Source organism: Lutra lutra, chromosome 1 (assembly GCF_902655055.1).
Source record: "Lutra lutra chromosome 1, mLutLut1.2, whole genome shotgun sequence".
Classification (NCBI taxonomy): Eukaryota; Metazoa; Chordata; class Mammalia; order Carnivora; family Mustelidae; genus Lutra; species Lutra lutra.
In genome coordinates, this window is record NC_062278.1 from 145,572,787 (window position 1) to 146,149,502 (window position 576,716).

The window sequence follows — 576,716 nt, forward strand, 5'->3', positions numbered from 1 at the left end:
AAATTCATTGTTTTAAAAACCAGCAACTAAATAAAGTTACCTTTCCTATGGCAACTGTACCACTGAGTGACCAAAACTTAGATGAAGGGAAATACTTCTTAATAAAATGATTCTAGCTCATAAGTGCAAATAAAATGCTAGACTTAGAGCATCACCATTTTGCAACCCCCAAATAGCTAACAGATGGAAGCATCAACTCTGCGAAGATAGGTAACTACGTACCTGCTGATAAAAGAACACATTACCTAGACTCTAGCCAAAAAGAGTGAAGCTGAATCTGACAAAACTTCATTTCATTGTAAATGTGCATAGATACAGAAGGACAGAGTTGACTCCACCATCATTATACCATAAAACCCAGAATGTGCAAAACTACGGGTCAAATGGCCTAGGTCAGTTAACAGATTAAAATATAAGGAAAGGAAAGGATAAAAGGGGAATATATAGATTTAAACAAACATTTTACAAAGTTTTAAGTTATTAAACTTGGGCAAGTTTAAACTATTATATTAAAGAATAAACCTTTGTGAGATGAAACCATCAAGAAATGAAAGAAAATTATTATCCAAGAGGTAAGGTGGTGTTTACTTTTGAGGGCCTTCTGTGGGGAGAAGCACCTGGAAGCTTCCTGGGGCACCAGCAACACTGTATTTTTGACTTGGGCGGTGATTTCAGGGGTGTTCACTTTATCTTGTTTCTCCAACTTGTACATTTGTGTTCTGAGGTTTCTATAATCTGTATTTTCTTTTAAAATACGAAGCACAAGTTACAAAACAATAAAGGGCAAAAAAAATACAAATGGAAAATAATATAGTAAGGTTACCTTAAATTCAAGGCCATCTTTTCATTGGAACACCAAAGCCAATCACCTTGGGGCAGAAAAAAGGAGAAGAGACTGTCAGTCACTGCCAGAGATGAGACCCTTGAGACAGCAAAGTGTCAGAGAAGAACCTGCTTCAGGAATCGACAACTTCCACCAGGTAGAACACACTGACATTCCAATCTCCCAGACAAACAGAGAAAGTAATCATAAAGATACTTTCAAAAAGAAATGATCAATGAATGTAATCAAGGCAAGGGGTTGAGAGGATTTTACTCTCACTATAGAGATTATATTCGTAAAATGGGAAATAGAATCCATTAAAGGCAAATGCACTTTGTCACCAACTTTCCTGGAACAGCTCTGTTATGGGAGGTGTGGGCCTCATTTCGTCAGTCATCTTACAGAAGCTATCAAACTTTATCATATACTTCTGAGCACTAGTGACTCCTTAGTGAGCCAATGTAAACTGAGTAACCTATATGGGCACCTCAACTTGTCTATCCCGAGACCCTCCAGGATAGAAGAGATTCATACATTACCTTTCCTTTTCTTTTCTTTCTTTTTAATGTCTTTTTTTTTTAAGATTTTATTTATTTGACAGAGAGAGATCACAAGTGGGCAGAGAGGCAAGCAGAGAGAGAGAGGAAGAAGCAGGCTCCCTGCGGAGCAGAGAACCCGATGTGGAACTCGATCCCAGGATCCTGAGATCATGACCTGAGCTGAAGGCAGAGGCTTAACCCATTGAGCCACCCAGGTGCCCCACCTTTCCTTTTCTTAATTGAAATATATCTTTCATACAATATTGTGTCAATTTAAGATGTACAACATGTTGATTTGATACATTTACTTATTGTAATAGGATTGTCATGCAGTGATAACATCTCTATCATGTGACATAATTTTAATTCCTTTTTTGTGTTGGGTTGCCCTTTTTTGAAGTAATTTATTCTTCATGCTAAGTCTGTCAAAAGGAATGTAACTGGAGTTCTTGTCCCAGTGGGACAAGCAGCTCTGTCCAGTCTTCCTTCCTTAACACTTCCCAAAGCAGAAGACGAAAAGCTTTGACCAGGCCTAACTGAGACAGATTGAGTTAGTGGCACCATTTTTTTACCCGTCTTTGGATCCACAACCTTTGCTAAGCAAATGAGTAGCTCTTCCTCCCAGAGGCATTCTTCTTCCTTTCTCTCCCTCTCTTCATGTTGGTCTTGGCCAAGAAAATAGCCAAGAATGAATGTGGATAAGAGTGGCAATGTGCCAGTTCCAAAGGGAGGCCTTAAAAGGCATCACCTGGGGGCGCCTGGGTGGCTCAGCGGGTTAAAGCCTCTGCCTTTGGCTCAGGTCATGATCCCAGGGTCCTGGGATCGAGCCCCACATTGGGCTTTCCGCTCGGCGGGGAGCCTGCTTCCCTCCTGCCCCCGCCTGTCTCTCTTCCTACTTGTGATCTCTGTCTGTCAAATAAATAAATAAAATCTTTTAAAAAATAATAAATAAATAAATAAATAAATAAATAAATAAATAAATAAAAAGGCATCACCTGTTTCCTTTGTCCTTCTTGCACTTCTGCCATTAACACGAGAAGAGTTTCCCCCAGGTCACATCTGCCTTCTTATCTCAGACTCCAGCGTGGCTCTCCATGAAAGAGACCTGAGCCCAGTATGCAATGAGAAGCTAAGCCCAGTGACCCCCACAACTTGCAGAACTACCACCAAGCTGGCTTGACCAGTTGACCAACAAACACATGAATTAGAATAAATGCTTGCTGTTTTAAGCCCCAGAATCTGGGGTGGTTTGGTACATCACCACAAATAGCCGACACACCAACTAGGCTAGTGTCGTGTGTGATCACTCACTCCTTCCTTAGAATACCAGCCTTCACTTGACTCGTTCCATAGCTAAAATGCAAAAGTGTGCCATTTTCCATATCATGCTGTCCTCATTTTTTGTCTTCTCCTCCAATCCCTGATGGCACACTAAAAGAGAAGATAATGCAATCCAGGCTTCCACAATACAACCCATGTATAAAATTAGTACTACGTACATATATATATTCTTTGCAGCCTTCATCTTTGGCCTCACTCTTGCTTTCTTCTCTCTCCTCTCAGTTGTGTGATTTTATGATTTGATCCCTTGCATGGTCTGCATGAGTAGAGTACATGTACTCCCTGCATTGTCTTTAGCCTCTTTCCTAGATAAGGGTTGGAAAGTGGGGAGGAGGAAAGAAAGCAAAGGGAAAGGAAAGCTTTGCTCCTGTTCATGTTCCATTTTTAAACTGCATCCCACCTTCAGCCCAATTTGTCATTTCTGAACCATCACTCTTACCTGTGATTCATTTTTGCGTGTTTTGTCATTCCCAATTTTGCAATTTCAAGACACTACAAAAGAAATGTGCCAGGTGATAAAGAAGATTCTCAGGAGAAAACCAATGCTATCTTCTCCCACTAGACACTTTATGAGGATGGAGTGAGATTGCCAACGATCCTCTTGGAGGCAAACAAAGTGCCACAAAAAGACCACCTCATAGGTCTCCCTTTCATCCCGTGAATCGGGATAAAGTACCAGATGCCTCATATCCCTCCTGCAAGCATGGGGCTCTTCTCCAGAGAGCAGTCTCTAGCCAGACTGGACTGAATGACCAGCATCATCACTGAGAAAGAGAGTGACCATGACAATTGGTGCCTCCTTCCCCTGGAAGTTTCTCTCTTTCTGGCTGGGTTACAGCCTGATAACCACCATGGCTGGAGTTCACATTCCTAATGCTCCAGACCACTGAAATCTCATCTGTGAAACAGCCTTCTATCTTTGATGCAAGGAATTTTTTGGATGATCATCTTTTCACAAAACCTGAACAAAAAGTTTCGTGACGACGTCAGCAAAACTAGGAACTGCCGAAGAACCCTTGGACACCAATGTCCTTAAATTTTGCAATTTGGTTACCCCAGAAATACCTACTGAGGGAACACTGCTGAACACTGAATGGGCACTATTTGCCAAGTACCTTAATATACCTAACATTTTACTCAATTCTCAGAACATCCTTATAAAATATGTTTTTTCATTTCCATTCTACTGACGAGAACGATTAAGGGCCAAGGGAGTCAGTTACCTTATTTAAGGTTATACAGTTGACAAAAGGGGAAACCGCTCATGGGAAAAACAGGACATCTCACCAATTTGGCAGAGGTGTTGTAAAGAGAAGATGCATTTCTATATGACGTCACATGGTATTTAGGTGCACAGGAAAGGCTCACGTTATCCTCATTATCCCCCAACGCCCACTCAACATACAGGACTCTCCTCACTCACCCATTCACTCATTCTTTCAACAAATTCAGACTGAGTACATTCTCTCTCAGAGACTGTGCCAAGTACTGGGATGTCCAGCCCTCAAAGACAGTTACAGAAATTAAAAAAAGAAAAAAGTGTTTATTGTCGGATTATACACGGTATGCTCAGTCTACTTTATAAGAAGGCTTTAGATTAATAAGAGTTTCCCTCTTACGAAAGCAACCAGATTGGGCCCAAGAACAGTCACTCGCGCTAAGTTCCACATCAAACTTAAATTTAACAAATGTCTGGGGTCCGATCTCCCAGAAATGGAGAGCCTGCTTCGTCTGATCGGCCCCAGCCAGCCGGCACGAGGTACCTCACCCAGCTGCGAGAGATTTCCCTTTGTTCCATGCAAAGAGAGCAGCTCTGCCGGCACCAGTCAGCAAACACTCAGTCTAACCGTCTTGTCCGTGCCCTCGGTGGTCTTCTCCTTGGTGAGCCCTTCGGAGGCCCTCTCTTATCTGCTCGGATGGATGCTGCCTGACTACTCATGGATGGCTGAATAAAAACATAGTAGATTGGTAAATTGTCTGTGGAGGAGTTTCCTTCACACTAACTATGGCAGCATCGTCTGTCGCCCGGTCTTGCAGGCAGGCTTCCTGATCACTGCCATTGTGGGGACCAAGCCCTGCTCTGTGTCCTGAGGCCTCCAGAAGCTCTGTTTTCTCCTGGGGAGAAGGTTAATGTGTGTTTGGAAGAAGGATACATGGGCTCCAATCAAATCTCCGCAGTGATCAGTTCATTATGTCATATTGACTTGGAAACTTTCATTGAAATTCGCCTCTTACCCATAATAATGATGATGGGATGCAATCAAGCCAGGTATTAGTTCAAATCAGGGGCTTGTTAACTTCCTAATTAGCTCATTGTGGCTGCTGTGTATATAAAAGGGAGACCCTAATGACAACCACTGAAACTTCACTTTGTCTTTCTTACTCTTGAGTATTTGAGTCCTTCTGTTTTCACTTCCATAACAAATGCCACTGAAGCCCAGCGTGGGCTCCCAATCAGAAAGCTGATTTCAGCTACTCAGGTTACACTGCAGGCACCCAGCGCGGGGCTGCAACCGTGCTCTTGTCTCTCTCAAAGCTCTGAGAGGCAGCTCCCCGCCTCCGGAGGCCACTCTGCCACAACCTCAGCCCCAAATCGCCTCTCCTTCATTCGTCAGGGGATGAATGAGTCTCTCAGTGCACCCACTTGGCATGAGCTCTGTGCTGGACTATGAGTAGGAAGGATGCACCCCTGTTCTCAAGGAATGGGCAATGTCGTTAGGGAGGCAGACGTCACCAGGCACTTGCCATTCAATGTGACAGGAACCAAGGTAGGGAGGGTAAGGTGCTGTAAGGACCTGTGGGAGGAGCACCTAGCCCAGCACAGGGAGAGCAGAGTAGGCTTTCTTGAGGAAGTGACATTCTACTCCTGAAGGAATTTCGGACTAAGCAGACTAAAGGACTGTTCTGAGGGAAGAGGGACCTGAGTGAAAATGGAGAATGGGGCGAATATTTTGGGCAAAATAAGATGTGTGTGCAAAAGGTTCAAAGGTGAAAAAGAGAATGGTTCTTCATAGAATTTTTTTTAAGACTTTCAATGTTTTTTAATAGAAGTTCTATCACAGGAGGAGAGTGGACAAGATAACTTTAGAAGATAAGGAGACTTCCTCAGATCTCCTTGCTCCATGTGAAAGAATATGGACATAATTATGATCCAGGATCCCCATAGAGCATGCTAGAATAACAATGATTATCTGTATTCTACTTTTGGAAGTCTGGGTCACCGCTCTCTTTCCATATGTCCAAAGCCAGTTCAGATAGTGGAGACTATTTCTAAAGATTCCAATTGAGGTCTTCATTAACCCCTTCTGGTAATATCATGTTGTCCCCATCTTCACCCCCTCTATATTCTTTTCCAGTGATGCCTCCACCTTCCAAGAGCTGTCCAATCTGGCGGACTAGATTAAATGCATGTTCTGTGTAACCCTTATGAGCCCAGATACTCACGTGGTCCAGTCTCAGGGTTATGCCATGATTAAAAAAACAGAGTGAAGCAAGTAAAATAAGTTTCATCACAAGTCAAAGTGTTTCTTGACTTAAATGTTATGACGAAAATTTTTTAAATACTGAAAACAGCATCCAAAGACAAAGTATATGAAAAAACATATTAAAATCCTTCCTTTCTTGACCATCCACGGGATTTCATGTGCTATAGCTGATTCTCTCGTTCAACCCCACCCTCATGCTCCCCTTCCACCCATAGTTTCCAGTTCTCTTCTCCAAGAAAAATACTTCTTCCAGATCTAGCCTCCCTGTCTCTTGTCCTCTGTAATCTTTCCTCTTCTCTCGCCTTGTTTTAGCTCTGTATCTGTTTGGATGCTTGGGTGTGAGTAGCAGAAAATCCAGTTAAAAGTGGTTTGAACAATGGGATACATATTATCCATAACAGAGACCAGCAGTTTATACTAAAATGTTTCGCCTATTTTTGGCTTACAGCTAGACTATGGAGACTATGTCTCCAGCCTCCCTGCAGTTAGATGGGGCTGTCGGTCAATATTTAAGTTCTCTCCAACTGAACATGAGTGCTAGTAAGAGGTCACTTTCTGACATGGCTCATAAAACCCCCTTGATGTATGTACATTTTCCCATGCTCTTTCTCTTTTCAGTGGCTTAATACAAAGAAGAAGACAGAGCAACAAGATGGAGGAAGCCTGAGTCCCTGAATGACTATAAGGAAAATAATTGTTCCCACTGTCTTGAATATCATTATATGAGCAAGAAATAAATTGCCTTAAGCTGTTGATTTTAGGGGGTTTGATTTTTTTTATAGAAACTTAGATTACCCTAATATATTATTTTTCTTCCTTTTTTAAAAGATTTTATTTATTATTGACAGAGAGAGACACAGTGAGAGAGGGAACACAAGGAGGGGGAGTGGGAAATGGAGAAGTAGGCTTCCCACTGAGCAGGGATCCTGCTGCAGGACTCAATCCCAGGACCCCAGGATTATGACTGGAGCTGAAGGAAGATGCTTAAGGACTGAGTCACCCAGGTGCCCCAGTAAATTATTTTTCTATATGAAAGAGATAGAAAAAAAAAAGAAATAGGTTTCAGTTGGCATCTCAATGAGAGCATCAAGGACTCGGGCTCTTCCTACATTCTCTGTTCTTCTCTGCTCTGCCCAGTGTGTTGGCAAAATCTCCCAGCACAGCTACAAGACGTCTGCTGCTACAAGCATCACGCTCTCACCCAAATGGTCCAGGATCAAAAAATGAAAGGATTTCTCACATATGTCTCTTTTATCAGGAAGTAAAACTTTCTCTAGAAGCCCTCAGCAAACTTCTTATTTCTCTCTGGCCAGAACTGAGTCACACCCCTCAGTCATTAGCAAAGGAGTTGAGAACACCATGACTAAATAAAGCTAACTCTGATTCATCCCCTAAGACTGGAAAAGGGTCCCTGTCCTCTTAACTTAAATTGTTTAACTACCTGCCTGATACCTGACCAAAACTGGGCTCTGCTAGCAAAGAAGAATGAACTGGTGTTGGATAGGAAACCAACAGGGTGGCCATTTGTCCTTTCCAAGCCCCCAAGTTGTACATTGCAAAGGCCCAATATATAGTCCATCCGTGACAGGATCCTACCCACCAATGACAGAATTGGGAAATGCAGACAGATACAAAGTCTCTTTAGCAGAATCGGACAAGGGGTTGGGAGCTTTTAAGAGTTTACAGGGTCTGTTGATAAGCAGGGCAGACCATGCTGAATGGTGTGCAAGAAACATGAACACAGAACTACAGGAAATTAGAAGCAGGAGAGAGGAACCACAGTTGAAGAAGATGAATGGTCGTTTGGAATAGGCCTTCAGAGTTAATGATACTGGAGAAAAATATGAGGATTAATTTAAAATGAAAGGAAAAGCATAACCAAGTGCACAGAGGAGAAAATACTGAGAAGACAGGAGAACAAAGCCGCAGAGAGCTCTAATTTCACGTGTACCAGGAAGGCTGGGCGAGTGAGCATACAGATAGCCCTAAGAGGGAGTTGTCTACTTTGCAGCATATACTCAAAGCTCCTTGGCCAGAGTATTATGTATCTGTGACACCTCACTTTGCCCAAATCTTATCATGGACCTCAACTCTTGAGACTTCACTAGACAGATGTTCCCTGATGACACCAACCAAACCTGCTTTTTAGCCCTCTTTCAGATCTAAAGAGGTTTGTTTCCCCTCCCTTCCTACCAGGTGTATGCTATGATTCCTCTGCCAGAAAGACATCCTGATCTGTCACTTTGATTCTCTAATAAAAATGATGTGTGTTGATCATAGATCTACTTTGCACTGGGCCCCAACTCTAGGTAGTATTGCGCCATGGTCTCTAGCTACCTTATTTCATTGTATGTCATCCCAGTCTTAGGAGAGAGATAATAATATCTCTATTTTATAGGTAAGGAAATTTGGACTCCAAAAAGTTACATAATTAGTCCATAATCACAGACTTAGCATGTGGTAGAGAGACAGGACTCAAAGACAGATGTGGCTCACTTTGAAGTTAATGATCCTTCCAGAACTCCACACTGCTTTGTTGAGACAATGACCATGCTACATTTTCTCAAAGAGATTTTCTTTTCCTCCAACTATATTCTAAGTCTTCCTGAAGATCATATTAATGTCAGGTGTCCCAGCAAGCAGCAAGTGACAGAGCCTTTTAAAGCAGAGAAGCAAGAAAAAAAGGAGTTTGACAGTGTCTTAGGGAGGAATTGTAAACATACAAGGAACAGAAACCCATTTGAAGAAATTCATGAAAATGGAATTTCTATAAGGCTTCATAAGAATCTCATGGAACCCAATTGCAAAAAAAAAAAAAAAAATGCAGCTGGACTCTTGGGAACTGGACTGTCCCCAGGTTGTTAGTGTCACTTTACCACTTCTCTTGGGTCCTGTCTTTAGCTCCAGGCTCGCATTGTCTATAAGCTTCATTCTTCTCTTCTCTTCTCTTCTGCAGAAAAACATCTATGCTCACTCGTGAACATCCCAGTGACAGTCTCAGTCTTTGTGTCAGCCTGACATTCAAAATCAATTTCTTAGAAATAACTGACTTTGTTCATCCTTTTTCTAAAGTTTCCATAAAGAAAACCGTCGTGGCCCATCTTGATCAAATATTCTCCCCTAATCTGTTCACTGTGGCAATGTGAGTTGCAGGGCTGCTCTTCTGGGACACCAGGCAATGTAGATTCTCTAAGTGACAGGCATGGAGGTGGGTGCGTTGGGATAGGAGGGACAAGTCATAGTGTGGGGAAATTATTTTGACACATCAGACTCTCCATAAGGCTGCCACAACCACAGACGAAGATGACGGGCTCATAAATCACATGAAAAAGACGCAAACTACTTCAAGTCATAACTATAATACGGTTAGCCACTATTTTTAAGTGAAAAAATACATTTTATCATTTGTGAACTACGTTTAAAATGTGTTTTAAAGGACTGGGTAATATACAGGATGCCGGAGTGGCTCAGTCGGTTAAGCATTTGACTCTTGATTTCGGTTCAAGTCATGATCGCAGGTTTGTGAGATCGAGCCCCACATGGGGCTCCACACTCTATGCAGAGTCTGCTTGAGATTCTCTCCCTCCTTTTGCCCCTCCCCCCACTTGCACACTCTCTCTCAAATAAGTAAATCTATAAAAAGGATTGGGTAATATAGGGGGATCAGTTAACTAAAGTCCATGGCAGTCCCGTTTTTGTAAATCAACCCTTATTGAAACACAACCACGTCCATTTGTTTAAGCATGGGCTGTGGCTGCTTTCCTTCTACAATAGTAGAACTGAGTAGTTGTCAAAGAGCCCCTATGGCCCACAAAGCCTAAAACATTTACTATCTCACTCTTTAAGAGAAAGTGTGCCAAGTGGGTTAAGCCTCTGCCTTCGGCTCAGGTCATGATCTCAGGGTCCTGGGATCGAGCCCCGCATTGGGCTCTCTGCTCAGCAGGGAGCCTGCTTCCCCCTCTCTCCGCCTGCCTCTCTGCCTACTTGTGATCTCTCTCTGTCAAATACATAAATAAAATCTTTAAAAAAAATTATGCAGCTCTGTACAGGATCACTATTTTCAGTAGGTAATTTACAAAGTTATTTTTAATTTTTGGAAGGACAACATAAAAGAGGCTGGCATTCTGGAACACCAGGGTGAGTCTGCTAGAGTACCATAGGCCTTTTATAGAAAATGGAAAATGGTCCTATCAGGGTTAGCATTGGAGACCTAAGTTAGGTCTGGTCTCACGAAAGACAGAATTCACTAACACATGCCAGCACCTCTTCTATTTTTCACAATCCCTGAGGAGACATTTTGTGGGTTGGAGATAGATGATAAAAGCCTTCAACTGAAAAATAATCTATTTCTCAGTGTGTGTGTGTGTGTGTGTGTGTGTATGTGTGTGTGTATTACAGGCTTACAAGGTGTCACTTAACAAATTGTCATTTTAATTCCTGAGGTAGCCATAAATACCTATATCCTGGGCTGGAAACCACAGTATTCAATGTCAGAGCCCTGGCTTATCCTCTTATAAAACTAATGTGTGTCAGGGTTTCCTGACTCCAAGAGGCAGCACCGTTACTGGCATTAAGTTTGACAAAAAATGTGAAAGGGGTTCTTTTTAAACATCTAGGTGCAGTATAAAACAAGATGTTCTTGGGGTTATTTATTTAACATTCCAGCCAATCTTTAAGAGAGCCCTGGATAGTGACAAAACCCATTCTTACCACACCATGAAGGGAGAGCACAATGTTTATTGGGCAGCCCATCTATGCTATTTCTTTTTTATTTTTTTTTATTATTTTTTTATTTTTTTTTTCCTCTTACAAAGCTATTTTTATTTTTCCTTTCTTTTTTTTTTTTTTTTTTTTTTTTTTTTACACAGCTTTATAAACATATATTTTTATCCCCAGGGGTACAGGTCTGCGAATCGCCAGGTTTACACACTTCACAACATTCACCATAGCACATACCCTCCCCAATATCCATAACCCCACCCCCTCTCCCAACCCCCTCCCCCCATCAACCCTCAGTTTGTTTTGTGAGATTAAGAGTCACTTATGGTTTGTCTCCCTCCCAATCCCATCTTGTTTCATTTACTCTTCTCCTACCCCCTCAACCCCCCATGTTGCATCTCCTCTCCCTCATATCAGGGAGATCATATGATAGTTGTCTTTCTCCGATTGACTTATTTTGCTAAGCATGATACCCTCTAGTTCCATCCACGTCGTCGCAAATGGCAAGATTTCATTTCTTTTGATGGCTGCATAGTATTCCATTGTGTATATATACCACATCTTCTTCTTTATCCATTCATCTGTAGATGGACATCGAGGTTCTTTCCATAGTTTGGCTATTGTAGACATTGCTGCTATAAACATTCGGGTGCACGTGCCCCTTCGGATCACTACGTTTGTATCTTTAGGGTAAATACCCAGCAGTGCAATTGCTGGGTCATAGGGTAGTTCTATTTTCAACCTTTTGAGAAACCTCGATGCTGTTTTCCAGAGTGGTTGCACCAGCTTGCATTTCCACCAACAGTGTAGGAGGGTTCCCCTTTCTCCGCATCCTCGCCAGCATCTGTCATTTCCTGACTTGTTAATTTTAGCCATTCTGACTGGTGTGAGGTGATATCTCATGGTGGTTTTGATTTGTATTTCCCCGATGCAGAGTGATATGGAGCACTTTTTCATGTGTCTGTTGGCCATCTGGATGTCTTCTTTGCAGAAATGTCTGTTCATGTCCTCTGCCCATTTCTTGATTGGATTATTTGTTCTTTGGGTGTTGAGTTTGCTAAGTTCTTTATAGATTTTGGACACTAGCCCTTTATCTGATATGTCATTTGCAAATATCTTCTCCCATTCTGTCAGTTGTCTTTTGGTTTTGTTAATTGTTTCCTTTGCTGTGCAAAAGCTTTCGATCTTGATAAAATCCCAAAAGTTCATTTTTGCCCTTGCTTCCCTTGCCTTTGGTGATGTTCCTAGGAAGATGTTGCTGCGGCTGAGGTCGAAGAGGTTGCTGCCTGTGTTCTCCTCGAGGATTTTGATGGATTCCTTTCTCACATTGAGATCCTTCATCCATTTTGAGTCTATTTTCGTGTGTGGTGTAAGGAAATGATCCAATTTCATTTTTCTGCATGTGGCTGTCCAATTGTCCCAATACCATTTATTGAAGACGCTGTCTTTTTTCCATTGGACATTCTTCCCTGCTTTGTTGAAGATGAGTTGACCATAGAGTTGAGGGTCTATTTCTGGGCTCTCTATTCTGTTCCATTGATCTATGTGTCTGTTTTTGTGCCAGTACCATGCTGTCTTGATGATGACAGCTTTGTAATAGAGCTTGAAGTCCGGAATTGTGATGCCACCAACTTTGGCTTTCTTTTTCAATATTCCGCTGGCTATTCGAGGTCTTTTCTGGTTCCATATAAATTTTAGGATTATTTGTTCCATTTCTTTGAAAAAAATGGATGGTACTTTGATAGGAATTGCATTAAATGTGTAGATTGCTTTAGGTAGCATAGACATTTTCACAATATTTATTCTTCCAATCCAGGAGCATGGAACATTTTTCCATTTCTTTGTGTCTTCCTCAATTTCTTTCATGAGTACTTTATAGTTTTCTGAGTATAGATTCTTAGTCTCTTTGGTTAGGTTTATTCCTAGGTATCTTATAGTTTTGGGTGCAATTGTAAATGGGATGGACTCCTTAATTTCTCTTTCTTCTGTCTTGTTGTTGGTGTAGAGAAATGCAACTGATTTCTGTGCATTGATTTTATATCCTGACACTTGACTGAATTCCTGTACAAGTTCTAGCAGTTTTGGAGTGGAGTCTTTTGGGTTTTCCACATAGAGTATCATATCATCTGCGAAGAGTGATAGTTTGACTTCTTCTTTGCCGATTTGGATGCCTTTAATTTCCTTTTGTTGTCTGATTGCTGAGGCTAGGACTTCTGGTACTATGTTGAATAGCAGTGGTGATAACGGACATCCCTGCCGTGTTCCTGACCTTAGCGGAAAAGCTTTCAGTTTTTCTCCATTGAGAATGATATTTGCAGTGGGTTTTTCATAGACGGCTTTGATAATATTGAGGTATGTGCCGTCTATCCCTACACTTTGAAGAGTTTTGATCAGGAAGGGATGCTGTACTTTGTCAAATGCTTTTTCAGCATCTATGGAGAGTATCATATGGTTCTTGTTCTTTCTTTTATTAATGTGTTGTATCACATTGATTGATTTGCGGATGTTGAACCAGCCTTGCAGCCCTGGAATAAATCCCACTTGGTCGTGGTGAATAATCCTTTTAATGTACTGTTGAATCCTATTGGCTAGTATTTTGGCGAGAATTTTTGCATCTGTGTTCATCAAGGATATTGGTCTGTAGTTCTCTTTTTTGATGGGATCCTTGTCTGGTTTTGGGATCAAGGTGATGCTGGCCTCATAAAATGAGTTTGGAAGTTTTCCTTCTATTTCTATTTTTTGGAACAGTTTCAGGAGAATAGGAATTAGTTCTTCTTTAAATGTTTGGTAGAATTCCCCCTGGAAGCCATCTGGCCCTGGGCTTTTGTTTGTTTGGAGATTTTTGATGACTGTTTCAATCTCCTTACTGGTTATGGGTCTGTTCAGGCTTTCTATTTCTTCCTGGTTCAGTTGTGGTAGTTTATATGTCTCTAGGAATGCATCCATTTCTTCCAGATTGTCAAATTTGTTGGCGTAGAGTTGCTCATAGTATGTTCTTATAATTGTCTGTATTTCTTTGGTGTTCGTTGTGATCTCTCCTCTTTCATTCATGATTTTATTTATTTGGGTCCTCTCTCTTTTCTTTTTGATAAGTATGGCCAGGGGTTTATCAATCTTATTAATTCTTTCAAAGAACCAGCTCCTAGTTTCGTTGATTTGTTCTATTGTTTTTTTGGTTTCTATTTCATTGATTTCTGCTCTGATCTTTATGATTTCTCTTCTCCTGCTGGGTTTAGGGTTTCTTTCTTGTTCTTTCTCCAGCTACTTTAGGTGTAGGGTTAGGTTGTGTACCTGAGACCTTTCTTGTTTCTTGAGAAAGGCTTGTACCGCTATATATTTTCCTCTCAGGACTGCCTTTGTTGTGTCCCACAGATTCTGAACCGTTGTGTTTTCATTATCATTTGTTTCCATAAATTTTTTCAATTCTTCTTTAATTTCCTGGTTGACCCATTCATTCTTTAGAAGGATGCTGTTTAGTCTCCATGTATTTGGGTTCTTTCCAAATTTCCTCTTGTGATTGAGTTCTAGCTTTAGAGCATTGTGGTCTGAAACTATGCAGGGAATGATCCCAATCTTTTGATACCGGTTGAGACTTGATTTAGGACCAAGAATGTGATCTATTCTGGAGAATGTTCCATGTGCACTAGAGAAGAATGTGTATTCTGTTGCTTTGGGATGAAATGTTCTGAATATATCTGTGATGTCCATCTGGTCCAGTGTGTCATTTAAGGCCTTGATTTCCTTGTTGATCTTTTGCTTGGATGATCTGTCCATTTCAGTGAGGGGAGTGTTAAAATCCCCTACTATTATTGTATTCTTGTCGATGTGTTTCTTTGATTTTGTTACTAATTGGTTTATATAGTTGGCTGCTCCCACGTTAGGGGCATAGATATTTAAAATTGTTAGATCTTCTTGTTGGACAGTTCCTTTGAGTATGATATAGTGTCCTTCCTCATCTCTTATTATAGTCTTTGGCTTAAAATCTAATTGATCTGATCTAAGGATTGCCACTCCTGCTTTCTTCTGATGTCCATTAGCATGGTCAATTCTTTTCCACCCCCTCACTTTAAACCTGGAGGTGTCTTCAGGTTTAAGATGAGTTTCTTGTAGGCAACATATAGATGGGTTTTGTTTTTTTATCCATTCTGATACCCTGTGTCTTTTGATTGGGGCATTTAGCCCGTTAACATTCAGGGTAAGTATTGAGAGATATGAATTTAGTGCCATTGTATTGCCTGTAAGGTGACTGTTATTGTATATTGTCTCTGTTTCTTTCTGATCTACTACTTTTAGGGTCTCTCTTTGCTTAGAGGACCCCTTTCAATATTTCCTGTAGAGCTGGTTTGGTATTTGCAAATTCTTTCAGTTTTTGTTTGTCCTGGAAGCTTTTAATCTCTCCTTCTATTTTCAATGATAGCCTAGCTGGATATAGTATTCTTGGCTGCATGTTTTTCTCATTTAGTACTCTGAATATATCATGCCAGCTCTTTCTGGCCTGCCAGGTCTCTGTGGATAAGTCTGCTGCCAATCTAATATTTTTACCATTGTATGTTACAGACTTCTTTTCCTGGGCTGCCTTCAGGATCTTTTCTTTGTCACTAAGACTTGTAAATTTTACTATTAGGTGACGGGGTGTGGACCTATTCTTATTGATTTTGAGGGGGGTTCTCTGAACCTCCTGGATTTTGATGCTTGTTCCCTTTGCCATATTGGGAAATTCTCTCCAATAATTCTCTCCAATATACTTCTGCTCCCCTCTCTGTTTCCTCTTCTTCTGGAATCCCAATTATTCTAATGTTGTTTCGTCTTATGGTGTCACTTATCTCTCGAATTCTCCCCTCGTGGTCCAGTAGCTGTTTGTCCCTCTTTTGCTCAGCTTCTTTATTCTCTGTCATTTGGTCTTCTATATCGCTAATTCTTTCTTCTGCCTCATTTATCCTAGCAGCGAGAGCCTCCATTTTTGATTGCACCTCATTAATAGCTTTTTTGATTTCAACTTGGTTAGATTTTAGTTCTTTTATTTCTCCAGAAAGGGCTTTTATATCTCCCGAGAGGGTTGCTTTAATATCTTCCATGCCTTTTTCAAGCCCGGCTAGAACCTTGAGAATCGTCATTCTGAACTCTATATCTGACATATTACCAATGTCTGTATTGATTAGGTCCCTAGCCTTTGGTACTGCCTCTTGTTCTTTTTTTTGTTGTGAATTTTTCCGCCTTGTCATTTTGTCCAGATAAGAATTTACGAAGGATCAAGTAAAATACTAAAAGGGTGGCAACAACCCCAGGAAAATATGCTTTAGCCAAATCAGAAGAGATCCCGAATTGTGAGGGGGGAGAAAGGGGATAAAAAGGCGTTCAGAAAGAAAGAAAGAAAAAAAGAAACTATTAAAAAAAAGAAAGCCGATAAAGAAAAAATATAAAAAGAGGAAAAAAATATATATATTAGATAAACTATTTAAAAAACGTTAAAAAAAGAAAACGGTAAAAGTTAAAAAAAATTAGCAGAAGAAGAGAAAAAGAAAAAAAATTGAAAAAGAAAAAAAATTAAATTAACTGCAAGGCTAAAAAATCATGGGGAGAAAGCCATGAGTTCCGTGCTTTGCTTTCTTCTCCTCTGGAATTTCGCCGCTCTCCTTGGTAGGTGAATTTGGTCCTGGCTGGGTTTCCCATTGATCTTCTGGGGGAGGGGCCTGTTGTAGTGATTCTCAAGCGTCTTTGCCCCAGGCGGAGTTGCACCGCCCTTACCCGGGGCCGTGCTGAGTAATCCGCTCGCGTTTGCTGGGTTTGCTTTCGGGAGCTTTTGTTCCCTGAGCGCTTTCTGTAGAGTTCCGGAGGGCGGGAATAAAGATGGCGGCCTCCCGGTCTCCGGCCCGGAGGAGCCAAGAGCCCAGGGCCCCACTCCTCAGTGCGCCCTCAGAGAACAGCGCCCAATGACTCCCGCCACCCTGGCCTCCGGCCGCGCTCCGAGCTGACCGCGCCTGCGACCGGTTCAAGGCAACCCCGAGCTGAGAGTCACTCCTCGGCTCTGTCTCTGCAGCCGGCTTCCCCGTTCTAATACCGGTAAGCTCTGCGACACTCAGACACCCCCGATCCTTCTGTGACCCTGCGGGACCTGAGGCCGCGCTGACCCCGCCTGGGCTTCACCCCAGTTAAGCCTCTGGAGCGATGTCCCTCAGCGGAACAGACTTTTGAAAGTCCTGATTTTGCTCCGTTGCTCCGCTGCTCGCCGGGAGCCGGCCCCTCCCCCCGCGGTCTATCTTCCCGTCGCTTTGGATTCACTTCTCCGCCAGTCCTACCTTGCAGAAAGTGGTTGATTTTCTGTTTCTGGAATTGCTGTTCTTCTTCTCTTCAATCTCCCGTTGGATTTGTAGGTGTTTGCAATCTTTATATAAGCTATTTAGCTGATCTCCCGCTACCCGAAGTAGTCTCAGCCTGCTACTTCTCCGCCATCTTGACTCCTCTCTATGCTATATCTTTTGAACACACTACCTCATGGAATCCTCATAACCACCTAATGAATAATCCACCCTGAGAAATAGGTACCATTATTTCCATTTCACATATGAGGAGGCAAAAGTGAAATATGTTTCTCAGCGTCAACAAGGCTGACCAACTTATTCTGGTTTGTTTGAGGCTCTCCTGGTCTTAGCCCTGAATGTCCCACATCATAAGAACCCACTCAGTCCTAGAAGAGCCACAACACTGGGTCACCATAAGCACAAAGAGAAGCCCCATCTTAGCCCTAGCTTAAAACTCAGTTGCTGGGTGTCGATACTTAATGATCTGAATAGCTTATCTATCTACATACTCACTTGTCTTCACTGAGTTCATCTTATCATAATGTTCACATGGGAGATATGAGGCAGTTGCCAAGAACGTGTTTACTCACATGATAGATTTCTCATCACTTCATTAAAAAGGCCCTTTTTCCACAAATGCTAAACCCCAACAGAGGAAGGACCCAGCCAGCGCAACCCCCCTTACATGGTTGCCTTCATTATCACTGGTTCAAGTGGCAATAGGATGAGCCCTCCTACCACTTCTGTTATTCCTTGGCAAAGGCCTAGAGTGATCAGAAGGCAGCTAGAACACTGGCTGGAAGTGGCCAGGAGACAGAAGCCTGGACAGCAGTGAGCTTGAAATCTTGAAATAAGTCTGGTTTTCCTCTGGCCATTCCCCTCCAGTTGCTTCACTTGCCTTCTTCCAAGCAACATCACGCTTTCACTTTACCCTCAGGGAAACATGCTCCTGAATAAGAAGCTAAAAGCAATCACTCTGAGGTAGAAAGAGAACTTGAAATTCTAAATATCCTCTCTAGAAGGAGTCCTAGCTGCTATGATCTAGCGCAAACCAATCCTATGAAAAATGAGAACACTGCGGACTACAGAGAACAATAAATCTTGCACAACCACTCATCTCTCACGCTTACATCTTCAGGCCAATTCTTTCCCCTGAACTCCAGGCCCATCCATTTTATTTTTTTTTAAGATTTTATTTATTTATTTGAGATTGAGACAATGAGAGAGAGCATGAGAGGGGAGAAGATCAGAGGGAGAAGCAGACTCCCCATGGAGCTGGGAGCCCAATGTGGGACTTGATCCCGGGACTCCGGGATCATGACCTGAGCCAAAGGCAGTTGCTTAACCAACTGAGGCACCCAGGTGCCCCAGGCTCATATATCCAACAATTTAGCAGACATCTCTATTTGGATCTATAAAAAGTACCTCAGACTTCATATGTCCCAAACCAAATTCTGTTTTCCTTTGTGTACCGTGTGATATGGGTCCCCAAGACCACCCTTGAGCTTAAGGATTCACTAGAAGGATTCACAGGAATAGGAAGGGCTGTTATACTCACAGCAGTAGTTTATTGCAGTGAAAGGATACAGATTAAAATTGGCAAATGGAGAAAGGTACATGTTCAGAAGAAACCATATGCAAGCTTTCAGGAATCCCTCCCAGTGGAGTCAGGTGGGGGCACACTTAGTTCACCCAGGATGGGGGAATTGGTATATGATAACACATACACAGTATTGCCAACCAAGGAAGCTCACCCAAGTTCTGGTATTCGATGATTTGGGGGGATGGAGGGGGTTGATCATGTAAACATTCAGTGACCACACAACTGATCTCAGTCACTCAGTTTCTAACCCCTGAGAGTAAACAGTCATTCACTGTAATAATAGTATAGTACATAGTATAATAGTATATAATATAATTATAATATAATATTATAATAGATAATAGATAATCTCATCTCTATTTTGGGCCTATTTCACTCACGTTGGTATCTTGTGGTCCAACCAACTCCTCAGATACACAAAAGGGCTCTATCAGGCAGAATATCCCAGAGGCTCAGAGGTTATCTCGCAGGAGCTGGCCAAAGACCAGTCCTGAAGACTAGCTTCTGTGCAGTCTGCAGGGTTTGAGCAATGCACACCTGCTGGGTTAACCCTTTCCTGCACACCTTACTTCTCCCTGCCTTCTCTGTGCCAATAGAACCTCATTTTTCCAGATATCCAAGCTGAACCTGGATTAATTCTTGACTCCTCCTGTTCTCCTTATTCCACATCAAATCCATGTGTAAGTCTTGTTAGCTCTACCTACATAAGCTATTCAGAATTTCAACCACTCCACCCAACCATGGGCCAAGCTACCATTATGTAGTACTCAGGTTATTGCAGTAGACTCCAGGCTAGTCTCCAGGCCTCTATCCTTACTGGACTGCAATCCGTCCTCACTCAGCACAGCAGCTGGAGTAGATCTTTTATGATGAAAGTCAGGTCAGGTTCCCCTTTGAGCGAACTCTCCACTGGCTTCCCATTTTAATGTCCTAGAGACCTCATCCCTCCCGCTCTCTTCTATGGTTACTCCTCATCAAGCCATAGTGGTTGCTTCATGGTTTGTTAAACTTATATCCCACACTCCCACCTCAGGACCTTTTGGACTTGCTGTTTTGCTTTCCTAAGACACTCTCCCCAGATATCAACAAAGAGGAGTCCTTCTTTCAGACCAGTCCTCAAATGTCAGGATATTAGTAAATTCTACCTTGACCATTCTATGTAGAATGATAGTCCCACCATAACCTCATCACAGCAGCCCTAATCCTGTTCTAATTTTTAAATGTTACTTGTAGGGGTCAAGGGTGAGCTCCTTTGAAATGTGCCACTTCGGCATACTGATTATTTTGTATAAAAGTAACTTAAGAAACAACTGATGCAAAAAAAAAAAAAAAAATACTCTAACAACCCTGCCACCTTTGTCTCCAGAAGCAAGAAATAAATCTGTCATGCAAAAGGCACTCTTCCAATACCAGGAGGCAAAGAGATCCTTATGGTCAGAGATAAGAAAGTGAAAGCTGAGAAGGCTGTATAAACAATCCTTGTAACTTTTTTTTACCACTGCAGCCCAACTTCTGCTTAGATGTCTTACTAATTGAAACTCCCAAAGTTAACTTTTCTTTTGTCCTGCCAATTCCTCACAGATACTGTCTCTTTGTTTAAAATAAGTATACAAACTGCCTGCCTCTGTCATTTCTTGAGGTCTCAATTTCATTATTGGGTCTCCCTGTGTACTTAATAAAACTGTGGGGTTTTCTCCTGGAAAAACTTTAGAACAAAGGAAAAATGATAGTCATGATAGACAGAGGGAAATTTCTTCCTCCCCCACATACTTCTCATGTTACATCTTTATGGTACTGTATATTTACCTGCTTATTTGTTTATTGACATCTCTTACAACTAGATACAAACCTTATGGGGACAAGAATTTTATTTTGCTTACTACTACGACCCATGTCTAGATAAATGCTGGATACATGGTTTACTAGAAATCCACAAAATAAATGAATGTGATCCCCAGACCAGCAGCAGCACTAGGGAACTAATAAGAAATGCAAATAATCAAACTCCAGCCCAGACCTACTCAATCAAACTCCAGCCCAGACCTACTCAATCAAACTCTGAGGGTAAAGGCTAGCAATCTATATTCCACCAGTCTTCCAGGCGATTCTAACGCAAATAAAGTTTGAAAACCATTGCTCTTGTTAATACCTTACACCTGTTACTTACAGATAATGAAGTGTGGAAAGACAAAATTACTCCCTGGGTGACACCCCTGGATTTTAACTACAAGGGTGTCTGATTCCTGCGGCCGTCCACTTCATCACCATACTGTGATGGCTGCATATGAGATTACTCTCCTCTCCAAGTTCTTACATTCCCCTCATTGGATAGAGGCGACCAGCACTATTTCCTACTCTGAAAGCACAGTAGGCTTTTCCAAACAGTTGCCAGAATGAGGCACAGACTAAGACCATGCCAGAAGATACCTTCTTGGAGGCGCCATGATTTCTTGGAACTCCTGTCTGATTGCAAGACACGCGTTGCATCCTCAAACAGCCAGCACAAAGTCCCCACCTCCCGGCTCCGCCAACACACCTATCTGGGCTGCTCTCATCGTCAACCAAGCACAACCACGGTGGCCTTCTGGAAATTGGTTGTTAAGAGAAATGAATAAAAGGAGCTCTGTGAACCTGAAAAGCTTTGGTGATAAAGCAGATCCACAGCTTCGAAGATCTCTTCCCATCTCAGCTGTCAGGTGGAATGCTAACTGCTGATCCAGGGAGAAGCGGCTGCTGAGATCACCTGCAAAAGAGTTCTAGGACAGCAAGAAGCCTCTCGAGCAGTTGGCGGCCTCCCACCTGCCGGGGGTCAGCATGGCTCAGCCTGGTCCAGCTGCTTTCTGACAATTTAATCCCCCTTGGCGCCCCACTGTCCTCCATCTCTCTGCCACCCTTCCACCTTCATCTCCAGCCATAGACTCTATTCCTGGGGAATTTTAGTAAGAAGAGGCAACCTAATGGGCATAGCCTCCCCCTGGTGACTCAAGAACCAGAAGGACAAATAAACTTCCCTTCCCCCCTGTTGCTCTCACACAAGCCCCTTGCTTCATTTCCTCCTTAAAATTCAGTCTCACTTGGAGTGTTTTCTGTCACATCGGGCAATCTTTGAAGGTTTAAAATGGCCAAGAGGAAATTGGCTGTGCAGACCCAGGAACCTAACTGCTTTTATTTATCTAAATGTTAAGGACGGCAGCGCAGCAGATCAGGAGAGGAGAAGGCAGGTGGGATGGGGGAGGGGGTGGAGATGCTGCTTGTCTCGACTATCATCAGGCCCCAGCTAGAAGTAGTACAGTTGCCTGCTTTTCAGCCTGAGCATCAGGGCGGTCAACTCAGCATCTGTTTCCACAAGGAAAGCCTGTGACAAGAGCCAGGAAAACTAAATGCGGATTTTGGGGTCCTGGGGGAATATAGGAAATATCCTTTGACCCAGGAACATGCATCCTATTATCACTGGGTCTCAACCAAACCTTTTGCCATGGACCGTTTCTAGAAAATCAGCCACATGAGAAAGAATGATATGAAATGAAATAAACTAAAATTAGTTAACAGAAATAGTGGGCCAAACGCTTTAAATATATTAGCCCTTATGCCATGCTCTTCGATTTCTTGAGAGGCAGAGACATGGAAGCAAATGAGCATGACCTTAGATGTGAACACATTTGCTTTCCAGTGTTACCTACAATACGTATTCCCCGGGGGCATCTGGGTGGGTCAGTGGGTTGAGCCTCTGCCTTCGGCTCAGGTCATGATCTCAGGGTCCTGGGATGGAGCCCCTCATCGGACTTTCTGCTCAGCAGGGACCCTCCTTCCCCCTCTCTCTCTGCCTGCCTCTCTGCCTACTTGTGTTCTCTGTCAAATAAATAAAATCTTTAAAAAAAAAAAAAAGTATTCCCGAGTCAGTCCCTTATGGTTACTGGACCTCTCCTTGCAGGTAGCCAAAGGGGCTTCTGTGAGCCCTGGTTGTCATCCTGCCGCAAAATGGAATTCCCTGGGGGGCTCAGAAAATACCAAGGTCTTGCTCTGGGATGTAGCCTGGTCACTGGGACTTGTTGTCAACTTTCCCAAGGGATTCTCACACACTAGAGTTGAAGTACCGCGGTTGATAAGACGTAAATGAGATTCTGGATGTCAGCCCCTGCTAGCTGCTTACTTAATGCCTCCACAACCGTCTTCACTGCTCATCATCCCTTGCAGCAGAGAAAGAGCCCAGGAGAGCAGAAACACTCTAATTGTCTGACCGTCTGACGTGCAGCTTATTCACATCCAGACAGAAATGTTGGTGTTAAGAATGCGGGCTGTGTGGGCTCGGAGGATTATCTATCGATTTACATTTTTTCTAGGTCATCCACCGTAGCCTGGGACAGGCAACTGGCAGTGACTATCTTTAGCAAGAGATCATATTACTGGACCTGAAGGTGATGTCAGTGAGATAACCGTAAAGTATGATAGACATGTAAGGAATTATTATTAGATCCTGTAAGGAATTGGGGACGTGGATTTCCCTCTTGTGGGAACGTTGCAGATACACGCCTCTAAAATTAGACATTGAATCACCTTAAGAAATAAGAAATTTAAATCCAGCCATGATAACTCCTTACTTACCTCCCAACTGATATCATCCAATTATAATATTCTTCAGGTTGTGATAACTGCTCCCTAATTATAGAATCCTAATAGGGTCTGAAATATTACTCCTGCTCTGACAGCTGACACCTGAAATTCATCATTTTCTGTTTCATCCTACACCAATTCTTGATTCCTAGCTTCTCAGGTCTCCATCAAATTTTATATTCATTTTGAAAAGCAAAACAAACCAAAAAAAAAAAAAAAAAAAGAAAGAAAGAAAGAAAGAAAGAAAGAAAGAAAAAAGAAAAGAAAAGGTAACCTGAACATCACACCATTGGGGTCACCTGAAGTCTTCCTAACTTCATGGCTTTCAAACAGAGAGACAAAGACATTGGTAACGATGACCAGGAATAAGAAATAAACTTCGTTTTCAAAGTCCAGCTGTGACTAGGCTGAGCATAAGAAAGCATTAGTCAAACATTAATTTGAAAATGCATCATTTACACTGCACTTTGGTAATATTCAATGTGTTTGTGAATTTTAATCGGATGAACTAATTTATGTTTGGTAATTGTAAGGAGAATTCGAGTTCTTTATGCCAGCATATCTGTGTGGACGAGGCCCCCAGCTTTGTTGGCTTCAAGGATCACCCTCAGGGCTCTGTGTGTCTATGTGATAACGGGCAGCGGAGGGAAGACACAAAGCAAATACAGATAGAAGATGAACCCTGCAGATGGATGGGTGAAAAGTTAAGGGCCCTTGTGGTGTCTCTGCAAATAGGGTTATACAACTATGTCCATCTGAAAGCAGACCAGGAGAGCAAGCCCAGGAGGAGCTGATGGTAAATGAGAATTCAGCCAGGTCCATGGAGGTACAAATGAGTTGAAATGGACAATCACATAGAGAAATCCTAAAGGAATACCAGCAATAAGGACACACACACACACACACACGGGCCCAAAATGAATTCCATCCGGTGCCTGCAGAATTCAGGAATGAGTCATGTCTTTCCAATGGGCACATACTGCTCTTCCTCCCTATTCTGGTAATCATAGCTCAGGAAGGATCAGAAATGGAACACGCTGGGATTTGAGCAGCAAGGGATTCATGAACAAACACGCCAGGACTAAATAGGAAAGGTCGGAGCTGGTATGGCCCAGCCCCCAAAGTCAGGCCCACGAGAGTCAGTGGAGTTATAATAAAAATTATATTCACAATAATAGGTGATGGGCATCAACTATATGCTTAGTACTTTAAATGCTTTATTCTCACTTAGTACTGTCAATAACTCTACTTATAAGTTAAGATTCTTTGGGCCAGGGGTGCCTGTGTGGCTCAGATGGTTAAGCACCCAACCCTTGATTTCAGCTCAGGTTAGATTTCTGGGTTGTGAGATCAAACCCAGTATGAAGCCTGCTTAAGATTCTCTCTCTCCCTCTGCCCCACACCTTATACTCTCTATAAATTACTTACTTACTTTCTTAATTAATTAATTAGTATGTTCTCTTAGCCAAAAGAAATAAAACCTCTTACTCAAACTGACTTAACTAGGAAGTAAATCTATACTCTCTATAAAGCTGTAGACAGTGGAAGGGCCGACTTCAGGACTGGGTTGATCCAGCAAGTACTAAGTATCTGCCTGTGTCCATGCTCTTCCATCCTCCACTTTGGTTGCAAGCGTAACAAGACATAGCAAGATGGCTACAGTACCTCTGGGTTGTCACATCTAATATCTAGCTGGAAAACTCACTCTCCTTCTGGCTCTCTATTAGGAGTCAGGGAACTGGCGATTAGCAGATTTCCCCTCAATTCTCCGTGAACATTACTAGGACATATGCCCATTCATGAAGCAAGTGATGCAAAGCTCACTCTTCCTGAGGGTCTGCGGAGGAAGGATGGAGACCCGGATGGAGCTGGAGTTCAGTTAGAAAAAAACAACAAAACTGTTTCTACCACACAGAAACTGTTGTTATCCTCGGAAAGAGAAAATGAAGCCCAAGGAAATTTGAATAAATTTCCCAAGGTCACAAAGCTTTCCAGGGGAAGAACCAGGAAGTCTTCCAGGGTAGTCTGACTTCAAAGCCCCTACTTCAGACTTTTAACCACACTGCTGTGCAGATCAGACAGAAGAGGAAAGTTGAAACCAAGAGAAACAACCCACGGATATCTAGCAGTAATATAGGAAAGCCAATTCTTTTTTTTTTTTTTTAAAGGTTTATTGATTTATTTAACACAGAGAGAAAGATCACAAGTAGGCAGAGAGGCAGGCTGGGGGTTGGGGGGGAGAGCAGGCTCCCTGTTGAGCAGAGAGCCCGATGTGGGACTCGATCCCAGGACACTGAGATCATGACTTGGGCAGAAAGCAGAGGCTTAACCCACTGAGCCACTCAGGCACCCCAGGAGAGCCAATTCTTAATGCCATAGAGTTTCTCAGCATTTGGTCTCCTGTCATCCAGGATTCAAGCCAGTAGCTGGGTCAGAGGGAGCAAATCCTGCTCAAAGAACTGGGCAAGAAGTGAGGCAGAGTTTGAAGATTCCAGACACGTGCACAGGCTAAGACCCTGCAGGAGGGCAGGGGAGCGTCCAGGGAGAGACCCCAACACCAAGGGCCCCGTGACTGGCTCCAGTCCCTACCGAAGGAAGCCCAAGGCGAGGTGAGACCTGACGCACAAACCTGGGGAACCAGAAGCTGGCTGGGGGAGGTAGGGACTGATCGAATGTATCAGTTAACACTAGCCGCGTGGGGGGATCCACAGTCCTAAATGGACCTTGTGATTCCTTAACACTCGTTCAGTGGATGACAAGCAACAGCCACCATCTTTCACCCATGCCGGCCTCTAGTCGGAGCCAGCCTATTAAGCGGGTAAAACATCTGCAGCTGGAATAATGGAAACAGAAGTGAAGAAATAATAATGAGTTTAATGCAGGATTTTCTTTTCTTAGTAGAAAGGCTCATAATTGCTCAAACTCTATCCTATATCTCAGTTAAAGGCACAAAGTTTTCCTTCAAGAATATACTGGAGACTAATAAGCATCATCGGTGAAAACCACAGACAATATATTTATTCTGTCTCTGGCCCCTGTTGGCTTCTGAATATGTTCTTTTTCTCACTCTTCTCTTAGCCGTGAGGGCCCTCCGCAAATTCTCTCTGTTCTCAGGTAGATGTCTCAGTGACCCACCTTAAAACAACTTCTGAAGAGACAAAGACCCAGGGCTGTTTTCCAAGAATGCTATTCCTATAGAAAATTTCTACACATTGCTCTTCCTGGGTAAAACAATTTTTTAAAAAAAATTTTATTTATTTATTTGACAGAGAGACAACCAGAGAGGGAACACAAGCAGGGGGAGTAGGAGAGGGAGAAGCAGGCTTCCCACCAAGCAGGAAGCCTGATGCGGGGTTCGATCCCAGGACTCTGGGATCATGACCTGAGCCAAAGGCAGATGCTAAATGACTGAGCCACCCAGGTGCCCCTTGGGTAAAATAATTTATATTCAAATCACAATAAAGCAACTCATGAAATGGGAAGCTGGGCAAGAATCTGTCTAACTTAAGGTAACGAGCCCCCAATTTCTCTTTAATTATGTGGACCATTGGCAAACATCAGGGGTGGGTGGGAGGTGATCTAAATTCTCCATGTAGCAAGATAAAAAGTTTTCAGTTAACATGTGCATGATTCTCCTGGGGTTCTGATCACAGCTGTCCTGTCCCCAGTGTGCACACAGCAACTAAGGACTTCCTGTTCTATATGCTGCCCTCAAGGGAGAGTTGCCACAGAAAAAATTCAGAGAAATAAAAGGGTGGTGGCACAACCTTGAATTTCAAAATGCACATCTGAGGTCCATGGCGAAGACAGCTGCTTTTAAAAGGAAAGGCTTTCTTGCAAGAACCTGGCTATTTTGAGTAGCAAAAGAGAAAACGCTTTGTGATCAATAACAGATTTCAGGATGAAAAACTGGCTACCCCCATTCCATTTTAGAGCACTGGAGGGAAGGGAAGAATAGACCAGGAAGAGATGGGGGGGTGGGGCAGAGGGCGCATGGAGGATTGTGTGCGAGGCTGGAAGAGACCACAGAACCAGTAAGAGAGTTAGTGTCACAAGATTTCTCGGAATCTGCCTGCACGAGGTCAGGTGACAGCACTAGGGAGCTCTCGGGAGTTGAATCAATGTTTGGACACCTCTGGTTGCCAGTGAAGACTGTACCATACTCTTGCCTCTAGCATGTACCAGCTGTCCTTCTGAGGTCATCAATAAACAGTGTTCACCCACAGTAGCCAGAGATGAGCCTGTGAATCCTCCAGTAACAGTGATAACATCAGACCCTCCCCAATTGTGCTCAGTCTACGTGAACGACTCCATGAGTCAATTGACCCTTGTCAATGATCCAGAGCAATCAGGAGCCCCATGAGTCTGAGGAGAGGGGACTAGAAGCCTAGAAATCTGCTGACCACAAAGATGGAAAAGGCTATCCTAGGATGGAAGATAAGACTTTTTGGAGATGTCCTTTCAAGAACCCCCAACGGTGCAAGTCCCCGACTTCTCTCTCCAGCAGAGTTGGCTTACAGCATTGACCCATCTAGGTCAAGTTCACAGTATCCATTATAAACTCAAAGTGTATTAACAGTCCCTCAATAATGTCATAATAACTGCCTTCAGCTCACACAAGTGTTCACAGGATTTGGCCCGAAAGACCTAGAATCTTTCTGTCCCAACAAAAGTAGCAAGAGGGAGACCTAGCTTGCCAACTTAAGTCTTGAAGCAGCTCAGTACTCTACAGCCTTGGAAACTCCTTGTGAATTCTCCAGGGCTCACCCGAGTGAGAGAATAACATCACCCCATAGCCTCAGTTTCTTCTCTGTAAAACAAAAGGGATGGGCAAGATGGTCTCTATAGTCACAGATTCTATGATTTCCAGAGACTTTGTCTGGATACCAACAGAAATCTTTCATTTTTTAAAAAAGACCTTATTTGGGTGCCTGGGTGGCTCAGTGGGTTAAGCCTCTGCCTTCAGCTCAGGTCATGAGCTCAGGGTCCTGGGACTGAGTCCCACAACGGGCTCTCTGCTCAGCGGGGAGCCTGCTTCCCTCTCTCTCTCTCTGCCTGCCTCTCTGCCTACTTGTGATCTCTGTCTGTCAAATAAATAAATAAAATCTTAAAAAAAAAAAAAGATCTTATTTATTTATTTATTTGACACAGAGAAAGAGAGAGAGAGAGAGAGAGAGAGATCACAAGCAGGCAGAGAGGCAGGCAGAGAGAGAGAGGAGGACGCAGGCTCCCCACTGAGCAGAGAGCCCGATGCAGGGCTCGATCCCAGGACCCTGAGACCATGACCCAATCTGAAGGCAGAGACTTAACCCTCTGAGCCACCCACGCGCCCTGTAATCTTTCATTTTTATTTATTCCTGTCTCCAAGACTAAAAGCTGTAAAGCTAACAGGCAATCAACAACAACAAAAATCGAGAAATGCGGAGGAAAAGAAAACCACATCCATTCAAACAGCCTGATTCCTCAGCTGTCACTTAAAGATGCTGCCAACAGCTGGAGTTCCACTGACATCGGCTTTCCCTCGCCTTGAGACCCTGCCATCCTCTGCCTAATGGATGGGCCCTAGGAGAAACAGAACAGGGATATAAACTAGAGAGGAACGTCCTTTGCCAAGCTGTCACTGTAGGGTTGACGGATGAGTTTTCTTCTTAAATGTAGACTATGCCTCAAATGTGAGCTGAGCTCTTACTTCTGACCCTCCTTGGTTTGGGGGCTCATCTATCATTAGTCTTAGTGACTCTGGCAAATGATGTGACATCCTAAGGGTTTCTAAATCCAGAGGTCATAAACAGACTACCTATGGACATGCTTTACATGCTAAAAAGCCCACCTGGAGCCTTTAAATATATATAAAATTTTAATTAATTGCCAAATTTGCAAAAGAGAGTAGGACCTGGCAATTTTACTGGAGCCCAGCAGCCGCTGCTCCCTTTCGGGGTACGTGGCCGCACGCTCCTCGCTCCCCGCCCTGCTCAGTTGCTGCCTATCCCTGTAGGCATTTGAGTTTATACACCCTGGGGTGACATCACAGCTACAGAACAAAACCCACCTCCACCAGCATCCTAGAGGATTCTAGACACTCGCAAAATACGGCAAATCAAATTCCTGGAAAGTTCAGCAGCTTCTCTGTGACACAGACAAAATTCCATTTAACCGGGACTTGAAGGTCTTTGCACGGGAACAGTTGCCAACTCATGCTTAGATGCCTCAGAATATTTGGTAAAGAAATGATCTCAGTGGAGAGGGAAGCAAAGATTCCAAAGTGAGACTTGCCTGCAAAGACTTTACAGAGTCTCTGACCTCCTGTGACCTCTCCTCCCACTTTCTCCACAACCTTTCCCTCCAACATGCTTTATACATCCATGTTGTAGCTCTGATTACATTGTTTTCTAATGATTTGATTAAAAATCAGTCAGCTTTGGCTGATCAACTTTGCCTGGATGGCTCAGTCAGTTAAGCATCCACCTGTGGCTCAGGTCCTAATCCTGTGGGTCCTGGGATCGAGCCCTGCAGAGGACTCTCTTCTCCACGGGGAGCCTGCTTCTCACTCCCCACCCTCACACCAGTAGTCCTCTCTCTCTCTGTCTCTTAAATTAAAAAAACAATAATAATAAACAAAATCTTTTAAAAAATCAGTCAACTTTGCTAACCTGGGGACTTCAGAGGAAGAAAACAGCGCATCCTAAATCTTAGCCTCGTGGGTGGCACATAATAAGTGTTCAGAATTTGGGTCCTCGAATCATCCAGGAGCTGTTTAGGCAGCACCATGCTCAGTGCCAAACCCTGAGGCATGTCCAAGGATGGAGCCCTGATCCACACTGTGGCATATACATGTGTGCCTGTGTTCGTGGTCACAGCCAGCCGTGTTCCTTGTGTCTGAGGTTGTAGATCGTCAGAAATGAAAATGAGCACAGTCCGATTAGACGCTGGTGCCTCCTGAGCATCTCCCCATCCACTTGGCACCTTCCGAAGTTGGAATGTCAATGGTAGCCCCAACTCAACGTCCCAGTTCCCAAGCACCACTCAGCCTGGTCACTCGCAGACTTAGTAGCCTCTGTGGTCAACACATCACTCAATGCGGTAGGGCTCAAATGGCTTGGCAAACAAGAACCCTTAGGATCTCACTCCAGCTGTCCAAGCTCCTGCCTCCCATCCAACTCATCTCTCCTCTATCCTCTGCTCTTAGGTAGCCTTGACACTCCAACAGCCCCAAGGGGCATGGCGCACTGCCCAGAAGGGCCATGTTTCCACACTACCAAGTCTTTGGTCCTGCTGTCTCCTCTGCCAGGAATGCCATCTCCCTGCTTCACCATCTGGCTGCAGCAGCATACCAACCTCCGGCCAGGCCCTCCAGCACGGCGGCTGGGTCGTGGGAGCAGGGGTCAGACAGGTGGGCTCGTGAGTGCTGAGAACCGTGTGTCACCACTTCTGCAGGCAATGACGGAATAATCAAGGCCATTATGACAGCGGTGGACGGGGTCTGCTCCAAGGCACAGGGTCGTACGGCATCCACAGGACCAAAGACGGCCAGATGACAGGTCTGCTCATTCCTGAACAGACTCTCCAATTTCCTCTGCCTGGTGTTTGAAATCAACAGTACCCACCTTGGACACAAATAACCCCCAAAGTTTTAGGAAAATCTGCAAGGGGAGTGGAAAGGGCTTACATAAGGATATACTCTTTCTTTCTCCAGTGGGTCAGGAAGAGCTCAAGTGAGCAGTGTGGGGAATGCACTATTCAGAGCTAGATCTGTGGCCCAGTGACGAGGCAGGAAGACCCCCTCACCTGGATGTTCTCTCAGCATGAGGCATACCTGCTCGGCCCCTCTTCCTGAAAAGAATGACACAGGACTCAGCAAATACTCAAGCCAGACGGAAGATGCCCTATCGAGTGCAGAAGGGGAAGTTCCATGAAATAATGAAGTTTGCATTTTAGAGCGTTTGTTATATGCCTGGCGGTTTGCTCAGAACATCATGGGCACGAGCCCCCTTTAAAAAACTCACAACAGGGCATAAAGCGCGCCCGTTCTGAAAGAGGCTGGGGAGACTTCTGGGTATCGGTGATCTGCGGAACCTTGTTTGAGTCGGGCAAAGCCATAGCCAGCGCTGAGTCCTCTCTGATACAGCTCTATAAAAGGACTGTTTTCTCTTTTTTCTTCTTCTTCTTTTTTTTTTTGCCAGTCCAAGCCTCTCCCAGAGGGAGAAAGAAGAGAAAGTCTTGACAGTGCGTTCATCTTGCTTCCCATTCAGAATCTGAAATGGAAGGCTCCAGGTGAGGCCACTGTGTCTGGGCTTGGGGCAGTATTTTTGTTGAAGGGAAGAGTTAGAAGGAGAATGTGGAGTCGTAAGGCCTTCCTAAAATGACTCAGGGCCCATTCAGGACATTCGCGCTTTGATGTGGGCCTGCTCTGCCCTGAAGCATGTGGCCTTGGGTCTCCGTATCTGCTCAGGTTAGCTCAGAAGGTTTGCAATCTCTAAAATGGAAGAAGGGCGTGGGGCACCTGGGTAGCTCAGTCAGTTAAGGATCTGCCTTCTGCTCAGGTCATGATCCTAGGGTCCTGGGGTCAAGTACCACAAAGGGCTCCCTGCTTCTCTCTCTCCCTCTATCCCCTCCCCCAGCTTGTATGCTCTCCCTTTCTGACAAATAAATAAATTTAAAAAAATTTTTTTTAGGGGTGCCTGGGTAGCTCAGTGGGTTAAAGCCTCTGCCTTCAGCTCAGGTCATGATCTCAGGATCCTGGGATCTAGCCCCGCATTGGGCTCTCTGCTCAGCAAGGAGCCTGCTTCCCCGCCCCTCTCTCTGCCTACCTCTCTGTCTACTTGTGATCTCTGTCTGTCAAATAAATAAATAATATCTTTAAAAAAAAATGAAGCTATATAAAAAAAATTTTTTTTAATGGAGGAATAAATCAGGGAGGAAGAAAATCCATGTTTATTACACGTACTGTGTGCCAGGTGTTAGAGTCCCCCAATAATGGGTCCGTGATCAAAGGAGCAAGACTGATGCAAAGCAAAGGTCAAGCAAAGCTTTATTTCGCGCCAAGCATCGAGAATCAAACTGATCGGTCAGGGCAGTCTCTTACAAAGACGCGAAGACCCTTCCCAGCCTCACAGACTAACTTTTATAGAGGTGGTTGAGCCTGGCTTATACACAGGTGGCCAATGAGATTGCAATACACAGGGAAAACTGCACAGTCATGCTAGGTTGGCAATACGGGTGACCAATTGAATTTCAATTTACCATAGTAAATATATGCGCGCCCTACTGATTGGATGTCTCCACCCGGCCTGGCCCGCCCTTGTATCTGGGCTTTGCAAGTAGGTTCCTCTGGGAGGGGTGGGGGTCAATCTAAGTTCACAACCAAATGGCTCCCTCTGGCTAACCAGGCCCTTACACCAGGCACACCAGGAAGCATTGCAATGTGGGTTGTTGTGTTTGATGTCACAACTCTGTTCGGAGTTAGCTGGACACTCAGGTAGTCAGGGCCACGGTCCCCAACAACAAAGCAAAACAGCCAGGCCAATGAAGACAAAACCACACCAGAATCGTGTTTTACAGCTACGACAGGACCCCAACAGCAACCTGTCTGGCAGCCTCTGAGGAGTGACTTTTGCAAAACATCCTGAAACAGAACAGTTAACCATAAAACATTGGTCACTAACACAAGTCGAGGCAGTTAGTCTCCCAATGGCAGCCCCAAAGACCATCAACACGTGAACAATATCCTGATGGGTAGACGGGTGTGTGATCAAAGCCCTGACTGGCACACCTTTGCAGCCAATCCATAGAGGTCCCACAGTCAAGATGTTCAAGATAGTTCTGGGAAAGATCTTACAAAAATCCCTAGGTTTAAACACACAAACGACAACCCTGTGGGGTCCCCTCTGTCTCCACAAGCTCTGTGCTCTTGCTCAACAAACCTTGCTTTGCTGCCCACCACTCCTCGTCTGGTCTCCCTCTTCATGCTTCCAAGCAGTATGACCAAGAACTGGGGGCACTAAGGGGACACAAATCCTATAACACCTCTACTAGGGACAGTTCTGTGACCATTTTACAGATGAGCAGGCTGTAATTCAAAGACAGCTTCTACCCTTCCCCTGATTTAAGACTTTCAGAAGCTTGGCTCAAGGGGAGAGGGTACCTCCTTCTGTTTCTCACTCTGTTCCCAAAACAGGTCAACTAAAAAGAGGGGGTTAGGAAAAGGGCAGCCCTGTGTGGTCCTGGTGTGACCTGGCTTCTGGACCAGATGATTTCTTCTCATATGAATGATCTTGAATGATGACTGTGATACAACGGAAGTTTTTACACATTCTTTTTGGCACTCGAAGACCTCAGTGAACAAAATAGACATAACCCCCTCTCCCAATAGAGCTTTTATTCTAGAAGTCTCTACATCTGGGGACATCACTATGGATTCTCCGAGGCTCTTGCTCCCAAGGCCATCCCTGTAAGCAGGCAGGTCATCTCCTCCAGCCACCTGCATCCACGCCACATCAGTGCCTGAAGGGCTCTCTCCAGTATTTGGGAGGAGGAGTTTGGGCAGCGTTCTTTCAACACTCCAGCCAGGCCCTCCAGTGTGTTTAATTGCCCCCATTGCCCATGGTCTTCCCCTTAGTCCTGTGGTTTGTGCTTCCTCCATGAGAAGTGTTCTGGCCATTTCTCTTCACTTCAATTCCTTCCCAGGAGGATTTTATATTCCAGACCTTACGTTGTACGAATTCCGAGAGGGTATACACCAAGCTCTTGGAGACAGTCCCTTGAAATTCTTTCACTTGGCTTAACGTGAGAGAACGTGCCCTCCTCCTAACTCCTGAAGGGAGTAGAGAGAAGACAAAACCACAGCCCTCCACTGTCTTCAAGAAATGCTCCTCTCTGGGCCTTTGCAGCCTTCACCTTTCCCAGACTACGAATCTGTGCTGGTACTAACCACCTATGGTTTACTGAGCCCCAGAAATATGACTAGTTCAAAGTGAGATGAGTTATAAATGAAATTCACATTCACACCGGATGTGGAAGACTTTGTGTTCTCGGTGACAAACAAAACAAAGCAAGCAAACAGAAACACAGTAGAAAAAAAACTTCTTAATAATGTTTATATTAAAGACATGTTGAAGTGATCATATTTGGGAAACATTGGATCCAATAAAAGATAGTATTAAAATTCATTTTTTAAAACTTTTTCATAGGACCACTGGAACTTAAAATTACATCTATCACTCCCATACTCTTTCTATTGGGTAGCACTGTATTAGATGAATGATCTGGTGACACGGGAGGACTGGTTTCACAGTCTCAGCCTGTCCCGCACAGTCTTGCAATTCCACTGAGAGGGTGCAGGATATGACTTCTATTATATTGTGCTAGGCTTTTGGGGGCCTAGAAATGCATTTTACGTATGCATTTCTCTGGAGAGCACTGTAGCAGCTCTCACCAAATTCTCCAGGGGGTCTGTCCTGCTGTCTCTCAAAAAAAAAAAAAAAAAAAAAGTTTAGAATTCTTATTTAGTATATTACTAATGTAATGCGCCATCCAGGGTTGAAACCAGGAAAGGGAAACACACTGGTCTACAAGGCCAGTGTAATTCCCAAGAGCTTTAAAAAATGCAACTAAACCGTTGCCTGAGGTCCATGTATGGTGTTCCAGGACTGGAACTCTATTTTTAACTCTCATTTGGTGTATTTCAGTCTATTATCTTCAGGTTCTAGGTTTCATTTCTTTTTTTATTATACTTTGTTGCATTTTCCCCCACTAAAATGGTAACAGAGCTACAAATCCAAAAGAGAGACAAACAAAGGAGCAGAAAAGAAAGGGGGAAAAAATAGCATTATCTATGGCCCTTGGAGTTAAAAAACTTGGGTTCATTTTGGGGATCTTCCTCTTGGTTTCTATGTAAACTTGAGTGGAAATTTGATCTCTCTGAGCTCTTTGTTCCTGTCTGTGAAATGTAGAAAACTGTGCTACATCAGAAAATGTTTTTGAGAATTAAGAAAAATCATTAATTGGAAGGACTTCCAAGATGTTATTTTCCTCATTTTGATCTCATCAACCAAACACACACACTGAGATATTTTTGTATGTTTCCTTCCAAATAATTTTCCAATAAGCAAAAATGGAGTGGTAATGAACAGAATATAGATATGACTTTTTGGCATGCTTTCTAAATTTCTAGTTTGAAATAATTTTAGACCAACAAGAAACTGCAAAACTGTAGAATCCCTGTATAACATGCATCTAGCTTTCTCTATTATCAACATCTTACATAACCGTAGCAAAATCATAAGAAATAAGAAATTAACATTTGCGCAAGACTTGGAGTGAAACTATTTTATTTGGCTTTTGTTGTTGCTTATTTCAGGATCAAACTCAGAATCCCACACTGCAATTTGTTGTCATGTTTCCTTAGTGTCCTTCAAATTGGTAACAGTTTCCAGTCCTTCCTTGACTGTCATGGATTTGACACTTTTGAAGAACACCAAAATATCCTTTAATTGGGGTTCGTGGGGTGCTTTCTCATTAGTAGACTGATGTTATGCATTCGAGGTAAGAATACCACATAGGTGACTGCCCTTTTCATTGCATCCATTTGTCTCTTTACTGATAAAGTTACTGCTATTTACTACACAACTAATACATTCCTCCGGGCAGATACTTGGAGACTATGCAAATATTCCATCTCTCCTCAATCTTCTTTCCTTTATTTTAACAACTATCAATGGATCTATTCTTGCCTGCAACAATCATTACTAAAATGTTCTAACAATGATTATCGATTTTCTTCCTTATTTCTACATCTCTTCATTGGAATTATTCTGTAAAGGGGAGAGCTGCCTTTCCCCCCATATTTATTCATTCCATGTTATTATGTCACTATGGGCTCATGAATCTTCAGTTAATTATCTACCCTTGTTAATTATTTTATAGTTCAAATTGTTTCAGCCTTGGATATTGGGAGTTCAGTTCAGTTTGACTCTTGTGACCTTTTAGCATATCCTCATCCTTTTTTGAACATTTTGTTACAACAGGCTCCTGGCTCATGTTGTAGCCCTCCCCTTACAACCCCCCCACCCCCCTGCCAGAGCCTAAGGTATTTTATTTTGGTTTGTTTTCTGTTCCCTTGCCCCAGCTACAAGGGCTTTTGCCAGGCACACCACAGGGATTTCTGTTCCTCTCCTCCAGACTGAGGATTTTATTCCATAGGAGAAATAAGAAGGGTGCAGGGTCTTAACACGAGTCCTATGCCTGTCCTACAGCAACTGCTTTCAGTCTCCCCTGGGTCTGCACCAGATGGGGGTTTTCTTGGGAACCTTCCTGGTCTTCCCTGTGAGCAACTAATAGGTTTAGAGAAAGCCTGCAAGAGCTCCCTGTTGTTTCAGGATTTTTGTCCCCTTAGTAACCGAGGTTCTTGGTCACGCAACTTAGAAGAATGAAGAGGTAGACCAGACAAAGAGTGGTGGGCAGCAAAGCAAAGTTTATTGAGCAAGAGCACAAAGCTCCTGGAGAGAGAGAGGGGCCCGAGAGGGTTGCCCCTGGAGTTTCTAAGTTGAGGTAGTTTCATGAGCTCTTTTGCAGAACTATCTTAAGCAATCAGGGTGAGTCATGCCAATCAAGGCTTTGGTCACATATGTGTCCATGAGGTTAATGTCCACGTGCAAATGGTCTTTTTTTTTTTTTTTCCTGACTGCTGGGGGCTTAGGTCTTAACTGCCTTTTGCCCGTGATACTGGCAAACGCTTTGTGGATAATTGTCTTATTTTAGGACTTGTTGCAGAAGTCATTTCTGCAAAGGCTGCAAAGCAGAATGTCAGTGTGGTCCTGTCTAAGCTGCAAAGCAGGATAGCCATGCTGTGTGGATTTTAGCTGTCCTGACTCCATATTGTCTTGTTGGGGACCCTCAATACCTAACCATCCAACTGACTCCTAACGCTGGGTCTGTAGCCCCCAAGGGCTTTATACTATTCTACCAGCCCAGATTTGCCGCCCACTATTTTGTCAGCTGTTCCAGATGAATTCTTGCAGGTGCCTTTCTCACCTCAGATTTTAGGTAAATTGGTTGCCCTGTGGCAGGTTCCAGAAAAGCCAGCACCTTGCATTCTGTGTGCCTGCATTTGTGTGGTAGGGGTGGGGGTGATGCTCTTCCTGATTCCATGCCTAGGGGAACCTAGAGACCCAGCCTGACTAGGAGCTTACACCTGTTCCTGTTAGCAAGTTTCCTTCCTCCTTGGGTCAGGGACCCACCCTCATGAGCCTAACCTTCCTGATTAGTAAGCATCACACAATCATGCACAGCTCCCAAGTGCTATCAGGCTGAACTTTTTGTAATTACAAATTTGCTTAACCCTTGGACCTCCCTGTGATTCTTCAGTAACTGCTTCTTATTATGCAGTTGAAGTCCAGGGAATCTTAACATAACACTGCCAGCTCTCAGAGAAAGTGCTGGTGCAGATGGGGGTGGGAAGGAAAGTGCTGGTGCATCCACAATGCCAGGACAGAGCTAGAAGCTGAGATGTGCAAGTCAATCCAAAATAGTTGAGTTCAATAAATATTGGGGGTCTGCTATGTGGCAGGTGCACACTGAGCAAGGGGGTTGCATGGATTAGAATGACGTGGGTCTTGCTGCTTCTTCCTAAGCAACCTAACACATAAACAAATAATTGCACTAAATTGTGATAAATGTTGCACCGAAGGTATGTACAAATATGACAGGAAAATAGGTAGGCAAGCATTGTTCTTTTCCTGGGGAGTTCTCAGAAAGCCAGAAGGGCAGGGAAGGCAAAACCTCAGATGAGGATGTGAAGGTAAGTAATTTTGGAAGTGATCCCAGGAACCACTGGTGGAGAAGTGGGATGAGATTGAGGAGAGAGGAAGCCACAAGGGGCATTTTGCAGCAAGATCAATGCTGCAGGAGAATCTGGGAGCCCCCAGGCAATCTGCACCTGGAGTTCTTCTGCCCTGCCAGCAATCCTGCTGGTTACAGGGGAGAGCTGCTGAGTCCAGGGACGGGGGCAGGAGTGCTGAGTTAGTTCCCCTGCGTTGGTGGCTGGTCTGGCCACAGGCTGGTTGTGGCCAGAGAGCTCTCAGGCAGTCACTGCAGCGGGATGTTGGAAGTCAGGTTGGCATGCACACACACAAAAATAAATAAATAAGTGCTGAGGGGCCAGAGGTGGGCTGCTGGCAGCATTGGTGGCGAGACATGTCATTTGAGTTGAAACCTGAAGGGCTGAGTGCCTCCAGAGGGAGGAGATCACAAGAGATCACAAGCCTGCTTCCCCCTCTCTCTCTGCCTGCCTCTCTGCCTACTCATGATCTCTGTCTGCCAAATAAATAAATAAAATCTTAAAAAAAATAAAAAAAGAAACTATATTTGTAGAAGTAACTGTAGGCTCAACATAGGGACAGTGCTGTACTTCATCCCAAATTCCTCATAGATCAACATTCCTAACAGACAGTCTGTCTGCAAGGATTCAAGGAGAAGCATTTATGTCCTTTGGGCAAGCAAAGCCCTTTTTTATAAAAGCAAAAAAAAAATGATTTCTCAAGCAATTCCTAATGAAATAGGTAGGATTTGTCTCTGTCTGTATTTGCTTTAAAAAAAAAAAAAAAGAAAAGAAAGAAAGAAAGAAAGAAAAGAAAAGAAAATAGAAAAAAAAAGTTTCTCTCCAGTCTAAATAAACCTTGACAGCTTTCCAGAAGCAACCACAGCCTGCTGAATAAACAGAGAACATTTGAATTAACATTTCTTAGCTCCCTTAGCAGACAAGAGTTGTTTTTTTTTAAACTAAGAACGAAAAACAATTTTAATCTGATGATGTAATCCTTGGCTTCAGCAGGCCATGTTTCTTTATTCTCTCAACTGGGTTGTGGAAGGAAATTCAAGGAAGTAAGGAGTAGGGCTAAGGTTGATCTGAAACTACAGTTTTCAAACTTTAATGTGGATAAGAATTACCTGGAGATCTTATTAAAATACAGATTACGATTCCATAGGTCTGGGTTATAGCGTGAAACTCTGCATTTCTAATAACATTCAGATGACAGCATTGCTGCCGGTCCACGGACCATAGTTTGAGTAACAGTGGGCTAACATATACTCTCAAGGATTCAGCATGGCCTCGGGATAAGCCCTCGGTCTTGTCTTTTCTCTCTCACTTCATTGTCATTGAATAAGTTCGTGCATGTACGGTGTCTACTCCCATCAATGCACTGAGAATTCCAAAGTCTCAATGTCCAGCCCAAAACGTGGACTCCCTCCATGGATGTGTCTCCATTAGGTGTGCTCATTCTCCCTACCACTTCTTATGCTTGTTCCTCTCCCTTGCTATCTCCTCATGGTCAATGGCACCACCACTCACCTATTCAAACCAGACACTCCTGAGTCCAGATTCTTTCTTTCCCACTTCTTTCTTTATCACTTACAGATCTATTTTTTTTATAATCAACTTTACTGAAATATTACTTACACATAATAAAATGTATCTACTTAAAGAACACAGTCCAGGGGCGCCTGGGTGGCTCAGTAGGTTAAAGCCTCTGCCTTCGGCTCAGGTCATGATCCCAGGGTCCTGGGATCGAGCCCCACATCGGGCTCTCTGCTCAGCGGGGAGCCTGCTTCCTTCTCTCTCTCTCTCTCTCTCTGCCTGCCTCTCTGCTTACTTATAATCTCTGTCTGTCAAATAAATAAATAAAATCTTAAAAAAAAAAAAAAGAACACAGTCCAATAGGTTTTGGCAAACTGTACAATTATGTTACCACCATCACAATCAAAACGCAGATGTTCATCACTTCAGAGAGTTACCCTGTGTCTCTTTGCAGTTAATGAAAACTCATCCCAAACCCCCTGGTAACCACTGATATATTTTCCATCACTATAGTATTGCCTTTTCTAGAGTTTCATGTAAATGGAGTCATTATAGTATGTACTCTTACCTGTCTGGCTTCTTTCACTCAGCATAATGCTGTTGGGATCTATCCATGTTGTGTGTCTCAGTAGATGGGTCATTATCAGAGCTGCATAGAATTTCATTGTATGACTAGCTGTACTGGTAGCCACTGGATGGCTGAGAGTTAGCTGTTTATTTCTGTTGGCTCAGAAAAGAAAAAGCAAAGGAGCTGCTTGTCCCAGGAATAACTGCCATGCAAGGTTGTCCCACACAGAGCAAAAAATCACATAAAAAAATCACACAGAGCACATACAAAATCAAGTCAGTTTTTTGAGTGGACTCTTCCACATTAATATCAGATGTGTGTGTGTGTGTGTGTGTGTGTGTGTGTGTGTGCAGCTGTGTGTACGTGTATGTGAACATACATGCTTTTAGAGCCATAGGAAGAGACAAGGGAAATGCCCCCCCATCATTTTCTGCTCTCTACCTTAACCCTCTCCTTGCATCTTGGGGAAAGATGGCAGACACTATCCATGAGATGCCCAGCATTCATCCAGTTACAAGTGGGACTTCTGAGGAACTCAGGGCTTAGACCCAATCTAGGCAGAAGCATAGATACCACTTCAAGCCCTGGCTAAAGTGGACCTAAAATAGAGACAGGCTGACAGACCAGACGCCAACCATGACAGCCCTATCACCCCAGGAGAGGCATCTCTCGATGTTCGCCCTTCAAGAGATGACACAAACCACCTAAGCAAACTGTATTGTTGTCTCTGGTCTGCCTCCACACGCTGGTTATTTATATGATGACTGCTGTCTCAGTCAGGCTGGAGGACAAAACCAATGGCACAGAAAAGGGAGGGATTATTCCTCACTCCCAATTCCTAGGGTTGTGACTTTAGAGTTCAGTAATGGAGTCTGTCCCACTACCAAGCCCCATGAGGTGATCTATGTGGTTTTCTGATTCTCTTGGTTTCTGAGAATAGCTTTGTACATAGTAAGCAAGAGAAACTGTGGAGAGCAACATCTCCGTTTCAGCCGTTACCATATTAAGAAAAACTCCCCTATCTAGAAATGGAAAAAATAGGATAATGGTTACCAAAATCCCTTAAAAGGAAAAGATTACAAAATCCTTTAACTTAGTAAATTCTAGTCCTCAGCAAGTTTCCTAATGAAATTTAAAAAAAAAAAAAAAAGGCAAATATGAGCATATTCAGCCTAGTGTTAAGTATAATGGGAACCCATCTAAATGTTTAAAGTAGGAAACAATGCTGGAGCGGGGCAGGGCTGAGGTGGCTGGGTGATGGACATTGGGGAGGATATGTGTTATGGTGAGCACTGTGAATTGTGTAAACCTGATGATTCACAGACCTGTGCCCCTGGGGCAAATAATACATTATGTGTTAATAAAAATAGAACAGGTAACAATTTACATGTGCCTCAATTGAAACTAGTTAAATAATGATATGATGATGCAATGAAATAGTGCTCAAATATTAAAAAGTGATAGTGTAGATCAAGAGTCAGGCAAGTCTTCCTGTAAAGGACCAGTAGTAAATATTTTAGGCTCCGTGGGCCAGCTTGTTCTTGCTGCAAATACTCAACTCTGTCACTGTAGCTCACCAGCAGCCAGAGACAATGCATAAATGAATGAGCATGGCTGTGTTCCCATTAAATTTTACTTACAAACTCAGGCAGTGGGCAGGATCTGGCTGTCAGGCGACAGCCTGCTGAAGCCCGGTGTAGAGGAGGATTTTCTTGACATGAAAATGTGCCCAGTTATATTGATAAGCGAAAAAAAATGGAATTAGAAAATGTACAGTATCTTTAAAGAATAATAACAAAACACATAAGCCTTTAAAAAAAGATCTGAATGGCAGGGTTATAAGTGTTTTACTTTTTTCTTTGTGAATAATTTTTGTATTTCTTTTTTTCTGAGGGCAGGGACATGTGAATCAGAAAACAGTGTTCTAACCTAAGAAAAAAAATACCTTAGAGAGACACTGTCCTAATATGTAAATAACTGTGGTATTCTTAAAATCCTCCAGTTTTGGGCCACTGTCATCCAAATCAGAAGCGTCACACTGTCACCAGACACAGCACCGAGCTAGCAAGCATTAACGGAACAAGCCCAGCCCGAGCCATTTGTAATTCTAGTGTGGCTTTTTCAATACATACTTCCAAATTCAGCCTGAGGGCTTTCCCCAGACTGTCTTCTTCCATGAGTTTGAAATGATGTGACATTGAACAAGTTTTATAACCTGCAAAGCGGAGCCCTTGGACGCTTCTCTCTAGGCTCATCCTGTAATAAAAGTCCACAATTCAGTGGCTATGCTGAGGGACCATTAGCTGTTCAAAGGGTGTAGTTCCAAGTCCTCGGATGCCAGTTAAATCTACAATGGTTATAACAGCTAAGACATTGAAACTTTGAGGTCAGACATTGAAACTTTGAGTTGATGAAAGTCTTTGGTTGTCTTCTAAAGCCTGCTGAATGGTGGTCATGGGATGTGGACACTTTCCATTCACGACCTCAGGTGAGCTCACGTTTATGGCAGGTTAATCTGAAATAGTGAACGCGAGCCCGAATTTAATCCACTTGCTATTTAAGGTGGAAAGAGGGCCCATTTTATCTATTCTTCTTCCCTCCCTTCCATCCTTCTTCCCTCTCTTCCTCCCTTCCTTCCTTTCCTCCTTTTAGAGAGAAAGCAGGAGTAGGGGGAGAGCAGAGGAGAGGGAGAAACAGACTCCCTGCTGAGCAGGGAGCCCAACATGGGACTCAATCCCAGGACCCCAGGACTATGACTTGAGCTGAAGGCAGATGTATAACTGACTGAGCCACCCAGGTGCCCCAGGAAAGTCCATTCTAGAAAGAAGAGATGAAATTTAATTTGTTATGTGGATGGATTTAGGAGGATAGGTAAAGTTGTTTAAGGTGATGCTTATAGGAAAATTACCATTAAATTTTACTTAAAAAAATATGTCCCCAGCTCAATATATCCGAGGAACCAGAGCTCTGCATAATTCCTGTCTGAGGTAATAATGTCTGTGGTCTATAGGAATACAGCAAAGGGGGGCAATGGGCTGGCAAGCAGAGAGGTAACTACTACGTGAGCATTCCTTATTTCCAACAAGTTTCAGCTAAGGGCAAAGTGTTCTTTTTGTGGAAAGCTGAAGTTCAGAGGTAGGAATGACAACCCTAACGCTTCCACCAGCCACCATTATCCCCTCTCCAACACCAGCTTCTTCTCTAGACTTCTTGGGAACTTCTAATGAGCTCTTCACAAGGCAAGATTATCTAAGATCCACAGAGAATGGGCTCCCAACTGACCTCTGTGAAATGGCTTGTCTTTTACCAATTGTGTTCCTCCTTCACGAGCATATCTCTCCACAAACTATGCTGTGAGCTGAAAAATGAACTTTGAGGGTAGAAAAGAGGGTTTGCTTCATCCAGCTAATCCACATTGGCAAAGAAATCAAGCCAAAGGTCAGGAAAAGAGGAAGAAAATAGTAGGGATGAAGTGGGGTAAGAGGCCTTGTTTCTTGTGGGTTATCTTGGGCACTCTCCATTCTCTACCTGGCTCGAACTTTTGTAACATTGTTGGTAATCTAGACATGCCAGGCCATGAATCGTCTTGGTGTCCAGTAGAGTTGGGGGATGTAGGTTACTGGTTACAAATAAATCATCAATAATTAGACATCATGTGTGAGTGTGTGTGTGTGTGTGTGTGTGTGTGTGTGAGAGAGAGAGAGAGAGAGAGAGAGAATATAAAGCCACACTTATACAGAACATATTGGAAAACTGTGAGTATGGTTCAAAAAGAACAGACAACAGGCTTTTATTTTTTTTAAAGATTTTATTTATTGGGCGCCTGGGTGGCTCAGTGGGTTAAGCCACTGCCTTCAGCTCAGGTCATGGTCTCAGGGTCCTGGGATTGAGTCCCACATCGGGCTCTCTGCTCAGCAGGGAGCCTGCTTCCCTCTCTCTCTCTGCCTGCCTCTCTGTCTACTTGTGATCTCTGTCTGTCAAATAAATAAAATCTTTAAAAAAAAAAAAAGAATCCTTTAAAAAAAAAAAGATTTTATTTATTTATTTGATAGACAGAGATTACAAGTAGTCAGAGAGGCTGGCAGGGAAAGAGTAGGAAGGAGGCTCCCCGCTGAACAGAGAGCCCAATGTGGGACTCGATCCCAGAAACCTGAGATCATGACCTGAGCTGAAGGCAGAGGCTTTAACCCACTGAGCCACCCAGGCGTCCCAGACAACAGGCTTAACATGAAATAACTGAAATGTTACTCTGAAGTTGGCTCTGCCACCTTTAGCAGGAGACGGGAAATCCATCAAAGGCCATAAGGATGGAAGGGGCAACGCACCAGAAAAACCTCAGCTGACAAAGGCTTTAGCCTTTGACCCCATAACTGTCACTTGCAAATAACTTGCCAACATCATGCCTCTCTTGTCTCCCTAAACTAAAACTTTTGTTCAATACTTTGTTTTGGGTTTCCACTCAGGTTATATCCAACAAATGTTTACTGAGTTTCTGTAGTCCTTGTTTCTGAAACTGCCATTCATGAAATGTCAGCAGGTGTAGGATCTAGAAGCTTCTTTAAAATACAGAAGCCCAGGCCCCACCACAGCCTGACTGAATCAGAACCCACGTTTTAGTAAGTTCCACAGGTAATTCGTATGCTTGTTAGTTTTAGAAGCACTGGATTATGTGATGAATTGTTGTTGTGTGAATAAATAAAGGGGTGAATGAGCACTTGGCTCATGAGAGGCTCTCAGTCAGGATGACCCAGCTCTGCCATGTTTACACAGGGGGAACTCCCCGCCGGGGCCTAAGTCCCATGAACAGGCTTGGCACCAAAGCACAACGGAAACTTCAGTGCCCGGTATGGAACTGGAATGTGTCAAAAAGGACAAGTTGGCCCCCTGTAAGCTGAGTAAAGGATCTACCTAAATATCATTATCCAGTGGACACTGACAACTTGGGCTTGAGGCAGATGTCATTATCCACAGGGCCACTCTGTATCTGGTGAGTAGCAGGCTCTGTTTTGGGTTTTAGGTGCTAAGTTTGTTTGGGATTCAGCCAGATGGGTTGGGGTGAAGGGCCAGTCCGGAGCCTGGGTTACAGTCAGGCAGATAACTCCTAAAAGAGGGTCCGATGACAAGGGTGACAGACGGTGCTAAGGGCCCTATCTGACACAACAGGCAGGCCAGCAGGAACAAGGCGAGATCCCAGCAGTTGTGGGTAGGGGAAGAGGTTTCGTGTGACTTTGAGCTCGTTAGTCACACTGGCTGCCCAGGCCTTGGAAAGCCTGACCCTACAGGTTCACATCTGCCCTGCAGGCTGAGGAGTAGAGTTTGGGGAAAGGCTCAGGCATACTCCCACCCAAAGGAGGAGAGTGGTGGGGAGAAACAAGGGCAGCATCACTGCCCAGAATCCAAAACACGCCCTCAGGGAGCAGAAAAGTTGGCTACTATAGAAGGGAAATCACAGGTGTTACAGTAACAGAGCTGGAAACTGACCACAGGGAAGGATGTCTGTTCCTTCAGCTTGCTCGCGGTTACTCCTTTGTCTGCCATTACCCAGTGGGCTTTCTGACAAATGAAACAAAACAGCTAGGCTGACAGTTGTTCCCCAGGCTTCCTGATTCACTTTGATTATACTTCTTCCCTGCTAACATCTTTTACTTAAGAGGCGGTTGATCTAAGTACCTGGAAACAAACTGAGATGGCGGAGTAGTGAGGCAGGAAAAGTTTGACCAGAAATCTCTGTCTATGGTCAGACGCAAATGCTTCCCGGCAAGACAATGCCAAGTTCATAAACATCTACTTTTTGTCTGCCTAAAACCCACCTCCTCGTCATCCTGAGAGTCCTCCTTCCCACCCTTGATTCATGGTGTTCCCTGGGCTCCTCTCCCTGGGTCTCCAGGGATGGGCACCTCATTTCCCTGGACACAGTGATCAGCTCAAGGGGACCCAGGGGACCCAGGGGACCCAGGCCAAAGCCAATCAGCATATCCCATTATCCTCTCTTCTCTCAGCTTAAGTGGAGAACCTGTTGTCCAGCTTGGTCCATTGAGACTTAATTCTACAATTTGTCAAAGTTAGTAAGGGAATCTTTCCGACGGACCAGGGACTGGAAAGACGTAATTCTAGTGTCCCCAGGAACCACTGTGGGAAGAAGACCTGCGTGGAAGTAAATCCATGATGGAGGAGGGCAAAATTCAGAAACGAGCATCCAAGAAAGAGAGACAGAGGGTCTTCCTGATACCTCCTGAGCCCTTGAATTTAGCAATGCCTCAATCTTTCCCATCCTGAAGATTTCAACTAAATGAGCCAATTGATTCCCTTTTACTCTTTGAACCAGTTGGTGTTCGAACTCTTGTACTCCAGAGTTGAACAGGATGCTGGAGTATCAACAGACCCTTCTGGCACCGGCTCACTGGAACCCGTGTCTTCAGGGTTAGACATCATCAAGGAGACAGTGCTGGCTGGGTCATTTTTTAAAAATGAGAAGACTTTCAAGTGCCTGCATGGTTCAGTGGTTAGGCATCTGCCTTCGGTTCAGGTCACGATCCCAGGGTCCTGGCATCAAGTCCCACATTGGGCTCCCTGCTCAGCAGGGAGTGCTTTTCCCTCTCTGTTCCCCCTGCTTGTGCTCTCTCTCTCTCTCTCTCTCTTTCTCTCTCTGTCAAATAAATAAAATCTTAAAAAATAAAAATAAAATAATAAAAATGAGAAAACTTTTAAATGAGTCAGCAAGGTTGTCATTTAACCTCTGGGAAACGGCAACTTCATAAAACTGGTATTTATTTAGTATTTCCTTGACCACACATTGAACCATGTCTCATGTTAGCACCTTTAATTCTTACAGCGGTACAGTAAGAAAAGCACTATATCTCTGAAAACGGAGGTTCGCAGCGGTTAAGTCATTCACCTTGGGTCTCACAGCCAGAATATCTCACTTTATCTTTGAAAGGCAAACCTCCGGTCTGTTGTGTGTGGGTTTTTGTTGTTGTTGTTGTCATTTTTGTTGTTGTTGTTGTTGTTTTGTCCATTGACTTTTATAGACTAAATGCCGGATTTATTTTTGAGCCATTTAATTAGTAAGTATTACCTGCAAACTTACAACGTATCAAGAGGTTACATGAGCAGGGTCATCAAAGCACTTTATAGAAAGTTGGGTCCTACTGAGAACATTAAAATGTGGGTTGGATTGTGAGTATTCCGGCGTGGCTCATGCTCCATCAGTGAACAATTAGGAAACGCTGGAGTGGTCTGCATTTGTGCCTTTGGAAAGAGTGAATAGCATTGTTGTTCTGTAACTACTATAAAGCATTCCTCGGTGAAACATACACAGCAGATGCTAGGACCTAAGAGGCAAAATGATTAATTAAATAATTAAGTAAGGCATAAAGAGAATTTTTTTAAGTCCCATAAATTGAATAATCTTATCTTGATATAAACTAAGGGTTTTACTTGGGGAGACTGAAAACAGCTGGTTATTAGAGCCATGCAAAATCTTGGTTTTCCTGCAGGGTTCCAGGTTTTCTTGTTTTGTTTTGTTTTTTACCACTAGCTATTGGCTTCTTAATGTTTCTGAACCTGGTTTTGTTTGTTTCATTTCTACAATATTATTAGTTATGACCTCTTGCACAGTGCCTGTTATGATGACTAGACATCTAGAAAGTGCTTTGCACACGGTCTGCATGCAGTAACCACTCAACACACCTTTCCCTCCCCAGGACAAAGCGGAGACTGAATTTTGAGGTGAGAACTTTAGAAATTAGTCTCATAAACTTACTGTTCGAGGTAAATCTAGTACTTCTTTAAATTAATCTGATTACTGTGAAGTGGACCAAAGACTTTCTGATTCAAATAGTATTGGTCAACTTCTTATTTGTGTGTGTGGTTTTTTTAATCCATGTAACTCAGTGAAACTTTTGAAAATAGAGAAATGCTAGTTAAAGATGAGATCAGAATTTCAAAGTTAGCAATTCGCCTCTATTATTTCTGAGGGAAAAACAAAAACAAAAATCTGTGGGTTTATAAACGCCCCCCAAGGCTGTTACGGAGTCTACGGGATAAAGTAGGAAAGTATCGTTTCCGTGATATCTCATATCCCTTAATGTGTAAGATGTACATTAAAACTATTTCTAAATTTAGGAGAAAGTGAAAAAGGAGACAAACTTTGAGATTAAATAATATAAATAGTATTGCCTCTTGATGTCGTGGTGTTATGTAGAACAAGATATTTTCCTATTAGACACAGAGTTAAACAGGGTGAGCATATAAACCAACACACTCCAAATCTAGAATAAGAAAAAAGGGAAAAGTAATGAAAGAGTTGAGGAGACGACTGGAAACGTGGCAAACATAAAGCTTCATGCCATCTCACCTGACCAAGGAAAATGCTAATCAATAGGAAAAGAATTGGAAGATTCCGTCCACCGTCTTGAAAGAGAGGAGGGGATGAATGCGCTTGCGCACCTGCACGCATGAGCAAAGTTAGGACGGGGAAGGACTGGTGTAGGAGGAGAAGGGGCCAGGAAAGTGTTTCTGGTGGCACTTCTCCTACTGAATCCTTCAGGAGCAAAGACTATGGCCAGAAGTGAGTGCTTTTCTTCCCCATATCTGGCATTGTCTAGGCAAGCAGACTGTGAAGGACCAAGTACTTCACTACCACTTTCTGCCTTTCTGCACTGCTGACTTTGGAATACCCTTTCCAAACTGGAGCACCCGTTACCAAAAAGCAAAGGACACTGCTGGTAGGACCTGACTAGGCAAAAGACAAGAGAAACAAAACAGGACATGAGACCTTTGGAGACTGTCTTAACAATTTTTTTCCCAATGAAAATAGTGTGACTGAACAGAGATGCTGATAAGCATTTCAATGGAACAGTCACTTGTTATGTAATTCAGGCTGAAAGTTTCATGTTTGTCCTAAGAATTCATTTTTTGAAAAGGCAAAAGATATGATCATCTAAAGGGTTCACAATGGGATTAATAAACAGAACTCAAATGCATTTAAAAAATAAATTAGCAGACACCAAGATGCTCTTTACTTGGGTTAAGGTTATTTGGAAAAAAAAAAAAAATCTCAAAGGAAAACTGGTGAAAGACAAGTGAGAAAACCATTCCATCTCTCTTAGAGACCAAAATGAGAGCCAGCTAGCCTTTCCTTCTAGATGGCAGGGAATTTTCCCTTTAGCTGAGTTAAGTCTGTGTGTGGTGAATAGCTGCGGAGGAATACCACTCCCCCTCCCCCCAATGGTTCTCTAGACTTCCTGGGACTTCTTTTCTTGAAATTCTGACTTAATTTGATCTAAAGTATAACAATAGAAGCACGGGGTGCGGGGGGGGGCAAGGGCAGAGGGAGCCGCTGACTCCCTAGGGATGGAAAAGAAGGCCTCCAAGCCGTTTTAGGAGGCCAGGGGAGGGACGTCACTATGCCTAGTTTCATTCCTGCTTAAAGGGGACTCTATACTAGGACCACGGTGACATATGTTCGGCACATGTACCATTAAGGGATTATCAATCCACATTCTTTATCCCAGAAATTTTAAGTGAATTTTAATTTGGCCATTTATATTTTTGCCAGTGCCTTGCGTGGTCTTCCCTAGAAGCATACCCTGAGGTAAGGGATGGATTCGTCCGTAAGTGCGGTCAGGAAAACTGGCGAGTGGGGAAGAAGGGCAGGGATCTGAAGGAGCCAGGTGAGGATGCGTGGCGGCTGGAACCCTCGGTTCCACGGAGGGTGACTGACTCAGGTCTCTGAGGGAGCTGTGAAACAGTGATGGGCGTATCTCAGAGCTGTCTTGGTCAGGGGCGAGGGTGCTGGAGGGTTCCTTCCCCTGAACATCTCTGTAAGGGGTTAAGGGCTGCTCTGGAGAGTGAAGTTTCCAGTTGTACCCAGTGCCAGCCGACAAAACCGGTTTCTGCAACCCGAGGACAATTCTCACCCGAGGACACCCAGATGCAGGCTGTGGGGATAGAAAATGCACAGGAGGCCACGGCCACAGAAACAGCACAGGAGCTGCGGAGCTGGGTGCATACAGGCTGATTCTGCCCGAGTGCCTCACCTCTAACCAGATATGGAATTCTTACACCGAGCCTGGGTTAAATAAGCTTAGAAAGTGGAATCCACTAATGTCTACCTTCTACAGATGAGGAAACTAACCCCTAGAGAGGTTGGGTCCTTGCTCTGCAGTCATCCAAACAGAAAATTCAGGAGCTAGCATTCAGACCCAAGTCTGCGTGAGCTGAAGGCCCAGATCCTTAATTGTATTTACCTCTTGCTTCCTGTGCAAATAAATTTAGGGAATTTTAGACTTTAAGTGATTTGTTTCTTGATCCTTGAACAATTCACAATATGTGTACCTAGATCCTTATTATGAAAATTACAACTGCTTTCCTGGGTTATAGAAAGAATCTTTTTCCGTGTACCAAAGATGGTTAAAACATCTGTGGGAACATTGCATGGCTCAAGAGATAAAACCAGTACATGAGCAAAATTAATTCATGCCATTTTAGTCTTCATATAGTATGGCAGCAAACTGAATCTGCATGATAGGGACAACTTTACATAAACCTCGTATAAAGAGCAAAATGAATATGAAATTATGGCTCAATCTTGAGAAGAGGGACAGAATCTTTATATTTGGATGCCATTTTCCTTTACTCATGGCTTATGATACATTTTTTTCTTTTGATGTATTTTTTAAAATTATAGTTTGTAGCTATATCGAGCTATACTCTACAACTCCCTATTTAATTCCTGTTCTCTGGCATACAGACAGAACACTGAGAATAATCAATTTGTTCCCAATTGTTAAATAACTAAAACAAAAAAGCAGATTACCCTGCACAGAGTTTGAAGGATGTGGTTCTCCCAAAAGCTTCTCTGGCTTCTAGAAAAACAATTTCCATTCCTGCTTCTCATGCCAGTGACCGAGGTCTGTGGGTCTGTTGGTTGGGTTAGACTTGGTTTTCAAACAGCCTGCTGAGACATCTGAGTCCTGGGATGGGGACTGGAAATGTTCTAGAATTCAGGTCCTGTGGTCTGAGGTCATTTTCCTAAGATTACACAATTCTTCCTTCTCCAGGTATGTTGATACTGTGATATTTCATATTTTGTGTCCCTGTTTCTAAGATCTCCTGATTCTTATGCTCTTTAATATTACATTTGTGGAATCGGGAGGAGTCAAGATGGCGGAGAAGTAGCAGGCTGAGACTACTTCAGGTAGCGGGAGATCAGCTAAATAGCTTATCTAAAGATTGCAAACACCTATAAATCCAACGGGAGATTGAAGAGAAGAAGAACAGCAATTCCAGAAACAGAAAATCAACCACTTTCTGCAAGGTAGGACTGGCGGAGAAGTGAATCCAAAGCGATGGGAAGATAGACCGCGGGGGGAGGGGCCGGCTCCTGGCGAGCGGCAGAGCAACGGAGCACAAAATCAGGACTTTTAAAAGTCTGTTCCACTGAGGGACATCGCTCCAGAAGCTTAACTGGGGTGAAGCCCAGGTGGGGTCAGTGCGGCCTCAGGTCCCACAGGGCCACAGAAGGATCGGGGGTGTCTGAGTGTTGCAGAGCTTACCGGTATTAGAACAGGGAAGCCGGCTACAGAGACAGAGCCGAGGAGTGAGCTCTCAGCTCGGGGTTACCTTGAACAGGTCGCAGGCTCGGTCAGCTCAGAGCGCGGCCAGAGGCCAGGGTGACGGGAGTCATTGGGTGCTGTTCTCTGAGGGCGCACTGAGGAGTGGGGCCCCGGGCTCTCGGCTCCTCCGGGCCGGAGACCGGGAGGCCGCCATCTTCACTCCCGTCCTCCGGAACTCTACGGAAAGCGCTCAGGGAACAAAAGATCCCGAAAGCAAACCAAGCAAACCCTAGCGGATTACTCAGCCCAGCCCCGGGTAAGGGCGGTGCAACTCCGCCTGGGGCAAAGACGCTTGAGAATCACTACAAGAGGCCCCTCCCCCAGAAGATCAACGAGAAACCCAGCCAGGACCAAGTTCACCTACCAAGGAGTGCAGTTTCAATACCAAGGAGAGCGGCAGAATTCCAGAGGAGAAGAAAGAAAAGCATGGAACTCATGGCTTTCTCCCCATGATTCTTTAGCCTTGCAGTTAATTTAATTGTTTTTTCTCTTTTTTCAATTTTTTTTCTCTTCTTCTGCTAAATTTTTTAAACTTTTACCGTTTTCTTTTTTTAACGTTTTTTAAATAGTTTATCTAATATATATATATATATATATATATTTTCCTTTTTATATTTTTTATCGGCTTTCTTTTTTTAATAGTTTCTTTTTTCTTCTTCTTCTTCTTCTGAACCCCTTTTTATCCCCTTTCTCCCCCTCACGATTTGGAATCTCTTCTGATTTGGCTAAAGCATATTTTCCTGGGGTTGTTGCCACCCTTTTAGTATTTTACTTGCTCCTTCATATACTCTTATCTGGACAAAATGACAAGGCGTAAAAATTCACAACAAAAAAAAAGAACAAGAAGCAGAACCAAAGGCTAGGGACCTAATCAATACAGACATTGGTAATATGTCAGATATAGAGTTCAGAATGACGATTCTCAAGGTTCTAGCCAGGCTTGAAAAAGGCATGGAAGATATTAAAGCAACCCTCTCGGGAGATATAAAAGCACTTTCTGGAGAAATAAAAGAACTAAAATCTAACCAAGTTGAAATCAAAAAAGCTATTAATGAGGAGCAATCAAAAATGGAGGCTCTCACTGCTAGGATAAATGAGGCAGAAGAAAGAATTAGCGATATAGAAGACCAAATGACAGAGAATAAAGAAGCTGAGCAAAAGAGGGACAAACAGCTACTGGACCACGAGGGGAGAATTCAAGAGATAAATGACACCATAAGACGAAACAACATTAGAATAATTGGGATTCCAGAAGAAGAGGAAACAGAGAGGGGAGCAGAAGGTATATTGGAGAAAATTATTGGAGAGAATTTCCCCAATATGGCAAAGGGAACAAGCATCAAAATCCAGGAGGTTCAGAGACCCCCCTCAAAATCAATAAGAATAGGTCCACACCCCATCACCTAATAGTAAAATTTACAAGTCTTAGTGACAAAGAAAAGATCCTGAAAGCAGCCCGGGAAAAGAGGTCTGTAACTTACAATGGTAAAAATATTAGATTGGCAGCAGACTTATCCACAGAGACCTGGCAGGCCAGAAAGAGCTGGCATGATATATTCAGAGTACTAAATGAGAAAAACATACAGCCAATAATACTATATCCAGCTAGGCTATCATTGAAAATAGATTAAAAGCTTCCAGGACAAACAAAAACTGAAAGAATTTGCAAACACCAAACCAGCTCTACAGGAAATATTGAAAGGGGTCCTCTAAGCAAAGAGAGACCCTCAAAGTAGTAGATCAGAAAGAAACAGAGACAATATACAATAACAGTCACCTTACAGGCAATACAATGGCACTAAATTCATATCTCTCAATACTTACCCTGAATGTTAACGGGCTAAATGCCCCAATCAAAAGACACAGGGTATCAGAATGGATAAAAAAACAAAACCCATCTATATGTTGCCTACAAGAAACTCATCTTAAACCTGAAGACACCTCCAGGTTTAAAGTGAGGGGGTGGAAAAGAATTTACCATGCTAATGGACATCAGAAGAAAGCAGGAGTGGCAAGCCTTATATCAGATCAATTAGATTTTAAGCCAAAGACTATAATAAGAGATGAGGAAGGACACTATATCATACTCAAAGGAACTGTCCAACAAGAAGATCTAACAATTTTAAATATCTATGCCCCTAACGTGGGAGCAGCCAACTATATAAACCAATTAGTAACAAAATCAAAGAAACACATCGACAAGAATACAATAATAGTAGGGGATTTTAACACTCCCCTCACTGAAATGGACAGATCATCCAAGCAAAAGATCAACAAGGAAATCAAGGCCTTAAATGACACACTGGACCAGATGGACATCACAGATATATTCAGAACATTTCATCCCAAAGCAACAGAATACACTTTCTTCTCTAGTGCACATGGAACATTCTCCAGAATAGATCACATTCTTGGTCCTAAATCAAGTCTCAACCGGTATCAAAAGATTGGGATCATTCCCTGCATATTTTCAGACCACAATGCTCTAAAGCTAGAACTCAATAACAAGAGGAAATTTGGAAAGAACCCAAATACATGGAGACTAAACAGCATCCTTCTAAAGAATGAATGGGTCAACCAGGAAATCAAAGAAGAATTGAAAACATTTATGGAAACAAATGATAATGAAAACACAACAGTTCAGAATCTGTGGGACACAACAAAGGCAGTCCTGAGAGGAAAATATATAGCGGTGCAAGCCTTTCTCAAGAAACAAGAAAGGTCTCAGGTACACAACCTAACCCTACACCTAAAGGAGCTGGAGAAAGAACAAGAAAGAAACCCTAAACCCAGCAGGAGAAGAGAAATCATAAAGATCAGAGCAGAAATCAATGAAATAGAAACCAAAAAAACAATAGAACAAATCAACGAAACTAAGAGCTGGTTCTTTGAAAGAATTAATAAGATCGATAAACCCCTGGCCAGACTTATCAAAAAGAAAAGAGAAAGGACCCAAATAAATAAAATCATGAATGAAAGAGGAGAGATCACAACGAACACCAAAGAAATACAGACAATTATAAGAACATACTATGAAGGCGCCTGGGTGGCTCAGTGGGTTAAGCCGCTGCCTTCGGCTCAGGTCATGATCTCAGGGTCCTGGGATCGAGTCCCGCATCGGGCTCTCTGCTCAGCAGGGAGCCTGCTTCCCTCTCTCTCTCTGCCTGCCTCTCTGTCTACTCGTGATCTCTCTCTGTCAAATAAATAAATAAAATCTTTAAAAAAAAAAAAGAACATACTATGAGCAACTCTATGCCAACAAATTTGACAATCTGGAAGAAATGGATGCATTCCTAGAGACATATAAACTACCACAACTGAACCAGGAAGAAATAGAAAGCCTGAACAGACCCATAACCAGTAAGGAGATTGAAACAGTCATCAAAAATCTCCAAACAAACAAAAGCCCAGGGCCAGATGGCTTCCCGGGGATATTCTACCAAACATTTAAAGAAGAACTAATTCCTATTCTCCTGAAACTGTTCCAAAAAATAGCAATAGAAGGAAAACTTCCAAACTCATTTTATGAGGCCAGCATCACCTTGATCCCAAAACCAGACAAGGATACCATCAAAAAAGAGAACTACAGACCAATATTCTTGATGAACACAGATGCAAAAATTCTCACCAAAATACTAGCCAATAGGATTCAACAGTACATTAAAAGGATTATTCACCACGACCAAGTGGGATTTATTCCAGGGCTGCAAGGTTGGTTCAACATCTGCAAATCAATCAATGTGATACAACACATTAATAAAAGAAAGAACAAGAACCATATGATACTCTCCATAGATGCTGAAAAAGCATTTGACAAAATACAGCATCCCTTCCTGATCAAAACTCTTCAAAGTGTAGGGATAGAGGGCACATACCTCAATATTATCAAAGCCATCTATGAAAAACCCACCGCAAATATCATTCTCAATGGAGAAAAACTGAAAGCTTTTCCGCTAAGGTCAGGAACACGGCAGGGATGTCCGTTATCACCACTGCTATTCAACATAGTACTAGAAGTCCTAGCCTCAGCAATCAGACAACAAAAGGAAATTAAAGGCATCCAAATCGGCAAAGAAGAAGTCAAACTATCACTCTTCGCAGATGATATGATACTATATGTGGAAAACCCAAAAGACTCCACTCCAAAACTGCTAGAACTTGTACAGGAATTCAGTAAAGTGTCAGGATATAAAATCAATGCACAGAAATCAGTTGCATTTCTCTACACCAACAACAAGACAGAAGAAAGAGAAATTAAGGAGTCCATCCCATTTACAATTGCACCCAAAACTATAAGATACCTAGGAATAAACCTAACCAAAGAGACTAAGAATCTATATGCAGAAAACTATAAAGTACTCATGAAAGAAATTGAGGAAGACACAAAGAAATGGAAAAATGTTCCATGCTCCTGGATTGGAAGAATAAATATTGTGAAAATGTCTATGCTACCTAAAGCAATCTACACATTTAATGCAATTCCTATCAAAGTACCATCCATTTTTTTCAAAGAAATGGAACAAATCATCCTAAAATTTATATGGAACCAGAAAAGACCTCGAATAGCCAAAGGAATATTGAAAAAGAAAGCCAAAGTAGGTGGCATCACAATTCCGGACTTCAAGCTCTATTACAAAGCTGTCATCATCAAGACAGCATGGTACTGGCACAAAAACAGACACATAGATCAATGGAACAGAATAGAGAGCCCAGAAATGGACCCTCAACTCTATGGTCAACTCATCTTCGACAAAGCAGGAAAGAATGTTCAATGGAAAAAAGACAGCCTCTTCAATAAATGGTGTTGGGAAAATTGGACAGCCACATGCAGAAAAATGAAATTGGGTCATTTCCTTACACCACACACGAAAATAGACTCAAAATGGATGAAGGATCTCAATGTGAGAAAGGAATCCATCAAAATCCTCGAGGAGAACACAGGCAGCAACCTCTTCGACCTCAGCCGCAGCAACATCTTCCTAGGAACATCCCCAAAGGCAAGGGAAGCAAGGGCAAAAAGGAACTATTGGGATTTTATCAAGATCAAAAGCTTTTGCACAGCAAAGGAAACAATTAAGAAAACCAAAAGACAACTGACAGAATGGGAGAAGATATTTGCAAATGACATATCAGATAAAGGGCTAGTGTCCAAAATCTATAAAGAACTTAGCAAACTCAACACCCAAAGAACAAATAATCCAATCAAGAAATGGGCAGAGGACATGAACAGACATTTCTGCAAAGAAGACATCCAGATGGCCAACAGACACATGAAAAAGTGCTCCATATCACTCGGCATCAGGGAAATACAAATCAAAACCACCATGAGATATCACCTCACACCAGTCAGAATGGCTAAAATTAACAAGTCAGGAAATGACAGATGCTGGCGAGGATGCGTAGTAAGGGGAACCCTCCTACACTGTTGGTGGGAATGCAAGCTGGTGCAACCACTCTGGAAAACAGCATGGAGGTTCCTCAAAATGTTGAAAATAGAACTACCCTATGACCCTGCAATTGCACTGCTGGGTATTTACCCTAAAGATACAAACGTAGTGATCCGAAGGGGCACGTGCACCCGAATGTTTATAGCAGCAATGTCTACAATAGCCAAACTATGGAAAGAACCTAGATGTCCATCTACAGACGAATGGATAAAGAAGATGTGGTATATATACACAATGGAATACTATGCAGCCATCAAAAGAAATGAAATCTTGCCATTTACGACGACGTGGATGGAACTAGAGGGTATCATGCTCAGCGAAATAAGTCAATTGGAGAAAGACAACTATCATATGATCTCCCTGATATGAGGGAGAGGAGATGCAACATGGGGGGTTGAGGTGGTAGGAGAAGAGTAAATGAAACAAGATGGGATTGGGAGGGAGACAAACCATAAGTGACTCAATCTCACAAAACAAACTGAGGGTTGATGGGGGGAGGGGGGTTGTGGGGGTGGGGTTATGGATATTGGGGAGGGTATGTGCTATAGTGAGTGCTGTGAAGCGTGTAAACCTGGTGATTCGCAGACCTGTACCCCTGGGGATAAAAATATATGTTTATTAAAAATAAAATTTAAAAAAAATATTACATTTGTGGCAGACGTACCCTAAGGCGACCCCCAGTGACTCGTTTCCTTGTATAAGGCCCTCTCTTTGAGTACAGGCTGCACCTGTGACTTGTTTATAACAACTAGAATGTAATGAAGGTGACAGGATTTGGTTGTGTTATAAAACTCTCTTCCTCGGGCGCCTGGTGGCTCAGTGGGTCAAAGCAACTGCCTTCAGCTCAGGTCATGATCCCAGGGTCCTGGGATCAAGGCCCGCATGGGGCTCTCTGCTCAGCAAGGAGCCTGCTTCCCTTCCTCTCTCTCTGCCTGCCTCTCTGCCTACTTGTGATCTCGGTCTGTCAAATAAATAAATAAAATCATAAAAAAAAAAATAAAACTCTCTTCCTTGACAAGGAGGGAAAGAGATCAACTCTCCTGTGGGTCTTGAAGAAGCAAGCTGCCTTGATGTGAACTGTCTATGCGTGGGGCCATATGGCAAGGGATTACAGGTGGCATCTAGTTGCTGAGGACTGCAGCCCTACAAACACAGAACTGAAGATCACATGACCTTGGAAGAGGATCCCAAGCCTCGGATGAGACCTCAGCCTCCCTCCCATCCTTTGATTCCAGCCTATGAGAGGACCTTGTTAAAACATGCTCAAACTTCTGACCTACAGAAATTTCAAGATAAAAGAATTTGCGTCGTTTCTAACTGCTAACTTTATAGCAATTTGTTACACAGGGATAAAGAACCTGATCTACCTTATCACGTTCATGCACAATTTAACTATGGCATCTGTTTTGTTTGGCCAATGGGAATTGGGAAAACCTGATGCAAGTAGAAGCTTGACAGGGGAGTCCTGGATTTCTGCACTGGCCCTTGCTGCCACCACAAAAGACACCTGGGCGAGGTTGCCAGAAGGGTGTAAGACACACGTGGGGGAGAACTGACCTGTCCCATCTGGGGCCATCTAGACCATCCAGAACCAGACAACTGTCAACTGACCAGAGGCACATGAAGGAGCCCAGCTCAGATCAACAGAACACACAGCTGACCTACAGACTCATGAGAAATAATAAATTGCTTGTCCTTTTAAGTCACTAAGTTTGGAAATACATGTTATGTGACATTGGTGGCAGTAGAGAGTTGCCACCAATTAAAGCTGTGGGACATATTTGAGCTTAAACATATATGATCACCTTTTGGGAGATTTTTTTTTTTTAATCAAAAGACTCATAAGCATAAAGGAGAGATTGAGAATGCTGGTCAGAGAAAAGCGACGACCATTTGCTATAAACCCTTGACAAAAGAGAGATTCTTTTCCAATAAGGTTGAAAATACATGTTTAATTTTCTTTAGCAATTTACAGAGCATATTTAAGCAATAGCAAAAATAAAGGCCACTTGGATCTTTTATATAAATCTTTCATAGAGGCATTATCTTTTTCTTCTCTTCCGGGGCCTCAGAATTTGTCACCTTGGAGCCTTAGTGTGCTCCCAGCAGCAGTGTTTTGGAGGTCTGGGAGGACAGAATCACGTGCAGAGGAAGAAGCCCATCATCCCTCTGCCTTTCATACTGTGCACCGTCCCCAAACTCCACACATTCCCTCCAATGACACAGGGTCCCCAACAGGAAATCTTGTAGCTGTGCACTTCCTCCTCTTGGAGGAACCGGCAGCTGGGGCGTGTGACAGACAGGAAAGAGGCCTGCAGATGGGACTAGAACAGAAAAGGGTATGCTCCTGCAAGTTAAGGGAGAAAAAGCAAATTGAAGATACTTTCCCATTCTGTGGGTGCAGTGGGGCTGTGGCTGTCCAGAACATGGAAGCTCTGGGCCACATAAGATGGGGGACTGTACTCCCTCCTCCCCCCCCCCCCCCACAGAGGATATTTCTCTGTTCTTTTTGATCTTCCCAAACTCACCACTGGGAACAACAGAATACAGGAAACATCCTAATTCAGTTTTGATCCACTAAATGTCAGTACACAAAATGCACTCGAAAGATTTTCCTATGAAGTGATTTTTGTTTCCTGTTTTGGAAGAGCAAAATGATGGCATCTTTCCATAGCTTGATTATCAATTGGTTTACTCACAAACAACTGAAATACGTGCAGATTCTGCTTTTCGAATCTAGCCAAGTGTAAATGTATTCAGATCTGCCCGCATTTATCTATTTAAAGCCCACATATATCTCTTGCAAAATTTGTTAGAAAAATAGGCCCAAGGCCATGGATAAAAGATGGGGAAGCAAACATATTGTCAGCAGTAGAAACACGTTCACTGAATGGCAGACACAACCGCGTCCTTGAGAGGAGTCTAAAGTCTTTGGAATGCTTCACAGGGACCCGGTCCTAACAATTGGACCAACACATTACTAGGGCGCCTTAGGGGCCCATCTGCTACTCTTCTGGGTGTTCAACTCCTCGGCGACAGTGCCAAGAGACCAGTGCTGACGTGCAGACCAACTGCACGTCGGGGAGAGACCCAACCCGCTGCTTCCAGGAGAACCCAGGTGCAGAAATCATTCAAGCACCAGGAACTGCCAAGCCCCTTGCCAATCACCGGCCACCCTGGGACTGGCCTGCTGGGAGGTGCCAGGCTCTGGGACACCACTCGCCTCCTGCTTGCCCTCTGACTTCTCAGTTTTTGTTTGCAGACTGTCCTACCTCCTTGAAAGAGTCATCTTTTATCTCTAACATTCGCCTCCCTCAATGTCACGCAGGGTTCATACAAATACGTCATGCATTCCTTCTTGGTCCCTAAGCCAGCTCCATTTCCTTCCAAACTCAACTGAAGTATGAGGTAAACATATTGTATGAAGGGCAAGGAAAACTAAAATTTAATAGCCATTCATAAGCATTATATTCCTTTCCAGAATTTTGACTCAAATGGTACTTGAAATGTAAAACTAAATCATGGGTTAAGGATATTAGTTTATAAGTGGCCTCTGCAGTCTGACTTGTGGGTGCTGAGGCCTTCAGCTGCTGTTCCTCTGGGCTTGTTAGGTTAGTTCAAAACCTCTCTCTGCTGGTTTTATGGGACCGGTTCATCACATGTTTGCAAAACCTTCAGCTAATTTTTCACTTGTGAGCTCATCACATAATTCCAAGCATCTACTCACACTTGCTGATTACCTGTCAAAGTGACACTGGTTTTCTATAAACAACAGAATTTCTTTGTTCAGAGGAAACAAAGGTAAGCTACTTCCAAATGACAGCCTTTACACAGTCCCGTATTTCCTATAATGAATGCACTTCTGTTACCTCTAAGTACAGGTCCTGGGTACAGCGCAAAGCTTCATGGCACAAAATGGGAAAAAAAAAAAAAAAAGGCAGTTTGCTACAGTTTGAGGAATAATATTCAGTCTTCTGTTGAGAATAGAGTTCACTTTTATGATCAAATCAATAAACTTTTAAAGATGTTAAAAACTGGTACATTATTGCATGTATGTATTTAAAAAAAATCTAACCTAGCTCACAGACCAAGAATGCCGCTATGCTTCTAGGGTGCATGATGTTCATTTTTAAAATAACTGTTGTTTATGGACCCAGAAGACATGTAAATTTGCAATATCCATCAGTCACTCCATCAGAATCATAAAATCCTTCCTATCCCTCTTGCAAATCTCAAAGTAACATCACAGCAGGAATGTAATCAACCATAACAGTTCTATTTACAATATGCAATTTAACTGCAATGACACACATAAGAATTTCTTTCTTTATCACAAGTTGTTTCCCTGAGACATTCATGTCTTCCTATCAACGTGAAAAATGGCATCCGAAGGTAAGCATACTGTTAGCAGCACATTGCAATGGAAAAGATAATCTATCCGAAATTCTGTCCATTTCCATCAAAGGACACAATCTGGAATATCTAAAGTTACATAAAATATACTTATTATCACATTCAGTTGTTGAACATGAAGAATTTCACGTTTAGATGGAATTTCACCCCAAGAGTCAAGGTCACCATAGAGAAGCACTGAGCTTCCCTTGCTCACAAGCCCTTCATAGCTGTACCTCCTGCTCGCTGAGGAGCTGAGGCCTGGTTGGTCTCCATCGCCTCTCCAGCAGATTTCTGTGTTCATGAATACACACCGTAGGAAAGGTAAAAGGCAAGCAATAAAAGTAGCTTACAAAGGAGTTTTTCCTGCCTTCAAATAGAAGCTGAAGCCATGTCTACAGGAATCCAGCGTATTTGCTGTACGTGGCTCCTCACCAGTTCAACGAAAGAAAGAGACAATGATAAAAATAGTCTGCAATTCAGCCAATCAAATAGAGGGATGCGGATATGATGCCTATTAATACTGATACAACTGACTAAGCAACGTTCTTGCCTTCCCACATCTTAAATATGAGTGGAGAGTAACTGATGATATTGTTGGAGTTGCATGCAATCAACCAGTCTCGTATCTGTTGCCGATCATCAAAATTCGTAGTATTTACTAGTCATAGATGGTACCTCTAAGAAGACCCTACCTCCTGATCACTTCCATCATTTGGGTAGACTGCATGACAGTGTTTCTTAATTAGGTTCTGCTTTCGAATGCCCAGCGTGTGCACACCACCCAGCGCCATACAAGTGTCCACATTAAACTCAAGCAGCGTTTCTCCAGCAAGGTCCTAAAATTCACCCAGGAGCACTGGGTCTGGTATCCATGTTACTATTCCCTGGAGACCTCCAGTGAAATATCACACATCTGGAAGAATACAAGGTTAACAACCGGCAAGCACACATGCCTGCAGCAGTCACTTCCCTGCAAATGGAACATTTTGCTTTTAAAAAGCAAATTAAGGGGGGCGCCTGGGTGGCTCAGTGGGTTAAGCCGCTGCCTTCGGCTCAGGTCATGATCCCAGGTCCTGGGTTCAAGCCCCACATCGGGCTTTCTGCTCAGCAGGGAGTCTGCTTCCTCTTCTCTCTCTGCCTGCCTCTCTGCCTACTTGTGATTTCTCTCTGTCAAATAAATAAATAAAATCTTAAAAAAAAAAAAAAGCAAATTAAGGTTTCAAGTACACATATTCAGACAGAGTTGGTAGATCAAAACATCATTAACTGAAGCATTTGTGTATCCAAAGTGATCTGAAGAGTCTGATTCATATTCTGTCCCATACCAATATCCAGTGACTGAGAACGAGACGAAGTCACAGGGATATCATTGCACAACAAATAATTAACAATTATTTGTTAATTATAACAAATTAAGAGAAAGAGAAAAAATTTAAAGGCAATCAAGCAAAGATTATGGGACCTATTACACTCAAGTAACAACTTCTTTGCACTAGAGGGCAGTTTGGAGAGTGAAAACAAGATGATCATTCTTGTTCTCCTGTGAGGGCAGAAGGCTTCTTTTCAGGAAATCAGAAAGTGAGGGCTTTTGAAAGGGCAACATCGCTATTGGGATGAGACTCTGTGCACAAGACGGATCCCTTACCAGTGCCCAACTTTCTCTTAGAGGCCTGCTCTTGAGCTGGGAGAATGTGAATCCAGCATCTGATAGTCTATGAAGGGAATCAAACAGAACACATTCTTGACTTTGGCAAAAGAATGCATCTGTCAGCATAGAGTTGACAGACTTAAAGCTGCTGACATCCATTTGTTTATCTTTGTTAATTCATACTGGCTTCTAGCATAATAAATGCCACGTCTATGGTCTTAAAGAAATAGTTTGATGGAAACATTTTGTTCCCTTTCTGGTCAACGGTATGCATTCAAAAACACCTTCAAATAAATCATCTCTCTCTCTCTCTCTCTTTTTAACCAAGATGCAACCTCTGAATAGTATTCTTTCCTAAACATTGTTGACAATTTATTATCATTTGAGAAAGAACTTTATTGTTCAAACTTTCATCCCAACAGCTTGGTTTATTTCTAGGTATTGGCTTCTATCACAATTAAAATTTACGCCCTTGTAGGCCTCTGCTTCTTAAACAACAAGGAAATGTGCCCATTCCATACATGAAAAGATATAAAAAATAATAGTGCAAGTTCAAATTCAGTTGGGGTAGGAATAAAATTTTACCTGGGTAAATCAACAAAATCATAGCATTTGGATTTTACATATACATTTCACATATGAATGGAATTGGTTTGAAAGCTGAAAATGACATTTTTCATTACTCTAATTGCATCTGTTATTTCAAATTACAGTATATTTGTAATCATTAATTTGGCTTAAAGACAAAGATTCATTGGCAATTTTCAAAAGCATTAGTTAAAGGAAATTTGGATAGCCTTTAAGTGTTGAACAAACAAATTGTAAAAGTAGTATGGCTTCACATTAAGAGATTTTCTATACTATACAAGAGGCTATTATGTTTCAGACACTGTAAATATATGAACTAAATCCTGTTCAATCATACTAAAAATATATCAATGTAAATAAAGATACGAGAGCTAAGTGAGAAGTAAATAAAAAGCATAATTTCAGCTTTCAGATTACTAATTATATATAATTAAAATGTTCTTTAAGCAGTTAGAAGTGCAGTCTGACTCGGCAATAAGGGCATTTCTGGATATTACACCAGTTATAAACCAGTTGAAGAGATGTTAACCCAATAAGAATCTAGAAAATTTCCATCACAAAGTCTCTAGGAATGGAACACTATCTGGCATTCTGATTTCTAGTTTTTTTTAGGAATGTCTCAATGAATAAAGATGGGACATACATTTAATTATATAACTTGTTTTCATTTTAAATCTCCAAACAATAAAACATAGGTAATTTTAGTGAGGAGGGACTTAGAATAAGGAATATTGCATTGCTTTCATAGATTCTATGAACTCGTCAAAGTGCTCTAAAAACACTATAAGTTTGATTAGCAGCAAAGCATTTGCCTAATCAAAACCTCTCCTCCCTCTCCCCATATATATGTATATATACACACACACTGTACAGCAATATATCCTATTAGTCCAACTTACATCCGACAATTTGACAGTTATTCCCAGAGGCTGTGCAAAGGTTACAAATACTGTCTACTGTCTTCAGACCACTAGCACCCACTGGTGAAGAGAGAACCAATCCTTTCCTTAAAACAACAACAACAACAAAATTTTAAATTTCTATTTTAAATTTCTTTTAAAATAAAGGAAAAAAATTGGGGAATACAATGAATTGCCCAATATATTATTACTCTGGGGCCTGTAAATTTCTCTTTCTAAAACTATTTTTATATACACAGAAGGCTAGATGCCTTTAAACATAGTTTCTGCAATCCTAAATAGAAAACATTCTGCTGAAAAATATGACTTTGTTTTTGTTATTGTTGTTGTTGTTTCTTTTTTAACTTGGAGGAAAGTTCTGTGAGGTGCAAGTTTTCTCCCCACAGATGAATTCTGCAGCATTTTCTCCCAGGAGCACACTGACAGCCCTGTCATTCTGTGTCTACCACATCTGGGGAGCAGAGCCTTCCCATGCTGCCACGGCCACAGAACCTAGCACAGGACCTTCAGAGAGAGGACTTGGAGGGGCCAAGGCATCCTGGTCTTGTCTTTTCCACGCCCTTCCAGCAGCTCCCAATCCTTGGGCGTCTGGTAGAGCTGAAGTCCAGAACTTGAACTTCACTAGGAAAACGAAGTCCATTCAAAATCAGGGTTTTCATCTTTTGGTTGGGTGAGTCTTGGTCCCCCACGGATAGGAGTGATATCTAGAAGATTCACAAGTGGCAAGCGTTCATTATAGTCATATATATTTGACCTCACACATGCAACTTCAAAAGCAGTAGCTCAGGGATGTATGTAAATAAATCCCAGGGAAGAAAAGATGATTCTAAACATAATAGGATGGGACATTTTTAGAAAGCCACATTATGCTGAACTTTGGGGCTGACGAGGTCTTTCTCAAATTATAAACTCTGTTGGAAATGATAACCCTTTAGAGAAGAAAAATAAACACCCATTCAAAGTAGTTTATAGTTTTAAACATCTAATTTACATGTTATCAGTTAATTGGGGGGAAAAGCATGCAAACTATAGATTTTTCTCTTGCAAATTTTACTTCTCAACGCAGATTTCATTGTTAAAAATGTTAATGTGTACCCCTAAGTATATAAGGAGGATATGTCTGACGTCTGTTCACCCACAGAATTCAAACATTTTACTCTCACAAACAACAAGGATAAAATTAAGGCATGCTAGGCTGTCTCCTTCTGGTAAGGAAGCTAAATGTTTATAAATGTAAACTATAATTTAATCATACATCCCTGCAAAGATCGAGAATAGAGCGTGCTTTGGGCTGGCCAAGTTTGTTTTGAGCTTATTTTATTGTCTTCATACTGCTTTCTTCCTTTCAACTCATTCTGCCTCCCCTTCCCGGAAGCCTGGAAAGGAGGGATCCCCCACTTTGCTTAGGGCTCCTTGATGCTATTTTTGTTTCTGTTACTCTTTTCCTTTTCCTAATGCAGCATTTTCTGCCCAAGACAAGCTTCCTAAACAACAGTCCAAGTAGTCTCCCCATTATTTAAACAGTTGCAGTAACTGTCCCTGAAGAGAGCTAATGGAAAATGGCTTTATCCTGAGGCTTTCGGTTTGATGATGGCGTCTCTCTATCCCTAACTAAATATTCACTCTGGGAGCTAAGCTAAAAATGTCCATGCCAACAGACACATGAAAAAGTGCTCCACAGGGGCGCCTGGGTGGCTCAGTGGGTTAAGCCGCTGCCTTCGGCTCAGGTCATGATCCCAGGTCCTGGGTTCGAGCCCCACATAGGGCTTTCTGCTCAGCAGGGAGCCTGCTTTCTCCTCTCTCTCTGCCTGCCTCTCTGCTTACTTGTGATTTCTCTCTGTCAAATAAATAAATAAAATCTTTAAAAAAAAAAAAAAGAAAGAAAGAAAAAGTGCTCCACATCACTTGGCATCAGGGAAATACAAATCAAAACCACAATGAGATACCACCTCACACCAGTCAGAATGGCTAAAATTAACAAGTCAGGAAATGACAGATGCTGGCAAGGATGCAGAGAAAGGGGAACCCTCCTACACTGTTGGTGGGAATGCAAGCTGGTGCAACCATTCTGGAAAACAGCATGGAGGTTCCTCAGAAAGTTGAAAATAGAGCTACCCTACGACCCAGCAATTGCACTACTGGGTATTCACCCTAAAGATACAAACGTAGTGGTCCAAAGGGGCACGTGCACCCGAATGTTTATAGCAGCAATGTCCACAATAGCCAAACTGTGGAAAGAACCTAGATGTCTTAAATGGATAAAGAAAATGTGGTATATATATACACAATGGAATACTATGCAGCTGTCAAAAAAAATGAGATCCTGCCATTTGCAATGACGTGGATGGAACTAGAGGGTATTATGCTTAGCGAAATAAGTCAATCAGAGAAAGACAACTATCATATGATCTCCCTGATATGAGAAGTGGAGACGCAATGTGGGGGGCTTGGGAGGTAGGAAAAGAATAAATGAAACACGATGGGATTGGGAGGGAGACAAACCATAAGAGACTCTTAATCTCACAAAACAAACTGAGGGTTGCCGGGGGGAAGGGGGTAGGGAAAAGGGGGTGGGGTTACGGACATTGGGGAGGGTATGTGCTATGGTGAGTGCTGTGAAGTGTGCAAACCTGGCGATTCACAGACCTGTACCCCTGGGCCTAATAATACATTATATATTTATAAAAAAATATGTTTAAAAAATTATGAAAAAAAAAATGTGCCATGTCTTGGGTTCATGCTTTAGCTCCTGTCTGGGTGTTTGGGAGATGCGTGTAAGTTTGAACTGATTGTCTGAAGTGGTAAACTTCAGTAATACAGAAATTATGTATGCAATTCTCTGCGTGACCAACATCACCAATAATATTTTGCAATGATGATGACAATGACAATGACAATTAAGATGATGACAGAGAATGAGAACAGCAACAGATCTGGGTAGATGCTGGTGACAGACCACATGTCCCATTTCTAACCACAGCACTAGGGCTGATTTCTGAACTTGTGTTGCATGTGAAAGATTGCACAAATACTGAGGTAAACAAGGTTAACAGATTTCTTACAGAGCATCTCAGACTCTGTGATATGGTAACATGTGTCAACATCCTCTAAATTTGGACAAGTGTACTTTCAGAGTTTCCAAATCTATTTGATCACAAAATTTTATTTTTCGGGGAGCATCTATTAGCATCTTTGATAATATTGGCTATTCTACGGAACCTTTTAGGGAAAATACATTCTTCTGATTCCAAATTCTTGTTCATGTCCAGTGATATTTAGCACCCCCTATCTTTTGACCATGGAAAAATCATCACTGACTACCTAATTTGGTTCATATTTGGAAATATGTGTATTTCTAGCTTGTGAACTCTTAGGTGCTTCTAAGTGGAGGCTGACTTATCTTTTGGTAATTAATCTGGAACACCAGTAAACAAGTACTTTAAGCATAACAAAGGGTTATTCTTACTAGTATACTGTGAAGAGTCTTCTCTCAAGATATAGTTTCTCATTGTTATAAGAGGATGAAAAGAGAATATCATGGATATAATAATGTTTTTTGAGTGATTCACTTTAATTTGGAGCATTTTAAGAAAATCTTATGTATGTCATATCCAATGTATTTTTATTGAACTTGATCATTTAAACCATGTCTCCATAATCTATGCACAATTCTGAATATAACTGTAAATAACTTTTTGTCTTCATTATTAGGCATCTGATTATCTATTCCTTCAAATAAGAAAATTTGCAATGTCTTTTAATATAGGAGTACAGCTTTGGAAGTAGAAATAATGTTTGAATTTTTTAAAACTTAGGGATAGAACTGAAAAGGGATAAAAGTAAATTTAAAAATAAGACTAAAATTATGTTTTAAGGAAAAATAAGAGCTCTTGTAAGAGCTTCCCTAACTTCCTTACACACCTAGTTTTTCACTGATACTTAGTGTAGTTTCTGCAAAAATAAGAAGCCATTCAATGCTCAAGATCCTGAGTCTCTGAGAATATGCAGACAAATTATGACAAAAGTGACCTTTGCCCCCACCCCAAGCCAAAGGCACTTAAAATAATAAGGAGCTAAGTCTCGAGAACAAAGACAATCATTCTCTCTGAGGAAAGCTGGATGTATGCAGCCCAAGCATAGAAAATGAAGATTCCAAGTTTCTCCAGGGAACGTGAGAGGAGAGTAATTAGGAAGATGGTGATTTCTATTAATAACATGCCTTTGGAAAATGAGAATTATTCATCATTTGGTAGTATTTTGAAATATATTATCAAGCCCAAAGAGCAAGCAGCTGAATAATCTTATGTGTGATTTATATAAACAACTTGTTAAAATAAGAGAAGTAAAAAAAAAAAAAAAAAGTTGGAGACTGAACTAACCTCAAAAAAGAATCTAATTTCCATATAATAACCTAACAGGATGCTCTTGAGGCCTCTTTCTCTTACCATGGCGAATACCTTTAGAGACAACTTCTGGAATGATTTAAATAGTGGTCACAAGATAGCTTCAGCAGTGGGAAGAAGGTAGCTCCTTCAGGCATTAAAGGCCACTCTGAGAGAACAAACTAAAGGAACATGGAACCACAGAGAGTGGGGCTGCTTATGATCAGTTTGAGGACTCGGTTGTGAGGGGCTCCTTGGAAAAATCAAGAGACAACTCATGTGTAGACACTGTCAGTGCCCTCATCCCCTCATCCACAGCAAGCTGGTTTGCTTTCCAGCTGCCAGCGCCTGCATTTCTCTTCCTGAGGATTTCTCTGGCCTCTGGAATTTGTTCTGTTCACCCTTACAGAAGGCCAGAAATGCCAGGGAACTAACATTCTCTGGGGAAAGGCTGCAAACAATGATCAATGGAAACGCAAGAATAAATACCCCCAGGAGAGAGGACAAACATCCCTCTGCCCTTGAGTGGGGTGGATACCTGAGGTACATGTTCTAGTACTGGCTCTCAGATTTCCCCAGTGAGACCTAGGCCCAGTCAGCCACAAGGGTTACTTGCTTGAAAATGAAACCTTCACTGAATTATTTCTTCACTCCCCTACCAGTGTTTCCAGAATTGCCTCCCAAGTAAACTAACTGCACTCAAATCTTTGTGGCCAACACTGTGCCCAACAGTAAAATGCAGGAATCAGAACTGGCCAGAAGTGATAAAACACTATATTTTTAGAGCACAAATAGTTCTTATGTTAGAAGATAATACACAGTAAACTGAGGCTTTGTACTTAGGGTAAGCAAATGGCAACACATAACAAGTCCCTCTTCCACAAGCATATCTTAAATTCACCAGAAGTGATTCTTTGTTTAGTTGCATTCCCCCTGCATTCTATACAAATAATGGGTAGATTTCAGAGATGGAACTCCGAGTTTACAGCTCTACTAGAATGGAACAAATGCTTAATTTAAAAAAACAAAAACAAAAACAAAAAACCTAGAAATGCTTTTCCATTTCATTATGTTTCTTATTTTTTTCTGGGAGTAAATTACCACTAAGCTATCACCCTTTCTTTTCAACAGAAAAATAGCAGCTGCATCCATACAAAAGATGGGCAACATATATTCTACCCATGGTTGTATCGGTCTAAGCCAAGATTTACAAAAGTATTTAAAATAAAAGTTGGAAAAAGAAATCTCTGGATTTCTAACATCCAATGATCTCAACTGAACTTTCACATTTAAAAGAAAACTCTAGATCTCACCTGTTAGATGTAAAGTTGTAATAACCACTTTCCTCTAGGACTTCTTCAATCACAGTCTGAGGTTGAAAAAAAAAATTCAGGTTAGTACTGAACTAAAAGCAACAAAATAAAATTGTTCAAAGGTACTGCAAAAACCTCACCTGCATCTGTTCATATGTTATTCCCTCCTCCAAGTCAGAGCTGGTACATAGACCTGAAATAGATAGGTTATGGGAAGTCTGACCTTCGGTTCACATTTTCTTAGTTGGACTTTGTTGACAATTACAACTCAACTGTAGTGAAAACAGGGTCAACTTAGTCATGATGAAGAGGAGCACATTCCAAATTACCTTGCTTGGAATATTCAAACGCTTTGTTTCTCTTCCTTTATTTTTAAATTTTTTGTTGTTGTTGTTTCTCTTCCTTTAATAATGGCTCCTTTCGGGTGGCCATCACAAAATAATACACAAAGACTTTGGGGCATTTCTCGGGCTATAAATTGGGCAATTAAGTTAGAGAGTCGTGTGTGAGCCTACCCATTTATGTGAACACAAAGGTGAGGTGAAAGATATTCCCAACACAAATGACCCAAAGGGCAAGTTTTCTGATTAAAAAACTCTCCTTAAGCTACAAGCAAAACCAGTTAATATGTGCTAGAAAGAAAATGAATTCTTAGAGGGAGGCAGAAGTAGACAGGGAAAGACATGAAGACCTGGCCCTTTCCATGACTGCCTAGAGGGATATACAGCACACTTAGTGCTAGGAGGCAATACTTTCTTTGCCAGTGTTTTTGTTTTTGTTTTTCTCTTTTTTAAGCAGACTCCCTGCTGAGCGGGGAGGCGAGGGGTGGGGTGGGGGGGCTTGATCCCAAGGACCCTGAGATCCTGACCAGAGCCGAAGTCAGACCCCTAACAGGTGACCCTGCTGGGTGTTCTAAGGATGATAGACTAGCACCTCACCCAACTGAGTGCCCCCCAAAGCAATGTTGGCTAGCTTCTACTGTGATCAATTAACACCGGTGTGTGTAGGGAGGCCCAGGAACCCCCTCCACTTAGGAGAGACAAGAGGGAATGGGTTGAAGTGTAGGGGAGGCAGGAGGCTGATGAGCCCTGGCAGCTCCTCTTCAAAGCTGTGAGCCAAGGTGTTCCCCAAAGTGCCTGCAGGCTCTGCTGGGCGAGCCTGTAGCCAGCCTGCTAGGACGGGACTTGCCTGCTCCACCCCAGGTTGGCCCCTCCAGCTGCCCTGGACATCTGCCGACTGTCTCTCAGGCCACTCCGAGATTTCTACCAGAGCTCCTGGTTTCATCAGAATCGCTCCTGTAAGAAGTCTGGCCTACAAACTGACTGACCTGCCCTGGGGGTGTTTTTCAAAGCAAAAGACTTTAGCCAAGAGTTCATCTTGCTTTTGCAGGTTTCTCAGGGACTATTTTAAACAAAATTCGGCCTACAGGTTGCCTTTATCCCAGGAGTCCAAGACGTAGGGAAAGTTTGAGATTAATACATGAAATGATTTGCCTAAATTGAGGAGTGAGGGGATGGAGAGTCTCCCTTTAAACCGTCATTTCTATCTATGCGACTGAGTGATGTAACTATAGTTTGTAGGCATTTGAAAACTATTAAGGAAACTTGAAATCTCAGAGTAGTTTGAAAACCTCTTCTGAGAGTTCAGTTATCATGAGAAGAGCTACATTATGCTGAGCCCCTGCTAATGGTCAAGTACCTTTTATATGTTTACACTGATTCTCATTATAGCCCTATAGTGCAAGTACCACATTTACCTCCATGTTATAGGCAAGGAAACTGGGGTTCAAGAGTTCAGATAATTTGCCCAAGGTCAACTGCTAAATGTTGGAGCTGAGATTCAAGTTTAGGCATCCAGGTTTTGAGAATCTGTACCTTTAATCCCCATGCTACAGAGTCTCTCTATGTGAGATTAATGCAAAAAAGAAAATCAAATTAAATATGTAGATCCTCCACATAAGTTTTGAATGTTCTTCATTTTGAATATTCAAAGTCTTCATTTCTGTTTTTTAACTCCCTGGGTGCTTTTGGGCATTTGATTCCCCATCATCAGATAAGAAGAAATAAAAGGAAATACAATTCACTCAAACCGATTCTGCTGTTTGTTTATGGCATTAATAAATGATCAAGGAAGCTGCCACAACAGGGCATGATAAACCTCGCAGGGAACTTCTATACTTGTACTATATGTCTCTTCCAACTATTGCCATCGATAATCAAAATAAGCTCTATTTTTCTTTTAAATTGAAGATAATCTTTTAAGGATAGCTGTTGATCCAAACAATATATTTACTTATGAACGTCAGATTTCCTGTGGTGAAGACCATTACCTGTCGGGTCATCTGGGGACAAGCTGTTTCCACCCGACGGGCGATGTAATAAATGGTAATCTGCTGTGAAAAAGTTGGGCTCAATGGGTTCTGGAGATCCCTGAGATAACTGGAACAGAAAAGGCAAAGCCACATGTTATTCTACCGTCAGAAGCGAATGACAGGAGACCTCTTTCCCTATGTCTCGGCGTGGAGAATTTAGTGCTTGTGGTTTTCAATCTCTTGTAAACAGAGAAAGGCACATTTTCCTTTCAAAAGAACTTCTAAATCAGAGGCAGGCAAATTACAGTGAAAGCAAGGTAGACAATTCCCTGGTCACATGAAAAAAATAAAAACAACTCTGCACTTCATGGGTTTATGAGAGCAAGATAAAAATGGATAGAAAAATAATGGCATAGGCTTGGGACATCAAAATATTCTTTGTATCAGGTGTATGAGAAATAAACTCAATTTTTCAGCAGAATGATATGCTTATTAGCCCACATCATCATTGTTTTTTGTGTATCTCCTCTAAACAAAGCCTTCTTGATTGACTGAGGCAAACAAGTTTCTTAACACATTTTTCTAAATTACCATTGCCTAATTTTAATCTCCAAACATTAATCCCCAACACTCTAAAGGAGAGAGTAATTCACTAAATGACAGACTTTATTAAAGTTCCAATTGTTTGATGCTCTCCCACAAAGCTGAATTTTTAAAGTGGAATTTTAGGCTATAAACATTTTACAAACTTCTTTTACCTTTAATTCCAACCAGCACTTGGGCTGGTCAAGTTTTCATGCCTATGTTAATATAACATACTTTTAAAATGCCAATTCTGTGCTCGCTTCGGCAGCACATATACTAAAATGCCAATTCTTACTAATAAACCAGAAATAAATGGCACAATTTAGACTATGCAACAGCAGTTACCTTTGATTCCCATATTCTGCTAATGAATTCGAATACACCATGGTTCAATCACTTGAGAAAACTGGCAGTATTCATTAAGATACAATGTTTACCATATGACTCTGTAATTCCACTCTTAGGTATACACACAAGAGACATGAGGACCTCTGACACCAAACTGGAGAAAACCCAAATATCTACAGATGGAAAAATAGATAGACTGTGGAGTGTTTATACACTGGGATTCTGCAAAGCACAAAAAACAGCAACATGAATGAATGTTGAGCAAAAGAAGCCAAAAACACCAAAGAAGAGACCATGTATAACTTCACGTACAGGCATTTTCACAAGCAGACAAAACTAAAGAGTGGCGATGAAGATTAAGATAATGATTATGTTATGGCAGAAGATGGGATCTGACCAGAAAAAGAGAAGAAGGAGCCTTCTTCAGTACCGGAAGTGTTCTACCTAGTGAAGTGAGCAGTGGTCACCCAGATGAGTATGTACGTGGAAGTCCACAGAGCCGTACAGGTTCCTCACTGGATGCATTCTGCATTTTATACCTTAATAAGAACATTTCCAATGAGTAATTGATCATTATTCCATCTGTGTACTTTGGACACTACAAATACAAAGTATTTCTGTGTTTACCAGTCTCCATGTTGCCAAAGACGACTACACTCCAAGAAAAAACTATGGTTCCATCCTTTGTTATTCTTGAAAATTTATTTTCCTTGCTTCACTGACAACTGATAAAACGAATAGCCCATCTGTAAAATGACAAGATCGTAAGATTGCAATGCATTTGCAGTGCAGGAGGATCCGATGGTCACATGACTTAGTAACATTCTCATCAGTGTTATTAGGATGCCACAGAGGTAGGCCTAAGCACTCTATTTCTCATAGCCACGCAAGTAGGTTGCTCCAACTAAGTTTCTTGGTATGTCTTGCAATGCTGAGAATGATTTCCTGGTATTGCCTTCCAAATGACTTCAGATGAGATTGTTTTTCATGTGGTTGAACATAGGAGTAATTTGGCTGCCTGAAACGCTCGTTCTAATTATAGAAAGCTTAGTTAAGTCAACTTAATTATTAAATAAACACCTTGGAATCCCAGCTCGTTCACAGACAGGAAGGTGTTTAAAGCTGCACAGAGAAATGTGTGAATTGTGAGCTGGGCAGGTCAAGATAGCCATTTTATGAAGATAAGGACCAGTCCTTTTCATTGATTCAGACCTTGAAAAGAGGAGCGTTTGAGGATGCTGGTGCCTCCTACATTAACAGTCTCCTTCAGCTTAAGAACTGCAAATCCTCAGAGGGATGGGCCCCATGGATGAAGCCAAGGACTAAAATTCATTGGTCTTGTGTTTAAATCCCAGGTACATTTATTTTTCTTCCAGAAACTTCCCAGAACTTCTTGCAGTTCTATTTTCTGACATACATATTCTTTCAGCACATCTTTTTTTGCCCCTTAACTCTGTGTCATGCTCTGAGCGGGTCTTGCAAAACAGAGATGGAGACCACTGGATCTCATATACCAGTGATCTATCCAGCTTTTTAGCACCATGCCGGGCACCAGGGAGGACACAGCAAGGATGTGGCTTGCCATGTGGCTGGGAAAATGGGCTCATGTACACGAACAAGAAGGAGAATAAACTATGAAGTGTAGAATGAGGTGGGGAATTCTGAGCTTCCAAAAAGACCAACATGATTTTCAGAGCTCTGTAGCAGAAGCACTGGAGCCGAGCCTTGAAGGATGGATTTGGTGGATGCAGGGAAGCGAGGCAGACATTTCAGGTGAGTGGAACTTGGGGGCAAAGGCTGGGCCCTGCCTAGCGGTAGCAAGGTGATGAAAGGGTGATGACATGAGTCCATGTTATAGAGGTGAGGGGATCTATGTTGAAGAGAGGAAGGCAAATGCTGTTCATTAATTCAGTGGGGATTTTTATCAACTCTTATGTGTCACATATCCAAACAATGAAAACAACGAATGGTGGCCAAAAATTGTATTCTCAGGGGGCACCTGGGTGGCTCAGTTGGTTAAGCGACCGCCTTTGGCTCACATCATAATCCTGGAGTCCTGGGATCGAGTCCCGCATCGGGCTCCCGGCTTGGTGGGGAGTCTGCTTCTCCCTCTGACCTATTCCCTCTCATGCTCTCTTTCTCTCTCATTTTCTCTCTCTCAAATAAATAAATAAAATCTTTTTAAAAAAATTGTACTCTCACTTACTTCCTAGTTAGGGAGGACTATAGCTGTCACGTGTCCATCTGAATCTACGTGAAATTACAACTGCACGGAATGCATTGAAGGACGGGCCGGTGGTTCTGAGAGGTAATGGGCAGATTCAACTTAGACAGGAATGGCTTTCCTGAAAAAATGACGCACTGAGAACTGAAAGAATGGGAAAGAATGAGTGAAGGATGCAGCGGGAAGATCTGGAAAGGCAGGAACACGAGCATTTGCAAAGACTCAGGAGTAGGCTGCATGGTGGACAGATGGGATCTGCGGCTGGTATGAGACCGTGAAGAACGAGAGAGGGATAAGATGAGGACCGAGAGGTGGGCAGGGCTTGGACCAAATGGGACCGGGAATACTGTGGGGACGATTTGGCAGTTTCTACTTAGAGCCCCTGAAAAGCTTTCTGTGTGTCTGTGTGGGTGGGTGCGTGTATGACACGGTTGGATTTCTGTATTGAAACAGTCATTGTGGTGCGCTGTGTACCAGCAGTCTGCATGGGCTGGGGAGATCCGGGTGGAAGCTCCTGCACATAATGGGGGCCTAGAACGGTGAGGCAGGAAACTGGAGGCTTACAAGGTTTTTTGGTATGCTTAAAAAAAAGAAGAAGAAGAGCCGGTATGTTTAGAAACTCGGTCTGGAAAGATGGATTGGAGAACAGGGAAGTCAGCCAAGAAGCTGCCCAGAGAAGCGTTAAGACGTTGAACCAGGTGGTAGCCAAGAGGAAGATTGAATATTCTCCTCTAATAACACCAGTAGCTCCTACAGCCACTTACTGAGTCCTTAAACATTCCAGACACATTGGATGTTCTGTTTGGTTCCTACAACTACCTCTAAGGTAAGCATTATCTCAGGTTTACAGATGGGGACATTGAAATGGAATTTGCTCAAGGGTCATAGCTGGTAAGTGGCAGAACCAGGGCTATAACCCAGGGCTTTAACATCAAAGGGTGAGCAAAACTGCCTACAGGAAGACGATGCAGGTGTTAACGACCTATGGGACAAAAGAAATAACATGGAGTGGGTGAATGTGACTGCAAGGTTTAAAGACTGAGCAGAAGGAAAACATTTCTCCAGTGATAGCGATGCAGATGTAGGAAGGAAAAAGAAGGTGGTGAGCCCAATTCTGGACACACCAGATAGGCAAGAAAAGGCTCACCCCGTAGGGGGACTATGGATGCTACCACAGAATGGTTCAGAGCAGCCCCTATGGCGGGCAGAGGCCCCGAGGTGGTCCAGCAGTCCTGGGCCAGTGCCGTGTGGGCCCTTTCTTGTCTCTCAAACATTCAGCTTAGAGGGGTACTCCCATCTTTGGCATATATGTTCTCTTCGGAAGAATGGTTAAGACCCTCTTTCTGAACTGACATGAAAGGGTTCTCCTGCTCTGAATAAACATCTACAGTTCAAAAGAGCCAATGACTATACACACTTTTGAAACAAAGCCAAGCAAATATTAAAGAGAACAGACTGTATCACTGTTACTACCCCCTCTCCCCCAAAACTCACTCAACTGATTTTGAGCAAGTATTAAGCAATTTTAGCACTTCATTGTTCGATTGAGATTCTAGTACTTTTTAGGCCAAACCTAAAAGAGAAACACAAACTGTAATTTTCATTAAATTCCCCAAACTATATCTTCTCTTCCATATCATAAAATAAGGTTATCTTTGCTGCAGAACAACTACACCAATTATTTGGCATCTAATCAGCTGACGTAGAAAAGAAATGAAACAGCATAAATGAAATTAGGGGCTAGAAGGGATAAAGTTTTTAACGTGTCACATCACACGGCCCTCACCAGTCCTCTGACCTTTTTTTCCTTTAGGTTTTGCTGTCCTCTTCAACTTAGTTATAATATGTTAAGACATAATATAGTCTTATTTTTCATCTTTTCTAACCTACAGCTCCTTTTTGTTCTTTTTTATGAGGTTTCTGTAGGCCACTTTGTTAACAGACATGTCCAGTATTTATATTCCCTTTTCTCTGATATGGAAGCACCCACGCACACATATGCATGGTGCCTTCACAGGATGGTCCATCATCATGTCCATGGGATGCACATTGCATCCCTGCCCTCAACCCTACTTCCCCCAGAGGCAGCCTTGCTGCCCTGCTGTTTACATTTCCACCAAAGATCGTGTTTAGCAAAGAATTCCATAACTTAGCAAAGGCTGGCAAACCACTGTCCTGTGCTATTTCCAACCATGAGCTCCTCTTCCCAGGACCTCCATTCAGACACTGAAGGTGGTATCCAGGGAGAAAATGAACAATGGCCTGAGCCTGCTGGGCGGGAGAGCCCTGCTCTAGCTGCTTCTCCACTCGGTCCAAACAGGTTCGCGCTGGGCACTGCTGATTTATGATGCCTCCATGGGGCCCTGACAAGGGCTAGGCAAATATAAGGCATAATTATTATGTGCATCAAGAAACATTAATTAAAGCATGAAGAGAGGAGCAATCTGCTAACTGGAAAAGAGCCGGAAACCTGGAGTTGGGAATTAGAGACTGCCAGCTCCTGAATCAGGTAAGCTTGACCTTGCTGATCTGAGTTGAAGTACAGATTAGGAACCAAAGAGAAGTGCTCGTCTTTCCTTGCAGTTTCTTTATATAAGAACAAGTGTCATTTTTCCTGTACGATTCCCTAGTCTGGATTTCCTGCTTATCTCCATGGTGTCATTTCACATGTTCTCTCGTCCCATGTCTCTGCTACACGTGCGTAGCTTGAGGTAGAGCAGGGGCTGGTAAATTTCTTTGGTAAAGGGTGAGATAGGCAATACTGACAGATTTACAGGCCATGTAGTCTGTGTCACGGCCACTCAACTGTGCCCACGTGGTGGTGAATGTGACCACAGACAATACGTGAGGGAGGGCGTGTGGTCATGTTCCAGTGACTTTATTTCCAAAAATCATATTTGGAGGCTTCCTCGGATGCAGATCCAAGCCTTTAGCAAATATACTTCATGGATGGTACTGCACATCCATCAGCAGCCATATAACGTCTGGCTGCCCCTTTTTGGGGACATTAGCAAGCCACCGGGATGGTGTCTAGATCCATCATTCCATTAGAGGCTGCAGAACGGCAACGTTTTTTTATTCCTCTAGTTCTTATTAGCTGAAGGACTACTTTAATAAGAAATTTCCCCTTCATCAATTTAGTTACCCTGGGATAGAATTCATAAGGCAACGGCACAATAAATGCTTGATTCGTTCCTTTTGTAAATAATTTTCAAAGTAAAGAGTTGGTTACTTAGCATCCTCCAAAGGAAACCAATGAAGGATTTTTCTTTTTCTGTCATGAACTCTTAGATTTAAACTTCAGTTAATTCTTTCAATCCATTGCAGTCATTATTCTTACTGATGCTCTAATTATCCAATAGCTAGCCAGTGGGAGCCTCTTTAAGTTGGTGCCTGATTCCTTTTGACACATCCTCAGTAATCCTTGATGGCATCCTCACTACACGATCTATTATGTCAAGACATTCCACCTAATTTAGTCCCTGCTCTAGCTCTATCAGCAGTCAGCTGTACCTCCGAGGAGGCACGAGTGCTAAGGGAGCTAGCTCACTGCTGCTTGCTTAGTTTCGAGACGACTTAGAGAAAATATTAGGATATACGTGCATTTTAAAAAAAGATTTATCATGAATTCATACTCATTTATACTGGGATCTCCAGTTCTAATTTGAATTAATATATTCCATCTTGTTTCTGTTTCTCCTCTCTCCCATGCCGAAAATCCTAGTTTCCCAAAACACTATACAATTTTATTCCCCTCACAATTTTTAGCCAAGGTTGAGCAGATTGGACAGAAGATCAGCTTAGGTAAGTCATAAATAAAGAGTTTAGTTTCTTAGGAAACGGCTTTTCTACTCTTTCACTCTTCTATATATCCTGCTGGGTCTCGGGCCATTTATCAGAAGGCACAATCACCCTATAATGATTCCTCAAACCGGAGACATGGGCTCCCTGGATCTCAGGACAAGTTTCAGAGGGGAAGGTGGAAATCAAGTGCATTTTATGAACTATCACTGCTTGCTTCTTCCACGGCCCTGGGGTGGGTGACTATTAGTCAAAAAGGCTAACTGGCCACTCCACCAAGATTATACAGGGGATAAAAATCCATTTCTAAACAAAAATTGTCACAAACAAAAGATTAGACCAGAAAGGGAGAAAAACAGAGGCCACAGACTCTTCTCATTTGTGTTTAAATGAGGGCAGGAGGGCTTCTTTTTATATCCATATAAAAATATATAAATATGGTATATGTCAATGTATGTCATATAATATGTTATATACATGAGTAAAGAAGAGACCCAATATAGACTATATTACACAGAATTTATTTGTCAACATAGAATATATTCTGTATTCGACGATCATACACTGAGCTCTATCATGTGTCAAGCACTGTGCAAGACTGCAGGTAATCAAAGATGAATATAACACCCCCACTGATTTTGGGGGCAACAAAAATGTAAGCTAGATAAAAAGCTATTTAAAACACAACAGTGTGAGGGACACCTGGGTGGCTCAGTCATTGGGCATCTGCCTTCAGCTCAGGTCATGGTCCCAGGGTCCTGGGATCAAGCCCTGCTTTGGGCTCCCTGCTCAGCGGGAAGCCTTCTTCTCCCTCTCCCACTCCCCCTGCTTGTGTTTCCTCTCTCACTGTCTCTGTCAAATAAATAAATAAAATCTTTAAAAAACATTAAAAATTTTAAAAAACCCCCCAACAATACGGTGAAAAAGTGCCTGAAGCACAGAGAAAGGGGAGATTAATTCTGACCAGGGAAAATCAAGGGAGATTTTTATGGAGGAGCTGGCCTCTCGGTTCAGTGGTGGAGAATAGGAAGCATGTTAATATTCCAGGCAGAAGATCTGTTTCCGCATAGAAGAGGAGGCCTGCCTCCACGATCAGGAGGGTAAACACCATGATGGTATGAACCACCACAGCTTGTAATTATCAGAGAAGGGGACCATAGCATTCCTCACAGGAGAATTTAAACTGCCTCTAAATGATGCTGAAAAGAAGGCTAAATCTATGCCCCCTTCGGTTCCCTCACCCAGGCTCCCTGAACACCCTCTACCACCTCATTAATCCATTTTCATTCCCCAAACCAAGGACAGAAGGTAAGTGCTCTAAGAGAGGCTGCCACTGTACAGGGGAAGGCCACCAAGGCAGGCAGAGCCATTTTAACGAAAGAGAATCTTTTTTCTATCAGGAGAGACAAGAAACACAGCAAGGGAAGGATGCAAACCAGTACACCTCAGTAACAAAAGAGCAAGTGATCTGTTTTAAGGACGTGCATGGGCGGAAAATCACAGCATTGGGGTAGAGTTGGAGGCACCTCTGTGCATCAGATAGCCTGCTGTGGGCACTTCCATCTCTTAAAGCTGGGATTTCTATTAAAATAAATTTGTGTACAAACTGGATTATTCTGCATATCATTTTAATAAGAATATTAAAACCTAGCAACATGTAATATTTTCATGGGAGATTTGAGCCTCTGTCTTCCTAAAATATATTTATTGGTATTCATGGTACAATATGTAAATATCATAAAACAAATATCCGCAGTCTCATGCACTTGTTTCGAGCTCCTTGAGCTTTGTTTCTGGGCCTGATTTGCCGACACAACCCGTGAAAGGAATTGTGCTCTTTCATCTCTGATGAGATAGGTTTCTGTTTTGTTTACCTGCCACTGTTATCTCTTTTCCCATCTCCAGTTTGTGTAGCTGCAGACACCACAGAGGGAAGGCAACAGAGCAAACACAGTTTGCATTTCTTACCAAAGAGTCCATCGTACTGCCTGAATAAGGAGTATATTTATGCTTAAGACTGGATCCAGGAAGGAGAAACTTTAATAAAAGAAAAAAGTTCATTGGCCATGTGACTGTTTCAAAGTTTAAGAAGATGATAAAACAGATGATAGACAGACAGACAAACAGATAGATAGATAGATAAAGACAGATAAATTAAAATGGGAGCAGGCCCAAACTGCTTGGGCCTCAAGTCTTTCCGGGACAGGAGAAGGGAAGGTTGTGACCACCTCCAAGGGATGTATGGAAATGGCTGCCCGCCAGGACAAAGGGGTTTCCTGTCATCAAGTTGTGCTAAATGGAGATAAATAATTTTCCTTCTGTCTGGTTGATTTAACTTCTCTGTGATTTCGATTTTGTATATGTGAACAGAAATATTTACTAACACCCGAGGTCTAGGAGATTATAGAATATCGAAGATGGAAAGAAGCTTAAAAATACAGTTGGCTCTTAAACAACATAGGTTTGAACTGCATGGGTCCACTTATATGTGGACTTTTTTTTTTTTTTTTTTTTTTTTTTTTTTTGGACAGAGATCACAAGTATGCAGAGAGGCAGGCAGAGAGAGAGAGGAGGAAGCAGGCTCCCCACTGAGCAGAGAGCCCGATGCGGGGCTCGATCCCAGGACCCTGAGATCATGACCCAAGCTGAAGGCAGAGGCTTTAACCCACTGAGCCACCCAGGTGCCCCTTATATGTGGACTTCTTATAGTACTGTAAATGTATTTCCTCCTTCTTATGATTTTCTTAATATTTCTTATTTCTAGCTCACTTTATTGTAAGAATACAGTATATACTATATAACATACAAAATGTGTGTCAATCCTCTGGTTATGCTATTGGCAAAACTTCTGGTGAATAGCGAGCACTTAGTTAAGGTTTTAGGGAGTCAAAAGTTATACACGGATTTTCAGGGAACCTGGCTGGCTCAGTCGGTTAAGCATCTGACTTTTGGTTGTGGCCTAGGTTATGATCTTATGGGTCATGAGATCTAACCCCAAGGCTGTCTCCACACTCAGGGGGATCTGCTTGAGAATCTCTCCCTCTGCTCCTCCCTCACTTACACATGCTAATGGTCTCTTTCTCTCTAAAATGAATATATATATATATATATATATATATATATATATATATATATATAAAGACTTTCAGCTGTGCAGGAGCAGGGGATCAGTGCCTAGTCCCCATGTTGTTCAATGGTCAATAGTGGTTCATTCCACCCTCGTAGGTGATCAAAATCACAGCTTCAGATGGTTAAACGACTTGTCCAGAGTAGCACAGCTCAATTTAGAGGCTTGTTGGAGAACGTTCTAATAAAATAGTGGGATAGAATTCTCTTTAAAAAGGCTAAATTATATTTTTTGATTAAAGATATTTAAAGACATTCATTCTTAGGAAAACAAGTAATCATACCGAAAGAACTTCCTATTAAGCTTCTGAGATGACGGCCACAGAAATAAAGGTGAGAAAATCAGAAGCAAAGACATCCTCAATTTCATACCATAAGCAGTGCTTATGTTCGCATCCCCTTAAATTCCTATGCTGAAACCTAACCCCCCAGGTGATTGTATTGGGAGACAGGGTCATTGCAAGATAATTAGGCCATAGGACAGAGCCCTGGAGTGCTCTTACAAAAAGTGCTCTTTGAAGAGGCCCCAGACAGTTTCCTTGCCTCCTTTGCCAAGCGGGGACAGAAGTCACAAGTCTGTAACTGGGAAGAGGGCTTGTACCAAACCTGACTATGCTGGCACCTTGATATTGAACTTCCAGCTTCCAGAACTGTGAGCAACCTCTGTGGTTTATAAACTCCCCAGTTTATGGTGACTTTTTTATAGCAGCTTGAAAGGACTAAAACAATGATAACATCCTTTAATAGAAGATAGAGTTTAAAGTACAAAGCAGAGAAGATATAAAAGTTAGCTCTTCTGACGTGTTTTTGTTAGCCAGAGAAGAACTCCTAGGTGTTGAATACTGTACCTTTTTAATTTCAGATTTCAAATTGCAAGGGTTACTCTGCTGACTGAAGAGGGATTTCTTGAATCTCTCTATAACCCTTCTTTTCAAATTGTGGTGCAAAGCTGGAGGAAGCTGCATAAAGTGAGAAAACAATTATTATAAGCAAATTGTTAACACTGCACAGATGACGCCCAGGAAGCATTCACTGAGGGTCAGTGTAACAACATCAATTCAACAGGACTAAAAAAGAATAAAAATTCTACTTCAAATAGCATGATGAGGTGTGATATTGTTTCATTCCATAATCCAGAAGGAATACATTACTCTTCTCTCTTTCAAAAGGCTGCTTCTATTTATCCTATTGTTCTTTCATTTTATTGGTATTATTTTCACATAACAACAACATTGCACCTATAAATTGAATTTGGTAAAAGAGACTTCACAAGGAGAGATGCATTCTAGCAGATGTTTAGTGCTTATGTCATGCCCAGAATTTTGCTAAACACAGGAAGCAAGGCATTCGTCCTGATGGATCTGATACTTTAGAACAGGAAGTACATATCTGCATTACTACATAGTATTGTGTCTGTCAGTCGGTGCTCCTGAATATTCACATAGAGGGAAATTGGATTATAGGGATCAGTTTTGTCAAGAAGAAGAAAATGAATGAGCATACATTGGGGCTGGGCCAGGATGAGCTGGATTTAATAACTTAGTAGGAAGTCCCTCTTAAAATCTTAGAAAATATGGTGATTGGATGAAACTGGGGATTTCAAAAATTGATTTTGTAGTGCTTTGCAGTTGAATTTAGACAAGGAAACCAAAGATCCTGGAAAGCACAGAGGGATGAAGTAAAGTTTGGGAGAAGGGTAAGAGAGCAGAGAAATAGGGTCAGAATGATAAGGGGTTTCAGAGTGCAAATAATGTCTGGTTTGTTTAAAATATGGAGAGGACCTAGAAGAGACGAAAAAGAATCACTAAGAACAAAGATGGCTAAGTGGGAAGGAAAACGTGGTAGTAGGAGCTCTTAAGAGTAAAAGCAAAACCAAACAAATCAAATGAACAAATTAAAAAAAAAAAAACCAAGAATATAATTCAAAGTTTACATCAAAAGAAAGAGCAACATGTTAGTGACATTTACCCACCCCCACTCCATTTTTCTAATACTCTTTTATAGCTTAGGTTTGGTGCCCTGTGACTACTTTGGGCCAATGAGAATTATATGTGTCATTCTAAGGATGAGGAAATGCAAAGCCAGTATGTTTCCTCCATCCCTGTCCACCCTGGGCAAGGAGCTTGGATTCCACCCATTCCTGATGGCATAGCCACAAGGAGGAGGGCCACCTGACCTGTCTAACTTTAGCTAAGTGAGACATAAACCTCTATTGTATCAAGCAAAGAGATTTCGGGGCTTGTTAGTATAATATAACTTTCCATATCCTGGTTAATACAAGAAATGTCTATTCATTGAAGTTTCATGAAGCAGGGGAATGTATAAAAGGTACTAGAGAAATGAATAGGGTCAATGGGGGCTCACAACACCTGATTTTATAGCCAAAGAAAAACTGTTCATCAGTCTAAATACAACAGAATATGGGACCCATTAATAAGCACTGTAATGCTATAAGCAGAGAAACAACATAATTGAAATGTGCTTTTACAATGCATCTATAATCCTAGTCAGTCCTTTGACTCTGAGTCAAAGCAGGTTTAAGAACAGAGGAACCAAGACTCTACTGGAGGGTCTGAAGCCCTTTATTATACTGAAAGGTTCTGTAAACTGACAGCAATGAATCTCTGCTGAGCTCTTTTTATGTCAATACTATAGCGTTCTTGTACCTTGCTTCAGATGTAATCACCCTCCCTATCCCCAGCAAATAGTCATAATTATTGCTGTCATTTTACATTAAATGAAAAGGGAAATAAAGAAATGTGGAGAGAGGGAGAGAGACAGAGAGAGATTTCTTGGCATTAATGAGCAAATTGTCAGAAGACAGACAAGAAAGAAAATGAGTATGCATGATATATGTGTGCATGAGAGATTAGCAAAAGTGAAATGAGGTTAACCTAAGAGGAGGACCAGACAATGAAGAGAAGGGTTATTTGCACACTTTCCTAGCAAAGGAATTGGTTAGAGTGGAGAAGGGATGGGAGAAGAGCCTGGAGATAACCTTTTGGGATTTGGTAATTCCCTAGTGTTTGACACTGGAAGTTGCCACTTCCCAAAATCAAACACCAGAGGGCAGTGTTGGCCCAGGACCGTCTAGTTGTTGCCTTGCATGATTCTAATTGCCAAGGAGAGAGGCAGAAGCGAGCTTCTGATACCCCTAATTGTCTGCACAGCAAATTTGAAGGCGTGAAGACCAGTGGGTCCTCAGTTTCCTTCCAAAGTGACTTACCCCAACACTGGCAGCTATCAGTATGAGATTACTAATTCAAATATTCTAAAAATCCTTGCTATTTATTTAACTTGATAAACCTCTCGTTAACTTAAAGTCGTTTTTATTGCTCCTGATTGCTTGAATTAATTCTCATAAAAGCTTTCTTGAATAAGTTAACAGTGAACTAAAGATTCATACACAGGGCAGTATTAGAAAGCTATTTTATCTTACTGGAAAAATTGTCACTATACACAGCATCCCTCTTTAAAAGTTTCATGGAAGAATTTAAAATTTTACACAGAATGATGACTCATGCATAGTTCAACTGCAGAAAATGTAACTATGTTACTATATTATATTTAAGGACAATTACACTAAGAACAGAATATTAATACCTGTGATTTTTATGTGCCAGTTACTATGATCACTCCTTTATGTGTATTATGTCACTTTTCTCCCCACAATAAACTTATAAAGCAGGTACTAGTCTATAGGTAAGGAAATCAGAGTTTAAAAACATTTTGCAACCTGCAAAGATATTTTCTGATGTAGTGTGTCTTTTAACACAACTATTATCCTAGAGCAAACATACCACTATAGCATTACTACCATTTAATACTTTATAAATACTTCACATACTTTATCTCCTTTAACACAATAGCCCCATAAACTACCCGAATATTACCGATCAAGAAACTGATTCTAGAAAAGGTGAGTCTCTCACCATCCAAGAGCTTATTTTTTGTTTTTACCACACCAAACAAAGTCACAACAAGAAAAAAATGAATTCTGATCTCTGTGTTCTATACTAGAGTTTCTTGAACTTGCATTACATTCAGATACTTTCTAAAAACACACTCTCTAGTATCTCCAAGAATATGTTAGCAGACCATCAATAGGTGAGAGGATGCCATTTGAAGTGACTTAAATAATATCTTATTACAAAAACAAACTATTTTGATATGTTGCTTCTTAAGAGGAGATTTCTGTAAATGCTAATAAAAATACTCAAAGATTATTATCAAAATAAATAGACAAAATGTAAGCTTTCTTTTAGAATTTGCAAACTCCAAAAACACGACTGCACTTAGATACATGGGTTTACCCTCAATTCTGTTTAACCTGTCCCCCCTGCCATTAGTAGCCAGGAGACCCAGATAAGAGAAAGTAAGGATGGTTCTAGTTTCATCTATCACTACTGCTGAAAAAACCAGTCTGTTTCACTGATGACAGGAGCTAGCATAACTGCATCGGGGGAAGTACATTGCTGTTCCAGACCACATTTTTTTGTTTTGTTGGCAACAGCTGAGAGTGTTAAGATGGCAGTCCAAAGCAGATCCATGTAAACTCTCTATCTGTCCTCTAGGAGACAGCTGTTTAATTTTTAAAAGTTGCCATATGTTGATTTTCAAAGCATTTCTTTAACAAAGCAATCAAACTGTAAGTACAGAATTAAATCCAGAACTTCAGCTGGCTGCATGGGTTCTACCTAAGCAATCATACACAAAGACTCGGACCAAAAGGTGACATACGTATACGTTGGTCACCTTATGTGCCCAAAGATCGATTTTTGGTTTCCAGCAATGGAAACGAACCACTGATTTCATTCTCAGCTGGCTGTCCTAAGATTACAATCTCAGTTTTGATAAAAACAGATGTCAAATCTGTTTTGACAGCGTAAGGATTTTAACATCCTGCCTTTTAAAATAGTTGCTTTTAGATGATTTCCAAGATCTGTCTCCATGGAAACTGGATGGGAAAGGCCACCACCAGCCAAAAGGAAGCAGTTTCCTCTGTAAGGTTTTCTGCGGTTGTCAGGAGGGACCTGGCCCTGCAACTCAGGGCAGTTATCACAGCAGAAGTCTGCAAGGGAGTCTGACTTGGAAATAAACATGCAGACCAGAAAAGTTGTTTGTTTGCCTGTTTATTTATTGATCCAGGTTTACGTTCAGCAGATTTCCTTTGTAATTAGCAGACACAGAAAACTGATCTTGGTCTTTAACCTATAGTAAATTCAATAGTATAATGTTTTGACTTGTTTTTATCTCCTTTATTTGAAAGGCACATTGACTTGGGTTAGTATTGTAATTTAAAGTTCCCCAAAGGGGAAACATTCCTTACTATTTGCAATGTCATAAACCTTCAAGTATTCTGGAAATACATTTTAAAAAAACCACAATGGTTACGTCTGAGCTTGTAGCAAGGAATGCCATCTTGCCAAAAAATATGAAATCATTTGTTATGCTGGTAGTGTGAGAGCATAATAATAAGATATTTATAATCATTTCATTCTTGCTTTAACATATTTTGAAATCCAATAAAGAAATGGAATACATCCATTAAAAAGTTTTTTATTATATAAAAATTAGCAAGACAGGCATATGGAAACTATATTTAAATTTCAAAGCCTATTTTCTCTCAATTTAGTACTTAAGCATTGAGTAACCAATAAGCTATTTAAAGCTATTTCCATAACACTAAAGTTAAGAATGCTTCCCCATATTTCTACATCAGCATTTAAATGGAAATGCATTTTTGAATATAATATCTTTACTCAACAGAGGTATAGCAGGTTATGTTTTGATTTATTAAACAATTTCCCACATCCCCTCACGTTGCCGTGGACCCCTACACCCTCTTTCATTTAATCAGGTAGAAAATTCAGTGGGATTGCCTAAGGGAAAGGCTGACAGCAGAAAATGGAGGAAAAAGTAATCAATTTCAGACTCTGGAGTCTCAAAAGGCTAGTCTTCATGGTGATTGAAAAGAATGCCCAATTTGGGGGGAAATGTGATAAATAAGTGCCAGACTAGGGAAAAAGGGAAAAGGGCAAAGGAAAGCAGTGAGAACTCAAAGGTGAGTAGGTCCCAAAGAAGGGAGCCCCTTGCCTAGCCCCCTAGGCTAAGTGTGCCAGCTGCCTATGGGGTTGTTTCTCAGCTCCAAATCCACCCTTTAGTGCCCTGCACGTGATACTGGAATTTCTCCCTCAATAAGATGTTCAGCTCCCTTGGGAGAGAGCACTGGAGGGATGCTGGAGGAGTAAGAGGCTTGTGCCTCAGTCCTGCAGCCCTGAGTGGTTAGCTGGAATGGGAACACCCAAGCAGTGCTCACTCCCAAGCAACTTCAGTGGCACCAATCTTGCAGGCAGCTCCCCAGAATGTTCCATGGAGCAGCACCTACCATTGGACAGCCTCCTCTGGTCCCATAGAGGGCGTTTCCCAGTCCAAGCCTCATGTGCTGATTTCCGCAAGTTCCACAGCAAGACAACTCACCATGGATGACTTGCCCCAGTCCCCCAGAGGAAGACTTCCTTGCAAGTTTCTCTAGCACAGCACCTCACTGGATTTCTCAGATCTTTCCAATAAGGTCTGGACCTCAGCCTGGGATGGGGTTCTCCTTTTTTATTTTGTTCCTTTCTTGGATGCTCTCTGCGTTAGCCTTATAAGTAGTGACTTCCTTGTCTGCTCTTCCTACATTCTTTAGATTTTTCCTTTTCCCCTCCTTTTTAAATAATACCCTGATGTTATTAATAATCTTAAGCAATTTTTTATATTAAATCTTCCCTGTTGAAATTACCATGTAGTTTCTGTCTCTAAACTGGACCCTCACTGATAGAGAGTGGTTCCAGGAAGGTCCCAGGAGAAGGACCAATACAGATGGGATTTGGGAATTGGTTTGATGGTTCCCCGGAAGTGAGTCCAGTACTGAGTTTTGCCATAGGACGGAGGATGGGGGTAACCCATGGCACGCAGTGGCATCACAATCAATCAGGGTGTCACCATGATAAAGAGCCAACTGAACCAAGTGCCCTGCAAGTTCACATGGCTGCCACACTTGACTGCTAGGCAGTATGAAGACTACAAGGACTGAGTTAGGGAGGCATTCTTCAAAGTGCATCCAAGCACTTAAAAAAATGACAAGCCTGGGTCCTTTAACTCTTGGTTCAAATCAGAGGCTAAGACCCAAAGAGATTCCATGATAGCTCTAAAAGGACCTATTATTTCTTGCTACCCCAGCACTGATATGGCTGATAATCAAATACGAATTTAATTGGGCAGGTTGCTAAATTACAATGTCAGTTAAATGCACACTATGCCAAGTTTCTCATGTGAAAGTTAGGAAAAGAATGGGATCCTGAAACTTGAAATAGGGACATTTTGCTGGATCCAGATAAAAGTAACAATCCTGAAATTCAAGTCACTCAGAGCTATCATTGCCAGCAGAAGTAGCTTGTCACTTTGTGTCTGAGATATCAAAACTTTTTTGCTTGAAAACTTTACACCAAACACATCTGGGACAGATGAGGAGTGATACCTTAAAAAGGAATGCTTATTCCTCATAAGGTCCCCAACAATGAGGCTCAAGTCCATTACTAGGGTCATGACTCAATATGATTCCAGGGAACTGGTACACAGTATGACCCAAGAGGAAATTGCTTATCCATCAAAAGAAATGCAAGACTTTGTTCTTATATATCAGCAGCAACCCAGAGAACATGTGTAGTAGGCTCTCAGGGTTTTAGGCCAAGGGGAATGAAATATAGCACTAGATCAGGCTGAATTCATTCATATGAGTGCTCTTACTACAGAGTTCAGATGTCATGTATTAGTCCTGCAGCTGAAGGTAACTGCTTAACTGGTTGGTGTCCTACAACTTGAACTCAGTGGTGGCCTACATTTAATAGGGATAAAATGCAGAGCTTCCCTGGTATGTAGAGGGGGAATTCAAAGGCCTGGAGATAGGAATGTTGGGGTAGATTTGCCATATGTGACCTACACACTCACTTCCCAATTATGTTTAACAAGAACCCTGAGAAGCTACTCCTGTCATTAGGCAGTGAGAAATACATTAGAGAGGGGAGCCCCGCATCCTTAAAAACTACTGTGGTTGCTTTCCTTTGTAGGCCAGGGACAACACGGAAACTACAGGATTCTGATGAGGATCATGTGACCCCAGAGGAGCAAAAGCCAAATGACAGCACTTAACCACCAGCGACAAACTTGGCATTTACCATAAAGGGTGAAAGAGATGTACTGTTAATTAGAATGCCTTGGCCCATAGATTTCTTTGGTTATGGTTAACTGACGAGGGTGTTCCTGGGAAGGAAACAGGTGGTCGGTTTACTAGATTATTCCTTAATCTAAACAACAGAAAAGAAACACTAGTCCTGGTAGACAAAACGAAAACAAAAACAAAAACAAACCACCAAAAAACAAAACAAATAAGAAAAACACCCCAAAACCAAAAAACAAACAAAAAAACAAACTGCTTTGTTGCTGTTGCCACAGTGGAGAGTCACAGACTCTCATATAGTTTCTAGACTTCAGCCAATTCAAAGACCTAAAGCCCTTGATTAGTGGGAAAGCTGGGACCCCTTTAGGAAGGGCCCCAAAACACTGCTGTTAAGTATACGCTGTAAATTTTCCTTCAAGCCTTGCCCAGAGAGACCTGCAGCCATTTATCAGAGTGACTATTCACTGGGGAGAAGGAAATACACAGGCTTTCAGAGAACTGGACACTGGTTGTAAACTAGCACCAATTGCTAGAATCTGATAATGCCATTGTGGCACACCAAATGGCATCTATCTTTTGTTCGTTTGCTTGCTTTTGGGGGGAGGTTAAGTGTAATAGCCCAGTATGACTTACAGTGGACCCAGCTGGTCCACAGACCTGGTGGAATTTCCCTCTAGTACTTGAATATATAATTGGAATTGCCATAACTGGCAACTGATAGAATCGCCAGATTGGCTCTCTGGATCTTAGACTGAGGAAATGTTTATATGTTTCACTCTTTGATATGTTTCAAGTGCATGGAACAGTAGCACCTAATCATAGGCACCTAATAATTATATGTCAAAGGAATGAATGAATGAATGAATGAATGAACTGCATAAGATGTGCAATCTTAAGCTTCAAAATACTTGCTACTTTCTTGTCCAAATGCTTACACTTCATCTACAAAAATTTCTTTTCTTATTAACAATAGGACTTTGGTCAACTTTGATAAATGAACATTCAGTTTGCTTATCAGATAGCTTTCTGTAAATTATTAGATAAATACTAGATAGATTTCTGTAAATTATTAATAGCCATTTCCTAACTGATTGCATCCTCAGTGCCTAAGAGTCAATAATCTCAGACCTTGTGTTTTCATTTCTCTGAGATATTCTAGTGTTAACCCAGCATCCTCAAGATTAGTGAGTGGGCATTCCTTTTCTTTCTTTCCTGTAGCGAAGCTGTTCAGAACCCAGCTCTGCCCCCTTTCATCCCCACACTGAAGGGCCATTTGTATTGTAGTTTATTTTTAATGGGACACTGACAATGAAAGAGTAGGTTAGGAACCATAGGGGAAAACCTGCCATATTTGCTTTTTTTTTTTTTTTAACCCAATGACCTTTTCAGCCCTGCTGCTAAGCCAGAATGTTCCCAAATATATGTAGTTGGAGAGGATAAAAATCAGCATTCATTCCAAGTAGAAGTCCCACAAAGTAGTTTTCAACAATATTAGCATCAAACTCATTCTTAAGATGAAAAGGAAATAAAAAGCTAGTACACTGACCTGTGTGATGTAGATGATTTTGTGCAGCTGAATTAAGATCTGCTGAATAGGATCGCTGATCTGTCGTACTTTCCTCTGGGACACAGCAATCCCTGCAGACGCTGTGGATGATAAATTCTGCAGTTAGTCAAGATCCTGGTTTTCTCTTTCAAAAGTGATATTAGTGAAAATGGTGTAAAATTCTGAAAAAAAATTAAGCTAAGATCCTTATCCTACCAATGAAATAATATGCAGAGACCCTGTAACACTTCAATATTTTACAATATGGGATGCAAGCCTTCTTTCCTTTATTTATAAGACTGCTAAGTAAAATAACAATGTCACCTTTTATAACATCTAAAAGACTCTTGGAAATTTTGCCTGCAATCAAGTCAGGCTGTCACCAGGAGTCAGTGGTGCTTTGGATACTGTGACCTTTGAAAAGCTGGGCTTCAGATAGGTGCAGTTCACAGCCTATCAGCCTTTTAAATTTTACAGTCATTATGTCCTTAATACCATATTTTAAAACTAATTTTATTAAAACTACTAATACAAATGCTGAATAGGCAATCTTACAGAGGAAAAAACAAAAAGAACAGAAACAAACAAAAACCAAAAATCAAAAAAAGTATAATTTGTAATAATCAAGGGACTGAAAGTGATTGTAACCTTTGATTAGACAAATTTTCACCTGGATTTTTCTCCAGGTCTAAATGAGACACATTTCATCACTTATCCTGAGTCCTTATCATCCAGCCACACCACTTTTCACAGTTTAAGGCTAACTTGGTATCAAATTGCATATGAGCTGCTTTCTCAGCTTCAGATGTCATAGCCACAAGTTATCCATTCTTAAATTTGAGGAATATAAAACTCTAGATTAGCTGCAAGGCCACCTCTGACTCTTCCCACCCTCAGATCCACACTGAAGAAAATGGAAGAGAGACTTCAGATATGTCGATGTATAGAATCCTCCCCCTGCCCCCTCTTGCTCCTGCCCTTCCTTGCTGTGACCTATAGCATGCATAGAAAAGCTCCGAAGGCCCTCTCTACTTCCCTCCATACCACCTTGAGTCTGTAGAAAGTTCAGTGTGAACATAATCATTGCTTTAGCAACAGCTAAAATTTTGAAAAATAATTCTTATATAAATGCTTTCTGAGAAAGTTTGCCTATTTTACCATAAAAAAATGTTTCCAGAACATTCAGTGAAAAAATTTCATGTGGTCATTTAAAGATTCAACCTGTTCTATTATAAGCATGTGACAATTTATATTTAGGACACAGACACAAAAAGAAAACAAACATAATGTTTAAAGAAATACCATTTTCTTTATGGGCATCTTTACTGAGTTGAGAAATTCATATAAAGAATTATCCAGTTCCAGCTTATCTGCGTTTAATACATTGTTTAAATGTTTGAAATGCGAAGGACTTACCTACCCTAGGCACTGTGTCTAAGTCCTTTTAAGCATCAATTACTTGACATTAGGATGATGTTTGATAAATTACCCTTAGGGTAAAAATGTGAAGGTAAGTCAGAAAGAATTAAAGTAGGTCTAAAATAGAAAACAGAATGCTGGAGGTATCTGCTCCAACCTGCAGAGATGGCCACGTTGTACATATGTCAAATTTTCTATAGTGGTGTTTCCTGTAGAAATGATTCTTAAAACGTTAAGTATTTGTTTTTCTAGATCCATACCGAGAACTACAGACCGTGTAATGTGGCCAAGACGCTGTTGCTACAGGAACATTAACTTCACATTTTCTGAATCTGGAGGGTCTGATTTTTTGGATCACCTGTATGTTGACTACTCTATGTTTTTGATACGTGGACTTAACATTCATAGGTGACGAGTTAAAATCTCACAGCGTGGCAGAGAGTTCTGAGATTGTGATGACATTTTGAGTGGGATATCACACGGGTTTAACTCTACCTTGCCACAAGAATGTGCTCATCTGTGGCCCTAAACACAAAAACAGAGATGGTTAGCTAGAACGCCTATCTTCTGAACTACTCAATTATGCAAAGCAACTTAAAATTTTCTTAAGACCTTTTGACCACTCCTCTCAGTCCCAGTAAATCTTTGTCTTTCGAAATAATTTTGATTGTTCATTCTCTAAAAAAAATCAATTTAAAAATGTTTAATTACACGTGTCCATCGTAAAACAACCCAGGTATTACAGAAAGGGCTGGAGGCTCCCTGGAATGACCCTTACCCTCACCCCAGCGCCTCCCCCAGAAGTGACCTCTGACATCAGCTTGGAGTGTTGCCTTCTGGTCCCTTTTCTATCCATTTACTGTGTACTTTCAGAACAGTATTTTTCAAATGCTAGTTGAATCCTGAAAGCAGTTTAATGGGTCATGACCAGCATTTTGATAAATGGAATGGAATGACATGGAACAGGATAGAAGAATTTCAGAGTGCACTGCATACAGTAAGGGTCTGCTCAGTTGCGATATAAAATATGTTTCTTGTTGAAGGTCATTTCCAAAAGGGTTTGAAAGCTACTATTGTAGAAAGTCTATCGTATTACCTCATGCTTTCTTTCTTTATTTCTCTCTTTTTAAATAAATGGGGACACATCATAAGGTTGTGTTTCAATTTTTTTTTTCTTCTTGACTCAGTCTGTCATGGAGATTCTTTTTTATCAACACACACCGTTCTAGGCCATTCTTTATAACCATCATTAAAGAGTGCTACATGTTCTGCACGTAGCAGTTACTTTAGCCACTTCTGTCTTAGAGGGAATTTAATTTGCTTTCAATCTCTCATGATTATATATGATGCTGCTATGAGCACACAGGCACATGCCTCGTTGTGTCTAAGGACAAAAGGTCTCTGCAGGGAGATAGGAGAAATCAAATAGTTGGGCCCTCAGATACACATATTTCTTATTTTAACAAACACATATTAAGTAGCTGAAACAATTTGCACTCTGACTAGAAGAGAATCCATTTTTCTACACCTTAATCAACGCTATGCATTATCTAACTTTTCAATTTTGCCAATCCGAATTTGTTTTATTTTGTGTTTACCTAACAGAAGGCTATTGTATTTCTTTGGTGAATTTCCTGTTTCTGTCCCATGCTTCTTATTCGTAGTGATTTGTAAATGCTCTTTGTGTAGTCTACATACTAATGATTTTATTGTATTTTGTATGTTAAGAGTATTTTTACCTAATTTGTTACTTCTTTTCAATTTAAAGGGTATTTCCCATCCCTATCCCCTAGACTAAAGATAATTTTTAGTCTTAGAGGCCACCAGAAGAGTCTCTCAGATACCTGCTGCTGCTGTAAAATGGCAAGACCGGATCCCAGGACTCCAGGGGTGCTCTGGCAGGATTACTGAGATGTGAGTAATCTCATGAGTTAGGATTGGAGGAAAACAGGAACTCTGAGACTACGAATGATAGTTCTGTATACTGGCTATACCATTTACAAACCCTCTTGATTTCCTGAACTACTTCAGCTAATCCTGGGTATGAGAGCCATTAATCCTCCCCTTCTACCTGATCAAATGCTCACAAATTTTTATATTTCTTTACATCAGAATGTATATTTATTTAGCCCTTAATAATTTTAGGAAAACCATAGTGATAAAAATTCACATAGGTACTGTTTTTTAAATTTTTATTTTTTATTTAAATATTGATAACTACCAAATTTGTGGCAAATGTTAGCCATACCATTCTGAGTTTTAAAGCGTTCTCTCTCAATAAATCTGTCAGATCGGCAAACTAAAAATACTACGTTTCCTAACTTTTCACAAAAAACGTGCAACACATAATTATGGTGATAATTTTGTCCTGAATATTTTTATTAAAATAATATTCTCTTAGAATTTTGAAGAGGTGGGGGTGGGAGGTTGGGGGCACCAAGTGGTGGGTATTGTAGAGGGCACGGATTGCATGGAGCACTGGGTGTGGTGCAAAAATAATGAATACTGTTATGCTGAAAAAAAATAAAGAATTAATGAGGATGTGGAAAAAAAAATAATATTCTCTTAAAAAATATCACAGAAGCTTATTATATTCCAATGTCAGTCATATATAGTATTCTTATGATTCATATAAAAACATGTAGTTCCTACTACAAAAGATAGACAATATTTGGTCCTATTAAAATTTAAATCAAACCTAAGTTTAAAATTGACTCAATTTTAATTTCCTTTTCTAGTTTTATTAAAATAGCGACTTTAATTAGTGGATTTAATTTTAAAACTTAAGGAAACTTCAAAATTCCTTATAAAAGTTAATTTATTTAAAGGTATCAGAAATTTTTAAAAGTAATTATATTTGTTATCTTACTCTGGTGAGCATGACCCTAAATGGCAATTTTTTTTTTCCGCCTCTCTAGGGTAAAAAGTAGGAGAACCTAGAGGAAGACCAGTGCTTTTTCAGCATGAACTTGGGGCAGATACTGGGATGGGTTTTACATATTCAGCTTCATCTAATCCTTGAAAACTTCTGAAGGGTAGCTGTTCTTGTCTCATCTTACAGATAAAGAGAGTAAGATTAGATGGGGCACCTGGGTGGCACAATCAGTTGGGCTTCTAACTCTTGGTTTAGGTTCAGGTCATGATCTCAGGGTCATGAGATCAAGCCCCACATGGGGCTCCATGCCCAGAGCAGAGGCTGATTAGAATTCTCTCCCTCTGTCCCTCCCCTCACTCATGTGCTCTCTCTCTAAAATAATAAATAAATCTCTTAAAAAAAATTTTTTTTTAAGGAAGGTTAAGGTTAAGGAAACTGTCCAATGACATCACAGAGCAGGTGATGGCTGGACCATGAAATGAAGCAGGTCCTAAAACACCCACTGTCTCAGTCTAGACAGGAGCTGAGGGGCTCCCACTTCTCTTCCTGACTCATCACTAACACAATTCCTCTGGTTACCTCCAATATAAAATAATATTTATGCTCCTTCCCAGGCCTCAAATACTATTTCTCTTAAAAGGGTCACTATTTTTAACATGATGTTCTATCTAGGCCTTTGTACATTTAATGGATTAAATATTTTTGGAAAGCATCTACATGTAGTAAACCGGAAGCATTAGGTCTTTGTAGTCTGTGCAGTATACTCTCTCTGCTTTTTTACTCATGGCACATTACAATAAACAAGTTAGGGGTTCTTTCCTGGTGCTTTGAGACTTGATTTTTGCTATATATCCAGTCTACTGAAACTACAATTCACAACACAAGCCCTGAAGCTATTAATTACCACGATTTGAACAAAATATGGATTACACTTCAAGTTTGTAACCAAGTTGACCAAGATATAGTATAGACTCTTATTTTTCTGAATTCTCTCTGCTAAGAGTCAGGAAATTCTGAACAACTGCAGAAGAGAACATTTTGGGTTCTGAAGAAGCAAGGAATAATTTTACTCTATGGATGGGGCCAAAACATATATTGGCTTCTCTGTATTTGACCAAATGCCCTGTTGAAAGACAATGCAACCCATTAAATTTTAGTATAGTAAATCAGATTTACTCTCACCTTTTTCCTTAGCTTCTGTAAAATGAAATAAAGTAACTGAATAATAGTTCAAAACTACAAATGTTCAACAATCTACGTCTACGGCCAACAGCGTAGAAGGCACCAGAAGTACAACAAAGGATACTGCACCTAAAAAGGTTCGTGAAAAGTTCACCCAGATAACCAGAAGATGGGGGATAGAGAGTTACATGTGAGAAGACCATGGAGAATTGGTAAGCCTTCAATAAGCAGAAGCATAGGACATGGATTTGGTGTGAGGGAAGGTATACATGAGTGGCAGGTTCTTTGCAGAAGGAACGGTTTTCAGCAAAAGCAGGAGTCAACTAAGTGAAGGTGTCAGCAAGTTGTCTAATTTATCTAGTGTGCCCTATAATAAAAAAGTACAGTACTGAGTATAGCTAAAGAGATAGCCAGGCACCATATACGATGGTGAAGAGCTGTGTTTAGGGAGACTGTGTTTTAGGAAAGGTGGTCTCATAAGAAGAAGCCCCAGAGCCAAAGTCAGAAGACCTGGTTTGGAATAGCATGTGGTGGCTATCAGCCGATGGGGAACAGAAGCCGAGAACACTGCTGAAGACTGGATTCCAGTCACTGGGAAAAGGACATCCCATGGAAAGTGAGAGGGAAGTGACAGAGAGGGTGAGGACGAGTGGGCTTGGGCATGGAATCCTTCTCAAGACTGACCAGCACTTCCACAAGCAGGTAGGAATTATTAGGAAGAGGCTTGACAGTCCGCACCTCGTCACCCCCCTTCGCCTCCAGCCCGCCCCACTTCCTCCCACTTCCCCTGGTGTTATTTCCCACAGGATGGCAGGAAGCTCCAGCAAGGTCTCAGCTTCTTTTACTCACTGGGTGATCAGACTCTTTCACCCCCTTTCACTGGAATCTTTAGAAACAAGCTGTTTAAAGGCCAAAAAAGCAAGGCTGCATTGAAGACCTTCCTTCTTGAATTCTGGCTTAATCACCTTTACAATATGCACCTCACATCCTGTTCATGTTTAATTTGTGCATGTGTGAGGATTAGGGTTTTCCTCACTTCTAAACGTGCGACCTCTTTAGTTACTTTTTCAAACTATAAAATACAATCTCGGGATGTCTAAGGTCGAAGTTCCTAGAAGTGATTATATAATACCCAAGGAGGATGCTGTGTAGAGAATTTACTGCTACATCATTTCCTACACTTACTTTTGAATTCAAAAGCCTCCTATTGTCAAGCAGTGGAGTGTGAAGCTAGCATTGCCCAAGATGGGGTAGCAGAGAGGAACCAAAGAACAGAGAGAGTACATTTCTGGGCTTTAAAAAGCAATAGTCCAAGTAGAAGGCAAGAGAGATTCAAAAGAATTGTTGCCAAGCAACTTTTCCCTCCCATCCCCCCACCCCCCTGGCATAAGAAAAGCTTCTCTGAGGAGGAAGGACAGAAAGACCAGAAGAAAAAGACGTCTCAGAAGAGACTCAAATCCTAGCTTACTTTAGGCAGTCTGGGTGGTGGCAAGAGGAAGGAAGAGTTGGATGATGGAGCTCTCTTTAAGTTGGGGATTCAAGAGTGGTAGGGCTGTGGGCTCAGGTCCTGTAGGGAACGCTGAGAACCCTAGTCATGAGATGTTCCCTGCACCACAGCAGGGGGTAGGGTGGGATAGGAGAGATAGCTTTCTAGGGGGTCAGAAACAGAGGGCCTGCTGAGTTCTGAAGTCTCCAGGCCCAGAGAAGTGGAGAAGAACCAGTCAACCCTCCCAGGCCCCTGAGATGGTGAACTGACAGAATGAGAGAGTGTGCCCTACAGAGGTCTTGCTTTCATTCATGGCCACGGATGAAACCATGTGGACTGGGAACTGACAATCAGGCAGGGCTGTGCCACTACATTCTTTGGATGCCAATGTGGAAGGATAACCATACTCAGTAGTCAGATCAAATACCAGCACAGGCTGTCTCAAAACCCCAGTACCACGAGGCCAAAAATGCCACTCAGAGAAGAACAGAGAGAAGAGCAAGCCTCAGCTTGTCTAATTTTAAGCTGACAAAGAAATCACTAACACACTGAAATTTACCTATTAGGTAATTGACCCTGTGTTCTAATATGTTGAATGGGGACTCCATATAAAAATTAAGTTTAGTGTTGGGAAAATATAAAAAGTTAGATTTTTGGTGTTGAATCTGTGGCCTAAAAACAGCGTATGCATTTGGTGTAGTCAGGTTCAGCCTGACTTTTCTCCACTGACTTAGTTATTTCTTTTACTATGCTACAATGACTATGCAAGTCATGCTTGCTCCCTTTAGTCTTCCTAGAGGGAACATTTTTTCAAAAAGTCAACTCTAGGGAGGAGTCAAGATGGCGGAGAAGTAGCAGCTGAGACTACTTCGGGTAGCGGGAGATCAGCTAAATAGCTTATCTAAAGATTGCAAACACCTACAAATCCAACGGGAGATTGAAGAGAAGAAGAACAGCAATTCCAGAAACAGAAAATCAACCACTTTCTGCAAGGTAGGACTGGCGGAGAAGTGAATCCAAAGCGACGGGAAGATAGACCGCGGGGGGAGGGGCCGGCTCCCGGCGAGCGGCGTAGCAACGGAGCAAAATCAGGACTTTTAAAAGTCTGTTCCGCTGAGGGACATCGCTCCAGAGGCTTAACTGGGGTGAAGCCCAGGCGGGGTCAGCGCGGCCTCAGGTCCCGCAGGGTCGCAGAAGGATCGGGGGTGTCTGAGTGTCGCAGAGCTTACCGGCATTAGAACGGGGAAGCCGGCTGCAGAGACAGAGCCGAGGAGTGACTCTCAGCTCGGGGTTGCCTTAAACCGGTCGCAGGCTCGGTCAGCTCGGAGCGCGGCCGGAGGCCAGGGTGGCGGGAGTCATTGGGCGCTGTTCTCTGAGGGCGCACTGAGGAGTGGGGCCCCGGGCTCTTGGCTCCTCCGGGCCGGAGACCGAGAGGCCGCCATCTTCATTCCCGCCCTCCGGAACTCTACGGAAAGCGCTCAGGGAACAAAAGCTCCCGAAAGCAAACCCGAGCGGATTACTCAGCGCGGCCCCAGGTAAGGGCAGTGCAACTCCGCCTGGGGCAAAGACGCTTGAGAATCACTACAACGGGCCCCTCCCCCAGAAGATCAACGGGAAACCCAGCCAGGACCAAGTTCACCTACCAAGAAGAGCGGCGAAATTCCAGAGGAGAAGAAAGCAAAGCACGGAACTCATGGCTTTCTCCCCATGATTTTTTAGCCTTGCAGTTAATTTAATTTTTTTTTCTTTTTCAATTTTTTTTTCTTTTTCTCTTCTTCTGCTAAATTTTTTTTAACTTTTACCGTTTTCTTTTTTTAACGTTTTTTAAATAGTTTATCTAATATATATATTTTTTCCCTCTTTTTATATTTTTTCTTTATCGGCTTTCTTTTTTTTAATAGTTTCTTTTTTTTTCTTTCTTTCTTTCTGAACCCCTTTTTATCCCCTTTCTCCTCCCTCACAATTCGGGATCTCTTCTGATTTGGCTAAAGCATATTTTCCTGGGGTTGTTGCCACCCTTTTAGTATTTTACTTGATCCTTCATAAACTCTTATCTGGACAAAAATGACAAGGCGGAAAAATTCACAACAAAAAAAGAACAAGAGGCAGTACCAAAGGCTAGGGACCTAATCAATACAGACATTGGTAATATGTCAGATATAGAGTTCAGAATGATGATTCTCAAGGTTCTAGCCGGGCTTGAAAAAGGCATGGAAGATATTAAAGCAACCCTCTCGGGAGATATAAAAGCCCTTTCTGGAGAAATAAAAGAACTAAAATCTAACCAAGTTGAAATCAAAAAAGCTATTAATGAGGTGCAATCAAAAATGGAGGCTCTCACTGCTAGGATAAATGAGGCAGAAGAAAGAATTAGCGATATAGAAGACCAAATGACAGAGAATAAAGAAGCTGAGCAAAAGAGGGACAAACAGCTACTGGACCACGAGGGGAGAATTCGAGAGATAAGTGACACCATAAGACGAAACAACATTAGAATAATTGGGATTCCAGAAGAAGAGGAAACAGAGAGGGGAGCAGAAGTATATTGGAGAGAATTATTGGAGAGAATTTCCCCAATATGGCAAAGGGAACAAGCATCAAAATCCAGGAGGTTCAGAGAACCCCCCTCAAAATCAATAAGAATAGGTCCACACCCCGTCACCTAATAGTAAAATTTACAAGTCTTAGTGACAAAGAAAAGATCCTGAAAGCAGCCCGGGAAAAGAAGTCTGTAGCGTACAATGGTAAAAATATTAGATTGGGAGCAGACTTACCACAGAGACCTGGCAGGCCAGAAAGAGCTGGCATGATATATTCAGAGTACTAAATGAACATGCAGCCAAGAATACTATATCCAGCTAGGCTATCATTGAAAATAGAAGGAGAGATTAAAAGCTTCCAGGACAAACAAAAACTGAAAGAATTTGCAAATACCAAACCAGCTCTACAGGAAATATTGAAAGGGGTCCTCTAAGCAAAGAGAGACCCTCAAAGTAGTAGATCAGAAAGAAACAGAGACAATATACAATAACAGTCACCTTACAGGCAATACAATGGCACTAAATTCATATCTCTCAATACTTACCCTGAATGTTAATGGGCTCAATGCCCCAATCAAAAGACACAGGGTATCAGAATGGATAAAAAAACAAAGCCCATCTATATGTTGCCTACAAGAAACTCATCTTAAACCCGAAGACACCTCCAGGTTTAAAGTGAGGGGGTGGAAAAGAATTTACCATGCTAATGGACATCAGAAGAAAGCAGGAGTGGCAATCCTTATATCAGATCAATTAGATTTTAAGCCAAAGACTATAATAAGAGATGAGGAAGGACACTATATCATACTCAAAGGAACTGTCCAACAAGAAGATCTAACAATTTTAAATATCTATGCCCCTAACGTGGGAGCAGCCAACTATATAAACCAATTAGTAACAAAATCAAAGAAACACATCGACAAGAATACAATAATAGTAGGGGATTTTAACACTCCCCTCACTGAAATGGACAGATCATCCAAGCAAAAGATCAACAAGGAAATCAAGGCCTTAAATGACACACTGGACCAGATGGACATCACAGATATATTCAGAACATTTCATCCCAAAGCAACAGAATACACATTCTTCTCTAGTGCACATGGAACATTCTCCAGAATAGATCACATTCTTGGTCCTAAATCAAGTCTCAACCGGTATCAAAAGATTGGGATCATTCCCTGCATAGTTCCAGACCACAATGCTCTAAAGCTAGAACTCAATAACAAGAGGAAATTTGGAAAGAACCCAAATACATGGACCTAAACAGCATCCTTCTAAAGAATGAATGGGTCAACCAGGAAATTAAAGAAGAATTGAAAAAATTTTTGGAAACAAATGATAATGAAAACACAACGGTTCAGAATCTGTGGGACACAACAAAGGCAGTCCTGAGAGGAAAATATATAGCGGTTCAAGCCTTTCTCAAGAAACAAGAAAGGTCTCAGGTACACAACCTAACCCTACACCTAAAGGAGCTGGAGAAAGAACAAGAAAGAAACCCTAAACCCAGCAGGAGAAGAGAAATCATAAAGATCAGAGCAGAAATCAATGAAATAGAAACCAAAAAAACAATAGAACAAATCAAGGAAACTAGGAGCTGGTTCTTTGAAAGAATTAATAAGATCGATAAACCCCTGGCCAGACTTATCAAAAAGAAAAGAGAAAGGACCCAAATAAATAAAATCATGAATGAAAGAGGAGAGATCACAACGAACACCAAAGAAATACAGACAATTATAAGAACATACTATGAGCAACTCTACGCCAACAAATTTGACACTCTGGAAGAAATGGATGCATTCCTAGAGACATATAAACTACCACAACTGAACCAGGAAGACATAGAAAGCCTGAACAGACCCATAAGCAGTAAGGAGATTGAAACAGTCATCAAAAATCTCCAAACAAACAAAAGCCCAGGGCCAGACGGCTTCCCGGGGGAATTCTACCAACATTTAAAGAAGAACTAATTCCTATTCTCCTGAAACTGTTCCAAAAAATAGAAATAGAAGGAAAACTTCCAAACTCATTTTATGAGGCCAGCATCACCTTGATCCCAAAACCAGACAAGGATCCCAACAAAAAAGAGAACTACAGACCAATATCCTTGATGAACACAGATGCAAAAATTCTCGCCAAAATACTAGCCAATAGGATTCAACAGTACGTTAAAAGGATTATTCACCACGACCAAGTGGGATTTATTCCAGGGCTGCAAGGCTGGTTCAACATCCGCAAATCAATCAATGTGATACAACACATTAATAAAAGAAAGAACAAGAACCATATGATACTCTCCATAGATGCTGAAAAAGCATTTGACAAAGTACAGCATCCCTTCCTGATCAAAACTCTTCAAAGTGTAGGGATAGACGGCACATACCTCAATATTATCAAAGCCATCTATGAAAAACCCACCGCAAATATCATTCTCAATGGAGAAAAACTGAAAACTTTTCCACTAAGGTCAGGAACACAGCAGGGGTGTCCGTTATCACCACTGCTATTCAACATAGTACTAGAAGTCCTAGCCTCAGCAATCAGACAACAAAAGGAAATTAAAGGCATCCAAATCGGCAAAGAAGAAGTCAAACTATCACTCTTTGCAGATGATATGATACAATATGTGGAAAAACCAAAAGACTCCACTCCAAAACTGCTAGAACTTGTGCAGGAATTCAGTAAAGTGTCAGGATATAAAATCAATGCACAGAAATCAGTTGCATTTCTCTACACCAACAACAAGACAGAAGAAAGAGAAATTAAGGAGTCCATCCCATTTACAATTGCACCCAAAACTATAAGATACCTAGGAATAAACCTAACCAAAGAGACTAAGAATCTATACTCAGAAAACTATAAAGTACTCATGAAAGAAATTGAGGAAGACACAAAGAAATGGAAAAATGTTCCATGCTCCTGGATTGGAAGAATAAATATTGTGAAAATGTCTATGCTACCTAAAGCAATCTACACATTTAATGCAATTCCTATCAAAGTACCATCCATTTTTTTCAAAGAAATGGAACAAATAATCCTAAAATTTATATGGAACCAGAAAAGACCTCGAATAGCCAAAGGAATATTGAAAAAGAAAGCCAAAGTTGGTGGCATCACAATTCCGGACTTCAAGCTCTATTACAAAGCTGTCATCAAGACAGCATGGTACTGGCACAAAAACAGACACATAGATCAATGGAACAGAATAGAGAGCCCAGAAATGGACCCTCAACTCTATGGTCAACTCATCTTCGACAAAGCAGGAAAGAATGTCCAATGGAAAAAAGACAGCGTCTTCAATAAATGGTGTTGGGAAAATTGGACAGCCACATGCAGAAAAATGAAATTGGATCATTTCCTTACACCACACACGAAAATAGACTCAAAATGGATGAAGGATCTCAATGTGAGAAAGGAATCCATCAAAATCCTCGAGGAGAACACAGGCAGCAACCTCTTCGACCTCAGCCGCAGCAACATCTTCCTAGGAACAACACCAAAGGCAAGGGAAGCAAGGGCAAAAATGAACTTTTGGGATTTTATCAAGATCAAAAGCTTTTGCACAGCAAAGGAAACAGTTAACAAAACCAAAAGACAACTGACAGAATGGGAGAAGATATTTGCAAATGACATATCAGATAAAGGGCTAGTGTCCAAAATCTATAAAGAACTTAGCAAACTCAACACCCAAAGAACAAATAATCCAATCAAGAAATGGGTAGAGGACATGAACAGACATTTCTGCAAAGAAGACATCCAGATGGCCAACAGACACATGAAAAAGTGCTCCATATCACTCGGCATTAGGGAAATACAAATCAAAACCACCATGAGATATCACCTCACACCAGTCAGAATGGCTAAAATTAACAAGTCAGGAAATGACAGATGCTGGCGAGGATGCGGAGCAAGGGGAACCCTCCTACACTGTTGGTGGGAATGCAAGCGGGTGCAACCACTCTGGAAAACAGCATGGAGGTTCCTCAAAATGTTGAAAATAGAACTACCCTATGACCCAGCAATTGCACTGCTGGGTATTTATCCTAAAGATACAAACGTAGCGATCCGAAGGGGCACGTGCACCCGAATGTTTATAGCAGCAATGTCTACAATAGCCAAACTATGGAAAGAAACTAGATGTCCAGCAACAGATGAATGGGTAAAGAAGATGTGGTATATATACACAATGGAATACTATGCAGCCATCAAAAGAAATGAAATCTTGCCATTTGCGACGACGTGGATGGAACTAGAGGGTATCATGCTCAGCGAAATAAGTCAATCGGAGAAAGACAACTATCATATGATCTCCCTGATATGAGGGAGAGGAGATGCAACATGGGGGGTTGAGGGGGTAGGAGAAGAGTAAATGAAACAAGATGGGATTGGGAGGGAGACAAACCATAAGTGACTCTTAATCTCACAAAACAAACTGAGGGTTGATGGGGGGAGGGGGTTGGGAGAGGGGGTGGGGTTATGGATATTGGGGAGGGTATGTGCTATGGTGAGTGCTGTGAAGTGTGTAGACCTGGCGATTCGCAGACCTGTACCCCTGGGGATAAAAATATATGTTTATAAAGCTGTTAAAAAAAAAAAAGAAAGAAAGAAAAAAGAAAGGATGAATACCCAAGTTTTGTAGCAACATGGACGGGACTGGAAGAGATTATGCTGAGTGAAATAAGTCAAGCAGAGAGAGTCAATTATCATATGGTTTCACTTATTTGTGGAGCATAACAAATAGCATGGAGGACAAGGGGAGATGGAGAGAAGGGAGTTGAGGGAAATTGGAAGGGGAGGTGAACCATGAGAGACTATGGACTCTGAAAAACGATCTGAGAATTTTGAAGGGGTGGGGGGTGGGAGGTTGGGGGCACTAGGTGGTGGGTATTGTAGAGGGCGCGGATTGCATGGAGCACTGGGTGTGGTGCAAAAATAATGAATACTGTTATGCTGAAAAAAAAAATGAAAGTAGAAAAATGTGAGGGAATAAGCAAATATGACAAAAAAGTATTAATAAAGTCCAATAGTAAATCTAAATGAATATAAACCAAAATGAATTCAGACAATAAAGTATACAAATCTGGAGAAAAAAAAAAAAAGTCAACTCTATTGATGTAACCCAGAATTCTCAAGAAGAAAATATTGTGGTGCAAAAACACACCATGTTCAGCACTATGGATACAAAACTAATCAATCAAACTAAAGAACAAAACAAAACAACAGAGAAAGAAAAGATGGCACGCCAAGCCCCATTCAATTACCTGAACAAGAAGAATTTATCCCAGTCATGGAGAATAGGCAAAATTATTATTGTATGAATCTCGGACAACATTGTAAAGCATTTTCTAATAATTCCATTTGATCCCAGTCTAATGCTACTGGGTAATGTCCCAGTATACCTAACCAATAATTCACACCAATAAAGGTACAAGCAGTTTACATCCTATAGTGTTCACGATTACCCTGCAGAAACTGATGTATTGGTATGACTTTACAGACTGATCAATAAGTTAATTACAAAAATATATAGTTTTATTTCACCAGTCTTATGCTCAATTTAACAATGTTATTTCAGCTTTTCTTTATTGACTATACAAATCCTTGTTCTTCAAATGCTCTTGGAACTAGCTCTTTTATTCTCCATCTAGTTCTATCAATAATGGGTTAAATAAAACTAGGACACTTGCTAAAGAATAACTTAAAGAATTGTGCTTTTGCATTCCGATACAGTAGAAAACAAGAAATAGTTGTACAATTTTTTTTTAATTAATTAACACACTCTCTAAAATATCCCAAATAATCTATAGAATCCACAGTGAGGAATGTCAGTTAAGAATGGGTGAGGTCTGGGGCACCTGGGTGGCTCAGTCAGTTAAGAGTCTGCCTTCAGGATTCCAGGACAGGGAGATCGAGCCCCACATAGGGCTCCGTGCTCAGCGGAGAGTCTTCTTTTCACTCTCCCTTTCCTTCTGCCCCTCCCCTTGCATGTGCTTTCTCTTTCTCTAATAAATAAATAAAATATATTTTTAAAAGGTGGAGGGCACCTGGGTGGCTCAGTTGGTTAAGCGGCTGCCTTCAGCTCAGCTCATGATCTCAGAGTCCTGAGCTCAAGTCCCGCTTCAGGCTCTGTGCCCAGTGGGGTGTCTACTTCTCACTTTCCCTCTGCCCTGCTTGTGCTTTCTCTCTCTCAGTCTATCTCTCTCTCTCAAATAAATAAATAAATAAAATCTTTAAAAAAAAATGGGTGGGTTCTATGGGACACCTAGGTGGCTCCGTTGGTCAAGCAGCCAACTCTTGATTTTAGCTCAGGTCATGATCTCAGGGTCCTAAGACTGAGCCCCGCATCAGGCTCTGCGCTCAGGGAGGAGTCTGCTTCAGGATTGTCTGTCTCCCTCTGCCCCCACACCTGTGTGCACACTCATTCTCTCTCTCTCTCTCAAATTAATTAATTCATTAATTAAGAAGAATGGTGAGGTCTCAGCTATATGAGAGGGCAGGTGGTTGGTTAGCTAGAAGAAAGAGGTCTCTTGCCTCTTTCTTATTAATATTGACTCACCTGTCACTGTACTCATTATTCAAACTACCATATGAAAATAATTCAGAGGGCATTGTAAATACTCTGAAACTGTTTTTAAGTTCTATTAAAAAGCATTAGTAATAATAGTCTGGAATTTGAGAGCCTTGTCTTTCTCCATTGACTCAATTATTTTGTACATTGCTACAATCTGTCCAAGCCATACTGACCTCCTTTATTCCTACTGAATGTGTTGTAGCTTTCTTCCCCTCCTTCCACTTAGCCTTGCCCCCAGGGCAAAAACCCCCAAGGCAGGGTTGTGGGCTACCATTTAATAGCTGATCTGCAATTTGCAAATTTTGGTCTTGGATTGGAATCCTCAATAACATCCATGAGACTGAGTATCTCTTTGGAGAGAAGAACTTGAAAAAAATCTACATCTCCAGGCAGCATTCACCTGGGACCTATCTCCTTTGACAGGAAGAATTAGGAAGGAAATCCCCACTGGTAAAGGAAATTTATTGCCTCCCACCGCTTCCCCAATCTTAAATCTAACATTAAAGTATCATTTTTCCCCATTCTTGAAGTCATCATAAGATGACTTACGCAAGTTGCTCTCAGTAGCAAGGATGAACAAGAGTTTATATTGTGGTAATATGCATCGGTTACTCAATAAGTAGTTTTCAGGGGCCTGACCTCAGAGAAAGTACCCAAGATATATTTAAACTTATAATTTGGTTGGGAAATCTAACCAATATATCAAAATCCCAACAACAATATAAAAAAGTATATAATTATATGCCAAATTGCATGGTATAGACAAGTATTATAAGAAATTCTATTAAAATCTGGGGAGCACTTTTTTATATGCTAAAAGAATGGCCATGAAATAAAACAAGAGAAGGCATGTACTCCAAACCACTTTGGCAATTGCAAAATTTAGCATTAATTACTGTATGTCAATAACTAACGTGAAAGTGAGCTACTGAAGGTTGCTAATGACAAGGGCTGGAATATTAAGCTGTGCTCTCTGGAATACTTGGATGAAACACTGACTACTTTATTTAGATCTGACCTTTATGAACAAAAGACAAGTATAAAAATAGCTTCTCAGTCATCTAGTAAGAAAGCATAATTAAGAGCCCAGAAATCATGAAGTGACAATTCCTATTCAAAATGCAGAGCATAAGAATTCCCATATATCAGCTCAGTGCCTGGCTGTTCACTGCTGTGAAATGGAAAAGTCAGCAAGGGAGAGGAAATGTCAGTGTTAATCTAGTCAAATTAGGCCATATTCTTAGTTGACATTACATTTGCACTTGAAACTTGGGCTTGATTGGCGCTTCCCAAAATTTACATTTGACCCATGCTAATGGCATCCACATTATTAAAATGTACTCTATGTACTTGACAAAGGATAAAATTCTCATAAAATGTTTTGGTATGATTTAGTTTTCACAAATATATGACACCATGTCCCCTACCTCAAGAGGAAAGACCTGTTTCTTTTTTAGACACAACACACCACATGCTTCCCCCCATTCAAAATATCCAGTTGTTAGACTGACACACAACAGAACCAACCAATTATTTTTTAAAGAACTGAGTCTCCTAAAGCAGGGGGCTCTTAATACAGCATAATCTTGCATGTTAATTAGAATAGATATAAAACTTTTCCAATTTTCTTTTCTATTGATTATATTAAGGAGTAGGTTAGTATAAAACAAGTATATCATCACCATTTCTCAAACAGTAACTAATATTCCTTCATAACAAAAAAAAAAAACAGACCTCAGGATAAGCAGATAACAATATCTAGTTAGAATTTAATAAATTTTTTTGCTTATACTTCATTTATTTTTATAATTGCCATCTATTCTTGGTAAGTCATTCTATACTGGTTTCCCATTTGTAGCAAGAATATAAACTCTCCTTTAACTAAATTTAAGTTGAGAAAGTGAGTCAAATTAAGAAACCTATATTAGGAAAAGAATAGTACAGATGATACTCTGATATGGTCAAATTTGTGTACTTAGGTAATCCATCAGTGACTAAAGTTAGGGAAATGCAACTAAAATACTTAACATGTTAAAAATGTTTGTTCGTTCATTTAATCCATGTTAATTAGTGTCAATATTTTCATCCATGCAAGATAGAAATTCTTAAGTGTCCATTTCTGTTGGCAAAGAACTGCATGTATCTGTATATGTATATATCATATGTATAAAATAAATTCTTTACCCAATTTAGTTAGTATTAAAAGACAGAACAGGAAGACTTTAATAGTGCTAACTCGAAATGGTTCCATAGTTATTCGTTCTACAGGAGCTTGTATCACCACAATATGAAGCTAGAAGTTCACTTTAGGACTACCAGATAGACAAAATTATATTATAATAGAGCCACTTGGTACTCTAAAATCACAGCTCTCACCATTTGTTCGGCCGGAGCATATGGAAAATGATGTTTACATTCTAGATATCGTCCTGGGAGCACACCCAGGTTTTGACAAAATTCTTCCCTCCCTCACAATTTTTTCTCGAACATTTAGACAATACAAGGCTGGGGCTGTTGGTTATACACAATGTTCCTTTCATCCAAGCATGTTCTTATCTACCCAAAAAGGCTAAATCAAATGTTAAATAAATGAAAATACATTAATATAGACTGCTTGTAAAAAAAAAAAAAAAAAGCTAATCATCCATACATTTCAGTGCTTTATCTATTTTGAGTAACTAATATTCAAGATATAACTTACAACTGCCCAAACCAATAGTGTCTCATGACACCTTGGTCCAAACTTGCTTCCCTATTGTTGGAGGGTTCTATTAATGTCACCTTTTCATTTTCTTAGGCTAGAGACAATGGAGGTAACAACTGGAATGGAGCATCATTTGCAGACGTGGTAAGTTAATTGGATAGGGCAGGTACCAGTTGTTGATGATTTGGTAAAACAACAATAATTAAAACTTAGCTACAACACTTTAAAAAGTATGACTTCTATATTAAGCAGAAAAGTAATTTTGCATTAAGATGGAGAAAAATCAAGAGTTCTTTTACTTAAAATTAGAATAACCCATAGATACCAACCCAAATGGTTTCATATGCACTAATGTGTCTATAATATTAGTAGAAACAGAGTTCTGTGTGGGTGAACTTTAGCATTCACTGACAACACTATAGTATATGCTACAATATCTGTCAGTATACTTTACAATGGTCTAACACACTCTAAGAAATACAATATATTACATGTAAACTGTGCTATAATGCAGTTTGTTTAAGGTCAAGAGATCTGACCAATTTCATGGATATAAAATAAGTCTTAAACTGGGCCAATTCAACATGCCCTTTCAGAAAAGGAATTCCTATTATGAGTCACAGCAGAACTGTGAATTGCTTACATAAATACATTTTTCTGCTTTGTTATTATAAAATCAATCAACCATTTTAGCTTCATGATTATGTTATGTATAAACTTACCTTATGCCAAACAGCATGGTCAGCATGATAGCTATGGACATCTTAATAACAAAACCATCTTTTTTTGCATCTATGCTGATGGTGTAAATGGCCCCAGACTGTCAATAACTCTTCCAAAGCAAATTTAATAAATGTGAAGACATGGATTAATGTTACAGTAAATCAATTCACATCGCTTATGTTCACCATAGGTGTTAACTCTACAAAAGAATGTGAATTAAAGAAGCCAAAATGAAAACAGCAATGAGCAATATTCCAAATTAACCAAAACAGTAAAGTAGAACCTTATACTAAAGAGGCATATATTCATACGTATGTTAAAAGTAAAATCGCCATACGTTTTCCCTGAATTGTCCAGGTTTAGCTAACAGTTTAACTATTACTATTGAACTTTGGTCCTCTTTAATAGAAATTTGAAACATCAACTAACACACTCTGTTTTCCCCCAAACCATTACTTTTATGTTTTAAGAATCTGTAATTTCTAAATTATTAGAAAAACAACGTTATATAATATTGTTTTAATCAACTATGAATAGAAGTAACCAAAAAAGACTATCTATGTCAGAATAAAGGAGATAAACTTCACTCCCTCATATCATATAGGTGTAGAGTTTATAGAAATGTGAATCTAGGGTGCCTGGGTGGCTCAGTTGGTTAAGCATCCAACTCTTGATTTTGGCTCACGTCATGATTTCAGGGTCATGAGACTGAACCCCGCATCGGGCCCTATGCCAGGTGTGGAGCCTGCTTAAGATTCCATCTCCCCCTCTGCTCCTCCCCACCCCCTTTTCTCTCTTTCTCTATCTAAAAAAGAAAAGAAAAGAAAAGAAATATGAATGTAAAACAACTATTATTTTTGTTCAAAGGTATACAGTTTAAGCACAAATAATTGAACTGGTTAACATCCCCACCAAAACAAAAATGTAAACTTTAGAAAAATAGCCTATACTATTTCAATCAAATAAGTGAACACAGAAAGCATTTTGATACTGTTAAATTGCCAAACTAATAATCGTGGACGAACAAAATGAAATTCTCCTGCCATTTGTATTAAAATTACCTCCCAAGAATCATTCAGACATTTCAGGCCCAACTATAATTCTGTATTCACACATTGTGGGCTTGACATCAACTTGATCTAATAAGTACTACCATGATCTTTGAGATTTCGAAGAATCACAGCGGGAAGGCTATGGGACTGCCACCCCGTCACTAACTCGGCCTCTATCTCCTTAACGTGGGCCCTGAGCATGAGGGATGGTACTTTCAGAAGCAGGTCAAGAGGCAGCACAGCTGAAGAAATAAAAGGGGGAAAGATATGAAACTGTAACATAAATCACACTGAATATCAGGGAGGCATGCACAAATTTGTTACTGCTAACACGAAATTACCTGGTCTTGGTCTGGATCCTAATCCACCAGTGAAGTCCCTGAAAACAGAATTAGGGGCTGTTAGAAGGATTTACTCGACTTAGACTTGACTAACATTGACTGAAAGTCTATACCTTACTATGGTTTATAATACAAAAATAAAAAAAGATTATTTTCCTTCAAGATGCTCTCAGAAGCTTAATAAAGAGGAAAACAAGCCCATTCAAACCCATAGCAGACCTCACATTCTACTGACACATCGAAGAACCCTGTCTCATCACAGTGATTTATAAGCTCTAAGAATAACTAAGAACCTACATCTTAGTGTCTTGGATAATCTTCTTATACTTAAAATCAAAATGATAAGGTTACATTAAAATAAGTGTTTAGGGGCACTTGGATAGTTCAGTCAGTTAAGCATCTGACTCTTGATTTTAGCTCAGTTCATGACTCTGGGTTATGAGATGAGCCCCAAGTCAGGCTTCGTGCTCAGCAGGGAGTCTGCCGGAAATTCTTTCTCTCCCTCTGCCCTTCTGCCTCACTTCTAGGCATGCTCTCTCTCTTTTTAAAATAAATTAAATCTGTAAAAAATACAAGTGTTTAAAATTTCACATGTGGTATTTTTTTATGCTTTGTTCCTGTCGTCTTAAAAAAGAAATTTTAACTATTCCTATGAAATAAGATGACTTTTACATTTAAGAGAATTACATTTTTCCTTGTTTTCAGTGTTATTAACATCACTCGTTTGCCTTGCCCTGAAATTCTAGACTTCCTGATCATTTTGCACTTTTGGTCTAGTGCCTTCCACCCCCTGGAGGTGGCCTTAGAGACCACCAGGGACAGCCATAAATAACCTTCGACCTTGTTTTTTCTGCTGATATCTAGAGCTAATTTCTTAATAGTTATTTTTGGAATGAAATAAGAAACATCTGTGCTCTGACTATACTAAATTTAATGTAACAAAATGTAATGCAAAATTTAAGCCCAACAAAAACATATTGAACATCTACTACATTCAAGGCACGTGATAGGTATCTGCTGAGTAGGAATGGAGGAATTTAAATACAAATAAACATGGCTAGTAAATCTCTTACCCCAACATTTTCGTTTTAAGCACAGAAATCTTGATATGTAAATGCAACACATACCTAAATTATGAAGCAAAACAAAATTGGCTCTCATTTACCCTCCGCCCAACTAGAGTACAGGAATAATACCAAAGCCGGTTGTAAGTTCCTTCCTTTTTCCTTTTTCCTTTTTCACTCCTCCTAACTCCCCACCCACCAAGCCAGCCCTCTCCTGATCCCACTATTTTCTCTGTCCCTTTCTCAGCGCAAGTTCTCAAGTCAGTGAAAAGTCAATAGAAACTTGCCAGCTTTATACAGTTAATAACTCTCCCTAGTTCTGGGATAAGGGTATGTTTAAAGAAAGAAAATGGATAAGCCCTGCCCTCAGAAAGGTCAAAGAGGGGCATAATCTCAGTAGTATCCAAATATGGGCAGGGTGCTTCCGGGCTGAGCTAAGGAGCAGAATATCTTTGGACACATGGTATATCACAGCATGCATGAGTAACCCTGTGCCGTAGCCTTCTAGACACGTCTACCACTGTCCAACAGAAATGCCATGCGAATCACAAATAAAAGTTTAAATTTTCTGGCAGCCACATTTTCAAAAAGTAGAAATAAAAGGGTGATGTTAATTTTAAGAATATATCCTATTTAACCAAATTTATCTAAAATACTATTTTAGCAGGCACTAACTATAAAAAACTAATGAGATATCAGACGTTGTTTTATATTTAAGTGAATATTAAAATGAGATTAAAAATTTCGTTCCTCAGTCACACTACCTACATTTCAACTGCTCAAGATCCACATGTGGCACAGGCCTCCATATTCAACAGTGCATGCCAGACTCTTCTTTGGAAGGTCTTGTCATTGTCTTCATAAACATTATGCCTGAGGCTAATACTCATGGCCTGTAGCTGCTAAGCCAGCAATACCTCTTAAACAATCTTAAATGGTAAATAAAATGTAACTTGTGGAGATCTTTTATTCCTAAGGTTATGGGTACTTTTGATAGCTGATAACCACTCACATGCCAAGCTAAGTAGATGACTATTCCAGTTTTCCTGAAGAATCCAAAGCTCCAAACATTTGTACGTATTAAAAAATGGGCCAGTGATATATGTGAAACAGACTATCCTGACATTGGCAAGTTGCTGTTACTCCTTAATATAACGCTAAACTTTGTTACTCCTTAATATAATGCTAAACTCCTCCTTAATGAACTTTAGGGGATCTTTAAAATAACCACCACACATTCATTAAAACAATATTTATTAAGGGCCCACTATGTGTAGAAACTGTGCCAGGCAATACAGAAGGGATGGTGAAAAGAAATAGTCCCTCATCTTGAAACTCACAAGCTTGCAGGAGTATGGTAGGAAAACTGTTAATTTCTCTGGAAATTATATCATGGATCACAAGAAAGATTAGTCATCTGAAATTTCCAAATAGAACAGACTCATCGTAGCCAGAAGTGACAACATTTAACTATACGATTGTTAGGTCCACAGATGGGAGAAAGATTGAAATTATGCAGAGCCTGAGGGAAGTTTGCCTCTAGACTGAACAGGATTGAATGTTTATGTCCAACAGAACATTATGGCTGCAGAGGATGGTTTCCCTTGATAGTGTAAGTTGGAAAACAGACAAAAGTGATTTAACACAAAGAGAACATTCCAAAAATGTTCTTTTCTGGTGAAAAGGCTTAATATAATGAAGCTTGTGTCCTCTGAAACTTTTGAAATGGGAATTGACTAATAGGACTTCAGGTTGATGAAACAGAATTTCAGAGAAACGGAAGGTTTCAAAGGATTCAGAAAGGTCATCCCTTCCAACTCTCTTCAGATCTGGGGTAACTTCATCCAGAATTTATAAGCCAAAGCAGAAACTGAAGAACTGGATCAGAATATTAGCCCACAACTTCCACCCCAAAGCAATAACGGGTAAAGCGGAGATTGAAGATATTAGCTCTGAAATTTCTTAAATCCACTTTTCACTGAATGACTTCGAGTACAGGGTAAATTACTTGCATAATTACTGTGTCAGAGGAGTCTTAGCCATGAAGGAGATAGAGTTCTAGAATTTTCATTTTGTAAAATCCTTCTAAATATACTTCTGAACCAAGGGAGGTGCATTACATTACTTAATTCAATTGTGAAAAGTAGTTAGTACTAGCTAGTGTTGATAAAAGGAGAAATATTTAACATTTTGAAATGAGAAGGGTGACTTACAGTATTTAAGATAATGCCTTCTGAGGCTACTGTAATCACACCATCTGAGCTAACTAGCACTTTACTGCTTAGAAGTCTCTTTCAGATAGCAACACTCATAATGTGTGGAAAAAAACCAGCATTATGCGGGGTTCTCTTGTCCCCTATCTGTGAAGTTAACAGCAGTGATGTCACTACTGGAAAGGAGAACGGTGCCCCTGGAGCTCTCCTCTCCTACTCCAAGAATAGCTAGAAACAAACAAGCAATTAGCCACAAAAGTTTAGAACTAGCACATAAAAGGAATAAAGTGGTCTTATTAATAATACATTGTTTCTGTAAGACAGCTTGATAGGCTAGGTTGATTCTGGCAAGTAGTGATCAAACAGTATTTTTTTGATTTAAGTAAAACTGGATATGGATTATGAAAAGGGGGAGTAGAGAATACCCACAAGTCAAAATAAGCAAGACTTCAGCTAAAAGGAGACCCTGAGGTTACACTAAGGTCTTTCTAGTCACATATATAATGCTGGATGGTCTCAAATGTCCACAGTTGTCTTTGATGAGACTCAAAGACTAGAGTCAATTCACATGCTTGAATATGATTATGCATACTCTGATTTATCAAAGAAATTGTGAGCCACAGGCATCTCCCAAACCGCAAACATTCGATGTCTCAGACCAACCTGCCAACGATACCCTGTTGCCTTGGCAACAGAATGCAAGCAGGCATGGAGAAATCTTGTTGCCTAAGCAACAGAATCTTAAAAAAAAAGGGGTGGGGGGGGCGCTTAAGCTGTGGTTATGGCAAAGGCTCATAGGTTCTAGTCTGTAGGTGGGATTTTAGTCCTCTTCTAATGAAAGGTATAGAATATATGGTAAGATAACAGTCATTCACCTGTTAGTTAAAAAGTATTTATGGCCCGGCCCCCGTGTGCAATACATTGCATCCTGAGAAATACAAAGACGGTCCAGGCATCGTCTGGTATGTGACAGTATGCAAAAATAAATATTAATTGAATGAATGAATGAATATTCTTAAGAAAGGCATAATACAATGGCCAAAGCTTACTAGGAGTGAGTGCACGTAATAGTTCAAGAGGTTGAAGCCCATGTGTGCATTATCAAGTTCCACTATACAGGATAATTTATTTGTAAATTGAAATAAAATGTTATAGTTCATCGGGTGAGAACTATCTACCTATGTACTGACACTTTAAAATCCAGATAAGAAACTGATGAAAGTCAAACCCATTCTTAATTCTTTCCTAACAAGTAGTAATGGAGGCAAAATTTAGATGATTTAAGTTAGAAATTTCAAATGATTAAAGTCAGAAATTTCAAAGGCAGTCTTAATTATTGATTTGGGGGGTTTTTTTCCTTGACACAAACATTAATTAAACAAGCTCTTAACTAACTCTGTCACTGTTCACAAAATATCAAATAAACAGTAATAATAAAGATATTTATTTAATTTGATTACTTCAAAAGAGATATTTTGTGACAGATGGCTATGAAAAGTAAATTCTACTTTCTTACTCCTTATGATTTCAGAGATGTACACATCAAAATAAAAGATGATTTCCACAAACACTATCATGCACTTCAACCTTTCTCAATGTATGAGTAGGGTTCAAATCTCTAAAACTGGGAATGTAAAAAATGGTACAACCACTTTGGAAAACTGTTTGGCAGTTTTTTAAATAGTTAAGCATACACCTACCATATGTTCCAGTCATTTCACTTCTAGGTATTTACCCAAGAATTTTACTTTTTTATTGACTTTTTTTTTTTAATTTATTCATTTGAGAGAGAGAGAACCTGAGCAGGAGGGGAAGAAGGAGAGGGAGAGAGAGAATCTCAAGCAGACTCCACACTGAATGTGGAGCCAGACACAGGGCTCTACCTCAGGACCCTGAGATCATGACCTGAGCCAAAATCAAGAATCAGATGCTTAACCCACTGAGCCACAAACAGGCTCCCCAATGCAAGATTTTTAAAAGTATGTATCCATACAAAACCACAAATGTTCATCATAGCTTTATCTGTAATAACCTAGTACTGGAACTCTAATGTCCATTAACAGATGAATAGAAAACAAACCATGATAAATCCATACAATGGACTACTACTTCACAATAAAAAGGAACGAACTATTGATACACTATGAAAACTGCAGGGACAGATCTCCAAATAATCATGCTGCCTAAAAGAAGCCAGACAAATAAGAGTATGTACTATATAATTCCATTTAGATGAAATTCTAAAATGCTGACTAATCTAGAGTGCAACGAGCAGATTAATGAATGCCTGGGGTAGGGGAGTGAGGAGCATAATGGAAGGTAAAAATGAACACAAGAACACTTGTAGGTGGATATGTTCACCATCTTAATTGTTATTTCACAGAGATATACATATTCAAAGCTTATCAAATTACACATTTTAAATATGTGCAGTTTATTTTGTGTGAATTATACCTCTTTGAAACTGTTAAAACAAACTTCTCACATTCTCATTTAAGAAAAGTTGTTCAACTAGACCATCACATGACCTGTGTGCATTCGTTAAAAGCAATATATAAAAAATACACCATTAAGTTCATTTTTGTCTGCCTTTCATTATTTACTAGCTGGAACTTCTTGTTCTAGTTATCTCATGGTTCCACATCTTCAGGAGAACTAACTATTAGACCTTAGTAGAATGAGTCTATTGCAACTAAAGCAGTTACTTCGTGACATTCAGATTGAAAAACATCTGTAACAGTATCCCAGGTGATGTTTCTGCTAATGATTCTCCAATAACATGCAAAGATGTAAAAAATGAAGATGTAAAATCAACTGTCTAGTCCAGTAAGTCAAAAGCCTAAAAGCAAATTATACTACATGAATACACATACAGTATGAATGACCTGTTTATTATTAGGAAATGTAGGTCAACAAGAAGCTCCCCAAGGTCCACTGCGGTAGTATAAAAACTGCTCCATTGACATCTCCAGATTTTCTGGGGAGCCAGGAGAGCACTGGGAATGGCTGCTATATGGATGGCATCCTGATGGGGGAGATTTTATCTGGAGTCTTGGGAATGGGAATTTGGAGATTCATCTCTGCTTTGTGAATGGCTCCAGTTCCAGACCTGAGGAATGGGGTTCTCTCTACTGATCTGGTTGTTTTCAGTTTGGCTTCTAGGACTTTTGTGATTTGAGGATGGAGGCTTGAGATCTGGGGAGGAGTTTGACAAGGAAAGGAGCCCAGAAGAATTATTTGTTGACTTCATGTCATTTCTGCTAAGTAATTCATAGATGGAACATATAACTTCCAAGAGTTGAGAACTAGCTCTCTCTTGGTCTTGTGATTAATTATAGTCCTGAAAAGCATTTCATCATCAGGTGATGACCTGGATCACCAGGGTGCCTTCCAGTTCTAATGTGATGTTTCCTCTCATCAGCCTTGATACCAGTTATCTCTCTAAGGAGGGCAGAAGCTGCCCTTCCTAGTTCCATTTGCAAGTCTATGGTGAGTTATTAGGAAGGTACCTTGGTTCTTAAGCAGATAATTGGCTTAAATCTGGGCCCTGATATCTGTGTTGACGTAAGTTCAAAATTTATTCTTAAGCTTTCCTTTTGAACTAGTTAGCCAGGACAAAGTTTGAATTCTAAGCTCTAGTAGACATGCTCAGGTCAAACCTTACCTGTGGCTTTTTCTAAATGAGACCAATTCTCTTTTTTAAAGAGCCAGTAAGGCTCCCCAAGAAGGAGAGCTGCTCCGGGTCTCATTGTAACTGGTCTACCATTTCATATGTGGCATAGAAGAGCCAAAAAATCTCTACGGCTTGATTTTCTATGTATCTTTATTCTATTTTGCAGCTTTGCTACCTTGTTTTAGATTCTAACTTCTTATTTAACATCTAAATATTTTCTGTCACTTTGTTATTTTCTTTTATATCCTAACATCTACTTTAGCTTCTAAATATTTTCTAGTATGCAGTGTGGCTATCTTCTTTTATTTTTTTTTTTTATTTTTTTTTAAAGATTTTATTTATTTAACAGAGATCACAAGTAGGCAGAGAGGCAGGCAGAGAGAGAGAGGGGAGGGGTAAGCAGGCTCCCTGCTGAGCAGAGAGCCCAATTCGGGACTCAATCCCAGGACTCTGGGATCATGACCTGAGCTGAAGGCAGAGGCTTTAACCCACTGAGCCACCCAGGCACCCGGCTATCTTCTTTTAGATTCTAACTTCTCATTTAGCTTCTAAATATTCTGCAGGATGGCTTCACATTTCTTATTGGTATAAACCAAGGAACCCAGAAAAATCCTAAACAAGTTAGATTGCAAATAACTCAAGCTTTATTTAATGTCTTTTTTTTTTTTTAAGATTTTATTTATTTATTTGACAGAGAGAGATCACAAGTAGATGGAGAGGCAGGCAGAGAGAGAGAGAGGGAAGCAGGATCTCTGCCGAGCAGAGAACCTGATGCGGGACTCGATCCCAGGACGCTGAGATCATGACCTGAGCCGAAGGCAGCGGCTTAACCCACTGAGCCACCCAGGCGCCCTATTTAATGTCTTTTAATTCAAAGAATCATAAGTACATTTTACAGTTGTCTCTTTTCAATTTAGAGAAGCTCTGGGGATTGCTTGGAAGGAAATCAAAAGTCATTAATCTTAAAAAAAAAGTCATTAATCTTCTTTCTTCTCATTTGGCATGAATCATAAGCTGTCTTTTGTCATTTCTTCTCTTCTGAAGTCTGCCCTTGTCTCTCTGTTACACTCGGAGTTCCTTGAGGGAAGAGAGCTTGTCTTAAAACAAACTGTGTTCCCTGATGGCATGTCACACTCTACCACACACAGTACAGTTTTCAAATATAATTTTAGCTTCGGTCCTATTCACTTATGTGACTTCTGATCCATCAACCTCAACATTTGGGTCATTTCCCATTTTCCACCTGTTGACGTGGTCATTAGCCACAATTCAAAGGGGTTAATGTAATTACACTCTGTAATATCCCCTTTTTCAATGAGCTTCAGTTTGAACTTCTCCTTTCTGTTGATTCTGGTTCACCCAACTAGCTATAAAATGGTTAGATGATGATTAGCTTTTAAAAACCATCTCAAGGAGGGACGCCTGGGTGGCTCAGTTGGTTAAGCAGCTGCCTTCGGCTCGGGTCATGATCCCAGCGTCCTGGGATCAAGTCCCACATCGGGCTCCTTGCTCATCAGGGAGCCTGCTTTTCCCTCTGCCTCTGCCTGCCATTCTGTCTGCCTGTGCTCGCTCTCTCTCCCTCTCTCTCTCTGACAAATAAATAAAATCTTTAAAAAAAAAAAAAAGAGGTGTGACATTTAAAAAAAAAAAAAAAAACCATCTCAAGGGACGCCTGGATGGCTCAGTGGGTTAAGCCTCTGCCTTCGGCTCAGGTCATGATATCAGGGTCATGGGATCAAGCCCCACCTCAGGCTCTCTGCTCAGCGGGGAGCCTGCTTCCTCCTCTTTCTCTGCCTGTCTCTCTGCCTACTTGTGATCTCTGTCTGTCAAATAAATAAATAAAATCTTAAAAAAAAAAAACATCTCAAACTCTAGAATATGTAATACATATGTTTCTTTTGTTTTTGAAGGGCTGGACTTCAACTGAATTCTTGCAAATAACACAATTCCATGAGTCCTTTGAGGAAAAAAAAAGACTAGAATTATTTAACAATTTCAAGATGCCTAAATTTATCTGATTGGAAATTCCCATTTTAACATAAAATTCTTTTAACTGGGGAGTAAAACCCATATGTCATAATGTATTTTTGCACTAAAATACTTGTTTTGCACTTCTATACATTTAAGCAATTTCATATCAATGAATAAATTATCCAAGAATGGAAAAAAAAAAAGCCTTCTGATCATGTTCTTAGAAATAGAAATAATCACAAAATTGGGAATTGCTACATTCCCGAGGGCGCTTGCTAAGTATTTTGCAGGAAAACATGTGGAACATTTTCCTATGCAAACACTGTTCCCAAGCAGTTGGAAAGATTTCCAGATCAGCTCACAAAAATCTATCCATCTTGCAATGTGGTTAAGACAGAAGTTCTGATGCCAGAGTTGAAGAGAACAAACTGACTCCATGGTAGCAGGCGTTCAGATCCCCAGCTCCATAGCCATGTCTCCCAACCCTGTCTCCCTCCTTGCTGGGCCAAATGAGCAAGAGCTCCCATGGCTCCAGGCTCCTGTGTGGGGCTTCCATGTCTGTGGAAAGTAGGGGTAGAGGTGGTGACTTAAGGACAAGATGACAGAAGGTAGGCTCTGGGAGGGAACTGCAAGCCTGGGAAATTCCTTAGGTGATCTTATCATTCAAGTCCCAAGTCCTCCAGATCCCCCATTCTCGTTCTCCATTCTCCTTGGGGTTTGGGACGGTTTCTCTTTTCCCTGCTCTCTCCGTTACTTCTAACCACCATCCTCTGCACACTGGCCCACTAAAAAATGTGTAGGCTTTCCTCAACGATGCTTCTCATATTTTATGCACTCGGATCAGTTTTCCTTGGGCTTTTGTTACTAGCAACACTGGAAACGAGTTAGGAAATGAAAAAGTTTCACGCTAACCGTTCCTGAACCTTATGTGAAAAAAAAATCAGTAATCAATGGTATTGTATCTTTGACTAAACAAAAATGATTTTCTATAGGAACTCTCCTTTGCCACCCAACTGAATGCCTCAGGATTTAGCTAGGCAGGTTCTTCATTTTGAATTCATCTTCCCAGCAGCACCCTTGAGCCCAGAAGCAGACAAGAGTTCCATTCTGGCTGCCTAGCACCTAGAACCTGCTCCCTCCAACAAAGACCCCTCATGGACGTAGATCCAGGAGCTCAGCCCTCCCTGCAGCAGTGAATAGAGTGTTAATTCAAACCAGGCCCCCCTGACTCTCTCACGCAGGACACCGGATCCTGAGAAAGGTGACACATGGATGGAACAAACAGACTGGGAGCTCCTTTGTCCCAACACCAGGGCCTTTCTGAGCCTGTGTCTCCTCTACAGATTGCAGCGGCTCACTTGACTTTCATTCCTTCCTAAGTTTGATCCCCTGGATCCTCATTATGTGGCCCCCAAAGCCTTTGAATGAACCTCCCTGTTGTACAAGTCAATCAGAATCATGTTCCTTTGCCTTGTCCAGAAAGCCCAACTGCTAAAGCACAGCATGGCCTTAGCCTTTTGTCCCATGGCATGTAGCCACGCCCCCGACCACGGTCACCCGCAGCTTCAATGCATTCCAGCCTCAACCAGCATCTTCACCTCTGAGCTGTCTCCGCTCAGGTGTCTGCCCATTTTTATATCGGTTCTTCCTCACTGACCACCCTCCTCAAATCTAAACCATCCTCACAGCAGTGAACATCATCTAATGACCAGAAACCACCAAGTATTATCTTTTCAAACCCTCTCCTCTGCTTTTCTAGCTTAATTTTATCTTTGCCTCCCTTTCTTCAGACACAGAGAAAGGGCTGTCACTTCCTCTTTCCCAGACCTGCTCTCTGGGCTCCACTACTCTGTGCCAGTGTTCCAGCAATTTCTTCTTTCCCTCTTTATCTCTCCTCTCCACTGGCAGCCTCTCCTGAGTCCCAGCCACCCTGCAGTCATCCTGAGTCTAAGAAGGTCCTTTTCCATCAAACATCGCTCGCCAGCTAACTGGCCAGCTCACTGGTAGCTTCCTTCCCATCTCTGCTTCTGCAACTTCTGAAAGCACCACGATCAGGCTTCCACTCCTGTCCACCTCACCCAGTGTCACGGAAATCACCCTCATGAAGGTCATCAGGGACTTGCAAAAGACCAGACTTAATAGTTTCATTTTAGTCTTTTGTCCAAGAGATAACTGTTAGAGAAATTGCTGGTGGTCCTAAAAGAGTTCTTTTTCCTTTTAAAATAGAATCCTCCAAACATATTTATCCTCCCTTTCAGCTAGATGTGTTCATATGATTAAGTTCTGGCCAATGGTATGTGAGCAGAAGGGATGAGCACAATGCATGAGTCATGTCCTTGAAAGGAAGGGGCACGTCTCCATGTGCTCCTTCCACTTCCTGCTGGCTGGGATGTGGAGGTGATGGGGTCCACGTTTGCCACATTTGCCATGAGGATGAGCCCTATAGTCTGGGATTGTGGAAAAACAAGATATAAGGAGCCAGGGCTCCAGATGGCCTCATAATGCATAACTAACTACTTCTCTGGTCCAGCCCTGAGCTCCATTAGGCTAATGGCTTAGCTAAAGTTCATAAAGCTAGATTAAACCCAGATCCAAGCTTAGTACACTTTCCAGTATGCTCCCAGTAAAATGCAATCTGTGCTGGGAGGGTGGGTCTATCAGCCTCTACCATCCATGTCCATGGTGACTTCTGGCTACGAGGTTTTAGTTTAGCCACCAATAATGGCTCTGCAGACTTCTGGGAGCTCAATGTGTACACACCTTGTTTGGGATTGTCTTTCTCCTCCTGAGGCACTAAAACTTCTCTTTAAAATGCCTGAAACAAGAACATAAAAATAGCTTTACATTTCCCCTGTGTAAATCTTTTATTTATTTATTCTATTCTTTTCTATCTAATATCTATTCTATTCTTCTATTTATTCATTAAAAAAAGCTGCATTCTATTATGTGAGCAGTATTTAGCATACTCTAAAGACGGTCTTCATTTATAAAAGTATCGGTTAAAATAGAAAGCTTCAAATTACTGTTTACTTGACAGGATTGTTTAAGGTCCTTTTTCCAAAGGAAACTCTGTTATTAATAGCTAATAAAATACAATCAAATATCTATCTCATAATTATCCTAAAGGCCTTAACAAGTATAAGTTACCACATGCAAGTTTAAGGGTTCAACTTGTCCTTCCTCCCTTCCCCACTGACCTTCCTCACCACTGTTACCCCGAACATACAAAGATGAATTCATCTCAAAACAGCCAGTAATTAACTGCTTGTAGAATTTGCTACATATGTATGAATATCTTTCCTGTATAGCTTTCATGTTTTCCTAATCACCAATCAGGACATTTTTATCTAGCAAGCCGGAATTTGTGGGAAAATAGATCAATGACGGAAACAGATTATCCCAGAAAATCTGGAACATCTAGTCACTATTTTATGGACAGTTAAGTTTGGAAAGGAACCAAAAATGAAGCAAATGAAGCAACTCCTTAGGGTTTTACTTAGGTCCTTGGGGAGACTATTTTAAACTTTCTTTTATGAGATTTTCATATATAGTCATTAATGAGAGGAAATCGTTTACACTAACTTTATTTCAGAGTATTTCTACCTCTCTAATTAATGTGCCTTCAACCTACTCTTTTAAATGAATTAATTATTCTTTCCTCTCCATATTCTATTTTAACCTTTCTTTTCTTTCAGTTGCAGATTTGTTGAACAAATTGAATCCTATCTTTCCTTATGATCTTTACATTTTTCCAAATATATCTTTTCTTTTCTTTTCTCTTCTTTTCTTTTCTTTTCCATACCTCATACCACAGACTATTTACTTTCCTGTTTTAAATCAAGAGTCAGAATTCACGTATGGACTGAATTTATATATTCCATTTTTTCGTAGTAATAAACAATTAAAATATTTATTTTACTTTAGTGTTTGAAATATATTTCTTCATAATGGAAATAAAATTGTACAAAATGTAGTCTACCCCAGGACTAATTTCTTCTCCAGGTCTCTAATTCCTATAGACCAGATTCATAAGAAATCACTTCCATTATTCTTGTGGTTATTTAGTGTGTCTCCAAATTAGTTATCTCCACTCGCCAGTTGGAATCTGGGTTTGCTGGTAGAAATAATGAAACTATTCATTTGACAGCTGAGGCAACAGAAGACCGCAGTGCTGGCTGGCCTCTGGGCCCCTCACAGGGCTAGACCGACCTGTCCTAATTAGCACCGCACCTGGAGAACAAACTTCTGCCTATGTACATGATGGCATTTACTCAACTCCCAAGTGTGATTCCCAAACCATGACCTACCGGAACCCCGCAGGCCAGCAAAAACTTACTGAATGTAGATTCTTTTAAAGGGCTTGAACTGGAGCTGCTGGAGTTGTCCGAAATGTCCAGTTCATCATCTAGCTCTGAGTACATATCTGCATGTGAATCAAAGAGTAACAGAATAAAATAAAAAGCAAATGAGCCTTGAAAGAGACCGAAGTCAAGAGCGCATGCCTGCTGTCTCCGTTTCACTAGAAATACCTTTCTCAATATTTTCCAAGTTGAAGTTCTCCTCCGACAGGATTTCATCGCAGGCTCTGTCTTCCTCCTTACTGCCGGGGGCCTGGAAGCCCTCGGGGGGCAGGTCTGCGCTCTCTGAGAGTTCACTTTTCAGGCTGGCGGCCCCACTGCTGCTGCTGCTCAGGCTCGCCTTCTCGAAGGTCTCCTGCAAGACAGATCCAGCTTAGGGTCGCCTTTCCTTCCTTCCTTCTGCAGGACCCAAAGCTTGTCAGCACGGATAGGAAAATGCTGGCTGCCTTCTTAAAAATGTTCGTGCTCAAGTGCCAGTAACATGGTAGCCACACGCCGGCGGTAGAGCTCCTTTGGTCTGGGACTAAGAAGAAAGTGTAGCTGCACCGATGGACAAACAAGAATGGATATGCCAAGATGCTCAGTGACAGGTCTGTACAGTCTGGCAGAAGAAAGTGCGGCACTAAGGAAAAGATATGTACCAATGAAGCCGAAATTACTTTCCTTTAAGTTATCTTCATAATATTTGCTCTGTCTCGGGCGCCTGGGTGGCTCAGTTGGTTGAGTGTCTGACACTTGATTTCTGCTCAGGTCATGATCTCAGGGTCGTGGGATGGAGCCCCACACTGGACCCTAATGCTGGGCATGGAACCTGCTTAAGATTCTCTCTCTCCGTCTCCCCCTTCCCCCCACTCCACTCTGTCTCTCTAAAAACAAAACAAAATAAAATAAAATAATAGTAATAATAATAATAATACTATTTTCTCTCTAAGTCATGGGGATAACAGGTACAGCATAAGGAGTATAGTCAGTGGTATTGTGACAGCACTGTATCATGACAGACAGTAGGTACACTTGTAGTGAGCAAAGCATAAGGTATAGAATTATGGAATCACTATGTTGCACACCTGAAACTAATGGAACATTGTATGTTAATTATACTTCAATATTAAGAAAAAAACCCCGCTATCAAATCTCAGAACCACAATGGGTAAGTAGGGCTTAGTTTCTTTAAATCTGAGGGAACTTAATGGCAGACACAGCCAGGCCATGGAGGCAGAGAGGTGCGGTCCCCTGAAACATGAAAAGCTGGGCAGAGGCTCCAATGATGACCAATGCTCGCTAGAGACACAGGTCCGTGGTTTTTTGTTTTGTTTTGTTTTGTTTTCAGATGCTTTTTTCCAAAATGAAAGTGACACCCACAGCTACCAGGGGAGGTTCCTAAAAACTCCATAGTGAAGGAATAGAAGATGAAGAAAACCTAAGACGTTATGAGTGACTGGACTTAGAAGTCAGCCTCTGAAAGCTTTCACGTGTTTCTGTTCACTAAACAAGACAAAAAATGAAAAGAATATCAAAGACATGTTGTGCCATGCAAACTGTGCAACCAATTTCTGCTTGTTATCTCTGTTTCCTGAGAATTTTTTCATTTTTCTTTCCTCAAGCTTCCACCAAGAGGCTTGGAGATAGTTCTCATTCTGTTAAAGCCAACATGCAGTTCAAGGAGCATTTTAATTTTGTTTGTCTAGTCCTCCATCCCATGCCTTCCTACTTTCGTGACTCAGCATTGTTCATGCCTGCCTTTTGGATCTACTCAGGTCTGAGAATGTAGAACCCAAAATGGAAAATGCTTCAAACACTCTTTGGCATTGCTGAATGTATGCTTCTCTGACATTTTTCCCATGCTTAAGGCTCATAAGGGACTTCCAAAGTCAGCCTCGGCTCTTCCCAAGTTCAGCCCCTGACACCAAATCCAGGAGGCTCCTTCTGAGGCTCAAAACTTTCCTGCTAAACTCCCTCAACTCCTTCCATGCTTTCCTCCTTTTTCTGTCCCAATCCACAAATCCTTCTTCTTCCAACATCCTCAACTAAAGTCAGAAATGTACATAGAAATAAATGTAGGGTTTTTTTCCTCCTATGGCTTTTTTTTTTTTTTTTAAGATTTTACTTATTTATTTGGGAGAGAGACAGAGAGTAAGAGAGAGAGCAAGAGAAGGGGGAGGATCAGAGGGAGAAGCAGACTCCCTGCTGATTAGGGAGCCCGATGCGGGACTTGATCTCGGGACTCCAGGATCATGACCTGAGTTGAAGACAGTTGCTTAACCAAATGAGCCACCCAGGTGCCCCTCCTCCTATGACTTTTTTATCCAAAATTAATCATCCACTGCCCTATTCTAAAGGCTATAACTAGATTTACAACCTTGTAGGGACTATACACTCAAGATGTGTCAATGCTATCAATGTTTTAAAAAAGAGAGAGAGAGAGAGATCATTTTGCGGTTGACAAAACTGTTTATTGCACTGAAGTAACTGGATGCCAGAATCCATATATCTCTAAAACTTGCAAAACTGTAGCAAACGCTTTCTTTTTAGGACAGACATGGATAAGACATTTTTCTTTGGACAAATGAAGAGTGAGGAGAAACTGTGAGTCCTGATGCAGGCATTCCAGACTTGAGGACCTTTAACTTGCAACCAATAATCCAGACCCAGTTGGGCTGCAGGTGAAGTCATTTGCAATCACCGAAATTGTATCCTTAAATAATTGGGTGCTTGCTTAGCATCTAATAAAGGGGTATTCACATTCTGAGAGAGATGCTTTTTCAAACTCTGTAAGCATGGAAGATATGATATAGCAATGTAGAATGTATAGTTGTTTTAGTTTTCTTAAAAAACCCTCTGTTTCTATAGGCTCTTACAGCAGTTTTTGCCTCAAAAAAAATCGATAGAGTTCTTGACCTTGACATTAAAAATATGCCACTGTAGACACATTTTCCTGAATGTCATTTCCAGAGTTTTTCCTTGTGGATATTTGAGTACCCAACTTATTACCAACTCTTTCCTTTAACAACTGGGGCTATTTTAGTCCCTTTTGGATCCCCCCATGCTTTGGATAATGTTTTGTACATAGCAACTGCTTAATAACTAGTTGCTGTATTGAGATCAAAAGGAGAAAAGGGCCAGGAAAGCAGGTGAATTCCCATATATGGTGAGTAGGTTTTGTAGCTTCTTGGTTTTTTGTTTGTTTTGTTTTTATCTTGCCTGTTTATCCAGAATCCTACATTGTGATTTTTCTCTAAGAGCTGAAGAGACTCTCTGGTAACACACCAATAAGTAGGAGTGAATGTCTCCCTTCCTTTTTCCCCTTTGCTCTTACAAGAAGTTATAAAACTCCACTCATCTGTATTAGAGATGGCTGGCCCAGAAACAACAAAATGACCCTGTAACCCAGTAGGCATTGGCCAAAGGCAGAGATGGTTAAATGCTTTTAGCCTAAGGGTTGAGGCCATTAAGGTATTTTCAAAAGTTGCCTCCAGCAAGTACATAAACCTATTAAAGGGAGTTGGGTGTATGTGTGTGTGGGGGGGGGGGGTGTGTGCAGCATTGGGGGATGCAATTTGGCTACTGTCATCTTTTTTACTTTCTAATTACTTAAGATTTTTCTAGGAATAGGAGATGGAGTTAACTCTCTCTATATATACATATATATATATATATATATTTTTTTTGGCATCTATATATCTCCTAGGAACGGATGGACACATTCTGTGCATCAATATGGCAGCAAGAAGAAGACAATGCAAATCGGATAATAAAATTATCACTGATATGGAAATCATCACCGTTACAGGAGACACTTCCTGTCACAGTGCTGTTATAGGCACAATTATGTTTAGCTCGGTTTTGCTCATTATAATGTAATTTTTTATGTGTGCAGCAGATTATAATACATTTTCAGTTGAATAGCAATTCTAACAGTAACAGACTGACATTGCCTAAATTAACTGCAACAGTAGGGAAAGAATTAAGAGAGTCTATTTTATTAAAACTAGTGCAAATTTTTTAAATTGCCCAGAATGTTTTATCAGGAAAGACAGAGAGAGCGAGAGAGAGGGAAAAAAAAGTGAGAAATAAACATAAAGCGTGACACTAACTATATCCGGTAGATGCCTTACTTTAGAACCATAAAGAATGCACCATTTCTTTTGTTCTAAAATAGTCATTCTATTTGAGCTATGTCTTTGCCTACTTTCTTCTATTTGTTTAGGTAATAACTGTGACCTTAGTTACATAAAGTTAGGGCTACCCAGTGCTTAACAGCAATTCACCTGGCTGAGGTGATCTTTTTTATTGGCAAACCACATTCCATGCTTTTCATGGATGACAGCACAAAGAAAACCCAAAATATGAGACAGATCATTGACTACACATTATTGTGCAAAAATGTAGTCCCTAAATTTCAAAATATTAAAAAAAAAAAAATTCAGCCAGGGGCAACCTCACTTGTTTGGGCTTGACTTTTGATTTCGGCTCAGGTCATGGTCTCAGGGTCCTGGGATCCAGTCCCGCATCAGGCTCCCCACTCAGCAGGGAGCCTGCTTCTCTCTCTCTCTCTCTCCCTCCTTCTCCTCTGTCCCTCCCCCAACTCGCATGCTCTCTCTCATTCTCTCTAAAATAAGTTAATAAATCTTAAAAAAGAAAATCAGCCAGTGTGACCAAGAGGGCTGAAGGGGGTCACATTGACCCTGGCCACAGCTGAGTGGTCTGACCAGTTCAGCAAGTCTAGGACCTCACTCTGGGCCACTTGGTTTTGCCACTGTAAAGAGGTGGGCCACAGCAGCAAGCTCGGAGCCTGGTCCCTTACTATGGGAGCTGGGGATCTTTTAGCTTCAGAGCTGTTTGGTTGATACCTCTGTCTATTTTGTTTATGAAACCCTAAAGTATTTCCCTGCCCCTGTGCTCTGTACATCAAGTAGAAGAGCAAAATGTTCAAATGAAACCAGAAAAATTGGTGTGAGAGGTGCTGAAAATAACTAAGATTTACAAATATCGTATAATGAAGGAAATGTTTTCTTCAAGTTTGGATATTAGTTATTTTTCTTATTTTGAACTTCCTAACAATATTCATACAAAGCTAAATACTTTGCTTTAATATAATTAAATGCATATAATTATGACCCCGCTATTATCATGACACTCTCTTAATTAGAACTTCTTAAAAGCACAAGAACATACTAACGAACTGTCACTAAAATAAGTAAATTAGAGGATGAATTAATTATTACAATTCAGTCTAAAATTCCACTATCAAATTTACCATGCTTGATAATGTTTCACTGCCTCCCCATAAATATCTAGCATCTGCAACAGGTTCTCTATTATTCCTAATTCAAAGATAGGTTTTCTAGAAGAAATAACACTAATAAGGATGAGGAGAAGAACAGCGCCATAATCTGAAGGTATACATTATTAAAAATACAGAAGATATGGTCTACATCAACTGACAGACCACCATTTTGTTTCAAAACTACATACTACCACAGGAAAAGAACTGAATGTGTGGGAATATTTCTTAAAGCCTTTCAAAGGAAGCCAGAATCAGGTAACATATAGAAGAACCATTTAAGATACAGAAGAAACCATACACAGAGAATCATTAAGTAGTCAAGTTTAAAGGCATTCTAATTTGGATTGCTCAAAACAAGACATGCAGTTGCAGAGCCGCACTGCTTAAGGTATGAAACAGTATGTTCTTAGACATGGGTGGCATCAGTATAAGAAAGCCCTCAGATTAGAACCTCGCTTACTATTTCCTTTTTAATACAGAATTACATAAGGGAAGTTCTAGTTCTTGTCAAACCACACACTTGGTACATCAAAATACCAAACCGATTAAGTGCCAATAAACAAAGAATTAAAAACCAAGGCAAAGAATCACCATCATCTTTTATCCCTCTTCCCACTTCCATCCTTGACTCTCAGCAGTCGATTCACACATAGCAGCCAGCTGTGTAACTTTAAAACATCATTATGTCACCCCTTTGCTCAAAACATATGTCACTCAAGTCTGTATCATGGACCACAGCATCCTCATCTCTCTTCCCCTGCTTCCCTGTACTCCAGCCACACAGGCTTCCTTGCCGGCCTCTTAAATCTGGCAGGCATGCTCCACCTCCAAATATTTGGACTTGCTGTTCCCCTCTGCCATCAATGCTGTGCCCCCATATAATTGCACAGCTCACCCTTTTAACATATTCAGGTTTCTACTCAAATGTCTTGCAGGTATAGTGGCTTTCCATGACATTCCTATTTAAAACAGCCTATCTTTCCACATCTACTAATCACTATTACTTTGCCTTTCTATTTTTGTCCATGGTACTTAAGTGTATATTAATTCACTTATAATTTGTCTTCCTCCACTGTGAAGATGGAGTTCTTCTCTTTACTGTTAAAACACAGACTAGAATAGTCCCCAGAAGAGAACAGATCAATCTTGTTGAATAAGCGAAATAAAAGACTGATTTTTCAAAGTATTGCAAAGCTCTTCACCATATTAAAAAAAGGGTAGAAATCAAAATAGCAGCATTATTTTTCAAAGAAACTGACAAACTCATTGTAAAATTAATAAGTAAATATAACAGATCTAGAATGGCCAAATCAAATTTGAAAAAGAAGAATGAAATTGGAGCACTTATACAACCTAATTTCAAGACTTACTAAAAAGCTACAACAATCAAGATAGCATGGTATTGGCCTTAGATACACAGATCAATGAACAGAATAGAGTTCAGAAATAAATCCACATATACAGGGTCAAAAGATTTCCAACAAAGACCTGTAGTAAAATCAGTGAGCAAACATTAGACATTTTAAGAAATGACGCTGGAAAAACTGGGTACTCATATGGAAAAAAAAAATCCCAAATTTCAATATTTTCATTATTCTATGCATGAAATTAAGTCAAAATGGATCATAGACCTAAACATAAAATCTATCACAAGAAGGAATTTACAAAAATAAAAAAGAGCCAATTTTTGCAGCCTTGGGATAGACCAAGATTTCTTCAGCAGGATACAAAAAGCACTAACAATAACAAAAAACTAAATAAGTAAATTGGACTGCAACAAAGTAAAATTTAACAAAACTTCTGCTCATCAAAAAAAAAAAAAAAAAAACAAAAAACAGTCAAGTCATAGACCAGGAAAAAAAAATTTGCAATACTTATATTTGCCAACAGAGTTCTATGTGGAATATATACAGAACCCCTAAAATCAACAAAAACAGACAAATAATTCAATAAAATAATAGCCAAAGATTTGAATAGATAGTACACACACACACACACACACACACACACACACACACACACACACACGTAAATGATCAATATGCATATGTAAAAGTGCTCAGCAGCCAAGGTGATCAGGAAAATCCAAACTAAAACCACAAAGAGATACTTTCCTGTGCCCCCTACAAAGGTTAAAATCTAAAAGACTGACAACACCAAATGTTTACAAGAATGTGGAACAATTGAGCAACTCTCATACATTGCTCCTAAAAATGCTAACCATTACAATTTTGGAGAACTGCTTGGTAGTTTCTTTTTGAATTAAACGTACCACTACCTTAAGACCCTGAAATTGTACTCCTAAGTATTTGCCTAAGAGAAATGAAAGCATCTGCACAAGAAAACTTATGTAAGAAAATTCATAGCAGTCTTATATAAAACCCCAAATCTGGAAACAACACAGTGTTCATCAACAGGAGAATAAATTATGATATGTTCATACCACATAATACTATCAAACATTATAAACAAAGAACTATTAAACACAACATCACGGATCAATCTCAGTAACATTAGGTCACATGAACTAAGGCAGACGGTAAAGAGCACAGACCGTTTGTGATTTATATGAAGTCAAAATAAGAGGCAAAAGTAATCCGCAGTGTCAGAAATCATGTCTGTCCATGGGCAGGGAACCGTATGGGAAAGGGCAAGAGGGAAATTTTTGAGCTCACAGAAATGTTCTGAATCTCGTTTTGGGTGCAAGTTAACCATGTGTCAAAAGTTATTAAACTAAGTAATTAAAATTTGTACATCTTACTGTAGGTAAATTATATCTCCATAAACAAGGGGGGAGTTAGGGTGTGGATGTGAGAATGGTGTATATATTTGTGCAGGAGCTTAAAAGGCATTGCTTTATTTTCTTAAACCATAACAAGTATAGAATGTTGCCAAAACAAGTCATGATTTTTCCCGATACTTCTTTCACTGCATCATTATTTGTTGCATTTTCACAGCCTTGGGGGAAATTCAGTCAACAATTAACCAGACAATAAAAGCAAAGATGTTCACAAATATATTGTCCCTTTAAAATACATCATTTTCTACATGGCTTAATTTAATCTCTTAGCAGAGGATTGCAGACACACGCCTTTAGTGGCATGCCCAGAAATTGTAAATGACATATGGTATGATAAAAATAAAACAGCTCAGATAAATAAATAGCACAACAGTTTTTTTAAACTTGCACTAAGAAAATGAGAATCAGGTAGTTGCATATTTGCTCAATTCCTATGTGGTCCACTTTAAAGATATTTGAGAATTTAGGATTAATACTAAATGCCTGTCAATAAAGTTTGCCAAGAACATATACAGATTGTATTAGAAAACTACACAAAGAATTCCATTTCTTTAAGTGAAATTATAAAGGGTTGGTGGATTTAGATAATAATCCTTGTGGACAAGTGCTCTACTAGCTGCTTCCCCCAGCCCCAAGGTAGATGGTACTTAGGATAATAATTATGTGCGCCATATTTCAGTAGTTTGACAACATGAGACTATCACAGAAATCTTCCTTTTTGTAATTCACCAAAAGCTTAGAGTACATTTCTAGGACTCACTATGGGAACATTTACTCATCCTCTTAAGCATGCGATGATTTATCAAGATCAGATGTGATTTTTGAAAGATCATCTTGGTAGGCACATAGGGGATGGTTAAGGGAGGGAGCTGATTCTAGATAACCTGAGTAGAATGGATTTGATCATTTGGAAGGTCTTTAAAGCTGAGGCTTCTTTGAGATGAAAAAGAAACACCATCTGTGGACAGCAGGTTCAGCCCATGTCCTAAAGTTTCAACCTGCCCTTCCTGCCAGCCTACTCCATTACCTAGCCAGCCCCCACAATTGTATAAGATAATTCCTTCTAATAAATCTCTTCATATGTATCTTCTACTGGTTCTGCTTTATACATTCTGTGCAGGACTGTTCTGTACATGGCATAATATTAGCAGCCCTGGCTGCCTCCCCTTAAGTGCCAGTAGCAGTCAACGTCATTGTGATAAACAAAATGGCTCTCCCTTCACACGCACACAGTTTCTGAGGACCTTGTAGACAGTGCAGAGGTGGTACACTGAATCACTGCTAAGGTTGAGGAGGAGACTAGAGAGGCAAGAAAGTTGGATATTGCAATGACCCAATGTGAGACAATGAGAATGAGAACTGGAAGGTTAAGATGGATTTGTCAGGCATTTCAAAAGTAGGACTGGTAAAAGATTGCTAATGAAACGGATGTAGGATTTGAGGGAGAATGAATTGAAGATGTCCAGGTTTCAATTAAGGTGATGAGGTGTAGAATATGACTGGGTTAAGGAAAGAGAATCCATTCACTGTGGGACTTGCTGAACATGAGGTACTGATTAGACACACGGGTAAATGTCCAGCTCAAAATTTAGGTCCGTCATGCGGGAAAGGCTGGGATCAGACACATAGTTTTGGAGGTCTTCAGAAAATGTATGTGTTGTAAAACACATCCCAGTGTATTTGGCCTTCTTAGAAAATATTGTGTACTTTTCCTCCCCAAATGCTTATACTGTTGAGACCAGACCAGAAGCCTGGGGCTTATAAACCCAAGGAAGTCCTAGTCCTGAATGAAGAATACCTGGGCAAGAGGAGGTTGTGGTAGAAGGGCAGTTTCTAGCGTGCAGATGGGGAACTGGGAAGTCTTTCTGAAGTTCAAAGAAGGATCCAGAGAGAAGGATAGAAGATAAGAAGGCAAGTTCAAACATCTTTGTTTTTCCTCCTCACATCCTCTCCAGCAGAGGTGAACCTTGTGAGTGAAGCAGAGCAGAGGTTTTGAGGGAACAAGTCAGGTTCAGCCAGAAAAGACTGAAAGTTCCAGAGAAGCTTCATGACCATCATGACACTATATACCATATAGCTAATATGGGCATTTAGTACAAGGCCCATGAGGGGAGAAACACTGTGTTCCCTGTACCTGTATCCCCTGTACCTAGAATAGTACCTGATACCTAATAGGTACTCAATAAATATTTGTTGAATGGATAAGGTAGGGCTGATATTGTGCCCCCACTCCCAGTTAGTTCCCCATGGACTATGCGGCATAGGTGGGAATCCAAAGCTCCCACGTGCCACAATGGGAATGTAGAAAGTGGATATAGCGCTCACTGGTGAGTCCACCAGGTTATCACTTCATGGAGGGAGCACAGACAAGACAGCTCAAACCAGGGATCCCACCGTATGTCCCCCAAAGCCACAGGGATAGGTTCACCTCATCTGAAGTCAACGGAGGCCAAAAGAAGGCGGCAATAACACACAGAAACCCCTCCCAGTGGCATGAAGATACCTAGGCTTCCTCCTGTATCCAGCTGCCATCTTGGGAGACAGAGATGGAGAGGAGAGCCCTTGAAATGGGAGAGAAACTTTTAGACCAAAATAGCTGATATAAGTGTTCATGCCTATATCCACCATTTTCTGCTATCAGCAGGAACAGGGGTCCAAAACAAAATGATATATGATTATGGAAGATAAAGTTCCCATTTTATACAAGCAATTTTTACCCAAATTCATATGAAATGAAAAACCACGAAACTGGCCAGAGCTCACTCTAGAGAAGAGCAAGAAGAGAAGCAGAACATCAAAGCTTAAGAGTACGGGGTCGGAAGAGAGAATAAGAAAAGAGTGTTCAGGGGCACCTGGGTGGCTCAGTGGGTTAAAGCCTCTGCCTTCGGCTCAGGTCATGATCCCAGAGTCCTGGGATTGAGCCCCGCATCAGGCTCTCTGCTCAGCGGGGAACCTGCTTCCTCCTCTCTCTCTCTCTCTGCCTGCCTCTCTACATACTTGTAATCTCTGTCTGTCAAATAAATAAATAAAATCTTTAAAAAAGAAAAGAAAAGAAAAGAAAAGAGTGTTCAGAGACGTAAGATAGAAATCAGGATGGAGGGGTGTGGTTGAAACCACAGGGGAAAAAATTCAAGAAGGAAGTATGGATGATAAGGAAGAATTACCCTTCAGTTTGATAACTTGGTTGTTAATTACTCTGGAGAAATATAAGGTTTCAGTCCACATTACCCAGATTCAAATCCAAACATGAGGTATGAATACCATGATTAGGTATTCCACAAACTTCTGCCATCTAGTACCAGCCTACTTTCCCAGACTTTCCAAACTATGCATACCAAAATATGCATTATAAATCAGGAGATCCAACTATCAGTCCAAGGTCTGAAACCAGAAAACTAGTTTGGAAAAGTCTTGAAAAAACCTTGGAAAAGTCTCTTCTCTTGGTTTCCGTTTCCTTGCCTTTTGAGTTAAAGCATAAAACAATACCATTCCTAAAATGTGATTAGTAGCCCTAAGTGTGCTAGGCTGGTATATCCGGAGGTCATGCACTTTCACTATTCTTTTCCATGCAGGAGTGACTTTCTTACCTACTTCAAGGCCACTTGTTTTGGGAGCCTCCCTAAACTATATCAGCCAGAGATATCATTTGGTATTTGCCAAGATTTCCTCCTGCATATATATCTTGGCTGCCCAGGTAGACTGTATAAGTCACTTCACGACTGCGAACACTCCTTATAATCTTTTGTAACCTTCACAATAGCAAGCACCATGTCTTACATTCAGAAGATATTCAACAACTCTTTGTTCTTTTATCAACTATAAACTGCAAGCATTTTCAATTTTTCTTTTTGTTTTGTTCCCTGTTAGTCTTATGGATGATGAAAGTTCTCCAGACTGAAAAAACTCACTCTACTGGTAGAAAGAAAGAATCATGTAGCTTTAAAACAGAGATGGTGAAGATAATAGTACCGGACAAATATCACTGGAAGAGAAGTGGGAATCCCTGCAAAACTCACCCTTCAAGAACTTGCTTCTTTCACTGATTACCCATCAGTTTCCCCGATACATTCAACTCTGCTCCATTTGTACACATAGAAATATGCTTTATTTACAAATGTTAATATTAGCTTACAGTTGGATCCACAAAATCCCACTAATCTGAATGAAATTGGGAGTTTTCTATTGATTACCCACATTTTTCAGGCTGGGTTTTAACACTCATCCTCGCATTTGCTGGTGAGGAGCTAAGCAGCATGCGGTTTAGAATTGTCTGCAACTGATTTTTCTGTCTGGGATACAAGATGACAACCAAGGGGCAGCACTTCTGTGTATTTAACATGTTGCACATAATGCTAAAATGCCAATCATGATTTTGATTACTACAATGCCACAGTATCCTCGGTAGCACAATAGACTTTTATTATTACATATTTAAGTAAAAATTACACCTTATTTTTCTCTGCTTGGTTTTATTCTTTTTCAAAAATAGTATTTATTTATTTATTTGAGAGAGACAGAACGAAAGCAAGTACGAGCAGGTAGAAGAGCAGAGGGAGAGGGAGAAGCAGACTCCCCGCTGAGCAGGGAGCCTGACTCGGGGTTCCATCCCAGGACCCTGGGATCATGACCTGAGCTGAAGGCAGACGCTTAAAAACCGACTGAGCCACCCAGCACCCTTAGATTTTATTCTTGACTCCGCTCTCCTCATGATCTTTATTTTGAATTATAAAAATTAGACAGCTTAACGTTCTTCGGAAAGAAAATTTTCTTCTCTTTCTTAGGGTCTAAACCACAGTACACAGGCATGAACTTTATTAGTGAAGATTTCTGTGTCCTCTTGAAATATATATTAATACTTGTCTTTACTAGACTATTGCCATAATTGAGAATAAGCTAATATGTAAAAATGTTAGTAGCATATACCCCATGACACAGGAGTCCTTAATGTTTCTTATCAATTATTTGCTCGCTCCTTAATTTGCAAAATTCCAGCAATTCACAATGGCTCTCCTTATCGGTGCTGAGAATTCATAAAGTTCTACATAATGTACCCACTAATTTCCCTTTCCTTTGACTATTGCCTATCATTGGATTGTGTAATTGTATTGTTGATATTAACTGCTCTGGGAGACATTCCACCATATTTGAAATGAAATAATCATGATACTATAACAAGACTTAAGAAAAAAAGAAACATAAAATTTTATACGTATAATTTTTCCATCAGCAATGGTGTCGATGTATGTTTTTAAAAAGAAATTAATTGGTACTTAGCAAGGATAATGCCAATTAACTGCATGCTGTCTTTTGATTAAAGGTAATCATATTTCCTTCTCAGTTCTTTAATAAAGCTGCACTTTTCCTTTTAACTAACATTTTATTAATCCAGAGATGAAAAATGATCAGTATACATAAAATAGTGCCAAAGGAGACGATATGTGATTGTTCTTTAAATGTAGTAATATAAACTGCCAAGAGACAAAGCACTTCTCTGTGGTCCCTATGAGACTGGATGCTCCATGAGGGCATCAAGGCTGGCTGGTAACACGTGCTCAATACATACTTATTAACTGCATGAAAACCACATGTGGATTTGGCACTAATGGACCAGTTAATACTGGATTAGCAAGTTGCATCAACAATTATTTTTTTAACATAATCATTGCTTACTTTATATAACAGGTGCTATCTTATAATTTTGTGCCACTTTTCCATTTGTACAGTTTATTCAAACACATAAACTTACTTAATCCTAGTGCTTTCTGTGATAGGTAATGTGTTCCCCCTAATTTACAGATGAGTACAGAACCTCTAGAACCTCGAAACCACCTCGACTACAGGTTTCTCCCTTTGTTTAACCCAGTCATGGCCTGAGAGCTGGATTTCTACAGTTAAAATGGCTCTCCAAATACGTACTGAAATATTGATGGATGACATGATATAGTGGTTTGGGTTTGTTTCAAAATAACCTATGGAGGGCAGGAAGTGAGTAGTGGGTGGGCATTAAAACAGTATGTGATTGGCCCAAAGTAGCAAATTCTTGAAGCTGGGGGGTGGCTACACGAAGCACAATCTTTATTTCTGTAAATGCATGAAATTTTCCACAGTAAGAGTTTAAAAAAAAAAAAAAAGCTGAGCAGTAAATAAATAAATAAAACAGCCATTCTCAAGGTGTTTAGCTAAAGATAAGAGGATTTTTGTGGTTAGATTCTAAACTAACTTCGCCCATCCCCACATCAGCTAAGGGAATCTAATATAAACTGACTCTTTTATATCCAACTGGAAATTGGCTAAGTAGCTTTACAGTGCAGAACTTAATAGAAGGCCTCAAATACTTAAGATATATAGAAATGGCTAAACCTCTTGCATTTCAGTTTCCTGGGAACATTGTACTCTGAATGCAACATGACATGCATAGAATGGTGTGTTTCTCATAGTTGCCTAATTTTTACAAAGTCAGGTAGTAAAATAACAAGAAAAGTGAGCTTTAATTCGCTGTATATAAGATTTAACTGTGTTCAGCAAGAGCTATAACTCCAAGTTATATGCTCCTAAACATAAACCAAGGCCTTAGATAATCACCAAGTATTGTTCTGTAAAATTACAGCTGGGCTCAGCAAGGCAATAAAGATGAGTTTTTCCCTGCCCAAAAGAAAACTACACTGAATCTTCAACTTCCAGATTCCAAGAATGTCAGGACAAGCACACCACACAGTAGTGCTTTCCTTTTAATAGAAATGAGTTTGATGGAAAGTTGTTATCCAAGAAATCAGAGGAAGGGAGGGAGGCAAGGAGGATGGAAGGGAGGGAGGGAGGATGGAAGGAAGGAAGGAAGGAAGGAAAAGAAATTATAGCTGTCTCTTCTTTAAAATGAACTCTTCATATTATTTTCCCAACTGAGGTAGAACAGGTCTTTAGGGTCCTGGAAAGGAATTTGATGACCAAGTACCTTGATTAAGAATGGGTGTTATGGGGGCGCCTGGGTGGCTCAGAGGGTTAAGCCTCTGCCTTTGGCTCAGGTCATGGTCTCAGGGTTCTGGGAGGGAGCCCCGCATCGGGCTCTCTGCTCAGCGGGAAGCCTGCTTTCCCCTTTCTCTTTGCCTGCCGCTCTGCCTGCTTGTGATCTCTCTCTCTCTCTCTCTCTCTCTCTCTCTCTGTCAAATAAATAAATAAAATCTTTAAAAATAGAAAAAAAAAAAGAATGGGTGTTAGGACTATTTCCATTTCCTTGGATCCCATGCCCAAGAGGGAAGAAAAGAATATGTACCAGGTTGAAGGGTCCCTGACTTGTTCCCCGCTTGGGGGAGCCCAGAGTATGAGCAAAGAATGGATCATGGGTCATGATACAACAAAAGCACATGGGGGAAAACAAGAGACAGCAACAAGAGCATCACTGTCATGGTCACTTGTATATGTGGACATTTGTAGCTTTTCCCTTTTTCAAGCTCTGCTCAGAAATAAACTTAAATATCAAAATAATTTGAAGGTTATTGGCAAGAAAAATTGAAGGACATATTCTTATTTGAAGCATGGCAGCATTATTACCACCACAAATAGTAATAAAAACAACTAGACTAAAACGAAAAAATTTTAAGGCAATTATTATTTCCTTCTCTGAATTAACACATAACATTTCCATCCATATTCCCCAAATCAGATTTCTAAAGAAATAAAATCTATGTATTCACTGCTATCTACACAAAGAGCATAATGTAAACTTACAGAATTGCTAAGGGATCTATTTGATGCTGCCAGTTTTGCAATATACAATAAATTAGGGGTAGCTCATTGGAAAGCCATTTATATTGACTTTAATTTTAATTATAAGGTCTAGAAAGGAATGCAAAATGGAACTATATAATAGTGAAATACTGCATGTAGCAATTAATATTTTCTTAAGATAATCCTCCCTTAAGACAAGCCTGAACCACTGCAGGTGACCTTATAATGGGGTACATCATGAAGACACTGAAAGCTGTGCACTTACATGACATAACAGAGCCAGTTCATGGTGACATGTGACAGCATTCCGGTTGGCTTCCATAAAGTACCTCTGTGTACGCTTCCGTTCCCGTTCCAGCTTCTTCTCCAAAGCCAGCTGGGATGTAGACAAGTTGTCTAAATACTTCATCATGACGTCTGATATCATTGAGCTGACTTCTACAATATCTGGGCGGGCTTCTGCATCAGGAGTGAGGCACCTACGAGAAGACAAGCTGATTATAGCACTCTGGTCAATGTCAGGACCAGGCCATGGGTGTGGAAGATCAAGGTTAAACCCCCCACTGTGAGTCCACCATGGTGTTCACACCCAAAACTCCTCGGATAAGATGGACATCAAGCACAGCTTGGAATCCAAGACTTCTCAAAAAGTATTTGGAAAGTTTGGAAAGCAGAGGGAGGCAGCACTATTCTCTTTGCAACTGGGATGTCAGGCAAGGGCTATTGGCTGAGCATGAAGCCACTCCTCAGATCTCAGGACAGGTGGATATAGTCATCTTCTCCCGTGTGAACTTGTTATTTTCTATAATCACTGCCAAGCCATTGGTCAGTGAAACAAAGAGGGATCCCAAGAATGTAGGCCCTGATACACCAAATGGAAGGTAGGTTTCTAGAGAGTCACAACTCGTTGGCCTTTTCTAGCTGGAGAGCAGCAATATCAACCCAACTTGATTAGAGTGTGTCTTACAAAACCTGATTCATAAAAATAAAATGCAATGCAGTTACTTAAATGTTTAAGATGTTTGTAATAATTTTTTAAAGTAACTTATTGGACACGTTTCATGCTAATATTTTCTGTGATTTGGAAGTAGGAAATGGCAATCAGCTTACTAGAGGGAACTTTATTTATCGTCCAGGTAAATACTAATAGAAAGCTATTCTAGACACAACGGAATCAATTATCAAGATCATTGTTAGCATGTTTTAAGTACTTCTGGCATTTGTTATAATACTTTGTCTATTTTTAAAGTTTATTATTTTTTTTTTAATTTTATTTATTTGAAAGAGCAAGAGCTCGCCCATGAGAGAATGAGAGAAAGAGAGCACATGTGCACAAGTGGAGGAGGGGAGCAGAGGGAAAGAGAAGCAGACTCCTTACTGAGCAGGGAGCTGGACCCAGGGCTTGACCCCAGGACCCCGGGATCGTGACCTGAGCTGAAGACAAAAGCTTAACCAGCTGAGCCACCCAGGCATAGCAATATTTTGTCTATTTTTCAAATTCAAAATCTCTAACTTCACTGAAGTCATGTTGCTTCTTAATAAACTTGAACTTGGGGCGCCTGGGTGGCTCAGTGGGTTAAAGCCTCTGCCTTCAGCTCAGGTCATGATTCCAAGGTCCTGGGATCGAGCCCCGCATCGGGCTCTCTGCTCGGCAGGGAGCCCGCTTCCTCCTCTCTCTCTCTGCCTGCCTCGCTGCCTACCTGTGATCTCTATCTGTCAAAAAAAATAAAATAAAATAAAATAAATAAACTTGAACTTATTTGGACTTTGAAAAAAAGATCTAATTTTCACTTTTTGTATTTGATTTAGTGACCTATAGTTCACACAACTTTCACCTACACTGACATCTCCAGGAAAGATTTGAGAACTATTCACCACAGAAGTCAAAATAAGACTCTAACTTGTTAATTTGCTGATTACTCTTTGTTTTTTACTTGATTATGAGTAAAATATACATATCTTAGACATTATCATCTCATGCTTAATCTTTATGTTATTTCTCTCTAAGGCAGTGGGCTTACACTATGGTTATGAGAAGTACTTACCCATCTGCTGAATTCATATTTAATGAAGTTCAGTCTATGCATTTATAACAAAGAAAGACAAGGCCAGCTACATAATTTTGGGGGTGCCCAATAGAAAATGAAAGTGTGGGGCTCAGGCCAGAGTGAGGAAGTCAATCTCCCCTCCCATAGACCAGTGTCCTAAATCATGGTAGACAGGAGACTCCCAAGTGACTGCAAACTCCATGCCATCAAGATGCTCTTGGTACCTGGATTGGAGGTGGGCAAGAGGCCCCACTAAGCCCCCCACTGAGTGCACCCTGGTGCTACCAGCCTGGTTAAAGATGCCTTCCTTTTTGCCTCACCTCAAGATTCAGCAGGGTACATACTGCATCCTGATCCTCTCCTTGTCTGCATTCACAAACCCATAGGGGAGGAGGGTAAAGATGGAACACAGGCCTTCCCTGGTGAGACCCAATCACCATACCAGCGAGAGAACAGTAGCAATGATGGGACAGGGTCAGGGAGATGGAGCTGGAGGCCAGGCAGGGGCCACAGGGCCAGGAGCAGATGGTTGAGAATCTATGTCAGAGAGATAAGAAGTTGGAGGGACCTCACAGTAATTGAGACTTCCAGGCCCCAAACATACATGCTTCTTGTATCATCAGACTTCATTTCCAAAACACAGAATATAAGAATTTCATGACTTTGAATACAGAGTCTTAACCCCTAAGCACATGACTGTTTTGAGTATGGGAGCCCTGAGCATTGGTCATAGCACGTGAAGCTGAACGTCTGTGCCAGTGACATATTTGTATTCAAATTTATTATTTTAGTTCATAATCATGAAAGAAGCTAAAATGTTGAATTTCACCTTCTAATTAAATCGGTTTCTTCATCTACCCTCACTTAATTAGCAAAAGTAATTAAAGCTGATATAAATGGTTGGTTGACCTAGCGTTGGTTATGACTGCCATGGGAGGGGGAAAAAAAACCCACAACCAGCATCTAAGCCTTTCATTAGTGCACTGGACTAAAGTCTTAGTCTGCAGATATTTAAACTGATTAAAGATAATATTAGCATTTGCCAGTAATATCTGCCCTTTTCCAGATCCCATCCCTATCTGCTTGCCAAAAATCTACTTTTTTCCAAGTCTCCATTAGGAAGACTAATCAACCTCAAATGACTTATCAAATGACTTATCAACCCTTTTTTGTATATCCTCATTACATTTAAGTCCTTAAACTACTATAATATCGTATTGCAATGATCCATTTCACCACTAGAAACCAGAAATTTCTTGAGAGGACAGACATATGTCCCCTTCACCGTGATCTCTTCAGCATGTAAAATGGAATCTGTGTCCTATAGGTACTCAGCAGATGAATGAATGAATGAATGAATGAACTTAGGCTAACATCTAAGAATTTATCTGTCCCATAGGGGGCGCCTGGGTGGCTCAGTAGGTTGAAGGCTCTGCCTTCGGCTCAGGTCATGATCCCAGGGTCCTGGGATCAAGCCCCACATTGGGCTCTCTGCTCAGCAGGGAGCCTGCTTCCCATCCTCTCTCTGCCTGCCTCTCTGTCTACTTGTGATCTCTGTCTGTCAAATGGGTAAATAAAATCTTAAAAAAAAAAAGAATTTATCTGTCCCAAAAGATACACCCCAAATATTTAGCTACAAACTTTTCCAGGAATATCTCTTTCCATAAGTTCTAATTTAGCCTCAATTCTCTGAAATACATCCCTGCTTAGATATTTCAGAGAAATTCCATTTTTTTAAAGATTTTATTTATGTATTTGACAGAAAGAGACACAGCGAGAGAGGGAACACAAGCAGGTGGAGTGGGAGAGGGACAAGCAGGCTCCCCGGGACAGCAGGAAGCCCAGCATGGGGCTAGATCCCAGGACATGGGATCATGACATGAGCCAAAGGCAGACACTTAACGACTGAGCCCCCCAGGCACCCCAAGCAAATACTAACAGATCTTAGAGGAGAAAAAAACAATACAGTAATAGTGGAGGGCTTCAGCACCCTATCAGCAATGGATAGGTCACCCAGACAAAAAAATCATCAAGGAAACACTGGAATTAACAACACTTTAAAACAAAGGAACTGATATATATATATAGATAGATAGATCGATATATCGATCTATCTATATATATAGAATGTTTTATATATATATAGAATGTTTTATATATATATATTATAATATATATAATATATATTATAATATAATATATATTATAATATAATATAAATATAATAATAATAATATAATAATAATAATAAATAATATAATAATAAATAATATAATAATATAATAATAAATAATATAAATATAATATAATATAATATAATATATATTATAATATATATATATAAAACATTCTATCCAATAGCAGCAGAATACACATTTTTCTTAAGCACACATGGAATATTTTCCAGAACAGATCACATGAGAGACCATGAAACTAATTTCAGCAAATTTAAGAAGACTGACATCATACCAACTATCTTCTCTACTACAATGATGTGAAATTAGAAATCAACAAAAGGAAAGTAAGAAGATTTTAAATTTGTGGAAACTAAATGATGCATTTCTAAATAACCTATGGGTCAAAGAAAAAATTAATAGGGAAGTAAAGAATTCCTTGAAACAAATAAAAAATGGAAAATGTAACATATCAAATTTTGTGCGCTGCAGCAAAAGCTGTTCTAAGAGCCCACAGCAATAAACACGTATATTCAGAAATTAGAAAGATCTCAAATAAACAACCTAACTTTAGACCTCAAGGAACTAGAAAGAGAGAAACAAATTAAACTCAAAATTAGGAGAGAGAAGGAAATAATAATAGAGTATAAATAAATTAAGTAAAGTCCAGAAAAGCAATAAGAAGAATCAATGAACTAAAAGCTGGTGCTTTGAAAAAACAAATGGACAAATCTTTAGATAAGCTAAGGAAAAAGAGAGAAGACTCAAATTTAGAAATGAAAAAGGAGGCATCACAGCTGATACTACAAAAATATAGACAAGAAAGGGATAAATTTCTAGAAACACACAATCTACCAAGACTGAATCAGGAAAAATAGAACATCTGGACACACCAATCGTGACTCAAGAGATTGAGTCAGTAAAACTCTCAACACAGGACACTCCAAGGCCAGAGAGCTTCACTGGTGAATTCTACTAAACATTTAAAGATGAATTAACACTAGTCCTCATAAGACTCTTTAAAAATATTGAGGAGAAGGGAACACTTCCAAACTCATTTACAAAACCAGCATTGTCTTAATACCAAAACCAGTTAAAGACACCACAAGAAGAGAAAATTATAGACAAATAGTTCTGATGAATATAGATGCAAAATTCTCAACCAAATATTAGGAAACAAAATTCAAGAATTCATTAAAAGGATTAAGCACTATGACCAAGTGGATTTATCCCTGGGCTATAGGAGGAGTCAACACACACAAACACATAATTTGTCACATCAGTAAAATGAGAGATTAAAACTATATGATCATCTCAATACATACAGAAAAAATATTTGACAAAATATAAAATCCCTTTATGATTAAAAAACCCTTTACAGATTGGGTATAGAAGAACATATCTCAACATGAAAAAGTCCAAATACGACAAACCCACAAGTCACATTATACTGAATGGAGAAAAACTGAAAGTGTTTCCTCTGAGATCATGAGCAAGGCAAGGTTCCCTACTCTCATCATTCCTATTTAGTATAGAATTGGAAAAGTCTTAACTAGAGCAAAGCAAAGAAATAAAAGGCATCCAAATCTGGAAGAAAGAAGTAAGAATTTCTCTATTTACTAATGATATAATCTCACATATAAAAAAATCCCAAAGAGTCAATCAAAAAGACTGTTGGAATTAATCAATGATTTCAGGAAAGTGGCAGGTTACAAAATCAACTTATAGAAATCAGTGGCATTCTTTTATACTAATGATGAAGCATTGGAAAAAGAAATAAAGAAAACTATCTAAACTGCAATGGCATAAAAAATGATAAAATACTTGGGAATAAATTTAACTAAGGAAGTGAAAGAGCTATACAACAAAAACTATAAGACTTGACTAAAAGAAACTGAAGAAGACAAAAACAAATGGAAATACATTTTGTATTCATGTTTTGGAGGAATAAGTATTGTTAAAATGGCCATACCACTCAAAGGATCTACAGATTTAATGCAATTCCCATAAAAATACCAAAGGCATTCTTCACAGAAATAGTAGAAACAATCCTAAAATTTGTGTGGAACCACAAAGGACCCTGAATAGCCAAAGCAATCCTGAGAAAAAAAGACTAAAGCTGGAGATATCACACTTCCTGATTTTAAACTATACTACAAAACCATACTAATAAAAACACTATGGTACTGGCACAAAAGCAGATTCATAGACCAATGGAAGGGCATAGAGGGCCCAAAACTAAATCCCAGCATATCCAGTCAATGAATATTTGACAATGAAACCAAGAACAACCACTGGAGGAAAGACAGTCTTGTCAACAAACGGGGCTGGGAAATCTGAAGTATATGCAAAACTGTCTCACACCACCCACAAAAATTAACTCAAAATCCATCAGAGACTTAAACCTAAGACTTGATATCATAGAACTCTTGGCTCAGTGGGTAAAGCCTCTGCCTTCTGCTCGGGTCGTGATCTCAGGGTCCTGGGATCCAGCCCCACATCCAGCTCTCTGCTCGGCGGGGAGCCTGCTTCCCCACCCGCCCCTCTGCCGCCTCTCTGCCTACTTGTGATCTCTGTCAAATAAATTAAAAAAAAAAATCTTGAAAGAAGAAAGGAAAGGAAGAAGCTTCCTGATATTGGTCTTGGCAATGATTTTTTGAGCGTGATGCCAAAAGCACAAACAACGAAAGAAAGAAACAACAAATGGGACTACATCAAACTCAAAAGCTTCTGCACAGCTTTTGCTACTCAGTTAACAAAATGAAACAGCAGCCTATGGAGCAGATAAAATTTTTACAAACCACATATCGAGAAGGGGTTACTATCCAAAACACATAAAGAACTAAACACTATTTAATAACATTTAAAAAAATAATTTGATTAAAAATGGGCCAAACAAAATAGATATATATTTTTCCAAAAGGGACTTCAAAATGGCCAAAAGGCACATGAAAAAATGCTCAACATCACTAATCATCAAGATGATGCAAACAGGGGCACATAAGTGGCTGCTGGTTAAGTAGCTGACTCTTGTTTTTGGCTTAGGTTATGATGTCATGGTCACGAGATCAAGCCCTGCATTGGTCTCGGCACTCTGCACGGAGTTTGCCTCAGATTCTCTCTCCCTCTCTCTTGAGCCCGCTCTCTCTCTCAAATAAATAAATCTTAAAAAAAAAAAAAAAGATTCAAGTAAAAACCACAATGAACTATCACCTTACACCTGTTAGGATGGCTATCATCAAAAGGAAAGGAGATAATAGATGATCATGAAGATTTGGTGAAAGGGGATATACACACACTGCTGGTGAGAATGTAAACTGGTCCAACCACTATGAAAACCAATATGGAGATTCCTTTAAAGTATTAAAAAATAGATCTACGATATGACCCAGCAATTCTGCTTCTGGGAATACACCCAACAGCAAAGAAAACAGAATTTCAATGAGGTATCTGTGTTCCCATGTTTATCGCGGCGTTATACACAATAGCCAAGATATGGAAACCCAAATACCCATTCTCATGTGAATGAATAAAAAAGAGTTGGTACATATATACAAGGGGATATTACCAGCCAGGAGAAAGGAAGATAGATTCCCATTTTTGACAACATACATGGAACTCGAGCACATTGTGTTAAGTGAGGTAAGTCAGAGAAAGACAAGTACTGTATGACAACACTTATATGGAATCTAGAAAAATCAGACCTATAAAAAAATAGAAAACAAATCGTGGTTACCAGGACATGAGCACTGGGGGGATAAGAATGATGGTGTCTAAGGGTACAAACTTGTAATGAGTCATAAACACACAATGGAGGTCTAATGCACTGAATAATGAATACAGCCAATGATATTGTAATATAATTATGTAATGTGATTAATATATTGAAGTGACACACTGTACACCATAAATTTACAAAATGGAACGTGTTAAATTTACTTTGGGGAAATTTCTTAAAAAAGAGAAAACCAAAGAACTGAAGGTTGGGCGAAAAATGTAAAGATCCACTTGTCCTTAGAACTAGCCGAAAACATTAACTGTGCTAGTCATCATAACCACCTCTGAAACAAAGCACCAGACGGCTTCTGCAACCAGGCACAGATAGAGAGATGTAAGGCAATTGGAAGATTTTGTGCATAAAAGGAAATGTTCTTCTCTTTTAGAAAGTAAACAGACAATATTCACTGAACAGGGTACTGGAAGGTAAAAATAGTAATGCTGGTACTGGGCAGAGCAACAAAATGGATTTATTTTCTGCCCCAGACTCTTCAGGGTTGCTAAGTTATTCTCCCAGTGTAAAAGCCTGCTAGGAAAGAAAAGTTCCAGTGACAGAATGTGCTAATATACCACATGAACAAACAAGAAAAAGGAAAGATTGCATGTGAGACACACAACTGCACGCGCTCTACCCAAGTCAGGGTGTAAAAGGTGAAAATGAGAAGATGGAAAAGCAGAACAAGCAAGAAGATCATGTAACTGGAAACACTAGGTGTGAAATTAAGAATGAGTCTCATGAACTTGCCCATCGATGGCTGTCTTGCATTTCAAAGGCTCTATCATGTTATTGGTAATCAGCTCTGAGCCTGATGATTTGCTGAGTCATAAATGATCATTAAGACTACTTTTGCCTTTATGTATTCCTTGCATTGATTTTCTGAAGAAAACTGTAAACTAAGAAAATAGAAGATTAAATTTGCTTCCTTATTCTTTTGAAACTTAATTTTTAAAGATTAAAAATCCAAAGCAAATTAAATATTTAATTGCATAAAATTCATGACTGAATTTGGTTTTATGTCAAATTTTCTAAAGATAAAACTTAGTGATGTGAACCCAAACAATGAGTCTTGAATAACCTTAAGTGAAAACCACATCTGCTATAGAATGCACAGTCATCTTCATGTATAGTCAGTTATAAAATTAAAATAAAATTGTCAGTTCTTACTTATGGCATCTTAGTTATTTTTATTTTATTTTATTTTTTTAAAGATTTTTTTTGTTTGTTTTTTATTTTTATTTATTTATTTATTGGTCAGAGAGAGAGAGAGGGAGAACACAAGCAGACAGAACAGCAGGCAGAAGCAGAGAGAGAAGCAGGCTCCCTGCTGAGCAAGGAGCCCGATGTGGGGCTCTATCCCAGGAACCTGGGATCATGACCTGAGCCGAAGGCAGAGGCTTTAACCCACTGAGCCACCCAGGCGCCCCGCATCTTAGTTATTTTGAATTGAAAGTGTCCTTATAGGGGCACCTCGGTGGCTCAGTTGGTTAAGCGTCTGCCTTCAGCTCAGGTCATGATCCCCGTGTCTTGCAATTGAGCCCCACGTTGAGTTCCCTGCTCAGTGGGGAGTCTGCTTCTCCCTCTTCCTCTGCCACTCCCTACTCCAAACCCTGCTCATTATCACTCTCTCTTATGCTCTCTCTCAAATAAATAAAATCTTAAAACAAAAAAGCATCCTAACAAATATTTAATCTAGAGTCCCTTAATAGTGATCATTCATACTCTTAAACATTGTGGTGCTAGGGAACTCACTATCCACCCAGCAGTCTGCCTTGCTTGGGTATCTGCAATTCTGACACACACTTCTAATGACAAACTGACCTGAGCCTCCTTGGAACTCCACTCCATGGTCTTGGCTCCATTTTCTGAAGTTCCACAGAATAAACCCAATTGTTTTCACATTTTCAGTGTCATTCCATTTTCATGCTTGTACCCCCAAACTTGTTAACTGCCAAGCCACCATGGAAACAGCTCCACTTCTCTCCATCAATAATACCGCCACTCTAGTCAGAGCTGCCATCATGTCTTGGTGGACAGCTGGACCTGCTTTGCCTCCTGCCCCCATTCCCTGCTGTCTATTGTCCACAAAGCAGTGAGGATGATCTTTGTTACAGAAGAAATTTTCTCTATATCCCACCTGTAAATAACCTTAAGTTTTCTCCTCAGTACTCTTGAAAAAAATTCAAAACCCTCAAGGTGGCCTATCAGACATAGTCAATTTGGCCCCATCAGCCTCCCCAGGCCCTAATCATTTTGGTTATTCTCTCCCTGACTTAACATGCTACATCTCCAATTTCTTCTAGTTCCTCAAACTAATAAGCTCTATGCTGGTCTATGAAATGCTTCCTCTACTCTTTACTATTTGAGGATTAATGATTGTTCAGGTCTCAGATTATAGGCTCTTTCTTCACAGAAACTTCCTAAAGTCCCTAGACTAGGCCAAGTCCTTCTGGAATCATTCATTACTCATTCCCTTTACCATTCTTCATCCAGTTTATCATAATTTAATTTATATACTTAATTCCATAAATAGTAACACTACTATTATTAGCAATAACATCTAATTTTATTGAGGGTTCACTAAGTGCTGGGTACCATGCTAAAAGCACTGAAAGCATTATCTTATTTAATCTTCAGAACAACCCCGTGAGTGGTTACTATTGCTACCCGTACATCACAGATGAGAAAAGGGGATAGGTGGAAGAGTAGGGATTAAAATCCAGCTGATTCCACAATCTACTGATGTTCTTAACCTTTCCATGTGATGTTGGTACCTGACTCCTCCACCAACTTGTGAGCCCCAGGCACATGGATACCAACAGCCAGGGAGCCTGTTGGAAGCAAATTAAGGTCCTATTTGCCCAGTGCCACAAAATCAGAATAATGTCTCTGTATATTTTCACTGTGCCACCCCTCCCCTACTCTTTGTGATGCTCAAATACCTATGAAAAGAAGAAATTGAATGAGTAAATCTGGTATTCTTGTCTTGACATCTCTGAGACTTCTTGAATTTTTGAGTCACTCTCCAGAAAACAAATAGCAGAGAACAGGTCCAAATCGTGGAGAGGAGCAATTTTAAATACATTTGTTTGGATTCATTAGCAACAGGGCATGATCTAACATATGAAGAATTCATATTATTCAAAAAGGGGTTTCATTTCATTTCTCCTAATATTAACAATGACAACTGCCAGTATTGTTTAAGATTTACCATTCAACAAGCTTTATGCTAAGTGATTTTCACAGTTACCTTGTATAATTATTACACCAGCCTAACTGGATGAGGGAATAGAGATGCAGAAAGAAGGGTCAAATGTTTGCTCAAAATCTGCAGTTAGTGCAACTCAGCCCTGGCTGGGCCTAGGCTCCTTAGAACTGTAGGACAGCATAGTGCTGGGCAAGGAAAGATTCAAGATATAACTCTACAAACTGTGAGGAGTACCTATTAATGCAAAACGATGAGCTGGGAGGAGAAAGTGAAGGGAATATATCTCTTACATTCCATCAGAGGTGGTGCTAAGTGCCAGGATAGATACAGAACCAAATTTATAGGGAAATGAGCAGGAGAATGGATAGGTATTCTATCTGGGTGACTCTGGGATTTCTATAATAAGGATTTGACTCAGCTCTATGGGGGAGGGAAGTAATCTTGAGCTAACTTAAGAGTATGTGTTGATATAGAAATAACAATCAGTCGGAAAACAAGTCATTTATTCATACAACCAGTATTTGTTAAGGGTTGATCTTGTCCCAGGCACTGCTCTGGGCATTGGAGAACTATGAACCAGATTAGAAAAGTCTCTGCTCTTGAAGAGTTTTCCTTTTGGTGGGGACAAGACAGGCAATAAAGAAATAGGTCTGCACATCCACACGCGCACGCGCGCGCGCGCACACACACACACGTACGTTTCTAACATGTTGGGAGATGGGTGCTGCAAGCTTTAGAAAGCAGGCAAGGAGGCAAAAAAGTGGAGAGCTGTGGGGGCATCAGAATGGGCTCCCTGATGATGGGAAATAATAGCAGAGACACAAAGGAAGTGGGAGCCTGCGCCACGCATGTACCAGAGGGAAGAGAAGTCAGAGAAAAGGGAAGAGAAGGATAAAGGGCAAGAGGCAGGCACATGCCAGGACTCGCATGGAGCTCCCTGTGGCTGGCAGCAAGGGAGCAGAAGGAAAGTGGGAGAGAAGGGTGACAAGTCAGCTGGGACAAGCCCCATGAGGTCAGAATTTTGCAAATGCAACAGGAAATGACTTTCATTAAACTCCTACGATATTGATGGCTGGAGCACTTCTTTCTGACTTTCTTTGAAAAATTATTATACAACATAACATTACCAATTTAAAAATAGCAATGAAAAAGTGGTTGCAATTTTATCATCTAACATGGTCTTCTTTAGTTTCTAATGTCCTTGTCTAGTCTTTTCCAACATTCATGCATGTATTTACAGTTTTTATCATAGTTACAAACAGCTCTACATCCTGTTTGCTTCTTATCATCTTTGTTTTACAGGTTCATACAAAGCCTTTTGAATAATCATTCTAATGGCTGCATATTTCAAGTGCATATACCACTTCCTCTTGGACACACTTCACTGGCTTCCAGATGGTCACCATTACTGGTGATGCACAAATATTTTTCTAGGTTTGGATTATTTGGGAGCCCTTCCTCTTCATGAATATTTACATAGTAAATCTGTAGAGATGAGAAGTATTTCTTGATAGTCCCTATGGGTTTGAAATGGTGAGAATGATTACCTGCTGATGGTATCTGTCACTTTCTCAGAGTAGATGCCTTCTGGCACCGGTTCATACACTGCCTCCACTATCTGCAAAACAGACAGACCAGCATGATGGACGTAAAGAGGCCATTAGTATGTACAATACTTGGCCACAACATGAAAGCTACTCAATGAGCATTATAACCATGCACAAATTTTAATCAGAAACAAAAACATCCCAACAAATAAAAAATTAACATCAATTAAGCAGCTCTTGAGCACAGATTGTATTCTTCAAACTGAGTTAAAGTTAGCCTCAGATCCCCAATAAATGAGTGTAGGATAATATCAAATGCTGATTGCAGGCAGTCCAAACCACAATTAAAAATAAAAGACCAAAAGTAATTTGATATATTTATTTGTATAATTTTCTATGATAAATGAAGACAATTATAGGGGGAATGCGCCATAGTACAAGATGTATATTTAGAAGAAAGGGGAAAAAATGAACTGGATCATGTGGCCAATAAAACAATGTGCCTGCTTTTAATTGATGGTTTTATAAAAATCACAAATGTTCTGTTTAGGAAGAAAAGGAATGGCATTTTTAGCAACACAAGACCCTTTTGTCTCCCAACAGTGCTTACTTTTGTAGCCAGGGAGAGCATGTTGGTGCTATAGAAGGGGGGATTCAGAGTTGCCATCTGATAAAGGATGCAGCCGGCCGCCCAGACATCAGCCTTCTCCCCATACGGCTCACTCTTCAGTACCTCGGGGCTGAATTAAAACAAGGGTGTTAATAGATACTGAAAAAGGGAGAAGAAATCAGCACAGAAAGAGAGTCCAATTTTCAAGCAATACTTGGAGATATGAGAAAAAAGAACTGAAACTCTTCCTCACTGATTCAAGTAAACTTATTATAGAAAGTATCTTTGAATTCTCCCAGACTCAGATGAATCAAGAAGCACAATAATGCAATTCCATTTTAAGCACTAAATATCAATGAACCATATAAATATTGCCCATTAAATTTCCAAGGAAGTTTTTATTTCCAGAAACAATTACCCCTCTGTGGTAGATGGAATTGTTGGCCCCAGTTCTTTACCATTCTGGAGATTTTGTGCATCTCACTCTTACAATGACCTCTTGGTGAGCAGTATGCATTATCCACACCTGCCTATGGTTTTGTTTTGTTACTTGGGCCAATGGAATATGGAAATGTCAGTGAACCAGACCAGAGCCTTTGTCTTAACAAATATTGAGCACTTTCATTTGTCTTTCTAGGAGATTCTGTCCATTACCAAGAGAAGACATATCCCAGTGACTGCTATCCCACCAGCTTGGGTCCAGCAGAAGATACATGAAGTAGATCTAACCCAGACGATGCATAGATCTACAGCCTGAAGAAGACCTAGACCTGTGAGTCTGACAATAAATGCTTATTGTTGAATGCCACCAAAATTTTTGTGACTTGTTAATCAGCATTATTATGGGAAAAACTGACTGATAAAGTCCCCTCTCCTTTGCTACTCAACTCTAGCCTATAAGGCAGGAAGAAGACCAAATCTAAATATGTTGCAGAAAGTGACAACATCCATCAGGTTCATGTCTTCCGAAATCCCCTTTCCAATCTGGGCATGGAAGCTGTCAGCTTTTAAATAAACTTAAGCCATGAGAATTTACGGATTTGACGTTTTTTGTTGTTTGGTTTTTTTAATGAGAAGGCAAGTGAAGTTCCCTTGGATATTTTGGAGTAACATAAGTTTCCTCTATCATATTTGTAGAATGAAGCTCGGTCAAGGGTTGAAGGCTTTTAATACCCACACATCCTAAATTAAATAGTTTAGCAATTCATTCTATGATGTATTTAGGACTATGTTCAGCCCTCTACATAAATAGAGGAGGGATTAAGAGTTAACTTTGATGGTGCATTAAGGTATAAAGAAACTGACAAACTGATATTAGAACAATTAGAGTAGACATAATCAATGGTGACTATCAGGAATAATCAAGGAATTGTTCTTTTTGTGAGACTATGAATTCCTGATTTTAGATTTACATTACATGTTTGCAGAGGAAAAGTATGATTTCTAGGATTCTCAGCTGAGCATTTTCATTCTTGGTATTTTGAGTTCAATAATATGGCAATGGGGGAATTGGGAATGAAATTTCCAGAGCTCTGCTTTTTTTAACTGTATAAAAAAGTATCTCCTGTTGTCACCTGGTCAACTGTTCACATTCAAAAAATGAATTAACAAAAAATAATGTCCTCTACAGAAAAAAAAAAAAAAAGTCTTTGTTTCCCCACAGGCAAATTTCTCAGGTTTTAATCTACGGAGAACTCAGAGGATTTGTTTCACATTTCCAAAAGCTCATGAAGCAGATGCTGTGAGTGTTCTACCCATTTCCCCTCAGACCCTTTTTCCATTTCCTGTTCCTGGTATGCTTTCATTCTCAACAGCCAGCAACTGTATTTCTTCAGAGGAGAGCCTTCATTTCTTCTGAAAAAATAATTACTCCGCCTGGGGGAAAACACTTGTAACAACAGAGTTTACTCAGTTGATTGTTCTCATCATTTCACCTCCTCCTCCTTCTCAGTGGAGACCACAAACTCTTCTTATTCCCACAGGTGTGCCCCTTTGCACTGTGGCTTTGCAACTCCCATCCAGTGCTGGAGTCTATTTCTCTACGCATTGAATCTGGACTTGATATGACTTGCTTTGGCCAAGAAGATACCAACGAAAGTGATACAAGGAGAGACTTAAACTTACTCTTTGGGGCTTTTTCTTCCTTCCTGCTCTTGACAACCCTATGAACACAACCAGGTGACTCAGGCCAGGTCTGCCTGCTGGATGATGATAATATATGACCAATTACCTCCACCACCAGTACATACACACAGTTAACCATAAGACATGTGAGTGAAGCCATTGGAAACCAGGTGACCGCAATGCATACTGAGCTCACCCAATACACTGATCAACAGTCCTCACTGGGACCAGCCCAATTCGCCAACACACAGTGTATTGATTAAAAAAAAAAAAAAAAAAAGTTTATTGTATTAAGCCACTGAGTTTTGAGGCAGTTTGTCAAAGCTAAATGATATAATAGCTTTCATCAGATTTTCAAAGCTGTGCATGAACCCCTGAAAAAAGACCAAGAATTACTTCTCTGAAAAAGAATAAGAAAAGGAAATTAAAGACAAACAACGCAGTTGCCAACTAGCATTTTTATTCCAGGATAAACTTCAACTATCCTCTAAGGTAAGAATTACATAATTAAAACCAAAAGCAATGACAAACAAAATACAGAGTCTGATTTCTAGAAGCCACAACAAAATGTTCTGTTACGGTTAGAATTGTGTCCCCCCCCAAATTCGTATGTTGACGTCCCCATCCCACTACTTCAGAATGTGACCGTATTTTAAAGTAATTTGGTATGAGACGATTAAGTTGAGAAGATGCCATTGTGATGGGCCCTAATCCAATATGACCAGTGTCCTTGCGAGAAGAGGAAGAGACACCATTAGCGTGCACGTACAGAAGAACAACCACGTGCCGACACAAGAAGAGGGTGAAATCCGGGCCCCCAAGGAGACTGAACTGGCCTACACTTTGATCTTGGACTTCCAGCCTTCGGAAGTGTGAGAAAATAAATTTAAGCCACCGCCACCTGGTCTGTGGAATTTTTGTTATGGCAGCCTTAGAAAACTAGTGCAGGTTCTATGAGAAACCTACTTACATTTTTTCACCTTCAAAAGAACCCAGCCTTTGGGAAATATGACTAAAATCATTGATTCAATCACAACTTACAATATCATATAAGGTTTTTGGTGGTTATTATTTAGAAAACACTTGAAAAATAACTTGTTGTCTTTCCAATTTCTCTGCTTAAGGTGAGCCCATCCACATTTATAAAAATACAGAGATTTATAGCTAGCAATGCTTCATTTAAAGGAAAGAAGTTAAGTAGTATACACACACACAATTTAAAATGGGTTTTCTTTTTCCAAACAAGAACATTATTCTGTATTTTAAAAATGGTTATTTCTATGTGATCCAGTCATCCAAAATCTTTCAGTGACAAAATAAAACATAACTTAGGTGATACTATACAAAAATAGGGGTTCTTTTGGCCAAGGTTAAAATATTTGCAATTAAATGTGTAAAAATTACATCCATTGTCAGTTGTATGAAAGTATTTATTTTTATTATTGCTGATATAATACACAACATGGTATTGTATCTAATATAAAGCATGTATTACAGACTTGAAATTTGTTAAAAGCAGATCACAAGTATTCTCATCATACACACAAAGAGGTAACTATGTAATTGAATTTAAATAAAATAAAATTTTAAAAAAGAGGTAACTATGTGAGGTGATAGATATGTTACTTAGCTTGATTGTGGTAATTATTTCACAATGTGTGAGTACACTGAAACATCACATTGTACACCTTAACTGTATACAGTTTTTAACTGTTAATAATCAATCCTTCAACAGAGCTGGAAAAAATTTTAAGTGAAACCAGAGGTAGTAAAGAGTTAAGTGGATGGTAAGGAACAATGTGTATTTATTATAAATATTTTAATAAATAAGTAAACATAACTCGTAATCAGCAGCCTTTGAGATGGGGGGGTGGACACTAAACACGACCTTTGCTTTACAAAGTCATAAATTATTGATAGTGAAAATAAGGCAGAAGAAAGATGAGGTTGGAAGGATGCTTAATTTAATTTTTTAAAAAGATAAACTTTTGTTTAGATCTTAAAATTCTACCACTAAACCTTCACTGATATATAAACAATTAAGTTGCTAATTGTCAAGTATTCTTATTTACTAAGTGAGGTAAACAAAACAGTGGACCTTGATGTCTTTTAAACATTTTAAAACATGAATATTTTGATAACTTTTAAGTAATTTAACAATATGATGATTTATGTACATTTGGAGGGGGATCTTTTTTCCTTTAAACAGACCAAAGTTAACGAAACTAGATAACAGATGTCAAAAGGTTTTTGTATATAGGTAAGTATATTCTTCTTTCCTGCAATCGTCGTATTATCATGCTTGTTTTTGATTATTGGGCTCACTCCAGCATGTGTACTAAAATTAGAATGATGGAGTGAAGATTAGTCTGACATCTGCACAAGGATGACATGCAAATTTGTGAAGCATTCCATGCTTTGGAAACAGTAAGATGATAGGGAAAAGGTACTGTACATTAGGACTATCCTTTAGTCAAGAAAGTTGTTTCCTCTAGGGGTAAAGAGTAAAAATTCTGATCCTGCTATATATCTATTCTGGAATCAGCAGTTAGCAAAAGCCAGATTTCTCACTGTTGGAGAGGGACTCTACAGATAAACGAGGAAAAAAGTGGTTAGATGTACTCTACCAGAGGTATTAAAATAGAGTTGGAGACAACACACTGAACTCATGTTTAGCCATTATTGATAACTATAGTTGCATATAGAAATAGTTTAGATAGCTGTATATACACAGGTCAGTACACACATATACATATATCTCCTTGCTCTGACAGCTGAAGGGGCCTGGAAATGACAACATCCCAGTAGCAATGAACACTCTTAGCACCAGATCTTGGTTGGTTCTTTCTTTTTTTTCTTCTTCTTTTCTTTCTTTCTTTCTTCCTTTCTTTTCTCTCTCTCTCTCTCTCTCTCGAGTACTTACTTACATTTTTTCACCTTCACCTTCGAGAGAGAGAGAGAGAGAGAGAGAGAGAGAAAGAGCACATGAGTGTTGGGAGGGACAGGCAGAGAGGGAGAGAGAGAATCTTAAGCAGGCTCCACACCCAGAGCAGAGCCTATCACAGGGCTCCATCTCACAACACTGAGATCATGACATGAGCTGAAATCAAGAGTCATATGCTTAACCAACTGAGCCACCCAGGTGTCCCCAGATCTTGGTTTTTAATACAATTCTCTAATAAAAAAGAATCAGGACTCCTTGGAGAAATGCCTGATTCTAGGACAGGGGGAGGATATATACACTAAATGAGCCTGGAGAATCTTGTATTGCCAGGAAGTTAGGGTTCAAAAGGAAAAAAACAAAAAACAAAAAAAAACAAAAAACAACTTCTAATGATGAGGTTATGTCAAAGGGACACAGAACACAACCTAAAGCGCTCCCAGTGACCAAATGTGGAACAATTTGAGCAGCAAAATAAATAGAATTGTGTATTAGTCAGTTTGAGGTACCATAACAAAAGACCATAGATGGAATGTCTTAAGCAAGAATAAACAGGAATTTATTTCTCACAATTCAGAAAGCTGGGAAGTCTAAGATCAAGGTACTAGCCAATTTTGTCCCCCCTTAAGGGTCCTCTTCCTGGCCTGCAGATGGCCATCTTCCTGCTGTATCCTCACGTGGCTGGGAGGTGGAGGAAGGGCTGTGCTGGTGGTGACTGATATTCTTAGAAGACCACCTCATGAGGGCCCCATTTTCCTGACCTCATCTAAACCAAGTACTTCAAGGCCTATCTCCAAACACCATCACAGGACCTTCAGAAAACTAGTTTTCACCTAAATCCAGGAGGTAAAATTTCAGAGAGACTACGAGAAACTGCTAATTTCAGAAGGCATTCCAGGGGGTTGAAGCAGAAGAGCAGGGCAGAGGGGAAGGAATGGTGGTCAATGACAGCCAGTCGAGAAGAGACCCAGGCATGGTCAGGGATAACAACCCTCCCATCCTCTCTGATAGTAGTGGCCCAGCTGGGTCCTTAAGCCTCGTCTCTCCAGCTCTAGGCCACCCTCTCCACAACCACTAAAGTGACCTTCCCCTAACAGAAAGCTGATCCCTTCACCACTGCCAGGGAACAGATTATGTTCTGCCATTGTCCTGTGAGTCTCAATCATTAAAAACCACAAAGACAAATAATGTAAAATCCTTCCTTGACCCCAAGTCCTCCTGTGAGTGCTACTTTTTTCTTTCAGTTCCAAGCAAAGTCTTTTGAAAGAGTAATTCCTGTTGGCCCTCGCACTTCCTCACCCACCATCCATCTTGATTCAACCCAACTCTAGTCCAGCATCTGTTCCTATCTTGCCATTGGTAGGGTTTCCCCTTAGAGCATCAGTGGATTACTAACTGCCTCACTTGTTTTAGGTGACTTCCCATCAATTTTTGACACTATCAACAAAAACTTACTTGTTGAGACATTATTTTCTTCATTTATTCAATAAACTGCTCCGGAGTACCAGGCACTGTTCTACCTGCTTAGAATACATCAACAAAAGCACTGGCCCTCATGGAGCTTGCCTTCCAGTAAGAAACAGGGAGCAGGGAAGATAAAAAGCACAACACAATGATTAAAAACTAAATTATATTACATAGTATGTTAGTAGATGATAAATGCTATAGAAAATGGAAAACCTGGATTAGAATAAAAGAGTCAGGAGTGGATGGGGGCAGGCAGGCTGCAATATTACAGAGGGTAGTCACTTCCGTCCTCTCAGTCCCCATATCATGGCACTTTTTTCTTTCATCCAGGTGCTAAATGATGTTTTTCTTCTCACTCTTCACTCTCTCCTTGAATAATTTCTTTCACATCTAAGTCTTCCGTTAAAACCATATGTGGACAATTTCCAGATCTAACCGACAGCCACAAGCCCCTCAGACACACATACCTCATCACACAGTAGCTCTGTTACAAACCACCGATTCTTAGGATAAAGTCTTGGACTCTGAATGATTTGTCTATTTTACCAAGCTGAGAACACAACCAATGTCAATAACCCTCACATTTTCTGGAATTTCTTTTTTTGGCAGGGGTGGGGGGGGACAGAGGGAGAGAGAGAGTCTGAAGCAGGCCCCACACCCATCACGGAGCCCTACATGGGCCTGATTTCAAAACCCTGAGATCATGACCCAAGCGGAAATCAGGAGTTGGCCACTTAACCAACTGAGCCACCGACGTGCCCCTCTTGAATTTCAAGGGCTGTTTCTGAGGTGTAGCAAAAGGGCCAAGGTATCTCTGCGGAGAAAGGCCAGAGCTTCTGTACCAGGGAGATAGATAGCACCAGGGAGCCATCTTAAACCCTGGGGTCTGTTTTCTTCATAATTCCTGGTGGGACCTGTGACTATTTTTGCCCCAACATTACCTCCTAATGCAAACATTTCTTTTTATTTTTCTACTTCCATTTCTGCTTCCATTTGCACGTCAAAGAATCCTTTGGTTTTTAAAGATGTGTGTGTGTGTGTATGTGTGGGTACGCACATGTGTGGGGGCATGGGAACTTTTTCTTGATCTGAGAAACTTGGGGCTGGCTACTCTGCATCCCACTGAACCTTTCTCATCTCAAGATCCAATGTTTCCACAGCATCTGCCACTTCAGATTTTATCCCTAGTTCCTGGTGTGTCCACCATTAACACACTAGTAACCCACAGATAAACTTAACCTGTCAAAGGCTAGTACTTGCCACAGAAGATAAACTTAAAATACGTGACAACTGTGAGTTCATAAGAATGAGCTTATATACAGCACTAATGAGCAGAAAGAAATTCTAGAGCTGAGAGAGATTCATTTGTTGAAAGGCATGGGAAACTGGGGAAGAAATTAGAATTTTTAGAGAAATTGAAAAGCTATTATTGAAATGTATCTCATTGGCAAGATAATGATGTCGCATCTTAGAAGTGGTGTTGGGAGACATCGTAAAAGAAAATTTTGCCTAACAAATATTAGAAATTACTAATAAAAGAATCTTGAGTTGTTTAGGACACAGTTAAGGCTAAATGTTTAGAGATATGTTTCTTGTATTGAAATAATTCATCCAATAATATTTGCTTCACTGGGTAAGGATAGAAAGGGATTTTTGCATCCCACTGCAATATATTAATTCTAAGTCTATTTAAAAAGTACATTTAGTTCTCAGGTTCTGGCCATCAAACTTTCATTTCCCTAGACTGCCTTAAAGAAGAAGGAGAAAGAGAATGAATTTATCATTGTTAAGTGAAAAAGAAACAAAAATGTAAATTTTAAAAGAATATAAACTATCTGTCTGGGAACACAAGATCCACTATTTGCTCACTGAAGAGGCAAAAGTCCCTATGAATTCGTGAGGACAAAAATCTGACCTGAAGTGACATAATTAAATGTATAGGCCAACAATTATAGTTTGTTGAGGCTGAAAAGCAAATTATGCTCTATCTTAGAATGATTCAATATAAAACGTTTAGCAATAATAGGATGGATAAAGTGGATGTACCCATACAAATGTGTGTGTGTGTGTGTGTGTGTGTGTGCACGTTTATCATTGCTAGAGGTGGGTAAATGTTGCTGAGAAATAGCTCAAAAACCCATCATTATGGTGGGATGGGAATCAATGAGAATGAACGGAAATGAGGGAAGTTGGGAGAACCCAGAGGAAACAAATGGCTAGGGGCATTTTCTGGAGGATGAGCAATGTGATACTCAGATACTCAGTGAGATAAGCAGAGCTTAGCAAAAAGCACTCTAGGCAGAATGATGAATGCATTTGCAAGATCCTTCCATGTTCTGATTTTTTTTTTCTATGAGACCCTGCTTATTAAGTCCCTGCAGGCATAGGTAGAATATGGTCTCGTCCCTCTAGAGCCACAGCAGTGAAAGGGCATTCCATCAACCCAGTGGGTTTCCCACTATGCAAGGGTGAAGGGAGTGAGTTGAAGGGGAGACAGAGACTGGGGGAGCTGCCACTAATGTGACAGCCAAGGAAACTGGGAGAAAAGGAATTCCACAGGATTGACTGGATGTGAGAAGGAAAATAAGAAAAGGAAAGACCCTTCATTTCCAGGCTTCTAAGTGTCTGGCTTGAATGACAGAGTGGGTATCAGTATCATTAACATAGATACAGGGGGAACAGGTGTGGGAGAAGAAACTAGAACAGTTTGGAATATATTAGTTTATGCCTATGAGATCCACAGTTGAGGATAGCCAATGGGTAATATCATTCTGGTTATTAACAGTCACTTAAAGTCTTATCCTCAGAGGTTCTGAACTCTCATATCACAGAAATTTCTCCGTTCATAGAAGCCTGCTGCCGTTAAGCAGATAAACAGATTTGATACCTAAACAGTTCCAATAATGTTCTAAACACAGACTTCTTTTAGAGAGGAAAGAGAATTGGATGACACATTCAAGAACCATGGAATAATATACTATGACTGAAGAAAACCTTTATCACAAAATTTAGGACCTGCCTGATCCTACATTGCATCTAGGATTGGCAGTTTTAGCCAATAAAAATCCAAGACAGTCAGTTAAATGTGAACTACTAAAATAATGCAATATTTGGGATAAATTTATACTAAAAAAATACAATACCTGGGACACAAACTGAAAAATTCCTTGTTGTTTATCTGGAATTCAAATTTTATTTGGCATCCTGTATTTTATCTGGCAACCCTAGTTGGAATGTTATTTGTGTACTCTCTGTTGTTTCTGTTTAAGTCATCCTTCTTGTAGAAAGGCATACCAAAAGCTATTTACATATTAAGTATGGTTTTCTTCACTCACTTTATAAAAATAATGAAAGCACTATATTTATATGGCATTTGGGACATTTCTCAAAAAGTACCGCATTTCTCTCATGTTACATGGAGACATGTATTAATGTGTTGTAACACCAATGAAATCAATGATTTGAAAGTTCTTTTGAAGTACAAAACACATATGAATATATGAAATATTAAATCCAGACCCGATGAGCATATCTTATCTATAAATGATTTAGTTAAATAATAAATACACTGGACTATCATAATAGCCTCATTAGTTCCATGGTCAAGGTAGGCCAGGGCTGGTTCCTAGACGCCAAACCTTCTCATTGGGTCACCTGCCTCCTATGGATAGGGTTCAGGGAGATACATGATTTAGGCCCCTAAGCAGCATTTTATAAGCTAGAATGGCAAGACACTCATTGGGTATCTTCATCAATATACTTTCCATGAACGAGCAGTAATGACTATTAAAACTGACCCATCATTTCACTGACTAATGGAATACTTCTTTAAACCAGGGAAACATTTATATGTAATGTATCTAAAACTCAAGATAGTACAAAGACTAAATAGATTGATGCTGTCTTATGCAAAATAGGAACTATGAATACCAGTGTGGCTGTCAATCTGCCTTTAACTGATGTGATGTTTTAACTGGAAAATGAAAAGTCAAGTTAGACTCAATTTTCATTTCCCCACTAGGGTCAGCAGACACTGCCCAGGGAGCACAACTGATTTCAGATCATTTTATATGACACTGAAATTCACTGCAGCACAGAATCTGTTCATGAGACACTTATGTGCAAGTGTCATGAAAAGTCCTATATGCTGTACAAATGCAAAGTGCCATCATCATCATCATCATCATTCTTTATTATATAGGGAAATCTGGCACCTTTCATGAGGACTGTGCCAATAAGTTAGGAAAAAAAACAGGCATCACAGCAGATGTGGTAGTGAAGATGAGACCATCATATTTCTGAATCCTGAAGACAGGTGTCTGACTGGACAACCAAACGTCTATTTGACCTTTGGCCTGTTCAAGTCAAAGTCAAATAGGCCAAGACATTTTACCTGTCTCAGTGAAAAAAACGTGGTAGTGCCGACTGTGCTGTCAGGCTATCTTTTCCACCAGGTCCAATTTGAGAAAAGTATGTGTGATCTCGAAACACTAGTGGTGGCCTACTCTTACCCTATGCCAGCCTCCCTCCAGATCTTTGCCTCTAGTTCATGGCAACACTTATCTAGCACGTTCACTCCCTCCACCACCAAGCAATGCCAGCCTTTATTACATAGATCAAGTTCTACTTATCACATGAAACTTTCTCTTACTGAGCCAGCAAACATGGATGGCCTGACACCAAACTGAAAAAGCACTATAGCCCATACTCTGCCCTAAGCGTACTTTCATCAACTCAACAAATATGTATTGAACACCTACTACATGCCAGGCACTGTTGTAGATGTTGGGACATAGCAGTGAATGAAACACACCCAAAACCCCTGTCCTTACAATATTTATGTTATGCTAAGGGAGACAATGAATATATAAGTAAATAAATACAAATTTATTAAGTGCTATGAAGAATACAGATGTTATTTAAAAGTGAGAGTATATTTCATGAGGTAGCATTTAACTGTTGTGTGGCATCGAGCAGCTATTCGACCTTTGGAGGGTCTCAATTTTTTCATCTCTGTAAGAGAGATTTGTAAGATCTATTCCTGTTTTGAAATGCTGCTTCATCAATTAAGGTTTAAAAACATCTTAATGACAGATATACACACAGTTTTATAAGGAAGATTAAATTTGTTTTTCAGTATGACCTAAACACTGGGGATAGAGTCAACATTATGTTCAAAATTAGAGCGCTTGCTACTCAGAAACAAATCTGTGGGCAAATAATTTTTGATGATATGTTATTTTTGCTACACTACTAAAACCTGTTTTTTATTTAAGATTTTTTTTTAAAGATTTTTACTTATTTATTTGATAAAGATCACAAGTAGGCAGAGAGGCAGGCAGAGCGGGGGGGAAGCAGATTTTTTTTAAAGATTTTATTTATTTATTTGACAGACAAAAATCACAAGTAGGCAGAGAGGCAGGGACCTGACCTGCCTCTGGGACCATGACCTTAGCCGAAGGCAGGGGCTTTAACCCACTGAGACACTCAGGTGCTCCATTATTTAAGATTTTTAAACAAAACAAAGGATTTTTTAATTCTTTTTTTTTTAAGATTTTATTTATTTATTTGACAGACAGAGATCACAAGTAGGCAGAGAGGCAGACAGAGAGAGAGAGAAACAGGCTCCCCACTGAGCAGAGAACCTGATGCAGGGCTCTATCCCAGGACCCTGAGATCATGACCTGAGCCAAAGGCAGAAGCTGAACCCACTGAGCCACCCAGGTGCCCCGGATTTTTTTAATTCTAAAAGATAACTAGCACATATTTCAAAGTCACTTTTAAGAATTCATCGTTTTAAAAAAAAGTTTTTATTTATTTATTGGACAGTGTAGGGATACAGAACACAAGCAGGGGGAGTGGCAGGCAGAAGCAGGCTTCCAGGGGCCCCAAGAATTCATCCTTTATAATTGTAGATGTGTTGGACTGAATCCTCACTGTATTTCCTCATAAAATGCTCAGCAAATAGATCCGAAATCTCTAATCTTATGTGACTGAAGAAGAAAACCAAAGCATTCCTCTTTCATCTCTTAAACAGAAGTTCTCTAACTCTGAATGAGTTACAAATGAAAAATCTTTGCCGTGGCCTTTGGCAGCCTTTTCATGATTGATTTCACTCTGTCCCCCTGTTCTTGATAAGTGACTCATTTGCTAAACCCCAACAAAGAAAGCTATCAATAACAACAGAGTCACTGTGATTTGTGGAGTACAGAAAAGCCTCTTTCACCCACAGTACCTTCCCTGAGGCCAATGTCTGCATCTCACAATTAGAGATCTCTTCTTTTGTGTTAAACACCGGAGATGTTCCCAGGAAATTGATAAGGAGAAATGACAGAGGAGAGATGAAAACACAGGTCATCAATGGCCATAGTACTGATAAACTGGTTGACAGTGAGCTAAAGGCAACGGCCTGATAGACGGAGCTCAGGGCCACATGGGAAGCATCTCTATACTACAGTTCCTAGATTAGAGTATGAAATGAAAACAGAGTAGAAAAATATGGAAGGAAGAGATTCCAAAGAGAAAGGGAGACAGAACTAAGTCATGTTTTACGACAACTGCTCTTTGCTGACTATAACTCTGATAGGACAAAAGAAACTGTTTTCCTTCATACATGGTTTTGCTGACATTCTGCTCTGCCATAACTGGTTATTGTCTCTATTAACCTGACTAAAATTAAGGTTTAAAATAAGTAAATAAATAAAATAATAAATTAAAATAAATAAAATAAAAGCAATTGTTCACTGGATAACTCCTAGATTTCTGTGTAAAAGTTAAAGAATGAGGGTCCATTTTTACCACCATTTTATCCACACTAAATTGCTAATTTCCTTCTTCCTATAAGCAAAGAGCTAAATGGTCTATCTAAACTTTTCTCTCATTCAAGTCACTGAAATGCTAGGCAGGCAGCTTTTGCTTTCTTTAGAAGCATCAACCTTGAAAATTTCCATATTCCCAACTCCCAAAACCACTGAAACTAATTTTAACAATATGAAACGTTTATAAAAATAATCCTTCTTCTCTCTTTTATACACAATAACTAGAGATATTCAAAACAGGAAGCACTTCATTCAGTACCAAATCCATTGTGTTCCATTTAGGAATTAACTTATCTGTGTAGTCCATGGGATACCAGCTCTTTATGGAGAGAATAAATCAATTTAGCAATGAACCTGGTGTGGCTGAATGGAATGACACCTTGACACTGTGGGACTGTGGAAAATTAGCTATCTTCTTTGTGCTTTGTTTCCTTCCCAGTACAACAGGAAAATGACCTGTCAAGTATGTTATAAAGATTGCCAAATGCAACACATTTTTAAAATATAAGGTACAGGGATACCATATTCACTCAAATAATTTCTACTCCTCCCTTTTCCTCAAATGTTATAAGTTTAAATAGGGGAAAGAGAGAAAGAGAAATAGAAAAAGTGAAATAAGGATTCTACTTTGCTTTGTTATACATTTAGAGATTGTCACCTTAATTTATTGTACCAACACTGAAAGGTTCAATGCTTTTAAGTTGATTACTCAATCTGTTTCCTTTCCTTTTTCCTGCCTCACATTGAGGTCTTTTATCCATTTCAAGTTTATCTTTGCGTACGGTGTAAGAGAATGGTCGAGTTTCATTCTTCTATACATAGCTGTCCAATTTTCCCAGCACCATTTATTGAAGAGACTGTCTTTTTCCCACTGTATATGTTTTCCTACTTTGTCGAAGATTATTTAACCATAGAGTTGAGGGTCCATATCAGGGCTTTCTACTCTATTCCACTGGGCTATGTCTTTTTTTGTGCCAGTACCATGTTGCCTTGGTGATCACAGCATTGTAGTAAAGCTTGAAATACAGCAATGTGATGCCCCCAGTTTTGTTTTTCTTTTTCAACATTTCCTTCACAATTCGGGGTCTCTTCTGGTTCCATATAAATTTTAGGATTGTTGTTCCAGCTCTTTGAAAAATGCCATTTTCAAATTTATGAAAAGAATAAACAAGCTTTGTGAATGGGTTCATTGTCTAGGAAAACAGGTCATACTAAAAGGAGGGCTCTTAATCGTCAATGAAAAGGCAAAGAATTCCAGACAGAGTCATTACAAATTCAAGACAATAAGAAATAATAAAAGTGACTTTTTTTACTTTTTTGTCAAAACAAAAATGATAATTTATAATACTAATATGAAACAAAGGAAATGGGACAAGCAAACAAAAAAGTATTTAGTACAAGGATAGCCATTGGTCACTGATGAAAGGTAAAATTGAAAATAAAGATTCATGAATCATAACATATTTGCACTAAACTGCATAAAAATTAACAAAATAGGAACTGTTATAAATATAAAGACCACTATTATGTAATGATGCATGCCCCCAAAATTCATTATGTTGAGATCACAACCATAAATGTGATGGTATTAAGAGGGGGGTCTTTGGGAGGTGGTTAGGTCATAAAGTCAGAGCCCGCATGAATGGGATTGAATGAGACTAGTGTGATATTTTCAAAGAAACCCCAAAAAGCTCTCTTGCCCCTTCAACATATGTTGGAAACTGTAAGAAGATAGGTCTCTGTGAACCAAGAAGCAAGCCTCACCAGACACCAGATCTGCCAGTGCCTTGATCTTGGATTTCACAGCCTATGTAACTGTGAGAAATAAATTTCTGTTGTTTATAAACCACTCAGTCCATGGCATTCTCTTACAAGCCTGAACTAAGATAACCACTAAACTAAAAAACAAACAAACAAAACACAATAGTAGATGGAGATTTTTACACACCAATTTATCACGGACATAAATAAGGATATAGAAGATCTGAATAATTTGTCAATAAATATAGCCAGATAAACATATATTGAGCTCTGCAACCTAAAAATAAAATAGTGTTTTCAAAGAATCTACAAAACTTCCATAAACTTAACTATATTTTATGTGTGGCAGACTAATCCTGGGGGACTTGCTGACAAAGCACTTTTACTGGTAAGCATGCCATTGTATACTCCTTTCAAACATTATTTCTGGGCTTGGCCATGTGATTGGCATTAGCCAATGAGACACTGGCGAGTGTTATGCTAACAGATGTTTGGTAAGTGCTTGTACATGGAGGCTATATTTTTGTAACTCTAACTCTTGAGATAGTCCCTCTCAGCTCTCAGCCACTATAATGTAGGAAATGAAACCTGATGTAGCCATCAGATTTACATGATGTAGCCATGTGAAGAGAACATATGGAAGTAAACCAAGGACCCAATATCCCCAGGTGAGCTCCCAGCAAATGACCAGTACCAACCATCATTGGAAGCGATTTCTCCTGCGATAGTTGAGCTGCCTAGTTGATGCGGCATGGAGCAGATATAAGCTATTCTCAAAAAGCCCTGACCAATTTGTAGAATTTGAACAAATACTATTTTTGTATTAATCCACCCATCTGGGGGTGAATGACTATCTGAATCATCAGAATATAAAGAATTTCTTAACTTACTCTGAAAAACTGTAATTATATAAGGTATAGTCTATGATGTAATAAAATCAAATAAAAAAATAAGCCTCAAACATAGAAAAAGCCCCAAAATATTAAAATACAAAAAACTCCATTTTATTTCTCATTGTCTTTATTTTCTTAAATCTTTTTAAAAATTTGATCTCTTTCATTTGTGATACACACAAAAATTGATAAAATTAATACACTTAAAAGGGCTGAAGTTATACAAAGTATGTTCCTCAGCCACACTGGAATGAAACTAGACAGCATTAACAGAAGGAAATTTGGGGGAATACATAAACCTGTGAAAATTAAACAACACACTCTTACATAACCAATAGATAAAAGAAGTTAAAAGGATAGCTGGAAATACCTTGAGATGAATGAAAACAAAAATGCAAAATAGTAAAAAATATGGGATGTCCCTATATCAGCACTTCCAGGGGAATTTATAGTTAAAAATGCCTATATAATAAGAGAAGAAAGATTTTAAAAATATTTCCTAACCTACTACCCTAAGAAACTAGAAAAAGAAGAGCAAACTAAACCCCAAGCAAGGAAGAAAGATAGTAAAAAGACTAATGCAGAAATAAACAAAATAGAGAATAGAAAAACAATAGAGAAAATGAATAAAAACAATAGCTGGTTCTTTTTTTTTTTTAAGATTTTATTTATTTATTTGACAGAGAGAGATCACAAGTAGACAGAAAGGCAGGCAGAGAGAGAGAGAGAGGGAAGCAGGCTCCCTGCTGAGCAGAGAGCCCGATGCGGGACTCGATCCCAGGACCCTGAGATCATGACCTGAGCCGAAGGCAGCGGCTTAACCCACTGAGCCACCCAGGTGCCCCAATAGCTGGTTCTTTTAAAAATCAACAAAATTGACAACCTTTAGCTAGACGGACCAAGAAAAAAATGAAAGAGAAGACTCAAATTACTAAAATTAGGAATGAAAGAGGAAACACTACTGTTGATTTAAAGAAGTAAAAAAAAGGGGGGGAGGGATACTAAGAACAATTGTACCAAATTCGATGACCTAGAGGGAATGGAAAAATTACTAGAAACATACAAAAATACCAAAATTGACTGAAGGAGAAAAAGGGAAATCTGAATAGACCAATAACAAAAAATTGAATTAATGATCAAAAAACTCCCCGCAAGGGAAAACCCAGGACCAGATGACTTCACTGGTGAATTCTACCATGTGTAAAGAAGGAATAGCAATCATTCAGAAATTTTACCAAGAAACAGAAGAGGAAGGGACACTCCATAACTCATTCAAAGAGGACAGTATTACCATGATACCAAAACCAAAGACATAATAAGAGAAGAAAACTACAGACTGGTATCTCTTATGAATATAGACATAAAAACTTCAACAAGACATTAACACATCAATGTGGATGGAACTGGAGGGTATTATACAAGCTAAATAAGTCAATCAGAGAAAGACAATTATCATATGGTTTCAGTCATGTGGAATATAAGAAACAGTACAGAGGATCATAGCAGAAGGGAGGGAAAACAGAAAGGGAAGAAATCAGAGTGAGAAAAACCATGAGAAACTCTTAACTATAGGAAGCAAACTGAGGGATACTGGAGGGGAAGTGGGTGGGGGATGGGGTAACTGAGTGACAGGCATTAAGGAGGGCACGTGATATGATGAGCACTGGGTGTTATATGCAACTGATGAATTACTGAACTCTACATCTGAAACTAATGATGCACTATATGTTGTTTAATTGAATTTAAATTTAAAACAAAACAAAACAAATCACAAAAACCACTAGCACACCAAACGTAACAACACAGATTAAGGATTATATGCCATGACTAATTAGGATTTATCTCAGAAATTCAAGAGTGGTTTGAAATATGAAAATCAATCAATGTAATACACTACACTGACAGCGTGAAAGAAATTATCTCGATAGATGCAGAAAAAGCATTTGATAAAATCCAACTCTCTTTCATGACAAAAGCACTCAACAAGCTGGGAATAGAAGGAAACTTTCCCAACCTAATAAAAGACATCTGTGCAATACTTAATCAACATCATACTTATCAATAAAAACAAAAAGTGTTCCCCCATAAGGGTAAATACAAATATATTAAAAAACAAAACAGAATTTTTCCTGATGCAAAAAGGACCTTCCAATGCCCCCTACCCCTTTTTCCTAGTGCATTTACCTTAGATAATTTGTCATTGTGGGTCTCTGGGTGGCTCAGTTGGGTAAGTGTCTGACTCTTTTTTTTTTTTTTAAGATTTTATTTATTTATTTGAGAGAGAGAGAGAGAGAGCGCGAGTGAGAAAGCACGAGATGGGGGAGGGTCAGAGGGAGAAGCAGACTCCCTGCTGAGCAGGCAGCCTGATGTGGGACTAGATCCTGGCAGTCCTGAGATCATGACCTGAGCGAAGGCAATGGCTTAACCAACTGAGCCACCCAGGCGCCCCTAAGTGTCTGACTCTTGCTTTTGCCTCAGGTCATGTTCTCAGGGTTGTGAGATCAAGTCCCATGTCAGACTCCATGCTGGGCATTGAGCTGGCTTAAGATTCTCTCTCTCTTCCTTTCCCTCTACCACTCCCCATCCCCTCTCTCTCCCTCTCTAAAAACAAACAAATAAAACCTTGTCATTTTGAATCCTTTCCCTGTCCCTTGAAGATACACATAAATCTTTTTAAAACCTAAATAAGCCTTTTGTCAGTTTTACAACCAGGAGTCTTTTTCTCAAGGATCTGAGATCCATCTCTGAAATGTAACCATCAAAGAAGATAGTGCCCCTACCGCCCAGTTCCCATGGGAGGGTGGGAGTCTAACTTCAGCTAGCACCTGGCTTCAAGTCACAAGCCTACCTCCTGTCATAAAGATATGAGAAATTTGTTTTTCTTTTGGATAAGGGCAATTAGCAAACATAGGTGGCTACCCCCAATTACCAGGTGAATTTAGCATGAACTATGTGTGACAAATGCTTCAAGTAAATGAAGACTAGTTATCATTTATCTTGAAAACATGTACGTAATGGATTGCATCTGCTTAGTTACATTCTCTTTAGTGAATTACCTGTGATGCAGACCCCATTCTGGTTTGATGCTTATTCAGTAATAAAACTGTTTTCTCTTCGACTTTTGTGGAGAGTTTGTCTGGCTTGGCAGGAGATTTTCTTTTAAGTTTATATTTCCCTAATATCTCCTAAGATTAGGAACAAGACAAGGAGCTGTCATTTCTATTCAAAATTGTACTGGATTTTCTAGCCAGAGCAACTAGGCAGGAAAAGAAAATAAAAGGCATTTACACTGAAAAAAAGGAGAAAAACTATTTCTATTCACAGATGGAATGATCTTATATGTAGAAAATCTTGGAAAACATACAAAAACAGTTACAGCTAAGGTTGCATGATTTAAGATCAATATACAAAAATCAATTATATTTTTATATACTAGCAATGAACAATCCAATATTTAACGAAAGAAGTACACTACTTGTACACCGAAAATTATATAACATTGTTGAAAAAAAAGATGACCTAAATAAAGGGAAAAACATCTTGTATTCAAAGAGTGGAAGACAATATTGTTCAGATAGCTGAATTAGATTTCTCTTATTGTTATAACAAATTATCACAAACTTAATGGCTTAAAACACAAATGTATTATTTTCCAGTTCTAGATGGTTCCAAAATGATTCTGTCAGGCCAAAATCAAGGTTTTGGTAAAGCTGCATTCTTTTCTGAAGGTTCTGGGGAAAAATCCATTTCCTTTCCCTGCTTCTTCCAGTTTGTAAAGACCACCCCCATTCCTTGACTTATGTCCCTTTCCATTTTCAAAGCCAGCAATGGCCGGTTCAGTCTTTGACATAACACATCATTCTGACACTCTTCTGCTTCCCTTTCACATTTCAAGGCACTTAACATTACAATGGGAGCAACACCTCCATCTGCTACCTTATTCCCCTTCAGCATGTAAATGGTTCCAAAGACTACATTAGGATTGTGAATATCTTGGGGCAGAAGGTAGCAGTGCAGGGAAGTGGGGGGTTCACCTTTCTGCCTATCGCAATGAGAACATTCACAAAATTGATCTGCAGATTCAACTCATCTGGGGTTTTTTGCAGAAATTGACAAGCTAATCCTACAATTGATAAGAAAACACACAGAACACAGAATAGCTAAAATAATCTTGAAAAATAAGAACAAAGTTGGAGGACTCACACTTCCTGATTTCAAAACTTACTACAAAGCTACAGTAATCAAGGCTGTGTGACAGGTATAAGGGTACGAATATTTCAAATAAATCTTTATATTCATGGTCAAATGATTCTTTATAATAATGCCAAGACAATGCAATGGGGAAAGAATTATCTTTTCAACAAATAGTGCTAGGACAACTAGATATCCAGATGCAAAAGAATTAATTTAAAACTCTATCTCACATCATATATAAAAATTAACTCTAAATTTATCACAGATCTAAACATAAGAATTAAACTATAAAACTCAGGGCGCCTGGGTGGCTCAGTCATTAAGCATCTGCCTTCCGCTCAGGTCATGGTCCCAGGGTCCTGGGATCAAGTCCCGTGTCAGGCTCCCTGGTCAGCACGAAGCTTGCTTCTCTCTCTCCCACTCCCCCTGCTTGTGATCCCTCTCTCACTGTCTCCCTTTGTCAAATAAATAAATAAGATATCAAAAAATAAATAAATAAAATAAAACTATAGAACTCTTAGAAGAAAATATAGATTTAGGTCCTTATGACCTTGAATTAAGCAACGATTTCTCATATATGATACTTAAGCACAGTAAACAAATCAGTAAGTTGGATTTCATCAAAATTAAAATTTTTATGCTTCAAAGGACACTACAAGAAAGTGAAAAAAGAATCCATGGAATCCGGAAAAAATGTTTTTAAGTCATATACCTAATAGGGGCCTGGTATGCAGAACAAGTAAGAATTCTTATGATTCAATAATTAAACAAATATAATCCAACTTACAAATGGGCAAAAAAAAAAAAAAGTTGTTCAGCATCATTAGTCACAAGGAAATGGAAATCAAAACCACAGTAAGTTAATACATCATATCCACTAAGACAGCTAGAGTCAAAAAGACAAATGTTAATAAGTGTTGAGGATACTAGGGAGAGACTGGAATCCTGACTTGTTGCTGGTGGGAATGTAAAATAGTGCGGCTACTTTGGAAGACAACTTGGCAGTTAGCCAAAGAGTTAGACACAGAGTTACCATATTGAGGAGTATGACTCCAGACTGTGCTGAAATCCTATGTGTGATCTTTCAGGTCTGACCATAAGCAGTTGTAAGGCTTTGGTTAGCAGGTCTCATGGAGGATAGTTGCCCTCCCCACACCAGACCTGGTGCATTGTGGGTATATTACAGCTCCTAGAGGGAGTTACATTCAAGGACTCAGCCCACCCTGAACCCCAACCAGCCATTTTCATATGTACAGCTGCAGTTCTAGCTCAGGCACCTCCATTCAGAGGCCTCTTCACCAAGGACTTAACTGGGACACTTTCCAGGAACCTCAGCCAAGACCACCTTATGGGGGCCCTGGCTGAGGCAGGGCTCTCAGCTGCTGGCAACACTTTCACATACTATTAATGAATAGCCATACATACTGTAAATGTATAAAAATATGGAAGAATATACACCAGCTTCAGGGTAGTGGTTACTTCTGGGGAAGAAAGGAAAACAGAGTTGGGAGAGGTCTCTAATTGAATTCATAACATTATTTCTTTAAAGAGTTTTTTTCTTAAGTGAAGATAATAAATTTATTAAAACTTAATGTGCATAAAGGGATATTTGTTAATGTTGAAAATTTTCATAACAAAAAATAAGAAATATTAAAAATAATGGTTAAGACTAGATAGTGGGATTATATGTGACCATAATTTTTTTCTTGACACATTTATATATTTTTCAAATTTTTCCAACTGACACAAATTTCTTTTATAATGGTAACAAAAAATACATGTGTCTTTCAAAAATGTATCACTACCAGTAAATCTACTTAAGCAGAAACTGTAAAAGAAAAAAAAAAAAAAAACCAGTACAGGTACCTGGCTGGCTTAGTTGGTAGAGCATGCAAGTCTTGAGCTCAGGGTTGTGAGTTTGAGCCCCAAATTGGATGGAGAGATTACTTTATAAAAAAAAAAAAAAAAAGAAAACTTAAAAAATGAACCAGCATTAAAATCTCATTGTGGTATAAAAATCTCCAAACATATTTGTTAACAGTTCAGGGTTGAGAAATGCTTTTTTTTAAGAAACACAAGCCAAAATTAGTATCTAAAATATATATAGAACTTATACAACTCAACACCCCAAAACCAAATAATCCAATTAGAAAACGGAGAGAAGACATGAACAGACATTGCTCCAAAGAAGACATACAGATGGCCAACAGACACATGAAAAGATAACCAACATCACTCATCATCAGAGAAATGCAAATTAAAACTACAATGAGTTATACCTTATACCCATCAAAATGGCTAAAATCAAAAACACAAGAAACAAGTGTTGGTGAGGATGTGGAAAAAAAAGAACCCTCATGCACTGTTGGTAGGAATGCCAACTGGTGCAGCCACTACGGAAAACAGTATAAAGCTTCCTCAAAAAGCTGAAAATATAACTATTCTATGATCCAACAACCACACTACTGGGTATTTACCCAAAAAAATACAAAAACACTAATTCAAAGAGATACATGCACCCCTATTGCAGCATTATTTACAATAGCCAAATTATGGGAGCAGCCCAAGTGTCCATTAATAGGAGAGATGAATGAATAAAGAAGTTGTGGTATGGAATGTTACTCGGCCATAAACAAGAATGCAATTTTGCTATTTGCAACAATATGGATGGAGCTAGAGAGCATACTGCTAAGTGAAGTAAATGATTTATTGCATACCATATGATTTCACTTATATGTGGAATTTAAGAAACAAAACAAACAAAGCAAAGGAAAAAGAAAAAGCAGAGAGGGAAAGGCAAACTAAGAAACACTCTTAACTAGAGAGCACAAACTGATGGTTACCAGAGGGGAGCTGGGTGAGGGATGGGTGAAATGGGTGAAGGGAATTAAGAGTACACTTATCATGATGAGCACTCAGTAATGCCTAGAATGATTGAATCACTATATTGTACACCTGAAACTAATGTAACACTGTATGTTAACTATACTAGAACCAAAATAAAAAGCTTGATTAAAAAATTCAAGCCAAGGGGCGCCTGGGTGGCTCAGTGGGTTAAGCTGCTGCCTTCGGCTCAGGTCATGATCCCAGGTCCTGGGTTCAAGCCCCACATCGGCCTTTCTGCTCAGCAGGGAGCCTGCTTCCTCCTCTCTCTCTGCCTGCCTCTCTGCCTACTTGTGATTTCTCTCTGTCAAATAAATAAATAAAATCTTAAAAAAAAAAAAAATTCAAGCCAAAATGTAAAAGCTGAAGTTTACACATAGCCAAATTATAAGTGTCAGTCAGGAACTGAAATGCAAATAATTATAGCTATAATAGTTATTCCTATCAATTAAGGTCCTTTTGAAAACATGACCTTAAATAAACCAAGATTATCTGAATGTGTTTATTCAAGCTATTACTGCAAATTACTCTGTGTAGAGCTATAGTTAATGATTAATAGTTCTTTTTTCTTAGAGCTGGAACATCTAATTCAATAGTTTTCAAAGATTTTCTAGCACACTCTCTTCTTATTAAATAAAGTACAAATGCACAACGAATAGAAGAGATCAAAACAAAGATACTCTGAAGTAGGAGGCTGAATCCTGAGTTCCTGCTTGCTCCACAGATGTTGCCCTCTCTCACACCTTTAAGTCTCTTCAACGGCTCCTTCCCCTCTGAACAACTTTCTCTCCTGGTTTCTGACCACCACTACGCCCCTCACATTCTTCCACAGCAGTTTTCTCTACTGGTTGTGGCCATAGTTCTACCTGACACAGCTATCACCCTTGCCCCTGCAGTCTTGCCTTAGACCTCACCACTCCCCTGAAATCCCTAAACTTGGTAATCACTGTCTATCCGCAAATCCAAGCGATATTTTCCTTCAGGTTTCCCTCCTAAAGCACTCTTGGTAACCACTACCTACCTGCAGATTCAAGGGATATCCTTTGTTCTTTCCACTGAGTCATGTATTCACCTTATCAAAATAACAATGCTCAGTACTTAGCCTTTCTATAGCACGGAATGCTGTTGACCTTGGAAAAGCATTGTGCTCCTTCTTGAAAACTTTCTCATGTCTTGTCTGACACTATTTTCTCTTGGCTCTCCTTCTTCTACCTCCTCTCTGCCTACTCCTTCCAATCTCCTCCAAGGCTTCCTCTGTGTCTACCCCATAAACGCTGTGACTCCTCAAGGTCTTGCTCAGCACTTGTCTGTTTCACAACCAGTCCCATCCAGATGCTGATGACTGCGTCTCCTCACCAGCCAAGAACTCTTCCCTGAGGCTCTTAAAACATATTTTGGGTTACTTACTGGACATGACAGCCTTACAACCTCAAAAGCAACTCAAATTTAACATGCTCAAAACTAAATTATTCACTTCCCCTTCTTTGTAAATTCTTCCCTATGTCTTCCCTAACCATGCAAATGCTTTGTGGGTTGAACTGTGCTCCCCCCCAAAATGTACTGAAATACTAAGGACCTGTGAATGTAACCTTATTTGGAATTAGGGCCTTTGCAGATGTCATCAAGATGAGGCTACACTTGATTAGGATGGACCCTAATCCAATATGATTAGCATCCTGATAAAAAAAATTAAACATAGACATAAACAGACACACAGGAAGAATGCCATATGATGACAGATGCAGAGTTTGGAGTGATGTATCTACATCTATGCCCATTCCCAGATCTGTCCGGTCCTCCTGGACCCTCATCAGCTTATTCAATAGAAAGCTCCACTTCCTAACACTGACAGCTGTCTAGTCACCCACAGTGAGGCCTTGCTCCATCCTGGATTCCCTCATGGCAGCCTTGGTGAGAGCTACAGGCATTTCTGCACCCAGGCCTCTGCCAACTGCTCTATGGGAGACTGGCAGCATACCACTGCTCCCAGAATACTTCCAGTGGGGTTGAGTAACACAACCCAGAAGTATGGAGAAATTATAGCCTGTAGGATAGACGTCTTTGACCAGTGAGAGACAGAAGATTAATTCTTCTCCCTTCCTCCCCCATTGGATTTCTTTAATATACAGAGGTTTCTCAAGATCTGTCCAGAGACATCCCATATGACCAAGTAACTGGCTGCTTCCTAGTGAAGCTCTGACCAGCTTGGTGACACACCACACTGTATTAACTGTCCCTCTTTCCTCATTTTTTGATTTTCCTTACCCTTGATGCCCTGGAATTACCACTCCCATTCTTCAAAAAAAAAAAAAAAAATCATGTTTCCCATTAAAAGTAGAAATAATGATATCCTTCTCATAAGACCACTGAAGGTATTATATGAGACAACGCCCAAAATAATAAGTGCTCAAAAAAGTGTTACTTATTATTATTAATAATAAATAGACAGAGATTCATCACCATTTTTGCATTCCTCTTCCACTTTTGTGGAGGGAAGAGGGAATTGGAGAAGTGTGCATCTGATGTCCCCTCTTTAATCTTTACTGTACTCATTAAAACCCATTAGTACTACACCTGTGCCACAGAGGCACTACAGCCCATTTATGGAGAAAAGGTACTTATTAAAGGCCATTAAGAGTCTGACAGAGTCTCTGTGAGGACCCCAGGGTCAGAAACAATACTCCTGGCACAGTTAACATCACTGACCCAGGGCAACAGACATCAGAATCCCAACATTACAATCTTCCACCACAACTTCTGCCCTTGACCCAAACTGGACTCTGCCCAGCACATGCCCTCTCCCGTTTTCACTTGCAAATCCAACTCCTGCTGAAGTTATCTGAATGATGGAGTCTGAGTCACATGATAACCACTTGCTACAGCTATAAGGAAGGTGAAGAAAACACATTTTTCTAGTGACTTGCTTAAGGAGAGGATATTCATCAAGTAGGAAAATCCCCAAAGGTAGAACCTGTGTTCCAAAGTCATCTGGACAGTCAGAAAATATGACAAATGTCTAATCTATATGTGTTTGTGGAATTGTCCCAAACCAAATAAAATATAACTCCAAATAAAAAAGAAAAAGAGGGGCACCTGGGTGGCTCAGTGGGTTAAACCTCTGCCTTTGGCTCAGGTCATGATCCCAGAGACCTGGGATGGAGCCCCGCATCAGGCTCTCTGCTCAGAGGGGAGTCTGCTTCCCCCCTACCTCTCTGCCTGCCTCTCTGCATACTTGTGCTTTCTGTCTGTCAAATAAATAATAAAATTTAAACAACAACAACAACAAAAAAGAGGAATTGGAGGAACAATTTACCTATTGAGGGAATTCTTGTAAAGTGTATCTATCATGTGTCCAAAGCCTGTGACGCTCAGGCCTGGGGGTGAGCACTAGCCATTTTGTGAGTTGACCTAACAGGTTCCTGGGGTCACAGGAACACTTTGGGATACCTCAGGCGAAGTGGGCTAAATGCTTTGACTCTGGGTCACCCCTTGCCAGCCCTTAGCCAATTGCCCAGAGTAGTTAAAACTCAGAGATCAAAGTGAACAGAAACAAATTCCATTTCAGCTCAATGCGAGTTATCAACCATGAGTTAGAATGTTAGAAGAGAATATTACCTGGTCAACCAATATCTGTAACATTAAGATGATAGGGTTTTTATCCTTATTTAAAAAAGATGTATGAGAAAATGGAAATGAAAATATTGAAACAAGAATACAGATCACTTCTATCAAGTTAATTATATATGAACAGATTGGGAGGAAAGGTCCTGTTAATCAGAGAAGGTGCCATAAACATGCCTAGTTACCAACAACCAACCATTTGGTTAAAAACTACTCCATCGAAAAGCAGTCCGTTAAGACTGATCTGGTTTAAATTCTGACATTGATACATATAAAGGCCTAAGACTGATACAAACAAAGACCTAAGAACTTCTAGCTAGCTATTCTTATCTTAATGGCCATAAAAAACTCTGGTGAAAATGAAAATTTCTTTTAGAAAATGAGAAATTAATCACCAATGAATTTCCCCAGTTACTGGATTTTCCACGTATTGATAATTATTTTGCTGTAAAAATTTCTTTGCCTTCTTATTTCTAATTGATTTTCAGCCGATTATACATGCCCTATGTCATATGAATTAGGGAGAAGCTGGAAATAATTTTTAATGTCTTTAAAAAGGAGACTGGTTGCCTAATTTATGATTTACCCAGATACTAGAACACAATATGTATATAAAACTAAGGTACAAAAAGAGCATTCATTTATATCAGTGCATGTGTGTATGTGCATGTGTATCTATATATTTGCACAGAGAAGGATTTGAAATTGAGACATGAAGTGGTTTTTTGAGGTTTGTCCCACCTCTGGCTTAGTAAGATTATGAGTGTTCCTAATAGGATTCTTTTCTCATTATTTTCTGCACTAAAAATATACTGCTTTTATAATAAGCAAACAATAGAAGAAATTTTAATCAACAAGTTTTGAACTTTTGGGGGACTCAGGGGTTTGTCGTTCTTTGTTTTATTTCTGATTGTCATCCTTTGGTTTTTAATTGACTTTCAGTTCAGGATGCCATATTTGGCAGGATTTTCAGATATTTCTGTTTTTATGATGGCAATATACATGTACTATTGGTAACCTATCTTTCCACTTAACAATATACTATGCATATGCTTTTAGGTCAACACTTTACTATAACACCAATTACCATTATTTACCTAGCCAACCTAACCAGTCCCCCATTTCATTGTACAACAGCCACAATAGTTGGAAATAATCTAGAAATAAAATATCAAATACACAGGGGAAAAAAAAAAGAAAAAAGTTAAAAATAAGTAAAAATGTTTATGTATCTAAAAACAATTCTGAAAATTACAGTTAACAGATCACTGATTTTAAAAATCAGTGATGAGAAATATTCATTTATAGTAATTTCATTATTTGTTTACATTGGCACCATTACCAATTTGTTTTCAATCAAATTCTTTGCAAATCACCTGAAGCCCAACTAATGTAGGAAAGCTCTGGAATTTATAGTGAGGGTAACTGTGGGGAAGGAGGAAAGGAAGAAAAAGCAGACTGGAAGATCTTCTAGGGACATTTACAATTTTAATTTGCTCCATCAGTAAACGAAGTCAGTAAATGAAACAAAGTAAAATCAGCCCTTATGTGGAACAAATGCATATATTTGAGCTAAAAATGAGGCACTAAAATTGCACTTTAAAAAAGGAACTTGGGGACACCTGGGTGGCTCAGTTGGTTAAGCAGCTGCCTTCGGCTCAGGTCATGATCCCAGCGTCCTGGGATCGAGTCCCACATCGGGCTCCTTGCTCGGCGGGGAGCCTGCTTCTCCCTCTGCCTCTGCCTGCCATTCTGTCTGCCTGTGCTTGCTCTCTCTCCCTCTCTCTCTGACAAATAAAAAAAATAAAATAAAAAAGGAACTTGGATTCCTCCTCGTCAGATGAATTCATGTGGCCTAAGGCATTAGAAAAGGTTTAGTATGGGCAGTTTTTTTTTTTTAAGATTTTATTTATTTATTTGACAGAGAGAGATCACAAGTAGATGGAGAGGCAGGCAGAGAGAGAGAGAGAGAGAGGGAAGCAGGCTTCTCGCTGAGCAGAGAGCCCGATGTGGGACTCGATCCCAGGACCCTGAGATCATGACCTGAGCCGAAGGCAGCGGCCTAACCCACTGAGCCACCCAGGCGCCCCAGTATGGGCAGTTTTTTTGTGGAATATCTAGAATACCGAATTACAGGTTTAGAACTATGAAGAAACAGGGAAGAAATTTAGAAGGAAAGACTTAGAATATTTCACTATATGAAGAACTATTAAATGATGGGTAGTGATCCGCTCCTTTGCACAGTCACTGAAGTCCAAAAAGCATTTCAAGTCATAAGAAAAGGAATTCAATTAGACATAAGAACATTTTTGGGTTTTTGGCTTTCTGGCTATAGAAATTTCAATGGCAAAGGCCCAAAACAATGAAAAGAATTTATAAATCACTTCCCTTGGAGAACTTCTCCCCCTTAACCTGTCATGAAGATGGTGAAAAATGAACCAGATAAGCACTTGTTAAGTTTTGCTTCAAGAAAGAATACAAATTAAATGTTCTTTTTCAGGTTTCTCTAATCCTACTGCTTTATGGTATCTATTAGAAGGACCATAATGAGAACCAATTAACTGTAAATACAGTGAGGAGTCTGGGCAATTAAACAAATGGATTACATTCACCCAGCGATTACACTCCAGCCATCAAATTATCAAGCACTGCCTACTTCGAGTCACAAACAGAAATTAAATTCAGATCCAACAGCCTTGAAATTTCTCATTGTACATCGACTGCCATTTGCTTGTCTCTAATGAAGTTTAAAAAAAAAATAGCTAGCATATCGGTTGACATCACACATTTCGTATTTGTATTCAAGCCAAATATCACCAGCTTTTAAAACTCAAGTACATAACTAAATAAAGTAATTATGATAATTTTGCAAAGAAGGATAATACAATCTCTCAATTCTAGTATATAATTATACAAATGCATTCCTCTAAATATAAAATCACACAAAAATGTATAGTCTTGCTCCTTAACAAAAGACTGATTTTTTAAAAAGCAGTCAAGCAAATTCCAAGTAAACTTCAGACAGCCTTTATATAAGCTAGTCGACACACTCACAGAGAGAAGATTCCTATCTGCTTCTGATTTTTAGTTATTACTTTCACAGCTATTTTCAAGTGATCATTACATCATCTGCATCACATTACCATCTTCTTTACGAGTTCAGAACTATAGGGAGGCAGAAAATCTCTCAGGATGAGATTGTGAAAAAAAAAAAAAATTCTCACCTCCATCTAATGAGGAGGAAAATCTAAAACAAGTTGTTGGGGACTTCTTTAATGACTTCCCCCTATTGACATGGAAGACTGTCCAGAAAGAGTTGGGAAGATTTTATGTTGGCTCAAAGAACAGAAGAGGATCGGACACATTTCTGCCCAGCTTCCACAAAGACTTTGAGGCCACACTGCAAGTGATTTCTCATGCACCAGAGTGTTTTCCCTTGTAAGTCAAAGCAAGTTCTGTAGGTGTCTTCCCTACTCCCCTTCACGCTTACTTTTTCAGAGCATACTGGCCTGAGTTCCAACCATTTGCACATTTGTCTGAGGATTTTTCTTAACCCGTTGGACGTTCTTTGCCTGCAGCACAACAGGCCAGAAGTATCAGTCAACTTGTATATCTCAACTTGTGTAACCGACCTTAACCAATGGTGGGTATGACCTGGTGTAATCACCCCATTCTCTCCTTTTGGGTGGGATCATTGAGTTATACATTTAAACTGGCCCAGTAGGTTTGAGATCCAGTCGCCCATAGTGGTGAATTGCCCCCAAGAAACTCTTTATTTGTTGTCTTCCCTTCCTTGTCTCTCTTCCCCACGCCTCTACCCTTGTTTCCTAGGATCCCCTTGCACATGAACCCTTGTCTCAGAGTGTGCACTGGGGGCAACCTGAAGTAAGGGTCAAGCGAAGATATGTAGCAAGGTTAGGGAACCAGAGGAACTCACTGATAGGCTTTGTACATACAAGAAGAGCAAAGTTGCAGCTGGGTCTTAAGGAAAATGGAATCTAGGTTTTGCCAGAACTTTCCCTCTCTTCCTCTTATTCTTCCTTTTTTTTTTTTTTTAAAGATTTTATTTATTTATTTGACAGAGAGAGATCACAAGTAGACAGAGAGGCAAGCAGAGAGAGAGAGGAGGAGGCAGGCTCCCTGCTGAGCAGAGAGCCCGATGTGGGACTCGATCCCAGGACCCTGAGATCATGACCTGAGCCGAAGGCAGCGGCTTAACCCACTGAGCCACCCAGGCGCCCCTCTTCCTCTTATTCTCTCCAAGTACTGGCCTCTTCTCATATGGACCTCCACTATGGCTACAAACACGGCCACCACACATTGCTGGGCCTTTCACATTTCAGTTTTACCTCTTTACTGAGTCCCAGCCAAACACATTCTCAGGAAAGAATTCCAATTGGATCAGCTTCAAAGAAGAGAAGACTCCCACTCCTGCCATTTTCTCAACAGGGACAGGAATGATAGGACTGGCCTACCTTGGGAGAAACGCCAAATCTGAGCAACCCAAACAAGCCACAGGCAAGATCTCCAATGCAGTGGGACTTACTAAACCATCTGGAAGAGTACCTGAGTGGAGTGGGGGAAGAAATATTTTCCTAAAGAATAAAGCTGGTGCTCCCAGCTAATATTTATTGAACACTGCTATACTCCAAATGCTAGTGCAATCTACTTATCTCTATTTTTCTAGCTACCTATATATCTATCATCTATCTTTTTAATCCTCACAACAACCTTATGCAGTAGGAACTATCACTATCACCACCAGTTTTGCCATTTCAGATAAGGAAATTGAGACCCAGAAATAGTAAGCTACTTGCCCAAATTCAAACAGGAAGGTGTAGAGCCAGGAGGAAACCCAGGCTGTCCAACCTAGAGTCTGCACTACATTACACTGGTTCCTATAGAAGGACAGCCCTGCAGGCAAACCCTATGACACCTCATTACTACTCTCACTGCTGTGATTTGGAGCATGGTTTTATAAAGTTTATGGATGAAGCAGGTTTTGTTATAAAAATTGGGGATAAATTGAGGTAAATAAGGTAAGGTGATCTGGGTGGACTGGGAGGAAAACACTTTATGGGAAATAGATAAGGTTCTCTTGAAACCCTGGAATACTAAGGTGGGATTAGGTAATGTATATAAAATCTTTCAGAATTTACCCACCAAATGTGTGGATCCAGCAAGTTTCCGTTTCTGTGAAAATGAGGTTTTAAAATGGTTGAGTGTTACCAATATGTATTGAAGTTACATACAGTTCACATTTTCAAATCTTTATTTTGTCATTTTATTATAGACCATAATATTGTCCCAGATTGACAGTTTATTGTTTTGTTATGTGTATTTTCTGGAAAATTCCCTCCCTAAAGGGCAGCTTAAATTTCAAAATATTGGACTAGTAATTATCATCCTACTTTTTGGGAGAAAAACAATATCTGCCATCTCAAAAGAAGTTTTCTTTTATTGGCATTGTGCTATAGCCTCTCCTAGGATTGTTAAGGGCATTCTGAAATGCCAAGATTAAAAATCAATAATTAATATTAAGTTTAAAATGTAATAATAGTGTAGAGTATTAATATTAACTAAATAAGTTATGAAATAAATTGATGTAAAAGGATTTATGATTGATAATGTCATCAGGTAATACATTCTTAAGAATAAGACAGTGAATGCAGCACTGACTGCGACATAACTAAAATGTTTCTTTAATTCTCTACCTGTGATATAATTTGACCTTCATATTTCCCCATTGTTCAAATCCTCTGCCTTCCCCCACAGTTTCCTTTCTCTGTTTACCCTCATCACTGTTCTCTTTTCTCTTCTTTCCTTCTGACCATTTGATCAGTCAGCCAGACCCGCTTCCAAGCAAGTCCTGCCATAGCGTCTTAATGGATGGAAACTATAAGTCACTTTGTATAAATCCTGCATAGTGCACAGACCACGGTAAAACCATTATACAGAATAGTAGAGTGCCCACTCCTCTCCCATGGGCCTGTCCCTCGAGTTCTGCAGCACTGGCAGCTCCCCATTCTACCCAGAGCTTTCCATACAGTTCCTACGGACTTTCTCTGTGCACCTGCCAGAGGCTCACATAAGCACTGTGTGGCTTACAAAATCCTTGATCATTTTACTGTGTATATGTATATGTGTGTGTCTCCCCAAATTATATTGAATTCTCCCTATGGGAAAGAACTAAGTTATCTGATCCTGACAATTGCTGATGTACTTATATAAGAAAACACGTGAAGTGATGAACAGTTTCATTCTGCAGGTCTTCTGAAAAAGAGTATTTCCATTAAGGGACTGCCAGGCTGAGAGATACCAGGCAGCTCTATAATGCCAAGAGGAAAATTCCAGATCTCCCACTATTCCAACATAAATCTCAACCCAGCCAAACCACAGCTCCTGCTTTCCCCTAAATATGCTGAGTCTGTTAAGAATTGAACTGAAGGAGAATTTCATTTTCACACTGTGGAGATGTACCAATGCTTTAAGTATAGAGAAATAAATTATATTGTATTGTATGGAAATAAAGGCACTGACCATGCCATGGCAGTAGTGTGAACCTATTCTACTAATGCCCCATCCTCAGGTGTGTTCGGCCAAATCTTGGACTTCATATCTTAGCTATCGATTTAATGCCTCCTAGCTCCTAATGCAGCCTTCAATAAACAATGGCATTCCTTTAATTATTTTTCCTATAAAGTGAGCACCATGTTAAGTTCTCTCTGCAGATAGTGCTAGAAGGACACTGCCGGATGAGAGGGTTCCTACAATTCCCAGCATGGGCCAGGGTAGGCAGTACAGGCATGAGATGATCCAGGGGAACTCTCTTAGAATGCCACTCTATCACAGTCTCATAAAAGGCTACCTGGAACAGATTCGAGGGGCCCTCAACAAGAATCAGCACTCACTGTCAGATATGTGAGGCTATCTCGGACCTTCTGGACAAGACAATACTTCAGTTGGATGTATCCATGTAAGTGAGCCCAAGGAAACCAACAGAGGAACTGCGCAGCACACCCATACAAACTGTTGTTAAGTAATTAAATTTTGGGATGATTTGTTCTGTAATAGTAGATAACCAAAACATATATTTTTTCATCATCAAGTAATTCATCTAATTTCTTAATTATTCAATACATTGTGTTTAAGAATAGGAGGATATTTCCTTTAGTCAAACCACCCCTCCCCCCGCCACCAACAAAAACATGTTAAAGTAAAAAATCTGACCATCCTGTAATTCCTTTCGCACTTACTTCTAATAGGAAATGTGGAATATTTGATATAATGCCTTGAATATCAAATGTTTAAAATGGCAAACTAGACAAATAACTCAGGTAAATGTGGAGAAAGACATCCACTGCTTACAGACCAATGTTTACTTGTAAAAAGGACTTTAAAAAGGTAAAGAAAAGGAGATGTAGAAACCGAAGATATGTGATTTGGAATTACCAACCAATAAAGAAGCAAGGACGTCTACTGACAAAATCAAGCATGAGAGAACTCCCTTTCTTGCTTTTTGTGCTGCTGGGTAGACATTATGGGGTAGAACACCATTAATAGATGCTCTCCAGTGGTTTCTATCTTGCAGCTTCCATTTAAATTTGTGGGACCACGTGACATATTCTACTGAGTCTAAGATGTATTCAGAGTTCAGTTTGTGTAAATAAATTCTGAGTTTGTTCAAAATTCACTCCTACCTCATCTAAGTGTCTGTGTGTGTGTATGCATGTGTGTGTGTGAGTGTGTGTGTTTATGTGTGTATTTATAGAGCCTTGGAGGGTCTGTGGGCAGAAAGGGGTGAAATTATATATTATTCAGGTATATCTTATCCTGCTGGCCACAGAGAAGCCATAAATAAATGCAAATATAGGTAAAAGCATCCCCCACATCCACCTGCTCAAGGCCCCAGTATGGAAAGTTCTGTTCCTCCAGGTTCCCTGTCTTTGCATGCTAAACACATACTCCTTCCCTTTCACACTCCTCAGCTGCTAGAAAAGTCCTCTTCCTTCCTAGTAACCAAAGCAGCCATTCAGGGAGCAAACATAGAGACAGGTAAGAATGATCTATAAATAAACACAGCACAAGTAATTCTTCTCTATTGTAATTATTCAGAAATGAATTTGAGAGGTGCCTGGGTGGCTCAGTGGGTTAAAGCCTCTGCCTTTGGCTCAGGTCATGATCCCAGGCTCCTGGGATGGAGTCCCGCATTGGACTCTCTGCTCAGCAGGGAGCCTGCTTCCCCCTCTCTCTCTCTCTGCCTGCCTCTCTGCCTACTTGTGATCTCTGTCTGTCAAATAGATAAATAAATAAATCTTTAAAAAAATACTGTTAAAAAAAGAAATGAATCTGATTCTTAGACACCATACAATCTATATAGTCAAATGAGTGCCATCCTTTCAAATTTTAGACTCCAATTAGCAGATACCAATCACTGTGATTTAATGAGCGCTTACTATATGCCAATCCGGCATTGTTCCAAGCATGCAACCTGTACTACCTCACTTAATCTGACAACAATCCTAGAAGGTAGGCACTATTAATAATCTCAGATTACAGATGGGGAAACTGAGGCACAGAGAAATTCAATCATTTATAACTCTCAACAGTAGACCCAGGACTTAAACCCAAGCAGTCTGATTCCAGAGCCTATGCTCTCAATAATGACCCTACCAATCTGCCTGCCAATTTCACATCCTTTTTCCAATTATGCTCTCATTCTTTAAAATTCTTCTTTAGCAATTTCCCTCAGGACCAATTTATCAGTCATAGAAGAACACTTGTCTCAATAACTTCTAATCATTCCACATTTTATTTTTTTTTAATGATAATATCCTGTATGATCCCATTATTCACTGTTCTGGTAACTATGAAAGATATAAAGTAAATAAATAGAAAAAATACAGCAGGCTCTGGCACCAAAGTACTTACTGTTTCAAACTAAAAATGTTCCCTTTAAGCTTCATGAAGGCAAAAGTCAGAAAAATTCAAAAGTATATTAGTGCTTTAGACCCTGATAAAAACACACATGGATTTTTCATCATATTAAAATATAGAATATGGAGTATTTTTACAATGCAATATTATTTACCCATTAAAAGGAAGGAAATCCTGCCATTTGCAACAACATAAATGAACCTAGGGGATAATATGCTAAGTGAAATAAGCCAGAAAAAGACCAAAAAAAAAAAAAAAAAAAAAGCTGATTTCATAAAAACGGAGAGTAGAGTGGGAGAGTAGAGTGATGGTTGTTCAGGGTTGCAGGAAGGGAGAAATGGGGAGATGTAGATCAAAGGATACAAAATTTCAGTTATTAGAAGAAAGAGTTCCGAGGAGCTAAGGTACAGTATGTATCTGTGATTAATAATATGGTATTGTTTGCTAAAAAGTTGCTGAGAGTAGAGCTTGAGCATTGTTGCAAGAACACAACAGACGAAAGTTAACTATGTGGATGGATGTGTTAATTATCCTGATCTTAATAATCATCCTATGATGTATATGTCAATCAAATCATTGTGTTGTATATTTTAAATATATACAACTATATGTGTCTATTTTCCCAATTACTTAATAATGTTTTAAAAAAGGCATTTCAGACAAACAAACAAAAAACCAAAATGACTCATTTTCATTTAAAATTTTTTTTCATTTTAATAATTCAAAATATTTATTAAGATTCTGTAAGTCTGTTCTTCAAGCCCCAGGGAAACAGCAGTGAACAAAGTCAACAACAGCCCCACCATCATGGAGTTTGTGTTTTAGTGGGAAAAACATAGGATAGATCAATTAAAATATGACAAAATGTCAGATAGAGGCAGATGCTATGAAAATATAAAGCAAGAGTAAGGGACAGTCAGAAGGAGGCTGCTCTTTGGGGTAGATGATCAGGAAAACCTCCCTCCAGAAGTGACATTAAAGCAGATACCAGAAAGAAGTAAGGACATAAACTCTGTGGCTAGCCAGAGAAAAAGAAACCATGTAGGAGCATTTTGAAGATCTGAAGGAACAGCACACAGGGGAGAGAGAGAGATTAAAATTTTGTTACAGTCGAAAGAAGCAATTTTCTTTTTTGCTCATTGTGTCAAGTACTGTTCATAACCATGCAAGTATTAGATCATTCATATAATAAATACTTCTGGTGAGCCTATAAAATACCAGACTCTGGGGTGGGGATAGTGGTAAACAAAATCATCCAGGCATATCACAAAATAAGTGAAAAGTTCAACCATATGAAAGAAAAGTGCATGAAATATGTAGACCAGGGAAAATACATGTTGGCTAGGAGGTTTCTCCAGAGAAGACAACACTCCAGCAGAGAGATGGAGGATGAAAAAGATTTAACCAGATGGCCAGTGGGGAGGATTCTAAGCAGAGGGAGCAGCATGTGCCAAGGCCCTGTGGTCAGTGGGAACACAGGTGCAGCAGCTAGAAATCAATAGAGTGAGGGCAGGGTTAAAGTAAAGATGATGACTTGGCAGGGGCTAGAACATGCAGGGTTGTGGGCTTGTAGCCACACTGAAGACTTGGTCTTTAAATAATTAGCAGCTGGAAGTTACTGAACTGTTCTATGTCATTTAAGAGTTCTGAGTTTATTACCGCATTTTTCAAAATGCAAGAGGTACAGTCAATTGTTGGGTGTGCTTCACTTTGTCTCTGCTTGTCCAAGTTTACCTGCAGGTTTATTATCATCCATCCAATGGAAACTTCCCCAGCTTTCCTTTAAATTATCTAATGTCATAATGTGAATGGGATTACACTAAGCAATAAAGTCTCAAAGAATTCCCATTCCAGGATTAGTCAAAGTTTTCCATTCATTTTAGCTCATACTTGCTTATTATCCAGAAATCCCAAATGAGTGTTCCATGAAGAACATGCCTAAAATGTTTCTCAGAACTTCAAACTCTAAAATTTGCTCTGAAAATGCCATTGAAGATAGTGTGCAGTCTTGGACTCTGGAATTGAAGTAAGACATACAGATAAAAACCAGAACCAAGGACCATATTTGGAGACTATTTTCTATGAGAAGGATAACAATGAACTGCTTCATAATGAATCAAATCAGAGGAAGAAAAGGAGCTTTTATTGACCTTCTGTTCTAGCACAATCAGTCCAGTGTCCACAAACCATTTATCTAGCAGCTGAGATATAGAATAAAGAATGCTCTGAGGCACTTCCTACAAAAGTAGATAAAGAGAACTTTCTTCCATTAAATAAGGTAATATTTGAGGAAGCAAAGGCAAAAGAAAGAGCAAAGGACAGGGGAACATCAGACTCATCAAAAGCTTGGGCCTCCAGAAGGCAGGAACAGGCATCCTATGTCTACATTAATAGTCTCAGAGAAGTTCAGGATTATACAAAGATTATAGAATTTGGTGGGAAACACTTTGGGGATGGCTAAAAGGACAATTAAAGAAAAAGGCAGGAGGTATGAGACTCAGAGCAGGGAGGGACCATGAAATATATCTGTTTTATTTTTGTCCAATTCACAAACTCAGAAAATGAAGATACAGAAAATTCCAAAAGGAACTGGACGTGTCACTCAGTTTATTAGGGAACGTCCTAAATTTGCAGTCATTACTTGAGAGAATAACTAGCCAACAGGGTCAGAATTGTGGTAGGAACCCTGACACTATTCTGAATATTCTTGTAGGAAAGGCATTTTTAAAATGAGACTGTTGGGACGCCTGGGTGGCTCAGTTGGTTAAGCAGCTGCCTTCGGCTCAGGTCATGATCCCAGCGTCCTGGGATCGAGTCCCACATCGGGCTCCTTGCTTGGCAGGGAGCCTGCTTCTCCCTCTGCCTCTGCCTGCCACTCTGTCTGCCTGTGCTCACTCTCGCTTCTCTCTCTATGACAAATAAATAAATAAAATCTTAAAATGAGACTGTTACTTACAGAGAATTTCCACCCTCCCTTGAGAAGATTTATTCAGAATCCTATCCCTGGGAATTAACTGCACAACAACAGAGTAGATTAAAAAAGAAGATGGAAGTGTCTAGATGGCTTGACCTGCTGAAAAAGATTTGAGGATATTTCCCTGAATGTGTTATGTCTACTGATGACTCTATCTGCTTGCTAATTTGAAAAGATTCAGACAAATGATACGTGATCAGCAAAAGAAGATTCTCACTGCCTAATAATTAATGGATTGTAAAGGAACCCTCAAAGCATGCTAAATAAGTTACAAGTGTTTCAATTCATCAAAATATAAACACCCATTTAACCAAGAAGCGGCCAACTTTATAAACATAGGTCTAAGTATATATGTCACCATTTATTCATTCACTCAATAAAATGTGTTCAGACCCTATTATCTCCTGGGTGCCAGGATACATATTAGTACACAAAAAGCCTTTCTCCTGCCCTTGAATGTTTACAGGAAGAGAGACAAAAATAGTCCTTTTCCATGCAGGTACAATAAAATATTCCAAGTGTCGTGGTGAGTAGCGAGTCTGTTAGTTCCTTCACAGATTCAACAACAATTAATTGCACACCTACTATGTGCCAAGGAACGTTTCAATTTATAAGTAATGAAAGTAGTCTCCATGAGGGGCTGAGTTACCCTAAAGACAATTTCTTGTTGTTATTTCAAACACACATAATGATGTATACTTGTGTACATGTGTATTATCTGGCTAATTGAGGAAAACATTAAATAAGCTCCTTTTCCCAAAATCGTCTTTCTTTTGCAAGCCAAGACATGATACTAAAGCCCCAAACAGTTAGGTGTGCTGTTTGAGAACCATAAAATAATTGTCCTTACCAGGAATACAGGATTGTTCCAACAACAGACGTGAGTTTACTGTTCTCTTGTTTTTGCTTTGCCAGCCCAAAGTCAGCTATAATTCACAAAAAAACGCAATGTTATTATTATCATGGTTCCTTAGCTTTTGACATTCTGCACAATAACTATTAAAGTTCACAACAGAAAGCTTTAACCTTCTGTCAAAACGTGCCATGTGCCAATCTTCCACACCACTCGCAGTCTTAATTAATCACATGCATACAATAGGCCACTGTGCTAGATATTTTGAAATAATGAGATTTATCACTAAAAAGCTAAAATAAGTTTTGCTGACTGAAAAGTAGGGCAAAGGACTTATCAAACTTGTGATTCCACTTTTTAGGTTACCTTTATAAGTTTCAAATAAATAAAATGAATCTGATATTTGCATATGCCAGCCATCACCTCATTTGGACAGGGGGGAAAAAAAAGCTAAAATAAGGTAAGCCTGAATAACCACCATAGAGACCTGAAAATCTGATATTAAATGGCATCTAACTGTACTATCACAGTAAATAATGATATTGAGAATATCTCAAAATATATATCAACAAACAATTGTGATTTTCAACTTAGAACACCAAATATTTATATTTAATATGAGCACTAGCTGTACTTTTTTTTTTAAGATTTTATTTTATTTATTTGACAGAGAAGAGAGAGATCACAGGTAGGCAGAGAGGCAGGCGGTGGGGGCGGGGGGACAGCAAAGCAGGATCCCTGCTGAGCCAAGAGCTCAATACAGGGCCCGATCTCAAGACCCTGAGACCAAGACCTGAGACCATGACCTGAGCTGAGCCAAAGGCAGAGGCTTAACCCACTGAGCCACCCAGGCGCCCAAGCACTAGCTGTACCTTTCAAAGCACCTTTAGATACTTCTTTTTTTTAAACCACTCAACAACTTAGGTCAAAGTGACGGAAACAGATATTCTTCATAGCCTCTAACATTTTGAGAGATTTAATTAGCAGGGCTACACAAAAAGACAGTGCTGAACCAGCACAAGAATTCAGGGTGCTATGCCGAATAAAATTTGGTATTCACAATATCACTTTGTACAGGGCACCAAATGTTTATAATATTTCATTGTAGTGTCCTTTTTTAAAAAAGATTTTATTTATTTATTTGTCAGAAAAGAGAGAGAGAGAGCAAAGCAGGGGGAGATGCAGAGAGAGAGAGAGAAGCAGGCTCCCCACTGAACAGGGAGCCTGACATGGGGGCTCTCTATCCCAGGACCCTGGGATCATGATGTGAGCTGAAGGCAGATGCTTAACCAACTTAGCCACCCGGGTGCCCCTGCAGTGAACTTTAATAAAGGTATTTAATAATGTGTCTATACTAATATGTCTTTCAGGTTGAAAATATTCCATAGTAGTTAGACTTCAAACTAACAGTAATTCACATTATTAGTAACAATACCCATTTACTAAATAACTTTGAAATAACACAAATTGAGCTACTTGCATGAATTGCCTAATTGAATACTGCTAGCAATCCTGAAAGACAGGTGTTATCATGGTTAGTACAGCTTAGCACTTAAAGCAAGAACTCAAGAACCAGCCTCAGTTCAAATCTTGGCTCCATCATGTGCGACCAGATTAACTCTGAGTAAATTATTTAATCTCCCTTTGCAGTAGTTTTCTGACCTCTAAAATAAGGATTATAACAGCATAAATAGTAGTAAATAGTATGACACAATAACAAAATCTGAATAAGTTAACATATATAATCTCAGGGTAATACAGATTGAACAACTGATGCTTATTATTCAGTCTTCGCAGCCACCCATTTTATAAATGAGAAAACTGAGGCTCAGGCTACTTAGAGATTGAGTAACTTGCCCCAAGGTCTTACAAGGAGAAATTAACAGTAAGATGTGAATCTGGGGTTACTTAATTCTAAAGCCCCAAATCCTTATCAAAACACAGTATTACCAACAAAGAAAAAACAGGCCCAGATCATTTCAATAACAAATTCTACCAAACATTTAAGGAATAAATATCGATTTTGCACAAACTCTACCAGAAAATAGAAGAGAACACTTCCAAACTCATTTAACAAAGCCAAGATTACTCTGAGACCAAAGCCAAAGACATTAAAAGAAAATACAGAACAAAATCCCCCATGAAAACACACACACACACACACACACACAGAGAATCAAAAAAAATATAAGCAAGTAAAATCTAGGCATAGATAAAAATGATAATACATAAGGGCCATTATGCCAGAAATGCAAGGCTAATTCAACATTTAAAAGTCAACCAGTAGAGTTCACCATATCAGCACATTAAAGAAGGAAAATCATGTGATCGTATGTATGAAAAGAATTTGACAAAATTCAACATCTGTTCTTTCCATAAAAGTATAAATAGGTATGTACTTCCTTAACCGGATAAAAGGCATCTATAAAAAGCTACAACTAATTCTCTACTTAATGTGAATATTTTACTTTCAAGTTCAAAAACATGGGGCGCCTTGGTGGCTCAGTCATCAGGCCTCTGCCTTCGGCTCAGGTCATGATCTCATGGGATCAAGCCCCACGTCAGGGCTCCCTGCTCAGAACCACGTTTGGGCTTCCTTGCTTCTCTGTCTCCACCCTGCTCCTGCTTTATCTCTGTCGCTATCTCTGTCTCTCTCAAATAAGTAAATAAAAATATTTAAAAACAAAACAAAACAAGCTGGATGTCAACTAGATTTGTAGTAGTGATCATTTTACTATATATACAAACATCAAATTATTATGTTTTACACCTGAAAGTAATAACATGGCGTGTGTCAATTATATCTATTAAAAAAAGAAAACAAAAGATGTGGCAAGCTTGTTAATATATTGCTATACACTTTGATGAGATTGCTATATAAACAAATTGTTTAATGTGCAGTTCATAACTGAATTCTTAAAGCAAAAACTTTTTTTTCCTTCTGAAGAAGATAAAGAAGAAGAAGATGGAGACAAAAAAGGAGGAGGAGAAGGGAACATACTACTACAATGGCAGAGAAACAAATATCCAGGAATAATATGATAAAAGACATGAAAGATCAATGCAGGGAAAATTATACAATTTTGTTACAGTCATTAAAGACTAAAATTAATGGAAAGAAACTCCAAGTTCATGGATTAGAATTCTCAATATTACATAGATGCCATTCTTTCTAAACTAACTTATGTAATTCCAATCAAATGCCTCCAAATATTTTGGGTAGAATTTCACAAACTAAGTATAAAATTAACATACTTAATAGAAATAGAAACAAAAGGAGCCATCAATTTTGATAAAAAGACAAGATTTCCTATAAGATATTAAAAATTATCACAAGGCAGTATTAACTGAAGGATACAAAAAGAAAAGAAAAAAAAAAACAAGGCAAGAATGTTCCCTCTCACCATTCTTATTCAAGATTGTACTAGTGGTCCAAGTTGAAGTAAGTAAGTAAGCTAGTAAGTACGATACTTGTATACAAATCTTTGCAAACATAATTTTTAATTTCTTTTTTAACAAATTTGTTGCAGTGAGATTACTGGATAATACAATAAGTGTATGGTTAAGTTTTTTAAAAACTGTCAAACCAATATATTTTCCAGTACTTTCTCACCAGAAATGTATGAGTTCTAGTTGCTTCTAATGCCTACCAGCATATGGTATTGTCAGATTTATTTATTTAGTTACTTACTTATGTACCTATTTATTTATTTATTTTGGATTTTTTTTTTCCCTCAAGTAAGCTCTAGGCTCAAGGTAGGCCTTGAACTCATGACCATGAGAGCAAGAGTCACATGGTCTACCAAATGAGCCAGCCAGGTGTCCCTGTTGTCAGTTGTTGTTGTTGTTGTTGTTGTTTTTTAATTAACCATTCTAGTAAGTATGTAGTGAAAGCTCAATATAGTTTTAATTTGCACTTCCCTAATGACTAATAATTTTGAACATTTTTCATGTACTTATTTGTCATCTGTGCATCTTTTTAGTGACATACCTATTCAAAATGTGGCCCATTATTTGATTGGGTATTTTGTTTTCTTATGATTGAGTGTTGGGTACAAATTCTTTATCAGGTATATGATTTGTAAATATTTTCTTCCAGGCTGAAGCTTGTCTTTTCATTCTCTTAATGAGAGGCCCAGCTGCAGCCAGACTCCAGAGCCTCCCTGCCAGCCATGTGAGTGTCCACCCTTCACCCTGAGTCAAGGCTTCAGATGCAGCCCCAGCTGACAGCTTCACTGAATTCTCTTAAGACACCCTAAGCCAGAACCACTCAGCTAAGCTGCTCCTGGATTCCTGGCCCTCAGAAATGGTGTCTTCAGCTGCCAAATTTCGCAGCAATTTATTACATAGTAATAACTAATACAACTGCTACCACCTTAGTCCAAACCGCCATGCATGTTCACGTAGACTACCGAACAAGACCTCCTCAGCAGGACTCGTGCTGCTATCACTCCCTCCAAAACATAATTCTCCATGCCGGAGCCAAAATGATCTTGGGAAAACCTAGAGCAGAGACTACCACTCACAGTTAAAGTTCAACAAAGACTTCTATTAAATACTAAGAATAAAACCCAAACTCCTACCAGGTATAGAAGACCATATATTTCTGGGTTTTCAGAGAAGTCTTTCTTGACCATACTATCATAAATATTTGTCCCTTTCTTTAATACTCTTCTTTTACATTTGGTCCATATCTTTCATTATCTAATTTTTTTTACATTATACTGCCATTTAAAATCATTTAAAATCTTTAATCAAATTTCATCAAAGATTACCGGACATGTTACATGCCATGATTAGCTTTCTATAAACAACTTTGCTTTCTGTATACAAATCAATGTCAATGAAATAAAAAATAAAACCATCTATGAGGAAAAGAACTTTATTAACCTTGTTTCCAACTTTATTCCCAGACTTTGTCAGCTAAATTAGCGGCAAAGAATGAATTGTGTCTAAGCAAACACTGAGAAGAGCTGGTTGTCCAAGGGACTTGGCCTTAAAATATTAGAGATCTAGATTTTATCCATGAACAAAATGTTGAAAAGAAGTCATAATATAAAATAGCAGCTCCCAGTAACTTCCTCAAGTTTTATCTTTTTCAAGAAAATGGCTCAGCTCATTGGTCTGCTTCATTCTTGGAAGCCTTATCAAAATTCTCCACAAGATCTGGAACTTCATCATCCTCCTCCTCTCTGGGAACAAGGGGTGGTTTTCCATCCACACACTGTGTGGGCAGAGCTTCAGCCAGTCTTTGTAAACTAGTCAGACTGTCTGCACCAAGTTGGTTGAAGATACTGGGTAGCATTTCTGTCAGCTGCTCTGTCTCAGTATGGCCTGTAATGGAGACAGTGTTCACCACCAGGGCTTCCCGAACTTTCAGGTTGTGAAAGTGGATTTCTGTTCCTTGGTTTGTGAACACATTCACTTCTTCAATACCAGAGATATTGTTTGCCCCTAACTTCTTTAAGGAGAACTTAAGCTTTTTATCACCTGCTCTAGTGTTCTATGAACCATCTTTTGGGGAGCAGTTCCTTTCCCACCAATGTGTACTTGTGCTTGCAGTGTGATTAGTTTCTCCTGATTCATGATAGTTTCTTTGATCTTGCTGGAGCAAAAATGGGACCATAAGGGTGACGAGGGGTCTGTTTTTGTTTAATATTCATTTATGTATTTAGTGTTTATCATTCTTAACTAGTATGTAAGAACCATACTTTGTGTTATCACTGTATATTGACAGAGCTATATCTTTTGATAAATATATGGATACATAGCTGACCCTTGAACAATATGAGGGTTAGGGGTGCTAATGGCCAGCACAGTCAAAAATTCATATATAACTTGGATTCTCCCAAAACTTAACTACTAACAGTTATCCATGGACCAGAAGCCTTGTAATATAAACAGCCAACAAACATACTTTGTACATTATGAGTATTATGTATTGTATTCTTACAATAAAGTAGACAAAAATGATATTAAGAAAATCGTAAGGAAGAAAAAATACACTTACAACCCTGAACTGTATTTACTGAAAAAAAAAAATCCATGAATAAATGGACCAGTGCAATTCAAACCCATTTGTTCAAGGGTCAAATATATATGTATAGCTATCTATCATCTATCTATCTATCTATCTATCTAAATATCTAATTATCTAATTATATATCTATCTGCCCTCTCAGTTCAGTAGCAGTAATGAGAAATAGTAGAAGGCTAAGTTTTACAAAGTATTTTTTAAAACTATTCACAAGTTAAGGGCACCTGGGTGGCTCAGTTGGTTAAGCATCCGACTCTTGATTTTAGCTCAGGTCATGATCTCCAAGTCCTGGGACCATGCCCTTATTGGGCTCCACAAACAGCAGGAAGTCTGCTTGAGATTCTCTCTCTTCCTCTGCCTTTACCCATACTCCTCTGCTCAGGCTCTCTCTCTCAAATAAATAAATATTTAAAAAAGGACTATTCATGAGTTAGACGGCTTGCTTTAATCTTCCCATTCCTCCTTGTGTGTATTGGAGAAAATTAGTAGAAATAGTATAGCATATCAGTATTGTTGGGAGCTCATTATAACTTTTGCACACATAGACTTCATGAACTTACAATCTAAAATAATCCTTTAACTTTTAGTCTTAGTGCTACATAGAAATTATCTTGTTTTTATAAAAATACCATTGATTTTGAAAGGCAAAAACTAAGGAGTGGTACTTACAAGGGTTCTACTCACTCTATGTAATGTAGATAATGGCAGAAACTCAGATGGATGTCTACAAAAACACAGGTAGTTGAAAAGTATTCATAAAGAGAACAAAAGCTAATATTGTTTGGCCATTTGGAAGATTTTGGTAGTAGTGGTAATATTTCTATTACTCTTTCTACATTCATGATCATATTTGGAGCAGAGGAAAAGGATTTATTTCAGAAACTGTGGTCATAAAAGCATTCATGTGCTATTATAGAAATTCAAAATGACAACAGATGACATTTTACATATAGCACATTATGCCTAAAAAAAAAAAAACAGTAAAAAAAATCTCTCCTTGGATAGAATGAATGATATAGGAAATGCTAAAACTGTAGCCTGTTTGTGCTACAGCCTATAGCTGTCAACCTTCAGATGGAAAATGTGTATGGCCTCTGAGTGCCTAGATTCTTGCTCTGTCATTTACTATCTATGTGACATCGGATCCATAACTCAACTACTCTGTTTTCTCAAAAAGAGCCTATGAAACTTATCTTTTGCAAGGAGTCATAAGGTATTTCCATCCCTCTCCATAGGGCACTTTCACCCACCACCTGTGTCAGTAGCTCCCAAATTCAAAGCCAGGCCAGTTCATTCCCAGCTATAGCAGCACCTGGCCCTTCATACCCCAGACTGAGTTCATCATTCACAGTCACCCAGGATACCCCAAGCAGCAGATGGCATCTCATCTTCCCCGTTTTCTGGGCTTGAAATCTCTGCCTCTTCCCTGTTGCTCCTATGTTCATTAACTCCTCACCTCTTACATCTGACTCTTTTTATTTTGTGACCATAGTTTAAATATGCCAGGAGCTCAGGCCCTCCCTTTTCCTGCAAGAACCTAGGTGCATCTCATTAGAAAAGTTTTCTTTCTAATTCATTCCACAGGGTATTTAACAATGGAATTACCTACCAACCACTGTCTTCATTACAGCAAGCCCCCATATAAATTCCAGAATGTCTCCTGACTGCTATGGTTTATAAAGTTTCCAGCTGCCCTAGGCCTTCAAAACTGTCCCTTTACTCACTGATTCATCCATTTCTCCCATAACCAGATCAGAAGCTATCCATATTGACATAGCCCATAGGGACCAATGGTAGAGATACACATTAAACAAAGTATTACATATATAAATTTATAAATGTGGTAAGATCGCTAAAAATCAGGTAGATCTATAATACTATGAGAGAGTAACACAGAAAACACAGCAGATCAGGAAAATCTGTGACAAAATGGTGATTGAGGGAATACATAACAGAGGACAAGAGTTAACTAGGTAAGAAGAGAAAGTGGGAAAGAGATATCCAGCAGAGGAACCTGCATGTGCAAAAGTCCTGTGATCAAGGAAACATGATCCATTAAGGAACTGAGGGAAGGTCCCAAGATCAAGGGAGCATGGTCAATTGAAGAACTGAAAAAAAGGCCAGTTTGGTTGGGAGGGTAGACAATGAGGGGCATGGCCAGATGATGCAAGACCTTGCAGGCCATGTTCAGATGAAAGATCCCTGTCAATATTGCCCAACTTAAAATGTCCACCTCAACAAAACTATTGGATTCCTCCAATTCATTCAACACAGTTCTTGATTATGAAGCCCCCATGCCCACAAGGATGTCTTCTTTACCTGAATTGATCTTTCTGGGGGAATACTATAAAAAGAGTTGATGAAGAGATGAACACTAGAGCCAGATGTAGTTCATCCCTGGTACTGTCAACCTATTAGCTGCGTGATTTAAGCAAGTTTTCTAACCTCTCTCTTTTCATTATCTATGAGAATGGGAATGTGCCTGAGATATTGGACGAGGTAATGAACATATAACTTTCATCCCATAGTAAATGCTTAAGAGATGTAGCTATGGGTGGTTCCTCCTTTCCTTCAAAGCACAGCTAAAATTTTCACCATGATAAAAATGTCTTTTCTGAGTAAAATAAAAACCATGAGTGACTGTGACAATTTCAGGAAAAGATCAGTTGAAATCTCTATAGTGTCAGGCAATGACAGAGGCATCTACTTGATGCCTAATTCAGAAAGATATCCATCTTGTAACCTCTCCCATCTCTCTACCTCTCAGCTCTTTCCTTCTGCCTCAGTAAATGAAGGCCAACTTCCAACTTCCACAGTGACAAGATCATCAGTAACATCCTCTCCAGGCAGGGCTCTGTGGGGAAATAAGGGGTTCTTGGAAAGATGCTCAACAAACCCCTGCCTCTTCAGCGCTTCCTCCTCCGAAAGCCACTCAAATTCCTAGTGTGAGCTTTTCCACTGTGCCACACACCCTTCCAAAGCTTCCTTCCCCAGTGCAGGTCTTTCCCTGGATGAGAGAGAGTAAAGTATTTCCCTTTCTCAACGGCATCATTATTTGATTGATTTCTTTTGACAGAATTATTATCAAAAAGAGTTGTAGGATGAAAAATTCAACTCCTGATATAAAAGTACTTTCTAAATTCTAGGTAACTCCATATCTTTGATACACAAACATCATTTCACTCTAGGACATCTACCAGTAGACAAGATTCTCAGGGGAAACCAGTGTCCTTACTAAATATGGGCTCTTCTAAAATCACTTTCCAATGTAGGCTTTGTTCTGGTTACTATGACTTGGAATAATGAATGAAAATTTTGAACACATGGTTCTAATATTAAATAGGAGTACTAAGGATCAGATTCTTATAAAAACAGTAAGTCAGGCTCTTGCTCTTTCTCATTCTCTCTCTCTCTCTCACACACACACACATACACACACACACACACACTGTTTGTGGCATGATTATAGAGTTTAAAAGGCTCCAGTGGCTTCAGTACACTTGGGAGGCTGGGCAGACTGATCGGATGTGTAGTAGCATGCACTGTTGAATTAGTCTGTGTAAAAATAGACACTCCCACCCACTCACCATGCTGTTTCAAAGAACACACTTTGGGAAAACTCACAAAATGAAAATAACATGTCCAGAACACATCAGATTCTACCCTTTACATTAAAAATTCCTCAGAGGGGGACGCCTGGGTGGCTCAGTGGGTTAAGCCTCTGCCTTCAGCTCAGGTCATGATCCCAGCGTCCTGGGATCGAGTCCCACATCGGGCTCCTTGCTCTGCGGGGAGCCTGCTTCTCCCTCTGCCTCTGCGTGCCATTCTGTCTGCCTGTGCTCGCTCTCTGATAAATAAATAAAATCTTAAAAAAAAAAATTCCTCAGAGAACTAAATCATAACCCAATATGCCCATATGAAAACACACACTAAAACAAATTTTATTATCCTGGTCCTTTGGTGCTTTTATAGGCCATATAAACCCAGCACTGGAAAGATTTAAGTTCCATTTTTTTCCTAAGATGGTAGACATCCAAGCCCCCCTTATTCACTTATGCAGTCAATTAAGATGAGTCCATCCCACCAGGAGAGTATAACAATCATCTGGTCAAGATCATCACTTTCAGGATGTCCTGCTTGGACTTTCTTGGGACTACCATTCTCATCTTTTCCTGGAAGCCAACTGCTATTCAAATCTCAGAATTGCAGAATGACCCACAGGCAATGTGAGAATTTTAGAAAATTTTTTAGAAATTAAATTTGACTATTTCCCTATTTCACATGACTTAATAGCAATATAAGGAAACCGGTGGGCTTGACAGAAAATATTCTTGCTTTCCTAGTGACATGAAGGTAATTTGTTGACTGAGAGAAATTCTAGAAATAGTGTGGCTACCCTTACTACACAGATGTTACACGATGGTATGCAACATGAGTGACTCAATAGTCTGTAGTCTTTTAAGAACACTCAAAGCTCTGTGTTGGCTTAGACTCAAAAAGATACTATATCTGGTTTATGAGAAGTAAACCACACAACATGTTCAAAGAAAGATCAAGAGACCTACAAAAGCTACAGACTCATTATGTGCCTAGTTAGCCAGGAGATTTTGGAGGGGTATGAGATAATATGCATAGAAGGACTTTGACTTCCCTATCAGAAGTGTAACACTAATTCGTTTTTCCTGTAATGACATAGATTTCTCAACCGCAGCTGAACCAACCAATGACAATTAAAATCCACTAATCCTCTAAAAAACAATTAAAATGCCAAGACTCTAGCAATACAAGAGAGGTCTAATTTGATTTCTCAAACTTTGTTGGCACTCAATAGAGTAAATTCTTTCATACTTTGGGTTACATTATTTGCTGCGATGCCAATGGGAATTGCTTGTAACTTTCCCCATTTATGCACCTGATTTCACTTTAATCCTCATTTCCTCTTATTAAAACACTCTTCCCATAAAATCTTAACTGTCAAGGTCAAGATCTCAAACCCCACTATCTTCCCTAATCATCATTTTTCATTTGTAACTGGTTTCTAAATATTTCTACCTGGGTATGTTTTAGTTCATTTGTTCATACATTCATTCATCTATCCATGTAGTCAATAAATATTATAAAGTGCTTTCTGAGAAAAAAAAGTCAAGAAAACCAGTTTCCTTTACCTCAAGGAGGGAATGGCAATAAATAACTACCGTATGTGCTGAGAAAGGCAAGCCTGCTATCCTTAAGGAGCCCAGATGTGGCCATCAAAGATGCCACCTGGAGGAATGGCATTTGAATTGAGTAGCAGAGGGCATTCCAGGTAGAGAGAACACGATGTTGGAAGTCACAGAGGTATAGGACCATAGCATGGTCTGTTCAGGAGGGAGCAATTTGTCCCATGAGGCTAGAGTAAAGAGCAAAGGTGAGATCATGAAGAAAGAGTTTGGGCACCCTAAGGAATGTCATAGGGAGCTACCTAAAGGACTTTAACCAGGAAAGGATATGATCAGATTTCTAAAGCAGTATGTCCAAACCCTTACACCTTAAATCCCCTCACCCAATTCTCTGGTGTCACAATCTTCACAAACTCAGACTCTTTCTCACTGTTCTCACACCTCATTAACTAAGCACAAAATCTTATAAATTCTGGGTCTCTAATTGATGAATCTAATCCTTCTGCGAAATCCTTCTGCTGCTGCCATAGGTGAAGCCCACATTACATCTTCCCTGGACAACTGCAAGGGTCTTTGGCAGCAAATACTGAGGACTAGCTCTCAAAAAGCCATTATTGGCGCCTGGGTGGCTCGGTTGTTAGGCGTCTGCCTTCGGCTCCGGTCGTGGTCCCAGGGTCCTGGGATCGCGTCCTGTATCGGGCTCAGTGCTTCCTCTGCCTGCCTGTGTTCCCTCTCTCACTGTGTCTCTGTCTAATAAATAAATAAAATCTTTAAAAAAAAAAAAGCCATTAGGCACCCCTTTATCAGCCCCAACTATAGAGGCTGAAAGCTCAACTAGATAGTCTCCATTATATCTGGGGGCGGTAACATGACTTGGCTTTGGCCAACAAAAGTAAGACATATAATGGGACTGAAAGATTTTCTTTAATGATAAAAGGAAATAGCCATTTGAAGAACAGAATTGTGTTTGTTTGTTTTTTTTAACCTAGCTGCCATCCTACTTCCTGTCTGAATCTGGTAATGATGCCTGGAGCTCTGGCCAATCTGCTGAGGATAATGGAGGGAAAAGATAGAAATGCCTAGATCATGGCTGACCTCCTTGAATTGTTAAACCAGCACTAGAACTGCCCACCTCCAGACCCCTTGTTATGAGATCATTACATGTCCTTATAGTATAAGTCATTGTTATTCTGGCTTTTAGCATCTGAACAGATCTTAACTGATACATCTCCTGAACTGGGGATCTGTCTCCAGTCTTTCCCTATGGTGACCCTACCCTGCCATTACAAATATCCTGCACATCCCATATCTGATCACATTATTTCCAGTCTAGAAACTTATAAAGATAAGTCTCTGACTAAATAAACATCAATGCCCAAGCTCCTCACCCACCAAAGTCCCTATTGTCTTGACTCATTGAACATCACCCTAGTGCCTAGGCATACTGTACCACTTTGGTTCTCTAACCTTTTGTATTGCTGTAGCACATGCCTGGAATTCTTTCCTGCTCAACTCCTCACCTGAAGGCCCCACAGACAGAGTCAATCACACTTTCCCCTGCACCTGAAAGTTGTGATAGACTACATTCTCTGGGGAGGAGGAACACATCTTCACCCTTTTAAACTTGACTTGCTTTGACCCATGAAGTCAGGGCAGAAGTTTTAAGAGTGGAGGTATGGTTGCCATGCTTTTGCTTTCCTGCCTCCGCAATGTTGAAGCAGGTGTAAAGGAGCTTCAGGCAGCCTGGATCTCTGAGCACAGCTCCCTTAGTGACCGACATCACACACAGAGTATGAGCTAAGATAGAGACCTTGCTGTTTTAAGCCAGGGTGGGCAAATGTTTTCTTTTTTTCCTTTCCTTCTTCTTCTTCTTCTTCTTCTTCTTTTTTTTTTTTTTTTTTTAAATTTGGGATCAGGGGAGAAAATGAGAGCATGAGAGGCTTGTCTTAAAATGTGGGTATTTGAAAAGGTCAAGAAATGTGAAATGGTCGGTCTGTGAGCAAGTTCATTTCCAACAGATCCCCTCCTTCAGAGCCATTCTATAATGGGATAGTACAGTGTAGGTCTTACTTGACCTGCTGAAGCACTTAGAAGTGACCTTGGCTATATTTTGCTTAGTGTGCTACTGAGTCAGGTCTGTTCCCTTGTGTGGCATCCAAGGTTGCAAATAAGTGCAGAGGCAAGACCTGGACATGTTTCACAGAACAAGTCATTAAAATATACAGTCTTTTAAATGGAAATATATTTAGACATTAAAATTAAACACCATTTGTAAAACCACACAAACCTAAACATTAGTATTTAATATAAAGTTAGTACTTTCTACTCTGCTGCCTCATGAAGGCAAATTCCCAGCTAGTGTGCTTACTATAAATAATTGCACACTAACCTCAATTTTAAAACATCTAATTCATCTACATTAAGAAAAAGAGAAGAAGAGGGAAATTTTGATTTTTCTAAAGCTTTTTTGTCTGGTTACATTTTTGGTACATTTTGTCTCATGGATCTTAAACATCACTTGTCAATTCTGTGTATATTTCCTGGGAGTAAATAAGCCTTCTAGCACAAGAGAAGAGAAAAATAAAATATGACAAGGCTGCCCCTTTGTGGTGACATGATTTCATACACACCCCAGCCTCTTTTTATAGGCTCTATGAATGTCTTTATTTCAACCTCCCAAAATATGGGCATCTTCTATATTTGGTTTCAAATTAATGCTAGGTTTTAATTTAACCACACCCATCATAAAAATAAAAGTCTCTAAAGTCAACATTTATACCAATAGTGATAGACAGTGAAAAATATTTTCATCACTATTACATTTAAACTATCTTTAAGTCTTTAAGTGATATTAAGTCTCTTTGGATTATCTTTTTTGTCATAAAATCATTTTATATTCATTGAAAAGGACAATAGCACATCAACATCTTGCCCATGTAACTGTTTTAATGGAAAGAAACTAGATTAAGGTAAGATTCTGTTCTGAGGTATATCACTGATTCTTTACTTGAAACTAGAAAAATATTGTCTCATTTAATGCTAAAAAGTTTTAAAAGCTGAAAATAATTATTAAGTTAGTAACACTCAAGTATGAGTCTAATAAATATTAACAATAAAAAGGCTGGGCAGAATGGTGATGAGGGGCAGGACAGAGAAAAATAAAATAAAAGTTTATTTATCCTTGTAAACAAAGTAACTTTTTTTCTAGGAGTCCTTCACAATTTGAGTACAAGCAAAAATACTTATTTTTTTTAAAGATAGGGAGTATAATGAAAGTGGGATATTTTGTTATATCTAATGTATAGACTTAATAATGTAACTGGCCTGCCCATTTGGGTTTAACAGTTAGATTGACTGGGACTCATGGGTGGCTCAGTCAGTTAAGTGTCTGCCTTTGGGTTCAGGTCATGATCTCAGGGTCCTGGAACTGAGTCCCACAATGTTCTTCTTGCTCAGCAGGGAGCCTACTTCTCCCTTTGTCCATTGTGCCCCCTGCTTGTGTGCTCTCTCTCTCTGACAAATAAATAAAACCTTAAAAAAAAAAAAAGGTAGATTAATCATATGTGTATGTCTTCTAGCTCTCAAAATCTTGCTAAAATGAAGGGAAATAAATTTTCTTTAAGAAATTACTAACTCATAAGGACAATGAAAATGGGCTTGGTGACAACAGAGATAAGGATTTCAATGAATTTTTATAAGATAGAGAATAGATGGAGAATATACCAAGCAGAAGTCCCAAACCATGTGTCTTAGAATAAGAGGGCCAAAAGGGAGCCCATTACCCTGTAGAGCCTAGTGTACCACACAAGGAGAAGTGAAGTTAAGAAAAGCTCAAAAGACAGAGTTAAGATCAAGTCCACAGGTCCCTCCCTACATTCACACACAACACTACTCAGTAACTGAGTTCCCTCTGCCACTAGCAGAAAAAGGGAGATTTTCCAAAGACACTGACAGACCAGAAAGAAACAAAGCAGAGTATGGATGAACCCATGAGCATTCAAGGAAAATCTATCAACTGAACATACTTCCCCGAGGCCCCTCTGTCCATACCATTCCCTAAATGACAGCAACAGATAGACATTGCCTCAGTCAAGGTACTGGTGCTGCATTCTCTGGAAAAAGTTTGAATAATAATTTTGGGGGTTTCCAAAGGAGAAATGTCTTTGTGCTCTAATGAAGTCCACAGATGGAAGCCTTAGATGGAACTCACGGAGCTTCCAAAGGTTTATTTAGTGTCTTTTGTCAGCCCAGCATCAAAGACATTTGAGAAAAGTCTCCATTAGGAAAGAGAGATTGAGGGTGGGCTGGAGATGGAACCAGAAGATACAGAAACAATGCAGGGTGCTGAAGAGAAAAGTTTATATTACCCTGAGAGAGAATAAAATCAGGATTCCATGAAAATGAAATAAAGAACAAGATAAAAGGGGAAATTAAAATATGTAAAAATCAAAATTAAATATTCAATAGAAGTACTAGAAAATTAAGTTGAAGAAATAACTGAAGTAGAACAAAGAGACAGAACTGAAAACTAAGAGAATAATTACTTTTAAATTAGGAGATTATTTAGCATATAGATCCAAGACTAATAGGAATTCTAGAAAGTAAAGGAGAAGGGAGAAAAATAATGAAGAAATAAGAAGGAAAATTTCACAAGACTGAAGTTTTAAGCCTCCAATATTGAAGTACACACCTAGTTCCAAATACACTGAATGAGGAGAGACCCACCCAAAGCTACAGATGAAGGGAACAACCTAAAATTTTCTAGATAAATAAAGAGCTCATATATAAGTAATGGGAATCAAAATAGCATTGGCTTCCCAAACAGCAAAACTGGATACTAGAAGACTGAAGTAATGCCTTCAAATTTGAAAGGATAATGACTTTCATCTGAGAATACTACACCCACTCAACAGAGTACAAAGGTCCCCTAAAAATATTTTGTGACACGCAAGCATCCAAAAAGTTTAAGAACATTCCAGAACATTCTTTTTAAGGAAAGTACTGGAAGATACACTTCAGCACAACAGGAGAGTTAAAAAAGGAGGGTGTGTAAGTGATGAATCACTAAATTCTACACCTGAAACTAATATTACACTGTATGTTAACTAACTGGAATTTAAATGAAAACTAGAAGGGAGGAAGGAAGGAAGGGGACAGAGAGAAAGAAGAAAGGGAGAGAGAAAGGAAGAAAGAAAGAAAGGAAGGAAGAAAAAAGGAAAAAAAGAAAGAAAAAAGGAAGGGAAAACCATAGGACATAAGAGAGATTCCAGTTAGAAAAGAAGCAAATGTGAGCTCCAGGACAATGGCCATACAGCAGACCTAAATTCAAATCCCACTGCAGCAAGCCACTACCAGAATGGAGTATCCAGGAAAACAAAACTGAGAGCAACCACCATGTTTGGCCACATGGAAACAGTACAGAGAGGGCTTTTATAATCTTTTTGGAAGACTTGGGAAGAAGAAATAATACCTACATAGAAAATTAAGAAAACAAACAAAAGAGAAGGCAATTATTAACTCCAAGAAAAACAAAAAGGTCTATGAGAAAGGAAAGGTGATCAACATTAAACAGTAATTATATAGTAATAATAATGTAAACATTAAATATTGATTCAACCCCAAATTGTGCAATAACTATATTGGCAGGATGGTAAATGGGGAAGAAGAAGAAATACGAAAACTAAATCCTCAACTATCACAGTGGAAAATCAAATGCCAGAAGAAGCTAAAGAGAATGAAATTTTTCAGAAAACAGAGAACTGGAGATTGCAAAGAGGTAAGTGTTTCTTCGTAAGCACTATTTCGTTAGCACTATTTTATTTTGTAAACTATTTTGATGTGCAGTACTGATTACAGAATATAAATATAAAATTTAATAAGCTTAGATAGAAAAGAAATCAAGCTACTACAATAAAAGATTAATCTCAATGTATTAAATGTAACCAAGGAAATGATTACAGCTGATCTTAGTAAGAAAATAAAATGCAGGGTTGGCTATTACCCAGAAACATGGCCTGAATAGTCATCAAAGGCATCATATATCAACACAAAACAAAATTAAATCAATCCTATTTAAATAGGATTAATAGTAATCCTATTTAAATCCTATTTAATAATAATATATATATTATATATATAATAATATATATTATACCTATATATTTAATAATACATAGGTATAATAAATTTGATTTCTATTAATTCTCACTAACTTATAAATCAAAATATCTATAGGTATATAAATGGGAACAATTCTTAAAGAAACACAAGTCTAATTTATAAAAAGAAAAAAAACTGAAAGTTTATGGCAAACAAAATTATAATTAATTTCAAATGATTAAGCAAATTTGTGTCCAAGGTGAAGATTCACAATTACTTTGTCTCATTTTATATTTCTGCCCTGGCCTGGAAATATTTCCAAGTAACTTTGCATTGGAAGTTAGCCAGGTCCTGTTTGGGGTTGCTTTTTATATTTTATTTATTTTATTTACTTTTTATTTTTTTTAAAGATTTTATTTATTTATTTGAGAGAGAGACAGTGAGAGAGAGCATGAGCTAGGAGAAGGTCAGAGAGAGAAGCAGACTCCCCGTGGAGCTGGGAGCCCGATGCGGGACTCGATCCCAGGACTCCAGGATCATCACCTGAGCCGAAGGCAGTCGTCCAACCAACTGAGCCACCCAGGCGTCCCTGCTTTTTATATTTTAAACTAATATAGGATGTCCTTATAAAAATCTGGACAGGGGCGCCTGGGTGGCTCAGCGGGTTAAGCCGCTGCCTTCGGCTCAGGTCATGATCTCAGGGTCCTGGGATCGAGCCCCGCATCGGGCTCTCTGCTCAACGGAGAACCTGCTTCCTCCTCTCTCTCTGCCTGCCTCTCTGCCTGCTTGTGATCTCTCTCTGTCAAATAAATAAATAAATAATCTTTAAAAAAAAAAAAAAGAAAGAAAAATCTGGACAGTAAATATAATTGTTGTTATTGAAGATACGTGGTGATGGTTAAGGTGCACATTTGGAATTGCCTTCATGAAGAACTAGATTCTATTAAAACTAAGAGAATCAGCTTTAAAATGTTACCATGTGTCTCTCACATCAATAACATTTAGGGAAGTGGTCCCCAAAGCTAAAAGCCTAGGGCAATCCACTGGAGGACAGGAAAAAATATTGAAACCGTTATTTTGATTCTTTAGTGCACCCCTTTATATTTTATTTGAGGACTTTATATACTTATATTAAATAACTGTATAGTGATGCAGTTATAGAATTCATAAGTAAGCATATATACATTGGCAGTATATTACAAAAAGAAGTTTTACTGATGGAATGTCATGAGCAAAAAATATTTAGAGACCACTGATTTAGATATGTATATCCCTACTTATAGTTGGTGAACGATTAATAGTCCATGAGAGTAACACAAGTGTTCATGAGTGGAGAAGAACAAGAGAATACAAATTATCAATCTAGGCTAGAAAGTTAATTTTAAGTTATGATTGAGAATTATACAATTGTCAGGGGAAAAACAACCTCCTCACTTGTAAAATTTTAGCCAACATTAGGCCTACCTAATTTGATAAAAACTGATGCTGAAATAAACAAATACCTAGATTTGTCATAGCTCCTGATATGTACACTTGTCACCCATATGGTACAGACTATATTAAAATAGTTCAAAACAATGTGCTCACGTGGTGGTCATAAAGGCTTTTGCTGATGAAGTGGTGTTCTATAGAGAGAAAAAAAACCTAGCCACCATTGAACTGGGAATTAAATATTTAAACATTGAACAGTACTTTATTCTCTATCTTGGGCAAAATATAACTCAATCAAGAACTACACTAGGGATGGCCCAATACAGTAGCCATGAGTCACACAGGGATGTTCACTTAATTAAAATTTGATAGAATTTAAGATTCACATCCTTAGTCACACAAGCCACAATTCAAATGCCCAATAGCCATATACTGGACAATGCAGATAGAGAATATCCCCTTAAGTATAGAAACTTCTATTGAACAACTCTCTCTTGAATAATATTCAGTAATTATTAAATTAAAAATTTTAAGATTCTGATACTTACTAACTGTTACTTTGTCTTTGTCCCCCAACATAATGTTGTTTGGTGTCAGATCTCTATGCACAATCCTCTTCTCCTTGTGTAAGTACCGAAGAGCTAAGCACAGCTTGAAAGAGCAAATAAAAAACAAATTTTATTCTCCCCAATATACATATCACTAGTGATGACTACTATACACATGCCTAAGAAATCAGCTCAGAAATTTACTGTTTGTTAAAACAAAATTAATGGAAACAAAAGTGTACCTGTATAAATATTTTCCATAGTCTTTCTTCAACAAAATGATGTTGTTTTTCCTTCAAAGAACTGAAATGCTCTCCAAGAGGGACCCCTTCTATAAGCTCCATAACTATATACAACCTATCATCTATAGGAAAACAAGGAAGACATAATAGAAATTTAAATTTAATATATTTAGAAAAAAACTTATGAATTAGAATCTGAGCTTCCCAACACATGTGCAGGGCACAGCACTGAAGAGTTAGAGCTGTGCTAAGATATGGATCCAGTCAGTCCTGGAGGCAGTGGAGGTGAGGAGCTCTTGGGGCTCCTGGGGCCCAGCAACAGTCTCTTTTGGCTATGGACTACCTTGTCGCGTAAGTTTACGCTGGCAAATATCATTTTCTATGTACACCAAGATGTGGAACAGTTGGGAGGTGCCAAAGAGAACAAGGTAAATGATGCCAAGTCATGGAGCCATTTCCTAAAGAACATGTAAACCCACCTTTCCTCTCAGAAGTTTAAAATTTACCCTTGAATCATGTCAGAAATTCAGAAAATTGCATTTTAAACTATTGTTTGACAGCCTCATGGATGTACCTCACAGAATTTTACAAGGGAATCATGCCAAGTTCTTGCAATGACACAGGTGAAAACATAACCCACCACAGAAATGTGTCATGCCCCTCTAGAACAGAGAAAGCTGGACTTCTACTGGGTTTATCTTATGGACAGAGGAAATCCCATAACTGATTGCATTCATCTCTTTGCTTTGGATGTCAAGAAACAAGTAAATGCTACTTTCTCCTCCCAAACCAATATGAAACTATTAACAATGGCATGTGACATGTATCCTTTGTGATACTGTGGATGCATATAAAATATATATGTACACGATATTCACAAAAGTGGAATATTTACTATACATGTTCCGCCACTTATCCTTTTTCATTCAGCAGCCTAGCCTAAGAGTACACACAGATCCATGCCATTCTTTCTGCTGGCTGCATAGTATTCTACAACACAGATGGATCATTCTTTAGTCTCCTAAAGACAGACAGACATATTGTTTTCAATTGTTCATTATTCAAAGAAATACTCAGTGTATATACTAATCTTACTCCTAGCTTAATTTTTTCCTTTCTTATATTAATTGATTTTTTTATTGAAGCATGATTAACATACTGTATTATATTAGCTTCAGGTGTTCAATATAGTGATTTCATAGTTCTATACCATACTCAGTGCTCATCACAGTAAGGGTACTCTTAATCCCATAATTCCCTAATTCAATTTCACATAATTTCCTAATCTATTTTATCATATTTCATGTATTTTAAGCCACTTTCAACTCTTTTTGTAAAAGTTTTATTTTGTTTTTAAATTAGTCTAAGTTGTGTCACTTCACTAGTGCAAGTCTGAAGCCAATCCTGATCTCTAATGGGATATGCACTAAATTATAAGAAATTATTCTAATATCAAGAATTCTAATATGAAGGGAGCAGGATTTACTGGACAGTTTCAGCACTGGGTTCCTCTGAGTCACCTAGGGGAAGGGAGATGGGTAAAATCTTAAAATGCCACACTATGCAATAGGTTTGCATGGTAATAGCACTTACAAAGGGGCAATAAGGAAGTCCCAACCGTTGCCTTGTACTTCTTTAAATCTTCCTCCACATGATTTTCTTTGAAACTTCATATGTGATGCACATCATTAAGGTTTCTTAATACTTTTATTGTTTTGGTCAAAGGTCTTCAGCCTGTTACGGAGTTTGGCTTTATCTCAACCTTTTTTTTTTTTTTTAAGATTTTATTTATTTATTTGACAGACAAGAGATCACAAGTAGGCAGAGAGGCAGGCGGAGAGAGAGGAGGAAGCAGGCTCCCCGCTGAGCAGAGAACCGGATGCGAGGCTCGATCTCAGGACCCTGGAATCATGACCTGAGCCAAAATCACAGACTTTAACCCACTGAGCCACCCAGGCATACCTTATCTCAACCTTTTGATCCTTGTGCCTTAGAGGGCCTGTCTGCGGAATCAGTCAGGGCTCCATCGCCACCTGGTGGTAATTACCTGAACTTCACATAAAATAAATCTAAAGACGTAGCACTCTCAGTTTATTGGGGCGGGGGGAATATCACCTGAGTCAACGAAAACAATTTTTCATTTTGTCTTATATAAGCTATCAACCTTTAGTTTGCTGCTTTCCTGATCCTACTATGGTTTTGTGTGTGTGTAAGAAAAGAGCTATAATAATTATTTTGCTTTGTTCGTGCAGTGTCTTACATATAGGAGTCTAAGTACTTTTTAACTATCTGTAGGTCATTGATTATTATAGCACTGTTTCACTGATCAATAAGCAATGCACAAGATCCTCCACAAATAAAGAAAATACTTGGGAAAAAAGAAAAGAATTAAGTTTATTTTGTGACATTCTAATATAAATAGAAATATACAATATAGATACTTTTCCTTAATTAGAAAGATCATGAAAACTCATACTTACTTTCCAGAAATGTTTTGTAATAGCGTACAACATTGGGATGATAGAGCTATAAGAAAATAAATAACAAACACCACATTACTTGAAAATATAATTGGGACTATAACTGAAAATAATTGAAAACAACACAGAAATTATTGTATTCATTTTTATCTATAAAATTAAGCATTTCAAGATGTCATCTAATTGAGATTTGAGATTTTTATCATGATTCTTATTATTTGCTACCTACAAAACTAATCTGAAAATAGCAATCTCCCATACAGCCTTCTCAATTAGAATTAAAAACGGATTGTACTTTATCACCTAATTTAACCAAAACAGAGAACTGTAGAAGTCAAAGTAACCTGAGGAATTCATGTAGCACTCCCCATCCCAACACTACACACACATTGCAAAGAGAAGAAAACTGTAATAAAGCAATTTATGTTGAATATGTACACCATTGCCTCCCCATCCCTATTACTTAAATATTCCTATGTACTGTTTATGTCTATTCACACTTTGTGTCTTTCTATGTTCTCCAAAATGGTTAGTATGAAACTGAAGTAATCTAAGTGTTTACATTATAATAATACTTGGAAAGGACTTCCTTCTTGGCCAAACTTTAGTCACGCTTCTCTGAGCTCTTTTCTTGACTAGACTTCATTCTTGGACTGCCTAGGTTTACCAAGAATCCTGCCAAACCAGATTAGCAAGATCTCCCCACTCTTGATATCCCAATCAAGTTCCTCATCATCCCATCTTTGATAGCTAATGAAGTCCTTCCAAGTAATTTTCCATCCAGGCACCCTTTCACCCAGCCTCCTGGTTGTAAATTGCTAGCTGTTGCTATTGTCTTTGAGTTGAATTCAATCTCTCTCCCATGTTGTAATAATTTGACTCCTATTGCAATAGTCTTGAGTGAAGTCTTCCTCACCATGTTTAAGAAGTGTTCCGTTCTTTAACCTAAGTATACCTCAGGATATGATATAAAGTTTTTCAAAACTTTACTTTTCTATAAGAATACTAAAATTTTTATAGTTGCTTATTTATATTTTAAATTTCTAGGCAAATTGAAATTTATTCTATCTCAGAATAGTTGACATTACATTTATAAATGGCTTGCATTTCCTTCTGGTCTCTTTTCTTACCTTTTTGAAGGGAAGTCTGGTAACTCTCCACCACAGACCTCCTCTCCTATTCCTCCATTGCATTTGAGTATGGGTGGAACATGGCTTCCCAGTCAGAGATTACATCTCTCAGCCTCCCTTGCAGCCGTGAGAAGGACTGCCACTAAGTTCTCACCAAGGGAATATAAGGGGAAACACATGTACTCCTGTGTCTGAGACCTAAATACTGGGGAACCCCTCCCCCCATCACGCTCTGTTCTTTCACCTTGGATGTGAACATGCCTGTTCCAGTTTCAACCATGCGGATGAAGACAATGGCCTAGGAGGTAGCAGAGCAGTAAGGGAGAAAGAACCAACATCCCCAAAAGATTGCTTGGAACAGAGAACACCACTTGGTCCACTTGGTCCAGCTTGGTCCACTCACGCTAGGATTATTACAGGAAGAGAAACAGCTCACTGCATTGTGAGGCCTCTTATTTAGGCCAATGTATTTAGAGCCTCTTTCTGACTGCAGGTTAGTCTTATTCTTAACAAACACATTCTCCTTTTCTAGTTCCATTTCTGCCATTTCTGTCTGCCATCACCTCCTCCCTTTAGACCTCTCAATGTTATAATCCTTTCCATTGGTTCAGTTCTCTCTTAAGAGTGCAACTGTACAATTTTGAGTTATCTCAAAGCCCAAACACAAGCCACTTATCTATCCTTACCTGATACTTTCTTTTCTTAGGAAGTGTGCTAAAACAAGGTCTACCTCATCAACTATCAAGTGGCCAGCAGATTTGAAACAATACGGGACCAGATATGCAACAGAATCGTATTCTAAGCCGAGCTCACTGGTCAGGACCACATCGAGATCAGGGTTCAAATGAAAATACTTGATCAGCCTGAAGCAAAGGCCATGCTCTAGCCTTGTGCTACAGTGAAACAGTGCACTGCTGAAGACCAGAGTATCCCACGCAGGAGCACACACTAACTTCTTCAGGTCCACTCTTTTAGTATATATGAAAGTCAACTATAAAATAAGCTGTTAATGATAGTATGTACTGCAATTTATGAATTGGGCTAGAACTATGTATTTCGATGAATAAAGATCGTCATATTTATTTGGTGATCTTTATGTCCCAGCACAGACGCAAATTTAACTGGTGGAAAACAGAGCAGGGAAGCTGGTCGCTCTCCACAGGAGTTACAAATGAACAGTATCCATAATGAAAGTATAAATAAGGAAAACTGAAAAAGAAACCCATGTGTTCTTGGATCACAAAATCCGATCTCGCTTCTCTTCTGACATGTTTATTCTTTCTCCCCAAACAAACCTTCATAATGATAGTTAATTGAGTTGTTACATTATGTCTGAATATTCCACTCATGCCAATAAATAATAACCCATCTTGAAAATCTACTTTTAGATTTAATAAGCTGTATTTGGGGAATGTTAACAGCTTGGTTTCACTTGACAAAAGTCAGGGGACTCTTAGTCATAAGCTTATGCATGTAACTAAGTAACCAAATATTCCACAATATAATGAGAAGGAAATGGAGATGCTCGCAATGAAAAAAGAAGGATGTTTCATATATGTGGCACTCTGCTGTAAACCCAATCATTCCGCAACCCAAGCACAGATACCAACTCCAGAAAGTCTTTCTATGGTTCAATGTCAAGCCTGCAGAAAAATAACTAAAATATTACCACCTCAATATCAATTATTGTAAGTAGAACCAGTTCTTAAACAGCATGGACCAGAATAGCACAAGAACTCTACTTTCTTTCAATGACACTCAGTTAAGGAACATATCCTCATAAACAAGAAAAACGTTTACCTGCTCTTTAATTATTGTTAATTCAGAAACAATATTCTTTACACTGCTGTCTCGGTCTTTTTTATCCTTTCCAAATGCTGGGTTATGTAAATTGACCTCTTTCATTGCTAAAAGATTTTGGCCACTACGCTTTCTAACCTAAAAGAAGACCAGAAAATAAAATAAAAAGAATAAATAATAACAATGGGGTGGGGGTAGAAAGAAGGAAAAAAAGAGATCGATTAATAAGTCACATGATTAAAACAAGTAATCTAAATAATCTACATAAGTAACAGAACTTTTAAAATTCTGTCTATACACTAAGCTCAGCTTAAAAAACTGGTATCTCCTGGATCAGTCTGCACTATTCAGTAGGTTTTCCTGGGTAAATATTGAAAACTCTGGTATGAATTTAGAGGAAGTCTCGTGCACTGGGACAAGCCATTTTGACGATTTTTTGTGAGACATTACCAAGGACTTTTGTCTTCAAAGATCAGTGACCAATTTCTAGAGCTGAGAGCTGAGATAAGATAACATTAGTACAGCTATTTGATGGGCAAAAACAACCATTCTAATTTGTATCTGTTTTTCATTAACGAGGGTTCTAATCCAGTTGCATGCGTGTGTGTAAGTGGGATGTTTGGCTTGCTTCGGAATGTCAGAAATATTGTTCCCCAAGGGCAAAGTCACCTTGTAGACACAGCCAAAAGCTCCACTTCCAAGATGATCCAAAATCGCATAGTTGCCTATGTATTTCGAAGGAGCTTTATTCTGATTAATGCTTTCAAGATTTTCAGCGATTTGCTTCAGTTCATCCTCCTAAAAGAAAAAATAAAAAGGAAACGGGCACTATGATAATTTTCATTCCTGACCACATACGAGCCTGACCAAATATTTAAAACTCAGGACTTACCACTAGCAAATTCAACTTTGATACCAATTCTTCATAAGCACTGATATCACGAACATAATGTCCTATATCGATGAAGATCTCAAACAAGTCAGTGGGGAAAAGTCTACAAGGAAAACACACACACAGACATTTCATGTAGGGCTTGGTAACTGTTGCTCATTCTTTCCCTTTGGGACCTAGGTTACTCACAGATTAATTACATTAAACAAACTTAACTTCCTTAGGTTGTCAACAAAGTGGGGGCAAATAGCATTCACCAGCTTATCTCACACAAATGAACTAGAACTATTGTTCTTAAGGGATAATGAAAAGCAACCAGAGAGGAAAATTTCTAGAGATGTGGGGTACAACATTGTCCTTACAGTTAATAATACTGTGCCCTACACTTAGAAATTTGGTAAGAGGGCAGATTTCATGTTATGATACAAATTATACAAAAAACTTGTTTGTAAGATATTTGGAGGTACAGGCCTTAAACATTTTGGAAAGGAATGTTTACGGGGTGTTTATGGAGTGCTGAACACTTTCATAAATGCCATTTGATTTAGTCCTCATATTAACCCTAGGAGGTAAATACTAACCCCATTCTTAAATGTTTTATGAAAATAAAAGAAAAATACAGGTAAATGAAAAAAAAAAACGGAGAGATTTATGAATCATTTGCAGGGTACTGGTTTTAAGGGCTTAGTAAAATCACTAAGTCCATAAAAATGGTTGGTTTAGGGCCTTGAAGTAAAAGGTTATAGTAACTTTACTTCTTTTTCTTCCCTCAAATTCAAGCATCATTTGTAAATAAGGTAGCAACATAAAATGCACCAGTGCTCCTGAACAAAACACATTATGTTAACTCAAGTTCTTATTTCTATCCACATTATCAATAGATTTCTAGTAAGAACTTGGGCCTATGATTTTGGCCACCCTGGCCAAGCCAGGGGCATGCAGACCACACATGTAGGTAACTACTGTTTGCTTCCCAAGGGGCTGATTTTCCTGTCACGCTCACTAGCACAGCCTCCTGACCCAAGAACACCTAGCCTCCTCCCCTTCAAATGAGCTCCTGCCTTATGAAGGATACCCTGACATACGCTTCTTTTCCATTGATTCACAGGAAACGCATAGACCAACTTTGGAATTTCTAAATGCGTAAGAACAAGCACATATTTTGACGCCATACATTTAAAATGTTAACGTCCAAGAAAAAAATTGAAAAGGAAAACTAAAAACCATAGCAGTCACAATAATTAAGAATTATACTGATAGAGAGATTTATTCCCTTTCTTCAACATTTAGTTCACTTTCAGGGTTAAGATATCACTAGGGTAAGTCAGCGTTATTACGTGCAGATTCTAAGAAATCTGAAAACACATGCTTTGCTTACTGCTTCATTCTTCTCTTACTGTTTACATCTAAATCAGGTATGTGAAAACCGTGCACTCTCATGATCACTGGTCACTTAAATTTCTCTAAGCTCATACCTTTTAAAGAGTGGTCTGTTTCTTTCCATACTGAAGAGAAACCTCAAGGCTCTGAATGCATAACACTGGAAAATAAAAGGGTGTGTGATTCTCTAATGGTAGCTCAGCAAACTAAAACATCCCCAGTATAAAATTATCAAGAAGTAAACAGTAAAGTTACTTTATTGTGAGTGGCTGGGCTCTGTGGGAGTCAAAGCTTAGGACTAAAACCAAAAACCATCAATACCTGGGGTAGGTCTCATATTTTTAAAAAGTGTTTATATTGTAGAATGCTCGGATGTTAGCCTTGTTCCACTCAGTACTTGTCATTAATTCCTTTCTAGAAAGAACAAAATGAACACAGAGGCCAGAAATAAAATTCCTACTCTGAGAAAACCAAACGTGCAGAGATTTTCAGGAGCTCAAGGTTTATTTTCTTTCTAGCCTGCTATGTATGCCTCAATATTTATATGGCTTCTATGAGAAAATAAACACTTGAAATGATGACATATAAAAATAGCCACAGGCACATTGGACTCAAACTTGACAAATTGGTCTCTTGAGTAAAGAGTCTTAAGCATTCCCCAAATAGAACAATCTACAGTAACTCCCGAGAACACTCAGAAAGAGGCCTGTGAGACTTGACTGAAGAAAAATAAACGTCTAAACGTCTGACGGTTTGCAGTGCCAAGAGAAAAAAACAGAGAGCCCCCGGCCTGCAGTTGGGCCTGGACACAGGCCACTATGGGGGTGATCGAGGTCTGCTGAACTTGGATCTGGAATCATTCCATAAAATTAGTGGTCTGAATACAGAAGGTCCCAAATAAAATTGCCCAGAGAAGCAGGCAGCTGACACAATGCCATGACTGAGCCTGGGGGAGGGTGTTGGAGGCAGTGAGAAAGTACAGGACGCAAATGCTCCTCGAAAACCACTTTTCTTTTTCTTTCTTTCTTTCTTTCTTTCTTTCTTTCTTTCTTTCTTTAAGGATTTTATTTATTTATTTGACACAGAGATATAGAGAGCACAAGTAAGCAGAGCAGCAGGCAGAGGGAGAGAGAAGAGAGAAGCAGGCTCTCAGCTGAGCAGGGAGCCTGATGCAGGGCTCGATCCCAGGACCCTGGAATCATGACCTGAGGTGAAGGCCGTCACTTAACCGACTGAGCCACCTAGGAGCCCCCTCAAAAACCATTTCAATGTGAATTTTTAGGAAGCAGCAACAGGCTTGACAAAATGCATCTGCATGGTGGATTTGCCTGACTCTTTTTTCCAGCATCATATCACGCACCTGTGGCACAAAAGAAATGAAGTCCCACACCCATATGTTCTTATGAGTAGCTCTTGAAAACCTTTGCCTGCAGTCCACAGATACCACCAGAACCTCTCTGCTCATTTTCATTCTCGCTCTGGGTGACAGCCCTTCAATCAGGTTGGAGGTAAACATGGATTCTTACTTCCTCTTCCTAATGACTTGGGGGGGAACATGAGTGGCAAATACTGCAAAGGCTTACTTTTAATCTGATTTTATCTTTCCAGTATCTTCGGGGACACTGGCCCCTTGATGCACACTCTTCAAAACAGCACACAGGTGCAGTAACAGGCACCCCTCTTACCTGTGAGGCCTCACCTTTCTCCCCTGACCACAACCCCAGCCCCACTGGGCAGCCTAAGCACACTCTAAGCTCCCTGGCTCTCCCACCTTGTACAAGTGTTCTCCCTGTGCGGAATGCCCTTCCACCCTTTAAGCAGATGCCACGGCTGCCCCAGGCATACCCCTTCATCGACTTGGCAAGTCCCTTCTCATCTACCCAGATCCATTTTACAGGCTTTCCTTGTAAAGATGAAATGTTACCAACTGTGGTCAGTACTTAAAGATGGAATATAATTTTCCTCTTACAGTTTTCCGATACATAAGCATTGTTTTGGGGAAAAAAAAAAAAAGAACTTACTGATCGGCAAAGAAATACATAAATAAAATCATCTGATCGCCCCACCCAGAGAAACCACTATTAAGCCCTTTGTGTTGTTTTAACAGCATTTGTTTTCAAGCCAGCCTCCTGCACCTGATATTTTTCCTTCCCAGTCACTACAGAGAATTTCAGTAACTCAATACTGAAGAACAATGGACATGCTTATTACCTGTAATAGATTCGTTTTTGCTGCATTCTTTTGTTTGTTTGGTAAAATTAGCTTTGCTATTGTATATACACCATTTTCCTGGAAGAATAAAGAACCCGTGTTATCTATGACCAGCAGCAATGCCATAGAGACACAGAAGCACAAAGAGGCAACTACAGAACCTCAAAAATTAATGTTAGAGAAGAAATATTCATAGAATTTTAGTACTTTGTATAAGTTTACAAGAGAACAGTAAATATATCAGTGTAATACTTTTAAGCACCAAAAACTACAACCACAATCTAAAATTTCAACCGTCTTTAAAGAGGATAAATCATAAAGCATATCAGTTTGAAGTCATTTAAATACTTGAAAAACAAAGATTAAGGGATAAAAAGGGACTGAGTAAAGGGATCCAAATATCTTTATACTTCACATTTTAATTGTCTAACTATGAAATATAATTTCTCCCCTTACAGTTTGGTAAGAACTATACACATAAATTATTATAGAAAAGAACATAGAATAAATAAATAAGAGTAATAGATTTAAAAAAATGAAAGTGATCCATGAAAAGTACAGAAAGTTATCCTTCTAGACTTACTCTAATATATACACAGAATGAACAAAAAGTGCTAACTTATTGCTACTTTTCTATTATCTATTAAATACTTGATTTGCTGAGCCCTATTATACATGGGCTTTTATATTAAAATCGTGCAGAGATTTACCTCCCTTTCTGCACTTCGTCTTTATAGCTATTCTGTGAGTCAGTCTATAACTTTCCTGCTTTATCTATGACAAAACCAAATCTTAGAGAGACTAAGTCATTTTTCCAAAGGCTGAACCACCAAGAAATGACAATGGGAACTGAACCTCAACATGGCCAAGTCCAAACGTCCTGCTCCACCACTAACCCCTGATGTGCTGAGATTGCCCTCGAGCCTCTAATCATCAGTGATCTGATCTCTTATGATTTTATGTATTTGTGTATTTTGAAGTGGAAGTTGGATATATTGTATGCTACTTCCATATACTGCTGTATATGTGGTGGACTGATTAACGAACTATGCTTTGTGAAGCTGGTTTCTTGGCAATAAATATGTTGTTGGTGTGGTGTTTCAGTCACCTCTAGCTAAATAACCTGATATGCTCTTAATTCAAATGACTACTAACTTCAACTCATGGTATCCTATATGTCCAGAATTAAAGCAATTCAAAATTTGTTTTAAAAAGAGATAAAATGAAAAAAACTGCACATAATATAGGGAAGAAACACCATAGATTAACCACAGGGCAGGTCTCTCTAAGCCAAGTGAGGTAAAGGAAGGACAAGACTATAAAATAGAATTCTAGGAATACCTGGCTGGCTCAGTCAGTACAGCATGTGACTCCTAATCTTGGGGGTTTGAGTTTGAGCCCCATGTTGGGTGTAGAGATTACTTAAAAATAAAATGTTAAAAAGAAGTTTAAAAAGTTAGGGATGCCTGGATGGCTCAGATGGCTAAGCATCTGCCTTTGGCTCGGGTCCTGATCCCAGAGTTCTGGGATCAAGTCCCACATCAGGCTTCTTTCCTGGTGGGAGAGCCTGTTTCTCCCCCATCTTCTCTACATGCAGTTCCCCCTGCTTGTGCACTCTCTCTCTGACCAAAAAAATAAAATCTTAATTAAAAAAAAGTTTAAAAAATTAAAAAATAAAAAAGAATATAAAATGGAATTCTAGAACTTAAATAAGACCTATTAAACATCTTAAAACCACAGCATGGGATCCCACAAGCTGCATTCTGGGATATAGAGTTTGCCCGAGGCAGGGTCTGTGAGCGCAGATGTGAACTGCAGCCAGAGCCCGGAGAGCCGCGTTCTCACCTGGACCACCTGGTGGGCATTGGTGTCGTTGAGCACCAGCTCGGTGAGGGCGGCACAGCAGGCTGGAAGGAAAACCACCAAGTGATCGCGTCTGTCATCACCAACTGCGCTGTACATGGTTCTGTCGATACTCTAGCTCCTCAGGGAATCCTGTGAGCAGAGTCACTCCTCCGAACACAGTACCCTTCCCTGTGACATAGCTCTGAGGGGAGGGAAACTGACTTGCAGTGGTGTCTGCTTCTGCTCGTCATGTAATTCGTGCGCATCTACACCTGTCAGCAGCATTTTATTGAGCACTTACTGTGTACAGGGAGGCAGCATCATCATAAATAATCCCCAGTGACCAGCAGGTGCCTGGCACTCAGCAGGTCCTCGGTAAATACATCTACAATGGTTGGATACATGAGTACTTCAAATACATGATCCAAATTATCCCTTGTAATCAGAGGATGTACCATGACTATCAGCATTACTGATGAGAAGACTGAGGTTCACAGAGACTGACAGACAAGAACAGAACTTACTAAGGGAAAGAGGCCAGAAGTCTAATTGCATCTGCCCAATGTTAAATCCCACCCCTAGAGCACCACCCTCCCTGCCCGCTCACGGCCACAGCAGCAGCCTCCCATGACATTCTGTACCGAGCTGCTTCTTGTCCAGCCAGAAATATGCTGGATCTTATGGCACAGAGCACCTGTAAAGAGTGCTACCATTTTATGGGGCCCTTGTGCTGGCCCTGCACTGTGCCTTGGGCATTACATATATCCTCATATACTTCTACCAGCCTGCCCTCCTGCTGCTCCACACTCCCACCAGTGCCTCTCTGACCCCTCCACTGGCTGCTGCAGGGCGCCCAGCACGGTCAGCAGCACCAAAGCCCCACTTGTCCCAAACGCCAGGTGCCCTTGTGTGAACCTTGTTCGGGGTTGTGCCAAACTGCCAAAAGTGTGGGCATACATCCCTGCTCCTGCTTTTGTGCAGCAAGAGAGGCTCTGACCTCCCTTTAGGTGCTCACGTGGAGTAATGAAGGCACCCCCTTGTTTCCAGGGGAATGGGTGTGTGGATTATAGAATCTCCCTGAAGGAAGGTGCCCTGAGATCTAGAAAACATAGGAACCATGATTCTGGCCACAAAGCAAGCTGAATTCTCCAATCCAGCTTTACCAATAAAAAGGCTACTATTCTTCTCTCTTTATGTCTGAACTCCATGCTGATTTCTCAATGTGTTCAGAATGTGAAAGGGAGAGAAAAGTCTGTGGTATGACTAATCTGCAGGCCCAACACGAGTTCTGGAGGTTTTAGTCATCTACATGGATTTAACTTCACAGTTTTTAAACTTACAAATTGTGCCTACTTCCTATTACCATACATAACAGAGAATAATAAATTATTATCACCATCACAGAGCATAATAAAACAATATGCTAAACAGTATCAAATAGTAAAACATAATAATATGATATAAATACCTGCTTGAAGAGAAAAAGTATTTTCTTGTATTTCCCGAGGACTTAAATCTTCTGACAAATGAAGCTGCTGGATTCTGCCTGCTGCATTTGCACTAGACAGGCTGCCAATGGAAGAACGATCGGAAACAAAATTTCTGTCTCTGAAAAAGAAAAGTGAATGTATAGTTTATCAATTTTCCCTCATGGTCAATGCTTTCTGGGTCCTGTTTAAGAAATGTTTGCCTCCCCCAGGCCGTGAAGTTTTCTCCTATGTTATCTTTATTGTTTCACCTTCCAATCCACCAAGAATGGGTTTCTGTGTGTGGTGTGAGGCAGGAGTCCCTTCTTTCCTTCCTTTTTTTCTTCCTCCCTCCCTTTCTACCTTCCTTCCCTCCTGCTTTCTTTTATGGTTACTGAACTAACTCTAGCACTCTGTCAATTCTTCACAGCTTCACATGCCCACCTTTGTTTTTTTGTTTTATGATTTCATTTTTAAGTAACATCTACACCCAGCGTGGGTGGCTAGAACCGACAACCCTGAGATCAAGAGTTGCATGGTCTACTGACTGAGCCAGCTAGAAGAGCTCCCTGTCCCTCCCCCACCTCTGTTTTTGAACCCTATACTCCTGCTATCAATTCACCTAACTAAATGTCAGTCTTCTTCATTCTGAGTTTTCTTTTTCCAAGCAATTCCAGTCTCTCCTTATTTTGGTAAAGATCTCTTCTTTTATATTTTTGAATTTTTAAAAAAATATTTTATTGATTTATTTGAGAGAGAGAATGCACATGCATGCACATAAGTCAGGGGACAAGGAGCAGAGAGAGAGGGAGAAACAGACTCTCCACTGAGTGCGGAGCCAGATTTGGGGCTCCATGCAGTGCTCGATCCCAGGACGCTGAGGTCATGACCTGAGCTGAAGGGCGAATGAGCCACCCAGGCGTCCCATCTTTGAATTTTTTAATCATTTTGCTTTATTCTCTTACCTAGGATATCAGTTATCCACAGGTTGAAAACTCATCTTCTACAAGCCATATCCTTCATTTTTTAATTGTTCTCATTCGTCTTTTTTCTCCACATTATGTGCAAATTTTTCAAGTGTGCCCTTCCTTGTACTAATTCCAGTTTCTGTCTGGTACTCTGATGAATGTCTCAATTCCATGGATTATTCACTCTTTGCCTTTTTTCCTAGCTCTGCAATATCTCTCCTCCCCTTTTTATTATCCTAGCATCTCATCTTTAATCTCAGGTCATAAATGTCATGTTCTGTTTAATACCTTTGATAAAATAAAGCATATTTTTCTGTTTACTCAAGGTAACACCTTCCACAATAGCTTCTTCATGTCTTTTATCCATTTTGTTCCTTTTTGTTTAATGTGGCTACTATATTTTTTCATTTATTTATTTTTTATGGCAGCAGCTCTATCTTGATTTCTTTGTGCCTACGTATTGCATAGATGGATTCACCATGGCTTCATTCCCATGTCATCTGCGCCCACTAGCACCCTTCCTTCAGGTAGCATAAGGAAAGTAATGGAGATAGGTCTAGGGATAGTCACAGCTTGTGATCTCATCTGTCAACCAAATTATGTTAAACTCAAATTTCAGAGAACACTCCCCCTCCTCGAGTCTATCGCCCCTCAGGAACTGTTCTGGAGTTTATGATTGTAGGTGAATGGGCATGAACAGGTTTCCTGGAAACTGCCTTGACAACTCATGACAACTCCTACTCATGCCAGCAAACAGCCTGGCAATCTCCACCCCTTGTACCAGCTCCAGGCAGCAGAGGGGCAGGTGCAAGCTCTGAAAGGATATTGCTTACCCAGCTGGGGTAATAAATTCTCCCGAAGCACTGAGACATATTTAACATACAATAAGTGTTGACATACATCATTTTCCCAGGAAAGAGTTTTCTAACACTGCAGCATAGAAATGGACTCGCCAACTGACTCTTTAGATATGAAAGAACTCATTTCTCTCAAGGATGGTTACATTTTGAGGAAAACTGGTGCCTTCTTGTATTAAACTTAATCTACATGGTAAAACAGTTTTATCTCTGAAGTACTGCTTAACGATCATAGAATTTGATTTTATCATCAAGAAAATAACTGCTCTCCAAATAGGCAATCCATAGCTGTTGGAATAGTTGTATCGACCACCCGTGATACCCACCACTACCATCAGCGTCACCATCAGCATCCTACAGAAGCAAGCAAAAAAAATATAAAAACAAAAACAAAAACAAAAAACTTAGCTAAGTGTTCAAGGAGCTAGCTTATTATGCCACAGTACTCATGAAAGATTTATAATTTGTACTATAAAGTATTTAACATTTTTACGTGATACTCATAAAAGCAAGTAGGAGCACCTGGGTGGCTCAGTCACATAAGCGTCTGCCTTTGGATCAGGTCATGGGCTCAGGGTCCTGGGATCAAGTCCTGCATTGGGCTCCCTGCTCACTGGGGAGTCTACTTCTCCCTCTCTCTGCAGCTCCCCCTGCTCGTGCTCTCTCTCTCAAATAAATAAATAAGTAAAACTAAAAATCTTTAAAAAAAAGCAAATAGATTATCAGTAGCTTATATTTTTTCCTTTGTTTTGGTAATGACAGGAATAATTAATAAAGCTATTGTCCATATCTTTATAGTCTGCTCTTACGCTTTGAAACATTCCCTCACAGAAAATGAAGTTGGTAACATACAGTTCCATAATATACATAGAGGTAAAACAAGCACAAGGTCTGAATAACACTGATGTGATAATACCTGGTCATATTGAGAAAGATAAGTCACCCTGCTTTTATTAGAGAGCTTTATTTATGTACACATGTTACAAGGGTGATTCCTTTCAGGGAGACATATTCTTTTTCAACTTTGATTCAGTACCTGTAGGGTTGAATTATGCTTTATAATAATTTTAGGTACTATAACTTTCCCATTGATGGTACCAAAAGATATCATTATCCATGGCTTCAATATATCTAATACATACTTATTGAAACATACTTCAAGAAAGTTTCAATTTGAAACTATTTTAATAACCATTCCTTCTCCATACTCAAGGTTTTGAATGTTGTTAGAATTCTACTCTTAAAAGAGAGATGATAAGGTGTTAACTCACCTTAAGAGCAACTGGACCAGGGTCAGTAGCATGGCAATCGTTTGATCAACAATATTTTCTCCCATTTTAACTATGGATTATGCATCTGTTCTTTAATTACAGGTTTTGCTTTCTCTTTGTAGATGAATGACATACAAAATGTCATGCAATGTAGACATTTTAGCAAAAAAGTAAATTTAAAGTAAAATTGCAAGTAAAATTATTATACTTGTTGGGATTACAATACGCATTGAGTGCGTCAAGAAAAAGGTGGTAAGCTAAATGTCTTCTTGTGGTTATTGGGTCTCGTTCAATCTACATTTGCAGACTGACGGCCTTCTCTATTCCCAGCACTGTCATCGAGGCTGGTGATGCAAAGATAAATATTTCAGGGCTCCCAAGAAAATGCTCCTGATACTGATTTCAAGTATGTTTGTGACAAGTATGAGTGATTCTCCATAACACGAAGGACCAAAGAGCAGGAGGAAGCAAGCTGATCTGCCATCGTATGGCAGAGTCCCCAACCTTCAGTGACGAAGGCAAAGTCAGCCATAGCCCCCCTGACTCACCCTCGTAAAATATGAAGAAGCTGCTTGATGCCTCCCCAAATGCGAATTTCCACACTGGTCTCAGGGTCCTCACAAACCTGAACCAGAATCCAGACAACACTCCAGAGCAGCTTCAGGTGGTCAGAGTGGAGCAGACTCAGGAGGACAGGTATCCCCTCATAGAGCTTCACCTGCTCTTTCACTTGGGGTTCAGCACAAAGTAGGCGCAATAACTCCGCAGTTAGTCTGGAAGGGGATGGAGGGGAGGGGAGGATGAGAATCACAGCGCAGTGGTTACTGACTTTGCATTTGGACTAGAGCTATCATCACAGTGGTGCTCTAACATTTCCTAAGTCACGGATCAACATATGTTTTCGTAAAGGATTGGATCACAACAGAGTGTTTCAGGCTTTTCTAGCCATACAACTTCAGTCACAGCTACCCAACCCGGCCAGCACATGCAAAGGCAGCCATAAACAACACATAAAAACAAATGGGCATGGCTATGTTCCAATAAATCTTTATTTACAAAAACTGGTAGGGAGTCAAATTTAGCCTGCGGGACATAGTTTCCTGACCACTGTTCTAAGTCATAGCCTCCCTGTAAGCCCCTGGTCTGGCTAAAAACTGACTAACCAGCAAACAGCTATCAAGTACATACAGTGGGACCGGCATTGTGCTCAAGACAAAAGAAATAAAGTTTTATCACAGTCTTCAGAAACTTACAATGTGGTTACAAAAACAGGACATTAAAACAAAATGCCAAAAACCACTATAATGCAAGGAGATTAAATGCAACGTGCCCAGTGAGTATCTGGACAGTAAAATAAAGATAATGATAGCATAGGACACATAATGTTCATCAGAGTTCTGAAACATTATGATGACGGAAATTTCCTAGAACCACCCTTAACCCTCGAGTCTCACACTCTAGACACTCTCCCTGGACAATGCCATCCATTCCCAAGACTTCAAACACCTCCTCTATCCCAGTACTGTGAGCTCAGCCCAGGCAGCACTCTCAGCCTCCAGAAGTTCTAGCCACACGGTAGTCCCAGGTACTCATCCCACTGGGTCTCAACTCAAAGTCATTATTCTCCTCCCCAAACTGGCTCTTCCCCTTACATCCCCAGTGTTGATTCATGCCATCAGTCTTTTCAATTTTCCAAGCCAGAAGAAGGAACCATCCAAGACGCTTCCTTCTCCTTTCCCAATCCACTACTTCCAATCAAGAGTGCCCCCTTTTTCCTAGGCAACTGCTGAGATTAATTCTCTTGCAAGTCATGCAGCTGTCTAACCCCACTGCTCCTCCCATTCTTGTGATCCTTGATTGTGCTCAAGACAGAAGCCTCACTGTCACCTGCCTCTCAAATCTTCTCATGCCCATACTGCTCTACAGTTCCTTTCCCCTAAGCCAGTTTTCTATAGCTCCAATCCCTCCCAAACTTATGTGCTCTGACATTCAGAACGTATATTCTTTGGCAAATAGTGTTCTTTATCTCCTTGATCTTTCCACACAAAACATCCCCTCCCTTGTTCTAAATGGAGCTCCTTGTGTGGCTATATTCCCCATGCCACATAGTCCATACACTGCTATCAGAGTAATCTCCCTGCAAAATAAATCTGATCATGCTTAAAATCTTTCTGTAAGTCCCCATAATGTGCTTGGGTAAAAAGCACACTCTTATTTGGCACAAAGAGCCCATTGTGACCTGGCTAAAAGCATCTTGTTGGAAATTGATGGGGTATTGTGCAGATCAAATGATGAACACACAGAAGTGCTTAGAGTGGGGCCTGCCATATAGAGAAAGCTAGACCAAAATTTGCTATATTTTTAACTTATCATTAACTGTCTAATCTAGTTTGCTGGCACTTTCCCTCCTGCACTCTGTTCCAGCTGTGCCCAACCATGCAGTTCCTCTAACACAGACCACTTCATGCCTCCAAACAGCACTTTCTGTTTCCACTTGTTCTCTCCCTTTGCCTAGATAACTCCCTCTCCCTTCAGGAAACTTGGCGTGGCCCCAGGCTCTGACTGGGAGCTTCTGCTCTATGTTCCCAGACTGTCCTTGACATCCATCAACCTCACCGCTCACGGTGCTCTGGTGCAACTACTGACCTGCATGCCCATCCCCTCTCCAACACTACTCACTCTATCTCAATTCATCTCTGGTACTCTTAACACCTGGGCAGAGGTTGTTTTCCTAGAAATGAGTTCAGGTGAGCAGGTCTATAAGCATAGTCTGTGAAAGAGGATAAAACTAACTTTGAAGAAAGACTCATGGGGATTTACTATGGTTAAGTGTCCGGGTTTCATTACTTGATATTTCTGTTATCTGTTTTACCTCTTCAGAAAATCGTGACTTACTTAACTAGGTATCAAATGATGTAGGTTGCAACTCTACTTAAAAACAACCTAATGACTAACTGGATCCAGTAATTCTTTAGAGCAATATATAGTTCAATCAAAGATGAATACATTTTTTATTCTGTTTAGACTTATAACAGGTGCTCATGAAACAAGTCAGTAGCTATCCTCATTTATTTTACTTGCCTTAAGCGAAGTAGATTTTAACAATCTAAAAATTTATTCAATATACAATCTCAAATTACTAAAACTAGAGCCACTTCAGAGTTTCTTTACTTAAAAAGACAGGATGTAAAAAAAATTCAATAAACAAAAATATTAAAGATGTGATGACAACATTCATATAATTCGATCCTATGCCCAGATCAAAAGTGATGCAAGACCAAAGATAAATTAATACACATCTTTGTTCTAGTTTCTTTATAAAAACTTAAATAGAAAACAAACGTCAAGGTGACTCATGACATTCAGTTAGTAAGGTAAATAGCATGACATAATAAAATAACAATTATCATTTTCATCAAATATGACATTGTCTTGTTAGCAATCCTACCTTTTGGAAAGCAAGTCATATTCATGCAAAATCATCAGCAGATTTTCTACAATGTTGAGTTCACTTATCTTCTCCCTACATTCTGGACTACAAATTAAAAATTATTAGTAACTACTAAAAACATACTTTATCATATCCATTCATTTAATACCCTTGTTCTCGTATTATCTTGGAAGGAGAAACAAAAAGCAATATAGCTCCATGGGGCCAGGCTACATCAAGTTCTAACATTCAACAAATGTTACATGTCATCAATTTAAATTTGTTTAATAACAGTATGATGACAACATGATTCCCTTTCTCCAGAAAGAATGATAGGCTTTTCATTAAAGTAGTAATAACAGCATTATTCACAACAGCCAAGATATTAAAATGACCTATATGGGCCTACATAAATACAATTGAATATTATTATTCATCCATAAAGAAGAAAGACTCTGCCATTTGTGACAACATGGAGGAAGCTGAAAGGAACTGTGCTAAGGTAAATACTGTATGATATCAGTTATATGTGGAATCTAGAGATGAGCATGGTGAGTGACTGTGAGGGGCTAGGCAGGAGGGAAATACAGATTAACGGGTACAAACTTTCAGTTATAAGAATGAGTACTGAGGATCTCATGTACAGCATGGAGACTACAGTTAGTGTGTATTTTAACTTGAAAGTTGATGAGAGCACATCTGAAGTGTGCTTACTGCACACACACAAAAAGAGTTAAGTACGTGATATGATAAGTATATTAATTCTCTTGAGCTTGATAATCATTCTATACATATAACGTATGTCACATCATCATGTTGTATACTTTAAACACATATAGTTATATGTGCCAATTATTCCAAATAAAGTTAAAAAAATAAAAACAAGAAAAAAGCATTGATTCACTTATTGGCATAAAAATATATTTAAAGCACTTTTATTTAAAATAATCATAATGTCTATAAGAGAACGTGTTATGCAGAATTATTTTAAGGGTAAAAGTGTTTGAAAATGTTTTATATGTTAGAATGAATGTACAGGAGAGAACTTATTTTTAAGGTCAGAGAGATAAAGTTGTCAAAGATACAGTTGTCAAATACTGCTTTATTTTGAAGATTTTATTTATTTATTTGACAGGCAGAGATCACAAGTAGACAGAGAGGCAGGCAGAGAAAGAGGAGGAAGCAGGATCTCCGCTGAGCAGAGAGCCCGATGTGGGGCTTGATCCCAGGACCCTGGGATCATGACCTGAGCCAAAGGCAGAGGCTTTAACCCATTGAGCCACCCAGGCACCCCTACTACTGTTATTTTGAAAGTGCAAGTATCTGAGCATTGGATCAAAGACTAGGTAAGTATTTCTTTTTTTTTTTTTTTTTTAAGATTTTATTTATTTATTTGACAGAGAGAGATCACAAGCAGATGGAGAGGCAGGCAGAGAAAGAGAGAGAGGGAAGCAGGCTCCCCGCTGAGCAGAGAGCCCGATGCGGGCCTCGATCCCAGGACCCTGAGATCATGACCTGAGCCGAAGGCAGCGGCTCAACCCACTGAGCCACCCAGGCGCCCTAGGTAAGTATTTCTGTTTAAGAAAAAGAGAAGAGGGACGCCTGGGTGGCTCAGTTGGTTAAGCAGCTGCCTTCGGCTCAGGTCATGATTCCAGCGTCCTGGGATGGAGTCCCGCATCGGGCTCCTTGCTCAGCAGGAGCCTGCTTCTCCCTCTGCCTCTGCCTGCCATTCTGTCTGCCTGTGCTCGCTCTCTCTCCCTCTCTCTCTGACAAATAAATAAAATCTTAAAAAAAAAAAAAAAAAAGAGAAGAAACTGTCATTTTCCTTCCCAACTTAAGTTTGAAAATGATGCTTCTTCATTCAGGATCATCTTCAATATATTAATGCTACTTCATGCTTATTTTTCACAAATTATAACTATGTAGATAAGTAACTAGAGAAACTGATCTATTTTTTTGTCTCTCCCACCTAAACTGCTATGGCAGTGGAACTGGAAAGATATTAAAATACACTTACCTTTCAGCTAAACTAGCCAGAGCCAGAAGGGCACCCAACAAAACATTAGTATCTCGGGCACCAAGTAAATTTACTAATGTCTGAAAAATGAAGTAAAAGAAAGTTTCATTGTGTAAGTAGCACAAGCTTCTTGAGTGGAATAATGCTTATAATGCTTCTTTCAAAGATTATTGAGACTTAACCTCAAAAGTAGTTTTTTTTATTAAACATTCACCACACCCAGCTCTTTGAGGGGGTACAAACTCTTCCGGGTTTGAAACTCAAGGCCAGTTCCTTGTGGCCATTCCTTACCCAGAGCAGAAGCAAAAGGGACAAAGGTACATGGCCAAAGTTCTCACTCTTCCCTCTATTTTTATATGCCCAGGAGGGCCCCTCTGCCTCTTCTGCCTCTCCCCAAGGACAAGTAGGGAGACTAATGATAGTAACTACGATACTGAGAGCAACCAGCCATTGTTTTTGAGTTCATGTTTTGAACTCATTGTGAACCAGGCATTGTGGTAGGCCCTTTCCCTAGTAGTGGAACTACTTTTCACCACAGTGTTGAAAACTGTCTTTTTACCCCCAAACTAAGCAAGATATGTCAACCTTACCAAGCACTTCATTTGCCTCCCAGATTCCTAATTGATGTTTAGAGAGCATGAATCGATGCTTCCAGATATCATGCTAAGTAATACGACTTAACTGGAAGTCTGTACCTCATCAGTTGCCTTCTCTGAACTCCCATTAATGCAAATTCATCCCTCTACTCTCTAGACGTTTAGAACTTAGAGTCCTCCAGAAGTGCACACCCAGACACATTCAGGCCAGAGCTGCGAGCCGTGTTACAACTGCTTGGCTGATTTTTGGTTTCTGTTATATCAATTTTCCCCTTTATGATTTCATTCATTTTTTTTATGAAGCTATCATCATCTTTATTTCTCCGATCCCCTCTTCTTATTCTTCTCTTTTTTCTCTGATCTCCTAACATATTCCCCAAACTTGAGTCACTGACATAACATTCCCACAATTTTCGCCATATCCACTTAACTCCTTAATGCTACTCAAAAATGTTCCTCAAATTCTAAGTGGTAATATCAGTGAAATAGATATAGCTATTGAAAATAAAAGTGTTGATTTGTATATGACCTAGAATCATCTCTTATATAATGAACAGCACGTGGGAACTCATTTTAAGCAACCCTGCTCTAACATATGCTCAAAAGTGGCCTTTTGGGATATGAGAAATTAACAGATTATTAAAACTTGGCTGTAGGCAGCTACCAAATAGTTTTTGCTATAGATATAAATAGTTTTGCTATAGATATAAATTTAGTCTGTTTTGACTAAATGTGCATCCATTCATCTTAAAATGCATGTTTGATCTATATGCCTGTAATATTATACCATCTGATTAGAGGGTTGAACCATATGAAATTGCCCAATAGACATGACAATTTCATATGGTTCAAACACACACAACTCCACGTGCCATACGGAATGTATTGATATGTATACACAAACTTTGCTCATTTGTAAAAACACACACTGAGGGGCAGTTTATATATAGCAGGCCTTCTCAAGCAACATTTAAATAAAGCAACAAACTTGGTTGTTATTAAGTGGCATAGGAAAAAAGAAAAATAAAAAAGAGTTTCAGAAAACCTGTTTGCTATTCTGTGTTTACTCCTTAGGCTGATGAAGAATATTAAAGGCTTGGCAGAGATTTACAATTCTGGGCTAGGTTAGCAGGTTTGTGAACTATAATTATTAGAAACCTGATCACAAGGCTCTGAACCCCAGCAGGTGAACCACTGCCATAGGAGACGAAGTGTTCCCTCCCTCTGGGGCCACTCACCTTGTGGGCTCCACTTGTGGTGACCCATTCTCTTTGGTCTTTGACAGCAGCAAGTTTCTGAAAAATATCTATAAAGGAAGGAAATAGCTCAAAGAGGGATTCGGCACCTAAGGGCAGCAGTATTCATAGAACCGCAGGTCTAATGTACCGATGGGCAAGCAGAGAAAGGGCGCATGGGAAGACAGACAACACAAAAGTAGGGGCGGAGGAGGAACAGGGTCATTTTTTTTTTATTATTCTGAGAATTACCTCTGAAGTTCAACTAATAATTATTATATATTATTATTATAATAATACAATATGGAGACAACAAAAAAGGCAAACATCTCCTTCGGCTTAAAGTTGAATGAGTTCCTCAACCTGATCACAACTTCAAAGTGAGACCTACTCTTCAAAGATCCATCCTATAAAGGTTTCAGATATAAACAGGAGAGGAAGGCCACTAAAGGTGATGGACCCAGCAAGGCTCCTCAGCTGAGCAGAACAGTTGTTCTGAAAGAAACTTCCTGGTGCCCAGGGATTATCACGTACTCTCCTTTCCCTGTAACTGAGAATCGGTGTGCTGTCCTGGAAACAAATAGGGGAAACCAAACTCTTCAAAGAAAATGGGCCAGTATCCCACAGCAACAGGGGACCCACAGCTCATCAAACCTGGAGGGGCTGCAAGATGGGGCTGGAAAGAGCCTCCAGAGAGAGAAGATTGAGTTCCACACACACAGACCAATGTTTCCACATCCTCATCATCACATCAGGATCTTTTTTTTTCTTTTTTATGCTCACAACTTTTAAACTTTATGAGGCAGGTATTATTATTAACCCAACTTTATAGATGAAAAGTGAACAGCCTCTGGCATTTTAAGAGAAATCAAAGGAAGCAAAAAACATTTTTACCAAAATCTGCCATTATGGAAGTCCCTCTTGCATTAAAATAAACTTGTGCTCAGTGACAATCTGCAACATGAAAGTGGGCTTTTCAAGGTAAGATTGTGATTTGAAGTTTTCCTTCTGGGTATATTTTGCCACTGAATATAACAATTGGCAGGGACTCCCAATACCAGAACTGTGTGGATGGGTATACTCATAAATATTCAAAAGATCTTTTTTCCTACTGAAAAAGCCATCCCGCTCATTTGGCAAGTGGGAGATGTTGCCGTGTCCCCGCAACAACACTTACACGTCATGTTGACCAGCTTGTCCACACTGTGCGGCTCCTCTCCGTAGCCGAGGTACTCATTGGCCACAATCTCCATGTACTGCAGGAGGGACCAAGCCAACAAGAGTCAGAAGGATTAGTAAAAGCACGTGAGCAGAAAAGGGACAAGACATGTACTTCTGAAAATGACCTGTAGGTGGCACAATGGATTCACCAAATAACACTCGGGACTTCTGGGCCAGGTTCACTCCAGTGCAAAAGGTAGCTTGAGTTTCTAGATTCTTTGCCTTCTCTTGCATGCCCATGGAAAGAGTGTATAAACTCTCAAAAAATGACGGGTGACTAAATAAGTCTGTGGTGTAATTTGGCTCCAAATACAAAAAAAAAGAAAATTATATCTAACCAGCATACACACCAATGACAGTAATCAGAATAAAATGGGCATGGGGTAGTCTGATAATCACTTACTGTAGATAACTGATTATAGAAACAGGGTCAGAGAAACACACATAAAATTCTAATAGAATAAGGGAAGTTAAGGTAGATAAAAGGATCCTTTACAATATAATTTTGTGAAAGAAAAGCCATTTCATTAAATGAGGTAAACCTTCAGCCAATTAAAAAAAAAAAACCTTAAAAACAAAAACTAGATATGTTTCAGCAATTTCCCAAGAATGAAAATATAATAAAATATAATAGATTTAGCATTAACTGGCCATTAAACTTACTCTTCCATTAATAATACAGAATGAGTTTGCAGGGCCAAAGGTTCATTATGAAAATCATTCTTTCTCTACATGGTAGGAGAGTGGGCTGTCCGAACCCAATGCCATGCCTAGAAATTTTGCCTTATCATACTAATAAACCCAAACATTTGACTGGCTTAACCTGCTTATCTTCCCTCAGTAGTTACAAAAGCAGACAAATAAATGGAGTTAAGATCGTTCCTCACATCATCATGTATTTGGAAATATTTTAGTGAGCATAATTCTTTTTTTGTGCAACAATTGTGAACATCTTTATAACCAATATTTTCCCATCCTTTGGTTTGTGCAATGTTGAGGATCTGGGCCTGCCAGCCAACACCTATTTCTCTTCATTACTAACTAAAGACATGTGACCTTTCATAGAACTTTTCTTGTTTCGGCAGGCTGGGTAAAATTAGCCGGAACAAAATGTCATGGGTCCCTTCCTGCTCTGTGAGTATCCTGCCTCACACACACTTATCCACCCTGCCTGCTCCTCCGCTTGGCCGGCAGCCTAAGGTAAGAAAGCCATCTGCCGTCACACACCTATGTAATCCTTTCCCAGAGCCATGGCACCAAATGGAAAGGCAAAACCAGCCACCGCGAAGGAATCTTACCTGAGCTAGGTTTTCAATTCCACCCAAGCTATGGAGTATTTCCTAATAAAACAAAAACAACAGAACATACACAAAAGATGAGGGTGGAGGGGGAAGTATATTTTACATGTAAGTTCTTGATTAAATCATGAGATCGATAATTATTTTTGAAGTCCAGGTCCCACATAAATATGCAGCTCTTTAATGTTTGCTGTACAAACCGCATTAAAGATAAACTCTTAATAAATATGAAAGTTGGGTTGAAATTAAAAGAATGAAAATATGCTCAGACCTGCAGCCTGACTCCTCATTCTTTCTACTTCCCCTCATGTCATCATAAAATGTTACAGCTGGAAAGAGCTGTTAAGATATCACTCCCTTGGGGCGCCTGGGTGGCTCAGTGGGTTAAAGCCTTTGCCTTCGGCTCAGGTCATGATCCCAGGGTCCTGGGATCGAGCCGCGCATTGGGCTCTCTGCTCAGCGGAGATCCTGCTTGCTCCTCTAGCTGCCTGCCTCTCTGCCTACTTGTGATCTCTGTCTGTCAAATAAATAATATCTTAAAAAAAAAAAAAAGATATCACTCCCTCACACTGCAGATTAGGATAACTCAGACCCAGGATGGTAAGCCACTTTGCCTAAGTGACCAGCCTGGAGAGGAATGGAATCCAGCATCACCAACTCCCACGACCTTCCTGTAGGGCCCTGCCTCGTGTGGTACACAGAGAATAGCATCAGCCTCATGGAGAAGCTGGTTAGAAATGCAGCATCTCCACCATGCGCCAAACCTGCTGAGTCACATTCTGAATTTCCACAAAATTCCCAGGTAAATCACAGACAGTAAAAGTTGACTAGGATTGCTCTAGACAATAGGACTCCTCCTTGAAATGAAGAGGCTAATGTTCTTATTAAACCCATACTTTAAATGAAGGTAAGAATAATCATCACAAAATGTCTCCTGATACAGGCTTTTAAATCCAATGCCCAATAAGAAGACACTTCACAGAACTTCTGAAATTACTCTAAAAGCAGTAATTCGGGAAGATGGGGTGGGAGGCTACAGTCATGAGAGGGACCAACTTGGAACTCTATTAATAGCAAGTGCTCTCAGATTATCCACATTGACATTTATCTTCAGGCAAACGTGTTTCAAGTGACCCTAACCTGTTTAATTAAAGCTGTACTCTCCTTAACATGCACACAAGGAAGTCATTTGAAAAATAAATATTAGCCATCATTACAATTCTGGGAAATGCATGGTGATAGGTACACAAGTGTGAGGGAGAAGAATCTAGTTCCACCTTGAAATCCACTGGCGGGGGTGGGCTGAAAAAAAGGCTCAAGATTCTTGAGGCCTCCTGGTTAAGGTTTCCTTATTGTATGTGCAGTAAATTTGGAAACACTAAACATACCCATGTTTAAATTAAGTATGAAGCGACACTTACAACTCAATTAAAAATAGTTCTGTGGCTACCCACTAATTTGAATTTTCAACATTGCTATTCACTCTAGAAGAGCTATAATTAAAGAACAGAAGAATATTGTATACATTATTCTTAGTTATGGCAGAATATTTTATACATATAAAAATAACATTTCAAGGTTACTAATGTTTATTCAACAGGTTTTTTTTTTTTTTTTTTTCATTCTTATTACGTAAAAGCCCAGCATCAGGCTCTGAAGAGGACACAAATAGGCAGATGACTACGGCCGACCTCATTGAGCTTTGGGCAAGCATAAGGTAGATATACAAACAACTAGCATTTAAGACAGAATTTGGTAAGTGCCATAAGGAAGTTATACATGAAGTGCTATGATGTCCCAGGAAGGACACATAATATCCTGCTGAGAGGACTACAGAAAATGTCATAAGGGTGGTGACCATGGAAAAGGTTTAGAAGGATGGACAGATCTGCTGAGAAGAAATAGGTGAAAATCGGGGAGATCACAAGCAAAGAGAACAGTAGTTTCAAAGATGATCTCTTGTTGTGCAAAATGAACATCAAGGTGTTCCATAACTCCAAGAAGCACTTCTGTAACTCCATGGCATTTCTGGGAATAATGTCAGAAAAGCACAGTGGAACCAAACTGTGTGAAGGCTTAGCTGTAAGCCTGAATCTGACCTTCATCATGTGGACCATGAGATCAGATGACAACATTGTGTGAACAAGGGGTGATTAGAATCAGCTGTGAGGACCACTCTCTGGTTTTGCAATGAACTGGAGAGGGAAAGAAAGCCACCTGGAAGCCCTGTTGGTTGGCAGTGGCAGTGGGCAGGAGAACAGAGAGGCAGAGACAGTCTATGAAGTAGTGTGATCTACCAAACATGAAGACATGCTGGAAGAAAAGCAACGAAGTAGAAGACATCACCATATTTGAGCCGGGGGACTGAAGGGTAGCAAGATACTTTAACAGACCCAAGGAAGGAGAGAGGAAGAGTCTAGGTTAAAGAAGACTCCACTTGGGACATACTGAGCTGCTGATGGGATGTTCACTTGAGAAAAGTAGAAGAGACCGTGAAAGACGAGGGGAGGGCAAAACATTGAAATCTGAGAGTCAATGACTTGAAGAGGATTGAAATTTGAAGCTTGGGAGTGAGAAGACACCAAGAGAGAGAATAATATTTAAATGATTGGACATGGGGCGCCAGGGTAGTTCAGTTGGTTAAATGTCTGACTTCGGCTCAGGTCATGATCTCAGTGTCCTGGGATCCAGCCCAGTGTCAGGATCCCAACTCAGCAAGGAGTCAGCTCATCCCCTTGCCCTTTCCCCCATTTGTGCTCTCTATCTCAAATAAAATAAAATAAAAATAAGGAATGCTTGGGTGGCTCAGTCAGTTAAGTGTCTGCCTTTAGCTTGGGTCATGAACCCAGGGTACTGGGATCGAGTCCCACACAGGGCTCCCTGCCCAGTGGGGAGTCTGCTTCTTCCTCTGCCTGCCGCTCCCCCTGCTTGTGTGTGTTCACTCTCTCACTCTTGCTCTCTGACAAATAAATAAAATAGAATCTTTTAAAAAATAAATAAATAAAACATGATTGGCATGGTCATTTTTAAATTTTTACCTTAAGAGTAACATATCTATCCAGTAATCACTATTAAGAATTGGGAACTAGGGCACCTGGGTGGCTCAGTCAGTTAAGAATTGGGAACTAAATCCTATTTCCCAAACTCCATTCTGGGAATAATGCCTTTATTCTGTGGAGTGGTTGGTATTAGACATTTTGTTTTAAAAATAATAATAATAATTTCATGACCAAATTCAAATCAGCTTGGGAAATGATAATGTTAAACAGAGTTTGACAAATACTTTTATCTAAGGACCCCTCGGAGCCTTTAACATTCTGCTGGGCATTCTAAGCCTCCAGTGGGAGAACAGAGGTGCAGCTTTTTCCAAACAAAGATCATTCACTGAAGCACGCTTCTTTTCACCGAATGCGTATGAACTTCCGTGGAACACAGGAGTAAATATAGGAAAGGGAGAGAGGCTTTGTCACTCTCTGAGAATGTCGTTACATACTCAAGAAATTACTCTTCATATATGAAATAAACACTGCCCCCTCACCCCATGCTTCTATGTAAACTGGGGCAAGGCCACAGGCTCCTGGTCTTCTTTATGTTTCCTTTGGTCATGCCCATGTGACCGCTTTAACCTGAGAGTGTCAGCTGGAGAAAACCAAGACCAAAAGGTCTGCACATACCTGGGCTTAACAGTTCTGGGTCCTAATCTGAAAAGCAAATATGACTGCATGCTTGAATTACATCAACACTTCCTGGGTGCCCCGTCAGATCTTAGCATTTTCTCCCTGGTCACAAGCCTGATGGTCACAAGACTGGGTTCAGTACCTCTGAGCCCAGTGACCTGGAGAAAGTCCCCAGGTCAATCTGCCCTTTAGTTCAGTGTGCAATATGTAACGAATGCCCTTGCTCTGACTAGTCCCTGAGGTTTTCCTTCCAAAAAAAAAAAATAATAATAATGTAATACAGATAATGAGTATGTTCTCAAAAAAATGGGAGCACAATGCAGCACCCAAATGGGTGTTGGTAGTGCACAACTATTTTTGCCCCAGCTGAAAATGTCAGTGCCATTAGACACTCTCATCCTAGATCTAGTCAGCAACCACATCAATGCCAGGCACACTGCAGAGAGCCCTTAATAGTGATTCGCAAATGTGATCACTTTACTTCACCATTCAAAACTCAAGAGTGGTTCCATGCTGCTCATGCTGGGGTCATGATTTTAAGGCCCCTCTGTGCGCTGGTATCTTATCTTTCCAGATGGAAGAGTAATATTCTTCTAAAAACTTGCTAATGCTCTATTTGTAGGGGGTGAATCAAAGGAAAATATAAGAGATGGTTCAAAGTTTCCTACCTTGGAGTCTGGAGGCAAGGTGGTGTCACCAAAAGGATGAGAAGTTGATTCTGAAGGTTTAAGGTGAGAGGGAGAAGCAAAGGGCTCCATTTTTAAAGTTGCTGAGTGGAATGCACTCTCACAGTGCTTCTCAAACTCTTTGGTCTATACTCCTTTACAATTTAAAAATTACTGAGAACCTCAGAGAGTTTTGTTTATGTGGGTTATATCTATTTTCCATCTTAGAAGTTAAAGGTGAGACATTTTTAAAGAACAGGAATACACAAGCACCTGTTCCCTCAGCCCTCAGAGACATGGCTCGTCACACATCCTGTCACCGCTTGAGAACTCCACTGCACACATATAAGGCAGCGAGTGTAGAAGGCAAACAACATCGTGGCATTATTTTTAAGATATTTTTGGCCTGGTGGAAGCCCTGAAAGGCTTTCAGAGACCCGTAAGCACTCCCTGGGTCACACTTGGAGAACGATGGTGCTACTGTGTCATACACATGGCCATCCAAAATATCCCTGGAAATTTGGGACTTACACAGAGAGACAAGTATGAGACTGGAGATAAGTACTTGTGAGCAAAAAACACTGTTGACCACAACAGGTGAAGCCAAGAGCACGGAAGCTAGGGGAGAAGATGATTAAAGAAAAGAACTTCGGGAAGGTTAACATTTAGGAAGGCAGGATTAAGAAAAAGAGCAAGTAAAGAATACAGAAAGGCGCAAAGTGCTGAGGAAGGGCCAGAGCCCCAGGGGGTGGGTGAAGGCAAACAGAAAATGTGGGGAAGCCTGTGCGCTGCGACAGGAGTTGAGGAACGCAGGTGCTGGGAAAAGGTCACTCAGCCTGACTATCTTTCGATTGTGGTTTCTAATACAATTGTAGGTAGCAGCTTTTAAGATCTTCACTGTATCCTCAATAAGCAACATGCTCTGGCCTCACAAGAATGAGTGCAGGTGGGCATTTATGTTTCTCCTACGTGGGCCTCCTACTATACTTGAACTCTCAGAACATAGGTCTTTCATAATTAATTATGACAAATTCTACACATGTATACCTTCATAATGGCTACTCTTTCATTCCTTCCAGCTCCTTCTCCATTAAGCAACATACTGAAGTCTCTGGCAGGCAAGAGCCAATCTACAAGCCACCAGTTTGCAACTTCTGGATCAAGGAATGCTGACTAAAGCATGGCTTCCTGGGAGAACCTTGTACACGGAATTCAGTGTGCAAGATATGCAGCCCATTGGTTCTGACAAACAGGAAGTAGGTTCAAGAGACATAGCCTGGCTTTTCAAGAAATGGAGTAATGAAGGTAAGGTGAAGATTTGAAGGAACACCTGGGTCCAGGAGAAGACATTTTTATGACAATGGAAAATAGAAGGGGAGCCACTGACATAGTAAGAAAGAGAATAGGTAGAGGGGAAAGCCTTGGCAAGGAAGAGGGATATTTCTTCTGAAACAAGAACATAAAGTTTCAAGGTAAGCCAAATATTTCAAGCAACAAAAAAGAGATAATAAGAGAGATCCCACTGGGAAGGTTTTGGTTTTCTCCATAAAACAGATGATGCTGTGATTTTGGTGAGAATGACGGGGGTAGTGTTTGAGGAGTTGGGATTGAGGTATGAGAAGTGGATGGTTTGGACCAGCCTCTATGGATCCTGCAGCACTGACTTAACAAGAAGGGAAAGAAATGCCTAGCAAAAGTGAAGACTTGCTGAGATTCACTGGCATAAATTATAGTAAATCCCAGCAAAGCTCTGTGACTTCGGCCAACAGTTCTTGGCAACTCAAGAAGTTAAACAACTGCCTGACCACATGCTCTTCTTTGTGGAAAGAGAGTGTGGAGGAGAGATTCAGAGAGAATCCCCTTCTATGGAAAGGCTAGAAATCAGGGAAAGATTTCCTTTAATAGGTTTGTAGTCACAAAATGCCATAAACAAAGAGATCACTGAATTCTTTCCTTCAGAGAGCAGGGCAATCAACCCAGTCCCAATCCATCAAGAACAAGACTAAGAAACGCAGTACTTCAGATGGAGATCTGCAGAGTATGAGACAGCTGTCATCAATTCTCTGAACAGAAAGAACAGCTCAGAGTACATCTATTTTGCTAACTTCTGTAAGTCAAAAAACTAGATTTCCTGCTAACAATCCATCTTCATGAGAGTCAAAGAGGGCATTATTAATAATTAAGTGGGAACAATGAGCACATTCTGGGACTGATCTGGGAAAAATGGAACACATGGTCCACCCTTATGAGATATGCCCCATACAGAATTTGAAATGGCAGCTCAGAAATACATGGAACACACAGTTCTGTAAAGTTGGTCATGGGGGAAAGGATGCTATTTTCCCAGGAAACTTTGAGCAACGAGGACAGAAGGCCATTTGGAGTCTGCTCTGAGGCCCACGGACAAAGTTAAATGATAATAGCACAAAGCCTCCTCAGAATACCAATGAGGAAGTGGTGATTCTTCTAAAAGGAAAGTAGTGGAACCACCATGAATCCCAGAAGTCTCAAATCAGAGCAGGCTCTGTAGCTGACTAGTACCAAAATACTTTTTTTTTAAGTGCCAAGTTTGGAAAAGGTGGTCACTGGGGTAATGAGAAGAGACACATTCTGACCCAAAACAATTCATCAATAAAATCAAATCCAAAATAAGAGATCTACCTAGTGGTCTGAGCTTCCCAGTAGGTTATCAGGACAGGATGTAAATGGAGATGCTTCTTAGGGGGGAAAAACAATCTGTGAAAATTACTGAAGCATGTATGAACACTAAGAACACTCTAGATATTTAACACTGCAAGCAGAAGCAACAATGGCTGAGTAAGCAGTCTTGAGGCTTCAGAGTAGTGGTTCTTAAATTGTGGTCCTCTGACCGCAGCATCAGCATTACTGGGAACTTACTGGAAAGCTCTTCAGGCCCTCCCCAAACCTATGGATTCAGAAACTGTGGTGATGGGCCCTCGCCATCATGAAGTCCTCCATGTGCTTCTGATGGACACAAAAGTGTGAGAGCTGCTGCTTGATGGAAGCGGCTATCTACCAGCCAGTACTGGAAGAATGAACTTTCAAGGTTCAGGTGAAATATTAGGTAAGCTTCTCTTTAGAGCCTCACTGCAAAAGCACCAAGTCCTGGCTACGCAATGTGTGGGCCATGGACCAGTGTCATGGACATCCTCTGGAAGCTTGTCAGAGATACAGAGCCTTGGGCCTCACTCTATACCTGCCGAATCACAATCTGCAATTTACAAGATTCCCAGGGGCTTCTTAGGTGCATTCAAGTTAACAAAGCACTAAACGAGGGGCAGGACACTCCACTAACTAGGAAGGGGAGGGTAAGGTTCTTGACCTCGCAGCCCTCATTTGAGACAGACGGGAGGGTCCCCCGCTCAACTCTAACTCAGGGTCTGAGGCTGGATGTGGGGAAGGGCACAGCCTCTGGAGCAGCAGCCAAAAATGCAGGCCCTGCCTTTCCCTCTGGAGGCCTCTGGAGCCCCCTGGGAAGGCCCCCACTGGTCACTGCTAATGTTGACCCAGTGAGCTGCCGAGTCTTGCTATGGCCAAGTGTACACCTCTCTGATTGCCAGTGGGTTAAGACATACACCAAAAGTTCCATCCACTTGATCGCATAGTTCATATAGCAGAAACTTACAGATTGTTTTATCTCTATTAAAGCGCGTCTATCTTATCTTTTTAGATAGCATGTGAGATGTCACCTAAATTTGAAGGCTACTGAGTTGTGAGAGAGGAAAAAGGTTAACATGGTCCCAGTTTTTTTTCAATCTCATCTTCATGAAAAGTAAGAATTATTTTTATTTTTTCCAACCAACCTGGTAACACGGATCCCTCATTAGTAGTCTCAGACAGATTAACACTCTCAGAAAATGAATAGATGGGGCTCGATGAACCCACTCTCTGAAAGAAGAAAAGAGAAAGCACGTTTGTCCATGTTTAAAAGGTCAGTGTGACAGAGCAACACAAGACGATGAAGGGGAATAAGGAACATGCAAAGGAACAGAATTAGTTTATTTCAAACTTAATCTGCAGTAAGGAATGTTAGTTGGTACCTGAACACTCAAACCATTGCAGTGCAAAATACATAAAGGCTGTCATTATCCTCATGAAGCAGAGGCCTCAAAATTATTTGGCTCCCAATGCCCTTATTGGCTGAGGGCGGCGCCAGACCAAAAGACATCGCTAAACTTTCCAATAATTAGGTTTGACTCAATAAGAATTTATGCCCGGATAACTTGGTATCCATTTGAAAAAATAATACACATAATTAAAAGAAATGTGCTTTTATTCTTGACCACATTTACTTATGAATGGGATACATGCACCTGTAGGCTCTAAACAAATTCTCGAGCCTTGTAACCAGATTGCATACTACCATCTTCATCTTCTCTTCCAGCTGAATTTCACATCGTACTTGCTTTTATCATGACAACCACAGAAAACCCAGCTTCAGAAAAATATGCCGTCATCTAAAGGAAGGCAGCACAACCTTCATATGGAAACCATTAAGTATCTGGGTCTTACAGATATGGTGTAGCTCTGTTTTCCTTGCAAATTTAAAAGACCCTATGACACCCCTGGGTGTTCTCTGTAGCCTCCAGTTTGGGAAAACACTATGATAAAGTACTTTCTTAGGTCAGTTTCCCCAGAAGCAGAACCTGAGATGAAGGTTGGTGTGCAGGTGAATGATTAAGGAAGGACATGTCCTCGGGGGAGACCACTGAGGGTGGGGAGCACCAAGGAGAAGAGGAAAAGCAAGCATGGGCACCATCTCAAGCAACACTTGTCTCCCACTGCCCTCAAAGCTAGTCCAACAGTGGCGCTTGGTATAAATGTTAACAAAACCCTAGAACAAAAAGTGCTTTTTACTCCATAGTTAACCAAGAAAAACTGAGGAAGATGACAAAAGCTATTCCAGACTAGAATCCACATAATTTCTCCCAACCTCTCCCACCTGTGCCACAGCTGAGCTAGTTATGCATCCAGAAAGGTTAAGAGACTTTAAAGATCTGCCCTTCCATCACCTGGTACCTTTGCTTAAGCTGAGGTCCCGAGCCTACCCTTGCCTGGCCTGCCTCCTATTAATCCTTAGACTTTGGTGGTAGAATTCAGCTTCGTCTCCTCCACGGTCCTAAGACATTCAGCTCTGCCCCCAAATCTGCACATCTTGAAACTGAGAGCATAAGACCCACCCTCCTTAAAGGCAGAATATCTATGGTCACTGCCCCTGGAGGTGTCACCTTCCCCCATTCTATTCTATCCCAAATCCCATCCACTAAGACTTAGCTCATGAGAAGGAGCTTGGGAAATATGTTTTTCTCATAGTCTTATATTCCTAAGGATGCTTGAGTCCTCCTGAGATTAGAAGCTCCGTCAGAGGCCTTGCTCTGGAGAGAGAGGCTAAGCAAAATGTCCCAAAAGCATCAGTGGCTGAGAATTGCTCCTGGAAGCAGCTGCCCACCATAGCTACATCAACCACAGCCCTCTTCCACCCCAGCCACCATGACAGTACACCTTTGCTATGGAGACAAAGCTCAGTTTCTTCTGAGAAGAAAGGCAGGGCTCAACCCATCCCAAGGCTGCCAGCTCAGGCAGAATTAGCCAAGGCCACAGTGGGAAGCTGGACTGTTGTTGTTCATGCGGACTTCCTTGAATGGGGAAAAATAATGCAAATTCAAAAAACACTTTGAAATTACAACCATTACCTATGGGAACACTTGTAAGGACGTGGTTATTCTGAGGCTCCTATTACAGAGAGAATACCTTTAATATTTATAAATAGGGAGATGGCACATGACTGCTTTCCCTTTCAGGTGCTGGGGTTAGCTAAAGATAGCACGTAGCCTGAACTGCGGTGCAAAGATACGACATCCCAAAGATCAAACAGAAATAATGATCAAGTTGCCACAGCTGCTAAAAACCTAATGAGGTTTAATGCTGATTGCTTTTCATTATTTAAGAGGAAAAGCTACGGGACATATTAAGAGGTGATTCATGCTACAAATATGTGTGCACTGGTATTTTTCCTGTTAACTATATACACTCTTCATGAGGAAAGTTCATGACCTATGCAATGTTTTTCATATTAAAATAAATATGAAAAGTTTTCTTCTATTTCCTCCCCCCTCTAAAAAAGAAAAAGAAAAAAAAATTCCAGAATAGGCTTCTTAAAATTATTATTATTAAAGGAGTATAAATAAATGAGTTCCAGAAAAGTCTCAGAGTTAAAAGTTCTGTTCCAAACAAATGGCATTTTTTGTTTTGCAATTTTGGGACTGAAGCCCAAAGCTATTAATATTTCTACATGATTCTGGCCTCTGCTGTTGTAAATGTAAATAGAATTCCTGGTGTCTGAGTCCTCTGGCTTCTCTCTGAGCACTGACCTCTGAAGGAGCAGTTGTTCCTTCCTTGGCTCCCAGCCCTGAACCCCCCACAAGGACGCAGCACATGGGATGGATCTCCGGTATTCAAGTGGAATGGAGTGCTCTGTAAGACGATATAGATCTCTGTTTGCCAAGAGTTGGGGGACTAGGAAACACAAAACTTAGTGCAACCAGAGAATTACAGAGAATAATAGCGACAGATCGTAAAGACAGGGGCCCTGGTTCTACTGAGGCAGCAGAGTCCCAAGGAGCAGAGCGGCTGGCTCAAGGCTGCACATGAAAGCAGAACTGGGGGCTGACTCCTGGGCCAGTGCTCCCGCCATCCCTCCCATCCCCACCCCAGGTCCCCCAGGCGGGAGTGACTAGGGAGACAGTGACTCTCCAAAACGCATCTACTGTGGGAGCAGGAATGTTGGGCACAGCAGCCGGGGGTCCTCTGGGGCAGCTCTGAAGAAGCTGTCTGTCTGCAAAGATAGTGTTTCCCGGGAGGGTATGTCCCAATATAGCCGCCGCACAGCAGCGGATTCATGAGCAGGCAAATATTTATCCCCTCTTGTGACTGAACTTTTGCCACTTCTTTCACAGGACTATTAATACATGGCAGCGTGATCAGCTCCCACGGCCTTTGTGCATGACCACCTGCCACGTTGCTTTTAGCATCACACGCCACTTTCTGCTATCGATACAAAAAAGGGAAGGAAAAATGGCACTGGCCGCATAGTCGTTGAAAGGAGGGTAGTCAGGGTTTCACCTTCTTGCACGGTGAAAGAGACAAATAAATATACGATGTGAGAGCTCCATGTAAAAGCCAGCCATGAGGCAGTGGTGTTGGATCATAAAACTGCAAGTACCAAGGTCAACAAGACAGCCAAATGGCTCTGAGGTTAGCTGACTCCAGAGGCAGACGCACAAGCCAGAGGTTCACCCCTGACCTCATATATACCATGCTTTGCTCTGGTTCTTGCTCAAAATTAGCAGCACCTTCAAGGTGGAGGTGTTATTTCAATTTCCCTTCTCATTAACATACAAACAACACCAAGAAAACTTCTACCTTCAACTCAAAATTTAGGAGTGGAGAAGTTCAAGCCTGTTTCAAAATAAATATTATCCCAAATTCATGAAACAGAGCCCTGTGGGGGTTTTTTTGTGTATGGGGGGAGATCCTAGAAGAGTAAATTCACATCAAAATAGATATGGTAAAACTTAGATGAAGAAAGAATATGTGTGAAGAAATTAATTCAAGGAACCTTTACTGACTTGTTCCATTAATCTTTTTTTTTTAAGATTTTTATTTATTTATTTATTTGTCAGAGAGAGAGAGGGAGAGAGAGCGAGCACAGGCAGACAGAATGGCAGGCAGAGGCAGAGGGAGAAGCAGGCTCCCTGATGAGCAAGGAGCCCGATGCGGGACTCGATCCCAGAACGCTGGGATCATGACCCGAGCCGAAGGCAGCTGCCCAACCAGCTGAGCCACCCAGGCGTCCCTTGTTCCATTAATCTTAACGGGTCTTTATTTTTCCTCTAGTCCCAAATAGGCTCCCAACCAAAAGTCCATTTAATGGGTCTTTGCTGGTTCCTACAGTCAGTCATTGAGCAAAAAAGACGGTCTACATGCATTTCTTCTACATAGTGGATGGCAGTTTCAGAGGTTGAATGCTTTCACATATTATTCATCACCTTCTCATAGCCAGGCACTGTTACACACCCAGAGGTACAGCAAAGGACAAAACCATGCACTTGGGGCACCTGGGTGGCTCAGTGGGTTAAAGCCTCTGCCTTCGGCTCAGGTCATGATCACAGGGTCCTGGGATCGAGCCCCACATTGGGCTCTCTGCTCAGCAGGGAGCCTGCTTCCTCCTCTCTCTCTCTCCGCCTGCCTCTCTGCCTACTTGTGATCTCTGTCTGTCAAATAAATGAATAAAATCTTAAAAAAAAAAAAAAAACATGCACTTGTGTTCATGGAGCTTACCTTCTAAAGGGAGAAGATCAATGATAAACACAAACTAATAAAAATTCATATGAGGTGGCATACAATGCAGGACAACAAAGGTTAAAGTTTAGGAGTCCAGGGGATACTATTTTCAGGCAGTCAGAGAAAGGTTCTCTGATAAAATTAGCATCAAAATGAATTGAGGAAGGAGTCTAGGTCAGAAGAGCGAAAGAGTTAAGTATATAGTCCCCGAGCAGAAGTGTGGTTGATTATGCAAGGAACAGCAAGGAAGCCCATGGGGCTGGAGCCAAGAGAACATAGACAAGTAATAGGACTTGAAGTCAGAGAGATGGCAAGAGCCAGATCTGCAGGACTTTGTAGAATAAGAACAGGGGCTTTGGAGTTACTATTCTGGAAAGCCACTAGAAGGCTCTAAGCAAATAACTAACACAATCCAACAGAGATTTTGAAAGGATCCTTTTGGAAATAGTGTTGAGAACAGTATAGGGAGCCAGAGATCACAGCAGGGAGCCCAGTTAGTCTACAGCAATTGTCTAAGCAAAACATGATGGCAGCTTGGACTTAGTCAACATATGGAGAAGAGTAAAGCTCGGGGTGCACAAGCTAAGCTGGAAAAATCAAAAGTCTTGTTTTCAGTATGTCAACCTTGAGATCTCCAAAGAAGAAAAAGTCTACTAAGGCATATGTAAAACAAAAGATGAATAAACAGCAGTTACAACTTATAAGGCACAGTCTGCCAGATCGATGCTGATAAAGGGATGGGTAGACTTACGTAAGTGCAAGTGTTTGGGGGTTGGCTGACTTTAGCAATGGAAACGAACTTCCTAGAATGTGTCTGGAACTCAGTGCCTGGCTCTCAGAATTTCACGAACTGATGGGAAGCTGTCATTTATTGATTTGGCCATGTTCAGATTGGTTCTGGCGGTTACATGTGGCCCAAGAAAAAGCACTGCTTTCCTGGGAAGGTGGGGACATTTTAATTTCAAGCCTGTTAGACATCTAAGTGGACAATTTTTGCAAGAAGCGACAGTAGAGAGCAGAACAGAGAGAACATGATTACTGAAGTGATACTTTTCTGGTGCAAAACTACTTTGATTAATAAGGAACCCAGGAACCAGGCAGAGGAGAAAAGAGTATCAGCTAAGTCTGGTTTGAGGACCCTGGGCTTGGCCTTAACCTCTCAGCAACTGCATGTATCAATGAGGCTGGACTGGACTTTTCCTTCAGGGTCTACTGCAGCTCTGTAATTGGATGATGTCTTTTGTATGTGTGTGTGTGTGGATATATATGTATATATTTGAGGAGAATAACATTTCAGGAGAAATAAAAATATAAGAGTTAAATATTTTCTCCAAGATACATGATGGGAAGATGCTTGTTTTTGTTTGAGAATTACACGAGGTCCTAGGTTCTTGAAGGTTATTTTCTTCCTTTGTACATTTAAGATTCTGAAACTTAGAGCAAAAGAGAGACGAAAAGGCAAGATCCTAAAGGAGTCTCAGCCAATGAGACAGCTCTTTTAAAAACTTTCCTCTGGATAACATACGGTTTTTGTATGTACATAATAATTTCTCAAATAAATGAAGAAAAAAGCATAGAATTTTTAAAACATTAGAAGGAAAGATAGCAAGAATTAATGGAACTACTTCTAAGAGTGGTATAAAGGGTAATTTTTCATTTTTTATCATTTCCTGTATCCTTACATTATTTTATGGTGCTCAAAATAATTTAATACGGAGAAATTTCACTACAGGAAGACTCTCTCAGAACCCATGCTCTCCAATAAAACCAGTGACAATGGCTTGAGCTGGAAATAAAACACCCAAGCCCTGTCCACTGGGAGTTCAGTGTATGGGAGAGAGGAACAGGGGCCCAGGGCCATGAGACGGGAGGACAGCTGAGGGGCCAGAACAGCGAGGAAGACAAAGACGTGGGAGCAGCAGGCTTACGGTGAGCATTAGCATGGACAGAGGCTCAGAGGTGAGAGAAAATCACTCTCCAGGGAATAATCAGGGGCTTGCTGTGACCTTGGTGAGCCCCATGGATGCACGAGGCAGGAGCAAAAGATGAGGCCAAGCAGAACAAGATCTCAAAGGGCTTTGTGAACCACTAGGGAACTGGAGTTTTACTCCGGTCCTTAGAGGATGGCCAGACTTTACCAAAGTGACCAGGCTTCCTTTTTCCCAGGCAAGGAGGAAATCTTTAAAGGCCCCTATTGACCTGTCTGCTACCTGATGCAAGAAAATCACAGAAAAAGCATCTATCAACTTTGTACATTTCAAGAACTAAATCAAGAGATCGCTTCCAGTCCTTTCCTCTCACCTCCCCAGATAGGATCTGGAGAGCCAGTGCTGAAGTTCAAGTAAAGCTCAAGGAAGAGTCAATTGCATCGTGACCTAGGCCTAGCTTGGACATGGACAGCAAAGGTCTGTCTGGTAAACAAATAACTGCGTAGGTCCTGTTGGTTAGAAGCTCCTGTGAAGGCCCCAGGACACTCTGAATAACATTTCTAAATTGTGAAGTCTCTGCCAGATGCTTTCCCTGTCTCAAGGGTTTGTTGTTTTTTTTTTTTTTTTTTAAGATTTATTTATTATTTTGGGGAGGAGGGGCAGAGAGAGAGGGAGAGAGAAACCCAAGCAGATTCTATGCTGAGCCTGATGTGGGGCTCTATCTCACAACCGTGATATCAGACCTGAGCCGAAATCAAGAGTCAGATGCCTAACTGTGCCACCCAGGCACCCCCAACTCAAGAAGTTCTTAAGCTCTTGTGTGGAGTATAAATAAATATCTTCCCAACCCAGACTTCTAACAGACACATTTCCAAAATATGCCAGTTTATAGTAGATATTTCTGAAAATGGGATGTAAAATAGTAAGGACACCAACTTGTTCTTACTAGAAAAGTGACTGCATTTTTAGACCAAAAAGGTCATGCTAAATGGGTCAGGTGGCTCTCTTTTAACTGAAATTTGAAAACCTTGTATATACTTATGTCTACAAAAGTTAAAGGCAAGGAAGGAGAAGATATCCTGGCAATTGTGGGATAATTGTACCAGGAAGAAACCAGTTTGAACTCACTTTAAATAACACCAAATTTCATATTAAATGGGAGGGGACATGACTTAATGAAAACATGATCTTAAAATGTAAACTATGAAACTGAGATCTATTTAATTTTACATTTAGCAAAATTTCAGTTATAATTGCAACTCTGCCCTAATAACTAGAACAAAGCAAGAATGGATGCTGCTGACATCTGGGGGCACACTTTTTCTGACCAATCATGTAACATGATCCAATTCTCTTCTTCAATTGTCTCATTCTGCCAGTGCCTCATTTGTTGGGTTCCAATAGTTCACCACCATCACTGTTAGTATCTTCAGGAAATTCTATATATATTCTATATATATATATATATAGACACATATATATTTCCATATATATGGAATATATTCTATATATTCAGATTTTCAAGTTCATTTCACAGATAGATTATGTTATATTTGTACTGTGTTACAGGATCTGCACCTTGTCTGGCAGTCAGCAAGGAATGGACCAACAAAGAGGGAGCTCAGAGGAACAGATACACAGAAGAGATATCTTAGTAGAGGTCAATTTTATAAGGAGTTAATTAGAGGATATGTCAATTTTGTGACAAGTTTTACTTCCCTATACACCCTCGTAACAACCTAGTCTTGGATACTAAGCTCTCTTTGTACTTCTCTGGACAGGCAGATGAAATGGAAGGGGGGTGGATTTATTTTCTAACAGTAGACTTCCTACACACATATGACCTTATGGGAGAAAGGAAAGTTGGAAGAATACAAAATTTTCTTCCATACTCTGCCACACATCAAGATTCACGACCATGAGTAACCAGAAGTAACCTCAGCTTCAGACACGATATTTTCACTTGCCCTTTGAGATTGACCATAAGGTGTTTGCAGCTTACAGTGTTACCTTATCTGACCCTGGATTAACAAGTCCTGTCCCATTTCAGATGCCACCTGGCGATTTCATTTCTGAGAACGAGGGAGTAATCACAGGTCAATCTTAGGAAATGCACCCAGAAAGGAGGTATCCAGAAGTGTGGTTTAGGGGAAGATTACAGTTGGGGAGAATGAAATAGATTAAGAAAGAGAAAAAAAAAAAAAAAAAGAATGAGAACAGCATCACTCAGCCATAAACTGACTGACAACATGGAAGGGCTCACATTCTACACATGAGACAAAATTTCCAATCAGCCGTATCTTCAGGGTAAAACTGAAGGCATAGCATCCTGAATATGCCCAATCTCGTCTACAGCCTGAACCAGACCAAAGATCAAAGTCCGCAGTCCTTCAACTTCCCCAGTATTTAGTTGTCATAATATAAATAGTTTATATCCACCATATTTTCCATTGTATTGGGATACTGGGTAACTGTTTTGCTGACCAGAGTAGATGTTGAGTCCCTAGAAGAAAGGGGATCATGTGTCCTATTCATCTTTGTATTTTTACCCTCTTTTCCTTTCCCATTGTTTATTCCCTCCCTTCTCTATGCACAGTAGATATTCAAAAATTAAATTACTGAATTGAATCCAAGCTTTCCAGCCAACATTAAATCTGATGTTTGCAAAGAAAAGGATAGGAAGCTATACCAGAAAAGGCCCCAAGATATAGTTCTTCTATAAGTCTAAATTTAGGTGGAAAAGGAGGAGAAAAGGTAATTCTGGCTATCTTAGCAAGGTCATACAGGGTGAGAAACAATAGAAGACCTTTACACTTAAGCCATCTTTGACCTAACCCTGCTTTTAGAATAGAACTGAACGTAACAGTCTGTCAGCAGCCAGAGGATGACGTAAAAGGATGCCCTTGATGTTCAGCATTCCTAAATTCCTTCTCCTACTATGAAAGCAAAGAGATCTATAATCATCTCTTCCTAGTTTGAAGATTTCCAGGGACTACTCATGTTGCAAGCCAGTAATTCCATCCAATCTAAGAAGCCTCATTAATCACAAAGAATTTGAAAAGGTTCTGACAAGAGATCTCTTAACTTCAGAATTGTTAAGATCTTTTCAACTGTTGGATGCCAACCCTTGCCCAATTAGTTTCCCTAACAATTTCTGCCTCTAGTGCCCTCAGGCTGGGGACACAGTGACATCTCTCACATCTTTAATATAGGAAATGCTCTGCCTTCCTCAAAGCAGTGACCTGATAAAGGGTCTACTGGACATCCCCTGAAGAGCTGATGGTAGTCATCTTCAAAACAAATTAAAGAACATCATTGCCTAATACCATTTCGGGCATAATTATTCTGCTACTAACCATTGTCCTACTCTGTTCAAGCTCAAGAAGAAAACAGTCAGGGACAACTTCATGTCCTTTGTAGCAGTGTTCATTAATTTTTCAACAATCTTTGAGTATATTGTCAAGAACTAAGCAGAGACCCAATTCTATAACCATGACAAAGATTTTAGGCTTTTCGTATTCTGAGTCAGTCTAATAATCCTCTGCCTAAATCAACTACAAAGGCATAACAGATGCAGTCCCAATCCTTCATTGCTTTAAACTAAACCAATGTTGGGGCGCCTGGGTGGCTCAGTGGGTTAAGCCGCTGCCTTTGGCTCAGGTCATGATCCCAGGTCCTGGGTTCGAGCCCCGAGTCGGGCTTTCTGCTCAGCGGGGAGCCTGCTTCCTCCTCTCTCTCTGCCTGACTCTCTGCCTACTTGTGATTTCTCTCTGTCAAATAAATAAATAAAATCTTTAAAAAAAAAATAAAAAAAATAAACTAAACCAATGTATTTGGCAGCCACTGTCCAATACGTACATACATAATAATACTAAATAATCCCCTTCAAAAGGTCAAATCACAAGACTACCACTCAGGCATATTTAGTGCTGATTCATCATGGAGGATCCACTGAGATACTGCTCTCCTTAAAGTCAGCTATTGCACTGAACTGAGTCACATGGTCAGGCATGAAATTATTTATATTTCTCCTATCTTCCAGAATAGGTAATTTTTTTCCCATCTCACTGGGGAAGAATTCAGATATCTCAATCAAGTCCCAAAGCAATGGGGAAGATTCAAGGTTCTTTATAGGCATCTTTTCAGCTGATGCTTGAGGAGAGAGCCTGGGCCTCCAGGGAAGAGTAGAAGGCCAGGTCCCACCATGACATAATGCTAGGGGTCACCTTCATATCAGGCAGTACTGTAACCAGCTCTCACTTCAAGAAGCCCAAATGGATAGAAAATTCAGTCCTGACTGCAATCCAGCACTAGTCAACGGTTCATTGAAAGACCTGTTTGTGAGACAGAGCCTACAGGTCTTACAAATCCTTCTCTAAAGTCCCAACACTGCTCTTGTGTTAAGACAAAGAAGAGCAATGGAGAGAACATCTGACCTGGTGCTGAGAGGAAACATTGTCATTGGGCCATGACTGAGGTTACACTTTCATCCTTTTCCCAGGGTCAAGGCTGGGGCAGCCCATTTAACTTGGTACCACAAAAGTGTACCAAGAGGATGCTGGCCATGGGGTTACCCAATGTCTGTTTCATAAGAACCCTGGCAATAAATTCCTTCTGAGTATCCAAATTCAAAGAATAGTAAGAAAAACAGTATAATGTGGGTCATACCATTTTACCTTAATGCCATAAAATTTGGCTAAATGCAACACTTAACCAGAGTAATTTTAATGAACTCACCTGCAATGGCTATTCATTTGCCCATTTTATCATTTATTTATGATTTATCATTTATTTATGCCTATTTATGATATTTCCTCATTTTATCTTTTAAGTATGATGCGCTCAATATCACAAACTGCTTCAAACCATATACTAGAAATAAGATGTATAAGATATGCCATTCTTGGGTAAATTGTTGGTCTTTTCTGGAAGAATCTTACCTGCAGATGAGTCTATTTTTCACCAAGGCTGTAAAGATCTCCTGAAATAGTTTATGCTGGGGATGTTTGCTGAAGTTTCTCTCATTCTTGTAGTTTATACTGATAAGGAACCAACAGAAAAGCATTTGTAATAGAAATCTTTTAGCCCGCCTCAAAGTTCCCAAGTACAGACCATCTGTATTCATGTAGATATTGAAAAATTCTTGGGGTTTAACATATTGCTAAAGGCACATATCAACTGTTAAAAAAGGAACTACAGGGGCGTCTGGGTGGCTCAGTGGGTTAAGCCTCTGCCTTCCACTCAGGTCATGATCTCAGGGTGCAGGGATCGAGCTCTGCATCGGGGTCTCAGCTTAGTGGGGAGCCTGCTTCCTTCTCTCTCTCTGCCTGCCTCTCTGCCTACTTGTGATCTCTGTCTGTCAAAGAAAGAATTAAAGAAAAAAGGAACTAGAAAGTCAATTATAATTATAATGAATATTATAACTGAGCATATATACTTAATTTCATCATTTAACTAAATTATAAATACTCATAAATACTTCATAGCTAAACTTGTTTGGAGGGGGGTAAAAGTGAATACGAAGAGAAAGAATGATGAGGACATATTATCTAGACATTGTGCATGAGGCAGTTTATAAACAATTCTTCCCTTCATTTTTGCACCCACAACCCCATTGGCTGCTATAGCTATTAACACCAGTGCTTACCATACATATCTCCTTGTGGGTAATATGGATTTATCAAACACAGCCTAAACTCTTTCAACCGTGAAAGTTCCTATTGTTGTGGTTGCTGATTGGTTGCTGTGTATGTGTATGTGTCTGTGTGTGTGTACATGTGTGCTTAACCAAGTCTGGAGGTATCCTATCTTCAGCTTCTTTCTTCTGATATAGCCAATTAAAGAGCTTACAAATACTGCCAAACAGTCCACTTTAAAACTGGGAGAGGATAGAAATAATGCACAAAATGGTGACATCGTTATAAAATATATGATTATACTATTTTTATGGATATTAAAATAGATCAGGTTTAAGATCTGGACCAAATAAGCTGGAACTACATGAGTGTATCACCTCAAAGGCAAGTTCTATGGTCTTACCATTTGAACTGTTCTGCCTTTGCAGTCTTTCAGATGTCATTGGACAGTGTGTCCCTAGCTTAGCCAGGTGAGGGCTGTAATGCATTCTTAGTACCCGGATACAAGTAGACTGACCATGTAAGAATTTTTGAAGAATTTAGTGTTCCTCACTAAATCGAAACTGTGTAACGTCATGTGATTTTGTGGAATATTAAATTCATTGTCATAAAATGACAGGGAGACAAAGTCTAGACCAAATAAATAAATGATCATTCTAGAATATTCATCTTGATATTTCATGCCATTCATTATGTACATGGCACTTCGTGCCAAATGAAGTCAGCACATTGTAAAACTGAGAGAACCAGCTCCTGGAAGGGGAGTGGCCCACAGAACATGCAACTTCTAGGAGATCTAAATGGTGACAGGAGAGAGGAACATGGATTGACGGTTTCCATGTTAAAGGTGAGGTGCAATCCCTTCAACTGAAAACCTCGGTTGCTTTGACAATCCCAGTCCTTTGCCACCACATCTGTTCATAGCAATGGCTTCTTTTATGCCTCCTCACTGCTGGCAGCATATGGACAGGCCAAAGGCTGAAGACAAAGCCTGGAATTAGCCAGGCCAGGTCAACAACGTGGAACTTCTTTCTCATGGAACAAGTGCCAAAGGTATGGCAGCAAGGTGTCCTGAAACACCCAGGTCGGCTCTGGCAAAGCTGTATTTACACACTATTCTGGAAATGATTTAAGCATAATGAAAATTATTAAGTTAAGAATCCTCATGATAAATTTTGAAATAGCTTTAAAGTTTAGCTCCTATGACAAAGTTTTGAGCTAATTAGAATAGGCTGCTGAAAACAAGGGAGATACTGCATTCTTACCTAAAATTTTCAAGTTCAACAGCTTCTGTGGACTCATGCCACTGACCTCGGGCTCTGTGTCCACCCACCTTGATGGCATGCTCGGTCTTTGTCATGCTATTTTGGGCACTATCGAAGTTAATGGCTGGAAGCTATGGAAACAGAAGCACAGAACCCGTGAGGGTAACAATAAAGAAAGTAACAAAATGTGGGAAAGGGGTAGATGGAGGCCAAATAAAGGGAATGAGTTTTTTTCCCAAACAAATAATTACCATGGTAGCCAAGCCAATGTAGTTTCCCAAGATTTAAACATCTTTGACTTAAAACATTTATTCTCGCTACCTGATGCTGCTTTATTTCACTTCATAGCTTGTAACATCGCCTGTCATATCTTATGGTTACCTATGTATTTTTAGTCTCCCTTGATTATAGTGGCAGTTCAACATGATGAGAACTTTGAACACAGTCAGGCCTGGGCCTTAGGAGTTTTCGAAGCTTCTTGGGTGATTCAACTGTGCCACCAGAATAGAGAGTTTCCAGATCCAGCTAGAACTCTCCGGTAGAGCGTGAAACCCTAAACTGAGAATAAGTCATCATTCATTCTTCAACACTTGCTAGCCACACACAGTGCTTGCCAGGTGTCAGGGACATAAAGGTAAAGAGGATTCTATCTCTTTTAATGAGTCCAAACATCCTGATTATTCGATTATATTTATAAAAGTCATGAATTCACCAAAAGAAAAGTAAAATTTTGTTTAAAAAAAAGAAAAAATTTGCTTAAATTAACTATAGCAACTATATGTCCCCGTTTACAATATGAACTTGTAATTATTTATATAATAAATTCTAAGTTATCAGTACTAAAATAGTTTCACTTACCAATAAGTACCAATAATTAGGATAACCCTGAGGATTGTTTTTTGTACCGTGATAAAGTTGAGCATAGTGCAAATACCTTATTCTTTCCAAAGTACAAATGAAGGATATTCTATACCTAGTGAAATTATTACAGAGGAGGTAAGTAGAGCATAATATAAAAAATAAAAGATCTACTTTGTATTCTATGTATTATAATTTTCAAATAAATCTACTATATGTGGTACTTATCATCCACCCAAATATTTGACACAATTCCACAAAAAGATATCATCTCCCTATCCAAAAAGAGTATGTCTGACTTTCCATTAGGCAGTCACCTTATAGAAAGATGCATTATAATAAGGACATTGTTGGGCACCTTGGTGGCTCACTTGGTTAAGCGACTGACTGCCTTCTGCTCAGGTCATGATCCCAGAGTCCTGGGACTGAGTCTCACATCTGGCTCCCAGCTCCGCGGGGAGTCTGGTTTTCCCTCTCATTCTCTCTGTCTCTCAAATAAATAAATAAAAACTCTAAACAAAATAAAAATTAAAAAATACATTGTTCAATGGCTAGCAAAAAAAAAAAAAAATGCCAGCACAGTTGCATTTTCAAAACATTAATAATAAATCTTTCATCCTGTTAAACTACCTTTCTATCTCAGTATAGCAGGCCAATCAGTCCCCAAACACCACAAAATAATAGGCCATGGGCACCCAAAAGAGTAAGGCTTATCGGCTAAGATGCCCTGGGTTTAAAACTACCAATAGGTAGCTGCATGATCTTGGAAATGTTACTAATCTCCCTGTGTATTAGTTTCCACATCATCAAAATGGAAATAATAATAATATATTATATATATTACACACATATATAATAAAGATAATAATAATAACATAATTATTATGTGCAGAGTTATTATGAAAATTAAGTGAGTTAGTATTTATAAAGCACTAGTTATATGCATGGCATAGTTTCCAAGTGCTTTACAAATACTCTAATAATCCTCATGATTATTCTCATCATGCAGATAAATTTGCTAACCAAATAAAATGTGTCCTTACAAATTAGATGACCCTTGGGTGTGATAACCTCAATGATACTGGCCATGAAGTCACAGCAATGAGCAAATGTTCCAGGGTTACACAGGAAACATCACTATGTAGCAAACAGGAAGTGGATTTTCCGGGTCCAAGGTTTTTCAAACCACCTGCCATTCCCACAACTCCCAGAATACTGATCACAAGAGGGAAGGTAGCCAGCACAGAGAAAAATAGCCCAGTCCACTCAGGGAAGAGGGGTGGGAAGATGCCGCAGCTTGCAGCCATCCTCTTTGCTGGCAGAATAGGCAGCCAACATTGGGAATCAACTCATGGAGACTCAGTTGATAAGATGGACTTGGCAGCTATAGTTGCAAAGACCATGAACTTATTAGAAGGAAACTTGAAGCAACCAGCCCTCTTCAGATGAAAACAATGTGAGTTCAGAGTCCAATCCACAGCCTTCTCCCTTGCCTCCCCAATTGGTCTCCATATTTGTCATCATCTACTGCAGGAGGTCCAGTGAAATCTGTATGATACCGTTCACCAACCTGGTATCATCACAATCAGGGTATCCACGTGAGCTCCCCCTTACATATTTCTTCATGTTAAGCCATTAGCTCTTTTAAAGCATACTACATTTGACAGATTGTTCTGGGCAACCCAACATCTGAAACTTCAGACATAATAAATATATCATAACACAAATTGACATAGGTCACTTTAAAGTGTGTCCTGTCCTTTCCCACAAGTGATGGACTTACAGGCTCTTGGATTTGAAACCTATTCAGAAGGCACAGGACTCAATCATTTGTCCTCATGACCACCATCAGCATGGACAATACTTACATGGAGTTTACTGCACACAAGGCACTGTTCTAAGTGCTTTGCAAGTATTAAATATATTTAATGCTCCTAACAAACCTATGAGATGAATACCATTTTATAGATGAGAAAAACTAAGGCAGAGAGGGGCTAAGTGACTTGCCTAAGGGTCACAGGGCTAGCAAGGGACAGAGTTTGTATTCAAATCCTAGCAACCTGTCTCCCTCTCCAACATGCTCAGACCTCCACCATCTGTGTATGTATCTCTGGTGATGAGAAACACTGTCCTGAGTCAGTCCTCTTTTTTCACCATTCTACCTTGCCCAGTGAGAAAATCTCACTGTGTTCTGTTCCTGTCTTCTGGTCCAGTGTCATCTCTTTGCACAACATTTGAAAAGACTAAATTGTTTCTTTAAATGTGTAGAGGGATTTCTGGGGGAATCCCCAGACTCTATGTTGTGAGGACAAACAATCCTGTGGAGAGGCCTCTCACCCACAAACAGCGCCCACTTGCCAGCCCCAGTAACCCCATCGGCAACCCCGTTGGAACCTGAACGAGAACTACCCAGGTAAACTGCCCTCAATTCATGACCCACAAAATGGGTGAGAGAGTAAATGATCATTGTTGCTTTAAACCACTGTTTTAGAATGATTCTCTATCCAGTATTTGATAATAAATCTACCATAGACTAAAATAAGAATCCACAAGTCCATATAACATAAATAAATACACAAGTAAGCCAAACAGGTCAGTCAAATATAAAACTGTACCCCAAGTTCTGGCTGCATTGAATCTGTCATTTGTCCCAGAAACTACCTTAGTATTTGACCACTCCATGCCTGGGCGTGTGTTGCAGACTGATCACGTTTCAGGACTCAGCTCTAACAGCCTCCTGGTGAGGACCTGCCCCTTCCTGGCAGAGCGGTTCACACCCTCCCTGGCAGCATTTCTCCACTAACCTCTCTCATAGCACTTACCACACCTGATACAACTCCAAGTTTATAGATCAGCCTCTTCCCTTTGAATATGGCCACCCTGAGGGCAGCATCCTATCTGTCTGTCTTTGTGACCTTAGCACCTCTCAGAGCCTGGCACACAGTATATATTCAAAGGTGAAACTGTTGAATGAACGCTTACTTTATCCCCTGTCTCTTTGCTAAACGGATTCATTGTTCGCCACTTTCTAGATGCATCCATCCGTTCCGCACTTCTGTTCCAGACACATCATTTGTCAGCAGTGTGATGAGGCACTGGGCATACAGGAAGCAGGACAGCCATGGCCTCTGCTTTCAAGAAGTTCAGAGTCCCATGGAGTGGGGGAGGGGAAAACCAGCATGAGAACAGGCTGCAGGATAAGTAAACAAGGATTTGTTGTGGTAGAAGGAAGTACAGGGTGGGCCACGGACCAGGATGCCAAGAGTATTTCAGAGTATTCCAGACAGACTTTTATGGGTGGGAAGACAGAGGACAGCTGTGTGTGTTCTAGAAAATGAGAGGTACCTGAACAGCCTGAATAGTAAGAGTGGAAAGTGAAGAGACTACAGACTGAAGCAAAGGACTTTCCTAAAAATGTGTTTGTGTCATTTCTGATTGCAAATGTCAACACTCCCTATGGCTTACAGAATCAAACACAGAATGTGTAGATGGGCCTTCAGACACTGCACAATGTCATCTAGCTCTAGGTATGACTACTTCCAATAGAAACATTTAGCCACCATTTTTCTTAAATGCTTGTGATTTTCCTTTCATCAGATATCTGATTATTTTACTCACTTCACTGATAATGCCTTTCCACCAATTCCACCGATGGAAAACTGGCTTATTTTCCAAGGACCATCTTCTTCCTGTGATTTGAGCTAAAAGTGGAGTCCTTATACCTGTCAAAATCCATACGCCCACTGTCCGTACCATTCCTTCAGGACTGTCTTGCCTTGTCATGTGCTACAACTGCCTTTCCTAGACCTCCATCCTTCAGAACACAGGAACTGTGCCTTATGCCTTTTCTTTCCTAAGTATTTATCAAAACCTCTTTTATTTTAAGGTAATTGGTCTATAATTAATTCATTTGTTCTTTCTTCTACCCTTTTTACTTATTGCAAACCAATTTCTCAGCTTCCTGTGGCTTTGGATATAGAGGAAAAAATCCAAATTCCAGCTCTTGGTAGCTTACTTCAAGATTTGTGGAAACCTCTGGTGAAATCTCCAACCCTGCCCTCTCCGTGTTCTGTCCCACTGTTGGAACTGTCCTACAGAACGGCAAGCTCTAATGTGGTTAAACAACGCACTCAGAGATAGAGCAGTCAAGACAAAGAATGAAAGTAGAACACGGAACACAAGGAAACAATAGAGAAGTGGCTTGGCTCATTAGAGATTCAGATAAAGGACATTCCGTTCTGTGCAGTTCTCTGCCTAAACCACAAAGTAAATTTCCTCTGCAACCAATTAATTGGCCATTTGGGTCCATTTGCAAATAAAAGGCCAGATCTTGTTAGATCAGAAATTCAGGTGAGTGAGCCTTACTCCCAAATTTCCCTTTTCAAATTGACTGCTAAATAATCTCAGAGCCAAATGTGTGACCCACTTGCATATTTCGATGACTATCTCTGTGTGTCTCACTCTACTTTGTCCCCAACCCTTACCCTTGTTCTTCTTTCTTCTTTGGCCCTGGTTTTAATTTATGATAAACTGTAATACTTTGTGTATCTTTGTAAAAACCTCCTTACATTCTTTCTGGAATAAGCAAGATATAAATAAATGCTTGACTTATTCTTTCCAATAGCATTCTTCTCCATACTATTTTACTAAAAGGAGAATAGGATGTTCAGAATAACATTTATTATTCCAAAATTAAAAATGAATTAAGGTTTAACAAATAGAATTAGGAATGAATTTTGTGAGCCTTGGAATCTTCATATCATTGAGGACCTTTTCATTTCTTCTTAGAACCACCTACTTTCTGAATAATTCAAGCATTACAAATATGCATTTTTATACATGTGAAAGACTTTACAAAAAGCTATGCCATGTGAACTTGTCAGACAACAAACTGCAAATTCTAAAATTGGTTAAAGGAGGAGGAACTATTAAATTCACTTTAGTTAACTCCACCAGGTGTTAACAAGAAAAGTGGTGTTGAAAGGAGACACAATAGATCTAGCAGCATGAGCTTCAAAGTTGGAAAATTAGAGGCAAAAACCACCATTAGAGGGGCACCTGGGTGGCTCAGTCGGTTGAGCTTCTGACTCCTGATTTTAGCTGAGGTCGTGATCTCAGGTCATGGGATGGAGCTCCACATCAGATTCGGCTTGGGGTCTCTCCCTCTCTCTCGGCCCCCACCCCACTCACGCATGTTCTCTCTCTCTCTCTCTCTCCCTCTCTCTCTCTCTCTCAAGTAAATAAATAAATAAATCTTTAAAACAATAACAACACCATTGGTGTTTCTGTTACTCTGGTCATGAAGTTATCCATGCTCATGACAGAACCCAGTCCTTTTTTTTTTTTTTCCTTAAAGATTTATTTATTTATTTATTTATTTATTTATTTATTTGAGAGAGAGAGAGAGCACAAGCAGGGGGAGTGGGAGAGGGAGAAGCAGGCTCCCTGCTGAGCAGGGAGATGGATGCAGGGCTCAATCCCAGGACTCTGGGATCATGACCTGAGCTGAAGGCAGAGGCTTAACCCACTGAGCCACCCAGGTGCTCTAGAACCCAATTCTTAAACCGTAATTCCAATTTGACAAAAAGTGACCCAGAACTAACTAAACTGAGGATACAGTAAAGCAGAGTCAAAGTCAAAGTTGCTGGCATTGAGAAATACGTAATCTCATCTAGAAATAAGACATGTAGATAAACGTTTCCAAAACAAGAAAGAACATAGTGCTATAACCGTGAAAGAAAGTGCTTTGGGAACAGAAAGATTGTTTCCAGAATGCAAAATAAAGGAAAGGCTTTTTTTCCGGAAGCGGTGTCACTCGATTTGGGTCTTAGAGATAAATGAGATTTTATAGGGAAGAAATTTGGGAGAAGGGAATAGTAAAAGCAAAAAGTAGAAGTCTTTGACATCATGGTTACATCTTAGGATGTACAATGAAAAAGAATGGGAACTACAACCAAAACCCTATGTGAGTTACCTTGCTTACCTTCTAAGAAAGAATGGATGTGATTTGGGGGTAATTGTCCATGAAGGCTTGTGAGCAGCAAGCCAGGGAGTTTTTTTTAGCAGCGTAGTGATAGACAAAGAGCAAGGTGATTGCTGACACAGCTGGATGGGAAGAAATTGTTCCTGAGGGCCATAGTATAAATAACAGAGAAGAAGGATTGATAGGTGAAAAGATATTTTATGCCCCTGTTTACTCTGAATCAAGGATTATCCAACTATTTTTTTTAACTGGAATTTAATTTCCTAGATCATTTAAAAGGTATCTCAGGGGCTAGAGGCATATATTGCAAAGAGGCAGTGTTTGGGTTCAGATCTGTATTAACCATCAGCTGGCTCTATGATCTTGAGAAAGTCTCTTAATTCCCTGTGCCTCATTTTCCTAATCTATAAAAGTGGGAGATGTGGTTACTATTTGTCTGATACACCAGACACACAGTAAATGTTCCCAAAATAAAACCACATTATTTGGCCTTTATGTGCCATCAAATCATTAGGAAGTCATCCTTGACTATAAATAAATAGACAAAAATGTAGTTCTCAGTTAGTTTGATGGATATAACCAAATCTATAAGGATTCCCACAATTTGAGCTCTTAAACAAATTTACTTAAATGTGGGGCACCTGGGTGGCTCAGTGGGTTAAAGCTCTGCCTTTGGCTCAGGTCATGATCCCAGGGATCGAGCCCCGCATCGGGCTCTCTGCTCGGCGGGGATCCTGCTTCCCCCTCTCTCTCTGCCTGCCTCTCTGCTGCTTGTGATCTCTGTCTGTCAAATAAATAAATAAAATCTTTAAAAAAAATTTACTTAAACAAGTATAGCATAGTAGACTTTGGTGCCAGGTCACTGCAGTTCAAGAAGCATCCCTATCATTACCAGTTAATGGTGCTGACTGTCTACTGTTAACATTAGAATTAGCACTTGCTGTGCTGTTCCCCAAATCCTCATGGATGGCCTCGAATCTCAGGAGCCTCCCAAGTCTTACAGAAGTAAAACCAAAAAGAAAAGTGTAAAGATAATTTCAAGCAGAGGTGCAATTCTTTTGTCCATGTAATAAAAATATAAAAATGCTATCATAAAAATAGCCAAATTCATCCATTTCCAGTCTTTTCATGAGATAAAATGTGCAGCAAGCATCAAGAGCAGTACTGTAGGAACAGGGCAGCATGAAGAGGAGTGGAGGGGAGAAGAAAGGAAACTCAGTAATCAGTGTTTGGGAAAAAAATCAAATTCCCTAAAGCTCCAAAGAGTCAAACACTGGGCATTCAATAGAACAGTACACTGTTTCTAGACTGAAGGGCTTTGGTAATTAGGACACATGGCAAGAAGCAGAAAATAGAGCAGGGCCCAGCCATGAGAAGAGAATAAAAAGGCTATAGACCCTGAGTCTTGGCAGAACCTAAATCAAGTATGAGAGAAACAGCCACATGAAGAGAAACAAGACATACTTAACAACTAAGAAACGCAGGTATATTATTGTTCATAAAAATGTTAAATCAATCCCCTTGGAAACATGTGAGTTCTCTTTTATTAATGCATGCACAGTCTTTGAAAACACTACCTGTTGTTTGCTTGACTGGACGTTCAAAAGGCAACGAAGTCTTTTAAGATCTGAATAGTCCCTAGAAGAAAGAAGAACACAATGTCAACTGACTGAAGATTCCTGGAGAACTAGTCAACCCCCTGATGGCACTGCCCCTTTGAGGCTTGTTTCATAGATGGAAACCTACACACACTAAGCATTTCCTTTAGAACTCTAGAAATAATCAAACATTTCAGTAAACACCATAACCCAGAGTAACCATTGTCAAGGGTCTACTCTATTTCTCAAAAAGCCATTAAATCTTGTTGCTGGCCACTGAGATACTAATTATCAGGAAGGGGTTACCTGGTGGTGATTCCTTGCTGTTTTTTATCAGTTGATTTTTCTGTGGTCTTCACCTTTTTATCTTGATCAGGCATTGTAAAACATCAATGCCCCAGAATTAACATTGCATGCCTTTCAAAATAAACCAGAGGGGAAAACTTTAGTTGGGTTGTGTGTTCCAAAATATTCTCAGGTCAAAAGTCACTTTATATTACTTATTTAAATATGCAAAAGCTAACATTCATTTATAATACAACAAAAAAAAAATGTTAACATGAGATTGGAAGAACAAATATTGTGAAAATGTCTATGCTACCTAAAGCAATCTACACATTTAATGCAATCCCTATCAAAACCCCATCCATTTTTTTCAAAGAAAAAAATAATCCTAAAATTTATTTGGGACCAGAAAAGACCTCAAATAGCCAGAGGAATATTGAAAAAGAAAGCCAAAGTTGGTGGCATCACAACTCCAGACTTCAAGCTCTATTACAAAGCTGTCTTCATCAAGACAGTATGGTACTGGAAGAAAAACAGACACATAGATCAATGGAATGGAATAGAGAGCCCAGAAATAGACCCTCAACTCTATGGTCAACTAATCTTCAACAAAGCAGGAAAGAATGTCCAATGGAATAAAGACAGTCTCTTCAACAAATGGTGTTGGGAAAATTGAACAGCCACATGCAGAAAAATGAAACTGGACCATTTCCTTACACCACACACAAAAATAGACTCAAAATGGATGAAGGACCTCAATGTGAGAAAGGAATCCATCAAAATCCTGAGAAGAACACAGGCAGCAATCTCTTCGACCTCAGCAGCAGCAACTGCTTCCTAGAACATCGCCAAAGGCAAGGGAAAGAAGCAAGGGAAAAAATGAACTATTGGGACTTCATCAAGATCAAAAGCTTTTGCACAGCAAAGGAAATAGTTAACAAAACTGAAAGACAACTGACAGAATGGGAGAAGAGATTTGCAAACGACATATCAGATAAAGGGCTAGTATCCAAAACCTATAAAGAACTTATCAAACCGAACACCCAAAGAACAAATAACCCAATCAAGAAATGGGCAGAGGACATGAACAGACATTTCTGCAAAGAAGACATCCAGGTGGCCAACAGACACATGAAAAAGTGTTCCACATCACTCGGCGTCAGGAAAATACAAATTAAAACCACAGTGAGATACCACCTCACACCAGTCAGAATGGCTAAAATTAACAAGTCGGGAAATGACAGATGCTGGCGAAGTTGCAGAGAAAGGGGAACCCTCCTACACTGTTGGTGGGAATGCAAGCTGGTGCAACCACTCTGGAAAACAGCATGGAGGTTCCTCAAAAAGTTGAAAATAGAGCTACCCTACGACCCAGCAATTGCACAACTGGGTATTTACCCTAAAGATACAAATGTAGTGATCCGAAGGGGCACGTGCACCTGAATGTTTATAGCAGCAATGTCCACAATAGCCAAACTATGGAAAGAACCTAGATGTCCATCAACAGATGAATGGATAAAGAAGAGGTCGTATATATATACAATGGAATACTATGCAGCCATCAAAAGAAATGAAATCTTGCCATTTGCGATGACATGGATGGAACTAGAGGGTATTATGCTTAACGAAATAAGTCAATCGGAGAAAGACAACTATATTATGATCTCCCTGATAGGAGGAAGTCGAGAAGCAACATGGGGGGCTTTGTGGGATAGGAAAAGAATAAATGAAACAAGATGGGATCAGGAAGGAGACAAACCATAAGAGACTCTTAATCTCACAAAACAAACTGAGGGTTGCTGGGGGGATGGGAGGGAGGGAGAGGGTGGTTGGGTTAGGGACATTGGGGAGGGTATGTGCTATGGTGAGTGCTGTGAAGTGTGTAAACCTGGCGATTCACAGACCTGTACCCCTGGGGCTAATAATATATTATATGTTAATTTAAAAAAATGGAAAAAAAATGTTAACATGAGTAGCATTTCAGGACATATGGGTGGTTTAGTTGGTTGAATGTCTGACTAGGTATCAGCTCAGGTCTTGGGATCGAGCCCCGCATTGGGCTCTGTCCTCAGTGGGGAGTCTGCTTGAGATTCTCTCTCTGCTTTTTCTTCTGCCCCTTCTCCCTTTTCCAAAATAAATAAGAAAATCTTTAAAAAAAATGAGTAGCATTTATGATTTATCATTCAAAGGCCTTCAGATACATTTAGGACACAGTTTAAAGGCATAGTAGCCCCAGAGTTTCTGTTCTCTGAGTCACCCTTGTTTTCAAATATTCTGACCAATTGTTCCAACAAACATACTATTCTTCTTGTCAGGAAAAGTGCCCCCATTGGGGTTTTCCAAAATATATATCTATAAGCAAATACCTGGAGCCCAACTAATGCCTTTATGCCCTCTTACTTGTCTTCTCGACAAGTATCCTTAACTATATGCTTCTAATTCCAGGGGTTCCTCCCTCATCATGGGTCATCTGCCTAAGATTCCAAAGAAAGCCCCACCCACCTGTCAATAGCATTACAGTGTCAAAGGTAAACATAAAACTTCACTGGATCTCCAGAATTCCTAAAGCTTCCAAACTGCCACTTGATCCCCAGGTGGGTCAATGGCAGTCACAAGTTCTTCAGCAAGAATTGGACCAGTCTTGCACAGCCCCTACATTCACTCAACCCCCCTGTCGAAAACAAGCCAACAGGCCCAAAATGGAGTCACTTATGCTAATCCCCAGGTAACCAAATCTAAGTACATTTTTAGCCCTCCCAGATATGAACACTTAAACAAGCCAAGCAGGAATGATCAGATCAGCATTAGTTAAATAATCTGCCTGATAAACCCATGTTACCCTTTAGGGAAAAGTAATCTTGCAATAGTCTACTTTTTGACTAGCATTACTTCCTTGTTCCTGCTCCTTTCTGCCTATGAAGCTCCTCAGAGTTCCTTCCTATCTGCTAGAATGGATGTTGTCTAATTCATGAATCACTAAATAAAGTCAATAAGATCTTTAAAATTTACTCAGCTGAAGTTTGTTTTCAAACAATCTGGACAGTTAGTCTGGCCAGCCTGGGAATACAACCCAATAGGCATTTCAATCTTCTAGATAAGCTTTGTAGTCATCATGGCCACCCTTCCTAGGGTAAATTTTAATACTATTTCCCACTCCCACTCAAAAGCTAAGTAAGAGATAAGGCAGATTACTTAACCATTGAACAGAAAACTATTTATTTGTCTTTTTTTCCTTAATCAATTTGATTCAATTGTTTTAATTTCCAGACTAAAAATAAACAAATAAAAAGCTGAAGACAGCCTTACTTTCGGTTACATAGCAAATACAAAATTAAATATGCTATTGGTTTAATTTGATTGAATATAAAATTTTCCAACTGTGCTTTAATGTCACAGCTTGACTTCAGAGTTATTTTCAGGCATGAGAAAGCATGTATTATTGTCTTATAATTGCATGCCTCAATGTATTGTGAAATCGAAGGTCAATTCCAAGTGTTTCAGAGATATTTAAAGGTAAAAGGAATGTGCCAATAGGTGTTTCACTGCAACAGAATGGAGTGAAACTTTATTTTGTGAAATGAACAAAGTTTATGTAAGGATTAAAAAATTATTTTTCCAGTAGAGTAGTCATATTTATGACAAAGAGTTGAGCTGGAATTATCAGTTGGGGACCAAGGCTCTCTTCACAGAAGAACATCAAGAAAAGCACAAAAATAGTATTTTAGGACTGTGCTTAGGACATAACACCAGGGATTGATACAATCAAGAAATATTTACTGAACATTTACTATGTCCAATCTCAGCCTGAAAACTGTTAAAGGTAAAGCAGGCTATCACAAGCATATGATTCTCCCACAAGCAAGTAAAAATCCACTTAATGACTTCAAACTATGTTTTGTGATGTACTCAGAGATTGATTTCACTTTCACTTTTCTATAAAAGAAAGAAAGAAGGAAGGGAAGGAGGGAGGACGAGAAGGATGGAAGAAGGGAAGAAGGGATGACACAGGGGATCTACAAATAATTTTTAAAAGCAAAAGATCCAAGTGCTTCTTATATATGGATATTGAAATGCCCGCAAGGTTCTAAAATAAATGGAAATCCAGTCAAAATTAATAGAATCCGATTTTACTTTTTCCTCAAGGACAGAGGGAAAATTCCACATAGACACATTGGCCTGCTGGCCTCCAATTCCTGTGCAAACCATAGCTGCAGACTGTGTCAGAAGTAGGAAATGAAAGCCACAAGGATTAGCATATGAAAATGTGTAGAAAAGCTTCTGCCAGAAGGAGAGCATATCTAGCCAGATCATACCCTGCTAAATACCCCATCTTATTCCCCTGTTTAATCTGCATAATTTGATTGACCCAATGTGTGAACAGGAAATAATCATCTAATAGTTTTATCAGTTTAAGATTAATGTCTACTCTGTGAGCTGGAAGAGTGAGAATAGATAACTCTCTGGGAATGCTTCACTTAAACAGTAAACAAATCCACAGGAATCAGTAGAAACAGACAATTGCCTTCAGATAAAAAACAAAATCCTTTCCACTTGATGGCTGTTAAAACGGAAACTATTCGGAAGAAAACTTCGAGAAGTTGGGAATACTCTGAAATATTTCATCTAATCCCATTTTAAATCAACAAAAACAATCACGTTATACCAATGGTTATAATCCAAAACTGGGGATGGGGGAAAGCAGCTCGCATCTTAACTTGCCCAGAGGCAGAATACTTACTGAGGAGGTGTTCTCCAGAGAAGTTAAGCAAGGATGCTACCTAGAGCAAAAGCTCTCCAGAGGGCAGCCTCAGTGTGATTCCAAGGGCAGCTCCAGAGTGCAGATTATGTCTCAGGACTGTCTAAACTTGAGGGAAGGGAGCAGACTTTCATGTTCCTGTTTAGTCTTTAGTCATTAGTTAGGCGTCCTCAAGGGAGGTCATAACCCCCCAAACACTCTTGTCTGGGGGTAAATGAACTCTACAAGCTTGGGGGGAGTCCTCCAAAAAAGAAACACAGGAACTGGCTGTAAGAAGCAAAGGAATATTGAAGCCAACACCTAGCACACAAATAGTCCTAAGGGATGGGAGAGGCTCTCAGTAGGACACCCATGTCATTTGCTGTGATCACCAACCCCAGTGGGAGAGCTGTGGACGATTAGGATGCAAGAACCTTACTGGGGATACACATTGAGCACAGCCTCGAGTTTCCCTTCTTTGCTTGACCTCTCTAGGACTTTATTTCTCTGATCCCTCTACCCTTTCCCTCTTGCTCAACTTCACTTCAGCCCTACTGGCCTTCTCCCTGGCTCATGAACATGGCAAACCCATTCCTGCTCATAAGCTTTGGCCCTTGGCACTTGCCACTTGCTCTTCCTCTCTCATTCCCAGGCTGGCTCCTTCATGTCACTGAGGTATCTGCTCTGATGTCCCCTCCTTGGTGCGGGCTCTTCTGATGAACCTACGCAACCTATTTACCCCCACAGACGAATCCTTACCACATCACCCTGTTTCATCTCCTTCTGAAGATCGTCAACATCAGAAATATACTTGTCCATTTATTGGTTTTCTTGCACTAGATCCTAAGGCCCACATGAACAGAAACTGTATCTGCTTTACACATAAATACATCCCCCACACGCCGAATAGCACATGGCACAGTACAGGCACAGTATAAAAGCTCAAAAAATATATGTGTCATAATCTACAAGGAGTAGCGAAGGCATCTTTACCAATGTTCATGAAGTATTTGCTTTTTAACAACTATTTTAGGATTTTAGTATGAGAACCTCCTCTAACCCCCCAAACCTGATGTTCCTCCTCAGTGCCCCCAGGGCAGCTTGTACTCCCCACTTTGCAAACATGTGCACAAAATATTGCAATTACATGATTACCTCATTAGACCAGGAATTGGACCTCCCTGGTTCACTTTTTTTTGCGGGGGGGCACTATAGCTTAAAGCTTAGTTGGCTGGTTTGGGATTTTTTTTCTCTATTTTAATTCAATTAACATATAATGTGTTATTGCTTTCAAAGGTACAGATCTGTGATTCGTCAGTCTTATATAAAACCCAGTGCTCATTACATCACATGCCCTCCTTAATGTTCATCACCCAGTTACCCCATCCACCCACCTCTCTCCCTTCTAGCAACCATCAGTTTTTTTCCTCTGTTTAAGAGTCTCTTATGGTTTGCCTCCCTCTCTGGTTTCATCTTGTTTTATTTTTTTCCTCTCTTCCCCTCTGATCTGTTTTTTTAAATTCCACATAGCAGTGAGATAATACGATAATTGTCTTTTTCTGATTGACTCATTTCGCTTAGCATAATACCCTCTAGTTCCAAGGAAGGCAAACAACAAATATTTACTGTATTAAAAAAAAGAATGGACCAATGGATAAAAGAACTATTTAAAAAAACAGACCTGTGTCATCACTCTTTCAATTTAAAAACCTTTCATAGAGCTTCCTCATAAATCAAATCAATGGATGGATATTTGTCATGTTATAATAATCTTGAACATGCTTGGGAATTGGCAGTCTTGAGGAAAGAAATTAGAGTTCCATATAATATAATATGCATGAACAGTGCTTTTCAAGTGACCTATGAAGTTTCTTTTTCTTTTTAATTTGCAATCTATTATAGCCAATACTTTTGGTCCATATCCTGTTCGACAAGGTAAGTCAGCTTGGATCACGTGGTTGGATGTCATAGCAATGTTGAATTGCTGTCAACATTTCGAAACAATCTCAATTTTGTACTATCTCCTTGTGGACCAATAACATATTAGTCTGAAGACCACCCAAATGGCCTAGAAAACTGAAGTCTCTCCTTTCAAATAGCAATATTGTTTTCATAGCAGCCCTAGATGATTCTCTGAGAACCACTGCCCCAAGTTCAGAGCCTGCAAGGACTGAGTAGTTGTGCGTTCCAGGACAACTAGGAGAGGGTGAGAGGGAGCCCAGAAGAGGAGAACCGTGGCTGAGAAGTTAGGGCTGAACCTGGGCTCCCCACTTAAGCCAGAGCAGTCCCACTTCACTGGGGTTCTGTGTACAGTTTCATTTCAGAAACAAAATGCTAAAAACAAAAAAAGATAGCCACTGACTTTTCTAACATTTATTTTACAGATGAGATGAGGCCAAAGAAATTACAATACTAGGCACATAAATAATTATGTTCAGGTGGATTTTCCCTTGAAATTCTAAGTGGGAAAGCTGAAATTTAGTAATTTTTTCTTTTAAAAAGGGAGGGGGCACAGAAGTGAAAGATTATATACAAAATCCTTGTGCATATTACTTAAAGAACAGAAACTTTCAGTATCTTTCATTTGCACATTTCAGCCATGGGACCCAAATACTATCACAGAAGGGTGAGAAAGGATCTTTCCAGGCCTCATGGGATAGCGAAACGGGTTTGGTGTTTACAGCCCTGGTCAAGTACAGACAAAATCACAGTACTGACTCACTGTTGAATTTTTTTAATCCATTTTAAAGAGACTCTGAAAGTAATTCTTATCTTCTATTATCGTTTGAAATGTGGGTTAATGCTAAAAGAAGTCCCCAGAGACACACACCTCATTTGCTCATGATCTCTTGGTAATTGTAAGGTAAACACCTATGACAGAGAAAGAAATCCATGCTATGGTAAAATTACCTAATTGTCTGTAATTAATCTAAATTGTACAATATAAACCCACTAACTAGATAACAAGGTATTTGTAATACGGTTTTCAGATTCTCTACCCAGAAATTCTTTTTTATTCCACAGTTGCCTTAACTATTCAGAAGATCCTTAAATGGCCTCATCTTTACTGAAGATGAAACAGAAAACCATTTGATTCATGATAGGAAATAGCTCCAAATCCCACTAATACTTTTTTTTTCTTATTAATCACTTCGGTGATTAAGTATTTACTTTATTTACTACATTTATCAATGGTTGAGAAAAAAAAGCACTTAGAGAGTAAAAACAGAGTGTTTAACATGACTCCAGTTAATCACCACTTTGGCTACATCAGGTTTATTATTTTGAAAAAGCACTAAAATAAACTGTTATGAAGCTTACCACAAAAGGAAGTTCTAACTTCCTTGTACCGACAAAAGGGAGTCCTTATTTCCTTTGATGAATGACAGTTAACCTCCATATCAGATTACAAGTTACAGATCTGTCTGTGCTCAAGTACACATTAAAGAAACTGAGAGAATTTTCAGCCCCATAACTATCTGGCAATGCAAAACAAAAAATCATTTCTCTAAGTCCTTTACTGTAGATTTTTTTCTCAATATTCCCTTAATAGTGGTCCTTTGAAAACAAAGTGTGTCAAAATGCATTAGTTAGGTGTTAATTTCTTAATCTTGATAATTGTGCCATGGTCATGCAAGATGCTAACACTGCGGGGGAGCTGAGTGAAGGGTAGATGTGAACTCACTATACTACTTTTGCACCTTTTATGTAAGTCCAAAATTACTTCAGGATAAACAAAATACATTGGCCGCTTGAGCAGTTTATTTAATTAAAGTGCCATGAGAATAGAGAAAGCGTCTCCTTTTTACAAAGAATAATTACACTTAATCTCACAGAAATATAGTGCTTGGTCTTTTCAAACTGGTTGTGTTTTAGAAAACAATATACCCTGCACAGAAAGTGTCAAGTTAGATGGGTCAAATAACTGGAAAATAAAACACGCACAACACACACACACACCCCCCCTTGAAAGTAAAGTGATCTAAAAGTCAAGGAACTCCTGTAAGAAACATGACTTGCTTATACCTGTACCTATTACAGCTCAAAAAGGGAGTCGGCTTCTCTAAACTGTGGACTTGATTTTATCCCTAATGTTACATTGTAATTGTTCTTCAGTGGGAAATAGGTGTGAAGCCAGCAGAACAGAAACTGTTGTTCTATGTAAAAACCATAGAGAATATCTGATGTGAGGGTGTCTAACACCTTCCAGACCCAGGAACAGAATGTAAATGCATGACAGGCATAGAGTAGATCCAGTCAGAGCTTCAGTCAAACCTGAGGAGGCATACCCTCTCTAAAGGGATTTAAACTCATATTAAAAATGAAGCAAACCAAAACTCCTGCACGGGACAAATAAAACAGATCTATAGGCCATGGGTTGAAGATCATGATTCCGTACCCTTCAAAGAGGAGACTGAGGCCCAGAGAGATAAAAGGTATCCATGGCCACAAAGCACCTTTAAAAGAACGGAGCCCACCCAGTACACTTCTGTGGTCTAAATCCTAATGGCAAGCTCTGGGTAGATGGGAAAGGGAGGGCTTGTTGACATTGGCCCTTAGCCGAGGGCAAAGGGTGATCTAATAGCAACTGATGCTTGCATAACTTCACTTCCTGGACCCTGAGGTGCTTGCAAACATCCATTCATTCATCCTGCCTCACTCATGTGAAACAGGTAGGCGGTGTATTTTCATATCACCATGCAGAGGAAAACAAAGACACAGTTGCTACAGAACCTCCACTGGCAGGACTACATCCCCAGCTAAAGGGCAAGTATTATCATGGCCTTGCTCCTGAGTGAGTAGAGTTGACACCTTCCTTGTGCAAATCGTTTATACTTTAAACAATTTTCTGTCTTATATTCAAACAAGCAATTGAAAATATAAAGAAAAAAAAATTCCAATTGTATTCTGTCTCCCACTCACTCCCACAAGTATTTATTGACATCTGCTATATGTTAGACACTTCTTTAAGACTTTGCCTTCAGGGTGCCTGGGTGGCTCAGTTAGCAACTCGGGGTCATGATCCTAGAGTCCCAGGATCAAGTCCCACATCAGGGAGTCTGCTTCTTCTGACCCTCCCCCCTCTCATGCTCTCTCTCATTCTCTCTCAGAGGAATAAATAAAATCTTAGGGGAAAAAAAAAAAAAGGATTTTGCCCTCATTTTCCTGTGGCCAGTATTAAACCAAGTTGGACTGCAGGTGCTGCTCCAAAATCAACTAACGTATGTGGCAAGAGACACCATTATAGTTTTCTTCTTTTGAAGATTCCTGTTCAAACTTATACTTTCTTGGAAAAGGAAATAGCTGCAGGTATGAATATGGTTTCTATGGATCCCTCCACTGCCACTACATAATGATATTTGTGATATGACTGTGTTCACACCTTGGGTGGCTGCTGACCCAAACCTACTCAGGACATAGTTTGTCATATATCTGTGTTAAAACAAGTGAAACCAGAGACCCATATATTAAGCAGTGATATTGAAAAGAAAAGGAAAAAAAGGTCCAGATGATATGAGGGGGAAATTTATATTAACCAATCAATGAAAGTAACTTAAGTAGCACACGAAGTTTCTCTTCTCTCATTGACCCCAAACACAGCAAGATTACATTCTGTTCTCTGTTTTTGTGTGTAAGAGAAAGGTGACAATTATATTCATTCATTCCTTCCTTCAAAAAGTAATTATTGATCCCCTCATATATGCCAAGCACTGAGGATACTGCACTGAATAAGACATGGTCAAAATGTATCCCCCAAAGTTAACCATCATGGTAATAAATCACGATAACAAATGAGTCCTGGTGATAATAAATAAGTATGGACTGAGCCCAACACCCTAGACCTTCGAAGGGTGAAGAGAACAAGTAAACACATTGATGTTCATAACAACTGGAGGCACTATAAAAAACTAGAAGTACTTTTAAGCCATAAAATTCAATTACATTTCATCTAGTAACACTTTGTTTTAAGTGCATTTTATTATTTACTATAGTCTGAATGTGCACAAGACACTTCTGGGCGCTGCAAAAAAGAATCTATGCACATCTCAGTATGTGTAAGAATTCCTAAGTACATAGGTCAAACAATATGAAACTAGTGCTATTGGACCTTAAAGTGGGGGGGGGGGGACTTCTTGTGGTATAGGCTACTACAAGGGACTAAATAAGAATACTAGGAATGTCAAAAAGCAGAGGAAGTTAACTCCTAAAGGAGATTATAAATCAAATGAATTTGGGGGAAAGGAAGATCATTATGGGCTGAAAAGTCATGGAAAGGCTGGGGACGTGAAGAAGGTCCAGAAAAATGGGTAGGGTTTGTGAAGAACTTTTTAGAAGAGTGAATGAATAAAGGGATGGAGGCAAAATCCTGGGAGTGGTCTGAGGAGACAGCAAGTAGATTAGTTGAACTGGAGCTGAGGAATGTGGAGAGAGGTGGATGACGGTACATGGATAAGTGGCAGCCTCTAAGTCTACAGCCACCTTATGGAACAAAATAGTCACAGGTAATCTCAAAATACAGCACTTTGGCATGAACATCAGAAAAAAATGGCACCTTTCTCTTCCTTACCCCCTTAGATTTTTGGCCATTAAATCCTATTTTTCTACCATTTCTAATATGGTCTCTATCTGTTCACTTCTTTCCACTCTCATAGCCAACACCCTCATCTCCCTCATCACTCATATAAACTACAGCCATCCATTCGTAAGCAGTCCCTCAACTTCCATTTACTCTCTCTGACCAATAACATGGAATCCATTCCCCACAAAGCTACAAAAGCAACCATTTTTATGGACAACTCTGACCAGTTAAGCCTTTGTGGGCTTTCCATTTCTCTTGAGGTAACAAAAATTAACAAGGCCTATGAGGTGTTCCATGGGATGAGGCCTCTGCCTTGCCAGTTCCACACCTGACCCCTGAATCCCTGCTCTATAGCGGGTTCTGCTGGAAACCCCGGGACCTCTATTCCTGGACTCAAGGAACAAATTGGTACGGGAAGACCTGAAAGACTCATCTCTCGTGTCTCAACTTACATGTCCGTTCTTTAAGGTAATTTCCACTGGCATCCTCAATGGGGCCACAGCTTCACCAGGCACTGCCTTGCAGCTCTTAATAAAGGGGAAGATTGAGGCAATAATCCAATAAATACACGTGTCTGTCTCCTCTAGTTACTACAAACTAGTCAGGGATAGGGATGGCAGCCCGCTCACTCGTCCCCAGCATCCAGCACAGCATTGCTAGTTTATAACAAAGGTATTCGACAAATGGTTGCTGAATGAATGAATTAATTAATTAATTAAAAAGTCCCAAGTGAAACAGGATTGGGAAGCTCCATGTATAACTGGAGTATGACTAAGTATGGGGAATAAAGATAATGGGGACAAAACTATCAGCAAATAATACGTTTGCCACTAATGACCAGGATCCAGATGTTACAGAATGTTGATTTGACAAAGATCTCATAAACACAAGGAAGCCACAAAGTAAATGTTATTCATGTTAGACATGGACTACCTCGAGTATACAGGAACAGGACAAAACCATCTCCTAAAGATGAGTATTCACATGTATGCCAAGTGTAGCACATACATGGACATTCTAAGAATGTCAAATGTTCTCAAGTACTTCACAGGTTTGAGCATGTGAATTCTTCTGGTTACACCACTGAGAGAGTCCCAAGGAGTAATGGTGGTGGACGAGACCTGGTTTCCATGTGTGCCTGCCACGTGACCTCAGATAGTCCCAGGATCTCTCTGATTAGTAGTTTCTTCATTCACCACAAAATAGAAATAACAGTATACCCTATCATAAAGTGGTGGTTGGGATTAAATAAAGCAAAACCCCTTCAGCACTGTCAATAGCTATAGAAATGTAAGTAATTGTTATTATGATAGCTGTTTGTAAATATTGTCATGGGTAATATTACTTATTACTTCAATCTGAAGAACCTGTCATGCTCATTTTTAACCATTTGTGTACATATGCTGACTTTGATTCATTGATAACAAATAGTAGACAGAAAATGAGAAAAAAGTTTTATTTTCAAAATCAAAAATAGTCTCAATTTTAATTTTTTTAATATAATATTATTCAAGATTTACTATAATAAGCATTTTGGTATATTCATTTAATCCTCAAAACGATCCTATGTGGTGGGTAGTGTTAGATCTCCAACTTACAGAAGAAGGAACTGAGGCACTGAGAAGCTAAGTAACTTGGCCAAGATCTCCTATCTAGTAATAAAACAACAGTAATAAGAGCAAATGTTCACCTGGTGCTTAGCCCATGCCAGGGTCACGCTCATTGCTTTCCGTACCTTAACTCGTACAAGTCTCCTAACAAATCTGGAAGGCACCTACCATTATTGTCCCCTTTCACAGATGAGTGAACTGAGGCCCACAGAGATTAAGCAATGTGTCCCAGGTCATACAGCTGGTAAGTAGCAGAACAGGAATTTAAAGCCAAAAAGAGCCTTCCCTGTTAATCTAATGCTTTAATAACTCTCATTTATTGGTGGAATTTTTCCAGCTCTCTGTTAGCCTAAGTGAATTTTCTAGACAAATGTTTACCATTTTAATAATCAAATATTACTTCCTATACACTTTTCTGAAACTTTCAGGAACAATACACTAAACACTGTGTAACTTTTTCCTGATGGCCCAGGGTCAATATTATGGCTGCTGTGCTTTCTCCATTCTGCCTCCAGTTTTCATTTTAACTTTCATTAGGAGGGTTTTTTAGTTTCTTTTCCAGATGCGAGCCAGTCAATTGTCATTTTGTCACTGTGACTTTGCTAAGGGCTGTGACACTAGCACCCAGGTCAATTATAATTATCCCCAATGGAAGATTTAATAAACCCCAAGTTGGACTTAGGTGTATGACCTTTATTATGACTATTGAAATTTCAGCTGAAATGAGGGTAAGACTGACCTCTAGATAAGCATGAGTAATGATAAGAAATCATCTATTTTAGGCAATGTTCATTTTCATGGGTTTTTCTTTTTTTTTCTTTTTTTAAAGATTTATTTATTTATTTGTCAGAGAGAGAAAGAGAAATAGCACACAAGCAGGGGGAGCATCAGGCAGAGGGAAAGGGAGAAGCAGGCTCCCCGTTGAGCAAGGAACCCCGGATCAAGACCTGAGCCAAAGGCAGACGCTTAAATCACTGAGCTCCATTTTCATGGGTTTTTAAAATCATTGCACGTCACCCAGATACAAGTATGTTTAATGTTCACTTTCCTATGGAAATAGACCAAGTCTTTCAAAAATATAAGACTCATTTCCAAATCCAAGCCACACAATCTGTCCCTAGGCAGACACATTCTATCCCCTTACCCTGCTTTATTTTTACCTGTTTACTTGTCTCCCCCCACCCCAAGAAATACAAATAGCTACATTCACATGGTACTTCCCATGTACCCATCAGAGTTCTAAGAAATTTGTCGATATGGATTCATATAATAAAACCACTCCATTTTACGGGAAACTGAGGTGCAATAAATGAAATAACTTGCCAGAGGTCCCGCATCGGCCAGTGGGGCAGCTGGCATTTGAACCCAGATAATCTGGAATGAGATTTTGTGTCCTCTGGACCCTGATCTACTATCCCTGAGAATATAAATTCTAAAGGAATAGTGACATTGTTTTGTTCACTGCCAAACATCCAGATGCTCAATAAATATTTATTAACTCTGTGAATAACCTTCTAGGTCCTCTCTGCCTATCTAAGTGCTTAAACTCAGTTCACTCTAACTTTGGCCTCAAAGATGAGCTGGCTCTGACTAGCAGAGCAACATTTCTGGCCCTTTCTTTCACCTACTTTATGGGTTATAGTTTCTTTTGACCCACCTTACCTGGCATGGTGCCCTGGACCAATCAGATGGTCAACAAATACTCATTGAGTGAATGAGTGTCTTACCTTTTTGGGAGCTGTTGACAATGCACCAAAGCTGGTGATCAAGTAAGATAGTGTGAACAAGTAGGAGGAGGAGGTCCTAGAAATTGCACTTGAATGAATTAGAAGATTGATTTGTACCTTCTGTGGGCTGACCATGGAAGTTTCACAATTCTCACACTCAGTGTTACTTTTTCTTTTTTGTTAAGACCTTTTTTAGGGCAGCTCTGGTTTACAACAAATCTGAGAGGAAGTTACAGAGGTTTCTCATCCACCACCCGCTCCCACACCTGCATCATCTCCCCTATTAACAGTATCACTCACTAGAATGGTACTTTTTTTTTTAAAGATTTTATTTATTTATTTGACAGAGAGAAATCACAAGTAGGCAGAGAGGCAGGCAGAGAGAGAGGAGGAAGCAGGCTCCCCGCTGAGCAGAAAGCCCGATGCGGGGCTTGAACCCAGGACCTGGGATCACGACCCGAGCCGAAGGCAGCGGCTTAACCCACCAAGCCACCCAGGTGCCCCAAGAATGGTACTTTTTATACCGAGAATGAGCTACATCGGTACATCATGATCACCCCCAAAGTCCAAAGTTTACCTTAGGGTTCACTCTTGGTGTTGTACATTCTATGGGTTTGGACAAATGCATAATGAGATGTATCTATCACTATAATATCATCTGGTATTTCCACTGCCCTAAAAATCCTCTGTTCTCTGTCTATCCATTTCTCCCCAACTCCCAACCCCTGGCAACCACTGATCTTTTTACTGTCTCCAAAATTTTGCCCTTTCCAGAATGTCATATCGTTGAATTCACACAATATGCAGAATTCAGATTCTTTTCAGATTGGCCTCTTTCACTTAGTGATATGCATTTAAGGTTCTTCCATGTCTTTCCGTGGCTTGATAGATCATTTCTTCTTAGCACTGTATAATGTTCCATTATCTGGCTGTATCACAGTTTATCCATTCACCCACTAAAAGATATCTTGGTTGTTTGCAAATATTGGCAATTGTGAATAAAACTGCTATAAACAACCATGTGAATATTTCAATTTTTTAAACATGTAAAAATTTACTAAGTATAAGGCACTGTGCACTTGATATGAATTGTTCACATTTAGTCTTTAAGACAATCATGTGAGATGGGTACTATCATCAGTGCACTGTACAGATAAAGAAGCTTATTGGAGGCTAAGTCATTTGCCATGGGCCACTGAACTAAAATGCTGTAGCCAGGATGCAAATCCATGTATCTCTGACTCCAAAGCTTTTCTCTTGCAACCTATGCTGTACTCTCTATTTCCCACTTGAAACCCATGCCATGTAATAACAACCACCATTATACTAATTATGAAAGATAGACTCTGAGGTGAAGTAGTTTGCAATTACCAAGGATCTTGAAATCTAAGTAAAACTTATAAGTTCACTATTCGTATTTTATAAATAAAAGCTTCCCTGGCCAGAGATTATTTCAGACTTTTCTAGAGCCAAAAAAGGGTGTCATGAAAAGTAATGGCTTCTCATTTTAGAGATTCATGCGCTTAACCAGTATTTGTTGAGCTCCTGGTATGGGCATGATACTGTGAGAGATACAGCAAACACTGAGTAAGACAAATGTAGCCTCTGCCTTCACAAATAATGTCTAGAGAAGGGAAGAGAAAAGTAATGAGGCAACACGAAGAGCAAGACTGGAGAATGAGAATAGGGCTGGGGAGGGTAAAAAAAGTGGAGTCCATTGTGGGCAGTATGAACAACAGATGAAATTACTGCACGGGACAGGGACTGGCATGTTCTGGGAATGAGTGAGATGGAAATGCTGCTGATGGGAGGCCTAACTAAAGAGCTGGAGTAGGATAATGCACAATCTTTGCAGGAAAAAAAAAGATATCTATCTATCTATCTATCTATCTATATCTATCTATAGATATAGATATAAATATATCTATATCTATAGATAGATATAGATAGATAGATAGATATCTTTTTTTTTTTTAAGAGAGAGATCAGCCTAACTCTCCTGGGGAAAATGGTTCCAGACCAGAATCAGGGAAGCTGGATGGGTGCTGAGTTTAACCAAGGAACTGGCAGAAATTTTAATATAGTGAGAATGGAGATGGTGATGTGGAAATTGGTTTGATGTCTATTAAGAAGCTACAGGCTTGATAATTGATAGAAATACAGAAGAGCTGGTGTCAAAGACACTGCCCAGGATGTGATTTTAGTAACTGGATAGGTCTGCCCAAGATAGGAAACCCAAAGGTGTGGCAGCCTGGTGGGAGTGGAGGGAGATAGCTTCTAGGGTCACACAGCTGGGGAGTTAACTGGCAGGTGGATTTGGGGGTCTGGCGCTTCGTGAAGCAGCCTAGGCTGGAGGAGGACGCTTTCCAGTCATCGGCAGACCCGTGATGCGTGAAGGCGTGGAAGTGGACAGCCTCACCCACGTGGTGCAGAAAAGCAAAGAGGGCAGTCAAAGCAACATCACAGAAAGGGAAGGCAGAAAAGCGACGCCTGTAAAGACTTTTCATGAATGAGGCTGCAGAGGTATCGGGGAAGACTGGAAGAGACACATTCACGCTCCATGTAACCAAAATAATTCCTTCATTGAACTGAAAGGGCCGTCAAACATCGTTGATGGCACCTGCCCACCATCCAGTCGCACACCAACCCTTCTGCTAAGAGACAGGCTCAGGGCTACTCGCCTATCCGCGACAGCCCGCACTCCCTGCCCCTGCCCCAGGGCGAGTGAAGCTGACTCCCGGAGGCTTTGGGCTGCTCCACAAGGACCTGTGGGCATCTCCTTGGAGACTCTGCCTCAAAACGCGCGCCGGCGCAAAGGAACGCCCGCTCCTGCCCACTCACCGCGCCAGACGGGGAGAGCCCTCGTTCAGGCCAATTTCTGAATCTTCCTCCTCATCGTTTCTGCTGCTGCCCCCGCGGCTCCGGATCGGGGGACCCGTCCCGCCCACCCCACCCCCCAACCCACTCCCTGTCCCCTCCACCTCGGGGACACCACTGCCTGCTGCACCGTTGGTACAATCAAATCCTGCTTTAGGCCACCAACCGGCGCTGGCTGAACCAATGCCAACACCTCTTCTTCCGCTTCGCCGGGGCACCTCGGCCAATCAGAAACAGCCGTGCTGCGGCGTACCGAGCGCCATAGAGACGGGTGACACCCGCCTCGGGGTTGCCGTAGCAACCACAGAACGCGCAGGTTCTAGCCCCAAGGCTGCAGGCAGGAGAAGAGGAAAGTGGCCCTTCCGGCTGTGCTGGGTCCAGTTCATCCTGACCTAGAGCTACAAGCCTACGGGCAGGTTTCTTAAACCCTGTGCATTTTTTTTTTTTTTTTTTTGGACTTGGTGTGTGCAACTTTTAGCATATGAAACAAAACGGGTGGGACGGAGCTGCTGCTTCTTAGGGTGCTTAGTTTCAAGAACTGCTATGGACTAAAAAAATCAATTCTCTTCCAAAGCAAATAGTTTGAAAGGATCAACGCTACACGCTACATAGCTTTCATATAGTGCGAACACATTTTCGGTTACTCAAGGACACTCCATACCTCAGGCAATGACAATAGAGTGTTGTAAAAATAAAAGGGACTGGGCATTCAAGACATCTGTATCTGTGTGGTTCACCTAGCATAGGCAAGTCTCTTCACCTTTTGTGAAATTCTGAAGCTTCTTGAGAAGAAGTTTGAATTGCATTAAAGTCAAAAAGATGAGTCACATTATGAAGCTTTAAAAAATGAAAAATATTCATGCTCATTTTATGCCAGACACTATTCCACGACATCCACGGATAGTAATTATTTTTCATCCTAGTTTAGAATTGAAAATGGAGGTAGAAATTTCCTAAGTCGCCCAGCTAGTTACTGGTGCACCTACTAAGTGCTAGAGTCAGGGAAGAATGTACACAGTTCTGTGTAGGTAGTACCTACAGTTTGAAACGAGAGCCCAGTCTTAACCACACTGATGCTCCAGATTTCTTCAAGTATAGGGCCTATCCAATCCCATCTTAATATTGCTCAAAATGACCACCGTGTGTCACTTAGTACAGTGACTACAGCTCCCAAAACTTGACTTAAAACATATACAATGAATTTTTCCCCAATGTGTCTCCGAATTGAATAGTAACGAAAAGCAGACCTAATGGGATAACAATTAAAAATATGTATTCTAATCTACAAGAACAAGGTTCCATTTTGGAAATGTATAAAGGGGAAATGGAAGCGACTCAAGGAAATACAACAGAACTAATTTAACTTCAGAGAACATAAAGCCAGCAAGGTTAATGTTACCAATTGGAAAACAAAAGTTGAGTGATGCAGAGTTGAAAAATGTTCTCTTAAGAACATTTTAAATATTTAGCTATGAGACAAAATGATTCCAATTACTTCTACCCTTCATCAGAATACTGAAGGTGCTTTCTATCTTTCTCTTTCTCAACAAAATGGTAAACTCATATTTTGGCCCTTCCTGAATAGAAGTGAAAGTTACATAGAAGATTCAGATGAAGGGCACTTGCCTCTCAAGAAGGAGTGACGAAGATCCACACCCTGGGTGATGCTTGCTGAAGTTATGGCTTACGTGATAGGGCTCAAACTTGGAAGACCTAACGTCCATCCCCTTTTTTGTTTTCCAATACCCCTTCTACTATGCTGAAATGATTTCACAGACAATGTAAATTACATAGTTCAAAAGCAAAACAATGTCTGAACTATAACACAAAGAAAAAAATAAAATAAAATAAAAATAAAAGTAATGTAAACAGGCACCAAAATAGGTGTAAATTTTTAGGATTAACAAGAGGACAAAATCCCTTGCCCAAATTTCTAAAATACTCAGGACTAAAAAAGGGTATCTAAACACGCATGTACACACACTTTCACTAGAGGAATGAGAAAGATCCTGTAGACTGGCAGAAGGTGAGGACAATTTAAAGGAAAAGCAGAACTGAAAATGAGTCCAAAAGAGCAGCACAGAAACTGAAAGAAAGGTTTTCCAATCAGGAATGTTCTCATTCAAAGCCTAACAGAAGAAATGTAAATGTTAGTCATAGAAAGAATTAACTGATACTCAAGAGATCAGATATGCTTTAATGAGCAAGATAAAACAAAATGAGTAAATTTCCTTTCCTCTCAACTTAAAAAAAAAAAAAACAATAAACTCAAAGTTCTATACATGGGAATAATAAATTGACAAAAAACTTTTCCTTAAAATACATGTCAGAAAACTTTCAGATGAAATTTCTAAACTTCTAAGCACCTTTCTCACTCCCAAAGTTTATCAAGTTCATGTTGGGGTATCAGAAGCTGTTTCTTATTAAAGGGAAAATAATGGACCAGCCTACTCTGAAAGGGCTTTAATTTCGATACTTCTTAACTATTAAAAAGTCATTGTGAAACACACAATACTTTGCTTCATCTTCTTTTCTGTTTCCTCCCTGAAGCATATGAATATTAGGAAGCAGAAAACAGAAATCACTTAATTTCCTTCATCCCCCCATTCCTCTGCATAAGAAAGATAGGCAGCAATTCTAATAATCAAAGTACAAAATAAAGACATTATCCAACAACTAATTCAGTAGACTTTTATTGCTCTCTCAACTTCAATAACATCTCTAAAAAATAGTTTTCTTCTAACAGTTATGAAACAAATTTGAAAGGCAGAATTGTTCACATTATAGACTTGGTAGAGACCTGTACTTCATATAAATGAAAAATACCAGTTCTACATTTTAAATGTTTAATTTACCTTGGATTTTATTACAAAAGAAAATATTATCATTGTAATTATAAAAGTCATAAAAATTAGAACTGTACTGTGAAATTATACCAAGCTATCAAATACTATATAAATGAACAATAAAATTCAATTTCTATTTATTCAAACATAGTAAACATTGGAAGATAACCCCCTACAAAACAAACAAAAATCCCCCCAGATTTTTAATATTAAAGCAACAAAAGAAAAGCCACAACACAAAAATCAATCAATGCACAAAATCTGATTAAAAACCACTGGGGTTTAACAATTACTGTAAGTCAACTGTAGAAGTCAGTATGTGCTAATTAAATTAAAGTTTTAAAATGACCTTTAGATGATTCCATTTCCAACTATATGTTTTCCTATTATTGATACTTATATTACTTTCTGATAATGTTAGAAAAGAACCAACTTTACATTAAAATTGCCAAATTTTGAATTTTGAACACTATTTTAATTTTCAATGTCCTTAAAATCTTTAAGCTTACTTTCTAAAAAATAAATAGTTGGACTAAACCAAAAAACATTTCACACATTTGTATTATATATGATTAACAATGATGTAATCTACATAAATAAATTTAAAACATTAAGTTATTTAATTTAAACATTTTTGAATTACAATGTTATATCAATGGCTTACACATCCAAAATCTGAGCACTTTAAAACAGGATTCACATGTTGAGCACATTTAAAGAACTGATGCACATGATATGATCCTTGAAATACAGCAAGCTCTGGTGTAATACCTCAGTTTCAGAAACCATTTTATGTTTTACAGAATTCTGAACCTGTCTTTGTGAAAGGAAAAACTTAGAAAGCTATTATATACATACATAAACTTGAAGCATGAGGAAGAAACAAATGCTTTTTGGATGGAGAAAACAAAAATCAGTAATTTTGAGTGGTAAAGAAACCTGCTTTATAAATACATGCATTAGCACATCATGTTTTACAAAGACTTGGCAAATATGAACATTGATATGCCACAGCTTTTTTCAACAACTGAAGAGATTTAAGATTTTAAACATCATTTTTTTTCTCTCTCTCTCTTACACCACACACACACACACACACACACACACACACGAAAGAATGTGTGCTTCACTTCAGCATATCTAATATAAGAGAATAGAAAGAATCATCCTTTTATCATAAGGAAGTCCGTTCATTGTTTTCTCAAAAGCTGCTATTTTAGAGTGAAATAGCATTCAAAAGAAGGTAAATTTCAGATGGTCAACATCAGGATTTATTATAGTCTCTGTAAACAGACATCTATAAATAAATAAAATAGGGTGGAGAGAAGAATATCCTGAGGTGGCTCTGTAGCCAGGGTATTCAGTAGCACTAAGCTCCATCCTGGAAACCAAGGCATCTAAGAAAGTGCAGGGCTGTTGATATTAATTTATTTTGTAAATGGAATATGTACAGGTTTAATTATTTTGCACCTTGAGGTAAATCAGTACACTGCAATTACTGCTCATTTATACCTATTTAAGGCAACATTTAAAAATTAATATATGTAGGAAATTATATTTTTCACTGTCTTGCAATGAACACTAGCCATGATTGTTATTTTTTTAAAAAATAGTGGAAAAATACTATAACCATGTAGAACAAGCAGTTAATTACTTAATAAACATGAGTTACCTTTGCTCTTCAATGGAATAGTCGTATCAGATCATTTTGTAAGTCAAGTAGTCAAAAGAAAGCAGAAACCATTAACAATTAGAAACAGTGAAAACATTTTGAGTGCAAAGTATTTTGCAAGTCATGGTTTTTCTGGCACTGGACAATTACTATACATAATTAAATAAAATCACAGAAACACTATGATCCCAGGTAGTTCTCAGTTTAAATCTTAAAATCCCTTCCTGTAAAATAAGCACATCTGTTAACCCTATGATGTCTAGATACAAAGAAATGATGTGAGGAAATCCCCCTGTTCGGGTACACCAGGGGAGTTTACAAAATATAGCAGCAAATACTGGGGTCTTTGGAAATGATTATGCTGCTACGAATAATAGGAATCATTTCAGTGGAAGCTCATAAAAAATAATAAGCACCGTGGGTAATACTCGATTATCAATTGTCAATAGAGTCTAACTCTTTTTCAGGCAGTACCAAATGATGCCGGCTCTATTTTCTAAAGAAAAGTAGCTACATTTCCAACTTCTCATTTGAGGCAGAAGTCGAATTCTTTAACTAGAATCAGACAATATGGTCTCAGATGGGGAAATTATATCAGCTACCGAGCAGTTTACAATGGATTCAAAACACTTCAGAATTGCTAAAATACCAGCTTTTGGCATTCCTCATGATACTCTATAAGATCAACTGTTCCTACTTTTGAACTTTAATTACAAATGTTTAAAGGGAGCATTGGAATTTCATTAAAATTTTCATCCTAATATTCATGTTACAATTTCGGTATTTCTGTGGCTTCTCAATACTCATTTTTTTGTAAATTATCCTCTTGCCAAATCACTTTCACAACCCCATTCATCCAGTCCTACAGGCTTAACAAGAATAACATTTATTTCATGTAGAGCGAAGAGTTTATAAAAGATGACTAAAAAGATTTGCTAGAAGTTAAAAATAGCTCAGAAAAGCAAAAACTAAATAACAAATACTAACACAAACTAGAAAGAATGCCATCAATCTGAGCTATACATAAAATGTTTAAATTCCTTTTAAAATACAAATATGGCAGTGCTTTATATCAAAGATGTAAAATCTGTCAACTGCTTTCAAAGATAATAAACCATAAATGCAAGTGAGCACCAACTATTTACATTAACAATTTAAATTATTCTGTATTTGATACCTTTTCAAATGTCTATATATCTAAGTATCACATCAATGAAAATAAATAAAATAGTTTATAATAGATCACAGATAACAATCTATTAAATATTATCTATACCATAGAAAGAATAACAACGTAAACAAGAAAATGAAAGGTAATTCTTTAGAATAAAGTAATACTGATCATAAACCCATTAGGAGAATTGTGATTCCTGATTATTTAGTCATATTACTTGTAATAGAAAAATAATCAAGAACTTGAACCTGATATAAACTTAACCATATTTTAAGTAAAAGACAGCAAAGGCAGAGAACAGAGGAAGCATTCTGGGCTCTTATAAAGCATTAGGATTCAAAAAAAAATTCTACAAAGGCAACAAAATTTAACTATTATCAACTGGCATTTTACAGCTTCTAAAATCCATAAAGTTATGACTGGTATGGGGTTAAATTATAAAATCACCTGCAATTTTACTTCCTATTCGAATAGAAACCTGGATGTGGACATTTTTTAAGATTTAAAATAAATTTTAAAGTCACAAAGGTCAAGACTATAGTTCTTATCTAGACAATTTCTATTGTTCTACCGTTAGAGCCAAAAACTCTCCACTGCTTGTGAAACATGATGGACATCTGCATAAATGAAACATACATACAGAGAAGCCATGACATGTTACCATTTGTCCACAACAATGGCATAAAGACTCCCTGTTCTTCCCATAAAGAACTAACAAAAGTGAAATAATAAGTAAAAACTTTTAGTAGCTCAAGTAAAAATTATAAATATATGGACAAAGTACATCACATAAGGTTGGTATGAATTACCACTGATGAACAAATAGATTAAAAGGAAAAGTAGATTGAATGCATTTCCCCACATCTTTCTACTGCAGAACAGAAATTTTTTTTTTCAACAGAATAAATATTTGATTAGTAAGAACCATGTACCTCATTTCTAAGAGACCATTTCATTATATACACAGTCTCCATGGTGTTCCTAACAAACTTTAGACATTACTTCAAAAACCCAGGAGCCACGCATAAACAGCATGACTTACAATATTGTTATATATAATGACATGAAATACACACATTATATATATATATATATATGCATATATATATATAAATAAAATATATATCTGTATAGCTATATATATAATTCCTCTTGGTTCAATTCTATAACGAAGTTTCAGCATCCATGTATTTCTTTGTTGGTTCGTCTTCAAGATTTATTTTCACACTCACAGGTTTTTCAGGGCTATTTAAAACAAGGAATGAGAATAAATGATTCTTATTACTTTCAAAAAGTGGCCAACACTTAGTATCCACAATAAGCCTTTTAAAATTACTATTAATACTATAAACATATGATTCACTATTATTATTTTACTGCTTTCTTTTCCTACCAATAAATTTGATTGGAAAGACAAATATTAAAAATTCTTAGTTTTTTTAATGGATATGCTTGCCACTGAAATTCATGTTTTTTTTTTTTACAACTGAAGAGGAGTTTCTTAAAATTAGTCATTATATGACTAAGTCTGATTTATTAGTTTTATTTTATAAATAAACAGTTGTAGCATGTAACATTTCACTGACAAATCCATTAAAAAAGCAACCTTTGTTCCCTGAAAAAAAAAAAAAAGCAACCTTTGTTAATATAGATAAGCATCAAATAATTTCCTGCAAAATGTAACAAATTTATAAACTTTCTCTCACCAAATTTGGTTTACAAATAAAAAATCAAAACACATATATTCTATATTTTCAAATTTATATCAAATACAATGATTTCATGTCCATGGATTTAAGTGACTAATTTAATTGTAACACATGAATATCTGTGTTTTGAAAAAACTTTTCAAATGTATAATAACACACTGGTTTGCTGCCTTCTCCAGACAAGACTGAAGGAAGGACCCCCAAACATTTTTTTCTGTTAAATGACATAACCTATACACTGTTTTTCTTCCCCTGTAATTTGGAATTGAGGGGCAACCTCAATGAAAGGCAGAAGCATAAAAGATACTTTTATATTATTGTATAATATACAATAATATTACTATAAGGTCTTTACATTTGCAACTATACTAATAATCTGGGCCACAAGTGCTGACACAGTGTGAAAAATTATTAAGAGTAAAAAGAGCATTAAGCTAAATTCTAGCCTCATGGAATAATCAAAATGACAAAGAGTTAATTTTTAAAAACTTTTAAGATCAAAGACAGAAAAAGGGAAATAGTCCAGCTTAAAAATTCAGAAGGCAAGAAATGATTTAACAAAAAAAAAAAAAGTTGGGGGGGATAATAGAGATTAAGTAGGAACAAAGCTCTAAGAAGAGGTGATGAAGGAATGAATAAACCTAACTAATTACTATCAAAAGACAGTGGCCAGAAAGACAGTAACTAATCAATCAGAAGCAGCCAGTGACCATTTGCCCAGAAAAAAAGTTTTGATCTGATGTCCAAGCAGAGTATACAGACACCCAACAGTGTCTGACACAAGTGCACACAGAGTATTTGTGCAATATGAATGACTGCATGCACTACAGGATAATACCTCATTTCTCCACAGACCCAAGGGATTAAAGTAGTAACGGTTATCAAACTAGAATCCCTTAGATTCAGGCCTTGGAAGTGAGCGTAAAAGAAAAAAAAAAAAATGGATTCCTAACAAGAAATCTAAGAGAGGAGTTATAAAAATTGTCATGGAATACGTGGTCCATTATAAAACCAAATGGCATTTATATCCATGGATTAAAAATTTCTTCCAACTATCTTCTAGGAAAATGTTTATCTCATCTGAAGAAATGCCAGGCTAAAGCAAAACAAGGAAAACAGTCATGTCTATCTTTTTTCTCGGACCATCAGAAAGCATGATTGAGGTAGTGTTCACTTAAAGAGTATTTATATACCCCCTAGTAATTATCTTTCTTTATATAGTTTTGATATTTTATATACTTATTCCATACTGCCATATGTATATATTCATTTTTATTATAAAATGGCTCAAATTCTTTTTGGAAATAGGCAATTATGAATTTAAAAAGTAACCAATCGGCATTTATATCTGATTTCCAGTATTCGGCAAAATGATGGATAGACAGATAAAAGGAAGAGGGGAAGAAAAGAAGAAGGCTGGCTTTGTTAAGAGAATATAACTTATGCAAATTGAGTTACATTTAATGGTTTTATGAAATAGCTATCTACCCATAAGTCGATTAAAAATTGGCTACAGTTAGAAAATGCATAAAGAGTTACAGCTACCTCGTGCTAGATCTGGTTACTTTGGTATTCTCAGTATTCATGGAAAGTGCCTTCCACTGTGCAGTTTTGGCCATTTCATCTGATATGTTAACAACTGAGGGATCAACACTGAAGAACAAATACACTTTTTGGTTAGTATTCAGTACTTGCAAAAGCATTAATATTGTCACTCTTTATTAATATTTGTCTTCATCAATTTTAAAATTGAGAAAACTCTTTGTCATGCATTTAAACCAAGGTCTAGCAAAACATCAGAATTTTGGAGTTCTGTTATAAAGGTTTCATGCGGAATTACATCCTTCTATATAACCAAAACTAGGAGTTAAGATTAATTAAATTGGCAGTGAAGCCCAAAGATGATCATCTTGGCTATACTCATATTATTGAAATAACAAAAGAATACATTACATATAAAAAAATACAGCCTCAGTCAATTAGAAAACTTTTATAACTAGGATAAATTTCAACCTCATCAACTAGAGATCCAAAGCACATAAGGAAAACTTAAGATCATGCTTTAAAAAAAACCCAAAACCTAGTTTTTAATAGTTAAAAAAAAATCATTAAAATGAATGATGGAAAAGGCGACACTTTAAAAATAAAAACAGTTCTGAAAATATTTGAACAGATAACACAAAAACAGACTTATAATATATCACTTTTAGCTGACATTCACGTTTTAGTTTCAAAGTGTTAGCCAATCAAATTTATCAAAATCAGAATCAAAAGAACAAAATACTGTCCTTTCATTGTAAGGGATAAATGTAATCGTTCCCTGTCTCTATAAAATATTGCAAAATTCCTTTGAGACCACAAATTCAAAAATGATGATATCCATAAATAATTTTGGACTCAAGGTTGTCAGTTATTAACTATGAAGTTAATAGAAATATATTTGCAAGTCCTTTTTCCTCCCCAGAAGAGTAATATTTCATTCATACAAGTGACAAATACAAATGTCAAATTAGGCCTTAAGTTCACAATGCAATGGCAGCTACATGATAAATAACTAAATGGCAGTAATTTTAGAGAGTGTTAGCTTTGTTCACATCTTAAATCCAAATGTCGTTTAAAATATAAGGCTTCTGAGAAATGTGACATGTCCCTGCAGAACCTCTAGAAAAGGTGGTTTACCAGGTCAGTTTATTTAAAGTGTACAAAATCTGAATGCTCAGATTCACAAGGACAGAGTCCACCAACTGGAAACTATCTACTCTGAGTAAATGTTTCTGTGGCTGGTTGTCAACTTCAAATAACTGAAGAGAGACATTCCTGAAGCACTTTCTAGCTTCACATGTCCCCCTCTAAGAACTTTCCCATTAGTAGAAATCAAGACCTTTTTTTAAAAAAATAGTACATTTTGTTTTCTTCCCCAAAATAGAACGAGATGGGGGGAAAAAATCTGTCTATATTAAATTAATTACTTTCATATTTTATGGAGTTTTATAGTTTCCCAATGTTTTTCTTTATTATCTCATTTGATTTACATGGCAAGTAATCCAAAGCTACTTAAGATTTTAAATTAGGACAGATAAACAGGTCAGCCAATTGCTGGCATTCTTTAATGTCCAAATTTTAAGCAAAGCAGCCTTTATCTTGGCCTATGTCATCACTTAAAAAGACGAAAGTAAATAGAGATAATCATTCTTTTTGTTAAACATCAGATTGTGTAAGTATACTTTCCACTTAAATTTGTCAAGGCCTGTGTATAATCACACTGAGAAAGTGATAATGCAGGACCTATAGAAACTAAGTGACAAATAATCTCAACAAATTGATGAGTCAGTAATAACCATCATGGCAGTTCCTATACTCTTTTTTTAAGTACAACAAAGTTAATATATTAACTCGTTTAATGAACATTTATAGAATCCAGCAAAGCCGAGCATTATAGCTGTGTATATTAAGATGTCTGTATTTGGCATTTAGTTTAAAGTATATTATATAAGAAAGATTTGAAAGGTGACACAGAGTAATACCAATGATGAAAATTAATAGTAAAAAGTATAAAGGAATATTACTTGATGAATTCATTTATCAAAACTAATCAACATGTACAAGTCTAAGTAAGACCTCTGTAAAAACTATAAAGATTCATTAAAAATGAAAACAAACCCAAAGTTAATAAATACCAACAAACCTTTTCCATTAACTGGTCAGAGAAGGAACCTATATACATTCTAAAAATGACTTTTCTACTTTTCTACTGACTTTTCTATCAATAGCTAATTAGAAATAGAAAAAATGTGGAACTAGGAATCAGATATGTACATAAATAATGTAGGTTTTTAATCTTTTAAAACTACAAAAAGGTAAACAAGAATTTACCACTGTCTTTAGTTCTTAAATTTACATGTAAATCAACAAAGTCATACATAATAAGCTATATATGGAACTCAACTTTTTCATAATAGGAGCACACTCACTGCCAATGGTCAAGTCACAATTTGGAAAGTTATCAGAAAATGGGTTACAAAGGTTAATTTTTCAGCACACACTGATGCAGGCCTAATAAAGGACAGAGAGGGAAAGCTATACTGATTTTAAACTTCATTCAAACAGGAGTGATGCAAGACAAATACTCTTGTCTGCTTGGCATGGAAGTTGGTTTAAGGCTCTGGTTCAAGTCAAGCTTTTTCTTCCCTCCTGCCTACAAACCTGCTAGGGGAAGGACCATGAGATTTCCCTTTCAAATTCCCGAAGACCTCCTTTAGTTGTTGACATTAGGCCAGGTACTGGTTTTGTCATCTTTTTAAAAACAGAGATCACTACTTTAACAAAGCATTAACATGGCTTATTCATGTACTTGACATGTACACAAAACACATTTTACAAGATAAAGTTTTATCTCACCTATATTTTAGGGCCTTAACTGGAATCTGTAAGAGACTTCCCCCTTCAAATGGAAGGTGCACGGTGTCATCATCAACTTGAAGCATTCGTTCAGCTTCCTTCAGAGCACATACATGAAAAAATTACTTTTCCCAGAATATTTTCACAAGGACCAATTAATACCTAACATCTTCAAGAATTAGAAACCCAAACTGACAATATATTTAAACATATTTGTCATGACTGAAAAATTCCTTTTACAACTATAAACACATACTGGCAGCACAAAAGAAAACAACTACTTGTAAAGGCTAAATTTTAAATGGTTATAACTTTCATTTCTTTCAGTTATATGAATACCTCGTTAAAACTAATTTAACTACATAAATTTTATTATCAATTATTAGTATATAGTAAGATAAAATTTTGTAAAATCTGATGGCTTTCATTACAATACAATATAAGCAAAACCTCATTTGGATGAGACAGGGTTTCTCAATCTTAGCAATACTGACATTTAGGGCCAAACAATTCTTCGTAGTAAGGTGAAGTCTTGCATATATAGGATATTCGGTAGCACCCCAGACCTCTGCCCACTAGATGCCCATCCAATTCTGACAATCAAGAGTTTCTCAAACACAGAAATATGAACCCTGAGGAGAAATGTCACTCCAGGTGGAGAAAAACATATACTGGAGACATGACCTAAAATCATGATATCGTAATTACTGGGGACACATCAGGATGGACTGGGAAAACATCTACACTCTTCTTTCTTACCACTAGAAATCCCACTACTTGTAGGTGACAATATGCCCAGCTTTTAAAAAATAATCATTAAAAAAAAAAATAAAACCAGAGCTAAATTTCCCAGCATTTGTAGTAACTCCACGTGGCCATGAGATTCAGGTGGAACTTACTAGATGACATTTCTGGAGACTTCTTAAAAAACAAGGATAGCAGGAGAGAGCCCATTTTGCTTTCTCACCCCATCCTTTCTGTCATCTTTGATGCATGAGAGCTCAGGCTCAGCATTCATTTTGACCTATGAGGCTATTCTGAGACTGGAAACTGTGTGCCTAGGCTGGGGGGAAAGCGGTACAGGCTCTCCAGACAACTCTGGGGAGCCATTACACCAGATCACTCACTCTTCTCAAGACTTCTATAGGAGAGCATAAACACTTGTGTTGAGGCCTCCTTTAATTTTGTCTTTTGCTATGTAAACTGAACCTTATTCTAACTTAATGCAGAAAATAATAAACAGGTAATTTTAACCTAAGTATTTTATGAATGAATTGCATCCTCTTTGAAAATTCACCAAAAGCTCATAAACATTTACACATATTTCAGTTAGTATCCTAAATAAAGAGTCATAATTTCTGGTAAAAAATAAAAACCAACAATTGTGCCATAAATTAGTACTGAATAATCAATCCAAACTATGTAAAAAAAAAAAAAAATACCAAGGCCTAAACCCAGTTGTCTGTTAAGTTTTAACAAATCCATTTCCATAAATACTATACAATATAAAAAGGTATAAATTATGTTGCCTTCTCTCAAAAATTAGGGGGAAAAGTAATGTTGAGATCCCTATTTAAACAGGACCACAATATTTAAAATATATATCTTTCTTCTTATCTTTGAATTTCAAGCAATATTCTCTTTCTAATGGGAAAATGGAGTCGGGTACTAAAATTGTACTCAATACAATCATCTATGCTACATGTGAACTTGCTACATGTCTATTTTTCCTTTTTACTAAGCAACAGCATTGAGCTGGTTATTTAAAAAAATCAAATTCAGAATAAAATATTCATGTAAATCTGTATACAAAATAACTAATGGTACATAATACTGCAAATTAAGACTACAGTTTAACACTGCTTTCTGTAAAAAGACTAAATTTAAAGTCCTTTTTGTCATTATGTATATGTCAGATTATTAAAATGTTAAAATTAAAATGTACAGTAAAATGTGCTTAAGTATTTAATGTGCTTGTGTTACCTATGCTTTACCTATGTTTTAAAGTCTGCTAAATTCTCTCACTTTTAAAATTAAGTACACATATGATATATAATTTTTGAAAGTTTTTTTTTTGGGGTCAAGGCTTTGGAGGGGCAACTTAAGTTGGTAAAATGGATTAAGAGCTAATGTTTGAAACCAGTTCCCTACTAACCTATGCTTCAGTTTCCTTATTTGTAAACTGGGAATAATAGAAGTACCTATGCTTCATAATAATAAGGTTCTTAGGAGGATCAAAGGAGCGGATTCCTGTAAAGTGACCACAAGAGGGCCAGCTACTCGATACGAAATATTAAACAAGTGAATAGCATAAATCTGAAATTCTGGTCTTTTTACCTCTTTCTCTTTTTTCTTTTTGTCATCTTCTTTCTTTTTCTTACTTTCTGGCATGAGATCATCAAGCCAACTAAGTTCTCTCTTTGTGAAACACAGATCCATGAGTTTGCGTACAAAGACTAATGCAAGAACCTTAAAAAAGTGGGGGAGAAACATATTAAGTAACATCTAAAAATATACAAATGTCATTTAAAGAGAGAAAAAGTATCAAATCACAAATAACAAGAAAGTACTTCGTGTATTTTATTTAAAAATCACTTCAGAGGCCCCTGCATGGTGCAGCTGATTAAGCCATCAGGACTCTTGGTTTTGGCTCAGGTCATGAGATCGAACCCCGACTGGGATTCCACCCTCAGCAAGGAGTCATTAAAGTCTGTCTCTGTCCCTCCCTGCCTCCTCCCCTCTCTCTCAAGTAAATTTTTAAAAAATCACTTTATATACCATCTTATTTCAAAGGAACTGAGTCACCTATTTATCTTTCAAGCTTCCAGCTCAAAGAAAACATATAAAAGAAATGGCATTTTTAACCTCTTCCTATATAAATCCCATACATTCTGCATAAAATTATAAAGCAGATTAAGCACTGTATCTTCACAGTACAAGATTATTAATTTTTATGATGACCTTAAACTATATACATTATATAAGCAGGTGTGTGTGTGTGTGTGTGTGTGTGTGTGTGTGTGTGTTTTTATTTATTTAGGAGAGAGAGTGTGTGATGGGAAGTGGGACAAAGAATGTTAAGCAGGCTCCATTTCTGCCCAGCACAAAGCCCAATGTAGGGCTCGATCTCATGACCTGAGCCAAAATCAAGAGTAGGACACTTAACCAAGACACCCAGTCGCCCCCAAATTGAAATAAATTTAAAAATCTCTTGAGCAATTTAGTAGAGAACCCATTTGCCAATAATGGCTTTAGATTTCCATTTACATACGTGAAAAAGATACACCATTACTTTAATTTGTTTTCCTTTAACTGCTACTAAGGTTCAAGATGTTTTCAAATGTCCACTGGTTTCTTCTTTTCTTACCATTTTCCTTATTACTATCTTTTCCCTGGTTTTCAATTGCCTTTTGTGATTTTTATTCATGAGTTCATGAGAGCTCTGTGTAGTCCAGATAGAAGCATTTTATCTGCACTGTATGTTACAAACACTTTCTCCTAGTTCACAATCTGATTTTGCTACGTCCATATAAAACATTTAATTATCATGTGGTCAAATAGATTTTTCCTTTACAGCTGGGTTACCCTATCCTCTTGAAAGGATATCCTCCATCACTAGACTACATAAATATTTTTCAAAAATTTCTACTACATTTTAACATTTATTTTATTATTTTTTTAATTTTATTTTTTATAAACATATATTTTTATCCCCAGGGGTACAGGTCTGCGAATCGCCAGGTTTACACACTTCACAGCACTCACCATAGCACATACCCTCCCCAATATCCATAACCCCAACCCCCTCTCCCAACCCCCTCCCCCCATCAACCCTCAGTTTGTTTTGTGAGATTAAGAGTCACTTATGGTTTGTCTCCCTCCCAATCCCATCTTGTTTCATTTACTCTTCTCCTACCCCCTCAACCCCCCATGTTGCATCTCCTCTCCCTCATATCAGGGAGATCATATGATAGTTGTCTTTCTCCGATTGACTTATTTCGCTAAGCATGATACCCTCTAGTTCCATCCACGTCGTCACAAATGGCAAGATTTCATTTCTTTTGATGGCTGCATAGTATTCCATTGGGTATATATACCACATCTTCTTTATCCATTCGTCTGTAGATGGACACCTAGGTTTTTTCCATAGTTTGGCTATTGTAGACATTGCTGCTATAAACATTCGGGTGCACGTGCCCCTTCGGATCACTACGTTTGTATCTTTAGGGTAAATACCCAGTAATGCAATTACTGTGTCATAGGGTAGTTCTATTTTCAACATTTTGAGGAACCTCCATGCTGTTTTCCAGAGTGGTTGCACCAGCTTGCATTCCCACCAACAGTGTAGGAGGGTTCCCCTTTCTCCGCATCCTCGCCAGCATCTGTCATTTCCTGACTTGTTAATTTTAGCCATTCTGACTGGTGTGAGGTGATATCTCATGGTGGTTTTGATTTGTATTTCCCTGATGCCGAGCGATGTGGAGCACTTTTTCATGTGTCTGTTGGCAATTCAGATGTCTTCTTTGCAGAAATGTCTGTTCATGTCCTCTGCCCATTTCTTGATTGGATTATTTGTTCTTTGGGTGTTAAGTTTGCTAAGTTCTTTATAGATTTTGGACACTAGCCCTTTATCTGATATGTCATTTGCAAATATCTTCTCCCATTCTGTCAGTTGTCTTTTGGTTTTGTTCACTGTTTCCTTTGCTGTGCAAAAGCTTTTGATCTTGATAAAATCCCAATAGTTCATTTTTGCCCTTGCTTCCCTTGCCTTTGGTGATGTTCCTAGGAAGATGTTGCTGCGGCTGACGTCGAAGAGGTTGTTGCCTGTGTTCTCCTCAAGGAATTTGATGGATTCCTTTCTCACATTGAGATCCTTCATCCATTTTGAGTCTATTTTCGTGTGTGGTGTAAGGAAATGATCCAGTTTCATTTTTCTGCATGTGGCTGTCCAATTTTCCCAACACCATTTATTGAAGAGGCTGTCTTTTTTCCTTTGGACATTCTTTCCTGCTTTGTCAAAGATGAGTTGACCATAGAGTTGAGGTTCTATTTCTGGGCTCTCTATTCTGTTCCATTGATCTATGTGTCTGTTTTTGTGCCAGTACCATGCTGTCTTGATGATGACAGCTTTGTAATAGAGCTTGAAGTCCGGAATTGTGATGCCACCAACTTTGGCTTTCTTTTTCAATAGTCCTTTGGCTATTCGAGGTCTTTTCTGGTTCCATGTAAATTTTAGGATTATTTGTTCCATTTCTTTGAAAAAAATGGATGGTACTTTGATAGGAATTGCATTAAATGTGTAGATTGCTTTAGGTAGCATAGACATTTTCACAATATTTATTCTTCCAATCCAGGAGCATGGAACATTTTTCCATTTCTTTGTGTCTTCCTCGATTTCTTTCAGGAGTACTTTATAGTTTTATGTGTATAGATTCTTAGTCTCTTTGGTTAGGTTTATTCCTAGGTATCTTATAGTTTTGGGTGCAATTGTAAATGGGATGGACTCCTTAATTTCTCTTTCTTCTGTCTTGTTGTGGGTGTAGAAAAATGCAACTGAATTCTGTGCATTGATTTTATATCCTGACACTTTACTGAATTCCTGTACAAGTTCTAGCAGTTTTGGAGTGGAGTCTTTTGGGTTTTCCACATATAGTATCATATCATCTGCAAAGAGTGATAGTTTGACTTCTTCTTTGCCGATTTGGATGCCTTTAATTTCCTTTTGTTGTCTGATTGCTGAGGCTAGGACTTCTAGTACTATGTTGAATAGCAGTGGTGATAACGGACATCCCTGCCGTGTTCCTGACCTTAGCGGAAAAGCTTTCAGTTTTTCTCCATTGAGAATGATATTTGCGGTGGGTTTCTCATAGATGGCTTTGATAATATTGAGGTATGTGCCGTCTATCCCTACACTTTGAAGAGTTTTGATCAGGAAGGGATGCTGTACTTTGTCAAATGCTTTTTCAGCATCTATGGAGAGTATCATATGATTCTTGTTCTTTCTTTTATTAATGTGTTGTAACACATTGATTGATTTGCGGATGTTGAACCAGCCTTGCAGCCCTGGAATAAATCCCACTTGGTGGCGGTGAACAATCCTTTTAATGTACTGTTGAATCCTATTGGCTAGTATTTTGGCGAGAATTTTTGCATCTGTGTTCATCAAGGATATTGGTCTGTAGTTCTCTTTTTTGATGGGATCCTTGTCTGGTTTTGGGATCAAGGTGATGCTGGCCTCATAAAATGAGTTTGGAAGTTTTCCTTCTATTTCTATTTTTTGGAACAGTTTCAGGAGAATAGGAATTAGTTCTTCTTTAAATGTTTGGTAGAATTCCCCTGGGAAGCCATCTGGCCCCGGGCTTTTGTTTGTTTGGAGATTTTTGATGACTGTTTCAATCTCCATACTGGTTATGGGTCTGCTCAGGTTTTCCATTTCTTCCTGGTTCAGTTGTGGTAGTTTATATGTCTCTAGGAATGCATCCATTTCTTCCAGATTGTCAAATTTGTTGGCGTAGAGTTGCTCATAGTATGTTCTTATAATTGTCTGTATTTCTTTGGTGTTCGTTGTGATCTCTCCTCTTTCATTCATGATTTTATTTATTTGGGTCCTTTCTCTTTTCTTTTTGATAAGTCTGGCCAGGGGTTTATCAATCTTATTAATTCTTTCAAAGAACCAGCTCCTAGTTTCGTTGATTTGTTCTATTGTTTTTTTGGTTTCTATTTCATTGATTTCTGCTCTGATCTTTATGATTTCTCTTCTCCTGCTGGGTTTAGGCTTTCTTTCTTGTTCTTTCTCCAGCTCCTTTAGGTGTAGGGTTAGGTTGTGTACCTGAGACCTTTCTTGTTTCTTGAGAAAGGCTTGTACCGCTATATATTTTCCTCTCAGGACTGCCTTTGTTGTGTCCCACAGATTCTGAACCGTTGTGTTTTCATTATCATTTGTTTCCATAAATTTTTTCAATTCTTCTTTAATTTCCTGGTTGACCCATTCATTCTTTAGAAGGATGCTGTTTAGTCTCCATGGATTTGGGTTCTTTCCCAATTTCCTCTTGTGATTGAGTTCTAGCTTTAGAGCATTGTGGCCTGAAAATATGCAGGGAATGATCCCAATCTTTTGATACCGGTTGAGACTTGATTTAGGACCAAGAATGTGATCTATTCTGGAGAATGTTCCATGCGCACTAGAGAAGAATGTGTATTCTGTTGCTTTGGGATGAAATGTTCTGAATATATCTGTGATGTCCATCTGGTCCCGTGTGTCATTTAAGGCCTTGATTTCCTTGTTGATCTTTTGCTTGGATGATCTGTCCATTTCAGTGAGGGGAGTGTTAAAATCCCCTACTATTATTGTATGATTGTCGATGTGTTTCTTTGATTTTGTTATTAATTGGTTTATATAGTTGGCTGCTCCCACGTTAGGGGCATAGATATTTAAAATTGTTAGATCTTCTTGTTGGACAGTTCCTTTGAGTATGATATAGTGTCCTTCCTCATCTCTTATTATAGTCTTTGGCTTAAAATCTAATTGATGTGATATAAGGATTGCCACTCCTGCTTTCTTCTGATGTCCATTAGCATGGTAAATTCTTTTCCACCCCCTCACTTTAAACCTGGAGGTGTCTTCGGGTTTAAGATGAGTTTCTTGTAGGCAACATATAGATGGGCTTTGTTTTTTTATCCATTCTGATACCCTGTGTCTTTTGATTGGGGCATTTAGCCCATTAACATTCAGGGTAAGTATTGAGAGATATGAATTTAGTGCCATTATATTGCCTGTAAGGTGACTGTTATTGTATATTGTCTCTGTTTCTTTCTGATCTACTACTTTGAGGGTCTCTCCTGGCTTAGAGGACCCCTTTCAATATTTCCTGTAGAGCTGGTTTGGTATTTGCGAATTCTTTCAGTTTTTGTTTGTCCTGGAAGCTTTTAATCTCTCCTCCTATTTTCAATGATAGCCTAGCTGGATATAGTATTCTTGGCTGCATGTTTTTCTCATTTAGTACTCTGAATATATCATGCCAGCTCTTTCTGGCCTGCCAGGTCTCTGTGGATAAGTCTGCTGCCAATCTAATATTTTTACCATTGTACGTTACAGACTTCTTTTCCCGGGCTGCTTTCAGGATCTTTTCTTTGTCACTAAGACTTGTAAATTTTACTATTAGGTGACGGGGTGTGGACCTATTCTTATTGATTTTGAGGGGGGTTCTCTGAACCTCCTGGATTTTGATGCTTGTTCCCTTTGCCATATTGGGGAAATTCTCTCCAATAATTCTCTCCAACATACCTTCTGCTCCCCTCTCTGTTTCCTCTTCTTCTGGAATCCCAATTATTCTAATGTTGTTTCGTCTTATGGTGTCACTTATCTCTCGAATTCTCCCCTCGTGGTCCAGTAGCTGTTTGTCCCTTTTTTTCTCAGCTTCTTTATTCTCTGTCATTTGGTCTTCTATATCGCTAATTCTTTCTTCTGCCTCATGTATCCTAGCAGTGAGAGCCTCCATTTTTGATTGCACCTCATTAATAGCTTTTTTGATTTCAACTTGGTTAGATTTTAGTTCTTTTATTTCTCCTGAAAGGGCTTTTATATCTCCCGAGAGGGTTGCTTTAATATCTTCCATGCCTTTTTCAAGCCTGGCTAGAACCTTGAGAATCGTCATTCTGAACTCTATATCTGACATATTACCAATGTCTGTATTGATTAGGTCCCTAGCCTTTGGTATTGCTTCTTGTTCTTTTTTTTTTGTTGTGAATTTTTCCGCCTTGTCATTTTGTCCAGATAAGAGTATATGAAGGAGCAAGTAAAATACTAAAAGGGTGGCAACAACCCCAGGAAAATATGCTTTAGCCAAATCAGAAGAGATCCCAAATCGTGAGGGGGGAGAAAGGGGATAAAAAGGGGTTCAGAGAGAATGAAAAAAATAAAAAAAGAAAGTATTAAAAAAAGAAAGCCGATAAAAAATATAAAAAGGAAAAAAATATATATATATATATATTAAACTATTTAAAAAACGTTAAAAAACAAAACGGTAGGGCGGCGCCTGGGTGGCTCAGTGGGTTAAGCCACTGCCTTCGGCTCAGGTCATGATCTCAGAGTCCTGGGATCGAGCCCCGCATCGGGCTCTCTGCTCAGCAGGGAGCCTGCTTCCTCCTCTCTCTCTGCCTGCCTCTCTGCCTGCTTGCGATCTGTCAAATGAAAAAAAAAAAAATCTTAAAAAAAAAAAGAGAACGGTAAAAGTTTAAAAAATTTAGCAGAAGAAGAGAAAAAAAAATTGAAAAAGGAAAAAAAAATTAAATGAACTGCACGGCTAAAGAATCATGGGGAGAAAGCCATGAATTCCATGCTTTGCTTTCTTCTCCTCTGGAATTCCGCCGCTCTCCTTGGTATTGAAACTGCACTCCTTGGTAGGTGAACTTGGTCCTGGCTGGGTTTCTCGTTGATCTTCTGGGGGAGGGGCCTGTTGTAGTGATTCTCAAGCGTCTTTGCCCCAGGCGGAGTTGCACCGCCCTTACCCGGGGCCGGGCTGAGTAATTCGCTCGGGTTTGCTGGGTTTGCTTTCGGGAGCTTTTGTTCCCTGAGCGCTTTCTGTAGAGTTCTGGAAGACGGGAGTGAAGATGGCGGCCTCCCGGTGTCCGACCCAGAGGAGCCGAGAGCCCGGGGCCCCACTCCGCAGTGCGCTCTCAGAGAACAGCGCCCAATGACTCCCGTCACCCTGGCCTCTGGCCGCACTCCGAGCTGACCGAGCCTGCGACCTGTTCAAGGTAACCCCGAGCTGAGAGCTCACTCCTCGGCTCTGTCTCTGTAGCCGGCTTCCCTGTTCTAATACCGGTAAGCTCTGCAACACTCAGACACCCCCGATCCTTCTGTGACCCTGTGGGACCTGAGGCCACGCTGACCCCACATGGGCTTCACCCCGGTTAAGCCTCTGGAGCGATGTCCCTCAGCGGAACAGATTTTTAAAAGTCCTGATTTTGTGCTCCGTTGCTCCGCCGCTCGCCGGGAGCCGGCCCCTCCCCCCGCGGTCTATCTTCCAGTCGCTTTGGATTCACTTCTCCGCCAGTCCTACCTTTCAGATAGTGGTTGATTTTCTGTTTCTAGAATTGCTGTTCTTCTTCTCTTCAATTTGTAGGTGTTTGCAATCTTTAGATAAGCTATTTAGCTGATCTCCCGCTACCTGAAGTAGTCTCAGCCTGCTACTTCTCCGCCATCTTGACTCCTCCCCCCCACATTTTAACATTTAAATCTTCAATTCATTTATGGTTTCTTTCTGAATATGGTATCGGTTACAGAAGCAACCTTAGCTCCCATACACAGTCAAATCTTCTAAGACTATATACTCAATGTATACGGTTCACAATGGCAACACCCTCTCCGAATACACACAAACACACATGTAAATAAAATTCATAAAATTCAAACTTGGAAGTGACATTTTTACAATACTAAGTATGCACAAAGAATATGATATATCTTCCTCTTTGTTCAGATCTAAATTTTATGTACTTCACAACATAATTATGGATTGAATTGTGTCCCCCATGAAAGATACATTGAATTCCTAACCCCTGGTACCTCAGAATATGATTTTATTTGGAAACTGGGTTGTTGGAGATATAATTAAGATGAGGTCATACTGGAGTAGGGTGGGTTCCTAATACAATATGCCCAGGGTCTTAATAAAATGGTCATATAAAGACACAGTGATATACAGACCACATCACAAGGTGCCAGTTTGGAGTTACACAGTTGCAACACAATGCCAAACTTTCAGCAAACCACTAGAGGCTAGGAAGAGGCAAAAGAGTTCCCTTACAGGTTGCAAAGGGAGCATGGCCCCATCCACACCTTCCTTGCAAACCTCCAGCATCCAAAGCTATCATATAATAAATTTCTTTTGGTATGTCAATCAGTGACCAGCGGTAAACAAACCAAGCCCCTGGGTTAAATCTTGCCCTACCTGTTTTATATGGCCTGTGACCTAAAATAAGCTTTTAAAGATGCACATTTGGAATTGATTTGATGATAGGAAACACTAACTTTGAACCTCAGCCCAGTGAAATATCTTCAAATGAAAAAGAATGATATTCTTCTCATTAGTAGTCTTTCATTTTAAAAAACTGTATAATTACTTTTTAAATTTTACCAATAAGAAATTGTGGAAATTTCTCTCCTGTTATAGAAGTGCCTATATATCTTGTGATCTATAAAGCTGAAAATATTTGACACTTTACAGAAATAGTTTGTCAACCTCCACACTAGATGTACAAACTTACTTCTATAGATTCATGTAGTACTTTCTTAAAGCGCCTCAAATCTCTTCCACTACTGTGATTACATTTCTTTTCTCTTTCTTAATCTTGTATATTTTGCTCTGTCCTTTTCTTCTTTACTCAAATTGAAAGGAGCTTATTCATTATTGAGTTTTATAAATAAAAAATTTGGTTGCATTTTTTTAAAAGTCTTCTTGAATAATATATGTAGTGAAGGGTATGCATTTTCTTTATGAACTTTAGATGTATCTCACCGACTTTGTTCCAAATTCTCTGCTGCAATACCCACAATTTTTTTTTTAACTCAGTTTTCAACCCAGGGATTATTTCATCATTTAATGTCTAAATACTTCACATGTTTTTAGTGCTTTTCATTATTCATTTGTAATTTATTTGTGATCAGGAAATGTAATTAACTGCATAATTTTTATAGCTTCTTAATTTTTAAAGACTTTCTCTGTGGCCAAATACATAACCAGTGTTTACATGGAATTTACGGAAGGATGAATATTCTGTTTGCAAAATTCAATATTCTGTGATAATTTAGTGAACAATGTTTTTTGTTTTTTTTTTTAAAGATTTTATTTATTTGTCAGAGAGAGAGGGAGAGAGAGAGAGCACAGGCAGACAGAATGGCAGGCAGAGGCAGAGGGAGAAGCTGGCTCCTGCTGAGCAAGGAGCCCGATGCGGGACTCGATCCCAGAACGCTGGGATCATGACCTGAGCCGAAGGCAGCTGCTTAACCAACTGAGCCACCCAGGCGTCCCAACAATGTTGTCTTCTTAATACTACCTAAAATTTTTATTATTTTTTAACTTCTAGATGTTAATTTCTGAGAAAGATGTATTGAAACATTTTGTTAAAGAACTATGCTGTTCTAGCTGCTTTGCTTTTTTATATCTAATTATCATCTTTGTTCCATAAACGTCCTAAACTTTAAAGTTGTTTAAAAATACAAAACAACATTCTGTAGCCCAGGGACTAAAAAACAAACAAAAATGTGGAAAATAACAAACGAATTCAGTTTCTAAAGTGACTGGTTTAATAGCTACGAAAGGGCCAGTTCATATTTTGAAACACCTAAGGTACTTAAGGTGGGCTACTCCCTTTCTCAAATACAAATATTACTAGTATGTTATTATATTACTAAGAGGAAGGTAAAATACTGTTGAAACATAGAGTGTTATTAGTGACAAGGTATGAAAAAAATTTAAAAAAAATAAAAAAAAAGCCTTACCATCATGGGAAAAACTACCGCAGCAGCTGAAGCTTTTATCACCCACAAAAGAACCAGACAAGTGAGCTGAATGACTGTGAAAATATGGACTTTCCAGAGAGGCACATAACGAAGATATATCAGATCGGGCTGATGCTTAGCAGGCATTCCAAATAATTTTATACGGTCAAAAAACTACGTATTGAATGGAAAACAAAAGAAAGCAAGAAAAAGTTTTTAACAAAAGCATCATTTCTGCTACTTAGGAGATTATATACAACCTTAGAGTTTTGTGATTTAAACTGTAACTTCCTTAGTACGTTCTGATAGTACAGGAGAATACTGCAATACAGAACATCTGGACCTGAGGAGAGGGGCAAAAATTAAGGCAGCCATTCTAAATTCATGCGATTAATTTAATCAGAAAACTCAAACCAAAATGTCTTAAGTTGGGGGATTAAAATATTTAGATATGCTTATTTGCTATAATCAACTGCATAAGCCATTTACTTTCTTTGACCTTGTTTTCTAATATTTACAGTAAAAGAACAACAATTTCCAAGGTTCTTTCCAACTCTAACATTATCAATGCTACAAAATAGCCTTAAGTCACAATTATTAAAGTTCCTCCCAACGCAAAGGAAACTATGAGCAAATTCCTTGGTCTTTCTGAACTTTAGTTTCTTCATTTATAAACCAGGAGTAAGATCTCACAAAATTATAAAAGAAAGTTGTAAAAGAAAAAATAAAAAAATAAAGTGAGTTAATGAGATCATTTCTTGACCAGCGGGAGGGGAGATCCAAGACTACTGGGAAAAAAAAAAAAGATGCAATCTCTGTGAAGCCTTGCCAGCCTTAACTGGCAACATCAGACAATATGCTTTCCATGATAGGTGGTGGCCACGTGGTGCTAACAGTGCTTATGGAGCCAAATGTTTTACACAAAGAACTAAATAAATTTTATCAGGTTGTTTTCCAGGAATTATTATAAACAAGACAAACAGAGTAGGGAAATCACTGGGTTCTAACCTTGGCTCCATTGCTTACTTGATTAAGAACAGTCCATAAGTCCCTCTGTTTCTTAGTTGACAAAATTAGTATTTCTTCCTTTCCTGCCTAACAAAGTTGTTTTGCAAATCACAGAAAATAATTTGTGTATTAGGTTTATAACTGTAATGCACCGCACAAATGGCAAGTATTAACCATTCCAGTCCTCAACATCCCCCCTCTTACTATATCAGTCTTTATCAATAGTTATAAGGCCTTTCACTGGCTTCTATTAAAAAGAGGTCATGATCAACTAAGGGTTGTGGGGGAGGGCAGGGAGAAGGTGGTTGGGTTGTGGACATTGGGGAGGGTATGTAATATGGTGAGTGCTGTGAAGTGTGTAAACCTGGCGATTCACAGACCTGTACCCCTGGGGCTAATAATACATTATATGTTAATATAAAAAAAAAAAAGGTCATGATCTCATTCTTGAGGGGAAAAATGTGTAGTAAGCAATAATCACTTAGAAAATGTGGATTTGAAGTCATCAGCTAACCTGCCTCCCAGAATATCATCATTATAAATACATCACTACCATTATAAAAACAATCTTTGCAAATGTAAAATATGTTTTAAGTTTCTCTACAAAATTATTAACTACTTAAGACTTGCCTGGATTCCTTTTAATGAGGAAACTCCCATATAAAGGAAAACACCATACAGGACAGGCATTGGAATAAACTGTAAGTAAAAAGACCACAGTTAGAACCTATGCTACTAAAATAATTTCATAGCAATAAAATACACAAAAACACAGTAAGTACCTATGGAGGTAGAATTAAAAGATCTTTCAGTGATGAGACCTAACTTATATTCTATAAGAAAAATGCTAGTAAACAAGAGCCTCCTTGAAAAACTATCTTCTACATGTTTTCTTCATTAAACGGAAGAATGTCCAGTGGTTAAGAATGTGAGCACTATAATTAAGACTGCTTGGTTTAAAAAGCCAGTTAACCTCTTCTTGAGCCTTAACCTCTCTCTGCCATAATTTCCATAACAGATTGCATGAAGATTAAAGGATTTCAAATACTAAAATACTCAGAAAAGCACATGGTGCGTATCAATCATTCATAAAGCTTTAACCAGGAATTAAAATAAAAGCCTAATTAAAAAAATTTTTAAGGGCATTAGCCATTAATTTTGATATCACTACCATACAGTAACTATTATACAGTAGTACCATTTACTGATATAATAATTGAACTCCACTCCAAAAGAAAGTCCTTACTACTTTGGCAATTAGAGGGTTCCCAACTGCCTATCTACCATGCCTAGGCATCCTATGGGAAAGCCATTAACAGGCTCCATCCACCTACTCAAAAACAAGAAACAAGACCTAACAGCTACAGAGGAAAACCACATTCATTCTCTATGAACAAATGAACATGTCCTTCCTAGGAAAACCAGGAGGAAAAGGTACTACAGGAAGAGAAGAAAACAAGTTAAAAATCTAATAAATATCCTCAGGAAATTTTAGGAGAATATTTTACCCATAAAGCAACTTTAGAATGCTAGGAAAAATAATCAGAAAGAAAAAGCCTTCTAGATTTAAACATATAATTATCAAAATAATTAATTGTTATAATGATTTTGATGAGACCAAAGAGATCTTTAAAAAAAAAAAAAACAGGAAATTTTCATTAACAGTGAGGACATGGGATAGAAATATGAGAACATATTCAGAAGGTCTAATATCTGTAATAGGTAATAGGTGCTAAGAAAACTGACTGGGTCCTAAGGCTTGGGCAGTTATTCTTCAAGCAGCAACAGGAGCTTAGTGAAATAGGGTATATTTCTGCCTCCATGCAGGCAGATCAGATTGCTTAGTTCTCAGTGAACACATACGTATCATCATAATACTAATTATGTGTTCCCAGAGGGCTTACATTTTTATAATTTAACTTACAGAAAAAGCATGGACAGTTTAATTATAATTACAGCATAGAATGCAAATGTTGGTAACCATTACAATAAAACTAAAAACACAATCAACCAAAGGCAGGTGATGGAAGGAAGACTGGCTGGTGGACACATAAGTGTGCTAAATCCTCATAAAACATCCGACCTTACATGACAGGCTCCCAAGTTTTTTGGTCTCAGGACCCTTCTAGGTTCTTCAAAGATAAACTGAGGACATGCTCCCCAAATACTTTTGCTTCTGTGGACTCCCAAAGGTCATCCTTAGACTAAACTTTGAGAATCACTGTCTTAGGTAAAGAGACTCAGTGTAATAATAATGAAGCAAAAAATAAAATTATAAAAGCATGTAAAACTATAATGGTTCTAACTACCAATATAACTTTAAAAAATAAAGATGTTAAAAAGAATTTAACTCTGGAGAGTTGGTTCTGGAAAGCAACGGAAAATAGGAAGACTAACTTCTCATTTTAAGGCTTTTCTGATGTTCTATTTGAATTTCCTGCCTATATACAGTCAATGCTTAAAAAATTTAATTTAAAGGCAACCTTCCTTAGTAGGGGACAATATCCCCAAAAGAGTGCACTAAATCTTTCTCCTCTTTTGCCAAGTACTTCCAACAATACACTCACCACAATGCAGTAAATGCCCCTTTCCCTATCTGCTTCACCAACTAGACTGCCAAGTTCTGAAAAGCAGACAATAATATATCCTATTTATTATTATTTCCCCAGTCTTAACAGCAGAGTAAGTACTCAACAAATATCTGGTGAATTAGTCCGTTGCTAGAAAGTTTATGAGATGAAGGCCAAAGAAGTCTAGCATACAACTTTAATTTTTTTAGTTAATATAGTAACATATATACATACTCCAAGTTTCTTCCCCAATATATAAATGTACCTAGCTCTTTGCTTAATAGTTTTTTTTGCAATAACTAAAACACCAAAGGAAAAAAATGGAGTAGAGCTCTTCCCACGATGAACTAAAATCTCAGATTATATACTTAGCTACATTCGCTATATTTTTTAATCACTAGATCCATTAGGATATGTATAGTAAATACCAGATGTAACTAAAATATATTTAACATAAAGTTAAAGTTCTTGCATTAAACGTAGTTCTTGCATTCTTCATTTACAGTAGCTGTGCTTATTTTCTAATGAGCGCTACTACCTTTACTTCATTTAGCTGATCAGAAATAATACATTTATTTAATTAATAGCAATTATTTTCACATTTTGGTCAAATAATTATATCAACCATATTTCACTATTACTTTCTCTAAGATGCCTATAAAATCCTCTGGGTATATTCTTCTTTTAGATCATAACAAAGCCATGGATTAACTCCTTCCAAAACTCTATAGTCTTTAATACTATCCTTTTATAATATTTCTAAAATGGACACATCTAACACTGAAATGCCTCCTATATTAAACACCATTTATCAGAATATTATTTTCCAAGTAAATTCCAGGAAATGAAAACTAATTTTAGATATTTTCATGTTTCATTTTCATACAAGCAAGTATAATTTTATGACAAAAAAGATTTTAAAATATTGCAGTAAAGAGATTTTACCTTTAGTACTGAAGTCATGAACACAGACAGGCCCATCAGAATAAAAATCATGAGCCCTGTAACTCGCTGTTCACGAATTCCCAAAAACTTGGGTTGCTCCCCAGGAGCAGAACATTCAGATTCAACTTTCAAGCTGTTGACATGACTTATTGACAACACTGTTGCAGCCACAAACCATGGAAGTCCCATGATAGAGCAAACTCCCAACATAACACCAACCATGAGCAAATCAAGGTGATAGCCAGCTCCCTTCTGAAAAGTGAAATGACATGAATATTTATTAGTCAAAACTGTTCTTTTAGATTAAAATACTACATTACTTTATACACAGGGAAGAAATTAATTTTCATCTCACACATTTTAATGTTCTAGTCATTATGAAAATATCTCAAACTCTTTAAGAAATTACAGACCCGAGGCAAAGTTTTAGAATTACCTTCAATTTGTGCTCCTTTCTGTTTATGATTACAGCCGTAATTTGCTGGTCCATAAAGATGAGAATGGTACAAAGCAGAGCTGGAATGGCAGCTATTAATAAAGTCCACCACGGGTTCTCTCCCAATGGGCTTATGATCCAGCCCCTACTTGGATCAGTGGGCTGTTAGAAAATTAAAGATAAAAAGACGTTTCTTCCTACTGCACAAAATTTCTGCAACATGGGTTGTGTCTATTCCAAGAAATTCCAAGGGGTTAAAAAGAACTAGATTAAATCTTGGAATGTGTAGTGAATTATCTGCAAAGATAGCTACAAGAATGCTTCCCATCCCTTGATGCAGGTCACTTGGCCATGTAGTCAATCTTTCCATCTACAGGAGGAATCCATTTCCTCCCCTTGGACCTAGGATGTCCTTATGGTTTACTTCAGCCAACAGAATAAAGCCAAAGTGACACTGTGTGACCTCTGAGTCTTGATCTCAAGGGACCTTGCAGTTTCTCTAACCCTCTTGGAACCCAGAGATTAAGTTGTTGAGTAAGCCTGGATAAGCCTTCTTGAGGATAAGATACAATATGGTGAGAGAGAGAAAGGAGCCAATTACCCCAGCTGCTTTAGCCATCTGATCTGAGCTCCCAGACATGGGAATGAAGACATACTGCCACCATCAAAGCAATGGATGACTGCAGCCACACAGAAAGATCCCAAGCCACGAGACCAGACCAGTACCAGGCTAAGCTTAGTACCAAATGCCACCGATTTATGAACAAATAAGGTGTTGCTGTTTTATAGGCTTTAGATTTGGGAGGTTTATTATAGACAAATAGGTAAATGAAGCAGAGTGTCATTTCAACATGCTCCTAACCTACTTCAAATAAAGTGAGGTCAATCTACCTACTAGATCAACTCCTAAACTAAACTGCTTTGAAGATCCTGCAGACTAGTGATCTTGGCAGGGTCAGTGCTAAAGGGTCAGAGGCAAGGTCAGAACTGGGCCTCAGGACATACTTTTCCAAAGATCTGGCAATTTATCAGACTCAAATACATTCCAATGCTGTAATATAAAATTTGTTTTGTAACAAAACATTTTAAAAGATCCTATGAGGTCAGTATTCTTGGAAGGCACGGAATATATTGAAATCTAAACATGTTTTCATTACCTGAACTTCATTTTAAGCCTGTTTTTTCATCACAAAAACATGTTAATACAAAAGGAACATTAAGTATTTTCAAATGCAGGTATTCCAATTTTCCCACACCGATACACATTAAGCTGTTTGATATAAAAATTCTACATGAATAAAAATATTTTATGTATACAATGCAAAGTTCTTAAGTGTTCCTTGATTTATTTCCCCAAATATATCTTATGCCCCTTGAAATCAGTTTGCTACTTAAAAGCTAGATCAATAAACGATTAACAAAAATATATTTAGGAATGAAAATAATGAACAGGGCCCAGGATTAAAGGAAATTACATCAATATTTTGAACAAGTATTAATTTATAGTTTCATTTGGAAAAAGACTTGGTTTAAAAAAAAAAAAAAAGACTTTCATATAGTCATCTTTTAATGGCCAAAAATCTTTAGAGGCTCAGTATCTGTGCTTTCAAACAAAGGTATCCAAATTTTATTATATACTTCCAGCAATAAAACAATAATTTTTTTTAATATAATTGAGTGTACCCGATGGCTCTATACACATTTATGTTAGGTTACTAATGGTTTTCCATATAGTAAAATTCATATAGTAAGTATTACAAAGCTAAATTTTTCTTATTTTTAAATAAAAATCTAAGTAGACCTTCTTTATAATTTTAGTGGATCATTTTCCACCCGTGCACTCTACTTTGGAGACTATTGGTTTTAAAAATAATTTTTCCCCAGTGAGAAATAAAACAGACTAAAATTATATTCACTTTATTCCTTATTTTTAATCCCCTTTAGACCTTCTGTTTTTAAAATAAGTCATATAATTTGCTATAAAGATAAACATAACCAGTGACACAAATACTCAACTATAAGAAATTCCAGAAACTATTCAAAAGCTATCAACTCCTACTTAAAAGGGAAAACAATTTTTGAATGTATGTTATGCATATGCTATATTATGCACAACATAGCTATAGGCTACTGATGAATGCAAAGGGTTCATGGATGGTCACATAGGTATCATTCTTCTTGTGGAAGAATACGCTTAATTCTCTCCTCATTCTGCTAGAAAATGAGACATGGAGAATTCCATTTATTGTCATATAACACTACCCTACTAATAACTAGGATCTCCTTGTTACAATTCTAAATTCAAGTTTGAGTCACTTCCTTATGAAGGAATAAAAAATGTTTCTTTTACCTGGAAAATACATCATGAACTCCAGCTACAACAGCAGGGTCAAATTTTTTTAAATGACTCCCAAGTACCATGGGTATTTTCATTCACTATCCCTGATAGGACTAACTTTGATACCTTATTGCTTACTTCCTAAATAGGTTCACTTGTCTCTTCATATCTTGTCACCTTTTATGTATGTGAGAAATATATATTTCTATAAAGTGTCTAATTTTAAAATAGTTTGGTATTCCCAAGTAACAAATAACCAAATATTTTAATTCTTACCTCGAATTTTTCAGGAACATGAAGTTTAGGAGATGGAACTCCTACAAGGTAGTCAATTGCAACCATTATTACTATTGTGAGAAATACAGCAAAGTCACTGATTGTCGATCGCACCTATATTAAAGGAATTATGTTAAAATAAACACAGAGAAACTATGTGTCTTTTCTAAATAATTCTCATTAAAATTAAAATATGCCACTAGAAAGTGTGAATAAGGTTTTTAATTAGTGACATGCCCATGAAATACATTTATATCTAATATCTTTTCAAAAAGAGACAAAACACATTTCACAACTAACATACTACTACCGTCCCATTCCTCATGGTACCATTATCTTCCTACTGTTAGTTCAGAAATGTGATATACATTTTTCACTATAAATAAGTTCTTTACCACTATTTGATATCAAGTATTAACCCCAAACAATGTATTACTGTTCTGAAAAAAACCAAGGTAACAAAAACTAAAAACATGAATACTATCAGGACTCCCAAAACTACACCCCAATTACCTTAGTAGGAAAATACCGCTTGGTCTTAAACTGCTTGAGGAATGAAGACAGAAAAAATGTTGTGAAAAATAAGATGACACACCAAAAGAGCACATCTGGAATATAAGGGCCATGAAGACTACAAGCTGATCCTACAAATACACCATGAAAGGTTCTACATTCCTGGGGAAAAAGGAGGAAAAAAAATAGAAAAAGGAGAAAATGAAGAAGAGTCTCAGGTATCTAATAAATTATCAATGAACTCCACTGACTCAAAGATCCTAGTGACTGAAGACATGCCATTATTTTATATTTCACTTAGAAAGAAAAAATACTGCCAAGTCAACTTTAACACATCATCAACTATAAAATATACTCTGGGTTCAGAGATGTTACAGTTTGAAAAACATGTGTATCTTAAGTCACTGAACTGAAATACAGTGTTTTGCCAAGTTATACCCCACAATCCTTTCAATTCCATATTCCCTTTAGTGAATGTCTAGGAGTGAATAGTAATTCCCACATATATTGTATGCATTCTTGCTGCTCCACAATTTTACTATCTTTTCTTTATTTCCAAACAAGTTGCTTGAAACAAAAGCAACCAACAGAAAATTGCTACTGCATCTACTTACAATGCTGAATAAGGAATGGCTACAGTGCTAAATTCAAATCAGGAATAAAAACTGGGTGGCTTTTCTGACTTAACTGAAAACCATGGGTTTGAAGCATGAGACTAGTTGCAGCAGAGCAATCATTCGAATAGTAATTCTATTTTTAAAAAATCTTCATCAATTATATGGAATAATATAATGTAATTTTCTATTGACCTAATTTTCCTCTTGGAGAAAAAGTACTGAAAGGCAACCAGAGATTAACAATGATACATATCACTAATGTTACTTATATTCTAAGGAGACTCATTTTAACAAACACAACTCAGGTTTACCAAGAGAGAAAGAGTCAAAGTTTCCATTATTCTTAATTTCTAATTGCTGAGATTAGTATAGCTACAGATTTACATCGTGGATCACAAAAATAAAAGCTGTAAGTATAAAAAACCAACAAAAACAAAAACTGTGGGCCTTTTGAATATCAAGAAAACAAACACAGAAGACCTTTATCTGTAGTATCAAGACCTCCTATTCACCACGGTATGAGGTCTCTTTTAACAGATAACTCTCATTTGAGCACCTCTATTAACTCTTTTGTAGCAAAACTGACTTTTTAATAAAACAGTGAAGCATTAATCTAGGTTGATTACTGATCTATAAATATGTTCTAAATAAGCACTGTCCTACAGAACTTTCTGTGCTGATGGAAATGTTCTATATCTCCACTGTCCAATGTAGCAGCCACACGAACTGACTGAGCTCTTGAAACATGGCTAGTGCAACTGAGAACTGAACTTCTAATTAATTGTATTTAATTAATTAATTAATTAAATTAATTAGAAGTTCAGTAATTAAATTAATTAATTAATTGGTTTAAATTTAGACACATTTGGCCAATGGCTACTGTAGTGGACCATACAGACTTAAATTATTAGTGAGATAAAATTGCAGATGGCACCCTTCCAATTATATATCGATACCCTTCCAATAATATAACTATATCTTTAGTGAGAAAACAATGACCTATAATCTTTTATATGATATAAAAAGCACCAGAGAAGCTCAAGAGCTCTTGATTTTAATTGATATTGCCAGAATCACTTTAATACCTTAATCACTTTAATCACCTTAATACCAAAGCCCAGTCTGGGAAGTGCCCTGAACAGATACTCTATGGCCAAAACAACATTATAAGAACATTTGGTAGTATTCAGTACACAGTAGGTGCTCATTACATGTTTTTGTCCTGTTTCCCTTTTTAGGTGCTTAAGTTACACTAGTTTCTACAGGCTAGACTACAGAGTAGACTACTAAGCCACAGTTAAACCAAGTTCAGTTTGGTATCGAGGACATTAGGAAAGGATTCGTGATCTTCTAAATAAGCTGTTCATGGAGGATATAAACTGATACACAGAGAACAGAACAATGGATGTGGACTGTTCTATCAACCCCAGTATATTCAACCACAGTCCTAGTAAACACTTTCTTTGAATTTATCAATCTACAATCTACATGGAGTTAGAAACCAGAAGTATATTCACACTTTTTAATTAATTAAATCTTAGAAGTCACATTTAGTTCATTTTTATCCCCCTTACCAGGTTCATTCTTTCCAGCCTACACTTTTCACCACATAATGCATAAACATGTGGTAACTCCTGTCTGTCAGCACAACACTACACTCTGAAAACACACCATACCTACTGATCAAGAGGAAAATGTAGGTCACTCATAAAAAGCTAAAGAACTAGGTTAATGTTTGCAAAATCTTTTATTTTATAATGTACTCACAGAAACAGTGAGATTCCCCCAGAAAATATCATCTGCTGTTAAATTCTTTTCCTTCCATATTTTTAGAGTTTCATTGCTAGGTTTAGGAGGTTCAACACATACACATCTGAGAAATAAGAACAGGATAAATTTTAAGGGTCCTGCATTTCATGTTTACATTTTATTAAATCAATCACACAATGTGGTAGCTTTTCGTTGCTGTTGTTAGATCTTATTTATTTGAGAGAGAGCACACGTGCATGTGTTGGGGCGAGGGGCAATCGGAGAGGGAGGAGCAGATTCCCCACTGAGCAGGGAACCCAGTCATGGGGTTAGATTCAAGACCCTGAGATCAGGACCTGAGCTGAAGGCAGAAGCTTAAAACACTGAGCCACCCAGGTGCCCCTGTGGTAGCTTTTAATTAAACTTTTTTCCCATGCTGCAATGCATGGAGACTAAAAAGTGAAAACACATCAGAAACAATGGAAGGGAAAAAGATTTGGCCTATGTATATAAAAACATAATTAATATACAAATATCAATACAATGATATTTTACAGAGTACCTTAATGAAACCCGTGACATATATCCCTTGGGGAGGGATACTATTTTCTTTAAAAATATGACAAGATACCACCATGTTTAGCAAGGTTACTGTCCACTAAATCTTACCTACTTAACCCTCAAGGGAGCTGTTCTGCCTCCCGACCCACACATACACAAAACACACAGATTCCCAATAAAGCGATACTCCTATTAATGCTTTGTACTCTGACAAGCCCTGCCTACTCATGTTCATCCTTCACTGATCTTAGGATTCATTCTTACAGAAATAAAGTAACATGATTTTTCACCAGGACAGGATTAGGAAGGTCATAAGGAGATCAAAGAGTTCAGTTTATATCCAGAACTATCTCATCTAAAGATAAGCTAGAAGCACACACAAAGAAATCTCTAAATGTGAATTTTAAAAAGAAAAAGAAAAAAATAATAAAAAATAAAAAGAAGAAACACACAGAAATATTCCCAGTTAGATTATGAGCTGTTCTGAACACAGGCAAGAGGCTGGACTTTGGATTCATTCCATGCTCTATCATTTACTAGCTGACTCAAGGCAGGTTTTAACCTCCATGAGGTTCAGTTTCTTCATATGCAAAAGGGGCTATGATACGAATAATCAAGTCACATGTGATATGAATTATGCAACACTGCTAACACAGTACCTGGAAATGCTCACAGGATGTCAGCTGACCAAATCATGATCACATGTAACTACTCAGTTAACTAGAAGCAAATACTGTTTTGATAGGCTGGCACTAGCTATAAAAGCCATGCTTCATAAAGACCAAAGGAACAGGAAAGAGGAAAAAACCAAGAATAACACTTAAAAAATTAACTAGTTTAAGAGCAAAGATGATAGCACAAAACAGAGTTGGCATAAGAGTGTCTCTCTTCTCCTCAAATAGGTCAATGTCTCATAGAAATTTTCATACCCCTCCCTACCCTGTCTATCAAAGTTGAGTATGCAAGGAAGGGATGGAGGGAAAGGGGAGAACACAGGGATTTGAGACTTGAGTAGGCAGAAGGAGGGAATTGTACCCTTGTTTGTTGGTGACCACTTTCTCCATATAAGTCAATCAAATCCAGGATCACATTTATACCAAGCATGACTGCTCAAAACAGCAAATATAGGTCTCTATCTACCTAGATACATTTAATTTTAACAACCTATTTGACTTTACTGAATATATTTGGCAACCATTTGTAACTATTATAATTACTTTTCAAATCTTATTTTATTCTAGAGTCTTTAAATATTTTCAATTCATGATTTTCTTATCACAAGTACTACACCAAATATTGCATATGAGAGTATACTGAAATTATACTTTAAAATAAATATTATCAGACTTCAAATAAAAATTATCAGACTTAAAAATGTTAATGAAAATGCAATATGCGAAAAATGTAAGAAACAGAGGAATACCCGGGTGACTCAGTTGGTTAAGCGTCTGCCTTCGGCTCAGGTCATGCTCCCAGAGTCCTGGGATGGAACCCTGCCTCAGGCTCCCTGCTCAGCGAGGAACCTGTTTCTCCCTCTCCTTCCCATTTATGCTCTCTCCATCCATCTATCTCTCTCCCAAAAAAATAAATAAAATCTTAATATATATAAAAAAGAAAAAGAAAAATATAAGAAATATTACATCCTACTTCAGGATTTGGCTAAAGAATACAAGATCTAATATAATTGCCTGATTCAAATAGATGGTGGTTACCAATTAAATTTAAATTGACTGATTCAATTCAAACAGAAGACCAAAAATACACACACTTGAATAAGTTGTTTCAGGGAATAAAAATGATTGAATTTGTTCAACTGTATCTACATTCATGGAGTGCTCTGGTAAAATCTCATCTGTAACAAACAAGTCAACCTCCATATAGCTAGTTGGGTAGTTACAGCTAGATATACAATGAGCATCACAATGCAAAAAAATTCATTTTTTTGGCTCAGACATCTCTGCAAAAATACATTTTAATACTGGGGAAAACGGAATACACTTACGAGTAGTGGGTCAGTTCATCTAAATTGTTGTGCATATTAAATGCATATATTTCTCCTAAATGAAAGAGCTTCTCCAAAGCCTCATAGATGAATATGATGCAAATTAGAGCCGCAAAAGCCTCCTCTGTGAATCGAGTAATATAACACACAAGGCTGCTCGCATCTGTTGCAACCAGAACAATGCACAAGAAAGAAGTCCACAGACCAATACTGGTTCTTAACGACAGATAGGAAAGCTGATAATCTCTGTTTAGGGAAAAAACATGGACATGATCAACATACACACATGGCAATGGATATCTTTAATTAAAATTTCATAACAGGCAATAAAAAGAGTATGGAAACATAAGATCCCTTTAAAAAGAGCAAATTACCGGATAAAAATAACAAATAAAGAAAGCTGTCTGTACGTTTCTGCTATAACTGAAGATTACAAAATTATAATGATTATATTTTACCTATACAAAAGATTTACAGTGAAAGTCTACCAGGTAATTAACATTCCAAAACCAAAGACCTCACTTTGAAATCAGTTCTAAGGAGTAAATGACAGATGTACATTCTATAGGACAACTGGATGTGACTCTCTGAAGACCCAGAAACTCTGTCAACATGGTAACCACATCCCTGTCCCCTTCACCACCACCACCAATACCATCCCTCCTGCCACCAGTGTCACTGCAGGAAGTGATTTCATTTTTTAAACTCCGTGTCAAGTAAGAAATTACTTTAAGACCACAGGGTCCAGAAGACTTCAGGACACTGCATTCCCTCTTAGTCTATGTACTTAGTATGCCAGATTGGAATCAAAATCAGCTTGTTCAGTGAAGAAAGAATCAGAACGAGATGAGTTAGATGAATCAAATATTTAATAATTTAATTTAATTTAAGTTGTTTCAGGCTAAAATATTCAACTACACTTGTCTCACAAAAGGAACAGTACTGGCCATGTCAAATTCCAAGTCTACCAGCTATATAGTACCATGCACTGATTCCCATTGTGAATGACCCGGCCAGTGGAGACTGACAACACAACAGATAGCTATGGCTGTCTGATTGATAAGGCCTGATAAAGTCATCTTTAGCCTCCAAGATAACCTCTTTTTAAAATTCCTTTGTACGGGGTGCCTGGGTGGCTCAGTGGGTTGGGCCGCTGCCTTCGGCTCAGGTCATGATCTCAGAGTCCTGGGATCGAGCCCCGCATGGGGCTCTCTGCTCAGCAGGGAGCCTGCTTCCTCCTCTCTCTCTGCCTGCCTCTCTGCCTGCTTGTGATCTCTCTGTCAAATAAATAAATAAAATCTTTAAAAAAAAAAATAAATAAAATAAAATAAAATAAAATTCCTTTGTACGACCAACATACCAACTAAGCAACAATCAGTTTAACACTTTCTTAGTGGGTTGAAATTTGCTAGAACATAAGATTCTTACTGCCCAAGTGATTTGTTGACCAGGACTCAAATCCACTGATTTTATACTCAAGGTGACTGGGGTAGGAATGATAGTAGGGACCAGAGTAGGGTCAACTACATGGTAGCCCCAAAATGCTGAAAAAATATATATTGATCAGGTCCTCTTTTTCAGCTACTAAATACATAAAGTACCTTTAACTAAAGTTAATAAACAATGTAATTATACACATATGATAAGTAAATAACAATTACGTACCTGCAGAATTTAAATAAAATTTTTTCAAACACTAAAACTGGACCTGTGCTCCCCAATATTGTTAGAGGTTGCCCAGCAAACAACGAATAGGCAATCCCAGTTAATGATGCTCCAAAAAGAGACTCTATTGCACTCTGTTTAAGGAAAAAAGAAATGAATAGAAGTAATACATCATAAACCTATCTCTAACCTACTAAAATATATACATATAAGACATCTGGAAAATAAAAATACTAATCAAGCAGTTAAAAATATAAAGCAGACACAACTTTTAAGTCAAATTTAAATTTTAAATATGGAAAATTACAAATACATTTTAAATACATAGGGAAAACTGCTTTGTTTTCATATTAAAAGTGAACTTTTACAATCAACCTTTATTCAAAACATATTATTGTGGGAGGCCAGGAGGGAGGAGTAAGTGGAAGAGAGATAGAGAGATTTTAACTCTATCTATAGGTATTTCATTTTTTAAGTTTGTGGGGAGTACAAAGACGTTTGTTATTCTGGATGTTTTTGTTATGTCTGAAATAGTTCGCTTAAAAAAAACAGAAAACATTAAATATTCCATATGGTGTGCACAAAAACACTTTCAAGTAAATAAATCAGAAATTAACAACTGATGCTATCGTTCTCAAAATGATTTCTAAAAAGCAATTTTCTACACATTTTAAAGAAATTCATCTTATATGATGGGCTTAACTAACAGATATCAAAAATAAAATGCTTTTATCCTAAAATAGATGGAAAATCTCTTTAAAAAACTCACAGCAACCACTAAATGAAGAGGTGGTTAAAAAAGATAAAATAAGAAAATGAAAGCCTCAGGAGAGCTTAACTTAAAGCGAGCATTTCGTTTCTGTACCACTACCAACATTACCTTCTAACTGATTAGGTTATTAGACAGTAAGGGGTACAGCCTATGCCACTAGACAGAGGGGAGGGATCAGAGAGAGAAGAGCAGTTTACCATTTACAAACATCAAGGTCAACTGGAAGGCACTCTCAAGAGAGGAAAAGCCCGTCGTTGGTAAGGCAAGGAAAAGCAGCTCATGAGAAACACCCCTCCTGGACCTGGCAGGCAGCAGAGCAGCAGGCAAGAGCGGGCTTCAGAACCAGACTGGAGCAGGAGACCCATTTCTACTAGACTTTAAGCCATAGCCGTATCTCAAACGTTTCAAGCCCAACCTTTCTCTTTTTTAAATAGGAGTGACCAAAGCCAAGAGAACTTAAGGAAGCCGTGTTTGGGCAAACACCTAGCAAGCTTACAGGCTGCCATACGAAGGCACTCAATAAATGGCAGTAAATCTCATCATCAGAAATAACAATGTCTTCCAAAATCAAAATCACAAAAATAATAGTATGCAGTAAAAGCATTACTCAACTATTACTATAAAAATAGGATCAAACTCACATATTTTTGGCAAGACAAAGTGTCCATATTAACTGCTAAGTTATTATAAAATCCTTAGTTCAATTAGACTGTATAATTTAGGAATGAATTTAAGTAGAGCTCAAGTCAAAGAAAAAAAATGTCTAAATGTCTACAGAGATAGAAAGCAGAAAATTCAGAAGAGAACCAAGGAGATGGCAAAGAAATGCTAACGGCGGGGGGGGGGGGTTTGCGGTGAGAGGGATAGGCACAAAATTACAGTTTTCCTTCCAAAAATCACGTTGAAAAGGCAGAACCTGCCAGATGAAGACCTTCCCTTCACCACTCCCCCACTGCTCTCCCAACCTCTTATTGTCACATTCACTAGCTCCTTTACCCAGATCTATTCTTTTTCTAATTTTGTCTCAACTGACTTTATGTTCATTCCCAAACTGAAAGGTCTCTCTCCCTAAAGAAATCACTGCCCCACCACCCTGCCTTCCCCTCGTGACATTCACAAGTTTCCACTGTAGCCATCAGAAGCCCTACCGTTATCCTCCCCATACACCTCTCCACTGCATGGCACTGGCCACTCCACATTCCTCTTTCCTCTTTCTTTCTCAAAGCCTCTATTTTGGTTTTTGCAAAATCACATCATGGTGATTCCTCTTTTGAAGTTCTGACAGTGCCCATGTCTAATTTGCCATTTTCCTCCTCATTGTCATTCTTCCTCTAGTCCACAAATATAACTTCCCACTTTTTCTCCTCTCGAGTCACTGTAAAATCTCTCCCTTGTTAACCTCATCTATTCCCAACCTTCGTTTTTCCTCCTTGCCACTCTACAAACTCTGGAACTGCACCTCCTACTTGAGGTTCCAATAAAGCACCTGAAAGCAAATGCATAATCTCCCCACCAATCTCCTCTGCAATACTCCTGATTTCTCTGTTCCTGGTACTTCAGCTGCTACAGCTCTTCCTTGATCTCACTCACATGTGGCACAGCACACCATGACCTGTTACCTACATATACACTATGTTATCTTCTTCTCTTTGGTTATGGTCCATCTCACAGCTGTCTGCATTCCCCAAATGCCTCAAGCACTCCCACATGCATGCGGTACTAAACAGCGGGACGAGAAGGGCAGGCAGTGCTGGACAGTCGAAAAGCAAGCAGCATTTCCGTGATGGTAACAGACAAGACACATCTCCAGGGGACCAGCAGAGTTACATGTACAGTTTGAGACAGCATATAAAAGCAACTTACTAAAAATAGATTCCCTTGATACAATTACTGTAGAATAAGGTAAAAGAATCTAAATAATCAAAACCAGTATAGTTTCAAAGGAAATTTCAGTTGTCAAGTTTGTCTCAGGTTCAGCTCATGAAGTATTTTAATTATCATTACTTAGTTTTTGGCTATTTTTTAAATCTTTTATCTGTAAAAAATGAATTTCCTCCCAAGAGTAAATACAATTAAATAAAATACACTCAAGAATTACAAATAATCTCATTTACATGCCGTTAAAATGTATATAAACAAAAAAATTAGTCTTTCAACATTTTACAAAGCACTGGATACTCTGTTATCATGCCTCCCACAGCCCCTTATACAGCATTACCAAGAACAAAAAATCATAAAAACTTTCATTTTAGTCATATCAAAATATGGGTGCAGTTTTCAGTTATACTAATTAAAATGTTATCTACCTTCACATAAATTTAGTAACAGCAAAATAACACTAAAAATCCACCATTTGTCTACAACTTCTGAAGACTAGTTGTGGAGTCAGGGCCTAGCCACCAGGGCTGATGAGTTAATAATTGCACAGCTCTAACTATCCTATGATGCCTTACAGAGTATCAAGTAGCCCTGCTAGTAAATCCCCCACCCATGACCCACCAGGCATCAGTTCAACTTGTCTCCCACGGGCAACCCTTCCCCACTCCCCACAACAAAGACAGTACAAGCCTTTTACTCAATTTATAAAACCATTCATCCAGCAAGCCAGGTTAACCTTTTTTCTTTTTTTTCTCCTTTTTTTTTTTTTAATTTATTTTTTACCTCAACTGTGCATCTTCTCCTGCTCAAATGGCTTCCCCATGTTTTCCATAGCAATTACCTTTGGGGGAAGTCTGCTTTGGGACAGGTTAATCATGCTGTGGGGTAGACTCTTCAAATGAAAGTATGAATAGTGAGACAAATGCATACACACACTTGCCTCTGAAGAGCTAAGAGCCTGGCCACTACCAATCTTTGTACTCACTATTCTGCCTTCTGTAGCTTCTCCAAGCAGCCCTCCAAAAGTGATTACAGGAGACATACAGGCACAGTATAGGAAAAGAATCGAGGCCAGGCACTGTAGACTTAATGCATCCTTGAAGTCACTCAAGAAAAAAGGTGTTTTCCTTTTGATGTCAAGTATCAAACCACCAAAAAGCCTAAATAGGTGAGATGAAACTCGTCAAACTGTACACTAGAGGATTCTAGCTAGTTCACACTAAAACTATGGGCTACATAAAACTGCTGGTGCCTAGTGTTTCGTCAACAAAAATTAATATCCTATTTAAATCATGATATAAATTATAGAAGATACGCTCATTTAGTCTAATCCACTGATAGAGGAAAGGCAGATCTCATTAAGTTAAAAGACACATAAACATCTGTATTTTATGGACTATATATTAAGAAGACTGCAGGCAAATGATTTTATATGAGTAAATGTAATTTCACACACAAATGCACAAGAAAATATACAATAAAATAAGTAAGACCTAACACTCCATTCATGAAAATGAGCATAAGCAATTCTATCAATTATTATCTACATTATAAATCTTAAAGGCAAATATCAGAAATATCAGGAAGGCAATTATAATATAAAACCTAAGTCCCCCAAATACCCTTTAATATGAATATAGTATGTTGTGCTTAGACTCAGTCAGTAGTGAATTAAATAATTCTAATGACTTTTAAAATTAGTATCTCAATAACATAAGTATTCTTGTCCAGGAGAAAAGCCTAAAAACCACTTCAAAGCATTTAATTTACTGAATATATACTCAAGTTCATGTGCACATTAGTAAAACTAAGAGGTTTTTTAATTAGGAAATTTAAAATCTGTATTTCCACATTAAAGCCTTATCATTTTAATGTGTTTTTTGTTTTTTTTTTTTTTAATCAGACTCTTGGATACATCTTATATAAGCTCTGTGAGGGGTAGAGGCTTTTTCTTGTTCACTGCCTTTATCACCAGTGTCTAGAACACTGTCTAGGACATAGTAGGTACTCAGTAAATACTAGAGACAACTCAGTAATTCAAAAAGGTTTTGTGACTCATAAACATACAATCACTCTGTAGAAAATACACCAAAAAATTAATCTTATGTTTTAAAATGCTTTGGATGTTTCAAGGTTTATCATTCTACCTTTTTTTAAAGTTAATACTGAAATAAATACTAAACACACATTGACAAGTATAAGTTACTCTATAAATAATCTGACAGCAAGGGAAATCAACTTGCAATAAAAAAAGGTGCCAATCTAGAAAATGAAACTGTATATTCAAATCAACAACTCTTTTATATTTTATAGGAGGCTCTTGTGTGACCATGAAATCAATGGGAGTCCTACTTGGTATTTCTCAGTCACTAACCCGATCTCAGTCAGAGATCTAAAGAAATAACACTAACAGGTAGTATTAGACCACCACTTTCCACACCAGGGCAATCTTATTCTCTATGATAGAGACTATCTCATATATATTCTGCAGAGATTATTTTCTATGATAGAGATTATAATACATTAGGCAATGAATAAACTGTAAGTTTTAAGTTTCTCTAAATTTTATATTCAGTATGCCATTTGTTATTTTTCTTCTATATAGTATTCTTTAGGCATGTCATCAATGCCACCTAATAATGTTTCTGTATAAAATAACCTGATTTGCTAAACAAATATTTAAGATTCAAAATCTCTTCTGTTCACACCACCACCAATAGATAACAATATCAATATCCACATGCTTTGCTATGGTATGGAAATACTGTAACATTTCTCTACTTCTACAAAATATTTTAAGACAATGTTTGCACCCAGCAATATTTCTGTATTTATTGCAAAAATTAACATCTTTAATAGTTTTTCTAGCTAGGTTTCTAAAGCTTATTACCATGGTTTAATTATGCTTCACTCTCTAATTTTACATTATCTCATGATATAATGCTCATTTAAGAGTTTTAAGTCTAGGCACACACACAGAAAATATCAGTTACAATTCCTCTCTATTCCTATAATTCTCTACCTTCATATGGAGAATTTTAATAGCACTCCACACCTTCTTCAAGAACCTTCTGTATGGGTAATGTAAATCACCCTAAATACTATGTAACTGCTTGATATTCTTACTGTATGATCCATAATATTTTCACTTTAAATTAAAACCTGATACTCAAAATCCAAGTATATACTAGTAAATTTATTTTAAAATGAATAATTTTCCTTAACATCATACATTTACAAAATACTTTTTTAAATATGAAAAAAAAAATACTGTATAAGACAAACTTCCATATATTTAAAAAGAAAAAGAGAATTTTTATGCCTTCTTCATCAAATCAACCCCTAGCCCCCTAGAAGACTCCCACACTGAATCAGTATTTGTACCCACCGTCCAGTCCTCTGTAGCTCAGGCCCAGCATGGTGGTCGGCCTCTTTAGGAGTATCACCCGAGCTGGGGGCAGATCCATTGGGAAATACAGGAATCTTTCTCTTTTCCTGCATTTCACAAAAAACACATTTTCAGAATTCTGTTTTTAAAAAAGCTAAGATGGTACCCTTGAATTAGAGGGAATAGGAGATCTTATGTTGTTTACATATCTAATCAGTACTCCTAGAAAAAATGATTCCTAATATAAATTCCACTTTAAATAAACGGCACTTTAGAATAGCGTCTAATATTTGTCTCTATTAGTATTTTACGCTTATGATTGGCTTTTTATATTTTGTATTTTAATATCAAATACACTATGAAACACATTCATACACACTATTTCAAATTATGAATCAGCCATAGGAAAATAAATATCCAATAAAGCATCTCTCCAACCAGAATATTTAAAATACTGTTCATGCTAACTAATGCAAAGTATTAATAAAAAAGTAAATAATTAATAAAAAAGTAAATGCCATATTTATTTTATCAAACTACTTCCCTGAAGACATTAATACAAGAGTTATCTGTTAAACACATTTTCATAAAAATAAATTTCCCATTAAATCTTATTACTAATTCAAGATTCTTATGATAAAGGATGTCCCTGCCCCCCTCACCTGAAGATAAAAAAGCTAACTTCTAATTTGTTACTTCTAGGGGTGAAAGGTTGTATGTGACACGGGGAGCAAGAGGGAAGGAGACAAAAAGAAAAACAGAAGAAAGAGAGAAAGGTGGGGGAGGAGTGTTCATCCTTGGATATTCCCTGAGTCAAAAGCTCTGAGTAAACTACAAACTTAAACTACTTGGTTTATATGTTCAGTAGCAAAACTTATCTATAATTGTATGTTTACCATTTGAAAATAAATTAAAACTAACATATCCTAGCTCAAAGGGGAAAGAGAGAACAAAATTATAGAATTCCTAAAAAACAAAAATAATGAAAAATACTATGTAACACAATCTATGGGATATAGCAAAAGTATCACTCAAGAAAATTAAGCACTTATATTAAGAAAAATGAAAGGATAAAAATAAATAAATTTGGGGGGCGCCTGGGTGGCTCAGTGGGTTAAAGCCTCTGCTTTCGGCTCAGGTCGTGATCCCAGGGTCCTGGGATCGAGCCCTGCATCAGGCTCTCTCCTCTGCGAGGAGCCTGCTTCCTCCTCTCTCTCTGCCTGCCTCTCTGCCTACTTGTGATCACTGTCAAATAAATAAATTTTTTTAAAAAAAATTAATTAATTAATTAATTAATTAAATCTCTAACTCAGGAAATGTAAAAACAAAATTCTTTCCTGAAGTGAATGGAATGAAATAAAATAGCTAAAAGCAGAAACTGAGCCACAAAATGCTTTTTTTAAAAAGGAAAAATGAAATAAGTTGTAAAAGCTGCTCTATTTGAAAAAATATAAACCATTAGCTAATACTCAGCAAAAGATATGACAAGGAGGCAACTTCAAACTGAGGAAAATTTTCTAAGCACATGCACACACACACAGACTATACTATATAATGTTATGCAAATAAATTAAAAAACCTTGATGAAATGGGTAATACACAAATAATACATAATTTCCCAAAACTGACACCAGAAAAACAGGAAATAGGTAATGTTCTAGGGAAACTTAAGACTGACCCCAGAAAAAAACAGAAAGCTTACACAAGCGAATCACCACAGAAGAAATAAGCATATTGCTGAAGCCCACCATACAACCAAAGACTCAGACTCAGAACACTTTACAAAGGAATTCTTCCAAATTTCTAGAACCAAATCATTCCAAGCCATTTAAAGTTTTGACACCACAAGGAGAGGAAAATTTACAAATTTACCTTTATGAAACAAATGTAACAAAGATGTCAAAGAGTGAATGAAGACAGCACAAAATACTGAAAACTAATCTACTTACGGTGATGCAAACAACTCAAAATATTAGAGACAGGACGCCTGGGTGGCTCAGTTAGTTAAGCGGCTGCCTTCGGGTCGGGTCATGATCCCAGGGTCCTGGGATCGAGTCCCACATCAGGCTCCTTGCTCAGCAGGGAGCCTGCTTCTCCCTCTGCCTCTGCCTGCCTCTCTGTCTGCCTGTGTTCACTCTCTCTGACAAATAAATAAATAAAATCTTAAAAAAAAAAAAAATTAGAGACAACCAGCACTTTGAAGCTGAGTCTGGGCTTATTCTATCAATGTAAGAGTGTTTTCGTATTATATACTCCTTTACTATGGTTCACCACAATAATCGGTAAATAAAATTCATACAATCATCTCCAGAGATGCTAACAGGCTATTCGAAAAAATTTAACATCCACTTATATTAAAAATTTCAATGAAACAAAAATTAGTATACTTTCTTAGCATGATAAAAATGTGTATTTTGGCCCCCACTGTCAGTGACTTAATGAGAGAAAGATTAAAAACATGGACTACAGTTCAGGGGCACCTGGGTGGCTCAGTGGGTTAAAGCCTCTGCCTTCAGCTCAGGTCATGATCCCAGGGTCCTGGGATCGAGTCCCGCATTGGGCTCTCTGCTCAGCGGGGAGCCTGCTTCTCCATCTCTCTCTGTCTGCCTCTCTGCCTACTTATGATCTTTGTCTGTCAACTAAATAAATAATATCTTTAAAAAAAAACATGGACTACAGTTCAGAACAAATTCAGAAATGCCCATTTAGGGGTGCCTGGATGGCTCAGTGAGTTAAGCTCTGAGTTTCAGCTCAGGTCCCAGTCTCAGTGTCATGAGATAAAGCAGAGTCTGCTGGACATTCTCTCCCTCTCCTTCTATCCCACCCCACTCTACTCACATCTACACAGGAGTATTCTCTCTTTCTTGCTACATTTAATAAATTAATTAAAAAAAAAAAAGAAAAGAAATGTCCATTTCAAGTCAACTACCACTTAACACTACTAGAGTTTCAGTGAGTACAATTAGACAATAGAAAATGTATTAGAGCTGGAAGAATGAGAAAAGGAGGGATAAAAATATCTGACCGCAGATGATATGACTGAAAAACTTACATACAATGAAAGAACTAGAAGGGAGGAAGATCAAAAAGAAACATACAGCAACAAATAGCCTTCATATATAAAAGTAACAAACTGGTGATATAATGGAAAAAACCCTCATTTACAACAGAGACAATATAGACAAAATGCTAATGAATACGCTCACCAAGAAGTGTGTAAGCATAGATAAGGAGAACTTTACTGCACTCCTTAAGGACTTAAGAACTGACTTGAAATAGGAAAACAAGTGGGGGAAAACATACCATATTCTTGAATGATTCAATGTTACAAAGATGTCAATTCTCCCTCAGTTCATTTACAAATTTCACAATTTTTGAAAAATCAGGTTTTATTTCTGGAAATTAAAAGCTGATTTTAAAGCTTTCATAGAAAAATAGACATGCAGAAACAGCAAAGAAAATTCAGAAAAGAAAGAGTAATAGGTCAAGAGGGAATCTAGACCTACTAGATATTCATATATGCTAAAAAGCCTCAGAAATTAAAGTGTGGAACTGGTCCATGAATAGACAGGCTATGGAAAAGAAATTCTAGAAACAGACCTGAATGAAAATGGAAATTTAGAAAACATAAGGCAGCAGCACTTAACACTTAACTTTTTAATATGCTAGAACAAAAAGGCAGCTAAAAATTTAGATGAAAAATAAACTTGGATGCATACTCCATGTAATACACCATAATAAATTCCAAAGGATCAACAAGTGAGTTCAATACTAAGAAAAGGTGTTTTTTTTGAGGGGGGTTGGAGTGATGAACTACAGATAACCAAGAATATTCAACTTCACTAATTACATAAATGTACATTAAAACCACTTTAAAGTACTTGACAAAGTAGGATAAAGATAGCTATCAGACTGATAAATACTGAAAGTCTGACAACACAGTTAGTGAGGCTGTAGGGAAAGGCCTTCATCAGCGTGGGAGTACACAACAGTGCAACCCAGTAAGAAGGGATTCTGGTAGTATCGACTAAAATTATAAGTAAGTTCCCATGTGAGCCAGCAATCCTATTTCTGGGAATCTACCCTACAAATACATCTTCATAAGACTAAATTGACATATCAACACTGTTCTAGGCTTTGTAAAAGCAAAAGCCTGAGCCCAGGAAAAGCACAAACTACGGGATATCCAAAAATGACCCATAACAAAGCTGTGAGAAAATGAGAAATATTTCTAGGATATATTATGATTGAATCTCCAGGATATATTGTCATATGAAAAAAGCAAAGTGCAGAACAATCCATGTGGTATGTTAACTTTTGGTAAGAAAGAGGAAGAAATAGGACTATATTCATATTTCCTTGTACTGAATGAAAATTAGAAGGATAAACAAAAAACTAGTAACAAATGGCCCTCTCACAGGAGGTGGGTACAGGGTTTTATAAGAAGGTAAATGGAATAAGGTAGGAGTACACCTTCTCTGAGTGTACATTTTTATATATAGTTTTGATTTCTGAGTCATATTCAATTCAAAAACATTTTAACTAAGAAAAAGTAATTCAAGAATTGTGTAGATTCTTACCTGAGAAGGAACACTTTTTGGTGGCTCTATGCGTATTGAAGGATCCCACTCTCCTGGAGGTAGGACAGTTACTTGATCTAAAAATTCATCAATTCCAGATAAGAGGTCATTTCTGTCTTTTGCCTTATAGGCTACATCATGAAAAATCTACCCAAAAAAAAAAAAAAAATGGGTAAAAGGATTTTAAAGCTGAAAGAAAATTCTACACATAGTAAATCCACTTTAGATATGATAAGTCTAACAATTACAAATCTCTGCCCCAAATAGAGACAGCAGTCCTGGTCAATATAAGTCATGTTCAGTGAAAAGGTTCAAAAACAGAAGAGAGAAATTATGGAGAAAAAAAGCAGGAAGGGGGAAAAGACGAAATCCTGAGCAAAACCCAAAGAAGTGATATCCTGAAATGCAGGATGGACAAAATTTCAAAAAAGTGGCCAATAACTTCAAATACGGGGGGATGGGAAGGGAGAGAAAAAGACCAAAAAGCATCCACTGATCTTGACAGAAAGGTCTCAAAGACCTTACCAAAGGCAAATAGTTGAAGAGGTAATAAGATAAAACAGTACAGACAGCAAGGACAATTTTGTAAGCTTCACTATGAAGAAAAAGAAAACTAGAGTATGTTTCACAATCAGTGCCCACTTGAAAAGGATCTGAAATTCCACTTCTAAGAGATTTTATAATATGATATTCATAATGAGTACCTCTTGGGGCATTTTAATTACCTCATCTGTCATGAGAGTGGCTATTGATCTTCCAATTTCATGGTACTGTGGTGCCTTGCCTGCGGGACCCAGTAACAGAAACAAAAATCTAAAGAAACATTAAAATACACAGACTTTAATAAAAACAACATATACAAAAAGACCGAGGCAATCATATAGAAATAATTCAAATGTAAACACAGAAACAACGTTCAGATCTCTTTCCCACCTCCCACACTAATCAGTGAGAAAAAGATGACACTCTACTCATAGTAAAGCAGACCACAAAACTAAGCAAGGCATTCATAATTAACTTTCTACCAAGTTACTGCTCCCCATCTTCTTTAGGGTAAAAAAGTAATTAGAGAATTGAGAGTTTTATGATAAAAGTTCCCATTTTCTTTACCTTTTGAATCTGAATAAGCAATTTTATCTAATCTTTACTGATGAAAAAGTAAATTAGCGAATAATGGAAATACCAATCCCACTAAAAACTTAGAAGTAAGGTTTACCTAATTAAAATAGCGCAGAGTATACACAAAAAATTCACAATCCCTCAAATTATGGTCTGGATAAAGACTCTACTGCAGTAAATAAGGGACTATGCAGGGGCGCCTCGGTGGCTCAGTCTGTTAAGCATCTGCGGCTCAGGTCATGATCCCAAGGTCCTGCGATGGAGCCCCACTCCTCCTCACCAGAAAGCCTGCTTCTCCCTCTCCCTGCTACTCTACTTCATCTCTCTGTCAAATAAATAATTAAAAATCTTTAAAAAAAAAAGGAACTCTGCAAGGAAAAAGAATTTTTATTCACAACTCCACAAATTTAACATCAAATTTCATATTATTTTATTTTTTAAATTTATTTATAAATGACTAATAAAAAGTATTTAACTTCGTACTTAGTTATATCCTCATTAACACTACAGTAAGATATTAATATTCACACCCAAATTGGAAGTACTCATCTTCTTGTTTCATGAGAATTTAAATGTGAATCTACAGAATTCTTTTTCTCACTTATCTTAGTACTATTCCATTAATGTAACCCAGGAAAACATACCAGAAATAGGCACATATACTCTAATCAAGTTATAATTAATTCTTCATCGTTACTATTATAAAAATGATTTTTTGAGTATTCTTAAAATTCTTCTTATTTACAATCAAATTTATATAGTCAGTAGCTAATAAACTGATTATCCTATAACACAACTTGCTAATTCTTATGTATACTGAACAGAAATTTTTGGTCAGGTCAGAACAAAGCATTTTACCTAATTGAGAGGCATTTTATTACATTTAATCAACCCTATGAAGTAATCACAACTTCATTTTATAAATGAAGCTTAGGAAATTTAAGTCAGGCTTGACCTTCCCAGAAAAAGTGGCCCAGCAAAGATTCAATTCCATTCTGACTCCACAGAACATAATAGGTCTAAAATGATGAGCTGCCTTTTAAACCAAAGCTCCTAAAACACCAAACCTCTTATAAAGGTATAAATGCTAATTATTTTTTATAAAAGGATGCTTTCTTTTTGTTTTTAATTCCAGAAAGAAACATAACTCTTTTATGCTCTACTAGTCAAAGCATTCGGTGCAATGACAATATTAACAATTAAAATAAGCTTTTAAAAGCAAAAATGCTCCTTCTAACCAATAGATAAAAATTTTTAAATTTGAGCCATGCTGAGAGTGTTAATCAGAACTAACTCTACCTCGTAGGAACAGGGACTTCAGTCAACCCTGAGAGGAGAACAGCAGGAGCCAGTCTCACAAATGCAATTATAGGTCTTTCCAAAAAGTCTACTTCTCCCACCAGAACATTGGATGCCTCAGCTCCCGAAGGAATTTTTCTCATGAAATTCATATCAACCTATTGACAAATAAATAATAATTAAAATCAAATTTATATGGTATTTTTAAGTCTACTTAGAGGTAAATAGGAAAGAAAAACTCCTTTTAAGGCTACTATTTGCTAAAAAACCAGAGATCTAATAGATGTAAAAACACCAAAACTCTCACACATATAAAGAACGGAGTAGACAAATACAAAAAAAGCAAGCAAAACACATCTATCAAACAATGCTCCCAACTGTTTTTTCTTTACTATTTCAGAGATCTAAATTTTCAAACATACAAACTAGAGAAAATTTTTAGTGATTATAGCACTATTCATTAAAAATTATTAACAAAAATATATTCACAAACTAACAATGGCTCATGAAATTATACACAGTGCTAAAAATTATTCATTTCATGATTATTTTTGTTTAATCTGAGAAATGAATTAGCCCTTTTATGTTTTACATATATTGTTATAAGTCCTTTTTATTTTAAAAAAAGCTCTGTGTATTCCTTGGTATTTTCATTAGGTGGCAAAAAACTGTTATTTTTATTTAAAACTAAAGTAAATAGCCAGCACTGGTATAGATTTAGGATAGTGCTATAAAATCAAATTTAGTAGTCTGTGTATAATTACAAAGAAAAGGTTATCAACATAATATCAAAGTATGGGAACTTCATTTCTATTCAGTTTCACACAAGTCACTAAACGACCACTTACAGGGCTATCTATGAGAAATGAAACCAGCACTTACAGCGGGCCTCTTGAGTCCCACACCCAGTGTGCCACAACTACAGTGCCAGGAGGCAGACTCCTGCCCAACAGGAGACAAGGAGGGGTACACAAGGATAGGCCAAGTAAAAATAAGTAAAACTGTGACAGAGGAACAGAAATAAACGGCATCTGCCATGTCTAGAGGAGATGTCTAATGAAAGTTACATTTATCCATTTAACCAGAATTAGCTGCAGTATGGTTACTAAACACTTTCCACTCATCTGAAATAACAGAGGTACCAGTAAAAATATGGTCAAGTTAGAATAGAAGAATTAAAAATACTTTTATAATTTTAGAGCAAGAAGCTCAAGCAAAGCTATACTACAAATCATTTATTTATACTCCTTTTCTGCAAAATGTGATTTATAGATTTTATACCATAAGAGGCTTAAGAAAATGCATCTTACTTGAAATAGTCACATTTAATTAAGTCTTAAATTGGATACAACGATGTTAAAATAGAGTGTCTTACAGCAAACTAATCAGAAGTTGTAACAGCCACACAGAATCAACTATTCAGAAGGAGTACTCATAAAGTATGCTTTAAGTTCAACTGCAATTTGAACTTAAGGGTTTTTTGCCCAGTTCTTTCGAAATGCTGAGTTTTCTATTTTTATTTCACCTAAATACTCATCTACCAAAATAAAAAATCACAGTTGAGATAGGTGAGTTGTATTTAAATCCATGCCTTTACCTACCCATGGGGATAAACCAATACTTTTCCCAGGGACATTCCAGAAAATACTGACACTGTAAGAGAGTAATTCTGGGATCTTATTACAGCCAAGAAAAGGCTGAATCACCAGTGCTTTAACATAATTCCCAGAATTATTCTTTCTGCTGGAAGTAGCTCCAGAACAAATGACAAATTCAAAAGGTACTAAAGTTTCATGATATCTATGGGTAGGTATAAGATGGAAATACCATATTATTCACATATTCTTTTGTCAAAATTCCTGAAACTAGTAATACATAAAGATATTCAAATGCTCTTAAGACTATGTTAACTTTCTCATAATTTTTGACCTTAAGTATCACAAGTATCACAATTAGGCTTGTAATCACCAATCTATTAAAAAATTATTATAATCAGTGCTAATAAAGTCACATTGCTAGTGATTTTCTCAGTGATTAAGAAAATTTACAGTGAATGACAGAATTACCTTGCTGAAGTCAACAGTACTATTTTCTCTGCTTCCTCCACCTCCATTACCTTTAATTTCTCCACTTTTACTATTGTCCAGGTTTCCAGGTGCAGACTGTGGAGAGGCCAAAATACCTGTATTTAAGAACCAAAATATTCCCAATCAGTAAGGAGGAAATTCACTTTGTAAACTGACTCTGCTCATATCCTGAAAGTGATAATTTATTAAAAGCAAATGTGCAAGGTTTAAAAAAAAAAAAAAAAAAGTGCCAAGTGTTAGTATCATACCAGCAAGACTAGAATAACATTTTAAGCAATAATGAAGCTGTATACTTTAACATTTAAAAATAATATAATTGGAATTTACAAAAACGGTGGCCATTTGCAAAGAGAAGGAAAAAAGTGAGTAGGTGAGGAACACAGAAAATGGAAGGCCTGAGTCTGACTACACCACTACAAATACTCAAGGAATGCACTTGCGATGTACATAACACACATGCCAACTGCAGAGCTTAATGATGCCAAATTACACTTGGCATACTTACATCAGTAACAGTATTTATTTTCCGATAAACCTTAAATGCAACTCAGAAAATCCAAGAGCTCCATCAACTAAATGTAGGTTAAATTTATCATAATCTTCCACCATAATGATTTCCTCAATAATTTCACTCTCTTGGGTAGTATTTACGTGCCGCCTACTGCCATTACTTCTAAGAAGTATAACTTGAAAATATAATAGCAATGTTTTTACAGTATAAATACAAAAAGTTTTTTATAATCAAACACATCTGTGTTGAAATAAGCACCCTCGGCCACTTTGTAGCCGTATGACTTTAACTCACTCAACCTAAAAGCTCAGACAAATCTGTAAAATTAGCTTGTTTAGATTACAAATGATAGATATACATTCTATCATTAGTATGCTCATTTCAACTGATATTCAGCAGCAATATTTCACAACAATAAAATAATCTAAAAAAAACCTATAGCCTGTGACCAATTGTTATCCCTATGAAGTCTGCAAAAAGCTCAAGTCTCAATGTTTATAAAGTACATAACACAGATTTCTACCATTAAATGTATCTCACTTTTTCAAAACACCCAGGATATTCTGGTTCAAGAATATAGCTTATTATTGCCCAAAACACTGAGCACAAGAAAAAAGGTGGTAGGCTGACCTACAACAGACCTGACTTTTAGTTTTAACTCTGCCACTCACACAACAATCTAGCTACCCACAGAAATTCAATTAAGCAGTTTGTGCCTAAATCCTATAAACTTTAAAGTTAATATTGGTAAATTTCCTGAATTTTAAGCACATCGGATATATCTGATCCATGAGAGGGAATTTTCATTTTTCTAGAACACAGTGTAACTAATAATTGAATCTACGTCATTTGGGTTTACTACTCAAACTCAGTGACCGAAGACATTTGTGATATCCCCTTCTCTTGTTAAATATCTAAAACAGGATATTACCATGACCCAAAAGCCTAAGTATAAAAAGCATATGTAACTGTTGGGGTGGCTGACTGGCTTGGTCAGTAGAGTGTGTAACTCCTGATCTTGGAGTTGTGAGTTTGAGCTCCACACTAGGTATCAAATAAAATCTTAAAAAAAAACAAGGAACAAACAAAAAGCATATACAAACAATTTAGCTACATGCCCTGGAAGTGTTGAACAATTCTCAAATAAAAACTATATGCTAAAACTTATCTCATTTCTACCACTTTAGCTTAGCAGAATAGTTACTATGATTCCTCTTCTTTGACCTTTGCCTCTGAAATTCCAGAATAGAGTCCATTCCTTTATTAAAATACATGCCCAGTTTTGGGGGGGAAGGGTGGATAAAAAAAGGTTAACCAGTATTTTTCAACGGCATACCATTAAGGCCTTGGTGTCAAGGTGTCAACTGCACATGACCATCAATACATACAGTTCTAACTACTAAACACTTCAGTCCACACATGTATAATCAAAAGAATATATATGCAATTTCCCAGAACAGTGTCAGCCACCAGATTTTAGAGAGAAGAGTAGAATGGAGACTATGGGGAGAATGTAAGGATATAGTGGGAGCGGGAAGAAGAAATGATGTGGAAATGCAATACAGGTAAAGTTAGAATAGGATCTGAAGTCATCCAGCTAACCTGGTCATCCTAAACCTATTAGAACTGGCATGAAGTATACGTTAGAGTTTTTCACCAGTATCTTCTCTATGTAGTCCTTCCCAAACTCCGCTAAGTTAAAGCTATTTTTCAACCAATAAAGGAAGTCTCCCTGCTTGTAAAATAAATTCCAGTGCTCAGAATTAATTGAGTAAATTCCCCAAAATTAAAACTATCACTAGCACAGATAACTCAGAAAGACTGTACTTCTTGGCTTTAAGAAAAAACAATGTCTGTATATATATAAAATCAATACTCGGATTTAAAAATCATACTTTGGTAAATCTATTCTTTTGTCTTTACAGTTTTTCTCACAATAACATATCTATCTAGAGAAAGATAAATCCAAGATATCAGAGTCTTCTGCCACTAAAAGATTGAAAATAGAAGCAGCTGAAGCAGTGATGCACAAAGAGAAGATTCTGTCCCCCAAGAGACATCTGGCAATAGGGAGGGACATTTTTCATCACCACAACTAGGGAGTAATACTGGCAGCTAGTGCAGAGGCCAGGGATGCTGTCGAACATCCTACAATGCACATGATAGCCCCTCATGACAAAGATGAGTCCAGCCCAAAATGTCAACAGTGCCAAATTTGAAAAACAGGGAGTCAGAAGATAGTTACAAATACTAAAACTAAGCTTAACTCATTTACATGTAATTATTCTCCAAAACATAATAGGAAACAGCACTTTCCTTCTTACTATGGGTATGCACAAATCACGATCCCATGACACAAGATCTAGGACATCAGTCTCTCCAAAATGATGCTAAGGCCACTTTCCTCCTGTAACATAACAGCAGATCTCAAGGAAACTCAACCAGGGTGTCTAGGTGTTTTAAGCACCACAGGTAATCATACCAGGGAACAACATATAGGGTTCCTATAATTTTAATTATATACCTTCTATACATGTCTTTTTAAACAGTAATTATGGGCTTTTCCTTGTCTTTAGAAATTCCTCTTTTCCTTCCATTCTAATTTCTTTTCTTTAAATTTCATGGCATACTTATGGCAGAGGAGGAAAAAAAAGCTGAATTTCTTCAATTTTCAGTTAATTGCTACCTTTATCTTCTTAACAACATGGCCTAACAAGCTAGTGTGAAACTGTATATCATCTCCTAGTTCCTTTATAAAATTTATAAGCCCTCATAGAAGCTGGTAAAACAAGAAATGTTCAGTATTACTGCGAGATATAAGTAAAAACAAATGCAAAGGATTAAGTTTAAAATCACTTTTCTTGGGAGACCTGGATGGCTCAGTGGGTTAAAGCCTCTGCCTTTAGCTCAAGTCATGATCCCAGGGTCCTGGGATAGAGCCCCACATCGGTCTCTGCTCAGTGGGTAGCCTGCTTCTCCCTCTCTCTCTGCCTGCCTCTCTGCCTACTTGCGATCTCTGTCAACTAAATAAATAAAACATCTTTAAAAAAAAAAATCACTTTTCTTCAAAGAAAAATAGTTAAGTCTTGCTGGTTCTTTCTAATTAAGACTGTTGATTACTTCTGAGTAAATAATTATAGGTATTTCTTTTTGTTCAGTTATCTCATTACTATACTATATATTTTCTACAAGGTATTAAAATCTATAATGATATACTGCAGATTTTGCTGTGGCTAGATCTGAGTTCAATTTCTGGTCATTTATGGCATGATCTTAATAAGTCTTTGTTTTCTTCATTTGTAAAATAGGGAATAACAAGAACCTAATCAAACTGTTAGGAGAATTATAAATATATTTGAAAAGTAATACCACTGCATGTAGAACAAGCTAGAAAACAATGGAAGCTATAGCTATGGTCATAATTAATGTATAATGATTTAGCCACCATATGTCCATTTTTTACTTCTAGAAGTATGTAATTTTTTGGCACCTACAATAAGCCTTGATTAAATATACTTGGTATGTCTGGAGAAATTCAATACAGAGAAGGAGAAGTCTGTCATATAGGATAGGACCTCAAGGATTTTGTCAGAGGACTTAGGCTATCACTTACTAGTTCTATGATCCAGGGAGAAATTCTCTAGCTTTTCTGAGTTTCTGAGTTTTAGAATCTGAGTTTCTGAAAAATGGGTGCATCCACCTAAGTGACACTAATTTTAATACACACTGAATAGCTAATACAACGAACATAAGTTATCAGTGAAGTGTTAAATGTTACTGGTATTATGAAGAAATGGAAAAATACTTATATGATTAAAACCACTAGCTAGCATTGACATGTCACACTGACACTTAGCTGTCAGTAAAAAAACAGTCACTAAAGAATACTTCTTTATATGAATTGAGTGGAAAGATATACATGTTTAAATGTATATATAACTAATATATTATGAAGAAACAAAATTACCATAATATATAACACTTGGATGAATTATTAAACCTTTTAACCACTAAGAAATAATTTTTCTAATTCACAGACAAAAATATATCCTAGCCACTACTCTAGAATCTCTGGTCTTAAGAATTTCAAGGTCAGGGGCGCCTGGGTGGCTCAGTGGGTTGAGCCGCTGCCTTCGGCTCGGGGCCGAAGGTCTCGAGGGTCCTGGGATCGAGTCCCACATCGGGCTCTCTGCTCAGCGAGAAGCCTGCTTCCCTCTCTCTCTCTCTCTCTCTCTGCCTGCCTCTCCGTCTACTTGTGACCTCTCTCTGTCAAATAAATAAATAAAATCTTTAAAAAAAAAAAAAAAGAATTTCAAGGTCAATTTGGAATAAAGGTAGCTATGACATTAAACAGAGGACAAACTAAAGTCTATCCCAAAATATAATACTAGTCTTAAAATAATGATGATCCCAGATAGCCATTAGAGAACTTTGATCTTCTCAGAGACAAAAGGAGGAAAAGAATATTTGATCCTATTTGTGTTAGGAAGGTTAAAATATACTGCAGTCCTTGGAAAAAAGCAACAAATAGTAGCTGAAAGGCACATCGCCTCATTGTAATTTATGTCCAAGATGTGTTCATTCATACTATGAAGGAAATGCACAAGAAGCCACCGTTTTTTTTTTAAATCTTGGAAAATTAAAAGATTACTTATAAAAATTTGTTTTTCTGAACCATTCAAATGCCCTGACCTGTAAAATCTCAGTAAAAATTTTTGAAAGGGCTTTAAGTTATGTGTAGTTCTTTGCAGTCTTTTTGTAATCTAAAAATGTTTAATACTTCTGTTCTTTTCTACAATATACTATAAGGGGAAAAAAAAAACATGCAGAAGTCAAAATAAATTATAAGCATTATCTACATATGCTGCTAAAGCTCTTGTGCTGAAAGGCATTCCAAGTGCAAGTGATCCGGAGGCAGAAAGCACCACACAAGGAGGATGCAAATAGTTGCCTGGAGTCATGTCAAAATTTTCCTCCTTCTTCTGCTCCTGGCCTCTCAGTGCTTCTAAGTCTTCCTCAGGCGGATGAATTACTACTGTGGGAATATCATCACTGGCAGGTGAAACCAGTAGTTCTGGGGCCTGAAGCTGACTCTGCTGGGAACTTCTGGAGGTCAGGCGACTGATGCTAGGGCTGGAAGGAGGGCTGTTTTGAGGGGTGGGTACTGGGGTTGTACACCTTGAGCCTGCAGGGCTTCCAGCTCTTGAAGAAGGAAGAAGATGACTGAGAAGAAGAGATAAAGGCGATTCTCCTCTCAATGAAAGGTTTGAGGCAGACAGACCTGTTCGCAAAGAGTGGCGGGAGGCTGAAAGGCCTTCCCCTGAGATAAAACAAATAAATGAAAAATGATGAAGTTCATTGCAGAAGGCAAACAGACACACACACATAACATCAATTTACAATGTAAACTGCAAGCTTTAAAGCCCAAAATTTCAAATTCATGCTATCAGAGTTAGCATGGCGATCAGATGTTTAAATGTTAGAAAGGCAATGAAAAGCTGCTTAAATTATACTTAGTTCCCTAAAGATGTATCCAGAAAATAAAAAACAATGCAAATGATAGATGGTGGGGGGTAATATTCTGTTAGTAATCAGAATATTCAATAATGTGGCTTTTTAAAAAAAACTATCAATGCAAAGTTGATAAACAATAAATAGCAAATAAGAAGGTAATATAAAAATAATCTAAGAAATAAAACCTTAAACAAAATTTACAAGCACTGATAGATTATATTTAGTGTATTTTTCCTACACTATACCCAAGCTGCTAAAGATAATTCTCTCACAAAGAAAGTTTGTATCATCTAATAATTCCTAACTTAAAATTGATACCAAATCTTTACATTAGTCAGTAGAGCATCAACTACTGGTAGTGCTCTCAAGTAAAATTTTAAAACGTACGGAAAGTTACAGGAATTTTTTTTTTAAAAAACAGTGTCAATTTGAAAGGGTATTCTTCAGCCCTGTAAAGATACTAGTAATGTCCTAAAATATGCATCCATTTCTAATATAGCAGATAAAATTAAATACATACAATTTAATTTAGCTAGATAATAAAGTATTTCTCACCAACAGTGGCAAAGATGAAGTAAGTCTAGCTATTTCAAAAGGTCGTATACATTTATATTTCAAAGACCTGGTATTCTAAGAAATGTAGTTTAGTGGAATAATACTGATTTTAGGAAAAACATGAGAACTATGACAATCAATCCTATATGATCTAAGTTATCAAAGCCATATGCTCAAGAGATCCCAGAAATATTAAAAAGATGAACCTTAGTTCATAAACAACCACAACTTAGTTAAAACTAAAGCTGTATGCAGAAAAACTGTTAAATTACAACTATAATACAAAAAAATGGCATGCACATGCTAAAATGACATTTAAAAGAAAACAGCCATTGTCTTATGATTAAAAGGAAACAAATGACAATCAGGGAATATCAGGAACAATTCCACGTGAAGCATAAAGATTTAATAGGGTCTCTCTGAGTAAATGAACTCATTTCAGGAAAGCTGAGAATATATAGTACATGAAGATGAAAAAGACACAAAATGTGGCATGGATGGCTTAATTTTAAAATTGAACTTAGGTCCATAAGAAGAAAACGGACTTAAGTATGTCACGCTGAGCTGCAAAAGATGATTACTGTCCATTCCAGATATATTAAACCCCATCCCCAATGGCTGTTTGTTTGTAGAATACTTAAAAGCCATACTATTATTGCAGGGACAAAGAAGATGAGCAGAAAGACACTGCGGTCCATCAACCACCCCTCTTAACTCTAATCCTTGGGTAATGGTATCAGCTACTAGAGGCACGAAGGATCCTCCTAAGCAACTCCAGCCCTTTGTACCTAGGTTTTGCAGAGTCACTGTCATCAGAGCTCTTTTTGAGAGCCAAAACAGAACCCCAGGGAAGTATCCTCTGCCTCCAGATGTGCCAGCCTTAAAACAGTGATGGAGGTGAATGGCTACAAAAACAATGCATCCCCACATAAGCCACCAGGTCCCACATAATCCACTGCTAGACATGACAGCTGAGAGCTAGAAAATGGTCTGTGCCATTCTCAATGGTTTGGAAGACATCAAGGAGGTCATCCCTAGCTTAAGAACAAACCATCCATAAAAAACCTTACATAAAGTATATAAATAAAGGGCAGTCAAATCATCAAACCAACCCAAAAACACTTATTTATGCTCTGCAAATAAAGTATATTTGGGGAAACAAACAAAAAAAATCACTATGAAAAATCTAATATAAATAATAAAGTTTCAAATCCAAGACTTAAGAATAAAAGATTAAACTTACAGATCATAATTCATGTCTCTTTAATCAGTTATTCAAGTGTTCTTGACAAAAACAAAAAAGCAAGAAGTAATTCAGGATTGGCTATAGTGATAAATGTGCCATTATAACAAAGTGAATACTTAGTTTTTTCATCTGAATGATTTCTACAGATTAACTGTCATGTTATAAAGAATATTTTAGAAATAATATTTTTAAATACAAAAGCAACATTATTACTTTTTAAAAAATAATAAAAGAGATAATAAAATGATCTACAGAATTATCTGGAAAAAATATCTTTCTGCCCCCAAATGCTAATTGTACACTGGAATGCTGTTAGAGTAGAAGTGTTAGTGAAATTGGATGCCACAACTTATCTCACCATTCCTTTCAAGCAAGTGAGGGTCAGAATGTTTCTTGCCTATATCTGCAAAAGATCGAACAAGGGGAATCCGACTGGTGAATCTTTTCTCATTCTGATGATGATGTCTCTTCAGAAGAGCTTCTCTGACATTCTCTCTTATGGACTCATCCAACTGGCCAGAGGCTATCATGTTATCCAATACCATATCTATTGAAAGAAGAATAACAGCCGCTTTTATTAAATAAACAAATACTTGGAGGGCTATAACATAAACCATAAAATGTACATGAAACCTTACTGAAAAATAAGACCTTTAAATAGTTCTGCAGAAAATATCATTCTCTTCTGATATTGAATAATGTATGCATAAGGATAAATATGTGCTAAAGGGGAGGTGGGTGAGGATAGGGTAACTGGGTGATGGGTATTAAGGAGGGCACTTGATGTATCGAGCACTGGGTGTTATATGCAAATGATGAATCAACATTCTACCCCCGGAAGTAATAATACACTATATGTTAACTAACTTGAATTTAAAGGAGGAGAAAAAAAAAGAAAGAAAGATAAATATGAACATTATTTAAGAAAAGTAAACAAGTTACATGGAGACCCCTATCTTTTGTAAATACTGTTATTTCTAAAGAGGTCACTATTCTACACTAATAGCCTTCCTATAGTTGAAAGTGCTTTCTTGATATGGACACAATAAATTCTATTAAACTCAATATTCAGTAATATTGGCTTCCTAAGAAGTGAAGGTATTTTATTGCCTCACTTCATATTTTTTGTCAAAATTATAGATGAGTATTGGACTCTTTCATTCAATAATTAACTATTTACTGAGTACCTTACATGTTGGGAATACAGAATTTAGCTAAGGAGATCAAGTTTCCGCTCTCACTCTACCAGAGGTAGAAAAACCAATGAACAAATGAAAGCATAAAATATCATGAAGTAATAAATTCTAGGAAGATGAGTATATCAGGCTGTGAAGAAGATATGGGGAATGGAGAGATTGATGTAATGCCATATGATACATTATTGTAGTGACTGGACTATTTTTAAATGATAAAATAAATATTTTAAAACAGTGCCACTAATTTGAGATAAAACAGTCAAGCTTTCAAACATAAAAGATTCCTCAGAGAAAACTGGAATCAACCTAACAGGTAGACTGTAACATTAACATAAGTACTACAGCCTACTATACAAAGGGACCTTGGATTAGAAGACATTACATTGTAAATAATTAAAACATTGCTCTGTGTTATGTGATACTTGCAAAGCCAAAGTAATGTCTCCTAATACTATTCAAGAAATCTGTATACTCACAGGGAACTGACTTCCATGTGAGATCCATACCTGTTTTTCTATATTTTTTAGACCTTTCTTCCTTCTCTTCCTCCTCCTCAGAATACTTTCTTTCTCCTGTACCACCTGCTCCTTGTTCTCATGTGTTCAAAGTCTATAAATAAGTAGTAAATAAGTAGTACATTTAATGTCCTTGTGGATTTTCCCCAGGTACCTTGGTCCAAAAACTGAAGAAACAAAAAGCTCTTTTCTCTACATTTCCAGAAACAGACTGCATATCTTGCTTATGGCACTAGTCACTTTCTTTTTGGTACTGTAGTTGAGCTTGTCTAATTTATTAATCTTCTAGACTCTAAGTTTATTAAAGACAAAGAGGGTTATTTATATGTGTACTCCTCACGCTGTCTTACCGAGGACAGGATTTCAACCAAGAGCAATTCATCAATGGTCTAAAATCCCACCTCATTTTCCTTATTTAAATATTGCTAATTTCAGCACAACATAGGTACTGAAAAAGTCAAACTGCTTAACCTGCTATTTCATCTAGAGTGCTTGCTCTCATGTCCAGCATCACTGTTCCATTTAGGATGCAACTTCTTAGTTCAAAAAGACTGTGCAAAGAAAGAGTTGCCACATAAGGTTTACTCCATCGGTCACCACCATCTTCAACATCCTCTTCAAATTTCAGCCATCTGAAATATGTCAACACATAAAAATATTTTGTAAATAATGATGATTTCATTTGCTTATTTTAATATAATAAACATACGCTTGTTCTTTATATATATATATATATACACTTGTTCTTTTAAAGAGAAAAAGATTACCACTACCAACACAAAATTTGGCTACAAACTCATTTTTACAAATCGAGCTAATGGTCCACTCTATTCACAAGTTACAACCTATACAGTTCCTCATTCTGTTCTAGCTACACAATAATAGGTCTACAAACACAAACTACAGTACCTTGTGGTTTCCACTGCTAATCCTCTTCTACAAAGACAAACTACAGAACCTTGTGGTTCCCACTGCTAATCCTCTTCTAAACTGAACGCATATGCAGCAGGACCTTGATTTTTGAAATTTATTTCTCTAATTAAAGACATTAAAATGTATAATTAACATAATTACTTCTATGCTATGTTGAAATGGTAAGGATTACTTAAGAAAACCAATTTTGAGAATAAAGAGATAAACTATAGCTTCCAGAGAAGAAGAAATTCTCTCATTATTTTAAAGCACCCAGGAACTCACAAATTCATTATATTTACAACACAAGAAAAAAAATCAAGAAAAGCCAACTAAATACTGAGACTAATAATACAGGTATTATTACCTGGCAGTTTCTTTCCATTCATACTCTTCACCATCTCTGTAACACAGTTCATCCATTTCCGTAAAGAGATCATGCGGAATGTGCTCTTCGTCATCATCTTCAGTACCAAGAATGAACTGAACTCTTTGGGATGGTGTGTCTTGACAAAAGAATTTAAATACACTCAAAAATTGCCACAATTCCTTCAAAGATAAACTCAGTTTGAAAGTGAGATGCTTTCAAATAAATGTATTTATTTGAATATTTAGTATATTTCAATAAAAATAAATAAAAATATATTCCATCAAAACTTTCTTTAAAATACTATAAATCTGGAAGAAAACAAAGACCAACAATCCAAAAACAAAGAGCATCACAGAAAGATCACCTCCACAGACAAAAAAGAAAAATTATATCTTAAAAATAAACAAGTGAGGGGTGCCTGGCTGGCTCAGTCAGTAGAACATGTGACTCTTGATCTCAGGGTTATAAGTTTGAGCCTCATATCGGGTACAGAGATTACTTAAAAATAAAATCTTTAAAAAAAAGTAAAATTAAAAATAAATAAATGAAACTAACATAACTGGTGTAAAAACAAATAAAAATATGCAATATCCGAAAACATGGAACACTATATCAAAAATAAGACTCTTTTCTCACTAAAATTATAAGAAAATGTTGGACAAAACAAATTTTAAAAATATGTAATTAATATGTAGCTAAGATCAAAACTGAAAAAGGAAAATCTCCCAAGGTCCAAAAGATGACGAGAAAAAGCAAAGCGAGAGGTATATAGAAACTGGCTTTTTGTACTACCACAGAGAAGCAAAACTCTGTCAGCTAAGGTTAGGGAGGCAGGACAAATCACTGATATGAAACAGAATCCCCACTCATGGCATCTGAATTTAAACTACCTACATAGTCAGTATAGGGTCCCTTGAAAAATTAGTATAAACTCTAGTCCAGGACAGTTGATAGCCCTAGGACAAGAAAACAACCACAAGCATCAGCTGAAAACAAAATCAACTCCTGCTGAATATGAGATATGAAGTCAAAATCAAAATCTACACCGAAGTAAACAAACTTGCAGGCACTTGCAGATGCAATAAACAGGTTAAAGAATAGGTTAGGACGATTAATAAAGGAAAAGACAGGGACACCTGGGTGGCTTAGTTGGTTAAGTTACAGCCTTTGGCTCAGATCAAGATCCCAGGGTCTTGGGATTGAGTCCCATGTCAGTTCCTTGCTTAGCAGGGAGCCTGCTTCTCCCTCTGCCTTTGCCCCTCACCCTTGCTTCTGCTCACTCGCTCTTTCTCTCTCTCTCTCTCTCTGGCAAATAAATAAATTTTTAAAAGAATTTTTAAAAATAATATTAATAAATATATAAAGGAAAAGACAAAGCTGAAGAAATCAGACTGCATCAATAACAAACAAGAAGATGGAAAACTAAAGGTTCAGAAATGTAGAGAACAAAGTAAGAAAAATCGAACAGGAAAAACTCCAGAAATTTGAAAATACAGAATAGGGGAGAAGCAATAAAAAGCAAATTTGAAAATTTTCCAGTATGTATATCACATAGGTCCTCATATTAAAGGACCACCCTGAGACCTATGCAGGACAAACTAAAACATACTATGACTGAACTTCCTGATGTTCTGAACCTTCCAACATTTAGGTCTTACAGTTCTCTTGTCAGATTAACTTCCAGGCAATATTTTTGGTTCTACTGTAAGTGGTTTTTTTTATTTCAATTTCTGATTGTTCATTGCTACTCGAGAAAAATATAGAAATATAATTGTATATCTTATAACCTTTCTAAATTCACTTAGTTCTATAATTCCACAGATTGCCTAGGATTTACATACATGATCTTATATCTGTAAATAAAGACAATTTTACTTCTTCCTTTGCAATCTGTATGCCTTTAATTTTTCTTGCCTTATCACACAAGCTAGGTGCTACAATACCATGCTCTACAGAAGTGGCGGAGGACAACCCTGCCTTTCTCCAAATGATAAGGGGAAAGCATTCCATCTCTCAGCACTAAGTGTGAGGCTGACAAAGTGGTTTTTTGTAGATGCTGTGTATCTGGTAGAGGAAGTTTTCTTTTATTCCTTCTTTGCTGAGAATTTCATCATGAATGGCCGTGGAATTTTGTCAAAGGCTTTTTCTGCACCTACTGAGACAATTACAGGGGTTTCCTCCTTTATAGTGTTAATGTGGTTATTTATACTGATAGTTAAATTTTATACCAACCCTGTTTTCCCACATGGTTATTATACTAATATCCTACTGCTGCTGTAACAAATTACCACAAACTTGGTGGCCTAAACACAAATTTATTTCTTATATAGTTCTGGAGACTAGAAGTCCAAAATGAGTCTTACAATGCTAAAATCATTGGCTGGTTCCTTCTGTAAGCTCTAGGGGAAAAATCCATTTCCTTACCTTTTCTAGCTTCTGGAAGCTGCCTATGTTATTTGGGTCTGAACCACTTACTACAACTATTTGCTTGCATGGTCACAACTACTTCCTCTCTGATCTTCTGACTCCCTCTTACTAAAGGATCCTTGTAATTACAACTGGCCCACTGGCATACTTCATTCAACTTCTCCATCTCAAAATCCTTAATCTAATCACATTTATAAATTCAAGTTTGCTATAAAGTTAACATTCACAGTTTCTGGGCATTGGGAAGAGAGATATCTTGGGAACCATTATTCTGCCTACCACAGTAATGATACAGTATCCTTTTTGGATATTACGGGGTAAAATATGTTTTTAGTTTGTCAACGCTTTGTGAATCTACATTCGTGAGAGATATTTATAGTTTTATTTTTTTGTAACAACTGTTATTCAGTTTTGGTATCGAGGTAATGTTGGATTCATAACAATGAAATGGGAAGTGTTCCTTCATCTTCAATTTTCTGGCAGTCTCTCTAATTTCTTCCTTATATGTTTGATCAGATTCATCCATGATGCCATCTGGGAGTAAAATGGCATTGTGGGAATGTTTTAGACTACAAATTTAATTTCTTTATACACACGGGGTAAGTAAGATTATCCATTTTTCTTTGTTAGTTTGTATTCTTAAGGAATTTCCCCATTTCCTCTTAAATTACCAATTTTGTTGGCATAAAACCATTCATAATATTCCCTCATCAGACTTTTAGTACCTGCACAATCTGCACTGAAATTTTCTGATACTGGTAATTCATATCTTTTTTTTTCTCCCTCATCACTCTGGCTATATAAGCTTATCAATTTTACTTATCTTTTCAAAGAATCATATTTCAGTCTAACTGATTTTTACTCTTGTTTTTCTGGTCTTTACTTTATTCATTTTCTGCAACAGTTTTTATTTTTCTTTTCGTTTCCTTATTTTGGTTTAATTTGTTCTAGGTTTTCTCCTAGTTTCTTAAGCTAGAAATTTAGGTCACTGAAGATCAGATCTTCCTTCTTTTCTGATATAAGGATTAAATGCTTCAAATATTCCTCTATGCACTGCTTTAATGCATCTAACGAATTTCAATTTATACACAGTCCTAACTTTGCACAGTACCATGCTAACAGAACCTGTACACCAGAAGCATGTCCTCACTTTGCAAGATTTTATCTCAATCATTGCCAGTACTGTGTTTTTATTTTTATGAGTTCAAAATATTTCCTAATTTCTTTTCTGATTGCTTCTTTAACCCAGAGATTACTGAGAAGCATCTGTTTAATTTCCAACTATCTGGGGATTTTTTCTTGGTAGCTTTGTAATTTAATTCCATTGTGGTCACAGAATATACTTTCAATCTTTTCAGTGTATTAAGACTTGTTTATTGACTGGAATATAATCCATCATATACTAGGCCATGTACTACCTCTTAGTAGAGGCTTTTAAGAGATTCCCATCACATTTAGTCTCTCTAAGCTGAAGTATCTCCATCTACAAAATGAAAACAACAACCATCTTTTAAAAATGCAGAGAAAATGCGTATATACACAATGGAATATTGTTCAGCCATAAAAAAGAATGAAATCTTGCCACTGGCAATGACATGGATGGAGCTACAGTATAATGTTAAGCAAAGTTACGTCAGTCAGAGAAAAATAAATACCATATGAAATGAATACCATATGAATGAAAATTCATATGTGGAATTTAATAAACAAAACAAATAAGGAAAGAGAAAAAAAAGAGAGAAAGACAAACCAAGAAACAAACTTTTAACTACATAGAACAAACTGTTAGTTACCAAAAGGGAGGAGGGTAGGTGATGGGTGATATAGGTGATGGGGCTTAAGGAATGTATTTGGTGTGATGAGCACCAGGTGTTGTATGGAATTGCTGAATCACTATATCATACACCTAAAATGAATATAACACTGTATGTTAAGTAACTGGAATTAAAATTAGAATTAAAAAAAATAAATAAAATTAAAAGCACAGAGAGAATTAAATCAAAGAGCATATGTCAAGGGCTTGGTGGAATGCTTAGCACAGAATTGGCACTTCATATATCACTATTTTCTTACGTTCACATTGTAGCTATATGACCCATAAGATTCTTTCCCTCTTCGTTACAAAAACATGCCTTTAGCAAGCACACAAATGTCTCCAAGGACAGCTCATGTAACTTTGCTAGAATGCACACACTAGAACCCACGGTGTAAAGATGGCTATGCAGGCCCATTATGTCCTAAAAAAATAATGATGCTTTATATGTCCACTAACTACAATATCCTAGAAGTCCTCCTCAAGTAGTACAGCATTTTTGGGGGGCTCTCACCATTTGCACATTTCAGGGCCATTTAAATCATTACTTACCAAAATTTTTTTCAGGTAACATTCTCTTCCCTCTACCATATGCCTTTTTTCTTTCTGATTTCCTCTGTCTATTGGCCCTTCTGTATTTCTCTTCTTTCAAACAAACCTCTGTCCTTTCACAGGCAGGCAATACTATCAAATGAGAGCACTATTTTTCTGCACAGATAACCAAATAGTTCAATTTAGTGGATAAATTTTTCTAGCCAAAAAATGGAAGAAAAATTAATCTTATCCAGGAGCCTGAAGATTCCAGATATTTGTTCATTGCACATATAAATAATGAAATATATAATAGAGAAAAATATTATTACTTCAATGAGTATATTCCTTGGAGAAAAAAATATTACTTCAATTAGTATATTCTTCAAGGTTTATAATGTGTCTAAATTACAGCAGACATAAAATTTAAGAAAGAAAATATTCTACTTTTTAAACAAAATTTGTCAGGAAAGAATTTTAAGGTGTTAACAAGGAACGACTGTTTTCTCTTACCATAAGAAGGAGACTCCCGTCCATCTTCTTTATCTGATTCTTTATCTTTTCTTCTTCGGTGGTGATGTTTGTGTCCACGATGCCTATGACGCCGACGACTCTCCTTACTAAATGGGACGTGAACACCAATATAGACAGCTCGATGACCTAGCCAAAGGTTCAGAAACATTACTAATTTTCCAAAAAGGAAAGAATATACACAAAAGTATACCAAATTTTACTTTGATAAAAAAGAATTATATTTAAGCTCATGTAATTAACAATGCTATTTCCTGTTCTTTTCCTTTATAGAACACTAAAAGAATGCTATGTCACAGGTTAATACCACTGACTGATAAAACAGTTACTTGTGTAAGCATTATTTTGGCAAGGTTAAAAAGGCATTTTGGGAAAGAAGAGGTTGGCCTATCTGAAATCATACCATGTAGACATAAATTTATTCCACCAACATTTTGATGTCAAACCTAGTTAACAGACATCCTTAAGAGGTATGTTTTAATGATAATAAAATACCTTATAATCAATATTCATAGGCAGATATTTATAAATATTTATTAATTACAGTTTTGAAAATCTCAAATCAACAAGGTCCAAATTACTGAAAGCTCCATTAAATGTAAATGATCCAAATACTCCAACTAAAGGGCATAAATTATCAGATCGGTGGGGGGAAACAATACAATAAGGTTATCACATGCTTCTGGAATATGAAAAAGCTACTGCTGAATTTGCACAATTCCCAATTTGTATTGTGACCAACAAAATGGTTATGAAAGGTAGTCTCTGCTTTTGTCCACTAAATAAAACTTAAGGAACTAGAAAGCTAGCAGCACTATGTCAAATACTGAGGCATGAACTTGATTTCTTAAATAGTTTCAGTAACATTCCTTTCTAAATTACAAGGAGTGAAAGTAGTGGTGGGCTATAAGTTTAACTAATTTGCAACTCTACAAATGCCTTCTGACACAGTGCTGCTTTTTGACCTTAAGTACTTTAAAAAGTAACATGCTGAAATATGCATAGTTAATGACATTCTTTTCCTAACAAGTTCCACAAGATGGTCAGAAAATAAATACTTCAAGAAATTCAAGATCCTCAACATTAGATGAGATTTGAAAGTATAGTCAATCCTCATTATTTGTGAATTCTTTATTTTCAAATTTGCCAACTTCCTAAAATTCAGTTGTAACCCTAAAATCAATACCCATGGCAATTCTGCATTCATTTACCAATATCCATTTACCAAAAAAAATTGAGTTTTCTGAAACACACATACCCAGCTAAGTTTGAAAAGGGTGACTCTTGATTTCTTGCTTCAGATGCCAACACAGTAATATCAATAAACTAAGTCATTACATTTAAACTAAAACAGAACTAGATATACAATGGACTATAGATATACAACAACTAAAATTATTTGCTTTACCATCTTCCAATGCCTAGTACATTGCCTAGTACACAGTATGCACTAGATAAAAAAAATTATAGAAATTAAATACCAATTATTTTTTAAACCCAAAATTAAAAATCAATTTTATAGCATGTGGGGAGGGGAGATGATGGAAATGTTCTAGAATTAGAGTGGTCATGGTTGCACAACATAGTGAATATACCTTAAAAAAATAACTATGCACTTTAAAATGGTGAAATTTATGTTAAATAAGTTATATCTCAATAAGAAAACTAAAAAAATTATATAACAAAACTCAATGATATTACTATTTAATTTTAGTGAGACTATTTTCTTCTGAATACTACAGAAAAGTGGAAATTAAAGAGTCAGATTCTCATCACTGAGCACTGGGAATTACAAGGTTGTACTCCAATTAGTACTAATGGCGCTGGCACACAGCCCTAATGCACCAAAATAAAAATAAATTATAGGAGTTTCCAATTTAGAAAGAATAAACAGGAATATGAAAATCTAAGCCTTGTTTATTTAGCTTTTATTATCAACCTTAGTGTTCTTGTTATGATTCTTTCTTTCCTTTCCTTTCTTTCCTTTTTCTTTAACCTTTACTCTGTCAATGGGCTATTCAGTCAAATGCAGATAAACGTAATCTCTCCCTCAAACCCCATACTGAAATTTAGATATGTATCAAGTACGCAAAGCTAAAGGCTCTGGGGTAACAAAGGGAAGCAAAAAAAACCACATCCAAATGCTAGTCTTCATGTTCTAGATTGCACACATTTGAGAGGTAACATTATATGGTAATAACCTTCCAGATAACTGAGATTCCTTTCAGAAGCCCTAGGAAGCCTAGATTCCTAAAGATAATTTTAAAAGACAGGGCTTTCTTCCATCTCACAAAGTAAATATGGAGAACACTTTTTTGCCTCTTTCCGTCTCTTTTTTAAAAGCAACAAATTAATGTCCTTATATGGTACCAGCTTTCACAGAAGGCTTTAACTTAAAAACACAGTTCCCAAAAAGACCTCAAAAGGCTATCAGAACATTTGCCAGGAACACCACCCTAACCAAGGGTTCAAAGTTAACAATACTAATAAGGTCACATTGACATCACATGTCCCCAGATATGATATGCTCACTTCTGTGGTAAGTTTCCCAAATATCCATAATCTCAGTCTGTTCATATGATAACATAAACAAACCCAAACTTAGAGACATTCTACAAAGCATCTAACCACTACCCTTCAAACACGTCAAGGTCATGATTAAGGCACTGTCATAGAGGAGACTAAGGAGATGAGACAACTAAATGTACTAGTGGATCCTGAACTATTTGACATGATCCTGGAACAAGACACCAACATCAGTTGAAAACTGGTGAAATCTGAATTAAATTTAGTCTAGTTAATAAAACTGTACCAATGTTAATTTCTTCATTTTCATTAACAATGATGGTTACGTAAAATGTTAAATTTTTAAAAAGCTGCGTAAAGGGTAACAGAACACTGTACTATCTTTGCAACTCTTCTGTAAATCAAAATTATTTCAGTCAGAAGGAAAAAAAAATGAGAGAAGAAACCATTTGCCAGGACTTCTTCCTGGAAGACAGAATGACATATAATTCATTCGTTCCACAATTCTATGCTGAGGTATCATAGCACTTGAAAAGGCTGGTGCAACTGACCTATAAAATGAACATTTAGATGACTAGTAATAACTGTGGCTATGGCATTCTGGATTGCTAAAATTACCTAGCCTCTAGAAATGAAAAAAAAATAAAAGAATCAACTGACTTTTTAACTTTGGTATTTTAATTTCCAAGGTAAATAATGGCAACCACCAGGGAAAATTGAAAAGCATCGATTCTAAGGGTACCTAGGTGGCTCAGTCAGTTAAGCATCCAACTCTTGGTTTTGGCTCAGGTCATGATCTCGGCGTCATGAGATTGAGCTCTACATTAGGCTCCACACTAAGCGTGTAGCCTGCTTGAGATTCTCCCCCTCCCGCTAACCCATACTCACCTCCCTGCTCATGCTCTCTCTCTCTCAAAAGAAAAAAAAAGCATAGAGATTCTGAAATCTTTGTTATATCAATACTTCCAACAAAGAAAAATCAAGGAATATTCTAACTGCAGCTATGAGTATGGTTATATGGGTGTCTGTTGTATTATACCTTGAACTATATTTAGAAAAGTATTAAACATTCTTTTAAATGTATGCTCTACCTCATAACAACAAAATGTTTCCACAAATAGGTAAAATTTAAAGCACACAAACAAACTTTCATTAGTAATTTATCCTGCTAAGCATAAGTTAAACAAACTTACTTTCTAATTCTTCTTTTTCAAACTTTGTGTTCACAGTTGAACTGGTTTTGCCAAGATCCACAACAGCTTCTTCATCAGGACCCTAAAAAGAAATTATTCTCATTTACTCATGATGTCAAATATATACTATATACCTACTAATAGGGGCATTATTTGAAAAAGCAAAAAAATAAGTAACAGATTGCCTTCCCCTCAAAGAAGGTAACTATAAACTAACTAATTATAGCTAATCGCATTCTTTTTCAACATAAGCTTATAGGCTTTTTTTTTTTTTTTTAATCCACAAAAGACTATTCCAAATTTCATGGTAAGAACTGAGGTGACAATTTTTTGTTGGTCTTCTATGGACGTTACTAAGTAACTGGTACATATATTCACTAAAACAGAAAGACAATCCAGATCAACAATTAGAGAAAAATGGGGGGGGGGGGGTGAGGGAAACCCTTGGATAGCAATATGGAATGCTTTTTTGGTTGTTCTTTGCTCTTAGGTCCCCTAATTAAAAAGGAAACACTTAACTCAGCTATACCAGATTGTATTATGGTTCCACATTTTAAAAAAAAAAAAAAAAAAAAAAAGCATCTATAGGAGCGCCTGGGTGGCTCAGTGGGTTAAGCCTCTGCCTTCGGCTCAGGTCATGATCCCAGGGTCCTAGGATTGAGCCCCGTATCAGGCTCTCTGCTCAGCCAGAAGCCTGGTTACCCCTCCCCCTCTGCCTGACTCTGCTTACTTGTGATCTCTCCATCAAACAAATAAATAAAATCTTAAAAAAAAAATGCATCTATAGACTAAACATGTAGTACACTTCCACTCATAAATTAACCAAGAGCCAATCAAAGTTACAAGAACTTATTTCTCTACAAAGGAAAAGCCACAGCAGAATTTAACCTTTAAGGAGTTTCTAACTTCAAATTGTCCAAGTCTACCTTCATAATTTTGTTCCCTTCTCCAGCTCAACAAAAAGAAACATATTTTTATAAAATACTGCAGACTATTTTTTAAATGAATAACATTTTAATTTTATCTTCCCTTCCCAACTTCAAACGTAACTTTGAAAGGAACATTAGTATGTTCAAGATTCTGCAGCACAGATATGAACAGATGAGGAAATTCCCTTCCCTCAAAAAGTCTTCATTTTGAACTGTGGCCCATACGAAACCTTGCCCAGCATGGGTCAGCTGTACCTGTCCAAGGAAACCTCGCCAACCTTTACCATTGTTAGGAGGCCTTGCACTTTGTCTAATATGACTACCGCAACAGGTCTCAACAGGTGCACCCTGACTGGGTAGGCAAAGAAGACATCACCACTTCTAGTTCCTCAGGAAAGTCTATTTCATTTTAAGACTAGAGAATAGTGTACAATACTCAGTCAACAGTGAACAAGGACTTGGCTATGTTCAACAAAGCCAGGGACTGGGGAGACATATTGGAGAAGACATTCAAGAATTTGGAAATATATACAAAGGTTCTCAGGAAGAGCTGGCAATATTAAACAAAACTACGTAAAACTTTAAGAGTGACCTAGATCAGCTCACACAGTCTATGCTATATGTGGAGTATGCTGAAGAACCCAGGATATGAAACCTCCTTCAGCAAACCAATCACACCAGGGAGGTCCTATCCTATAATGCTTTTGTCAAAAATCAAATGAAAGATGAATGCAAGGAAAAGGATGGCCCAGGAAGAGGCTAAAGATCCAGAAATAACCTGGAAGGCACTGGGGGGCATGATGAAGAAAGAGGTGGATTAAGCTGAAACCACTGTTCAAAGCAGGCAAAAGGATGGGCAACAGGAAATGGACAATGTTCTGGCTCAGATGAAATCAAAGTACTACAAACCTTCCAAAGGAGGAGAGGAAAGAGCTTTCAAAAAAGAAAATAAATAATCTAATTCATTCTCTTTGAAGGTCCTTATGCTATAACCGGAAATTTTGCAGGCAACAGAGACAACTGGAGATAAGAGAATCAAATAATAAAATTATAATTTTAATTATTATACATAAATGTTTATATAAACATTTATATATAATATATAAATACATATAAATATAATTATAGTAGTAACATTAATTACAACATTAATATCCCACTGAATATTATTTTCCTAGAATACAGGTACTTTTTTATCAATCAAATTATAGCACTTTTCAAATTTTTCAAGACATATTTTCAGCCATTCCCATTTTATGGCTGATCTCATTGTCCAGGATCTCCTCTAACACTTAGAACAATAAACGAGAAAGAACACAGTTAGCTTCTAACCAATTTCAAGGGCCAAGCATAAACTGGAAGACCATTTAAGAAAGGATCCAAGAGGAGGTTGGTTAAAATGATCGATTAACGTCTCCTCCAATTTTGATCTATACTAGCATATGTTTGTGTACAGCTTTTTTCAATGCATAGAATTCGAATACAATTGTGCCTTCCTACCCAGATTCTGTGTCTAAATTCTCCAATCTTTAAATCAGGAGCTGAATCAATTTGATTAACTTTTTATACAAATATCCTGCTATCCAAACTCTATTTGCATCCCAAAATTCAGAACCAGAAACAATACATTAAGGCAATGCAGATCTCTTGATATCCAAATCCACTTTCTGATTAGACATTCAAATATATAATCAAATAATTTTAGAATTGAGTATCAAGAGGTTATTGTACAGAACTTTGAAGGATTGCTGTTCAATTTAATACAGAAAAAGCAGAAGTCAAATGACTTGTTAAGGTTCCATATCTACAGGAGCGGGTAACAGACTGTGTATTTTCACATAATGGACTGAGAAAGACAAGTGACAACAGTATGTATGGTTCATCAAACTGCCTCACAACAATCAAACACCAATAAGTAATGAGGAAAGGCTAAAATAGGAAACACAAAAATACACACATAGAAACACACAAAAAACCAAAGTATAATTAGTAAGCATTTCAGACTCTAAAACCTTTAGCTCTCCTCCAGTGATTTCATGTACAGGTTGAATATAAGCAGTCTCCTAAAAGATGATTATCCCAAGAGGTAGCATACTGTGTATTCTAAAAGGGATTAAGGGCTCCCATTCTAAACTTTCATTATCAGGAACGCTGGCTAAGATAGGAAGGAAAACAACAGATTTTTCTCTTACCCCTAACCAAAAAAAAAACCTTTTATTTCTACAGATATACTTACATGCTTAGATGTACTAACAACACTATTAGCTAACACTCAAAATCAACTTAAGCTGGACATCTAAAAATCTACCCTACCAAAAAACACCCCCAATATGTGCAAAAAGTGGCATGCTGAAAAAAGACTTATCAGCACCTCCTCTCATGGTCCACCCAGCTGGCTCCCATTTAATCATGCCTATGAGCCTTTAAGTAAGTCACTTAACTTAAAGCCAAGTAAGAATATTATTTTATTGTGACTGACTGGGTCTTCAAGAAGAATGTTCTCATGTGTAACTGGTAGAACAAACTAAAGTTCAAATTTTAAGAGTATAAGAAATTTATAATACTAGCACTGTAAACAAGGGGAGGAGCTCTGCATTCCTCCTTTCTCTTAAAAACTTTTCATAGCTTTTTAACAACTGTGAAACACAAATCAAAAAAGGCAATCTGCTATAAATGCAAACATTAAATTAAGTAAGCCACACAAATAGTCATCTTGACATATTACAAGTAATTCAACAAAGTCTGCAGGATGCATATGACTTTATATACTGGGAATCCCTTAGAACAAATCCATTGATGTTTCAAGGGGACAATTCATTTCTGAAATAAATATACTGCATTTTAAATCCTATCATTTTAGGATAATGCCTCAAGCTGTATTTCTAAATAAAGAGTATGTTTATATACTATATAAAGTACACTTGTATTCTTTAAAGTATATACAAAAATGTATTACACAGTAATAAATATTTGGAAGGCTAACCTTCAAACTGTCTCATATTGATGATTAGGAAAGCAATAACACAGAGACAATCATATACTGTGTAATTTTTTTGTTACAACAAACATTTAATTTTAGTAATTTAAAAAGAGAATAAGTTCAAATTTCAATCTGTTAATATGTCAGTTATTTTTATATTTGTATCTAGGAAAAGACTCCTTTTTTTTTTTAAAGATTTTATTTATTTATTTGACAAGAGTAGGCAGAGAGGCAGACAGAGAGATAGGAGGAAGCAGGCTCCCTGCCAAGCAGAGAGCCCGATGCGGGGCTCGATCCCAGGACCCGGGGATCATGACCTGAGCCGAAGGCAGAGGCTTTAACCCACTGAGCCACCCAGGCGCCCTAAAACTTCATTTTTTAACTCCAAGAATATAATGGAAAACTAAATATAGTAACAGCAAAGAGCAACCCCGACATCAAAATGTTTTCATTCTTAACATCAGATAAGTGAACGATGTAAGCCAATGCCTATAAAGCCTTCCTAAAATGAAATAATCCCAAGGCACTGAGAAAACTGAAATACATGGAAGAATAAAAAAGCTACCCAAGGGGCACCTGGGTGGCTCAGTAGGTTAAAGCCTCTGCCTTCAGCTCAGGTCCTAATCGCAGGGCCCTGGGATTGAGCCCCGCATTGGGCTCTCTGCTCAGCGGGGATCCTGCTTCCTCCTCTCTCTCTCTGCCTGCCTCTCTGCCTACTTGTGATCTCTCTCTCTCTCTGTCAAATAAATAAATAAAATCTTAAAAAAAAAAAAAAAGCTACCCAAAGTATGTCAATGTAAGACTGACTCACGCTAATCTTTAGAAAATTATTTGCATTGGTTTCAAATTTCTATTCCATTTCTGTTTGTAAAATAAGGTTACTAATCAGATTATAAGTGCTCCGTAACAAAGAAGACAATAAAGAACTAGACATATAAGATCATAAAGAAAGTTTAAATTCTCTGTGTATGAAAGGACACATGTACAAGATTATTTATTGCAGCTTATAATGGGAAAAGATTGGACACAATCCAAGAGCCCCTTAATAGAGGAATGGCTATGCCAGTGGAATACCAAGGTACTGGGAGGTATTTTTCATGCCAGTACATATAGTGTGTAAGACCTATTATAAAATGAAATATACACAAGGTAGAGAACCATACATAAGGTTCTGCTACTTTGTGTTAGGAAGTACCCAGAACAGGAACATTTTAATTTGCATAATGAAACACTAGAAGACATACAAGAAAACAGTAAAACCAGTTACCTCTGGCAGTAGATGTAGACTTTTGAATTTATTATTGTTTATATTCTCTGATTTATTTTTAGCCATGTGAATACAGAGGAAGACTTAAGAATGCAATCTTCTGAAAGTCACTTACTTATCTTGGTCCTCATCTACAGAGCATAATACCCACCTGAAAGGATTGTGGAAGGATATATTACATAAAATGCCACAAAAAAGTATAGAACCTATAGAAAATGCTCCCATTTTTTACTAAATTAAATGAGGAAACTATTCCATGTTTAAGGGAAAAAAAAAAAAAAAAGCTTTCTAACTAGATTAGAGAGGCCTTACAAGTAGAGAAGCAAATACCTATGAGTTTCCTAATTAAAAATGAAGTGAAGATTAAAATATATCCTAAAATAGTATTACGGTTGTATGAAGAATTATTCACAGGAAATACATGCATAAGTATCTAGGAGAAAATGCCAAGATACAGCAAGTAACTTCCATAAGGATATAAAACTATTACTTTAAGAGACTTTTAAATGTATTAAAAATTCAGGCACACCTAAAGAGTTTATTAAAATTCACCTCCCCTTGCTCTATGCTAGATGTGCTCATTCAGTAGGTTAAGGTGGGTAATAAGTATCTCTATCAAATAACCCCCTTATGTGATTCTGGTGCACACCAAAGTTTAAACACCACCTCCCTCCCTGCATTATGATTAGGACTAAAGTACTACACATGCTCTTCAATAAAGAGTGCTTCATGCTCTTAATCATTTTAGTAAGCCTGCCTGGGACTACTGTCAACTTCACTTACATTGTTTTAATCCTTCAGAAAATGAAAAGTATATTCCAATTCACAAGAAAATACTGTAAATTATACACTTTCACTGAAATACAAAGAAACCTAAATCAATAAATAGTAATTCAAAAGTTGATTTGTATGTCAGAATATTTTCCCAAAACGTGTAGGGGAACTTATCAAAATATGTATAAATAACAATGTTGTCCCCCCCAAAATACAAGTTTCCTCCAACATTTCCAATGCCTAACCACATCCCCATCTACCACCAAAAGTTGAACTTATTTAGGAAACTATAAATTTATGGGCAAAAAGCTTAAGAATAGGGCAAATAATCTTTTCTAATCCAGTTAAAAGGAGATCAATCATCAATGCCTACCATTTCATAAAATAAAAAGCCAAAGAATGATATTCATAGTTTCTAAAGAACTCACTTGGCATTTCTGATTCATTCCTCTAAAACATGCAGAAAAGACAGAAGAGGTATATGGGAAATTACTGCAAATTTAAAACAGCAAATTTCAAACTCAGGCAATCATGCAATTCCCACAGGGAAAAAAATATATATATAAAGTCTTGAGAAAAATGCCTTGTGCCCGGTGCAGATAGATTAGGATGTTGGAGCAAAAAGCCTTCAACAATCTATTTTTATGAAACAAGGTGGGATCGGGAGGGAGACAAACCATAAGTGACTCTTAATCTCACACAACAAACTGAGGGTTGCTGGGGGGAGCGGGGAGAGAGAGGGGGATGGGGTTATGGACATTGGAGAGGGTATGTGCTATGGTGAGTGCTGTGAAGTGTGTAAACCTGGCGATTCACAGACCTGTACCCCTGGAGATAAAAATACATTATATGTTTATAAAATATAATAAAAAAAAAAGAGGATTGCTAGTGACACACTGTACTGTCACGTGCTTCATCACAAGGCACAAGAGTCATGAACAAATGGAAAGCCTCATCAAGGTTCTACTTGAAATTATAAATCACAAATATTTATTATATTATTTCTATGGGGAAATGCATTCATTCCAAGTTCCAAATCAGTGTACACACACACACACACACACACACCAAAAAACATACAGATCACTTATTTTACAGTTATCAAGTAGTATATGCTTACTGAAATAAGCATAATAAAATCTATTTCTAAAACAGGCTTTTTAAAAAAACTATCACAATCTTATTAGTAATTAAAATGTGTAGAAAAGCACAGGCATTCTGCACTAAAGGGAAAACACACACACACACACACACACACACACACAGATCCAATCAGTTTTTCAACGAAATAAGGCCCAGTAAATGTTCTGTCAAGATTCCTCATCTCTGGTCAGCACGAGGTTATCATTACCTGGCTATTTTTAGGGTTCCTTTGCAGTTTTCTAGTAAAAACCAACAGGAGACAGCCAGAAAATCCCTTAGCAATATGGTCGGTTTGCCTCTTCTTCCACTACATAATAACCTTGTTCCCCGTAAATCCAATAGATCATGAGAGAAGTTTCATTCCCTTAAAGACTAGGAATTAAGGAACTCATCCATTCAACAAATATTTACTGAGTACAAACTATGTGCCAAGCATATTCCAGGTACCAGGGATACATAAATGAATGGAAAACTGTAATACCATCAAATTCCCAGCTTAACAGTTAATTTACAGCTAAAGTGGCTCTCCATGATTAAAAAAAAAATCTAGAGGTAAATGAATTATCTTTTCCATTCCTAATCTTAATGAGACCTCACAGACTCATAGGGATCAACAGGCTTTACTTTTTCGTTCAATGTTCAGATTTTATACATACATTATACACACACACAGCTTAAGCGACATAAGATCACACTGTAAGCTGCTGAAAGAACTGAAATTAAAAGCCAGGTCTCTACAGAGTCCCAGTTACATGGGTTCTTTACCCCCACGACAAGAGACCAAGGTCACTATAATATGTGCTGAGAACACACTGTACTTTTTCTTTACAGCATCTGTTAAAACTTACAATTATATATTTATGTAACTACTTCTTCAATGTTCTTTACATACTTATATAACTACTTCTTTAACTTCTTTCTACTATCTTCCAATAGAACAGTAAGTTCCAAGAAGAGGGGGATAATGTTTGTTTTGTTCACTAGTATACCCTAAGCATCAAGCAGGATTCTTAGTAAGCTCTCTAATACTGGAATGTTGAGTATGTTTCAAAGGACAAGACTACTCAGCGAAAAATTTACACTGGATTTACTTAAAGACTCCTTATGAACACAATTAAAGCTCAAACATACAAAGGTATTCAGTATTTTGAAATGTAATAAATCAGTTTATAAACAAAAAAGCCCATCACCAACACATGATAAAACTAAAATTCAATTCACAAGTGGGAATTCCCAGCAAAATCAAACTATTCGAAACAGACTTTGTAACTACGTAACACATTGTACTAATTCTTCCCGTAAGTCATTTTTCCATCTGAAAAAGCACAACCTGTGATTTGTTTTCTTGGCCAAATGACCAAAAACCAAACTTTAACAGGTCAAAGGCATAATATTAAGAAAAAAAAAAGAATGTTAAAAGATTATTTAACAATATACCATAAATGTAGTTTTTTTATCCTTTTTGGATATTTGAGGTTTACAAAATCTGTTTTAAAACAGCATAAGATCCTTATCACAAATTAATTTCTTTATTACTTAAGACATATGGCTACAGGCCAAAAGTAATACCTCCAAAAAATTATGATTGTAACTACAAAGAGTTATCAAATATTTCAGTTTATATTCAAAACATACTTAACCATTAAAGACAAAGTGATTTCTTTCCCAGTATCTTGGCCAAACAGAATTTTTAAAAGCCTCATTCCAGTAATATTAACTGGTCAAAAAAACTAATTTTATAGAATAATAATGATGCTACAAACATTGCTAACTTTACACCAGGATCTACTCTTTGCAGCATACGACTTCCACAGCCAAGGACACAGAGGATGATACTATTCTAAGCCAGTGCTAATAAGCCTGACATTTCTTCAAGCTTCACTGGTAAACTGAAAAAGTCAGATCTGTTTATAAATAAAACACAAGATCACAACCAGGTACATACAGGTAACTTCTTCTCCAGGCGAAATCTTTCCATAGCAATATATAAATGGCTTGTCTTTGACAATGTAACGCAGTTAAGTCCCTTGAAGATTCCAGGGACAGTGAGTACATATCTGATTTAGGTCACTGTGCTTTGCACAGATGAACTCTCCTAAGTTGCTTTTATGGTACAGCCAATCACAGTCTTCTAAGTTACCTAATCTTCCAAGCTAATGACTACAACTTATATAGAGTGACAGCAAAAGAGACTAGGAGCATAATCCACACAGTTAGTAGTAATAGGAAATACCAAAAGAGAAATATAGCAACCAGTTTTCAACTGAAACTTACTGTAACAGTAGTTCAAAAGAGAACATACTCTAAGGATATATGGGGATGGCTACGTGAGTGAGTGAGGGTTAGATAGATCTTAGAGAATAAACTGCCAACAACATAGTTCATTAAATCTAGCCCTTTCACTTAATTTCAGGAGGACCCAAAGATGTCTGCATCTGAAGAAAGTTTTGCCTTTAATTGTTACTCTAATATTTATACCAACTTATCACAACTACATTAATAGGCTTTTACATTTCTGTACATCTCTAGCACCTGACCTTAACAGAAGACAATTAGATTCTCATATCTAATTCTCTAATCAAGCATATGATTTGGTTGAATTATATAAAAATTCCAGATCCACGAAATACTCTGTTGTCAAGGGAGAAGTGGTTTAATACTCTTTTCAGGTAACTGTGGATATTCCTCACTGATACTGCACCAAATTTAAAAAGTAGTCATTTTTTAAAAATTTTTATTTATTTATTTTTAAATAAGCTCTATGCCCAAGGTAGAGATCAGGACCCTGAAATCAAGAATCGCATGCTCTACTGACTGAGCCAGCCGGGCACCCCAAGAAGTAGTCATTTCTTAAACGTTAGTTTGCAAGGTAGAATCTAAAACCATTTCAAATAAGTGCTTTTGTACATGTATACTGAAATCCATTAGTCTACCATGCACTTTGAATGGCTCTCTCACCCATTTCTAAAATACGTGTTCACTGCGTACTAGAACTTTTCCAAACCTCACATTTCATTATGATATTAAAAATATATATTGTTAATATCATCAATAACCTCATCAGAGAAGTTCAGCTGGTAGATAAAACTTTTCCAAATTTCTTGTTTTATCATGAAAGCTAGATTTATTATCACTGGTAAAAATACTACCAGTTCTTTTTGTTTGAAGTGGTAGGTTCACTTCCTTTTTTAGGAAATATCTGCCAAATGTCAAGTCTGAATAACCACAGTTTAGTCTGCAGTTACTTTCAAGTACAAAAGCAGCTAGCTTCAGCTCATAAGCCAAGCAATCACACCAGTGTATTTACTCCAATTACTGTTACTTCAGTATGTAACAGAAGTGTTTTCATGCATACTTCCTATTTTGTCATTCAGAATATTAAAGTAATGTGCACTCAAAGACTCAGATTTACTAAGACAGTTTTTATTTCTTCATCAAGGACATTCCTAAGTGAAAATCTGTTTCATTTTTTAAACTGAGAATGCCTACCAGGGCTGTTTGGTGCCTCTGCCTTGTTTTGAGCTAAGGGACGAGCAGTTTTACTCATCATTGCTTCTGCACCCTCAGTACAAATTCCACAACAGTGGAAAAGGCAAATAATGTCTTGAACAATTAAAAATAGTTTTGATGTTACAGATCCCCTGATCTCAGGGGCTGGCAGAGGTCCATGGACAGCACTTTTAGAACTACTGTAAAAGGGGGCGCCTGGGTGGCTCAGTGGGTTAAGCCGCTGCCTTCGGCTCAGGTCATGATCCCAGGTCCTGGGTTCAAGCCCCACATCGGGCTTTCTGCTCAGCGGGGAGCCTGCTTCCTCCTCTCTCTCTGCCTGCCTCTCTGCCTACTTGTGATTTCTCTCTGTCAAATAAATAAATAAAATCTTTAAAAAAAAAAAAAAGAACTACTGTAAAAGGCTGTATCTTGAAAATATAGAATTAAAGTTTTGGGTGTAGGGTGGCTGGCTCAGTCAGTGGAGCATGTGAATCTGGATCTTGGGGATGTGAGTTTAAGCCCCACACTAGGCACAGAGCTTACTTTAACTAACTAACTAAATAAATAAATACATAGTTGTGGGTGGATTATATTCTTTTTAGTTTCTCTATGATATTGTTTGTTCAACAAACATTTTAAAGAATGAAGACTAAAAATTATCATTCTATTGTTCTGGGTATCTAAAAAATAAAAATACTTATTGAGCACCTATTATGTGTCAAAACTAGGCTAAACATGATGACACACACTGCATTATTACATAGTACATTTAACCTTCAGACATTTAATTTAATCCTCTCAACACTGACTAAAGCTCAGAGAAGTTAAATTACTTCTCTGAAGTCACAGATCTAGTAAGCAGTAGGTTTAAGATTCAAACCTAGTCTTTCTCAGTCCATGCTTTTTCCTCTATTCCAACGGTCTATAAAGAAAAATAGATGTAAGATATAAGACAGATATAAGAAATAGTGATATAAGAAATAGATATAAGAAATAGAAATAAAAAAAATTTCAACTATAGATGATTAAAACATAATTCTAACTGAACATGAATTAATAAAATAAAATGTGTACCAAATCCATATAGATTGTACTCTTAATTTAGGGTACCTGGGTGGTTCAGTTGGTTCAGTGTCTACCTTTGGCCCAGGTCATGATTTCAGTGTCCTGGGCTCCATCCTGGGCTCCCTACTTATGGGAAGTCTGTTTCTCCCTCTCCCTCTGCCACTCCAGCACTTGTGTGCACTTACATTCTCTCTCAAATAAAATCTTTAAAAAAAAAATTTTTAAATGCCTGGGTGGCTCAGTCATTGGGCGTCTACCTCAGCTCAGGTCATGATCCCAGGGTTCTGGGATCAAGCCCCACATTGGGCTCCCTGTTCTGTGGGAAGCCTGATTCTCCCTCTCCCACTCCCCTGCTTGTGTTTCCCCTTTCACTGTGTCTCTCTCTTTAAAAAAAATTTTTTTTAAATAATTGTAATCTAAATTAAACTATTCTCTTTGGATAGATATAATTTCTCCCTGGAGCCATCAAAGCCTTTAACAATGCAAATAAATGATATTTTTTATAGAAATATCTATTTCCCAAAAACGAAGTCTTACTACCAGCTAATCCTGCAAAATTCAGATAACATATACCAGATAAATAACAAAGTAAGAAATTTAAAACCAAAATAATATATCAAACAGAAAAAGTGTTTTAATTTTCCACAACTTTATAGGATACTGTACATAGCAGCCAAAAGACATACCAGAGCCTTCAAACTAAAGCTTCTATTTTATTAAACTTCTCTAAGATAGAAACTCCAGTGACATCAACAGTTCCCCTAAAGCATATAACTAATCATATTTTTAAAATATTCAACCTTTCTATGATTTATAGTTGGCAAATAAACATAAATTTTTAGAAAGCAACTAGAAAAGATATGTTAGTCAACAATTTTTTTTTTAAAGATTTTATTTAGGGGTGCCAGGGTGGCTCAGTGGGTTAAAGCCTCTGCCTTCGGCTCAAGTCATGATCCCAGGGTCCTGGGATCGAGCCCCACATCTGGCTCTCTGCTCGGCAGGGAACCTGCTTCCCCGCCTCTCTCTGCCTACCTCTCTGCCTACTTGTGATCTCTGTCTGTCAAATAAATAAATAAAATGTTGTGGGTTTTTTTTAAGATTTTATTTATTTATTTGACAGACAGAGATCACAAGTAGGCAGAGAGGCAGGCAGAGAGAGGAGGAAGCAGACTCCCCGCGGAGCAGAAAGCCTGATGCAGGGCTTGATCCCAGGACCCTGGGACCACGACCCAAGCTAAAGGCAGAGGCTTTAACCCACTGAGCCACCCAGGCACCCCGTTAGTCAACAATTTTAAAAATTCTCAATACATCACAACCAGAATGAAAAGTGTCTGCAAACAATCAAGTTCAATAGCAATTCCTACAATAACCTCTTGAAATTTACCTCCTGTAGAAACTCTTGGCCCTCCCCACTATATTTAAGAGCTTAACATCCTGGTCAGCCATAGGTCTCAAGCACTGGATTATAAAAACCCTGAGCACAGGGATTTAGGTAAAAGGAAGGAGGGAAAGCCGGGGTTGGGGGGGGGGTAGTGTTGGACACATGTATAGGAGAGAGAGGAAAGGAAGGTTAAGAGTCCCCAAGAAAGGGAAAAGAAGGAATTAGGTACATACAAATTTTTAATTTCCTAAATTGCAAAACAAAATTGACTCTACATCAAAATACAAAAGTCCATTTCTGCAGCACATTACCTGTTGTGACAGTATCCTGGGTACTACTAAAACCAATATTCAAACTAAACTTTAAAATATCAAGTTTACAGATTAAATAGAAAGGTAAAATAAGTTTTATTCTACCACTCTCTTGATAAAATAAAAAGATATTAACTCAACATATAAGGTACAGAATTTAAATCTATTTCTTTAAAGATTTTTCAGCAATCCTTATTTTAAGGAGATCTATTGAGGTATGATCGACATGTAGAAAGCTGTATGTATGTAATACATACAACTCTATGAGTCTGGAGATACACACCCATAAAACCATCTCCACCATCAAGGCCACAGACATATCTGTCACCTCCCAAAGTTTCCTCCCGCCCCCCCTTATTATTGAGTGTGTGTGTGTGGTAAGAATACCGGACCATTATCTGTCAAAAAATTTTTAAGTATATAATACAGTTTTTTTTTTAAGATTTTATTTATTTATTTGACAGAGAACACAAGTAGGCAGAGAGGCAGGCAGAGAGGGGGTGGGAAGCAGGCTCCCTGCTGAGCAGAGAGCCCGATTTGAGGCTCGATCCCAGGACCCTGGGATCATGACCTGAGCCAAAGGCAGAGGCTTTAACCCACTGAGCCACCCAGGCTCCCCTATAATAGAGTTTTCTTAGCTGTAGGCACTATGCTGTGTAACACATCTCCAGAACTTAATTACCTTAGGTAACTGAAACTTTGTACCCTTTAACCATCACCCCCCTCACTTCCTCCTACCTGCAGCCCCAGGCAACCATCCATTCCACTGTCTGCTTGTGTGAATCTGATATAAGTGAGAGCATACTGTATTTGTTATTCTGTATCCGGCTTATTTCATTTAGGCATACATTTACATGAATCAAAGCAGTCTCATTTATTCCCTTGTTCTCTCTGCCCCATTTTCAACCTTTTCTCCATTTCTGTAATGCAAATAGAAGTATATATATTCTTACCAAAAAAGAGAGCCATGTTACAACTCACTGTTATATACATAACTTGCTTTGTTCCAATTAAAAAATATACCCTAAAGATTTTTCTGTATCAGTACAAGGCAACTTCATCTGGAAAAAATTATTAAGTAAACCTGTACAGGATAGAAGAAATCAAGACTTACACAAGGCTCCGTACTCCTCTCATATCATGTCCACTCACCAGACAGAACTACTTTCTGTTTTTGCCTTATAACTGTTCTTGGTAGCTAGAGTTGTCATCATAACTTTAAATAATGTATCATTTTAGGCAATATCTGCTTATTTTACAAAAAGAAAAATAAGGATTTTCCACAACCCTGACACACACACACCTTTTTCACTTACGTGAATTAGATTTCTATTTTTATATAAAGACTGATACCAACTACCTTCTGTTCCATATTTATAGTGAAGCCTTCTAAGTAAGCTGTGTCCTATGGTTAGTCTTGAATTTTAAAATCCATGTTAAAAATACATTTGAGTACTAGGATTACTTAAACACTACTATCTAGTTCAGAATCAAGATTTATGACTGGACCATTAGAAAATGTCACTAAACCCCGTACTGCTCAAGAAACTCTCTCAAATATTACACTCAAGTTGATCTCTTTCAATGTAACTTAAGTATAATTAGAATATGAAGAACCTGCCCAAAAATGATAAATTACTGACTAGATACCAAAAGCAAACATATTAAAATGCAAAATAGTAAAGATTTCAGTCTTTGCACAAGTCATAAGATTCCACTATCTCTAAGACAATCTAAGGGGAGGAGGGGACACTTTGCCTAAAAAAAAAATCCAATATACTATAAAATTATGATAAGTATGGTACCAACACAGAAACAATAATTATATATTTTATAAGGTAAAATTGAGTCAAGAAACTGAAACTAAGACTTCTTTGGTTTTCCAGTTTGATAAAACGAAGTTGTCTACTTCGTTGTCAAACCACAGGTAAAAATAAATTCTAGATGGATTACTTAGAAGGGTAATATCTTGGAGTGGGGATATATTCTTAGTCAAGATGAGAAGTCAAGATGAGAAAGAAAAAGACTGATAAAGATGTATTTTACTCTATTAAAAACAAACATTTCTCTAATGCAAAGAACATCATAAGAGACAAGGTAGAACATAAGGAAATATATGCAGAATGACAGACATGTCATTATATATCTCTAATACAAGAAATTTCTTGATTTAAAAAGGAAGTAAAAGGCATAAAAAATATGAACCAAGTAATTTCCTTAAGAGAAAATATAAAAGACCAGTAACCGTATAAGACGGACATTCTCACTACAGGTTCAGTAAATTTTACTCATCAGATTAGGAAAAAAAAAACAAAAAACATCTAAACCAAAAAAGGAAGGGAGACACAGACACTCTCATAATTCCCAGTGGGAATATAAATTTCTCAAAACTTTCTGGAGTGTAAGCTAGCAAGAATCCATTTTTTTAAATCTTTAAGAATATTCTTTGTGCAGCAGTATCACTCCTGAATATCTACTCAGAAATAAAAGCACCAAAATGTACAGATAAGGTCAAGCATGTTTACTATTCAAACCAGCAAAAGAGAAAACAACCTGAAAGTAAATAGGGAACAGCTAATTACCATTAGATATTAGTAAGACACAAAGAATGAAACAGAACCTGGAGGTTCCACTCTATAGATACCAGTTAATATATTAAGAAAAAAAAAGCAAATTGTAGAAGTATCATATTTAATATGATCACATTTTTATGTTTTATAAAGGATAAAACATTTGTTAGTAAGTATTTCTATAAACATAAAAGATAAAAAGTATAGGAGGATGATATACTGGTCTGTTTCAACAAAGATCACGCTTCTCTAAAGATGTTAAGGATCTATTAATTCAACATATAGTATATGATTTAATATCAGAAATATCCATTAAAAAGTTATTAAACATGAAAAATTATCATTTTAGTCAATTCTTCAAAACTGATCAATTCCAAGGTGCCTGGGTGGCTCAGTCCGTTAAGTGTCCAAATCATGGTTTCATCTCAGGTCATGATATCCCAGCTGTGGGATAGAGCCCCATGTCAGGCTTTGTGCTCAGTGCAGAGTCTCCTTCAGATTCCCTCTCCCCTCACCGTTTCATTCTCTCCCCCGCACCAAATAAATAGGTACAATCTTTGAAAAAAAAATGTGATCAACTCATGTTTTAATAGAACTTTGATAACAAGGCAAGTAATATTTCAAAAGTGCATTTCATGAGGTCAGAAGATGGTTCAAAATTTTCAACACATTCCTGTTTTTCAAAAATGAATTTGTAGTTAAGAGTCTGTTTCTTGGGGCACCTGAGTAGCTCAATCCTTAAGCCTCTGCCTTTGGCTCAGGTCATGATCCCAGGGTCCTGGGATCGAGCCCCACATCAGACTCTCTACTCAGCAGGGAGCCTGCTTCCCCCTCTCTCTGTGCCTGCCTCTCTGCCTACTTGTGATTTCTGTCTGTCAACTAAGTAAATAAAAACCTTAAAAGAAAAAAAAAAAAGAGTCTGTTTCTTGGTTTGCGCCCTCTCTTTTTCTTCCCCCTTTGCTCATTTATGATGGTTACCAGAGGGGAAGTAGTGGGGAATGGATGAAATAGGTAATGGGAGATTAAGGAGTGCAGCTGTTGTGATGAGCTCCCAGTGTCCTATGAAGTGATAAATCACTATATTGTACCCCTAAAACTAATACTGCACTGTGTATTAACTGGGATTTAAATAAAAACATTAAAAAAATAAAAACTGGGGCTCAGTGGGTTAAAGCCTCTGCCTTCGGCTCAGGTCATGATCCCAAGGTCCTGGGATTGAGCCCCACATCGGGCTCTTTGCTCAGCGGGGAGACTGCTTCCCCCCGTCACTCTGCCTGCCTCTCTGCCTACTTGTGATCTCTGACTGTCAAATAAATAAATCAAATCTTTAAAAAAATAAATAAAATTAATTAATTAATTAATTAATTAAAAATAAAAACTATAATGAATTTGTAGGCACAGTATAAACTAACAATTTTCAGCATCATACGGGAAAATTATATAATCACATAAACTGATTTTTTTAATAAAATTACTTTCTTATTTTAAATTCAGGAAAAAAATAATACTAAAACAAAATTCTAACTGTGAATTTCAATCGGCCCAAGGGGCAAAAATCCCCCACCAAACAGTTTGGTGGAGAATAGTACGAGAATCAAAAAAATGATTTTAAAAACATGTAATATCCATTTAGGTTCCATTTACAGTCACCTTTTCAGTATAGCAGTTTCGACCCTGATCAGCGGGAGATGCAGTCCAGCACCCCCAACAGATGCCTGAAACTCAGACAATGCCAATCCCTATACACACTATGTTTTTCCTATACATACATAGCAATAATAAAGTTTAATTTATAAATTAGCCCAGTAAGAGATTAAAAAGAATAACTCAAAACAATTACAACAATATACTGTAATAAGTTATATGAATGTGATCTTTCTCTCAAAATCTTATTGTACTGTATTTGCCCCTTCTTGGGAAGATGTGAGGTCAAAAAATGCCTACGTGATTAGATGAAGTAAGGTGCATGACACAGGCATTGTGTGTGTTAGGCTACTACTGACCTCCTGACAAAGGTCAGGAGGAGCAGCTACCTCTCAATCTCCATCATGGAAAGCCAAACTGTTGATGAGGCAGGACTACTATAGAGGAACACAATACTGTGGTAATTGCTAATGATGTGTAGATAACGCTGCTGACATAAAGCAGAGGACCCCGCAAAGTGTCTTTATCTGGCCAGAAAAAGGTGGAGTGTATCCTTTTTCCTAATTAAGAGAAAACATGTTTTTAAATTCTTTAAAATTGCTACGTTCTCATATTTTCCTAAACTCTTAAAAAAATAGAGGTGTGACGAGAACAATCTGCTTTAACAATGATGGACAGGGGGGCGCCTGGGTGGCTCAGTCATTAGGCTCAGGTCATGATCTTGGGATCAAGCCCCACATTGGGCTCCTTGCTCAGTGGGGAGACTGCTTCTCCCTCTCCCACTCCCCCCAGCTTGTGTTCTCTCTCTCACTGTGTCTCTGTCAAATAAATAAAACTAAAATCTTAAAAAAAAAAAAAAAATGATGGACAGGAATTTTGTTGTGTTTCTTTCTTACTAGCTTTTATGGTATCAGAGGATAAAAGTAACATATATGATTTTTTAAAACTTTCTATATGCTTTATATACATTCTTTCATTTACTATCCTAAACATTTCTAGGAGTAGGTATTACTACCCAAATATATAGAAGAAGAAACTTAGGCTCTAAAAGGGGAGGTAATTTTCCCAAACTCCCACAGTTTGCACCTGGAGGAGCTAAGAAATCATGCACTTTTCAGGCCACTTACAAATCTTATTTTTAATTCTCATAAGAACTCTATAAGGTAACACGGCTGGTCATTTTCCCAGGGCCATCTGACTATGCTCTTTCCACTAGGCCACATACCTTCCCCTAAGTTCAACTACATATTGTTTTATTTATTCTACATAAAATTTTAATTGCTTATATGCCTAATTTAGGAAATTGTAAGTAAAATATACTCAGTCACAAAAATATTCACCTAATTATTTTAAATACTACTTTAAATCTATTAGAAATTTGGCAATAGCCATACCATAAAATAACTATCATCAAAAGCAAAAACTTTAACACAATAAATCAGCATCAATATTATAATAAATTTATGGGGATATTGTTTTACTTTGGTTTCCAAAGAAAAATTTGAAGCAAAGAGCCAACAAAAAAAGAAAAAAACCCTGTAAAACAAAAACAGGTCTCATGTTTCAGAGAGATGCATAGCCAGTCCACACCTTTCACCATTGCTAAATATCACTGCTGAGTTCAACAGGCTTAATTCGGGCAATCAATTCAGTTTTCACCAAGTATGTCTTTATCGACGTATAAGATCGCCATCTGGTGGCGATCATTAGACATGCGGAATGTGTAATGATCATGGAGAGAACCACTCTAAATTCATGTTCTAGGCAGGAAATTCTGGGTTTGAAAAAACTTCCATTGGAGCTGCTTTAAGAAACCTGAACACTAATTTCATTCAGATCAGTAGGTAAAGAACTATTGAGGGGCGCATGGGTGGCTCAGTGGGTTAAGCCTCCACCTTCAGCTCAGGTCATGATCTCAGGGTCTTAAAAAAAAATTAAAAACAAATTTAAAGAACTACTGAGTAAATATTCCATTTATATGTTAGAATATCTAAGAAATTATAGAGCTATATTTTTCATAAGGGCATTTTTACATGTACCACTGAATCATCAATGGGTTACAGGCAAAGTAGATTTTACAGGTTTTGTTTTTTTTTTAATTGTTTCAAATACCTGCAGCATTTCAGGAATTTGGGGGGGTTTTTGTTTTTAAAGATTTTATTTATTTATTTGACACACAGAGAGAGATCACAAGTAGGCAGACAGCAGGCAGAGAGAGAGAGGGAAGCAGGCTCCCTGCTGAGCAGAAAGCCCGATTTGGGACTCGATCCCAGGACCCTGAGATCATGACCCCAGCCAAAGGCAGAGGCTTAACCCACTCAGTCACCCAGGCACCGAGGAATTTTGTTTTTAAACATATTCTGAGATGTATCTATAACTTCATGAGAATTAAACAGTTGAAGAATCTAGTTCACAAATATAGTATACTATAAGGTAAATATTGTCTTATCAGAAACTTTCCAGGGGTGCCTGGCTGGCCCAGTTGGTGGAGCATGAGACTCAGGATCTTGGGGCCATGAGTTCAAGTCCCACACTGGGTGCTGAAATGACATAAATCTTTTTAAAAAATTCACCATTATAAAAAGTAGCAACTCTTCTTGGGAAAGTATCTTTTTCTTAAGATTAATACTTCATATTTAAATGCTAGGGACAAAGGAGATATAGTTCAATTTATATCTTCACTGAAAATATATTTAGTTGTAATACTCCTAAATGTTAATTACAAAGAATTTTTCATTCTTTTAGGTCTCATCTTGGACTACTGTTAGGAAAATGTATCTAAGAAAATTAAAAAATATTCTGATTAGTAAGAATTAAAATATAACTAAAGCTGGTTTATATACAGGAAAATCACCAAAGTTAAAATATAGATTAATATAATGCACTCAGTGATATTTAAACACAGGCTTCCATAGGAATGACTTCCTCTTTCTCCCTAAGGCATTCAAAACCAATTCAGGGTAACATCTCTAACTCCAATAACCTTTTAACCTTTTTGCTCTATGATCCTTGATTCTATATAATAGATTCTATACATCAACTTGGGCACCATCGACACTTGGGGCTGGACACTTCTTTGTTGTAGGGGGAGGGCCCATACGTTGCAGAATGTTCAGTAGCATATCTGGCCTCTACTTACTAGATGCCATAGCACAGAAATCCCCTCTCCCCAGCTGTGACCATCAAAAAAACGTCTCCAGGAATGCCAAATACCCCTTTAGAGGCAAAAACACACCCCGATCACAAACCCACTGAGGAACCACTGTTTTAGCTGCAGTGGGAGCTACTACTTACTTCTTTAAGATCATATAAAAGAAATCAACAAAATCTACCAGATTCTTCCTCAAAAGTTGTCATGCATGTCCACAATAGTAAAGCCCTCATCCTTTTATAAAAGCTGCATTTAATGGGGCGCCTGGGTGGCTCAGTGGGTTAAGCCTCTGCCTTCGGCTCAGGTCATGATCTCAGGGTCCTGGGATGGAGCCCCGCATCGGGCTCTCTGCTCAGCAGGGAGCCTGCTTCTCCCCCTCTCTCTCTGCCTGCCTCTCTGCCTGCTTGTGATCTCTCTCCATCAAATAAATAAAAAAATCTTTAAAAAAAAAAAAAAAAGCTGCATTTAGCAATGAACCCTACAGGCAGAAATCCATCTTGAACTTGCATTTAAGATTAACAGTTTCACTGAAAGCTACCTATTATCAGTGTATTCCTACTATAGTTTTGATATAATAATTTTAAGTAAATAAAGGCAGGATGAAAATCTTTTTACATACGCATACTTTTCAGATACTACAAAACAAGCCCCTCAGGCCTTACCTATTCGCCTAAACCTTCACATTTCAAAGTGGTTTTGGTACAGAGCACCTCTATAGTAATTCCTTCAGATCAACTGAATATACCAGAAAATCATCGTAACTTGTCCCTGTATTTCACCATAAGGCACTTATTTAGTTAATCTATTAAATTAGACTTCTTAGTCTTAACCTTGCTTAGAAGGATTGAGACTAAAGACTATCAGCTTGACAGCAAAAATTAGGAGATCAAAGCAGATGCAGGCAGACGCTAGGAGTGACATCAAGCAGCACATCACAAAGCAGCCAAATGAGGAAGAGGCAGGTGAGAGAGAGCTGCGCTCCAAAGCCACCTTAACTCTTTTGGAAGCTTGTCCAGAAAAAACTCCATATACTTACAATAAAGATCTCTTTAACTATACAAGTTTAAATAGATTTCTGATCCCAGGCAACCAAAAGGACCCTGCCTGGAATACTCAAAATAATTCTATTTGTTTTTATTTATCAAGATAAAAGCTCCATTATAAACTGTAATAGTTTAAAAAATTAAAATTAAAACGTTACCAAATTTAATTATTATGCAGATAAACTGGCAGATCTTTACCAATTACAATAAATGGTTGTTGCAATTACTCTGATACTAGATCTTTTTTTAAAGATTCAAGTAATATTTATCTTTCAAAAGGCCCAAATTTGAGTAAAATTAATACATCAGGCAACTATCCTCAAGCTCAAAAGCACATCATCTAACTTTAACTACATTAAGCAACTAATTTATCAAACAAACACTATGGTCAGACATTTTATTTTGCATTCTACCTATAGTTTCCATATTTGTTCTCTAACAGGAGACACATTTTTATGGGACTAAAAATAAAGGTTCCTTCTAGGAGTAACTCATTTTACGCTTATAGAAGGCAGGGAAGTAAAGAAACATGATTTGAGGTCATCGAGGAACATGACAGATCAAAAACTGGGTTTGAGCCTATGTCTTCTTTCTCCCAATATTTATTAACATGATAGTAAAGCAATTTTTTAAAGGATAAGTTGACAAGTAGAAAGAGGAAGAAGAAACTACAGGGATGCCTGGGTGGCTCAGTCGGGTAATCATCCAGACTCCTGGTTCCCGCTCAGGTTGTAATCTCAGGACCTTAGGTTCCAGCCCTGCTTCGGGCTCCAAGGTTGGCAGGGAGTCACAGCTAGGGAATGTCTCTCTCCTTCTCCCTCTGCCTCTCCCCTCTGCTCACATGTGAGCTCTCTCTCTCTAAAATAAATAAATCTTTAAAAACAAAAAAAGAAGGTAGAGAAGAAGAAACTACAACAAATGAGAAACATCATAAAACCTCTGGAAGATATAAAGTGCATGTTGCAATGGTTAGCGCATTTGGAAAATAAACAGCAACCTTAAAATAGGTGGCTATGTGAGAAATAAAATCAGACTCAGAAAGCAAAACCATGTTTAAATAATGAACACCGTAAAATTTTGTTAATTGAAACAGCTTCTAATTAATGACCTAAATTATCTCTTTAAGTTACATTAGTGTAAAATTAACACTAAATACTAATGAAAATAGTGTCTATATATGTACACACACACACACACACACACACACAATGCAATCTGTAAACAAGTTTACTTTGGCTAAAGATAAAACATTACTTTAATGTGTATAGATTCTAGAATCAGATTGCCTGAATTCAAATCCCAGTTCTACTCTTTACTATGCAAAAGTGGGCAAATTACCTAATCTCACTGGATCTCAGTGTCCTCTCTTGTAGAATGTGGACAATAACAGTATCACAACTGATAAATTATAAAAATTTAGGGGCGCCTGGGTGGCTCAGTGGGTTAAAGCCTCTGCCTTCAGCTCAGGTCATGATCCCAGGATTCTGGGATCGAGCCCCGCATCAGGCTCCCTGAGAGCCTGCTTCCCCCTCTCTCTCTGCCTACCTCTCTGCCTACTTGTGAGTTCTGTCAAATAAATGAATAAAATCTTTAAAAAAAAAATTATAAAAATTTAACAAGATATGAAGGCAATGAGCTTAGACAAGTTCCTGGTACAAAACAATGTAACATTAAGAATTAGTACCATCCTGGGGCGCTTGGGTGGCTCAGTGGGTTAAAGCCTCTGCCTTTTGCTCAGGTCATGATCTCAGGGTCCTGAGACTGAGCCCTACATTGGGCCCTCTGCCCCACGGGGAACCTGCTTCCCCTTCGCTCTACCTGCCTCTCTGCCTACTTGTGATCTCTGTCTGTCAAATAAATAAATAAAATCTTAAAAAAAAAAAAAAAAAGAATTAGTACCATCCTACTACTTGATCATCTTTACTGCTCATACTATTTTAATTTCACATTTTATATTTAAGTGAAATTGAATCTATTCTTAATATATTTATCACCATTTCCCAACTAATTTCAAGGTCCTTGGAGATATAAATTTTTTTTTTTTTAGAGATAGAGATTTGGGGGTGGGGAATAGAGAAGCACGTGCACACACATTGGTGGGGGGAGGGAGAGAAGAGGGAGAGAGAAAATCTTAAACAGGCTCCATGTCCAGTTCAGAGCCCGGACGGGGGACTTGATCTCACAACCCTGAGATCATAACCTGAGCCAAAATCAAGAACTGCACACTTAACCAACTAAGCCACCCAGGTGCCGCAGAGATGTAAGTTTCTTTACACAGAATTTTATTAATTCTGTACATATACAACAAATTCTTAGCAGTAAAAATGAAATATTCCTTGCTAGTTTACATTTGATACAAGTCGCATATGGCTTTCTTTTCTTTTCTTTTCCTTTTTCTTTTTTGGCTTTCATTTCGAAACATGGACATTTTGAAAGGTAAAAACTAAAAACAAAAAAAACTGATCCCAGCATAGGTAAGACACATCCTGAAACTTGCCTTTCCAATTGTGATAATGGTTTCATACTCATTTGAGTACCTCCTTATGAATTCTAGGAGACAGAGTAAGCAATCAGTAAATGTAGCCAGGAAATAGTATTCAAACCTGAATCTAGGGAAATTGAGTACCAACCTTTATACCCAAGGCCTGTTCAATGCAAATGATTTTCCATTCATTTTATACAAATTTGCATCTTACTGAAAATACAGTATGCACTATGATAAATATCCAAGTTGCCCTTGCATTATCACAAAATTCTTCATTTGAATACAGGATTTTAAATCTACCTTTTCACCAGCTAAATCATTTGGATATCTATATATATTTCAGAAATGTTTATACCTATCCTTATACAACATACTTTTATTTGTTCTTTTATCCACTTAATCATCTAACAGATATTTATCAAGTGCCTACTATGTGCCAAGCTCTGTGGTAGGAGTAGGGATATCATATGCCCAGACCCAATGATGATAAAGTCTACTAGCTTCAAATAACTAAAAAAATTTGACTATGGTTGAAATGCAGAAAAGAGGGAAGAGCAATTAAGACAGATAAAGGTAGAAAGGGGGAAAAAGCTAGACCTTTCAGGGTGTAGCTAAGTTTTATTTTTTTTCTTTATTTTATGTAAATTCAATTAACATATGGTATATTATTGGTTTAAGAGGCAGAGGTCAGTGATTCATCAGTCTTTTATAATACTCAGTGCTCATTACATCACATGCCCTCCTTAATGTCCATCACCCAGTTACCCCACCCCCTCATCCTCTTCCCCTCCAGCAACCCTCAGTTTGTTTCCTATGATTAAGAGTCTCTTATGGCATGTCTCCCTCTCTGATTCCGTCTTATTTTTCCCTCCCTTCCCCTTTGATCTCTGTTCTGTTTCTTAAATTCCACGTGAGCGAGATCACATGGTAACTGTCTTTCTCTGATTGACTTATTTTGCTTAGCATAATACCCTCTAGCTCCATCCATGTCACTGCAAATGGCAAGATTTCATTTTTTTGACAACTGAGTAGTATTCCAGTGTGTGTGTGTGTGTGTGTGTAGCACATCTTTATCTGTCAATGGACATCTGGGTTCTTTCCATAGTTTGGCTATTGTGGACACTGCTGTTATGAACACTGGAGTGCAGATGCCCCTTCGGATCCCTACACGTGTACACGGATACGTTTTAGATTCACCCTGAGAGCAATGGACTTTAAAAAGGGGAGTGTATGCATTAGTACGAAGACCCACCGAGCAAGGAAACAATGTAGAAACCGGCGACAAAGACTCTCTTTTGACCAACCTTTAATCAGGCTTCTCTAAGCAGACCTGGGGTTTCCCTCTGTGTCTTTGCGGGATTCAGTTTGAGTGAGAATCCCTCACTCTTGAGGGATCTTTCACCCTTGAGTGAAAACCCCTCATCCTTGTGTCCTGCCGTCTTGCATATTTCACCGCTCTGTCCTGCCTTCCAGATTCTGCCAAGTTGACCTCACAAGAACCCCCTTACCCTCTGCTGTTTGCTCTTAGTAATTTTCCCCCTAGTGACCCCCCCCCACCCTTGCTTCTTGGATATAAATGCCTCTTGTCCTTATTAGAGTCGGAGTTGGGTCCAATCTCTCTCCTCCACTGTAGTGGTCCCTACACCGATTTCATGATGGTCTCCCTTAAATAAAGTTTGCTCTATCTTCTTTAGCAAGTGTCACTGAAGTACTTTTTTCTTTAACACTGGAAGCCAACTGGAAAGATACTGCCTTATTCTAGGGAAAAGAATATAGAGGCCTGAACTACAATGATCAAAGGAAGTATGGAGTAAGGAAACCTATCAGAGATAGGACGCTGAATCCGCTGGATTTGGGGTTTGAGTAGAGGGAGAGAAAAGTCATGACAGTGCTCACATTTTCAAATTTGAGCCAAGCAGATAGTGTGCCATTCACAGGAAGAAAAGGTTTGGTAAGTCCCACATAAGACACCACAAGTTCCAGGTGAGCAATCCAAGTAAATGAAGTGTATGAAGCCCCTTCTGGTTTCCTCTAGTGGCTCTGTGAAGAAAGTAGCAACATTTACAAAGACTGAGGGGTGAGAGAATACATTTTGACCAAAGCAAGAATGTTTGGTGTACCCACTGCAGAGAACAGGAGAGAATTAGACAGGGGAGTATTTTCTGTTTGATGAGGAACCAGAGGGAAAGAAACATCGATGCACGAGGTACCAACCTAAAAAGCTGGGTAACTTAATTTTTCCAGTTGTTCTGAGCATCTTCAACACGGTTAAACTGCCTGAGAATTAGGAATTTACTGAAATAGTTAATACCAAGAGACAGGATGATAAATATCCTCAAACAACAAAGCAAATGCTGGAGATATGGGCCATGGATTCTAAACTGGACAGAAAAATGCAGGCAATAGACCAAAACAAAAATGAAAGGGAGGTTAAATAACCGGAGAGCCTCAAGGTTCACAGGCTAGGAATTATGGGAGGATACTGCTACCAGATGACATTTACAACATTGCAAAACAGAGACAAATATTTCTACAAGAGCCCACTGAAGACTTCTCAAACAGTCATCAAAAGCTCAAACATCATTTAGGCTTTAAAACCTGGTAAAGGAAATTAGTTCTAGAATGGCATTAATTTAGAGGACCTCTTATAAGATGCTAGCCAAGCCTAAATACACTTAAACCTATCAAGAGCCTAAATCTCAATTATATGAAAATTATTTTCACTATAACCATCTTTACAGTTAAAAACTCAACACAGTGGTCAATAGCTAAAGCTACTGCTAAGGTGCTAAGATGATCCAGTGAAAAACATGACCATTTCGTCCAATCCCTAAAAAATAATTTAACTCTTCTAGGAATAATGAATCTGGGTAAGAAGGGCTATAAGAGAATAACTTCAGATACTTTAAAATACTTTTATTATAGGGGCACCTGGATGGCTCAATCAGTAGAGCACACAACTCTCGATCTCAGGGTCACACAGTTTGAGCCCCACATTGGGGGTACAGTTTACTTAAAACAATATATATTTTTTATTATAAAAATAATATATGCTCTAGGATGCCTGAGTGGCTCAGTTGGTTAAGCGTCTGCCTTCGGCTCATGTCATGATCCAGGGTGCTGGGATCAAGACCCACTCCTTGCTCAGCAGGGAGCCTGCTTCTCCCTCTGCCTGCCTCTCCCCGCCCCACCCCCGTCTGTGCTTGTGCTCTCTCTCCCTCTCTGACAAATAAACAAACAAAAATCTTTTAAAAAATTTTTTAAAATAATATATGCTCTAGGTAAAAATTTCAAAAACTAATAATCTTCTATTTACCCTTAAATTCCACCTCCAAGATATTCAATATTAATTTTTACATATTTCAATATTCAATATTAAATCACCTTCCAATTAAATGGAATCATAAGGAACATATTTTGCTCTCCTCACTAATACTTAATCTGCAAATATATTGAATTTAAATTTAGTTTATCAGGGGCACCTGGCTGGCTCAGTTGGTAGCACAAACAACTCTTGATCTCAGGGTTGTGAGTTCAAGCCCCATGTTGGGTGTAGATATTAAGAAAAAAATTACAGCTTATCAAACAGAATCAGACTCATTTCTCCTTACATCAATAAACTATTGAACCAAAGGGAATCTCCTTCAGATCCCTCTCCAAAAAAAAAAAGCCTAAGTCAATACGGATTACCCTACACAATATATACAATAAACAATGTGTCTTCTTTCAAACCTTCTCGATGTATTTACATATACACAGAAGAATTACAGTTTAATGCCATTAACCAGTCCATGCTTCTCATCTTGCTTCTTATTAAATCTCAAAGCAGGTAATGTACAGCAACAGAGAACTGATTCAAGTGCTCGGGTATTACAGGTAATATTTTTCTCTATGGAATGTTCCATGTAAGTCCTTTACAAATGATCATCTTCATAAAAATACTACAATACCGGGGCGCCTGGGTGGCTCAGTGGGTTAAGCCTCTGCCTTTGGCTCAGGTCATGATCTCAGGGTCCTGGGATCGAGCCCCGCATCGGGCTCTCTGCTCAGCGGTGAGCCTGCTTCCCCCTCTCTCTACTTGTGATCTCTCTCTCTCTCTCTGTCAAATAAATAAATAAAAAATCTTTAAAAAAAAAAAAATACTACAATACCTCAGCTACTTGTGGGCCAAACTGACTAAACTAACATTTTATTTACACACATACATATAGGTTGTTTTGCTGACCACAATCCTAAAGCCTTAAACGGTTGATGAGAGTTTAAAATTGAACAGAAGAATATTTGTTGGAAATTTTTCTTTCTCATTATATCTCACTTATTATACATGGAACCAGAAGTTAAATTCTGCAATATAAAACCTTCTGATGTAGCATTAACTTGGACATAAAAGATAGTGTTTAATCTAGATATTTATTTGGATTTGTCAAAATTTTAAATGAAAAAACATTACACACACACACACACACACATATAAAATTCCCAAAAGAAAATAATCAAATGTTAACCTTATAGAAATGGATTTTCAATTGTCTCTTAACAGGAATCCCTGGGACTACAGTATACACAGTTACCTGTATACATCTACATATGCATATGTAATGAAAGTTTCACAAAACAATTATTCACCCATGTATTGTTTGGTATTTTCTGTTACTTTTTTAATGCTTGTGATAACCCTATAAATTGTTTTTGCAAATCACTAATAAATCACAACAGTTTGAAAAACTGAGGAGAAGATGCAGGGAATGAATATCTAGGGTTATCCTTCCTAAATTTTATTTAACAACACCTACTTTAAAAGCTGGACAAGCAGAGGCTAGTCGAGGTTTTAGCTTTGTAACTATTTTGAATAATGAGGGACAAAATGAAAAGGGGTAAAACTAAAATTTTACTTCACAATCGACACCATGAATAAAAAGTTCTGATTAAAGGCCCTAGATCTATGCTCTAAAACAAAGGTCAACTTCATTTATGTCATACAACAAACTAAAGCAAAAGCCGTTATCCCTTGAGTAATTAAAGGCATGAACATTAAAACACTAACCAACAGGTCCAACCGAAATTAGTCTATCAGTGCTCACTGATTATGATGTACGTGCCATTCTCTTGAGGCAGAATGAAAAATAAAGCTGAAACAATATCATTGGGCTTTCTACAAAAATTTTTCTTGATAAACTGTACTTCTCTAATCAGATACCTCTACCTATTGTAGAGACAGGAAGATGCAGCAACCCTTGATAATCTGAGATTAACTGCCAACAAATCAGAATCTCAAACTGCCCCTGTTTGAAGTGCAGAACCATTACTGAAGAAGCACTAGCACTCTAAGTATAAAACAATCCCTAGTGGTCAATCCACTCAATATTTACTACTTAAACTTTTTAACCCATTTATTGCTAAATCAACCCAATTAGGAGATGATAGCAAAGTAAATTAACATAAAAATTGAGTATAAATGCAATTATGTAAAAGATGGAATTTGTATTTTTTAACTGTGATCTGAAATGATGAAATTTAATCTAAAACTTCTTTCCCTTAGAGAAAAGGGAAAGAAGGGAACCCTCTTACCCCATCAGTGGGAATGCAATCAAGTACAGCCATCCTGAAAATAGTATGGAGTTTCCTCAAAAAGTTGAAACTAGAACTACCCAGGACCCAGCAATTAATTGTACTTCTGGGTACTTACCCCAAAGACAGAAATGTAGTGATCCAAAGGGGCACTTGCACCCAAATGTTTATAGCAGCAACATGCACAACAGCCCAACTATGAAAAGAGCCCAGATATCCATGGATAGATGCATGAACAAAGATGTGGTGTGTATACACACACACACACACACACACAGAGGAATATATAACACATAAACACATAAGAAATCCAATATCAAAAGAAAATAATTAAAATAAGATTTTAAAAGACCACAACAGTCTAATAGCAGTAATCAGCACTCTATTCTCAAAAGGAAAGACCTATATTACATTTTAAATGTTTTGTCAAGTGGTTAAATAAGAAAATAATCAGACTATGGTTTAAACTTCTAAATATTTTGTCCCTAATTCCTGACACAGAACTCTTAAATCCCTTGGCACTTCCTGGATGAGAGGAAGGTCTCTTGTTCTAATGTGGTGACTCCTGGATGGGGGCTGGTCGTGGTTAGAAACTTGGAAGTCAGCCCTAAGCCCACTCTCCGAAGAGGGGAGTGGGGAGAAATGTAGTTAATGACTGTCATGCCAACTCGATGAAACCTCCATAAGACTCCACAAGTACATGGCCTGGAGAGTCTCCAGGTGGCTGAAGCATGTGGGTGGAGGTGCTGGGAGAGCGGCCCTCACAGAGACTGACAGAAGCTCCACAATCCTTGCCCTATGCATCTCATCCAGCTGGATGTTCATCTGTGTCCTTTATCATATCCTTTTAGAATAAGGTGGCAAACAGTAAATAAACTGATTTTCTGAGTTCTGTGAGCTGCTCTAGCATATCAATTGAATTCAAGAAGGGGTCAGGGGAACCTCCACTTCCTAGCTATCAGTCAGAAGGACAGGTGACAACTTGGACAGGGCCTGGTCATCTGAAGGGGCAGCTGTGTGACTCAGGGTACTTAACTCAGGGGATCAGATGCTATCTCCAAGGGGACAGTGCCAGAATTGAGTTAAATAGCAGGACACCCAGCTGGTGTCACAGAATCGCTTGGTAAGAGGAAACACCCCATCCCACATCTGTTGTCAGAAGTGTGGTGAGTGTGGCAGTCATGTGAGAGTAAAGGAAAAATACAGGTAGAAGACTGAATTTTTCCCAATACCTAACCCCTTCCCATAGAGCCATCCAGAATATCTCAATGTCAGAGGATAGTCAAGACTTTATTTTCTGTTTCTTTTCAATCAATATGTAGACTAATTGTTTTAGAATTCTGTTATATGAGGTATTTCATAAGAATACGGGTTGGTTACTAATTACATGTTTCCACAGGCACATTCAGCATTTTATGCACAGTATACTCTTTTCCCTGATCCTGAAGAAGCCCTATAAGTATTATAATTTCAATTTTATAGATGAGAAAAATGAGAATCAAAGATGTTAGTTGCCCAAGGCCACCTGGTGGCAGATTACATATGAGAACCCACATATGTGAAACCCAAGCACACACTCGTCGCACCAGGGGCTAAAGTTAGGCTGCATCCAAATTTTACCTTCTCCTGAAAATAAGGTTTTGGCCTCGTGGTTATTTAGTGCATTTCCTATTAACTGAATAAAAAGAGTTCAATAAAATAAAATGAAATACAAAATGAAGGCTAATTTTAGTCTGAATGAATACCTTATTCCTAACAAAAGAGAGACCAATTTGCCCAGATTTAAACAGGCTCCTAAGGATACTGCTAATGGTATGTGCAAAAATGGATAAGGAAATTCCTCCTGAACATATTATAAGGTCATCTGGGAACAATTACAAGCAAAACAAAAATGAATAGAGAATATTACTGAAAGGACTCTACTGAGTCAGTGCACTGGCCAGTTATGGCACCTGTGCAAACACTGATGCATGGACTGGGAAGTTAGGGAGGCAGAGTCCAGGAAGCAAGAGGGCCAACAGACCACAAAATCACAAAATTAAAAGCAAATGAACAAAATACATATATTTTTTATGTAAGTAATAATCCTTAGGGCACCTGGGTGGCTCAGTGGGTTAAGCCTCTGCCTTCAGCTCAGGTCATGATCTCAGGGTCCTGGGACTGAGCCCTGCATTGGGCTCTCTGCTCAGCAGGGAGGCTGCTTCCCTCACCCCCTCTCTGCCTGACTCTGCCTACTTGTGATCTCTATCTGTGTCAAATAAAAATAAATAAATAAATAAAAATAGATTTAAAAAAATCCTAACAAATTAAGAGAAATAGCACAATTTCAAACCAATATATATAACAGCTGATCATATCTGAAGTTTGAGATCTCTTTTCTTGCCATTAGTCCTTTTATAACTGTATACATTAAAACTTGCAGATTTTCAAAAACCATATATTACACAAGTATTAATGTATTTAGAACTTGTGAAGTATCTTAAGAATCATAAAATTTTCATTTTAATGTACTTCATACTCACTTGTTTGAATCATATCTCAGTTTAAAAAAACATTAAGTATTAAGTACCGTTACTCTGAGATCAATCCAAAGTGTATTTATTCAATATTTCCCCTCAATAGAACCAAGGCAAAAAATATTCTCTTCTACTGGCAGTTACATCAACAAAGCAGTCTTTTCTTTGATAGTAACACCCCAGATTCCTATAAGATTCCTTAACAGACTGATTAAACAATTAACCATATTTAACTTCAAATCTTAGGAGTTCATATTATCCTAATATTTATTCCCTAACCAAACAGTCATTGACTGCTTTCTATGTGTTAAACCCCAGAATAGACCTAAATTGAGGAATCAATAATGATCCAGAAAAATGTATTAGATTCCTTGAATCTGGAGTCAAAGAGGCAAATTTCTTTGAGATATTTAATTTCCATTAATATTAGCAACAAATTCACAGAAGTTACAGTAATAAAAACCTTTAAATATAAAAATACAGTTAATTATCTAAGGCAAATAGAGCTTTCAATTATCACACATGTAAAATAACCTAACGTGATTAATGTTAAATGGTAGTGACAAACAGGATCACTGACTACTCAAGGCTAATGAGAAATGGAACAAGAGGGAGAAGTGGTGATTTAGCATAGACCATGAGCTCAAATCTTAGCTTAGCCTCCTACTAATTGTATGGCCTGGGAAATTTCAGGAAATCTGTCTATAAGTTCACATCTGTAACAGGGATAATAAGTGATTGAAAGATACCTAATAAAACACATGCCTCAAAGCAGGCTCTCTCTAAAGAGTTACCTGTTCTTCACTTGCCCCAGAGCAAAGGACAAAATCATAAATCCTAGACTAGCGATTCACAATAATATGAGAATCATGGCATTCCTCCTCCTTACCTAGCGCTCCCCTTCGAAGAGGTTTCATTATTCCATCTGAAGTGCTGGGAAGTCTCAGAATACCACTGAGGTTTATACTCAAATATAAATATAAAAATACTTCCAAGAGAAGAAAAAAAAATGATTCTCTCTTCCAAATTACTGGCTTCTAAAAACTGACTAAAGAGAAATCATTTCTTAGTCTTATTTTTAACTAGTTGTTTTAAATGTAGGGACTGACATTTCACAGAGAGTACATACAACAGGAAGAATCCATAGTGACAGTGATGTCTTCCCACAGCACTGCCGCACTGCACAGCTCTATGGGAAAGCAGTCACACCGCACTCAAGGTAATGGGCCCTTCTAGAGCAAAACAAGGAACACAGTTCAGTGGTGGCCCCTGCAACTGTGCCGCTGTAATCTCAACAATTAATCGTAATTAGTCTGGATGATTTCTTTCTTAACACTTATGATCTTCAGTTGAAGATAAGTATAAAAACCGAAAGGAAAATTCTAAGTGTAAGAATATATGTAACCAACCAGTTCTTTCCTATACCTAAGGCACTTCATTTACAACACTTTTCTTCTTTTTCCACATCATGCCTTCTACTTACTCCTCCACAATCTAAATCCCCAGAGAGAAAGGAGCTGAAAGTGAGAAGAGGATCAGGACATCAGGAACATGCAAACTCAAAGCTGTCAAAGGACCGAAGATTCAGTAATAGAGGTAGACATGTAATATGTGATTTTACTCATAAGTATGTATTAACAACTCTGCCATTCTTATGGTGCTTTTTTAACATGAAAAATTAAGCAGCCAATATCATATTAAATTATACCAAGTCACTCATGAAATAGCTAGATATGTTAATCCATGACATAAAGTAATGTAAGAAACCATCCTATTTTATTGAATACTGTGTTTGCACAGTTCAAAAACCAAAACCACATAGAAAGGTACATATTAAAGGTTTGCTCCCACTCCTGTCTCAATTCCTGTTCCCTCATACCCTTCATGGCAACCATTTTTTGTTGGTTTTCTGTTTTCCTTTCCCGTGTATTTATAAAAATACTAGTAAATACAAATACACATTCTTATTATCCCCATAAAGAAAAAGCACTGTATAGTGCCCTCTGTCACTCACTTTTACTTTTTTAATCAATTTATCCTAGAGATCTGTCCACATCAGTGCAAAGAGATCTTCCTCAGTCTTTTTTTATAGCTGTAGTACCTCACTCTGTGGCTATACCATAATTTATTCAACCTAACCTTATCAGGTTGTTCCCAAAGCGTCTTCTTAAGTGATTATTTTTCGAATCTCTCCTGCTACTGTAACAAAGTGAATTATCACTATCACAGGCTTTGCTTTCTTAGACCTGTATTAGGACAGATTAGTGACCTACTGCTCATATTTTGTAAGAACCACCAGAAATTTCCATTTCACTGGAAATGGAAATATCCATGACTATATTCTCTCCCCACCAAAGTTTAATGTATTTATTATAGGATTTCTCAGAGCCTTTAATACACCATTATGCAGTATGAATCTCTGAAAAGTATAATGTGTGACATTTCCCAAACTTAATTGGCAAAACCTGCTACAGATTAAATATTCCACAAAACAAACCATAGCAAATACCAGGGCTATAATAATTATTGTCATCTATTTAAGCAAAATATAAGACTTCTATGAACTTCTAAGAAAACCAGCTGAGCTAACTTTTAGACTAAGCATTCCTTCCACTACTTTTTGGATTATAAACCCCTTTGAGAGCCGAATGTCAAGCCATTTGATCCTCTCCCGGAAATAAAGCATACAAGCATAAAATTTTTCAGTTTCTGGGGGATTCATGGATCACAGTCCCCATGGTCTTATCTATTTGGGAAACAATTTTGAATATAAGTGCTGTTTTACCTATGGCACCATTAATACTCCAAATGTTAGGACAGAACCCAGAGCTAATGAAAAAACAGCAGAGAATTCACCATGAAGTGTACCTTGGTGCAAAGCAAACAAAGCACACTCAAAGGGATCATGTTTAACAATTAATGGTATCAAGCGAAGTCAAGTCTACTAAATAATTATGCAAACTATCACGAGGAGTTATAGTCTGATTTTTACACAGAGGTCTTTCATTTTAAATACATATATTAGACTCTTACAGGATTAAAAAAGTTGGGTCTTTAATTCATTTTGTACAATATGATCTTAACATCCAGGATTTTCAAAATGCAATACATTTCACATCACATAGCAGTATCTGCTGCAGATCTGAATGTGACAATGTGAATACACAGAGGAGAAAAAAAACCCTGGGAATTTAAAATGTATAGCAAAGAATCCCCAAGCATGATTACAGTCCAGTAGGCAAAACGATTAGAGCAGAAGTATTAAATTGAAAAAGTGAAAAACGTGGGGCTACCATATTCAATTTGGGATTGGTATCCTACAGAAAGGCAAAAGGGCTTTCAGGGAGAGCTGGTGGAGACTCAAGTCCAGACCAGGCTCCTCTCATGGAGTCTTGTGCTAGTGTGAATCTGCCTACAAGGGGCATCTGTTGTAATTTAGACAAACAGAGTCCAATAATACCCTTCTTCCTTCCATATCCTGACACTTCCCCCCAAAACCTTACCTACCCATGGCAAAAATTTAAAAGTGCTACAATTACAATAAAGAAAAGATGTTTTTCTAATCACGATGACACCCCAGCAGCCAAACTATAATAGAAAGGAAATCCAATTTAAATTCTTATCAAAAAATTTGTCTCTTTGGGGGCACCTGGGTGACTCAGTCCATTAAACTGACTGCCTTTGATCATGATCCCAGGGTCCAGAGATGGAGCCCCAAGAGGGGTTCCTTGCTCAGTGGGGAGTCTGCTTCTCCCTCTGTCCCTACCCCTGTCCCTGCTCCGTCACACACTCTCTCTCAAATAAATAAATAAAATATTTTTTAAAAAATTTGTTTCGGGGTGCCTGGGTGGTTCAGTCGTTAAGTGTCTGCCTTCAGCTCAGGTCATGGGATCGAGCCCTGCAATAGGCTTCCTGCTCCAAGGGAAGCCTGCTTCTCCCTCTCCTACTCCCTCTGCTTGTGTTCCCTCTCTCGCTGTGTCTCTGTCAAATAAATAAATAAGATCTTTTGAAAAAAATTTTGTTTCCTTCTTTGTTTCTTTTTTTTTTTTTAAGAGAGGGAGAGAGAGAATCTTAAGCAGGCTCCACACCCAGCATGGAGCTGGATGGGGATGCTCAATCTCCCAACCCTGAGATTAAGACCTGAGCTGAAATCAAGAGTCAGATGCTTAACTGACTGAACCACTCAGACACCACTCAAAAATGTGTTTCTTAAGAGAACTTTTTTTCTTAATGAAAACCTCTCCAAATACTACCATGGAACTCAATGGGAAGAGAGTCTGCTACATACATTCCTATCTTTGTTGAATACATCAATTGTTTAAGTAAGAGTCTGTGTAAGTATCTTCAGTATTTTTCCAGAATGAAGAATGGTATCAGGTGCCTGGGTGGCTCAGTGGGTTAAAGCCTCTGCCTTTGGCTCAGGTCATGATCTTAGGGTCCTGGGATCGAGCCCTACATCGGGCTCTTTGCTCAGCAGGGAGCCTGCTTCCCCCTTTTGCTCTGCCTGCTTCTCTGCCTACTTGTGATCTCTGTCAAATAAATAAATAAATAAAATCTTAAAAAAAAAAAAAAAGAATGGTATCAAGCTGAAAACAATCTGCGTATAAAAGAACATGCACCAAACATAAAAGCACCAAGTGTTAATTATATGCTATGGCAAATGATAAGAAGAAGAGATTAAAAGTATCGTGTTTTCCTTTCTCATGCTCTTCTGAGAAATCAGTCCACAGTCCATTCTATAATATAAAATATGGGCAGGCTGCACATGTGAATCCATTTTCAAAGGTATACCCAATTCCCAAGTTCCTAGTCAGGGATGACACATAACTCAACAGGTTCTCCAAATCAGGCAATCTGACAAAAAAGAAGCAGTACAGTCCTGAACTCCAGAAAAAGAGGACAATTCTATACTGTCTGACAGGTAAACAAAATAAAAACTAGTGACACTAATCTCATATTCTCTACAAAAGAAAGAATATTTAAAATATTAAATTATCTTTTCTATTTCATTATGAAAAGGCAGAGTACGCTTTACCCTTCACTTGGACATTGCTCAAAAAACAACTCCTTAGACTTATTAAAATCCAAACTATGGCCTAATAAAAATTAAAATATTTAAAAATATCCTCTTTGGAGTAAATATGAAAATCTTATAGTCAAACTAGAACCATTCTGCACTGACAAATCAGCTCCAGATCAAAGTGCATATTTATGTCATAATCACATTATCTTCCTAAACCAAGCACTGAAAAAAAAAAAAGTGGCCACTCTCATCTTATAACAGTCATTAAAAATGTCCAGCTCATGAAGTGATGAATCACTAATTTAGGAAACCTAGCAATACTCGAGGCTGCTAAGTCCTGTGCCCTCAGGAAGACTGTTAACAGCAACAGTACCAAACACTATCCTAACATCATGCCAAGCACAGACCCTTCATGGTTTATTATCATCATAATTACAAATAATCCTAAATGTCTCCCCAAGTTATAAAATTAGATGAATATTACTCAACAAAACATATGAAGTAGTTATCTAAACAAAAACAGAGGCAAGTTTCACTGTAAGCTAGACTACGTGCTTTGTACAGGAACCAAAAATTCTCTTAGTTCAAAAGTGTGCTTAAAAGCATCTCAGCAGGTTGTGGCACCCTTACATAGAGAAACACTGATCTTTATTACTGATACATGCTTACTGCAAAATTAGAAATACTGTATCCATAAAAAGCAGACAACTATAGAATCTACAGTCAACAAAAAGAAGCTATAATATAAATCAAAAGCCACACTGACTATAGCACTAACCCTCTGAATCTACCTGTATGCTCCTTTTATGTAAATAGCCCATTTTGTCAGCTGCAGATCCTATCCACTTTAAGATCATATTTGTGGTAAAATATAGCAAGAAAGAAGGGGAAGGAAAGAGGAAGAAAAACAACCCACTACAGGATGTTGACAAGTTTAACTACTAAGGCTTTAAAATATATTGGTTAGCATACCACATACCACTAAAATAAACCAGGTTCCTCTAACAACAGGTTACTTTGGCTTTCGATTTTAACCTACTCAAGAAACAGAAGACTAGTGTAAAAAAAATTCTAATTTTCATACCCTAAGTTCTCTTAGAAGAAAATCTATACTTATCACTCTCAATTACCAAATAAAACAATTCTTCAATCCAACTCAATTGTCCTACAGTTTCATTTGGACAGATGAGATTTCCTGTTTCTCCCTTTATTACAACTCCATGGACTGTGATGCAGAGAAACCAACTAAAGGCAAAAAGGTAACTAAAATTCTGATACTATGCTGGGTACATATTATCTCTTGAGTTATCAATACCTAACCACAGATCCCAAAGAGTATGCTTACAGACCCACCAGAAAAACCTTCTACTTGCCAATCTCCACTGAATTCACAGTATATTGTTATTAGCTTTTATTTACTGAATGACTACTTTTTAAAAAGCATTTCTAATGAACTCAGGAAAATGTTTGAACTGGCACTCATAAATAGAATTAGCAGGAATGCAAATGCTATCACTGTGTTCACTATACATGCCAAAATAAACTCAGGACTCTACCTTGTGTGCCCATAACCCCAGTGCCTGGCACCTAGGAGATAATATAATACCCATAAAATAAATGAAACTGTGAAACAACAAAATTCATGAAACAGACCAAAAATTTCAGTGGTAACAGAACTATGTTAAATAGTGTACTGCTTAAAAGAATAAATGCTTGCCAAAACTTGAGAACCTTCTAAACAGTGTTATCTGTTGTAACAGAGTATTTAATACCAGAAAATAAGACTGACAGTTCACTTCTAAGGGAGGCCTGCAATAAGTTTCTGTAGCAAAGCAAACAAAAGTTGCGTTTTTATAAGATAAATGACTTTCCTCCTACCCCAAAACCATGATCAATGAAAAGAACAGAATTTTAGAAGCAGAAGAAACCTCAGAGCCTAAATTATGGAACAGATGGGCTTGTTTCAGAGCAATATAAACTACCACCAATTTATTCAAAAATTTTGCATAATCACATGCCCAAGATAGCATTTTATAAATATTAATTTTATTCTACTTTGTTGGCTATGCCAAGTAGCTGCCTGTGAAAGAAGAAATGACTGATGAATATCATAATCTTACATTTTTATGACTTTTCCAGGGGAAAATTGATGAGAAAAAATAAGTATCAAGAGAGTTCCTCTCTTCCCAGTTTTTAAGTTACAGTGGTCTGTACTACTTTAACCAACAGTTTTCCTGTTCTCCCATTCTGGTTTTAGACTGTGTGCTGTAACTGCTTATTATATTTGATTTCTCTTACTGATTTGTATACGTCTGCTGTGGCCAAGTCTTTACCTTCCCAAAGATTTAGAAGGTATACCCTTCCAAAGTGCTCCCTGGCCAGGCCATTAATAAGTGCTTGATAATTCCTTTGTCATTCATTTGAATGTAAGTTCTAGTATAGCAGAGCTGGTTCTGTCTTGTTGAATACTACAAAATAGGTTCTAAGTGTTATTACAATGAAATCACTGATCTGGAAGGCAATGGCATTACTATGCTTCTTTTGCTAGCTAAGTAGACAGTATTTGAGAAGACACAGCTTCCATCTAGCTTTATGAACACTAGAACGTTCTTTAGCTGCTCTGAATTGAAAATTTGCAAATGTGACAACACTGTTTGATACACATTAACAGAGAAAGTGCTAAAAAGAAAGAAAGAAACCTCCAAAATTCAGCTTATTCAAATGTCACACAAAGAATTACTGAAGATTGCTTAGAACGAGTTTCCAGTATTCCATTACCATCCCTGTGACTTGATCTTCCCCAAAAACCACCGCTAAATGACTTCACTGTCTGGAGACTCCGTTTTACTCCATGTTTTGAGAATTTGTTAAGTGAACATACTGAAGTAATAATGAATGACCAGTCTCCAGGGCCTTACAATATTCTTTAAAAAGATTGGCGGGGGGGGGGGAGGGGGGGCGAGTTGGAAGAAAAGTCTTGAATAAAAACACACGAAAAGCAATTTTCCTGTTAGTTGTGAAAGACTGGAAAATTTTCAGTGCAACCATCCCTCCTTTGCTGGTCACAGAGTAAGAATTGGAAGTAGGAAAATTTATAACACTTCCATGCCCTTTTGAGTCAGGAACTACGAAGAGAGAAAAGAGAATCACAACTGTGGAGACACATGTATTCTACATGAAAGCAGGAAGTCAGTTTCTCGAGCATGGGCCGCCGGTCCAGCATCCTAAACGGGAACGCTGGCCTTCTAAAAGCCTCCCCCCCGCAACCCCCTCCTTGAATCCTGAAGCCAAGATACGAGATTTTGCTAGGCTGATGAAAGAAGGAGCAGCTCGGAGGGCTCAAGACACTTTCCTCTTTCTACTTGGCCTTCGGCAGGAGGATACTCCCCTGGTTCTCGCCAAAAGAGGAGGAGGCGGACCAGGCAGAGTCAGCAGCGACAAGCAGCCTTGGCCGCGAAGGCAGCTCGTCCACGCGGCCGGAGAACTCACCGAACAAAGCATACCACGCGGACCCGGCAGGGAGAAGCGAAAGAAGGGAAAAGATTCACCCCAACTCTTCACCACTGCCTGAGGCTAGAAACAGGTGGAGCCGCGCTCAGAGGGAGAAAGAAGATGGGTTTTCGATGGGCTAATCTGAACTCCAGCGCCAAGGTAGCCGGAACGAAGACCCCGGCCGGGAAGAACGCCCGGGAGTAAGGGAGGTGAGCGCTGAGAGGAGAAAGGAAGAGCTGGTCGGGGTCAAGGGCGGACAGACGGCCCCCCGGGGCCGGAGCCACAGCGACGATGCGGGTCTCGAGGATGCCCGCCGCGCGCTGCGGGCTGCCCCCACTCGGGCCTCCAGGGCGCCGCCGCCGCCGCCGCCCCCTCGCACCCGCGCCCTGGGCGGCCACACAAAGGGGATGGCGAGGCGCGCCCGCTGCGGGGCGGCGGAGGGGCTCCGGGCCCGGGACGGAGTGGCCAGACCGCGACGCCCGCCGCGCCCCCGCCTTTGTCTGCCTCGTTCCGCGCCCCCCCCCCTCCCGCCGAGGAACCCCGCCGCCCGCGGCGCCCTCATCCTGTTCGTTACCCGAGTGAGTAGCGGTCTCATCTGCTCGCCGGCCCCATCCGCCTCCATGGCCCGCCGGCCAGTCCGCGGCGGCCGCTACCGAGCTGCCCCGCGCGGTCCGCCCGCCGCCGCCGCCGCCGCCGCCGCCGCGACCCGGGCGCGCGAGGGAAAACGAACGTGTGTCCGTGAGCGAGGCGCGCGCGTGGGGAGAGCCGTGCGCGGCAGACGCGGGGCAGCGTGTGCGCGCGGCAGCCGCAGCGCTGGCTCTCGCGCGGGAGCGAGGCCGCGGCGTGGAACGTGGAGCGAGAACTGAGCGAGCGGGAGGTCTAGGCGGGGGAGGAGGAGTAACCCGCGTAGGGCCCGGGGGCGGGGCCGCAGGCCGTGACGCGCGCGGCGCCCGGGCCCCGCCCCAGCACGCCCCCTCCCCGCCTCCCTCGTCACGCCCCCTGCCAGTTTGGCACCGCCACCCTGCTCCGCGCGCCCGCCGGCCCTGCCGGCAGGCCACCGGACACGGGGAGGGAGGAAGCGGTACGGGCATTTGTTCCAGCCAATCGGCGGCTCGCAGAGGTCCGCGTGCACCCCCCCCCCAGCCACCTCCTCACGAGGCTCCGCCCCTCTCTGTAAAATCTTTACTGAAACAGAGCGTCTAACTCGTTTTTCGGGTGGAAGGTTCTCCTGAAGCTTCCAAGTGCGGTGGAGTTTACCACCGCACCTACCTCCTAATCACGTTCTTTAGAGTAGCAGGAAGGTAGGAGGACGCCACCCTTTTGAAGGACGCTCACAGGAACCCCAAAGGAACTAACGGGTCTTCAGGACTCCTGCAAGGTGTTTTTTTTCCCCTCTCAGTTCAGGAGGTGTGAATCCCAGCTCCGGGCCTCTGAAACAGGGAGTCCTCCTGACGAGGTATCCTCGTGTGCTTGTCCCTTTAACCCGGCATCACGGCGGCTCCCACACTCTTGAGTCCACCCCCACATATCCACACCTGGAGCCCAGCTCTCAAGTATCTACAGCTCCAACTGGGAATGATGATGGGATCTGCCACCGACGGTCACGGAAGGGCTCAGTGACTTTTTATCCGCAAACCTGTGTAACCCACAGCATGCTTATTATGGGCATTGTTGATAACAGGGTTATCGTGTGTATTTTTTTTTAAAGATTTTATTTATTTATTTGACAGAGATCACAAGTAGGCAGAGAGAGAGAGAGGAGGAGGAAGCAGGCTCCTCGCGGAGCTATCATGTGTATTTTTAAAAGATAAGAAAGTTAGCTAATAAGAGCTTCATGGGTGCTTTGGAGGGAGACTTAATGTTACAGAGGGTTCAGAGCACATGTCTTATCCATCTCCAATAGGATATTAGCAAAGCCCTTTGTCAGAAAATTAAGGATGCTGCAAGACTCGTTCCTGGTTTGGGTCCTAGTCCCCTTTTGTTCTCAACTTCCCAGAAAGTTACTTTGAGGCTAGCACACATAGATCCACTTACTTGGATAAGAGCAGATGTGCTTTTAATAATAGCTACCACTTAAAGAGGTCTGCAATTAGAGACTGTGATGTTTTGCAAACATACTTCATCTTTAATCCTCACAACACTACAAAATATGTTTTTATTATCCCCACTTTATGGATGAGGAAACTGAGGCTCATAGAGATAAGTAGCTTTAGGTCCTAGTTAGGAAACCTGCTCTTTCTGTTGCACCATTCCAATGCCTCATTAAAGATAGTTGAACAACAATAAGAAAAAGGGAAGAAAAGATGAAACAAGAATGAAAAGGAAACGAATATGGAGAAAGAAGGGACCTGGAATTAAAAAAAAAAAAAAAGCACTTTATAAAGTTGTTGAAGGTATCCATCACTTGTACCCATACCATCACTCTCTAAGATGAATATGATTTATATTGAAGAATTTGTTCTGGATTCTCTTACAACATAGCCATTAACTGTAATTAGTGTACACAGAACACCCTCCATTCCCTTTCTCTGCCTTATTTTTCTGTACAGCACTTACCCTCTTATAACATTTTATATATGTTATGCTTTATCATGTTTATTGTCTGTACACATACATTAGCATAGTTTTATGTATGCTTCATTCAAGCAGTGATGGGGGGGTGCATCTGCTTTGTTTGTTGTTAAATTCCTAGTACACCCAGAAGAGTCCTCGGCCCTTGTAAGCTCTACTTGGGTTAATTGAATGAAGTGGGGGCACAAGGGGACATCCTTTAAGACCTAAGAGCATTCTGGGTGACAGCTGAGGATGTGACCAAAAGTAGTAACAGGAACAAAGTAGGAGCCATGACCCTTGGAGCCAGAGTCGAAAAAGCTAAGTAGTCAACTTCAAGAAGGGCTTAACAATATTCACTCAGGAGGGGCTCCTGGATGGCTTCATTGGTTAAGCCACTGACTTTTGATTTCAACTCAGATCATGATCTCAGGGTTGTGAGATCAAGCCCCACTCAGCTCTGTGGTGAGTGTAGAATCTACTTGGATATCTCTCTCTCTCCCTTTGCCCCTCCCCCCTCTCAATAAATAAAATCTTTAAAAAACAACAACAAATATATATACATATACACACTCAGGAAACCATGCTAGAAAATGAGTTTCTCTTCATCCATCTTGCAAAAAATTTTTAAAAAATTAAAAATAAGCCCTTAGTTTATTTAATTCACAATTATTTTTTTGAGTGACTTCTGTGTTGCCGTGCATTTTTTCTACTCTTCACTTGATCCCAACTACTAGTAAAACAATGTAGTAAAGGTCTGAATTATAGAATTTATTACTCTCAATTGCCCATTTAATTCTGGCTTAGCCAGAGTTCATCCTGAAGTGATCTGTGGTGAGTAAAGAAGGTAATGTGTTAAAATCACTTTCATCAGGGCTGCCTGGGTGGCTCAGTGGGTTAAGCCTCTGCCTTCAGCTCAGGTCCTGATCTCAGGGTTCTGGGATCGAGTCCCGAATCGGGCTCTCTGCTAGGCAGGGAGCCTGCTCTCTCTCTCTCTCAACTTGTGATTTCTCTCTCTACTTGTGATCTCTCTCTCTCTGTCAAATAAATAAAATCTTAAAAAAAAAAAAATCACTTTCATCAAATGTCAATGACTGTAATGTTCCAAGGTGCTGAAAGGCAAATTATTATCTTAAGTATTTTAAATATTCATCCAAAATGTAGCACAGGGAGACAATTGCTAAACAAAGGTGAATGTGAACCTAAATTCATCGCTAACAATGGATTTATAGCACCTAAAATTAATGACATTTAGCTTTAGCCCAAGATACTTCCCAGGTTTCTGAAACAGTAGGTAATACTAGCAGGGACATGGATACAACATCTTGGCAAGATCTTCATCCTGAAGAGAAATAATCTTCACCCAACAGGTCTCTAAGAAGCCAGGACATATTCTGTAAGGACAAATAGCAGCTTCTGTGTCATTTTGAAAAGCGTGAAACCAACCTTTAGCGGAAGATCCATTAACAATTATGAATCTCTTCATTACCTCTTCTAGTCATGGCTGAAATTTAAATGTTCCCAATCATCCACACCCATTAGGAAAACTAAACTCCTTGGAATAGTGCTTACAAGAACACCAGGGCAGTTGTAAGGGGAGGAAGACAATAGGGAGATGACTGGGAAAAATGAAGTAGCTCTTTCAATAAATTTAAAAAACGGAACAAAAAAGGAGACCTGTTCCCTGATTTCATGGAGTTCAAGGTGGAAGACATTGGTATACAGACAAATGCCAACAATGCAATGTGTGCAGCTCTAATATGATCGTGGGAACCTCAATGAAAAAGAATAGAATGGTTTTTGCTAGAGGAGGAAGGGAATGAGGGCTGCCAGCTACAGGAAAAGGACAAAAGTGAAGGCATTTGGAAAAGTTACAGAGAAACACATTAGATTTAAACTGATTTATGAATGTTAATGGTATTACTTGATCAAACTGCTGGGAGGGGAGGAAAGAGGTAACATTACAAGCAGAGGTAATGACAAGATCAAGGGCACTGGGAAAAAAAAATCAGAAACAGACTCATATCTTTTTTTTTTTTTAAGATTTTATATATTTATTTGACAGAAAGAAAGACACAGTGAGAGAGGGAACACAAGTAGGAGGAGTGGGAGAGGGAGAAGCAGGCTCCCTGCTGAACAGGGAGCCCCATGCGGGGCTCGATCCCAGGACTCTGGAATCATGACCCGAGTTGAAGGCAGTGGCTTAACCCACTGAGCCACCCAGGCGCCCCAGAAACAGACTCATAAATACAAAGAAAAACTGGTAGTAGCCAGAGGGGATGGGAGAAACAGGTGAAGGGGATTAAGAGGTTCAGCTTCCAGTTATAAAATAAATAAGTCATGGGGATGAAAAGCACAGCATAGGGAATATAGTCAATAATATTGTAATAATATGGCCTGTTAAAAAGACAAAATTCAAGAGTAAATTTGAAGATTTAATTGACCTTATTAAAGGATTCATGCATCTGGCAGCATCCTACCTACCAAGTAGAGGGGAGGTCCAAGGTGTCAGACAAAATGGAAGGTATTTACAGGAAGGAGGGTGGGAAGAAAGTTGTAAGAAAAATAAAAGAAAGGATTATTTTAGGCAAGATCATCCTCCCTTCTGGGGAATGGCAGAGGGTCTTATTATGAGGATTACCTCATCTTTCTGTAAGGAATGGAAGAGAGTCCATGTGACACATTACCTCATGAACACTGCTCAGAAAATCCCTGACTGACCAGTTAAAACTACATTTCTGGGGGATATTGAAACTGCAGCTGGGGGACACCTGACTGGCTAAGCATCTGCCTTCAGCTCAGGTCAGAATCCCAGGGTCCTAGGATGAGTCCCACATCGAGCTCCTTGCTCAGTGGGGGCCTGCTTCTCCCTCTGCCTGCTGCTACCCCTGCTTGTGCGCTCTCTCTCTCTCTCTCTCTCTCTCGCTCTGACAAATAAATCTTTAAAAAAAAAAAAAAGAAACAAACAAACAAACAAACAAACTGCAATTGGGTTTGGTGACTTAGCCCAACCCAAGTGACATTTTGGATCTGTGGTTTTCTTTTCAACAGGGGACAAAAGGTAACTACACTTAATCATTGTGAGCATTGTCAGCACGTAATTGTTAACTCACTATGTTGTACACTTGAAACTAATATAACATTGTATATCAACTACACTTCAATAATAATTTTTTTTTAAAAGATCAAGGTTATTGATCGGAAGAAACAGGGTAACCCAGTGGTGAAGCATCCCTCCCCATCCAGGCAAACTTCCTGAGACAGATTGCCTTTGTGGTTGTTCTTATGTTTTTGAGCAAGACTTCACCTTGCCTGCCTTCTTTTTGAAACTATAAATTGGAGAGAATCATAGTAGTATCCTCCTGAGTTTGCAATGTCAAAGATTAATTGAGAACATCTAGCACAACACCTTACATATAGGACAATGAAAATACCATTTGGTCACATAATAATGTATACATGCCATTATGCATATGTCTAAATCCAAGGAATGTACACCACCAGGAGTAAACTGTAATGTAGTCTATGGACTTTGGGTGATTATGATGTGTCAGTGTTGGTTCATCAGTTGTAACAAAAAAGTATCCCTCTGGTGGGCACTGTTGTTAAGAGGGGAGGCTGTGCTGGTGTCGGGGCAGGGAGTACAGGGAAAATCTCTGCACCTTCCCCTCAACTTAGCGCTGAACCTAAAACTGCTTTAAGAAAATAGTCTTAAGGGACACCTGGGTGGCTCAGTTGGTTAAACTCCTGCCTTTGGCTCAGGTCATGATCCCAGAGTCCTGGGATTGAGTCCTGCATCGGGCTCCTGCCTCAGTGGGGAGTCTGCTTCTCCCTCTGAGTCTCTCCCCTCTCACGCTCTCTCTCTCTTTCTCTCTAAAATAAATAAATAAAACCTTTTAAAAAGTAGTCTTAAAAAAAGCCTAAAGAACAAAGCTTAAGTTAGTGCCATAGGAAACAAATAAAAGCATTTTAATCTGCTTTCACTAATAAAAATGGTGGGTAAAGTATATGTTTAGGTACGTTCATTGATACATTTTGATAGGAAAAAAAACTGGCAATACTATGTCAGCAAGGCGGATTGGTTAAATATATTTTGGCACTCCAAATGACAAAATACAATTTAGCACCGAAAGAATGAGTTATATAAGTATGCCTATAAGAAAAGGGTTTCAAGATATATTCTTAATATTAAGTTACAGAAAAACAAAAAGCAAAGTGAGTAAATGGGTATATTATGATGCTTTTTGTAAGGAAAAAAACAATTATATACTTATATCTATATCTTTCCTTCTAGAAACACATACAAAATTATTTGTATGTCTATTTCTGAATTATCTTATGCACATATGGGGAAGGAACTATGATTATTGTACAAAGTACAATTATGTCAAAGACTGTAAGCACTATCATGATCAAATAACAAAGCAAGTTAGGAAAGGCCCTGGGACTGAATTCTAGACTGAGTAACACTCAGCTCATTGTTTCTTTAACAATGCTGATTTTTTCCAAGTCAGTTCAAAGTCATTGGTCACCATCTAGTTTGCTCAGGCATTAGGTGAAATACCATAATCCACCATTGAGTAACAGATGGCAAGTGGGTACAGAATAGTGTACATTGGCACTTTGAGATATGCCAGCAAACTTCTTTTAAAGATTGTTAACACTTTGATTTAGGCAATGTTCTTTAAAAGTCAGAGTCCATTTTGGTAACACCTAGGTACACCTGGGTGTGGCTTGTGTTTTGATTGCTTCCCAAGGACCATTCCTCTCTGCATTTGGGCTAGGAAAACATTGAATGATTCTTGTCTGGTTTTTGTTTTTGTTTTTTTTTAATTCTCAGCACAACTCTTTAGATATACTTAAACTTCAATAAACACATACCCCTTTTATGAAAGTGATCCCTTCAAGCAGGTCCACAACTGAGACGACAATGAATTCTGGAAAAGAACTCATCTGAACCAATGGAGAAATCTAAAATCCCAAGGCCCATCTTGAGAAAGAGAAACAAAGGTTTAAAAGATTTTTAGGGAGGCAAAGATGGAATCAAATTTCTTAAAAAGTTACCATGCATTAATGAGTTTGGATTTTGTTTTTTTTTAAGATTTTATTTTTAAGTAATCTCTGTTTTTTTTTTAAGAGTTTGGTTTTTTTAAGATTTTATTTTGAAGTAATCTCTACACCCAGCGTGGGGCTCAAACCTACATCCCCGAGATCAAGAGTTGCAAGCTCTTCTGACTGAGCCAGCCAGGCGCCCCATACCAGGCGCTAATGTTAAAATAAATACTCGGGTTGCTTTAGGTCATCTTGAAATATTCATAATCATCTTATTTTATGATCATCTAAAACTGACAGGAAAAAGACTTAGGTTCTGCATGACACTGCATGTTGTCACTAACACCTCTGGACTTCTGTTTCCTGATCTGTAAAATGGGGATAATTGAGACCACAATCCTTTACCCTCAATTGCAAACTCCATAAATCTCTGAAAAACTAAACGATTTTCATAACTCATCTAACTGCAGAAACCTTACCTAAACTGATGTGAAGCTGTTTATAGTTTTTTTTTTTCCTTATTATGAATATCCACTTGTCTCATTAACCAAATAATGGGTCTGATAGCAGGATGATACCCCAGGCCCCGTTTAAGGGTGCTTCATAGCATACACAATTGGCATTACATCATTTGTCTAAATTCTGAAAAATTCTGAAATCTTAAAGATCTGGCCCTAAGGGTTTCGAATAAAGGATTGCACACCTACAATACTTGTTCCCTTTATTTCAAAGGTGTGGCAATGGCCAAATAAGGCAATAGATAATAAAATACTTGACAGAATGAGTGCTGTATCTATTTTAACTATAAGGAGCCCTGAAGATCCTACTTTCTATAACTTCTTCAGTATCTCTCCCTCCTGTGCTAGAAACAGCTTTGAGCTCCTGCCTGTCTTACGCTTCTCCTGTTCCAGTCATGCTGTCCCTGTCCTTAAAGATCTCTCTTAAAAACAGCTCTGTGTGATTAGGGGTTCACTTCCCACCCAGGGCCTGTCCGTCTGGATCTCTCTTGTAGTTCTATAGCTTTGCTTTGCGAAATTCAGGCTGTTAATGAATTGCCAATAGAGAGTGGAGAGAGATCAGATCAAGTGGAAATTTAAGCACCTCAGGGTGCTTCCAAATGCTCTCTAGACATCCTAGGGACTTCTGTAATCTTTACTGCTTGATGCCAGAAGCCAGTATATGGTAACTTATGCCTGTAGGTAAAAGAGTACACCTATTCTCTCTCTCTCTCTCTCTCTCTCTCTCTCTCTCACACACACACACACACACACACATGCATACATGTAACATAAGCCCTAATCTTAGGATTTATGGTCCTAGTCAAATAAATTATGGTTCCTTTCTTACACAAACTGATTCATTTGGTGGAAAGAGCCAGTCCAGCACATGTCACTGGGCACACTAACCCACATGACAACTCCACCTAAATATAATAACCGTGTCCTTGTAACCTGGGGTCAGTGAGGCCTGAGAAGTGGTATGCTTTCCTTTTACTTGTTTTTCATAGTTGAGTTCCATTGACATATCATGCACACCTGAAAGCTGAGAATGGGGAGGGAAGATGAAAAAGAACTTTTACAAAGTATGAAGCTATAAGCACTGCATTTTTTATTTTCCTAAAGACAGTTAACCAGAAAAATCACCAAGAATTTGAAAATGTTTCCACTGGAGGACTGAGAATATATCCCCCACCAATGAGAATACTAGTGTTATCATTTACCAATGACTCCCTCACTATATCTCCTCTTTAAATGCCAATTTGCAATAATGTTTATAATATGAATAGAGATCCAGGCCATGGTGCCGCTCATAAGCTGCCCTTTGTATATGAAGATGGCATGACTCCTCATCAGTAACATATATTCTATAAGACTTTGGTACAATAGTAGATGTAGTTGATAGGGCTCTTTCTACACCCCACCTATACTATTCATTGTGAAACTAGGTTGTCAGAGTTAGGAATACAAGTCTGGGGTCACGGAACACATGGAGGCTAATCAGTGTATCCATAAATCACATCCATTTCCTAGTGCTTATTGGCCCCTATGGATCCATCTAGTCAAGGGTAATTTCTTGCATCTCCCTCTGAAGACACCCTCTGGGCCTAAATTGGTATAGTCTTTCTGAAAAGCAATTTGGCAACATGTATTAACAATCTCAAAAAATAGCATGTTCTTCAACCCAGTAATAGCATCACGAGGAATGTCTTAAAAGATGGGTCATTGGGGTGCCTGGGTGGCTCAGTGGGTTAAGCCGCTGCCTTCAGCTCAGGTCATGATCCCAGGTCCTGGGTTCGAGCCCCACATCGGGCTTTCTGCTCGGCGGGGAGCCTGCTTCCTCCTCTCTCTCTGCCTGCCTCTCTGCCTACTTGTGATTTCTCTCTGTCAAATAAATAAATAAAATCTTTAAAAAAAAAAAAAGATGGGTCATAGATATGGACATATATTTGTTTATATACAATGGGGTTTATGCCAATGTTATGTTATGAAATGCATATATGAAAGTGAAAAATTAAAAACCATCTAAAAGTGAAGCAATGAAAAAGTATTAAATAAATAAATGTTTGCATATCTTCATGATGGAATATAATGTACTCACCAAGACATTCTAAATTTTCATAGAAAAATGCTCACTGTATCAAGTTTTGTTAAAAGACCTATATACAAAGTTGACATAAAGTTTAATCCTAATTATAATTACCTATCAGTGAATGATCAATTAAACTAATATATTAAAAGTTAACAATAAAATGATTAAACAGAAGTAGATGAAAATGCTGACAGTAAATAGGAATACAGGTGATTTTTCTTTATTTATTTATCTTAATTTATTTGAGAGCATGTGCCCACATATGCATGTGGTGGGGGGGAGCAGGGAAGGACAGAGGGAGAAGGAAAGAATCAAGCAGATTCCCCACAGAATGGGGAGCTTCATGTGGGGCTCCACCTCATGACCCTGAGACCATGAACTGAGCTGAAATCAGAAATGGCATGCTCCAAGAACTGAGCCAGCCAGGTGCCCCAGGAATATAGGTGGTTTTTTAATTTTTTTTTTAAGATTTTATTTATTTATTTGACAGAGAGAGATCACAAGTAGACAGAGAGGCAGGCAGAGAGAGAGAGGGAAGCAGGCTCCCTGCCGAGCAGAGAGCCCGATGCGGGACTCAATCCCAGGACCCTGAGATCATGACCTGAGCGGAAGGCAGCGGCTTAACCCACTGAGCCACCCAGGCGCCCCCAATTTTTTTTTTAATGTTTCTGTACATTTCTACAATGAATAAATTACTTTTATACTAAGAAAAGATAGCAGTAAACATTATTTTTAATGTTATTTCACAATGGTTTAGAATAAGAATATTTGAAAGTTAAATATCACTTTAAATAAGCCAAGCACAATAGTAGTAACTAAAACTAAATAGTGCATAAGAATATTCATAACTTGTTAAGAGGGATCACTTCTCTCATTGAGGCCAAGTCAAAACACTCAATGGGTTAAGGGTGTCTGGGTGGCTCTGTTGGTTAAGCATCTGCCTTGGGCTCAGGTCATGATCCCAGGGTCCTGGGATAGAGTCCTGCATCGGGCTCTCTGCTCAGCGGAGAGCCTGCTTATCTCTCTCCTTTTGCCCCTCCCCCTGCTCCCTGCTCCCACTCTCTCTCTCTCTCAAATAAATGAATAAAATCTTTAAAAAAAACAAAAAACAAAAAAAAAAAAACCTCAATGTGTTAAAGTCAAGTCTTCCATGAGGTCTGTAGAGTATGCTGTGGGCATACAAAAAAGAGAAGAATGTTTTTAGAGTAAATATTCCCAATGGCATCTTTTCTGGGTAAGAAAAAATACATATTTTAGCAAAGAGATAGAAAACAAAGGAGTTTCAGAAAGTCTCATGTCCAGGAAACTAAACCCAAGTCAGTAGAGCAGCCATTGCCTAGCAACCTAATGAGGGTTTCATAAAGGTGGCATTTAAGTCCATAGGTCATCAGCATCAGCAAACACAAATTTGAAATGGAAGCTTTCTGCCAATTATTACAACAAACTTTCGAAGACCTGTCAAATAATCCTTCTTTAGAAGGAAAGCTTCTAAGATTACTGCCTGGTTGGACAAGGGTTTTTGTTTTTGTTTCAAATTCTCTTAGACCAGGGTTTCCCAAATTTTCTTATTTGTAAGTGTCACCTGGGGTACTTATAAAATATGTGGATTTCCTTAGAGATTCAGCAGATCCAGGATGGGTCCAAGTACTCCCCAATTTTACCACGGGCCCTCGATGATTCTTCTGACCAGCAAATTTGAGAACTATTACTATAAACTTCCATTTCCCTCCTAGCACTTCTTGCTCGTTCTAATAACGTGTTGTCCTTACCTGTTCGCTGACTTGTTTAATGTCTGCATCTATCACCAAGCAGTAAATTCCATGAGAACAGGGGTGCTGTGTACTCATCCCTGCACCTCCAACGATCAGTATGGTATCTGGCATACATGAGTAGGAGCTCAGTAGATATTTCTTGAATCAATCAATCGACGAATCAAAATGTACTTTGTTGTATCAAATAAGAGCCCAATTAAAGTCTCAGTAGTCCTCAGGATTGTAGAAAAATCCCTGCCCCTGGAAAGCACAAGGGAAATACAGAATGCATGACACTCTGTCAGGGACCTTTTTTTACCTGAAGGAGAGTGTCCACGTAAAACTAGAAGAATATTGCCAGAGGACACACTGACTGCCAGGCACTTTAAGACATCAAATTCATAAAGAAAACAAATATCCTCTCCATTTCTCCCAGTCTGTCTAGATAATATCTATTACTTAGGCAAGCGTATTGCATGCTGATCTGATATGGGGTCGGGGGGGAAACATTAGCAACAACACCACAAGACTTAACTCCCTGGCTCCTTTGAGGTTACTCCAGGGAAAGGTGATTGCCAAGCAGGTCAGGGGTCCCTCTTTCTCCTAATATTTAGGCTCACCAATTACTGTAAGGCTAAAGAATGTTCTATAGAAATCTGGGGTCTGCAAACTCTCCCTTTAGGACAAAACTACTCTCTAGTTTTTAAAAGATTAAATTCCATATTAACTGGATGAAACAGGGCATCTGTGTAGATACATAGTAAACCTTTGCATACCCAAGCATTCATTGAACAGGGGTTTCTAAAATGTGCACTGAATCAATGTGTCAGGACAAAACTAACTCTGGCAAGTGAAATACAGGGAGCTTTCCAGTTGTAGCCTATCTACTGCACAACCACAGCTACACTTCCATGGAGATGCTCCCCACCCTGCCCTCACTTTGGGCAATCCTATCTATAGAAGCTTATTAACCACTGTGACCTGGGCTTCAGATGTTGGGTCAATGTGGCTCTGTTCTTGACTCTTGGCTAAGCCTTCCTCCACCACTCAAACTCAAACCCATCAAAAAGGCCCCGATTAGGGACAACAAATGAATTGCCTATGGACCAGATCTAACCAGCCACCTGTTTTTGTAATTAAAGTTTTATTGGAAGACAGTCATGCCCATTCATTTGTATATGGTCTAAAGCTGAGTTTGGTATCACAACAGGCTAGAGTAGTTGTGACGGAGATCATTGACACACAAAGCCTTAAATATCCACTGTCTGGCCCCCTTAGAGGAAAAGTTTGCCTATTCCTGGCCTAGATGCATAGGGCCAGATAATAATAATTATTGTAATAAAAATCTTAATGTGGCATTTATCATATGCTAGGTAGTATTCTAAGGTCTTTGCATATATTAATTTATTTAGACCTCCCTACAATTTTATGAGGAAACCAAGGCACAAAGAGGTTAAGATAACACAGCTAATAAGGGCCAGCCTACATAGGAGAGGTATTATAACATAAATAGGTTATCATTAGGTTCTAAAGCTGATGAACAAAATCATAATTTAGAGGCTCAAGTAAAGCAGTAAACTATTGACGGTAAAGGTTATAAGAACAATGTGGTCATAGAAGCAGGTTATTACTAATAACCACATTCAGATCACTTCCAAATTCTTTTACATATGAAACTAAATGAAAAAGTATGTTTAAGAAAATAAAATAGAAGTTACCTAAAACAATTCTTTTTTTTTTTTTTTTAAGTATTTCTGGGACGTCTGGGTGGCTCAGTTGGTTAAGCATCTACTTTGGCTCAGGTCATGACCCCGGCATCCTGGAATCAAGTTCCACATTCGGCTCCTTGGTCTGCAGGGAGCCTGCTTCTCCCTCAGCCTCTGCCTGCCACTCTGCCTGCCTGTGCTGTCTCTCTCTCTCTCTGACAAATAAATAAATAAAATCTTAAAAAAAAAAAATTTCTACCAGAGCTTCTACATTTAAATTGTAATTTCTGCTTCAAGATAGTCACCTTGGAATACTCCTCCTTTATTAAAAGTAATTCTAAATGGTCTTGAAATTTATATTTGGAAATTATCTTCTGAATCAGTTTTCTCACATAAGAAACCCAATGTTTTTAATTTATGGTTCCATAGTTATAAAGTTTATTTTAGTCCCAACTAGTATTATGATTACTATTTAGTTTTATGGTCCATGTTATTCACCAGATGTGGCCCCTAGCAACATTTGCCTTCTTTAGAAAAGTAAATTCACTGCAAAACAATTCTAAGGATAAAGACTTTCCACACCCTTATCTAAATAGTTCACCTCTACACACGAGAACCTGGTACATAGTAACAGTTCAAAAATAATCATTGAACAAATGACTGACTTTCTCAAAAAGAAGTTTCAAAAATGTTTTAGGAAATGACAGCCCTGTTGGAAAATCTCTTTGGGCAATTGCTTAGGGGAAACAAACAAACACACACAAACAAAAAAACATACATTTGGTTCATCAAATTTCTTTGATTCAGCTATTCAACAAATACTCATTGAAAGCCAGGAGTAGCTACATAATACTATGTGGGATCCAGTGCAAAATGAAAGGCAAAATCCCTTGTTCAAAAAGCAGCAAACAATAGTGTTTTCCTTTTTTCTGGGGCCTCCTTCTCAACCTGTCATTGTGTTTTTTATTTGCTACTCAGCGTTGTGTTCCTTTGGACGGTAGGGACTCACCGAGTGCTGGACTCACAGGCAATATGACTCTGTGCTTGACTCCATATGTGGACACAAGAATCTAACCAACCCTTCCAGGTTCCTGCACCAAAGTGGGTGTGGCAGAGGGGAATGGGAGAGGAAAGGCAGCAGTGGTCACTGGATGGAGCAGGGAGCATCCCATGAGGGGGGACCAGGGTTCCAAGCCTCTGGTGTATGCTCCATTGTTCCACTGGACTTCACTTACAAAACATAAGCCCAAAGACAAATGATTAAAAAGTTCAAGGGATGCCTGGCTGACTCAGTCAGTGGAGCATGGGACCTTAATCTCCAGGTTGTGGGTTTGAGCCCCACCTTGGGTGTAGAGATTACCTAAAAATAAAATCTTTAGGGATGCCTGGGAGGCTTAGTCAGTTAAGTGTTTGATTCTTGATTTCAGCTCATGTCATGATCTCATGGTTGTGAGATCGAGCCCCCCATCCTCTACTGCCCATGGGCTCCAAGCTGGGTGTGGAGCCTGCTTAAGACTCTCTCTCTCCTCTCCCTTTGCTTCTCCCCCCATCAAGTACCTGCCTGCATGCACACGCACATACAGGCACTGTTCATCTAAAATTAAACAAAACAAAATAAAATCTTAAAAAAAAAGTTCAAGACAACAACTGACAGGTATCAAAACCAAAACTCCTTCCTAAGTGCTCATGAAGCCGGGCCTTTCAAGAACCCACTGTGCAGTAGGCAGTAAATGTATGGCATGAACAAGACAAAGATGTACCTTTCTGTCTAACAGAGAACAGAAAAGGAAAGAGGACATTACCCTGTCGGGTCTAATAGCATCGATGTGAGTACTGGTAGCTTCAGTCTTCGGGTCAAGAAGGAGGCCCAAATACAGAGACTGCTAAGTGAGACCTAAAGTATAGGAAGAAACTATAGAAATGATCCCTGAAAGTATAGTCTTTGAAGTATAGGAAGAATAAAAGCAAAGGTAGAGCAGTCAGAGGAAACAGCATTTGAAGATCTAGAGGTGGAGAATATGAAGCAGGCATTCCAGAAGAACCTGAAGAGATTGGCTAGAGTGGGAATACATAATTCAGGGCTGGCACATGGGGAGTGGGGACTTTCTGAGAATAATGGGGAGCCACCCCACAGCATTAAGACAGAGGCACTTGATCAGAGCTGTGTTACGTGAAGTCACCCAAGTTACAACGGAAAGAAGAAACAGACCATGTGGGGAGAAGAGAAATTCCAAAGGGCAGGGAATTTGGTAGGGAGAGCAGTCAGGCAGGGTCAAAGGAGAAGAAGCAGAAAGCAGTTTGAAGATATGTGGGAGGCACTAGATATCCACAGGGGCTCACAAGGGGATGAGAAAGACACAGAATACAAAGACAGATGCAGAACCCATTTCAATAGCCATCTGGTAGCTGGGGACCAAAGGTATCAAACAGGCAGCAGGCTAAACCTGCACTGACTGTGCCTCTTTGGGAGGCCTCGACCAGATCAGCCCCAGACTCTTACGTAAGCTCACTGTTCTAGAACTGTCACACAGCACTGAGGCCTGACACTTGTTCCAGAGCCAACAAGCGGCACTCATTCCACATCCTTCATTACAAAAGAACTTACTCTGCAAAGCAAATGCAGTAACCCTGAGAAAATGCTATCTGAGCAATCCCATGAATGGGCCAGAGGTAAAATACAAAGGCAGATGTTCAGCTTCTTAAAAAAAGCGCAGGATATGTGCCTGTGCTTAGTCCTTAGGGCTATGTGCATGGAACAGCATCACAGGCTGGTCAATGCTGGGAAGACGGAATCCTAACACATTCAATTTAACACATACAACTTTTTGAGTCTGTGAAGTGTCTACCAGAGCATCAGAGTCCCCGGCTTGTCTGTCAGGTGCAATAAAAGTGATCAATGGCTTCAAAAGTCATGTTGCAACTACAGAGCTGATTGGCCAAGCAGTTTGGCAAGGGCTGTAGGGTCTCAAAAGGTGGTCAGATGAGCTTGCTGGGCACCATGATGTTTAGAAAACACAGCTCTTAAGATGTCCTTCCTAACTTTGAGAGGTTATTATTTGAGTTGGGAAAGCCATAAGAAACCACTGAGGGCAGGACTCCTGAGTGGCTCAGTCGGTTAAGTGTCTGCCTCCGGCCCAGGTCATGATCTTGGAGTCCCAGGATCAAGTCCCAGGTTGGGCTCCCTGCTCAGGGGCTAGTCTGCTTCTCCCGCTTACCCTCCCTCGTCTTGTGCTCTCTCATTCTCTCTCAAATAAATAAATAAAATCTTAAAAAAAAAAAAGAAAGAAACCACTGAGGGCAGAATTTTAACACCTGCTGAATAATTTAGTGTGAAATGGAAGAGGTCTAAGATTTAATGAGAGAAGGGCTATTGGCACCATTAATTTCTCATAGGGTATCAAACCACTATTTCGTGTTGGGTTGTAATTAATTGTCCCCATGCCTTCCTTATCTGTTGAATACCAGTAAGTTCCATGAGGACTGGGAACATGGCTTCCTCATTTTCACCTCCCTCTCGGCTTTCTATACAGTATACATAAACTATATAAAGATTTGTTAAATAGGTGAACTGCTCAACATCTTCCTCTTTGGCAAAGGGATCCTGGCTGATTTTTTTATAGACGAAGTTTGAGGCAGGGAGTAGATTCTCTTAGTTAAAACGTGAGAGGATGTTCAGGGTCAGGATGTTTCTTGTTCTAGTCTTTCCTGTGTGTACTGGAAGCCACCGAATCGCTCTTCAGCTCCCTGTGGGAGGAAAGAGTAAAGCTGTCCCTGATCACACCACAGTAATCTGAGTCAAGGATATGAAACAAGCCCTTCAGGAAGTGAGCCGATTAAATGTTATTTCCTCAGATATGAGGTTAATAAACAAAATTTAGTTAAAGAATCAAAACACTTTAGACTTTTATGTTCCCTAAAGGGGTAGAAATAGCTGAGATCCTGTGGTAAAGATAAACGAGGACCATGGGAAATTTTTCTCATTTTCCCCATCCCGGGGTCTTATCCTTCATGCTTCATGCCCAGAGTGACGTTAAAACCAGAAGAACTTTTTTCTTTCCCCTTTTGTCAGAGGGTAAATACCAGCTGGAGTTTTGTGAGCAGTGAGTAATACACCTGGCACAGGACCAAGGTAACCGCCACCTGAAAACTTTCCACTCTGCTATTATTCTCTAGCTCGGGAGTCTAAGGGTCTGACTGGGTGAACAAAGGATGCTGCCTTCATGGGCTCTCCCCCACAGGACGTTTCCTACAGCTCAGAGTGCCTGGTTATGTCAACTCTCACTTTCTCCTCTACGCCCCGGCCATGCCCAAATGTTTGGAGATCTCAGAATGATTTCTTCTTCTCAGCATACCTTTGGCTTCTCTCTCCCCTGGCCCCAGCTTGGAACATCCTCGGAGATGGAAACCAACCTTCATATCATAACAAGAAAAATATATTTCGGGCTGTCCATGTAGCAAAGGCTACACTGACAGGTTTCTGCACATAACTCTCGGGCTTTATCTGTAGGCTTCCAACGGTCAGTACCTGCCTCTCTGTCCCCAGGGCCATTTCCTTAAACCCAGGGAGGCTGCTCTACCTGGCACAAAGCAGGCCTCAAGCTCAGGAGAATCAATATGGCCAGCAATAGCCATAACCCACTCCAATAGCAACTGGGGACTGATACCCTGGCTTCCCGGCCCCTCAGTTGAGATAATTCTAAAGTGTATGCTTCATGGTTCACAGTGGGGCTGAGCTCCTCTCATACCTTTGATTAACGGCATTCTCCATCCCTACATCACACTCATGCTACAATACTATTTCCTGTCACTCCCACATAAACGACTAGCTACTGAGTCTTTGTCTTGGGTCAGCTGCCAGGGACACCCAGACCAAGATGGTCAGCAGGTCCCTCCCCAAATTCTTAGAATGGATTCCAAAGTCAAATAGCCATAATTTTCTAATCATCCATGGGATGATGAAAACTTGATAATTTTTCTGACTGAAAAACTGGCTAAGACTGAAAGTGGCTAAACTTAAGTTCCTTCATTTGCAGCATCCATGTTCTTCAAACTTGCTTCTTCATGCTCTGAAAGTGTTCTTCTGACTGAATGACCTCTGTTGGTTAAGTAGTTTAACAGAATGCATTTCCGATCAGTTTAATGTGCTTGGAAGGTTACAGTACAAGCCTCTGAATCATGATTCACAGGTGTTTTCCAGAACTCTTTCTGATGTACCAAGTGACCTTAGCCATTTTAATCCCTATGTTCAACCAGAATGTGCTGTTTTGTGAAATCATAGTCCGTACCTGTACAACAAATGTTTTAGTTTTTAGACTTATTTAATTATTTTTCACGATTCTTTATTTTCCCTTTTCCCCAAATACTGATTTATTATTTTTCTTCTCTTCCCTTTTTACTCACATATCTCCCTCCTGTTACTGTTTTTTTTTTATGACAAAATGGTGCAATTGTAGATAATATGTGTACAGTGGATGCTACATGCCCAATAGGTCCCTCTCGGATCAAGGGATATTGTCTGCTAATGGCTCACAACTCAGTTCCTCTTAAGGAACTGTCCTGAACTGAAGGTTATACTCCTCCCTGGGGACAACCAGCTTCCAAAAACGCTCAGACCATTTGTCTCAGTTTGGAACAACTCTGAAGAATCATTCCAGCTCCAAAGCTCTGTGTAGGATCAACTGAAGCCTCTTTGCAATTACATTGTGGTTCACCTTCTCCTCTTGCTTTTCCTTCTGCTTTTCTTGCTCTTTGCAAGTGCTGCTCTCCAGAGCACCCCACAATCAGACTTCTGTCCAAAAATGTAAGAATCACAGGAGTCTGTTTCCCAGGAACCTGGACTCTGACACTTCCAAACAAAATTAGAAGGTCAAGAGGGGTAAAAATGTGTTCATTTTAGGTTACTATCAATTGTGTACTCTGCCTGGGTTATATATAGGTTGGTGTCACAAAAACTTACAAGGTGCAGTATACATTTGTATATGCTGCTATTTGAAATATATAGAAAAATAAAATGTGTAGATCTGGTTGAACCCTAGAAAACAAATGTAATAGCACCTGACATATGAAAGGAGCTCAACAAATATTTCCTGAAACTTTCACTTGGCTTTCTTGCAATAAAGTGATTTATACTTGTCTCATAATTCAGTGCTTCAAAGACTGTGTATTTTTAATTGTAAATAACTGTGTGTTTAATAAAAGTGTTCACATTTTGGGGTGCCGGGCTGGTTCAGCTGGTAGAGCATGCGACTTTTTTTTCTTTTAAGTTTTTATTTATTTATTCGTCAGAGAGAGAGAGAGAGAAAGATCACATGCATAAGCAGAGGGAGAGTCCAGCAGAAGGAGAGCAGGCTTCCCACTGAGCAAGGACCCTGATACAGGACTCGATCCCAGGACCCTGGGATCCTGACCTGAGCTGAAGGCAGATGCTTAACAGACTGAGCCACCCAGGCATCCCAATCATGTGACTCTTGATCTTTGGGTTGTGAGTTTGAGCCCCATATTAAATGTGGAGATCACTTTAAAAAAATTTTTAAATTAAAAAAAAATTTATTAATGTTTAAATTTTATTTATTTATTTTTTAAATTTTTTATTTAAATTAAATTTAATTAATATATAGTATATTATTGGTTTCAGGGGTAGAATTTGGTGATTCATCAGTTGCGTATAATACCCAGTGCCCAACACATCACATGCCCTCCTTAATGCCTATCACCCAGTTACCCTCCCCCTCACCCCTCTCCCTTTTAGCAACCTTCAGTTTGTTTCCTATGGTTAAGAGTCTCTTATAGTTTGTCTCCCTCTCTGATTTTATCTTATTTTTCCTTCCCTTTCTCTTTGTTCATCTGTTTTGTTTCTTCAGTTGCACATATGAGTGAAAGCATATGGTATCTGTCTTTCTCTGACTGACTTTTTAAAATTTTTTAATTTTTTATAAGGTTTTATTTATTTATTTGGCAGACAGAGATCACAAGTAGGCAGAAAGGCAAGCAGAGAGAGAGAGAGAGGAGGAAGCAGGCTCCCTGCTGAGCAGAGAGCCTGACTCTGGACTCCATCCCAGGACCCTGAGATCATGATCCAAGCCGAAGGCAGAGGCTTAACCCACTGAACCACCCAGGCGCCTGTTGACTTTTTTTTAAAAAAAAATTTTTAAAAAGATTTATTTATTTATTTATTTGACGGAAAAAGAGAGAGAGAGCACAAGCAGGGGGAGTGGCAGGCAGAGGGAGAGGGAGAAGCAGGCTCCCCACAGAGCAGGGAACCCAATGCAGGACTCTATCCCAAGACCCCTGGATCATGACCTGAGCCGAAGGCAGTCACTTAAGCAACTGAGCTGCCCAGGCACCCTCTGACTGACTTATTTCACTTAGCATAATATCCTCTAGTTCCAACCATGTTATTGCAAATGGCAAGATTTCATTCTTTTTGATGCCTGAGTAATATTATACACACACACACACAAAATGGAATATATATATATATATATAAATATATATATATTACATCTTTATCCATTCATCTGCAAATGGATATTTGGGCTTTTCTCATAGTTTGGCTATTGTGGACATTGCTGCTATAAACATTGGGGTGCATGTCCCCCTTTGAATCACTATAAAATATTCACATTTTAATCTATATACAGGTAAATAAAACAATTTAAGATAAATTATTTCTTGGGGCACCTGGCTGACTCAGTCAATAAAACATGTGACTCTTGATCTTGGGATTGTAAGTTTGAGCCCCACGTTGGGTGTAGAAATTACTTAAAAATAAAATCTTATAAATAATAAATAAATAAATAAGTAAAATTATTTCCTTAACTGCAGAATAAGGTGACTTGTGCTCCCTGGCTTGCTGTTCTCACTATACCTACATTTAATTTATGACAATTGAAAAGATAGATGGAATGTAAACAATGTTCATTTTGTTGAGTAAGAATTTCAAAACTTAGCATACCTAAAAATAATCCATCATTGTTCCTAATGGTCAGACTTCCTCTCACCATCATCATGGTGGAAATAATTCAGATATCCCAAACTCCTGAGGCTTTCCTCCATTAATCACAATGCAACATCTTCTCCTCACCTACCTCCCATATCACCACCATTCTTATTCTTGGGAGATTTATGAAAGTCTTTCCTGGCAACTTTTTCCCAACTCAGTCATATTTGAGGACGGGGTTGATGAGGGACAAGTTGTAAAGAGGAGATTTTGCTACTGATAAATTAATTAATTAAAGCAAAAAAAAAAAAAAGGAAATAAGGCAATGACCAACTAAAAATGAGAACCAGAAGGAAGAAAAGGTAAAAGGGTTATGCTTCTGAAATGGTGTTTCCTGTGAGTTTGCTGAAGGCACATCTGATGGTGTTGCTTCCTTTAATTGTAGTCCCTCAATTGTGAGCCGCTCAAATCCCTTGTTAGTTAGGGTCATACTAGCAGCTATAATAAATAAACCTCAAAATATATAATGCTCATGCCTCATAAAAGCTTATTTCTTCCTCACCTAAACTGTTTTTGGGTGGTGGGTGGCTCTGGGCATGCTCAGGCCCCTTCGTATTGTGTTTTGTTTTACTAGGTAGCTCCCTCCTCCCCCAAGGCCTCACCATCATCAACATCCAATCAGTAAAGGAAGAAACAGAGCAAGGAGGAGACTTCTGTGTTTCCTAAAAGGCTTGGTTCAACTATGGCACAAACGATTTCCTGCACACATTCTGTTGGTGAGAATTCATGACCACGACAAACTATGAAGAAACCTGGGTAATATGGTCTGATTGTATGCTCAGGAGGTTGGCGGGGTGGGGGTGGGGGTGGTGCTCATTTTTGCTGAACAGCTAACTTACCCAGACACGGAGCCCTTGTGCAGCTTCAAAAAGATAAGCGAATACAAAATTCTCAAACAGTCTGGGTGGGGGGGGGGGTCTTAAACGTGCCGCCTGGCTGACTCTTAGAGCCAGGCAATGGAAGTCCATCTTCTTCAGCTCTCCTTGGGGCCCCTAATACCTAACATCTCATAATAATTCCAATTTTTCAGTAATAGTTGTACCTATACTCCCAAACAGGCCCCACAGTAAAGCACTCTGTCTCTCCGAGACAGGGTAGATGGCTTCTTAGGAACTGACTGAAGAATTAAGCCTGTCTTTCCTCCCTCCCCCTTCCCTTTCTAATGAAGCAGTCACATTGTTTGGGAAGGTTTCTGAGATCATTATCTGGATGCTTCATCATTCTGACACCACTACTCTGGGCACTAGAATTTCAATCACCAAGTCCTGTGAAACTTAACCAGCTCTTTTTCTGAGCGTCTTGCCAACAAACAGAATCAAGTTTTTTCATAAAATGACAGTTACAAAAAAAAAATCATTTTTTCTCTTGACCCACTATAGGAGAAAACAGTGAATCTTTCATTTCAATATTCAAACCAGAGATCAGAATTTTATTTGAAGAAGATGACAACTTTGTGGCTAATGGTATTCTTTTTGTACTTACTCACTCTTCCAGATGAACGACCGAGAATAATTGGTCATTCTGAAGATGGCTTCACAAGAGAAGAGCTTACAACCCATATTGTATTTTTTTTTTTTTTTTTAGTTCAGAAAGGACATTCCTGAGGGAAAATATGATCAGGTTTATATGAGTCAAATGAAACTATCTGTGTAGGAGGCTTATGCTTTGTAGCATAAATGGTTAACTCAGGCGTGTCTACACATAGAAGAGCCAAATTATAATTAATAACCTTCAGTGAACACCACCACACTAGATATTATCAGTGTTTACCAGTAGTGTCTGCTCATATTTACAAATCACTTTTTAATGTTCATGAAAGTATCTTACCTCAATTATTTATAACTACTCATATAGCATGGGTGGATAATCTTTTTTTTAATTACCAGTTACATCCCCTAAAGCAAAATCAACCTTCTAATTAATTTAGAGTTTTTTTTCCTTAAAGAAATATTAAGCATCAAAATCACTTTCTTTTCAGCTAAGCAAAGAAAGCAAAAAAGTACATAATTCTGACAAAAATACTTTGGGGCACCTGGGTGGCTCAGTTAGTTAAGCATCCCACTCTTGATTTCAGCTCAGGTCATGACCTCAGGGTTGTGAGGTCAAGCCCCCAAAAGGCTCTGTGCTGAGCATGGAGCATGCTTAAGATTCTCTCTCTCTCTCTCTCTCTCTCTCTGTCAAAAAAACCCATACATACATACAAAATTTAAAAATACTTTAAAGTATATTTTATTTCTATATTGTAGCTGGGTAAGAGGAAAGGGAACGAGGAAGAGGTGAAGGGAAGGGTGAGAAATGGAGACAGAGACAGGTGAGTAGACATAAAAAAAGAAAGGAAAGTTTTAATAAAAAAAGGGAAATGAAGGGAGAAAGGCAGAGAAGAGAATGAGAAAGAAAAGTGAAGGGAAAAAGGAGTAAGAGGATGTTTTCTTGAAAGGAATGGGGGACATTTGGACAAAGTTAAGGACAGAACCTACCTAGGAGGGAAAAGAATTGGGGAAAGTTTTCTCCCATATGATAGCCATTATGATGAGAGCAACTCAAGTTTGAATGAAATCAAGTCTAAGGTAGGTCTAGCTGTGGGTGTTAGTTTCTTACAATAGACTTTATGAAGGGCCACATCTCTCTCATCAGAAAGATACTCTTACTTAAGTGATTTTTCATAATTTGCTTTCCTTATGAATATCAGATTCTTTAAAAATTTGAAAAATTTACTTTAAACTAAGATCTATACCCAACATGGGGCTTGAACTCATGACCCCAAGATCAAAAGTCACATGCTCTGATGACTGAGCCAGCCGGGCACCCCATTGAGTCTTTTTTTTAAATTGACATATAATTTATGTGCCATCAAATTAGCTTTTTTAAAGTATACAGTTCAAGGCTTTTGAGAAATTTTCAAGGTTATACAATCATCATCACTAATTAATTCAAGAATTTTTCATCACCCCTAAAAGAAACTTCATATACATTAGTACTAATTCCCCATATCCTCCATCTGTCAGCCACTGGAAACTAAAAATCTTCTTCGTATTTTTGTTAATTTGCATATTTGGGAAATTTCATATGAATGGAATTCTGTAATATGTGGCCTTTTGTGTGTGTTGCCTTTCATTTAGCAGATGTTTAAGGTTCATTCATGTTGTAGCATTGATATTACTTCATTCCTTTTTGTAGGGAGACAATATCCCATTGCATGGGTCTATCACATCTCTTTATCCATTTATCAGTTGATGGACATTTAAATTGTTTCCAATTCTTAGCTATTATGATAATGTTGCTCTGAACATTTTTGTGCAAGTTTTTTGTGAATCATCTGTATATGATGGGAATATATGCCTGGGAGTGAAATTACTACGTGACATAGTAATGCGACAGTTAACCTTTTGAGAAATTACCAAACTGTTTTCCAAAGTAGCTGCACCATTTTATTCAAACCAGCAGTCTGTAAGTGTTCCAAATTCTCCACGACCTCACCAGCACTTGCTAAGGTCCAACTTTTTGAGTATAGTCATCCCGGTGGGTGTGAAGTCGTTCTCATTGCGGTGCTGATTTGCATTCCTCTAATGACTAATGAGTTGAGCATCTTTTCATGTGCTTAATGGTCATTTGTATATCTTTGAAGAAATTTCTAAAACAACACTTGCTCACTTTTTAATTAGGTTGTCTTTTTATGATTGAGTTGTAAGTGTTCTTCAAATATTTTGATTACCAGATCCTTGTCAGATATATGAATTGCAAATATTTTCTCCCATTCTGTGCATTGTCTTTTCACTTCTTGATACATAAAAGTTTTTAATTTTTTTTAAGTTTTTAATTTTTATTAAGTCCACTTTATTCATGTTTTCTTTGTTGGATTATGCTTTATGTCTCATATCTAAGAAACCGTTGCCTAATCCAAGGTCATGAAGACATACACCTATGCTTCCTCTAAGAGTTTTATAGATTTAGCTCTTACACTTAGGTCTCTGATCTATTTTGAGTTAATTTTTGTATATGATATGGGGTAGAGGACCACATTCATTCTTTTGCATGTGATATCAGTTGATCTAGCACCATTTGTTGAACTGGACTATTCTTTCCGCATTGACTTTTTTTGGCACTGTAGAAACTTAATCATTTAATCTAGCTTATCTCATTTGTTGACAATTGTTCATGGTATTCCCTTATAATCTTTTTTATTTCTGTAAGATTGGTTATAACATCACCTCTTTCATTCTTGGGTTCAGTACTCTGAGTCCTCTCCCATTTTTTTTGCATCAGTCTAGCTAAATTTTTAAAATTTTGTTGATGCTTTCAATAAACCAAATTTTGGGTTTTTAAAATCTTCTCCATTATTCTTCTATTCTCAGTTTCACTTATTTCTGCTGTAATCTTTATCATTTTCCTCCTTCTGCTTGCTGTGGGTTTAGATTATCCTTCTTTTTCTAGTTTCTTAAGGTAGAAGTATAGGTTATTGATTTAATAGCTTTACTCTTTTTTTTTTTAAGATTTTATTTGTTTATTTGACAGAGAGAGATCACAAGTAGACAGAGAGGCAGGCAGAGAGAGAGAGAGAGAGAGAGGGAAGCAGGCTCCCCGCTGAGCAAAGAGCCCGATGCGGGACTCGATCCCAGGACCCCGAGATCATGACCTGAGCTGAAGGCAGCGGCTTAACCCACTGAGCCACCCAGGCACCCGCTTTACTCTTTTTTAATGTAAGTATTTAAACCTATAAGCTTTCCTCTAAGCATACCATAAATCATGGTATGTTGTATTTTTTTTCATTCATTTAAAATTATTCCTAATTTCCCATGTGATTTCTCCTCTTAGCCATTATTTAAGAGAGTATTAACTTCTAACACACTAATTTATAAATGGGAATTTCCAAAATTCCTTCTGTTATTGACTTCTAATTTAATTTCACTATATTCAGGAAACATACTTTGTATAATTTTAACCCTTTCAAATGTTCTGAGACCTCTTTTATTACTTAATATATGGGTCTATCCTGGAGAATATTCCATGTTCACTTGAGAAGAATGTGTTTTTAGCATTTTGGGGAGTGTTCTATAAATGTCTGTAATGTCAAGATGGTTTACAGTATTGTTTAAATCATCTCTTTCGGGGCACCTGGGTGGCTCAGTGGGTTAAAGCCTCTGCCTTTCGGCTCAGGTCATGATCCCAGGGTTCTGGGATCGAGCCCCACATCACATTGGGCTCTCTGCCCAGCAGGAAGCCTGCTTCCCCCCCCCCCTCTGCCCGCCTCTGTCTACTTGTGATTTCTGTCTGTCAAATACATAAATAAAATCTTTTTTTTTTAAAAATCATCTCTTTCTATGGTGATCTTCTGTCCAGTTTTTCTAACAGTTTTTCAAGGTGGGATTTTGATGTCTCCCATTATTACTGTTGAATTTTCTATTTCTTGCTTAAATTCTTACTTTTTTGCTTCATGAATCTGGGGACTCTCTTCTTAGGTATATATAACATTGAACATTTTTGTGCAAGTTTCTAAGTTTCTATATAAGTTTCTAATTATTATAACTTCTTGATGCATTGACCCTTTTATCATTATAAAATGCCTTTTTTTTGTCTCTAGTAACAATTTCATCTTAGAGTCTATTTTGCCTGATATTAATGTAACAACTTTAGCTTTCTTTTGGTTACTCTTTGAATGGTATATCTCTCTCTATCATTTTACTTTTATCTTATTTGTATCTTCAATCTAAAGTTTGTTGCTTGTAAACAGAATATACTTGGAGCATTTTTAAAAATCTATTCTACTTGGGTCCTGGATGGCTCAGTGGGATAAGGGTCCAACTTTTGATTTCAGCTCAGGTCATGATCTCAGGGTCCTGAGACTGAGCCCTCCATCAGGCTCTGTGCTGAGCATGGAGCCTGTTTAGGATTTTCTCTCTCTCTCCCCCACTGCCCCTCCCTCCACGCCTACATACACACTATCTCTCTTTTTTAAAAAATCCATTCTATATAATTGGAGTGTTTAATCATTTACATTTAAAGTAATTAATGTTAAGGTGGGATTTACATTTGCTATTTTGCCATTTGTTTTCTAAACGTCTTATATCTTTTTTCTCTTACTCTGTCACTGCCTGTTTTGTGTTAATGTCAGGTTTTTCCACTAGTAGTAATGCTAGTCTTGATCATTGACAAATAAGAAATATCAACTATTTTGAGGTCACTCAAGTGACTTTAAAATCTCATTTGCAGTATTGATTGTTCTTCATGATTCCAATAAAACTAAATCATGAGAAATATTCCATCTCATGGTTTAGAGTTTAGTCACTGCTTACTTGAAAAATTCAACATATTATTAATAATAAAATATTTTTGAAAAGTTTTACTTTGTCTCTTAAATCCTTTCATTATTCATTCACACACAAGAGCCAACTTTACTCTAAGCAATGATTTAGGCATGGGAAAACAGAGAATGAGATAGACAAGGTTCCTGTCCTCACGAAGCTTGAGCTAGTGGGAGAGATAGTCAATGAATAAGTGAATAAGTATATTCTAAAAGATATAGAGAGATAAGGGCTAGGAAAAAATAAGGTAGGGGAAAGACACAGAGATACATAATGAAAGGGCTATTTTGGGTTGGGGGAAACTGAGAAGTGCTCTCTGAGGAAGTAACATTTTAGCAGATACCTATACAAAAAGAGAGCTCAAGTCATAAGATCTGCTAGGGTACTGTCTGAGATGGTAAAAACAGCAAATGCAAAGATCATCAGGCAGAAGTGTGCTTGGCATGGTTGTGGAGCCACAAAGATTCCCATGTGTTGCAGAGGAATAAGTGAGGGAAGACTGGTGAGAAATGAAGCAGGAGAGACAGCCAGTGATTATATATGCATGATCTTTAGGCCTTATTCTAAGCCAGTAGAGGATTATAAACAAGAGAATGACATTGTTAGTTTTATATTTTAAATGGATCACTCTGGCTTCTGCACGGAGAATAAGCTATAGGAGGGCATGTATGGAATTTGTAAGACCACTGAGGTGGACACATGTTAAGTTGACCTCTAATGAATCATGCTCTTGTATGGGAATCTCCCCTGAATGTAGGCAGAAACTATGACTTGTTTCTCATGAACAAAATATGGCAAATATGATGCCACTCTCTTGATTATGTTACTTTACATAAGACTTCATCTTGGCAGACTGGAATGTGAGAAATTCTCTTGATTATATTTAGGAAGCAGACTACCTACGGCCTATGGAGTGGGGGCTTGTGTCAGAAAACTATGAGAGATCTCTAGAACCTATAGGCAGTCCCCTGCCAGGAGCCAGTAAGAAGCCAGCCCTCAGTTCTACAACCACAAGGAACTAAATTTTGCCAACAATCTGCGTGAAGCTGGAGGTGGATTCTTCCTTAGTCGAACCTCCGAATGAGAATGCAACCAACACCTTAATTACAGACTGTTGGGCCCTCAACAGAGCATCCGGTTAAGCTATTTCCAGACTCCTGACCCACGGAAACTGTGAGATACAACTGTGTGTGGTTTTAAGCCACACAGTTTGTGGTAATTTGTTACACAGCGACTGAAAACTAACACAACAAACTAAGATGTTTTTGTAGTAGTTTGGGCAAGAGATGATGATGACTTGGACCTGGCTAGTGGTCATGGAGACAGGGAGAAGTGGTCTGATTTGACATGTGTTTTGAACATAGAGTCTATACATTGCACCAACAACATTTGACAATAGCTTGGATATGTCATGTGTGAGAAAGAGAAATCAAAAATGATTCCAAAAATGGCTCCAAAACTACAAATACCCAGCTTATAAATAAAATCTCGGGGCGCCTGGGTGGCTCAGTGGGTTAAGCCGCTGCCTTCGGCTCAGGTCATGATCTCAGGGTCCTGGGATCGAGTCCCACATCGGGCTCTCTGCTCAGCAAGAAGCCTGCTTCCCTCTCTCTCTCTCTCTCTGCCTGCCTCTCCGTCTACTTGTGATCTCTCTCTGTCAAATAAATAAATAAAATCTTTTAAAAAATATATATATATATATATATAAAATCTGGTCAATCCCTGTTTACCTGCTGTAGCACCTCTTCCAGGAATGCACTTGACCCTTTCCTAAGCCAGGCTTATTCTACCCATACTTCAAGGTTTAACTGAAATGTTTCCCTTCAGTGAAACCTCTATCAGGCAAGATAGTTGCTTAATTTTTTGTTCCCTTAGTCAGTTTGGGCTGCTATAACAGAATTGCGTAGACTGGGTGACTTATAAACAACAGAAATTTATTTCTCACAGTTCTAGAGGCTCAGAACTCTAAGGTGAAAGCACTGGCAGATGCAGTGTCTGGTTCATAGATAGTTGTCTTCCTGCTATGTCCTCACATGGGAGAAGGAACAGGGAAGCTCTGTAGGGCCCCTTTTTAAATAAGGCACTAACTCCATTCATGAAGACTCCACCTTCATAACTTAATCACTTCCCAAACACCCCACATCCAAATATCAAATCCCCATTGGGGGATTAGATTTCAACATATAAATTTTGGGGGACACAAATATTCAGTCTACGGCACTCTCCTAGAACATTGCTCAAAAAGATCTACTCTTTCTCATGAACTGTAATTTATGTTTATACCTCAGTCTCTTACATAAGGCAGATATCTCATTTTTCATCTTTATATTCTGAAAGCCTAGAACAGAGTCAGGGACATCTAGGAAATATTCACAAGTTTGATGAATGAATAATAGCAGTTATTTGTGAACCATGTGAAATCATCAGATTAATTGTATTTTGTTGGATTCTGTCCTCTCATATCAACATAGCTCATCTCACTATATGATCAATTAAAGCAAAGAATATGTGAACTCAGATACTACCTGTGTAATAAATAGATTGCAGTGTGATTATTTGACAGTGTTAACTCCATTAATAATATTACTTTTTATATTATATATACAGTGTCTGTAGGCATTCATGTGCTTCTTCATGTATGTGTGTGTGTGTGAGAGGAAGAGATGGAGACAAAGAAAACGGAGTCTGTAAGCTGAAAAAAATTTTTAAATCCAATTTGAAGTTCACATACCTTCTTCATTTATTTTTTTTTCTACCCTTGTAAAAGGATGAAAGTAAGTTTGTGAAAAGACTTTGAAACTGATATTCCAACTACTTAAGAATGTGGGAAATGGATAAGATAGATGCTGGGTCCCTTTAAAAAAGGAAAGGAATGTTCCAATATAAAAAATACAGTATTCATAGGCTACAGTTTGTTCAAACACACCGGGGTGAATTTCCAGGCTTCAATCCAATTGTATGATGCAGTCAGAAGCCCTGTGCCTGCTCAAAGAAATGTCTCAGATCAAAGACTTTGAAACCTTTTAGGATCTTTAACTCTCCCATGCACAGCAATGTTGGCCATTTCATCCGGGACCAGAAGTTCAATACTGAAGCTGACAGACCAATGATTATAGTTTCTGTGGTTCCAGAAAACACACACACACATCCTAAGAGGACAAGTAACCTCAAAAGATTGTTGGAAGAGCCTCTCTGAGTCAATTCACCATTTGCCCTAAAGTGTTCATTTTCCTACTCTTATTCTGGAACATCCAAATTATCCAATAAATCATAAATACATAATTACTGTCACTTGGGAAACTTTTTGGCAGCAAGACTTATGACCTGAAGCATGATGGAATTTTTGTCTCTCCAGTTAAAAATGATTCTCAAAGCATCCCATTACTCTGGTTGGAGTTATTCACAGATTGAAACCAAATCTGAAATGCCAACCCCAGAAGAAACCCAGACCTGAAAACTACTAGAAGAGTTTTCCATGGACATAGTCAAGAAGCAGAACAAATCCAGGCTGTTCAAAAGGTTACTCAATCTAAACTTAGTTCTTAGACAAAGATGGAATATCAGTTGATGAAGACTGATATGTTTCTACCAGTATGGATTAAAGCCACCCAAGAGATAATACCAGGGGTGCCTGGGTGGCTCAGTGGGTTAAAGCCTCTGCCTTCGGCTCAGGTCGTGATCTCAGGGTCCTGGGATCAAGCCCCGCATCGGGCTCTCTGCTCAGCGGGGAGTCTGCTTCCTCCCTTCTCTCTCTCTGCCTGCCTCTGCCTACCTGCAATCTGTCAAATGAATAAATAAAATCTTAAAAAAAAAAGAGAGAGATAATACCAAATGATAAGTCTCAACATTTGACCTATGGTAGCTTGTAAATATTCAAACAACTATCATTGCTGAAAATGGTTAAGAACTGGAAATTTATTTTTAGAAACACATTTAGTACATTCATTAAGCCCCTCATAGTTCTCTCAGTCTCTGTTATAAAGAATGCCACTTAAATTATGCATGCTTGTGAAGGGGTGTGGAGGGGAATCAGTAGGTAAAGAAATATTTGCTTTGTGGTTACAGAGCCATATTTCAGAGGCAGATAACATACACAAGACTTTTCTTTTAGAGAAAATCATCTAACTTGCAGATTTAAATCCAGCAATGAAAATCAGTAACCCAACATGGTCAAAACCGGTGAACTATGCTAAATTTTGCATAGAGTTTCCATAAAGATATTTATAAACAGAAAGGAGATATTTTGAAACTTTTTTCCTGTTGATCTAGACAGGAAACCAGGCCTATACAGCACTAACCCTTTATTTGCATTTAATAACTATTAAATCTCAAATCATTATCTCTTCAAATTACCCAGCAATTATCTTTTCTTAAAGATTTTATTTTTAAGTAATCGCTACACCCAGTGTGAGGCTCAAACTCATAACCCCAAGATCAAGAGTCACATGCTCTATCGACTGAGATAGCCAGGCAACCCCCAGGATTATCACCCTGCCACATACTTTGTCCTAATGAAACTGACATATCATGACAAACTGTTTTTGTTGTTTTACTTTTAAGTTTAAGATAGGCAGAACAGAATAATGGAAAGAGCAATGGATTTGAACACAGAAGGTATAGGTTTGAATCTTATAGTAACTGTGATACCAGGTCTCATTTTCTCATCTGTAAAATGGGGATATCTTCTTGCTTTTTGTGACATGGTGAAGTTAATGAGAATCTAATGGCTTCTATTTAAAGATGGCATATTAAACACATTCTTCCTAAAACCCAAATGCAACATTAAAACAAATAATTTTATAAGGCATAAATCTACAATGGTAGAACAGGGAAGAAAACTATAGAAACAAAATTTTTGAGACAAGAATATAGACAAGTGGTGATCAAACTGGAAAACCCAAGAAAACTGAATCTTAAGTCAACAGTGGGTAAATTTAGCTTAAGATTCATTAAAAGGGGGGCACCTGAGTGGTTTTCAGTGGGTTAAAGCCTCTGCCTTCAGCTCTGGTCATGACCCCAGGGTCCTGGGATAGAGCTCCGCATCGGGCTCTCTACTCGGCGGGGAGCCTGCTTCCTCCTCTCTCTCTGCCTGGTTATGATCTCTGCCTGTCAAATTAATAAATAAAATCTTAAAAAAAAGATTCATTAAAAGGTTCAGGAATTAATGAAACCCTCTGAAGTGGTGTGTGTGTGTGTGTGTGTGTGTGTGTGTGTGTGTGTGTATAGATAATATTGAATGAGGAGCACTGGTTTAAAGATGTTTGAAAAGCAGTTGGGTTCCTGTATCTCCTCTCCCACTCCACGTGCTTGGGCAACCTGCCCATCCCCTACCCTGACAGATGTCTGGAAGTTTATTCTCTGGGAAGAGTAAAAGCACAGTGTCTCTTCATTTGGGTAATATCAGACACAGATGAGCAACAGGGTCCATGACAAACCCAAGAAGATTAAGTGAAAGAATTCACGGCATTCTAAGACATTCCCCACTCACCCACCCAACTCTCTATGCCAGGAACATTGGCAATCAGACGTGGACTATCCTCTGAGTAAGAGACTGAAGGAGTCTTCCTTGGAGAAATTTGACCAACTTAATAGAAAAGACCTAAATATACTGAAATCAGTGGTTCTCTAATTAAGAGCATCACACACACTCAGAGCTTTCAATCAGCTTTGGAGTTTTTCATTATTAAACATGAATGGATTTACTTGTGGAGCATAAGGAATAACATGGAGAACATTAGGAGAAGGAAAGGAAAAGTGAATTAGGGAAATCAGAGGGGGAGAGAAACCATGAGAGACTGTGGACTCTGAGAATCAAACTGAGGGTTTGGAGGGGAGAGGGGTGGGGGGATGAGTGAGCCTGGTGGTGGGTATTAAGGAGGTCATGTATTGCATGGAGCACTGGGTGTGGTGAAAAAATTAAATTAAATTTAAAAAGAAAACATTAATGGAAAAATCATTGACTAGCAACATCTAAGGAAAAGCTCTAATATAAGAAACACAGAAAATAAGAACAGCACATCAGGGGGAAAGCCATTCACAGGAAACACATTATGCACAAAGTGGAAAATGTCAAATTAATATAATTAATATCCTTAGAGAAGAAAATATATTACAACCATGAAACATAAATGAGATGCTATTTAAGAAAGAAAACAAAAATTAAAAAACCTTTCGGAAAATAATAATATTAGAGCAGAAATGAAAAACCCAATATAATAGTAAAAAGCAAAATTAAGAAAAACTCCCAGAAAGTGGAACTAAAATATGAAGATGGAAAATAGAAAACAAGATATAATAAAAAGAGAGGATAAGTCACAGACATCCAACAACTAATTAACAGGAGTTGCAAAAAGAGAGAACGTAAGGAATGATGAGAGGAACTTGGCAAAGAAATCATTCAAGAATACATCCCAGAAGTAAAGGACACCAATTTCCCCATTGAGAAATCCCACCCAAAGCCAGGACAATTAATGAAAACAAACCCATGCCAAGACCTATTATTGTGAAATTTCATAATAGTGAGAGCAAACAGAAGATCCCGAAATCTTTCAGAATGTAAGAATAAGGAATATAAAAAGCTGGTTTTCAGAATGGCATTGGATTTCCCAAAGAATCCTGAAACCTAGAAGATACTGGATCAATGTCTTCAAAATTCTGAAAGAAAATAATTCCAATCTAGAATTCTGTACCCAGGCAAACTATTAATTAACTATGAAACTAGAATATATGCATTACTGAATATGCAAAACCTCAAATGATCTTCCTCCCATATAACTTTGCTAAGAATGCTACTTGGAGGATATGTTCCACTATAATAAGAAAGTAAAGCAAGAAAGAGGAATACACGAGATTCAAGAAACCAGAGATCCAACACAGGAGACAGGTGAAGGTAATCTCTGAGATGATGGTGAAGGGAGATCCTAGAACACCAGCCCTCTCAGAGCCCTCTCAATTCGAGAGCACAATCAGTTTAAACTGGAGCAATACAAGAAGGGTACTATTAGCAACCATTCTAAAACAAACAAAAACCCAAAACAGTTGAATTTGATAGATTATCTGATACCCTTGAACATGGTCTCAGAAGATGGAAGATAATTTGAAGAGAAATTAATATAAGATACATAAAAATTAAGCAAATAAAAAGTGAAATTATTAAAACCAAAAAAAGCAAGAAATTATACAAGCAAAAAAATCTAATCAGCATATTCCATAGCTCAGCCATGAAAATAATGATTTTTTAAAAATATTTTATTTATTTATTTGAGAGAGAGAGAGAGAGAGAGCATGAACAGTGGGGAAAGGCAGAGGGAGAAGGAGAAGCAGACTTCCAGCTGATGAGGGAGCCTGACATGGGGCTCCATCCCAGGATCCCAGGATCATGACCTGAGCCAAAGACAGACATTTAACTGATTGAGCTAACCAACCACCCCCAAAACACTACATGATTAACTGAGTATTGACATAAATCAAAATCTATGCCTCAATTAGGATGTCAGAGAGGAAATATCTGTGTAGCAGAGGCAGAATGAGAGCACTAACCCCTTATTTTTTATATTAGGAAGTCAACAGATTATCTCTAAGCATATAAAATCAAGAAATAACAGGGTAAGTTCGTTAGTTGGACATATTGAAAAATATTAGAAGAACACCTGAAAGGGTAAATACAGTTGCTTTTGGAGAGTGGGAATTAAGAAGGGGAAGGGATATGGGGCACCTGGGTGGCTCAGTGGGTTAAAGCCTCTGCCTTCGGCTCAGGTCATGATCCCGGGGTCCTGGGATCGAGCCCCGCATCGGGCTCTCTGCTCGGCGGGGAGCCTGCTTCCTCCTCTCTCTCTCTCTCTCTCTGCCTGCCTCTCCGCCTACTTGTGATCTCTGTCTGTCAAATAAATAAATAAAATATATAAAAAAAAAAAGAAGGGGAAGGGATAAAACTCAAGGATTGCTATTTTCCATAATAAGCTTCATTTACTTTGAAAACAATGTATATATACAACTTTGATAAAAATAAAAACTTGTTGAAAAAAAAGGTTAAATGACAAACTTTGCATCAAAATCATCTCTTAGAGTACCTAGTTTGTAATAAGCAGCTAATAATTTCTTAATTTGTTTAAAATAAGAGTAGGAAGATTAGATGTGTGCCAGTTTTTTACACAAGAGGAAGTCAATGACCCAGAATGTGGAAACTAGGAGCACATTGTCCAAGAGTACATGACATCTCATCTTTGGAAATTGTATGGGCTTTATCAGGCACAACAAGGGAACAATGATATATTTTTCCTTATTGGCCGAGCAAGTCTGTTGAAACACAAATCAATGAAGCAATGTGAGCAAACACCTTCATGCATGCATGTGTAGTAAATGCATTTGCTTGGTCCAAAGAGAAGTATGAGATAGTTCAGAATTATGAGACAAGGTAATGAGATAGCTCCATGAAATGGGTCAAGTTCTCACTCTCAGAGCTTATCTGGAGTGGTTCTCAACCTGAACTACATACTAGATTCATTTGGGGACTCTTAAAGACTCTTGATGCCCACCGTATCCTGGACCAATCAAGTCAGGTTCTTCTTCAAAGTACCTTGAGTGATTCCAATGTATAGTGAAGGTAGAGAACATGATGGTAAGGCATGAGTTCATGAGACTGGCTATCTGCCATTTCCAAAAGCCATCAGAGCCCAGGATAAGGTAGAGAGACATGCTCCATAGGGAGAGAAGTTGGGTATCCTACCTTGTACCAGGTCCAACCTGCACTTCTTACCCAGCCCCACTCTCAACTGGCACAGTTATATGAATACATCTTCCGGGTCATTGTAAGGAATATACTCTCAACAGGGTGTCATCTGGGACTCCTGGGTGGCTCAGTCAGCTGAGCGTCTGCCTTTGGCTCAGGGCACAATCCCAAGGTCCTGCGAGTCCTGCATCATGCTTCCTGTCACTCCCCCTGCTTGTGCTCTCATACTCTCTTTGGCAAATGAATAGATAAAATCTATTTTAAAAAGGGGAAAGCATTTTTTTAAGATTTTTTTTTTTTTTAATTTGAGAGAGAGAGAGAGAAAGCATGAGTGGGGAGGAGAGACAGAGGGAGAGGGAGAAGCAGACTACCTGCTGAGCAGGGAGCCAAACGTGGGTCTCCATCCCAGGACCCTGAGATAGTGACCACAGGCAGACATTTAACTGACTGAGCCACCCAGATGCCCTCCCAAAAATAATTATTAAAACCAAAACAAAACAAAATAGTGTATCATCTTCTCCTCCCTTACTCACCGGAAGAGCTCTGATTAGTCAAAAGCTAAGACACTGATGGGGAGTGGGCCTTGAAGGCAGAGACCATGCTGTATTCTTTCCCCTTTAGCCCTAGAGTCTAGCAAAGTAGACTTTTTTTTTTTTTTTTTTTTTCCTATTTCTAGGCCACTGGCCTTCACAGGGTAGACTCAGGCCTGGGTAGACTGGCCTCCTTTGTTTCAGCATCTCTGCCTGTGGGACTGGATCTCTCACGAGAATCCAGGGAATGGGAACACAAGGACACTGACTTGGGCAACTCGGGCTGCCACAACAGAATACCATCGATCAGGCACCTACCTCCAGCACGAACTCCACTTCTGGAAGCTGGAAGTCTGAGGTCAGGGTGTCAACACGGTTGGGTTCTGGTGACAACTCTCTTCTTGACTTACAGAACGCTACCTTATTGCTGTGTCCTCACATGACCTCTCCTTTGTGCACAAGTGAGGGGGAGGATGGGGGCCAGAGAGTCAGGCAGAGAGACAGAGACAGGCAGAGAGGGAAGGAGGGCTCTCTAATGCCATCAGGAGGGCCCCACCCTTATTACCTCACCTAAGTCTAATTACCTCCCAAAGGTCTCATCTCCAAACACCACCAAACTGGGAATTAGGGCTTTAATATATGAATGCGGGGGGAGGCACAAATATTTAGTGCTTAACTGGAGTGTTTCACCTCTGGTCTGGCCCTAGCCTCCAGCAGTCTTCCTGGGGTACCAAGCTTTTGACTAAGTCTCAGTACCTGGAAGGGTATTTTTATTAAAACCCATCTAGTCATCAATCTTTGCGTGTACCCTTCCTCACTTCAAATACCTCAGAGAGTGAATGGGAAAATCTAACTTCTGAATCCTTTACTAGAAGCACTCACTATATTTTATAGGGAAATCCTGAACTGGTCCTCCATTACCCCCTGATGGTTAAATAAGCCACTGATGTTTTTCATTCTCCCCATCAATTAGTATAAGCCTTTCAAACACGGGGGCGGGGGGGGGGGGGGGGGTGTTATGCTAAGCATTACAGGAAACCAAGAAGAAAGTCTTGTCTCCTAGCTCACAAAGCAGGGGTGAAACTCAAAATATTTCACAATGGCAGAGGCATGGCATAGGCAATGATTATTTACAAGTCAATGTAAGAATATTTCAATATATTAGCAATATGCACAGTAATCCCAGTGTGGTCCAACCAAATATTAGTCTTGCCCCAGTGCACTTAGGAGTGCAATGCACCCAGGGATCTGGAGCCTCCTGTCCCACAACCCTCACTTTCTCCTTTCTGTACTGAAACTTGGATTCCTCCACTGGGGGCTATCCAGCCAGAGAGGGGTGCCCTGCCTAGAGATAGGGCCCAGTGTTAGTTAAAAGCCTGAATCAGCCTTTCCACCAGACAGGCCCTGGCTTGGGAAATAGAGAAGTGAAAAGAAAAAAGAGATCCTTCGATTCGGCTGGAGACAGGGAGGGAGAGTCACCAGCAGAGTGGAGGGGATACTCTTGTGTTGCCTCAAATTACATCTGTCCACACACGCACGTGAAATGTTGCTTAAAAAATAAATGAGGTTAATTTCTCTTTACGGGTTCCCTTTCATCTCAGGGTTTCAAAGCACTTTGCCACAAAAGATCTCCACCTTCACTCCTTTTTTAATCTAAATATAAACGGAGGGCCCTAAGGGTTAAAGTTCGGTAAAACCCTTTGAACATTCAAAAGAAAAAGCACTAAAGAAAAAAGTTATTTCTCATCATTATAAGATCCAAGTGGCCGAGCAGGGACCACACAGCCAGAAAACTCTCCTTCTGAAGAAAGGCCACGCCTCCACTCCAAAGACACGCTTGCTAATTAAAATCACAATTAAAACCAGCAGGGAAGCTGGAGGGGGGGCGGGGGGAGGCGGAGTAAAACTCCCTTCCCCAGAAACAGAAACACTCACGCCTGACTCATGCAGGATATATCAGATTTTCTCCAGCAGGCATTTGGAGAAAAGAAAAGAAATTCGAGTCCAGGCCGCCCTCCATCTACTGACCCAGTAAACTCCATGTCTGAGTCGGTGACACATCCCTGAGTCGCAGCCACCTCAGCAGAGTCCCGGTGCTGGACGAGCCAGCTTGGCTTCCGGTGCATGGAAACGTTTGCCTCTGCGTTTTTCAGCAAAGGAAAGTCTCTGAATCTCCCCAGTTCCAGCATGTGAGTCATTAGTGGGTGTTCGTGTTTTGGGTTCTGGGTTTGAGTTTCCACCCTTCCTGCTGTTGGTGTCCTCCGTCCAGGGGGAGCAATGGAGAAGAGAGAAGGAGCAAGGTGTGTGATGGTAAAAGCGGGTGCCCCAGAGCGGGTCGGCCCGGCAGTTGTATCAGCAGCTCGTGGTAAAAATCACCCTTCCCTCCGTAAACAAGTATCTGACATTTATAAATAACAGTGGGGAAAGAGGAAGGGGGAGGAAGGAAGAGAAAGAAGTCAATAAAGGATGTGATTGAGCTAAGCGGAAGTAGAGTCTAGTCAAAGCAAAAATAGGCAACTGCCCGTTCGTCCCCTAAAGGAGGGATGGGCTGCTGATGTTGATGAAACTCTACAGTATGGCTCTGTGGTACCAGTCCTCGTGGCCTGGCAGTGTGGCCAAGGTGGGGGTGGCATGTGTATATGGGGCTGTCAATGTCCCGAAACAATTCTAGAATGTGGAAGACCACCCTGGCTTTGACGGGCTAGCTTCCTGATGTTCCCTCCCTTCAGTGCTATGCCTGGCACCTTTTGTTCCTGGAAAGGACCTCAAGACCACCCAGAATTTCTACAACAGGAATGTCCTACAAGGTCCCTGTGCCGTGCTGAGACCAGGTGCCCAAAAACACCAGCTTGAAAAAAAAAAAACGATCTGACAGTTTGGGCCGCGCTAACAGCTGGTTTTTACTTCACTGACACAGACTGTGGAAGATGTTTGGAAAAACTAAAGGTGATCATAAAGATATAAACACAAAACAAACCAAAAAAAAAAAAAACCCCCAAAACAAAAAACGCACCAAAGTTTTAGCTCATGGACAGCTCAAGCAGCTCTGATCACAGGCTCCTGGTTTCCCTCTAAGAGAGCAGAGAGACTGCAAGTGAAAAGAACTTCAGCTTTTCCACTGGTGTGAGTGTGGAAGGCAAAACTGGATGGGTTGTATGCAGTTGGAGGCTGGATACTATGTTTCATTTCAAGAATATAGAATTAAAAAGATATCTGGAGGCCCACACACTCTTGCTACATTAGGAACTCGATGAAGCTCAGAAAAACAGAGCTGGGGCCCTACCAGCATCCCAAATGTTAGTCAACCCACACAAATCCTTGGCAGAAAAGTTGCGACAATGCAAATGAACTCTGTTGTCACTCTAGACTGAGTCACAAAGGAAGGAAGAAGTACTGTTTGATTCAAAACATTCTTATTTGGGGGAGAAGAGATCATAATGCACATCACCACTAAATGGAAAACAAAGGTTGTAAACTCAGGAGCTGTTTTCCTGGGACCTTGACATTTTACAATAAAAGCCTTCATTGTTTACAGAATACTTTTCACATTAATGTCTCAGTTTCTTGTTCTTTAAGATAATTATCAGTGGATATTACAGAACTTCCTGAACTACCCATTTTCTGTGGGCACATACATTTGAAAGATGCCCGAGGCCTGTTCCAAAACAAATTAAAACACACTCCTGATTGGGACATTCTGTTTAAGTCATTATTCATGACACAGCTTTAAGAATTCTCACAAAGAAAGTGAAGACCTGGGATTTGACTCCAGAGATATTTCATCTTTCCCAAATAATTCTCTTAACCGACTCAGTCTTGGGTGCCACTTCTTGGAAAAGCGACCAATGAGATGTTCTCAAATCTCATGACAACCCATCAAATAGCTTCCCTATCCAAACTGAGCTTGCTGCCCAGCTAAGAATATTTAAGTAAGCTCATCGTGATCATGTGTTTTCTGTTAACCCTGATTCTTTAGCTATAGATTATCAGTGTAAGTTCCAGACCTGACCCAAGTCAGGCCAAGTAGAGAAGTGCCTTGGAATTCCGTCAAAGTGCAACATGGCAAAGAATCCCAAACTCTCTTGATGAGAGCATGAGATGTGCAAGTTGGAGGTACAAGGTTCCTTTTTTTTCCAGAGGAAAAAGAAATGAGCTCACACCTAGAAAGGTGAGACAAAGTGCTGGCTGCATTTGAGTTTTGGGTTCCATTTGTCCCCAAGATCATTCAGTGTGTCTTCAAGCATCTGATATCCCAGAATCCTTTAAAAAATGATCTCTGCTACCCTTTCTGCCACCACCCCAAGCTCCTTACATTTCTGATTCACCAAAAAAGAGTATCACTATTAAATACAGTGATCCAGGGGCACCTGGGTGGCTCAGTGGGTTAAAGCCTCTGCCTTCAGCTTGGGTCATGATTCCAGGGTCCTGGGATCGAGCCCCACATCGGGCTCTTTGCTAAGCAGGGAGCCTGCTTCCTCCTCTCTCTCTGCCTGCCTCTCTGCCTACTTGTAATCTCTGTCTGTCAAATAAATAAATAAAATCTTAAAAAAAAAATTTAAATACAGTGATCCATTTGATTGTGAAAAATAAATAAATCTTTAGCTAAAGACCCAAGGGACTCCACAGAGATATTTATGTTGTTAAGACTCTTTCAAGTGTCTGGACAGCACATATTGGATGTGCACCCTTATAGCTGTAAGACCAGGGGATAGCATCTCCACCCTTCTAGGAGCTAAAACACTTGTCTGACTTATAATTAGCTTTGTTTCCACAGGATATACTGTTTGTTGCTTACAGTACATTTCTGCCCCCCCCCCCCCCCGCCCAAACTCCCCAATAGGAGCTATACAAGGCAGGGATGTTGGTTTTGTTCACTGATGTATCCAAGCACCCAGAACAGGACTTTGCATACAGTAGGCTCTCAAGAAAGATTTACTAAGCAAATGGGCTAACCTTTGTCTGTGTCCAGATCCTGTTAGGTATGTTAGCTCTTCAAGGGTACTAGATGAAACTGAAAAGAGGGAAGAGAGACACAAAGATACTTGGAACAAAAAGCAACCTTAAAAGTCAAACAAGAACTATTTTTAAATTTAAAAATTTGGAGGGGAGCCTGGGGGTGGCTCAGAAGGTTGAGCATTGGACTCTTGGTTTCAGCTCAGATCGTGATCTCAGAGTTACGAGATCAAGCCCGGCATCAGACTCGGGGTTCAAACAGGTCTGCCTGAAATTCCCTCTCCCTCTCCCCTTCCCTCTCCACAGCCCCCCACTGCTCATGCTTGTGCTCTCTCCTGCTAAAGTAAACAAAATCTTTTTAAAAAAATTAAGAATTTGGACGCCTTTTGCTAACATCTCTGTTTTAGTAACTGATCAACAGTGAAGCAAATGTCTCTCTCTCCTTCCCACCTTTTAATCATCTCCATTCTACTTACTGCCAGTTATACCATTATATATTCTTTCTTTCCTTTAGTAATAGGAGCCCTTCACTTTTAGTTAAACAAATGGCAACCCAACCAAGAACCAGCAGCTAGAAGGTCAAGTGACTAAGCTTTGACCAATAGGATATTAGCAGAAGTGAATTTTTTTTTCTTTTTCTGAATTGTGCTTTTCTTTTCTTAAGGATTTATTTATTTATTTATTTTAAAAGGGCGGTGAGAGAGGAGCAGAAGGAGAGGAAGAGAGAAACTCAAGCAGACTCTGTGCTGAGTGAAGAGCCAGGGCTCCATCTCACAACCCTGAGATCTTGACCTGAGCCAAAACCAAGAGTTGGACACTTAACTGACTGTGCTACCCATGCGCCTCTGAGTGGTACCTTTAAAAGGTATGATTATGCTCACTCCTTAAACCTTTTTTTTCCTTCCCATTGACTATGATACAAGTATGATGGCAGAATGTTGGGGAAGGTCACCAAAGACATGACTGCTGGCTTATCCATGAGCAGGACCCAGGCACTTGGAGGCTCAGCACCTTCCCTGTTCCTGGAATGTGGGTTCCAAATTTATTTCCCACTCCCAGAGGCTGCTCCAAGGACACAGCCTTGAGACAGTGATGTGATGTTGAGAACACCTGCACAGTACATATGGCAGAACCCAGTTAAGTTCTCTCTATGAACTTTTAAGATACAGTGGGAAGGTGAGGGGATCCATTCATCTTGCTGCTGCCCACTGCAAGCTTCACATGTAAGTTCACTTTACTCATTAAATCTGCCACCCACCACCTTGGAGTGGCCTGCCTCTTTCTTCCATCTCTCCCTGCCCTGCACATAAGGGGGTAGGTTTCAGTTTACAACCAGAAATCTCCTGAAAGGGTTGCAAACTGCAACAGAACCCAGACTACACTGCCAAAGGGAAGCTTTATGCCAAGGATGGCAGAATAAAAAAACAGAAGTTAAGGTTTATGACATTATGCATGTGCCATACGAACCCAGACAGCTCACATTTGAATAGTTAACATGAAGGAAAAGTAACTATTTTATTTTGAGACACTTTTGTGTTTGGATCTTTGTTATTATACCTGAAGCTGCAAAGTAAGTAACACACTAATACAGTCAAAATTTTTCTGACCTGGAACTTTCCCTGTCTTCAGTTGGCTCACACCACATTTATGTTTTTTTAAGTTTTTTTTTTTCTTTAAAGTTTATTTATTTTAAAAAGATTTTTATGTATTTTTTTTGAGATTTTATTTCTTTGAAAGAGAGAGAGTGAGTGAGAGCGAGAGAGAGAGAGAGAGAGAGAGAGAGAGAGAGCGCATGAGTGGGGGAGGGGCAAAGAGCAAAGACTTTGCACTGAACAGAGAGCCCACCTTCTAACCAACTGAGCCACCCAGGTGCCTCAAAGATTTTATTTTTAAGTAACCTTTAGGGCCCATGTGGGACTGGAATTTACAACCCTGAGATCAAGAGTTCAACTGTCTTCCGACTGAGCCACCCAGGCACCCTGATAAAGTTTTTTAGAAGAGGTAGCTTAATCCAGGCCCCAAATTAAGGACAAACATTAAGGAAACAGGGACTATTCCTGAGTTTGATGGTGGGGAGGGAGGACAGGCAGAACGAACAGCTGCCTAAAGTCAGGAAAATGCATACCTTATTCAGTCAGCGTTGATAGTTCACGTGGGAGGTGTAATGAACATATTTTTGGTTTTGTTTGACTTCCTTTGCTTTCAGGAAGTGCCCCTCCATTATTGTTTGTGATTCTGATTTTTGGCAATCACATGGCCCCGCCTTCCACCTCATGGGAATGGCTTTGAGACTCAGTCTGTCCAACCAGGGTACTCTATGCACCTGTTCTAGAATATGGAACAGCACAGGAGGAGGCAAGTGACCTACACTGAACCCATTAGAGTCCTTTGGGGAGATTAATAAAGGCACAAGAGGAGAAGGGATTATCTTCTCTTCTGTGTGATTGCTAGCTATGAAGAAGGAGTAAATTTAGCTTTGCCATGGGCATAACTGATGTTACTGAGAAAAAAATCTGCCTAAGAATTAAGTCAGTTTGGAAGGATAAGGAGCCTTGAGGAGAAAAAAGGAGGTCCTGAGGGCAGAGTTTGAATCCTTGGAGCCAACTGCGTCTGAAGCAAAACTCTCCTTCCACCCTGGGCTCTCCAGTTACAGGAGCCAATCAATTCCTTGTGTGTTGCTGCTTTGTTGTCAGTTTTGTCACCTGCAACTGAAAGAAACCTGAGTAGTGCCGGACTAACCAAAGATGAGATTAGAAAGTGGACACCAGGGTGTTAACGGCAGCCCTATGTGCTCAACAAAAAAATTTGGACTTGCTTTTGAAGACAACAAGATGAGTCCTTTATTTTTTTTTTTTAAATTTTTATTTATTTATTTATTTAACAGACAGAAATCACAAGTAGGCAGAGAGGCAGGCAGAGAGAGAGGAAGGGAAGCAGGCTTCCTGCCGAGCAGAGAGCCCGATGTGGGGCGCTATCCCAGGACTCTGGGATCATGACCTGAGCCGAAGGCAGAGGCTTTAATCCACTGAGCCACCCAAGCACCCCAGGATGAGCCCTTTAAATGAGGAAGCTGTTCAGGTGGGGTCCTGGGGATTCTTCGATGGACAGAGAACACCGGCTGATGAGTCTAGCCTTACCACTTCCTGCTAGTGTTTTCTGTTCTGCAGAATGGGGATAATTTCAAGTACTTGGCTGGGTGGCTGGGAGAAATACATTAAAAAATATATTAAGCACCTGATACATTGTCTGGTACATTTTAAGCATATAACTCTTCCTATAGTGATAATGGAATATATGGAGGCGGTGGTTGTGGTGATGGAAAATGGGGGAGCAGGGGAGGAGGAGGAGCAGGGGAATGGGAAGGCTGCTCCTGGATGAGCTGGGCAGGCGGGGAAATGAATAAGGATGGTGTTGAGAGACGCTGGCAAACAGCACGACTGTATGCAGTCTGGAAATACCAAGTGAGGGAGAGGCAAAAGTCAGTTATGAACCAAGGTTAAAATATCTGTGGAACTGGCTGATTCTTGAACTTTCTCTTCTTCTGCATCCATACCATGAAAAATAGGAACAACAACAGTGAAACAATGTTACGTGTGTGGCTGTAGCTGTGCTTGCCAATGGGTGATAGAAGACTCCAATGACTCCATTAAGTATTCTTTCTACCCAGTTCCCTCGACAGAATTCGCAGGGTCCCGTGCAAAATGAAAAGTCAGGTTCTTTGTTCAAAAATTCAAGAAAACAGTTTTTTTTCCTTTCTTCTAAGGTCTTTTTCTTGATCTATGTAGGCATTTTTGTTTGTTTGTTTTTGCTTTTCGGTGTCACATTATCTCAGATATAGGGATACTTAACAGTGCCAGCACAAACCCTCCACATGCCTGGGGCCCTGCCCTTCAACATGGTTAAGTGCCTGACCTTTATCCTTCCTGCACTTGTGCCCAGGCCCACTGCCGGGAGCAGAGGGCAGCAGTGGTCACTGGGCAGGGATATAGGAGCAAGCAGACAAGTACAGGAGACAGGGAGGAGGTGGGAGGTGGGACTTTCGGTGAGTTGAAGTTCCAAAACCCAGCACATGCTTCAATGTCCCATTGGGCTTCGATTAGAAAATACAAATAAAAGATAAGATTGGGGTGCCTGGCTGACTCAGTCAGCACAGCATATGACTCTTGATCTCGGGATTGTAAGTTTGAGACCCAGGTTGGGTGCAGAGAGTACTTAAAAATAAAATCTTAGGGCTCCTGGGTGGTTCGGTAGGTTAAACCTCTTCCTTCGGCTCAGGTCATGGTCTCAGGGTCCTGGGATCGAGCCCCGCATAGGGCTCTCTGCTCATCAGGGAGCCTGCTTACCCCCCCCACCCCATTTCTTTGCCTGCCTCTCTGCCTACTTGTGATCTCTCTCTGTCAAATAAATAAATAAAATTTAAAAAAATAAAAAATAAAATCTTTAAAAAGAGAAAAAGATAAAATTATCAAATATTTCTAGATGGTGACCACAGACTATTGAACTCCAAGCATGTATATGATCCCCTTCTAGGATGGTTAATTTTCTATATCAACTTGACTGGCCCGTGGGGTGCCCAGATACTTGGTCAAACATTCTGTGAGTTTCTGCAAGTTTCTGCAAGAGTGTTTTTGGATGAAATTAATATTTAAATTAGTAGACTGAGTCAAGCAGACTGCCTTCTCTAATATGGATGGAACTCATCCAGGCAATTGAATAAAACAAAACGTCTCACCCTCTTCCAAGTAAGAGTTTTTCCTGCTTTCAGACTCATACTGAAACATCAGCTGTTTCTGAGTCTTGAGCCTACTGGCTTTTGGACTGGCACTTACACAAATGCCCCCCCCCGGATTCTCAAGAACGTGGACTTGGACTGAAACTAAGCCATCAGTTTCCCTGGGTCTGCAGCTTCCTGACTCACCCACCAGATCTTGGGATTTGCCAGCCTCCATAATCACATGAGTGATTGAGTCCTTATAATAAATACTCCCCATATATATACTTACATGTATGCATATCTCTATGTCTATGTCTATGTCTATGTCTATCTCTTTCTCTATCTCTCTGTCTCTCTATCTGAATCTGGAGAATCCCGACCTTCTGGGTACAGGGCTTGGGTGACTACACTGATCATACAGCTATGAAGCCGGCACTGTCCCTACTTTCCCCACTTGCTTCCACATCCCATACAAAGGAGGAGAGAAGGGGAAATTGACTAGTGGGGAGAAGAAATTGCCTTGGTTCTAATGAGCTGCTAGTAATGTCTTGCATGATAAAGTACAAGTAAATTTTTAATGTCTAACAATAAAGTTATAGACCCCATAAGACAGCTTGCAAATTTCTAGTGTTCTAAGATCACATACTGAAACTGATTGAGGTAAAAAGAAAAAACTAATTTCATATGCTAAAGGGTAAAAATTCAGAGGTAATGACTGAGTGAAGGTCCATCCTTTGTACAACGAGCTCAGCTCTTTACCCTGTGCAAGGTCAACAGGACATTTTGTGCTGTAGGATGACAAGGCCTTATCGAACACCGTGGGGCCAGATGTCAGAATTCAGAATTATCTTGGAATTTTACAGAAGTAGTACAGTGTAAGTACTGTATATTATTTACACTTGCAGCAGACTCTGGGACAGCACTCTGTGCTAAAAAGCATTAACAGTTCTGAAGTTAAACACGTGAATATTTATGCTAGTTGGCCAAAGACTGTAAATAACCTCCTGTCAGTCTAGGTTAAGATTTTGCTTTCAAATGAGTTCAGGTGAGGTCAGATTTTGCTGCCAAATGAGTCACAAAAACCCAGTTTGTAGAGTTTTCTGGATTTTGGAAATGCAGGTCAGGGTTAGTGAATTTGTAATTCCTGTTTTCATGGCTGGCCTCACCTGCCATTCATATTCACTTTCCTATTGCAATGAAGTCAGAACAAAATGGCAGGGTACGGGGAGAGAGCTTGCAGGGAGAGCATCCTGTGAGGAAAGGCCCCAAGGAGGGCTTAGGGTTTAGTGTTGCAATTGCTTTCCACACCCTTTGGCCCAGTCACTGAGCGCTACATGAGCCTAGAAAATGAATCAGAACCAAGATGCAGGAGACAAAAATCCCCATAACCTCTCCTGGAATTGTTCCTTCATGGACTATAGCACACCCACAGAAACTTCCTCCCAAAGCGTCCTAATGGCAGCTGCTAGCCCTTGGGGCCCCGAACTGGGAAAAGTCATCCAACTCTTTAAAAAGCATTCATGTCTGTCCACTGAGGGGCTGAGTCATATTTAACTTTGAGGAAAGGGCTTTAAGAGCCTGTCTGCAACATCCAGTCCCAGGGAGATTATTTGGAAGCATTGTCTTCAAATACACGGATTGGAGGATTATCTGTGACTATCACATACACAGCTAACTCCCCAACTCACGTTCTCTCAGCATATCTCTCATCACGCTGTCAATTCAATTGGTGTTTAAAATATAGCTGGAGGCCTTGTTAGCATTCTTTGACGACGCCATCTTGGAAATTCTCAGGCCATTGTAGGAACATTGCGGTTTTCTTTAGAGGATGTAATTTCCAAGCAGTTGAATTTTCGTCCTGTTAAAGGTAAAGGAAGGCTTTGCCCACAGGGACCCTGCTGCATGGCAGTGCCACCTCATCCACCTTGGAATCTTACCTGCCCTCAAAGGACTAATGCCATCACTGCTGAAAAAAACCAGAAACAGAGCCTTTCCTGGTTCCTCCAGTTGAACGCTTACATCTGAGTTCTCACTGAACATTTTCAGGATCTCTTAGGTAACATCAATTACTTTTTATCTTTCAAAAAAATATCTTATCTCTAAATAAGATTGGTTTGGGGTTTTTTGGGTTTTGTTTGTTTTTTCCCAGAAAGCACTCATTTTTACATCTGAGACTGCTCCTAGGCCACAACCTTAAATGGAAGAAAATACTTAACAATGTTCTTAACGAATGAATGATTTTGGACTTAAATTCATTTTCCTTGTGGCAATCTGGGTTAAAAATTCCTAGTAACAGGAGTCAAGATGGCGGAGAAGTAGCAGCTGAGACTACTTCGGGTAGCTGAGATCAGCTAAATACCTTATCTAAAGATTGCAAACACCTACAAATCCAATGGGAGATTGAAGAGAAGAACAGCAATTCTAGAAACAGAAAATCAACCACTATCTGAAAGGTAGGACTGGCGGAGAAGTGAATCCAAAGCGACGGGAAGATAGACCGCGGGGGGAGGGGCCGGCTCCCGGCGAGCGGCGGAGCAACGGAGCAAAATCAGGACTTTTAAAAGTCTGTTCCGCTGAGGGACATTGCTCCAGAGGCTTAACTGGGGTGAAGCCCAGGCGGGGTCAGCGCGGCCTCAGGTCCCGCAGGGTCGCAGAAGGATTGGGCGTGTCTGAGTGTCGCAGAGCTTACCGGTATTGGAGCGGGGAAGCCGGCTACAGAGACAGAGCCGAGGAGTGACTCTCAGCTCGGGGTTGCCTTGAACCGGTCGCAGGCTCGGTCAGCTCGGAGCGCTGCTGGAGGCCAGGGTGACGGGAGTCATTGGGCGCTGTTCTCTGAGGGCGCACTGAGGAGTGGGGCCCCGGGCTCTCGGCTCCTCCGGGCCGGAGACTGGGAGGCCGCCATCTTCACTCCCGTCCTCCAGACTCTACGGAAAGCGATCAGGGAACAAAAGCTCCCGAAAGCAAACCCGAGCGGATTACTCAGCGCGGCCCCGGGTAAGGGCGGTGCAACTCCGCCTGGGGCAAAGACGCTTGAGAATCACTACAACAGGCCCCTCCCCCAGAAGATCAACGGGAAACCCAGCCAGGACCAAGTTCACCTACCAAGGAGTGCAATTTCAATACCAAGGAGCGCGGCGGAATTCCAGAGGAGAAGAAAGCAAAGCACGGAACTCATGGCTTTCTCCCCATGATTTTTTAGCCTTGCAGTTAACTTAATTTTTTTTTTCAATTTTTTTTTCTTTTTCTTTTTCTCTTCTTCTGCTAATTTTTTTTAACTTTTACCGTTTTCTTTTTTAACGTTTTTTAAATAGTTTATCTAATATACATATATTTTTTTCCTCTTTTTATATTTTTTCTTTATCGGCTTTCTTTTTTTAAATAGTTTTTTTTTTCTTTTTGAACCCCTTTTTATCCCCTTTCTCCCCCCCTCACAATTTGGGATCTCTTCTGATTTGGCTAAAGCATATTTTCCTGGGGTTGTTGCCACCCTTTTAGTATTTTACTTGCTCCTTCATAAACTCTTACCTGGACAAAATGACAAGGCGGAAAAATTCACAACAAAAAAAAGAACAAGAGGCAGTACCAAAGGCTAGGGACCTAATCAATACAGACATTGGTAATATGTCAGATATAGAGTTCAGAATGATGATTCTCAAGGTTCTAGCCGGGCTTGAAAAAGGCATGGAAGATATTAAAGCAACCCTCTCGGGAGATATAAAAGCCCTTTCTGGAGAAATAAAAGAACTAAAATCTAACCAAGTTGAAATCAAAAAAGCTATTAATGAGGTGCAATCAAAAATGGAGGCTCTCACTGCTAGGATAAATGAGGCAGAAGAAAGAATTAGCGATATAGAAGACCAAATGACCGAGAATAAAGAAGCTGAGCAGAAGAGGGACAAACAGCTACTGGACCACGAGGGGAGAATTCGAGAGATAAGTGACACCATAAGACGAAACAACATTAGAATAATTGGGATTCCAGAAGAAGAGGAAACAGAGAGGGGAGCAGAAGGTATATTGGAGAGAATTATTGGAGAGAATTTCCCCAATATGGCAAAGGGAACAAGCATCAAAATTCAAGAGGTTCAGAGAACCCCCCTCAAAATTAATAAGAATAAGTCCACACCCCGTCACCTAATAGTAAAATTTACAAGTCTTAGTGACAAAGAAAAGATCCTGAAAGCAGCCCGGGAAAAGAAGTCTGTAACGTACAATGGTAAAAATATTAGATTGGCAGCAGACTTATCCACAGAGACCTGGCAGGCCAGAAAGAGCTGGCATGATATATTCAGAGTACTAAATGAGAAAAACATGCAGCCAAGAATACTATATCCAGCTAGGTTATCATTGAAAATAGAAGGAGAGATTAAAAGCTTCCAGGACAAACAAAAACTGAAAGAATTTGCAAACACCAAACCAGCTCTACAGGAAATATTGAAAGGGGTCCTCTAAGCAAAGAGAGACCCTAAAAGAAGTAGATCAGAAAGAAACAGAGACAATATACAATAACAGTCACCTTACAGGCAATATAATGGCACTAAATTCATATCTCTCAATAGTTACCCTGAATGTTAATGGGCTAAATGCCCCAATCAAAAGACACAGGGTACCAGAATGGATAAAAAAACAAAACCCATCTATATGTTGCCTACAAGAAACTCATCTTAAACCCGAAGACACCTCCAGGTTTAAAGTGAGGGGGTGGAAAAGAATTTACCATGCTAATGGACATCAGAAGAAAGCAGGAGTGGCAATCCTTATATCACATCAATTAGATTTTAAGCCAAAGACTATAATAAGAGATGAGGAAGGACACTATATCATACTCAAAGGAACTGTCCAACAAGAAGATCTAACAATTTTAAATATCTATGCCCCTAACGTGGGAGCAGCCAACTATATAAACCAATTAATAACAAAATCAAAGAAACACATCGACAAGAATACAATAATAGTAGGGGATTTTAACACTCCCCTCACTGAAATGGACAGATCATCCAAGCAAAAGATCAACAAGGAAATCAAGGCCTTAAATGACACACTGGACCAGATGGACATCACAGATATATTCAGAACATTTCATCCCAAAGCAACAGAATACACATTCTTCTCTAGTGCGCATGGAACATTCTCCAGAATAGATCACATTCTTGGTCCTAAATCAAGTCTCAACCGGTATCAAAAGATTGGGATCATTCCCTGCATATTTTCAGACCACAATGCTCTAAAGCTAGAACTCAATCACAAGAGGAAATTTGGAAAGAACCCAAATACATGGAGACTAAACAGCATCCTTCTAAAGAATGAATGGATCAACCAGGAAATTAAAGAAGAATTGAAAAAATTTATGGAAACAAATGATAATGAAAACACAACGGTTCAGAATCTGTGGGACACAACAAAGGCAGTCCTGAGAGGAAAATATATAGCGGTACAAGCCTTTCTCAAGAAACAAGAAAGGTCTCAGGTACACAACCTAACCCTACACCTAAAGGAGCTGGAGAAAGAACAAGAAAGAAACCCTAAACCCAGCAGGAGAAGAGAAATCATAAAGATCAGAGCAGAAATCAATGAATTAGAAACCAAAAAAACAATAGAACAAATCAACGAAACTAGGAGCTGGTTCTTTGAAAGAATTAATAAGATTGATAAACCCCTGGCCAGACTTATCAAAAAGAAAAGAGAAAGGACCCAAATAAACAAAATCATGAATGAAAGAGGAGAGATCACAACGAACACCAAAGAAATACAGACAATTATAAGAACATACTATGAGCAATTCTACGCCAACAAATTTGACAATCTGGAAGAAATGGATGCATTCCTAGAGACATATAAACTACCACAACTGAACCAGGAAGAAATGGAAAGCCTGAACAGACCCATAACCAGTAAGGAGATTGAAACAGTCATCAAAAATCTCCAAACAAACAAAAGCCCAGGGCCAGACGGCTTCCCGGGGGAATTCTACCAAACATTTAAAGAAGAACTAATTCCTATTCTCCTGAAACTGTTCCAAAAAATAGAAATAGAAGGAAAACTTCCAAACTCATTTTATGAGGCCAGCATCACCTTGGTCCCAAAACCAGACAAGGATCCCATCAAAAAAGTGAACTACAGACCAATATCCTTGATGAACACAGATGCAAAAATTCTCGCCAAAATACTAGCCAATAGGATTCAACAGTACATTAAAAGGATTATTCACCACGACCAAGTGGGATTTATTCCAGGGCTGCAAGGCTGGTTCAACATCCGCAAATCAATCAATGTGATACAACACATTAATAAAAGAAAGAACAAGAACCATATGATACTCTCCATAGATGCTGAAAAAGCATTTGACAAAGTACAGCATCCCTTCCTGATCAAAACTCTTCAAAGTGTAGGGATAGACGGCACATACCTCAATATTATCAAAGCCATCTATGAAAAACCCACCGCAAATATCATTCTCAATGGAGAAAAACTGAAAGCTTTTCCGCTAAGGTCAGGAACACGACAGGGATGTCCGTTATCACCACTGCTATTCAACATAGTACTAGAAGTCCTAGCCTCAGCAATCAGACAACAAAAGGAAATTAAAGGCATCCAAATCGGCAAAGAAGAAGTCAAACTATCACTCTTCGCAGATGATATGATACTATATGTGGAAAACCCAAAAGACTCCACTCCAAAACTGCTAGAACTTGTACAGGAATTCAGTAAAGTGTCAGGATATAAAATCAATGCACAGAAATCAGTTGCATTTCTCTACACCAACAACAAGACAGAAGAAAGAGAAATTAAGGAGTCCATCCCATTTACAATTGCACCCAAAACTATAAGATACCTAGGAATAAACCTAACCAAAGAGACTAAGAATCTATACTCAGAAAACTATAAAGTACTCATGAAAGAAATTGAGGAAGACACAAAGAAATGGAAAAATGTTCCATGCTCCTGGATTGGAAGAATAAATATTGTGAAAATGTCTATGCTACCTAAAGCAATCTACACATTTAATGCAATTCCTATCAAAGTACCATCCATTTTTTTCAAAGAAATGGAACAAATCATCCTAAAATTTATATGGAACCAGAAAAGACCTCGAATAGCCAAAGGAATATTGAAAAAGAAAGCCAAAGTTGGTGGCATCACAATTCCGGACTTCAAGCTCTATTACAAAGCTGTCATCATCAAGACAGCATGGTACTGGCACAAAAACAGACACATAGATCAATGGAACAGAATAGAGAGCCCAGAAATGGACCCTCAACTCTATGGTCAACTCATCTTCGACAAAGCAGGGAAGAATGTCCAATGGAAAAAAGACAGCCTCTTCAATAAATGGTGTTGGGGAAATTGGACAGCCACATGCAGAAAAATGAAACTGGATCATTTCCTTACACCACACACGAAAATAGACTCAAAATGGATGAAGGATCTCAATGTGAGAAAGGAATCCATCAAAATCCTCGAGGAGAACACAGGCAGCAACCTCTTCGACGTCAGCCGCAGCAACATCTTCCTAGGAACATCACCAAAGGCAAGGGAAGCAAGGGCAAAAATGAACTTCTGGGATTTTATCAAGATCAAAAGCTTTTGCACAGCAAAGGAGACAGTTAACAAAACCAAAAGACAACTGACAGAATGGGAGAAGATATTTGCAAATGATATATCAGATAAAGGGCTAGTGTCCAAAATCTATAAAGAACTTAGCAAACTCAACACCCAAAGAACAAATAATCCAATCAAGAAATGGGCAGAGGACATGAACAGACATTTCTGCAAAGAAGACATCCAGATGGCCAACAGACACATGAAAAAGTGCTCCATATCACTCGGCCTCAGGGAAATACAAATCAAAACCACCATGAGATATCACCTCACACCAGTCAGAATGGCTAAAATTAACAAGTCAGGAAATGACAGATGCTGGCGAGGATGTGGAGAAAGGGGAACCCTCCTACACTGTTGGTGGGAATGCAAGCTGGTGCAACCACTCTGGAAAACAGCATGGAGGTTCCTCAAAATGTTGAAAATAGAACTACCCTATGACCAAGCAATTGCACTGCTGGGTATTTACCCTAAAGATACAAACGTAGTGATCCGAAGGGGCTCGTGCACCCGAATGTTTATAGCAGCAATGTCTACAATAGCCAAACTATGGAAAGAACCTCGATGTCCATCTACAGACGAATGGATAAAGAAGATGTGGTATATATACCCAATGGAATACTATGCAGCCGTCAAAAGAAATGAAATCTTGCCATTTGCGACGACGTGGATGGAACTAGAGGGTATCATGCTTAGCGAAATAAGTCAATCGGAGAAAGACAACTATCATATGATCTCCCTGATATGAGGGAGAGGAGATGCAACATGGGGGGTTGAGGGGGTAGGAGAAGAGTAAATGAAACAAGATGGGATTGGGAGGGAGACAAACCATAAGTGACTCTTAATCTCACAAAACAAACTGAGGGTTGATGGGGGGAGGGGGTTGGGAGAGGGGGTTGGGGTTATGGATATTGGGGAGGGTATGTGCTATGGTGAGTGCTGTGAAGTGTGTAAACCTGCCGATTCGCAGACCTGTACCCCTGGGGATAAAAATATATGTTTATAAAGCTGTAAAAAAAAAAAAAAAAGAAAAAAGAAAGGATGAATACCCAAGTTTTGTAGCAACATGGACGGGACTGGAAGAGATTATGCTGAGTGAAATAAGTCAAGCAGAGAGAGTCAATTATCATAATATGGTTTCCCTTATTTGTGGAGCATAACAAATAGCATGGAGGACAAGGGGAGATGGAGAGGAGAAGGGAGTTGAGGGAAATTAGAAGGGGAGGTGAACCATGAGAGACTCTGGACTCTGAAAAACGATCTGAGAATTTTGAAGGGGTGGGGGGTGGGAGGTTGGGGGCACCAGGTGGTGGGTATTGTAGAGGGCACGGATTGCATGGAGCACTGGGTGTGGTGCAAAAATAATGAATACTGTTATGCTGAAAAAAATAAAAAAAAAATTAAAAAAAAATTCCTAGTAACCTAGTAATTACTGCATTTTCTAGCAAATGCTCCACAAATATGTTAAGTGGTATAACAAATTATGTACTAAAGATTTCTCCCTTCATTATTATCAATACCTTGTTATACTCTCATTTGTTGTTATGAATACTGTGCACTTAACTTTATCTGCATTTGTTTCCTTATTAGTTCACTAAGCCTGGGTGGCTCGGTCAGTTAAGCATCTGCCTTCAGCTCAGGTCATGGTCCCGGGGTCCTGGGACAGAGCCCCACATCAGGCTCCCTGCTCCTTAGGGAGCCTGCTCTTCCCTCTGCCTCCTTCTCTCTCTCTCTCTCTCTCTCTCTCTCTCTCTCATGAATAAATAATTAACCTCTTTAAAAAAAAAGAAAAAGGATATCTGATAAGTTATTGGTGAAACTGGATTAGAAAGATATACTGTATTATTTTAAAAAATCAGATTACTCACTAATTACTCAATATCAGTCACTACTGATTGTGCAATAATGAAAGTAAAATTTAAAAGCAAGAAGCTCAAAAAGGAGATAGCAAATCAGACTATGAATGGAATGTGTAAAAGAATTAGGACTAATAAATTTTAAGACTCACAGCTGTCCCTAGGAATTTAACCAACCACAGTTTCACAACAATAGAGTATATAAAGGAATGCATGTTATATTGGTTCACATTGAGCCAGGGCTTTGAAGTGCTGAAATTCTAGTGAGAAACCTACATAATCCCCATTGCTTAAAGAAAGAGAGAGGGAAGCAAGTTATTCACCACCAGTAACAAGATCATTTGCTGTATTGACATGCTAAGGCAATAAATAATCTAAGACGTGTTTGTTGGAATTAGTACATTTATCTCTTAGACATGCAGAAATCAGTATTTAATTAACAAGGAAAGGTGCCAGATAAAATCTGGAATGCCCAGTTAAACTTTGAATTTCAGATAAACAAAAGATAATTTTTTTAGTATAAGTATGTCCCAAACATTTCACGGATAGTTGAGATTGGTATTTCAGTTCTGATTATTTGTCACCTTCTAATGTCATCATTCATTCATTCATATACTGATTCAACACTAATCATTGAGAGCCTTACTTGATGATGAGTACTATGCCTAACATTCATCCACAGTGGTGAGCAAAACAGAGATGATCTTTTCTCCATCATCCCTGCAGTTTAGCAGGCTGATACAGAAAAGTAAAAAGACAATTGCTCTAGGGGTGCCTAACTGTTTCATTTGGAAGAGCATGTGACTCTTGATCATCGGGTTGTGAGTTTGAGCTCCACATTGGGTATAGAGATTGCACAAATAAAAATAAACTTTTTAAAAAAGGCAATCACTCTTCAATGTGATAAACGCCACAGTTCACCACTTTTTTATTATAGGAGCAGGTAGTGCAGCCTTGGGTCAGAAAAAGACTCTCAAAGGATTTGATATCTAGATAAGCCAAAGGCAAAAATGTTGGGGAGGCAGAGACAGGTCAGAGAGTACCTACTGCAAAGGCAAGGCTTCGGGGATGAGAGATACAATGGAACACTCAAGAAACTGAAAACTCCAATATTTAGTATGGCTGAACCATGGTGGTGGGAAATGTGAGGAGGTATGTCATGGCTAGATCACCGCGGGCCTTGTTTAAGACCAACTGAATGTTCCAGGCAGCAAAAAGACAGTCATATTAACAAATTAGAAAGCTCCCACTGGTGGGGCACCTGGGTGGCTCAGTGGGTTAAAGCTTCTGCCTTCGGCTCAGGTCATGATCCCAGGGTCCCGCATCGGGCTCTCTGCTCAGCATGGAGCCTGCTTCCCCCTCTCTCTCTTTGCCTGCCTCTCTGCCTACTTGTGATCTCTGTCTGTCAAATAAATAAAATATTAAAAAAAAAAAAAAGGAAAGCTCCCACTGGCAAGAGAAGAGAGAATAGGCTAAAAGGGAGGACAGTGTGATTGAGGGCTTGGGAATGGGTGTGGAGAGAAGGAGATACATGCAAGAGCTTGTTGGGAGGTCACTCTACAACTGTCTTGTTCTTTGGATAAGTACAATATCTTTGAGCCTCTTCTTTGCCTTTGCTTTGATGTATATTACATAACAAGGCCCTATTCCCTCAGCTTTGCAGGGTGGTTTTGCCTCAGCCATTGTTCTCTTGCCAGCTCAACTGGAAAGAAATTGGGATGATAAACCAGATGATTGAAATTACTTCTTTTAACATGTATAATAATATGTACATACTTTACCCACAGTGTGGTTTTGGTTGACCTGGAGATATTGGAGAACCAGCCCGGAAATGGACACTTTGCCAGGGCTATGGAAGCAATGACCAAGGGCCTTGCTTGACTAGCTGCCTAAGAAGGTCACCAATTATACAAACTATATCTATATGGACAGCTTGTATTAGTAGAGGGATATGCTGTAGCTTTCTTGTGAGGATGAGCTATGCTCAAACATGACGAAATAATGTGAAAAGGAAATAAAAAAGAGTAGTCAATGAAAGGCAAAGGAATCAAGACCAGTGATAAGCATGAATAAATGGGAAAGAAGAAGCAGCAAACAATGTCATCACCTAAAACAAATAAGCAAGAACAAATAAGCAAATAAGGTAGTAAAGTTACCCTTTATTGAAAGTTGACTATACACCATGAACTATTTTAGTACAGTGTAGATGTTATTTAATTTAATTTTCACAAATGTACTAAGGAATTGATCTTTGTTCCTATTTTCCAGATGAGGAAAATTGTGGCTCGGCACACTTAAGTCACTCTCCCATCACACAGCATGTGAGTGTTGGAACCAATATTTACACCCCAGGTTTCTCTGCCTTGAAAGGACAGTTGTGCTACTCATAGCCTCTGGCATGGCCATGAAAGAAAAGATACTTTTCTCAGGGAGGGTCAACCTGGCATTTCTGAAGCAGCACCCTTCTGTGCTGAACAGAACAACAAGAACAGTTCATAGGCACCATTAAGTTCATGGAATGCTGGGATCTCCCTGCTGGGAGGTTCAAAAGCATCCATGCATAGAGCTGACAAGGCTAACAGAGACAGATACTAGAAGTTTTTCAAGATTCAATATACCCACCTATTATTTCTTAGTTCTACTGATTAAGATGAACATGATGATTTAGCCAAAAATATATATAGAAAGAGATATCTATCTATCTATGTATAAAAATTACTGACAGTTAACTTATGAATATTTAAAGAGCAACATTCATTTGCAGCCAGCATTTGGAGCTATGTTCACCAAGATGTGGTCATGTTGGACTAGTCACATTTCCACCTTGTGTCTTTGCAGTTCTGCTGAGCTAGACAATCAGGGGAATGCCATAGAAGTACTCAATATTGAGTTAATTCATGTTCTTACAAAACTGCTTTCTGATATCATTGTGAACCACTGTGAGAATGGTAAGTTGAATGCTAGCTGAGCTGAATAGAGGTATAGAAACTGAAACAATTACATCCCAAGAGGATGACAACTTGGGTGTATTTAGTGATATACTCTAGGGCATCATACTTAGACTTGTGTTTTTCAATATATTTTGGATGACTTGGAGAATGTGATCTATCTTTGAACTTCAGTTTCATAATAAAATAATTGCTGGAAGTCTTCATATGGCCATCTGAAGCAATTCAACCTAAAATGTCCAAAGCACATCATTATCTTCTCTTTCAGGCTTGCCTTTCTCCAGTCCTCCTCAGCTCAGTTAATAGACTGTCATGTTAGTGGCAAGTACTTGACCTCACCTTTAACTACCTTAGGCAACAAAGTGAAAGCACTGTCTCAGGGAATCCAAGGAATTTTGTACAATCAAATTGTAGGAGGGACAGGGATGCCAATCCCGTGAACGACTGGAGCCAGGTTTCTCAAATTTTATAGAATTCTCCTCTCTGTTTCTCCCTGCTTATGGGCTTCATTTTCTTTTGCCTCAGACCACTCCTTCTATTTGGTGGGAAATAGGGCTGCTAGCTCCATCATGTATATCTTGAAACATTGTCTTACTTCAGGCTGCTGTAACAAAATACCATAGACTGGGGAGCTTAAATAATAAAACAAGCTGTGAGAAATATCTCACAGTTCTGGAAGGTACAGAGTCCAAAAGCAGGACAGTGTCTGATTAGTATCTGCTTCCTGGCTCGTAAATAGCCACCTTTTCACTGTATGGGAGGTACATGGCTGAAAGAGATCATTCCTCTCATATCACTTCATATAAAGGCTCTAATCCCATTATTGAGAGCTCCATTCTCATGACTTATTTTCCAAAGGCCCACTTCCAAATACTGCCATGCTGAGGCCTAGGCTTCAACATATAAATTTCAGGGGTCACAAGCATTCAGTCCATAGCAAACTTGTGTCACTAAAAAGGCCAGACTGAAACTTGCTTTGGTTCCAAGTTCAAAATTCTGGACAAGGACTCTGAATGATTTGGTTTGAAACAGTTGCCCTCCTCTGGATTTATTACCTGCTGCCAGTAGGTTGGGGTTCTATGAGGGGAGGTGTCCTCCTAGACCAATCAGTTAAGACCATGGGGCCGAAATTATGGAAAAAAATATTATTTCCCTTAAAGTAACTTGTTAACAGTTTTCAGAAGAAAAAGTATAATTTTTTCCTCAGTAAAGAGCCATAGGTGTCTATACTATCATCATGACAAATCTATCCATTCGAATCACTGAGAGTTATCCTAGTCTCCTCTCCCTCTTGAACTCCTCTAGCCATCAGCCAACAGGTCCCCAAATGTATTAAATTTGTCCCCTCCCATTTTCCCCACTAAGTTCCACTTTCTTACTTTAGTTCATCTTCATTTCTTGCCTGAAAACTGGTGATAGTTTTCTGCTGGCACTGTCTTCTGTTCTCACCATACTTCATATAACCAACAAAATGAACTTCCTAAAACACAAATCTGGTCATACTCTCAAGATTCTCCATCACCCAATGGATAAAGTTCTAAACCTCACATACAACATAAGGTCCTTCCTAACTAAACTTGGTGCCACTTCTCTAGTCTCATCACCACTGACACCTAATTTATTCATATTCCAGGATTTGAACTTGCTTTTTCTGGAAGTTTGCCCAGATGTCTAATTCAGAAAAACAAGGAACATCTACTTAACTGTGGAGGAAGACAATTATGAAGACCTCCTTTTTCAGCTGTTGATGGGGAACTGATCTCACACAGAACCTGAGGAGGAAGTAAATAAGGAGACACTCTAGTCCAAACTTTTTTTATTTTTACAGATGAAATACTGAGTCTGAGCAGTATAAAATTACTTTATCTATGTGCAGGTGATCGCCAGCCTACATTTTCTGATTCCCATTCCACTGCCCCAAATCCAGATGGAAGTGAAAACAAATCTTACAAACAGAAGAGCCAACAAGGGAGGAAGGGAAATATAGCCACAGGGAATAAAGATCCCGAAGAGGAGGAGAAAGTGCTTTTGTTTTCTGGAACAATCCCTGACCCCTAAATGTAAAGGAAACAAGAAAAGCTTATGAAGGCTAGAAAGAAGAGGGACCAGACACTACACATAGGAAATGGAGGCATAAGAAAAGGGGGAAAGGAACAATGATGAGCTTAAGAAATGATTTCTTTAGAATGGGGTGGGTTCAGGGCCAGGAATAACGGGCCCAGATGGTTTTAATGATCAGACTCTGCCTCTTGCCTTTCATCTGGCTGTGGCAGGAACTATCACCAGTGAAGGGCCATATCCTGTCAGTGGGCTGCCTCACACGCTCCCACTGGTGCCTTGGAAGTATTTCACTGAAGCTGGGATAGTTTCTCATTCCCAAACCTCACATCAAGAAGTCTGCTTACTCAGTCCCAGGACTGCTCCAGTATTCAGGAATGTGGTGGAATTTATATGGTTAATAATTCTCTCAGTCTTGGAAGTCTCTTTTGGTCCTGTCCTTCATTTACTTTAACATATACATGTTGGAATATGATTTCTGGATCATCTCAACCTCCTTGATAAAGGAAAGAGTTGTTGACCTTTGTGAGAAATACAGAAATACCAAACAACCTGAGACCAAAAGGGATACTTTTTTAATCCATTTGACTCTGAGAAAAATAGCTGGTAAAAAATTCATCTAGAAAGAATTGTCCTCTCTTTTCTCCTCATTGCCTTTCCTCAACAAAAGTTGAACTATTAAGAGATCCCAATGTTGAGGCCACCTCCAAATACTGAATATGAAGTATTCATAAAAATTTTACCCCATGATAACAAAGCAGAAAAGTAACTCCAGGAGTTCTGAAGTGAATCATTCGCCTTCCAGAGACTGACCCAAACTCCTTTTCCAACACTCGAGTTAATACCAGTATCCTGAGACCCCAGACTGTGTTCCTCTTTTTCTTAGTTTGGAAAGAATGACTAATCCCTGTATACTATTCTTGGACTGTTATTTTGGCCAATTTAGGAAGAATGGACAAATACTAATAATATCCTACGTTTATAGCACGTTCACAGTTTACAAAGGCTTTTTCCATTTACTCCTCACGGCAGTTCCCAGATGAAGTGACTTGACCGGGCTCATCTGTGACCAAGTGGTGAATCGAGTATATAAACACGGGTCTTCTGAACGCAGCCTTCGGTTTTAACTGTGCACTAGATAGGATACGTAATGGCCGCTGTAACTAGCAACCCTCACCTTTCAGGGGTGTGGCGCAGTAATGGGGATTCTGCTTCATACAGTCATGCAGGGATTCAAGTTCACTCCCGTGCATCACGGTTTTCCACACGTGGTCTCCAAAGCCACCGGAGAGTGACAGGGAGGGGATAGCACGCACGGGAGATTTTGATGGGCCAAGCCCGGAAATAGAGCATGTCACTTCCGCCCGGGCCTTTTTATCCTGAACGTCATCTCAGGAAGAGCGGCCAGGGTGTAATTCAGCTGTCTGCCCAGGTCCACGAGCCTTGGGAAGGTGGATTTGAGAGCTTTGCCTTTAGAACTTTGGTTTATCAGGCCTCCGTGACGTGTGTCCTGTTGAGGACACCATGTTGAGCAGTCTTTGGAAGTGACTCTTTTTACTTTCTAGCATCTTTTCTTCCTTTCAACCCAAATGTCTGTCTAATGCTATTCATTTTTGGCCCTTTCCCAGAGGCTGCCTTGATATCTATTCAGTTCTTATTTCGTTTAACTCTTCACCCGTGTGTTTGTCTTTCCCTTCATGAACCATGAGCTCTTTAAAGACAAAAACATGTCTACTAGCACAATACTGTGAGATATGTTCCCTCCAACCTCCTTCATCAACCTTCCACTTTCACACCAAAACCCTCAATTGTGCCCTACAATGTACCAGAAGCTATGCCTGGAGCCATAGGCAGAAGCAAAGAAGAATTAGCCATGGGATCTTAAGAAGCTTATGAAGAAAGCTAAGGTATATATGCAACAAGGCACGCAAGTACTGTGCTAAGGAAACAGAGGGAAGAGACTGATTTTGAATTGAAGGGAAGGGCACTGGAAGGACCTCACTGAAGAATTAATAATCATTAAAGAATTAGCAGGCTGTTACTGAGTCATTATTGTGTACTAGGGACCACATGACAGTGCCCTATGTGTATTATTTCATGTTAATCTCATAGCAACCTTAGGAGATGGCACTAGTGTTGCTCCTCTTAGCCAGATTGGAACAGACACTGGAAATTTTGCAGTAACGGACATTACTGGGACACTGGTGAAATGCTAATATGGGCTGTAGGTTAGATAGATAATAGCATTGTATGAATGCTAACTTTCTTGATTTTGCTCATTGCTTTGTGGTTATATAGGAGAATGTTTTTGTTCATAGAAAATTCACCCTGAAGGATTGAGGAATAAACGGGCATGATATAAATTTACTCTCAAATAGTTCAGAAAATAGTAATAATTGTGTGTGAGAGAATGGGTGTACACATGCCCACGTGTGGGTGGGGGGAGAGAGAAAAGGGAGGGGAACAGTGAGGGAAGACAGAGATAAAGGAAATGTAGCAAAATGTTAACATTTGGTGAAAATGGAGGACAGGAGGGTTTGTGCTGCTCTTGAAATATTCTGTCGTTTTCAAATTATTTCCAAATGAAAAGGTACAAAGAGAAAAGAAAGGAAATTGACAGAGAGTGATGAATTGCTTGGCGCATACAGCTTGCAAATGATGGGCAATGGTTTCCTGCAGAATCCACTGGCTTTGCCACCTGGGCACCATAAAGGACACAGATCTTCTGTGCCTCCTCATTTGCTCTGGCACTGCCCACCTCCTCAATCACGCTGCAGCTGCTCAGGACTGATGAAGTGGGAAAGCTTTCCCACTTGGCTGGCACCTGCTGCTGATCAGGCAGACACTCTTCTCCCCCTGCTTCTGGATTTGGATGAAACAGCTTGCTGCAGGGCATGGGAAGGATAGAAGGGAGAGAATGATGCATCCAGGAGGGCAAGGTAGGTCCTACCTGTGGGCCAAACTGCCCCCAAGGGGAAGCTGGAGAAAAGCTTTCCCTTTCTCTCTGTTTCCCTGTGTCCCATGGATTTGCATCCCACTTCTGTGTGAGAGAAGTTCTGTGTGCTCAGGGTCACACCTGCATGACAGCCTGTGTGCCACATGGTAAAACATCACATCTTATTGTTCCACATCTTCCCTTATCCCACTTTTCTCTCGCCATCCTTGCTGCCTTGGATCTCTGCCCCCTGAATGCAGCATCAGCACTTGAATCCTTGCTTGGGCTCTGTTTTCTAGAACATGAAGCCTGCAAAATGACAAGATGACAGTGCTCCTAATTTGAGCTGGGTCCTAAAGATGGGCCCTAGCCTGACAGGCAGAAAATTGAGATAAAGGCACTACAAGCAGAGGGAGTGGCCTGCAGAAAAGTCCTCAGGATAGAGGTGAATCATTTGGTTGAGCAGGTGAGCGCAGGTAAAGAAATTAAGATGTACTAGAAGATGGTGGACATGGATGCCTGTTGTAGAGTTTAGACATTATTCTGTAGGTACCAGTGTAAGCCATAAGGACTTCTTGAGGTAGGATAGATAAAACAACAACAACAATAATAACAACAACAACAACAACAACTAGTGTTTATTAAACACGTACTATTTGCTAACTTTGCACTAAGCATTTTTCATAATATATTTTATGTACTACTGGCCATAATCCTATGAAATGGGTACTAATTATTACTCTCTAAGGCTTAGAAAGGTTAATGAACTTGCTCAAGTCTACACAGGTCGTGAACTCCAGATTCCACACTCTTTGCCACCAGAGCTGGGATTAGAGACTTAACTTCAGGGGAAGCGTGGGGGACTGGTTGGTGGTAGAGACCTTAGAAGTAGAGTTGCTCTGAGTTGAGGATTCAGCCAGCCTTTCCCAAAAAAGGAGCTGGGAGGGGGTGTAAAACACACCTTTTCTTCTCCATATGCATTTTTTCCCCAATGTATTCATTCAAGATAATAGTTATAGCACAACAGGAACTGATCTTAAACCTGGGGATCAGAGAGTGAATGAAGCAGTCTTGCCTCTCCTCGCAGGACTTGCAAATTAGTGACAGAGATAGAAATTAATCAGAGAATACTGTATCTATCATTGCAGGCTGCCATGTGCTCTGGAGGAAGAACCGAGGGTGTGAAGAAGGCATATTCCCGGGATGGGCTGGTTTGGCAGATACCTCAGAAAGTAATCCCTCTACTGAGAGGCTGGGTGGCTAATGAAAAGTAGCCAGCCAATGGAAACAGCATGTTTTCATATATTCTAAAACTAAGCAAGTCTGTAACTAAGCTCCTGACTGCTTCCTACCCTTCACTCTGACTCCAGTTGTTCTCATCTCTGTTAATGAAAACACCCATCTTCCGAGTTGCCTGAGGCCAAAGCATCATAGGCACTTTTGAGTCCTGTTTCTCAGTACTCACACGGAGTCCATCGGCAGATGCCACTGCCTTCATTGAGGAAATGCACGCAGGGTGCCAGCCCTTCCCACCATCACCACCATCACCCCTGCTACCACCCTGGGCCAGTCCATGCTCATCTCTCAGCAGGACCATTGTGATAAGCCTCCTTCGCTGGCTTCCTTTCTTCTACTCTTATTCCCTACAGTCCCTTCTCAACAGTGATCTTGTTAAAATGTCAATCACACCATGTCACCTGTGCCCAGGACCCTCTGCCAACTCCCCATGTCTGAGAAGAATCCAAAACCTTACAGTGACCCATGGGGCTTATTGTGACCCCAGGTCCTTCCCCAGTGGCTCTGCTTACCACTCTCTGCTTCTTTTACTTTACTCCAGCCATGGCAAAATGCTTGCTCTTCCTTAACCCCTACACTCAAACTTCCGTACTTCCTAGTCCCTCGGCCTGGAAATCCTTGCCTCACCGCCACCCCGATAGCATTTTCCATCCTGCTTCCTGTTCCACAGGAATCCTCACCATCTTACAGACTGTGTCTTCTAATCCATTCTCTTGTTTATGGTCTGCAGCCCATCATCTCTAGAATGTAAGCGTTACTTTTGGCCTACTCATTGCCGTGATGCTTGCCTTGAAGATAATATCTGCCGCATGGTGGACACTCAGTAAGTAGTTGTTAAGGAAATTAATAAGAACTTTTGAGGGCTTGTTCTGCAAGGCAATTTGAAGAGAGGAGGTCCTGGAAGCCAAGGACCTCATGGATTTCCTTGGAGATCAGCAAAGTACCTGGATGCATCACCTTGGGGTAGACATTGTGATGCATACCTCAGATCATAACTTCAGCAATGAAGTTCTTATGCTCTCAACACAGCCCCTTCTAGGGATTGCCTCAGCTGAAGAGAGCTGCCGCCCCCACCCCAACATGGCATCTCTCTCCCAGATCCATGCAAACCCAATGGTTCACTGATGTCTGGCATAAAGGCCCTGCCCTCTTGCCCCAGTCCAGAGCTCTGAAGGATCCTCCCATCTTGAGAACTCCCTGTGAGGTTGGCTGAGGCCCTCGTTGGACCCACATAATGGCTCTCCCTCCCCATCTGCCTGATTGTGCTTCATTTCCTTCCCTTCCCATCCCTAGATGGGGATCCCGGGAGCCCTCCCCTGTGAGCCTCTTGTTAGCCTCTTACACACTAATTCCACCTCAGCCTGTGCTTCCCTGGAGACCCAGTCTGTAACAATCTCCCCCTCCCCAAATCAAGATGCATCTCTGATTTGGATATCGATATTCAGTTTCATTGAATTGGTCATTACAGGCAAAAACAGGCTATCTCATAGAAAAAGACTGTTGGTTTCATAAAGGCTAAGAGGTCACTCACCTCTGAACTCACAAAATCAATAGTATGCCATTAAGGAGAAAACATGAAGAACTTCTGAGAAGCTCTAAAGAAAGGGGATGTTGTCATCTGGGGACTCTGGGAATTTAGTGACATGCTCAGGTAACATAGATGCTTTTAACTGGGACCTCCTGGAGATAGTTCACGCCTCTTTGCGAGGAGGATGGGAAGGCTGTGGTCTTCTCTGTACCTTGACTTCCAAAAATAATGAGGGTTAATGGAGTTTAACTTTCAGGAAGACTGGGGTAGGGAGGGGCAATGTGGGACACTCAGATTTCTAGGCATACTTGTACACACATTGTTTTAACACATCAGGAGAAGGTGTTTAAGGTTTACTTATCTAATACAAGTGAACAAAATATGTAAAGACCATAAATAAAATACATGCTTTCTTCATGTCTTTGTAACTGGTGGATTCAGGAATCCCCCTACTGAAGGCATGCCTGGTGATCCCTATTCCAGTCCTTTCTACCTACTGTTGCTCCCTACAAAACAAATCTGAACAAGTATTAAACCATTTTAGATGCTTCTTCCAGATACTTTTTGCTGATTACATAATGACCAAGCTCCTTGCCACAATATTGAGTGTCTTTCAAAATAAAACCACAACCAAACATTCTGGGTTCCATTCTAATTCTTGGGACAGTTTCCCTCCTCCCTGCCCCCATCTTTCAGAATCACTTCCTGTTACTTAAAGAAGCTGGGCCCTTTGTCCCAGCTCTGTGTTTTTGCATTTGCTAATTCTCCTTTCACCTTTCCTCAATTCTGCCCCAGCTTTAATAACACCTGTCCACCGACTTCTGACTGTCCCCAACTCTAGCCATAATTCATTGCTTCCACCTTTGTTCTCATGTAGCACCTTGTTAGATCTGTTTTTTTCTTTTTTCTTTTCTTTTCTTTTCTTTCTTTTCTTTTCTTTTCCTTCCCTCCCTCCCTTCCTTCCTTCCTTCCTTCCTTCTTTTCTTTCTTTCTTTTCAAATCACAATATAAATACATATGTGTATGTACAGAAGCTTGTGTTCATATTGTACAATATAAAAGTACATAGAATAGTAAGTATGAATCCCCACCCATGTTTTGATTCAGAAGTTGGTTGGTGAGGGTAGAAGAGGTACACAGGTGTTCATCACATTATTCTGTATACCTTTTCATATCTGAATATTTCATTAAAAGGAGACAGTCTTTCCTTTTCTTTGCCACTCATTGTTGGCCAGAAGTACTGTTAACAGTTTATTGTGCACTGGTTTTTCTAGACCTATAGCTGTGTTTTCAAACATGTAAATGGTCACATATACCCATGCAATTATTTTTTTATTCAAATAGAATCATACATTCCTATTGTTCTATAATTTTTTAGTTAATAGACTTATTTCATAGAGCAGGTTCAGGTTTAAAGGAAATTGAGCAGAGTACAGAGAGTTCCCCTTGATTCCGCTTCCCTATCAGTATCCCCCTGCTATCGTCTTGTGTGGTTCATGTGTTAGAACTGATGAGCTACTATTAATACATTATTAACTGAAGTCCGCAGTGTCCATTAGGGTTCACCCTTTCTGTTGGGTTCTCTGGGTTTGCCAGATACATCACATCACCCATCCACCGTGACAGTATCACACAGAATGGTTCCCCTTCCTGAGTACCCGCTGGGCTCCACTTGTTCATCCCCATGCCCCACCCCCCGGCCCCACCCATCTCAGCCGCTGGCCGCGGTGATCCCACTGTATTTGTTCTTTTTTTTTTATTTTTTTAAAAGATTTTATTTATTTATTTGACAGAGAGAAATCACAAGTAGGCAGAGAGGCAGGCAGAGAGAGAGGAGGAAGCAGGCTCCCTGCTGAGCAGAAAGCCCGATGTGGGGCTCGAACCCAGGACCTGGGATCATGACCTGAGCCGAAGGCAGTGGCCCAACCCACTGAGCCACCCAGGCGCCCCTGTATTTGTTCTTTTACCTTTTCCAGAAGGCCAAAGAGTTGGAATCACACAGCACAAATTCTTTCCAGACTGCCTTCTTTCACTTAGCAATATACATTTTTGGCTTTTAGGTGTCTTTTCATGGCTATAATTTACTTTTTTCATTGACATTGATTTTTTTTCCCCCACATATCCTTACGCATACATGTACCTTTTCTCTTTAATAGCTATGTAAGTATATCTCATAGTGTGATTGTAAAAACTTATGTATCCTTTTCCTCCCAAAGGGACATGTGGGTTTTTCAAGTTCTCTAAGTGTATATTTACATTTCTTTGACTCCCCATAAACTTTGTACTCCTTAACCAATAAAACATGGTGTTCAAGAAACAGCATTGCTTCTGTCCACAAAGAAGAATTGTACACAAGGAAAACTGTACACAAGGAAAGGCTCATTTCTAAAATCAAGAAGCAACCTCAGTGGGGCCCTGGCTGGCTCAGACAGAAGAGCATGTGACCCTTGATCTCGGGGTCATGAATTTGAGCCCCAGGTTCAGTATAGTGATTACTAAGAAGCGTAAATGAATAAATAAACTTTTTTTTTTTTTTAAAGGAGAAGAAGCAAGCTCAGTTTACTGGTGCTGGCGTCACGGCCCAGCAGCCCAGGGGCCTGGAAATATGCCCACCCTGACTGCTGCCGGCTTCTCCAGCTGCCTGGCCTCAGCCTGGGAGAGCATGTGAGGGAAAGACAGAAGCACTGTTAAGTACTTTTTCGTAAGAACATGGATATGCATGGTGTGTCTCCCAGGCAGGCCCTGGCCAAAAAAGGCAAGGAGGACTGGCCTCCAGGAGTTCTCGTTCCAAAAATATTCTTTGCTTGTGGAAACCAAGTCAATGTGGAAGGACTCCCAGGCTGATTGCCTCACTGCTCCTGGGCTGCATCTCCTAACATTTCAGACCCTCTGATACAGAATGCATCATGGAGCAGTCCATCTTCCTCTTCTTCACCGACGGTTCCCATACTTAGGAGCCACACCTCAGCTACCTTGATGTCCCCTGTGTCACCCACAGCCCAGAGTAACCCCTGGGGTTGGGTGCTCACTGACTATAATGTTAAGAGCTACCATTCCTAATATGGATTTCCTCAGAAGCACACCCTGAAATGAGATTCCAGTGAAAGTTGTTTATTTGGGAAGTGACCCAGGGATACCTGTAGGAGAGAGGAAAGTGAGATTGAGAAGGGGAGACAGCCAATACACGGTGTGTGTTTAAGCAAGTCGTTTCTGTGGACAACTGGAGCCTAACCTCCCAGGGAAACTCTGGGAAGAGCACAAAACCTGTCCTGGGAATTATCCTACAAGATGGCGGAGTTATTTATATGCCAGCTCCTAAGAGTCACTGGTGGAGGGCTACTCCTAAGGGTATAATAATTTGCAGCGCTTCAAACCTGCCATACACAGGATGACAGGGTGACCTTGTACAGTTCCAGAAAAGTCCCTCAGGCTCTGAGGGGCAGATGCTGGAAGGTGGAAGTCAGCCAGACCTGATGACCTGGCAAGTCCAAGGGCCATGAGTGAGGGGAGCATTTGCTATACCACCTTTTAGGGAAAACATTCAAAAAAGACCTGAATCCCCTCTATATATTTGTGAGAAGTGGTTGTCCTCACTCCTGCCCCCATACCTGACGTGACAGGAAACTTAGCACATCCCAGGGCAAGCGACTTCAGTGTTGGCAGCCCAAGTGTTAGAAGTGCTTCTCCATTTGTTCTAAATCTCCCCATCTCTAAATGCCCCATGGGCTGCTAGTGGAGCCTTCTGCAGCTACTCAGGACATCAAAAGCGTGTTCCATATGTCAGCCCTTCAAATATCTGAAACAGTAACCACAGTCTCTCTGCTTATCCATGGTTGCCTCTCTCTTAAGCTTCTCCAATCCCTTCAGTATAGTCCTCACCATATAATTTTGAACTCTTAGCCATCCTTCACACACCCGCCTAAGCAAAACTTTAAAAAAGAGGGAAAAAAAATAAATGATCTACTGAAGACCATGTACAAAGTTACTCTCATATGTGGCATCTGTTCAACCCACGTTTTAAAAATCGGGAGGTAGACAAACCATAAGAGACTCTTAATCTCACCAAACAAACTGAGGGTTGCCGGGGAGAGGGTGTTATGGAGAGGGTGGTGAGGTTATGGACAATGGGGAGGGTATGTGCTATGGTGAGTGCTGTGAAATGTGTAAGCCCGATGATTCACAGATCTGTATACCTGAGGCAAATAATACATTATATGTTAATGAAAAAAAAATCTGTGGGCATATGATCCAAGTCAGGCCCATATGTCAGGGAGCTGAAAGAAAGCAAGGAGCTCCTCTTTCTATTGCAACAGACAGTTGGATAGGTGGTATGAGCATGAATCCACTAGGAGCCACTGTGGAAAGCCTAGTAATGGAAACATTCAAGAGGACAACTGAGATGAGGAGAGAGGATGAGGTCAGATGACATCACTTAAGTCCCTAGGTCCGGCAGAACCTGAAGCTTATAACCTTTAGACTTTTTAGTTGTGGGATCAATAAATCAATCTCAATCTCTCCACCTCAACCTTCATCTTTCCCCACTCCCTCCTTTCTAAGCAAGTTTGAATTGAGATTTATAATTTACAGTGGAACAACCTGAAGAATTCGAACAAATTTGGACTCTTCTCCCATGATACTATACAGACCACATTTTAGTATAGACACACGCACATACATAGACAGACACACAATCATTTATTTTTGTGGAGCACTTTGTAAAGCACCTTCAGACCCATTTGCTCCGACAAACCGCCGAGAGAAGACAGATAGTTATTAAATATTAAATTGATATAATCATTTTTTATAAATAAGGAAACTGACACAGAGAGATCCACATAGCTAGCCAGTGGGTGACAGACCTGGTAGAAGAACCCAGATCTGCTGGGTCGTAGGCCAATGTTCTTTCCACTGTATCTTGCTGGAGTTCTGGGCTCTTAACCCATCATGGTGGTCATCAAGCTGTGAATTCATCCTAAGAAGTTCCTCTTTTTTGCTTCGATTTCCCATCTCTATTGCCAGGGCCTGGCAACTGTGATTTCTAAGAGCCCTCCCCAAACTTGCGTTCTGGTGCTCTATGATTTTGCTTCCTAACTCCACCTGGGACAGGCTGGGTTGGCTCTAAATCAAGGACCCTGATGACAGAACATCCCATCGTCAGAGACTCAGCACACGCACACTCATGCACACACCTGTCTGATGACATTAAAGTTCCAGATGGTTCTGTTCTGAGAAGAAGCAAACATCAGTAATAACCCATGGGTAACAAAATAATTGTGTAGATTCCCTGTATCCCATCTGTTCCTCCTGTTCAGGAAAAAAAAAAAAAAAGTGCCATGTGCTATAATCTTTTGCCTTTTGGTGCTCACACAAAATGAAATAAAGCAAGCTTTGTGTTGCTGCATTCCCCCTGACAATGAGGGAGTGTGTTCTACATTGGCCCCTATGTCACTCCTATGGTTTTGCATTAGGGGCTAAGGGCTGGGGCTGCTGACAAACCTGTCTTCCCCCCTCAGCGTGGACGCAAGGTTCGGACACCGCCATCCACATGCTCTCCGAGCCTGGGCCTACGGCTTCTCAGGACCACAGACCGGGAAGTAGTGTGATCCCACACTAATATATTAATGAGAATTTAAAATCCACTCAGAGTTCCTGCTTGTTGTGAGTGTCGCCATGGCCTTCATTTGTTTTGCAGATTCTCTTAACCATTCTTGGGCTTTTCTTCTTCCTGGATACTGTTTTTAAAAATTTCTGAAAGGAGTAGGGGCCCAAAGTCTGTTTGCCTTGCTGTATTTTGCTGAACCCCAACACAATCCTTCTTGATGCCCTGCAACCTCGTGGCTCTTGAGAGAATCAGGATCACTATGCCCCACAGAATGTTTCTGAGATTCCCGTCTGCATGGGGAGGAGTGTGGGTTCCCCTCACCATCTTTGTTCCAGGAGCTTCGTGTGAAAGGGAGACGTTTTGTCCCGACAAGTCAGCTCATGTTCTGTACTCTGTCTGTTCTTTGGAAAATTAATATTACACAGTCATGTGATCATGCTTTAGTGGCCCAGATGTTATTTCAGAATTCAGAATGAGCTTTAGCCAGGAAGACTTTGAACCTTTACTGGGGTGGGAGGGTGGAGTGCAGAGGAGTGTAGAGCTTATTTCCGAAGTCAGAGCCCAGCAAAACAACAGCAGACTCTATTCATTATTTCATTTATAGTAAGGTGTGACATAGTCTTCTGTGTGAAGGAAGGGAGGCACTTGGGGTCATTCATACTTTCTCAGGAGTCAGAGATTTCTGGATTGACCAATTATTGATGACCAAAGTGCTTCAGAGAGAGTCTTAGTGAGTCCTATATTCTGGGTGATATGCACATTTAAAAATTTTTTATTTTGTAATATGCACATCTTAATACATCCAAAACAAAGAGTGATAAAACCTCTTCTTCTTTTTTTTTTTTTTTTTTTTTGGTGAGAGAGAGAGCATAAGCAGGGGGAATGGCAGGCAGACAGAAGTAGCAGGCTCCCTGCTGAACAAGGAGCTGGATGCGGGACTCGAACCCAGGACCCTGGATCAGGACCTGAGCCAAAGGCCTACACTTAACAGATTGAGCCACTCTGGCATCCCAAGAGTGATAAACTTCCATGGTAGGTTCCCTGCACAAGCTGACAGAAGTCCAGCTCTATATTTTAAGCTTTGGATCCTGTGGTTCGATGCAGGGCAATCCCTTGACATGAACATCAGATGCTTCATTCCCAGACCATTGGGGAAGTAAAGACCAAGAATATTCATGGAATAGGTAGCCCCTCACAGCAGTGCCTCCTGTTCAAGTCTTTATAACCCCAGTACCAGCTTGCTGCTCCCTGATCAGACATAGAGCCAGATTTGTTAAAGTCTCCTGAAATAACTCCCTGGTCTAATCCAACTTTGCCAGCCCTTTTAAGGGGAAGCTCAAACCCCCATTATCACTTCTCCCATGAAGACATTCTCAATTACCTCTCTCTGGCCACAGCCTGCAGTTTTAAGCCTCCTACTTCCTCCTTTGCAGCCAGAATCCAATTCATGCTCCCCACAGCCTGGCCTTGTTCTTGGTCTATAATTTGAAGTTGCTTCTTCCTCTTTCTTCTTCTTCTTCTTAACTCGCTTCTCTGGGATTCTAATCCTTGTGTCTCATCCCCTGTATCTGCTTCAACTTGTCCCTTGGATCTAGTATCGATTGGACTTCTCTAGAAATGACCACAGTTCTTCCCTTGGCTCTAGTATTGGTACTTGCCTTTTGGATTTTGTCTGCTCATGGAAGATATGGGTATGTCCCCTGACTCATTTCAGTTCCTGGAATCTACCCCAGGACTAAGCCCTATGGTCAGCTAGTTTCTGGTTCTGTCCAGAGGAACCTGGACAACCATAGCAAGCAATGTTCTTTTTCCCTATAACCAAATGCCTTTCCCAGGTGGGCAGTAACTCTCCTGAGGTAGAGCACAGGTCATGGAACAGGCAAGGCCTATACTCATGGGCTTTGGAGTTAGATGTGCCTGCATTTTAATTCCAGCTTCAGTTGACTTCACTTCTTTACTGTACAAACTGAGACAAGTCATAAGGCTCTTTGAGTCTCAGTTTCTTCATTTCTACTTCAGTGGGAATAGTAACAATAGTACCTACTTCATAGGATTGATGTGAGGATTAAATGGGGGAGGGGTAGAACTTTGAAACACTAATAAATCTCTTTGGACTTACAAAGTCTTATACATGGTCCCGGTGTGTGTGTGTGTGTGTGTGTGATGAAGAACCTTCATGAAGAACCTTCATTGCCTTGAGGATCAGTGTACCAGCACATCACCCGGCAGATACTCAATAAATGAGAGCTTAAAAAAGAAAACCAGGGGGAGGAGTCAAGATGGCGGAGAAGTAGCAGCTGAGACTACTTCGGGTAGCGGGAGATCAGCTAAATAGCTTATCTAAAGATTGCAAACACCTACAAATCCAACGGGAGATTGAAGAAGAACAGCAATTCTAGAAACAGAAAATCAACCACTATCTGAAAGGTAGGACTGGCGGAGAAGTGAATCCAAAGCGACGGGAAGATAGACCGCGGGGGGAGGGGCCGGCTCCTGGCGAGCGGCAGAGAAACGGAGCAAAATCAGGACTTTTAAAAGTCTGTTCCGCTGAGGGACATCGCTCCAGAGGCTTAACTGGGGTGAAGCCCAGGCGGGGTCAGCATGGCCTCAGGTCCCGCAGGGTCACAGAAGGATTGGGGGTGTCTGAGTGTCGCAGAGCTTACCGGTATTAGAACGGGGAAGCCGGCTACAGAGACAGAGCCGAGGAGTGACTCTCAGCTCGGGGTTGCCTTGAACCGGTCGCAGGCTCGGTCAGCTCGGAGCGCGGCTGGAGGCCAGGGTGACGGGAGTCATTGGGCGCTGTTCTCTGAGGGCGCACTGAGGAGTGGGGCCCCGGGCTCTCGGCTCCTCTGGGCCGGAGACTGGGAGGCCGCCATCTTCACTCCCGTCCTCCGGACTCTACGGAAAGCGCTCAGGGAACAAAAGCTCCCGAAAGCAAACCCGAGCGGATTACTCAGCGCGGCCCCAGGTAAGGGCGGTGCAACTCCGCCTGGGGCAAAGACGCTTGAGAATCACTACAACAGGCCCCTCCCCCAGAAGATCAACGGGAAACCCAGCCAGGACCAAGTTCACATACCGAGGAGTGTAGTTTCAACACCAAGGAGAGTGGCGGAATTCCAGAGGAGAAGAAAGCAAAGCACGGAACTCATGGCTTTCTCCCCATGATTTTTTAGCCTTGCAGTTAATTTAATTTTTTTTTCTTTTTCAATTATTTTTTTCTTTTTCTTTTTCTCTTCTTCTGCTAAATTTTTTTTAACTTTTACCGTTTTCTTTTTTAACGTTTTTTAAATAGTTTATCTAATATATATATATTTTTTCCTCTTTTTATATTTTTTCTTTATCGGCTTTCTTTTTTTAAATAGTTTTTTTTTCTTTTTGAACCCCTTTTTATCCCCTTTCTCCCCCCTCACAATTTGGGATCTCTTCTGATTTGGCTAAAGCATATTTTCCTGGGGTTGTTGCCACCCTTTTAGTATTTTACTTGCTCCTTCATAAACTCTTACCTGGACAAAATGACAAGGCGGAAAAATTCACAACAAAAAAAAGAACAAGAGGCAGTACCAAAGGCTAGGGACCTAATCAATACAGACATTGGTAATATGTCAGATATAGAGTTCAGAATGATGATTCTCAAGGTTCTAGCCGGGCTTGAAAAAGGCATGGAAGATATTAAAGCAACCCTCTCGGGAGATATAAAAGCCCTTTCTGGAGAAATAAAAGAACTAAAATCTAACCAAGTTGAAATCAAAAAAGCTATTAATGAGGTGCAATCAAAAATGGAGGCTCTCACTGCTAGGATAAATGAGGCAGAAGAAAGAATTAGCGATATAGAAGACCAAATGACCGAGAATAAAGAAGCTGAGCAGAAGAGGGACAAACAGCTACTGGACCATGAGGGGAGAATTCGAGAGATAAGTGACACCATAAGACGAAACAACATTAGAATAATTGGGATTCCAGAAGAAGAGGAAACAGAGAGGGGAGCAGAAGGTATATTGGAGAGAATTATTGGAGAGAATTTCCCCAATATGGCAAAGGGAACAAGCATCAAAATTCAAGAGGTTCAGAGAACCCCCCTCAAAATTAATAAGAATAGGTCCACACCCCGTCACCTAATAGTAAAATTTACAAGTCTTAGTGACAAAGAAAAGATCCTGAAAGCAGCCCGGGAAAAGAAGTCTGTAACGTACAATGGTAAAAATATTAGATTGGCAGCAGACTTATCCACAGAGACCTGGCAGGCCAGAAAGAGCTGGCATGATATATTCAGAGTACTAAATGAGAAAAACATGTAGCCAAGAACACTATATCCAGCTAGGTTATCATTGAAAATAGAAGGAGAGATTAAAAGCTTCCAGGACAAACAAAAACTGAAAGAATTTGCAAACACCAAACCAGCTCTACAGGAAATATTGAAAGGGGTCCTCTAAGCAAAGAGAGACCCTAAAAGTAGTAGATCAGAAAGAAACAGAAACAATATACAATAACAGTCACCTTACAGGCAATACAATGGCACTAAATTCATATCTCTCAATACTTTCCCTGAATGTTAATGGGCTAAATGCCCCAATCAAAAGACACAGGGTATCTGAATGGATCAAAAAACAAAACCCATCTATATGTTGCCTACAAGAAACTCATCTTAAACCCGAAGACACCTCCAGGTTTAAAGTGAGGGGGTGGAAAAGAATTTACCATGCTAATGGACATCAGAAGAAAGCAGGAGTGGCAATCCTTATATCAGATCAATTAGATTTTAAGCCAAAGACTATAATAAGAGATGAGGAAGGACACTATATCATACTCAAAGGAACTGTCCAACAAGAAGATCTAACAATTTTAAATATCTATGCCCCTAACGTGGGAGCAGCCAACTATATAAACCAATTAATAACAAAATCAAAGAAACACATCGACAAGAATACAATAATAGTAGGGGATTTTAACACTCCCCTCACTGAAATGGACAGATCATCCAAGCAAAAGATCAACAAGGAAATCAAGGCCTTAAATGACACACGGGACCAGATGGACATCACAGATATATTCAGAACATTTCATCCCAAAGCAACAGAATACACATTCTTCTCTAGTGCACATGGAACATTCTCCAGAATAGATCACATTCTTGGTCCTAAATCAAGTCTCAACCGGTATCAAAAGATTGGGATCATTCCCTGCATATTTTCAGACCACAATGCTCTAAAGCTAGAACTCAATCACAAGAGGAAATTGGGAAAGAACCCAAATCCATGGAGACTAAACAGCATCCTTCTAAAGAATGAATGGGTCAACCAGGAAATTAAAGAAGAATTGAAAAAATTTATGGAAACAAATGATAATGAAAACACAATGGTTCAGAATCTGTGGGACACAACAAAGGCAGTCCTGAGAGGAAAATATATAGCGGTACAAACCTTTCTCAAGAAACAAGAAAGGTCTCAGGTACACAACCTAACCCTACACCTAAAGGAGCTGGAGAAAGAACAAGAAAGAAACCCTAAACCCAGCAGGAGAAGAGAAATCATAAAGATTAGAGCAGAAATCAATGAAATAGAAACAACAAAAAAAAAAACAATAGAACAAATCAACGAAACTAGGAGCTGGTTCTTTGAAAGAATTAATAAGATTGATAAACCCCTGGCCAGACTTATCAAAAAGAAAAGAGAAAGGACCCAAATAAATAAAATCATGAATGAAAGAGGAGAGATCACAACGAACACCAAAGAAATACAGACAATTATAAGAACATACTATGAGCAACTCTACGCCAACAAATTTGACAATCTGGAAGAAATGGATGCATTCCTAGAGACATATAAACTACCACAACTGAACCAGGAAGAAATGGAAAGCCTGAACAGACCCATAACCAGTAAGGAGATTGAAACAGTCATCAAAAATCTCCAAACAAACAAAAGCCCAGGGCCAGACGGCTTCCCGGGGGAATTCTACCAAACATTTAAAGAAGAACTAATTCCTATTCTCCTGAAACTGTTCCAAAAAATAGAAATAGAAGGAAAACTTCCAAACTCATTTTATGAGGCCAGCATCACCTTGGTCCCAAAACCAGACAAGGATCCCATCAAAAAAGAGAACTACAGACCAATATCCTTGATGAACACAGATGCAAAAATTCTCGCCAAAATACTAGCCAATAGGATTCAACAGCACATTAAAAGGATTATTCACCACGACCAAGTGGGATTTATTCCAGGGCTGCAAGGTTGGTTCAACATCCGCAAATCAATCAATGTGATACAACACATTAATAAAAGAAAGAACAAGAACCATATGATACTCTCCATAGATGCTGAAAAAGCATTTGACAAAGTACAGCATCCCTTCCTGATCAAAACTCTTCAAAGTGTAGGGATAGACGGCACATACCTCAATATTATCAAAGCCATCTATGAAAAACCCACCGCAAATATCATTCTCAATGGAGAAAAACTGAAAGCTTTTCCGCTAAGGTCAGGAACACGGCAGGGATGTCCGTTATCACCACTGCTATTCAACATAGTACTAGAAGTCCTAGCCTCAGCAATCAGACAACAAAAGGAAATTAAAGGCATCCAAATCGGCAAAGAAGAAGTCAAACTATCACTCTTCGCAGATGATATGATACTATATGTGGAAAACCCAAAAGACTCCAACTCCAAAACTGCTAGAACTTGTACAGGAATTCAGTAAAGTGTCAGGATATAAAATCAATGCACAGAAATCAGTTGCATTTCTCTACACCAACAACAAGACAGAAGAAAGAGAAATTAAGGAGTCCATCCCATTTACAATTGCACCCAAAACTATAAGATACCTAGGAATAAACCTAACCAAAGAGACTAAGAATCTATACTCAGAAAACTATAAAGTACTTATGAAAGAAATTGAGGAAGACACAAAGAAATGGAAAAATGTTCCATGCTCCTGGATTGGAAGAATAAATATTGTGAAAATGTCTATGCTACCTAAAGCAATCTACACATTTAATGCAATTCCTATCAAAGTACCATCCATTTTTTTCAAAGAAATGGAACAAATCATCCTAAAATTTATATGGAACCAGAAAAGACCTCGAATAGCCAAAGGAATATTGAAAAAGAAAGCCAAAGTTGGTGGCATCACAATTCCGGACTTCAAGCTCTATTACAAAGCTGTCATCATCAAGACAGCATGGTACTGGCACAAAAACAGACATATAGATCAATGGAACAGAATAGAGAGCCCAGAAATGGACCCTCAACTCTATGGTCAACTCATCTTCGACAAAGCAGGAAAGAATGTCCAATGGAAAAAAGACAGCCTCTTCAATAAATGGTGTTGGGGAAATTGGACAGCCACATGCAGAAAAATGAAACTGGATCATTTCCTTACACCACACACGAAAATAGACTCAAAATGGATGAAGGATCTCAATGTGAGAAAGGAATCCATCAAAATCCTCGAGGAGAACACAGGCAGCAACCTCTTCGACCTCAGCCCCAGCAACATCTTCCTAGGAACATCACCAAAGGCAAGGGAAGCAAGGGCAAAAATGAACTTCTGGGATTTTATCAAGATCAAAAGCTTTTGCACAGCAAAGGAAACAATTAACAAAACCAAAAGACAACTGACAGAATGGGAGAAGATATTTGCAAATGACATATCAGATAAAGGGCTAGTGTCCAAAATCTATAAAGAACTTAGCAAACTCAACACCCAAAGAACAAATAATCCAATCAAGAAATGGGCAGAGGACATGAACAGACATTTCTGCAAAGAAGACATCCAGATGGCCAACAGGCACATGAAAAAGTGCTCCATATCACTCGGCCTCAGGGAAATACAAATCAAAACCACCATGAGATATCACCTCACACCAGTCAGAATGGCTAAAATTAACAAGTCAGGAAATGACAGATGCTGGCGAGGATGCGGAGAAAGGGGAACCCTCCTACACTGTTGGTGGGAATGCAAGCTGGTGCAACCACTCTGGAAAACAGCATGGAGGTTCCTCAAAATGTTGAAAATAGAAATACCCTATGACCCAGCAATTGCACTGCTGGGTATTTACCCTAAAGATACAAACGTAGTGATCCGAAGGGGCACGTGCACCCGAATGTTTATAGCAGCAATGTCTACAATAGCCAAACTATGGAAAGAACCTAGATGTCCATCTACAGACGAATGGATAAAGAAGATGTGGTATGTATACCCAATGGAATACTATGCAGCCATCAAAAGAAATGAAATCTTGCCATTTGCGACGACGTGGATGGAACTAGAGGGTATCATGCTTAGCGAAATAAGTCAATCGGAGAAAGACAACTATCATATGATCTCCCTGATATGAGGGAGAGGAGATGCAACATGGGGGGTTGAGGGGGTAGGAGAAGAGTAAATGAAACAAGATGGGATTGGGAGGGAGACAAACCATAAGTGACTCTTAATCTCACAAAACAAACTGAGGGTTGATGGGGGGAGGGGGTTGGGAGAGGGGGGTGGGGTTATGGATATTGGGGAGGGTATGTGCTATGGTGAGTGCTGTGAAGTGTGTAAACCTGCCGATTCGCAGACCTGTACCCCTGGGGATAAAAATATATGTTTATAAAGCTGTAAAAAAAAAAAAAAAAAGAAAAAAGAAAGGATGAATACCCAAGTTTTGTAGCAACATGGACGGGACTGGAAGAGATTATGCTGAGTGAAATAAGTCAAGCAGAGAGAGTCAATTATCATAATATGGTTTCCCTTATTTGTGGAGCATAACAAATAGCATGGAGGACAAGGGGAGATGGAGAGGAGAAGGGAGTTGAGGGAAATTGGAAGGGGAGGTGAACCATGAGAGACTCTGGACTCTGAAAAACGATCTGAGAATTTTGAAGGGGTGGGGGGTGGGAGGTTGGGGGCACCAGGTGGTGGGTATTGTAGAGGGCACGGATTGCATGGAGCACTGGGTGTGGTGCAAAAATAATGAATACTGTTATGCTGAAAAAAATAAAAAAAAAAATTAAAAAAAAAAAAAAAAGAAAAAGAAAACCAATAGAGCATTGAGAATCAACAGATGAATGACCAGTCCTTCCAAGTCATAAAAATAGGTGGTAACCAAGGGCCATTGCTTATGGTTACTTTATGGACTTTCCACAGTTTCAACTTGTTGAGTATAAGACTCAGATTTCTTTTTTTTTTTTTTTTTAAGATTTTTTTGTTTATTTGACAGAGAGAGATCACAAGTAGACAGAGAGGCAGGCAGAGAGAGAGAGAGAGAGGGAAGCAGGCTCTCCGCTGAGCAGAGAGCCCGACGCGGGACTCGATCCCAGGACCCTGAGATCATGACCCGAGCTGAAGGCAGCGGCTTAACCCACTGAGCCACCCAGGCGCCCCAAGACTCAGATTTCTAAAGGGGAAGCTGATCCATTATATTTGAGCAGAAGAGCCTAGTTTCCAGAGAGATCCAAGGACATACTGATTAGGTCCAAATTTTCTAGATGCTATTTCTTTCTGAACCCTGGGACATGCCATCTTTAGTGCAATCATCCTTCAACATCCAGATTTTTCCTGAGGTTTGAGCAGAGGCTCCTGACTGAGAAACCCAAACTACTTAAAGCGTGTGCTGCACTAGTGGTGGTCAGCAAACTAAGGCCTATGGGCCATATCCAGCCCACTGATAGGGTTTGTAAATAAAATTTCATTAGAACACAGCCATGCCATTCATTTATACACTATGGCCGCTTTCACAATACAATGAGAGAGCTGAGCAGTTGTTGACAGACACCAAATGGCCTGCAAAGCCTGAAACATTCACTCTCGGGCCCTTAGAAAATATTTGCTGACCCTTGCTCTATATCATGTGTGTTAAGAGCTCAAATATGTCAACATATAAAGATACATTCCCTTGTTTCACCACTGTTAAGTTTTATCTCTGTTATAAGAAGTACAATCTTGGGGGCGCCTGGGTGGCTCAGTGGGTTAAAGCCTCTTCCTTCGGCTCAGGTCATGATCCCAGGGTCATGGGATCGAGCCGCACATCAGGCTCTCTGCTCAGCAGGGAGCCTGCTTCCCACCCCGCTCTCTGCCTGCCTCTCTGCCTACTTGTAATCTGTCAAATAAATAAATAAAATCTTAAAAAAAAAAAAAGAAGTACACTCTTGAAGGCAAAGACCACTCACCCATGTCTTTTGTAGCTCCTACAGAAGCATCTTAACATGCCACTCAAGGCCGCCCAGTCGAGCACCGATGGCTCCTGCAGCCTTAAGCCCCTTCAGTTTCCTACACTTTCCAATCTTTCTAGTCTAGGCAAGTCAATCATTCTTATCTTACCTTGAGTATCTTTCTCTACCCAGCTGATTTCTCCAGGACTATCTCAAGCTCCTTATCTCTCACTACGTCTGTCTTTCCCAACACTCCAGTCAGAAGGCGGCTCTCCTTTGTTTGAACTTTGTCAATTGGCTTTGCCTATTTCCTGAAGGCGGTAGAAACTACTTCATTCTTTAGATATTGAGTCTCCCCAAACAAGTAGTTAGAGCCTGGAGGGCAGGCACTGGGTCTTGTGGTATTGTCTATTGTCTCCTCCCTTCCTTACTTCACAAACTATCAATTGTCTTCTTAGTAGAAGCTGTTGTGGAGGTGGGGGTGGGTAGGTCCTGGCTGACCATCAAACAAATTTGGACTCACCTTCTTAGGTAAATTAGTACTTAGAAGAATCAGTTTGCATATTGTTGCTTTGCATTAGGGGAGGGTCGTTCCCAGAGGAAATTTAGTGCCTGAAGGTGAAAAGGGTGGCATGACATTTGCTACCAAAGCTGGGCCCAGGGATTCATTTGTTTGCACTCTGGGGAGAGAAGGAGCATTGCAAAAGAAGGAGCAGAATCTTGAGAGGTTGTGTAGCTCACAGGACATTAATCCTACTGCCTTGGGGTCGGGTGATGGTGTGGCATAGAGTGTGGGGTTTTTCTCCTCATTTCTATATAAAAGGAAGGACTACAAGAAATACAGCTTTTCTTTCTTTCCTTCTTTTTTTCCACCCCCCCCCCCAAAGGCTTTCCCCCCTCAAAGGTTCTTCCCCGCAAAGTTTTTTAGCTTTGGGAGTTCTACCAGTTCTCTCAAAGCTAAGGAGCATCCTGGCCAAGGGTCTGATTTTCACCAAAGCCTTGTTTAAAAATATAGATCCTTATTATTACTCAGATATGATGAGGCTAACAGATCAGGAGACAATCGCCCCTGGAAAGATGGTTTGTTACTCATAGCTCCCGAGAGGAGGGGGTGTGGCATGTCTTGCAGGGCCACAGGGGAAACACTAGGGTCAGTTATGAGGCAGAGGAGGGGGTGCAGGAAGGAGGGAAAGAGCCTTTATTGTGGTTTCCATGGAAAAGAATTGTGAGGCAGGGCCAGCAGATTTAAGACTGCCTAATTTGAATAATTTCAGCTAGTACTGGGCTACAGGGGCTGTCTCTAATCATCTGGCACGTAGCCCTGGGGTGACTGGGGTAGGAGATAGTGACCCTGAGTGTGAAAGCCCAGGAAAAAAGGTGGTGGGATATGGGCTCTGAATTGGTTGATTTGCATATGTACGCTTGTAAGTTTGCATAAAGCATGCTTACAGGTGAATCCTTTACTATATTTAGGAATGAGCTAGCCCTGGGGCAGGGGTGGGGGTGGGTGGGGTGGGGTGGGTGGGGTGTGTGTGGGAAGCTGTCCTTCCGTGGTCAGTAGGGCTCCAAGATGGCAAGCGTCAGAAATATAAGGTTAATGTAAGTCTCAACAATCATGGTTATGGTTAAAGACTGTGTTAGTTCACTGTAACAAAACGCCACAGACGGGGTGGCTTAAACAGCAGAAATGTAGTTTCTCTCAGTTCTTTGAGCTGGAAATCCAAGATCAAGGTGCTGGCAGGGTGGATTTTATTCTGACAACTCCCCCTTGACTTGCAGATGGCCACTTTCTCATCATGTCCTCTCACAGTCTTTCCCCTCTGTGTGCATCCCTGGTGTCTCCTTATGTGTCCTATTTTCCTCTTGTTAGGACATCAGTCAGATTGGATTGGGGCTGACCCCAAGGACCTCGTTTTAAATTAATCACCTCTTTAAGTACTCTGTTTCCAAATACAGTCACATTCTGAGGCTTTAGGGCTTAGAGCTTCAACATATGAACTGTGGAGGCTTCAACAATTCTGCCCATAGCAGGTACATTGCTCAAGTAGTCTGTGGGATTGCTGGAGCTGAAGGACATACAGAGAGGTGTCAGCAAGAAGACCTCTGAGGGCCACGTGAGAATAAGGGCATGGATTTAGTGGATGGTGGGGAGACACAGGTGAGAGCTACGAGCCAGGGAAATTTGGGGATATGTAATATTATCTAGACCTATGAGCTTTGGGAGTCTTAAGGAATTTAGAGTGCTGGGACAGTTGCTCCTGGGGCAGATTATCAATACATCCATATTGAAACAAAATTCCACCCATACCAAAAGCCAATGTCCACAACCCCAGGAGATCCTCTTTAAAGAGCACAGCAATCACATTTACCTGTAAGAACAGTTACTGACCTGACAATACAGAGTCTGGGTCCTCTCTTTGACCACAAAATTTCACTCAAATCTTGCAGAGAAAAATAGCGTCAACAGACTTGAATGTCTGAAAGATAGTACACAATGTCCAGTTTTTAAAAGTTTATTGGAGAACAAATTGGTCATTTATTCCTTCTTCTATTCCCTTCCCAGGGGAGTCTGGTACAGTCTACCTTCCTCCCTTCTCTAACTCGAGCACCCCCCCCACACACACACATACACACACACCTTTTCTCTTCACACCTTCAACATCCATTCTTCTAGACAGCCAGATTTCTTCCCTCACTAGCTATCATGCAGGGCTCTGCAGAAATCTTTTTATTCCCTCTGCCCTCTGAGATGCCGGTTGGAAACAGCTGGCAAAAGCAAAGGTACTTGCCTTTCTACTCTTCTGTGTGTGCCCTCCTTCTCACAGGAAGCATAAAAGCTTTATTACTAGTAGACTTTCCTTACCCAAAAAAAAAAAAAGAGAAGAAGAAGTGGGGGGAGGAGGAGGAGCATAGGTCAGGGCCAAGAACTCTGACCCCAGCTTTGGGGGGGAGGAGTCTGGATTTGCCAATTACCATGCGTCTTCAGGAGTATCAAAATTAACCAAACTGTAGGCCTGGTGGAGGCAGATTTAGACACCAGTTTCTGAAAGGCTTTCTATCAGTCGAAGGTGTTGGTTGCAGTCAAGCAAAAAGAGAGGATTTCCTCAACTGAAGGGAATCAGGAGGTGGTTCACAGAGTTGACCAGAAGCAAGGCTAAGGTGGCAGGATGGGGAAACAAACCTTGGAGAACAGGTTATAGTGACCCATTATAGTGAAAAGAATGTGTAATAGATGCCACCTCCAGGCTCAGCTTATAAAAATTCTCCATTAGTGATTCTCATCCTCTTTCCTGCTCTCCTGTGCAGGAGGAAGATGGCATCCATCAGAAGCTTTTGTGTTAAAGGTGACAGAGCCCCTGACAACTTGACCCCTATATGACTGCAAGGTGGGAGGTCTCCTTGCTAACTTGTTCATAACCCATACCATAAACAGCAAACATTTATTGTCTGGGCGTGGGTCATTATACATTGGTAGGTACTGGTACACTTAACTTGTTTCTTTGTTTATTCTAAGGGGGACAAAGAACGAGCACAGTCCTTAGAATGAGACAGATGTGAGGGGTGCCTGGGTGGCTCAGTGGGTTAAATCCTCTGCCTTCAGCTCGGGTCATGATCCCAGGGTCCTGGGATCGAGCCCTACATCCGACTCTCCGCTTGGTGGGGAGTCTTCCCCCTCTCTCTCTCTGCCTGCCTCTCTGCCTACTTGTGATCTCTCTCTCTGTCAAATAAATAATAAAATCTTTAAAAAAAAAAAAAGAATGAGACAGATGTGAGTTCAATTCCATGCTCCTCTAGTAATTTCCTAGGAGCCCTTTCTTAGTCTCTGTTTTATAAAATGAGATTAGTAGTATCTACCACAAAGGGTAGATGCAAGGGTTAAATGGCATGATGAATGAAATAGCTCTCACGATGATTGGAACACAGTAGGTACATAGCAGGTAGTAGACCATGAGCAGGGTATGGTGTGTATGGTGGGAAGAGGTGTATAAATGGGAAATTAGAAGACTAGTCTCATTCCAGGACTGCTCCTCCCTGTGTAACCTTGGGGAAATCCCTTCACCTCTTTGAACCCTTCTTTGCTTATCTATACAGCAATGGCATGGGATGACTCGTGGGGTTTTCACAGCGTGATAACTCTTGTTCCACAAAATTCTGTAGGGACCCCTCTGGGAGAAGCTGAATAGAGCCAAGCAGACTCTGGTCCCTGCCTCCCTTCCAAACAGAGAAGCTCTGATTCAGTTCTGACATACTGGATTTCCAGAAGAAAGTTTGTTTGAAGAAAATTTTCACTGCTCTTGTGAAGAAATTAAATACCAGTGTACTCCAAGGTCTTCAAAATCCTTCCCCACTCCCATACTCTAGATCCTGGGAGGGTCTGAGTGGTGATAGCTTAGTCCACTGTATTGTCTTGGGAGAGGATTTGTCCTTCTTCCCTGACCTGACCAGTTTGCCAGAAACCAAGGGCAACTTTCATTTTCCAAGACTGCCCAGGCATAAAAGTACTCAGGTGGGCTGTACAAAGTACATACAAAAGTACATCATGACTGTGAATAAGAACTAAAAATGCAATCAACAGGTACAGTCCCTGGCACCAGGACATAAGATAAGGGCAAGTACACAATGGTCCCGGTTGGAAAATGCTGAAGTCAAGTGGAAGAGTGGACATTCCCTTTCTGACCAGTAAACTGAGGATAGGAAAACAGGCAGGCTTAAGGCTCACAGAGCCATACCTAGGAGAAAGCAGCTGGCTCCTGGTCAGGACTTTCAGCATTCTAATAGGGCTTTCTTTTCCAATACACTATAAGAAGTGTAGCCAATAACACACACCCCACAGAAAGAGGGTTGGCCAAAGACTACATTATTTTACTAGTATTATGACCTTTTGGTCCCTCGGTCCACAATTATTTATTATATTCAATGTGTGCTGGATGCTGTTTTAGTGTGGTGGGTAGAGACAGATCCCTATATTCTATGTTCTAGCCTGGGGACACAACATAAATTAATAATCAAATAATTATATACATCAGGGGGCGATAACTGTTAAATAAAGGGGACAGAAAATAAAGGGGGGTATTACTTTAGAGAGGTTCTATAAAAAAAAAGATCTTATTTATTCATTTGAGAGAGAGTGAGAGTGCTCACAAGCAGAGGGGAGAAGCAGAGGGAGAAGCAGACTCCCCAGTGAGCAGGGAGCCCAAAGCGGGGCTCCATTCCAGGACCTGCTGATCATGACCTAAGTGGAAGGCCGATGTTTAACTGACTGAGCCACCCACGTGCCCCTCGAGAGGTTCTTTTGAGGAGGCTGACATTGGGGCAGAAACATGAAGAAAGTAGGCTCTCTGGGGATGAGTTGTGCAGGTAGGGGGACAAGTAGCCATGAAGGCGCTTAAGGCAGGTTGGTTCGGGGAGCAGAGCGCTGCCAGGGAGTGAACACGCAGAGGGGCAGGAGCAGGGCCATGAGGTGGGAAGCAGCAGTGGTTTACATCACTTAGAGCCACGTGGTCCTCAGTTAAGGATCTGGAATTTATTCTGAAGCCACTGAAAGACTGTGAGCAGAGGAGTGACTTAATTCTTAAAAGGGTGACGCTGGGTGATGTGTCAGCTAACACAGAAGTGGAATGAAAGTGAGCAGTTGGGAGTTATGTAATAATGCAGGCAGGGGATGGTCCTGATGAAAATATGGCAACACCAGAGGAGATGCTAAGCAGTGGGATCCTGGATCCTTCCAGATCCATGCAGAAGGCAGAACAACTAGTCAACCCAGCAACCAGGACGTCACCACTGCCTTTGTTCTTACCACAGGTTCTTCTGCTATTACGAGAATCTCCTTCTCCCCTTCCTCCACCCAAGAGAGAATATTTCTTCTTGAGCAAAGAGAGGGGAAAGAAAGCAAAGGAAAGAGGTAGAAAACAGGATTAGACATGAGCAAGAAAACAAAAAGTAGTTAGAAAGAGAACAGAAGAAGAAAAACAGAAGAGGCAGGAATGACAAGAGGAAAAAAGGCAAGAAAAAGAAAGAGATGTGTTCCATCATTCTAGCTTTTTCTTCTCCTTCCTTCTCTGTTGATAGCAGAAAAGCCAAAGAAAGGTTAATTCTTGTACAGGTAAAGCCCTCTTGGAAAACACGGGTAACTGTTCTGTTTTCAGGGGCTGTGTGCACAATGCCAGGTCGAAGGAACAGAAATAAAATTTCAGTCAAGAAAAAATGAAACCCAGAGCTGGAGGGTGAGCTGGATGCTCAGAGACCTCAACTCAACCCATCGTCCCTTCTCATAAAGCCCCAGTCCCCTGCACAGCAATAGGTGCTGGCCTATGACTCTATTTTCCCTGTCATCTTCCGGAAAAGAAATACCTCATTTCCAGAGAGACAGAAATTCCCCATCTCCCCTACTTCCCTTTCAAAACGGCAGAGCTGGTTTTATGAAGTGTTTCATGAAGTCATAGTACCCTTGGGGGTAACCAGAAACCATTGTTTTCACACGGGGGAGAAAAAAAAGCAACCGGAAGTTACATTCTCCTGGAGAATATAATCATATCCCCTTGCCAGCATGGGCGAGAACATTCCCTGACCATTGTAGCTTTTTGATACTGTCACTGAAGGAAATGTTGGTCATAAATCTGATGAAAGATTACAGGAGCCATTTCCACTTTGGAGCATTGCAATGTGTTTAAGTGTTTAACATAATCTTAAAATGCAATAACAACCTTCCTCTAATTTAATCTTCAGTCTTCAGCTGTCAACACAGATGCATTAAGCTGGTAAACGGCGAAAGGAAAAAATAAAGAAGTGGTTGTGCAGGAACCAAAGATACTTTCATTTCCCTCAAAGCCAGGCTTAATCAACAGTTTCAAAGAGGCACACAAGCAGGCTGTTTGTATGAAATTTTGCCAGAAGGAATTAAGCTGAAAAAGAGTATTTTCCCTTTAGAAACTGCAAAGTTCCAACTGGGACATCTTATATAATAGATCCACTTCTCTACTGTGAACATGTGATCTACTTAGGAAACTTACTTTAATAAATGAAAACCCAAAATAAAGGCAGGGGAAAACCAACACTGTCCACTTCAATTGCTTTCCAGTGTTTTCTGTACTCTCTCCCTCTTCGTTGCTTATTCTCTCCATACTCTTCCCTTTTCTTGTCCTACCAAACCCCACATTCCCAGAAGCATTTTCAGGTTGATCCAGAAAAAATGGTCACCACAACATCTGTGGTTCCAGGCCTGCTCTCACCTTCCACCCAAAACCAATGAAAAACCGTTCTTTTTTTAGCCTGGAATTTTGAATTAAGTTTTGTTGTCCTTAGCTCTTCAGAAAGACAGGATGAGCTTTTACCTGGGCTGAGGAGTGAGCTTTCAAAGGAAGACCAATAGCCTCCACCAAGTTCTGAAAATACATAGACAGTGGGGCCTTCTCCACTATTTGAGCTAAGGTATTTACTCCTCTTTCTCTCTCTTTCTCTCTTCCTCCCCACTCCCACTCCCCACCCCTGCTGCCTGCCGCACACACAAATCTACTGGGAGAAAGCCTTTGGGTTTTATCAGTAATTTTAACTCTGGAAACAGAGCAACTATCATTTTGGCAGAGTATCCTCAGGAGTTGAAGGTCAATATGCAGCTGGCTGCCTCCTACAAATTAGGTGTGCTAGTAGCTTCTCATTTTTTATTTCCTCCTGGAGCAGAATCCAGCTGAGTACATTAGATGTAAGAACAAGGCCCAGTAATCATGGACTTTGAATCATCACTTCCTAGATAGTCCACTCTCATATCTCAGAAACCAACTGGTGACAGCTAGACAAGGTAAGGAAGTCATGGGAAGGAAGCCCATAAATCACTGACCAATGATGTCAGAAGAAAGGGTTTCTGGGTAACATGTCAGAGCATTAGAAGAATAGAGCCATTTAATTACACTACAAATTAAATTACATTTTATTACACTAATTCATATAATGAGTAATACTAGACTCCCATAGGTTTTATAATTTTTTTTAAAGATTTTTTTATTTTTAAGTAATCTCTACACCCAACTTGGGGCTCAAACTTACAACCCCAGATATCAAGAGCCACATGCTCCACAGACTGAGCCAGCCAGGTGCCCTGATTTTATAATTTTTAAAAAGCATAGCCTTCCTCATCCTCCTCCCTAACCACCTGAACTATTTTTCTTCCCTGAAGCATCCCTCGGGGATAAGAATTTATAAGGAATCCCCAGAGAAGTGGAAATCTCAAGTGACAAAAAGATGGCATAATTGAAAATGAATATTCCACTTGAAAGGATACTTGTGTGAGATTATTTTGCTAAGGTTATCATTTAAATGTGGTTCTTTCATAAATTAAAAATAAAACAAGCTTGCTGCAAAGTGAGGATGCATCTCTTCACTAAAAAAGGTTAGCTTATTTTAGGAGCAGCCAGTAAATACTACATGGTCATTCTCTCTTTTTTTTTTCCTGGAAAAAAAAAGTGGTTTCCATTTTTATTCAGCAGCATTATTTATTATTCACTCAGATGTCAAATATGTATTGCTCGTGTGCTCAGTAGAAATATGTTGGACAAAAGCTAATATGTTCAATAATGAAAAATTGTATATATATAAAGTTTGTATATATTGTATGTATAGCTAGTATGTATTAGATATATACATATACAATACATATGTAATACATACACATACATATACAATATATATTATATTGTATATATAGACACACACAATATGGTTTACATAGATAGATATAGTTTGGCACAACCCAATGAAAAGCCAAGAAGAGCTACTGCTTTTGAACCACAAAGGTATGAGGAAAATATAAGTGTTTCTACCAGTTCAAGTATTTCCATGATCCTTCTAGCAGATACTGCTCATTGAGTAATCTAACATTTTCTCACCTCTTTCCTTGTTGCTTTCTTGTCACCAGATATTTGCCTTCTCCGCTTCCCTTGCTGTTGGAGAGGTACCTGGTCAAGACCTGGCCAACACATCATAATGACAAATTTGCTGGGGACATCACAGTAAAGTTTCGTTTTTCCCACGAAAGGCTGGATGATGCTGGCATGTTCTCTTCTCTTTTTCTTCTTCCTTGAATATGGATGTGACGCCCTGACATGCAGCGGCCATCTTGTCCCTGTAGAACGATGAGCATGAGTGAGGAAGGAAATGCACTGAAGATGGCAGAGCTAAAGAAAGAAAGAGAAGTTCCTGGCTATTACTCAGCTATCCTGCCAACTGCTTCCTTTCAGAATGCACCCAGAAGCATTCTTAACTGACACAGAGGCTCTAAGCCCTGGACATACACTGAAACAAAACATAAACTCCAGAGCTCCAGGGTGAATACAAGTAATGGCAAGATGGAAAATGACAGATAAGAGGAAAAGGAAAGTAGGGAAACATTGTCTAACTTGCCTGGTATGACAAGAACTCAAAAGAGCCTGAGGAAACCTCATAGCACTTTGACTTGATGTTCTTTTAAGAGTTAAAATAAGATTGGGGAAAAAAACAAAGAGTCTTCAAACTACTGCACCTTGCCAATGGGAACAATCTGAGAAATTAGCTAAGTAGTCTAAAAGCAGAACCAAGGGGTGCCTGGGTGGTGCAGTAGGTTAAGTGTCTAACTCTTGGTTTCAGCTCAGGTCATCATCCCAGGGTCAGGCTCCATGCTCAGCATGGAATCTGCCTGAGATTCTCTCTCTCTCAAAAAAAAAAAAAAAAAAAAAAAAAAAAAATCTTAAAAAAAAGTTTTAAAAAGCGTAACCAAAACCAAGCCTGATCAGCCCACTACTCAGAAAGTTGCTTAGAGGAGAACAGCGGGGGAAACAGGAGTAGAGAGCAGAAACAGAGGGAGGATGAGAAGAAGAAAGAAGGGATCATTTTTGTTCCATCGCAGGCCCCCAGAGAGAAGCCTGCTATTGGACCAATGTCAGTGCTTCATGTAATCTGCTAGGATTCCTTTACCATTTTTATACCTACTACATTTTTTAAAAAGATTTTATTTATTTATTTGGCAGAGATCACAAATAGAGAGAGAGGAGGAAGCAGGCTCCCTGCTGAGCAGAGAGCCCAATGTGGGGCTGGATCCCAGGACCCTGGGATCATGACCTGAGCCGAAAGCAGAGGCTTTAACCCACTGAGCCACCCAGGTGCCTCCTTACTACATTTTTTATGCACACAGACTCCCGGGGTGCTTTCATTCATAACAGTCGGAACCTGGGTCTCTCAGTCAGAGGACTGTCTGTAGTTGCAGACCTCCCTTTGTTTGTGTGCACAGATGGCCCTGAGAGCCTGGGGATTTGTGCACTCCCGAGAGAGCCTTTAACCACTGATGGGCACAAGAGTATAAATACTTCAGCTTCCTCCTCTCTGTTTGAGACAACTACCTTCTCCAGAGACGACCTGCAGCTTTGAAGCAGTACTTCTGTGATGAGACCATGCTTGATACTGATCTACTGACCAGCTTCCTTCTATTCCTCATCGAACCTCCCCACTGCCTTATTATGTCATCCCAAGAATTTTTCCTAATAAAACTCTCTAATGTAAATCTCAGTCCCTGGGTCTGCCTCTGGTGAACCCTGCCTAAAATGCCTTTTCTATGGCATATAAATAAAATGGCTCACTGAAGGCCAGCAGAGCATAAAAGTGAAAGAAGTTAGGTAGTGAGTCAAAAAGAAAATGGGAAGTTTTGCCAAAAGTCAAAAATATGAGCCATAATTCTTTGGGCTGCCCATGCAGGCCTGATTGTCACTAGAGTGAGACAGCAGTAATTTCCACAAAAGTACAAAATAAATTCAATATCCTCGCTAAACATTAAGCTATTTGTACCACTTGAAAAACAAAATCTAATATTGCTTATAGCTAGTAAGGGGGGTCAGCAAAGAATGGAGAGCAGAACGAATACCATAGCACAGAGATGGAAAGTGTTCCGGAGCCCGGCCCTCTTCCTTTCATGGAGACACAAGAGGAGATGCAGAGATCTCTCTATTTATGTATGATTTTTTTCCAACCCAAGTGAGTGATTAGCTGCGAGATTGAATTAAACAGCTCTGTGCTATCTTTCTGGTTAAGGAGCTAGCCTCTGGTGACTTCAGGCTCCAACCTCACAACAAGAAAATCAGATGATGGCTCAGATGATCTGAAAATTCATGTGTCTTCATGCTTGACCCTGTTTGCTGCATGGGGAGTGATTTTAGATAGAAGATAGCAAGTCGGTCATCATGGAACCAAGTTAATTACATCGACAGCGTAAGGACCAGTTTCTGAGGCTATGGGAAGACTGGTTTCACATAAAGAATAAACCTTTTTTTCTTCTTCATTTTTAATTAAATAAAGAATCTGAGAACTAAAAGGTCAGGAGAAATAGGAAACCATTGTATATAACATGAATATCAATATGTCTAACAGGTTCATTCCTAGTTCACTACTCTAGAAAGAAAATATCCTGACTTCCTGATAAAATGAACAACTTCTAGAAAATTTTAACCCCCTTTAGTAAGAATAACACCTTTAGTAACTCAAAATGCTAACTGACCATGTAGGTATCACCTGAGTTGAACAGACATTTCCAAATTCAATGCTACTCCTTTTATTAAAGTAGGAATAACATTTAGCATTAAAAAAAAAAAAGAAGGACAGGGTGCCTGGATGGCTCAGTGGGTTAAAGCCTCTGCCTTCGGCTCAGGTCATGGTCTCAGGGTCCTGGGATCGAGTCCTGGATGGGGCTCTCTGCTTAGCGAGGAGCCTGCTTCCCCTCTCTCTCTGCCTGCCTCTCTGCCTACTTGTGATCTCTCTCTGTCAAATAAATAAATAAAATCTTTAAAAAAATTAAAAAAAATTAAAAAGGAAGGATAAGTGGAATGAGTCAACAGAAAAGAGATGAACTTGGACCTTTCTTTCTTTTTTTTTTAAAGATTTTATTTATTTATTTGACAGACAGAGATCACAAGTAGGCAGAGAGAGAGAGGAGGAAGCAGGCTCCCTGCGGAGCAGAGAGCCGGACGCGGGGCTCGATCCCAGGACCCTGGGATCATGACCTGAGCTGAAGGCAGAGGCTTTAACCCACTGAGCCACCCAGGTGCCCCGAACCTGGACCTTTCTGTAGGGCTTTATCAAATGTACTTTTAGTCTAAATGATGACAGTTTGTGATTAGTCCACAGGTTGAATTGATTTCAAAATGGATTATATTAAGGAGATAAGACCAAGTTGAGTAAAGTCAAAAGTTTACTTTTTATGGCCACAATAGGTCACTTTGCTTTCTGTACTTTCATTTTTTTGTTGAAGTATAAATGCATAGATCTTATATTTGCAGTTTGATAACTTTTGACAAATGTATGTATATCCACATAACCTTCACCAAGATCATGATTGAACAAATTTTTGGTGCCCCAGGAACTTTTCTCATGCCCCTTTCCAGTCCACATCTTGCCTCTCAGAGTAATCACTCTGTATTTCTATCACCAGTTTTCAGTCTTCATGTCAATTATATCAACCAATGTGTGCTCTTTTGTGTCCGTCTGTCCGTCTGCTCTTGTTCAGCCTAATGTGATTGTGATTCATATACATTGCTATATGCAATGCTAATTTGTTCATTTCTGTTGCTCAACAGTACTATTCAGTCCTACAGATGTGCTACAATGTATTTACCTATTCCCTTGTTAATGGACATTTGCATTGTTTCTAGTATTTGGTTATCATGCATTGGGCTGCTTTGGACATGCTCATATAGGTTTGTTTGTGGATATGTTTTCAAGTCTCTTGAGTGATATCTAGAAGTAGAATTTTTCATTGTAGGATAGGATTGGCCTTAATTTTATAAGAAACTCCAACGGTTTTCCCAAATGGTTGTACCATTATCTACTCCTCCCAGTAACACAGAAAGGTTCCAGTTACTCCACATCCTTGTCAAGATTTCAAAATGAGGGTCTTTCTAATTTTAGCTACAGAATGGATGGTATAGATAGAAATAATTTTGAAAAACAAAACAGACTCAGATCTCAATTATGTCCATCCCAATTTGCAGTGAATTCTTACCACCTTTGTAGTTTATCCTGATATTACCACCTTTGCATTAATTATTTCATCTCTTGGCCAGTAAGAGTAAGTTACTGTTTGAAGGACTGTGGAATGAACTATTCCAAAACAGATGAAAATTTTTAAACATTCCTGTTGTTTTGTATTATTTCTACCTCTTTATTCTTTCTGTTGTTCTATTGAACACAAATTCTCATATTAACACCTCCTTTCAAAATGAGAAATGCCTTAATAGAAGAAGCTAATTTTTAAGTGGTATAGATAGAGAGCACAAATTTCTACACACCCCCCACCTGGTTCTCCAAAATCATAGAAAGTGTTTTCAAGAACACATTCTCATTATGATACCATATATGCAATCATCATTTTCTTAAATTCAAGCCATATAGAATGGGTCATGTTAGATAGATGTAGTTTCAGAATAAATCCTAGGTTTTGGGGGCACCTGGGTTGCTCAGTTGGTTGAGCATCTGACTCTTGATTTCAGCTCAGGTCATGATCTCAGGGTCATGGGATCAAGCTCTGTGCAGGGTTCTATGCTGGGTATGGAGTCTGCTTAAGAGTCCCTCTCCTTCTGCCATTCCCTCAGCTTGTGTGTGCTTGCTCTCTCTCTCTCTCTCTCTCATAAACAAGTAAATAAATAATAAATAAATAAATTTTAACCTCTCTCTTCCTTAACTTACCCACATACAAAGTAGGGATAATAATAATATCCACATCCTAGAGATTATGAGGAATAAAGAGCTAATATGTAGTAACTGTTCAAAATTGTGTTGAACGCATAAAAGCTACATAAATGTACTATTATTATTCATTTGGAAAGTATTTATTGAGTGTGGTCGAATCGAGTACAAAGATTATAGGGTCCCATTTAGGTTCAGAGGTAAAGGACGCAGTTGGTTGGTGATGTCTGCCATGATGAGTGTTGCAAGTGTATGGGGAGAGGTTGATTGAATTGCAGTACACATGCCAGATATTGGTTACATTGACTGAGGCACTCAGAATTGTACCTTGTTTTTGAAAAACTCATGCATGTGATGTGGAACTATGCTTAACCTCATATTAAGCCAGAGGTTGTCCACTCATGGCCTGTGAGCTAAATCTAGGCATGGGATGCAAATAGTGGCTAACCCAATGATTGGCACAAAGTAGATGGTCAGTAAAATTTCCCAAATGAACTTAGTAAGCAAATATGTGAATAAGCATTTCTATACCATCTTCCTTTTACTACCTAATCATTCTCCCTTTCTATGGACTGGAAATTTGTGTTAGCTTCTAGATATACCTTATTCAAGGAACAGCAAGGCCTAGTACAGTGTGGTATATGCAAAGAGTAGGTACTGAATAAATTGAGTTCTCCTCATAACCAGCAATAGATTTAGGAATAGACGATAGATTAGAAACAATCCATTAGGCAATAGTTGGTAAAATTTAGATATGGGGAGACCTTGACTGATGTCTCAGCTCTGCAACTTTACTAGCTCCATAAAGACAGGTAAGTCGGCTGACATTTCAATTTTCTTATCTGCAAAACAGAAATAATAATTCTTACCATAGAAGATGTTGTAAGGCTTGAACGAGCTACCATATGTAAAGCATAGAAGCACTCAATAAATGCTAGTTCCCTCTTTCTTTATACTCTATATTTGTTGAAAACTCAAACTAGCAGAAGAGTAGTAAACTGAACATTTTTGTTGTCTCTCTTCTCATTGGATAGCAACTGTGGCCTTTGTCATAGAAGGCAACTGATTTCACCTCCCCGTCCAGGTGTGGCTCATGTTTGGTTAGCCCACTCTCATCCCTTCTGGTAGACTAACTGGTTTTTTGTTGTTGTACAATTATTCTAATAAAGTAAAATAGTAAATGAAAATATAGTAATACTATATGGTATTATAATTATGTTATAATATATAGTATATTTTTCATAGTAAATGAAAAGTATAAAAAGCAAAAGCTGACTCCTCCCTCTTAGGGAAGCATCAAATTAGTTCATAGCCGCAGATTAGTGATGCAGTAAGTGAACAGTCTACAGCCGAACGGGCCGGGCCCGACTGTCAGTGCTAGAAGCCAGGCTCCCCTACAAATCAGGCCCAAGTTACCACTGCCCAAATCGCAGCTGTGTGAGAATGAACACTGAGGAGGCAGAACCTTCCAGTAAATCTGGGCACTGGTAAAAACATGATTTAAGTCATACTAAAAATAGTGTAGCCGTGGTGTAGCTTTCATCTCTCCCACCTCCAACTGAGGAATGGACAAGATAAGACACGAACTCGAAAGCATGAAGCCATTTAGAGCATTTATAAACAGCATAGGGCACTAACAAGCCAGCGTTCCTGGCTCTCCAAAAACTTGAATTGCATCCCCCCACCACTCCATGCTCCCCCCCCACACCCAGCCACCCAGTGCAGGTAGGATTCGTTGCCTGCGGGCGCACAAAGAGCAGGCATCCCTGTTCCCCCACCCAGGCCATCAGTCCTTCGGGAGGGAAGTTGCTGGTCTCGCAATTGGGAGCAGGGCGTGGTGGCCCCGGGCATCCACGCCTGTCGTGCTGTCTGTCAGTGGTCACCTGCGGACACCTTCGTGCTCTACAGCCTCCAGGTCTGCAGCTTCACGCCCTCTGCCCCTGGGGCCGCACTTACTGCAGGGAACGCTGTGGCCCATGCCTTCCCTTTCCCCACGTGGAGCCTCTTACTCCAATCCACACTTTGCACACACACCAGCCCTCACCGTGGTCCCTGCACCAGGGAATCCGCTCTCATAGTCCAGGACCCCCTGTGGCTCCTCCATGCCCAATGGGCGGTCAAGGGCGCTGGGCTGCGGCATTCTGTGCAGGCCTCTGGGGGAGCGCGGCAGCTGCTTGGCAATGCGGCCACCACCGTGGAGGACAGGAGGCCACGTCGAGTGACTGGTTGTTGGTGCAGAAGGCAATCAGCGCATGGCATTTCTCCACTGCAGGATACGATACAGGAATGGGCAGGGGCCCAAGTTATGGACAGTAATGCATGAGAAGAGGCTCTTCTGGAGCTTTTGGGAAATGAATATTCTTTCTGTCACAAAAAGAGTTCCTAGAACCTACTTATTTCACCCTGAATACAAAATAAATAAAATAAAAGATAACGAAGGACTGGTGGCAGCCATAAAATGGCACTGACACAAATACCGGGGCTTCATGGAACTGAAATGAGACCTTGAGGTCATTGATCTGCCAGAGGAAAAACAGCCTGGACACCTCAATTACCTCTGGACTCTGCTCAAGTGAGTCCTGATATTACCTGCATTGTTTAAGGCACTTTGATCTCAAACCTAGTAATGCCTGTGATCTCATGTAGGAACCAATACGGAAACCAAGGTCACATTCCATCCCTAGCACTGGCCCTGGGTCAGACTGTAAAGCCACTTAAGTGTGCCTCTAGGCATCTCCCACCTCTCTGCTGGTTTTCTATTGAAACTCTTCTTCCTTTCCTCACTCTATCACCCCTCCAATTCTGATACCATTTTCTTCTTTCTTTTTTTAAAAGATTTTATTTATTTATTTGACAGACAGAGATCACAAGTAGGCAGAGAGGCAGGCAGAGAGAGAGAGGAGGAAACAGGCTTCCTGCTGAGCAGAGAGCCCGATGCGGGACTCGATCTCAGGACACTGGGATCATGACCTGAGCCGAAGGCAGAGGCTTTAACCCACTGAGCCACCCAGGAGCCCCCTGATACCATTTTCTAACCCTGTTTTCCCCCCTCCTCCCTCACTGGAAGAAAAGTGAAAAAAAAAAAAAAAGTAATAATAAGACAAAGTACAAAGTACACCATCTCAACATACTCTCAGTTGGGGGAAAAATGGGGTGGAGCCTTATTCATACTAAAGTGTAAGTGACTGATATATTTCCAGGTAACAGGAGTAAAATTACAACAAAATCCAATGACCCTGATAATAGTGAGGTTGCTAACATTGTCTATAGTAAATCAATAGGCACTACTGTCCTTGGAGCCTTTCACATCATGTTGTGAAAGCAGCTACCATTTATATCTCCACAGCTAATGTGTCTACCCCTCCACCTTGTTTAATTTTTATTTTAGGCCTGCTCTATGGCAGCATCTGGAAGAAAGCCATGGCATCTCCATCCTACTGAGATCTTAGGACCTAAAAATAACAAAGGAAGTGAGCAACTGGAAAGCATCCCATCATTAAATATTCAGTAACCAGAACATATCTGATTGTGTCACCTTATAAAGTCTCTGCCTTTCAGAAGTCTACAGGATCAGAGCTGAGTATGCCAGCCAGTGGGATAAACACAGACAACTGTGCCCCTTACTCCTTGCGCTTGGACTGACCCACTTCTCTTACATTAGAATTTTAACTTCTTTACCCACCAAAATGTCCCCCATTCTCACATTTTAACCACAGGACCAGCATCTACGTTCCTGCTCCCTTTGTTTAAACAGTCGAATTCTGTGGTCAACCAGATTGTTAAATGTTTACTTTCTAGGGTTGGACATTTGTCCTGTAAAAATTGCACAAAATTTCAAATCCTTGAAGTAGTACCTTCCAGGGGTGTGGGTCACACAGTGAAGACCCCATCCTAAGACATTTAGGACCTGGTCCTACCCATTTCTCTAGACTGCGCTTTGACCACATCCTTCTTAATTCTATCTACCCCTTTTGGTTAGATTTCCAAATTCCACCATGTAAAGCCCTAAGGGGTTTGATTCCACATCAGCTATGCATCCAAAAGTCTTCAGATCTCATCAAGTATTCTTCGGCATCTAGAGAAGAATCCTTTTTACCTCTGTTATGTGCTTTGCATAAGCTATGTAGCTAAGACCAAAATGTCTCTGAGCCTGTGTGATTGGGCAACCTTCTGGGTCCTGACAGTTAACCAAAGTCTCCCTCCAGCCTGCGCTCCGCTTTGACCATCCTCCCCCAAGCCTTTATCCCCACACAGAGTGAGAAGCCCCTGGGGACTGTGGTTTATCATAGCCTTGCTGAGAACCCGGCAGAACCAGAGGCAGGATGCGGCAGAATCTATTTGAGAATGGAAAATCCAGATCCGGGCAGATGGATGTTGTATTCGGAGGAAATGCCATCACATGACCAAAGTTCCTGCTCTGAGGAGAGAACATACAGATGTTCGCATACCAAAGAAATCATGGTGCTTCCCACTGGATAAAGCAGCACTTACTATTTCCCGTCCTTTGCAACCCTAAAGCCATAGGAAAACTCAGGCAATCGAAAGGAAATGAGGCTCATGAGCAAGGACGGAAGGTTTTTCTGTATCCTAAGCAATACAGTTCCTTTCTTTATACATTTGACAACCATGAGACAGGAGGAGAAGGGTATATATTTAGTTCTCATTAATAATGACCTTTACCTTTAGATGAGGCAAATGCATCATTGTAGTCACAATGTGATTTCAGCAGAACATTTGATACCTTCTAGAAGATTCTGATTTTGCTACTTAAACATATTTGAGCTAAAAAAAAAAATAGCATTTCTCCCTTCTTTCCTTCCTACTAACCTTCCTTCCTCCCTTAGGTGACACAGAACGAGCTGGGGTTATTCTGTGAAGATAAAGTTCAATTGCACAAACATTTGTTAGGTTCCTACTCTGAACAGAGGCAAATCCCGTACACACATAAGGATGAACTAGAAATTGGGGCGCCTGAGTGACTCAGTGGGTTAAAGCTTCTGCCTTCGGCTCAGGTCATGATCCCAGCATCCTGGGATCAAGTCCCACATCAGGCTCCTTGCTCAGAGGGGACCCTGCTTCTCCCTCTGCCTCCCGCTCCCCCTGCTTGTGCTCTCTCTCTCTTGCTCTCTCTCTGGCAAATGAATAAATAAAATCTTTTTTAAAAAATGAACTAAATAAAAATATGCCCTTAAGAAGCTTCACGTAGTTAAAGAAGGACTAAAATAAATGGATGGCAAATGACTGTAGTATAAAGGAGAGTAATAAAAATTATGACCACAGTGGTATGGGCTCTCAAAAAGGGGAGAGTGTCATGTAAGGTATTAGACCTCGAAGGAGGGATGGATTTTAGAGCAACAGAGTGGTGGAGCACAGACTCGCTGGGTTATTTCAAACCCTCCTTTGAATGGTCATGATCATTGAATTTGACTGTTCATGGGTCTTGGCAAGTACTTGGGCATCACCTTCAAACCTGACAGGTCAATTTTCCGCATGTTTCATAGGGAAGAAACCATATACGTATATTAAAGAAATCTCTAAGCCCAACATGAGTCTCAGACTCACAACACTGAGATCAAGAGTCACATGCTCTATCGACTGAGACAGCCAGGCAACCCAGAACTGCATAATTTTTAAGGGAAGGTTTTTTTTGTTTTTTTTTTTTAAAGATTTTATTTATTTATTTGTTAGAGAGAGAGAGAGCATGAGCACAGGCAGACAGAGTGGTAGGCAGAGGCAGAGGGAGAAGCAGGCTCCCCGCTGAGCAAGGAGCCCGATGTGGGACTCAATCCCAGGACGCTGGGATCATGACCTGAGCCGAAGGCAGCCGCTTAACCAACTGAGCCACCCAGGCGTCCCTTAAGGGAAGGTTTTAAGGGGAGCCCAGACATTCTTCAGAAGCCCTCAGAAACCTGGCTAGGGGTCATGGCGGCACAGTAATCTGGCTGTTCATATTTGTAAAGTCCAACTCTAGAGGCTCGATGAGAAAAGACGGCATAAAGAGATACCCATCACAATGGTGTGGTAGGTGAAATTGGCTTGCTACTTAGCCTGCTCTTTGAAAAAAGATACAAGAGCAGCCTTTTGTGGCTGTGGATATGAGTATTTTGATCAGAATTACTCAAACTTTTCTGACTAGAATGATCATATTTTTAAAAATGAAAAAAATCTCATGACTAGATGCCGGGAAACCTGGATTCTTTTTCCATTACCAGTGCTCTTGGACACGTCCAAAACGGGGCACTCTCAATTCCCCTTACTTCATTTCTCCCGTTTTTTTTTTTTATGCGTCATAAGGTTGAAACGAAGTTACTAAAGGGAAGTGCTGAAAATGTGCAGATGGCTCACACACAGCCTCTTGGCTACCTACTGTCTGTCTCTTCTTCTCCTGTATCACACTCGAGAGAAAGGAAGACTCAAACTCCAGGCACAACGCCGATGGGGACAACTGAGGTTCAGAAGCGCAGTCAGTGGACCAAATCTTGAAACGGTGTGGACATCTAAAAGACGATACTAGTGAGAGATTGCCAGAAGGAACCGAAAATGGTCAATCTCAGAAATACCAGTAGAACAGAAACCTTGAAGGGAGACTGGAAGAGCGATCGACGGGTGTGAGCCCAGGGAGCACGCCATGGGAGGTCCCTTCCCTGTTCCTGTCCCCTGGACGGTTGTTGTCAACGGGGGGCAGTTTTGTTCCTCAGAGGACGAGGGGCACTGTCTGGAGATATTTTTGGTTATTGCAACTTAGAGGGGTGGGTACTGTTACTGGCAACTTCTGAGCAACAGCGTACCTTCACAAAAAGAAATGTCCAGAAGGCCAAGCTGAAGAAACCCTGCTGGAGAGCATAGGTAACAACCAGGTTCACGGCTTTATCATATTTACTGTTGTTTTTCTGGTTATAAAAAGTGATCAGTCACATGGAAAAATAATCCCTATTTAATCTAGAACATTTTATCAATACATTAAATGATGTTTTGTCATCATCCCATCAATTATGCCATAGAAGTTCATAGTCTCTTCGTTGACCCCCATAGCCAGAGGTTATGAACAAATGTCAACAGCTTCTTGGCTGCTGAGTGTCGCCAAAGCACATCATAAAGTCCATATTTTTTCTAATCGCTTAAACCAAGAGGAAATACTTCGACATTATTTTTGTAGGAAAAAAAAAAAACACAAAAAATTGTGGCCAAACTCTTTCCAGGAAAAAGTAATTTAACATGTTGAAGAGAGAGCAACATCTCTCGAAATGTTGGAACAAATGGAATTTGTTTCAGATGCCAAGCCAGGCTCCCGGGAGCTGGCACCTGGTGCCCAAGCCCAGCGCCCCTGGTGCCCAAGCCCAGCGCCCCTGGTGGGGCCGTGGGCGGCGCTGTCACCGCGGCAGCAAGAGCCGGCAGTGCGGTGATGAGAAAATTGCAGGAATTAGGAGCCTATAGAGATGAAAAGCGCCCTGATTACATTATGGTGGTGGAGGCTGAGACACGCTGGGTTGACAAAGGACCTCCTACAGGAAGGAACAATTTGGTTCGCTTTTGTGTGCTTCCAGATGTCTGCAGCCCAGACCAACACATCGGCAGCAGCTCTGAAAAGCTTTCCCTAGGTCTGGCTGAGACTGCACCAGGGGGAAGGGCACAGATTTACTTGAGAGATGGCCTGCCTCGACTTAAATCCTTATTTGCCACTTACTAGCTATGTGATGGGAGCAAATCACTTTACCCTCCAGTGCTTCATCTGTTCAGCGGATTTTGTTGTTGTTTTAAGTCTCGCAAGAGACATTGCCCGTGTTCTGCCAGATCTTCCAGCTGCCCCATAGCATTTTTTGCATTCCTTCTCTGGCTTCTCTGTCCCTTTGCTTCCACCTGCTCATTAACACCTGCAAGTCTCTTGGGTGGATTTCCTCAGCCTCCTGGAGCTGCTCGCCGGCTGGGGCAGGAAACTGGAATGCCTCGGGGTTCTCTTTACCCTGGTCCTGAGCGGGGCGGGGAGGGGAGGGACTGTGGGGCGGGGGGGGGGGGGGGGGGGGGTGGCTGTGGGGCTCTCACTGTGCAGGAAAGCTCAGCAATCAAGTGCAAGGCATGATTTACACTGCCGTGCTGCTGTGTGGGATCAGTGCTGCGGGATTGTGCCAGAAAGTGCACCTACCTTTTTTTTTTTTTTTTTTTTTGAGGTTTTATTTATTTATTTGACAGAGAGAGATCCCAAGCAGGCAGAGAGGCAGGCAGTAGGTGCGGGGGTCGGCGGGCATCAGGCTTCCTGCTGAGCAGAAAGCCCAATGTGGGACTGAATCCCAGGACCCTGGGACCTGAGGCGAAGGCAGAGGCTTAACCCACTGAGCCACCCAGGCACCCTGCATCTACCCTTCTTTTTTTTTTTTTTTTTAATTTATTTGACAGAGAGAGATCACAAGTAGACAGAGAGGCAGGCAGAGAGAGAGAGAGAGAGAGGGAAGCAGGCTCCCTGCTGAGCAGAGAGCCCGATGTGGGACTCGATCCCAGGACCCTGAGATCATGACCTGAGCCAAAGGCAGCGGCTTAACCCACTGAGCCATCTACCCTTCTTTTCCGTCCTGTTGCCCCTACTCCTTTAGAGGTTAAGGGAGCACTGCTCTTAATACATCCCTCGCACCTAAATCCTGCCTCAGGAAACTTAAATGACTTAATTCACATAAAGTAATTAGACCATCCCTGGTGCATAATAAGAGCTTCATAAATGATCACGGATATTCCGCTTCCAATTCTTATTAAATGCCGATTTTGTTCCAAAACTGTGTCACTTACCTCACTTGGTCATGTTGTCCTGCCCTCCCCCAATCTGTCTTTCCTACATGAGGGAAGGAAAAGCCAGAAAAATAAGCCAAACTTGAGCTTGCAGGAGACAAACGAGGACGCGATACCAGAGTCAGTTTCAGTGTCCAGAGAATTGCAGAACAGATGCTGGGGTAAGCGGGCAGGAGCAAGTCTCAAATATTGGTAGAGCTCACAGCCTGCCCATGGAAACGGGATGGGGTTGGAGCGAATCAGTGTATGGGCTGGTAAATCCTGGTAACGACCCTTCCAGTTGAAGTGATTTTCTGACAGCAGGGAAATCTGAGTTTTAATTAAGCCATCCCGGGAGTTACTCAGTTTTCCTGGGGATGTCCACATGTATACATAAGCACACATATTAATAAACTTTGGATTGTTTTTCTCCTGTTAATCTGTCTTTTATTATGGGGGTATCCACTAAGAGCTCAGAAACATAGAGGAAACTTATCTTTCCTCCATTTTAATGGCATATCTTCACAACTAGATGGCCTGTTCTCTGACGGGGGGAGCTCTATTTATGTTGTTTTGTTTTTTTTAAAGATTTTATTTATTTATTTGAGAGAGAGACAGTGAGAGAGAGCATGAGCGAGGAGAAGGTCAGAGGGAGAAGCAGACTCCCCAGGGAGCTGGGAGCCCGACGTGGGACTCGATCCCGGGACCCCGGGATCATGACCTGAGCAGAAGGCAGTCGTCCAACCAACTGAGCCACCCAGGCGTCCCTATTTTATGTTTTTTGAAACACCCTAAAGTATTTAACATTGGGCCTTCTACACAAGTGGGTCCTCAATCGTATTCATCTGATTCATGTTTCACTGTATGGGTCTATCCTATAGAAAGAGAACTGTAAAAAAGGTAAAACACCAATGTGAATTGTGTTCAATTACAATGTGGTAATCACAAATGACACTTCACCGGCTCTCTCTCTAGCTCCCATCTCCTTGACTCCTCTATGACCTTTGTCATATTTCAAATAGGGTGGTTGTGTGTGGGTGTTTTGTTTTTGTTTTTGTTTTGCAGAAAATTGACATCTTTATTAAACTGAGTTATTTTGTCCATAAACATGGTATTTCCCTCCACTTACTTAGGTTTTAGTTAATTTCCATCAACAATGTTCTATGGTTTTCATTGTTGAGGTCTTGCCAGTCTTTTATTAGATTACTAGGTGTTCAATACTTTTTTAGCATTTTATCTTATTTTTCATCATGACAAATTGTACTCTTTGATCCCCATTCCCAATTTCCCTCATCCCTCCAACCACCTCCACTCTGGAAACCATCCGTTTGTTCTGTATAGTTAAGAGTCTGTTTCTTGCTTTGTCTTTTTTCTTTTTTTCCTTTGCTCATTTGTTTTGTTTTTTAAATTCCACATGAATGAAATCACATGGTATTTGTCTTTCTCTGACTTATTTTACTTACCATTATACTCTCTAGCTCCATCCATGTCATCCCAAATGGCAAGATTTCATTCTTTTTTATGGCTGAGTAATATTCTGTTGTGTATGTATATATCACCTCTTCTTTATCCATTCATCTATTTTTTCAAATTTTATTTATTTATTTGACAGACAGAGATCACAAGTAGGCAGAGAGGCAGAGAGAGAGGAAGGGAAGCAGGCTCCTGGCCAAGCAGAGAGCCCGATGTGGGGCTCGATCCCAGGACCCTGGGATCATGACCTGGGCTGAAGGCAGAGGCTTTAACCCACTGAGCCACCCAGGCGCCTGTATCCATTCATCTATTGATGGACACTTGGGCTGTGCCCATAAACTGGTTATTGTAAATAATGCTACAATAAACACAGGGGTGCATGTATCCCTTTGACCTAGGGTTTTTGTATTTTGGGGGTAAAGGCCCAGTAGTGTGATTGCTGGATCATAGGGTAGCTCTATCTTTAACTTTTTGAGGAACCTCTGTGCTATTTCCCACAGTGGCTGCACCAGTTTGCATTCCCACCAACAGTGCACGAGGGCTCCTTTTTCACCATGTCCTCACCAACCCTTGCGTCTCGTGTTGTTGATTATAGTCATTCTGACAGGTGTGAGGTGATCTCTTATTACAGTTTTGATTTGCATTTCCCTGATGAAGACCAATGTTGAGCTTCTTTTCATGTGTCTGTTGGCCATCTGGATGTCTTGGGAGAAATGTCCGTTTATGTCTTCTGCCCACTTTTTAATTGGATTATTTGGGGGAGGGGGTTGTGAGTTTTATCAGTTCTTTAAATATTTTGGATACTAACTCTATTTTTTGGATAACTAACTCTGTTTTCTATTCTTCCTGTCTTCTCAGTGTTTGCATGGTTGGTATACTGAGACTATGTCAACAGCTTGCATCTGCCCATCTCCCCTCTTTCTCGTCCTCCCTCCCAATAACCTGAGTGTGTACGTGGAATGAAATTTCTGCCAGGGGACCAGGAAGTGGAACGTGATGTGCTGGAGAAGACACCGAGGAGGCACTTGTTAGTGACTAGTTGTTTGCACCCTCCTCTCACATTCATATGTTGACACCCGATCCTCAGTATGAGGTATTAGGAAGTGGGGTCTTTGGGAGGTCATCAGGGCATAGAGGTGGGGCCCTCTGTGGGATTAGAAATGAGATTAGTGCTCTTGTAAAAGAGACCCCAGAGGGCTCCCGGCTTCTTCTTTCATGCACACAGCGAATAAACTACTGTCTTCAAACCAGGAAGCTGGTCCTCACCAGAGCCAACCAAGCCAGCACCAGATCCTTCCAGACTCCAGAAGAGTGAGAAATCAATTTCTGTTGTTTATAGGCCACCCACTGTATGGCATATGGTGATAGCAGCCTGAATGGACTGAGGCTGTGACCAATGTTTTCTGTGCTTTGCTGTGCCTCGACCCAGTTGTGAGGTCCTGTGCAGCTCACTGATATGTCCCTGGACTTGTTGGTGAAATGAAGGGATCAGGCTAGATCTTCACCACCCAATAAGTAGCACTAGCCACATAATGGCTATTTACACTTAAATTAATTACAATTAGGGATGCCTGGGTGGCTCAGTTGGTTGGATGTCTGCTTTCAGCTCAAGTCATGATCCCAGGGTCCTGGGTTTAAGTCCTGCATTGGGCTCCTTGCTCAGTGGGGGTCCTGCTTCTCCCTCTGCCTGCCATTCTCCCTGCTTGTGTGCTCTCTCTCTCTCACTCTTTGACAAATGAATTTTTAAAAATTAATAACAATTAAATAAGATTAAAAATTCATTTCTCACTTACACCAGTCACATTGGCAGAGCTCAACAGTCACCCCTATCTAGTGGCTACCACGCTAGACAGCACGGATTTATAACATCCCCATCCTTGCCAACAGTTCTAGACTAGTGCACTCTCAGATCTTTTCTAGCTCCAGGGCCCAAAGGCTCCACACCTAGGGTAAGGAAATAAGTTCACCATAGCCTAAAAATGTGAGCCAATGAATTCAATCTCTGCATGATTTAACATAACTGTGGAAAGAGAAGTCAAATGGTCATGTATTATTAAGAGGTCTGGATGAACTGAAAACAAAACAAAACAACAACTGTAAGGTACTGCTGATTTGAAGAGTCTTATTCTGTCTGGAATGACCCTGAAAGCACGAACATTCGGAACCAATATGGCACCATCAATATCCTGGCTGGGCGCTGATGAGATAGAATATTTCCCAGCTGCATTAGATGGTGTTCGCCTGCTTTTCCCAGGCTTCCTCTCCACATAGCCAGGGCTAGTTGATCAGTGTGTCCTGGCTGGCTGTTGCTAGAGACGGGAGCAACTCCTCAGAGACAGCACCCAGTAGCGCCATCCAAGACCAGCCATCACCCAGGCCTGAAAAATCCACTCTGATTCTGAAGTCACATGTGCCCTGTGTTGACTGGAGCAAGGCTTAAACAAGAGGCAGTGACGTGTTCCTATCATGGACCTCGGTGAGGAGAGCTGGCTGTGTGTTACTACCAAAGCAGGAATGTCTGCATGCTGTTTACATGATTGTTATGTTATTAGTATTTACTAAAAATAGCAATGGGTATTTATTGTTTGTGGTATTGATTATGATGTCCCAGGGACTGGGCTCAATAGCCTATATCTCGTAGCTCATTCATGCCTTGAAACAACCCGAGGAGTGAATGTGGCTATATGTTTCCACTGCCCTGCTCTAAGGAAGATGTACGGGCCCATCAGATGTGCGCCGCACCTCTCCTCATTCTCCTGGTGTCTACGACCCTGACCTCCATAGCTGTGGGGGAGCTCGTGAGTGTTATGGTTCAAGTGGAATACCTGCATACTTTGGAGCCAGATATGTATCACCTCGGCTACGACGATTGGGCGTCACTACCAGCTGAGGCTGGGCTATCTTCCCTGGATGGCTCATGCAGCTATTCAGCACAGGCCATGCTTCTTGCTGGAATGGAAACCGGAGGCTCATGGCGCTGAGTACCCACACAGTCTCCTGGTGCCAGCAGCAGACAATGCTCATGCTATCTGGAGGACCTTGGAGGACTCTGGGTCTCTACATGAACCCTCTAGAGCTGGTTCCTGTAACCCAAGTCCCACCAATCTATTCCCTAAGCCAGAGCAGTGGTGAAACAGAGCCACACAAAGTCTAATCTCATAAGGTTTTTTTGAGGAATGAATGAGATATGAGATACAGTTCATTTTGTACCATGCTTGGCACGGAATAAACATTCACTACATCACCCCTGTTATTTCATCATTGCCATTGTTGATAATAGTTATAATTATAGTAACAGTGGCATGGATAATACTAATGCTGGTATTTTATTGTTAGTGACTCCTTCTTTGCAATCCATGAGTCCAAGATTGTCTGTCAGTGAGTGTTGTGGGCAAGTTGAGATAAAGATTTGCTCTGAAGCATCATACCATCTTCCATGCCTTGACCTCAGCTACACCCAAAGCATATATTTCCAATGACATTTTACAGATATGGAAACTGAGGCTCAGAGATATTAAGAAGGTTGTCCGGATGGATACCTCTAGTGACATTACTCTCACTTTTTGCATTTCCGCCACACATTCTTGAATGGGAGAGAAAGAGACGAAGGTGACATCTGAGCGTGACGTATAGACAGCCCGTAGCAGTGTGCTGAGCATGAGGATTTCATCAGTGCTGTGCGCCGTGGCTGAAATACAAGTTTTCTGAAAATGTAATGTGTCACTGTCAAGATTGGCTCACAGAAAGTGATGATGTGGTGTTGCTACTGGCTGAGCTTGAAAAAAATTCAACCGACCAGCTAGCCATGGAGTCAAGAGAGACAGCGACATAAGATCAACGTGGCCCATCCCTGGAATCCACTTGTTTTCTTTGCTCTAAATCAACCCAGTTTCAAAAGCCACAACCAGCCAGAATTTTTTTAATGGCTAGAGGAATGTGGAGTTAGGATCTGTGACGATTATCTGAAAAATGGCCCCTCAGGCTGGAAGGCCAGCCTGGACTTTGGGCTTCCAGTGGTCCTTTAAGGAAGAACCTTGGGTCAACTCCAGAATTATTTCTGGAGCGTAAGCCTGGTCCCAGGGCTTATTCTTCATTCTGTCATTTTCATTATGCTGTTTGCATTGCTTTGATTAATGGATTGGCCAAGGGCTACTTCGCTGGTCACTAAGGCCAGGGTAATAAAGTTAACTTTCATGTTCATAAAGTGTATGTTCCTTGTAAGGACAGAGACCAGTTGCAGGGTGTGGTTTCCTAAGAGTTAGTAGAAAGAGGAACTGAACAGCTCAGATTCCTCTGTCAGCAGAGCAGGGTCCAAGTTCAGTCACCCTGCCCCTTGGCTATGCGATATGGAATGAGTCATTCAATCTCTTTAAGCCTCAGTTTTCCCATTTGTCAAATCAGAATCATAAGACTATCCATCTTGCAGGGTGGCTGGGAGGATTCAATGAGCAAAAGTCCTTGAGATGCCTGGCACAGTGCCAGACAGAAGGTAAAGCAGGGTCTCCCTCAGCCGTCTTCAAACTTCCAAACAGCCCGTCATCAACACATTTAACAGCTGGAATGGGGAGGGCATGGATTCATCAGAATGGATTCTGTGATAGCCAGCATTTTGCCACTGGTTGATACTCTGTTTCTTTTACTAAGTATTTTGTATCTCATTCGTGGTATTAATTGTTCAAGCAGTGTTAACTCTGGTTATTATTATTGCTGTTCTCACAAGGAGGGGAATCAAAAATTCACAGGGCCGAGTGCCCTGCACAGTCTGTACACACACTGTGTGTTGTATTCCTGAGCCTCCTATCTATCCCCCACCTTGATGCCAGGAGGAAAGGGCTTCACCACAGCAAACAGCGTTCCTGTGCCATCCATCAGAGGAGGAACTGTTCAGTGTTTCAGCCGCACTGAAGCCGATGAGAAGATTCCCTCACTTCCATAGCTGAACACTTAGCATAAACAACATCATTACTAAAAAATGACCTTGTATCTTCACCAGATAGAGGCAGTTTTTCCTACCCTTTTCATGGTCAGTGGGAAAATGATGAGATCAAGCCCAGCGAAGACAGAACGAACATGTGAGGAGACAGAGATGAAAATGATGGAGACTCCTATTTATTAGAACAAAAGCAGAAATAAGGAACAATGCCACTTTGTGTTCAGATAATGGATTCATTCATGGAAGACTTACAATGGTCTGGCACGGGGGAGGAGATTATTTCCTTCATCAACTGCACCAAAAAATGTGGTTTCCAAAATACACCAGTCTTTTGATTTTCCTCCACATGGTTACTTGGGTTGTCTGATTTATCAGAGTATTGGAACAATTACTTTTGGTGTTACATCATTCTTAAACACAAGCTCTCGGAAGGAGTCCAAAAGTACACACAAGCAGAGGTGCCATAAAATAAGGTAAAAACACATTAGATGTATATGCAATCTTATTTTCCCTAAGGACACTAACAAGGATCTTTTTATACTTTCTCTGTGAGATTAGGAAGAGTAGAAATACTTATGCCCAGAGGACATTTCACAGGGAAGGACAGGGAATTAGAGCACTAAAAATAACTAGGTGGTTCAGTTGGTTAAGCATCTGGCTCTTGATCTCAGCTCAGGTCTTGATTTCAGGGACAGGTCATGAGTTCAAGCCCTGCATTGGAGCCTACTTAAAAAAGAAAGAAAGAAAGAAAGAAAGAAAGAAAGAAAGAAAGAAAGAAAGAAAGAAAGAAACAAGGAAAGATAGAAAAAAACAAAGAAAGAAAGAAAGAAAGATCTTAGTTGTAATAGGATTTTCAAGTTCCTCATGTCAGATTTTTAGATAGCTCATTATTATATTCGAATTTATAGCCATTTGCCCTGGAATTGAGTTAAACTCACCATTGACAGTCTATTAATATAAAGCTGTTTGTCTTAAGAAATGAAGAGGGTAAACCAGTTTTTAGGCAGATATAAACTGTGGTAGACAGACCTTTGTGTGGCTCCATGTTTATACCCTGTGCAATCTTCTCCCCTTGAGTTCGGGAGAAATATGTTGCTTCCTTCTAGCCAATAGACTATGACAGAACTGATGCGATGTCACTTCTGTGCTTATGCTATGATATGTATATTGGCAGCTTTGGAGCAGTCATCGGAGACTGTCTCTCTATTGCTGGCTTCACTAAGCCCCTGGATGGAGAGAGCTATATGGAAAGGCAGTGAGGGTGGCCTCTGGAAGCTGAGCACGGACCTGTATGACAGTCAGCTAGGAAACAGGGACCCCAGGCCTACAAATGAACTTCAGGGCCAACAACTTGAAGGAGCTCGGCAATGGATTTTTTCCCAGTGAAGCCTCTTACGAGTTCATGGCCCTGGCTGACGCAGGAATTGCAGTGTGGTAAAGATCCTAAAAAAGAGAACCCAGCCAAAATGGGCCCTAACTTCCAAGATTATAAGGTGTGTGATGTAAAGCCACTGAGTTCATGATAATTTGTTACATAACAATAGAAGACTAAAACATAAACTTCCTTTTTTTTCTTTAAATACATAAAACTTTCACCAGTCAGCAAGTATTGATCTCCTCTGTGACAGGCATGTAGCCAGATTGCATTGTGATTATGCAAGAAATATAGGACCCATTTCCTGCTCAGAATCTAGTTGGAGACAGAGAATTCTGGGTAGATGGGGGGCAGCATTGGCTATGAATTTCCCTGAATCTCTCAGATAAACAGACAGAGCAGTTAGACTATTAAAACTAAACACAGGGGGCACCTGGGTGGCTCAGTGGGTTAAGCCTCTGCCTCTGGCTTGGGTCATGATCTCAGGGTCCTAGGATCGAGTCCAGCATCGGGCTCTCTGCTTGGTGGGGAGCCGGCTTCCTCCTCCTCTCTCTCTCTGCCTGCCTATCTGCCTACTTGTGATCTCTCTCTGTCAAATAAATAAATAAAATCTTAAAAACAAAAAAAAAAAACTAAACACAGGGACACTTGGGTGGCTCAGTCAGTTAGGAGTCTGCCTTCCACTCAGGTCATAATCCCAGGGTCCTGGAATCAAGTCCCACATCAGGCTCCTTGCTACATGCTTCTCCCTCTGCCTGCCACTCTCCCTGCTTGTGTTCTCGCTCTCTCACAAATAAATAAATAAAATCTTAAAAAAAAAAATGCAGTCACAAGGGAGCACAGTGGGTCAGTGTGAGAACAGCCGCTCCAACTGGAAAGCAGTTCTGCAAGATCCGTCGTCAACACCTGTGCAGGGAGATGGCAAAGCAAGAAATCTTGACAGCTCAGGGGCTGCCTGGGCCCTGAAAACCCTCCAAACTAACAGACAGGAGCTCTCTTCCAAGGCAAAGCCCTGCAGGGAGGTGAAACCGTTGGACCTGGAATCCAAGCTGAGCAGGTCTAGGACACTGGGGGCAAAGGGAAAAATAAGGTCCCAATATCAGTAAGGAAGGAAGCAGCCCAGATATGAGTCAGTCTCAGAAAGTTTGAGGACACACACAGACACACACATAGAGTTTCTTATCACTTTGTGAAAGCAATTTCAGAGCCCTGAAATTAGAAAAGCTGTCCTGGCCATCCTTCTTTTTCTAAACACAAAGGAACATTCATTTCACTTAAAAAGTTACAAACAGAAAAAATATCATGGTAGAAGACTATTCAAAATTATTAAAAGAAAAAAGAGAATAAGGAGCAGAATAATATCCTTATAGACGATGAAATCAGGCCGGGAACACATGGCCATGTGAATTCCCAGAATTCTCTTCTTTATATGTTTCCAGGGCCTCAAGGGAAATTTTTTGTATGTAGGATTTGGAGAGTAGACAGGAAGCAGCAGGTATGTCAGAAGGCTGGAGCAAGTGTTTTCTGGCAGCACACAGACGCTGTTGTTTATCTGCTGGGTTGTATGGCTGGCATTGGCAGAAGCCAGGCCTGCACCTTCTCCTGGGTCCTCCTGCAGCTTGTCTGAGTCCTGGGCCATGTGTATGAAGATTGTAGGTAGTGAAACCGCCATAGAGTTCCAACTCATACTCATGGATTCCAGCCTCACATCTATCTTCCTTTCCTGCCTACCTGTCCCATGGACTCCAAGCCCCAGTGTCTGATACCTAGTCTTACAGAGATTGCTTAACCAGTCAGCACAATTGCACACAAGTAAATCCCTTTTTAATTAGATATAATTTTCAAATGGTTCTATATAATTGAACTCTGATATGGAGAAGTTATTCGGAATGATTTCAACACCCACTGTACAATCTCAGTTATCAGTGTAAAGATATGTAAAGACAAATAGATCAGTGAAACAAAACAGAAATTCCTATGGTTGATTGATTTTTGATAAAAGGATTAATGCAATTCAGTGGCACAAAAGATAATCTCTAACAAATGCTGCTGGAATAATTTGATATCTATAAGGAAAAAAATTACCTTCTCCCTGTATATCACACCATACACACACAAATTTATCTAAATGGTTCATACTTCAAAGCATGAGAGTAAACCTATACATTCTAGAGGAAAACATGAGATAAAAATCTTTGTGAACCTGAGATAGAGAAAGCTTTTTTATTTTATTTTTTTAAATTTTATTTATTTATTTGAGAGAAAGAGTGAGAGAGCATGAGAGGGGAGGTCAGAGGGAGAAGCAGACTCCCCATGGAGCTGGGAGCCTGATGTGGGACTCGATCCCAGGACTCTGGGATCATGACCTGAGCTGAAGGCAGTCGCTCAACCAACTGAGCCACCCAGGAGCCCCAGAGAAAGCATTTTTATTTTTATTTTTAGTTTTTTAAAGATTTTATTTATTTATTTGACAGGCAGAGATCACAAGTAGGCAGAGAGGCAGGCAAATAGGTGGAAGCAGGCTCCCCGCTGAGCAGAGAGCCCGATGTGGGACTCAATCCCAGGACACTGGGATCATGACCTGAGCTGAAGGCAGAGGCTTTAACCCACTGAGCCACCCAGGTGCCCCGAGAAAGCATTTTTAGATAGAACACTAAAAGCATTACATATAAAGGAAAAAGTAATAAATTTACATTCATTGAAATTGAAATTTTCTTTTCCAAAGCATCATTAAGAAAATAAAAAATGAAAAAACAAGCCACAGACTGGGAAAAAATATACACAATACCTAGATCTGACAAAGGATTTGTGTTCAGAATTTATAAAGAACTTTCACAACTCAATCATGAGAGACAAGCACCTAAATAAAAAATAGTAAAGTCAAAACAATTGTAATTTTAAAAATAGATGTTTTTTTTCCAGGTGTTTGTTGTCTGGTTTTTATTCTAATGTGGTAAGAAACCGGTCAGTTTCAAGTAGGGAAATGATGCAAACTGATGATTTACATAAATTACCCTTTTTCTGTTTCCTATAACTCCTAGTACTGGCACATAACTTAAAAATTAACAAATTAGCTCACCATTTTTTTTAAAAAGTACCACAGACATTAAACAGCCACATCACATACAGACACAAACATATATGTGGCCAAATAGCACATGTTAAAGCATTCATAAAAGAGATGAAAAGAAAACCACAATGAAATTTTCTTCATGCTGAGTATAATAGCTAAAATGAAAACTTCTGATAATATCAAATGTTGGTGGAGATATGGAGCAACTGGAAAGCTCATCAATTTTTTTTTTTTTATTGGGAGTGTTAGATGACATTACTTTGGAAAGCATTTCAACACTTTCTTAGGAAGTCAAACTTTACACATTTATCAAGTGATCCAGCAATCGCATTTCTAGGTATTTATCAAAGAGAAATGAAAATATATGCTCGGTAATAGATTCGTATCCATAACATTATTCATAATAGTCCCACACTGGAAACAAACCAAACATAACCATCATAACCATCAACGGGTGAATAGATAAGCAAATTGTAGTACAGATATACATTGGAGAACCACTTGGCAGTAAAAATGAATGCATTGTTGATATACACAATATCGTGGATGAATCTCAAAGATATGCAGAACAGAAGAATGTACTCAAGAGAGTACATACTGTCTGCATTTATATGAATTTCTAGAAGAGCCAAAACCAATGTATAGTGATATAAATCAGATCAGTGATTGCCTGAAAGAGGGAAGACAGTGACAAAGGAATTTTTTTTTTAGAATGATGGAAATATAATAAAATCTTTAAAAGTGGGGGGGCACCTGGTTGGTTTAGTCAGTTAAGCATCTGCCTTCGGCTTGGATCATGATCCCAGGGTCCTGGGATTGAGTCCCGTGTGGGGCTCCTTGTTTTCAAGGAGCCTGCTTCTCCCTCTGCCTGTCACTCCTCCTGCATGTTCTTGTTCTCTCTCCCTGATGAATAAATAAAATCCTTAAAAAAAAAAAATAGAATGGGGCACGTGGGTGGCTCAATGGGTTAAGCCTCTGCCTTCAGCTCGGCGGGTCATGATCTCAGGGTCCTGGGATTGAGGCCCACATCGGGCTTTCTGCTCAGCAGGGAGCCTGCTTCTCCCTTTCTCTGCCTGCCTCTCTGCCTACTTGTGATCTCTCTCTCTGTCAAATAAATAAATAAAATCTTAAAAAAAAAAATCAAGTGGCAACTGCTTAAAAAAAATAGAATGAGGGGTGCCTGGGTGGCTCAGTGGGTTAAAGCCTCTGCCTTCGGCTCAGGTCATGATCCCAGGGTCCTGGGATCAAGCCCCGCATTGGGCTCTCTGCTCAGCAGGGAGCCTGCTTCCTCCTCTCTCTCTGCCTGCCTCTCTGCCTACTTGTGATCTCTGTCTGTCAAATAAAAAAAAAAAAATAGAATGATGGAAATTCTCTATATTTTGATAAGAGTGATGCTTGTATAGATGTAAACTTAGTCAAACATCTTCACCTGTATACTTAAAATGTGCACACTTGATTGCATATTAATCACACATCAATCAAACTGTTATAAAAGAAACATGTATTTCTTAGGTCTGGCCATTGAAAAGGCCTAGCAACAGTGATTAACCATTGTCAATGTATACCTTAGCACTTTGACTGTGATGCCTTGGAAAATTGCTAATTCCAGTCAGAAGCATGTACATTTCCATACACAAAACGAGCTTATTGCATTTTGTCATGCCATAAAGCAAGGTAGTTCTAAAGACTACTAGGTTATTTCAAAACAACAAAGGTCATGAAAGCTCCAGTCAACGATATAGCAAATTAGCACCAATAATAAGTTAAAACCCTCAGATATGTTTAAATCCATAAGTTCCTTACAATACTTGAAGAACATCAACTCAACTAATTGGATTCCTTTGGAGATGTTAAAGAACTACTTCATTATTTTTTAAACTGGAAAATAAAAAAATCAAATGTTTATCCTGCCTTTACTAAGAAAAAAATGACCAAATAGTTGATATGGGAAGTTATTCTTTATAGAAAAGTTGCAGCTAATAAATAAAGGATGAGTGATAGGGGCGCCTGCTTGGCTCAGTGGGCTGAGCATCTGGCTCTTGGTTTGGGCTCAGGTCATGATCCAGGGTCCTGAGATGAAGCCCTCTTGGGTTCTGCGCTCAGCAGTGAGGCTTCTCTCCTTCTCCCTCTAACCCCCCCCTCCACTTGCATGTGCTCTCTCTCTCAAATAAATTAATAAATCCTAAAAAAAATAAAGGAATGAGTAGAGAGTTAGAATACTACCACCTGTATTACTGGATGAGTAATCATCACTAAGTGATGATAAGATCACAAAAAGAGAAAAACCAGACATTCCATACCTCTCAGGAGACATGTACAGTACCACCGAAGGTGTAGTTTTGCCAAAATAATAAGAATTGAGGCTAATCCCGATTAAGTCTCCTGAACTGACTACACATTTACGGGAAATACAAGGCATAGAGAAACGTGTTTAATAACACTACAGGGATGCAGCAACAAAATTCAGACTTTGGGAAAGTTTAAGTCAAACAACTCAAGTTACTTCTGCAGAAAATTGTAAGAAGAAAAAAAATAAAAGGGATGTTAGAAGAATCTATAGGTTAGAGATGAAACAAATCAAACAATCACAATCTATGGACATTATTTTGATCCAGAGTGAAATAAACAAAATGTGAAAACTATGTAAAATCAAAATGTGAACACTGGATGTTCCTTTATATTAAGGGATTATTGTTAAATTTTTTCAAGTTTAGAAATGGTGTTGTGTTGGGGGAGCATTGAGATACTAACAGATGAGATGATATAATGTCTGAAATTTGCCTCAAAATAATCAGGGTGGGGGGACCTGGTGTGGATATAGGTGAAGTAAGTTTGAGCATCTATTGATCATTGCTGAAGATGGGCTATAGGTATGTCTGATTTATTAAGCCAGTGTCTCTATGTTTTGTATATGTATAAGAATTTCCATACAAAAAGTGGAAAATATAAACAATGTACTTGAGGGTGGAAGAAAAAGACTGACACATCTGACACAGTTAGCAAATCATGCCAACAGTTCACTGTTAGGGCCTATATACAGGCTCAAAAGACCAAATTTTATTCCCCAAACTATGTTTCAGTAAGGGGGTGAGTGGTCTTAAATTCTAGCCCTTGTGGGTCTCTGTTATGGGTCTCTATCTCAATGATTTTATTCTGAACAGCAAAGTATTAATGGGGAACAATATACTAACTTGGAACCACTTAAGTCAATACTGGTTTGAAATTTACAGATATCAACTGGTGAAGCTGTTTTAAAAGCAATGGAGAAATTTAATAAAGATGTAATAATTATTCCACTCAGTTGTAAATGTTGGTGGTTTACTATAAAGAAGCTAGTTTAAAACAAGATCATTTTTTTTTTTAAAAACAACTCAGTGATTACACTGAGGAAATTGCAAATGTAAGCAAGCAGTCCTACTATTAGGTGAATAGCTACCTGAAGCTTTGGGATATATTTCCTAGCACTAGCCTCATAAGGGATCTCAAGAGGGACTTATTTGGAAGTAAAGACTTAGTTGGAAGTAAAGATGATATCATCTGGACATTGCAATTAATGACTCAAAATGTAGCCCGAATGATGACTAAGAACTTCAGTTGCAATGAAGTTCTAAATAAAACTGTCTCAGGAAATGTGAAATAAGACCAAAAGGGAGTATTTCCAAATCAAGATACGATTTTACATAAAAAGCTATTTTAAAAACTTCTCTGTGTTTAAATGAATACATTAAACATGGTTAAGTGGACATTTGGCTATTTCTTCTATATCACCAAAAGCTTATGAAACCAAATTGGCCAAATCTCTTTTTCCTCTGGCAGGGGCAGTTTCCCATCAGGAAAATAAGTGCTTGCTTCCCACCTGGGGTTGCCTGTTATCCTGGTATGTACGGTAAATTCACTGTGCTGTAGGGTAGAACCTAGATAAATGCAGGCGGTGGCAGTCAGGGAAGGGTTCATGACGAATTGTGGGATTAAAATGGGTAGGTTCTGGACTAGTTGCATGGAGAGCTTTCCAGATGTGGAAGAAGGGATGACTAAAGACATTACCAAATGAAGATTTGACCTGGTGCTCTCACCCAAATAATAGTTGGGAAAGGACCAGGTTGGCTAGCATGGAGGGTCCAAGCAGAAGAAAATTAATAATAAGCTGTCCATGTGGAGTGAGACCCTGACAGGTGTGGAATCTTCCTGACAGTCAGCCATAGGGCTTTGGATAAATTACAGTCAGGACCACAATGTGACTTTCCCAGGCCCTTGGCACTTTTGTCTTTGTAGATCCCTTCCTTCACAAAAAATATAAAAACATGTATTTTATGACTATATTAGTATGAAGATTAATGTAGTCCATACTGAATTTATTATTACATACATATTATTACAGTTATTTTTTTCTTCCTATTTTAAAAGAAGTTAAAATTAAAACATTTTCCCAGTCCCCTAAAGTATCATGAGCCTTAGGCATTGTGCCTATTGTGTCTGGTAGATAAATTGGCCTTGATTAATGTTGGTTAATGCATGTTTTATATAAGTCACAGGGATTTTATGGTTAAATAATTGTTCTGGCCATTTTTTATATGTGGACCAACCATTTTCTGTATATGGAAAGGTAGGTCTCACCTGGAACACAAAATGCTTCCACGACAGCAAAGCTGGTTCAGAAAGGATGAGATCATTTGTTGTGTCTACTGTTTGCCATGACCATGAAATGTGCTCTGCCCCCTGCCCCGCACCCACCAAATGGAAAACAGAACTTAATGGGAGAATGCAGTGTATCTGAAAGGTCTATCTGAAAGGTTTTTTAATCTGGGTCTAGTTGCTGGGGAAACATCAGGACACTAGAAATGAGACAATGCTCATAATAATGGAAGTTGGAGTTGGGAAAGAAAGTTGGATGTCTTCTAAGTAAATTATACCGGGCTTTGGGGCTGGAGTGTGTTGCCTTAAGATCAGATGCTTGAATCTGATTCCCATAACGTCCTTTAGAATTTCTATCACTACTTCCTGTTTGTGCTAACTAAAACCAAAAAATAAGGAGGGGGAGTTTGGGCCCTTCTCGTTTTAAAATGGCAGCAGAGCACCCTCTGGGACTGGTGTGATACTGTAGCAGAGATCACAACTAGAAATAGACTGCATGGGAGCTCCTGGGTGCTCAGTGGGTTAAAGCCTCTGCCTTTGGGTCCTGGGATTGAGCCCCGCATCAGGCTCTCTGCTCAGCAGGGAGACTGCCTCCCGCCCCCCATCTGCCTGCATCTCTGCCTACTTGTGATCTCTGTCTGTCAAATAAATAAAATCTTAAAAAAAAAAAAAAGAAATAGACTGCACAGACAATGGGGGGATCAGGAGGAGCCTGAATGTTTACCTATGTTTACCTGCTCAGTGGAGCTGTTCCAGAAGGGTCAACTAGTCAATACTCACCCCCACCCCCGCCCCTGAAACTGTTCGAGTGCTCTGCATCACTTTCCATTTCAGGGAGGTTTATTGATCCCTTTTTGAAACCACCAGGGCTGTACTGAAGAAACATTTATCTGCCAGTGAACTACAGGAGGGCCTGGGAAAGAGAGGCTTACCTGCAGGGACAGTAAGGTTAGAGGTTGGAGGGTAGAAAGGAGGGTGGTTAGAATTGAAGGGAAGGTGAGGAGGAGAGCATAGGCTATGGCCTTACTACTTAAGTGTGGTCTCTGGACCAACAGGATCTGCACTAGAATATATATTTTAACAAAATCCCCAGAAGATTTGTCAATATAGTTGAAATTTGGGGAGCACAGCACCAAGATGTTAGCTGAGAGAAGGAGGGAAGGGTAGATTTGAAAAGCATAAGAAGGTAACAACAAGAAACACCTGGGTCACTCAGCTGGTTGAGCGGCTGCCTTTGTCTTGGTTGCGATCCTAGGGTCCTGGGATCAGGTCCCACATAGGGCTCTTTGCTCGGTGGAGAGTCTGCTTCTCCCTCTGCCTGCCGCTCTCTCTCTCTGACAAATAAATAAATAAAACATTAAAAAAAAAAGGTAACAACGAGCAGGCTTTGGAACCTGGATATTTTTAGAGATGGAGATGACTCAAATATGACTCCAAGAATACAAATTTGGGAGGCTAGAAAACAAGTAATTTCCCAACACTCATTTGCCTACAGATAATTGACGGTCTAATTAAAAATTGTATCCATTAATTAAAGCACTGTCAGATCACATGTTTTGTTTGCCTAGTTTGATGTACCCATTAGCATTATTTTTATGAACTTGAGAATAATTAAGTTGTCTTTTCCTGTTTGCTAAGTCAAACGCTGGGTGTGCTTATTCATATCCACTTCCTTCTTCATTATTTAATCTGGATTTTCTTTCTAATGCCGCCTTGGACATTGCTCATTGCTAGGGCCTTTGCTAGAGAAATGTCAGCTTCCTCAGTGTGTAACCTACTCAGTTACAATTAGACAGCATGAGTGTTAGACGTGTACTTCAACATGAGCCCCCATAGAGGACCAGTGGGGCACCTGGGGGCTCAGTCAGTTAAGTGTCTGCCTTCAGCTCAGGTCACGATCCCAGGGTCCTGGGTTGGAGCCCCATATCGGGCTCCCTGCTCAGCGGGGAGCCTGCTTCTCCCTCTCCCTCTGCTGCTTCCCCTGCCTGTGCTCGCTCACTCTCTTTGTCAAAAAAAGTAAATAAAATCTTTAAAAAAAAAATAGAGAGAGGATCAGTAAGAATGATCTGGTATCCTGGGGCTATGATAGGGATAAACTAGCCATCATGGGTGACTTATTGATAGTACAGGAATTCTAAATTGAGTGGCTCTGGATTCCTCTGTTGGGCAAAAGAATGAAGAAAGGAAGGGACAGGCATTGCATCTGTATGAGGAAAGAGCACCCTCCTGGTACTCATCGGCCAGGCAGAGATACCCAGAGGTTGACAGTTTCAGTGACTCATCCAATGTTTTGACTGCATGATACCAGCTTCACAGATATTTGCAAATATCCTATAACTGAATACTTCCATTCCCATCCCATCATTTCCTTTCACCAGATAGGCACTGCTCTACCTCTTTCCCACTCTCCTCCAGAGGCAGGGGGGAAGTACCACTGAACATAACCCACCCATCATCACCAGGCTTCTTCCGAATTAGAAATTCTAATTTGGACCAAGGAAAAGTGTTCTTGGAATCTTTTTCTCCCTGGACCAAAGGAGAGAATACAGTTCCTTTCTGACTGCTAAAGCGAGGGGTGATGAAAGCAGCATGCATTGCTTTTCATAGTACGTGTGATCTGTTCTTCAAGAAAAGGAAGTAACTCAAATGAGGTTTGGTGCCTGGGATCCTGAGAGGTTCTGGCTCATCTCTCAGGAAACAATTGCAAAGCAAGTTCAGTGGCCTACAGCTTACTTTACAAGCCTGGCGAACTGCACTTCCCAGACATTCTTGTTTCCAATCTCAGGTTCCAAATGTGTAGCCTGAAGGCTAGATCTGGCCTGCGGACATGTTTAGTTTGGACTATCCAGTGTTTTTACAAAATTTCAGCCAAAATTTAAAAATAGGGAAGTCACACATTCTTTTTAGGACAAGGATCAGCTGGAACTGGCTAGTGAGTACCTCAGGATACCATGGTCCCCACCATTCCCAATCACTTCCCTGACCTTGAGGCCGAGAGCCTACGAAGTAACAGTACAGAACTACAGAGATAAAGATATCGATATATTGTCTCTGACTCTGTTTCCTGGCACAGAGCTCCTAAAACCCTTGTAAGTTCCTAAGTCACAGAGCATTAGGAGCATCTTTTATTCTAATATTTGGCCCTTGACCCCAGTTCCTGACACGGGGCTCCTAAATCCCGTGTAATTTCCTGGGTGATAATAGTGTCTTTTGTTCCAATCAGGTGACTCTCTGTGGGCTCCACAATGGGGGCCAGTCACTAGAATGACCAGGCCATGATTAGAAGCTTGGAACTTTCAGTCCTGCCCCCAGTCTCCAGAGAGGGGAGAGAACTGGAGAAGGGCTTAATGGTCCATCCTGTCTACATAGTGAACCCCCCATAAAAATGCCAAAGTATGGGATCTGGAGAGCTTCCTGGATGGCAAACACATCTACATGCTGGTAGAGTAGAATACCCCAACTGCGTGAGGACAGAAGCTCACGTGCTTCGGACCCTTCCAGACCTCACCTTCTGTTTTCCTTCCTGTGGCTTTTCATCAGTGTCCTTTATCATACCTTATATGGTAGAATAAACGGTAGATGTGTTTCCCTGAGTTTTGTGAACTGTTCTTGCAAATAATCAAATCCAAGGGGAGGTTCATGAGAACCTCTGATTTGTAGCCAAGTTGAACAGAAGTTGTGGGTCACCTGAGAACCTACCACTTGGTGATTAGCATCTGAAGTGGGGGGCAGTCTCACAGGATAGAGCCCTTCACCTGCACAGTCCACCTTACATCCAGTTAATCTCAGAATTGGATTGACTTGTAGGACACCCAGCTGGTTTCATAGAGAATTACTTGGTATTTTGGGGGGGGAAAATCCACATCTCTGGTGTCAGAAGTGTAAGTATGGCAGTAGCACGAGAGTAAAGGAGAAATACGAGAAGTGAATTTTCCTATTCAGTGCTGGTTTTCATTTGTTGATTTTTTTTTTTTAAGATTTTATTTATTTATTTGACAGAGAGATCACAAGCAGGCAGAGAGGCAGGCAGAGAGAGAGGAGGAAGCAGGCTCCCTGCTGAGCAGAGAGCCCGATTCGGGGCTCGATCCCAGGACTCCGAGACCATGACCTGAGCCGAAGGCAGCGGCTTAACCCACTGAGCCACCCAGGCGCCCCTCATTTGTTGATTTTTGTTCTTGCTGTTATTTTTCTTGAAGTAGAGAAATATTTCTCTGGGCCCATGAGTTTATTAAGAGGGAAGTACCAAAAAGACAGAATAATGATTCAAGGAAAAGGGGAGTGTACAAATTTCTTTTTGGACTTCTGGAACATTCCTGCATATTCCATATGAAGACTGTATGTGTGTGTTGAAAGACAACTTAGGACCCTGGTGACGGCCTGGACCCCACGGTCAGGTGAATGAAAGGCTCCGTCCTTTCCCAGATCTGGAAAGGAGTTCATAACTTGGCAATGACAAAACTAAGTTTGCAAAACCACATGACATAGTGCATGATATGTTCCCACAGGTGCGCACCTTGAGCTGGAGCAGCAGGAGCTGGTGCTGTTCAGTGGTGTGATATAGGAAGTGTCATAGTATTTTCATTTCTGCCTTTCTTGGGGGAAAACCTGTTCTCAGCTCAGACTTCAATCAGGAAATAACTCATGTCAAAGGCAGCCAAATAAAGATCTCTGCCACCCTCCCTCAGACCTGTAACAGCACATTAAATGAGATTGCTGTCTGAATGAGGTTGCTCATAACAGAGGACCATAGCCAGATGGTCTATGAACAACAGAAATCGATTTCTCATAGTTCTGGCTCTGGGATTGAGTATCAGGGGGCTGGCATCGCCAGGCACTGGTTAGAGTGCTCTTTGGATTGTAGACTGCTGACTTCTCACTGTATCTTCACACCGCAGAGAGCGGAGCTCTGGACTCCAATGGGGATACTAATCTCATCATGAAGGCTTCACCCTGATGATTTCATCTAATCCTAATTACCTCCCAAAGGCCCCACCTCCTAATGCCATCATCTGGGTGGGGGTGGGTGGGATTTCAACATCTGAAGTTTGCAGGCGCACCACCAGCCTGTAGTCCACAACACGGACCCCCGCCCAGGTTAGAAAGCTGACCTGCAGCATCTTGCAAGCGGAAGACAAATCCACCTGGGATAATGAGTGGACTAGCAGCCCAAATTTCCAGAGCGCATCAGCAGGTTCTCACCTTTGAAGAAAGCAAGACAAAGATAAGAAAAAAACTCCAACGTTAAGTAAATGCATAAGCAGACCTGAGCGTTGGGATACTGCAGCGTGAACAGACAGAAGACAATTAGTAGAACCCCAAGGAGAAGAATCCAGACCATAGCAGAAGGGAGTGATTCCCTCAGCTAAGACCTCTCAGCTACCCCCTAACACTCAACAATAATTCTTTAGCAGAAAGAACCAGAAATTGCTACAGATTGCTCTTGATGGGGTGCCCAGTGGAGCAGAAACTATGTTCTTTTTTAGTTATTTTGTGAGGGAGTGGGGACAGGGCAGTGAAAACCACCAGCTTTTTGATGTTCAGGGAAGTCTCTTCAGGAATCCTTAGGAGCAAAGGAACGTGATGAGGCACTCATTGTTCTGGACCCTCCCCCGCTTAACTGAGCTGTCTGCCAAGGGGAGGCAGGAAAATTTTGTAGGGGACAAGACGGATTGAGAAGCTCCAGCTCTTATTCTTTGGAGATTCAATATGTTGAGAATCTCTCACCAGTTGAGGTAGGTCCACTGATAGCCGCCCTCAGGAGAAAGCCCCAGAAAGAACTCACGAGAGGGAGTAGGATGTTGGGGGATAACCAACAGTCAGAGCAGAGAGAAGTGGGAGAGAGTGTGGGGGAGGGTTAGCAGTGGCACAGCACACAGTCAAAGGCAAATACACACCTCGGGAGTTATGTGAAGCCTATGAAGGTTAATTAACAGAGCTGTAATCTTGAATCAATCCGGAGTCGGGGCGCTGTGGGCCCAGGCATTACTGGACCGGTAAGAGTCCTACTGTCATGGGGGATAAAGTTCCCTCAGCCTGTGTAGCATCAGACTCAACAGCCATACCCCCAGCCAAGGCCCCAGTGGTATGGGACCCTGTGGTACCTTGCAGCTCTCTCCCCTACTTGGGGTTGAATAAGTCCCCAAGGTTCGTAGACAATTCAAGGAGTGGTGAGGTGGTCCTTGAGAGAGATGCTGTGTTTCTTGATAATATCAGTAGGACTGAATCCCCTTGAGCTGACCAACTGGGCCATAAGTTACCTGGTCTGGGTAAAACATAAAGGCCAAATGCCTATGGTTTTCACCCTGTTGCATAGATTCAGTCTTTTTTGACCAAACCCCTGACTGTTTTCACATGACACTGAGTCAAAGGAAAACTCATACCTGGACAAGGAGGACCCTACTGAACCCTTGCACGTGTGACTCAGTGGGTGAAGCAGGTGATCAGGCCCGCCTTGCTAATTTCTGCCTTAATCTGGAAATACAGTATGGTTCACGTGCTCAGGTGTCTGAGGTGGGAGTGGAGTGGGCTGAAGATGAGTGTCAATGGGGAAGAAATGTTTGCCTTCCCTAAGACCACTTGGCTGCTCCTGGGTGGCGACAATCACCTGTGGCAGGTTACATTGCTTACACCTATTCAAGGCAAGCCCGGAGCAAGGCTGATGGGGTGGGGGGAGTATGCCAGCCCCCCTGGGAATGGGCTTCAAGCACAGAAGCCAACACAGGAGTGGGGACTGGCTCATCTCAAAACCCCACCCTAAACTGTGGGAGCACCCAACTTGGGAAACACAGCCGCCAGTCAGATGCCTGGGGACGTTTTGGCATGTTTCAAGATGTACGAATCAAGTTAGTGCATACCAGCGCAGCTCAAAATAGCAGATAATAAGCATTAATCTCCCTAATAAATTCATTAGTCAGCTGTACGGTCTTGAAAGAGGTTTGTATACTTAGATCATAAATTAAGCCCTGGATAGACATTAACCTTCTCTGCTTTGCTCTGCAAATCTCTTAGTAGCTCTAATGGGATCAAAAAGTTTCTTGAGGGGAACCTGGGTGGCTCAGTGGGTTTAGCCTCTGCCTTCAGCTCAGGTCATGATCCCAAGGTCCTGGGATCGAGCCCCGTGTCAGGTTCTCTGCTCAGCAGGGAGCCTGCTTCCCCCTCTCTCTCTGCCTACCCCTCTGCCTACTTGTGATCTCCATCTGTCAAATAAATAAAATCTTTAAAAATAAAATGTTTCTTGAGCCTTCCGTAAGATCCAGCTTTCCTCTGCCTAATTACACTGATACAGAGCTTTGCAGAACGTTTTTACGGTATAGTTAAAAAAAAAAAAGTAATGCCTAATCTAATGTCTATGAGCATACTTACTAGACAAAAAGAGTGACAATGTACATAGTCACTTGGGATCCTGGGATCCCTATTTCTGGGAACAGATATTCCCTAGGCCATCTTTGTAGCGAGCTTGGTAAAGCTATCCATCACCCACATGGCACTTCCTTTGGGGTGGGCTCCCTTCATACGTGCGGCAGCAGGCTCTTGGTCCATAAGGCCAGCTAACTGGCCAGTTGTCTTTCTCTGGCTGTTCCAACCCGTATTTCCAGGGTGTAGTACAATATCTCCCTTACAGGGTATATTTTTTTAAGAGGGTATTTTTTTAAGTAAACTCTACCCCAACACGGTATCAAGAGTTGTGTGCTCTACCAATTGAGCCAGCCAGGTACCCCATAGGGTGGGTTTTTTTTTTTTTTTTTAAGATTTTATTTATTTATTTAAGAATGAGAGAGAGAGGGCGCCTGGGTGGCTCAGTGGGTTAAGCCGCTGCCTTCGGCTCAGGTCATGATCTCAGGGTCCTGGGATCGAGCCTCACGTTGGGTTCTCTGCTTAGCCGGGAACCTGCTTCCCTCTCTCTCTCTCTCTCTCTTCCTGCCTCTCCATCTACTTGTGATCTCTCTGTCAAATAAATAAATAAAATCTTTAAAAAAAAAAAAAGAATGAGAAAGAGACAGCGTGCATGTGCAGACATGCAAGGGGAAGGACAGAGGGAGAAGGAGAGAGAAGGTCAAGCTGATTCTGTGCTGAAGTGCAGGGCCTGACATGAATCTTGATTCCCCTACCCTGAGATCATGACCTGAGCCAAACTGAGAGTCTGACATTTCACTGACTGAGCCACCAGGTGCCTCCCATAGGGTATTTTCAAGCTTAATTATACATTACCTAGTCAACACTTTGCATTCCGTGGACTAGCAAAGCTTAGGGAGATACTGGGAACTGCTGACAAAATGGCTTTTCTGCCATTTTTCTGCCAATTATTCCTCTCCCTCAATCCTCGGTTTCCTTTTTCCTTTCCCTCCGCTGTGTACTACCTGCTCAACTGAGAAAATCCTACTTTTGCTCCCCATTCTCTCACATCTTCACTCTGAATCGTGGCACAGACATTCCAAATGCTCACCTTTCCTGATTCTCCCTCAACTCAACCCCTAAACCCTATCCTTTCAAACTCTGCCAGCAAGCTCTGCTATTCACTGAAACCTTTCCAGATGGTCCCTTGTACTTTCTCATTCCCTCTTTTACTTCACTCATTACTCAGCCTCTGGAGGTACAGGTTTTCTGCATAGCAGCAGTGGGTTCTATAATATTTCAGAATTTAAATCTTCCAGGCAGCTGACATCCATTACCAAGGGGTAAATGAGAGTCATGGCAATATGCTGAGTGTCTCTGTGGCAGGCATGATTCTAGGTGCCTGGGGATATGGAGGTAAACAAAACAAAAAAATATCCTTACCTCCTAAAGCTCACATCTTGGTAGTACAACCGTTGACTGTTGGCAAACTTTGGGGACTTGTCATGATCTCAGGACTGTGGGATTGATGTTCAAATGCAGAGTCTGCTTGAGATTCTCTCTCTCCCTCTGCCTCTCCCATCTCCCTCTCTAAAAAAATTAAAAATAAATAAAAAACTAAAAATTTAAAAAAACATAGAAAGGTTTTTTTCCCCCCACTGTATTTTGATATATCCCTGATGAAAACATAAGTACCCGTATTCTATTAAGAATGTCATTGTCATGGGCGCCTGGGTGGCTCAGCGGGTTAAAGCCTCTGCTCTCGGCTCAGGTCATGATCCCAGGGTCCTGGGATCAAGCCCCACATCAGACTCTCTGCTCAGTTCTTCAAGCTCCTCTCTCTCTGCCTGCCTCTCTGCCTACTTGTGATCTCTGTCTGTCAAATAAATCAATAAAATTAAAAAAAAAAAAAAGAATGTCATTGTCAGGGCACCTGGGTGGCTCAGTGGGTTAAGCCTCTGCCTTTGGCTCAGGTCATGATCTCAGGGTCCTGGGATTGAGCCCTGCAGGGGCTTTCTGCTCAGCAGAAATTGTGCTTCCCCCCACCTCTCTCTACCTGCCTCTCTGCCTACTCGTGATCTGTCAAATAAATAAAATCTTTAAAAAAAAAATAAGAATGTCATTGTCAACAAAAGAAGGATCAAGAAATGTTTAGATCATTTATGGTATCCTGCTGATGGATTTACCCTTCCAAGGAACTTTTATTCCCTAAGTAATCTCTATGCCCAATGTGGGGCTTAAAATCTCGACCTTGAGATCATGTTCTACCACCTGAAGGTTCCCCTTCTAAAGAATTTATAATAGAATCTAAGATCACTTGAATCTGGAAAACTCTCTTATTTTACACAGATAAATACATTTATCTATGCACTCCTTATTGTTTTTTTTTTTTTAAAGATTTTATTTATTTATTTATTTGACAGAGAGAGAGAGAGATCACAAGTAGGCAGAGAGGGAAGCAGGGTGTGTGTGGGGGGAAGTAGGCTCCCTGCTGAGCAGAGAGACTGATGCGGAGCTGAATCCCAAGACCCTGGGATCATGACCCTAGCTGAAGGCAGAGGCTTTAACCCACTGAGCCACCCAGGTGCCTCTCTTTATTGCTTTTTAAAAATTTTTTCTATGTATTTGTTTTTCCATATTATAATGCAAAATGTAAGTTTTTAAGGGCAGACAACAGAAGAGAGTGTGGGTATATTTTCAGTCCTTTGGTGTACTAGTTGCATGAACTTAGAGGTGACAGTCAAATATTTAAGAACACTTATAGTCAGGACCTGGTCATTCAGAACAAGTATGGCCTTGTCGAAGTGTATCAGCTGAACATAAGTCCCCGAGTGACTCCTCGAAACTGTCTCCTCTCAGCTAAAGGGGAACAAATGAAATTGAATATGCACATATTAGTAGTCTGTAAATATGAGCGCCAATATGTTTTTTGATTGTTTGTTTACTTTTGGTCAATCCAGCATTGCAGAAAATTAGAAAGAGTGTGCATTTTCCAGTTGTCAAGGCCTCCCCCTCTCTATTGTGTTTTCATCATTTATATAACCAGCCATCATACTTGCCTGGCCCATGACGGCCTCTGAATTTGCAGGCCCTGAATTTGAAGCTTTCCTAGGTCCCCATTCAGTGCTGACATTGCTGGTTCTGGTTCGTTCTCACTGCCTGCTTAGCATTGTGCTGTTCCAACAGGACAGAGCAAGCGCCATGGGAGACAAGAGTTCGATATATTACTTCTAGATGCCTCTATAGCTCCATCCGCTGTCTTCCCAATGATTTGGGTTCTGGGTGCAATTTTATTGCTGAGAGAGGCAGTGACCAGTTTTTAAGCATCTTTGAAATGTGAAACCCAGACATTAAGAGTAATATTGGCACAGAAACTTCTCCCCTTTCCTCATCCACCCAAAGAACTTTCACCTTCTTGGGATTGGTTAGATAGGGCTGTTTCTGGTTGGTTGCACATGTGTCAGTCTAGGACGGAAGGTAGGAGTCAGCTGTGTGGTGGGATCTTAATGAATTTCTGGTCCAGTGTGGCTCACTTCTTAGGGAACGATTTTGGGGGCTGGCGATGAAAAGAGAAATTGGGAAGTTGCTCAGTTTCATATCACTTAGATCCCTGTTGTCATGGCCTGAGATACCATACTGAGGCAGCCTAAGGTCATCCTCAAATTTAAAAAACCTTTTTCGGAAAAAAAAAAAAAAAAAAAAAAACAACCTTTTTCGGGAGCACCTGGGTGGCTCAGTCATTAACCTTCTGCCTTAGGCTCAGGTCATGATCTCAGGGTCCTGGGATCAAGCCCCAAACTGGTCTCCCTGCTCAGCAGAAAGTCTGCTTCTCCCTCTCCCACTCTGCAGCTTGTGTTCTTTCTCTTGCTGTGTCTATCTCTGTCAAACAAATAAAATAAAATAAAATAAAATAAATCTTAAAAAAAACACAACTTTTTCAAAGTGTATTCCCAGAGCCACCTGAACAATACATTAAAATGCAGATTCTGCTCAACATCACTGGGCATCAGGGAAATGCAAGTCAAAACCACAATGAGATACCACCTCACACAGTCAGAATGGCTAAAATGAACAAGTCAGGAAATGACAGTTGTTGGTGAGGATGCAGAGAAAGGGGAGCCCTCCTACACTGGTTGTGGGATGCAAGCTGGTGCAGCCACTCTGGAAAACAGTATGGATGTTCCTTAAGAAGTTGAAGTTAAGAAGTTGAAAATAGAGCTACCCTATGACTTAGCAATTGTACTAATGAGGATTTATCAAAAGGATACAAACATAGTGATTTGAAGGGGCACGTGCACTCCAATGTTTATAGCAGCAATGTCCACAGTAGCCAAACTATGGAAAGAGCCCAGCTGTTCATCGACAGATGAATGGATAAAGAAGATGTGATATATATCTATATCTATGTAGATATATCTACATAGATATAGATATCTCAGCCATCAAAAAGAATGAAATCTTGTCATTTGCAACAATGTGGATGGAACTAGAGTTTAGTGAAATAAGTCAGTCAGAGAAAGACAAATACCACATGATTTCATTCATATGTGGAAATAAAGAAACAAAACACATGAATATAAAGAAAGGGAAGGAAAAATAAAATAAGATTAAAATTGAGAGGGAGGCAAGCCATAAGAGATGGTGAGCTCTAGGAAACAAACTGAGGGTGGATGGAGGGGAAAGGGGTGAGGAGATGGGGTAACTGGGTGATGGGCATTAAGTAGGGCACTTGATGGAATGAGTCCTGGGTATTATATGCAACTGATCAATCACTAAAATCTACCTCTGAAACTAATAAGACACTACCTGTTAACTAAATTGAATTTAAGTAAAACATTTAAATATATATATGGCAGATTCCTATCAAAGCTCTGCCCCAAATCCCTATGACTCACCTCAGTTTGTCTGCAGCTCTAATGGATGGTTCCCTGCACTGATCTTTCCACTATTCTGCCCAAGGGCTTTTTCTGGCTTCTGAGGAGTGTGTAAGTGACATGGAATTCAAGCTCAGCAAGACACCCTCAACCAAGAAGGGGAAGGAGTTGGAGTACCTCCCCCAGCTTTTCCAACTTCAGTAGGGCAATTCTTTTTTTTTTTTTTTAAAGATTTTATTTATTTATTTGACAGAGAGAGATCACAAGTAGACGGAGAGGAAGGCAGAGAGAGAGAGAGAGGGAAGCAGGCTTCCCGCTGAGCAGAGAGCCCGATGCGGGACTCGATCCCAGGACCCTGAGATCATGACCTGAGCCGAAGGCAGCGGCTTAACCCACTGAGCCACCCAGGCGCCCCAGTAGGGCAATTCTAAGGCATGTTCCTCGTGGTCCTTTGGACGGTCCCCAGCGTGACTGAGCCCTGGTTACCATGGCAACAACCAGCGCACTAATGCACAGTTTCCCTCCCTTGCTTTCCTGCTTGCTTGTTTGTGTCTCTGGAACCATCAGTCCAGTAAATTGCCTACATGCACATCTTTGTTTCAAGGGCTCCCTTAGGGGAACTCAGAGTGAAGAGCCTCAGTAGACAAGAGGTGGTGAATGATATTGGGTAACAGACTTTGGAGCCAACTGCCTGGGTGCACATCCAGGCTCCACCACCTACTAGTTCATAACTAGTTAACTAGATATCAGTCACTCCCGGCATCAGGTTCTTTGTCTGTAGAATAGGAATGACAATAGTGGGTGCCTCATATGGTTGTTGCGAGGATTAAAACAGTTCATACAAGTGACGTGCTTATGATAGAGCCGGGCACACGGTAAATGTGTAATAAATGCTTGCTATTCTTATTATCTAATAAATCAAAGTTTCTTCGGTGGTGCCGAGAAATATGCTTTTTAAAGAAGCTCACCAAGTGATTCTCATGCACAATAAAACTTGGGAACCACTGAACTAGAGACACACCCCTCAGCACTCTGATTCACAAAGAGAACATTTTAGGAAGCCTACTCTAGTCCAACAGACAAGCCACAGAGCATCTTTTGCATGAGCAGCCTTGAGAAACAAAGACTTTCTCTTGCATCGAGGCAGAAAACAATGACAGGTGATTTCGGGCTTGTGGGCTCACACTCATCCTCCCTTTTTCAACCTACGGTTTTAGCCATGTCCTCATTGACCATTAGGTAAAATAAATCCTAAAATACGCTAGTCCTTTCAAACAATGGGAAGTGGTTCCCAAAGGATGGCAGCACCAGATCACCCGGGAGCTTTATTAGAAATGCAATTCTTAGGGCACCTGGCTGGCTCAGTAGGTGAAGTGGCTGCCTTTGGCTCAGGTCATGATCCCAGGGTCCTGGGATCGAGTCCTGCATCGGGCTCCCTGCTCAGTGGGGAGCCTGCTTCTGCTTCTCCTCTTGCTCTGCCTACTTGTGCTCTCTGTGTCAAATAAATAAATAAACATTAAAAAAAAAAAAGAAATGCAATTCTTGGGGCACCTGTGTGGCCCAGTCAGGTTAAGTGTCCAACTCCTGATTCCCGCTCAGGTGTTGATCTCAGGGTTGTGAATTCAATCCCCATGTCGGGGGGTCTGTGATCAGCAGGGGACTCTGCTGAAGACTCTCTTCTCTCCCACGAGATTCTCTTGCAGGTTAAGATTGGAGAATCATTGTCCTAAATTGAGGGAATTCTTGAAAACCCCTCTCCTTTTGTTGCCAGCGAGATACAAAGGATTTTTTGGGTAAGTGTTCCTTTCAATCAGATACCAGAAATGCAGTTTTTTTTTTTTAAGGAAATCTCAACTCTGCTTAGTACTTTAATCCTGCTTAGTAATAATTGTTACTAAAGGGGCTCAAAGGTAAAGCGTCCTAGGGTTATGTGCTTGAAGGAATACTCCTGAGTTTTGTAATACTAGGAATATTAGAAAAATATGATTGTTTATTCATACTAAGTCCTAAATATTTTTTGCATCTAGCTGGGCAAGGCATCTCACAGATGAGATTCTTCTGACTCAGAAAGAACACAGAATAACAACAAAGTGGAAGAAATGGAATAACTTAGGAACTTAGTCCCACTGGGACTTATGAACTGTAGGTTCATTTCACCTCTTTTTATCCATCTCTGACTTCTTGGCCTATTTTCTGACTCATAACTAAAAGAATTTTGGTGGTGGTAGGAACTGATTTTTTTCTAGGTTATTTCTGGAACATTTGAGAAGATCTCTACTGTTTGAGTATAATCTTGTTTAATCCTTACATTGTCCCTGTGATACATCATGATTCCCGTTTTACAGAGGAAGAAACTGAGGCACAAAAGTTAAATGACTTGTCTGAAGTCACATATAATGAGGAGGATTAAATCCAGGCAGCCCGAGTCTCCACCTGCTGCTGCTAACTAGCAAAACATAAGCTAGCAGGGATGCCTGGGTGACTCCATTGGTTAAGAGTCTGCCTTTGGCTCATGTCATGATCCCAGGATCCTGGCATCCAGTCCCACATTGGGCTTCTTGCTCAGCAGGCAGCCTGCTTCTGCCTCTGCCTACTGTTCTCCCTGCTTGTGCTTGCTCTCTCTCTCTCTCTCTCACACACACACACACAAATAAATAAAGAAAGAAAAAAAATCTTAAAAAAAAAAAGGATGGATTTACTTAAAAAAGAACAAGCTAGCAACTATTAACAATTTCTTTCAATAGCAGAAATAATTAGAACATTTGTAAAATACTAGGATAGAGGATCTGAAATTACAAAATACTGAATTATAAAATACTTAGGATAGACAGATCTAAAATTTTAGAGCCACTGTAGATTTATAGAAAATTTGCAAAAATACAGGAAGTCCCAGATATCCTTCATCCATATTCTTCCAATGTTAACATCTAACTGCGACACATTTAACAAAAATAAGAGATTGAACTGTTAACCTGGCTACAGACTTTACTCCAGTTTTAACAGTTTTACATTGAACATCTTTTTGTGTTGCAAGATCTAATCCAGAACACCGTGTTGCATTTAGCTGTCCTGCTTCCCCAGAAGCAGTTCATGAGAGTTTCTCAGTATTTCCTTGATGTCTATTATCCTAAGTTTTGAAGAGAACTGGGGCAAGCGTTTTGTAGATGCCCCTCAGTTTGGGTTTGTCTGACAAGTTTTCTCATGACGAGACTGGGGAACTGGGTTTGGGGGGAAGAAAACCAGTGAGATGAAGAGCCCTCCTCATCTCATTACATTAGGGAGGGTATGATATCAACATGACCTGTCACTGATGATCTTAACCTTGACCATTTGGTTATGGGTATGTGTGCTATCTTCTGTTTTCCATGCTCTATTCATTGGAAGTGAATCATAGTTAAGTACAGCCCATACTCAAGGAAAGAGGAATTAAGTTTCACTTTCTGGAATGGGGCATCTCTACATTTACTAACTGGAATTCTTCTGCGTAGAAGATCTGTGCCTTCTCCCTCATTCATTTTTCATTCATTTTTTACATCAATATGTACTCAGGGATATTAAGTTTATTCCTCATGTTATAATCCAATATTATCATTATTTATTTTGTTGCTCAAATTATTCCAGTTTTGGCCATTGGGAGCAATTGCAGCTTGGTTCCTATGTCCCGGTGACATGCTCAATTCCTTTTGTGTGTGTGGTGGGAGGCGGGGTATGAGAATTTGTTCATTTCTGAAATTATAAGATGATCCAAGCTCATTTTCCCGGTGCCAGCCATTTCTCTAAGCAGCCCTGGTTTGTCTTTCTTTTTCTTTTTTGGTGATAACCTTTAGAAACCAAGATCTTTTTTTTTTTTTTTTTAGATTTTTATTTATTTATTTGACAGACAGAGATCACAAGTAGGCAGAGAGGCAGGCAGAGAGAGAGAAAGGGAAGCAGGCTTCCTGCTGAGCAGAGAGCGCAATGCAGGGCTCGATCCCAGGATCCTGGGATCATGACCTGAGCCGAAGGCAGAGGCTTTAACCCACTGAGACACCCAGGTGCCCCTAGAAACCAAGATCTTGACGCTGGTTTTGTTCATGGCTGCTGAGTGTCTTACCTCTAGGCCCTGTGAGCTGACAGAGCAAGGAAACATATGGGTGCATATTATCCCATGTATGTATACGTATCTATATTTTTGTATCTAGCCACCTGCATGTATGTATATTAAAATATATGTTAAAATAAATTACATATGTATATATTAAATATACATTAATGTGCCTAACTTAAAGATATATTTATATGTCCTACTCTAATCTAACACCATAAAGCACATTCTAGCCCTTCCCTACTGGGTGTTTGCAACTTCTTTCTCTGACAGTAGTACTTCTTCATTCAGTCCAGTATATACTGTTAACCCACAGTCCTGGAAGAAACAAATTTACCAACTGGAGTAAGGTGCTTATGCAGAATTTTTTTTGTCTGTGGGCTTACAGTACCCAAAGTACCATTTTCAGAAGCTACTGTGGCTCAGCTCCTTTCACACCCCCTTTGGAGGATATAGCTTAGATTTGTGAAACAATTAAATTCATTTATCACAGTTAGTGTGCCATTCTGGGATGTGAGAGATTTTATAGTCCATTTGAACAAGGATTTATCGACTATTAGGATTCCTAGCAGCCATATAATGCTTTGTATATTTTCAGTGCATTTTAGCGTATGTATATATTTAAAGCTCCATATATCATTGTTCCAATGGAGAAAAGTATCCATAAATACAGGAAAACAAAGACCAATATAATAATAATAAGGCACCAATAGACCAGAGGGTCTATTGCCTGGAAATAACCACTGTCAAAATTTTAGGATACTTTTGGGGTGCTTGGGTGGCTCAGTGGTTTAAGCCTCTGCCTTTGGCTCAGGGCATGATCTCAGGGTCCTGGGATTGAGCCCCGCATCAGGCTCTCTGCTCAGCAGGGAGCCTGCTTCCCCCTCTCTCTCTGCCTACTTGTGATCTCTCTCTTTGTCAAATAAATAAATAAAATCTTAAAAAAAATATTTTTAGGATACTTTCTTCTAGAATCATTTAGTTAATAAATAAAAAATACCATTATGCAATTCATATTGTTTTGAATCTGCTTTTTTCCCCTGGTATATCATGAACATAAGAGAGTATTTTGATATATAAAAACATAAATTAAAAAAAAACTTTTGTCCCCCTTTCCCCAGGAATTTCAGATTTATAATTAGAGATGCCAGCAAATACTAATATATCCCTACCAACAAACAACTGGGACTTCTCCTGACAACAGGAATTTGTTGTCCTGATTAAACAACTGATTAATACAATGTGTGCAAACATTAATTGATGGTGTGAATTAAGAATCGAATCCCTGTTTTAAAGATGATATACACGCAGTGCAATCAAGAAAAACATTTAACCAGATTTGTTCATGAATTTCATTGTGTGCTGCTGAATAGCTAATTTATTATTGCATCAGTCTGTAAAATAATCTATTAATAAAATTGGAAGTAAAATTGGGCATAGGTTCATTATCTCAGTCAGTTGTGGATGCTCACTAAAGAATAATTTCCCTGCAGATGCGGTGCAGACCTCATTCTCATTCTCAGCAGAATGGGGAGCGCATTTCTGTCCTTTATTCTTCCTGTGCTGAGTAACATTCCAGCAACTCACCTAATTCATTAAAGTTAGTGGAAAACTTGAGTGCATGCTTAATCTTCTTTGGTGTTAATTAGTGTTGTCATTGGCTTAAGAAATGTTTCATAATTTACTGAATTGAAAAATCAATTGCTTATCAGCTTTGTAAAGGTAACTGCATTTTCAGCTAGTAGCTTTTAGCTTTTGTGGAGAAAAAGCTGGGCCCTTGGGTCATCATTGCTTTTCAGAACCTTTGCTTTCCCATTGCTGTTTGGACTCATTAAAAGTCGGAATAAAAAACCTAGAGAATCTATCCAGGGACTATTATTAAGATTAGATTCAGAGAAATCTAAAAAATCCACAACTAAATGAGAGAGGAGTGAAGAGCCTGAAGTGAAGTATTTATTCAACCAACCAACCAACCAACCAACCAACCATCACTGATTCAGGACTGACAGCATGGGGCATCATGGCTGCACCACCCCACTTCCAGCTGTGAGGGGGAGTGGGAGGAAGGGGAGAACGGGGGGATTGGAGGAGCTGGCCCTGCATGCACTCTAAACCTGGGGGGCTGAGGATCCAATGCAGGGGGCCCAGGCCAACATGGGCAGCCACAGCAAGGCTGAGAGTGAGGCAGGCAGTGCTGACTCTGTGACCTCCACCCCTCCCAGAACCAGCCCCAAACCCTGCCAGGGGCCCATGCCTGCCCCTAGGGTCTGCTGGAGAGGCCAAGTGTCAACTGCCCAGGAGGTGATCATTTTTCCTCCTCATCTCCCAGAAGATGATCAAATATTTCTTCAGACAAAACACAAGATAGTCAAGAGCCACAGATTCTCACTAGTGATGGTGAGGGAGAATGGAGCCTCATTGTCTAGCCTGACTGCCAATACCCAAGAGCTTGGCAACTGCCCCTAAACCTAGAGACAGCCTTCTGCTCCATGTCTAAACTAAAAGTTCTCTTCAGCCTTGTCCAGAAGAAAACTGAGCTGCTGGTCACTGACCACTTGCTGTCTCCAGTCATCTGTCCTGCCAGCCACTCGCCTCCCTGTAGGAACACGAAGAAAGTGTTCCACTGCCCATTTCTTCTTCAACATTGTTTGTATCCATAATGACTATTATGCGAAGGAGAAGACAAGCTGGAAGGACCCTTCCAGCCTTCATGCTCAGTCTGGATATTGGATACCAAGGTACCAGTTACACAGAGGCAGAAGTGCTAACTGGGTCAGATTTGTGCAACTGCATGGTCAAGCTATCAGCTCGTACACTGCAGTGCCCCTGCCAGACTTTCCTACAGCCTGCTGGAGGAGGAGGATGGACCCTCTGAACATCCCTGTACATTTTCACATTCTTGTACAATAAAACCCTTGGCTGAGAGTGCTGGTTCTCAAAGAGGCTCCATGGGACCCTTGGGAGCATTGTTCCAGGAGACATCTAGGACACCTGAAGGACTCCAGAAGGATATCAAGACTCCAGGCAGCGTTCCAAGGACTCTGGGCACCCATTACCCACGTTTCTTGGCCCACACTTCATTCCCACTGTCAGTTATAATTTTCATTCTTCCCTGTGAGATTTTGTCATCACAAGAAAAATCAAAGTTTCCCCAATCCAGGTCCACATAACAACAACAACAGCAACAACAACAAAAGATATGGTTGATAAGAGCACGGGAAAGTGAGTACCCTCACATAACACTGTTGGAAAAGTAAATCAATATATTTTTTCATGAAGGGTGGCAGAAATTTGACCGTATCTGTTAATACTTGAAGTATGTATATAATTCATTATCCAACAAGTCCAAATCTAGGATATATCCTATGAAATATAGTTGATCCTTATTTTTCATGAATTCTGCATTTGCGAATTTGTCTACTCACTGTCATGAATTTGTTTTTTTTTTTTTAATTTTATTTATTTATTTGACAGCGAGAGATCACAAGTAGGCAGAGAGGCAGGCAGAGAGAGAGAGGGAAGCAGGCTTCCTGCCGAGCAGAGAACCCTATGTGGGACTCGATCCCAGGACCCTGAGATCATGACCTGAGCCGAAGGCAGCGGCTTAACCCACTGAGCCACCCAGGCGCCCCATCACTGTCATGAATTTGTAAACCCCAAATCATTACTCTTGACACTATCACGGTCATCCATGGACGCAAAACAGCAAAAACTTTGAGTTCAGAATTGATTGCCTGTATACCTACAGATGTGAAAACAACCCATGTTCATTGAGTTCTTTCATTAAACGTGTTGAAAATAGCAGCATAGGCATTTGGAATTCATGAAGCAAACAGAAAAAGAACTGCCCTTGCAGAGTTTACATTCTGGTAGAAGAAAGGTAACTGCAGAAGAGTTTGAGAAAGCAGAAAATTTAGAAAAAAAACCTCAATGTCCCATAAGAGGTGACTGACAGCTGATAGCACCGGTGATCCCCCTTGTAGGTACATCTCAAGAAAAATGAGGCGTATGTCCAAAAAACACATGTGCAAGAGAGTGCTTACCAGCTTTATTTGTAGTACAAGGCTGGTCAAATTATGATACATACATATAAGGGAACGTACCGCAGACCCTGAAAATGACATACATTCATGGACATAGAACAAGTCCAGGAGTCATTGCTGACGGAAAAAGTCAGTTTCAAAATAACATGATACCTTACGCCCAAGTTTGTGAAAATATATAGTTATATTAACACACACACACACACACACACACACACAGACACACACACATTTGTAGAGGTCTATTTGGAAGATTTTTACAAGGGCTTTCTCTTGGTAGTGGGATTTCAGAAAATGTGTACTTTGTTATTTTATCTTCCTGTACTGTTTCAATTTTTTTAAAAGATTTTATTTATTTATTTGAGAGAGACAGAGAGAGCATGGGGGTGGGGTGCAGATGAAGAGGGAGAAGCAGACTCCTTCAGGGCTCGATTCCAGGACCCTGAGATCATGACCTGAGCCGAAGACAGATGCTTAGCCACCTGAGCCACCCAGGTGTCCCTCAGTTTTGTTTTTTGGTTTTTTTTTTTTTGGTAATGTTGTATATGAGAATATAAGTAGTGCCATTTCCTAGTGCAAATCTGCAGAGGGCACGCTTTCAAGAATTTATATGCTTTACCAGTGCACCTTTTCTAGGAGTTTCTCAGAGGATAATACATTTGTTCTTCAAGGAGTCCTGACTTTCCTGGTCTTTTGTCTGATGGTAGAGAACAGAAACCCCCCACATGTCCAGAAACCTTCCACAAATATCACTTCTCATCCCTTCCACTGAAACCCTAAGGTGAAGCTCCCTTCAAGGCCTGGTCTCTTTCAGAGCTACCACTCTAAGTAGCAAAATTAGGCATCTGTCACAGCCACTTCCCTGTGCTTCCCACTCCTCTACCAAAGGAGCAACTCACCTTTTTTTTTTTTTTAAATTGGAAAATACATATGAAAGAGATTGTGTTCTCCAGCTCCCTAGCCAGCAAACCCAAGCTCCAGATGTGAAGAGCTGTGTTGGGGGAGGTGCGACGCTTCACTTGGCATTCCAGGCCCAGATAAGAGAGAATGGCTTCTGATACACCTGTGAAAATCCAGGGTGCAGGGGAGGGAGATGGAATTGGTTCCAGAGCTGTTTGTAATCATCTTGTTAGCTGTCTTGTTAAAGAAACTTTGGCGACCGTGGCCATTGCTGCTATAAACATTGGGGTACAGATGGCCCTTCTTTTCACTACATCTGTATCTTTGGGGTAAGAACCAAGATGCCCTTCAATGGACGAATGGATAAGGAAGATGTGGTCCATATACACTATGGAGTATTATGCCTCCATCAGAAAGGATGAATACCCAACTTTTGTAGCAACATGGACGGGACTGGAAGAGATTATGCTGAGTGAAATAAGTCAAGCAGAGAGAGTCAATTATCATATGGTTTCACTTATTTGCAGAGCATAACAAATAACATGGAGGACAAAGGGAGATGGAGAGGAGAAGGGAGTTGAGGGAAATTGGAAGGGGAGGTGAACCATGAGAGACTATGGACTCTGAAAAACAATCTGAGGGTTTTGAAGGGGCAGGGGGTGGGAGGTTGGGGGAACCAGGTGGTGGGTATTGGGGAGGGCACGGATTGCATGGAGCACTGGGTGTGGTGCAAAAACAATGAATACTGTTAAGCTGAAAAGAAATTTAAAAAATCATATTAGAAAAAAATAAAAAATAAAGAACCTTTGTTCCTGTGTATGTGTATGTGCACGTGTGTGTTTTGTGCTACTCAACTCAAACACGTTCCCAATCATAAAAAGGGGGTTTTGTTGGAAAAAATGGGTCATGGCTCATAGCATAAATTCATGCTCAGAAAGAGCTGGTAAGCAATGGACAGACTATCCGTTTGGGCTGACCGTATGCTTAAAATGTCTGCTTAGTTGTTTCGTTAAGACGGCTCAGTCATTTAAGCGTTTGACTCTTGATCTCAGCTCAGGTCTTGATCTCAGGGTCCTGAGTTCAAGACCCATGTTGGGCTCCACCCTGGGCGTGGAGCTGACTTAAAAAAAAATTAATAAAAATTGACAAGTCACATGTCAGCCTGTTACCAAGGTCCACATTCTGAGACATGTCTGTGCTATTTTTGAAGCAGAGTTAGAGGCCCCGAGAGGACACACTGCACCTCACCTGGTCTGAGGGGCATCGACATTGACAACTGCAAGGTCTCCACAGCCCGCTTGCTTTGTCTCAGGCAAATGCCCTCTCTAGCCCCCTAAGTGGGGTGCAGAGCTTGTCGTCAGTCTCTACACTGCATTTCAGGGGGATTCTTGAGAGCTGGTCCTCAGACTTCACTGAGTGCTGTAATCTCCTGGGACATTTTAAGAAACAATGGAGCCTGCGGCCGTCCTCCAAATAATCTGATTAAACTGGTCTGGGTACAGTCTGAGCACCTGGATTTTTTAAAAACTTCCCAGGTGACTATGATGGGCAGCCATATCTGAGAGTCAGTGTCTCAGAGGACACCTTGTGGGGCCAGACTGTATGGAGGGGTCACACTGGCTTCTCAGAGGTACATCTCATCCCGTCTAATGATAATCTCTTATTCAGAGAGGCTACAGAAATCATGAAAGCAGCAGCTTCTCATAACCATGCTGTTTACACACAGAGGCAGAGATAGCACAGTGCAAGTCACGCATGGAGCCGAACAGCAGCAGCTAAACCTCTCCTCACCTTCTCATCAGGTAACCCAAGGATGCACCTGACAGGGAATAATACGACGTTATGCCATATTCCAAACAACTGAAGCAAAAATGCTTTAGGGTGCCATAGAGCTCATCCCGTGGCTTGTCAAAAATAGCAGTTGGCTCCAAATGTGGTGCAAAATAATCAGAAGGAATGCCTTCCAAGATATGTTCTCTATGCTTCATGCATTGTTACAAATGCAATCTTTTATTCTCACAAATGACGCCTCTTAATATAGAGAAGATGCATTGAACACCTAGACGTAGGGCAGAATGCAAGCCCAGAGGCATTCCTATATGGAAAAGACCTTGCTTTCATCACATCACTCAAGATGCCTTCCCCCACCTCCCACTACCTTTTAATTTGGCCTTCCAAGCAACTAAAGGATCCTCAAGACAGAAGCTATATGCTTTAATTAAGAGATACCACCTTGTATCTGAAGTTGTGCCTGCCACAATGCCAAAGACTCATCTACAGATATCCAAGTGTAGTCACCAGTCTAAGGCAGGGAGCCATTGTGTTTATTGTTCAAAAGCAGTACCCTGAGGGCGTGGAAAGCAAGACTGTTACTCTCTCCCCCCACCCCAGGTTGGCCCATCCCTCACCGATTGAAGCTGAAGGAACAATTGGCTCGGCTACAGTTTAATCTCATTTCAAACACTCCACCCAATACATCATTAATCCTCAGTGTTGCCTAAATCAGCAATAAGGTACAAAGGTTTCCTCAAACTGGCAGTTTTAGACCCGATACCATCATAAACCCAGAGGATTACATATAGTTCAAGGGTTATGAAGGAGAGAAAAACAAATCTCAAATGGACCTCCTTCAAACTCAAGGGTTACAGTGAAACAAAAGGTGATTTTAATGGAATTTTGGTTCCAGGAAGAAATCCTTGAACATATCCCCCTTGTTCTGGTTCCTGATCCTTTGTCTCCTTTACCTTTTCCTCCCACGTTGTCCTTGACAAGGGAACAGTACTTGAAGTTCTTGAATTGGACTCCTAGAATATCCTCTTTGGTGTGGTTCATTTTGTCTGTCTCTTTGGAGATTGTCATTAGAACTTTTCCTCAGAATTGACGGAGAGGCGCCTTTTGACCCTGCAAAGTCATGAAGGACTCAGTTTAGAAGAACAATAGTGTTAACCGTTCAAGCAAAATGTCCTCGAGCCTCATACCCCCCTTACATGTTTAAAACTGCTCTTGCTGCTTCCTGTGGAGCAGCTTCAGAGCTTGAGGCCGTTGGCCTTACAGCTGTCATCATTTGGTCATGCAATGAGAACATATGTTTCCGGCCCACTTCCCCATTCCCTTGCCTTCTCTGCTGACTTCCAGCAGGAATGGGGAAGGGGCTTCTATTAGGGGAAAGGATGCCAAAGTTGGTCACAACCAGCTCTAAAGAATTAAAAAATCTGACCCACAAAGTTCAGGAGCTATTTCAAGAATACGAGGCAAGGGAGAGAGTAGGGAGTGAGGGATACACGATGTTACAGGCCCCTCGTGGTGCTCAGTTAAGGAAACACTGGCTGCTGGCACTAGGAGCAGATGAGAACCAATCTGGCCTGACCACCCTTGCTATCCGGCTCCCTCCTCCAGCCCCAGAATTTACTTTTCCCCTCACAGCAGCCAGACAAATGTTGTATCATATCTAAATGAGTTGGAAGAAACTAGATTCTGAGCTTTTCAAAAGCCACATTCAAGGTTAACATCTTAATCCTCCAAAAGCTGAATGTGTGTTGGAGATTTCCCAAACATCATAATATTGAGGGCCTGGGAAGCCTGGGTGGCTCAATTGGTTAAGCATCCAACTCTTGATTTTAGTTGAGGTCTTGATCTCAGGGACATGAGTTCAAGTCCCGGGATGGGTTCCATGTTGGGTGTGGAGCCTACAAGGAAAGGAAAAAAGGAAGGAAGGAAGGAAGGAAGGAAGGAAGGAAGGAAGGAATACTAGGAGCCTGACAGGGGTGGGGCTAACTTTCCCACTTTTTCCATAAAATGACTCCAAGGCACAAGTCCAAAATTCTCTGCCCCATCATTCAGCACCTTGCTGCCTGGCCAACGAGTCACATATCAGGCTTCCCTGGTTTTAAATGATTATCACTATTTCCAACCCCCCAAAGGAGGTGAAATGCCAAGGACCGGTGTTTTTCAGAACACTGTTTGGGTAGCTGCTGTGTGTGGACCTGAGCTAGACAGAGTCAGTGCATCTCCCCTATGTTCAGGAGGCTTGGCTGATGACCTTTGGGTTGCCAGCCAAGGTACAACACATCACTGGATGCCTTAAGTCCTCACTTGGTTTCTTAGGGTTAACCCCAAATGCAGAATTGCATAGGAAGTTAGGCCTGGAGCCATCTTTGACCATAACCAGCCTGCCTTCACGTGGATCGTTGAGTAAACAAGCCCAGAACGATCAAGTGACTGGGTGGACCAGTTAGTTTCACAAAGCTGTTCACAGTGTCCGGCCACAACTCCAGATTTTCTGACCTGTGGACCAGACAGATGTATTACCCTTGGCTTTCTTCACGAGACACTCAGGTTGGCACTAATGAACAGTATGCCTCTGGGTGACGACACTCTCCTTGCTCCCCAGATGCCCCCTTCCTCTTTTTCATCTCACTATTTCCTACTCTTCTTTCAGAATTCAGCTCCTCAAGGCTTCTCTGGCCCCAGGTATGAGACTAGGGATCCTCTACGTGGCCCACTGTGTTCCCTGCCCACACAACACTCACAACATGGCACTGGAACCCTCCACTAGTCTGTAAATTCCTTGAGGGTGAAGATTATGACTGCTTTGATTTATGCAAAAACAATGCCCAACGCAATATCTGACGCATGTCGGTGGCTCATTCATGTCTGGTGAGGGACAATATGAGCTACTTTATCATCAGTGCATGACACAGCCCCAGGTACGTGGTGATAAGCTTTACTTTATGGGCTCTCTGGAATTCAATAGTCCACACTGATGGCAATGACAATTGGTTATTTAAAACATAAATAAAAACTCAAGAGTGTGTTAAGCAACGTCCTGGTGTGGTAAAAGCCCCTTTTCCAGATGAGGACTAGGAAGGGGAAGTCCACAGAGGAGCTAAGGTCATATAACACCTTAGTAGCCAGACTTGAACTTCAAGCGCCCGTTAAGGAACCCATACTCTTGTCACTAAATTTGCTGCTTTCAGTGTTACTTAGACAAGAAGCTTTTCTCTGTAGGGTCTTCCATCCTCTGCCCTTTAGGAAGAGAGAAGAGTGTGGGTTTCCCCAGTCCTATACCCAATGTCTTCTATTATCTTGTCTGACCAAGGTTAAAGTGTAACCAAACTGCTAAGACTTCTTAGGTTCTTATCAATAGAAACATCAGCTTTGGAGGCCGAAATGGGCCCAAAGACTTCTTAGATTTGAGATCTGTGAGTCAGGGTGTACCTATTATAACTATGTCAGGTGATAGATGGAAAGGAAGAGTGGCTTCCCTTCCTGGCGTGGATCAGAGGAAACTGTTGGCTTCTTACAGCCCTCCCCGTTTTCCCCCAATGAGGTTAACTCAATCAGCCACCTGGAAAAGAAATGCTGTCTAGATTAGGACCGAAGTGTCATAAGGTTATTATTGTGAATAATAAGCCTTCTTCACAATCTGTCAATTATATAGCAGTTAACACTAATAGTAGCCATTACTATTTATTACTGGTATTTATTTCTACGTCAGACTTAGGGTGAAGATGGAGAATGAGGCTTGGAAAGAATAGCTAGTGAGAGGCTCTGAGGTTGGACGGAAACCCTCAGCTTCTTCTCCTCAATTCTGCAGCCTGGAGGCCTAAGGCCTGGGAAGCCACTAAGTGCCACAGCCCCCTGCTGGCCACAAGCTAAAGTGACTTCGCTGAAGTGCTCCCAGAGGAGCACTGGGGCAGTGGAATGGAGGAGACCTCACTTACAAAGCTCACCCCACTTATTACAGCCAGAGATCACCAGAGACTAAAATGGACACAGCCAGGTGCTCCTAGAGCCCCCCAAATTGCAAACGTTGACGGAAAGTATGTCCCTGCCTGTACACTGTTGAGTGCTTCCTTGGAGAATCAGGATGGCTGTAAGTAGCAGCTTAAAGGTTTAGAATTTGTCCTCAACATTTGTGAAGTCCTAACACACTACTTCCTCTTTATTTCACTTTTTATTTCAAAATAAAATGTCTTGTTTTATTAACAAGCAAAACATAAAAATCTAACTCATGTGGTAATAACTTGTGTAGGAACATCAGCCATCTGAAGGATATGTGGGTGCTGGGGAGTGAGTAGAAAAAATTCTAGGCATCGTGGTCAAACACAAGAAACTTTGTGAATCTCTTCCCCAGAGTTAAGTCATTCTAAAAAAACCTTCATTACATGGTTTTCTAGCCCCAGCTAGATCTGGAGAAGGGAATTAACAAAGGAAATGTGAGCACTATTGGAGGTAAGTAAACTGCCACAGGAAAAAAATGGAGCAATGACAAAAACCTCTAGGAACCCAGCCCCACGATGAGGTGAGCGCTGAGTTGGGTTATCAAATGCTCAACATACCTCTATAACCCTTGAGTGGGAGTGGACCCAGATTTTGTAGGATCTGAAGCTTATACAATTTAAAGGACTTTTTTTTTTTTTTTAAGATTTCTTTCTTTCTTTCAGGGGGTGTGGGAGAGAGAGACAGCAAGGAGGAGGGGCAAAAGGAGAGGGAGAGAGAGTTCCAAGCAGACTCTGAGCTAAGCACAGAGCAGGATATGGGGCTCGATCTCATGACCCCAAGATCATGACCCGAACTGAAACCAAGAGGAGATGACTTAACGGACTGAGCCACCCAGGCACCCCCAAGGGACTTTCCTTAGGAAAAAAAATAGAAGGGGTGCCTGAGTGGCTCAGGGGGTGAAGCATCTACCTTTGGCTCAGTCATGATCTCAGGGTCCTGGGATAGAGCCCCACGTTGCGCTCCTTGCTTAGCGGGGAGCCAGCTTCTCCCTCTGCCTGCCACTCCCCCGTTCTCTCAAATAAATAAATAAGATCTTAAAAAAAAGAATAGAAACATGAAATGCACAATTAAATATAAAAGTGAATGTTTACTTCCAATGGCAAAACACACACATACCAAATTACCAGAGTTCTGAAGAGTTACGTCTCCTTTTACTGAAATTTCTCAGCAACTTACTGGAAATGTTTACATGCAAATAATTCCTTTGCAACCTTGTTTTTTTAAGGGCATCCCCCCCACCATGCCATCCCATTCCATCTATCTGCAGGAGGTAGGTTTCTCTCTGTTTTAATAATAATGTAATAATAATAAAACAAATGTACCATCCAAATTAGGTTTATAGAGCTATACAAAGAGGATTTTTCTCCCATAGATTTCTATGTCTTTTGTCCTTTTTTTTTTTTTTTTACGATTTTATTTATTTACTTGTCAGAGAGAGCGTACAAGCAGGGGGAGTGGCAGGCAGAGCAGGCAGAGGGAGAAGCAGGATCCCGCTGGGCAAGGAGCTAGATGCGGTGTACATCCCAGGACCCTGGGATGATGACTTGAGCCGAAGGCAGAACTTAACCAACTAAGCCACCTAGGTGTTCGCCTTTTGTCCTTTTTTGGTAGGGATTTACCCAACTGATAGGGGTTTAATCCCCTACATGAAAACAGGCTCCTCTTGAGCTTCCCTATATAGCATGTTTCCTAACTCAGGGACTGAAAAGAACATGGAAATTTTCTCTGGTCAATGGTGGATAGCCAGAGATATCTAGCAACCATATAGCTGAGAACCGAGAATTAGGAAGTAAGCCCCCAAATGTCTCTCTCTGGAGCTCACAAAATCCTGAGCTCTAAAGGAGTCAAAGATTGTGGAGAGGTAGGAGACTGAGTTTTGTCTGGTCCCAGGAATTCAGCGAAAGAGCTATCAGATCATTCTGAACGCCTGCGAACTCTACTGGAGATCAAAGAAAAGAACAGCTGCAACTCTACAAATAGAAAAACAAACATTTTCTGCAAGGTAGGCAGTGCAGAGAAGTGAATCCAAGGCGATGCATGGGAAGAGAAACTGCGGAGGGGGAGGAAGCCTCCGTTAGCCGGTTCACAGCAAGTGGCAGAGCAGCGGAGCACAAAATTGGAACTTTTAGAAGTCTGCTCCACTGAGGAATGGCGCTCCAGAAGCTAAGCAGGGAGTGGAGCCCTTGCGGGAACAGTGTGATCTCAGGGCCCTCAGGGTCATAGAAAGATGGGGGGGGTGGGGAGTGTCTGAGTGTGGCAGAGCTCCCAAGTATCAGAGCGGGGAAGCCGGCTACAGAGATGGCGCCGAGGAGTCGGTTCTCAGCTCGGGGTTACCTTAAACTGTGATCTAAGGCAGAGTCGGGCCACTGGTCTTCAAGAAGGGACCCCACAAGTGGCAGATCTGGGGAGACTCACCTTCCTCCTCTGGGAGGAGCTGCGTGGGAACACACTGCAGGAATTGGCTGGGTTTGGTGACTCCAAATGGGGCCATTCACCAGAGATAGAAATGCTCTGTCACAGGCTGGTGAGCTTGGAGTGCGGCTGGAGGCAAAGAAGACAGGAGGGATTGACTGCTCTTCTCTGAGGACTCACTGAGGAGTGGGGTCCCAAGCTCTTGCGTCCTCCCGGCCGGATACTGGGAGGCCGCCATTTTTCATTCCCGTCCTCCAGAGCTCTACGGAAAGTGTTCAGGGAACAAAAGCTCCCAAGAGCAAACCCGCACAGATTGCTTAGCCTGGCCCCTGGCAAGGGCAGTGCAATTCTGCCTCAGGCAGAGACACTTGAGAATCACTACAACAGGCCCCTCCCCCAGGAGATCAGCAAGAACATCCAGCCAAGACCAAACTCACCGATGATTTCTTAAGAAATTAAAAATAGAGCTACCCTATGACCCTGCAATTGCACAACTGGGTATTTTTCCCAAAGATACAGATGTAGTGAAAAGAAGGGCCATCTGTGCCCTGACGTTCATAGCAGGAATGTCTATAGTCACCAAACTGTGGAAAGAACCAAGATGCCCTTCAACAGACAAATGGATAAAGAAGATATGGTCCATATATACCATGGTGTATTAGGCCTTCATCAGAAAGGATGAATACCCAACTTTTGTATCAACATGGATGGGACTGGAGGAGATTATGCTGACTGAAATAAGTCAATCAAAGAAAGTCAATTATCCTATGGTTTCACTTACTTGTGGAGCATAAGGAATAACATGGAGGATGTTGGGAGATGGAGAGGAGAAGTGAGTTGGGGGAAATTGGAGGGGGAGACAAACCAAGAGAGACTGTGGACTCTGAGAAACAAACTGAGGGTTTTGGATGGGAGAGGGGTTGGGGGTTGGGTGAGCCTGGTGGTGGGTATTAAGGAGGACACATATTGCATGGAGCACTGGGTGTGATGCATAAACAATGAATTTTGGAACACACATACACAAACATTAAATTTAAAAAAAAAAAGAACTGCAGAACTCCAGCACTAGGGGAATACAGAACATTGAATTTATGGCTTTTCCCCCATGATTCTTTAGTTCTTCAATTTTAATTCTTTAAAAAATTTTTTTCTTTCCTTTTTCAACCAATTTCTTACCAAGTTTTTAAAAAAACTTTTTAAAATTTTCACTTTTACAGTTACATTCTCTCCCTTCATTGTATTTAATTTTATTTTTGTATATATATAAGTTTTTCTTTTTTTTACAATTTTGGGATGCAGTTTCTTCTCTCTCTCTTTTTTGTTTTATTAAAGTCTTTAAATTTTCATTTTTACAGATACATTCTATCCTTTCAATGTATTTAATTTTATTTTTGTATATATGTAAGTTTTTCTTTCTTTACAATTTTGGAATCTAGTTTTCTAACAAACAGACCAAAACACACACAGGATCCAGTATATTGCACTATTCTATTCACCTGTTTGATTATATTCTCTTTTTTAAAATTTTAAAAAAATTGTTACTCTTTTTTTTTTCAGTTTTGGATCTCTTCTGATTTGTTTAGTGTATGTTTCTCTGGGATCATTGTCATTTTAGTATTTTGTTCTCTTGTTCATCTATTCTTCTCTGGACAGAATGACAAGACAGAAAAACTCACCTCAAAGAGAATAAGAAGCAGTACTGACTGCCAGGGACCTAGTCAGTATAGACAGAATTAATACCTTTTAATACCTATTCTTCTGAAGTAGTTTCAAAAAATAAAAATGGAAGGAAAACTTCCAAACTCACTTTATCAGGCTAGCATTACCTCAATTCCAAAATCAAAGACCCCACCAAAGAGGAGAATCACAGACCAATTTGCACAGATGCAAAAATTCTCACCAAAATACTAGTTAATAGGATCCAACCATACCTTAAAAGGGTTATTGACCATGACCAAGTGAGATTTGTTCCTGGGCTGCAAGGATGGTTCGACATCTGCAAATCAATCATTGTGATACACTACATTAATAAAAGAAGGTCAAGAACCATATGATCCTCTCAGTCAATGCAGAAAAAGCATTTGACAAAGTACAGCATCCTTTCTTGATTAAAACTCTTCATAGTGTAGGGATAGAGGGAATATACCTGAATATCACAAAAGCCATCTGTGAAAAGCCTGCAGCAAATATCATCCTCAATGAGGAAAAATTGAGAGCTTTTCCCCCAAAGTCAGAAACATGCCAGGGATGTTCACTATCACCACTGCTGTTCAGTATAGTAGTAGAAGTCCTAGCCTCAGGAATCAGACAACAAGAAGAAAGAAAATGCATCCGAATTGGCAAATAAGTCAAACTCTCACTCTTCATAGATGACATGATACTCTATGTGGAAAATGCAGAAGACTCGACCCCAAAATTGCTAGAACTCGTACAGGAATTCAGCAAAGTGGCATAAAATCAATGCACAGAAGTCATTTGCATTTCCAAACACTAACAATGAGACAGAAGAAAGAGAAATTAGAGTCGATCCCTTAGAATTGCTCCTCAAACCATGAGATAACCTAGGAATAAACCTAACCAAAGAGGCAAAGGATCTGTACTCAGAAAACTGCAGAACACTCATGAAAGAAATTGAAGAAGACACAAATAAATGGAAAAACATTTCATGCTTATAGACTGAAAGAACAAATATTGTTAAAATGTCTATGCTACCTAGACACTGCATGTCTATGCAATCTACACATTAAAGCAATTCCTGTCAAAATACCATCAACTTTTTTCACAGAGTTGGAACAAATAATCCTAAAATACACGTATAGAACCAGAAAAGACTGTGAATAGCCAAATGAATGTTGAAAAAAAAAAAAAAAACCCAAAACTGGTGGCATCACAATTCCAGACTTCAAGCTTTATTACAAAGCTGTGATCATCAACACAGTATGGTACTGGCACAAAAACAGTCACATAGATCAATGGAACAGAACAGAGAACCCAGAAATGGCCCTCAACTCTATGGCCAACTAGTATTCATCAAAGCAGGAAAGAATGTCCAATGGAAAAAAGACAGTCTCTTCAACAAATGGTGTTGGGAAAATTGGACCACCACATGCAGAAGAATGAAACTGGACCATTTCCTTACACCACACACAAAAATAGACTCAAAATGAATGAAAGACCTAAATGTGAGACAAGAATCCATCAAAATACTAGAGAAAAACACAGGCACCCTCTTCAGCCTCAGCTGCAGCAACTTCTTGCTAGACATGTCTCCAAAGACAAGGGAAACAAAGGCAAAAATGAACTATTGAGAATTCGTCAAGATAAAAAGCTTTTGCACAGCAAATGAAATAGTCAACAAAACCAAAAGACAACCGACAGAATAGGAGAAGGTATTTGCAAATGACATACCAGATAAAGGGCTAGTATCAATTATTTTAAAGAACTCGTCAAACTCAACACTCAGAGAATAAATTATTCAGTCAAGAAATGGACAGAAGACATGAACAGACATTTCTCCAAAGAAGACATAAAAATGGCCAACAGACACATAAAAGAATGCTCAACATCACTGGGCATCATGGCAATACAAATCAAAACCATGAGATACCACCTCACACCAGTCAGAATGGCTAAATTAACAAGTCAGGAAATAACAGGTGTTGGCAAGGATGCAGAGAAAGGGGAACCCTCCTACACTCTTGGTGGGAATGCAAGCTGGTACAGCCACTCTGGAAAACAGTACGGAGATTCTTCAAAAAGTTGAAAATAGAGCTACCCTATGACCCAGCAACTGCACTACTGGGTATTTAGCCCAAAGATACAAATGTTGTGACCTGAAGGGGCATCTGTACCCCAATGTTTATAGCAGCAATGTCCATAATAGCCTAACTGTGGAAAGAGCCCAGATGTCCATCGACAGGTGAATGGATAAAGAAGATGTGGTATATATATACAATGGAATACTACTCAGCCATCAAGAGGAAATGAAATTTTGCCATTTGCAGTGATGTGGATGGAACTAAAATGTATTATGCTAAATGAAATAAATCAACTGGAGAAAGACAATTATCATATGATCTCACTGATACGTGAAATTTAAGAAACAAAACAAGATCATAAGGGAAGAGAAGAAAAAATAAAACAAGATGAAACCAGAGAGGAAGACAAACCATAAGAGACTCTTAATCATGGAAAACAAACTGAGAGTTACTGGAGGGGGGAGGTGGGGGGATGGGGTAACTGGGTGGTGGGCATTAAAGAGGGTACATGATATAATGAGCACTGGGTATTATATAAGACTGATGAATCACTGACCTCTACCTCTGAAACCAATAATATATTATATGTTAATTAATTAAATTAAAATTTAAAAAAAGAATCCCATGCTCTAGGTGAACTCACTGTCCCCTATAGGCAAAGAGAAGACTGGAAAGGACAAGGCTGTTATTAGTCCTTTCCTTAGAATAAAAAGGTCTGACATCCATGAAGGAGGGGACTATCAGGAAACAAAACAAAATAAAATATGGGACACCTGGCTGGCTCAGTCATTAGAACATGCAACTCTTGATGTTGGGAGTTAGGAAGGAAGGAAGGAAGGAAAGAAAGAAGGAAGAAAGGAAGAAAGAAAAGTTGCATCTGTGTTTTTTCTTCTGGCGCCATAAAACCTTCATGTACTCAGGAAACAATTCTTGACAATTTACTTATGTCACAGGATGGGATTGTGGGTCATGTATGATGTCTCTCCCAATTTTCCTAGACTTGTGAATAAGGGTCATCACTGAAAACAAAAGTCACCAGGGAGCACAGAGTCTCACGTCAGAAAACCCACAGAAGCTGGGGCCAACTGCCTCCTTCCAAGACTTTACCAGAAGGGGCCATCTTAGCAGAACCATCTTCTTCCTCCAACGCACCCCAATCCACACAAGAGGGACCTGAGGAAAGAAGGGGGGGTCATCTTTTGGGGTGAACAGGTGGGAAACATTAGCAAAATGAAGCTATTTTGTCTTTCCTCCTCCTGCTTCCACACCTCCAAACCAAGTGCAGGGGAACCTAAGAGAATCGCCTGGGATGGTTGAGGCTGGCTGGCAACCATTTTATTCTTTGTGTTGCCACCACACTTGCCACCCTGCCTGTGTGCCACCAGGACTGGGGAAATAACGTGGAGAGAGGCAATGGGGTGGGGGGTGCTGTCAGCCATGCACACTTGCCGTCCTGCACCACACTCCACTTTCCCTGCCCCAGGAGGTAAGAAAGAGACACACACGTGCCCAAATGCCCAAGGATGGAAGGTGAGCTCTATGGCTTCAGCTTTGCCTAAGACTATCACAGCATGCACAAGGGGTGCCCCCAAGACTGACCAAGACCGCCACGAGCTAGGGGTCTGCCAGACAAAGTGACTGGATTTCCAGAGGGACTACTCACGCCTTGAAGGGCTACTTAGAGGCACCCCCTGTCAGCAGGACCCACTGGAGCTCACAGAGAAGAGTGAGGGGAAAGGCTTATAACTCCCGCCACCCTTACTTCACTCTTAACTGGTAGACCCCCAGGTCTAGTCTATGGGGGATGGTTGAGAAGGAGGAGAAATCACGTGAATCAGAATTTTCAGACCAAAATGAGTTCTTTTACAAATGAAAAGTAAAAGGTTATAGTGTTAGGTGGGGGACTTAAGCCAGCACAGACCATTGAAATGATGGGGAAAACATGTCATGATTTGGATTCTTCAATATACTGAGTATTCATACCATTCTTGCACCATTCCCAGTCATTGACAAGATAGAACATAATTTTTAATAAAATTATAGCTTCAAAAATAGGCCAAAAAAGGGAATATATAAAATATATATAAAAGGATGTTGTTAACAAGGGGTGCTGGCTGAGGAGAATCGCACCGGGAACATCAGTGTAGCTCGGAGCTTCCAGCAGCCATGTGACATGCACTGTCCATCAGTAGGAAAAAGAAAATAAGCCACGGTTCACGAAGAGAAAGAAATAAACATTTCCTCGGCCCCGAGTTCTCAGAATTTGTCATCAGACTCTTACTTATTAGGAAGTTTCCCTACAGCCGTGTTTACAGGAAAGGCAAGACATTTTCCATGTGACTTTGGTGCAAAGCCCAGTAAAGAGCAGTCTTGAGAACAATGCTGGAGGAACAAGTCCTCCCCGGCACCCTCCAATCCTCAACTGAACACGACACACTTGTGGCTTATTTCTGGCTCAACAGGAATGATTCTTCCTTCACACAAAGGAGCTCATAAGATCAAGTTCCTCTCACTAAACCCCGAAGCATTTCTGTGGCAGGAGAATAAGAGACCAAGGGTAGGCTCCTGTTATTTTAAGAACCGTTTAACAAGGTGACTTGGGTTCACAGGGCCCAGGCCTCCCCACTTCCACCACCATGAATCTTTAGGGACAGAAAATCCCTACAGAAAAGCAAGCTCTATACACTCAACCACAGCAGCATGAAATGAAGAGGCAAGGGGCACAGCACAAACTTCAGATGGAAATGTTCTGGAGTATTCCCTCTGCTGCCTCCCATCAGCCATGGCCACACAGTGGGTGGAGGCCTCAAGGGAGAAACAGATCTGCCTCCACCCACCTAGAAACCCGTCATAAATTGAAAATATCTTAAGTCAAAATGCATTTAGTACCCCTAACCTACCAAACATCACAGCTTAGCCCTGCTGGTCTTCAGTGTGCCCACAACACTTCCGTTAGCCCACAGTTGGGCAAAATCACCTCACACAAAGCCTACTTGATAACGAAGTGTTGGCTCTCTCATGTAATTGGGTGAATATTCAACTGAAAGTGACAAACAGAATGGCTCTATGGGTAGAGATTGTCAGTGTCCCTACGGGTTGTTTGCGCTGGGGAGTGTGTGGCCGACTGGGAGCAGGGGCTGCCACTTCTCAGCGTCACTGCAGAGGATCTTACCGCATAGCCCAGGAGAAGATCCAAGTTCAAAACTCAAAGTTTTGACTGAAGGCCGATCACTTTCGCAACATCATAAAATAGAAAACTCATAAGTTGTGAGTCAAGGACCGTCTGTAGTAGCACATGCTGGGATTGTTTTTGTGGATGGTTACCATGGAAACCTGCCTCTCTGCTCAAAAGCTGAGAGCCTTTCAGTATCACATCCTTATGTTCTGTACGCCCAGAGGAAAAGTACTAGAAAGGAGCTGTAATGAGGGGGAGTAGTGAGGACTGGTGAAGGTGGTGAAGCAAATAGACAGATTTGCCTGCCCTAATGGAGGTCTCAAGAGAGAGGTGGAAGATAGATGGGCTTTCGGTGTGGGTCCTACGCTATATCCTGAAACATTCATTCATTCATTGATGTATGCACTTGCTCCTTCTTACATTAAATTTTATGGAGCACCAACCATACTCCAGATACTATACTGGACATTAGAAATATATAGACAAATAATATACAGTCCCCACACTGAGGGAACTCATTGTCCACATGCGAGATACACACACACACACACACACGCACACACACACTCAATTAGCCATAATACAATTAGTGCAAAAATACATGTAAAATAAATGCCATGGAATTGAAAAACTGAGAGCAATGATTTCTTAGAGTTGGTGTGAGGGCTGGTAAGGGAAAGCTGAATTGAGTGGTTAATACTTGAGTGGGGTTTTGAGTGAGACATTTGTTAAATGCACTGAGAAAGGAGAATATTGTCTGGGCAGGGCACAACACAAGCACGTGCCAGGTGTTCCACATGTGATGAACTCTAAAATGAGCAATAATGGCAGCACTTTCAGCACGCCCAGCTTCTGTTCAATGTGCTTTAGGGGCATTCTCTCGTTTGCTCCTCACAGTGACTTCAGAGATGAAGTCACGCTATACTATTTTACAGGTAAAGTAAGTGAAGCACAGAGAGGTCAAATAATTTGCCAAAGATCACACTGGTATTAGCATTGGGTGGCAGAGCCATGCCTCTCGTTCCAAAGCCTGTGCTCCCAACCTTGGTGTTATTATGCTCATCCCACTGCTCTGGAAAGCAGCACTGCTCTGCCAGATCACAGGACACATGGGGACGGGGAGAAATAAGACGAGACTGCTGAGCAGCAAAGCTCAGGCTTCAGTCATGATATCCTCAAGTACCATTTAAAAGAGCTGGAAGTTGGGGGTTCGGGGTCATGAGAAGCCATCATAGGTTTTTAAGCTGGAAAGGCTCATAACGAGAATGATAGTATGGCAATGATTTGGGAACCCATGTGTAGAATAGAATGGAGAAGAAATAGACTGCAAATTTCAACGGTGAGGAGGAAGAAAGAGGGAGAGAGCATGTGTCATTCCAAACAGGCAAGACCCGTGTCACCTGGTTCATCGCAGTGCCACATCCAATAAATCACATCCAATAAATGTTTGGTTAAATGAATGTTTCAAAGTTGTTTTAGTTGGCTTCCCCTGGAAGCAGACCTTGAAATATGGGTGCCAGGACAAGAAGTTATTTAGGAGGTGCAGGGAAAACCAGTAGGAAGTGGGAATTGAGGCAGGGAAGGAAGACAGCCAATCAGTAGTACGTTTACTGAGGCAGCTACAATAGTGGAGCATGACCCTGTGGGGCAACTTTGGAAGTCAGTATAACACAGAGACTTCAGTCATCCCATGAGAAGAGTGAGGGTGGTGGGGTATTTACACAACATCAGTTTGTAGCTGAAGGTTACTTTTGGGGAATGTTAATTTCCTGATACCAGAACAGAGATGTGTGTGGTTGGGGAAGGGGAGGCAGGCACAGAGGTGTACCTGGAAATCACTGGGGTCATGCTGACCTAATCAGGTGCATGCATACGAATGGGGAGGGGTAGGGTCTGCTATAAAATCAATCTTGCGTCAGCACGTTAAAAGAGGGTAGAAGCTGAATTGTGAGATATCGTCTCTCCTCAGAGACCTTTCCCCTTGAGTTTCTTTTGGTTTACCCTCACCAGAACAGAAACATGTTTTCCTTTTTCCAAAAAGAATAGTGTTCTCAGCTGTGGTTGTTTTAGACCCTTGAACTTTATTACTTGGGTAAACGCCAGAAAACTTCACTACACGGTATGGGTAGCTTCTATAGAAGGTTATGTCATTCAAAACTGAAAGCTGGAAACTCCAGGAAGCAGTATTTACATCAGAGCTTGACTAAGTAGGAGAGAAGGAAGAGGGAGAAGGGAAGGAGGCGGAGAGGAGAGGGAATTAAAAAGACTTTTGCTAAAATAAGCAAGCCCCAAACCCAACTCTGGTATCTGTTTGCACAAAACTTAGAATAGCACATAAAGTTTCTGAACCAAGGGAACCAGAAACTAACATGAAATTTTTGTTCCCCCAGCCAAGCTTGAAGCTTTTATCTGAGAAGCCACACTCCTCCCCATTCCCAGCCTTCTCCCTCGCCTTGATATCCTCTTCACCTTCCCACCCACCAAGATCTGGTCTACATAAGTTCTTGTTCTCTATCACAACGCATCCTCTGAAGGTAGGTGTCTATCTATTCTTCAGATTGAAGAGATAAAAACTAATAATCCCCAGACTTGTAACACCACTGTGTGTGCTCCAGCAGGTGATCAAAGGACACAGACCCATATGCATGGTTGTGCAAAAACGATGTTATTTTCAAAGCATGCTCCTAGTGCTATGTCAGAGATCGATGTCATGGCTATGGGGTTAGATTGTTAAGTTAAGATAGTGTATTGAGTACCTCAGATAAATGATATTGTCAATGCACTTTTCAAACTTGAAGATAATTTTGCAAGTAGGACTCTTGTATACAGCTTATCAATGGCAGAAAACGGGTGACCAGCCTGCAGAGTAGAGACGGAGGACAGTTCAGAGACATACAGATGGAGAACTGTATTCTTAGTGTTCTTAGTACTGTGTTCTTAGTACTACTCTGCCAGTCAGCACTCACTTCTTTTGGCAAATGAAATTGCCTCAAATAGTCTCATAAGAAAAAATTGCAGCCAATATCAGAACAAACAAATGGGTTTATTTCATAAGTCAGTATCAAAGTCAAACCCATCAAAACAGAGACAATTTAAAATCATGTGTAGACCACAGTGCAAGTGTACCCTTGCCCACTTTGACATGCGTTCCAATCACTTTCCAGACATTGCCTCATTTACTCTCCCATCCTCAGGAAAGAGGACAGTTCTGGCAAGTTATAAGTATTTCCTGTCCTGGGGTGGCATGAGATGGGAAAGTATGGCTGGTGTTGGAAATTTTGAAAAGCACAGCAGAAAACACTAAGAATCACTCCCACTATGGTAAAGGCAAGAACAAAGACACGGGTGTCATTTGAGGACAGTCAGTGAGAGACAGTATTTTACAGAGAAGAGTATCAAACAGAGCTCATTAGGCCTGGCAAGACTCATTAAAGAGAGCTTTCGACAGGGCACTGACTCATGGGAGGCAGCTTAAGTGTGGTCCGGGGTGGCAGGTCCTCCCTGAGGCTGCAGCCGCCGACAAGATGGTGATGGAAGGTGGGGGAGCTATCTGTCAGTGTCTTCAGGTGCCTCCGTCTGGGGTGAAGCCATGGTGCTCTGCCAGGTACTCACAGAGAGTGTGGTTCTGTCCCACAGCCCGGTGTGTTGACTGCTCAAGACAACCTGTATAAACAGGCAGGTGATGACCATCATCTCCCGGATGAGTAAGGGCTCTACCACTCATATTTATTTATAGTTTGGTTCTACCAATTAGCAAATAAGAAAAGAAATAGAGGTGATGATATAAGGCAAGTATATAAAAACCAGACCACCTGGGTGTAATTCCAGGCTCTGTTACTATGACCGCTATCATCTTGGGCAAGTAACCACTCTGGGCCTCAGTTTCCTTATCTGTGCCATCAGATTTTACAAGAATCTTGTGACAATTAAATAAGATGGCAGATGCAAAGAATTTAGTATAATACCTCTCAGTAAATGGGAACTATTATCATGATAGTAATAAGTCATACCTAGGTCAGAGCAAAACTGATGTGGAAAATTATAGTCTAGATACAAATGCAAATACGAATACAGTTTAAAGGATGTGGTGGGGGAGGGTAGTGGTGGTAAGTGATGGTTATTATATCAGCCCGAAGTAGGCCAATACAGTTACTTAGTACATGATATTAAGCTCTGAGCTTCCTAGACTCTAAGGGAAAAAAAGAGAATCATTAAGGCCAAGTTATTCTTATTATGTTATTAAATACATAATTAATACATTATTCATTCTCAATATATTTGTGTGGAATGCAGGAGTTATACTAACTCTTCTCTCGTCCCAGCCTGCTTCTCCCTCCCTTCCCTTCTCCTGAGAGAACTACCTGAATTTACATTTCAGGAGCATTGCCACTTTAAGCCCTGCTTCTAGGGGACCTGACCTAAGGTCCCCTGTGACAAGGAACCCAGATTTACTCTACGCCATCTCATCAATGCTGGTCAGGCCATGATCATTTTTAGCTACAATTTCTTTGTGATCCCTCCAGAATGGATATTAGGTGAGTATGTGTAGGAATGCCTAGCATCATTATTTATTTCTGATTGCACAGGTCCAGAGGAGAGATCTGAATTTTAAAATTTTATTTTCTTGGGAATAAATTGTACTTGCCTTATGCGTGTCTTCAGTAAACTCCATGAAGGTGAGAAGACTCTCATCTTCTTTCCCACATGTTATTGTGAGTGTTCACACAAAGAAAAATTTGGCTATCTGAGTGTCGAGAGATTAAATTGAGAATCACTTTCAGAAAAAGATAATTAGGTAACACCACCAGAGATACTGTCATTAAGCTAAGAACCAAGGAAGTTATGGGGCTCTTTAAGGAGATTGATCTTTTAGCATTTGAAAATTAATTACACATTGGAGGGATTTTGCTCACTAAATGGTATCTATGCATCCTGAAAGGAAAATTTCATGGTTCCCAAATGAGTATGTGACTTCATATTTGTCTCTTACTTTATTTTTACATCTTTATTGAAGGTTCCTACACATTGTTAGCAGGAGTAAAAACTAGTGGGATCTTTTGGAAAATTCTACCAAAATTACACAATTTGATATACATATTGATCCCAGAAATTTTCATTCTAAAAATGTATCCTGCGGGTGACTTAACATATGCACATGGATATTCTACGTGAGATTGATTATAATAGAAAAAGACAGGAAATGACCCAAATGCTTGACAGTGACAAACTAGTTAAATGTATCTACATAAAGAAATGGAGCTTCAAAAAAAAAAAAAGGATGAAAAGACCTTAATGAATTGATACAGAGAGATTTTTAAGACTGCTCAATTTTTGAAAATTAAGTATGTAGACCTAGCTACCGTATTTATGGGGGAGAAAAGGGGGGTACCTGGCTAGCATAGTCTGTAGAGCATGTGATTCTTGATCTTGGGATCATATGTTCAAGCCCCATATTGGGATAGAGCTCACTTAAACAAAATAAACAAATAAATATATAGGAAAGAAAAAGAACGATAAATGTCTCTTATTTGCATGCACATCCATCAAAAATCTTTGGAAATAAGAAACTAATAACAGTCATTTCCTTATTTCAAGTTAGGAAGAAAATTGGGCAGTTGCACAGTGGTGGAAGAAAGACTATCTCTGCAATACATTTTATAATGCTTGATTTTTGAGTTATGTTTAATGCATTTCTATTTCAAGACAAATAAAGGGAATTTAAGATAATCTTTTAAATTGTGTATTATGTGCAGAGGGCTTTGATTGTCACACAGCCCTGCTTTCTAGGAATTTCTAACCCAGTTGATGAGCTAGAAGGCGACCAGTAACCATAATGTAATCATCAATATACCACATTTCACCAAATCTAAAACCATTAATTTTAAGTCACGGATTATATAATGTGTCACTAGGAAAAGAAAGAATGTGGCAAATTAAATTATGGCACAATGCTTCCTTTTCATTTAGAATTTGTACTTAATACCCAAAGAGAGATCTCTTTTAGACACTCATTTATACACTGACTTTTATCATATATCACTCTTGCATGATATATGATGTACAAGACAAAGTGAAATAAGTTAAAGAATTCTTAAAACTTTTTCTTATTACAGTCTAACTCTTCTGAATCTTTTTCACACTGTATTGTCCCTTGTTCTTACAAAAGCTTTGGTGATATAGCATTTTTGGGAAGTGTTCCAGTGATACTTCCAGAATTTTCTTCGAAGCTGCTGAATGCTTAGGTGCAAATTTTGATACACATACCCAGACAAACACAATCGTATCATGACCATGGCATAGTGAATAGTGATTGTAACATGAATCCAAATTCCAGAAGTGTTTAAATGTGGGGAGGAAAGTGCTCCTTATAATTGCTTAATGTAGGAGAGGGATAATTTCAAGACAGAAGACATCCCTGGGATATCATGGAAGACTCCTCTGGGGGCCAGAATTGAGGCTGGAGTTTAAAGAATGAGAGGGATTTTGGAGTCAGAGATGAGCAGGATGAATGAGTCATGTAAGCAAAATAGCCTGGCAAAGAAAGTGGAAATTGCATCTGCGGGAGGGAAAGATGATGATATGGCCTTGTAAAGGGAAGAAATGGAGTTACGGACATATAGGGGAGATTGGGACCCAACTGTAGTGCCCTGAATGGCCGGCTAGGAGGTTCAGACTTCATCCCATAGGGAAACAGGGAACCTGCATAGAGCTGGAGATTCAACGTCAGCATTTGGGAGAGCCATCAATACTGGAGTCTGGAAAGCACTCGTCTGGAGTTGATGATATCAGCCAGGGACAAATCCAGAGACTTAACCTGGCTGAACAGTGGAGGGAACAAACAAACTGAGCATCAAAAGAAAACAGAAAAAAACATGTACTAAGAGAATCTTGGGCCACAGAATTTTAGTGCCTGGAGGACTATTGAAGATTATCTAGTTCATGTTTTCCATTTTACAGATACAGAGAACTTCCTAGAAGGCACGTTATGGCTTCCAAGTGGCAGGGCCAGGTCTCAAAATTGGGTCCTGTCATCTCCTGAGCAGTGCTCCTCCTGATGGAGCGTGACAGACAGCAAACATCAAAGGAAATAGTTTCAAGGAGGCAAGTAATCAATAAAGTCCAGTGATGGCGAGCGGCAAAACATAAGCCTAAAGAAGCCATCGATCTGACCATTGCAGATTCCTGATGACCTTCAAATGTCTATCTTTGGGAGCAGTCTGGGTTGGAACACGATTGTGAAAAGTTAAAGAAAGGGAGATAGATGTTTCGCAATTAGAGGCACCATCAGGAAAAAGTTTCTTATTTTTCAATGTTTCCTTTCAAAGGGTTCATTACAGTTCACAAAGGACTGTGGGTTCAATATTATTATTTCCTGGAAATCCTGCAAAATCATGTGACACATTTACCCTTGGGCAAGACAAAAAATATATTTACAGGTGGCAGGCACACAGATTTCAAATCTAGACTTCCAACTCTATAAAGAATCCATTGTTTTCTTACAAATAGAAATGGACTAACAAACATGTTAATAACAGTCTGGCCTGTGGGTTTCCACATTGCGCCTCTCTGGAACTTTCTTCACTGCGTAGTTATCGGGTATTGCTCTCTTGTATATCTGCAACACTAAACATAGTATATGTGGATGCCTGGATATGTGGATGTAGATATGTGGATGCCTGAACTGAGTTTCTTTCAGGGAAATAAAAAATTCTGTCACAGGAAAGTCGTCCTGCTAAGTTGGCCACTACCAGAACCAGAGTGAGCCCTTTAATATCTCTGGGTGGCGGTTTTGTCTTAAGAACATCCTCACTAACAGCTGAAGAAATTTAAATTAAAGCAATGAGGTGGCATTTCATATTGGTAAATATGTATTTGATTGGCCAAAACATAAAATATTAACAATGTGCAGGGAATTGGGATTAATTATTACATCTGGGTTTTTTTGACAGTTTACTAATATTTATTAAAACTAAAAATGAAGGGTGCTTGGGTGGCTCAGGCCATTGAACAACTGACTTTTGATTTAGACTCAGGTTGTGATCCCAAGGTCCTGGGATGAAGCCCCACTTTCCAGCTCTGCCTGAGTATTCTTTCCCTCCCCCTCTGCACACCCCCACTTGTACATGCATGCGCGTGCGTGTGTGCGTGCGCTCTCTCACTCTAAAATAAATAAATCTTTAAAAAAAACACAACTAAAAATGAGCACTCCCTATGACTTAGACACTCTCCATTTCTATCTACAGAATAATTTACGCACATGCATAAGGAGAAATGTTCGAGGATATTTAAAAAGTTTTGTTTATAACGGTGAAAGATTAGAAACAACCCATATGTCCATAAAATGAAGGCTGGCTAAATGTATGTGTGGTAAAAATATCAGTAGATCTAAAAGACATATGGTTGAATTTTAAAAAGCAAGTTGTAAACAGATATATTCAGTATAATATCATCTATTTAAATATACATTGAATACTGTCGAGTTTCTATGGATATAGTTACATGTATATGTGCATGAGTGTGCAAGCACATATTCCAAAACAGGGAACAGAAACAGAGCTAACCAGGGAGAAGGTGGGGTGAAATTCCAAGACTGGGAGTCAAGGTTTGGGAGAAGGGAGAATTTTAGCTTTATCTATAATGGTTGATTTTTTTTTTAAAGGAGGATGTAGTTATGTATAGTATCAAATTTAAACTATTTTTTTAAGAAAAGAAAATTTTGTTAAGTGCTGTCAAAAACTTCTGATTCGTTTAGGAAACTCCAAATGTGGTGGCATTATATAGGTATGACCTGGGGCTAAAATGAACATTAAAAACATTTTTTCTACATCTACATGTACATAGTGCTGTATCTGTCACTGGTCAAGATGGTAAAGACCTTAAAAATATTTTCTATTTAAAATGAAGATTGAAAACAAAGAATAAATATAGCAGCAAATCAACATGAGGTTCCTTTGGACCCTGACATAGTTTTGAGTCTGAAAGATATATGTTACTTCAGTTAAAGACTCAAGTACTAGGGAGCCTGGGTGGCTCAATCTGTTAACCATCTGCCTTCGGTTTAGGTCAAGATCCCAGGGTCCCAGGATTGAGCCCCAAGGCGATGCCACATCTGGCTCTATTCTCCACAGGGAGTATGCTTGTCCCTCTCCTTCTGCCCCTCCTCCTGCTCATTCTCCCTCTCTCACACATAAAAAAATAATTTTTTAAAAAAGGCTTGAGTACTAATGTCTAGAGGAACAAGTTGTCTTGTAGTTTCAAACAACAGATGAGTGCTTTTGCTAAGTTTCTGAGACCCTCATGATACAGATGCTGAGTGTAGCTTTAGGCATCTTTCATCAGTGCCAAGCCTTCAGAACAGAAAAGAACATGGCTCATTGCCAAATACATTTGCCAAGTCCCAATTTGCAAGCACAATTCAGCTCATTTGCACTTCTATCTTGATCCTGAGTGTTTCTCTATTAAGAAATAATAGAACAATGACACTGTCTCTTGGTTGGAGAGAGCTATGATTTTGGTCACTACCATCCTTAGGGACAAAAATATCCAGAAATATATGTAGATTTCCATTTCCTATTGGGTTAAATGCTCTCCCATGTTGACCTCTTAGGCCAACTCACTGGGATGCACTATGAATGCCAAAGTAGTATTTTATCTCAGTAATTTGGTCAAACAAGCATTCATAGCTAGAGGGAAATAGTGCAGTCCTAATTTCATGAATGAGGATTTTCTAGTGTTCTTTCTTTGAGGGCCTGAATTAATCATCAAATGGATCTCTTATCAATAAAAATGTAGAAGAGACCCCTGCTGTCTGAGATTTAGAGTTAAGTATTGAGAATATGTTGTGTTCAGGAACCTCTGATACTCATATAAAGGAAGTATAAAACTCAAAGAGTTGATATGAACCATTGCCAACAGATTGCTAATGGGTGAGATGACAGGTGACATCTGCTGTTTTCCCCTACCCAGACATGATTCCTTTCTTCTGGCAGTGGCATCCTGATTTCCCCTCTCCCACTCTCAGTTCATGAGGTTCAGGTTGGACTGTCCCCACCACCTGGCTCTAGGAGTGCACATGACTCTTATCTGGCCACCAGAGAATTCCATGCTGTTGGTCATGGTCATTGACTCATGATAGACCCTTGATCCAAGCCAGGCTCATGAGAGTCCCTGAAGCACTGTTGAGCTGCTGGGGGAATTCTGGAGCCTAAGTAGCCCTATTTATGCAGAGGGCCTACCTGAAAACAAAGCCAACACTTGGAAGAACAGGGCCAAAGGAAGGGTAACAGTGTCCCGATGGTGTCTCTGAGAACCAAAGCCAGCATGATGCCTTGAATTTCTGTTATACGGGTCGTTTGGATTTGTCTGTAATTCGAGTGGAGTTTTGGTCTGGACACCAAAAGAATTCTGACTGATAACACCAATCATACAGTATATTTAGTATTAAACAAGCCTATACGGACATTACCCTTCTACTCTGCTTACCTGAGTCCTAATTCTTTTTAAGATTTTATTTATTTGTCAGAGAAAGCCCACACACACAAGCAAGGGGAATGGCAGGCAGAGCAGGCAGAGGGAGAAGCAGACTCCCCACTGAGCAAGGAGCCCAATGGGGCACTTGATCCCAGGACCCTGGGATCATCACCTGAGCCAAAGGCAGCCACTCAAGTGACTAACCCACCCAGGCGTTCCTACCTGAGTCCTAATTTTGCTTCAAATTCCAGTTACGATATGGTTTTATCCTTCTTCTAAGTCTTCTAGAATCCCACTAGCCCTGAGGTGGGTCTCATCCTCCTTCCTCATCTGAGTTCCTGAAATATTGGCTCTTGTCAATTACCATCCCATTTGTTTCTAGTATATTCACATATCCTCTTTCTCCACATTAATGATAATGGATCTCAAGGTTAGGAACCACATGTAATACACCTCTTTATCGCAGCAACTTGTGGAAGTTAAGGCCTGAATAAATGTTCATTGATGACACACATGAAGGGCCACAGCCTCTGTGATCCAGCTTTGTGGTTTCGTCTCCAAGGCCCCCAACATATGCCCATCCCCCCAACCAAACATCCCCTTATCCTGAAGTCACTGAGGCAGAATGGGTCCCATCCTCTGTGCTGCCTTGAATCCCTGTTTGCGAGAGGTCAGCTCCAGCAGCCGAGCTCCTCAGGGTTCAGTCAGGGCCTGACTACCGTGACACAACTGTTTGGTTTCTTCACCCCATCCCAATGGGGAAATTCAGACAAGCAAGAAGGGAGAGAACAAGCTGAGGAGAAAGGAGAGTCCCAGTGAGTAATCCCCAACCCAAACGAGGGGAAAGCCTGTGCTGTGAACCCGCACCCGAGGAAAACCAGTGAGATGAAGTTTTGCTGCATCATAAGTACATGTTAGAGCAAACACACAGATTCGCCAGGCACAGGCCCTGAAATAAATTACACAGGACTTGTAAGGAACAGGATCTGGGCGGGTGAGAATTTTAATAGCAACACAAAGTATGACTCAGGCCTTGGCTCTGCCCCTCAGGGCCTTCCAACTCTCTGACCTTGGTTTCATCATTGCTTCTGCTGCTAGACTGGAAAAGGCCTCCACAGAGCAAGTATTTACATTCCCTTTCTTCCAGCTTCTCTGTGTGAGTGGTGCGAAAGTCACACAAGGCAACCTCTACTAAAGAGAGAAAATGAGTTTTTAAAAGGTTTTCAGGTGGGGGGTGGGCTAGATGGGGGTTGGGTGTTAAGGAGGACACGTGTTGTGTTGAGTGCTGGGGGTTATATGTCAGTGATGAAGCCCTAAAGTCTGTTCCTGAAACCAGTATTATGCTATATTTTAACTAACAAGAATTTAAATAAAAAATGTGGGGAAAAAAGGAAAATAAAAACATTAAAATTTTTTTTTTTTTTTTGAGAGAGAGAGAGAGAGCACAAGTGAGGGGTGCGGAGAGGGGCAGAGGGAGGGAGAGGAAGAGAGAGAATCCCAAGCAGGCTCCACACAGTCAGCGTGGAGCCCAACACGGAGCTCCATCCCACAACCCTGAGACCATGACCTGAGCTGAAATCAAGAGCTGGGCGCTTCACCAACTGAGCCACCAGGTGCCCCTAAAATAAAAACGTTTTATTTTATTTTTTTTAAAGACTTTATTTATTCAACAGAGAGAGAGAGAGAGAATACAAGTAGGCACCGAGGCAGGCAGAGAGCGGGGGGGGGGGGGGGGGGGGGGGGGAAGCAGGCTCCCTGCTGAGCAGGGAGCCCGATTCAGGACTTGATCCCAGGACCCTGAGATCATGACCTGAGCCTAAGGCAGATACTTAATTGACTTAACCACCCAGGCGCCCCAATAAAAACGTTTTAAAGAAAACAGTTAACAAGTGGGAACACTCAGGGTGAGAAGTCAGCAAGAGGGGCGTGTTTCAGTAGCTACCGCCATCACAGATTTACGAAGGGACTCCCCTTTGTAGAATTTCTCAAGCGCTAACAGGATAGCCATCCTCTCCTGAGCATGTGTAGTGGGCCCAGCACTTCACAAACGCCCCTCCACTCAACCCTTTCCCCAGCTATTAATTAGATTGTTTCAGAATTCTGGTTTTACACATGGGGAGGCTGAGGCTGTGAGAGAGAGTAAGTAGCGGTTCTAAGACTGAAACAGTCCTAGAGCTCAGAATCCTCTTACTCCATCCTTTGAACTGCTCCATAGTATTTACCATGAGTATTTACTTCATGAAATAAATGGTACCCAGAGACCCAGCTTTTCTCTTTTCTTGGCAGAAAACCTTACAGAAGATGCACCATAAAATGACAAAAGTCCAGCTTGCTAAGGACCTCCAGTGCCCAGTGGGTAAATGATGGCCTTAAGTTACTTCCACAGGGCAGCCTAAATTCCCAGCTCCCAGTACGTATCCATCCTGGCTCCCTGTGCCTCCTTTCATGGAACTTGCTGTGAGTAGCCTGTTGTTTCCGCTGACAACAAAACAGATGGGGATGGGGGACAAGCCATCAGACATAAAAATTGAGCTCCGAGAAACAGGGTGCTCAGAAAGGACAGAACCCAAAAATGTCACATACATTCAAATGACAGAGGTGAGCCTAAGGTCCACCTCGCAAAATAGGTGTCAAATAGCACCTTTGCTTGGGAATGGAGCCAAACAAGAGAGACCCATTCTTTCCACTTAGATATATAGACATTTAGTCCCCAAGATTGTGGTTTTAGTTCTGGAGAAGAGTATGATGTCCTTGCATTCACCCCAGCTGGACTTGGAGACCCTGTGATTGGGTTTAGCTATAAGCCACTTAGGAAAGGCTGTGGGAAACAGAAGCTCCAGGCTTCCAGTACCTTCAGAAAGGCAGTTCACATAGCTGGATCATCCCTCTCCCCTTCCCCCATCCCCCACCAAATCCAAGTAGCATGTAATAGGAATCAGGGCCTGCCAGACTGACAATGACACAGACATGGGCACTTTGCCTTATCCTGTTGGGGCTCGTTAGGGAATACCAGCTGCCTGGGAGCATGCCCAGCAAGCCCGGCCATGGACGACTGTCCCACAGCTCTCCACTGCAAACTTGGCTGGGAGCAGATCACCTTTGTGAGCCCCTGAGCACAGGTCCTCAATTAGAGTTGCGCATTTTCTCATTATTCTTAGCACCAGGCTTGAGGACTCCAAGGCAACAGAAGAAGCCATCCTGCTCCCAAGCCTTGTGTTACCAGCTCCTGATTCCTATGTCTCTGGGTCCCTACTCTAGTGGCTGGACATTTCACAAAGAGGAAGAAACAGGAACAGATTATCTCGGAATCATCATTTCCTTCACTTTCTGCAGAAGTAAGAAAGTGATCACAGGGCGCGAGGTCCTCAAAATGTGCCTAAGATTTTTTTTCTGATCTTCCATCTCATCAGTTGCCTACCAAGGAAGTAAGATCACCCACATTGTAATTTTCTGGACAGTATTTGCTCTCAGCTTGTGGTTCTTTCTGCCTGTTCCACTGGGCATCATTTTTCTGCGCTTGAAAAAAAGAGAGTGGTGACACAAATCTGCCCTCTAGTGGGCAATGAGAAGCATTTAAAGCATTAAAAAAAAAAAAAAAAAAAAGGAGCTCCCAGAGAAGAGGGATGCTTAAAGTTTTACTGCAGTTCCCAAAACTGACCAGCAGATTGAGATTTTGCCAACACTGCTCAGATTGAATATGCAGACCACGTCTACAAAAGTTGACTTGTAACTCTAGAAGCGTAATGGGTTGTGGGAGAATAGAGAAATTACATCAAGAAGTGGGAAATCAGGGGTGCCTGGGTGGCTCAGTGGGTTAAAGCCTCTGCCTTTGGCTCAGGTCATGGTCTCAAAATCCTGGGATCAAGCCCCTGATGGGATGGGGCTTTCTGCTCAGCAGGGAGCCTGCTTCCCTTCCTCTCTGCCTGCCTCTCTGCCTACTTGTGATCTGTCAAATAAATAAATAAAATCTTAAAAAAAAAAAAGAAGAAGAAGAAGTGGGAAATCACTGAGCTTGGAATCAGCTTTGCGGACACCGAAGAGTCATGTGACTTTTAGATCACTCAACTATCAGTGATCTCTGTCCAGGTGATAATAGTACCTATATTGTGAGAACGAGGACATTCTGGAACACGTGATTTGTGCTAAGATTGCACTTCATGGACCCACCCCATGGTACAGTGTTTAAGCACTGAGATTCAGCAGCCTGAATGCCTGAAACTTCAGCTCTGCCATTTGCTGGATAAATGATCTGGGCATGTTTTCTGACCCTCTGTACATCAGTGCCTCCTGTTACATGAGGATCACATACTTTGCTCATAGGGTCATTCTGAGCAATAAGTGAATCAATGTTTGCAAAGTGGTTACACAGTATCTAACACGATATTTGCAAATACTTGTTTAAAATTCAGTATATTCCACAGTAGAACTAAAAAGGGTATGTTGACCACCTATGAATGCGTGCACAGAGTTAGAGGTACAAGACTGTTTACAATCCTGTCCCAGAATAGCAGTAAAAATAGCAGAGATTTATTAAGCACTTATAAGGTGGCAGGCTTAGAACTATGTATTTCTTTGTTTAATATTAATATTAAAGAGCAGCTAGAAACAAAACAGTGCACACTGTATGATTCATTTATATGAAGTTGTGGAAAGTTAAAAGGATGGAACACAAATTAGTGGATGTCTTAGGCCAGGGCGTGGAGATTGGGTTTGGACCAGTAAAAGACACAAAGATATCTTGTGAGATCAGAGAAATGTTTTATGTTATACATTTGTTAAGACTCATTCAACTGCATACTTAAAATGTGTTCATTTTATTTATGTAAATCTTACTCCAGTAAAGTTAGTTTAAAAAAAAAAAGAAACGTGAGAAACATCAATAAATTGAAATGTAGGAATTTAACTGAGTCTAGAAGGAAGGTTAAAAAAAATATTTGAGACAATCAGATACTTATAAGAAAAGCTGTAGCCTTAAATGTTTTTTATCAGCAAAAATTAAAAAGTGAAAATAATGAACTAAATAGGCATAAGAAACTACAAATGGTATAAGCCCCTGATCAAGAGAATTTAATAAAAAATAAAATTAGGGCTTAATTAAACAGAGAAGAAACAAACACTGATTTTAAAAAGAAAAATATATAAAACTCTAAAAAAAACCATGGGAAAACAGAGAACAAATAAAAATATACAACATTAGAAATTATTTTTATAAAGCTATAAACACAGGTATATCTGAATATAAAATGGTTATAAGAGAATACTAAAAGAAGTGAATGATTTTTAACAGAACAGCACTACAGGTAACCCAGAGAGGCAAATATTTTGAAGC

The 576,716-nt window shown here is 39.8% G+C and overlaps 2 protein-coding genes and 1 non-coding gene across 25 annotated transcripts; 1 reads left to right on the forward strand and 2 right to left on the reverse strand.

Annotated features, from left to right (window-relative positions):
• Positions 1-63,006: 63,006 nt before the first annotated feature.
• On the reverse strand, positions 63,007-289,361 carry NEK10 (NIMA related kinase 10). Of its 11 annotated transcripts, XM_047738507.1 has the most exons (38): positions 288,990-289,226; positions 271,518-271,628; positions 271,191-271,251; positions 262,773-262,903; positions 260,812-260,910; positions 249,404-249,488; positions 241,238-241,279; positions 239,896-239,974; positions 238,722-238,789; positions 236,888-236,967; positions 234,889-234,975; positions 231,989-232,213; positions 228,347-228,486; positions 226,879-226,940; positions 225,034-225,111; positions 222,918-222,982; positions 221,443-221,545; positions 221,220-221,348; positions 220,551-220,688; positions 217,621-217,666; positions 215,141-215,262; positions 214,899-215,001; positions 195,622-195,697; positions 156,159-156,288; positions 155,549-155,619; positions 143,062-143,275; positions 127,159-127,342; positions 126,966-127,052; positions 125,390-125,444; positions 113,709-113,746; positions 113,469-113,609; positions 94,727-94,756; positions 92,813-92,913; positions 83,894-84,004; positions 72,980-73,088; positions 70,791-70,843; positions 70,651-70,706; positions 63,007-65,659 (listed from the first exon to the last, which is right to left on the reverse strand). In XM_047738507.1, the coding sequence occupies exons 2-38, from the start codon at positions 271,589-271,591 to the stop codon at positions 65,611-65,613; spliced, it is 3,522 nt and encodes a 1,173-aa protein (XP_047594463.1). In that variant the 5' UTR covers positions 271,592-271,628; positions 288,990-289,226; the 3' UTR covers positions 63,007-65,610. The 11 variants fall into 11 exon arrangements, with proteins under 11 accessions (XP_047594463.1, XP_047594483.1, XP_047594473.1 ...); XM_047738527.1 differs by lacking the exon at positions 83,894-84,004 and having other exon boundaries at positions 288,990-289,361; XM_047738517.1 differs by lacking the exon at positions 94,727-94,756 and having other exon boundaries at positions 288,990-289,225.
• Positions 160,600-160,703, forward strand: LOC125089908 (U6 spliceosomal RNA). Its single transcript, XR_007124097.1, has one exon. It is a non-coding gene; the product is annotated as a U6 spliceosomal RNA (small nuclear RNA).
• Positions 289,362-291,702: 2,341 nt separating the features above from the next.
• Positions 291,703-404,653, reverse strand: SLC4A7 (solute carrier family 4 member 7). Of its 13 annotated transcripts, none has more exons than XM_047738618.1 (26): positions 404,375-404,653; positions 362,970-363,051; positions 359,233-359,379; positions 353,946-354,084; positions 353,138-353,298; positions 351,353-351,502; positions 348,592-348,960; positions 343,109-343,224; positions 341,043-341,200; positions 339,350-339,437; positions 338,625-338,771; positions 334,045-334,151; positions 331,642-331,816; positions 328,007-328,140; positions 326,342-326,587; positions 323,797-323,902; positions 321,413-321,574; positions 320,900-321,013; positions 318,286-318,447; positions 317,850-318,101; positions 314,965-315,033; positions 313,327-313,500; positions 303,162-303,293; positions 300,825-300,922; positions 297,972-298,079; positions 291,703-295,962 (listed from the first exon to the last, which is right to left on the reverse strand). In XM_047738618.1, the coding sequence occupies exons 1-26, from the start codon at positions 404,420-404,422 to the stop codon at positions 295,881-295,883; spliced, it is 3,726 nt and encodes a 1,241-aa protein (XP_047594574.1). In that variant the 5' UTR covers positions 404,423-404,653; the 3' UTR covers positions 291,703-295,880. The 13 variants fall into 13 exon arrangements, with proteins under 13 accessions (XP_047594574.1, XP_047594564.1, XP_047594582.1 ...); XM_047738608.1 differs by having other exon boundaries at positions 404,363-404,653; XM_047738626.1 differs by lacking the exon at positions 404,375-404,653 and adding an exon at positions 372,008-372,055.
• Positions 404,654-576,716: the final 172,063 nt, after the last annotated feature.

Coding starts and splice junctions, on each gene's coding strand:
- SLC4A7 (XM_047738608.1), bottom strand. CDS start 404,422: ATGGAGGCGGATGGGGCCGGCGAGCAGATGAGACCGCTACTCACTCGG. Junction 348,961..351,352: donor TCGATCTTTTGCAGATATAG/GCAAGAAACATT, acceptor GTTTTATCTCAG/GGGAAGGCCTTTCAGCCTCC. Junction 321,575..323,796: donor GGGGGAATCTCACTGTTTCT/GTGAGTACATTA, acceptor CTTTTTCCCCAG/GAATGTAGAACCTTTCATGG.
- NEK10 (XM_047738507.1), bottom strand. CDS start 271,591: ATGCCTGATCAAGATAAAAAGGTGAAGACCACAGAAAAATCAACTGAT. Junction 239,975..241,237: donor GAATTGAAAACCTAGCTCAG/GTAAGATTCCTT, acceptor TCCCTCCTGCAG/TACATGGAGATTGTGGCCAA. Junction 236,968..238,721: donor CCACAAGTGGAGCCCACAAG/GTGAGTGGCCCC, acceptor TTCATTTTTCAG/ACATTAGTAAATTTACTTGG.